At 41.1% G+C, this 576,716-nt stretch overlaps 1 protein-coding gene across 1 annotated transcript; it reads left to right on the forward strand.

The window, feature by feature from the left end:
- Positions 1-551: 551 nt before the first annotated feature.
- Positions 552-366,337, forward strand: LOC124551228 (microtubule-associated protein futsch-like). Its single transcript, XM_047126221.1, has 43 exons — positions 552-677; positions 18,218-18,329; positions 22,527-23,316; positions 51,965-52,138; positions 55,720-55,896; positions 57,891-58,064; positions 62,894-63,070; positions 68,244-68,423; positions 68,906-69,010; positions 76,634-76,834; positions 87,380-87,565; positions 94,375-94,563; positions 94,668-94,853; positions 108,212-108,385; positions 108,703-108,876; positions 120,662-120,835; positions 142,579-142,752; positions 143,184-143,357; positions 143,883-144,041; positions 154,667-154,840; positions 163,486-163,659; positions 173,049-173,213; positions 174,838-175,011; positions 190,803-190,976; positions 210,461-210,634; positions 216,970-217,152; positions 226,881-227,096; positions 244,380-244,556; positions 248,442-248,639; positions 259,071-259,916; positions 279,297-279,389; positions 282,075-282,311; positions 289,437-289,619; positions 289,700-289,867; positions 315,140-315,322; positions 315,403-315,567; positions 315,658-315,750; positions 319,852-319,923; positions 329,817-329,936; positions 330,196-330,333; positions 349,608-349,745; positions 356,818-356,904; positions 365,700-366,337. The coding sequence occupies exons 3-43, from the start codon at positions 22,576-22,578 to the stop codon at positions 365,862-365,864; spliced, it is 8,016 nt and encodes a 2,671-aa protein (XP_046982177.1). The 5' UTR covers positions 552-677; positions 18,218-18,329; positions 22,527-22,575; the 3' UTR covers positions 365,865-366,337.
- Positions 366,338-576,716: the final 210,379 nt, after the last annotated feature.

Consider the following 576,716-nt stretch of genomic DNA (forward strand, 5'->3'; position numbering starts at 1 on the left):
TCTTCTCTAAATATAATGATCCTTACGATGTGCAGCAACGAGTTCATTATTCGAACAGCCAGTTGTACATATACGGATAGGGAATGAAAGGAAATAAAAAGTAGCCACCATAAGTAACAGTTTTCATTAATGAGCCGTGGAAAAAAATCTTCCATGTCTGTTAACGAAGACAAAAAAATGTTTGTTAAATATATATCTTATTTGTCTAAGAAAACTCGCAAAAAAACTCGAAAAAAAAACTAAATGAATCCGTCTCACCTAATTTGGTATCATATGTGTTCTAACAGAAGACAGAAATGATGGTTTAAAAGTTATCTATTGTGCACCAAATTTTCTCTGTATTGCCAGAAATCTTTATTGTTTCATCATATTTGAGCATGAAGCGACGAAAAGTCTCGGAAATTCTGCTGTGGAAGAAAAAGACCTCCATAAGGATGGGTAAGTATTACGTGTTTAGGACTATAACCTTATTTATTTCAATTTCATGAAAGCTGTCATTCCGGTATGTTCGGAGAAAGCAATCATAGTAGATGTAAACAAAACAAATATGGCGCAGGTAGCGCGCGTCTGTGCACTGTAGTTGCATAGATACTGTACCTTTTTTGTACTTCTGCAAATTGGTTTTTTAAGTGTGAATAATTGTAGAGGTAGCAGAAAAGGAAGCGAAAAGAACACAGGTTTGCGTGGATAATATTAATTATTGAAGTTCATTGAAACATTTTCCCTTTAAATTATAATTGTTATTGATAACTGTCTTCCGCTATACAAAGAATTATTTTCGGAATATCTGCGTCAAAGCATGCAACCTGTTGTATGTAAGATTTAGAACTTGATCACAGAAATACAGTCACCAAGTACATAGGGTTTTTATGGAAATTCTACTTTACTGACAAGTCTTATCGTGATAACCTGCCAAGTTAGCGAAAGCTGAGTACTCCCGGCACATCCCTGAAATTGTATAGTTATCTATCACCTACAGTGTCGTTACTTTTTACTTTACAGAGAGATTGTTTTGGAATAGGAAGCCGACCACTTAATTCTTAGCTGATCTTAGAATTTGGAAACTGACAAAAGACACGATAAGCAGAAGTAGTTGTGGAGGAAATTGTATTGTTTGGTATCAGTCTCCGTGCAATTCACATGTTTCATTGTTTGTATGACTACACTAGTAATATTAGCCAAATTGGGAGATATTTCTGTTAAAAACGTGATAGTAGTTACGCTTAATACAGTAGCATGGTGTGACTGGTAGTGGACACTCGCTGGCGAAGCGTTTTGCACATAATGTAATGCAACCTCTCTCTCATAACACTCCGTCGTATCCAACCTCCCACCTCTCTCAGATTTGATTGACTTGTGGAAAAAATATGTAGTAAGAATGCTGATAGAAGAAAGTATGTGTACTTTCACTTAAACATAAAATTAAATATGGTTGATGATGGATAATAAATGGAGTACAGTAATAGAATTCAAATATTCTAATTTAGTTACTTTCGAATCTATTAAGCTATCATTGTCATGCAACTTTATTTGTGATAGTATTCCTTATGCTACTGAACTCTTAATTTGGTTTTTACCATTATCTGTAAAATGAGCAGAGGGTCAGTTGATTGCATTGCAGTATGAACAACATTTGTGTACTCTGGGAAATAGAGACTGGTAGCAGAAAACATTGTGATTTCTGATTTCAACTAAAATCTCTAGTTTTATCCATAACTTTTGGTTGGAACGAGGTGTTTTGAGTTTTTCAGTGTCACTTGTTTGGGATTTACATGCTCTTGTGCAGTCTTGTGGCACGCCATTATTTGATTGTGGCACTGTCATTTTGGGGAATAGCTTATATGAAAAAGTGAAGTATTGTAAATCTGGTCCTGTTTACCATCTCATTTTCTTAAATAATCTGTTAGGCCTACATATATATCTGTTTGCAGTGCTTCCTTAAAACAATGGTTTTCTTTTAATAGTAGCCATACTAATGTAAATATTAATTCATGCTACTGTGGCTGGTTGAAACATGTCAGTCAGTGAATGCTGAGCATTTCATTGGAGAAATGAAGCAAACTCATTTGAGGCTGAAATGAAAGATATTTATTGACAGCAAATGTGTACTGGTGGTGGGGCAGAGAAATCTAAGAATTAAGTCCCTTCAGTACATAGTTAATCTTGAACACAGTCCAATACACACAGTGATTTATGTATCAGTGACGAACATGCGGTCACATGATATACCAATGAGAGATAAAAAATAAAATAAATTTTATAATAGGTGCCAATGTACACTGAAAAACCCTGCTGATTAAGTCAGCAAACACACTAAAGGAAATTAAATTCAAGGGCTTGTAAGGATTGCAGTGATTTTGAACACAAGCACAATATTCATGGGAAAGTGGTTTAGATGCACTTTCTACAGTTTCAAACAGTTCTATGAATCATCTCTTACTATGAAATTGCATATACTGCTTGAAATCCTGTGTGTAAAATTCCTTGGAGTTACAAGGTAAAATTTAGTTTGTGATTAGGTAAACTAATTGAGCAGCTCTGTCATGTCTAGCATTTAGAAGTATGCCTCATTGTGTTGCACTGATAACAGGGATTTTAGCTTATTTGTATACTATCCTTGACTTATTGTAGAATTATTTTTTGTCATACTCAATTTTTAAAATGATTGCCTCTTCATCTCCGAATAACTAACTGCTTACTTTATTCATCTCTTGCTCTCCCTCTACAATTTTACCCCCCCCCCCCTCCCCTCTTCCACACCACACGCGTGCCTCTCTCTCTCTCTCTCTCTCTCTCTCTCTCTCTCTCTCTCTCTCTCTCTCTCTCTCTCTCTCTCTCTCTCTCTGTCTTTTTCGCTCCACCACACGGTGGTGATCCTTTGATGTCTCAGAATGTGTCCTGTCAGCTGCTCCCTTCTTGTGGTCAAGTTGTGCCACAAATTTTTTTTGTCTGTCCAGGTCTATTCAGTGTCTCCTCGTTAGTTACATGATCCAGTCATCTGATCCTCGGTATTCTTCTGTAGCGCCACATTTTGAAAGCTGCTTCTCTTTTTGTCTAAGCTGTTTATTGTCCATGTTTCACTTCCATAAATGCTATGCTCCAGACAGATACTTTCAGAAAAGACTCCATAACACTTAAGTCTATATTCGGCGTTAACAAATAGCATTCTTCAGAAGTCCTGTTCTTGCCATTACCAGTCTACATTTTATATCCTTTCTAGTTTGGCCATCACCAGTTCTTTTGCTGCCCAAATAGCAAAACTCATTTCCTAATCTGCTTCCCTTAGCATAACTTGATCTAATTCGACTACATTCCATTATCCTTGTTTTGCTTTTGTTGATGTTCATCTCATATCTTCCTTTCAAGACACTATCCGTTCCCTTCATCTGCTCTTCCATGTCCTTTGCTGTCTCTGACAGAATTACTATGTCAGCAGCAAACCTCAGGTTTCCATTTCTTCTCCCTGAACTTTAGTTCGTACTCCAGATTATTCTCTGGTTTCCTTTACTGCTTGTTCAGTGTACATATTGTATAATATTGAGGATAGCCTTTTGGTCCGTGTATCTTACCACTGGTACCTTCAGAATTTCAAAGTGAGTATTCCAGTCAACATTGTCAAAAGCTTCCTCTAAGTCAACAAACGCTATAAACATTGGTTTACCTATCCTTAACCTATATTCCATGAGAACTTGCAGGGTCAGTATTGCCTTGCATGTTCCAAACTGATCTTCCCCAAGGTTGGCTGCTACCAGTTTTTCTGTTCATTTGTAAAGAATTCATGTTAGTATTGTGCCTCCATGACTTATTAAAAAACTGATAGTTCGGTAATTTTCACACCTGTCAGCATCTGCTTCCATTGTAATTGGAATTATGGTATTCTTCTTGAAGTCTCTTACATCTTGGGCACTCCGGATGGAAGAGTTTTGTCATGGCTTGCTCTCCCAAGGCTATCAGTAGTTTTGACGTAATATCGTCTCCTCCCAGGGACGTGTTTCAACTTAGATCTTTCAGGGCTCTATCAAATTATTCTCTCAGTATCATATCCCATCTCGTATTCAGCTTTGTTCACTTCTCTTTACTGACTGAAGTGGCTCAAGTGATTAACACCCTGGATTCACATTCAGAACAACGACAGGCCATCGCGCTTCAGGTTTTGTGTGATTTCCCTAAATCGCTTCAGGCAAATGCCTGGTTGGTCGCTTTAAAAGGGCACGGCTGACTTCCTTCACCCCCTTCCCTAATACGATAGGACCGTTGACCTCACTGTTTGGTCCCCTCCCCTAAATCAACCTATCAACCAGCCACTTCCCTTTCCATAATATTGCCTGCAGGTTTCCTTCTCTTGTATAGACCCTCCATATACTCCTTTCAACTTTCCCTTTTTTGCCTAGGACTAGTTTTCCATTTGGGCTCTTGATATTCATACACCGGCTTCTCTTTTCTCTGAAGGCCTCTTTAATTTTCTTGTAAGTGGCGTCTATGTTTCCTCTAGTGAAATATGTTTCTATATCCTTAACATTTGTCCTGCTTGGCAATTTTGCACTTACTGTCTATGTGTTTTTTTAAATGTTTTTATTTAGTACAAAGTGCAATTAATATATTGTATACAGTACATCACAGCATACCTTATTGTTGTTGTGGCCATCAGTCCAGAGACTGGTTTGATGCAGCTCTCCATGCTACTCTATCCTCTGCAAGCTTCTTCATCTCCCAGTACCTACTGCAACCTACATCCTTCTGAATCTGTTTAGAATATTCATCTCTTTGTCTCCCTCTATGATTTTTACCCTTTACGCTGCTCTCCAATACTAAAAAGGTGATCCCTTGATGCCTGAGAACATGTCCTACCAACTGATCCCATCGTCTAGTCAAGTTATGCCACAAATTTCTCTTCTCCCCAGTTCTATTCAATACCTCCTCATTAGTTACGTGATCTACCCAACTAATCTTCAGTATTCTTCTGTAACACCACATTTTGAAAGCTTCTATTCTCTTCTTGTCTAAACTATTTATCATCATGTTTCACTTCCATACATGGCTACACTCCATACAAATACTTTCAGAAACGACTTCCTGACACATCTATACTCGTTGTTAACAAGTTTCTCTTCTTCAGTAACACTTTCCTTGCCATTGCTAATCTACATTTTCTATCTTCTCTACTTCGACCATCATCAGTTATTTTGCTCCCCAAATAGCAAAAATCATTTACTACTTTAAGTGTGTTATTTCCTAATCTAATTCCCTCAGCATCACCTGACTTAATTCGACTACATTCCATTATCCTCGTTTTGCTTTTGTTGATGTTCATCTTATATCCTCCTTTCAAGACACTGTCCATACCGTTCAACTGCTCTTCCAGGTCCCTTGTTGTATCTGACAGAATTACAATGTCATCGGCGAAACTCAAAGTATTTATTTCTCCTCCATGGGTTTTAATACCTACTCCGAATTTTTCTTTTGTTTCTTTTACTGCTTGCTCAATAAACAGATCGAATAACGTCGGGGATAGGCTACAAACCTGTCACACTCCCTTTCCCACCACTGCTTCCCTTTCATGCCCCTTGACTCTTATAACTGCCATCTGGTTTCTGTACAAATTGTAAATAGCCTTTCGCTTCCTGTATTTTACCCTTGCCACCTTTAGAATTTGAAAGAGAGTATTCCAGTCAACATTGTCAAAAGCCTTCTCTAAGTCTACAAATGCCAGAAACATAGGTTTGCCTTTCCTTAATCGATCTTCTAAGATAAGTCGTAGGGTCAGTATTGCCTCACGTGTTCCAACATTTCTACGGAATCCGAACTGATCCTCCCCGAGGTCGGCTTCTACCAGTTTTTCTATTCGTCTGTAAATAATTCGCATTAGTATTTTGCAGCTGTGACTTATTAAACTGATAGTTTGGTAATTTTCACATCTGTCAACACCTGCTTTCTTTGGTATTGGAATTATTATTTTCTTCTTGAAATCTGAGGGTATTTCACCTGTCTCGTACATCTTGCTCACCAGATGGTAGAGTTTTGTCAGGACTGGCTCTCCCAAGGCTGTCAGTAGTTCTAATGGAATGTTGTCTACTCCCGGAGCCTTGTTTCGACTTAGGTCTTTCAGTGCTCTGTCAAACTCTTCACGCGGTATCATATCTCCCAGTGCTCTGTCAAACTCTTCACGCAGTATCATATCTCCCATTTAATCTTCATCTACATCCTCTTCCATTTCCATAATATTGTTCTCAAGTACATCACCCTTGTATCGACCCTCTATATACTCCTTCCACCGTTCTGCTTTCCCTTCTTTTCGTAGAACTGGGTTTCAATCTGAGCTCTTGATTTCATACAAGTGTTTCTCTTTTCTCCAAAGGTCTCTTTAATTTTCCTGTAGGCAGTATCTATCTTACCCCTAGTGAGATAGGCCTCTACATCCTTACATTTGTCCTCTAGCCATCCCTGCTTAGCGATTTTGCACTTCCTGTCAATCTCATTTTTGAGACCTTTGTATTCCTTTTTGCCTGCTTCATTTACTGTATTTTTATATTGTCTCCTTTCATCAATTAAATTCAGTATTTCTTCTGTTACCCAAGGATTTCTGCTAGCTGGTCGGCCGCTGTGGCCGGGCAGTTCTAGGCGCTTCAGTCTGGAACTGTGCTGCTGCTATGGTTGCAGGTTCCTAGGCTCTTCAGTCTGGAACTGTGCTGCTGCTATGGTTGCAGGTTCGAATCCTGCCTCGAACACGGATGTGTGTGGGACGTCCTTAGGTTAGTTAGGTTTAAGTAGTTCTAAGTTCTAGGGGGTCTGATGACCTCAGATGTTAAGTCCCATAGTGCTTAGAGCCATTTGAACCATTTCTACTAGCCCTCGTCTTTTTACCTGCTTGATCCTCTGCAGCCTTCACTATTTCATCCCTCAAAGTTACCCATTCTTCTTCTACTGTATTTCTTTCCCCCATTCCTGTCAATCGTTCCCTTATGCTCTCCCTGAAACTCTAAACAACTTCTGTTTTTTCAGTTTATCCAGGTCCCGTCTCCTTAAATTTCCACCTTAAAGAGACATTTTCAAGTGTTTTGGGAATTAATGCAGTCAGTCTCAAGTACATTTACTTGTTAATAGTAAAATAAACTGAAGTGACTTATCCAGATAGTTATTGGTGTCCTGACGTTTAACATGGACACCACACAGTAATGGGCTCATCATTTTTCATGTTAAGTCCTTTCCAGAGTTTAAAGAAGTAATTAATACCAAGAGGAAAAAAAGCAAGGACTTAATGAAGATTAAACCCTAGAACTGTGTGTGACACTGATTTCACAAAAATAAATAAATAAATCTTTAACTAGTGACCTGCAGACATAAAACAAGAAATTGGGCATTCTGTAATAAGGTTAAATGGCAAACTATGAAATATGTTACTTGCCACTATCCACAAATTATTGAAATTCCGTTACTCTTGTTGCATGAACTATCAATATTTGTTCGAATTACACATCTATTCTCAGTTGAAGGAAATAGTAGTTACTGTTTGGTAAGTGGTGTTGTGATCATTTAAATGCTAAGCAAACTAACAGAGAATTGTCAGGTACTTGGTGTAGTTGAGGAAGCTGAAACTCTTTTTCACCAAAACAGCAGTTTTCTTGCAAATTTTATTGTGTTCGCTTATAGCATGTGTGAACCAAAAATGATATACTATTACTGAAAGACATTCTCTTAACTTGCAAATTTAAAAAAATAAAATATGAATTTATTGATAGCTACTTCCATCTGTTGATGTATACCTTCATTCATACCACACCCTTGAAGATTCCCCTTTCATAGTGGGAGCCATGGGACATGAATAGTGGTGAGTGGATCAGTGAAGCTTTTGCTTACTGTTAAATAAGTCTATGAAATGGATCAGCATATAACTACATCCATTGTCTTTACCTGACAGGACAAAGATTCGTTAAGATTTATCCTTAGTGGGGGAGGGAGGGTATAAGAATGGAGCAACGGGAGATAGAACCAAAACTGACATCTGCTTGATGGAATAAAGGCCAGGATCTTCCTAACTACCCCTTTATCAATTGTAATCTCCCTCGAGGTTGTTCCAAAATTTATGTTATAGAATACAGAGTGAGCTGAAAATGCAAAACAAAATGAGAATAAAGTATAACAAATTGGTCAACTTATGAAAGATGATCACTTTCAAGAAAGCCATGGTAATGACCATTGTGAAAATAATGTACTGGGGCCAAAATGATTCCTTCCTTTCGGATATTTACTGTTCTTTAAAAACAGGCTGTGTGAAAAATTGTGTGTACAGAATCCTGTAACAGTGCAACGGCTATCAACCCTAGCAATGCCAAGAGGGGGCAGGGGTTGTGTATGCCCACCTTCTGTAAATATTGGAATCTAGTCATGTGTTTTATATTTTAGGAATTTAAGAAATTATTTGTTGTTTTGAGTTAATGCTTCTACTAGACTCTGTAATTGTTTTCATTAAACCTAATTGAAATATGAGTTGATGTGTAGAAGTAGACGTGACTTCTCATAACGAAAGTCATATTAAATATTTTCAAGTTCTTGATCCTACTTAAACATCTATATCTCTCCAAAAATTATGTTCTTAATAAAAGTCAACAACAATTAATAAAATCTGCATTTTTATTATTTTTTAGTGGTTATTATAAAGTACCTCCTCCTCCTTTGGTAGCATATGTTACTGAAAATGTTGCCAAGGGAGTACTAAAAGATATTTTCAGACCCTGAATACTACTTACACGTTAATAAGTCTTTATTAATAAAAATGAAACAGCAAACTGTGCATTTTTGTTCTCTTTTCTTTTCTTTTAATTTTTGTGGTGGTCATAAAGTCAGCCCCTTCCCGCCATGCCCTACTGTCAGTAGTATACATCATGGAAAAGGCAGTGTTTGGTATCGCTAGTGTTAAGCAGTAAGTGTAGTTGTGATCTTTGGGGGGGGGGGGGGAGGATTTCATTAGTTGCTTGGTTAGGAAGCTAGGTAATTATTTGCATCTTAAGTAGCTTAGACAATTTGTTTCTGTTTGAAATTAGTTGTGAAATTCTTTACATCACTGTGTAGGTGCTCAAAAGATTATTATAGCTGAAGAGCTCAGTCTTCTATGTTCACAGTAAGGCTAAGTGGTGGATGGGATAAATAATTTGCCTTTCTAGTATTTAATCTATGAATGTTACAGTTATTTTCAAACTGAGATAAATTTTTGACAACAAACTCAAAAGATACTCTATGTACTGAAAGGCACATTCAGCTGTTTAAAGAGCTCATACATTATGCTGAAATAGTTTGTGTGTGAAATATTTTGGGTTGAATTATTCTGGCAGAAGTTGAAGAATCACAGCACACGCTATCTTTATCACACACACTTATGTGCAATAAACAAACATTTCTTTCATCAGTGACAATTTACCCCAAAACATGATGCTGTCAGACATTAGTGAATGAAAATAGGAAAAGACAAAATTATCAAATTCAAGATCTGATACCCAGTTAATTTTTTTTTCTTCATACAAACCCAAACATGTGTCAGCACACTTTGGTTTGTATGAAAAAACAGTTCTTGGATGACAGGCAGACCCAGGCCCAGTAATTTTTATGTGCAAACATGGCTATTACAAGAGCATCGAAACCAAACAATGAATGATATTACCCATATTGCAAAACTTTCAGAGCTTAGATGTGTGTGTGTGTGTGTGTGTGTGTGTGTGTGGGGGGGGGGGGGGGGTCGTGAGGTGAAGCCAGGCCCAGTCACGTCAGATCATTAAGACAAAAAGGGAAAAGGTACATCCCAGAACAGAGTGGTGAGCCAAACGGCTCAGTTAACTTGCATTTGTGGGGAGCAGAGTACAAATCGCCATTCCACCATTCAGACTTAGCCACACTGTGGTTTCCTCTAACCAATTAAGGCAAATGCTGGGATAATTGGTTTGAAAAGGATGCATCAATATTCTTCCTATTTGTTGCTCAGAAGGAGTGTACTCTCCATCTGTAATGAAAAGGCATTGATTGGACGTTAAACCACAATTTCTTTATTTTTATTAAGAAGAAGAATACTTTGACATCACGTGTAAATTTAGATGTTTAAGAAGTCAATAGACATTAGGTTGAGGAAGTTATTTCTGGAATTATTTTTTTGTAGTGAGCCTTACATAGTTGTATTTAGTGTTAAGACAGGTTTGATGCATCTCTCAATACTAGAATTTCTATATATAATTACTGCAAACTGAATCTGATTGCTGTAGTCAAGCTTTGGTGCCCTTCTACAACTTCTCCCGCCCCCTTACCTTCCATCCTTCCCTAGATTACAAAATTGGTGATTCTATGATGTCCCAGTGGCGTCCTGTCAACTAATCTCTTCTCTCAATTAAATTGTGACATACATTTCTTTTCAATCCAGTATCATCTAATTAGTTACCTGATTTAACCTCCTAATCTTCAGCATTCTTCTGTAACACAATACTTCAAGAGCTTCTGTTCTCTTCCCATCTGTACTGCTTATCATGTGTCATCTGTACATCGTCTGTTGTCAGTAATTTTTCTCCCTAAATAGTAAAATTCTGGTACTATCATATTGCATCATTTCATGATGTAAACCTGTCAGCATATTCTGAATTAATTGGGCTACACTCTTCCCTTTTCCCCTATTTTCTGAGTACATCATTAGCCCTCTTGTCCCAGTACATCATCGCCCCTCTCTTCCATGCCTGCCCAACCCATTTCTCCCAAAACAACCCACAAACCAGTTAGCAGTGATAAATTATAGAATTGTGCCTCCTGATAGCAACTGGTGGCCATCAATTCTGCTCTTTATTACTTCAGCTGCTCTAGGTCACCCACACCAGGGTTATTGAGTATTGTGTGTGAATTTACAGTTGTGGATTGCTACATAGTTTAGACAGTTGGTTAATTCAGGAAGAACTGAAATCTATGACTGAGGGGGAGGGTTGGAGAGGGTAGATAAAGAGAGTAGATAAACATCTTGTTTCATTTCAAAATAATGAATGTCACTTCTTATTGTAGAGCACATTAGCAACAAAAAACTATCATAGAATAACTGATAACTCGAGAAAAATGTAATTTTATGTATTTTTATGTATTATTCTTCAAGTCACCGTACTGCACAGCCCAGAGGGTATGGAGCAGGGCAATATAATTTTACCTTCTCTGTATTTCACTTGCAGATCATGTACAGGAAGAATGACAGTCAGCACACCTCCATTATGAAACCTTGCATTTCTGTAGTTTTTGTTGTGCTTATTACTCAGATGTATGTGGAAAGAATATTACTCATTGTGGAATATGCACTCCTCGAATTTTGTGATCAAACCTTTACTTGACAAACAGATGTCTATCCTGTAGTCGCTCACATGTGAGATTGCCGAGCATTTAAGTGCTGCTCTTACACAAACTAAAGAAACTCATGACAAATTGAGGAGTTCCTCTTTGAATGTTGTTTCTTTCTACTGTTAATCAAATTTGGTAAGAAATCAACATGACTTCACTATTGTTATCCTCAAACCACTGTAGCACGGTTCTGGCCTTGTGATGTGGGTTGTTATTCTTTTCGAAGATTTCACTGTTTTTGGAAAAGACATCGAGTGTGAGATGATACAAATGATTTGCAATGATGTTCATGTAGTCTACATTGTCGTGGTGCCTTCTGTTACTGCCACAGGTACTATGGAAGCCCAGGTGAATGTGTCTCACAGCATAATACTGTCCCTAGAGGCCCGCATCTGAAGCACAGCTGTTTGCTCAGAAACCATTGACTTGTTATGAGAAACCTGATTCACTTGACCAGGTGACTCTTTCCCATTGATCCACTGTTTATTCATGATGATATCATGCCCACTGCCCTAGTAATTGATGATGTTAGTGAGTAAGTGATGATGTCAGTGAGTGAACGTGAGAACACTCCAGCCTCCACGCACTGTGGTGAGATATGTACATCAGATACCTTGTTGCCTACTCGTACTTTCACCATCCTTCAACCTCTGTCCACAGAAGATCACAACAGTAGCATACGAGCAGCTGACCAGCTTTGCTGTGTCTGAGGTGCTCTTTCTCAGGTGCCGAGCTGTAACAATCTACCCTTTGGCAAAGTTGCTTATATCAATCGATTTCCCCATTTTTGACATGTAGAGCCATTAGAATTATTGCCTGTTCATCTTTGCTCTGCTTACATACTTTTCTTTCCACACTAGGTACCTGCGACATTGCAGGCAGTGGTCATAATATAGTAACTCACCAATGTATAAGGTTCTTTTGAATTTTTAAAATTTTACTACCATTACTTACATTTTGTGTGGCTTGTGTGGCTCAGTGATATAGTGCCAGACTACAAATCCAAATGTCTTGGGTTCAATCCCCTGTCAATACTACGATTTTTTTTCTGTGATTTATGACTTCTTTCATCTCTCATTATGTTTGTTGAGGTGAATGTACGAAGTGCACCATGGTTCAGAATGCTTATTAAACTGTAGGTCTCACTATAACTGGCTGCTAAGTCAGTTTAAAGGTCGGGGGAAGGCAACTATGCACAACTTCCAGCAGAACTGTGCTTGGTAAAGCACTGTGGTGTTCAAACCAGTCTTTCCTATTTTAGTGCTATTTCCTCAAAATCTTATTAGAGTTAGTTTTGTTTTGTCATTGTTGGTAAGATGTAAAATTTGGTTATTATCCTGTATGGTAACTTCTTTGGCGTCGTCATATAGTCATTCTAACATTAGTGTTTGTTGTAGTAGTTGTTGTTCTTGTGGTCTTCAGTTCAAAAGCTGATTTGATGCAGCTTTCCATGCAACTTTATCCTGTGGGAGTTTCTTCATCTGTGAATGAAAACTGCATCCTATGTCCTTCTGAATCTGCTTACTGTATTCAGATCTTGGTCTCCTTTTACGATTTTTCCTATCCACACTTCCCTTTGATGCTAAGCTGGTGATCCCTTGATGTCTCAGAATGTGTCTTATCAATTGATTACCTCTTTTAGTCAAGCTATGCCACAAATTTCTTTTCTCCCCATTTCTGTTCAGTACTTCTTCATTAGCTATGTAATCTACCCATCCAATCTGCAGCATTTTTCTGTAGCATCATATTTCAAAAGCTTTTATTCTATTCTTGTCTAAACTTTTTATTGTCCATGTTTCACTTCCAAACATTGCTACACTTCTTCAAATATCTTCAGAAAAGACTTCTCAACACTTAAATCAATATTCAATGTTAACAAATTTCTCTTCTTCAGAAATGGTTTTCCTGCCATCGGCAGTCTACATTTCTTATCCTCTTCATACCGACCATCATCCATTATTTTGCTGCCCAAATAGCAAAACCGATCTATTACTTTAAGTAGCTTATTTTCTAATTTAATTCCCTTAGCATCACCTGATTTGATTGTATTACTTTCCGTTTTCCATGTCTTGCCCTTGTTGATATTCATTCTATATTCTCCTTTCAAGACAGTGTCCATTCAATTCAATAGCTCTTCCAGGTCTTGGCTGTCTCTGACAGAATAATAATGTCATTGGCAAACCTCAAAATTTTTATTTCTTGTCTCTGAACTTTAAATTCTACTCCAAATTTTGCTCAGTGCACAGATTCAATAACATTGGCAATAGGCTAAAACCCTATCTCACTCCTTTCTCAACACTACTTCACTTTCATGCCCCTCGACTAATATAACTGTTGCCTGGTTTCTGTAAAAGTTGTAAGTAGCCTTTCTCTCCATGTATTTTACCCCTGCTACCTTCAGAATGGGAGATAAGATACTGCGTGAAGAGTTTGACAGAGCAATGAAAGACCTGAGTCGAAACAAGGCCCCAGGAGTAGACAACATTCCATTAGAACTACTGATGGCCTTGGGAGAGCCAGTCATGACAAAACTCTACCATCTGGTGAGCAAGATGTATGAGACAGGCGAAATACCCACAGACTTCAAGAAGAATATAATAATTCCAATCCCAAAGAAAGCAGGTGTTGACAGATGTGAAAATTACCAAACTGTCAGTTTAATAAGTCACAGCTGCAAAATACTAACGCAAATTCTTTACAGACGAATGGAAAAACTGGTAGAAGCGGACCTCGGGGAAGATCAGTTTGGATTCCGTAGAAATGTTGGAACACGTGAGGCAATACTAACCTTACGACTTATCTTAGAAGAAAGATTAAGAAAAGACAAACCTACGTTTCTAGCATTTGTAGACTTGGAGAAAGCTTTTGACAACGTTAACTGGAATACTCTCTTTCAAATTCTGAAGGTGGCAGAGGTAAAATACAGGGAGCGAAAGGCTATTTACAATTTGTACAGAAACCAGATGGCAGTTATAAGAGTTGAGGGACATGAAAGGGAAGCAGTGGTTGGGAAAGGAGTGAGACGGGGTTGTAGCCTCTCCCCGATGTTATTCAATCTGTATATTGAGCAAGCAGTAAAGGAAACAAAAGAAAAATTCGGAGTAGGTATTAAAATCCATGGAGAAGAAATAAAAACTTTGAGGTTCGCCGATGACATTGTAATTCTGTCAGAGACAGCAAAGGACTTGGAAGAGCAGTTGAACGGAATGGACCGTGTCTTGAAAGGAGGATATAAGATGAACATCAACAAAAGCAAAACGAGGATAATGGAATGTAGTCGAATTAAATCGGGTGATGCTGAGGGGATTAGATTAGGAAATGAGACACTTAAAGTAGTAAAGGAGTTTTGCTATTTAGGGATTAAAATAACTGATGATGGTCGAAGTAGAGAGGATATAAAATGCAGACTGGCAATGGCAAGGAAATCGTTTCTGAAGAAGAGAAATTTGTTAACATCGAGTATAGATTTAAGTGTCAGGAAGTCGTTTCTGAAAGTATTTGTATGGAGTGTAGCCATGTATGGAAGTGAAACATGGATGATAACCAGTTTGGACAAGAAGAGAATAGAAGCTTTCGAAATGTGGTGCTACAGAAGAATGCTGAAGATAACGTGGGTAGATCACATAACTAATGAGGAGGTATTGAATAGAATTGGGGAGAAGAGAAGTTTGTGGCACAACTTGACTAGAAGAAGGGATCTGTTGGTAGGACATGTTTTGAGGCATCAAGGTATCACAAATTTAGCATTAGAGGGCAGCGTGGAGGGTAAAAATCGTAGAGGGAGACCAAGAGATGAATACACTAAGCAGATTCAGAAGGATGTAGGTTGCAGTAGGTACTGGGAGATGAAGAAGCTTGCACAGGATAGAGTAGCATGGAGAGCTGCATCAAACCAGTCTCAGGACTGAAGACCACAACAACAACAACCACCTTCAGAATTCCAAAGGGAGTATTCCAGTCAACATTGTCAAAAGCTTTCTCTAAGTCTACATATGCAATAAACATAGATTTGCCTTTCCTTAACCTATCTTCTATGAGAAGTTGTGGGATCAGTATTGCCTCGCGTGTTCCTACCTTTCTCCAGAATCCAATGTGATCTTCCCCAAGGTCAGCGTTTACCAGTTTTCCATTCTTCTGTAGAGAATTTGTATTAGTATTTTGCAACCATGTTTCATTAAACTGATAGTTTGATACTGTTCTCACCTTTCAGCACTTGCTTCTTTGGAATTGCTATTATTGACATTATTCTTGATCCCTGAGGCTATTTTGCCTGTCTCATACATCTCGCACAGCAGGTGGAAGAGATTTGTCGTTGCTGGCTCTCCCTGAGCTATGAGTAGTTCTAACGGATTATTTTCTACTCTAAGGACCTTGTTTCAACTTAATTCTTTCAGTGCTCTGTCAAATTCTTCAGGCAGGATCATATCTCCCATCTCATCTCCATCTATATCCTCTTTCATTTCCATACATCTACCTTGTATAGACCCTCTATAACATATAACATCTCTTTTGTGTAGATCCTCTATACGCCTTCCACCCTTCAGCTGTCTGTTTTTTGTTTAGTACTGGTTCTCCATCTGAGCTTTTGATATTCCTGTAGGCAGTGTCTGTCCTTCCCCTAAAGACATATGCTTCCAAATCCATACATTTGTCATCTAGGCATTCGTGCTTAGCCATTTTGCACTTCCTGTCAATCTCATTTTATAGACATTAATATTCCCTTTCATGGACTTAATTTGCTCCATTTTTATATTTTATCCTTTCATAAATTAAATTCAATATGTCCTTCTATATCTAAGGATTCTACTAGGCCTTGTCTTTTTACTATTCGATCCCTAGCCACTTTCACTGTTTCGTCTCTTAAAGCTACCTATTCATTTACTACCACATTCCTTTTCCCTGTTCTAGTCAACTGTTGCCTAATGCTCCCTCTGAAACTCTCAGCAACTTCTGGTTCTTTCAACTTATCCAGGTCTCATCTCCTTAATTTCCTACCTTTCTCCAGTTTATTCAATTTTAATCTACAGTTCATAACCAATAAATTATGATCAGAGTCCACATCTGCCCCTGGAAATGTTTTACAATTTAAAACCTGGTTCCTAAATCTCTGCTTTACCATTGTACGAGGGATGCCCAGAAAGTAATGCACTATATTTTTTGTTTCTTCAACAATTCTCTATTGAACATAATGAGAATTTCACACACAAAAAAAAGGCATGTATGCCCTGTACGGACCAAACCTTGTCCTGGTGGCAGAGCCAGTGCTTCACTGTGTGAATCACCACCTCATTGTCCTCAAAATGTCTTCCATGAATGGCATCCTTTAATGGCCCAAACAAGTGGAAGTCCGAGGAGGCTAGGTCAGGTGTGAGAGCCATGGATGGTCTCCCCAACACCTGCAAATCGTGGAGCTCCACCGAATCGCCTTCTGATGACCTCACCCTCCATGTCCAGCGCCTAACTCTACTTCTGTTGACAGCAGATGCTCCATAGACTTTGCACAAGTGTTTGTGAATATTCCCCACAGTTTCTTTCTCTGCAATGAGACATTCAATGACGGCACATTGTTTGTAATATGCATTACTACAGACGCCAATTGAAACTGTCCGGCAGCTACACTATCTGTCAGAAGTGACAGAAACTTGTCGTGCTCACTCAGGAGATTTCATATAATACGTAAGTAATGTTTCACATTTGACATTTGTAGCAGTGTTTTCAACTGAAGGGGGGGGGGGGGGGGAGGAGGAATGCGCCCTCATACAATCAATATGAAACCTTATGGTGTCTCCAGGTCTCTTCCACATATACAGCCTTCTTTCATAGTACCTAAACCAAGGGTGTGTGATGATTATGCTCTGTACAAAATTGCACCACATGGCTTCCTCTTTCATTCCTTCCGCCCCCTTCCATATTCACTTACTATTTTTCCTCCTCTTTCTTTTTATACTCTCAAATTCTGGTTGCCCATCACAACTAAATTTTCATCTCCCTTAACTATCTGAATAAATTCTTTTATCTCTTCAACTTCTTCATCTTTGGAGCTAGTTTTCGTATAAACTTGTACTACTGTGGTGGGTGTGGGTTTTGTGTCTATCTTGGCTGCAATGATGGTGTTCAGTGTGCTGCTCATAGCAGCTTATCCACATTCCTATTTTCTTAATTCATTATTAAACCCACTCCTGCATTACCTCTATGTTATTTTGTATTTACAGTTCTGTATTCATGTGACCAGAAATCATGTTCTTCCTGCCACCTAACTTCACTAATCCCCACTGTATCTAACTTCAACCTGTCCACTTCCTTTTTTAAATTTTCTAATCTACCTACCCAATTAAGGATATCTAACATTCCACACTCCAACGTGTAGAATGCCAGATCTATTTCTCCTGATGACTACATCCTCCTGAGTAGTCCTTGCCCGGAGAACCAAATGGGGAGCCATTCTACCTCCAGTATATTTTACCCAAGGGGATGTCACCATCATTTAACCGTACAGTAGAGCTGCATGCCCTCAGGAAAAATTATGTCTGTAGTTTCCCCTTGCTTTCAGCTGTTCGCAGTATCAGCACAGCAAGCCCATTTTGTTGACGTTACAAGGCCAGATCAGTCCAATCATCCGGACTGTTGCGCCTACTGCTACTGAAATGCCTGCTGCCCCTGTTCAGGAACCACACATTTGTCTGGTCTATCAAAAGATACCCCTCCAATGTTGTGGCACCTGTCATGGTTCACTTCGAGAGTAGTAATGAGTCTTGCATGTAGAATAGCTATTAGGAGAGTTAGTAGTTGGTTTAGTTGTTCTCAGTGTGCATGGATGGTAACTGTTTCTTTGTCAAAATTGATGTTAATAATGCAAAATTTGTGTTTTTAGCAGGGACATGAATCTGGCTGTGGCATTCTTGGAATGGTCACTTCACACTAAGGACTTTGGAGATGAACTGCTGTTCCTGCTGAGACCATTATATGATTAATGGAACTAGCATGTAAGCAAAATTATATTTACTATTATTGATTGTGTTTGAGACTTAGTGATATTGTATTTTAAATTACAGTATTTTGAAAAGGATAGATTGCTACTCATTGTGTAGTGGAGATGTTGAGTTGCAGACAGACACAACAAAAAGACTGCTAAACGAAAACCGTTTGTACAAATTAAATTAAGTATTTTTTGCCATCTTGGGCATAGAAAGTTTTTTACCAACTAAAACAGATCACTCCTTTCATTACCATCAAAGTGCTTTATTTATTACTCTTCAAAATGTGAGGCTGGCATCAGTTTCAGCATGCTTTCTGAATGGTAGCCGCTTTTGGATATGTTTTCTGCAGCAGTTGTGTTGTTATTGAGTGTTCTCCAGTCACAGCTGCATGGAAATCTCAGATAACCAATCTTACTCTAATTTGTTGGGATTAATTTTACATCTGTAAATATATGAAATAATTTCCTGTATGTAGTAAGCATGGGTTGAAATTAATCTTCAACTACACCAAGGTGGGAAAAAAGTGTGCTTACTGGATTTGAGGCTGAAAACAGATTGGGGGGGAAATAACCATTGCAAATTCTTGGTTCTAGGGTATATGTTGTTTGCAGATATTTGATTTATTGAAATAAATGCTGTTTTGATCATGTAATAATTATTAGCTGATATGCTATTTTTATTTTGTTTCAGAATTTATTTGCACAATAATATAATTTTTCAATGAATCATCCATTTTTTGAGGCATATCAAACCACTGTAAACAACAAAAAATGTTGATAACTGAGAAACTTTAACATTCTTTTGTTTAAAGCTTTGGTGACATAGTAAACATTTTTGATGCCTCAGAAATGATACAGGATTACGAGAACATCCTAGTCCATCCCTATGCCACTCCCAATCCCAATCCCGTGCCACAAAAATCATATCCGTATGGAAGACCCAGATGCAAGACCTGCCCAATCCCCCCACCCTGCACTTCCCATACCAGTCCCATCAGAGGTTTATCCTATCACATCAGAGGCTGGGCCACCTGTGAAATTAGCCATGTCATATACCAGCTCAGCTGCAATCATTGCACAGCTTTTTATATTGGTATGAGTACCAACTAGCTATCCACGAAAATGAATGGCCACTGCCAGACTGTGGCCAAGAGCATGGTAAACCATCTTGTGGCACAACATGGAACTGTACATAACATGCATAACACCCTTGAATTCTATGACTGCTTCACAACATGGGCCATCTGGATTCTTCCCTTTGCCACCAGCTTTTCGTAACTGCGCTGATGGAAGTTATCCTTCCAACAAACTCTCTGCTCCCCAACACATCCCAGCCTCAACCTAACACCACCTCCCTGTTCACGTCCCCTCACCCTCATTGTGTGCCGTCCTCTGCCAACACACCCACCTGCCTTTCTCCTTCCCTGCTTCTCTCCCTTTCTCTTTTCAGCCCCCCCCCCTCCCTCTTCCCCTCCCCATCACAAACTCCCTGCTTCACAGCCTCCCGAAACAGTGCCTGACAGTCTTGTCATGACTGTATCTGGTACCTTCATGCTTCGGTAGACAGCACTCTTCTCTGCCCCCAACCATCCCTTGCCCTTCCCCTCCCCACTCCATATTGCTGCTTTTGTCCAACAAGCCACTTGCATTCTGGTCCTAGCTGCCAGAGGCAGTGGTCATGTGCGCTTGAGGTATGCATGCTTGCATGAATGTGTGTGTTTTCTTTTCTGAAGAAGGCTGTGACTGAAAGGTAACTGCATAACAGTCTTCTTTGTGCCTGTCTGCAACTCAGTGTGCCCTCTTTACTGTTAGATGATGAATATCAGAGCAATCTGTCCTTTCCCTGATTTTGTTGATATTCCAACCTGGAATTTCCAGTGTTTGATTGCTCCTAAGTTACTTAAGTACTACTAGGACTTTTTATCCCTCTCTCTCTCTCTCTCCCCCCCTCTCTCTCCCCCCCCCTCTCTCTCTCTCTCTCTCTCTCTCCCCCTCCCTCTTGTTGCTAGATACTATTTGCAAAATGGTGAGTCACGAATGCTAAGCTGGTACTTCAACCGTGGTGTCTTGGTATGCATCAGTAACAGTGTGTGACAAACACTGGTAGTGGGAAGTATGCAAGTTAAAACTTCTCAGATTATTGTTCAGAAAAATCTTGAGTACTCTTATTCCCCAGTCTTGCTCCAAAGTTTACATGTCCACAATGGCAGCCACTGTCTTACAGGGAGAGGTGTTTATTATTGGCTGTGTACTGAAATGCTGAAAACACACTTTGCTAGTTATAGTGTGGTGTGTGCTGTAAGGTCCGGGTGTGGAAAATGTGCATTTTTTTAAGGGTGTGTGATATAGTGACAGTCAGCAAAGTTTTGCAGAATATATTTATACCACAAGTGGATCTGTAGTGTAGTGCAAATGTATGCATTCAAAAGACAGCATATTTAATCTTATCATTATTCAGGAGAAAAATGAAATTGAAATTGATTGATCTGAAGATATAATGCAGACACTTCAATGTATCAGTTCTAACACTTCAGACGACGAGAAGCGATGTGGAGCTGCTTTGTAAACTTCCCACCTCTCTCCCATAGGTTGACTTATTTGGTATGCTCAGCCAATCTTCTTCTCTGGATAGCTGGCCATGTCGATCTCCAAAAACTCCTTCTCCGAAGAATGATGCTGGTTAAGGGAATTTATCAGACTCTCTGCTCTTGAAATAATTTGGTACTCGAAGAATACCTTTAGTTCAGTCATGGTACATTTCAACTTCCACAAAAATCCAATTCACCACCTCTCATATAAATATTCGAACTCGTGCAAGTCAACCAAGTCGTCAAACATTAGACTCTTATTAGGATACATTTACAACAGGGTTGGTTTAATAACCACCAGAAAATATGAACATGTCTTTCTTCTAGCAAGTCCAACACATGAATTACTTAAAAGTCTAATCTAATTTCTTCATTTGTTTTTAACAATCATCACAGTTACTAAACCAGCAAAGAATAACATAGGCTCTTCTCTGCACATACACTGAAACTGTGGATCGTACAGCAGGTACTTGTTGGCCGCCATTCGGCTGCCACATCCACATTTTGCTCGTGACTATTTTTAGACCTGCACGCAAAAACATGCAATGCACAGTAGGTCTGATTCATCTCTCTCACACTTCTATTTAAAATATTGTGGGTTCGAGATGGAGGAAGGCCAAGTGGTTCTAGAATTTACACGGAAATTCTCGAAGCACTAAACAGTGTTACGTGGGGGAGATTTTGCATTATAGTTGTCAAGATACTAGAATTATTGTGTTTATGAGACCGCCACTGTCGGCCAAAACAGTGCGCTGTAGCATTTATTAAAAGCCTTTTGTACTCACCTTTGCTTTATTGTGTGTGGGGAGGGGGGGGGGGGCTTCGGTTTTTTTAATGTGACTGAAGAGAGTAATCGTGATCCTCGATAGGGTTAGAGTGTGACACTCGCAACACGAGAAGGGATCAGTGAGCTGTATGATCATTTTGTCAATTCTGCTTTCTCAGGATCACAGAAGACAGCAGTAGGCTGCCAGCGCTGTGAGAGAGGGGCTAGATTTGTTGCCCCGTTCTGCTCCTCTCCTCTTGGGAAGACTTAAGTTTTCATTTGTTTATGCCTGAGGTCAACTGCCATTTTATAGTGTCTGAAAAGATGAACCACTGTCAACTCTCTCTCTCTCTCTCTCTCTCTCTCTCTCTCTCTCTCTCTCTCTCTCTCTCTGTGTGTGTGTGTGTGTGTGTGTGTGTGTGTGTGTGTGTGTGTGTGTATCAGGTATTAATAACTGGAGAAGTCCACTTGATTGAATCTGTTCCGTTTGAGATCCATTCCTACTTCCCTGAACCATTTGTTGAAAACTTTAAGTCTGCTGTCAGGTATGTTAAAAATCTATTTTATCAGCCTCTTCTCATCCATCCTAAACATGTGTCCATAAAATTAACAAAATTTTAATCTTTGTTTTGTAATTGACTCAATCAGCATTCCAGTTTCCCTGTACAGTTCTTCTCTTTCTCATAATCTGTACTTGCTGTTCACGACCACTTATGTTACAGAGGATCCTCCTCTTGGATTTCTGTTAGTCCTAAATTCCTGTCATTCTAGGAAGTGATTTATAATGTGAGTATTTAATGTAGTAATATTCAAGTATTATGATTCATTTGATTTTTTCCTTCTATTTCAGATGAAAGAGCAACTCCCCGCATTTCTCCTACGCCTGGGATGATATCGGCATGTCAAATTTCAGTGCAAATGGACTGAATGCTTGGAGGTTGACAAGGCGCGAGTCTCGTCTGTTTCCTCCAGATTCACTGAAATTTCATTCGTTTGTTGTGGAAACTGGCTCGAAGCTGCGATGTGGGAGGAAGGATAGTCCACAGGCGAGGAAGGGTAGGCGGTCTGCTGGCGAAGAGTTGGCTGCCAGGCAGCTGACTTATTGCTGCTGCCACGTCGAGAACAGTGACATCACCTCTGCGGTGAAGTTCCGCTCGGGCAGCCCCACCTGTGTCCCGGACTGTGGCTGCTGCTTGGAAGAGACTTGTGACGAAACCGTAGGCTTGGCAGCTTTCGTGCCCGAAAAAGACCATCAGGTGCGTCAGATCCGTTGTGCCATGAAAAGACGGGCTAGTAGTGATCCGCGCCCTAGGAAGGTTGCGAAGGTGTCCGTTCGGCAATTGGCTGTTACCAACAAACGGAATTCTGTAAATACAAAAGGAATAACACAATTACAGCCATCAGTTATTAAAGACAGTGATGTGGCAATTTCCAGTAACTCTCTTTCTTCGCAACCTCGTAACCAGAAGACAGGAAAGGGAAAACTTTCTGCTGAACGGTTGCCTCTGTTCTGGAAGCCTTCTGTGCAACTCCAGCGACTTCCTGCCGAAATTGTCAAGTGCTACTTGTCCAGACCGACTGTCGTGTTGTCGAGGTTACCCGATAGCCTATTTCAGTGCCAAGCGGTTTCTTCTAAAGAGGTAATTTAATTTTTTGTTTTTCTTTATTTAGGTCTTTTTTTTGTACATTCCTCAGGTTATGTTCATGACTTTTCACCATAGTGTGGAATATACAAAAGGTCCACAAATAAGATACATTTTCTCTGTGGAAAAGAGCTACATGTTGGCCATATAGAAAAGGCCCTTTAAGTAGTCAAACCTGTTTGTCAAAATTGCTGTTGCCTAACCCAGAGTTTGTCAAACATAAGTGCTGATGAACCAACGAAGTTTGTCAAATTTAACCTGAGTTTTGAAGCAGTTGTCAGACTGCACACGTTGTGTTACAAAGTATTGTGACACTAGTGAAAATGGCTTCCAATGCAGACAAAGAATTTCTTCCATTTGACTTAAGCATTTGTATAAAGAAGGAAAAGAAAGCAAAATGTTGGTCCAGGGAATGGCTGTAACTGAGAGATAAATATACCACGAAATTCTACTGAAGGAAATCGTACATTTAAAACCTGACGATACAATTACATCAACTTTCTCCCAGTAAGCAGTCAAACTTTAGTAATTGGTGACAGTTACTGCGCACTCACATTGAAAAAGCAAGACACAGTTATGTAAAAATTTATCTTCTTCTGTTTGGTCCTCTAATTAAAGTTAATTAATGTTCCGCTATGTGGGAACACATACATTGTCCATAGAAGAACCAGAAAGCTTCAATATTTTTTGTTTTATTTTACTCCCACTTCTTAGTTGTGTGTAAAATATTAATTCTCTTTAGTCTTCCTGCATCATACATGCCTGGGAAAGACGCAGCATGTCTACCATTTTGGTAACTGCCAGTGTTCTTTTATTTTTATCCGCGTATGGTGAGATAAATTGAAATAAAAACTGTTTCTCACAAAAATTGCACTGCGAAACATCGACGCAACCAATGTCCAGTGTCTCACCAAATCGACCACTGGTCAAAATTTCTCTCGAGCACCACAAATTCAGTTTATGTTTGACAAACATGTCAAACAATACGACACACTGCTAAATAATTAGACAAACAAGTGATATTTTACAAATTGATTGACACTTCACAGGGATCTTAACTGGATATTTTGTTTTAATCTTAATCTGCAATAAAATTTGATAAAAATAACCCAACCATCTACATACTTTCATCATTTTTGTTTTCGAGGTATAAAGCCATGTCTGAGGCATATTTAAGTGCCTTACATTTCAGCCCCTAGTTGGAGATGTCGTCTGTGGCTATAAGAGCAGTTTCAAATTTAAACAACTCAGTGAGCTAAACTGTTTATACGTGTCCACAATGGTATAAACATTTCAGCTTGCTGAGCTTGTTCGAGTTCAAAACTGCTATCTGAGTTGTAGCTTCTGATGATGTCTCCAGCATTAGGAGTTGTAATGTAAGGTACTTAAATATGCCTCAGACCATGGTCTTCTGCCCATGAAACAAATATCATTGAGGGCACAAATACAGAATGTGAATGTCTGTATGATATACATAATGCATGCTCAGAAATTCATGTATAAAGGAGAAAGAGTTGCAAAGTCTATAAAACTTTCATTATCTGCCAGCACATTTAATTCACATAGGAGGTGCTCAAATGTTTCTATGGCTGCATACTTTACCCCATTCTGTGCAAGAGTAAGGGTAAGTTGCAGTTAATGGAGACTATTTCTTTTTTTTTTTTTTTGTATGATATTGATTTTGTGTCATCACCATGATTTAGGTAAATTGCTAATTTTACTGGTCTGACAAGTCATTCTGTAGTAAATTGTACTCAGGACTTTGCTTTTTGAGTTTCATTAGCTCTTTTCATTTCCTTACAAAAACATATGTATTTTTTTTCTCCTATTAAGAGACTACTCTTGACATGTAGATGTCTTATTTTTTTATTTGGAAAAAAAAGGTCACTAAAAAGAAGGTGAAACTTTAGCCATTCATGCTCTAAGCTTGTAGTGTGTGTTGGTAATGTCTGTCGCAAGCATTTGTGGGAAGTTATGGTGGGGGAACAGGTGATTGTGTAGCCAGTGCTGTAACAATATTTTTATTTTGACCGAGGGAGAGATATTAGGTATTTAATTTAATGGAAACCTTAATGTACTATGTGCTAGAGGGCGATAAAACTGAATTTTTATTTGCAGAGGCAGATACACTCTTAACACCTAATCAATATTTTATCCCATATCTCATTCTCTGGTTTTGCCACTTCAGGAGTTTCTGTTGCTGAAACATAGACTTCCAGCTAGCGTTACTACAGATCAGTCTGCTCCACTAAGTCACAAATAAAATGTTATCTTCCATCCTAACGTAGACATCGGGCTGTGCTACAGATCAATCTGTCACTACATGATAGATTCCACATATACAATGAAATCATTACGACAATATAGATATTTGCAGTGCTTTTGTAATATCATCAAAAGAAACCACTGTAAATGGCAAAGCAGAAAACGGTCATTTTGGAAGATGCGATTGCCATCGAGCTTGAAGCGATGAAGGTGTTCTGCAATAATGTTCACATAGTCAGCAGCTATTGTGGTGCCTTAGATTCCTACCAGAGGTCGTCCAGAAGCCCAGGTGAATGCCCCCGATAGCACAGTACTGTCACAGTCTAATAAATGCAGTCACGATGTACTCGAAGTACTCTGGTGAAAAAGTTGTTTCCATTTGACAGCTGGAGTGACACTGGCTCTTCAAGCGGTAAGGAAACAGTCAGTCAGATGCATTGTACAGGTAATGTTTGTTTTTAATTATTTTTACTTAATTAACAAAATAATTGTTATATTCTTATCTTCCATGTATTAGTAAATTCCCAAGAGATGTGAATTCTCTTGAAATAAATCTAAGAACTGCCAGATCACACTCATGCAATGCTACATGCTACAGCTTACTCATGAGGAAATACTTTGAATACCTGTATATTTGCAGCTGACTCCACTGAAACCAAGACAATTCACACACAAATTTCTTGGATGAGAAGCAGCAGACAATATTTTTGTTGTTGCCTGTTGTTGTTATGATAGGCACTGGTACATTAAATAATAAAGGCATTACATTGCATATAGGTTTCCTACCTCCCACATTCACTGATTTGGCTGAAAGTGTAGCGAACAAATTTCTCAATTGTTGGGTATATATGCAGTGTCTTTCTGCAAAAGATCAGGTCTTTGTAGTTTACTAGCAATTTTTTGTTATTAAAGGAAAATGACATTATTGAATAAATATCTGTACATTGCAAGGGAATTGTAAATAAACTGTCCTTTAATGTTCCATTTCATACCTCCCAGGATCTCTAGAAACTAAAAAAATAACAAACGTGGTGTTCTTTTTTGGTTAGTGTTGACCCTTAATGCTGTACATATGCTCTTTATTGTAAAAACTAAGTTACAAACTAAAATAAACATTAGCATTCACACTCATCCGATATCATACTCAGGAGTGTTACTTCCTGGCCACTTGGGGTGCTGCTATCACTGTGGTATAACAAGAAGTACTAATCATTTGACCCCGTGACATGATTCCATTAATCTGGGATCTGATCTTGGTGCCCACTGCAGTCGTAATTGACACTATTGTAGGGTCAGTGTGGGAACACACAGGGTTCGTCTGCTGCAGAGCTCTATGTTCAACACTGTGTGCTAGACAGTATACTTTGTACCAGCATTGTACTGTGTCATCAGATTTGTTACAGATCTCTGCCTATCCTGTTTTACAGAGTGAGCAAGCCTCTGACCGCCAAGTTCTGTGATGGAATATGGATGTCCGTCACCTTGTCACCTACTGGTGGTTTACCATCATTCGACCACTTTTCATAGACGCTCTTGACTGTAGATCGCAAGCAGCTGACTGGCCTTGCCGTTTCTGAGATGCTCACCCACAGGCAGTTGTACCCTTTGTCGAGGCGACTTACATCAGTGGATTTTCCCATTTGCAGCTCGTATCATCACCCATTCACCTTTGCTCCATCTATATAGTTTCCTTACTCTGACAAATTGAGATAAACTGAAGTATTACCTGTTTTATGCCTCAGCTGAATTGTAGTTAGATTAAGTGTGTGAGGGGAAAGGGTACAGGAACCATGATACAATCACCTGAGATCCCATTTTGCTTCTGTACCATACTTGTTCGTGCCGTTAACTTCGTCTCAGTTGACTGAAATCTTGAGGCTGAGGACCTAGGTCCAGACTGTCTCTCTAATTCAAAAAATATGAGATATAACTTCTTCATGAAACAGTATACACTGAAGAGCCAAAAAAACTGGTACACCTTCCTGATATCATTTATAGTTCCCGCGAGCACGCAGCAGAGCCACAATACGATGTGGCATGGAGTCGACTAATGTCTGAAGTTGTGCTGGAGGGAACTGACACCATGGATTGTGCAGTGCTGTCCATAAATCTCTGAGAGTATGAGGGTGTGGAGACCTCTTCTGAACAGCACGTTGCAAGGCATCCCAGATACGCTCAGTAATGTTCATGTCTGGAGAGTTTTGTGGCCAGCGGAAGTGTTTAAACTCAGAAGAGTGTTCCTGGAGCCACTCTGCAGCAATTCTGGATGTGTGGGGTGTTGCAGTGTCCTGCTGGAATTTCCCAAGTCCTTCGGAATGCAGAATGGACATAAATGGATTCAGGTGATCAGACAGAATGCTTACGTACATGTCACCTATCGGAGTCGTATCTAGACGTATTAGAAGTCCCAAATTGCTCCAACTATACACGCCACACACCATTAAAGAGCCTCCACCAGCTTGAACAGTCCCCTGCTCGCACGCAGGGTCCATGGATTCATGGGGTTGTCTCCATACCTGTACACGTCCATCTGCTTGATACAATTTGAAATGAGACTCATCTGACCAGGCAACATGTTTCCAGTCATCAACAGTTGAATGTCGGTGTTAACGGGCCGAGGCGAGGCATAAAGCTGTGTGTCATGCAGTCATCAAGGGTACACGAGTGGGCCTTTGACTCTTAAAGCCCATATCAATGATGTTTCATTGAATGGTTCGCACGCTGACACTTGTTGGTGGCCCAGCATTGAAATCTGCTGTAATTTGCAGAAGGGTTGCACTTCTGTCATGTTGGAACGATTCTCTTCAGTCGTCATCGGCCCTGTTCTTGCAGGATCTTTTTCCAGACACAGTGATATCAGAGATTTGATGTTCTGCCAGATTCCTGATATTCACAGTATACTCGCGAAATGGTCTTATGGGAAAATCCCCATTTCATCACTACTACAGATGCTGCATCCTATCATTCGTGTGCCGACTATAAAACCATGTTCATACTCACTTAAATCTTGATAACCTGCCATTGTAGCAGCAGTAATTGATCTAAGAACTGCACCAGACACTTGTTGTCTTATATAGGTGTTGCCAACCCTAGCGCCATATTCTGCCTGTTTATAAATCTCTGTATTTGACTATGCTTGCCTGTACCAGTTTATTTGGCACTTCAGTGTATATTAATGAATATTAAGCAGGCAACACTTCCTTTAATTCTTTTCTGTTGTTAAATATTTATGTTCAATACATTTATTGACCACTCTTTCCACATTGGAGGTAGAGACAGTATGAATGTTCTGCTGTCCTCATGACGTCATCCTTTAATTTTTGCAAGCTTCTGCATTCTGTGGAACACTCTGTGTGTCTCTCTCTGAGAAGGGGGCACAGTTCCATGGAGCAATCACTGATCCAGAAGGTGTCATATGGCATGCTGTCAGCATTGCTCCATCTTGTAGAAACGTGGAGTCTAGCCTCCCAATTTCATGCACATATAAACAAATTCTCGCACAGTAGGTGTATTTGCATTAGATACCAGCAGTAACTTATCACTTTTATGAAGTGATATGTTACACTTCATATTCCCGCCTTAGACCATCTTACAAGAGGAACAGTTCTAACTAAACAACATTCATAATAATGGCCTCTTTCACCATCTCTCTTTTTTTTTAACCTCAACTCACTCTAATACATTTTCCTTTCTTCAAACTCCAAAGGTGAAATGGAAGCCACCAAAGCATGGCATATTTTATTTGATGTGAAGTTACATAAAATTTCAGTCTTCTGGTTGAATACAACAGTTATTACTGGTAATATCTCAACAGTCTGCCCAAAACTTATTTCTGGATCTTATTTTGACTAATTTTATCTACTTTTATATTTCACTGAATTCGTGTTTCATCATTTTTTGATATAGAACTATTCTTAAAACTACACAATCTGTCAATTTTTGAATGATGCTGCTGCCATTTGGCTGTAATAATTTTTATTTTATTGCTGAACGATCCAGACTTCAACCTTAGGCCATTTTTAAGCGCAAAAACTTATTTATAGGTCAAAAGACATATACACACAAATAAGTTTTTGTTCTTGAAAATGGCCTGTGGCCAAAATATAGATCATAAAACAATAAAGTAAAAGTTATTACAGTCAGGTGGCGGCAAAATTGTTCAAAAAATTTGCCATGATTGTGGTTGCAGCCAAAATAAAAATTATCAGGGCTATCAGTTGATTCATGTTGTCAGTTTTATATTTTTTTTTTCTCCATCGGGCTTTAATGAAGGTTTACTATTCATTTTCTTTGCTCGAGCAAGGGGCTAGGTGTATGTCTGATTCTCTTTCCATCACATTATAAATTATAGATGAACCAGCCATAGTGTTTAATCAGTCATAACTCCAAAGTATAAATATCAATTTATTAAACTTTTCATGTAAAAAAAATAATCCTTTAAGATTACGGTGGTACTCTTATCATCATCTTCTCTGTGGAGACCTTCATGTGGACAAGACGGCACCTTCTATTTTGCCAATCTGGCTCTTTGCCTTACTGCTATTAACTTAAAAAGTTACTAATCAATTACAGCCAGCAACCTTGTGTTAATTCTTGTACTATATTTGTTGCTTGTGCTGTTACGGTCAGTAATAGTTCACGAAGCTCAGACCACTGCGTCCTTGTTTTTCATTTAAGCCTTTGACTGTTGGAGGCACACGATCTGCTTGGCACGCTGAGGCGCTGCGGCTTGCACTGTCATTCGTATACCTGCGCTAATGTGCCTGACCCTCGAACTGCCGCCTGGGGCGGAGTGCCCCTCGCTGCCCCACCCGCCCTATGCTGAATATTTCTGCAGTGACTGCGACTCCACGCGATATATTGTGTCCTCTCACGGCTGATACAGAATACTCGTAAATGCTCTCACTACGTAGTTCTCCTGCAGGTGAATTACTACAGAATCAAACTGTCTGGTGAAACTATTTTCCGCCACCAAGAATGATATCTTGCTTGTAGTTTTCTTGCACTATTTTTGTAGATTATGCCGAAAGCGACATGATTCGTTAGCTTTACATCAATAGTTTATTGTTCTTTCTTGGATACCCGTTTATAATGTCTGCATTTATCTATGCGTTCCTCACCGTACTAACTCAAGAACGAATAAAATAAGCCATAGATTATAGATTACTGTACATTATTTTTGTTGTTCAGAACATCGTATTACGTTGTTTATAGGAGAAAGTGACATACAGATCATCTTTCATATCGCATTACAACATCTGAATTTACTGTGAGCAACGGTAAGAACAATTTTACTTCACGTCGTTAAATTCGTATTCTGGTGTGATAAGAAATTTCACATGGCCTACTGTTTGTATCGCTGAATTGCCCAAATATTTGTTGCGCTTTGTAACTATCCAATTATGCGTAATTTTGTTTCTTTGACGAAATTTGTACAATACTTGTGATTGTTACACATAAGTATTCAACAGATTTTCCAACATTTGAAAGCTGTGAAATCTCTGTCTTTTTGTTAGCACATTAAATTCAAAGTCATGAACTGTAAATTTAGGCGTTACTTTTACACTTTGTGAATGTTTCCCATCCTTCTTTTTGATCCGGGCTTTGGACCGGCACTGGCAAAGTTAAAAACATTTTTATTTTGTTTTTCCCTTTTTGATAATTCTTTTTTTTTTTCATTTTTGAAGTTTTTTCTAATACCATTATTGTATTCATTGTATGCTGCAATTAGTAATTCTGTTTTGTGTGGTATTTTTCAAAACAGGGGTACGACACACAATGGTACCTTGCAAGTTTTACATTTATACCTGCTTTCCCGGTGCACTTTTTGTTTCCAGCAAACAATGCATCTACACGTTAGCGCACTTTAATGTCTGGAAAATGCCTTCCCACAAATCTTCGAGGATTATCATCAGAACATCTTCCTCTGCCAGCTTTTCTGTGCTCTAACACATACGTTTCTGTAAGTTCCCTTACCAGTGACAGATGAAACTCTGCTATCGTCATTTTACGACCTGTTAGTGATCTGTGTAGGACATGAGCATTTAAAACACACAGATCTGGAACGTGAAAAAAGAACTTTTTATACCACTTCATTGTTTTCTGTATACATCCGACAGAGCTAAGCAGCATATCAGAACGGTCAACTGCTCCCCTATTCAAGTTATAATCTACAATGCTTTGTGGTTTCTTAATTTTTTCTCCAGTATTCCTGTCAATCTTTCCTGTGTCAACCATTTCTGTGGTGTTACATGTGGTAAACATCCACACTTCCCTTTTGTCACACCACTTTATAGGAAGCATTGTATCAGTACACATAAATTGAATATTTCCACGTTCCAGTTTCTTCAGAAGTTTCAGCATGTTGCGTCTGTTCTTATGGATAGTACCACATGCGTTCGTCCCATGACTGTGAAGCCAGGCAAACAAGTCTGGGCTTGAGTACCAGTTATCGACGTAGAGGGTATGTCCACGTTCTAAATAGGGCTTCATCAGTGTAGCCACTATGTCACCACTTTTCCCCATATTGTGGAACTCAGTTTCTGTTGATGCCCCTGTATAAACAATGAAGTCCAAGACATGGCCAGTCTTACAATCACGTAACACAAATGTTTTTATACCAAATCTACTCCGTTTCGATGGAATGAATTGTCTGAAAGATAAGCGTTCTTTGAATAATAACCAACTTTCATCAATGCAGAGTTTCTGATGTGGCTTAAATGCACAACGGAAAGCTGTACGAACTTTATTGACAATGTTCCTAATTTTGAATAATCTGTCTCGTCTAGTATTAGCAGAGTTGTCACTGAAATGTAACATTCTCATAAGTAACAAAAAGCGGTCTCTTGACATGAGTTCACTAAAAATTGGCGTATTTAGAACAACATCTCTGGTCCAGTATTCGCTAATTTTCAGTTTTTTCACGCGAGGCATCAGAAGACAAACAGCTATAAGACAATACATTTCTTCATATCCAGTATCTGTCCACTTTGAGATTAGAGAATGCACTGATTCGGGAGTATTCTCCTTGGTGAATAAATAAAACCAATTCATTTCATCAGCTATATATTTCATCAGTTCTTGTTTAAAGAATAACATGAAAACTGACAGAATACTTAACTCATTCCCTATTTGACACACATGTCCCGGCAGCATATCATCAAATGCATGATTAACTGGCTGAAAGTCATTTTCTTTCCAGCCAAATATATCACTAAGACGTGCTTTCTTCGTAGGGGTTTCACTATCACTTTCTGATTCTTCAGATTCAGAACAACTGACATCTCTTGTTGAAAAATGAGACTGCTTTGAAACCCCTGCTGACATGGACGGTTTATGAATAGAGCTTTCGGACTCTGTGGAAGAGCTATCACTTTCGTCAAAATCAAGTAGTTCACCCTCACTGTTGCTCCTTGTAAGAATCTCCACGATTTCTTCCTCAGTGCAACCACGACGTCTCGCCATTTTCCTTGTAAAATACAGGACGCGAAGAACACTGATGTAAATTCCGATGAACAGTGAACTGTAGTGCGAAGCCTAGGCTCACAACAGACAAGCTAGCAGCCAGAACTGCAAAAGGCTAATGAAACATGGGATGGGAAGTCCGCTGTCCGAGTTATCTTGTCATCAGCACTCGGGTAGCGGCGCATCTATACTCGTCACCAGCGCTCAGGGGCTGCAAGCGGGTGCCACTTAACTCGTCAACAGTGCTCAGGGGAAAACCGGCGGCTGCGACTATACTCGTCATTAGCACCCAGGGAGCAGCACGCAGCATGACGAGTAAACTCGTCAACAACAGTCAAAGGGTTAATACACACTTACAACTGAACCACAATAGCCAGGTGTATCCATTTACCTGCCAACTTTGGAACAAGTCTCAACAGACCACAGTGGTATGCTAACTGAGTAAATACCATCCTGTACACCAGTTTCTATCGAGGGCTATCTCTTAGACAAATATAAAGAAATTGTTTATAGTGATTGTGTCCCGGTATATACTTCTCTCCATTTCTCCTTTGGTGATGGTTACCTTCTCAATAGTACTATCTCCTTAATAGTCACACATATAAACATACATTCCAGATACAGTATCTGACACTACATCATGTCTCTACTATATCCTTACTTTTTCCAGCTGACTAGCTCCAAATAGCTCTAGAATTCACTTGAGCACTGAACTTAAAAAACCTTGTTCCTTCCCTTAAACTTCATGCTCTGGTTGTTAACATGCTAGTGCTTTCTGTCCCTGTAAGGTATCTCCCTCCCTCCCTCCTCTCCGTCACCTGGCATTGCCGATAGCCATCAAGAACTTGCACAATAAATATTTCATTTGTTATTTTTATTTTTATTTATTTGTTGTTATTTTAGCTAGACTTTTGAACTAATTGTTTTACTCTAACAGCAGTACCCATTTCTGCGTGTGTTATTCTGGAGCTCTGCTTGCGATTGTCTTTGTGATTATATAGTACAGTTACACAATCCAGCTGATTCATTTTAACTACTCACTAACATAAAGATTATCTATTTGCATGTCATAGTATAGTATCTAGTGCACAGTGTAATTTCTCATTTACAATCTAGCAACCATTTATGATGGTCTCTAAGTACATTGTATATGGTCTCTAAGTACATTGTATTTTTTTTTTTTAATAAGAGTTCTTAGTTTGTTCTGTCACTTTTCTTTGTGAGGAACATTGCATCTGCAGTGATTCTATGTGCCCTAATTATGATAGTATCTACTGCCTGGGTTTGGGTGATTGATGCACCTTAAGAAATAATTTGGGGTGGACATCCCATTCTGGTTTATGCTTTGGAAAATGTTTAGATAAATTAATACTATTTCTGAAATTCAAGTCTGCAATAAGTTGCACTGAAACGCCATTACTTTCACAGAATTTCCTCTTGGCTAGTTCATCCTTGTTTTCGCTAGCTCATCCCACAGTTTTGGAATTCCTCTTCGATCTTTTCTAAACCTTTTGTGTAATGAAATGTACTGACAGATAAATAGAGTGGCTTCTCAACCTTCCAATCACTAAGTCATTCATCCAAAGTTGCCCAATTCAGTTCTGTACAGTCAATTTCCTCTGTTTCTTTGACAGTCACTAAAATATTTGATTGAAAGCTCTCATAATTAGAGACTGGAGGGAATGATCTATATTTACTTTGACAAAACTTTTAATACCCAAGATAGCATTCAATACTATTTATTCCTGGTGGCCATTTTCAACAGTTAAAATCGTTATCTTCTGATCTTTCAAAAAATAAGATGTATAACAAAAAGTTTTTTGTAGATTAGATGATGATGTTCTTAACTGTTGTAAGCTGGTCATCAGAAATAAGTAATATTGAATACTATCTTGGCTATTAAAAGTTTCACCTAAAATATTTACCCTGGATTGTGTATCTGAGACTTGTTTGTGTGCTTCGCTAAATCCCTTTTTAACAAAATTCTTTATTTGTTTTACTTCATTATATACTTCTTGGACCTGCTGCTTAACTTCATTCTGAACCAGATCACACTGCTGTATGTAAGTCCTCAGTTAAGGTGGCTGTCATGTTTTACAGCACTGAAATTTCATTCTTTATCTCACCTTGAGCTTGATGGCTAGAAGGTAGTTCTGCTCTTAGACTAGCATAGGAACTGTTTATCTTAATGTTGAATTCAGTTCTTAATTCAGCAGAAGCCTCCAACACTTCCTCCAGTGTACATGTCAAAATTGGCCTGCAATGTTAACAAGAATAATTTGTATTGAATTTTTAGTCAGTTGTGGTCACTACATAACTTACAGTGTGTTATGAAATTAACAAAAGTAACTCCGATCAATCAAATCCCCTTCAGTCCCTCTGCAAGACCTAACACTACCAACACTGTGAATAAAGCAAACAGTGTGTTCCAAAGACAGCTATCTTCACTGTGAGTTGTCAGTGAGAAGCTGTTTCAGTGGATGAAGGTAACTGCAATACTGTAGATACGTGGTCTACTGGCTGTGCTCAATGCTGAAATTATGAAATTAGAAGTGCAACTGTAGCCAACCTCCGCTGCTTGATGCATTGCCAGTGAGATGACAACAGTGTACTGATGCCACTTTTGTTGATCTTCCAACTCATGGATTTATTTCTCCTATAATATATTCTTCTTTCCTCCAGAGCGAGAGAGAGAGAGAGAGAGAGAGAGAGAGAGAGAGAGAGAGAGAGTGGGGGGGGGCAGGGGGGGGGGGGGGGAGACAGTGCACTTAGTTAGTGTGCGTGCTGCATCTCATTATAAGTTGTTGATCTTGTTGTCAAGAACAACCAGTTTGTTTATTGTCATTTATTCTGATGAAAATACTTAATTTCTTCCCAGTTGTCACTTTTTTCCTTCTTTAAACATTACCAAGTCTCTGGCACGAAATTTTATAGTGTTTTGCACTTAATTGCCACAGTGAGAGTGACTTCGGGGCTTACAACGGTTTCAGTTTTCTCATACTGCAACATAATTATGATTTTCTGCACTCTTATTCTCTTTCTTCTTATCTTTATGAAGTGATATGTTACACTTCAAAATCTACATGTACATTCATACTCTGCAAGCCAGTGTATGGTGCGTGGTGGGAGATACCATGAGTCATTTCCTTTCCTGTTCCACTTCCACATGGAATGAGGGAAAGGTGACTGTCTACATGTGTTTGGATTAGCTCTAATTTCTCTTACGTGAGATGTCTGTTGGTACCAGTAAAACCATTCTGCAGTCAGCTGCAAGCACCGTTTCTCTAAGTTTTCTCAGCAGTGGTTCATGAAAAGAACTTCGTCTTTCCTCTGGGGATTCCTATTTGAGTTTGCGAAGTATCTCTGTAACATTCATGTGTTGATTAAACCTACCGGTAATAAATCTAGCCGTATGCTTATGAATCACTTCACTGTCTTCCTTCAATCAAAAATGGTGGCGAACCCAAAAATTAGAGCGGTATTCAACAGTTAGTTACATTAGTTTTACAAATGGTCATGAGCCGCACTTTCCTAAAATTCTGCCAATAAGCTGATGTTGACCATTCTCCTTCCCTACTACCATCCTTACATGCTCATCCCATTTCATACCACTTTGCTGTGTTACACCTAGATATTTAATCAACTTGACTTTGTCAAGCAGCACGCTGCCATACAGTATTCGAACATTATGGGGTTGTTTTTCCTAGAGAACTGAAGTGATTGTATTGCACTTCTCTGTGCCATTCATGATGATATGCTTGTCTCTGGTGAACACTCGCTGTCCACGACTTAGTAATGGGTTCTTTTGCTTTAAAAATCTTACAGCTGCTCACATTTTGGGGAACCTATTCTGTATGTTCAGACCTTTGTTAACAGCCTCTGGGGGGGGACACTTTCCGGGAATGTAGGAATGTGGGATCTGTCCGTTGTCTTTCATCCACGGTTCAAAGGTTATCTTGTGAGAAAAAGCCAAACTGAGTTTTTCACGAGCGGCACTTTCTAAATCCGTGCTGATATGTGGACAGAAGCATTTCTGTTCCAAGGAAATTTATTATATTCAGACTTACAATGTGTTCAAGAATTCAGTATCAAAGCAAAGTTATGATACTGGTTGATGCCTGTATTTTTTTCCATTCGTTTTGGACTATGCACTGGGCAAGAGATTCACAATAAATGCAAGCTAAGTAAGGGTCCAAGGCTGAAGAATATTCTCTATAAAATTGAATTGGGATTCCAGCTGGACCTGGAGACTTACTTTCAACGCTTTCAGTTGCTTTTCAGTGTCGTGGATGCCTTTTTCTATGTCCTCCATACAGGAGTCTGTGCGCCACTCAAACAGTGGTATGTGTGTACAATCCTTCAGTGTGAATGATTTTTTAAACAAGGAATATAAAACTTCTACTTTCTTTTTGTTGTTTTCTTTTGCCACACCAGACTGTTTGACAAAAGCCAGGATAGAAACCTTCAACTTGCTTACTAGTATATTAGTGGCATAAAGATACAAATTGTTAACAGCCGTCCATTGGCTACCACATACCACCCTCTCTTTGGCTGTCTCCAATAAGACCAACATTGGCTTTATAATGCAAACAAGCTCAGCATGTGGACGGCTCTTTGTAATGTTTAGGCAGCTACTGATAAATTGAATGGTTAGATTTTTAAAAAGTGTGTGTAAAGACAAACACAGATATTGGCATATTTTGAGCAGTGTGAGATATTATGAAGAATTCCAAGAGAGTTGAAGGCAGTCTTGGGTGTTCACATCTTCAGTAAATGTTGCCCAAAGCTCTTAAAGACTACAAAAGAGCAGAACTGGTTGGTGCATGTGATAAATTGTGTGTGAAGATGATTATGATAAAATTGAGGAATATTACAGAATGTGTAACTTTGGAAGAGCAGAGCAGATACGGTAGGGGACAATCTCATATGGACAAAGTTCTGATTCCAGGGTGACCCAGAGATAACACACACACACACACACACACACACACACACACACACAATCCTAACGCAATGTTGTCTACTCTTGGGGCTTTTTTTCGACTTAGGTCTTTCAGTGGTCTGTCAAATTCTACATGTAGTATCATATCTCCCATCGTGTCTTCATCTGTGTCCTCTTCCATTTTCATAATGTTGCCCTCATATAAATCCCCCTTGTATAGACAAAAATCAATGTGGTTTTATTTTCAGTATATTCATTGTGGATGACTAACTGCGACTGTAATGTAACTGGCGTTTATCTGGTAAAAAGTATGCAACAAGTCGCTTTAAAAAACAACTGGTTGCGTATTTATTACCAGATAAACGCCATTGTGGTTTTAGTTGCCTGAGACTGCAGTCTTCCTTCCACCTGTCTTCTTTCCCTTCTTTGCTTAGGACTGGATTTCCATCTGAGCTCTTGATGTCCATGCAGCTGGTTCTCTTTTCTCGAAAGGTATCTTTAATTTTCCTGTAGGTAGCAGCTAAGTCCTTACTTTGTCCTCTAGCCATTCCTGCTTAGCTGTTTCGCACTTCCTGTCAATCTCATTTTTAAGATGTTTGTGTCCATTTACTGCATTTTGTATTTTCTCCTTTCATCAATTAAATTCAATATCTCTTGTGTTACCTGAAAATTTCTACCATGCCTCATCTTTTTACCTACTTGATCCTCTGCTGCCTTCTCTATTTCATCTCTCAAAGCTACCCATTCTTCTTCTACAGTATTCCTTTCTGCTGATGTTAATCATTCCCGAATGCTCTCCCTGAAGCTGTCTACAACCTCTGGATCTTTCAGCTTATTCAGGTCCCATCTCCTTAAATTCCTACCTTTTTGCAATTTCTCTAGTTTTAATCTACGGTTCATAACCAATAAATTGTGGTCAGAGTCCACATCTGCCCCTGAAAATGTTTTACAATTTGAAATCTGGTTGTGAATTGTAAAATCAATCTGAAACCTTCCTTTGTCTCTTCCATGTATACAGTCTTCTTTATTGATTCTTAAACCAAGTTTTAGCTGTGATTAAATTATGCTCAGTGCAAAATTCTACCAGGTGGCTTCCTTTTTCATTCCTTCCCCCAAGTCCATATTCACCCACTAGTTTTCCTTCCCTCCCCTTTCCTGCTATTGAATTCCAGTCCCCCATGACGATTAAATTTTCGTCTTACTTAACTATCTGAATAATTTCTTTTATCTCATCATCAGTTTCTTCAATCTCTTCTTCATTTGCAGAGCTAGTTGGCAAGCGAACTTGTACTACTGTGGTGGGTGTTCCCTCCCAATCAATGGCAAGGTCTATGGGGGGAGGGGGGGAGGGGGAATGAGACAATGTACACACTTTAGAAATAGTTTTTTAAGCCCCTTCTCCTACAGTAGATGTTAGGATAGAGTTCTGCTTACAAGAATTGTAGCCAGCCATGTATTTTATATTGTGTAAAGTAGGGCTGAGAAAAGTAACTTATTACCTTAGTAGGTACCAGATTGCTTACTTTGTTGTTGATTATTTTTTCTGGGTAGATTCATAACTCAGTCTCTTGCTGAAAACTGATTGGGCTTTTAACACAGTTGAACAATAACAGACACAGCACCATCATTTAAGATCCACTTGTTGTCATATTTATTTCAATTAAATCACACCTGATGGATGACCAATCTTTTCTACAGTCCCTTGTTTGATTAGCAGTTTGTTGTTTATTCTTTAATTAGTCATTCTTGCATGATGTAATAAGTCTATTTTCCTTCAAAATGATGTTGCAATTCAGCCGAGTTAGAGTTCCTATAAATCATAGCCACTGGTATAATAATCCAGTGGTAGCTTTTGAACAAGTTCATTGCTTATGTCTCTTTTCATATCTCTTTCACACATAACACCACTTGTTTGTCCGTTCTGTCTGTACACAACAGTGTTTGTACAAATATTCACCCATTGAAGTCAGGAGCTAATGACTAAAGGCACAGTTGTTTTCCCAAACAGAAGCTCAAACAGTGGTCTGATTGTCCACAACAGTGATTGAAATGTTACTCAAAATAAATCTGTGCATGGATTTCAAGATATGGTTTTCAAGTGGTTGGTAGTCTGTTTCAGTGCTGACTCTTCATGTGTAAGTGTAGACACTGACAGATAGATGGTAACTAGCTAAAAATTAGGCGCACTGCCAACCTGTTGTCTGGTGGGCGTATATAAAATACAAGAAAACTTTGACAAATCAGTAATTACATTTCACTTTATAATTCTGTAAGGATCATATTTAGGTGTGATGTCAACCTATTGACTCCAAAAATAATTTTGTTTTACTTTTTAATAGATAAACAAGTACTGAAATTCAAGATACTATTTGGTTGGTACATTGTACACCTGTGTGGTGGATTACCTATTTTCATGTAAGATTTCCAGGTTCATAATTTCTCTAATTTAGTCATATTCTTAATTAGTTGCTTATTTGGAGAAACAAATGCATTAACTGACTCTGGGAAATTAGGGTATCAAAAGTGTAGCATCAGATGTGGGAAATGCATGAACTTTTTAGATTTGATTAAATACAGCAAGTAAATTTTTCAAACGTCTGCCATTTAATGCACATGCGCAGACCCAGTACAACTCATCGGCAGTACCTATACGCTAACAATATCACAAATCATATGTAGACACAAGTAGTAAGTTAATCTCTCGAAACTTGTGCTACAAAAAACTTTGACGTAGTAACAAATCTGTATGTGACTGGCTTAGCTCCCAATGCTTTGCTTGCATGGACTGTATGGGCTGTACAGTTTTATGTTTCTCTTAATTGAAGTTTTTTGTTGTTATGCCCATTGCCCATTAGTAAACTGACACGCTGTGCAAACAGTATAAAACCAAATACTAATTTTCGCAGTTCTGCCTTCAAAATTGACTCAATAGCAACATATTTTAAGAAAACCTTGTGTCCCCTGTTGCAAAAAATACCTTCTTAAACGGTGCCTGCGGTATACACAGTATAAGATTAACATCCTCTCCAAATTTTCAAGTTTCTGTCTTTAGCAGTTTGAACTGGGCAGCAATGAGTCAAGTCAGTTAGGACATTTCCTTTTATATATAGATATTATTATGTGCAAAAGCAAAATACGTATTACAGGCCACTGAAGGTGCTTCACGAATAAAAAGAAGCAAAACGTGTTTGGCACAATACAAACTACCTTTCATTTAGTTGCATTAGACGAACTACATCTCCAAGAATATGAAAAATAGATATATTGTTCTGTTCAAATAAGCTATATTTGTGTCAATAACTTGTCGTTTCGATATTTCAATCCGTTCACAAAATAGAAGTGTGTTATGTCTTACATGACTTGTCCTGTACTGGGAGTGTTGTTTCCGTACACCTGATCTGTCACCGCTCCTGTTGAAAGACATTGTAGCCTCAGTGTCCGCTGAAAGATACTTTACACCATGCTGTGCACAGGCAGTGTTCTATTATGAGAGGTTCCTTTCATGGATATTTGATAGGTGATAAAGGGTTCTCACATTTACCAAATGAAAATGTTCTCTGTAGTTATTTCCTAAGCTAAACGGGGACTATCAGCTGAGAGAACAGACCTTAATTGATCTGCAGTGCAGATGTGGCAGTTCTGTTTCTCGTAAAATTAAAATGATGCTTCATGTGTTGCTTTGTGATGTAAACTAGGATTCATTTATGTAGAGACCATTCCTCTATTTATATGCTGTCCATTATATGTGGCTCACCCACAGGGAATGGTTTCTCTTGCAGCAAATAATGTCTGACACACATAGTTGGTCATCTCACGTAAATACTATGTCCCTGAAACCTCGGATACCACTGATGGACACTGGACTCGCATTCGGGAGGATGACTGTTCAGTCCCGCGTCCGGCCATCCTGATTTAGGTTTTCCGTGATTTCCCTAAATCGCTCCAGGCAAATGCCGGGATGGTTCCTCTGAAAGGGCACGGCCGACTTCCTTCCCTAATCCGATGAGACTGATGACCTCGCTGTTTGGTCTCTTTCCCCAAAACCAACCAACCAACCACTGATGGACAGAGGGGGGAAGGGGGGGGGGGCGAGGTGTGGACTGACAGTGAGGGGGAAGGAGCAGATGGACAGAGGGGGAAGGAGCAGATGGACAGAGGGGGGGGGGGAGGAGAAGATAGGCAAGGGGGGAGGAGCAGATGGACAGAGAAAGAGAAGGGGAGTAGTAGATGGACTGAGGGAGGGGCAGCAGGAGATGGACTAATAGAGTTGGAATAAGTACATACCATGACAGCAGCACTGTGTACTCAGCTGGTTGGATCATATATACAACAAGAGTACACAGAAGTGCCTAACAAATTGTAGTGGCAGATGCGACGAGAGTGATGTTTTGAAATTCTCAGTAAAATAGATATTAGCTTTAGGAAAAGATTAGTAATTCCTCAAAAACAAAGAGGTAACAGTGAGAACAGTAGACTGAAAACAAAATACTTGGGTTAAAAGTTGTAAGACAGGGATGCAGTTTCTCACCTCGGGACTGAGTTGCAGTTTAAGTGTGATTTGGGATCTAGCTTTTTAGCCTATTAATATTCTGCATGGTACTATATTCCTCAGAAGCAGAGAAGAAACAGACACCAAAAAGCTTAGCAGGTATTGTTAGTCGAACTAGGCTGTGAAGAGGGTGCATCACTGACTGCACGCTGACTGCTGAAGCTGCAGTGAGCACGCGTAACAACACTGCTGGGAGACCAATAGCTCAGCTGTCGTAACACTGTGTGTCAAACAGAGTATTTCTGTCAGTGGTCTGCTATCATGTACATAATTATGCTATTTATATAATAGAGGGAAACATTCCACGTGGGAAAAATATATCTAAAAACAAAGATGATGTGACTTACCGAACGAAAGCGCTGGCAGGTCGATAGACACACACACACACACACACACACACACACACACACACAGAATTCAAGCTTTCGAAACAAACTGTTGCCTCATCAGGAAAGAGGGAAGGAGAGGGAAAGACGAAAGGATGTGGGTTTTAAGGGAGAGGGTAACGAGTCATTCCAATCCCGGGAGCGGAAAGACTTACCTTAGGGGGAAAAATGGACAGGTATACACTCGTACTCACGCACATATCCATCCACACATATACAGACACAAGCAGACATATTTAAAGACAAAGAGTTTGGGCAGAGATGTCAGTCAAGGCGGAAGTGAAGAGGCAAAGATGATGTTGAATGACAGGTGAGGTATGAGTGGCGGCAACTTGAAATTAGCGGAGATTGAGGCCTCGTGGGTAACGGGAAGAGAGGATATATTGAAGAGCAAGTTCCCATCTCCGGAGTTCGGATAGGTTGGTGTTGGTGGGAAGTATCCAGATAACCCGGACGGTGTAACACTGTGCCAAGATGTGCTGGCCGTGCACCAAGGCATGTTTAGCCACAGGGTGATCCTCATTACCAACAAACACTGTCTGCCTGTGTCCATTCATGCGAATGGAAAGTTTGTTGCTGGTCATTCCCACATAGAATGCATCACAGTGTAGGCAGGTCAGTTGGTAAATCACGTGGGTGCTTTCACATGTGGCTCTGCCTTTGATCGTGTACACCTTCCGGGTTACAGGACTGGAGTAGGTGGTGGTGGGAGGGTGCATGGGACAGGTTTTACACCCCACTTGTGACAGGATACTTTCCGGGACTGGACCAGACTCTGAATGTGGCGTTCCAGCAGGGATACGACTTCCTCAAATCCTGCCCTGAAATGAGATCCATCCTTCATGCAATCCTCCCCACTCCACCAAGAGTGTCTTTCCGCCGTCCACCTAACCTTCGTAACCTGTTAGTTCATCCCTATAAAATCCCCAAACCACCTTCCCTACCCTCTGGCTCCTATCCTTGTAACCGCCCCCGGTGTAAAACCTGTCCCATGCACCCTCCCACCACCACCTACTCCAGTCCTGTAACCTGGAAGGTGTACACGATCAAAGGCAGAGCCACATGTGAAAGCACCCACGTGATTTACCATCTGACCTGCCTACACTGTGATGCATTCTATGTGGGAATGACCAGCAACAAACTGTCCATTCGCAAGAATGGACACAGGCAGACAGTGTTTGTTGGTAATGAGGATCACCCTGTGGCCAAACATGCCTTGGTGCACAGCCAGCACATCTTGGCACAGTGTTACACCGTCCGGGTTATCTGGATACTTCCCACCAACACCAACCTATCCGAACTCCGGAGATGGGAACTTGCCCTTCAGTATATCCTCTCTTCTCGTCATCCGCCAGGCCTCAATCTCCGCTAATTTCAAGTTGCCGCCACTCATACCTCACCTGTCTTTCAACAATTTCTTTGCCTCTACACTTCTGCCTCGACTGACATCTCTGCCCAAACTCTTTGTCTTTAAATATGTCTGCTTGTGTCTGTATGTGTGGATGGATATGTGCGTGTGTGCGAGTGTATACCTGTCCTTTTTTCCCCCTAAGGTAAGTCTTTCCGCTCCCGGGATTGGAATGACTCGTTACCCTCTCCCTTAAAACCCGCATCCTTTCGTCTTTTCCTCTCCTTACCTCTTTCCTGATGAGGCAACAGTTTGTTGTGAAAGCTTGAATTTTGTGTGTGTGTTTGTTTGTGTGTCTATCGACCTGCCAGCGCTTTCGTTCGGTAAGTCACATCATCTTTGTTTTTAGATATAATTATGCTATTTGATGTACTGGTATAGTAAGCAACTTAAGCCACATAATAAAGAAACGTCTTCTGGCTGTATTTTATGCCAATACCAGTTACATTCATTTCAGAGTATGCTGATGAAGTAGCTCCATTTTTAGCATTTGTATATAACTGCTCACTCATTGAAAGATCTGTGCCTGAAGACTGCCAAGTTTCACTGGCCTCACTAATACACAAGAAAGGAAAAAGCTGTAATTCTATCTGCTGAATTGCAGATCCCTATCAAAGATATTGGTTTGCAATGTGATTTTGGAATATTTACTGTCTTCAGACATTATAAAATACCTCAGAGAAAACAGTCTCTTCATGCATAACCAGCACTGATTCAGCAAATATTGTTCTTCTGAAACACAGCTGGCTCTTCATTCACTCAAAGTAATGAGAGGTATTGACAGGGAAAGTTGAGTGGGTTTGACTTTTCCAGAGTGCTAGAAGTTTTCTGACGCAGTTCCTCACAAGTGGCTTCCAGTCAGATCATGTGCATATGGAGTATTGTCTCAGCTGTACGACTGTCAGAAAGATCGCAGTTCTTACGAGGGAACCTCTCCATTGCACCCCCCTCAGATTTAGTTATAAGTTGGCACAGTGGATAGGCCTTGAAAAATGGAACACAGATCAATCGAGAAAACAGGAAGAAGTTGTGTGGAACTGTGAAAAAAATAAGCAAAAATACGAACTGAGTAGTCCACGCGCAAGATAGGCAACATCAAGGATAGTATGAGCACAGGAGTGCCGTGGTCTCGTGGTTAGCGTGAGCTGCTGCGGGACGAGAGGTCCTGGGTTCAAGTCCTCCTTCGAGTGAAAAGTTTAATTTTTTATTTTCAGACAATTATTATCAGTCCGTCCGTTATGTTTTCATCACTTTTTTGGGAGTGATTATCACATCCACAAGAAAACCTAAATTGGGCAATGTAGAAGAATCTTTTTACCCATTCGCCAAGTGTACAAGTTAGGTGGGTCGACAACATATTCCTGTCATGTGATGCACATGCCGTCACCAATGTCGTATAGAATATATCAGACGTGTTTTCCTGTGGAGGAATCGGTTGACCTATGACCTTGCGATCAAATGTTTTTGGTTCCCATTGTAGAGGCACGTCCTTTGTCTACTAATCGCACGGTTTTGCGGTGCGGTCGCAAAACACAGACACTAAACTTATTACAGTGAACAGAGACGTCAATGAGCGAACGGACAGATCATAACTTTGCAAAAATAAAAATAAAGTGAACTTTTCACTCAAGGGAAGACTTGAACCAAGGACCTCTCGTTCCGCAGCTGCTCACACTAACCACGGGACCACGGCGCCCCTTAGCGCATACTACCTTGATGTTGCCTACCTTGCTCATGGACTACTCGGTTTGTATTTTTGCTTTTTTTTATCATAGTTCCACACAATTTCTTCCTGTTTTCTCGATTGATCTGTGTTCCGTTTTTCAAGGCCTGTCCGCTGTGCCAATTTGTAACTAAATCTGAGGGGGGTGCGATGGGGAGGTTCCCTTGTTAGTAACTGACAGTTACTAGTTCTAGTGAAACTAAATTCTCAAAGGAATGTATGTCTAGTTCTCAAAGTAATACGCCTTCTGCCGTTATTAATTTATATAGACCACTTACTGTCTAGTAAAGTCATCAGACAACCAAAATAAATTACAATATGATTTAGGCAAGATATCTGCATGATGCAGAAAGTGGCAATTGCCCCTGAACAACAAACTGTGAGATTTGATTCCATAAGGAAACATTTAAGCCAAGCGACTGTCTTCATTTCAACTAGTAGAGAGTTCACCAATCAGAAGCAAGGACGTTTATCGCATATCTAGATTTTGGTCACTGTGTGGCCATCTTCAGTGCTAAAAAACATGTAAAGTACCAATCGGAATAGGTAGCATGCATGTCTAAGTTTACAGTTAGGAATAGGTGAATACAAGTGTTTTTAATGTTTTAACTTACATTTACTGTTATGTATTTTATTGTTGATGTACAGCATTTGTAGACTTAGAGAAAGCTTTTGACAATGTTGACAGGAATACTCTCTTTCAAATTCTGAAGGTGGCAGGGGTAAAATATATGGAGCGAAAGGCTATTTACAGTTTGTGCAGAAACCAGATGGCAGTTAGAAGAGTCAAGGGGCATGAAAGGGAAGCAGCGGTTGGGAAGGGAGTGAGACAGGGTTGTTGCCTGTCCCCGATGCTATTCAATCTGTATATTGAGCAAGCAGTAAAGGAAACAAAAGAAAAATTCGGAGTAGGAATTAAAATACATGGAGAAGAAATAAAAACTTCGAGGTTTACCAATGACATTGTAATTCTATCTGAGACCGCAAAGGACCTGGAAGAGCAATTGAACCTAATGGACAGTGTCTTGAAAGGAGCGTATAAGATGAACACCAACAAAATCAAAACAAGGATAATGGAATGTAGTCAAATTAAATCAGGTGATGCTGAGGGAATTAGATTAGGAAATGAGACACTTAAAGTAGTAAATGAGTTTTGTTATTTGGCGAGCAAAATAACAAATGATGGTTGAATTAGAGAGGGTATAAAATGTAGACTGGCAATGGAAAGGAAAGTGTATCTGAAGAAGAGAAATTTGTTAACATCGAGTATAGATTCAAGTGTCAGGAAGTCGTTTCTGAAAGTATTTGTATGGAGTGTAACCATGTATGGAAGTGAAACATGGACAATAAATAGTTTGGACAGGAAGAGAATAGAAGCTTTCGAAATGTGGTGCTACAGAAGAATGCTGAAGATTAGATGGATAGATCACATAACTAATGAGGAGGTATTGGATAGAATTGGGGAGAAGAGAAATTTGTGGCACAACTTGACTAGAAGAAGGGATCAGTTGGTAGGACATGTTCTGAGGCATAGTAATGGAGGACAGTGTGGTAAAAATGGTAGAGGGAGACCGAGAGATGAATACACTAAGGAGATTCAGAATGATGTAGGTTGGTGGTGACACTGGGAGATGAAGCAGCTTGCACAGGATAGAGTAGCATGGAGAGCTGCATCAAACCAGTCTCTGGACTGAAGACCACAACAACATCAACATCAACATTTAAATCTTGTGCAACTGTGGATTGAAAAAGGTATACAAGTTACATTACTGTAACTATTTCTTTACATGTTCTTTAGCGCTGAAGATGATCACACGGGGATTGAAATCTAGATATGCAGTAAACATCATTGTGACAAATTGCTGTACCCTCTACTACTTGAAATGAAGTGCGAGGAGCTCTTCGACATGAATACTAAAAAAGATCCTTCACATTTTGGTTATTTGATAAATCACAAGTTGAAGGATGTCGATTCAGTTAAATGCCTAGAGATTACAGTTATGTACCACTTAAGTTGGAACCATCTCATAAAAAAATGTTGTTGGAAGGCAAACCGAAGACTGCAATTTATTTGCACAACATTTATAAAGTGCAACAGTTTTACTAAAAAGATTATTATGCTGCAAACACGTGCACAGCTTTTTGTGTAGGTACGATAGCCAGCCAGTCTGCCCACCATTATGAATGGCCACCACCAAACTGTTGTCGAGAAAAAAGTTGACTGCCTTGTGGCATAACATGCAGCTGATCATAATATGCTCAATTTCTGTGGCTGCTTCGCAACCCGGGACATCTGGATCCTTCCCTTCCCCACCAGCTTCTATGAACATCAGAGTTACCCTTGCAACACATCCTTCACTCCTGTACTTGGCCAGTTTCCGGTAACCTGTTGTTTCCACACTGTCCAGCCAACAGCTCCCCACCGGCTCTGACAATTGTGCATCATGTGGCCTTGCCCGCACACCAGCCACCCCTCTGTCCCACGTTCCTAACTGGCAAAATGGCTGCCTCCCTCTGAGCCACTAGCCACTCAACCCCAACCCCAATCCCCACCCCCTCTCTGCCTCTTACCTTCCTCTCCCTCTTCATGTACAAACCCCATCTGACACAACTTGCACCCTAATGTAGTCTACCTGACAAAATGCCGCACTGGCATTGTCTCTCCGACCAGTGCCATGTAGGAGCAGGCCTAGGGGTGTGTGTGTGTGTGTGTGTGTGTGTGTGTGTGTGTGTGTGTGTGTGTTTACTTGTACTCTAGCTGAAAAGAGGATTACTTTGAAAGCTAGCAAGTTTCCATTTTCGTGTGTCTGTCTATGACTTAATGCTTCTGCTTTTCGGTGGGTGGTCCCCTCTATTCCTAAAAGTTTTTATGCCTGTCCATTTTTTTGGAGTATTGTTGTGCACTGTACGCTCCGTACCAGATAGGATTAACAGAAGGCATTGACAAAATTGCGAGAAGGGGGGAAAATGTTATAGACGTGATGCATTTTTCGTTGTGATGAGATCGACAACTTTCTCCTTTGAATGCAATAATAGTTTCTTGACTCCCACCTAATAGGGAGCAGTGACCATTGTGATAAAATAAGGGAATAAGAGCTGACACAGAAAGATTTAAGTGTTCTTTATTGCCTCATGCTGTTTATGAGTGGAAGAGTGTGAATTACAGAGCAGTCATGCAAATGCAGGTGTAATAATGGGAAGTCCTTGGATGTAAATATAGTTATATAGTTCAGATATTGTGAGGCCCATAATTGAATCTGTTGAGCTGCATTGCCTGTATGGTGTAGCAGTGCAGGTGAATGTTTGTGTGCATATGTTCCATTTTCTCTGAAGAAGGGCTCATCCGAAAGCTTAGTAAACTTGACAGTCTCGGCTTTGTTTCTGAAGACCGCACGACACCTTCACTAGGTGGTGAGTTATTGGCTTGCTCCTTCCATTATTTATAAAATGTACTGAATCAATTTCAGGAAGCTGTGTCCCCCAGCTGTGTTCTTTCAGTCTCAAAGTGCCAATTGCTGCCCTACTCTGAGACATTGTGGAGTTTTGTGCTCTTTAGTGATCGTGCAAGATAATTGACACGCAGTTAATTTGCATGTAGTAGGTTTGTGCAGCATGATTGTGTTAACAATGCACATGCTCTTAATTCATATACTTTATGTTTTATGATTGCAATTTTTTCCACTTTTTTATTAATCGGAACCAAAATGGTTATTTTGATATCGTGGAGTGTTTTTACTATCTGGAAACAGATTTTTAGATGATGCCAAAGGATGTGTCCTATTCCATCTTTCTGTCTAGTTGTGCCATGAACTTTATTTCTCCCCTATTTAAGTACCTCTTAATTAGTTACCCAATGCGCTCATCTAACTTGAGCATTCTCCTGTAGCAGCGTATTCTAAAATATTCTATTTTTCTCTCGTCTCAGTTATTTATTGCAGACATTTAACTTCTGTACAATTTTCCACTCTAGGCAAATACTTGAAGAAAATACTCTTATCAAATTAACCTTTTATTAGATGTTAAAATATTCCTCATTTTTAGAAACATTTTTCTTGTCATTTCCAGTCCACATTCTATACCTTCTTCACTTCTCCTAGCATCAGTTGTTATGCTGCACAAGCTGCAAAATTTGTTCATTACTCTTAGTGTCGCATTTTCAAATCTGATTCTAATTTACTTGCACTTCATTGCCCTTTTACTTTTGTTATTTTTGGTCTCATAACCTGTATTCAAGTCATTTTACATTCAATTAAACTGATCTTCCAAACTTTTACTGTGTATGACATAATTACAATGTCATATTTCTTGTTTGTGAACATTAATTTATTTTCTGATTTTCTGCTTAGTTTCCTTTTCTGCTGGTACAGTATACTGATGGGGAATAGTATTGTATACTTATACGGATATGGTGTCTGTTCTTTCGGACGTGTCCGAAAGATACCATTGATGACCTGCAGCCGTCTAGAACAAAATTAGAATTATGTATTAATACCTTCAGCTGCTGACAGGCGTTGATATATATCAACGGGGACAGGTGAAAATGTGTGGCCTGACTGGGACTCGAACCCGGGATCTCCTGCTTACATGACAGACGCTGTATCCATCTGGGGCACAGAGGATAGTGTGACTGCAGGATCTATCTCGAGCACGCCTCCTGCGAGACCCACATTCTCACCTTATATGTCCACACACTACGTTCGTTGTGTCCCTACCCAACACACTCATTACTCATGGAAGACATTCTTATCAAGTTCGGGTAATATGTGTGCATATAGTTCTGGCAATACCAGCCATGACCTCCTCCTTCTGTGCGGATGCACACATATTACCCAAACTCTTACAGGACTTGGTAAGAATGTCTTCCATGAGTAATGAGTGTGTTGGGTAGGGACACTACGAATGTAGTGTGTGGACATACAAGGTGAGAATGTGGGTCTCGTGGGAGGTGTTCGCTAGATAGTCCTTGAAGTCGCACTATCCTCTGTGCCCTCGGTGGCTCAGAGGGATAGAGCGTCTGCCATGTAAGCAGGAGATCCTGGGTTCGAGTCCCAATCAGGCCACACATTTTCACCTGTCCCTGTTGATATATAATCAATACCCGTCAGCAGCTGAAGGTATTAATAATTCTAATTTCGAATAGCATTGTGGTTAGGCTGCAATCCTGACTCAGTTTCTTCAACTTCCACCTCCCTCTCGTGTCCTTTGACTTTCAGAACAGGTCTGGTTTCTATACAAGGAAGGGTGGATAACCTTTCACCGTGTGTTCATTACTACTGATAGCTTCAGGATTTGAAAGAGTATATTCTAGTCAACATTGTTTTAAGCTTTTTGTAAATCTGCAAGTGCTATAAATGTAGATTTGTTTCTTGTCTATCTATCATGAATAAGTCAAAGGGTCCTTACTTGTTCATATATTTCTACATTTCCCCAGAACCCAAATTAATCTTATGACAGTTCTTCCAGTCTTCTATAGATAATTTGTTTCATAAATTTTCAATCCTGACTAGTTAAAGTAATGCATAAGTAATACTTTTGCCTTTCAGCATATGCCTTCTTGCATATTAACATTAAAACTGCTATGGCTTTGGTAGTTTCACAGTGGAGTCTGTGTACAAAATTTTTTCAATGTTCAAGTCATGTAGTGTTTATTTAAAATTAGACCTGTATTAACTGTGTACCGTCTTTATTGTCAGGGACCGTCCGACTGCCAGGAGCTGTGATTTGCATGTCAGTCTGTTCCCATTGAAAGTGATGGTGAATATCTTTGAGAGCTCGAGTGTGTAATCAAACATGGTGTAGCTCAAAAGTGAGAAAATTTTATACAGTAAAACTGCTGTGTTTGAGACAAAGGGTATGCAGAGGAACTGATGTATGATTTGGTTTATGACTCATGATTCTTGTGTTGCAGAAGGTTCCTATCACTGCAGCAAGTGCACCTGAAAAACGTTTGAACGCTGACTCAAAACTAAAAGACCAGAAAAGAAAGAAGCTGAAGAGGAATGACCTTAGCATCCTGGACCGAGTGAAGACTCGTAACACGGAAGCAGTTAATGCCGACGGCAATACAAAGTCTGCAAAGGAGGTATGCATATAAAACTGCACAGTTTCCATTACCTTTGTAATATCAAATTCTTAGATCTGTCAGGGGGAAAGGCGTTCACTTATTATAGTAACCCCCCCCCCCCCCCCCCACACACACACACACACACACACACACAAGTGGTAAAGTGGTATCAGAGTTGCCACAAATTCAGGGAAATTTGAAAAAAAGAAAATCTTGTTGTGCACCCCTCCCTACTGTGTCCTTCCCACCACTTCTCCCCTCTCCACCGTTCCCCTAAGCTTCCTGTCAGCTGCCTATGAGAGAGGCAGGGAACCGTGAGTAGTAGTTTGTTTAGATCTCAAGAGTATTCGCACTAGTGTTTGTTGCACAGATTGATCACTGTGGGTGCAGTTCTCACATGGTGTCGTGACAAGTGACTGTGGGCGTGAATAGCTGGCCACACGTGCATGAGCCAGAACTGTGGACCAGTTCTGCGTGTATCTCTTGAGAAATCAGGATCACCTATCTAAGGCCTGTCGCTTCCCACTGAAGTGCAGGTCAACCTGTTGGATGTGGTCTCTGATCTGCCTGCAGGCCAGGTCTGCTTGTGTGTGGCATAAATCGGCAGCTTTTCTTGACTTATCCACAGACTCGGGACTGCAGTGCATGTTCGACAGGCGAGAGACTTCGGGCAGTCTATTTCAGGAGTTGAGATGTGTCTCAATGCATGTATGCTGTACAGTGTGATGTTTTGCAGGTATTTAACTTATTGTAGTACTTATCAAAAGAGTGATTCAGGAGTGTTGCAGCTCTAGAGATCGGTATAGTGAGGTTTTAAAGCAGAAGCAATGTGAAGAATATGAAGAAGCCAAGAGAGTTAGACAGAGGTAGTTAATTATCCAGCAAGTTAATGAACTGGGCAAGGGGACCACTGAACTAAATGGAACTGATGGAGAGATCAGGCCTCTCATGAAGGACTTTGGAGTGGTTGTCATTGATAGATTTTAATTGACTTTTTATTGTTTGACAAAACACTGAGTATTATTTGGCAGGGAAAATGTCACTATACGTACCCAGTTATGTCATTCTTATTTTCAAAACTTTAATATTACGTTATACAACATCTTCCTTTCACATTTCTTATCTGATGCATTATCTCACCTGGAATATTGATAAATCCTGTGTGGGAGAAACAGGTGTTAATTCAAAGTTTGGGTTACCTCGTTAATTAACACAGAAATCATTTATTGAAAAATGACATTTATTTACACAGCTTACCTGTTTACATACATTTTGGATCAAAAATCCTGTAAAGAAGACAATAACTCCCTGTCAAGACCTTCCAGCATACTGGAATAATCTTCTGCAGTTATCTGTATGTGCTGTAACTGTTCATTTGCACTTCATAATATGTATATATTTTTGACAAAGTTCTTGTATTTTTGGAAGTATTATTTTACTAAATGATTTGAAAGTGGGTCCTGGCCCAAAACTAGTCATCAAGTGAATAAAAAGTGAAATTTGCAACTAGTCATCAAGTGAATAAAAAGTGAAATTTGCAACTTATGCTGGTTTGCTGTTGTACGAGGGTCACTCCAAAAGAAATGCACATTATTTTTTAAAAAAAAATCCATCTTTTATTCTACATGTTTGAAAGTTTTACAGTGTGTAGATCCATCCTTTAGGAGCAATATTTTCATTTCTCCATATAATTTCCATCCCTCTCAACTGCCTTAAGCCATCTTGGAACCAGTGCCTGTATACCCGCACAGTAAAACTCTGGACCAACCTGTTGGAGTCACTGTCTGGCAGCGTGCACTAGGGAGTCATCATCTTCAAATCTTGTTACACGAAGAGAGTCTTTCAGTTTCCCAAAGAGATGATAGTCACACGGAGCCAGGTCAGCACTGTAAGGCGGATGTTTCAGTTTTGTCCATCCGAGTTTTGTGATCGCTTCCATGATTTTTTGACTGACATGTGGCTGTGCATTTCGTGCAATAGCAAAACATCCTGCTTTTGCCGATGTGGTCGAACACGACTCATTCGAGCTTGAAGTTTTTTCAGTGTCGTCACATATGCATAAGAATTTATGGTGGTTCCACTTGGCTTGATGTCTACAAGCAAGAGTCCTTCGGAATCGAAAAACACCATAACCATAACGTTTCCAGCAGAAGGTGAGGTTTTGAATTTTTTTCTCTTGTGTGAATTTGCATGACGCCACTCCATTGATTGCCTCTTCGTCTCTGGTGAAAAATGATGGAGCCATGTTTCATCACCTGTCACAATTTTTCCTCTCCACCATTCTCATACTGTTCCAAAAGTTCGCTGCATACCGTTTTTCTTGTTTCTTTGTGAGCCACTGTCAACATCCTGGGAACCCACCTGGCACAAACCTTTTTTAAACACCAACACTTTCAGTATTCTTCAAACATTTCCTTCCCCTATCCCAACGTAGCATGACAATTTGTTCACTGTGATGCGTCTGCCAGCAATCACCAATTCGTTAACTCTCTGCAGATTGTCTGGGGTGTGTGCAGTACGAGGCCTGCCGCTGCAAGGACAGTCCTCAATATTGCCGTGCCCGCTTTCATCACGTAACCTGCTTGCCCACTGACTAACTGTACTGCGAGCTACAGCAGCATCTCCATACACCTTTTTCAACCTCTTGTGGATGTTTCCCACTGTCTCATTTTCACAGCACAGGAATTCTATGACAGCACGTTGCTTCTGACAAACGTCAAGTGTAGCAGCCATCTTGAAGACATGCTGTGACGGTGCCACTCACGGGAACAGGTTGAACTAAGTTTGAAAACAAGTGGGAAGGATGTATCTACACGTTGTAAAACTTTCACACATGCAGAATTGAAACTGTATTTTTACAAAAATAGTGTTAATTTCTTTTGGAATGACCCTTGTACTAACTTGCTACTCATTCAAAGTTTGATTTAAAATACATTCAGAAATACAAGTCCTTACATTTTTTGTTAATTTAATCTGTTTACTTACCCTTCAGATCTGAAAATTTATCAGGGTAAATTCCAAAAATGAGTCTGGAAAACAGGAAATTTCACATCGGGAAACTTGTGGCAACCCTGAGTGTGTTAAAGGAATAAGTTCCAGAATTGAGGTTTCTGAATCAGGTTCAGCAGTGTGATATAAAAGCATCATTTCTGGAATGGAACAGTATAATGAAAAGGATAGTTGCTAGTACCATATAACAGAGATGCAGAAAGATACAACAAAAAGACTGTCGGAAAGTTAGCGTTCAGCCAATAAGGCCTTTTTCAAAATAGATAAACACAAATGCAACTCACACACACATGACCACAGTCTCTGGCAGCTGGAGCCATTTCTGTAACTTACTTATTTTTCTAGATTATGTGTAGTACAATGACTTACATTGTGTTGTCTCTTGGACTATAAGACCTGTTTATGTGTTCCTTGCTACCAGTACGTCTGTGATGATGTAACATTATTTGTTGGCTGTATGTTAAAGGGGAATGTAAAGAATCCTCTGTGTCTTGGGCAGCTGCAGAAACAAAAAGCACACACAGAATACAAACTCTTCCAGGCAGGCTGAGGTATGCATTGATTTGTGACATCACATTCTCACTTTGCAGGAGACTCCTGTGATTTCAGCAAATAAATCTAGACTGTGTTCCAAGTCTGAAACAAAACCAGAAGAATTGGAGAAGCAGAAAAAGAGTAATAGTAGTAACCTGAGGACAACGGACAATGACAAAGACTCTAGCACGAAGTCGGTCAGTGCTGGCGATGATACGAACTCACCTCAGAAGGTACACAAATACAGCTAGAAATTTTGGGTTTTGACAGCAGAAGTTGTTCATTGTCTTTCATCCAACAGATTATTCCAGTAATTACTTATTACATAGATGTTAAGGCAGGGAATCCACTTTTTGAGTAGTTGTACGTTCTGATTTGTATTGCATTCGTGATCAAACAGCATTTTGTAAGAACTGTTTATGCACTTAAACTTGTAGTGGTAGGAGAGACTTGGAGAATGATCAGTAAATTCTAATATTCCTTTTTGTGGACATTGAGGTATATGAGGCTAAATTACTAAGTGTCTGTGATTACATTCGAGTTGTCATTCGGTTTCCAGGATGAATTGAACCCATGAGCTCATAGGCTGCATTATTCTTGTCTTTAGTGGCATGTTTCATTGTTGTCATATCAGTTCACTTTGCACTTTTGTGAAGCAAATGTGGCTTTGTTACCCTGTATTTGTAGTAATGAAGAACAGCAGCCTGTGACCAATGTTTTGTGGTCAGAAGATGCATTTATTTATTTATTTACACATCAAGTTCCATAGGACCAAATTGAGGAGCAAATCTCCAAGGTCATGGAACATGTCAGTACATGAACTTATAACATAAAAGTAATAACAGATAAAAATAAATGTTCATGAACCTGAAAAAAATTCAGTCCATAAGTTTAAGTAACCTCTACTCCATAGAAGACTTTCAGCACGATATGGAGGCAATATTTTACCATGGCAAATGTTTACCATTGGATTAAACAGTTAAATATGGTCGAACAAATGGGAAGGACGAATAAAGAGCAAGGTGTCCAGATGCAACCAATGCTGACCAAGGTCGTGACCTAATTTTGAATAAACTGAATAAACGAAAATTGTATCTGATGAAGTGGCAAGCCTTGTATGTTATCCATGATTCTGTATATTTCACTCTTAGCAGTCTAAACTTTCTTAACGTTTCTGAGAGATGGGTTCCAAAATAACACAATGAACAGCACAAAAGGAATAATGTGAGAATCCATCAGCAGCTGCAGGGCTGCCATGCTAATGAAGGTGAAATGTTTTTAAAATGACTCATCACTATAGATGGAAACATGAGTTCTTTACCTTGATGCAGAGAACAAAAGTCAGAGCATGAGCAAACACCAAAGTGTAGACCGGAAACATCCTGGGTCTCCAGTGAAAAAGAAATCTGAGTGTCAATCCTCGGCAGGAGAAATGATGCTATCAGTTTTCTCGGGGCACACACAGGCCATTTCTGGAAAATTACCCTGAAAAGAGGCAACAGTAAAAAGTGAACATTACAGAAATGTTACTAGCAGTGAACTAAGCCTGCAGCTTGAAACAAACACAGTGGTATACTGTCGAACAGTATTCTATTTTTGCATGGCAGTGTGCATCCACATATCACCACCCACGCTATTCAGACTCTTGAGAATATGCATTTAGAAGTGTTGGAGCACTATGCATTCAGTCCTTACCTTACACTGTCAGATTTACATTTATTTGGTCTGCTTAAATATAATTTAATTGGCCATCAATTCACTTCTAATGAAGATATGAAGGAAGTGGTACATACGTGTGTCACTGTTAAATCAAAAAAACTTTTTTCCTGAGGGCATTGAAAAGCTTGTTCAGTGATAGAACAAGGATGCTGAAAAGCAGATGACAGTGTCATAAATTTTGTGTTGTTGTATTTAAGAGAAAAAGTTGCGCAGATACATTTTGACCATTATATAAAAGTATCCTTTCTGGAGCATGTTTTCTGGCTTATCTGTAGTATCCAACTTAAAGCATGGTTTTATCTTCTAATATAACATCTCTGCATGTGTCATTTTTTACCATACATCTGTAATTATGTAACTCTATTTGGTGAAAGAGCAGTAAGGGAAATTGTAAACACTCCTCTATTTCTAAAGGAACTACAGTAGCAGAGAGCATACACAGTATACCAACTCGTGCCGACAGGCTGATGTGTGAACTAATCAGTGACATCACATTCTCTCTGTGCAGGGGGCTCTTGTGATTTCAGGAAGTGAATCTCGAACACGATCTAAGTCTGAACCAAGACCAGAAGACTTGGAAAAGCAAAAAAAGAGCAGCAGTGGCCTGAGGACAGTGGACAAGGTCAAGAGTTCTAGTACAAACACGATCCACGCTGATGTTAATACGAAATCGGCACGAAAGGTATACAAATGAGAGCTAAAATTATTTGGTTCAGACATTAAAAATTGTTCACTATCTTTCAAACAACAGGATTTTGCAGTCATTATTCAGTATCAGGAAATTAAAAAATACTTTAAGAAAGTTAGGGGGCAGGTTCCTTTTACCAAAACAAGGAGATAGTTCATATAAACATATGTTCAACCGAGCGAGGTGGCGCAGTGGTTAGACACTGGACTCACATTCAGGAGGACGACGCTTCAATCCCGCGTCCGGCCATCCTGATTTAGGTTTTCCGTGATTTCTCTAAATCGCTCCAGGCAAATGCCGGGATGGTTCCTTTCAAAGGGCACGGCTGACTTCCTTCCCCGTCCTTCCCTAATCCAATGAGACCGATGACCTCGCTGTCTGGTCTCCTTCCCCAAACCAACCAACGAACCATATGTTCAAAATGCTTTCATTTTTGAGTTAGTAATGAAAGTTGACGTTCACTGCCTCTCTACATGCCACCTAACAACTTTTCTTATCTATACTCGCATTTGACTCATTGTATCCTAGATGGTGTTGTTACATCTATTCATCATTCATCTTTTTTCAAAATGTCCATAGCATACAATTACAACAAGAAGTGAGTTCACTGAAAATGCCTCATTCATAAATGGCAGGATATTCATTCTGTGAGCAGTCAGACGTGATTTTTATGTGTAGTCACACAGATAGTAGGCAGGATATTCATTCTGTGAGCAGTCAGACGTGATTTTTATGTGTAGTCACGCAGATAGTAATGGACATGTGACTGCACAGCTATATCAGATGGCATTTCCAGACTGAAGACACCTGAGTCATTGTATATTATCATGTTGCTGATACAGGATATGTAGCACCACAGACTATTAACCGACGAAGACCACATGTTGCTCATATGCCTGACCAAGAAGAGCACGTTGTTGAGTCTTGTCAAAGAGGAGTCAGGTGTCAGTGTAATGTAAGTGGCCCTGACAAGTGGTACATTGCCAAGATTTGCGTAGAGGATACTTTAAGAGCAACTCGTGTATGTGTATAATTTTCAGGATGTGCAGGACCTTACTCCTTCCGATTACCCACTAAAGGAGATCTTTTGCCTGTGATTTGCTGCACAAACTGCCATCTGTTCTTTCCGTCTTCAGTTTTGTTTACAAATGGGTCAGTCATGCTGCACCACAAACCAGATGTCAGCATCAGTTTAAGCATAATGTGTGAGCTGGAATTGTAGGTGACTGACTGGTAGGACCATATGTTTTCCCAAAACATTTTACAGGTACTTCCTAGAGAGACTGTATTTACATTGTCGAAGACCTACTGGAAAATTTGCCCATGCAAAAAAGGAGAATCATGTGGTTCATGCATGATGCAGCTCCATCACATTTCAGTCTCACTGTCAGAGATGGATTGGTTGTTATCTGCCATGACAAATGAATAGTTAGAAGACGATAATTTCCATGGCCAGCATTTTTCCCAACCTCAGTCATTGGGTTATTACTTCTGGGGACAATTTGAACAGTTAGTCAGTGCAGCAGACCACCAGGTTGCAGAAACACCTCCTTCGTGTGTCATGGAAGCCAGCGAAACCACTCAAAACCAACGGGCAGTATTTGAAATGGTTTGACAATCTGTGATTGGATAAGTGCATGCGCATTTAGAAACCAGAGGAGAACATTTTGAGCATTCGTTTTTGAGTTTGTGTTGATGAGCTCGAATCATCTAGATTGTCAGCATTCGTTAATGACTTGAAAATGAGATTTTTGGACGGATGTTTATATCAATTTTTTCTTGTTTTGCTGTAAGGAACTTGGCCCCAAAGTTTGTACAAGTATTTGTGAAACACCCTGTTCGAATGGTAACCCTTTCGCTGCTTCAGGCGTGCTCCCTGCACTTTGTGCTGAGGCGGCGTTCTTTACGGTGCCTGCCAAATGCTGATGGCTGTGCTGAGAGATAGCATTATGGCTGATATGTAACACTTTATCTTCTGATCAAGAAATGTTAGGTGAAAAAACTTGAATTTTGCACATTGTACAGTCTTATATCTTCCCTCTATAACGACCTGAATTTCTTTTCGTTTATGCCACAGTTACTGTGCTGCACAAAATTAAGTAAAACATTGCGTAAAATTGTAAAGATTTTGCAGAGATAAAAATGCATTGCATAAACTTTGCATATGGTTGATTTCAGTCCATATGTTGCAGTGAACGAAATGTAGATGAAATATCAAAATTTTATTTAAAATTGAGAGCAGAAGGCTATCTCCCCCCCCCCTTCCCCCCACCACTCCACCCTCGCCCTCGCCCTTGCTAATGAGAGCACATAATGAGAAACATATTTTATCATATTTTATATGATAAATATTTGAAACATTTTTATTCACTAAGAGGTGAAAGTGAGAGGTCAGTAGCTCAGGGTGTATTCAGATGTCCACAACACCTGAGGAATGGTGTAACAGGACCTGTACACTCCCACAGCAGCGAAAGCATTAAGGCAGGGAATCCACTTAGGAGTAGATGTATGTCCTGATTTGTACTGCATTCATAATCTTAAAAAAAGTTTATTGTAATAACTGTTTGTACAATAGTTTATTGTAATAACTGTTTGTACACTTATGCCTGTAGAGGTGAGAGCACACATTTCCTTCTTCTTCTTTCTTTCTTTCTTTTTTTTAGTGGCTCAGCAAAGTTACTAGAATTATGCTCAATTGCTATATTTATTTTTTAACAATTTTTGTTGTGATTTAGAACCAAAAATTTGGTAGTCTGAATATCTCCCATAGTCACTCTGTGAGCTGTTTTTGTAGTGGTAAGTGTATTTCCCACTGTAAAAATGTAGCAAGTTTTCAAACTTCAGAAGTGACAACAGTAACCATATCACGACAAACAGAAACTGATTGTTGTAGCAGTTTTTACACTCTTAGTGCAGCATACTCCCACAGGATGTCAGGCACATCCAGAAGTGGTAAGATACATTCCCAAAATCTTTGTAAAACCGCTAAGTTGGTTGTAAGTATTCTGCCCAAGGTCCACAAAACACACACTTCCCAAGCCTCTTTGAGAAACTTCTTTGGTGGCAAGCATACTTCCAAAGAACCTTTAAAACAGTGTTGTTTGGGAGGATGTATACTTTTCTTAGCCCTAAGAGCTATATTTCGCAACAAACGGAAACAACAGCTGGTGTGGCAGACTAACACTAGCCCCAGGAGGGTTTTGAAGTGGTATGATGCTTTCCTATAAACACAGTAAAGGAATACAGTCACGGAAGGACTGCAAAAGCATTAATACCGATCAGTTGTCAATTTGAGAATGGCCAATGAACCATAATATTTCATTTCTTAATGGATAGTTTGATACACGAGGATAAGTCTGTTAGAGTCTGCACTTCTGTTGTAGTTGTCCATAGATTGCCACTAAGACTTCCTGTGCTCACCAGCTTTAGTTGGCAGTGTTTCTTCGCTTGTGGTAGGTTTCAGTGTTATCATGTAAGTTTGCTTTGGGCTCTTGTAAAGTGCCGCTTTCCATTCACAAAAATGAAGAACAGCATTCTGTGATCTGTTTCTTGTAGTCTGAAGATCCATCATAAGCAGAATCCCATATAAGACTTTCAGAACACTATAAGGGCAATGTGTTACCATGGAAAAGTGCTTACATGCAGATTGAACAGTTCAGAATTGGCCAAACAAAGGAAGACCGAGGAAAGAGTAGGATGTTGACTCACATACATTATTGAGCAAGTCCATGACCAGATCTCGGATAACTGACAACTGTCTCTAGTGAAGTGGTAAACAGTGTACATTATCCATGGTTCCTGCATATGATATCTCCCATAACAGTCTAAACTTTCATAAAGTGCACGAGCATGGCATGGGAATGCCCTGAATCTCCAGCAAAAAATGAATTTGAGAGTCAGTCTTCTGCAGGAAAACTGATGCTTTCAGGTTTTTTGGGATACGCAAGGACCAGTTGTGGAACTTTATCTTGTTATCTTGAAAAGGTGTCTATAGTGAACATTACAGTGATATTAGTGATATGCTTGGCAATGAACTGAAGCCTTTAATTTGAAACAAACACTAAGAACTTTTGTCAAATAGCATTATTTTTTTGACGCAACATGCTACTCACACTCTTCGAACTCCTCAGAACATGCATTTAGAAGTGTTTTGAGCACCCTGCTTAAAGTACTGATCTGATCCATTCCTGTCAGATTTCCATTTGTGTGGTTCACTTAAGGGTGATTTAAAAACCTGTCAGATAACCGTAGATGAAGATGTTGTGAAGGAAGCAATGTATACATGGTTCGATGTTCAATTTATAAACTTTTTTTCCCTGAGGGTATTGGAAAGCTTGTGCAGAGGGAGATCGAGTACATTGAAAAGCAGTGTGACAGTGTTGTAAATTTTGTGCTGTTGTTGTTTTAAATAGAAAAATGCTGTGCAGATATTTTTTGATGTGCTTCTTACAGAAAAGTCATTTTGGGTCTTGTTGTTTATATTGGATTATAATACATCTTTGTTACCATACATCTGTGAGTATGTAACTTATACATAGGGACAGAATAAAGAACCTACTGTGTCTAGAAGAACTACTGTAGCAAAGAACACACACAGTATTGGCATTTACCTGGTAATAAATATGCATCCAGTCGCAGTGACTGGTTGCATATTAATTAGCAGATAAACGCCAATTTAAATCAAAGTCACAGTTCGTCATATACAATGGATATACTGGGGGAGGGGGGGCAGGGGGGGGGGGGAGGAAACATCACAGTATGTTGAAACTTGGAGACTGACTGATACAAGAATTGATTTGTGACATCATATTTTCACTGTGCAGGTGGAGGTTCCTGCGATTTCAGGACGTGAATCTCGAACACGTTCCAAGTCTGATCTGAGACCAGATGAGTTGGAAAAAAGAAAAAGGAGCAGCAGTGGCCTGAGGACAGAGGACAAAGTCAGGAGCCGTAGTGCAAACTCTGTCCATGCTGATGTTAATATGAATTCAGTGCAGAAGGTATACAGATACTTAACAAATTTTTGTTTAGACAATAAAAGATTTTTATTATCTTTCATGTAGCATATAATTCCTTTCATTATTCACTACACTGGTGTTAACAGAGGGAATCCACTTATTAAGGAAATAAATTTTCTGATTTGTAGGACATACATACTGTTAAAAAAAATACCACAATATTGTAATAACCATTTGTGCACTAACACGCATGGAGGTGAGAGCACACATGTCCCGCTTACTGATACCAATACAGTTGATGAATTAGAGTGTGGGCAACAAACTTCAATATTTCATCATTTTGTTGGCTATTAAATATAGGCATGCAGAGACTGCTGTGTAATATTGATTATTGTTTCCATTTTGAGGACATGTCGCTCTTCATGAATCACTATGATACATTAACCATTTCATTGAAGTCTCCTTTCTGACATTCTTCAGTTTCCACTCCAGTTTGGCATTTATTCAGTATGTCCATATGTTTCAAAAAGATGTGTCTCTACTTTAATCCACTCGTGGCCCATCATCTTCTCCTCAACTGGGTTGACATTCTGCTAAATAATATTGGGAAAGTGTTTGTTAATTATTTCATCCATATATTTTGCTTGATTAATATGTCATTCCTTTCCACAGAACTTTGAATTTGATGGTTTGAGAATACATTATTTACTGTACTCCTGATGACTACTTGTCCATAAATAATTTTCCATAAGCTTCCCACTTTCTTGTAGTAAACCTTCCCGTCTCTAAGTTACTTGCAGAGAGGGGACCAATGGAGATACCTCATGCAACCGTTTTAAGGCGTGGGAGGATTTTGATAATATTTTTTGTCGGTACATGGGATGTCTTTTATGCACGGTTATCATCTGTTTTGTTTTTTACCAATAAATATATTATCTTCAGTATCAAAAGAAGGTAATATTTCATTGAATTCACTAAGTATCTCTGCAGTTATCTTCTTTCTTGAGCACATCTAAAAGATTCCACTCTAATTCCTCCTTCATCAAATATTTTTGGACCTAAAATTACAAACATGATCTGTTCTAAGTAACTAATGAAGTATAATGGTAGACATTCTAAAATATACTGCTCTTCTAGCTCATTGCTTCGTTTATATGTACAAACAGATAACACTGACAATTCGAAATAGTACTTACGTGATCAGGCGTATGGTGTGCGCAGTACACTGCTGCTGCAGTGCCAGGAATAATTACTTTCACACTTGACCTGTTGATGCTCCGGTTGCTCTAACAACTAAACGTATGCTAAACAATGACTAGAAAGGTATCAACATTCAGATGGCTATAATGCTTGGCATTTTTCAGGTAGAGGGCAAAAGGTGATTGGTTTATAAAACCACCAGGGTTAAGAGATCTGTTTGGACATTGGCATTCTGTAACTTGTATCTGCTTGTCTGTCACACATCTACTCTAAAAACCACTGTGAAGTGCATGGCAGAGGGTACATGCCATTGTACCAGTTATTAGTGTTTCTTCTTGTTCTAATCACGTATGGAGCACAGGAAGAATAATTGTTTGAATGCTTTTGTGTATGCTATAATTATTCCAATCTTACCCTAATGATCCCTGTGTGAGTGATATGTAGGGGTGGTAGTATATTTCCAGAATCATCATTAAAGCCAATTCTTGAAACTTCATTAGTGGACTTTCTCGGGATAGTTTATGTCTATCTTCAGTTCAATTCCTTTGGTATCTACGTGACACTCTCCCATGGAGCAAATAAACCAGTAACCATTTGTGCTGCCCTTCTCTGTGTACTTTCAATATCCGCCCTGAGTCCTATTCAGTACGGGTTCCACACACTTGAGCAATATTCTAGAATTGGTCACATGAGTGATTTGTAAGCTATCTCCTTTGTAGACTGAGTGCACTTTCCCAGCTTTACTCACGATTCGCTGTACATGATCGTTCCATTTCATATCCCTACTAAGTGTTACGCCTGGGTATTTGTAGGAGATGGTCCATTCCAGCTGTGACTCTTTGATATTATTGTCATAGGACACTATGTCTCTTCATTTTGTGAAGTACACAATTTTACATTTCTAAACATTTAAAACAAGTTGCCAGTCTTTGCACCACTTTGAAATCTTGTCAAGATCTGACTGAATAGTTACGCAGCTTCTTTCAGACAGTATTTAATTACAGATAACTGCATCGTCTGCAAAAAGTCTGAGGCTGCTATTAATATTGTCCGGAAGGTCATTGATATACATCATGAACAGCATGGGTCCCAACACACTTCCCTGGGACACACCTGAAGTTACTTCTACATCTGACGATGACACTCTATCCAACATAACATGCTGTGTCCTCCCTACCAAAAAGTCCTCAATGGACTTGGCAGCGTGAAGTCTTTGAACAAGATCCCATACGTGAGTTTTCCATGACACTTTGTCTATCAGAACTCTGAAATTTGAACTGTTCAGTCTCACTAATCGTAATCCTATTCTGTGTTACTAGAGAGTCAGGTTTTGTTGAAATGTGTGTTATAAACTGTGAAATTGAGTCTTGCTTTATTTCTACAAGCCATTAACTTAAGTCTTGAACTGTCATATTTGAAACAGTGGCAACGTTGCACACACCTTCTTTCACTACCCAGCTAGTGTCATTAGTAAACAGGAATATTTTAGTATCACCTATAATACTAAGAGGTATATCAAAAAACAAAGATGATGTGACTTACCAAATGAAAGTGCTGGCAGGTCGACAGACACACAAACGAACACAAACATACACACAAAATTCAAGCTTTCGCAACAAGCTGTTGCCTCATCAGGAAAGAGGGAAGGAGGGGAAAGACGAAAGGATGTGGCTTTTAAGGGAGAGGGTAAGGAGTCATTCCAATCCCGGGAGCGGAAAGACTTACCTTAGGGGGAAAAAAGGACGGGTATACACTCGCGCACACACACACACATCCATCCACACATATACAGACACAAGCAGACATATTTAAAGACCAGGTATATCATTTATATAAATAAGGAACAGGAGTGGCCCCAGCACTGATCCCTGGGGCACCCTCCGCCCCTGCCCCACCAGCCCCTTTAACTGTGCTCCACTCAGACCCCAAATGATAGCCATACTCAGTACATTGGAGAATGACCTTTTGCTGTCTGTTCTTAGAGTAAGTGGTGAAACAATTGTGAGCTACTCCCCATATTCTATAATGGTCCAACTATTGGTGCAGTATTTTGTGATCTATCAATGAAACACCTCATTTAAATCAAAAAAGATGCCTAGCATTCGAAACCCTTTGTTTAATCCACCCAGTACCTCACTGAAAAAAGAGAATATAGCATTTTCAGTTGTTAAATCACTTCTAAATCCAAAACTGTTTATTTGACAGCAGATTGTGTGAAAAGAAATGATCAATTATTCTTACATACACACCCTTTTTAATAAATTTAGCAAACGCTGCTGGCATAGAAATAGATCTAAGATTGTCTACATTATCCCTTTCTTCCTTTTTATAAAGCGGGTTTACTACTGAGTACTTTAATCGTAAAGGGAACTGACCATTCCCAAAGAAAAATTACAAGTATGCGTAATTAATCAATAAATATTAATATAGAGCAATATCAACAGTGAAACAAAGTGGTATTACAGGAGTCAAATTTGTTAGAAATTGGGAGGTAGATCAGAGAGTCAGTTGCTTTGCACAATTCAGTGATAGGTTTATTCTCATTAGCTTTGACAGCAAACTGACGCCAACAATAAATCAGGAATACGTTTAGACATCACAAGCAGGAGAAGAAGAAGAGATAAGGAGAGAATATGAGGTACAGTAGCTGACAGACTGATTCATTGGCATAATACTTGGGAAATACAAACATTCTGCTAAGGAGACATCATCTTAGAATATTCCTCATTTTACTGAATCGTGATTGTGATCTCTTATTTATGTATTAGTTGCTATTGTTACATATGATGTGCACCATTGAAGATATTGCAGCTGTGTTTTACAGATGCTCAGGCACAACGTTACAGAAGGATTGGAGGGGGAACAGTGATACCAGCTCGGCTGAGAACTAGGACGAGTGCGGGGAGGGGAGTAGTGAGCGTGCAGCAAATTATATTTTGCTGCCAACCATGGGAATCTATACAGTGTGTTTTGGCTCTCGTATGAACATCTACCACATTTAAATTGCAGTTTGCATGATTGTATTTGAATTGACTTCAAATTAGACAGATGCATGACAATGTTACACATTTCTGCAGGAGACAAGAGGTCAGTCATGTCCTTAACATGTTTCCTGTGATAATGTTGTCGACACTCACCATGATGTATGAAAGGAAGGATAGGGGGAGTATCCGCTGCTGATTCTCCGCAGTCAATGAGAGAGCAATGGGCAGACGATACATTTGGAAGCAAGAAACATTGTAGAAGTGAAATCCGATATGTGTTCAGCAATAAAACTGCTGTATTCTCAGATTCCACCTTAACCATAATCTCAGATATTGCGACAAATTCAGAAGAAACAGCATTAATTTGTGACAATGAAGATAACAAATTTCACATCTGTCATATAATGGTGATGAGGATTAAAAACAGTGATACCACAATCGATAGGCTTATTAAGCAAAAAAGGGTAGTGAAGGTAAAAATCAAACTATTTCTTTTTGTTTATTTTTCTTGTAGAATTAGAATGTAAACAATTACTAAATATTCTAATTTTAAAATAGGAATAATGCTAATGTTTTGGGCAGATACTTAGTCATTAAAACAGTTTGTAATTTTTTGTAATTTTGATTAGTCAGAATGTGTTAAAAATAAATTTTTCTCAGGGAGGTACTTTTCCTTTTTTTTAAAAAAAAGGGAGTCGTGTTATATTCAGGATCGTCTTATAGTCGGATAAATACGGTATTTTTCAACATCCTGGGATTGTGAAGACAAGATTGCACCAATTACAGCATACACATAGACATTTAAGTAGTGATTCTTTTCGCACTCTGACCACAATTGTAACATGTAGAACCTTAATGTGTGGGGCTGTGCTAACTACTCTCTGCCTGCCACATCACTGTTTTGCAGGGTATGTGTGTAGATGCTAATGCAGGTATCTTAACTCATTCTTTGCCCTAGAAAGTTTTCGTGCAAGATGGGATACGGAACATGGCGAATAAATGAGTTAAAGAGCATTTTTATGTTTGTGCAGGTAACTCGTCAGGCTGTAGCCAGTCAGAATGCTCTGTCACCAGTAAGGAACCTGCGTTCCAATTCTCCTAAAAAACCTGAAAGGAAAATGTATAGAAATGCAGGAGAAGTAGTTATTGCAGAGGTAAAAGATGTCCACTCTAAATCTACCAGTGCTGGCACCCACAAAGCAGAGGATCAGGTATGTGTGTAAGGAACTGTATTACTCTGAGTATGCCTCAGTATTGGAAATTATGTGAGAATGTAGTAAAATCGTAGAGAAACATATATTCTGCGAATTTTGTAATATAAACTTCGTTATGTTGAGCAGAGATGCTGAGTAGTAGATGGGCGGAACAAAAAAGACTGTCACAAAACAAGCTTTCAGCCAACAAGGCCTTTGTCTAAAACACACACACACACACACACACACACACGCACACACACGCACGCGCGCGCGGATGATCACTGTGTGTGTGTGTGTGTGTGTGTGTGTGTGTGTGTGTGTGTGTGTGTGGTTTTTTTTTTTTTTTTGTTGACAAAGGCCTTGTTGGCTGAAAGCTTATTTTGTGACAGTCTTTTTGGTGTGCCTATCTGTGACTCAGTATCTCCGCTATATCGTTTTCATAATACTGTGACAGTTGATCCTGGATTTTCCATTGTTTAAACTTCGTTATGTTTTAGACTAAATGGAGAAGGAGTAAAAGTGCAGAAGCGATATTTAATGGAGCACAAAATGAAGTTAAATCAGATTTGGCCAGTGTTGCTGCCGATAAGTTGGAGGAACAGGTATGCATAGATGATACTACATCGTTCTTCTGATGTGCCTGGATTATTTTAATAAAGCTCAGCTTTGATAATTTACCCACTTTGCTTACTCTTTTTTTTTCATTTCTTTTCTGAATTAAAAAAAGTGCTATTAATTTGTGTAGCATCTAACTTATTCAAAGTAAATTCTTACGATCTATATTTCGTGTTCTACCGTTGAGTGCAAAGATAATTTCGGAGGTGTCCAACACAAAAACACACTACATTTAGCTGTGCACTTAAGAAATGTGATTTTTTAAAATTCACTCTGCAGCATTGGAACATTTGTCCTGTTACTGTATTGATAATCATATTATTTGTTAATCTTGCTGAAAATTGGGGCCTTTTAGTGCTCGTGGTACGTTAGGAGAAACCAGTCCCCGCCCCCGCCCCCCTCCCCCTACTGGCATTTTTTTAAGAATTGAACTCCCATGTATATCTGATTACTTCAAAAATGAGTTAATGTTGTTGCAAGACTAGTTGATACTTGTCCGGACCAAATATTATAAACATTCGTAAGTTCAGCTAGCCACAGACACGAAATATCGCAGTGTATTACAATCAGAACATTTGTTTAGAACAAACTACAGAAGAGCATACACAGACTCACTAAATAGTCGTGTTGAGCTGTAATCTGAATGTGAATTGAAGACTTATGCAACAGGGTCCATGGGTAAATATATAAATCAGATCCTAACCTGTGGAAAGTTCCGTCCTGTCATCTGATCCGTTATGAGATAGTGACTGGTGATCAGGTGTGCCTTTGTCTGATTGTTGCTGCCATTTGGGAAAGCGTATAGCATAGTGCATTTTTGTGCACCTGATCTCCGAATTTTTGATGATGCCAACAAATGTCAGAAAGTGGCAGTGCTGTGCCATTTGCTGCTGAGGAGTTTGTGGAGGAACTACTTCTTGTTTTTTTACGAAAGAGTCCTCTAATGTTCCAGCAAGAGAGTAGCTAAGTGATTCGTTTGCTGAGGGTGTCAACCACGTTTGCGTGGCAGTCTTAACCTGCATGTGTCACTGTAACTATTGACTTACTGTTGCACGCTGCCATTGTTGTACTGCATAGGGATGGCACTTTTGTGTCCTGTGTCCTATCTGCCAGGTCTGCTACAGCATCTGGTGGCTTCTTTCTCTGAGATACTACAGTGTCCTTTATTTGAGCTGACGGTTGGTTGCTCCACAGTGAGTGCAGCAGTGTCCAGTACTGTGCCTGCATTGATCTTGCTGTGCAGATGCTGGAGGTACTGAGACGACTTTACGTCTGTGAAGCCTCCTTGATTAAATACTTTCATATGCTCTTCCTTTGAGGTGGACACTCTACGCATTATCTTTGCCGTGAGTTTCTCCTATCACTCAGCAGCAGGAGGTTTGGTTACAATGTCTTGGACTTCTGTGGCGTAACATTGGTCTAGTTGGCTAACCACTAGAGAGAATATTTTCAAAGTGTGGTTACTCCAGTGCCAAGAGAACTTGTTTCTACTTGAGCAAACCATAGTGCGGGATTGTGCGACAGTAATGTGGGGTACTTGGACTGTGAGACTTGATGTGGTGGGTATGTCTACCATCTCAAAAATTTGCAACTATTAAAAAGTAGGTTGTTATTTCTCTGGTACTGCAAGTTTATTCACACTGCATGGATAATGTCGAGGTCACCACTGTTGCGAGACTAATGGATAGTCTTCTGAATCAAGTATCAGAAGCATTCATAAAGTCACCCAGGCACAGATACAAAGTACCAATTTGATCAGTTATTTAGAACAACCACAGAAAAATTATACAGACATTCTAAGTAGTGGTGTCGAGCTGTAATCTGAACGTGAATTGAATTCAGGGCAGATACATTTGCTACAGAAGTAAAGTAGATCGTCCAGGCTCGAACGGTAATTCACTGTAGTTCTATATTGGGAACCAGAGGGAGAATAATCACAGTGCTCCTGGCGTCTAGCATGTAAACTCATTTGACAGCTATGACAAACAAATAAGCTGATGGCTTTTTGACAATGTATGCTGCTACAGTGTGCTAAATATTTGGCATTTAGCATGTAAAACTTGTTTTAAAAAAGTTTGTTTTTCACTTATCTCAGTGTTTATGACATCATATCACCTGAACTGTGTGTCCGACAGTAACATAATTTTTTGAGTAAATTCAGCGTTATACACAGTGTTTGCATAGAGCATGCAAAAATGTAAAGAGACGTAGAGAATGCTCCACTGAACAATTTGAGGTAGGGAACCGGGATTGGAGAAGCCAGCTTAAGGAGATATGGAAATAAACTTTTCTACCACTTTGACTAGCATTACTGTTTCTCAGCTTATTTACAACCAACATGTGTGCAAGTTTACATGGTTGTCCATAAGGTGGCTCTGTTGTATTGTATTTACATTGCCCCATAACAGACATGCTATGAATTGACAACAGACCCATTAATTACCCAGTGCTACTCAGAGGTGCAAGTTACAATACAGTATAATCAGACCAATGGTACAGTTTTGCAGAACTCTTTGACATGCACCTTTTGTATGGGGAAATACTCTGAAGCGCCAAAGAAACTAGCATAGGCATGCATATTCAAATACAGAGATATGTAAAGAGGCAGAATATGGTGCTGAGGTCGGCAATGCCTTTATAAAGTAACAAGTGTATGGCGCAGTTGTTAGATCGGTTACTGCTGCTACAATGGCAGGTTATCAAGATTTGAGTGAGTTTGAATGTGGTGTTATTGTCCGTGCGTGAGTGATGGGACACAGATCTCAGAGGTAGCGATGAAATCGGGATTTTCCCATATGACCATTTCATGAGTGTACCATGAACATCTGGAATCTGGTAAAACATCGAATCTCCGACATCGATGTGCCCGGAAAAAGATCCTGCAAGAATGGGACCAATGACAACTAAATACAGTCGTTTAATGTGACAGATGTGCAACCCGTCCTCAGATTGCTGCAGATTTCAATGCTGGGCCATCAAGAAGTGTCAGCATGCACACCGTTCAACTAAACATCATCAATATGGTCTTTCGGAGTTAGAAGGCCCACTTGTGTACCCTTGATGACCACACGGCACAAAGCTTTACACCTTGCCGGGGCCTGTCAACACCACCATTGGACTGTTGATGGCTGGAAACATGTTGCCTGATCGGACAAGTCTCATTTCAGAGTGGATCGACGTGTGCAGGTATGGAGACCTCCTCATGAAACCACGGATCCTGCATGTCAGCAGGGGACTGTTCAAGCTGGTGGTGGCTCTGTGATGGTGTTGGGCATGTGCAGTTGGGCTGATGTGGGACCCCTGATGTGTCTAGATACGACTCTGACAGGTGACTCGAATGTAAGCATCCTGTTTGATCACCTACATCCATTCATGTCCATTGTGCATTCCGGCGGACTTGGGGAATTCCAGCAGGGCATTGCGACATCCACGTATCCTGAATTGTTACAGAGTGGCTCCAGGAACACTCTCGTGAGTTTGAACACTTCTGCTAGCCACCAAACTCCCAAGACATGAACGTAATTGAGCATATCTGGGATGCCTTGCAACGTGCTGTTCAGAAGAGATCTCCACCTCCTCGTAGTCTTATGGATTTGTGGACAGCCCTGCAGGATTCATGGTGTCAGGTCCCTCTAGCACTTCTTCAGACATTAGTTGAGTCCATGCCACGTTGTGTTGCGGCACTTATGCGTGCCCGTGGGGTCCCTACATGATATTAGGCTGACGTACCAGTTTCTTTGGCTTTTCAGTGTATGTTGCAATGCTCTCCCTGCTGAAAGGCTGTACAGGGGACGATTTTCTAACAGGCATCATCCGTCACAATGAGTGTTTATTTCTCTTAATCGACGAACACAGGACACTGGTTCCTTAGAAAGAAGAAACGAGGGACCTGACAACGTGAAGACCACTCCCACACCTGATTTTGAAGATAAGGTGCTGGAACGAGTTGCAGCGGACCTCAGTGCTAGTACTCGTCGTATTGAACATGAAATGGGCATTGTGCATACTACTTTGTGGCGTGTACTCCATGAACAACAGTTACCCGCATATCACCCATGAGTCCATGCAATGTTTGTGACTGACTTTGCACCAAGGGTTGAATTGCGTCAGTAGTTGCTCCAGCAATGGACTGATCAACCAGATTTACTCCAAATCGTGCTGTTTACTAATGAGCCCTCATTTGAGCATGATGATATTTCTAACAGCAGGAATAGCCGTGTGTGGGACGAGGAAAATCCTCATGCTGCAACAGAGTCACACAATCAAATAAGTTTTGCTGTGAATATGTGGGCCGGCATTCAGGCTCCAATTTCATTTAGCCATTTCTTCAGTTTGGCCATCTGAATGACCACCTGTACTTCAGGGTTGTGCAAGGAGTTCTACCTGAGATGTTGGAGGAAGTACCCATAGGTGTTCGTGAGAGGATGTGGGTACAGTGCACTGTCTCACTTCAGTTTGGACGTCTGCAGCCATCTCAGTGCTGTATCTCCTGGTCACTGGATTGGAAGGGGAGGTCCTATTCCATGGCCTGCAATGTCACCTGACCTAAACCCCCATGATTATTTCTTATGGGGTTATCTAAAGTCACTTACATATGAAACCCCAGTGGATATGAAGATGGAATTAGTTGCCAGAATAGTAGCTGCCTGTGACGTGATTCAAAACACGCCAGGGATATTTGTTAGGGTGCGTCAGAATCTTGTTCACTGGTGTCAGACTTGCATTGAGGTTGATGGCTGTCAGTTTCAGCATGTTTTGTAAGATACAGTACAAATGGTACATTCATTGTGTCAGTGATGGTACCTGCAGTTAACTGCAACTAAAGTAAATAAAAAAAAGTACACAGTAATGGGATGTTATGTGCATTATCTCTTTAAGCTGGCTTCTCTGACCCCAGGTTGTTCCGTGGAGCATCCTCTAGGTTCTGTTAAATTTTTTCATGCTCTTTTGGAAATACCCTGTATGTGAATAGTGTCTGAAAAATGTATTGCGAAATGAGTTAGTAGTAGCGGATTAATGAATTAAAATGTCTGGTCTGATAACTGAAATTTTACTGCACTAATAGCAAAATGTAGTAAGTGATAAACATTTTTCCTTTCATTACTTTGTTATTGAGCATCAGTTAAATATAGTTTTAAAAAGATATGGAATTATGTGTGAAGCTTGCGAAAGTAGCTCTCATTCTCAAATACTGGATGAATATAGTCTGGGTAATTTGCACACCATGATTTACGCTGGCTCGAGACATAAAGACAATTTCTAAGTTTAATACTTGAACCTTAGTGTGTTAATTATGCCTCTTAATGGATAGATTATGACATTTTAATTTTTGAATTTCAGTCAATAATTAAACAAAATTTTTGTTGCACCTGGAAGCTGTTAGGCTGGCAAACTGCTCCCGTTGTAGCTGTTCAGTGGTATGGATGAGTGGCATTTGTGGTACGAATACTGACGTGTCTTCTTTTCTGTCTAATATTTTCCAATTCTACGATGTTGTTTGGAAGAATTTTTGCAAGAGTATACTGGTAACATTTAGAAAATTTTAAAATTACATTGTTAGTTTTACACTTCTGTCTGTGTTCATCATTGTACTTATGGTATCATATTCTGTGTTCACTGATTTGTGTGATGGGCTACACTGTTTTTTGACATTAAAATTTCTCTCACTTACAACTTCTTTTTTGTTCACATAGTTCCTCTCTTTAAGTGGTAGACTTTTTTTTGACGAGCTATTCCTCTGTGTTAGCTACATTGCACAACCCGTCAGTACGATTATGCTGAAGTGCGAATTAGTGCAATATGTGCTGTTTCGAAATAGACCTTGGAGATTTGCTCCTTGGTTTGGTCCTACGGAACTAGATGTGTAAAATGAAAATAATAATAATAAAAAAATTCTAATTCATTTGTTAACATTCGAGAATATTCATAAAAGCTCAAGAACACAGAACAACAGTCATAAATGTTTTCCCTCGAAAAATACATTTATGGGAACAAGAGAAAATATTTTCTGGCAATCACGATGATGTGACAGTGACTATTTCAAGTATTAAATCTCCACAGCCACAATAGCTACCACTGCACAACCACTGTAGCACACTACAAGGAAACGAAAGATAGCACTGGACATGAGAACCAGCAAATCCAGTTACTGCTTTGAGAGGTGTCATTGAGTTCACTCAGAAACTCTTCTAATTTTTATGGGTATGTATAGACTGGATAAATCCCACAATGCAAAGTCCAAGCTGGAATAACAACAATGGTATGAAAAGGCTAGATTCTAATTAACATATAGAGCTGGTGTTGAGTCGTAGAGGGCACAGTGAAGGGCTGCTACACATTTAAGCTTTCGGCCCAAAGACCTTCTTCTTCTGAAGAAAACACACATGCACAATCACACACGCACAGCTCACATGAAAATGCCCACTGTCTTTCTACTGTAGCTGGACTGCAGACTGCAACTGTGTGTGATGGGAGCAGCAGTCTGGAATGAATGGTGGGGATGAGGAGGCATGGGTGGGGAGGAGGTGTAGTGAGGGGGAGGGGGGTGTGCAGGGTGTGTGGTGGTGGGACACCCATTAGTCATTAGTCCTTTTCCCCTTCGCTACTTCTGTCCTCCTCCATCCCCCCCCCCCCCCCCCCCCCCCCCACCCCACAGACATTCTGACTGCACCTAGCAACCTACCGTTTCTCACCACGTCTTTATACGCACCCAGAAGCACCACTAAACTTTCTCCCATTCCACTCTGCTATTCTCCCCCCCCCCCCCCCCCCCCCCCTCCTCCTCAAACTCCGTGTCGCCCCCTTACCACCACCACTGGATTGCATTCACGACCCAGTCTGGCCACAGTGGCTAGAGCCACTGATAATGTGTTTTGAGTTCAGCTTGTGTATGTTTTCTATTTCAGAAAAAGGCCTGTTGGCCAAAACCTTGAATGGTTAGCAGTCTTTCCATTGTGCTGCTCCGTGACTCAATGTTTTCTTGAAAATGTTGATTGTATAAGTCGTGTGTTATATTAACAAACTGGGAAGTTTCTAGCTTTAACACTTTATATGCCACACTTTCAATTTAATGTGAGACTTGATTCCTTTGGGCACGCTGTTAATTAAGTGTCTGTATTTGCAGATTTTCTTGAGATTCTCTATAGAATCAGTACCTGTGCTTTTTCTCTCCATGAAATTTGAATCCCCCCTTTACCTTATGGTTCAGAACACAATTGTAGGTGAAAATGAATTAATTTGTTCCACCCACTGCTTTTTTTGTAGTACAATCTTGCTTTTGAACACTTTTGTGCCAAGTCAATCTTTAAGGCTACACATACACTAACCACAAACCTGTACAAGTAAAATGTTGCACAATATAGTACGACTAGAGTTGCCACACTTGGATTTGCATATTTGGCATATGATGTAATAGAAATGTACTGATATTGCAGTTCTCTTTTGCAGTAGCAATAGCTCAGGGCAAAAAAGGAAGAAGGTATGAGAGAATATGTTGTATACAAATAGGGGAGAACTACTTGATGTATTGCGCCATATGTGGGATAATATAAAAAATGATTGTAATAGGTTCTACAGTTACTGTAGAATAACAACATAAACATTTTTCACAGGTATCGTGTCATCCAGTAACACGACACAGCACATCTTCAGCCTCAGCACTATCAAACAGTTTGCAGCCGAAATTTCCCTCAAAGAGTGGTGGTCTGTCGGTAGAAGAAAGAAATTATTTTCCACAATTGAAAGTTACTAGACTATTAGAACTCACTAACAACAATAGGTCTGCAGCCACTATTGATGAGTTGGTGCAAGAGGTACGTATGTTGTGTTTCAGTATGGGCTGCAATTTAATGTTTTTATAGTACCGACTCGTGTGTTCAAATAATTTCCCCATTCTTGGATAAATTGTTACCCACAAAAAATAAGAAAACCAAAGAACTATACTTCGATTAAAGTAACTTTGTGATTGACAGATTGCAGTAGGAGGGGGGACAGTGTTGTGGTTGTGCAGCCAACCGCCCTATCATAGGTTGCTGCATAGAACCTACAAAACAGGCAACACAGCTAGTACGTGGCGCTTGAGAAGGAACTACAGTTGGATGTCAGCTGGTGACTCTGTGAAACGTCAATCACAAACTAATTTTAATCAGAATATGGTGACAGAATACTTATTTTGCATGTAGATATAGAGAGGTAGTTGATGATGGTGTCAGTGCTCAGATGATATACACTCCTGGAAATTGAAATAAGAACACCGTGATTTCATTGTCCCAGGAAGGGGAAACTTTATTGACACATTCCTGGGGTCAGATACATCACATGATCACACTGACAGAACCACAGGCACATAGACACAGGCAACAGAGCATGCACAATGTCGGCACTAGTACAGTGTATATCCACCTTTTGCAGCAATGCAGGCTGCTATTCTCCCATGGAGACGAACGTAGAGATGCTGGATGTAGTCCTGTGGAACGGCTTGCCATGCCATTTCCACCTGGCGCCTCAGTTGGACCAGCGTTCGTGCTGGACGTGCAGACCGCGTGAGACGACGCTTCATCCAGTCCCAAACATGCTCAATGGGGGACAGATCCGGAGATCTTGCTGGCCAGGGTAGTTGACTTACACCTTCTAGAGCACGTTGGGTGGCACGGGATACATGCGGACGTGCATTGTCCTGTTGGAACAGCAAGTTCCCTTGCCGGTCTAGGAATGGTAGAACAATGGGTTCGATGACAGTTTGGATGTACCGTGCACTATTCAGTGTCCCCTCGACGGTCACCAGTGGTGTACGGCCAGTGTAGGAGATCGCTCCCCACACCATGATGTCGGGTGTTGGCCCTGTGTGCCTCGGTCGTATGCAGTCCTGATTTTGGCGCTCACCTGCACGGCGCCAAACACGCATACGACCATCATTGGCACCAAGGCAGAAGCGACTCTCATCGCTGAAGACGACACGTCTCCATTCGTCCCTCCATTCACGCCTGTCGCGACACCACTGGAGGCGGGCTGCACGATGTTGGGGCATGAGCGGAAGACGGCCTAACGGTGTGCGGGACCGTAGCCCAGCTTCATGGAGACGGTTGCGAATGGTCCTCGTCGATACCCCAGGAGCAGCAGTGTCCCTAATTTGCTGGGAAGTGGCGGTGCGGTCCCCTACGGCACTGCGTAGGATCCTACGGTCTTGGCGTGCATCCGTGCGTCGCTGCGGTCCGGTCCCAGGTCGACGGGCACATGCACCTTCCGCCGACCACTGGCGACAACATCGATGTACTGTGGAGACCTCACGCCCCACGTGTTGAGCAATTTGGCGGTACGTCCACCCGGCCTCCCGCATGCCCACTATACGCCCTCGCTCAAAGTCCGTCAACTGCACATACGGTTCACGTCCACGCTGTCGCGGCATGCTACCAGTGTTAAAGACTGCGATGGAGCTCCGTATGCCACGGCAAACTGGCTGACACTGACGGCGGCGGTGCACAAATGCTGCGCAGCTAGCGCCATTCGACTGCCAACACCGCGGTTCCTGGTGTGTCCGCTGTGCCATGCGTGTGATCATTGCTTGTACAGCCCTCTCGCAGTGTCCGGAGCAAGTATGATGGGTCTGACACACAGGTGTCAATGTGTTCTTTTTTCCATTTCCAGGAGTGTATTTACATTATGGAATTTTGTGAAGGAACAAGCAGCAAAGGGCATAGTTTGTTCCTCTACATTTATTGAGACGAAAAGGTGATAACTCGGGAATGAGGGAAATTTTGCAAAGTCCATTACAACAGGTTCAGTGTTGTTGCAATTGTGTGGTGAACTTTTCATTGAGAGTAAGGAACTGCACCTCCTATAGCACTAGGGGTGTACAGATCTCACACTGCAGTATTAGCCTCAGAGGTCCCCTGATCTTGTGGTACCCAATTTTAGAGGTTTGTGAAAAGTCTATGTGCCTTCACATTCAAAACAACTTTGGGTGAATTGTGATGCTGCGCAGCAAATGCAATAACTACTGACAAAGTATGTGACATGAGTGACTATTACCTGGAAGTTTGTTGAGCATCTGGTGGTAGGCAGATTAAGCATTTGTGAAAAGTAAATGGAAACTTTGATCCTAAATGTGATTGTAAAATACGCATAAGTTTGTAATTGCAAGCATGGGAAAGATGTGCCCGTGTAATATCGGATGATTCTTTACAGGCTGATACATAAATGAAAATTTAACCCCAAGTTTCTATATTCAGCCACGTGGAAGATGTTTTCTTAGCAGTTAGATCAGTGTTTTTGAAATACTCTGAAAGAGGAGGAGTGATAGTTGGGTAATGCTCAGAGACATGGGAAGATACCAGCTCGATTACATTACAGTGTGCTGAAAATTGTGAACAGTTATTGGATTGAAAGGGGTAATTAGGTGTCACAGAACAGGCGGAATACTGCAACGCAGAGGAATTTTGGGGCACTGCGATCCACTTATTGTCCCCGTGGCATGCAGCTGACAACACAGCCAACCTGCAAACAGCCCTACACATTACATCAATGTGGAGCGAGACTCTGGTAACGACACACTGATGCATCATCACGTCGACCTGCCGCACGTGTCAGTGCCGCTAAACGACAAAACGACTGAGCCCAAGGATGCTGCCGATAGGTGGGCCCGACAGCATAATGGCAGGAAAGGTGTCAGTGACAGAGAGCAGTGGACATGTGTGCTGGACCAGCTGGCCGCCTCCAGCCAACCACCAGCTGTGCTCCTCAAGGTCCAAAGTCTGACTCGATTGGGCTGTCCGCAAAACTGTGCAAGTCGGTGCCAAAGTAACTGCAGTCGCTCCAGCTCAGCACAGTGTCAGCGTGTTGCCTCCAAGCAGTGTGCAAGTCCTTTGGGCACCACTGTCACTATTACACCAGCAGGAAGGTGCTGTGAAGTGCATCAAGTTGAATAAACAGATACTTTGGTCGTCGATAATATATTCTCCTTCACTGTCTACAACAGTCTCCTAAGCTGGGCTAACTTTTCGATTCTGCAACTATTGAAATTGTGGGGTTTTGAGGTGAAGGATTTGTCGAGCCATGTTCAGAGTGCATTTTCATTTAGAAAGGATGTCCCTTGAGGGTTGTACGATAGAGTGCGAAAAGGGTGAAAAATGTGACAATGCAATATCAGGTGAATAAGGTGGGTGTGGAATGACTCCCAAACCAGACTACTGTATAGTGTTTTTTGTCAGTCTAGCAGAGTGTGGGTGGGCATTATCGTGGAGTAACATCACTTCACACAGCATTGTCAAAAGCTTTCTCTACGTCTACAAATGCTAGAAACATAGGTTTGCCTTTCCTTAATCTAAGATACGTCATAGGGCCAGTATTGCCTTGCGTGTTCCAACATTTCTACAGAATCCTAAGTGATCTTTCCCAAGCTCGGCTTCTTTGGTTTTCCATTCCCCTGTAAAGAATTTGTGTTAGTGTACAGCTGTGACATTAAACTGATAGTTCGGTAATTTTCACACCTATTAATGCCTGCTTTCTTTGGGATTGGAATTATTACATTCTTGTTGATGTCTGTGGGTATTTCGCCTGCCTCATACATCTTGCTCACCAGATGGAAGAGTTTTGTCATGGCTGGCTCTCCCAAGGCTATCAGTAGTTATAATGAAATGTTGTTACTTCTGCGGCCTTGTTTCAACTTAGGTCTTTCAGTGCTATAACAAATTCTTCACGCAGTATCATATCTCCTATTTCATCTTCATCTATGTCAAATTCCGTATTATTGCAGTCAGGTACATCGCCCTTGTATAGACCGTCTATGTACTCCTTCCACCTTTCTGCTTTCCCTTCTTTTCTTAGAATTGTTTTTCCATCTGAGCTCTTGGTATTCATATAGGTGGTTCTCTTGTCTCCAAAGGTCTCTTTAATTTTCCTGTAGGCAGTATGTCGTACCCCTAGTGATATATGCCTCTACATTCTTACATTTGCCCTCTAGCCATCCCTGCTTGGCCATTTTGTACTTCCAGTCGATCTCATTTTATTGATGTTTGCATTCCGTTTTGCCTGCTTCATTTACTGTATTTTTATATTTTCTTCCTTCATCTATTAAATTCAGTATCTCTTCTGTTACCCAATGATTTCAAATAGCCCTAGTCTTTTTACCAACTTGATGCTCTGCTGCGTTCACTATTTCATCTCTCAAAGCTACCCATTCTTCTTCTATTGCAATTCTTTTCCCCATTCTTGTCAATCATTCCCTAATTCTCTCTCTGAAACTCTCTACAGCCTCTGGTTATTTCAGTTTATCCACGTCCCATCTCCTTAAATTCCCACCTTTTTGCGGTTTCTTCAGTTTTAACCTACAGTTCATAACCAATAAATTGTGGTCAGAGTCCACATCTGCCCCTGGAAATGTCTTACAATTTAAGACCTGGTTCCTAAATCTCTTGTCTTGCCATAATATAATCTATTTGAAACCTTCCTGTGTCTCTAGGTCTCTTCCATGAATACGACGTTCTTTCATGAGTCTTAAACCAAGCGTTGGCTGTGACTAAATAATGCTCTGTGCAAGATTCTACCAGGCAGCTTCCTCTTTCATTCCTTACCCCCATTCCATATTCTCCTACTACTTTTCCTTCTCTTCCATTTCGTAATATTGAATTCCAGTTCCCCATAACTATTAAATTTTTGTCTCCCTTCACTATCTGAATAATTTCTTTTATCGCATCATACATTTCTTCATCATCTGTGGAGGTAGTTGGCATATAAACTTGTACTACTGTAGTAGGCGTGGTCTTCGTGTCTATCTTGACTACAATAATGTGATCACCATGCTGTTTGTGGTAGTTTACCTGTGCTCCTTTCTTTTTATTCATTATTAAACCTATTCCTGCATTACCCTTATTTGATTTTGTATTTATAACCCTGTATTCACCTGACCAAAAGTTTTGTTCCTCCTGCCACTGATCTTCACTAATTCCCACTATATCTAGCTTTAACATATCCATTTCCCTTTTTAAATTTTCTAACCTACCTGCCCAATTAAGGGATCTGACATTCCACACTCCGATCCATAGAACGCCAGTTTTGTTTCTCCTGATAATGATGTCCTCCTGAGAAGTCTCTGACTGGAGACCCAATTGGGTGAGTATTTTACCTCCGGAATATTTTACCCAAGAGGACGCAGTCATCATTTAACCATAGAGTAAAGCTGCATGCCATCGGGAAAAATTACGGCTCTAGTTTCCCGTTGCTTTCAGCAGTACCAGCACAACAAGGCCATTTTGGTTAACATTACAAGGCCAGATCAGTCAATTAATCCAGACTGTTGCCCCTGCAATTACTGAAAAAGGCTACTGCTCCTCTTCAGGAACCACATGTTTGTCTGGCCTCACAACAGATACCCCTCTGTTATGGTTGCACCTACGGTGTGGCTATCTGTATCGCTGAGGCACACAAGCCTCCACACCAACAGCAAGGTTCATGGTTCATGGGGGGTTTTCTGCCACATGTATATAATGAAGTCACCAAGTGAAGTCCTCTGCCGTATGTATATAATTATTGTCAAGTATGTCTGCTGTATTTTTACCGCGTGTCACCATTGTGTTCTCTGCTTTCATTGACCTGATCTCTGTTTCTTTGTGTGATACATCACATAGCCGCCATCTTGTTTTTTATTTCATTATGGTAGTATTAATTGCTCATACCTTTATCCCCTCATTAATTCTTGTATTTATTTTGTAATTATTTATAATTTTTGTCTTCGACCATTTTGTCTTGGTTCCAGAAACTTCCCACATTGTTGTTATATTTTACCAGTAATCCACTATGTTTGATCTTGCAGCTTTTTTTGTCTCTTTAGTTTGAGGAATGCTATATTTACTTCTGAATATATTTCTTGACTTCTTTGGTTGTTTTGATCCTTACGGTATGTCATTTCTTCTGAAAAAGTGGACTAATTATCCATGATGATCAGGTATTTCTGTTTACACTACATGTGACTTGTAGTCCCATCTAATGAATGTTTGACTCTGAGAAATCAGGTGTGACCTGAACTTCTTTTCAATGATTAGGTATCACAAATTTGGTATTGCAAGAAATTTTGAGTGAAATCCGATACTTGCTAATTGGAAACATGCCACCTTTTCTGTGTGCTTTAAACAATAATCTTCCTTGCTTTCATTTGTTTTAAATGTGTTTTCTATACCCAGGATTTATCTGTGCCATGCATTCATCCATGTGGCATCTGATGCTGCTTTTCCATACACAATAAAACTTTCTGTTGACTGTATCAATGGACATACCAAAGAACCACTGATACTTGCTCATGGATGGAGGCTATGCTAGTATCTTATACATCCTTACCTACCCAGTCTGTCAAGCCTGGAACAAATGAAATAGCCACTGAACTTCAGCAGTTTTTAATAGAGGATGGGGCCCCTCCACGCCCACACCAACGTGGTGACCAAACCAATAGTTCTACTGTCACCTCCGTATACATGTTAATTTTGAATCAGGCGTCACAGGATGCGGGCTGTGATGTTATCCATGCGTCTGGGTAAGACTACTCATTAACATGGTTCATCAGGAGATAGAAATGGTCGAAAACGATCGAAGGGTAGCGGTTGTAAGAGCAGAGGGAAAAAAGTGCCAAGGCCAGCGCCAAGGGAAAAAAACCTCTGCGACAGTAGGACGGGTAGTAAGGGCAGTAGCGGCTTGCTAGCTGCGACAGAGCATGCAAGGTGAGGAGGGTTAGCGTGAGGTATCGTGCAACGTTACCTATGTACTGCGTGTTCGTTAGCTGGGTCAGTCCGGTGCTGCGGCTGGGCTGGCTTGTAGTCTCCTGGGCCGGCCGCAGTGGCTTACTCCCTGTAACATAAAAGTTCGGCGCGGCAGCGCGGCGACGCTTGTGCGATCAAGACTGCCCTATTGGCTTCTAGATCCCTTGCGGGGCCCAGTCCCGCAGCAGTCGGCGTTGCCATCGGTTCCGCTGGGGCGGCGGTTTTCTTCTTTGCACCTTTCACCTGCGGTGCTGCTGGGGCAACCGCTGGGATAGGCGCGCGAACGTCCTTCTGCGAGGTCGCAGGAGTGTTCGCAGGTATGACTGCGCTGAGGCCTTGGGCGAAGACTGCACGCAGTTGGCGCAAGGCCTCTTCCTTCTCTGCAGCCACGGCGGCTGCGAAGGCAGCCCTCTCCGCCGCCATGACGGCTTTGAGGGCTGCTGTGGCCTCCTTCACGGCGGTGCCGAGTTCGAGGTCACATCTCTTCACGGGAGAGCGAGCTGCGTCCTGGCCGACCGTTTCCGAGCGGCCGGCCCTGCCCCAGGCAGGTGGATCTGCTGCTGCGCCGCCCCTCAGCTGTGCCGGGCTGTTCTGCGCCCTACGCCGTTTCCGACGTTGTCTTCTCTTCTGCTGCTGCGTCGGTGCGGCCGCGGCCGCTGCCGCTTCGCCGCCCCCGGCACGGCTGCGGCTTGAGAAAGCCGCACAACCGCGCCAACTGGCATCGTGCGGGCCGCCACACCGGACACAAGTCGGCAAAGCGTTGCTGCCGCGGTCGCAGGCGCGGCTGTCGTGCTCACCTGAGCACTTGGCGCACCGCGCCGCGTTGCGGCAATACTTCGCAACATGGCCCTCGTCCTGGCACCTGAAGCACTGGGGCTGAGGGTCCATGGCGGTCGGGAGAGCCTCCGTCGTAACCGGGAAGCCCAGCAACTTCCGCAAGTCGAAGATGTCGCTCCCGCCGTCGACCGTTTGCACGGTCACGGCATAGAGCGGCGCCCTCTTCCTGTTGGTCCGGTTGTGCAACCTTGCGGCTGCATTACCGAACCCGGCTCGCAGCAGCCCTTCCCGGACCGCTGCCTCATCACAGCACCAAGGTAACCCCCTGAGGAGTGCCTTAGTCGTCTTCATCCTTCCTACGGAAGGTGCCTTCTCTCGCGCCGGCGGCGCGTCGATGATGTGGTCGGCCACTGCGACCTTGATCTCCCTGTGGTCGGCCACGTTTGCGGCTCGAACGCAGATCAGCGAGTCTGTATCGACAGACTCGTAGACCACCTCGTTCCGAGCGCAGTTCGTCATGATGTCGAACAGCGCTGCCCACCCGCCTTTGCACTTGAGGTACAAAGGGGAAATAGGCCGCGACTCGTCTTCTCGGGAGTTCCTTGCACGGTCGGCAGACTCGGTGAGTTGCACAACCGAAGGACCCCTCGTAGTGGCAGGTTTCCTCTGCGCACCCTTCTTTCCCATGATGCGAGGCGCGGAACACGACAATTTGCACGCGCTGTCAAAACAACGCACGACAATTTGCTCTCCGCGGCGCCCACAGCACAGAAAACCTCTTCACGAGCTCTCAACGGCCGAGTAAGCGAAGCGCGCAACGGCAGCGATGCGCTCGCCTCCACATGAGTAGTGGGCACATATCTGTATTAATTTGGAGTCCAGCAAGCATTCTGTTATATACTTTAAAGTTGAGATTTTTGTATATGCTATAACTTGGAAATTCATGACTCTTCCCAAACCCTGGCCCTAAACCTCTCATCTTTCATGCAGTTAATGGGTCCCACACACAAATTTTTTGTGTACCACATATGATTTAAAACTTTATGCACAGACACCACTATGTAAGGAAGTAAAATGTATAGTACATTTAAAAGTTTCAGGATTCTGAAGAAGATATTACCATTTCGTGGAGAAGTGTCATCATTTTATAGAGTAATTCGTCTATAAAAGTTTCATAAGTTGGATAGGATCATTGTATTTTTAATTGTAGAGTGTGTAAACAAAAAATATATTGCATTAGCTGTATAGCAACAAAGCCTGTATAATGTTATGAATTTTTTAGAAGACAATAAAGCTTCGCAGTGGGTAAACCTTATGGGGTGTAAGGTCACAGTCCACGAAACTCTTCCGTTCAAAACGTTTTGTTCAAAACTGCGCTGGACGTCTTTAGAGGTGTTGCTCCTCCATTGAGGCTTGCTGACTGATGCGTCAGATGTCTCAGAGCAACATATATACTGTAGTAAATGGGTTGTGACCAGAGTGACACATGATAAGCAGATCTAGTTTGCGATGGAAATGGAAAATGACAGCAAAATACCTTTCTAGGATGTTTTAGTTATGAGACAGACTGATAGAAGTTTGGAACATGAGGTTTTCCAAAAGTAAAGCACACGGGCAGATATTTACATAACAAATCCAATCACCATCCACAACAAAAGAGATGTGTCATTAAAAGTCTTGTTGATAGAGCCGAAAGAATTTGCACGCCAGAATACCTTAATGTTAGTTTAAAACTTCTGAATCAGGCTTTCAAGAAAAATGGCTACTTGGGGAAAGAAGTAAGCAGAATTCTACAACCAAATAACAGAAGGCTGAAGGACCAACATGAAAAAAACTATTGAGGTATACAGTTTTTCTCTCTTTTATTAAAATAGTAACTGGTCAAATCAGAAAGATTTTACAGAAAGATGACACTAGGCCAGTTTTTAGGCCAACAAAGAAAATAGATCAATCACTTCAGTCTGTAAAGGATAATCGCCTTCCTCTGTCAGCATGCGGTGTTTATAAAATTCCGTGTGTGTGTGAAAAAGTTTATATGGGAGAAACCGAGAGAAGCATGAATATACTGCTAAAGGAACACAAAAGTCTTTACTGACTAGGGAAAATAGACAAATTGACTGTAGCAGAGCATGCTCTTCAGTCAGGAAGTCACAAAGTGAAGTTTTCTGAAACAAAAATTGTATCTTCAGCAGTGAACTATTGTCCGTGTCTCTGTAGAGAAGCCATTGAAATATACTGACATAGGGATAATTTTAATAGGAAAGAAGAGACTATGAAACTGATCAACATATGGACTGTAGCTCTGCAGAATCGCTAAACAGTTTCTTATCTTTGACAGCCTGATCATTGATAATTAAGTTTTATCTTTGTCAATGACCATCTCTGCTTATCACTTGGAACTCGCCGCTCTCAGATGTTTGACACGTGAGTTGGCAAGATTCAGTGGTGGAGCAATGCCTCTGAAGACATCCAGTGCAACTCTAGGTGAAATGTTGGGAACAGAAGCATCCATGGACCACAACCTTATAACCTAGGAGGTTTACTAGCAGCAATGTCATCTGGTCATGAAAGCCTTCTTTCTGCAATGAAGCTTTCTTATAAAATTTGATTTTTTTCCACTTTACACTGAGCATACGGCTTTGAAAATTTTGTGAAATGTTCCTGATATGATATGTTATGTATTCAAGTACATAATAATCAGCTTTTTTTGTGACAAAAGTAAAGAGGAGTTAACTGGTGGGATCAGTCCACTTGTTACCCCTACTCAGCTGTTTGTTACAAAAATTTACAAATGGTACCAAGTGTTCTAACACTTCCAGATCACGTTATATTTTGCAGATGTGTTCTCCAACTTCAGCAAACGTGCCCCCAAAAAATTCAGAGATTACACCAGAAGAGAAACCTTTGAAAAGAAATGTTAGAAGGCCAAGACGTGATGAAACTGGCAGTGGACTTCCAGTGGAGAGTCCTGAGGACTGTAAAGAAAATGGTGTTACTAGTGGAGATAAAAATCCTGCCTTGGAGGTATGTACACAGTCTCATTGGTATTTTCGCAGTACAAGTGAAACACCTGCAGCTGTCCTTTTGATGCTATTTATTATATAGCAATCAGTTTTAGTGACCCAATACATCATCTTCGGGCCTGCATGCATAAACAGTAATAACGGCATCAACAACTTGCCAACTATGCAAGTACAAAGACAGATTGAAAACAGAATAAGAATCGAAGACAATACTATACAAGTAAATTTACAGTAATCATTTGATAAAACCAGCAGATGCATCAATAGTCACATACCTCAAATAGAATTTTGTATAGTATACTATAACAAATTTCCATTCTGTACATTGTACAAATGTTCTATACATTAATAAAATCATTAATTAAATATTGCATGATTCAAACTACTAATCTATAGAACTTAACTGTAGATAATGGTGGATTTATGAGAGAAACTACATCAGAAACAGTGAAACCAAAGAAATACACATTGATGTGCAAGTAGTCCTTGCACAAGGACAGCATCAAAAATATGTTAGTGACAATATAGACTGATGAGCCAGAATATTACAACCACCACCATAGCTGGCACGTCCACCTTTGGCACGGATAACAACAATGACTCATTGTGGCAAGGAAGCAGTGAAGTCTTGAAAGCTGCTGGAGGGAGTTAGCACTGCATCTGAACACATAAGTCACCCAATTCCTGTAAATTCCAGGGAGGGGGGTGATGAGCTCTGATGCCACACTCAATCACATCCTAGTTATGTTAGATTGGGCTCAAATCTGGTGAGTTGAGGACCAGCACATCAACTGGAACTCGCCACTGTGTTCCCTGAACAACTCCATCACAGTCCTGACCTTGTGACAAGGCGCGTTGTCTTGTTGAAAAAACCCACTGCATTGGGAAAGATGATTGTCATGAAGGGGTGTAAGTGGTCTGCAACAACATGTTTCTGGCACGCAGTACAGGTGTCAAGGAGCCGGTCCTCTGGAAGACGGCGCATTTACGCCCTCCCATCGGAACGGTGAAGAAGGTATTGGGATTCATCAGACCATGCAATGTTCTGCCACTGCACCAACATTCAGCACCAGTGGTCACGTGCCCATTTCAGTCATAGATGCCGATGTCGTGGTATTAACATTGGCACATACATGGGTTGTCGGCTGCAGAGGCTCATCCTTAGGAGTGTTTGGTGCATTGTGTGTTGAGACACAGTTGTACTCAGTCCAGCTCTAAAAGTTTGATATTAGTTACACCACAGTTCACTGCCTGTCATGTTTTACCTGTCTGCCCAGCCTGTGATGTCAGACATCTGTAATGAGGGGTGGCTGTGCAACCCCACGATGTCTGAATGTGGTATCACTTTGGTTACGCCACGTGTTGAAGACACTTGCCACAGCACTCCTCAAACACCCAACAAGTTGTGCAGTTTCTGAAAATCTTGTGCCAATCCTCCAGGCAATCACAATCTGTCCTCCTTGAAACTCAGATAGATCACACAGCTTCCCCATTCTACACACAGACAGCACACTTACTGAATCTACATACACCGTGCATGTGTCTGACTTGCAGTCATTTCCTCGTTAGGTGATGCTGCTATTGCCTGTCAGGTTTATATCGATAGTAGGTCGGTAGTCATAATGTTCTGGCTGATGAGTGTAACTATAATTATCAAAATGACTATAAATATATCTGTGTCACATCACCCTTATAAAATGCTAAGCTGAAAGCCAAATAGAGGCATATTTATATCATATGCATAAAATGAATGTCCAGGAATGTATCAGAAGACCAAATGTAGAAAACCACTATACACAGAATATACAGACACAAAATAATGTTCAGGGTGCACAACATATATGCATCTTTGTGCAAGTAGCCCTTGCAGGAGGACAGCCTCAAAAAATCTGAGAGTCAGTATAGGTAAAGCTGTCAAAATGAATATAAATACATCTCTGTCACATCAAAGCTATAAAATGCTGAGGCGCAAATTGGAGAGGGGCATACTTGTGTCATATGCATAAAATGAGTGTCCAAACCGCATCAAAATACCATATAGAAAACCACATTTGTCATAACACATACAAAATATATGAAAAACCCCAACAAGATACAATTCAGGGTGAACAACATCTTTGTGTGAATCCATCCAAATATCACGCACTACGATAAAACAAATATCAAACAAGAACTACTATCTAACTTGTGTAAATGTCAGAAACTAATAATATACATTCACATAACATATAGTATCTGTAGATCACATGATACATTATCAGGAAAATCAAAGATGAAAAAAACTTCATATATACCCATTGTTGTACCAGAGGTTCAGGTACTTACGAAAAACCATAATTATCGCCAATAACGTGTGTGTAATCTATTCTTATCTGGACAAAGCAGTCAACAGAGACAAAATGCAAAATCACAAAAAATGTGTATGCTGTATCCTACTTTTTTCCCTTAAAACTAGAACTTTCTTTGATAAAGACAGAAAAAAGAAATTTTCCTTTCTCGATTTCGCAAATTCCCTTCTCTATCTCTCAATTCCATTTCGTGTATCAGTATTGTATTTGCATCAGATGTTCTCAGTGCACTTGTCACGTTAATTCTCTAGCAGAATTTGAGTTTTGACAGTATAAGGAGAGCAACTGACTATTGAAGAAGTAATGAAATCAGACAGGTGGTGTAGTAGTTTGCACTTTGATCAGAAATTAGATTAGCACCATTAGTGAAATATCCACAGCATCCTCATTTTCATCACAATGTGTAATGTGGCACATATTCCTATGGTCCCTCGGTTTCAAATGTACACTTCCATGCACTGTCAAGTGCATGGTCTAATCTTTGTTAAAGTTGTTGACACACATTCCGATTTCCACAATCTCTGATGAACGAGTGTGAGCAGTTTGAAGTGGGGGTTGACTCTGTACCTATTCAAACAGGATCTTCTGCTTATTCGGTTTGTACAGACAAAAGACTATTCCTTGCCCGAAATGAAGTAGTTAACTGAATAAGTCTCCACTGTAGAAACAGGTACCACGGCTGGTGATAGGCTAGCCAGTCGTGCTGCAGATCAGCATTGCGAGAGTGAGGACGCAGCCTTCTCGTCGGTGATAGGTTCCCACAACTGTCAGGAAGACGCCACATCATGAGAGGGCAGTGATATACTGTCGAGGTGGTGGTATCAGCCAGATGGACACCGGGTGGCTAATTCTGTCCACCAGTTCAGGAAATGGTAATGGAGGCTACAGCAGGGTACTACTGAGGAGCTAATCAGTACATTGTGCTGCATTTGTCTTAAGTGCATCCTGGCACGCTGCTGCTGGGGCACGTGGGTAACGCAGATTGGAGCAACTCAGTTGAGCGCTGCCTCCCTATTGCTGACGGCATCGGTGGCAGCAAATGGCATGTCCTGGATGGCAGAGCAGGCAATAGGAAACTTTCTTTGTCCTCCCATATGTCATACCTGGCTACACACTTTACATGGTGCCTCAATGTCCTATGTGTCCTAAACAGTACTTTCTGGGGAGTGGGTCAGATCACCCTCCTCTGTTTGTACCGATCCCTTGTTTAAACCTAGACTATTGGTACTTTGTTTATACGTCTGCACATTCATCTTATAGTGTCTTAACACAATGCACCATTGTGGAATATGTTTAGGCACTGGTGGCTTTTATACTAGCCCAATTAAGAGTCTCTATGCAGAAGCTGGTGAGCTCCCCTGTCAGATGGGCGTGATGTCCTCCTCAGCAAGTATCCATGCCAGTCATCCTATGCCCCCTTTTTCGATGACTCCCTTGACAGCCAGTGCGGGGTGTGCCTTTCTTTTCTGTTTACTCCTGGAGTTTGCTTTTCGCTATTGCTCCAGCAACTTAACTTCCCGCTACCTGCTGTATTCCTGATGGGTGTGAACCCTTCACTGCCTTGGCCTCATGCAGTGGCCTGTGTTCATCTTTGACTTCATTCACTTCCAAAGGAAACTACTCTGGATTTGATCTATCTCTGTAAGTTTCTCAATCTTCACATGCAGATTAGCGATAGCACCTTCGTGTACACTGATGGCTCTAATCCCGACTGTGATGTCGGCCCTATCTTCGTCATTGGCACCAACCATTTCCAATATTGGTTTCCAGAACACTGCTCAATATTTATGGCAGAATTCTTCACCCTTTAGCAGGCCACCCAGTACATCCAGAGACACGAGCTTTCCAATTGTGTCATAAGTTTCAATTCTCTCGGTGCCCTTCAGAGCCTCTATGTGCTATTCACATTCCATTACTTAGTGCAATGGGTCCAAGAAAGCCTCCACTTGCTCGTTAAGGGAGCCACAGTCATGTTTGTGTGGGTTCCTGGTTACATTGATCTGATGGGAAATGAGGCTGCTGATGCTTCTGCCGAAGCTACAGTCTTCCTACCTCAGCATGCCAGCTTTTTCATTCCTTCGGATTATCTCCGTGTTGCCTTCTGTTGTAGGACGGTGTCACTTTGGCATTACCACCGATCTTCTCTTCACGGAAACAAACCCCAGGGAATTAAACCTCGCCCAATGGCTTGGCTGACCTCTCGGCCTTCTCACTCTTCTTGTCATGAGGCAATCATTATAGCTAAATTGCGTATTAGGCACTGTCTTTTTAGCCGTAGCCATTTCTCAGGTGGCGATCCCCCACTACTTTGTGTTCATTGTCATCAGCCTTTGATGGTTCACCATTTCCCGAGCCAGTGCTCTTTTTTAATCGCTTATGTTCCAGTGTGTGCTTGTCATTTGAATTTTAGCGGACGATGCATTGGCTGTCAATCACATTTCATTTCTTACCCATCATAGCAATATGGTGAAGGACATTTAATCTTTGGTTAGGGAACTCCGCTGTGTCTACAGGATATTTTGTGGACCTCTCTCCGAGGGAAAGTCCTTGGTTTGCTCTCTGCCCTTCTATCAGCAGGCTTAGTGTGTAGTAGTTTTTAACTCCTTTTGCTTATTGGTTTTCTAAGGTTATGGCTTAAGCACTAAAGACTTCAGTTGTTTTTGTGCCTTAAAAGGAAGGACATGTCAACATCAGCCGCTGGGCTGGGTGACTGTGGTTGGAGCAAAGGCTGTGGTCTGGCATGCAGCTCCTGTGAAGAAGATGAAGCAAATTGTGGTGGATGGGAAGCCAGATGATGTTGATGCCCCTCCATGCAAGAGGGATAACAGAGAGAAATTGGGTAACCTGGCTCTTCATACTCTTATGCTGACCCTCAGTACACTCGAGTGTGCAGTCAGGGAAGTACTCAGCCAACTCTGGTTGACAAAGCAGATACCGTCAACAGTTAGTTCTGCTTCATGATGTACCAGGTGGAGAACTTCCTCACTGGACAAACTATCTTTTGCACAGTTCCTTGTCTATGTCTGTGACTCTGGCATGGGCTTGGGCATGGCCAGATCTCGGTGGTGAGTGAATGTACCAACTGCTACGAACAGTGCGATTCACAGAACACATATTTCGCATTGAATGGGCGTTGATGAAAGAAATAGGGCATCTGGAGAATTGATAGCATCAGACTTCTGCGATGCATGTACTTATTGGATTCCGTTTGTTCTACAACATTTCATGTTTGAACTCCATGCTTTTCCCATTAACCTGTCTTTGTCACAGTGTTCTGAGAGCTCTTTGAAACCCAATCTTGGGTAACAGTCTTATTCATCTTGGTGGACATCTACAGTTTGCAAAGTTACCCAGAGATTGGTAAAACCAATTGTTCTTGATGGAAAGCATCTTTTCACCTGCTTACTGGTCTGGAAGCCTCACATTCTCCTCAACCACCTTGGAGTAAGTAGAGTGTTACGTGAACCGAGAACAGAAATCTGGATTCTTAGGAGCTCAACAGGCATTTAAATGTGTGCTACACCACTGTCTGTCTTGTGATATTGCAGATGTTCACTTCATGTAGGAACAGGTGCTCCATTGTGTGGTAAACGAGTCTCACCATTGAAACAATTTCATATATTAGGCATCAACTTTCCTTGCCTGTTGTACATTAGACAAGGACAGATTATGAAGAAGTTACGTGTAACAAAACAATACATGCTCTGTGCCTATGCCCAGATATTTTAACTCACAGATTTGGGAGACTAGCGCCCAGCACAATTTATGGTGACAGCGTCATGCCTTCCATGTCAGGCACATACAGCTGATGGAGGTCTGACGGGATCTCACGGCAATTGAGGTGCACCAGTGCCTCATCCAGCATGCTATCAAATGGAAATTCATCATCCCACGTGTGCCTCAGTGCAGAGAATGGCAGGAATAGATGGTTGTTGCCTGAGGACAGTTTTTGAATGATCGCAGGTGGACCGGAGGAGGGCTCGGCACAATGTCAGGGAGCATAGAAGCTGCACTAAATTCGAGACCAGTTACATGAGGGAAAGAAGAACCTGAATCTCCTAATACAAAATTGACAAAAATTGCTTGGTGTTGCAAACGCATTTGGACCTGGTGAGATACCTGTAAGATTCTTCACAGGTGATGAAAGAACTTTTGAGCAGTAGTTTATTGTAGGTTGCTGGAGGAACATGGTGTACCCACCAATCGGAAAAAGTCTCATGTCACTCCACTTTCAAGATTGGTCTTCATACACAGATGCACATTAATTATTATTATTATTATTATTATCATTATTATTATCATCATTATCATTATCATCATCATCATCATCATCATCATCATCGAGGTAAAGGTAACTGGTGGAATCAATCTGCGTTTTACCTCTACATAGCTGTTTGTCACAAAAATTAACAAATTGTACCAAACGCTGTGATACTTATAGATTTTGTGCCGTGTTTTACAGATACATTCTCCAGCTTCAGCAGGCACACCTCAAAAAGATTCAGAGACTACACTAGAAGAGAAATCTTTGAAAAGGAAAAGAGGAAGGCAAAGACAAGATGAAACTGGCAGTGGACCTTCAGTGGAAAAGTCTGAAGACCATAGACATGATGAAGTTACTAGTAGAGATAAAAATGATGCTGCCCTTGAGGTATGTACTCAGCTCATTGGTATTTCGTTCCTTAAAGCTACAACTTTCTGTAATAAATACACAAAATGTCTTCCATGTGACAGCTTGTGCGCCATGTTTTACAGATACATTCTCCAGCTTTAGTAGACACACCTCACAAAGATTCAGAGACTACACTAGAAGAGAAATCTTTGAAAAGGAGAAGAGGAAGGCCAAGACGAGATGAAACTGGCAGTGGACCTTCAGTGGAAAAGTCTGAGGACCATAAACACGATGGAGTTACTAGTGGAGATAAAAATGCTGCCCTTGAAGTATGTACTCATCTCATTGGTATTTTGTTCCATAAAATTACAACTTTCTCTAATAAATACACAAAAAGTCTTCCTGCCATGTGGCAGTGGAACAGGGAGAAACTGACTGGTTGGAGAAATTGGCCTTTCTCCATTTTCCAAATTCCTATCTGCATCAGTCAATTTCATTTTGTGTGTCAGTATTTTGTGTGAATTAAATGTTCTTGGTGCACTTCTCATATTAATTCTCTGTCAGAATCCTCTATCGGAATTAATTCTCTATCATAATTCTGGCAATATCTGCCATGATATGTATATGCAGAGTGAAGTGACAAATGAAAATTTATACCAAGGCCGGAGTTCGAACAAGGGTCTCCTGCTCACTAGGCAGATACTCTGGCCACTTTGTGAAGTTGAAAATGTCTCTGGAATCTTATAGGGTTTCACTTGATTGCAGCATGTATGCCTTTGTTTCAGGCAGGCTGCCCCATTTTGTTCGATGCTGAAATGCTGTTCCATTGCAGTTGGAGAGCCTCTGCAATGCTGTTCAAGTTTAGGGGGAATACCAAGAGGGCTGAGGCATGAAAGGGAATTTGGATTGAGGAGGGAGCGCTTGTTAGGGTAAACCATGCAGTTGAGCAAAGCTAACGTGCCTGGATGGCGTAATGGTTAGTGCATCTGCCTAATGAGCAATAGATCCAATACAGATTCTCGTATTTTGCTTCAGTCTGCATGTATATATCATAGATATTTGAGACTTGAAATGGTCTCTGGAACTATAGAGTTTCATCTGCATATCTACCGTTGTCTTCATCATGAAAGCAACTGATTGTTGGAGAAGGAACTTACTCACACAGATAGTGTTTTGTCCACCACAACAAGAAACAAGAGTGGTCTCCGTGATGAAACATCATCTACACTGACTTTGTTTCTATATTTTTGTGCAGCATCTTGACATCAAGTACCCTCTTCCAATTGACTTCATAGCCTGTATCTGTATTAGACTTGTTGACCTAGATTCTAAGTGCCACAGCAACTGTGATGATTGACTCCAAATAGTTTGAAGCTTGGGCTAGAATCTGTGCCAGTTCAAACAAAATCTTGCCAGTTCAAACAAAAAAGGGAGTGAGATATGGATTTATAATGTGCAAATCATGAGGATTGCTTGGCAAATGGTGGAGAGATGTAGGATGGGAATTACTGGGGAAGACAGGAAAAGAAACAAATCTACATCTACATTTCCATATATATATATATGCTGCAAACCACTTTGAAATGCATGACAGAGACTACTTTCCACTGTACCAGTTACTAGGACATTTACGATTCCATTCACATACAGAGCATGGGAGGAATTCTTACTGAAACGCCTTTGTGAGTGCTGCAACTAGTCCAATCTTGTCTTCATCCATATGGGAGCGACGTGTAGGTGATTGTAGTATGTTTGTAGATACAGCACATAAAAGCTGTTTCTGTAAGCTTCGTAAGTAGACGTTTGTGGGATATTTCGTGTCAATCTTCAAGTGCCTGTCAGTTTAGATTTTGCAGCATCTCCATGATGCTCTCCCGTGGGTCAAACAAGCTGTGACAGTTCGAGCTGCTGTTTTTGTAAATATTCAATACTCATTATTAATCCTGTTTGGTACAGGTTCCACACACTCAAGCAATACTCTAGGAAATGATCTGGATTGCATTTTAATGGGCCGTGTTGTCTACAAAATCATCTTATGCTTAAGATATTGGACAATTTGGCTTTTATGTATGCAAGTTTAGTTTTTATATATACAGGGGAAAGTTAAAGAAATCATGGAGCACACAAACAGCAAAAACAACGAGTCAACAACAGTAAGATAATACGCAATGACAAAAGCATAGATAAAATGACGTCAATGAAACTAGTGTGAAATCTGTGTGGAAGCAATAAAATAAGGTTGGCACAGGATTGATTTTTTTAAAGCACTCAAACGTCACAATAGGTCTTACAAAAAATATTTTTGTAATAAACTGAAAGAAAAAAATAGTGACAAAAAATTTATGTAGAGTAATGAAATTTTGGGAATACATTTGTATAGGTAACATATTTAAATGATTAAATAGGTTAATGTAAGCCCAAGATAAGCCATTGCAAATGTGAAATGAATTAATGACTGGTGTAACTGCCAGAATGGTGAATGCAAGCATACTAATGTGCAGTCACTGTTGTACAGGTGCTAGATGTCAGTTTGTGGGATGGAGTTCCGTGCCTGTTGCACTTGTGCAATCAATATAGGGACAGTTAATGCTGTTTGAGGATGATGTTGAAGTTTTCATCTGATGCTGTCCCATATGTGCTCGATTGGAGACAGATCTGGTGATCAAGCAGGACAAGGCAACATGTCGACACTCTGTAGAGCATGATGGGTTACAGTAGCGGTTTGTGAGTGAGTGTTATCTTGTTGGGAAGCATCCCCTCGAATGCTGTTCACAAATGGCAGCATAACAGAGTGAATCACCAGATTGATGTACAATTTCGCAGTCGGGGTTTATGGGATAACCGTGAGAGTGCTCCTGCTGTCATACGAAACCGAACCCCAGACCTTAACTCCAATTGTAGGTCCAGCGGTTCTAGCACACAGGCAGGTTAGGTGCATGCTCTTATCTGGCTTCCTCCTAACCAACTCACAGCCGTCACTGGCACTGAGGCAGAACAATCTTTCATTAGAAAACACAGCAGACCTCTGTCCCGCCCTCCAGTGAGCTCTGACTCGACACCACTGAAGTCGCAAATGGTGGCGGTTTGGGGCCAATGGAATATGTGTTACAGGGTGTCTAGCTCTGAGCTGTTCTTGAAGTAACTGATTTGTAACAGTTGGTTGTTTCACTGTGGTACCAACTGCTGCTCAAATTGCTGCTGCAGATGCAGTACAATGCACCAGAGCCATGTGTCAAACACGGTGGTCTTCGGTCGTGGTAGTGTCACATGTCTGTCTGGAGCCCAGTCTTGTTGCAACTGTACATTCTTGTGACCATTGCTGCCTGCAGTTATATACAGTGGTTACATTCCTGCCAAGTCTTTCTTCAGTATTGCAGAAGGAAGGAAGAGCTTCTTGTACCCCTATTACACAACCTCATTCACACTCAGTGAGCTTTTGACAAATGTACCTTTGTTGCCTTAGATAATGGCATCTTTGTCGCCTCAAAGGTGTTTTTGACTAACATCAACTCACCACATCCAGTCTCAAAGGTTAGTAACACTCACGACCAATACAGTGCATATTTAAAACAAATCTGATTTGCATCCTCTTATCCTCTTATGTGACTGTTGTGAAATTTGAATAGACATCATCTTTCAGATGTAGAAATGCACCTACCAACTTTTTTTTTGTCACACATATAGTCCTTGTTGTTGTGTTTCTTTTTTTTTCTGACATTGTATGTGGAAAGAATTGTAATCCCATGTTTATACTTTTTGATCTTATGACAGATCCGATTATAGCAGTTAGCCGAAACGCGTTATCACATTAGAAATAATAAAATGTGGCAAAGACTGAAAAAACTTTGTGTGGTTGTGGATGATTATGGCCTCTGACTTTTATAAAGACTTCCTGTCTGCAGTGTTGACCACCTAGTGTCCAACAACCTTTTCACAATCAGAATTTTTGAACTAATTTCTTTCATTGATTTCATAAGAAGAAACCCCATCAACAGGTATAAGTGGAGAAAATGTATAGAAGTTTTCAATGAAATTGAAGATAAAGGATCTTTCTATGCTGTATTCTGCAGCACATTTGATAACCAGATTTAATGAATGTGAAAAGCAGGGAACATAGTCTGTGCATTCATCTTCTTATTTCATGCTTCTAAGCTGCTGTACTTCCCACTCGTGTTACTGGCATTGTCATAGCTTTACCCACAACAGTCTTTAATATCAGTGTCATTGTCGTTTAAAAAATCTAGTAAGCTGTGGTTGAGTTGCTCAGCAGTATGGTCTTCCTTGTCCAAGAACGTTATCTTTCCATTGGTCCAGATGAGTGGACATTACACACTATCAGAGTCTGTCAGCGTACGAGCAATATATTTGGAGTGGAATATAGTGAAACAGAATAATATCTGCATCTCTTAATTTTGCAAATAAAAGGATTCCGTATGTTTGGTGCAAGTTCTTTTTGATAAATGTACAAACATGACAGATGTCCCTTTCCTTTATTTTCATGAATATGTATATGTTGGCCAAGAAAAATGTCAAATTCACTTGTTAATTCTAATAAACCTAAATAATTTCTGTCGTGAACTGATCCAACAATTTCATCGCTACCCCGAAACGCAAGACCTTGTTCTGCTAAAAAAAGTTATTACTACAGTAATTCGATATAAGAGTGTCCGACAATACTGTTGTTCGGTCTCAGTTTGGCTCACAAATTGACAGTTGATATGCACATCCTCGTTGCGAACGAACAACAAAGTTATTGCTTACCTCTATGAAGTGCTTTCTTTGTGTTTTTTCGACAGAATATTCGTGTTCTTCCAGTCATTTCTAGAAACGAGCTAAAATTTTTACTACTTGTGGATTTGGACAACATCTTTCCATCAGACAGTAAGTAGAATACCACACATATCTAACTGGAAAGATTTTTTTAATATCCATGCACATAGCATTTGCTAACTTGTGCTGTGTGACCAACCTTGCAGTGGTAAAGATGTTGTGATATGCTCAGTGCGCAATACTGCCGTCCTCCCTTGTGACGGTCAGGTGTGATCTATTAGAACCTTGACAACAGTATTATGCCTGCCCTAACTTTCCCATGCAATCCAGTAGAAGGCTACTGCCACATCTGAATGCCCTGTAAACCTAGATATTACACAATTTGACCACCTGTCCAAATGGAGACCCACTGTGACAGGTGCTGATAATGCTGTCACACATGAGCAGGTGACACCTCCATGTTCGTCATAGTGATCACTCAGCATCTGACACTGGTCACACTCCTTGTGTACTCTGTCAGGCCTGGTGAAAGCAATAATAATCCTGCATGCAGGTGTCACAGAGAGTTGCCACCTAATATTTTACATTCCGACCATGTCTTTTGGGTGCTTCACTTTCTTTGTTAGATAGTGTATTTTTTGATTTTGCAACTTCCCAATATCATACAGTATCATTTGTGAACAGCAGCTACGTACACTTTGGCGTCTGTGTCTGTACAATATAAGCCACTAAACAATATATGACAGCTGGTATCTTGTGTACCACTGTTATTTCACCCGTTTATTGTTCATTCTCAGATAGTGCATAGGATTAACAATTTTTGCTGTATGAGCTTCAATTTATCTGAGAAGCCTGGCATTGCCCGACTATTTATTTATGGCTGTGCCCAAAACATCATACACATGGAATTTAGTTTTAACTTATAAAGCTTCTTTATATACGTTTGAAGTAATATGATTGGGGAAATGAACTTCAGTCAGCCCGCATGCTATTCGTTAGTTTCTTTTGTCAGTCGACCGAGTTATCGAGTAGTTGTACATTCCTATGTAGCACGAATGTCCGCTTTATCATATATGGCAATGTAATTAGCCAATTTGCCAGGAAGAATAGGTGCATAGAATTAATCATTTAAGGAAGAGAACCACAATTGCAACTATTTTATATCATAAGATGGTATTGTCTTGTGTAGATGTATCATCAGTTTAAATAAAACGTTCTTAAACTTTACATGTGACTTGATTATTTTTTATTACCGTAAAAGTATAGATAGCTCAAGATACCTTTAGTGCCTCCTCCTCGAGGTTTCTTCTGTATCTTCCACTACATAACACTATGTCAAACAGAGTACTGGATTGGGTTTTAACCATCAAGTAACTGCCCACATCTAAGTTTGAAATGTCCCTAATCTGCCAGTGATCTGCTACCATGTACATTCACTATTTGATGTACTGATATAGTAAGCAGCTCAAGTCACTTAAAAAAGGAAAGGCTTATGGTCAGATTATGTACCTGTTAGGTTCTATTTCAGATTATGCTGATGAAATAACTCCATTTTTAGCAGTTGTAGTCAACAACTTGCACAATGAAAGATCTGTACATAGAGACTGCAAAGTTTCACTGGTCTCACTAATACACAAGAAAGGAAAAAGAAGTAATTTGACTTGCTGAATTATATACCCTTGTTGTAGGATTTTGGCATATATACTGTCTTCTAACTGTATGAAATATCTTGAAGAAAATTATCTATTCACACACAGCCAGCACAGACTCAGCAAAAGCCATTCTTGTGAAACACGACTGGCTCTTTATTCACACAAATTAATGAGTGACAACAATAAGGAACCTTAAGTTGATTCCATGTTTCTTGTTTTCAGAAGGCTTCTGGTGCAGTGCATCACAAGGGGCCTCTAATCAGATTGTGTGCCTGTGGCCTTTTGTCTCAGTTGTGTAATTTGATTCGTGATTTACTTGAGAAATTGACGGGAAGTCGTGTAATGAAACCGAAATTATATCTAGGTTTTCCAAAGGAAATGTTGTAAGCCCTCTTCTGTTCTTAACCTATGCAAACCATTTACCTTCTAGTAAAGTAATCAGAATACCAATACAAATTAAAATATGATTTAGACAAGATATCTGCATGATATGAAAAGTTACAATCAACTGAGAACAATAAAAAGGGTGAGGTTGTCAGATGAGTGTAAAAAAAAAACCTATTAAATATTGGTTACTTTATAAATCACACAAATATAAAGATTGTCGATTCAACTAAACAGCTAGAGATTACTGTTATAAACATCTCAAATCAGAACTGTCATGTGGAAAATGTTGTCGCAAAGGCAAACCGAAGATTGTTTTATTGGTAGAACATTTAGAAGCTACACAATCTAGTAATGAGATATCCTTCGCTACACTTGTTGTCTGGCCCCTTCTAGAGAATCATTGCGTGTTGTGGTATCCTTACCAGCAGATTGACCAGTTTGTTCTGTGAATTGGGCACTCATCACTGGTGTTGACTGGTCCTACATTATGGCTGCAAGTTTGTTCACTACTTTGTATTGGGTGCACAACACACATTGTTATTTAATCCCTAAATATACTGATTTTCTTACAAGTTGTGTTCCAAAAAATAATATTTTTTTTATTAATGAAAAATGTCCTTTAATGACTGGCATTACATATAGGTGTATAAATACAGTTTTTAAAGCTCGAAATAATGAGTTGAATTTTTTTAAAGACCACCAATAATAAAATCCTAAGTATGCTTGTCCTTTCAGTCATTTCCTGTGAATGGAAATCTTGGAGGAGGCGGCTGGAGCACAGTAGACATATTTCTCATAAGACGGAAGAGCACTTGTCAATCACCTGATAAACTGTTGTTACAATTAGTCTCCAATGACATAACATCACTTTTTTTTTTCACTTTCTGAGCCGCTAAATTAGGTGTAAAATTGGGACCACTACAGCAATCCATTTTCCGAAGCACTGCGTAAACAACAATAAAGAACAGAAGCTGAAAGTGTGCCTTTTGTTGTAGAGTATCCAAAGTTATGTGCAGTAAAGGCAATATGTAGTAACAACCATCTCTTTTGTGGACTGGGGACATCTACTTAAATCAAAATCTCACTGCTGCTGAAAAAAGATCCTGGTAAGATGGATGTGTGTGTTCTAGGACATCCCATACACAATGAAACTAACACAGAATAGTATTTAGTGAAATATACAGGCTGTATCAAAAAGAATCATCCGATCTGGCATGTGTGTGTTTCTGAAACTAATAAACATATACAGTGAATTTTGTGTTTTGATGAACGTGAAACTAAAAAGTTCTATTTTTTTTATTTTTATTTTTTTCCCCCTTCTTCTTCTTCTTCTTCTTCTTCGTATCTTTCTGTAGCTATTCAATATGACCCCCTTGAGACGCACAGTACATTTCAGTGCAGTATTCAAATTGTTCCCACATAGCAGCAAGCATGCCTTGAGTTACAGCTTCCACTGCTGCTGTTATGCGATTGTCTCGGAGAGTCTTTTATAAACCCCTACAAGAAATAATCACATACAGTCAGTTTCGGTGGTGGTGGATACTAATGTAAAGCTGGATCATTTGGGCCAGTGCGACTGATCTGCCATTCAGTAATCTTTTGATTTAAAAATTCCAACACTTCCAGATGGCAGTGCGGTGGTGCCCCCATCCTGTTAGTAAATGAAGTCTTTCGAATCAGTCTCCAACTGTGGGAAAAGAAAGTTCTCAACCATATCGAGATATGTGCTTCCTGTAACAGTTTTTGCGGAAAAGAAAAATGGACCATACATCTTGTCCCGTGAAACTGCACAAAACAAATTAAATTTTGGAGAGTCCCTCTGATGTTTTACAACTTCATGTAGTTGTTCCATACCCCATGTTCTCACATTATGACGGTTTGCCCTTCCATTTAAATGGAATGCTGCTTCGTCACTAAACATTAAGTGTGAAAGAAAACTGTCCTCCTCCATCTTGCCAAGAACGAAATTACAGAGCTCCACATGTTGTTGTTTGCGCTTCCACAAAGACCTTGCAGTAGCTGAATTTTGTATGGTTTCATGTGTAAACATTGATGCGATACATGCCAGAGCGACATTGGGCCGTGTTGAGCTGCACGGTGAACAGACTTATACGGACTTCCTGTGAAACTAAGATGGATACATTCGACATCTGTGTCAGATGCTCAGGGATGGCCCTATGATTTGCCTTTATTCAAACAACCTGTTTCTCGGAATTGTTCATGCCATCGTCTAATGCTCTGTTCTGTAGGAGGATACACACCGTACCTAGCACAAAAGTCACGCTGAACAGTCATTACTGATCCGCACTGTGCAAAACAGAACACAAAATGCTTTCTGTTGTTCTGACACCATTTTTACTAGAAATGAAGTGGGCGCACACACACTGGTGCATACGTAGTGAGAACCATGTAAAACTCGAGAGTTTGCTCTTTCCAACAGTACATTGTTCATGCACGTATTTCAAATAACATAATAGTTATGATTTTTTTAAAAATCGAATGAGTCTTTTTGATACACCCTGTATTACTCAATGTTGGTAACACAGGTTACAGCAGTTGTAGAATGCATGTTTAGCCTAACTGCCCTGCATGGACTACAGTTCCATGATCACAAACTAAACAATGTTCTCTGAACTAAAGTCGGATGAAAACTGATCTTCTGTCTTGACGTACTATTCAAAGAACAGTTTTAAACCAACAGCATTCAGTTTAAATCTCTAGGCAGCTGGGGTCTGTCCATACTTGATAATTGTATTGGTCTGAAGATGGCTGATTGCTCAGCAGAAACTAGTATTCTGTGATTCTTAAAACATTGCAATCTGGACTGTTAAGGGATTTCGTATAAAAAATCTTTAGCATTCGTGTTATGAAAAGCGTAGAGGCGAGGTTGAGTTGCAGATAAGCACAACGAAAAGACTGTTATGTATTTAAGCTTTTGACGAATAGGCCTTCTTCTACAGCAGGAAGGACGGAACCCCCCCCCCCCCCCCCCCCCCCCCCCCCCCCCCCCACACACACACACAACCATTGTGTCTGGCTGCTGTGGCTGGACTGATTCGTAACGGTGCCTGATGGGAGCAGTGATCTGGTGTGGGTGGTGAGGATGAGGAGGTGGGATGGGGTTGGGAGGAGAGGATGCCCAGGTGGGCTGATGGGAGGTGTAGTGCTGCTTGTGGGAGTGTGCACGGCAGTGGTAGGGACAAGGGAAGGGCTGCTAAGTGCAGTTGGGGGAAAGGGAGGGGGGGGGGGCAGTAAAGGAGCGAAGTAGAAAACGGAGGAGGACTAGTGGGTGCATTGCCAGAATGGAAGAATGTGTTGTGTTGAAGTGGAGGCAGGGAAAGGGATAGGTAAATGCAGGACAACGGCTAGTAAGGGTGGAGCTGAGAGGGTTAAGGGAATGTAGGATACATTGCAGTTTGAGTGCCCACCTGCACAGTTCAGAAAAGCTAGTGTTCCTGGGAAGAATCAAGATGACTGTGTGAAGCAGTGATTGAAGTGAAGTTCATTGTGTTGGGCAGCATATTCAGCAACTGGGTGGTCCAGCTGTCTCTTGACCAGAGTTTGTCAGTGGCCATTCGTGTGGACAGACAACTTGTTTGTCGTTGTGCATGTATAGAAAGTAGTTCAGTGGTAGCAGCTTAGTTTGTAAGTCACACGACTACTGTCAAAGGTAGCTTTACCTTTGCTGGGATAGGTGATGGTTGTAACAAGACTGTAGTAGGTGTTGGTGGGAGGATTTATGGGACACATCTTGCATCTAGGTCTGTTAAGGGGGTATCAGCGACGAGGCAAAGGGTTGGGAGCAGGGGTGGTGTAGGGCCGGACAAGGATATCCTGTAGGTTTGGTGGGCAGAGGAATACCCGTGTGGGAAAGGTGGCTAGTGGAGTATATGTATATAGACAGTAGGATATTTCTCATTTCAGGGTTTGGCTATCACGTACTCCAGTCTGGTTACAGGCATGTCACATTCCATCAAAGGTAGAGCTACATGTGAAAGCAGTCATGTGATCAAACTAAGCTGCAAATCACTGTGCTGCATCCTATGTGGGCACGATGGCTAATGAGTTGTGTGTCCGCACGAATGGCCGCCGACAAACTGTGTGACCGAGAGACTGCTGGAACATTCACTTGCTGAATACACTGCCCAACACAATGTTCAGCCGCCGATTCACGACCTGTGCAATCTGCAGCCTCTCTGCTGATACCAGATTTCCTGAATTGCTCGGGTGTCAACTCACCCTGCGTTATATCCTACAATCCTGTAACCTCCCTGGCCTCAGCCTTTACTGGTCCCTGTCATCCACCTACCTACCCCTCCCCTACTCCCACTCCAGCACAACTCATCCTTCTACTAGGCCAAGGCCCCACTGGTCTACACCCTTTCTCCCCTCTACTACTCCCCCTCACACCCACCCCTGCCCTCCCAAACTTCCCAACTGCACCTAGCAGCCCTACCCTGTCACTACCAAATCCCTGCAGGCAGCACTATACCTTCAGCCACCCCACCCCATTCCTCCTATTTACCCCCACCACCCTGACCAGATTGCTGCTCCCATCAGGTGCAGTTTCAGTCTGGTCACAGGCTCCAGAGACAGTGATCTCGTGTGTGTGTGTGTGTGTGTGTGTGTGTGTGTGTGTGTGTCCTTCCTTCCACAGAAGAAGGCCTATTGGCCAAAAGCTGAAATATACAGCAGTCTCTGCATTGTGCCTGCCTATGATTCAGTGTCTCCTTTATGTGGTAAGTAGTGATCTACCCTTTTCATAATCTTGTTATTATTCCAGCCTGGGTTTTCCATTGTTTAAACCTTTAATGTTTGTTGTTTTTCATCTAATGTCCTGTTTTCAAGACATTCACCAGTCTGTTCAACTGATCATCCAAGCATTTACTGTGTCTGACAAAATTACAATGTAATACACAAATCTTGAAGTTTATATTTCGTGTCTCTGACCAGTGTTTATTTTCTGAATTTCTCCTTGGTTTCCTTTACTGCTGGTACAGTATTTAGACTGAATAGTGTTATGATTAGGCCACACAATGTCCTTCATATCTTAGAACTGCAGTCTGGTTTCTATACAGTGGTGGATAACCTTTCATCCCCTGTTCATCACTGATAGCTTCAGAATTTCAGTGTGTGTTCCATTTGACATTGTCAGAAGCTTTTTCTAAAACTGCAAATGCTATAAATGTAGATTTCTCTCTCTTCTAAGAACGACTTATAGGATCAGTACTGCCTCATATATTCCTACATTCCCCCAGAACCCAAATTAATTGTATACCAGTGCTTCCAGGCATCTGTAAGATAATTTGTGTTAGTATTTCGCATTTCTGAGTTACAAAACTGATTCATCAGAAAGACTTGTCTTTCAGTATGCACCTTGTTAGACATTAATATTAAAACAGCATCGCCTTCAGTGGTTTCCACAATGGGATCCATGTACAGTATTTTTTTCTGTTCAAGTCTCAGGCTTTTAGTTGAAACTATACCTTTCTCAACTACACTGAAGAGCCAAAAAAAAAAAAAAACAGCTACACCTGCCTAATATTGTGTAGGGCCACTGCAAGCACACAGAAGTGCCACAACACGATGTTGCATGGACACATCTAATGTCTGAAGTAGTGCTGGAGGGAAGGGAACTGACACCATGAATCTTGCAGGGCTGCCCATAAATCCGGTAGAGTACAAGGGGGAGGAAATCTCTTCTGAACAGCACGTTGCAAGGCATTCCAGATATGCTCAATAATGTTCATGTCTGGGGAGTGTGGTGGCCAGCGAAGGTGTTTAAACTCAGAAAAGTATTCCTGGAGCCACTCTGTAGCAATTCTGGATGTGTGGGATGTCACATTGTCCTGCTGGAATTTCCGTAGTCTGTCGGAATACACAATGGACATGAAAGGATGCAGGTGATCAGACAGGATGCTTATGTATGTGTCACCTGTCAGAGTCGTATCTAAACATACCAGGGGTCCCATATCACTCCAACTTCACACATCCCACACCATGACCGTGTCTCCACCAGCCTGAACAGTCCCCTGCTGACATGTCGATCTGCTTGATACAATTTGAAACGAGGAAACATGTTTCCAGTCATCAACAGTGCAATGTCGGTGTTAAGGGCACAGGTGAGACGTAAAGCTTTTTGTCGTGCAGTCATCAAGGGCACAGAAGTGGGCCTTTGGGTCTGAAAGCCCATATTGATGATGTTTCGTTGAATTATTCACATGCTGACACTTGTCGATGGCCCAGCATCGATATCTGAAGCAATCCGCAGAATGATTGCATTTCTGTCACATCGAACGATTCTCTTCAGTCATCCTTCGATATTCATGCAGGATATTTTTCCAGCTGCAGTGATGTCAGAGTTTTGATGTTTTACTGGATTCCTGATATTCACGATACACTTGTGAAATGGTGTTGTGGGAAATTCCCCACTTCATCGCTACCTCAAAGATGCTGTGTCCCATTGCTCGTGCACCTACTATAACACCACATTCAGAGTTACTTAAATATTGATACCCTGCCATTGTAGCAGCAGTAACCAATCTAACAACTGGGCCATACACTTGTTGTCTTATATAGGCATTGCTGACTGCAGTGCCATCTTACGCATGTTTACATATCTCTGTATTTGAATATGCATGCGTATACCAGTTTATACACCATCTTTACTGCCAGGAGGTGCCAGACTGCCACGACCTTTGATGTGAATGTCAGTTGGTTCCCATCCAAGCTCAAGTGTCTAATCAAACATTGTGTTGCTGAAAAGTGAGGAAATTTTATACATTAAAAGTGCTATGTTTGACGCAGTGGAGTTCACATGCATATGCAGAGGCACTGATGTATGATTTGGCTTATGACTCCTGATTCTCATGTTGCAGCAGGCTCCTGTCACTGCAATAAATGTACCTGAAAAACGTTGCAAGACTCACTCAAAACCAGAAGATCTGGAAAGAAAGAAGAAGACAAGGAATGACCTGAGCACCATGGACCGAGTCAAGCTTTGTAACATGGAAGCAGTTAATGCTGACAACAGTAATAAGTCATCAGAGGAGGTATGCATACAAAGCTGCAAGTCGTTTTTACCTTTGTGACACCAAATCAATAGATCTTTTCATTCACATTTTTGTAAAATGTGAGCTATTTGTAATACCCTGACTTGTGGTTTGATTGCCTCTTGGGCTATATCATCAGTGCTACCAATACATCTGTGATGATGTAACATTGTCGGGTGGAAGTATGCTAATGGAAGGGTAAAGAATCCGCTGTCTCTGGGGCTACTACAAAAACAAGAAGCACATATAAAACACCCAAATCTTCCAGACAGCCTGATGTATGAGTTGATTTTTGACACCACATTCTCACTGTGCAGGAACCTACTACAACTTTAGCACGTGAATCTGGACGACGTTCGAAGTCTGAATCCAGACCAGAAGAATTGGAAAACCAAAAAAAGAGTAGTAGTGGCTTTCGGACAGTGGAAAAAATCAAGAGTACTAGTACAGACTCAGTCAATGCTCATGTCAGTAGGAAGTCAGCACAAAAGGTACAATATTCAGATAAAAGTTTTCAGTTTAGATAATAGATATTGTTCATTATAGTTCATACAGCAGATTATTCCAGTCATTACTTAGTGTATAGATGTTAATGTTGTGAATCTACTTTCTGAGCAGGTATATATTCCAATTTGTATTCCATTCATAGTGTTAAAAAATAGCAGTATTTTATATTAGGTCTACAACTTTGCTTCCACCGTTTTGCAGTAGACGGCATTAGTGGAAATTATTGGTGCAAGTCGTAGGTCGTAAGTGTCATACAGTAAGTTTAGGCATTTTAGAACATAATGCCGTCAAAATATTAGTCGATTTTTGATTGCACCTTAAAGTTATTTTTGGCTGAATGTGTCAACTTATGAGCCCAGTTCTCGTCATCTGCGGGAGGTTTTAATTTTCTGCTTTGATATGAAGAAATCTGTGGCTGAGGCTCATAAAAAGCTGGGTAAGACCTATGATGAGACACTTGTCAGTGACAGAACTTTGCAGAAAATGGTTTCCATGCTTCAAGAACGGTGATTTTGATGTTGAAGACCAGCGTGGTTGTGAAACAGGGAAAGCTTTCGATGCTACTGCATCTGATGGAAACAATTACAGGATATCATTATCGAAAGCAATTTATGTGTTTGAGCTGATCAGTGGTAGACAAACGGCCACAATACAGCGATAGACGTGAAAAGATGATTTTGCAGCAAGACAGTGCACGACCCCAAGTTGAAAACCAGTCAAACCATACTTGGAAATGTTGAAATGGGAAGTTCTGCCCCACCTGCTGTATTTTCCAGATATTCCTCCCTCTGACTGTACTTTTCTTGATCTAAGGCACACAACCTAGCTGACTAGCATGTGCGGTCATTTGAACAAGTGCAAAATTGGATCGATTCATGGCTCCTCTCAAAAGATGCCCTGTTTATACACTGCAGGATTTGTATGCTGCCCTAAAGCTAGGGGAAAGGAGTGGTGAGTGGTGGCCAATACTTTGAATCGTAAATTTTTTGTAAGTTTTTCACAATGAAGTCTCGAACTTTGAGAAAAAACGGCGGAAGCAAAGTTGTAGACCTAGTAATATTGTCATAAGGTACCCATGCAGAGGTGAGAGGAATGTTTTCTTCTTAATAACACCAGTCAATTATTGACTTACAATAAGACCAGCAAACCACAGTATTCCATTTCCTTATGGACAGTTAGAGATACTAGGGTAAGTAAGTTAGCATCTGCATTTTAGTTGTCTTGAGCTGTTCTCTTCACTTGTCATAGGTTTCAGTGTTGTAGTATTAATGTGCTTTGTGATCTTGTGAAGTGCCACTCTCTGTTTGCAGAAGTGAAGAACAGTATCCTGTGATGTATTTCTTGTGGTCTGACGAAGGTGCATTGGGAGCTGAATTTCTTAGAAGACTTTCAGCACAATAAGGGGGCAATATCTTACGATACCAAAGTTCTTTTCGCAATGGTTTGAACAGTTCAAAATCGGCTGAACAGACAGGACGAACGGTAAAAGAGGAGGACTTTGATTTCCATCCTGTACTGGCCAAGACCTTGACCTGATTTTGAATAACTGACAACTTCTTCTGGCGAAATGGCAAGCCAGGTGTACATTATCCACACTTTTGCATATGATATTACCCATAACAAACTAAACTTTTGTAAAGTGTGTCTGAGGTGGGTCCCAAAATAACACAATGAAGAGAACAAGCACAATCGTGTGAGAATCTGCCAGCATAAATTGGACTGCCATGCTAACAGTGCTGAAATGTTTGTAAAACAACTCACCACTAGAAATGAAATCACTTTAGACCAGAGAGCAAATGCCAAAGCCAAAAATAAACTCCAAGGTCATCCTCTGCAGGAGAAATAATGCTCTCATTTTTATGGTACACTCGTGGGCCAGTTCTGGAACATTACCTTGAAAAACAGATCAACTGTAAACTGTGAACACACTGTGGTATGCTTAGCAAAGAACTGAGCCCGGCAATTTGAACCAAAACTCTGTGATCTATTGTAAAATAGCTTTTTATTTTTTGTATGGCTATGCACATCTGCATCTTGTCAGCCAAGCTATTCAAACTCATTGGAATATGCTTTTTGTAGTTTTTGAGCAACTAGCGTACATTGCTGATCTCATGCTGTTGCATATTTGTTTGTTTAGATGGTTTAAGATGCCAACAATTCACCTCTGGTGAAGATGTGAAGGAATTGTTGTGTACATGTCTTGCTGTTCAACTAAAAAACATTTTTTCCAATGGAACTGGAAAGCTTGTGGTGTGAGAGATGAAATGCATTGAAAACCAGGTTGAGTGTGTTATAAATTTTGTGCTGTTTGTGGGGAGGCCGGTTAATAATAATAGATTAAATAGCAGATTTCTGGCTAAAGAAGTTCACCTCAACACATTCACATCTAACTAAATTATTTAACATATCTAAAAACAAAGATGATGAGACTTACCAAACAAAAGCGCTGGCAGGTCGATAGACACACAAACAAACACAAACATACACACAAAATTCAAGCTTTCGCAACAAATGGTTGCTTCGCCAGGAAAGAGGGAAGGAGAGGGAAAGATGAAAGGATGTGGGTTTTAAGGGAGAGGGTAAGGAGTCATTTCAATCCCGGGAGCGGAAAGACTACCTTAGGGGGAAAAAAGGACAGGTATTCACTCGCGCACACACACACATATCCATCCGCACATACACAGACACAAGCAGACATTTGTAAAGGCAAAGAGTTTGGGCAGAGATGTCAGTCGAGGCGGAAGTACAGAGGCAAAGATGTTGTTGAAAGACAGGTGAGGTATGAGCGGCGGCAAATTGAAATTAGAAATTAGCGGAGATCGAGGCCTGACGGATAGCGGGAAGAGAGGATATGCTGAAGGACAAGTTCCCATCTCCGGAGTTCTGACAGGTTGGTGTTAGTGGGAAGTATCCAGATAACCCGGACGGTGTAACACTGTGCCAAGATGTGCTGGCCGTGCACCAAGGCATGTTTAGCCACAGGGTGATCCTCATTACCAACAAACACTGTCTGCCTGTGTCCATTCATGCGAATGGACAGTTTGTTGCTGGTCATTCCCACATAGAAGCCTTCACAGTGTAGGCAGGTCAGTTGGTAAATCACGTGGGTGCTTTCACACGTGGCTCTGCCTTTGATCGTGTACGCCTTCCTGGTTACAGCACTGGAGTAGGTGGTGGTGGGAGGGTGCATGGGACAGGTATTACACCGGGGGCGGTTACAAGGGTAGGAGCCAGAGGGTAGGGAAGGTGGTTTGGGGATTTCATAGGGATGAACTAAGAGGTTACGAAGGTTAGGTGAACGGCGGAAAGACACTCTTGGTGGAGTGGGGAGGATTTCATGAAGGATGGATCTCATTTCAGGGCAGGATTTGAGGAAGTCGTATCCCTGCTGGAGAGCCGCATTCAGAGTCTGATCCAGTCCCGGAAAGTATCCTGTCACAAGTGGGGCACTTTTGGGGTTCTTCTGTGGGAGGTTCCGGGTTTGAGGAGATGAGGAAGTAGCTCTGGTTATTTGCTTCTGTACCAGGTTGGGAGGGTAGTTGCGGGATGCGAAAGCTGTTTTCAGGTTGTTGGTGTAATGGTTCATGGATTCCGGACTGGAACAGATTCGTTTGCCACGAAGACCTAGGCTGTAGGGAAGGGACCGTTTGATGTGGAATGGGTGGCAGCTGTCATAATGGAGGTACTGTTGCTTGTTGGTGGGTTTGATGTGGATGGACGTGTGAAGCTGGCCATTGGACAGGTGGAGGTCAACGTCGAGAAAAGTGGCGTGGGATTTAGAGTAGGACCAGGTGAATCTGATGGAACCAAAGGAGTTGAGGTTGGAGAGGAAATTCTGAAGTTCTTCTTCACTGTGAGTCCAGATAATGAAAATGTCATCAATAAATCTGTACCAAACTATTTAACAGTTATATTGCAGACCCATACACAGTCCCTGATACACTTACACAAGGAATAACTTATCTGAAACCTAAAGATCAAGCAGACACGGCAAACCCAGCAAAATATCGCCCCATAACATGCCTACCAACAATATACAAAATATTAACTTCAGTCATTACTCAGAAATTAATGACACATACAACACAGAACAAAATTATAAATGAAGAACAAAAAGGCTGCTGCAAAGGAGCACGAGGATGTAAAGAGCAACTGATAATAGATGCAGAGGTGACATATCAAACTAAAACTAAACAAAGGTCGCTACACTATGCATACATTGATTACCAAAAAGCTTTTGATAGTGTACCCCACTCATGGTTACTACAAATATTGGAAATATATATACAGTTCCTAAACATAGTAATGAAAAATTGGAAAACCACACTTAATATCCAAACAAATGCAAATAATATCACATCACAGCCAATACAGCTTAAGCGTGGAATATACCAGGGAGACTCATTAAGCCCTTTCTGGTTCTACCTTGATCTGAACCCACAATCCAACATGCTACATAATACAAATTATGGATATAATATTACTGGAACATACCAACACAAACTCACACATTTGCTATACATGGATGATCTAAAACTACTGGCAGCAACAAATCAACAACTCAACCAATTACTAAAGATAACAGAAGTATTCAGCAATGATATAAATATGGCTTTTGGAAAAGACAAACGTAAGAAAAATAGCATAGTCAAGGGAAAACACACTAAACAAGATTATTACATATTGGATAACCACAGCGACTACATAGAAGCGATGGAAAAAACAGATGCCTATAAATATCTAGGATACAGACAAAAAATAGGAATAGATAATACAAATATTAAAGAAGAACTAAAAGAAAAATATAGACAAAGACTAACAAAAATACTGAAAACAGAATTGACAGCAAGAAACAAGACAAAAGCTATAAATACTTATGCTATACCAATATTGATCTATTCATTTGGAGTAGTGAAATGGAGTAACACAGACCTAGAAGCACTCAATACACTTACACGATCACAATGCCACAAATATAGAATACATCACATACATTCAGCAGCAGAAAGATTCACATTAAGCAGAAAGGAAGGAGGAAGGGGATTTATCGACATAAAAAACCTACATTATGGACAGGCAGACAATTTAAGAAAATTCTTTCTAGAACAATCAGAAAGTAGCAAAATACACAAAGCAATCACTCATATAAATACATCGGCTACAGCACTGCAATTTCATTACCACTTCTACAACCCTCTAGATCACATAACATCAACAGATACAAAGAAAGTAAATTGGAAAAAGAAAACACTATATGGCAAGCACCCGTATCATCTAACACAGCCACACATCGATCAAGACCCATCCAACACGTGGCTAAGAAAAGGCAATATATACAGTGAGATGGAAGGATTCATGATTGCAGTACAGGATCAAACAATAAACACCAGATATTACAGCAAGCATATTATTAAAGATCCCAGTACCAGAACAGATAAATGCAGACTTTGCAAACAACAAATAGAAACAGTAGATCACATCACAAGCAGATATACAATACTAGCAAATACAGAATACACCAGAAGACATGACAATGTGGCAAAAATAATACACCAGCAACTTGCCATACAACGTACACTAATAAAACAACGCATTCCCACATGCAAGTATGCACCACAAAAGGTTCTGGAGAATGATGAATACAAATGATACTGGAACAGAATCATTATAACAGATAAAACACCACCACATAACAAACCTGACATCAAACTCACCAATAAAAAGAAGAAATTAACACAACTAATCGAAATATCCATACCCAATACAACAAATATACAGAAGAAAACAGGAGAAAAAATTGAAAAATACATCCAACTGGCCAAGGAAGTCAAGGACATGTGGCATCAGGAGAAAGTTGACATTATACCAAATATACTATCAACTACAGGAGTCATACCACACAATATCCACCAGTACATCAATGCAATATAGCTACATCCAAACGTATATGTACAACTACAGAAATCTGTAATTATTGATACATGTTCAATTACCCAGAAGTTCCTAAATGCAATGTAACTTATACCGTACAGTTAAAAGTAAGTCACGGTTGATCAAGGTCCGTGTCACTTCCCATTTTTAACCAGACATAACTTCTGAGAAAGGAAAGAAATAATAATAATGAAACATAAGTAATAGGAGGAAATACTAGAATGTTTGAAATATTGTTCGCCATCTTTTGCGAGAGCCTGGAAACTATTTCTGTGGTCGGCCAGAAAGCGATGGAGAACATACCGGCCACAGTTTCCAGTCTGCAAGTCCACATTCTTGTCCAGCCCCTCAAAGAAATGTTTCTATTCTTTATTTGCTCAGTGGGATCACGACTATGATTATAAATGATTTTGAGTTCTTATTGCCAGATATATTTCATAATGCTTCACATGCACAACAATGTAACATTCATCATGTTAATACTATTAATAAATCTCCCTATCCTAAACAGCACTATGACCAGTTCGGAGGTGACCTCTGTGGTAAGTTCCTATTAAATTGCCTATTAAATTGCCCTGTCTTCTAATAATCAAAATAATTGCTCACCACGAAAGTGGAAAATAATAGTCACCACTTGCCATGCGGATTTGCTAACCTAATGGGCTGCACACTAACAGTTACTTCTTCAAATTCTAAGTGATCCATGACGGTGCACAGTGCTCACAATTTCACTTCTGATTGTACCGAAAATATGAGTTGCAGTCTGGCTGTGACATCATCAGAGGCATCGCGTACTGCGGCGTTTGACTGATGTGGATCGTACAGTGGCTGGGTGCAAAGTGGAGACTAGTCTTGCGTAACAGGCTGTATTTCTATACTGGTGCAGGGGCCGGCTGAGGAACACATGCTACCATCCACTCTATGCCCACAGTAGCAGCCTCTAAAACGGCCCCTTCCTCAGAAACACAATATTTTATAGCTATGTCATGAATCAATTTAGAATCTTTTTTCTATGAATGTAGTTAACAGAAAAAAGTTTTACCCCACCTACAAATAAATTTGGCCGTCTAGAATTTTTAGAACGAAACTGACAGTAGAACATGACCTCTGAACTACAACTTACACCCAGGCCTTGAAACTTGTTATAGCTCTATTATTTAATAGGTTTCATCACTTGCTGTAATCAAAACTTTCTAGCATTAATATAACAAATACTTAATCTACTATGAATAAGGACATTTTTGTTCCAAATTTAGTTTTAAGTAAATTCCTTGAAAACAATTAGAGGTAGCTCAATGGGGTTACATAATGTTTTTGTACTAAATTGAAGCCTCGTACAAATTTTCATATTTCTAAGTTCAGTATTTAACACCTTCAATTTTTCTTAGAAACATGGATTCTAACCAAAATATTGCTTTAATCATGTTGAGGCTTGTACCAGTTAATGCTGACATACATCTGCGCATTATGACCAATTTTTGGGTTCCTAGCTGTTTATTTAGCGCCACTTATTTTTTCCTTAAAACAATGTATTCATCTGATCAATCTTGACTTTGACAGTTTATACATTAATATACTAAAGCACATGCTGACAAAGTTTGGAAAAGGAACTTTAACTTTTAATCCATTCTGAAATTATGGTGCAATACTCAAGTGCTACGCACAGATGCGCAGATGCGTTGTGGTGATGTGGCGCTAGTAGCAGTGAACTGGGGTAAGTCCTGGCACACTCACTCGCCTCTGTATCTCACACATGATACAGTGCTTGTTTCACCACATGTTGTGATAAATAGAAAAATGCTGTGCAGCTACTTTTATGACTTGGCTCAAATAAAAGCATCATTTTTGGAGCTTGTTTTCTGGCTTATCTGTAACACCCAGACTTTTATCTTGGTTTCCTCGTGAGCTATAATATATCTTTGATACCACACATATTTTAGTATGTAACATTATTTGGTTAAAATATCAGGAGCAATGAAAAAATTTCTGTTTGAGGGCATTGCTGCAGTACAGTTGCAACGTAACATGACTCCAACACACCCGGATATGTAAAGCACCGACGTGAACGCAAGGGGTTAGTGTGTCATTCACCTCTTTCTGGCATGAGTGCAGTAAATGTGTAAATGTGAACTGTGGTGAAATTATTACCAAATGTGTCATAACGGGACCAGTGTACTGATATTCTTTTCTTGGCTGTTGAAGGGCAAACACCAATAGACATGCATCAGAGAAAGACTAATGTGTGTGAGGTAGCATGTCTGTTGATAACCACTGTTTTGAAATGGTTTGCCAAATTACGAACTGGTCACAATTTGGCACGAGACACTGGTTGATCTTGGAGGCCAGCCTCTTCCATTTTAGAGGTGCTCAAGCAGCTGCTCTACAGTTCTGATCTCTTCCCGTTTGATTACTGCACCTTTGGTCCCTCAAAAAAGACCTCAGAGAGTTGACGATTCCTGTCGGGCGAAGATGTGCAGCAGACAGTTATGGACTTCTTGAAGCAGAGGGACATAATCTCAAAAAATTGTAGCATATAATCATAACCATTTGTGCACTTACACATGTGAAGGTGAGAGCACTTGTCCTTCTTGTTAATACCAATCAGTTGTTGACTTAAGAGTATGGTCAAGAAAACCACAGTATTTCATTTCCTTGTGGACAGATAGATACATGAGGTTAAGTGATAAAGTATCTGTCCTTTTGCTCTATTTATCATTAGGTTGTCTGTATGCCTTGCTTTACTAGCTAGGAGCTAGTAAACACAGAAAGGCACAGTTTTTTCACTTGTGCCAGATTTCAGTGTTGTCGAATCAGTTCGCTTTGCACTCCTGTTAGTAGCTCCTAGACTGCCGTTCTAAAGGAGGTCAAATTGCTACTCAACATATAACGGAGATGCTGAGTCGTGATAGGCACAATAAAAGGATTCACACAATCATAGCTTTTGGCCTTTAAGGCCCTCTGACAAAGGCCTTAATGGCTGAAAGCTATGATTGTGTGAATCTTATTGTGCCTATCACGACTCAGCATCTCCGCTATATGGTGAGTAGCAACTTTCCTTCTCTCGTTTTGTTACGTTCCATCCTGGATTTTACATTGTTTGATAAAGATGGTCAAATGTTTATAAAACAACTCTTATCTGGAGATGAAACCCCACCCGGCTGTCCGCATGGTCTAACGTGCTGCTTCCCGAGCGGGAAGGCGTTCCGGTCCCCGGCACGAATCTGCCCGGTGAATTAGTGTCGAGGTCTGGTGTGCCGGCCAGCCTATAAATGGTTTTCGATTCTCGGCCAGGTTGGGGATTTTCTCTGCTCGAGGACTCGGTATTTGTGCTGTCCTCATCATTCCATCGTCATCATCATTTGTGAGAGTGACTAGATTGCATTGTGAAAAGAAATTGGACTGTGTAAAAATTGGGACTTTGTACAGGCACTGACGGTGCGCAGTTTAGCACACCACAAACCAATCACCACCACCACCACCACCACCACCACCACCACTTGAGATGAAACAAAGGCTCATCGCATTGGACCAGAGAGCAAATGCCAGAGCATGAGGAATCATCAGAGTGCGGAATGAAAACACTCTGGATCTCCAGCCAAAAGGAAATTCAAATGCCAATCCTTTTCAGAAATAATGATGCTCTCAGTTGTTTGGAATACACAGAAGCTAAGCCAGAAACATTACCTTGAAAATGGTTCAAAATGGTTCAGGAGTAAACAGTTAATATTACAATGATATGCTTAGCAACAACTTGAAGGAAGTGTGGAATAAGGTCAATCAGCATTTTTTCCTTGCATGACAATGCACATCTATGTATGGCCACTCATGCTGGTCAGACTCTTCAGAATACGCATTCTGAAGCATTGGATCACCCTTCATGTAGTCCTGATGACACTGTCAGATTTCTGTTTACCGAATTTACTCGAATCTAAGCCGCACCTGAAAAATGAGACTGGAAATCAAGGAAAAAAAATTTCCCGAACTAAGCTGCACCTGAGATCTGAGACTCGAAATTCAAGGGGAGAGAAAAGTTTTAGGCTGCACCGCCAAATCGAAACAAAGTTGGTCCATTGTAATATGAGTCACAATTTAGGTCGAATTAATGACAATACAGCTACAGTAGTTCGGTTCGAGTCGTAAGCTTAGCAGTTAAGCTTTACCAGGTAGCCATTGCTATGCGTCAGGCGCTCCGTCTGTATTTACACGGGTACCCTTCCTTTTTCAAGTGCTGCTTCTGGTTTGAATTGATTGCTTATTTTTCTTTGATCTGATAAGTGCCATTCTCTTTGTTATAGGTGTTTACATCACTCTAAGCTGAAAATGCATTATTGTACTGTGTCACGCATTGTTTGTCGCATTCTGACAATGAGTGTTTACGACCTGTCGCCACTCGCGGCAAGGCTTGCTTTTGTGTGCACTACTACCGCTTACAATAAAAAAAGAGAGAGGAATTGTCTCATAAGTGAAACAATGGCAAGAGACTGCTATTTGTTGTTACTTACACTGCTGCCTTCTTTGGTAATGATCAACAAGAACCAAATAATAGACTGCGTATGATAGAAGATGCTCTGAACGAGAGTTTAGCAAAAATTTTTCTCCGTTTGAAAATCTTTGCAGACGCCTCTTTAGTACATTACATTCTGCACAGAAATTACAGTCATCTTAGATTTAAAAATCTAGTCAATTGCCATGCTTCATTTCTGACACTATCACAATTAGGCATAAGAATAATATGAATATAAACATGACATGATAGGTATATTCTTCCGCTTTTGCTGTAGTCTCACTCTAGTTTCATAGTTTATTAGGCAGACAGGATTTAAATGAGATAGCAGCAAACACGAAAGAATACATGGCAAAATGTTTATATTCGTATTATTCTTATGGTGAAGAGAATACTACATGTGTTCACAATTCACAAAAGTTCTTATTAGCAACCATCTCTTCTCACAGGTAGGAAAAAATTCAGAACGTAGAGTTGGCCATATTGACAAACATCCCAAACAGTCTTGCCAGTTGGATTTTCGTAGTACATTGAAATGCTGCTATACGGAATTTGTATTTACTTCGTTGGGTAATGTATGAAAATGCAGTGGTCGAAACTCGGGGCAGAGAAAAAAAAGCTCATCGTCCACCTTTTTTTAAATTTATTTACTGATGCAGAGGTTTTGGCGCCAGTATTTATCTTCGTGCCTGCAAAGGATGCCTGTGTAGAGCTACATATATTCGACGGCAGAAGTTAGTTGTGGCGGCACCTATTAAAAATTTTTCGGAACTTCCGCTTACTTTGCACTCGATTCTAAGCCACGGGTGTTTTTTTGGATTACAAAAACCGGAAGAAAAGTGTGGCTTAGATTCGAGTAAATATGGTATTTGGTTCACTCAAAGGTGGTTTAAGAGGCCGTCAATTCACCCCCGATGAAGATGTGAAGGAAGTGGTACATATGTGGCTTGCTGTTCAGCTAAAGAACTTCTTTTCTGTGGGTATTGGAAAGCTTATGCAAAAATAGATCAGATGCATTGAAAAGTATGGTAACTGTATTGTAAATTTTTTACTAACACTAAATAGAAAAATGTTACGCAGATTCTTTTTGACATGCCTCATATAGCAATATCATTTTTTTATGTTTTTTTTCCTTGCTATTTGGTAGGTCTACAAGTGTTCTTTTCTACTCTACATCTGTGATTATGTAACTTCATTTGGTGAAAGTACATTAAATGTAAGCAACCGTCTGTATCTGGAAGAACTACTGTAGCAAGCAGCACACACAGTATACCAACTATAGCAGACAGGCTGATACACAAATTGATTTGTGATGTAACATTCTTGCTGTGCAGGAAGCTCCTATGACTTCAGCAAGGGAATCTAGAAGACGTTCCAAGTCTGGATTGAGACCAGATGACCTAGAAAGGAGAAAAAGGAGCAGCAGCGACCTGGGGACAGAGGACCATGTCAAAAGTCCCATTACAAATTTGGTCCATGCTGATGGTGATAGGACCTCAGCACAGAAGGTACAAATTGAGTTAACATATTGTGATTGAGGAAGTAGAAATTTGGCCATTATCTCCCATGTAGCAGATTATTCTATTCATTGTACAGCAGACAGATGTTAAGGCAGGGAATCCATTTTTTGAAGCATAAAATTTTCTGATTTGTGACTAACAGCACAGATTTCTCCTCCTCTCTTGTGGAAAGTAAAAATTTCAGGGAGTCAAATCAGCTCATAATTTTTGAATTCTGCTGTTTACTTCCTTCAGATTTTGCTTCAGTTTTGTCTCATCACATGTGCTTTCCCTTCAGCAATTAATTCAGCACTCAGTTGGTCACTACTAGACTCAATCTTCCTTTGGAACTTTTTGATTTTATCTGGCAACCCATGAAAATTTCTCTCTCTACACATATCATATTTCTTCTTTGATGTCTCCCTTACGTGTACATTCAACTTGTGCACAATTTATAAGATCCATCTGCATTTTTGTAACCTGTATCTGCTCCTCCACTGCATTAATGTAGTTTAACAGTGCTTTAGACATATCTTTAAATTCAACTTCCATTGTGAACCACTATTCATTGAAACATTACTTTCAGGCGACAAACTAAAGATAAATTCAGGTTTATCCAACCGACCTTTACTGTGTGGAGTATAACTAATTTAAGAAGTATAAGTGATAACATGTTGAATAGTTGAGGTCCTGAGACATTAACAAGCACTTAAACAAATCTGAGACTGTGCAAAATTTTAAACTTTACCGGCACATAAATTGTTCCAAGAAATATCTGGCGAACTGCCGATGTCAGTTACTTGCTGTTGTGGTATTTCGGCATGGGTACTCCGGGCCACCTTCAGGTGTATACTGGTGAAAGCACAGTAAGCTCCCATATTTCATCAAATGACAGGTAGAAATAAAGTGTTTACCACAAGATGGATTTGATGGCTTGGAGGAGGCAAATATGCTACTGGTGTTACATGATGCACTCAAGAAGGATGCATGTTGTTTGCCCTGTATATGATTTGCCACATTCGCATGGAATCTTATAAACATGTGCCTCGTGCAGCTCTGAGTCATCATTGACCAATCCCAAAGCACCGAGATTTATGTTGCAGGATGCGAAAGGTTACTTTAAGCTAATGTCTCCTTAGTACTTTGCCTTGAAACTCTGTTGTCAGTGAGTCAGTGGAACTATGACTGTTTGAAGCCCTTATAAGTCAAAACAGCTATTTCCAGGTAGATACTAAATGGAACCCTGTTGTAGAATAACTGTGTATTGTGCACAGCTGGTGTCATTGTGTAATTTTTATCATGTTAAAATGACCGATCTGACATTAACAAGTTGAGATTCTGCCACAAAGGGTGCTTCCAGCAGTGCACAGACGTGCAACAGAAGCACATGTGCTGGAGTGACACCATGCAACGAAATTTGGGTACACAACACAAGGTGGTCAGAAGACTGTGCTGAATATTGTGGCAACAAGCTGTTGACATCTGGCACTTTGCATGAAATGTTATTGAAGAACTGAGACCATTGTGTGTGTATATATAATCTATAACTATGAAGAAGGAATTGTCAGAAAGCTAACGGTGTTCTCAGTCTCGTTACGTGCCTAGTGATGACTCAGTACTTCAACTGTTATGTAAGTTTAATTACTTGTTAATGTAGGTAATATAAGTACTGACAGAAAATGATATAAAGGGGAGTAGGATTTGTTACAAATAGGAAAGTAGCACTGAGTGAGCTACTTTGAACAATTCAGTGATCCAATTATTCTCATCAGAATTGACATCAAACCAATGCCAACAACAATATTTCAAGTATACGTTTCGAAGTAACTAACAGGAGTGAAAGCATAGAGTGAGCACATGAGTACATTGAGCAGGTAGCTCTTCATTTAAAGGTAGGTGATAACCTAATAATAATAATAATAATAATAATAATGGGAGATTTGAATGCTGTGGCATGGAAAGGAATTGAACACAGTGTTAGAAAGAAAATAGTCTTGGTAGCAGGATTGAGAGAGTGGAAAAACTAATAAGAGCTACGCAGTAAACTTCAGCTTCTCAAAAATCACAAGAGGAGGTGGTATACTTGGGAAATGTCTTGAGAAGGTGGAAAATACCAGGTAGATTACATTGTGGTCAGACAGAGATTCCAAAATCAGATATTGGATTGTAAGGCACACCGAGAAGCAGATATAGATGTGGACCACAATTTAATAATGACAAATAGTAGGCTGAAGTTTACGAGAATTGACAGGAAGAATTAACATGGAAAAAAATAGAATACTGAGGAATAATAATGTACATTTGAAGTTCCCTGAGGCTGTTACAATGAATACCACAGTAGGCAGTTCAGTTAGAATGGAAAGGACATCTCTAAAAATAGCTGTCACTAAAGCTGGATAAACATAGGCATAAGCCTTTGTTAGCAGAAGATGTACCTCAACTGATCGACAAAAGAAGGAAATATAAAAACATTCAGAAAAGAAAGGAGTTCTGCAAATAAGTCACTCAGGAGTGAAATAAATAGAAAATGCAAGGAAGCTAAAGTGAAATGGTTGCAGGAGGAATATGAACAAATTAGGAAAGAAATGGTCATTGCAAGGATTGATTCAGCATTTAGGAATGTCATAACAACCTTCAGTGAAGTTGAAAGCAAAACCGTCAACATTAAGATTGTAAGAGGAATTCCGTTGTTTGAAACACAGAGGAGAGAGTGGGTAAGTGAAAAGATTACATTGTAGGCCTCTACAAGGGGAGGAACTGTCTGCTGGTGTGATGGAAGAAAATCTAAGTCGATTTGGAAGATATAGGGGATGCAGCATTACAGTCAACATTTGACGGAGATTCGGACAACTTGCAATGAAATAAGGCAGAAGGCATAGAAAAAATTTTCTTCAGAATTTCTAAACTCAGGTGCACTTTGGCAAACAGGTAACTATTCAACTTGGTGCGTAGAATCTATGTGACAGGATACATACCACAAGACTTTCGGAAAAATACCACCCACAATTCCAAATATAGTGTAGGCAAATAAGCGCCAGAATTATTGTGCCATCAGCCCAGCAGCTCAAGCATCCAACTTACTGACAAGAATAATGTACAGATGAATGGATAAGAAAAGTGAGGAGATCTTGGGTGACAGTCAGTTTGATTGTAGGAAAAGTAAAGGAATGACAGAGGCATTTCTCAAGCATCTGTTGTGACAAAAATCAGCACACATTTGTTGACCTAGAAAAGGGTTTGATATGTAGAATTGTGCAAAATGCTCAACATTGTATGAGTGTGAGCTGTAGGGAAATACCGTAATATACTATAAGAAGTGAGAATGGAGAAGACCAAGAATAGTGTGTGTCAAAGAAGCAGTGACAGAAATAAAGGAAAGGTTCAGGACAGGGACTAAAATTCAGGGTGAAAGAATATCAGTGACAAGATTTGTTGATGACACTGCTATCCTCAGTGAAAGTGAAAGGAAGAATAACAGGACATGATGACTGAAATAAAGTGTCTGTTGAACACAATGTGGTAAGCGAATAGACTGAAGAAAGGTGAAAGTAACAAGAATTAGTGGAGAGATTAGTGAGGAACTTAACACAAATATTGAAGATCACAAAGTAGACAAAGTGCAGGAATTCTTGTACCATGGAAGCAACATAGGATATGACGTGAAAAGGACATAAAAGGCAGACTAATGCAGGCAAAGAGTGCATCCGTGCAAAAGAAGTCTACTAGTATCAAACAGCAACCTCAGTTTGTGGAAGAAATTTCTGACAATGTATGTCCAGAGTACAGCATTGTTTGGAAGTGAGGCAATGACTAAGGGGGCACCAGAAATAAATTGAATAGAAGAGAGTTATATGTAGTGCTATATAATGATACTGTAAATTAGGTGAAGTGATAAGATAAGAAATGAATAAGTTCTCCACAGAATCGAAGAGGAAAGAAACACGTAGAAAGCACTAACAAGAAGAAAGGATGGAATAATGGGTGTTGAGAGGGAACTGTGGAGGACAAAACTCTAGGGGAGGATGGAGATTGGAATACATCCTAGAACTAAATGAGGATGTTGGTTTTAACTGCTATTCTGAGATGTATTTATATTGGCACTATTACCATACACACTATAAATGTAATTCGACATTAGTGATTTTAAACCAGTTAGTAATTTTCTACCCAGTTTCATAGCTTGTCGTGCCTCAAGTTGAGACAGATTTGTTTGGGAAAAATAGGATTTAAATCACTATCCAAACATCTTGAGTTAGGTTTTCCATGGTTTCCTTAAATCACTGCAGCCAAATGGCTTCTTTCAATAGTGAATGTGCAGTTCCTTCTCATTCATGCTTATGCTCCACCTTTAATGATTATGACACAAATGGTACATTGTATTCTGATCTTCCTTCCTCCCTCCCTCTCCCTTCCACTGTCCACCTCTCTCTGGGAGTGTGTACAAAATTACTTGGCCCATGGCAGTGTAGATCGCACTGTAGTGGAAGAGATCATTATGGTGGTGTGCATTGTGTTGCGGATGGACACAGCATGTTCAGGGAGGTGTAGGCAGCTGAAGCCTTCACACAAATGCGTATGTTGCTGCCAGTAATTTGACAAATGCAGAAGTTTGAAATTAATCATATCTGATCAAAGCACTAATATATATATAAGAGGAGGTGACTTACCGAACGAAAGCGCTGGCAAGTCGATAGACACACAAACAAACACAAACATACACACAAAATTCAAGCTTTCGCAACAAACTGTTGCCTCATCAGGAAAGAGGGAAGGAGAGGGAAAGACGAAAGGATGTGGGTTTTAAGGGAGAGGGTAAGGAGTCATTCCAATCCCGGGAGCGGAAAGACTTACCTTAGGGGGAAAAAAGGACAGGTATACACTCGAACACACACACACACACACACACACACACACACACACACACACACACACACACACATCCATCCACACATACAGACACAAGCAGACATATTTTTTATGTCTTTATATATATATATATATATATATATATATATATATATATATATATAAAAAAAAAACAAAGATGAGGTGACTTACCGAACAAAAGCGCTGGCAGGTCGATAGACACACAAACAAACACAAACATACACCTTCCCTACCCTCTGGCTCCTATCCTTGTAACCGCCCCCGATGCAAAACCTGTCCCATGCACCCTCCCACCACCACCTACTCCAGTCCTGTAACCCGGAAGGTGTACACGATCAGAGGCAGAGCCACGTGTGAAAGCACCCACGTGATTTACCAACTGACCTGCCTACACTGTGATGCATTCTATGTGGGAATGACCAGCAACAAACTGTCCATTCGCATGAATGGACACAGGCAGACAGTGTTTGTTGGTAATGAGGATCACCCTGTGGCTAAACATGCCTTGGTGCACAGCCAGCACATCTTGGCACAGTGTTACACCGTCCGGGTTATCTGGATACTTCCCACCAACACCAACCTATCCGAACTCCGGAGATGGGAACTTGCCCTTCAGTATATCCTCTCTTCTCGTCATCCGCCAGGCCTCAATCTCCGCTAATTTCAAGTTGCCGCCACTCATACCTCACCTGTCTTTCAACAACTTCTTTGCCTCTACACTTCTGCCCCGACTGACATCTCTGCCCAAACTCTTTGTCTTTAAATATGTCTGCTTGTGTCTGTATGTGTGGATGGATATGTGCGTGTGTGCGAGTGTATACCTGTCCTTTTTTACCCCTAAGGTAAGTCTTTCCGCTCCCGGGATTGGAATGACTCCTTACCCTCTCCCTTAAAACCCACTTCCTTTCGTCTTCCACTCTCCTTCCCTCTTTCCTGATGAGGCAACAGTTTGTTGCGAAAGCCTGAATTTTGTGTGTATGTTTGTGTTTGTTTGTGTGTCTATCGACCTGCCAGCGCTTTTGTTCGGTAAGTCACCTCATCTTTGTTTTTATATATAATTTTTCCCACGTGGAATGTTTCCTTCCATTATATATATATATATATATATATATATATATATATATATATAGAGAGAGAGAGAGAGAGAGAGAGAGAGAGAGAGAGAGAGGTGTTTGATAGTGTTGCATAAGTGATACGGCAATGTAAAATAAAGAACATGTAGAGTCTTCATTACTAACCATCTGTTAATCGCTTTCATCAAAATGTAAGGGTCGAAATCTGTTGTCAGTGTCGGAATTGCTAGAGTGAAGATAGTAGTGTGCTCCGAAACAGTTATACTGCACAGGCATTGAACCTGATTGTCAGATCTGTGATAGATCTGTGGCACCTACCCTGTTCTACAGAGCAGGCAAGCTGACAACCTGCATGTGGTGGGATGTGGACGTCTAACACATTTTCACCAGCTCAAGGTTTCACCATCCTCTGATCACTTTCCACAAAAGTAGCGTGTGAACAGTGACCATCTTTGTCATTTCGAGAACCTCATTCCCAGGTGCTGGGCCATAACAATCTGCCCTTTGTCAAAGTCATTTACGTCAGTGGATTTCACCATTTGCAGCCCATATTGTTGCTAGAATGATTCCCCTTTTATCTCTGCTCCACTTGTATACTTCCCTTAATGTAAGCAGAAGATAGATTGCTACTTATCATAAAGATGATACATTAAGTTGCAGACAGGCACAATTAAAAGACAATTAATCATTAGCTTTCTCCCACAGCCTTGATCTGAAAAAGAAAGAGAAACATGCACATGTTCACTCACTCAAGTAAGACACCTGCCAGAATGCCATTGGCATTCTGGTCTCAACAGCCAGAAAATGCAGTAATGTGTGTGTGAGGTGTGCTTGCTTGCTTGCTTGTGTGTGTGTGTGTGTGTGTGTGTGTGTGTGTGTGTGTGTGGGTGGGCGCGCGCGCGCGCGCGCTTTTCTGATGAAGGCTGTGGCTGGAAGATGGTGTACAAGTGTCGTTTGATTGTACTTGTTGGCAACTTAATGTGTCATCTGTACAGTAGGTGGCAATCTATCTTTTCCTTACATTGTTGATATTCCAATATGGAGTTTCCACTGTTCGTACACTTTCCTAACTGCATCACATTCCTGGTACACCACTCAGTGTCATGGTCGGTAGTGGTCAAAATGTTTTGGCTCATCAGTGTATGTAGCTGTGTATGTCTGCATCAATAATTTTCATTACAGTTTGTATTCCAGTTTCGTCCCATTCCTTTCATGTATGGAGCATGGGAAGAATAATGGCTTGCACTACCCTGTTAGTCGTCGTTATTCTTTTGAGCAGTGAGCGTGTCAGTAGGAAATTTAGGCAGTAAGGAAGTCACAGCCTCCACTTTTCCTATGATGTTTTCCCTGTGCTCTGCTCTTAATTCAGCAGAAATAAGAAGGTTTTAGGCAAATAGTGTATTTGCTTCATCATCTGTCTGCCAACCCTTACAATTCAATAAAACTGTAACCAGATAAGTCGCTGTGCGTGATGTGAACATTAGGGGAAAGAATCCCGTGTCCAGTGGAGGTACCCGTATTTATATTATTGTCATTAAAATCCTTCTAAGTGTATTCACTCTTGATCTTAGAAAATAATTAAAATGCTGAAGTATCAAGGTTTTGGTCACCTTACAGTAACATTCCTCAGGGCACAGTTAATAATATAGGGAGTGGGTGCTTCAGTGTATCTCACCTCCGAAGGCATCAAAAGATCATGTTCGTAACATTTCTCAAAATTTTATTGGCTCTAAAATATGACAGTACAATGATAAGAACAACCATTCTGTCTAGTGTTTTGTTTTCTGACAGTGTTAGTTGTGTGGTAACAGTGATACACTGCAGTACTACGGGTAGTCTTCACTGAATGCAATGGAAGAGCGAGTGCCAAGTTGCTGCCACGCCGATGGCAGCCATATCGGAATACTTCTGCATCTGAGAGTTTTTGTGTTACTCTGTGCTTTATGTTGTACATTTTGGTGATTGCATATGACAACATTCCCCACTGCTGTGAAGGTGCTTTCACAGAAACAAAGATAATTGAAGTAACAACCTGAATAAATCAAAATTACATAATTACCCTACGACAAGCTGCAGAAGACTGCGGGTACCTAATACACTCCACAAGCCATTTTGTGGTGTTGATGGAAGGGTCCTTTATGTAGCACTTTTACTTCTCCCTTTCCTGTTCCATTCGCAAATAGTACGTGAGAAGGAGAATTGCCTGTAAGGCTCTGTGTGGTCTTGCATGTCTCTTATTTTAGCTTTATGGTCTTCTGCTAGACATGCGTAGGAAGAAGTATTTGTTGACTCTTTTTGGAACTTTACCAATAAACCACACTGTGATGCAGAACGTCTGTCTTGCAGTGTCTGCCTCTGGAGATGGTTGATCATCTCTCTGATGCTTTCGTGCTTACTAAATGAACCTGTAAAGAAATGCACTACTCTTCTTTGCATCTTCTGTATTTCCTCTGTCACTCCTATCTGATACATATCTCGTACTGATAAGCAGTATTAAAGTAATAATTGAACAAGTGTTTTGTAAGCTGTTTCCTTCATTAATGGACTACATTTCCTAAGGATTCTTGCAATGAATCTCAGTCTGGCATATGGCTTACTCGTGATTAATTTTATGTGGTTTTTCCATTTCATATTGCTCCTAATGCATACTCTTAGATATTTTATGAAAGTAACTGCGACCAGTAATTGTTCTGCACTTGTGTAATCATACAGCGAAGGCTCTTTCTGTCTGTATTCGCATTGTGTTCATTTCTTTCATTATGTTGAAGATCAATTGCCACTTCCTGCACTGAGCGTCTCTCCTCTGCAAGTCTGTCTGCATTTCACTATAATTTTCGAGAGTCGTGACTTCTCTGTATACAACAGTGTCAGCTGCAAAAAGCCTCGTGGAACTTCCAACATTATCTACTAGGTCATTTATATATATTATGAAAATTAGTTGTCCTATAACACTCCCATGGGGTATACATGAAGTCACTTGTGGTCTGAAGACTTATCTCCGTTCAGGATGTCATACTGTGTTCTGTTCATGAGTAACTCTTCAATTCAATCACACATTTAGTGTGATATTCTGTTGCTCAAATTTTGTTCATTAGGCTGCAGTTTGGAACTGTATCAAATGATATATGGAAGTCGAGGAACGTGGAATCTACCTGAGCGACTGTATATACTGTGTCTTGTGGATGAATAGAACAATTTCGGTTTCAAACTATCATTGTTTTCGAAACACATCTTGGTTCTTACAGAAGTGTCATGATGTGCAAGCATAAAATATATTCCAGAATTCTACAGCTGAACAATGTAAGAGATATAGGCTTATATAGCGAGGTTGTTCAACGGCCATTCTTGAAAATTGGGATGACCAGTGCTTTTTTCCGGTAATCGGGAACACTTCACTCCTCCAAAGATTAAAGTACACTGCTGCTAGAGAGGGGCAAGTTCTTTCAAATATTCTGTGTAGAAGAGGACCAGTATCAGTTCTGTAAATGATGCTGCAAAACGATAGCCCTGCTTGCACCCCACGGGGTCTTCCCCAAATCAGCCAGCTGCATACAGGAACTGAGGATGGCCTCTGAACCCAGATGACAAGTGTTGTTCGTGCTTATGTGAGCCACTATTTGCAGCCGGATGCATCTATTGCGCTCAGTTAGTGCTGGCAGAGCATCTCCCGCGTCTCATACGAGATAACCCGACAAGCAAACAGAGTGGACACTGAACTCCTTTCCTGACCTGCCCCCTGTTTTTCTGACAGGTTCCGTCAACTGGCTGTCGTTGGAGATCCCATTGACAAGCAGTCCCACACTCTGCACTTCTTCGGACCTTCCGGGAAGGTCGGCCACAGTTTCAACGGATTAGGTATCTCGTGCTGGCTGAGATGTGCTTTCAGCAGTAGGCAATGCCTCAAACCTTGTTTAAGGGGACACCCGCACAGCCAGTACCCACATTAGCCTTCTGACCAGAGTTTCTTGACCCCACAAATGTTCGCCGATCGCCGCCAGGTAAGTATCAACCGACTGGGATGTGCTAATCAGAAGATGCAGCAACATCGGGGAGCCCACATGATGCTATGGTTTCTAGAAATTCCAAAGCATTTGTCTCGGACACACCAACCCCACTGCTGTCCAGAGCAGCAGCCTGTTGCCTGTCAACCATGACTGGACACAGCTTCCATCTGTTTACAGACAGTGGTCAATTCCTCAAGTGTCCTTACACAACAGGTGCAGTCCCTATCCACCTTTAATCAATTATTGTCTGAACCACAGGTAATGTAACCCCAACTCTGGAAACAGAACTTATCCAACACAAACAGTCAAAAACAATGAAAACGTTTAGAGCAAAAATAAATAACACCACTAGAAACAGCTAAATAAACAGCTACTCAGAAGAGTGTGAGAATGCCACTAAACTAAAAAATGTATACAATCTGTATAGAAACAATAAGCTGCAGCTGCTGTGAACTCCTCTCTGCTAGGAGGCCGGAGCTCTCCCCATTGTGTATCCCTGAACAACTTCTGAAGGTTTGTTGGTACTGCCCTGGCTCACTCTCCATTTTTGTATTATCATTCATTGTTGCAAGCAAAGGCCTCCCCAAAATTTTGAGCCTTGCAATAATTTTTTTCTTTTTTTGGGCTCTAATGTCTGATAGTGCCACATTACCCAAATGTCGTACACACAACATGTAGGCCTATGTGTCTTATTAAAATTAAAATTTGCATAACTCTGCCTGATGATGAGGTTTAAAGCCCAGAAATGAGTAGTGTGAATAAAAGTAAATTTCGACTGTTCACAATAAATTAGTAGTTTCTATTTACATTAACATCAGTCATGGTGAAGCTTAACTTCAAAGACCACGTTTAAAGCACATCTCCACTTTTGAACATGAAGTTGCCATGTTTGTGTGGGAACCGTTGCTTCTTTACAACATCTGTTTTATGGCAGCTGCAGTTGGAATGCCAGTGGCACAACTACGTCCTTTACCATCACTGACAGAGGAATGGCTTCTTGTTGGCAGAAGATGAGAACACGGGGCTAGGGAGGACTGGTGGTTCCCTCCTGGCTGCTGTGTCACTTCATCCACAGTGTAATTTAATGTATCTCTGCAGACTTTATGCAAGCAGTATGCCTGGAGCTTAAGAATTCTGTCTTGATTAACCATTCTTGTGATCCATGTTTTCAGAATATACTGCAGGTCTCTCTTCAAGTATCTGCCAGTTCACAGTTTTCAGTATTTCTGTTAAGGAGCCATCTTCTCTGTCCTCATCTGTAAATGCTTCCCTGTTGCTCTCATCTGTATTTCCTACTTGTCTCAATGAAAGTGCTGCAGTCAAATGTCAGAGCGAAAACAATATTGTTTTGCTTTTGTTCAAAAGTTTGTGTGTACACATATTGCCACGTGTGCTGTAGTGGTTTCTTGTCATAAGTCTGTCATGTTCAGAAATGAAGTGGACAAATGAGAGAACAATTAATTTTATAAATCCGTTTCTTCTACAATCGGCAGTTCTGGGATGTCAAAATTATTGTATAAACACAATGTTCAAATCTGTGCCAAATGCGAGGCAAAGAAATTACATAGAAAGAGCGGAAGTGCAGGTTGGTCCTCATCTGTATTGTTTGCCTTTGATGTTTTCAGTGTCATACTGTCTAAAGATGTAACTAAAGAAAGAATTGGTAGTGCAAACAGTGGTGTATGCCAGTGACCAAAAATAAAATGAAAATAAAAATCTTTCAGCAGTGTGTACTTCTGGTGCCATGAGGCTTATTGATGAATAGTGAACTTAAAAGAGGTATATTAAACCTATCTGTGAATCACCAGCAGTTAATAATTGAAAAGTGATCACCAATCGGGTTGTAACTGGTATGCAGTGTCTCATAATAGTGTCAGTTTTATCATTTGTCAGACAAATTGTGTGTACTAGATATTTGAAAGTGTGTCTTCATGTTGTGGTAAATTTCTGGACTAGGTATGTTTCTAACATCAGTCCACTAGTTAAATTTTCTTAAGTATTCCTCTTACTTGAAAAAGAAAGCATCCACAAAGCCTGATTTATCGTGTCATTTCTTATTTCAATCCTTGTTTAATGTAAAAGCAGTAGAGCAGCACTCACTCCCGTTAGCACACATTAGTTCATTTATGGCAGTAGCGTGGCCTCTCGTAAAAACTTACAGCCTGCAAGAGCATTGAAACAAGCGTTGCTGGGCAACAGTGGCCAGTAATGTTGTAGTACATATGGCTGCAATTTGTGTGGCCACAGTGTTGCCAGACAACATCGTCAGGATGTGCTGTTGGCAATATGCTATTTTTATGATCTGTGTAAACATACCTTGTGTTCTCCTGCAACACCAGTCCGTGACCACTCATCTGGCCCTTCCTTGCATATGCTGAATGATCATGGCTGCCTCAGACTGTTACGAATCCCCTACTCTTGAGCAGTCATGTATGTTTGTATGTGTGTTGTTGCTGTTGTGGTCTTCAGTCCAAAGACTGCTTTTTTGCAGCTGTCGACACTCCTTTGTCCTGTGCAAGCCTCTTCGTGTTTGCATAACTACTGCAAACTACATCCATTTGAACCTGTTTATTATGTTCAAGCTTTGGTCCCCCTCTACAGTTTTTAGCTGTCACACTTCCCTCCAATACCATATTGACTATTCATTGATGCCTCAGGATATGTGCCTTCATCTGATTCCTTTTTTAGTCAAGTTGCACCATAACTTTCTTTTTTCACCCCTTCGATTTAATACCACCTCATCAGTTATTCATTCTATCTGTGTAATCGTCAGTATTTTTCTGTAGTCTCACCACATTTGAAAAGCTTCTCTGTACTTGTCTTCTTAATTGCTTATCATCCGTGTCTCACTTCCACACAAGCCTACACTCCAAACAAATACCATCAGAAGAGGCTGCCTTACACTTAAATTTGTTTCATGCTAACAAATTTCTCTCTCTCAGAAATACTTTACTTACTGTTACCAGTTGGCATTTTATATCCTCTCTACTTTTGTGATCATCAGTTATTTTTCTGCCCAAATAGCAAAATTCATGTACTACTTTTAGTGTCTCCTAGTCTAATGCAATTCTCTCGTCATTGCCTGATTACCAATTTCCATTACCATTGTTTTACTTTTGTTGATGTTCATCTTATAACCTCTTTTCAAGGCAGTATCCATTTCGTTCAGTGTCTCTTCCAAATCCTTTTCCATCTCTGACGGAATTGCAGTGTCATCAGCAGACCTACACAAGTCCTTGTGTGGGCTGTACAAATATTTTATAAGCTATCTCTTCTGTAGGTCAACTACTATCTCCAGTGCAACAATAAATAAAAGCCTGCCTGTTGCCTTATCTACAAAATAGCCACTTTATATCCTCACTAACTGTTGTTACCAGTTATTTTCATAAATTGAATGACTCTGTGACTGCCAAGTGAGATTTTGCACAATATCCCAACAGGATGTTTGCCAGTCCGGTTCCTACGATTTAAGCTCGTGTCTGTCTCTAATGACCTTGTCATCAGTGGACCTGTAAAACTTTAATCTTTCATTTTTTCCACTTGTGACTTTTTAACCACAGGTTCAGAATAAAATTCCAAACATGACAGCAAAATATGTCACTGATCAAAAGTCTCTTTCTTTTTCCCTCTCTTACGGCTGATTTGACCTTTGTCATTTATCTTTTACATTGGTCAGGTACCTCAAACTCTTATTTAAATAGGTGCAGCTCCAAGCTTCATCTCAAGAGCATCCAAAGTCTGAGTCATTAATGAAAACTCTGGAAAGGAGAAGAGAGAAAATAAGGTACAGGAAGATGCAGGCCTATTGTGCAACATGTAAAATGGAACATAACAACAAAGATGCAGTCACTGGCGGTGACAAGAAATCGTCACGTGCGGTATGCAAACAATTAGAAATATTTCTGTATGCTCTGGTGCATGCAGAGTAGCGTAGCGGTTAGTGTTGCCAGTAAAAATATTGCTGCAGGCTGTGGTGCATGCAGTGTGGCGTAGTGGCAGCATCGCCGGCTTGCATGCTGTTGATCACCAGTTCAAGTCTGACCACCAGCAGTTATTTGTTGTTTACTGTTTATCATATTTAGAGGGTTTGTATTGTCTGGAGTATTTTATGTTTGTTTAAATAGCAGCATTTTGGGGTATTTGATGTTTGTTGTTTGTATAAATAGATGCACTCTCCTAACAGGAGTTCAGTTCTATTATGGCTGTGGATTGTTGTTCGTTGTAAATGTGGTTTCAATGCTAAGTGTTATATTACACTGTCGATCCTGCTATTGGATTTGGATTTCATTCTGATTACAATGTAACAGTATTAATGTACCCAAGTCAAAAAAGTCCAGGACAAGTACTTTAAAAAAAATAACAGTAAAATTTATAAAAAAAACGAAGTTTTAATGAGGATGGCAAAAGTGTACTATAATTTCTGTTGTATCACATACAAGTATTAAATTCCTCTTTGTAGACATATAGTAACAAAATAAATTTTAAATAACATAACAGAAAGAATCATATACACTGGTTTTCACCAGTGCTCAATAATTCAATTAAAGAAGAAGGTTAAGTCTACTTAAGCATGAGGTTTGTTGAATAACCAGTAAATGATTCATTCCATTTTGTTGTAATATACAATGCAAATAACTTGTGCAACATGTAATAAAACTTCTTTGTTGGCCAGTAATTATTTATTATTTTAGACATTCTATTTTTCTTCACTCTTGTGATGTTATCTCTCCGCTTATTTCTATACTCCTTGATCTGTTTGTGTTTGTAAGTCATAGTTCTTGCCTGATTGTTGTACTTTTTGTCGTGTCAGATAGTCTGTATCCAGCTGTTGTTCTTAAAAACCTAATTTCTGCAGCTTACAGTCCTCTTAGATTGTGTGCATCAAAATTGCAGCCGCCAAACTCATGTTTTAGTGTATGGATTGCATAACATTATGATTTTGTCTCGCGTGAAGAGTATTGTGGATTGTGATTCCCAGATTGTGACCAATGCCCCTTCATATTCCTCCATTCCCGTTCCCTCCCCAAAATCTCTCGCACCAATGGGAACAAGGAATGGGGGCAGGTGGTTTGCATCCACATCAGATCACTGATTTTGGCTCTGTAAGTTTGAATCATATAAAATTTCGTTCAAAGTTAGCAGCTGTTAATTAATTATGGTTTTGTAATAACCATTGAGAAGTTGAAAGTAGATAGGATTCATTTTTCAAATCACATGCAAAATATATAACAAATCAAGTGTTGTGTGTGTGTGTTAATTTTGCTTTTTTGTTCGTAAACTGGTGACATGGCATATTGTCATCCATAAAAATTCCATCATTGTTTGGGAATATGAAGTCTGTCAGTGGCTGTAAGTGGTCTGCAAGTAGCTAAATGTGACCATATTTAGTCAACAATCGGTTAAGTTGGACTGGAAGACCCAGTCCATTCCATGCAAACACAGTCCGTACCATTATGGAGCCATCACCAGCTTGTGCAGTGCCTTGTCAACAACTTGCAACAGCATCTTAACACCAAATTTTGCTGCAGTGGCCTAACAGATACATTCATCTCACATCCTACATTGATTTCTGCGGTTATTTCATGCAATGCTGTTTCTCTGTTAACACTGACAATTCTAAGCAAATGCATTTGCTCTCGGTCATTAAACAAAGGCTATTGGCCACTGTGTTGTCCGTGATGGGAGGTAATGCCTAAAGTTTGGTATTCTCACCACCCTTGACACTGTGGATCTCAGAATATTGAATTTTCTAACGATTTCCGAAATGGAATGTCCCATGCTTCTTGCTCCAACTAGCAGAATTGAAGCTCTGAGGATGAGTTGTGAGTCGTACTTGGGTAGCTCTGATGGTAGAGCACCTGCCTGCGAAAGGCCAAGGTCCCCGAGTTCGAGTCTCAGTTCGGCACACAGTTTTAATCTGCCAGGAAGTTTCAGCCATATTATTGTTTTTAGTTGTTACTCTTATCACAATATTCTGGGGGAGGGGGGGGGGACAAAAACAGTAGTCCTTATTCATTCCTAAAAATTATTTGTTTGGTGCACAATTTGTGGAATAATCAACATTTTATTGATACAAACTGTTGCCCATTTTTGTTGCATTACAATACACCGCGTTGTCTCCTTATTTGTCAAATTATTGCAGTATCACAGTTCTGCGTGGGTGACTTAGTTGTGAATTGTTACCATATTAGTTAGGCATACTTGAAACCTTCATTTGCCCCGACACCCTCACAGCCCTGTGTTTTGTAGACTGACTATGTGAACGAACATATATACTGAAATCTCACCACGCTGCAATGCGCGCTCTACAACAGGCCCATTTAGGAGGCTATTAGACTGTTGCTGGGAAGAGAGCACTTGTTGGTAAAACAGAGCAGTTGGACGTAGTTATGTACTGCAGGGGAAGTGCAAACTGTTCACTCTTATCCAAGGAATAATGACATCTTAATGTTCGCTATAGCCTTAGACGTGAGCATATGCTCATATAGTTCTGGCACGGTGCCCAAAATAGAAAGTAACTCATTTGAAATCGGTGAAAAGCAGTATGGTGTCTGGGTTAGGAACATCAAAGTGAAGTTTAAACATATTGACGCGTCAGTGCTGAACGCCTAGCTACAGTTACAACTTGCAGTGCTACAGTGTTACAAATATGTATTTATCTACATCCAGGGTATTTGTGTTTAGCATGTGAATAAAACAGTCACGAAATAAAAGTTGTCAATTTTGGTTTCATCCAAAAATGACATTCGTCATAAGGCTGCACTGGTCACAAGAAATATTGTGTTTCATACTTACGAGTCCTGTATTCTTCTCTTCATCGATTAAAAAAATTTAAGTTTCATTTAATTGCTACCTGGTAAAGCTTAACTGCTAAGCTTATGACTCGAACCAAACTACTGTAGCTGTACCGTCATTCATTCGAACTAAATTGTGTCTCATATTACAATGGACCAACTTTGTTTCAATTTGGAGATGCGGCCTAAAACTCTTCTCTCCCCTTGAATTTCGAGTCTCAAATTTCAGGTGCGACTTAGATTCGGGAAAATTTTTTTTCCTTTACTTAGAGTGTCATTTTTCAGGTGCGGCTTAGATTCGAGTAAATACGGTAAGCAACAAATAACTGAAGATGTTGGATGTAAGAGCCTTTCTGAGTTGAAAATGTTGACACTGGAGCAGTAGTCCTGGGATGCTACATCAAACCAATCAAAAGACTGATGTCTAAATGACATGCTTTACTAACAGTGTTTCTTCCAGTACACCATTAACGAATGGAACACGAAAGTGGAGGAGTGGTTACGCTACACTCCAGCATGCACTGCAAGCCAGCTTGTAGAGTGTAAATGTGAATGGTTAATTATTATTAGCATGTGAATGGAGATATAGATATATCCAATGGTATGACTCTCCTAGTTACGAACAGGACAGGCCATACGTGGCATGTGGTTGTGAAGCTGTTCGTTCAAAGGCATAACATCAAATATTGATGCTTTTTTCTTTGCACCAGCACGGGACGTAGCCCTCGGACATGTGTGGTTGACCCTTTCTGAAACTACTGTGATTGTCAATGAGCAACAGAACAACAAACATGGAATCACCTATGATTTCTGAGGTCTTCTTGATGTGATTCATTGTTGGTATGTTTTTGGGCTCTAGCCAGGCATATGATTTCCTTTATTTGCACACAGTTTTGGCAGCTGACCTTACCATTTTCTTCAGGAAGTGTGAACAGTTTTGAACATATGCTCAATGCATGGACCCCATCCAGACTGTGAAGTATTAGTGGGAAATCTGTAGTTTTTATGGATCAGTGGCAGCAAAGAGTCAATACGCAAACCTCAGTTTTTCTTCTTGTTTCTTTGCCTTCCTTTGGTCTGTGACAGATGCTCAGGATTTTTTATCTGAGTACACATTCTTTTGCAACACTATTTATAGCGTATGTCCAAAATTAACACAGCTGTGGAAGAGATCGAGACCAAAATGGTAAATATAAGTTTTTTTAATTTTTTTTATTTATTTATTTTTTATTTATATGCACTTCGCACACCGAATCCATTTAAATCTCATCAACAGAAGTGAAAGATTTGCCTTGTAATGTTAAAGACTGTGAGAGCCTCTGTGGGAAGACTGAATCCAGTGCCCACGTGACATGTCGTATGTGTATCAGCACGTCAAAGCAGTTGAGGAGAGGTGATAGGATGTTCAGGGAAAGAGCCCACTGAGACAGGTGAGCATATCAGCCTGGAATATAAGCAGGAAATGCAGTACAACAAAACCAGCATTATGATGCGGACTCAGTGTGTCTGCAGTTTCAGCAAGATTTGAGATCTAGCGCTCACTTTATTAATATTCCACCTGATAGTAAATTCATCAGAGCTGGAAAAGAAATGTTTAAAGGTTAACTGTTACTACAAGTCAAACAGAGCATGACTGCACGTCAAATCCTGAAACTGAAGTGAGCGTACAGAAAAAGAATGCAGTGAGCTCCTGAAGGAGAGCACTAGCTCAGCTGTAATAACTGTGTGTGTCAAACAGAGTACTGGACTGGGTTTATCCACCAAGTAACCACCTACATTTAAGTTGGAACTCTCCCTAATCTGCCAATGGTCTGCTATCATGAATATATACTATTTGATGTGCTGATGTAGTAAGCAGCTTAAGTCACTTAAAAGAAATTCTTCAGGTCAGATTGGATGTGTGTTAGGTTCCTTTCAGCGTATGCTGATGAAATAGCGCCATTTTTAACAGGCATACACAACCACACATTGACAAAGATCATTACCTGAAGGCTATCAAGTTTTGCCGATCACAGTGATACACAAGAAAGGATGAAGAAGTAATCTGATGAAACAGATTTGATGCAGTTCTCCACACGAGTATATCGTCTGAAGTCCTTTTATCTCAGTGTAACTACTACAATCTATATCAATTCGAACCTGCGTGCTTTATTGCTGTGGTGTCCCCTACGGTTCCCCCTCCCTTTCCACTTCTCCTCATTACAAAATAGTTTTATTATTGATGCCAAGGGATGTGTCCTATCAGCCTGTCTTCTTTTTGTCTAGTTGGGCCATAATTTTTTTATCGTCTCCTTTTGTTTAAGCACCCCTTTATTGTATTTTCTTCTTGTCTGAATTACGAGGGCCGTTCAGAAAGTAACCTCCGGTTGATTTAAAAAAATACACCAAGTTAAATAAAAATATTTTAATATATACATCTTACAACTACATCTTTGCACTATTTTTCTACATAGTCTCCATAGCGATTGAGGCACTTATCGTATCTCTTCACAAGCTTTGAAATTCCTTCTGCATAAAAATCACCTGCTTGTGCCTGGAGCCAGCCTGTGACCGCATCTTTGAGCTCTTCGTCGTCATCAAACCGCTGTGACCCGAGCCATTTCTTCAAATGCATGAAGAGGTGATAATCACTTGGCGCCAGGTCTGGGCTGTAAGGTGGATGGTTGATAACGTCCCACTTGAAGGACTCAAGAAGGGCCGTTGTTCTGCGAGCAGAGTGAGGACGGGCGTTATCGTGCAAAAAAACGATACCGGAAGTCAGCATACCACGGCGTTTGTTCTGTATAGCCCGTCGTAACTTTTTTATTGTTTCACAGTACACGTCTTGATTAATGGTCGTACCACGTTCCATGAATTCAACCAACAACACCCCTTTGGCATCCCAAAACACCGTTGCCATCAGTTTTCTGGCAGAAAAATCTTGCGAGGCTTTTCTTGGTTTGGTAGGCGAATTTGAATGTGCCCACATCTTTGATTGTTCTTTTGTCTCAGGGTTCACGTACTTAATCCAGGTTTCGTCACTGGTCACGATTCTGTTTAACAATGGTTCTCCTTCGTCCTCATAACGTGACAGAAAGTCTAATGCAGAGGCCATTCTTTGAGTTTTGTGGTGGTCGGTAAGAATTTTGGGCACCCATCGTGCACAGAACTTACGGTAACCCAATCTTGCTGTCACTATCTCGTACAAGAGAGTCTTAGAAATCTGTGGAAAACCAGTAGACAACTCCGACATTGAGAAACGTCGATTTTCACGAACTTTTGCATCAACTGTCTGAACGAGTTCGTCAGTCACCAATGATGGTCTACCACTCCTCTCTTCCTCATGAACGTTTTCTCGTCCACTTTTAAATAAACGTACCCATTCACGGACAACTCCTTCACTCATAACTCTTGGTCCGTACACGGCACAAAGCTCATGATGAATAGCTGCTGCAGAATATCCTTTGGCTGTAAAAAACCTTATGACAGCACGCACTTCACATTTGGCGGGGTTTTCTATTGCAGCAGACATTTCAAACTGCCACAAAAAGTAAACTAGCGCAGGTACGATGTTCACTCGACCACGGCTTGATGCCAACTGACCTGTTGAGTGCGTGAATGCACAGATGACGTCGCTACTCCCCGCACAACCCGCACTGTGACCAATCGGAGGTTACTTTCTGAACTGCCCTCGTATTTACTTCAATACAAGTTTACACTCAAAGCTTGTATTCTCATCTTGTCTGAATTATTTACTTCCATAAAAGTTTATGCTCCAGACAAATACTTTATGAAAATAGTCCTTGATGCTTTTTATTAGGTGTAAAAATATCTCTCTCATTTAGAAAAATTCTTCTTGCTGTTATTAATCTGCATTCTGAGCCCTCTTTACTTCACTCGCCATCAGTTCTTTTCGGCCCAAGCTGCAAAACTTGTTTATTACTCCTTAGATTTTCCAATCTAATTTGCTCTTTACACTCCCCTGCCCTTGTTTTTCTTCTTATGCTTATCTTACAACCTCTTTTCAAGAGACTCACCTTTCCATTTGATGGATCTTATAATCTATCACTGACTCTATGACAAAATTACAATGTCATATGCAAACCTTACAGTTTTTTTCTCTTGTCCCTGAATGCTAATGTTTTTTTTCTGATTTTCTCCTTTATTTCCTTTAGTGCTAGTATAATGTACAGATGTGTATCATTGTAGTTAGGCTACAATCCTGTCTCAGTCTCTTCTCAACGTTACACTCTCTCTGATGTCCTTCGACTGCAATCTGATTTCTATACAAGGCTAAATAACATTTTGACTGTTGTTCTTTATCCCTGATAACTTCAGAGTGTCAAAGATTGTATTCTATTGATCATTGTCAAAAATTTTTTGTAAATTTACAAATGCAATAAATTTTGATTTGTCCTTTACTTATGGTCTAAGAATAAGTTGTAGGGTCAGTACTCTGTCATATGTTGCTACATTTCCCCAGAAGACAAACTAATCTTCTGCCAGTTATTGCAGTTTTCTATAGATAATTAGTGTAGTATTTTGCACCCGTGACTTATTAAATTGATGCCTCAGTAATACTTGCGCCTTTCAGCAAAGATGCCTCAGTAGTGCTTGTGTCTTTCAGCATGCACTTAGATGTTAACATTGATACTTCTACAGTTTCAATGTTTCCTGTGGCGGAAAGCATGTACAAAATGTTTAACCTCTATTATATTTGATATAAAACTAGATCTTCCGAAATTATTCACATTTTTATTGTCATAAATTGCCTGACTATCAGGACCAGTGTATGTTTAAGGTACACATGACTGGCCTGGGTGTCGGTTTGTTCCTGATGAAGACAATGGTGAGTATTTGAGAAAGCTCAAGTATTGAATGAAACACTGTGAGGTTCAAAGACCGAGAAAATATTGCGCGTTAAAACTGCCATGTTTGAGGTAATGAGGCTCACATGCATACACAGAAGCACTGACATACGATGTGGTGTATGACTCCCGATTCTCATGTTGCAGCGGGCTCCTACCACTTCGGTAAGCATACAAGGAAAGCGTTTCAAGGCTGACCAAGTACCAGAAGACCTGGAAAGAAAGAAAAAGAGGAGGAACAACCAGAGCACCATGGACCAAGCCAAGAGTCATGATACAGAAGAAGTTAATGCTGACAGCAGTAAAAAGTCTACACAGGAGGTATGCATATAAAGCTAAAAGTTTTTCAGTATCATTGTGATAACAAATGCATAGATCTGTAAGACGGGGAAGAGGAGTCCATTTAATGATCCCCCCCTCTCTCTCTCTCTCTCTCTCTCTCTCTCTCTCTGTTTCAGGCTGGGCAGCCTGACATAAAAGCATCACTTTTGAAGTCCATTTTTTTAAACTTATGTGTAGTACACTGATTTACATTCTGATTGCCTTTTGGACTACAACACTTCTGCATTTATTCTGTGCTGCCAGTACATATGTGATGATATAACATTATTTGTTGGTTGTATGTTAAATGAGAGTGTAAAGGATCCTCTGTGTCCTGCACTACTACAGAAATGAAAAGCACACACAGAATACAAACTCTTCCCGGCAGGCTAATGTACGCATTGATTTGTGATGTCACATTCTCTCTACAGGAGGCTCTTGTGACTGCAGCAAATAAATCTAGACATCGTTCCAAGTCTGAAACGAGGCCAGAAGAACTGGAAAAGAGAACAAGGAGCAGCAGTGGCCTAAAGACAGTGGACAAGAACAAGAGTTCTCCTGCAGAGTCTGTCAAAGCTGATGATAATAGAAACTCAGCACATAAGGTATAGAATTAGAGTTAACAATTTTTGGATTAGACAATACAGTTTGTTCACTATTCCAGTCATTATTTAGCATGTACATGTTAAGAAAGGAAATCCACTTTTTTGAATATGCTCTGATTTCACACACACACACACACACACACACACACACACACACACACAAAGTGGTGTGTTAAAGAAGTGCTGTAAAATAAGTTCCATTAGAAGTGCAGTTTCCGTTTCAGGCTGAGCAACATGATATAAAAACATCATTTTTGGAGTTTATTTTTTTAACTTACGTGTTGTACACTGACTTTACGGCTGCCTTTTGGACTACAGCACCTCTGCATTTATTCTTTGCTGCCAGTACATTTGTGATGTTATAACATTATCAAATCAAATATTTGTTGTCTGTACATTAAAGGAGAGTGTAAAGGATCCTCTGTGTCCTGCACTACTACAGAAATGAAAAGCACACACGGAATACAAACTCTTGCAGGCAGTCTAATGTGCAAATTGATTTGTGACGTCACATTCTCACTATAGGAGGCTCCTGTGACTGCAGCAAATAAATCTAGACATCGTTCAAAGTCTGAAACAAGACCAGAAGAACTGGAAAAGAGAACAAGGAGCAGCAGTGGCCTAAAGACAATGGACAAGGAAAAGAGTTCTCCTGCAGTTGATAATAGAAACTCAGCACATAAGGTATAGAAATAGAGCTAACAATTTTTGGTTTAGACGATGTAGTTTGTTCATTAATCTAGTCATTATTCAGTATGTAGATTTTAAGGAAGGAATTCACTTTTTTAGTATGTTCTGATTTGTATGACGTTCATGTCTTAAAAAATTGCACTGCATTGTATTCACTGTTGGCACACTTATATATATCTGTAGAGGTGAGCACACACATTTTTTTCCTCTTGTTAATACCAATCAGTTATTGATTTAGAAGATGCCAATGAACCATCATATTTCATTTATTTGGAGACAGTAGATACACGAGCAAAAGAAAGTAAATATATTCACTTTAGTTCTAATCGTCATTAGGTTCCCAGTATAACGTACTGCACTCACCAGCTCCTAGGTGGCACTGTTCTCTTTGCTTTTGGTAAGTTTCAATGTTATCATGTAAATTCACTTTGCACTCTTGCGAAGTGCCACTCTCAATTTGCAAAATTGGAGAATAACATTCTGTGATCTATTTCTTGTGCTCTGAAGGTGCATCAGGAGCTGGATTCCACAGAAAACTTTTAAAACTGTGTGGGGCCAATGTGTTACCATGGAAAAGTTTTTACCAGTGGACTGCACGGTTCAAAATTGCCCAAACATAAAAAGGACGAGAAAGAACACAACGTTGACTCACATATGTTACTGGGAAAGACTTTTGCCTTATTTAGAATAACTGACATTTGCGTCCGATGAAATGGCAAACCGAGTGTACATTACCTATGATTCTGCATATGACGTCATCCATAACGGTCTAAACTTTGGTGAAGTAATACAATGAAGCAAACAAGTGCAGTCGTATGAGAATTTCTCAATAGCTATTGGACTGTTAATGAAGGTGAAATTTTTTGTAACTATCCATCACTGGAGATTAAACGTGGGTTCATTGCTGTGAACCAGAGAGCAAATGCTAGAGCCTGACCAAACACAAGAGTGTGGCATGGAAACAACTCAGATTTCCAGCCTAAAATGAATTCGAGAGTCATTCCATTACAGGAAAAATTATGTTCTTGATATTTTGGGACACACACACGCCATTTCTGGAACATTACTTTCAAAGGGGATCAACAGAAGTCAACATTTCAGTGATATGCTTAGCAACGAGTTGAAGCCTGCAATTTGGAACTAAAAAGCCTGCAATTTGGAACTAACATGGAGATGAATTGTCAAACAGTGTTTTGTTTTTGCGTGTCAATGTGCATTCATATATTGCCACCCACAGTGTTCATACTCTGCAGGATACGCATTTAGAAGTGTTGGAACAACTTGCATAGAGTCCTTATCTTGCCCTGTCAGATTTCCATTTGTTTAGTACACTTAAAGAGGCCACCAATTCAGCTCTTATGGAGTTGTGAAAGAAGTGGGTGTGCATAGCTTGATATTCATCTAAAAACTTTTTTTCCGAGGTTATTGGAAAACTTTTAAACTTGGGCAATAATAGATCAAATGCACTGAAAATCAGGGTAACTTGTATTGTAAATTTTGTGCTGTTGTGGTGTTGTATTAAATAGGAAAAAGTTGTGCAAGTACTTTTTGAACATCATTTTTTGGAACTTATTTTCTAGGTTATGGGATGTATGCTAACTTGTTCCTTGGTTTTTCTCATTCTTTCTTTCTTTCTTTCTTTTTCTTTTTTTCTCCTACCATACCTCTGTGATTATGCAGCTTTATTTGGTGAAAGGACATTACGGGGAAGTGTAAGGAACTTTCTGGTTATGGAAGGGCTAAAGTAGCAAAGAGCACACACAGTATACCAACTCCTTTGACAGGCCAGTATATGAATTGATTTGTGACTTCACATTATCACAATGCAGGAAGCTTCTGTGACTTCAGCAAATGGATATCGAAGATGTTCCAAGTCTGAACCAAGACTGGATCGCTCGGAAAAGAGAAAATGTAGCAGCAGTGAGCTGAGGACAGTTGACGAAGTCAAGAGTCTTAATAGAAACTCGGTCACCTCAGTCACTTCTAATGATAGAAATTCAGCACAAAAGGTATACAGATAAAGGAAAAAATCTCACTAGAGAAATCATTCAGTTTCTTTATGATACCACATAACTGTGTTTCATTTTGTAGTGCATAGATATTAAAGCAGTTTTTTTTACCAGCTATTTTAAGTAAATACCTTTCTTATTTGTGTAGCATTCATGATTTTAAGAAAATAGCAATATATCATAACTACTTGTATACTTATGTATTTAGGAGGTGGGAGTGCAAATTTTCTTCTTATTGATATCAATACAGTTGTTGAATTAAAGGATGCTCATCAAACCACAATATTTCATCTCCTTGTTGACTGTTAGATAAAGGCATCTCTAGGTTGTTCCACAATACTGATGATTGTTTCTATTCTTAGAACACATCTCTCGTCATTAATCCAATGACACATGAACATTTTATTCAAATCATCCTTTCGGCATTCTTTAGTTTCCTCTCCAGTTTGGCGGGTATTCAGTATGTTCATATCCTTCAAAAATGTCTGATGCTGTTTTCACTTTAGTCCACTTAAGGCCTATCACCTTCTCCGGAACACGGGTTGGCGTTCTGCTAATTACTTTGAGAAGGTCTTTGTTAATTGTTCATACAGGCATTTTATTTAATTCATATGCTATTCAAAATAGGTCTTGTAATCTCCTTGTTCCTTTTCACAGAAATTTGAATTTGATTTTTCAAGGATAACTTTTTTCTGTACACTTTTTGACTGGTACTTCTCATCAAATAATGTTTGAAAAACTTCCTACATTTTTATAACAGTCTTTACTGTTCAGCATCAGCCTCTGAGTGACTGGATGGCACAACTAATTCTTTTGTTGTATTCTCATGTATAATGTAAATATTTTTGAAAGCCTGATCAGCCCATAATATTTTAATTTTGCTGTCCACTTCCTTCGACATTTCGCTTACATTTTCTATTGTAATGCATACTTCCCCAGTGAGAAGTTTGGTTCTCAGCTGGTCACTATAAGACTCAAAAATTCCTGAAGTTCTGCAGGAATTTGATTAGAACTCACTTGTGAGGGATAGTGTCAAACATCATAGGGAAATATGAAACAACTTGATATCATTTGCTGACAGCACTTATTACTTCGTGTTAATAAAGAATTCTTAATAAAGAATTAGATTAGGAAATGAGACACTTAAAAGTAGTAAAGGAGTTTTGCTATTTAGGGAGTAAAATAACTGATGATGGCCGAAGTAGAGAGGATATAAAATGTAGACTGGCAATGGCAAGGAAATCGTTTCTGAAGAAGAGAAATTTGTTAACATCGAGTATAGATTTAAGTGTCAGGAAATCGTTTCTGAAAGTATTTGTATGGAGTGTAGCCATGTATGGAAGTGAAACATGGACGATAACCAGTTTGGACAAGAAGAGAATAGAAGTTTTCGAAATGTGGTGCTACAGAAGAATGCTGAAGATAAGGTGGGTAGATCACGTAACTAATGAGGAGGTATTGAATAGGATTGGGGAGAAGAGAAGTTTGTGGCACAACTTGACTAGAAGAAGGGATCGGTTGGTAGGACATGTTTTGAGGCATCAAGGGATCACAAATTTAGCATTGGAGGGCAGCGTGGAGGGTAAAAATCGTAGAGGGAGACCAAGAGATCAATACACTAAGCAGATTCAGAAGGATGTAGGTTGCAGTAGGTACTGGGAGATGAAGAAGCTTGCACAGGATAGAGTAGCATGGAGAGCTGCATCAAACCAGTCTCAGGACTGAAGACCACAACAACAACAACAACAACAATAAAGAACCAGTTGTGTTGCACAAGATGGTGCCCATACGAACGGTTAGTGTTCCGCTCTTATCAGAAATGGAAAAATTGAACAGTTCATTATGTAAAGAATGTAAAAAGATGTAAAAAGAAGGTGATAAAAGGAATCCTGTATGTTAAGTGTGACTAGTGGTTGCATGAACAGCAAACCAAAATAAACTTGAAATACGTCAGTGATAATTTTTTATGGACGTGTCTCGGCTGTTTACATTTCGAAACATCCCATCAAAATACTTTGAAATGATTTTAAGGTGCTGAAAAGTGAAATCTCAATTTTAAAACAAGAAAATGATAATTATTATGAGAAAAAGAGTTCGATGTGTTAGAAACCTGTGGAACAAAAGCAGAATAACATTGCTTTAATCCGTGTGCACACATCAGCGGTTAGCCAATAAACATCAACACAGTGACTCCAGGTAAAGAAAATAATAGATTAGGATCAGAGAAACAGTCCATTGTGTGTGAAAGCCGAAAAATGGAAACAAAACAATACCATGAAAACTCGCGCTCATGAATAAGCAGTATTAATGATCAAAACTTTAGGTCTAATATATCAGATGTGCCAAGTGAATTATCATAAATTAGAATACAACAACTAAACAACCATCTAAAAAATATGGAAAACTCAAAACAACACACTGCAGAAAATGAACCTGAGCGTAACTGTAGTGGTGTGCTAGTACACATTGGAAAGAATTCGATAAAAATTAGCAATGAAGAAGAAATCACCAATGACCAAGGAGCTTGATTCATTTAGCTAGAAGTGTCTATCCAGGTTCCCAGCTCACAATCAGTGCAGTAATAAAAAGGTGATCTGTAAGTGATAAATATGTCTACATAATAAATTGTGCCATAAAAGCACAGTGTGATAGACTTGGAGTAGTGTTCATAGATCCAAATAAATTCCTAAAAGTAAACTGCCAAGGAAAGCATGGACTGCACGTAAATAGACTGGGGTCTCTATCATTAAGCAGAATGTTTACAGATGTTTGCAAAATAATAAAAAACAAGGGAAACTAAAATGGCTTGATGGGGGTGAAAATGTGGATAAACCAGAAGGAATAATAATAATAATAACTAACTAACTAACTAACTAACTAATGTCTGTGTTTGTGTCTTTGTATTCTATAGCTAACATATATAGAATACAAAGACACAAATACAGACATTAGACCATTCTTGCATAGACCACCAAATAACCCACAAGTCGAAACAACAATAAAAACTATCAACACAATCATACACAACAAAATAAATGAAAACACAACTATGGAAGAGTTACAACTACTGGTTTATATAGGAGCACTCACTACACTAAATATACACACTAGGCAGAGATCAGAACCAACCAACACACAGAAGAAACCCACAAAACCAGCATGGCAACACAGGCTACAGATCAAAATAGAAAAACTGAGTAAAGACATCGGACAGCTAACACAATTTATAAGAAATGAAATCTCAGAAAAAAAACGAAAAAGGTTAGGTAAAATCTCACAACAAGAAGCGACAGAGCAATTAGACGAAAAGAAGCAGAAATTACAAGTATTAGCCAAACGACTCAGAAGATACAAAAAAAGTGAAAATAGAAGGAAACAAAACCAAACATTCAAAACAAACCAAAAGAAATTTTACCAGACGATAGATAACACACACATTAAAATAAACAATCCACCAAACATAACAGACACGGAACACTTCTGGAGCAACATATGGTCAAACCCGGTACAACATAACAGGCATGCACGGTGGATACAAGCAGAAACAGACACATACAAGATGATACCACAAATACCTGAAGTGATAATTTTGCAACATGAAGTCACCCAAGCAATTAATTCTACTCACAATTGGAAAGCCCCTGGAAATGATAAAATAGCAAATTTCTGGTTATAGAAGTTCACCTCAACACATTCACATCTAACTAAATTATTTAACAGTTACATTGCAGACCCATACACATTCCCTGATACACTTACACACGGAATAACATATCTGAAACCTAAAGATCAAGCAGACGCAGCGAACCCAGCTAAATATCGCCCCATAACATGCCTACCAACAATATACAAAATATTAACTTCAGTCATTACTCAGAAATTAATGACACATACAACACAGAACAAAATTATAAATGAAGAACAAAAAGGCTGTTGCAAAGGAACACGAGGATGTAAAGAGCAACTGATAATAGATGCAGAGGTGACATATCAAGCTAAAACTAAATAAAGGTCGCTACACTACGCATACATTGATTACCAAAAAGCTTTTGATAGTGTACCCCACTCATGGTTACTACAAATATTGGAAATATACAAAGTAGATCCTAAATTGATACAGGTCCTAAACATAGTAATGAAAAATTGGAAAACCACACTTAATATCCAAACAAATTCAAATAATATCACATCACAGCCAATACAGATTAAGCGTGGAATATACCAAGGAGACTCATTAAGTCCTTTCTGGTTCTGCCTTGCTCTGAACCCACTATCCAACATGCTAAATAATACAAATTATGGGTACAATATTACTGGAACATACCCACACAAAATCACACATTTGCTATACATGGATGATCTAAAACTACTGGCAGCAACAAATCAACAACTCAACCAATTACTAAAGATAACAGAAGGATTCAGCAATGATGTAAGTATGGCTTTTGGAACAGACAAATGTAAGAAAAATAGCATAGTCAAGGGAAAACACACTAAACAAGAAGATTACATATTGGACAACCACAGCGACTGCATAGAAGCGATGGAAAAAACGGATGCCTATAAATATCTAGGATACAGACAAAAAATAGGAATAGATAATACAAATATTAAAGAAGAACTAAAAGAAAAATATAGACAAAGACTAACAAAAATACTGAAAACAGAATTGACAGCAAGAAACAAGACAAAAGCTATAAATACTTATGCCATACCAATATTGACCTACTCATTTGGAGTAGTGAAATGGAGTAACACAGACCTAGAAGCACTCAATACACTTACACGATCACAATGCTACAAATATAGAATACATCACATACATTCAGCAACAGAAAGATTCACATTAAGCAGAAAGGAAGGAGGAAGGGGATTTATTGACATAAAAAACCTACATTATGGACAGGTAGACAATTTAAGAAAGTTCTTTCTAGAACGAGCAGAAACTAGCAAAATACACAAGGCAATCACTCATATAAATACATCGGCTACACCACTGCAATTTCATAACCACTTCTACAACCCTTTAGATCACATAACATCAACAGATACGAAGAAAGTAAATTGGAAAAAGAAAACACTTCATGGCAAGCACCCGTATCATCTAACACAGCCACACATCGATCAAGACGCATCCAACACATGGCTAAGAAAAGGCAATATATACAGTGAGACAGAAGGATTCATGATTGCAATACAGGATCAAACAATAAACACCAGGTATTACAGCAAGCATATTATTAAAGATCCCAATACCACAATGGATAAATGCAGACTTTGTAAACAACAAATAGAAACAGTAGATCACATCACAAGCGGATGTACAATACTAGCAAATACAGAATACCCCAGAAGACATGACAATGTCGCAAAAATAATACATCAACAGCTTGCCTTACAACATAAACTTTTAAAACAACACGTTCCTACATACAAGTATACACCACAAAATGTACTGGAGAATGATGAATACAAGTTATACTGGAACAGAACCATTATAACAGATAAAACAACGCCACATAACAAACCTGACATCATACTCACCAATAAAAAGAAGAAATTAACACAACTAATCGAAATATCCATACCCAATACAACAAATATACAAAAGAAAACAGGAGAAAAAATTGAAAAATACATCCAACTGGCTGAGGAAGTCAAAGACATGTGGCATCAGGATAAAGTTGACATCATACCAATTATACTATCAACTACAGGAGTCATACCACACAATATCCACCATTACATCAATGCAATACAGCTACATCCAAACATATATATACAACTACAGAAATCCGTAATTATTGATACATGTTCAATTACCCGAAAGTTCCTAAATGCAATGTAACACATACCGTACAGTTAAAAGGAAGTGACGCTTGATCAAGGTCCGCGTCACTCCATTTTTAACCGGACTTAACGTCTGAGAAAGTGAAGGAAATAATAATAATAATAAGTATAATCTAAAAACGTAGGGAGAGCAGAATATAAACCTGAAAATTGGTTTTTTAAATATCCAAGGTATTGAATGACTTCTCATCAGAGAATAAATTTGACTTATTGTGCTTAGGTGAACATTGGGTCACTGAAGATGAAATTCCAGTTTATAAGTTCGAAAATTATAGTTTATCAAACAGTTACTGCAGAAGAGTTCACAAGAGGGGTGGTGTAGCAATTTATGCTGGCAGATCATTTGGTTGCACCATTGGTAACTTAGATCTAAATTATTTATGCGAAGAACTGAATTTTGAAGCCACTGGTAGTCATAAGTAGTAAGAGGCTAATAGTAGTATCATTATACAGGTCTCCCAATGGTATTAACAGTGTGTTCTTAGAAAAATTGAACATCCTTTTATGTGCACTCACTGAGAAAAGATTTACCAACTAGGACGATTATAATAGCTGTTGATCTTAATTCTGATTTTGACATGTCAACTGACAAGCACAGTGTTAATGATTTGAAAAACCTACAACCACAGTTCAATCTACAGTGTGTTGACTATAAACTTACTAGGGAACAAGTGTGCTTAGATAATATATTTGTTAATTTTAAATGTACCAAAGCCCAGTGTGATGTAAAAATGTTTATCTTTTCTGATCACAAGCAGTCCACAGCTCGTGGTCTAGTGGTTAGCGTTGCTGCCTCTGAATCAACATCCATATTGAACTTGCAATAAGTGAGTCGCCAGATGGCAGGATCTGCCGAGTGGAATGCTGTCTTGATTTCGTTTGATTGTGGGCCATGTCTGGGTGAGGATTTACAGCCGTCAGGTCGTTGTGCAGTGTGTTGGCCCATTGCCGTCTTGGTCGTCCATTGGATCTTTTTTTCCATGACTGCCTTTGCTTGATGCATTGCACAGCAAGCGTCCAAACCATCGCAGATGGCTTTTTTGCATTTTCTACTGAATTGGTGTGACCTCAAAATGTTTCCTGATAGAATCATTCAAAACACGATCCAGTTGAGTGATACCACCTGTCTATCTAAGCATCTTCATCTCCATGGCCCCCATTTGCTGTTCTGCCTTTTCCATTGCTGACAAACATTCAGTGCTGTAGAGAATGATGGGGTGGATGACAATCTGGTAGATCTCTGACTTCAGACAATCCTTCATCTGATGATTGAATATGACTCCTGCTGTCATTCGGCACCTCATCCAGGCTGCCTGTGTCCTTGCGTCAATCCCATCTGTAAATTGACCATCTCTAAAGATTGTAAAACAGAGATACTTAAATTTTGTTCTCGTGTAACATCAAAATCAGAGGGAATAAAATAAAAGAAAATAAAACTGTACACATACCTGGGAAGTAAGAGAACTGAAGAGAGAAGAAACGAAGATGATACAAATCAAAGAATTAGAGAAGCAAAAGTAATATTCTTAAATAAGAGAAAAATGTTTTGTTCATACAGTGTAAATACTGAAGCAAGAAAAATAGTGCTTTGCAGCTGCATTTGGAGTGTAGCACTGTATGGCTGTGAAATGTGGACATAAGACAAAAATTAAAGTAATTGTCTTTAAACATTTGAAGTGCGGTTGCTGAAGACACCTGTTGAAGATAAAGTGAACAGATGACACCACAAACGAGTAAGTCCTGCAAAGAATTGGGATAGAAAGATCATTTAGGGAACAATAGAATGAAGACGACACTAGTGGAGTGGTCACATAACATGACATAGTCAGTTCCTTGCCAGTTTGAAACAGGTTTCCAAGGAGAGATGGGTTGAGGAAGACCACAATTGGCATTTTTAAAACAAGATATACTTGATGTAGGCATTTCTAATTATACAGAAATGAGCTTCTGATAGAACCAGGTGGAGAACTGCCAACCAGTCAAAAGATTGGTGGTGGTGGTGGTGGTAGTGGTGATGATGGTAAAGAAGGATAATCCCTTTGTGAACTTGGAGTAGTTAATTTGTGAAAAATCTTAAAATGTCATCGTGAAAACTGTTCTGGGATTGTGTGTATTGTCTTCCTGGTGGCCAAAAGTGGCTCCACACCCTATTTGATGGATGGTGCATCAAGGTATTGTCAATTACGTAATGGAAGTAAGTTTGTGAGGGTAGAAATTGTAGAGATAGATGAAGGCTTGAGTATAATAAGCAGGTTTGAATGGATGTAGGTTTCAGTAGTTATGCTGGTAAAGAGGCTTGCACAGGATAGACCAGCATGGAGAGCTGCATCAAACCAATCTTTGGACTGGAGACCACAACCACATTATTGTTTTGTCTAAGCCCTGTACAAATTGAGAGTTACATATTGTTCCAAATCTTGAGAAAGGGTAAGTGTATGTATTAACATTTGCATTGCACATATACAAGTCAACATGAACACTAGTGTTTTAATACCACAGCATTGTTTACTTATTAGATAACAGCTAGCAAATGAATGCTATTTTGTAGCAGTTAATTGTGAAATGACAAATGCTGCTGCAGAGTAGAGTCAAATGCCAAGCTGGAGCTGGTAAGACTTTTTTTAGTATAAGTTAGGGAAAATATAGTTAAGCCTGTTTGTTTGCAAAAACTACAGTAGTAAATAGCACACACAATGTAATAGCACATACAGACAGGCTAGTATAACACTTGATTTTTGAGATAACATTTTCACTGCACAGGAACCTCCTGTGACTTCGCCAAGGGAATCTCGAAGACGTTCCATGTCTGTACCGAGACCGGAAGGCCTGGGGAAGCGAAAGAGGAGCAGCAGTCGCCTTAGGACGGAGGGCAAAGTTAAGAGCCCTAGTACAAAATCAGTCATTGCTGATGATAGTAGGAAGTCAGCACAGAAGGTACACAAATAGAGCTAAAAACATTCCCTTATCTTACATACTGTGCGTAATACCATTCCTTATGCAGGACATAGATTAAGGCAGGAAAGTCAGTATATGTTGTGATTCGTATTGCAGTCACATACACAGTGCATTCCATAAGTAATACGACCAAATTCATACAAAATCATTTATTGATATATTCATTATTCATACAAATGTCGGAGGAAGGCAATGGCAAACCACCTCCACTAGGACCTTGCCTAGTACGGCGGTGCGGATCTCCCGTATCGTTCCCCTACGCTCTGTCCAGGAATATGGGACATCATCATCATCATCATCATTCATACAAATAATCAAAAATTTTCAAAATAGCATCCTCTTGTGTCGATACACTTTTGGAGGTGGTGTTTCCATGCCTGGAAGGCATCCTGGAATGCCTCTTCCGGATTGTCCTGTAGAGCTGATGTAACATGCGCCTGGATGCTTTCAATCGTGTCCCAATGTTTTCCTTTCATGACTCCTTTTAACCAAGGAAACAAAAAAAAGTCAGCGCGAGCCAGGTCAGGACTGTAGGGAGGCTGGGGAACCAATGGGGTCTTGGTCCTGGCTAGGTAGTCGTTGACGGTGAAGGCGCTGTGACTCAGCGCGTTGTCGTGATGAACTTTCCACATGTCCTTGATGTCATTTCGGCAGTACGAGACCCTCCTTTTCAGTCTTTTGAGCACTTCCAAGTAGAAAGCTGATTTCACTGTAGTCCCAGTAGGTACAATTTCGTGGTGGACAATGCCTGTGACGTCAAAGAAGACAATGAGCATGGTTTTGATCCTGGAATTGCTCATGCGTGCCTTCTTGGGACAGGGTGACGATGGGGTGTGCCACTCTGAACTCTGCCTTTTTGTCTCAGGGTCGTACTCAAAAATCCACGACTCATCACCAGTGTTAACTGAGTTTAAGAAATGAGGATCATTTTCACACATGTCCAACATTTCTCAGCACCAAAGCACTTGCATGTGCTCGTGTTCGTCGATCAACACTTTTGGGATGAGTTTGGCACACACCTTTCTCATGTTTGGTCACATTGCGGAAAATGGTTGTTTTTGACATGTTTGGAGTTTGTGCTGTCAATTGAAGGCTCAGCCGTCTGTCAGAGTTCAAACAATCGCACACACGCTTCGTATTTTCGTTGACTCGTGGGGTTGATGGCTGTCCACTGCGAGGTTCGGCGGTGATCTCCTCTCGGCCCTCCATGAACAACTTGGGCCATTGGAAAACTTGTGATTTGGACAAGCAATCAGTCCCAAAGTCATGCTGAAGTAATGGAAATGTTTCGGTGGCGGACTTCCCAAGTTTAATGCAAAATTTGATAGCGTACCATTGCTCTACAGAATGATCCATTGTGCCGTGTTACATAAACTCAAAACGAGGTTGACGGAAACGCACATCCTGACTCTCCGGCAGCTCGCAGCAGAATGAGACAAAGAGCATTCTGAAGCTAACACCCCCCTCCACTTAGCCCAGCCAGTTACAACACGCTGTGGTGTTCTGTTGCATCAGAAAAAAATTGGTCGTTTTACTTATGGAATGCACTCTGTAAAAAAAAAAAAAAAAAAAAAAAAAAGAAAGATGCATGTTATAATAACCACTTTTGGACATGTACATTTAGAGGTGAGAGCACATGTTTTCTCTTTATTAACATCATCATTGTTTTTTACTTTATTTGAAAAGGGTCAACAAAAGAATTATTTCCTTTTTTGTGGGTACCTAGAGGTAGACACCAAGAGCGAGCTAAGTAATATGTAATGTTACTCCCATTTTGAGAACACGCCATTTGTCATGAAACAGGAAGTAGCATTTATATGTAGTTAACTTTTATCGTCCCACACCCACTTACATACCACAAGTCTCTGGCACATTTTGTCTGATGTTTTCCACCCATGCCTTTAATGTGGCTTAATACTGATTTATGAAAACCTCTAAATTTAGCTTCCATTGTGAGCCACTATTTACTGAAATATTTCTTTTAAATTGCAAACTAAAGGTAAAGTCAACTTTAATGACCTACCCTTACCGCACAGCACAATATCATGCAGTAAAATAGTACACTACAGGCCGTTAAAATTGCTAGACCAAGAAGAAATGCAGATGATAAACAGGTATTCATTGGACAAATATATTATACTAGAACTGACATGTGATTACATTTTCGCGCAGTTTGGGTCCATAGATCCTGAGAAATCAGTATCTAGAAGAACGACCTGTGGCCGTAATAACGGCCTTGATATGCCTGGGCATTGAGTCAAACAGAGCTTGGATGGCGTGTACAGGTACAGCTGCCCATGCAGCTTCAACACGATACCACAGTTCATCAAGAGTAGTGACTGGCGTAGTGTGACGAGCCAGTTGCTCGGCCACCATTGACCAGACGTTTTCAATTGGTAAGAGATCTGGAGAATGTGCTGGCCAGGGCAGCAGTCGAACATTTTCTGTATCCATAAAGGCCCGTACAGGACCTGCAACATGGGGTCGTGCATTATCCTGCTGAAATGTAGGGTTTGGCAGGGATCGAATGAAGGGTAGAGCCACGGGTCGTAATACATCTGAAATGTAACATCCACTGTTCAAAGTGCCGTCAATGCGAACAAGAGGTGACCGAGACGTGTAACCAATGGCACCCCATACCATCACGCTGGGTGATAACACCAGTATGGCGATGACAAATACATGCTTCCAATGTGCGTTCGTCACAATGTTGCCAAACACGGATGCGACCATCATGATGCTGTAAACAGAACATGGATTCATCTGAAAAAATGATGTTATGCCATTCGTGCACCCAGGTTCGTTGTTGAGTACACCATCGCAGGCGCTCCTGTCTGTGATGCAGCATCAAGGGTAACCGCAGCCATGGTCTCCGAGCTGATAGTCCATGCTGCTTCAAATGTTGTCGAACTGTTTGCGCAGATGGTTGTTGTCTTGCAAACGTCCCCATCTGTTGACTCAGTGATCGAGATGTGGCTGCACGATCCGTTACAGCCATGTGGATAAGATGCCTGTCATCTCGACTGCTAGTGATATGAGGCCGTTGGGATCCAGCACGGCATTCCGTATTACGCTCCTGAACCCACCAATTCCATATTCTGCTAACTGTCATTGTTGGATCTAGACGAACGCGAGCAGCAATGTCGCGATATGATAAACCACAATTACGATAGGCTTCAATCCGACCTTTACGAAAGTCAGAAATGTGATGGTATGCATTTCTCCTCCTTACACGAGGCATCACAACAACGTTTCACCAGGCAACGCCAGGTCAACTGCTGTTTCTGTATGAGAAATCAGTTGGAAACTTTCCTCATGTCAGCACATTGTAGGTGTCGCCACCAACACCAACCTTGTGTGAATGCTCTGAAAAGCTAATCATTTGCATATCACAGCATCTATTTCCTGTCGACAAAATTTCGCGTCTGTAGCATGCCATCTTCGTGGTGTAGCAATTTTAATGGCCAGTAGTGTATATTAATTATTGATTTTAAACACAACTAGTTACCACACAAGTAAACTCCAGGATCTTTGAAGACTGAAACTCCTTCTGAGCATAAAACAGATTACTTTGCACATGAGTTAATGTGTTAAGTATTTAACGTTACAGATGTAAGCAAGGAGAAGTTTAGAAAAGGTTTGAAATTATGCTGAAAGTTTGTTAGAAATCACTTTTGTTAGAAATCACTAAGTGCTCTCATTGTGAAATACTGGGCGAATATAGTGTGGGTAATTTGCGTTTCAGTTTAAGCAGAAACAAGTTTCCTACACATCACAATGTTTATGATGTCATATCTCCTGAACTGTCTCTCGTGCAGTGATATAACTTTGCAGGTACATTCAGTGGTGTATGTTGATAATGTCCGTAAACTGTGTTGCAAATAGTGTTGTTAGTAAAGAAGTAATAAATTAAAACATCATGTACGATGCTGAAGTTTTGCTGCACGATCTGTAAAAATTTATTAAGTGTTAAAATTTTTTTTCCTTTCACCATTTTGTTGGGGTTCTCAGCGAGAAAAAGTTTTGTGAAGGTGTGAAATTATGTGTAAAGTTTGCCGGAAGTCAGTAAGTGCTCTCGTATTCAAATACTAGAAGAATGAAGTCCCACGTGTTTGAGTGCCATGTGATACACTGTCTCATGATGCAAGCCCGCGCGCGCACTCGCGCTCTCTCACACACACACACACACACACACACACACACACAGTCTGTAATGGTGATACTTGTCTTATTGCGTTAAACTTTTAATGTATGATTATACCTTTTAATGAGTAGATTTTGACAGCATTTCATTTTTAAATTCAGTCAATAATTACATTAAATATTGAAAATCAAATTTTTGCTTCCCCCGGAAGCTGCCAGCTGGGTGCTCGGCAATTGGTACTGGGTTCCAGGAAAGTCACATGTATGTATGTATGTTGGGATGACTCATTTCAAAAGGGCACAACCAAGTTCCTATTCTTTTGTTACCCAGTGATGGTCTGTGCTCCGTAATGGCAGTGATAGCAAGGGTTTAATCTGCCTACCTCAATCCTAGTTCCCCCCCACCCCCCATCCCCCACCCCTCTCTTCCTCTCATTGGTGGGTGGAACCTGTTGACAGCATACTTTGGGTTTGTCTCATTGGAGTAATAATGTTGTGATGTGTTCCGTACTGTGTGCCCAAAGTGAGGTAGAACAGAAAATATTTATTGCACTTCTGTTGTGCAATCAAAAAGCCATGCATGTGAAAATAAATGTGTCTCTAAATAGGATTTTTATTGCAATGATTTGCTTACCCATTGCAAGATAGCACAAGAAGTATTAGAAGATACCATTGCAGCACATGGATTTGCACAGTTAATTGCTTGGTAAACATGCTGTTTTTTCCAAAAGTGATGAAATTTTGTGAAGGAACAGTATTTTGTCACGGGAAATATCCAGATACTGCAATGCTGCAAAATTTGAGAGTAATGAAATTAATCACCCGTTTTCTACTGGGAGACTGACCATTTTGGCTGACACTACATTGGCTGTGGCAAGGGGTGTGATGCTGCATTCACCTTCTTAGTGTACTGTACGTGGTTTTGGTCCTTTGTCGACATCCTTGGAATTACAGAACTGGACCGGGTTTCTTCACTGAGGAGATATGGTTTCACCTTAGTACATATGAGAATAGCCAGGACACAAGTATTTGACAAACTCAACATGCCTTTCACGGTAAAATGCTGCACTGTCAGAAAATTGGAGTGTGGTGTGCCATATTGTGTCATCAATTACTGGTGCCGTATTTTCTCTACGAAGGCAGTAAACTGTGTTGTAGACCGAGATGACATTACACAGTTGATATTCCTTCTTGAGACAGATGTACATTGTGAGTTGCAGGGTGGTGCTAATCATCACACATATAATGAAACATTTCATCTCTGAAGCAAATATTTTGGCAATCAAACTAAGTATGGTGATCACGTTCTCACAATTTAACATCTGTAGACTTCTTCCTGTGTGGCTGCTTTATAGGATTTTTTTTTACTTTGACTTATCTGTGGCCTGGGTCTTAGTGACCATATGCCTGCTCCACACTCCTCCTCCATTGTTTCCAGTTGCGAGCCTCCTGCGACCACTTGTCCACCCCTAGTCCCATGTCCTCAGTATCCTTGTCAATATCGTCCTTCCATCTTGTCCACAGTCGTCCCCGGTACCTCCTTCCAGCTACAGCTCCCAGAAACACATCATGGGGTATCCTCCCTTCGTTCATCCTTGCTACATTTCCAGCCCAGGTCAACCTTCTTCTTCTTATTCTTTTTATAATGTCAGGCTGTGCTTTTTGCTTGGTTTTTCAAGTTCCCCATTCCCGTTTGTGAATCTGTCACAGGACCATATATTTTTCGGAGGAATGGTCTGTAAAAACATACAGCACACACTGGTGGAACTAAAGAATTAACAAACAGTGGAGATTAACAGCATTAGTGTCAACATATTCTGCAAACTGGCATTAAACATGATAAAATAAATTTGTGTATACATTACTGAACTTTATGAAATAATATGTATGTACATTGGTGTGCAAAACTTAAGGACCAAAGTAACTTGACCATGATGTGTCACTGCCAAATAACATAGCTCAATGACACTTGTACCTTAGATAGATAGAACTGCTTCAATATAGTACTGAAGGTAATTAAAAAAATACGTAGTGAGACAAACAGAAATGTCATTTTAATTCCAAATCAATAATTACACTAAAGTCACCAAGATTTGTGACGGTCCGCCGGACATTCCTTGGTGGACTGTGTGTTCCCACTTCTCGCCGTACGAGATTACATCGAGCATTGTCAAACGTGATTGTTTTCGTGGTACAGGTGTAATTGTATGGGGAGGAATAATCTTGCATTGGTGTACTGATCTCCAAATGTTTGAATGTGGTACATTCACTGGTCAGAATTATTGTGAAACTGTACCAGTTCCTCACATGTGTCTTTTTAGGGGTGAATTCAGCCTTGACTTTACTTTTACGGATGACAGTGCACAGACGCATCGAACAGTGGAGGTGGAGAAGCTCTCGGAACAGGAATAAATTTTACGAATGGGCTGGGTTGTTTATTCCCCCTAATTAAATCCCTTCAAGCACGTGTAGGCTTTGTTGGGGAGATGTATTGCAAGACATCCACGGGGCCGTGATCATCGAACTGCCTATCGCTGGAATGGAATGCCCTACCGCAGGAACTCCTTACCATCCTTGTTGCCAGCATGGAAGCATTTTGTACAGCATGCATTGCCATCCAAGGTGATCACACACTTAATTAAGAACCGCGTCCTGCCATTTTTAATGTCCATTGGACCATCATGAATCACGGTGACTTAAGTGCAGTTGGATCGTGTATTTTTAAAAGCGGCATCACTCTATAATTTCATGATTTTGAGTTTGCCGTTGCTTCAGAGACTTCATTTGTAACTGCACAAACTGACTAATAAGGGGTTATCAGGCTGTCAGTTTGTGTTCAGTCACCAACTCGTGCTATTTCAGAATTAAAGAGAGGCATCTGTTGTGGCTCATGCCCCTGTGAAAAAAAAATTGATGTAGCAGCACTGTGAATGTGAAAACAATATACTACAATTTTTTAAACTGTTGTACATTGTTGTCTTTGTTATCCGTGCAGTTAAAAGTGCATTTCGTTATAGGTTGGTGGAAGTGGTAGGTTATATACATTGAGTGCTTTCGTGAGTATGTAGTTTGATCTGTTGCACAGCGTGAGGTACAGGTTAGTTGAAAGATGACTGATTGTTTGCTTTGTGAGTTGGGAAATCCAGTGTATGTGAATACAAAATCTAACAAAGGGATTTCGCTGACTATCACTCTTCTACTTTTTTCACACTTAAAGCATTTGAAGCTAGTTTCCAGACATCAGTTTCCTATAGCAATGTGAAAGACTTCTCAAAACACTTGAAGAAATTGACAATGAAGATTCTGAGGGTTGTCAAGCAGTGTGTTTAAGTATGAAACATTTAAAGCATTTTAACAGTTCTGGCTGTATCTTAGAACATAGTGTTCTAGTCTTGTAACCGCTAAGTCACCTGTCCTATTGTTGCTAGTAGCAACTTCTTTTTGTAATATTGTTATTTGAATTCTACATTTATTATTAAATATAATTTTAGTAAACAAAATATTGAATTGTGGAGTTGTAATCTGCTCTGTTAACTGGTAGAAATGTTTTATACTTACCAGCATACAGAAATCTTCAGTCAGTTTGTTCAAATGTTTTTGAGAAGTGTATCATATGCCAGTAATTGATGGCTCATTACTGAATTTCAAATCCTGGAAGCGTGAAAAAAAATTGGAGAGGACCAGAATGTAGAGCCCCATGTTAATTGTGGTGACATACTCCTCACTAACACTGTGAGAGGTATAGGACGACAAACATTACATTATAAACCCCTTAATGTAACTCCCCCTCCCCACCTCCCTAAGTTGTTCTTTTATTAATGAAACACATCCTATAATGAAAGACACTACATATAGACAAATAATGACAATTTTTAAACCTCAAAATAATGCCTTACAAAATTTTGAAGTAATAAATTCCCAAGGATCCTGAAATTGAAGTTATTTTTTAGTTTCTGTGTAGCTATGAAGTGTGATCATGAGTTTCACAGCGGAAGAGTTCGGAAGAGCTGGCTGAAGCACAATGGGTGTATTTACCTACTACTGCTAGTGAGCTACCCCTTTTTTTTTTTTTAAAGCATTACCCAAATAACAAGCTGGACACAGTTCAGAAGATATCTAGTGGCAACCATCTCAACCAAATTACGATAGTCAGGCTACTAGTGTAGTACCAGATGCTTACTAGTGACTGAACACTTAACTATCAGTGATAAAACGTGTGTAGGTGAGGTTTTGGTTTTTCAGAGGTCTGTTCTTAAGTTGTCCAAGCATACTTGGAATTTTAAGTTTCTTTCAAAATAAGAAAAACGAGGTATCTTGGGGTTTTATGTTAAGGGGTATGGTGTAACATTATTTGATGAAAGTATATTAAGGGAAACCATATGTGTCTGGAAGAACTACTGAAGCAAAGAACAAACACGGTATACCAATTCTTGCAGGCTGATAGGCAAAGTGATTTGTAACATCATTTTCTCATTGTGCAGGAGACTCCTGTGACTTCAGTGAGGGAATCTCGAAGACGTTCCAAGTCTGAACCGAGAGCAAAAGTCGTGGAAAAGAGAAAAAGGAGCAGCAGTGGCCTAAGGACAGAGGGCAAAACCAGTAGTGCTAGTGGAAACTCGTTTAATGCCAATGTTAATAGGACGCCAACACAGAAGGTATGCAAATAAAGTAAAAGTCTCAAGAGAAATCATCCAGTATCTTTATGATAGCATGTAATAGCATTTACGCTGTTGTAATACATAGGTGTTAAAGCAGAGAATGTATTTTTATTACTTTTTGTTTATTATTTATTAATTTGTTCGTTTGTAATGCTGTATCACTATAACCACCTGTGCACTTAATACATTTACAAATGAGATCAATTTTCTTCTTATTGACCACTGCTGAAACATTTAAGCTATGATACTTTTGCCATGGAAATGATTTCAAACTTTAGGTACATAGAAGTTAGTAAGTTAGCGTATTTTTCACATTTTCATTGCTGACATCCTAAGAGATAATTTTGTGGGGTAACTTTAAACAAAAAAGATTCATTGCTCAAAAGAAAGTAATTACATATAAAATCTGGGATGGAATAACAATAATATAAAGTAGGATACTCACCTCATAGAGAAGGCTTTAAGAGGCAGACAGGCACATTTGAAACCTCAGGGTGCTGAGGCCTGACTGTGATAGCACTCTCTAATGGGGCAGTAAAAGAGGTGTGAGGAGAGTAGGGAGATGAATAGCAGATATGGGTGGGAAAAGGTGCTGTAATGCAGCATATGGGAGTGTGCAGGGGTGTGTCGTGGACAGGATAGGGCCTGTTAGATGCAGCATTGGGAGGGTGTGCTGGCACACACGTAGGAGGGAGCGTGTGTGTGTGGGAGCGAGGGGTAAGACGAGAAGCTCAGAAGGACAAAGAACAGTGCAGCACAGGTGTGCTGGTGGACGGAAGTCATGTGTGAAGTTGGAGTGGTAGCAGGTATGGGAACAGAGGCAGGTGGGGGATACAGACTAGTGAAGGTTGAGGCCTGAAGGGTTACGGGAAGGAAGGGTATGTTATAGGGAGAATTCCCACCTGTACAATTCAGAAATCTGGTGTCAATGGGAAGCATCCAGACGGCACAGAACCTAAAGCAGTCGTCGAAGCCGAGTGCATCGTGTCGGGCTGCACACTCAGGAACTGTTGGCTGTCACCCTCTCGGTCACAGTTTTGTGGTGGCCGTTCATGCTGTTACCTCTTGTTACTGATTGTGCCAGCGTAGAATGGGACACAGTGACTGCAGCAAAGTTGGGAGGCTGCAAGGCTGCTTTGAAAGGGGGCACTGCCTTTGATGGGGCGGGAGATGCCTGGAACAGGACTGGTGTAGGTGGTGTTGACAGGATGTGTGGAACAAGTCTTGCATGTAGGTCCATTACAAGGATATGAGCTATGAGCCGAGGGGTTGGGAGCAGTTGTGGAATAGTGAAGGATAAGAGTACAGCACAGTGGATGGCAGAGTGACTCTGTGGGAGAGACATGGAAGATAGTGTGCTATTTCCCATTTAGAGAAACAATGACAGGTAGTCGAAACCCTGGTGGAGAATGTGATTCAGTTGCTGCTTTCCTGGGTGGTACCATGTGACAGACGGCAGTCCTTTGTAGTTGAACAGAGGTGTATCTTAGCAGCAACACACTTCCACATACCCACTGACCGGCTACAAAGGAATGCCCTCTCATGACTCAGTACTTCTTGGGGCTGGAGCAGTTAACTCATGTTCTCTTTCAGGCTTTTAACTGCATGTAGTTGCACCTATTATTCGCTTGCAAAAAATTGGTACTCAAGTCAACTGATTGAGTGGGTGTCTTTTTCAAAATGAGCAATGTCTAAGGAGGAGAAGCAACCACGAATTGCTACCTGTGTTGTGTTGGCCCAGTCTCAAGATATAGGAAGCCTCCAACCTGAAAAATGGCATCCAGCCAAAAGCATACCATTAATTCACGTATGTGCGTGCTTGGTATGTGGTTATAGTTTTTCTTGGTGTCTATGGAACAGTTGCAAATGTTTAATATTATTCCAACTCCTTACAATAGAGCATTATTATGACAGAAATGATTTCAATAGTTGATATTTGATGTCTGAAACTACATTTCTGGTCTTTGTGTATAAATTCAACTGTTTTTCATATTCTTTTCCTGTAGGATGGACTTGGAGATTTTTAGCCTATGTGATTATAAAATTGCACTTTTGTAGGTGGTGCATTTCTTCTTGTCACCCTTTTTAAATACTGGGATTATAACACCTTGCTTCTATTCGTTACGGATTGTATTTTCTTTCGTAATTATGTTTAGTATTCTGTACAGTCTTTCAAAGTCCATTTCTACACTGAATTCATCTTATTCGGCAGAACCATTGTATTTTCACTTCCACGTCTTCCAACTATATCAAGCTATCTATCTATACTCGACCAGAAACATGCAATGTCATCATCAAGAGTGTTATTCCATTACAGTTCTATAAAGTATCAAAAACTGTTGGAATTGCTGTAACGTTTAGGGATTGTCACCTTTCACCACTGGAAAGTTCTACCAATTGGATAGATTCATCTGCCATTCTTTTGTTCTTCATGATGCCACAACATATTCTCATTCCCATTTAGTTATTCTGTTAACCAGGTATTCTTTACTTTCTGCTTCTCAGCTCAGCTACAACCAACTGTTTGACTTGTGATATTTTTGGCCTATAAACTGACAGTTTCTCTCTAGTTCACTTGGATGCTCTGATATTCTTGCTGGAGACAAGTCTTGTCTTGCACATTTCTTATCACTGAGAGCATTATTAATATCCGTATCCTGCCATGCTCATTATCAGGAGATTATAAATTGTTAAGTTTTACTAAACTCATGGTTAGCTCTCATAAATTCTCAACCCTCTTCCCCTACTTTCATGAAATTTTGAAGATATACATACGTAAATAAATATAAAATTTGTTTGTTTCTTATATTTGTTTACTTAAACTTTTTGGAAAAATATTCAGTTATGAAGTGCACTTTGGAAAGCTGGTCAGCATTATCCAGTTTATTGGTGTTGTCGGAAAAATGTAAAAATGATGATATTTGTCTGAATCGGCTGTGGGACATCGTTTTGCGAAATATCGGTGAGTCTATCAATGGATTCAATGACCAATAATCATCAATCCTTTTTTTTTTGCAGTGCCATAAGGATAGCAAGCCCAAGCCATTTTCTAAGTTTGGGTCCCATAACGTCGACAAATTTGGCATTTTTTTTAAAATCCTGTTTCCTTCTATTGCAATTTTGACTGTAGTACTTGTTGGTTTCGTTGCTAATATATTCAAATAGATTATTCCCAATATATAGTTCTACGATATCCTCGACGCTCTGTGTATCTTTGGGAAATATGTTTGGACCTGGAGATCCTTCAAATTTATTATTGGTCCTTGGTAAATCAAAGCCTGACCACTGTTCACTGTCTTCCTTGTCTGATTCATCTGAATCAGTTGGGAACTGTAACGTTTGCCGAATTCTTCTTGGATGTATTTCACTATCTTCCGATGATTCTGCTTCACTTCCATTTTTTTGATGTCTAATGTCTTCTTCCCAATCGGCCAAGTCGTCTGGAACGTCAGACAAGACGCCTGTGCATTCGTCATAAATAATCGTATCGTCTCTTTTGTCTCCCATGATGAAAGGGCACAAGTATTTATAAAAACAAAAAACTTGTTGACATGTGTAACCTATTGTTACCTAAACAAAACACCAACAGAATGGAAAAGATACTGAAGTGCTGTCACCGGCCAATGCGTGATACTGTGCTCACGACACCACTGTGGTGTCGCCGGCTGCTGAACGATACTATGCACATGACATCGCTGTGGTGTTGCCAGCTGGTGACCACTATTTCGCACACGACACCACTCTGGTGTCTCTGGATGGCAGAGTGTTAAGAATGTTAAACTGTTCTTATACTAATTGTAGTTATTATCTAGGCAACCTATTCTGCGTACCTTCCCTCAATTCTTCTTTTATGCCCAGTTCTTAGATCTGGAATTGTTCCACCACAGTTGTAGTTGTACTTTCCCCTTCAATCCCGGTGTGGCCCATCATAATCTTAAGAAAATGGATTGGTATTCTGCTAATTAATATTGAGATGACAGTAATTAATTTTTACACCTAGTAACTTACTTGATTGATTTACCATTCAGAATACTTTTTGGGATCTCCCTATTCCTTTCCTTAAAACTTTGGACTTTGCAGTTCCTAGATGAGTCTTTTCAACAATCGTTCCAACCAATGCTAGTCCTTCATTTACTCCTTATTTGAGTCCTCTGCAGTCGCCTTTGCTATACCCGGGCCAGTGAAACATGTCACTTGACAGCTTGCATGTAGTTGGCTATATTGCAGTTGTGACGTTGCAATGGCTGCCACCAAACACGCCCACAACTCCGAAGTGCATTTTGTAAATGTAAGCTGCAATCAACATTTTACGTAAGTGCAGCAAAGTACATTTTTTCTACCAATGGAGAGAATGACAACGGAGAGTAAGCATTTGATAGTATATGAAATGGGGAAATAAAAACACCTGAAGTTAATAACAGTATCTATGAAAAATCGTACCAAGTTGTTACCATAATAGCTGCATGCAAAATGTCGTATAATAATGTAAACCTAAGCATACCAAAGAACATACTATTCTCACTCATAGAAAGAAATAAAGCAAAACATGCATAGCCTACCCAATTGCAGAGAGAGAGAATTAATTCTGTATACATTTACGTTCATCAATTTATGATGTCAGTGGCGCAATTCCATCCAATTCTCCTTCATTATCATTGGAATCAGTGCCAAAACCATTGTCTTCGTTGTCACCACCACCACTACCATCAACAGAAATCATTAATTATTCATTTTCATGTATAATGTCATCTATAGTCTGTGCTGCTCTTATGAGGTCAACAACATGGTCTACTTTCTTCTCCAGGAGGTAGCATCTACAGAAGCAAGACCTTCATGTCGCAGTCTTTCCACTTCTGTTACTGTAAAAGTGCTGTTGTTACTTCTAATGTACGCCTTGACTTCACTCCAAACCAATTCAATTGGATTGAAATGACAGTGATAAGGCAGTAGCCTAATTACCAAGTCACCATGTTTGCTTGCAATTTCATCTACACTGTATTTAGGCATCACAGGCTTATTTTGTTTTACAAGTGAGTGTAACAGCAGCTTTGTCATGCTCATGTCTGCAGCAGTGTCTCTCGCCTGCAACCATTGCAGCATAGTTTTTTTACGGACGGTCATTGGTGGTGGGAGTTTTATCATTTTCCATCACAAACTCTGTCAGAATATTAAACTGGAGCAACAAATTTTTAAACCACTGTAGAAACTGTGGGTGGTCCATATCCTCATGATAGTCACTGATTTTTCTCGATCGAAAAACTAAAAGTCCTTCAGGCACAAAGCTGTTTGAAGACCCTGCATGGGCCACAATTAATTGGGATCTTCTTCCTGTTGGCTGATGACTGCTGCTATTTGGAGTACCATCTGTCCAGCATTTCTCAACTGATTCTCAAGTGTTGACCCAGGTTTCATCTAAATGTATGACTGAGTGAATCTCCTTTCCTACAATTTTGTCTAAGAAAATGATATGAGCTGCAGCGACGTGAGCTTCTTTAAGTAACAGTTTTCGTCCATCTAACTTTTTAAAATGGAAGCCCATACTTTTTAATACCATCTTAAGTGATGTTTTCTCCCCTGAGAAAAGTTCACTTTCTTTCCTTCTATAGTGTTCGTATATATGCCGACAAAATGCATCAGATTGGAAAGAATCAGTATCTGTAACAGGACAAGGGTGCTTTTTCTTTCTTTCCCGGAGTACTTAAAAACGCACTGTTCCTCCCACGGGCTTTCTTCCACACAATTTACTTGAGTGTCTTGTAAGTCTTGGAAGTAGCACCCCTTTCCTTATAACTGTTCTTTGACTGAGTCCTAGAGTTTTTGAGGCACCCTCTAAAACTTTATCGGCAGGAATCGATGCGTCCCATGAACAGCTCCAAAAGCCTGACTATTTAATGGCACTCCACAGCACAACAGAATGCCACTTGTTGAACATCATCATTTTGGTGACATTGTTTAATAAACAGAAACTGTAGTTGAGGTTGTAACGCAACACAACACAACACAAAAGCAGGCGTTCACGCACTAACATACAATGTTTACACGGAAGCTGGCAATGTGGTAGTGTCGATGCCAGAACCAGTCCAGAAGGTGCAGCGCCTCACGCTGCTCTCTTTTCTGTCAGTTATACTGTCAACTTTACGGAGCTTGGGGAGTGACCTTGAAGTGAGGTGTTTCAGCGGCCCGGGTATAAGTTTGTTCTCAACTGGTCACCATCAAACTTGAACAGCGATTGGAACTCCTTTTATGATGTTATTCAGCAATCTTTTTAAGTTTTATACATACATGCATATAGTTCACTCCTTTTTTTTGCAAATCCAATTTTTGCACCAGTTTTGATAGTTGTATTTTCATGACTTTAGTCTACTTCTTACCACTTCAGTGTGGCTTAACACCACTTCAGACCCATATGATTTCATTTATCTTTGGCCCTCATATTGGTATGTTCATGTGTTTGGTAGGCTTTGTGTCCAGATTAATGTCCAGCTATCTTAATTGTGTTTTCCATTATTCTCGTAAATCAATGCAAGTAAATGCTCACGTATCTAATTTCAAAGGGGAACAATCAACTCCCTTGGTCGATTAGTAACTATCTGATGTGGTATTTGAGGGCTGTTTGAAAAATTCTCGTCCTTGCTCAGGGATCTTTACACTACTCTCTTGACTTTCCCCACTTTTGTTGATAGATGTTAGTAGATGCTACATAAAATTCCAAGTCATTCCAGTCAGCGGTTGACTATGGACAGTTGTGTGAAGGAGTTGTGGTGTGTATGCTGTTGAAAATGGAGAAAAATAGAGTATTGTACAAGGATTAAATTCCTCATAACAGAAGATTTAACACTGACCTAAATTCATTTACGGCCTGTAAATGTAATGGTGGCTCTTTACCTGTAGCTTCCACAGGAAAGAAATGGGCAGCCAAGTTTAAATATAGCTGTGAAAGTGTCCCACATGATACAACTTTGGAAGATCAGCATATGAAGGTGTGTGGAATCGCTAATGCTCTATGGATATCAAGGGAACGTGCTGCTCACATCTTGCGTGAGGAATTGAAGATGAGAAAGCCTTGTGCAAGATGGGTAACACGTGTGTTCACTGCGGATCACAAATGCATTTGAACGACTGTTTCTGAAAAGTTCTCAATACACATGGAAGTGACTTTTCGCATCAATACATGACAGTGGATGAAAAGTGCATTCACTACTACACACTCAAATGCAGGCAGCAGTATATGCAGCGGATAGAAGCCAGGTCTTCAACTCTGAAGGAGGCAGCAATGGTGTCATTGGTGGAAAAGATCATGGCATTGGTGTTTTAGGATGAAAAAGGAATTTTGGTGATTGACTGTCTTGAAAAAGGCAAAACCATGATTTGGAGAATACTAATTTCAACTTGTAACAAAACTGGATGCAAACATTTGTGATAAAAAGACCCCTGCTTCAAGAAGAAAAAAATCATCTTTCATCACGACAGTGCTCCTGGTGAGAGGATGTAATGGCATTGGAACACCTGCAGATGAAATTTATCGTTTTTAAAGTAGATTATGTTGAAAAATAAAACTTCTTTGAAAGCATAAATTGTCATTTTCGCCACCAGGTCGAGTACTTTTCAGATCACCCTTTTACTATGTGCACATACTGAGATAGAACAGAAGACTGTCACTAGTTACTTTTTCTACAGTGCGATTGAAAATTCTCGTACTAGTAAATAAACATGCCTGTCAATAAGCAGTTATAATGCAATTTTTGCTTAGTCACAGCAAGGTAGCACCACAAATTTTTACACAAACGAAGATGTAACACGTGATGTCCGTTGAATTGCACAGTTCATTGCTTGGGGAATGTGTTGTATTCCAAAGAGTGATGAGATTTCATTATTAAACAGTATTTTGACAGCTGTTCATATCCTCATGTTGTAGACACATTTCATGGGAAATATCCAGTTGCTGCAGTGCCAAACAAATTACAATAATGAGATGAATTGTCCATTTCTCGGAAATTGGACCGGTCTCGGAAAGAAAACAGGAAGAGCAACATTTTGATGGATGATAAATTGGCTGCGGTGAGGGACATAGTGCTGCATTTACCTTAAAGTTTGAGATGACAAACTGTCTAATCACAGATTTTATATGGTAGTGTCCAGGTGGTGACGAAGCCCAAGTTAAATTTCATGTGTTGTGCAGGAATTGTAGGCAGTGGGTAAAGACAAGTCTCTAGCAATACGCAGGTGGTTTTGATCATCACAGGATTGGACTGTGATTTCTTCACTGATGTTGTGTGGGTTCACTTTAGTGTGTATGTGAATAGTCAAAATGCAAGTACATGATCAACACAAAATCCATGTCTTTCACAGAAACACCTTTCATTGTCAGAAAATGGGAGTGTAGTGTACCATATTAAATTATCAAATAGTGGGGCTTTAAATTTATTCATTTATTAAAAAAATGCTGTGCTGTGTGTTTCAAGACAAGATTACTGTGTTAATTTCCTTCTTGAGGCATATGTATGTTATTAGTTGCAGAATAGTGTTAATGAAAAAATTCATTTTTAACTGAATTTTTTGGGATTGAAGCATCTTTAAAACATTACAGCACTCATGTTCATGCAGTGTATTGTCTCCAGACTTCTTCCTGTGGGGCTACCTTACAGGTAGGGGATATAAAAACAGTTGGCACACACAGATGGAACTCAAGATTAACACAACAGAGGTTAACATCATCAGTTTCAATGACAGCAAATGTGGTAAAATTAGTTCTAGTGTACATCACTGAATGGTGTAACCATTTTGAGTGTATATTATAAACAGTGTAAGTGAAGTGAAAATCATCAACACACCGTAATACCATTCTAACCCCGTAACCACAAAGGCACCTGTTCCATTTCCGCTTGTAGCAACTTCCTTTTTTAAAATTAGAATTCTCCCTTTTTTATCGTATTGAAATGGTAGTTAACCAATATTGAATAGTGGTGTTACAGCCATCTCTGTAACTTGAAAGGAATGTTTTGTACTTTTAATACTTAACAGCATCAAGAAATCTTCAGGGTCAATTTTTTTCAAACATTTTTGAGAAATGTGTCATACCACTTCAGAAATTAATGGCTGGTTACTGAACTTCAACTCCTGTAAGCAAGAAGAAAATCAAAGAGGGCCATAGTGTATAGTTTCAGTGTTAGATGTGTTGACATAATCATCATTAACACTGTCAGAGGTCAAGGCTGAGAAATGTTATTAATCGTGTAACATTATGTGGTGAAAGTGTGTTAAGGGAAAATGTAAGGAACCTACATGTCTGAAAGAACTACAGCAACAAAGAGTGCACATATTATATCAGTTCTTGCAGACAGATAGATACACAAACTAATTTGTGACATAACTTTCTCACTGTGTAGGAGACTCCTGTGGCTTCAGCGAGTGAACCTCGAAGGCGTTCCAAGTCTGAACCACGTCTGGAGAATAGAAAAGGGTGCAGCAATGACCAGATGACAGAGGAAAAAGTCAGGAGCCCTAGTAGAAACTCAGTTAATGCTGATATTAATAGAAAATCAGCACAGAAGGTATGCAAATGAAGAAAAAAATTATCAAGAGAAATCATCCAGTTCCTTTATTACAGTAAATAATTGCTGTATTTATTTAGTTGTACATAGAAGTTAAAGCAGGGAATATACTTTTTGAATAAATACTGTATATGTTGTGATTTGTGTTCCAATATAAAAAAAAGGCCTCATACTGTATCAGCCATTTGTGCACTTAACTTGTGTGGAATTGAGAGCATTTTTGTCTTATTGATACCTGTTGAAATGTTTAGGTTTAGCTCCTTTGTCAAGTGAATAGTAGTGAACTTTGGGAACACACAAATCAGGAAGTTGAGATCTGATGTCCCATGGTGATGATAATGTTGGCGGGCAAGGGGGGGTTAGTGCCTCACTTACACGGAGAGGATTCATTGCACAAAAGAAAGTAATTAGAATTATATGTAGAGTTCACAGTGCACATTTTGCAGGCATCTGTTTAAACTGTTAGGAATACAGGGTGGAGCAGAGGAAAATAGTTTTTTAAACCACTATTACTTGGTGATTCGGGATGTATTGACCTTGAGTGACTGTCGGCAGACAGTTTGTCCAATGCAGTTTCAGTCACTATGGAGTGTGGAGTGCAGTGCGTCGTATGTTTGCAGTCAAACAGTGGTTCAACATCTTTTCTGCTGAAAGTTTAATGTCAGACATCAAAACGCAATCTGCAAGGGTTCAGTTAGTTTTTAAATTACCTAGTCACTGGTCTTCAGCTCCAAACCTTCTGTGAATCCTCAACTCCTTGATAAACTCTTCTTGTGTCTGTCGTGGAATTCTATTTGTATCCAAAGCCATAACTCATCAACTCTGATTTGTATGAAGGCTTTTATTATGCCTTTTTTTTACAGGCATGATCTGAACTTAATCAATCAATTAAGTACATCTCCTTTAAACCGGCTCCAAACTTCCAAAGCCGAAATCAAGAGCACTTACATCAGCATTTAAATCATTAATCTTCTGGTCATTGGTATTCCATGACATCATGTTTCATGCTCAAGATTCTTAGCCACCACTGATGACTCCTCACATCGTGACACTACGTACTGCAATTAATGCTTTAACTTTCCTGGGTTGGCACAAAGCTCATGTGGAAAATAACAAAACACACAAATCAAGACCCGCACCTTACCAAATCTTCCCACAAAATAATTAAACTTTTACCTCTGTTAAATTTTTCTAGATGAACAAATGAACAGATTTTCTTCTAATAATGCTTTTTCAATTTATATTCGGAATTGTCATGAGATTTTCCCCTCAGTAAACGAATTTATATATTTTCAAAATATTTGGCCACAAAAAAAGGTGTGGGAAATCTTGACCCTCACAAGTCCCAGATGGGAAAACTATATTCCAAAGGGTTCAGCATTTAGAAGTACTGGATCAGTAATTAAAAAGAAACCACCTGCTCTCCTTGTCCATGTAAACAGAGTGAGAACGGCAGTTCTTGCTAGTCCGAAACAACCTGGTTCACTGTGTGTGTTAGGGGATACCACAATGAATCCTCTATGTCTGGGAGAATTACAAAAACAATGATCGCATACAGAATGTGGACACAAGCTGGCAGACTGTTGTGAGGATTGTATTGTGATGTCACATTCTCACTGTGCAGGAAACTTCTGTGACTTCCGGAAGTAAATCTAGACGACGTTCCAAGTCTGAATCGAGACCAGAAACTTTGGAAGGGAGAAATAGACAGAGCAGTGTCTTGATGACACTGCAAAAAGCCAAGAGCCCTAGTAGAGATGTGGTCAATGGTGATGTCGTGAGGAAGTCTCCGCAGAAGGTACACAGCTAAAATTAACCACTCACTCATTGATACATGGGGCTCAGTCATAAAATAATAATAATAATAATAATAATAACAACAATATTCTCACTTGCTTTATGCATTAGGTCTTTTTCCAGTAATAGTACACACATTAAGAAAAGAGCTAGTTCTTGAAAGCTATTGCGAAAGTCGTTCTCTGTTTGTGTGTTAATGTGCTTCAAGCATTGATCCGCTATAGGTGACTGGTTGCCTTTCCCTTATTTTACATATTGCTCCATCCAGGAATTTCCATTATTTTTATACAACTAAAGTTATAATTTTTAGCTGCATGTCATAGTACCGTGTTTAGAGATAGCACATATCATAAGTGACCTTCCAGTTACAGCATGGCATTTTATCCTATATAACAATCCCCAACTTGTTTGTCTTGGTTGACCTAGAGGTGATCTATGAATCCTGAAAGCTAGGAAGTGGACCACTTTTACTTTTATATGAACTGCCACACAAAAAACTGAAGCACTCAGAAGACACGATCAGATGTCAGTGCGGATTCGTACATAAGCATCGTTTACAGCTATGGAAATGGTCAGAGGTGCAATTCTCTGCGGCAGGTAGATCGGCCACCTGAACACTTGGGTGGTGTTAGTGCATAGTGGCATCGTTACCAGTCCAGTTCAGTTTCAGTGGAAAGATGCTCTTGTTAGAGCACGAAAAAGGCTAATATGTTCCCCTTTAAAGACTCTGACAGAAAAATGGGAATCAGCTGCCTCAATCCACATTCTACTTTCCTCACCAAAAATTTTGGAATGTGTATATATTCACAGTCTTTTATCACAGAACATTGTTAATGCTTTTACCCAGTCTCTGTTTTTAGGCAAGTCATACTCCACTAGACTGGGAAACCATAACATGTGGATTTCGGGAATGGGGGCAATTGACAAATTTTTTTACTCGTGAGTATAGGGTGATGAGGAAAAATTGACAAAAGTCAGCCCCCTCCTCCCAAACCGGTGACTGGCGGATACGAAAGCTCCTTTCTTTCGCTGCCACTGTTCACACTTGATTTTCTGACTGACATTGATAGTGTCTCCTTTTTCACTTACATTGGCTCCTCCCACCTTTCTTTACCACTGTCGCTGTCTTCTATCTCTAATTTGCACTATCTCCTGCATTTGCAGTATTTCCCACTGCTACTGTCTCCTCTCTTACTTACGCTGTCTCCTTTTGTCTTTCCCTCCCACTGCCACAATGGCATCTCAGAAATTCTGGAGGCTCCAACTTATTTTTTCTCATGTACCCACATGTTTAAAATTTTGGTCTAAAGTGCGCCATCCCCTACACCTGTGTGTTAGAGTTCACTGGTTTAGGAGGGTGTAGACCCCCCTAAGTGTATATATGATCTCCATTCATCTCTGTTTATCTTATTTCCACTGTCTCCTGTCTCTTTTGCTCTACTGCTATCGTTTCCATCCGTCTCTCTTTCACTTCCACTGCCACTCTCTCTCTCTCTCTCTCTCTCTCTCTCTCTCTCTCTCTGGCAATAACTATCTACTTTGACTTTCACTCCCCCTCCATCTCTCTTTGTCTTCCACTGCCACTTTTCTCCTCACTCTCACTCTCTCTCTCTCCCACCTCCCTCACACTCTCACTCCTCTTCCCCTCTCCTTCCCCTCCCCCTCCCCTCTCTCCATGTCCCTCCTCCATGTCTCCTCACCTTCTCCCTCTTTACCCCTCCCTCTCTCCTCCCTTCTCACACTCTCCCCCTCCCACTCTCCCTGTCCCTCTCTCCCTCCCTCACCACTCCTTTCCCCCTGTCACCTCTCTTCCCTTCCTCTCCCTCTCCCTTTTCCCCTCTCCTCTTCCTCCTCTTCCCTTCCCCTACCCTTCTCTCTCCCTTCCCTCCCATTCCCCTCCTCCTTCCTTCCCCCACCTCCCTCCCTCCCCTCCTCCCTCCCTCTCCCTCCCTCTCCCTCCCTCTCCCTCCCTCTCCCTCCCTCTCCCTCCCTCTCCCTCCCTCTCCCTCCCTCTCCCTCCCTCTCCCTCCCTCTCCCTCCCTCTCCCTCCCTCTCCCTCCCTCTCCCTCCCTCTCCCTCCCTCTCCCTCCCTCTCCCTCCCTCTCCCTCCCTCTCCCTCCCTCTCCCTCCCTCTCCCTCCCTCCCCCTCTTCCCTCCCTCTCCCTCCTCCCTCTCCTCCCTCCTTGCCTCTTCTCCAACCCATCCACCCAACCCCCTCCCAATGGCACTCTCCCCCCCTCTTCCACAGTCACGGTCTCTTTGCTGGTCTCTTTCTGTGCAGAAAAGTGCAGATATGTCTGCATGTGGCAGCTGGTTCCTCACTTTTCTGTCATTCTTTTAAAGAGGAACATATTCACATTTTTTTGTGCTCTGACAGGAGCTTTTTCCACTGGTTCCCTTCTTTTCCATGCTATGGCGAAATATGCTGCTTGTATAAAAGAAATTCTATAGGTCAGTAAAATAGTTTATTTAAATACTTTGACACATAAACAACAGTATAAGTGTGTGTAATATAAAGTTAACACAAAAAGTCTGCTTTACATTTTTTCTGGGTACTTTGCTTATCAATCATAATTCATCAAAAATGCCCGGCTTACGATTTGTATCTTAAAAGAGTAAAAATATTACTAGAAATACTTTACTGAATTTGCAGTGTTTCCTGTTTTACGTAATTTTTCACAACTTAAAAATGCACAAAATTTTTAGGCTAAACTTACAGCATATCAAAAAATGCAGTGTTTGATTTGCAAGCACAAAGAATTTGCTATGGAAAAAAAATATATATATATTAAGTTTTTACACTGCCAGGTGGCACAATTGAATAATTTCCAGGTATGAAGTGCCCATTATACAGAGACAGAGTGTCGTAAAGTTCTATTGGTGAAAAAAAGCTGACTAAAGACAAAGTTTGGAGACCTCAGAACCCTTGGAATGACCACAGAACCCTTACCCTGTGACACTGCATAATTTGAAACTACACGTACACCGCATACCAGATGTTGTTGTTGTTGTTGTTGTTGTTGTTGTTGTTGTTGTCGTCGTCTTTAGTCCAGAGACTGGTTTTACGCAGCTGTCCGTGCTACTCTATCCTGTGCAAGGTTCTTCATCTCCCAGTACCTATTGCAACCTAAATCCTTCTGAATCTGTTTAGTGTATTCATCTCTTGGTCTCCCTCTACGATTTTTACCCTCCACGCTGCCCTCCAATACTAAATTTGTGATCCCTTGGTGCCTCAGAATAAGCCCTACCAACCGATCCCTTCTTCTAGTCAAGTTGTGCCACAAATTTCTCTTCTCTCCTATTCTATTCAATACCTCCTCATTAGTTATGTGATCTACCCATCTAATCTTTAACATTCTTCTGTAGCACCACATTTCGAAAGCTTCTATTCTCTTCTTGTCTAAACTATTTATCGTCCACACTTCACTTCCATACATGGCTACACTCCATACAAATACTTTCAGAAACGACTTCCTGACATTTAAATCTATACTCAATGTTAACAAATTTCTCTTCTTCAGAAATGCTTTCCTTGCCATTGCCAGTCTACATTTTATATCCTCTCTACTTCGACCATCATCAGATATTTTGCTCCCCAAATAGCAAAACCCATTTACTACTTTAATCGTCTCATTCCCTAATGTAATTCCTGCAGCATCACCCAATTTAATTCGTCTACATTCCATTATCCTCATTTTGCTTTTATTGATATTCATCTTATATCCTCCTTTGAAGACTCTGTCCATTCTGTTCAGCTGCTCTTCCAGGTCCTTTACTATCTCTGACAGAATTATAATGTCATCGGCGAACCTCAGAATTTTTACTTCTTCTCCATGAATTTTAATACCTACTCTGAATTTTTCTTTTGTTTCCTTTACTGCTTGCTCAATGTACAGATTGAATAACAAGGGGGATAGGCTACAACCCTGTGTCACTCCCTTCCCAACCACTGCTTCCCTTTCATGCCCCTCGACTCATATAACTGCCATCTGGCTTCTGTACAAATTTTACCCCTGAACCTTCAGAATTTGAAAGAGAGTATTCCAGTCAACATTCTCAAAAGCTTTCCCTAAGTCTACAAATGCTAGAAACGTAGGTTTGCCTTTCCTTAATCTATTTTCTAAGACAAGTCATTGGGTCAGTATTGCCTCACGTGTTCCAACATTTCTATGGAATCCAAACTGATCTTCCCTGAGGTCGGCTTGTACCAGTTTTTCCATTCGCCTGTAAAGAATTCGTGTTAGTATTTTGCAGCCGTGGCTTATTAAACCTGCTAGGATGGAAATTTTCACATCTGTCAACACCTGCTTTCTTTGGTATTGGAATTACTATATTGTTCTTGAAGTATTTTGTCTGTCTCATACATCTTACTCACCAGATGGTAGAGTTTTGTTAGGCCTGGCTCTCCCAAGGATGTCACTAGTTCTAATCGAATGTTGTCTACTCCTGGGGCTTTGTTTCGACTTAGGTCTTTCAGTGCTCTGTCAAACTCTTCACCCAGTATCATATCTCCTATTGCATCTTCATCTACATTCTCTTCCATTTCTATAATATTGTCCTCAGGAACATTGCCCTTGTGTAGACCCTCTATATACTCCTTCCAACTTTCGGCTTTCCCTTCTTTGCTTAGAACTGGATTTCCATCTGAGCTCTTGATATTCATGCAATCGGTTCTCTTTTCTGCAAAGGTCTCTTTAATTTTCCTGTAGGCAGTATCTATCTTACCGCTAGTGAGATAAGCCTCTACATCCTTACATTTGTCCTCTAGCCATCCCTGCTTAGCCATTTTTCACTTCCTGTCAGTCTCATTTTTGAGATGTTTGTATTTCTTTTTGCCTGCTTCATTTACTGCATTTTTATATTTTCTCCTTTCATCAATTAAATTCAATATTTCTTCTGTTACCCAAGGATTTCTATTAGCCCTCATCTTTTTACCTACTTGATCCTCTGCTGCCTTCACTATTTCATCTCTCTAAACTACCCATTCTTCTTCTACTGTACTTCAATTCAAAACCTGGTCCCTGAATCTCTGTCTTACCATTATATAGTCTATCTGAGACCTTTCAGTATCTCCAGGCTTCTTCAGCGTATACGACCTTCTTTTATGATTCTTGAACCAAGTGTTAGCTGTGATTAAGTTATGCTCTGTGCAGAATTCTACCAGGAGGTAGAATTTCATTCCTTCCCCCCATTCCATATTCACCTACTACGTTTCCTTCTCTTCCTTTTCCTACTATCGAGTTCCAGTCACCCATGACTATTAAATTTTCGTCTCCCTTCATTACCTGAATAATTTCTTTTATCTCATCACACATTTCATCAATCTCTTTGTCATCTGTGGAGCTTGTTGGCATATAAACTTGTACTACTGTGGTGGGCGTGGGCTTCGTATCTGTCTTGGCCACAATAAAGCGTTCACTATGCTGTTTGTAGTAGCGTACCTGCATTCCTATTTTCCTATTCATTATTAAACCTACTCCTACATTACCCGTATTTGATTTTGTATTTATAACCCTGTATTCACCTGACCAGAAGTCTTGTTTCTCGAACCACAGAACATCACTAATTCGCACTATATCTAACTTTAGCCTATCCATTTCCCTTTCTAAATTTTCTAATCTACCTGCGCGATTAAGGGATCTGACAATCCATGCTCCGATCCGAGGAACGCCAGTTTTATTTCTCCTGATAACAACGTCCTCCTGAGTAGGCTCCGTCTGGATATCCAACTGGGGGACTATTTTATCTCTGGATTATTTTACCCAAGAGGACGATATTATCATTTAACCATACAGTAAAGCTGCATGCCCTCGGGAAAAATTACGGCTTTAGTTTCCCATTGCTTTCAGCTGTTTTCAGTACGAGCACAGCAAGGCCGTTTTGTTTAATATTACAAGGCCTGATCAGTCAATCATCCAGACTGTTTCACCATCAACTACTGAAAAGGCTGCTGCCCCCTTTCAGGAACCACACGTTTGTTTGACGTCTCAACAGATACCTCTCCATTGTGGTTCACCTACAGTACGGCTATCTGTATCGCTGAGGCACGCAAACCTTCTCACCAACGGCAAGGTCCATGGTTCCCCTTTGTATGTAGGTGTTTTTTGAAGTTCTTGTGGCCTGTCGATAGTCCAAGCAAGAGTTTCATTTCTCTCCTGTTCAAGCCCAGGATTGAGAGACTTTTCTTAGAGAATGGCTTCGGCATCAATACCTTGCTGTGTTTTTGCTATTCGACCCTAGCCCAATATTCTACATGCTGTCTCCTTGTCCAGTCTCATAGTTTTATGATCGCCTCTGTGATTGTCGGGACAGGTTCTGGTCCTATAAATAGCATCATTGCCCCTATCCTGGCTGACCTATCAGCTTGCTCATTACCACTAATCCCTGAGTGACTGGTGACTCACAATAGGTTTGCCTTATTGCTTTCCCCTAGCTCCACAAGGACTTTGTGGCATTCTGCCACAATCTTTGATCTTATTGCATAGGCTGCGAGTATTTTCAGGGCTGCTTGGCTGTGTGAATAAATGAAAATGCTACGACCTCTGTAGCACCTCCACAAATTCTCCTTCACACACACCCTGATGGCAGATATTTCTGCTTGAAAAACAGTGGCCATCTGCCCTAGAGAGATTGCAGTCTCCAGCCTCGACTGCACTCAGTATACCTCGACTCCAACACTGTGGTCTGCTTTTGAACCACCAGCAAACCAGACTATGTCACAAGTACGGTGTTGAAATTTGTTCTCCCAGAGCCCTCTACTTCCAATTACTACTTTGAAAGGCTTGTCGAAGCAGCTGGAAGGTATTATATAGTTGGCTGGCATTTCCCCAGCCGTACCTATGTCTACTTCACTCAGTATTTTACAATACCAGAGAAGGAAAGTTGCTACTCACCATATAGCGGAGATACTGAGTCGCGGTAGGCACAATAAAAAGATTCACACACTCATTGCTTTTGGCCATTAAGTCCTTTGTCAGCAGTGGACTCACATACACACATGCACGCACACACACTCAAGCAAACGCAACTTGCACACACGTCTGCAGTCTCAGAGAGCTGAAACTACGCTGTGAGCAACAGCACCAGTGCATGATGGGAGTGGCGACTGGGTGGGGGTAAGGAGGAGGCTGGAGCGAGGAGGGGGAGGGATAGTATTGTGGGAGTGGCAAACAGTGACGTGTTGCAGTTTAGACGGAGGGCAGGAGAGAAGGTGCGGAGGGAGGAGGGGGTAAGTAGCGGAAAGGAGAGAAGTGAAAATAAAAACAAATTAAAAGACTGGGTATGGCGGTGAAATGACAGCTGTGTAGTGCTGGAATGGGAACAGGGAGGGGGCTGGATTGGTAAGGACAGTGACTAATGAAGGTTGAGGCCAGGAGGGTTACAAGAACACAGGATGTATTGCAGGGAAAGTTCCAACCTGCGCAGTTCAGAAAAGCTGGTGTTGGTGGGAAGGATCCATATGGCACAGGCTGTGAAGCAGTCATTGAGATGAGGGGTATCATGTTTAGCAGCATGTTCAGCAGCAGGGTGGTCCGCTTGTTTTTTGACACACAGTTTGTCGGTGGCCGTTCATGCCGACAGACGGCTTGTTGGTCGTCATGCCTACATAGAGTGCAGCACAGTGGTTGCAGCTTAGCTTGTAAATCACATGACTGGTTTCACAGGTAGCCCTGCCTTTGATGGGATAGGTGATGTTAGTGAGCAGATTGGGAGCAGGGGATGTGTAAGGTTGGTCGAGTATATTGTGTAGGTTCGTTGGATGGAGGAATACCACGGTAGGAGGGGTGGGAAGGATACTGGGTATGACATTTCTCATTTCAGGGCACGGCGAGAGGTAATGGAAACCCTGGCGGAGAATGTAATTCAGTTGCTCCAGTCCCGGATGGTACTGAGTTACGAGGGGAATGCTCCTCTGTGGCCGGACTGTGGGACTTTGGTAGGAGACTGGAAAGATAAGGCACGGGAGATTTGTTTTTGTACAAGAATGGAAGGATAATTACAGTCAGTTCAGGCTTCAGTGAGACCCTCGGCATATTTAGAGAAGGACTGCTCATCACTGCAGATTCGACAACCACGTATGGCTAGGCTGTACGGAAGGAACTTCTTGGTATGGAATGGGTGGCAGCTGTCGAAGTGGAGGTATTGCTGGTGGTTAGTAGGTTTGATATGGATGGAGGTACTAATGTAGCCATCTCTGAGGTGGAGGTCAACATCTAGGAAGGTGGCTTATTGGGTTCAGGGTGTATACGACCCGGGACATCCGCGAGATCTGGATAAACCCGGGAATTTTTTGGAATTCTGGGAACTTTTCCTTGTTTTAGTTACCAGTTACATTTTTGTTATTTTAACTGGTAAGAACCAATACTCCAACAAAGGATATTACTGTATCCCATGTCTGCAGGATAATATTGCAGCAACAAAACATTAACAAGAGGAAGAAAAACGAAAATAAAACTTAAGCGGCAAAGGAATTGCGCCATATACAACAAAACACAGTGCTCATCCAAGCGTCTGCCAACCAAAGTGTGTCAAAGGCCTTAGGAAGAATATGCAGTGCTTCCTAACAACAAATTGCCTCCGATGAGTGTGGGATGACAGCTGTTTACATTTGATTCATTTGAGCAGTTGCAGGCGGGCTCTTGCGCATGCGCAGTTGAGTCGCCTATGGGTAGTACCTTCTCCCGCTTCTGGCTACAGATGTGTGGCTGAGCGCCACTATCTAAATTGCTCCGGTTCGGAAATATGGTAGATCCAGGGCTGATGCACAGAGCAGTCTGAGTTGTAGTGGGGAGGTGGGTAGTCTCCACGTGACCTGTGTTTACGTTTAGTGATTTTGCTGTTTCCTCTTCATTTATTGCTCTCACATTAAATGAAAACAAAACGGATTTCTGTGGCCGGGAGCTACCACATTAATTAAAATATGTTCGCATAATTACGGAAGGCTGAAATATGTTGTTCGTTCCAGGTTTTATTTCCACCTTTCTGACAATCAAACATTAATCACCTTGCAGAACAATGAAGTTATTTTTGTCAGTTTGCTAAAGAGATTGGGCTTTTATTAATATTTTGCGCTCAGGAAGTCAGTTTATTTTAAACGAAGTGTTTAATCTCACACTGTTGGCTAGTTTCAACTACTCATCTTCTAGCTCGTATGACATTATGCCATAATAAAGAACCAAACATGAAATAATACAGTACTAGTACTCTAGAAAATTTACTTCCGAATCTGGACATACGATTGTGCACTTTAAGCCAAATTACGCATTTTAATATGGTTCACGAAATTACGATGCTCCTGAAGTATCCTTTGATGTCTTGTTTCTTTTATGACATAATGCAAGATCGCACGTCATCGTAGCTGCGCTGGCGCAGTGACGCCTGTTATCTGGCGCTCTCTGGCAACTGCTGAAACGAACCAGTTTCTAACAGGTCACTGGAAAATATTGCGAATGATGGTTTGAAAAGTGTTACTTTCAAAGTAAATTTCCTTTTACGCAAGATGAACTATGTGCGAGAATGTACGATGAATTTCTTAAACCACAGAGCGTTTGACTCTCATGTAAAAATCAACTCCTTGAAGACGACCATCTAGAATAATTTAGAGCCCAGAAGATAAGACATTTACGTCGTTATTAAAAATTTTACTGGCACATTTGTGTCATATATCTTAAAGTGTAACATGTGCAAAATGATCAGCTTTATATGTGGAAGCTTAGCTTCTCTTGCAGCTTATTAATCTTAGAGACCAATATTATTTGTGAAAGCTTTGTTTTTCTTCTATCAAAACTGTGTACTAATTTAAACCATTAACTTTTCTTTTTGTGTGTTCGCGCTACTTAAGTGATCTTGCTACTGGTTGACTACACTACGTGTCTTGTACTGTCATCAGCTGTCGAGATCGCGTGACATGAGCTACGACTGGCTTACAAAAGCGCGTCGCAATCTCGAGTTCGTTGCTTCGGAAAGTAACATGCAGTGTTTGGTGGAATTCGAATTTATACCTCCGTAAAACGAAGAAATGCAGCGTACATGTTGCTACACATCAAAGATCTTTCCAAAATGTGTTTTTTTTCCCCTGGGTTTTGTTTTCTAAAGTGCCGGTAAATTCTAAGTCTGTTTAGAAAACCATAAACATTCTAAGGATTGATAAGTTTTACAGTGCCGAGGAAAAGTATACTGTCATTTAACACGGAAAAAGTGTACTTTCATCCGGGAGAAAGTGTATTTTCAACTGGGAAATCCGGGAAAAATCCTGGAATTTTTTTTCCTTGTCCACGTATACACCCTGTGGGTTGAGTAGGACCAGGTGAAGCAAATGGGGGAGAAGTTGTTGAGGTTCTGGAGGAATGTGAATAAGGTGTCCTCACCTTCAATCCAGATAGCAAAGATGTCATCAGTGAATCTGAACCAGGTGAGGGGTTTAGGATTCTGGGTTTTTAGGAAGGGTTCCTCTAGATGCCCCATGAATAGGTTAGCATAGGATGGTGCCATGCGGGTGCCCATAGCCGTACTGCGGATTTGTTTGTAGGTAATACTTTCAAAGGAGAAGTAATTGTGGGTGAGGATATAGTTGGTCATTGAGACTAGGAAGGAGGTTCTTGGTTTGGAATCCATAGGGCGTCTGGAAAGGTAGTGTTTGATAGCAGTAAGACCATGGGTATTAGGAATGTTCATGTACAGGGAGGTGGCATCAATAGTGTCAAGCAGGGCACCGTGTGGTAAAGGGAGAGGAACTGTGGAAAGTCGGTTGAGGAAATGGTTGGTATCTTTTATATAGGAGGATAGGTTCTGGGTAATAGGTTGAAGGTGTTGGTCTACAAGAATAGAGATTCTCTCAGTGGGGCAACAGTAACTGGCCACAATGGGGCATCCTGGGTGGTTGGGTTTATGGACTTTAGGAAGCATGTAGAAGGTGGGAGTGCGGGGAGTGGTAGGGGTAAGTAGAGAGATGGACTCTGGGGGAGGTTTTGGGATGGGCCTAAGGATTTGAGTATTGACTGGAGATTCTGCTGGATTGCTGGAATGGGATCACTGTCTCATGGTTTGTAGGTGGAAGTATCTGACAGCTGACGGAGTCCTTCTGCCACGTAATCCTTGCGGTTCAAAACAACGGTGGTGGAGCCTTTGTCTGCAGGTAGGATTATAAGATCGGGATCAGTTTTTAGATGATGCTCTGTGGTTCTTTCTGTGGATGTAAGATTAGTATGCATGTTGAGGGATTTTGGGAATGATGGTGAGGCAAGGTTCGAGGATAAGAAATTCGGAAAGTTAACAAGGGGTGGTTTGGAGGCAGTGGGGATGGATCACAGTTGGATGGAGGAGTGAACTGAGTTAGGCAAGGTGGTGGGAGGGAGTTTTGGAGGGTGGGGTAAGTGCAGTAGGTCTGTGAGACAGGGCTTGTCAGCTAAGAAGGGGGCGTGGGGGAGGTTTGGAGGTTGTTGTAGGAGTGGTGGACAATGGTACTCCAAGGCGGTAGTAGGAAGTGAGTAGGATGGAGAGCTTTTTTGTCCATGTTGCTCAAGTTCCTGCAGGGCATGAGTTTCAGTGTGTGTAGGCATGACAACCAACAAGCTGTCTGTCCACATGAACGGCCACCGACAAACTGTGGCCAAAAAACAAGTTGACCACTGTGTTGCGGAACACGCTGCCAAACATGATACCCCTCGTTTCAATGACTGCTTCACAGCCTGTGCCATATGGATCCTTCCCACCAACACCAGCTTTCCTGAATTGCGCAGGTGGGAACTTTCTCTGCAATATCATCCTACATTCCCGTAACCCTCCTGGCCTCAACTTCGTTAGTCACTGTCCTCATCAATCCAACCCCCTCCCTGTTCTCATTCCAGCACTACACATCCGTCATTTCACTGCCACACCCAGTCTTTTAATTTGTTTTTATTCTTACTTCTCTCCTTTCCGCTACTTACCCCCTCTGCACCTTCTCTCCTGCCCTCCGTCTAAACCGCAACACTTCACTTTCCGCCACTCCCACCTTACTCTCTCTCCCCTTCCCTGCCCCAGCCTCCTCCTTACCCCCACCCAGTTGCCATTCTGAGACTGCACATGTGTGTGCAAGTTGGGTTTGCTTGAGTGCGTGTGTGTGTGTGTGTGTGTGTGTGTGTGTGTGTGTGTGTGTGTGTGTGTACTGCTGACAAAGTCCTTATTGGCCGAAAGCTATGTGTGTGTGTGAATTTTTTTATTGTGCCTATCGCGGCTCGGCATCTCCGCTATATGATGAGTGGTAACTTTCCTTCTCTGGTATTGTTACATTCCATCTTGGATTTTCCATTGTTTGATTCACTCAGTATTTTAGTGAGAGATCCTGGATACCACAGTGAGTTCCAGTTCTTGCCAGTCTGTAACCTGTGTGCTCCAGCTGCTGCCTCCATCTTTACCCACGTGTGTAATGGGGGCATGTCCAGCATGGTTTCCATCCCATCAGTGGGAGTGCTGCTAATTCTGCCTGTAATCACTAAGCAGACCCACTTCAGTGTTCCTGCTGGTTCCAAGATGTGGAGAACCGTCAGCGTGACTTCAGGTCACATCGGGTAGTGATTGAGGGAACTCTGGTGGCACAGCGGTATATTGCGGACATCGTGCATCCTCACGTGTTACCTCTGATTTGACAGTATCGTGATGCTATTTTTCAACGGGAGAGTGCTCATCTACATGTTACATGTCTATATGAACTGTTTGCTTGATGTGGAGGCCAGTGAGATGTCTTCCTGCCAGCATCTAAGATATCAAGGACAAGTTAAATCTATTGTGAAACAGTATGTCTCAGGAGAGTATACAGTGACTTTGACACCCTCCCCGAATGGGTCAGTGCATGTATCCAGGGCGGGAGAGAGGGTTCGACAACATACTGTATAAGTTGGCTCATACTGCAAAGTTCTGTGTAATTTTGACTTGATTTAATAATTATCAGAATATGTTACATACACTCTAAACCAGTGGAGTTACACTTTTTTCTGTTCTCCCCATCTGGGTGCTTCACTTTTTGTCAGGCAGTGTATGTTTATCAGCAGTACTACGTATCTTGTCCACTTGAGGTAGGCACTGGCCAGCAATAGTCCCTTGTAATTTACACAATATATTCTCTGTGTCTGGTTGGCCACACAGCACGTGGAATCAGGTTCTGATCATTAATTGCAAATTACAGTGAGTCCATGACAAACTGGTACTTGATAATCTGGCAGACCTGATAGTCTGGCAAGCATCAGAAATTCACTTATTGCGTGTGATAGTACTGTCAGACGCCTTCAAGAAACATCGCAACCATCCAATGCGGCACCTCATCTGTAACAATTTTCTGCGTCACTGAGTGATTAAATTCTCTTCAAGATAAACCAGTTTCATTGTTACGCCAGCAGATAACTATGACATAACTGCTCGAAGAAGACGAGATGGAAGTGATATACGAGGGTGGTTTGAAAAGTTCTTGGAATCACCGTGAGAGCTCAGTGTCGGAATCACCATGAGAGCTCAGCGTCACCCCTAGCGCAACAAGTTGTTCATGTGATATTTATTGGACTGTTGCCTGTAAACACATGCCACGTCAGTGCTCTTGGGTGAGAGCTGTGGCAGTGACGTGAGTCTGTTGTTCCTGCGTAGTGATTTGGGCAGATGGAAAAAAAATCAAGATTTGGGCAGTGGTTAAGTACTTTGTAAAGAAAGGTATGAAAGCAAAGGACATTCATTCTGATTACCAGAATGCACCGGGGGACTCTGCTCCTTCATATTCAACTTTTGCCAAGTGGACAAATGAATTTAAATTTGGTTGGGAGAGCTTAGATGATGATCCACACAGTGGTCGGCCAAGATGTGTCACTACTGCAGAAGTCATTGCAAAAGTGCACAAAATGGTCATGGAGGATTGCTGATTGAAACTGCGTGAAATTGCTCATGGTTTCCAGATGTCATCTGAAAGCTCATATCACATTTTAACAGAAGAATTAGAAATGAAAAAATTATGTGCAAGATGGGTGCTGCGAATCTTGACACTGGATCAAAAACGCACGAGAATGGATATATTGGAACAACATTTGGCCTATTTTAGGAGAAACAAACAAGATTTTTTGCGCCGGTTTGTGACTGCAAATAAAACTTGGATGCACTACTATACCCCAGAGACAAAACAAGTCAAAGCAGTGGAAGCATGCTGATTCTCCACCACCAAAGAAAGCAAAGACAATTCCTTCAGCAGGAAAGGTCATGACATCAGTGTTCTTGGATGCGAAGGGGATTCTGTTTGTAAATTATCTCCCCTCTGGGAAAACAATTATTGGAGAATACTATGCTAAGCTCCTGGGCAAATTGCAATAAAAGATACACGAAAAAAGGCCACGTTTAGCAAGGAGGAAAGTCATCTTCCATCAAGACAATGCGCGCTTGCACACGTGCCGTCGCCATGGCAAAATTACACGAACTAAGGTATGAATGGTTGCCACACCCGCCTTATTCACCTAATACGGCTCCGTCAGACTTCCATCTCCTCCCAAAACTGAAATATTTTTTTTGTGGGCAAAAATTCACTCCAAACGAAGAATTAATAGCTGGAGTTGACAGTTATTTTGCAGGCCTGGAAAAAAGTTATTTTCAGGATGGGATCAAAGCACTGGAACATCGCTAGACCAAGTGCATTAATCTACAATGAGACAACATTGAAAAATAAAAAAGTTTCAGAGATTTATGTACTTTTTTCTAGTCTGCTCCGAAAACTTTTCAAACCACTCTCCTATATGATGGGTTGACAACTGATCACTCTGAAACTGTGCAAATGCTAAATTTTGCATCACTAATTATTGCATTTTCAATAGGTGAAGTTGACAAAAGATCAAAATTCAAAGACATTTAGCTATCGAAGAGGAACTACTGACCATATGATATTACCAAGTGTTTTGAACCCACAGGACGCACCAGAAACTGAGTGACAAAGAAGAGATGCTACAACTAACATCTCTTGAGCTGAAGCTTCAGAAACCTTGTACATTTTTGTGAAATTCGCTGAGAATATCCAATGATACAGTGGTTTTTTACTTACGAATCTGAATATCGCAAAAAATATTTTTTGTCATAAAAGAACTCAATCCAAGAAAGACGTTTGCATTTCTGCAATGTTTCAGAGGGCTCAGAAAAAAATCTCACTAACCCGTCAGTGGCGGATACGTCAAATGTATTTCACATCCTCGACATCATTGGATATTTGTGCTGTTCCTAAAGGCGGTGATTTCAACTATTCTGCACCAGATTCTTGGTAATAGTTTTTATTAATTGGCTTCTTCTTGAGACTTTCAGATCAGTGGTGCTTATTTTTTGGTAATTTTTTTTCATAATTGGATTACAAAAGTTATTCGTGGATATTGAACTACTCTGAATCTTTGAGGCTTGAACTGATTTAATTGAGCATTGCAATATTTGACTTTTAGTTTAGTTTTGCTTTTACAGAAAAGTAATACATATTTTTAATTTTTTATTTTGTAATTTCTAATCTCCCATGTTGATGTGTTTGATAAATAACTGCCAGTTGGCCATGTACATGAAAAGTACAGGTTTTAGTTATATCCTCTATTTCTAAACTAGGGTGTTGTTAACAGCCTTGATAAACTGGCATTCCAGATCCCAGAATGTGCCGGATTATCAAGGTTCTATTGTGTATGGCAACAGTTTCACAGGGAAAGGTGAAATGTATCTCCTGTGTATGAGAGAATTGCCGAAGCAAGGAACACATACAGAATATGAGCACAAACTGATGTATGAATTCCTTTGTGATGTCATATTCCCACTTTGCAGGAGACCTCTGCAACTTCAGGAAGTGAATCTAGACCACATTCCAAGTCTGAAGTGATATCAGAAGCTTTGGAAAGGAGAAATACACAAATCAGTGACTTGGCGACACCAGACAAAGTCAACAGCACTAGCAGAGACTTGGTCAATGGCGACATCAATTGGAAGTCAGTGCAGAAGGTACACAACTAAAGTTAAAAAATTTTAGTAACAATGTGTAAAGGTCAGAGCATGTGTTATAAGTGGCCTCCAACAATAGTGTGTTATTTTGCCCTCTCTCTTTTCCCCCGAGAGAGGAACAGTTAGTTTGAAAGCTAGGAAGATACCACTTTTACTTTTGCATGTGTCAGTACTACAGATTTCATCTCATTAAGATAAGCAGTGGCCAGCAATTCTCTCCTGTAATTTCCATGATTTATTCTCTATGTCTGGTTATCCACCCGCCACTTAGAATTACATTGTGGTGTCTAATTTGAATTTTCATTCTGCAGCAGAGTGTGCACTGATTCGAAACTTCCTGGCAGAGTAAAACTGTATGCCAGATTGGAACTGTGACCTTGAACCTCTGGCAGGAAATTTAAAATCAGCACACACACACTGCTGCAGAGTGAAAATTAATTCTGGAAACAATCCACTAGGCTTCAGCTGTACCTTGTCTTCACGGTGTCCTGTCTTCCAGGACTGCAATTTCCGAAAGGTTTGACGAGAGCATCTTTGTAGTTCAGAAGGTGGGAGATGAGGTACTGGGGATGTACAGCTGTGTGGGTAGGTCGTGAGTTGTGCCTGGCTAGCTCATTTGTAGAGCACTGGCCCATGAGAAGCAGAGGTCTGAGGCTTGAGTCCCAGTCCGGCACACAGTTTTAATCTACCAGGAAGTCATATTGTGGCCTACAGGACATGGTTTGTAGTAATGTCATCTTAATGATGTGATTTCCTGTGCCTCTAATTTCCTCTACAACCTCAAAGAAGTAAAATTATTTGAATTGGTAGACAATCAGATCAAACCCATCAGCTAACAAGCTTAGCTTGTTCTCTTTTAGTGAGCCTCATTTCATACAATCCACTAATTCAAACAGCTATGTCTAACCAAAGCTGTTTGAATTAGTGGATTGTATGAAATGTCTAACCACCTCCCATGAACCATGGACCTTGCTGTTGGTGGGGAGGCTTGCATGCTTCAACAACACATAGTGCCGTACTGTAGGTACAATCACAACGGAGGGGTATCTGTTGGGAGGCCAGACAAATGTGTGGTTCCTGAAGATGGGCAACAGCCTTTTCAGTAGTTGCAGGGGCAACAGTCTGAATGATTGACTGATCTGGCTCTGTGCACTAACCAAAACGGTCTTGCTGTTGTGGTACAGCGAACGGCTGAAAGCAAGGGGAAACTACAGCCGTAATTTTTCCCGAGGGCATGCAGCTTTACTGTATGATTGAATGATGATGGCGTCCTCTTGGGTTAAATATTCCAGAGGTCAAATAGTCCCCCATTTGGATCTCCGGGTGGGGACTACTCAGGAGGACATCGTTATCAGGAGAAAGAAAACTGGCGTTCTACGGATCGTAGCGTGGAATGTCAGATCCCTTAATCAGGCAGGTAGGTTAGAAAATTAGAAAGGGAAATGGATAGGTTAAAGTTAGATATAGTAGGAATTAGTGAAGTTTGGTGGCAGGAGGAACAAGACTTTTGGTCAGGTGAGTACGGGGTTATAAATACAAAATCAAATAGGGGTAATGCAGGGGTAGGTTTAATAATGAATAAAAAAAAGAGGAGTGCGGGTTAGCTACTACAAATAGCATAGTGAATGAGTTATTGTGGCCAAGATAGACACGAAGCCCATGCCTACTACAGTACTACAGTACTAAATTGGTGATCCCTTGATGCATCAGAACATGTCCTACCAGCCGATCCCTTCTTCTGGTCAAGTTGTGCCACAAACTTCTCTTCTCCCCAATCCTATTCAATACTTCCTCATTAGTTATGTGATCTACCCATCGAATCTTCAGCATTCTTATGTAGCACCACATTTCGAAAGCTGCTATTCTCTTCTTGTCCAAACTATTTACCGTCCATGTTTCACTTCCATACATGGCTACACTCCATACAAATACTTTCAGAAATGACTTCCTGACACTTAAATCTATACTCCATGTTAACAAATTTCTCTTCTTCAGAAATGCTTTCCTTGCCATTGCCAGTCTACATTTTATATCATCTCTACTTCCACCATCATCAGTTATTTTGCTCCCCAAATAGCAAATCTCCTTTACTACTTTAAGTGTCACATTTCCTAATCTAATTCCCTCAGCATCACCTGACTTAATTCGACTACATTCCATTATCCTTGTTTTGCTTTTGTTGATGTTCATCTTATATCCTCCTTCCAAGACACTGTCCATTCCATTCAATTGTTCTTCCAAGTCCTTTGCTGTCTCTGACAGAATTACAATGTCATTGGCGAACCTGAAAGTTTTTATTTCTTCTCCATGGATTTTAATACCTACTCCGAATTTTTCTTTTGTTTCCTTTACTGCTTGCTCAATATACAGATTGAATAACATCGGGAAGAGGCTACAACCCCGTCTTACTCCCTTCCCAACCACTGCTTCCCTTTCATGTCCCTCGGCTCTTATAACTGCCATCTGGTTTCTGTACAAATTGTAAATAGCCTTTTGCTCCCTGTATTTTACCCCTGCTACCTTCAGAATTTGAAAGAGAGTATTCCAGTCAACATTGTCAAAAGCTTTCTCTAAGTCTACAAATGCTAGAAACATAGGTTTGCCTTTCCTTAATCTTTCTTCTAAGATAAGTCGTAAGGTCAGTATTGCCTCACGTGTTCCAGTGTTTCTACGGAATCCAAACTGATCTTCCCCGAGGTTGGCTTCTACTAGTTTTTCCATTCGTCTGTAAAGAATTCGTGTTAGTATTTTGCAGCTGTGACTTATTAAGCTGATAGTTCGGTAATTTTCACCTCTGTCAACACCTGCTTTCTTTGGGATTGGAATTATTATATTATATTCTTCTTGAAGTCTGAGGGTATTTCGCCTGTTTCATACATCTTGCTCACCAGATGGTAGAGTTTTGTCAGGACTGGCTTTCCCAAGGCTGACAGTAGTTCCAATGGAATGTTGTCTACTCCCGGGGCCTTGTTTCGACTCAAGTCTTTCAGTGCTCTGTCAAACTCTTCACGCAGTATCATATCTCCCATTTCATCTTCATCTACATCCTCTTCCATTTCCATAATATTGTCCTCAAGCACATCGCCCTTGTATAGACCCTCTATATACTCCTTCCACCTTTCTGCTTTCCCTTCTTTGCTTAGAACTGGGTTTCCATCTGAGCTCTTGATATTCATACAAGTCGTTCTCTTATCTCCAAAGGTCTCTTTAATTTTCCTGTAGGCAGTATCTATCTTACCCCTAGTGAGATAAGCCTCTACAGCCTTACATTTGTCCTCTAGCCATCCCTGCTTAGCCATTTTGCACTTCCTGTCGATCTCATTTTTGAGACGTTTGTATTCCTTTTTGCCTGCTTCATTTACTGCATTTTTATATTTTCTCCTTTCATTAATTAAATTCAATATTTCTTCTGTTACCCAAGAATTTCTACTAGCCCTCGTCTTTTTACCTACTTGGTCCTCTGCTGCCTTTACTACTTCATCCCTCAAAGCTACCCATTCTTCTTCTACTGTGTTTCTTTCCCTCATTCCTGTCAATTGTTCCCTTATGCTCTCTCTGAAACTCTGTTCAACGTCTGGTTCTTTCAGTTTATCCAGGTCCCATCTCCTTAAATTCCCACCTGTTTGCAGTTTCTTCAGTTTTAATCTACAGGTCATAACCAATAGATTGTGGTCAGAGTCCACATCTGCCCCTGGAAATGTCTTACAATTTAGAACCTGGTTCCTAAATCTCTGTCTTACCATTATATAATCTATCTGATACCTTTTAGTATCTCCAGGGTTCTTCCATATATACAACCTTCTATCATGATTCTTAAACCAAGTGTTAGCTATGATTAAGTTGTGCTCTGCGCAAAATTCTACCAGGCGGCTTCCTCTTTCATTTCTTAGCCCCAGTCCATATTCACCTACTATGTTTCCTTCTCTCCCTTTTCCTACACTCGAATTCCAGTCACCCATGACTATTAAATTTTCGTCTCCCTTCACTATGTGAATAATTTCTTTTATTTCATCGTGAAAGGGAGATGAAAATTTAATAGTCATGGGTGACTGGAATTCGACAGAGTACCAAGAGATGGGTACATTAAACAGATTCAGAAGGATGTAGGCTGCAGTAGGTACTGGGAGATGAAGAAACTTGCACAGGATAGAGTAGCATGGAGAGCTGCATCAAACCAGTCTCAGAACTGAAGGCCACAACAACTACAACATGTCTAACCAAAATCTGGCATAGTGCGTTGCTCGTGTTGTGTGATTTTTGTTTTCTTTTGTATTTCTTCTGGCTAACATATGCTTGTAAGTTTTTACTTTTGTTCGTAATTTCAGTAGTGTTTTAGATGACACTTGATTGTATTAAGGACAGTTCAGAACAATCAGTAGCCACCCATAGTGAAAGTAAAGAAATCTGGAAAAAAGAGAAGCTGCTGTATGAATATCAACAGCTCGGATGGCAAATGTAATCTAAGCGAAGAAGGGAAAGCAGAAATGTGGAAGGAATATATAGAGCGAGTGTGCTAGGCAAATAATCGTGAAGACAATATTGTAGAAAGGGAACTGGAAGCAGATGAAGACAATATGGGAGATATGATAGAATGATTTGACAGTGCATTTAAAAGATTTAAGTTGAAACAATGCACCTGTAGTAGACATCATTCACTAACAGTCAGTCAGATCCTTAGGGGGATATGCTATGAAAATAACGTTATGCCTGCTGTGCAAGATATACAAGACTGGTAAAATACTTTCAGACTTTCAGAAGAATGTAATAACTCTTACCGTATTTACTCCAATCTAAGCCGCACTTTTTTTCCGGTTTTTGTAATCCAAAAAACCGCCTGCGGCTTAGAATCGAGTGCAAAGCAAGCGGAAGTTCTGAAAAATGTTGATGGGTGCCACCACAACTAACATCTGCCGTCGAATATATGTAGCGCTACACAGGCATGCTTTGTAGGCACAAAGATAAATACTGGTGCCAAAACCCCTGCGTCAGTAAATAAATTTAAAAAAAAAGGTAAAAGACGAGCTTTTTCTCCACGTCGAGTTTTGACCACTGTATTTTCATACATCATCCAACGAAGTAAATACAAATTCCGTATTGTTCATCTTCGAATGTAGGAGCATTTCAATGTACTACGAAAATCTGACTGGCAAGACTGTTTGCTGTTTGGGATGTTTGTCAATATTGCCAACTCTACATTCTGAATTTTTTCCTACCTGTGAGAAGAGATGGTTGCTAATAGGAACTTTTATGAATTGTGAATCACATGCAGTATTCTCTTCACCATAAGAATAATACAAATATAAACATTTTGCCACGTATTGTTTCGTGTTTGCAGCTATCTCATTTAAATCCTGTCTGCCTAATAAACTACGAAATTAGAGTGAGACAACAGCAAACGCGGAAGAATATACATATCATGTCATGTTTATATTCGTATTATTCTTATGCCTAACAGTAATACAGCTAAAAATGAAGCTCGGCAATTGACTAGATTTTAAATCCAAGATGACTGTAATTTCTGTGCAGAATGTAATGTACTAAATCGTCTGCAAAGATTTTCAAACAGAGAAAAATTTTCGCGAAACTCTCGTTCAGAACGTCTTCTATCATTCGCAGTCTATTATTTGGTTCTTGTTGATCACTATCAAAGAAAGCAGCAGTTTAAGTAAGAACAAATAGCAGTCTCTTGCCATTGTTTCGTTAATGAGACGATTCCTGTCTTCTTCTTTTTTTTTTTTTAATTAGCGGCGGTAGCGCGCACAAAAGCAAGCCATGCCGCGAGCGGCGACAGGCCGTAAACGCACACTATCAGATTGGGACAAACAATGCATGACACAGTACAGTAATGAATTTTCAGCTTAGAGTGACGTAAACACCTATAACAAAGAAAATGGCACTTATCAGATCAAAGAGAAATAAGCAGTCAATTCAAACCAGACTAAGCACGTGAAAAAGGAAGGGTACCCGTATAAATACGGAAGTAGCGCCTGGCGCATAGCAATGGCTACCTGGTAAAGCTCGACTGCTAAGCTTACGACTCGAACCAAACTACTCTACCTGTATCGTCATTCATTCATTCAACCTAAATTGTGTCTCATATTAAAATGGACCAACTTTGTTTCGATTTGGCGGCCTAAAACTTTTCTCTCCCCTTGAATTTCGAGTCTCAAATTTCAAGTGCGGCTTAGATTCGGGAAAATTTTTTTTCCTTCATTTCGAGTCTCATTTTTCAGGTGCGGCTTAGATTTGAGTGCGGCTTAGATTCGAGTAAGTACGGTAAGTCCAAAGAATACTGGAGGTTACAGGTGTTGCTATTACTGAACTGTCAGTAAAAAAAGTAATGGTTGCAAAATACTGTCAATAGCTGTTTTCAGAAGAATGGAGAGATTGTTGGGATCTGCCTATGAGGAAATCAGTTTGGATTGTGGAGAAAAGTTGGAACATACAAGGAAATACTGACCGTACAACTTCCACTATGTGATAAAAAGTATCCAGACACCCCCAAAAACATATATTTTTCATATAGGTGCATTGTGCTGCCATCTACTGCTAGGGACTCCATATCACCGACCTCAGTAGTCATTAGACATAGTGAGAGAACAGATTGTTCTCCATGAAACTCACGGACTTCGAATGTGGTCAAGTGATTGGGTGTCACTTGTGTCATACGTCTGTACATGAGATTTCCATACTACTAAACATCCCTAGGTCCACTGTTTCTGATGTGATAGTGAAGTGGAAACGTGAAGGGACACGTGCAGCACAAAAGCGCACAGGCCGACCTCGTCTATTGACTGACAGAGACCACCGACAGTTGAAGAGGGTCATAATGTATAATAGGCAGACATCTATACAGACAACCACATAGAAATTCCAAACTGCATCAGGATCCACTGCAAATACTATGACGGTTAAGCGGGAGGTGACAAAACCTGTATTTCATAGTCGAGCAGCTGCTCATATGAAACACGTCACATCGGTAAATTCCAAACAACGCCTCTCTTGGTGTAAGGAGCGTAAACATTGGACGATTGGACAGTGGAAAAACATTGTGTGGAGTGACGAATGGTTGTACACAATGTGGCAATCAGATGGCAGGGTGTGGGTATGGTGAATGCCCAGTGAATGTCATCTGCCAGCGTGTGTAGTGCCAACAGTAAAATTTGGAGGCTGTGGTGTTATGGTCTGATCGTGTTTTTTGTGGAAGGGGCTTGCACTCGATGTTGTTTTGCTTGGCACTATCACAGCACAGGGCTACATCATTGTTTTAAGCACCTTCTTGCTTCCCACTGGTGAAGAGCAATTCGGAGATGACGGTTGCATCTTTCAGCATGATCAAGCACCTGTTCATAAAGCACGGCCTGTGGCAGACTGGTTACACGACGATAACATCCCTATAATGGACTGGCCTGCACAGAGTCCTGACCTGAATCCTACAGAACACCTTTGGCAACTTTGGGATGTTTTGGAACGCCGACATCGTGCCAGGCATGATATCGATACCTCTGCTCAGTGCAGCACTTCATGAAGAATGGGCTGCCATTCCCCAAGAAACCTTCCAGCACATGACTGAACGTTGTGGAAGTTGTCATCAAGACTAAGGGTGGGCCAATAGCATATTGAATTCCAGCATTACCAATGGACGGCGCCAAGAACTTGTAAGTCATTTTCAGCCAGGTGTACGGATACTTTTGATCACATAGTGTATCTTAGAAGATAGGGTAAAGAAATGTAACTACACATTTATAGGATTTGTATATTTAGAGAAAGCTTTTGGTTATGTTGACTGGAGCATTGTTGTTGTTGTGGTCTTCAGTCCTGAGACTGGTTTGATGCAGCTCTCCATGCTACTCTATCCTGTGCAAGCTTCTTCATCTCCCAGTACCTACTGAAATCTACATCCTTCTGAATCTGCTTAGTGTATTCATTTCTTGGTCTCCCTCTACGATTTTTACCCTCCACGCTGCCCTCCAATACTAAATTGGTGATCCCTTGATGCCTCAGAACATGTCCTACCAACCGATCCCGTCTTCTGGTCAAGTTGTGCCACAAACTTCTTTTCTCCCCAATCCTATTCAATACTTTCTCATTAGTTATGTGATCTACCCATCTAATCTTCAGCATTCTTCTGTAGCACCGCATTTCGAATGCTTCTATTCTCTTCGTGTCCAAACTATTTATCGTCCATGTTTCACTTCCATACATGGCTACACTCCATACAAATACTTTCAGAAATGACTTCCTGACACTTAAATCTATACTCCATGTTAACAAATTTCTCTTCTTCAGAAACGCTTTCCTTGCCATTGCCAGTCTATATTTCATATCCTCTCTACTTCGACCATCATAAGTTATTTTGATCCCCAAATAGCAAAATTCCTTTACTACTTTAAGTGTCACATTTCCTAATCTAATTCCCTCAGCATCACCCGACTTAATTTGACTACATTCCATTATCCTTGTTTTGCTTTTGTTGATGTTCATCTTATATCCTCCTTTCAAGACGCTGTCCATTCCATTCAACTGCTCTTCCAAGTCCTTTGCTGTTTCTGACAGAATTACAATGTCATCGGCGAACCTCAAAGTTTTTATTTCTTCTCCATGGATTTTAATACCTACTCCGAAATTCTCTTTTGTTTCCTTTACTGCTTGCTCAATATACAGATTGAAGAACATCGGGGAGAGGCTACAACACTGTCTCACTCCTTTCCCAACCACTGCTTCCCTTTCATGCCCCTCGACTCTTATAACTGCCATCTGGTTTCTGTACAAATTGTAAATAGCCTTTCGCTCCCTGTATGTTACCCCTGCCACCTTTAGAATTTGAAAGAGAGTATTCCAGTCAACATTGTCAAAAGCTTCCTCTAAGTCTACAAATGCTAGAAACGTAGGTTCGCCTTTCCTTAATCTTTCTTCTAGGATAAGTCGTAAGGTCAGTATTGCCTCACGTGTTCCAGTATTTCTACGGAATCCAAACTGATCTTCCCCGAGGTTGGCTTCTACTAGTTTTTCCATTCGTCTGTAAAGAATTTGTGTTAGTATTTTGCAACTGTGGCTTATTAAACTGATAGTTCGGTAATTTTCACATCTGTCAACACCTGCTTTCTTTGGGATTGGAATTATTATATTATATTCTTCTTGAAGTCTGAGGGTATTTCGCCTGTTTCATCCATCTTGCTCACCAGATGGTAGAGTTTTGTCAGGACTGGCTCTCCCAAGGCTGTCTGTAGTTCCAATGGAATGTTGTCTACTCCCGGGGCCTTGTTTCGACTCAGGTCTTTCAGTGCTCTGTGAAACTCTTCACGCAGTATCGTATCTCCCATTTCATCTTCATCTACATCCTCTTCCATTTCCATAATATTGTCCTCAAGCACATCTACAACTTGTACAGAAACCAGATGCGAGTTATAAGAGTCGAGAGGCATGAAAGGGAAGCAGTGGCTGAAAATGGAGTGAGACAGGGTTGTAACCTGTCCCTGTTGTTATTTAGTCTGTACATTGAGCAACCTGTGAAGGAAGCCAAGAGAGTTATAGAGTTGAGGGAGAAGAATAAATTTTTTGAGGTCTGCTTCTGTCAGAGAGAGGAGATGATGATCAGTTGGCTGGAATAGATAATGTCTTGAAAAGAAGTCGATGAAAGTAAAACAAAGACAGTAGAATGTAGTTGAATCAATGGGAGGGTGTGCTCACAGTATTACCATTAGGAAACGTAACATTAAAAGTAGTAAACATGTTTTGCTATTTGGGTAGCAAAGTAACTAAGGATATAGAATGGAGATTGTCAGTAATGAGGAAAGCATTTGTGAAAGAGAGAAATTTATCATCAAATATAAATGTTAGTGTTAGGAAGCACCTCCTGATGTATTTGTCTGGAATGTTGCTTTATACAGAAGTGAAAGATGGATGATAAACAGATTAGAGACGAAGAGCATAGAATCTTTTGATGTGATGATAGAGGAGGATGGCCCTCCTGAAATCTGACTTCACATGTGGTACAAAATTCATGTGCATTTCTAGCAGTAATTTGCTGTGATTAACTAAATTGCAGATTTAGCGTCTTGAGCAGTATAGGGAATGCTGTGGGTTTTTTGAAATTTATTTCTGTTTGGCTTGTTTTTATTGGTTGTTTAGGTCGCAATTCAGTTTGATTTTTCTCGGTCGTTCTAAATTTTTCTGTTTCAAAGTTTTTATTTTCAGTGAAAACCTAACATTATCTACTTATGGAGATAAAACATTTCATACAAAAATCTAGTTGAATATCCTAAAAATAATGATAATGAAGATGTATTTCAGAATATTGACTCAAAATTGCATCATTCACATTCGTATTAACACTACAAAAATGTACTAAACATTCGGTGTCATAGTATTCTACTTATGAACTTTGAGTACATTCGTAGCAGTTGCTTTAGGTAAAATTGGTTCCATGCAGTTGCTGTCAAATTCTAGTCTTTTTGGAGCACTCTGTTGCCTGTGCTACTCTGGCAGATAATTGGTAGGTAGTAGTGAATTAGCAGGGGTAGTGTTTTCCTGCAGCAAGACATTGACATTGCGAGGCAGTTCTGTGGTGGCTGCTCATCTATAGCATTTGACCCAGGTACGTCGAGCTGCCAGCTGGTGAACAGACATGATCTGCTAGACTGGGATCACTGGCAGCTAGGCTGTCAGTAACTTGTAGCCATCCTCCCTGTTAATACTTTTAATTATTTCAGTAGTCTGTCTTATTTTTTGCTGCTACTTCCGAGGCTGCTGAGCGAGCACGTGAGGTACTTCAAAATTAATAGATCAACTAGATTCCAGGTGGTGGTCAGCTGCAGCTGATTTGTCGCATTGCTTCAGTCTTGCGTAGCATTTACACTGGGACATGTGAGCACTAGTTGATCTACCGGTTTAATCGACGTACGTTTCAGCACTTTCACGTTGAAGTTTGTAGAAGCCTGTAGTGGGGAGAGAACCTGTGAAATCTTTTGTGGGTTTCAAAATATCTCAGTCATTGCAGTTACTGTGGAATACGGGTTTTAATTCCTGTGCAACTTGGCACCTCGCCCGGGTTTGACGGTATAAGTGAGTGGCACAAGAGAACTGTCCTGTAGCATTGACAACTCGCTGCAGGAAAAACTACCCCTGCTAATTTGCTGTTGCCTAAGGATCACCTACCTGAGCAGCACAGGCAATAGTCAACTGCATAGCCATCCACAGCAATCTTTACTTTGATTTACCAGTGGCATTCTAGAGTGTCACATTAGTAGCCACCTGACAATGAAATAAGACAGTATATGGGGAAAACCATCATGAGAGAGAACAACAGCAAATTGCTATTGTAATTGCATGTTAGGGTTTTATAATGATACAACGTAATACCTAAGTTGATTGTATTCAAATTGGCACCAGTTCATTGCAAGGCTAATAATGAGAAGGATGTTTTTCATTTCAGGGCATGACAAGAGGTAGTCAAAACCCTGGTTGAATACCTGATTGACGTGTTCCAGCCCTGGGCGATACTAACGAGTCACAATAGGGGCAGTTCTTTGTGACTGATCAGTGTTTATGTTAGCAGAAACAGATTCCCAGATACCCAGTCACATGAGCAGACAAAAAGGAACACACCCCTCCCTCAGGACTGGACCAAATCACATCCTCCATCAGGGTTTTGACTACCTGTCGTGGTGCCTTGAAATGTGATATATCCCCTCCCTCCTCCAATCTGCCTTGCAAAGAATTGGTACACATATTGACAAATTGAGCGGATGTTGCACACACAACCAGCAACATGTGAGGAAGAGGTTGATACTGGTAAATTAAAACAAAAGCCATTAATCATTCTTCTTTGTTACACTGGCTCCATCTCTGGAAAGATCTGTAGGCTCGTACACCTTTAATTCCTATACATGCCTGCATGCTGTCTAGTTATTTTCTTGATATTTAGGAAACAGTTATAAATATTTGACATTTCTCCCACTTCTCCTCATAGACCAGGGATTGTCGACCTTTTTTACATACCACCCACTTTTGTATATCTGTTAGTAGCGACTCTTTTAACCACCTACTTGTTTCACAGTGATGGTAATTTATAAACTAGGAATAAACTTTACTTTTTAAAATGTATAAAGCAGAATTACAGTGAGTGAAAGTGTATAGTAATAATTACTTACCATATACTTTGTCAAAAATTTATGAAAACCGAATAAAAATGTTTTTAAAATCCCTACCACCTACCACCCACTGTGAACGCTGGTGTGCCCACTGGAGGGCAGGAGCGACTATATTGACTACCACTGTCATAGAGCATTCTTGCGTGTGAATGGTGTCGGTAGTTGATCTCCATGTTCCACTTCAAGTGTAGATTCAGCTGTTTTTGTTGTTTTTTTCACTGGACAGTGGACTAAGAGATTTGTAGTCTATGTGATAACAGAATTCACTTTCTTACTTGGTGCATTTATAACCGTAACCCTTTTAAAACGGTAGAAACAAAACTCCTTGCTTCCTGTTATTAGGTATTGCATTTTGTTTCCAAACTATGCTTACGATTCAGTACAGGCAGTAGCATCCAATCTCTTCACATGCATTTCCACTCTGAATTCATCTTATCCATCAGAAGTGTTGTACTTAATTTTAAATTCCACTTTCACTTCTTCCAAACAGTACAAGCTATCTGCATTTACACAGCCACAATAGCATAACTAATCAGCCACAGATGTGTTATCTCCATTAGAATTAAGTAAAGTATCAGAATACTGCTGGAATTGCTGTAATATTTAGTGATTGTCACCTATCGTTACTGAGAACTTCTGCCAATTGGATAGATTCAGCCTCTTTTCTTTTGCTCTTTGTGATGCTGTAAAACATATTCTCATTTCCATCTTGTGTTATTCTGTTAGCCAGATCTTTGTTACTTTCTGTTTCTGAGCTGCAACCAACTGTTTAACTTGTACATTTTCAGCCTATAAACTGACAGTTTCTCTCTAGTCCACGCGGATACATTGTTTTTGCATGGTGCATGTTGTGTCTTGCAAATTTGTTATCATTGAGAGCCTTGCTAGTATCGTCATCCCATCAAGCTCTTTATTCATGTTTCTGTATCTGACAGTGTTCTGCAAATACATTATCTGCTATACCTAACACATTACTCTTCAGAAGGTTCAGTTCTTTTTCTACTGACTGTAGTTTGTTCCAAGGCAACTTACTGTGTGCAACTTCCCTCAATTTATATTTCATCACTGATTCAAAAATCACTAAATTATTGCTCTTGGGATTCTTGCATTCTGGAATCGTAATCACTGATCCCGACACTGACCATCCATAAACGCACAATCCCGCCCCCCCCTCCAAAAGTTAACGAATGACGTCACGTTATCTATGTTGTTGTTGTTGTTGTTGTTGTTGTGGTCTTCAGTCCTGAGTCTGGTTTGATGCAGCTCTCCATGGTACTCTATCCTGTGCAAGCTTCATCATCTCCCAGTACCTACTGCAGCCTACATCCTTCTGAATCTGCTTAATGTACCCATCTCTTGGTCTCCCTCTACGATTTTTACCCTCCATGCTGCCCTCCAGCACTAAATTGGTGATCCCTTGATGCCTCCATGTCCTACCAACCGATCCCTTCTTCTAGTGAAGTTGTGCCACAAACTCCTCTTCTCCCCAATCCTATTCAATACTTCCTCATTAGTCATGTGATCTACCCATCTAATCTTCAGCATTCTTCTGTGGCACCACATTTCGAAAGCTTCTATTCTCTTCTTGTCTAAACTATTTATCATCCACATTTCACTTCCATACATGGTTACACTCCATACAAATACTTTCAGAAACGACTTCCTAACACTTAAATCAATACTTGATGTTAACAAATTTCTCTTCTTCAGAAACGCTTTCCTTGCCATTGCCAGTCTACATTTTATATCCTCTCTACTTCGACCATCATCAGTTATTTTGCTCCCCAAATAGCAAAACTCCTTTACTACTCATTTCCTAATCTAATTTCCTCAGCATCACCTGAATTAATTCGACTACATTCCATTATCCTTGTTTTGCTTTTGTTGATGTTCATCTTATACCCTCTTTTCAAGACACTGTCCATTCCATTCAACTGCTCTTCCTAGTCCTTTGCCGTTTCTGACAGAGTTACAATGTCATCGGCGAACCTCAAAGTTTTTATTTCTTCTCCACGGATTTTAATACCTACTCCGAACTTTTCTTTTGTTTCCTTTACTGCTTGCTCAATATACAGATTGAATAGCATCGGGGAGAGGGTACAACCCTGTCTCACTCCCTTCCCAACCACTGCTTCCCTTTCATGTCCCTCGACTCTTATAACTGCCACCTGCTTTCTGTACAAATTGTAAATAGCCTTTCGCTCCCTGTATTTTACCGCTGCCACCTTCAGAATTTGAAAGAGAGTATTCCATTCAACAGTGTCAAAAGCTTTCTCTAAGTCTAAAAATGTTAGAAACGTAGGTTTGCCTTTCCTTAATCTTTCTTCTAAGATAAGTCGTAGGGTCAGTATTACCTCACGTGTTCCAACATTTCTATGGAATCCAAACTGATCTTCCCTGAGACCGGCTTCTACCAGTTTTTCCTTTCGTCTGTATAGAATTCGTGTTAGTATTTTGCAACTGTGGCTTATTAAACTGATAGTTCGGTAATTTTCACATCTGTCAACACCTGCTTTCTTTGGGATTGGAAATATTATATTCTTCTTGAAGGCTGAGGGTATTTCGCCTGTTTCATACATCTTGCTCACCAGATGGTAGAGTTTTGTCAGGACTGGCTCTCCCAAGGCTGTCAGTAGTTCTAATGGAATGTTGTCTACTCCTGGGGCCTTGTATCGACTCAGGTCTTTCAGTGCTCTGTCAAACTCTTCACCCAGTATCATATCTCCCATTTCATCTTCATCTACATCCTCTTCCATTTACATGATATTGTCCTTGAGAACATCGCCCCTGATAGACCCTCTATATACCCCTACCACCTTTCTGCTTTCCCTTCTTTGCTTAGAACTGGGTTTCCATCTGAGCTCTTTATATTCAAGCAAGTGGTTCTCTTTTCTCCAAAGGTCTCTTTAATTTTCCTGTGTGCAGTATCTATCTTACCCCTCCTGAGATAAGCCTCTACATCCTTGCATTTGTCCTCTAGCCATCCCTGCTTCGCCATTTTGCACTTCCTGTCGATCTCCTTTTTGAGACGTTTGTATTCCTTTTTGCCTGCTTCACTTACTGCATTTTTGTATTTTCTCTTTTCATCAATTAAATTCAGTATCTCTTCTGTTACCCAAGGATATCTACTAGCCCTCGTCTTTTTCCCTACTTGGTACTCTGCTGCCTTCACTATTTCATTCCTCAAAGCTACCCATTCTTCTTCTACTGTATTTCTTTCCCCCATTCCTGTCAATTGTTCCCTTATGCTCTCCCTGAAACTCTGTAAAACCTCTGGTTTAGTCAGTTTATCCAGGTCCCATCCTCTTAAATTCCCACCTTTTTGCAGTTTCTTCAGTTTGAATCTACAGTTCATAACCAATAGGTTGTGGTCAGAGTCCACATCTGCCCCTGGAAATATCTTACAATTTAAAACCTGATTCCTAAATCTCTGTCTTACCATTATATAATCTATCTGAAACCTGTTAGTATCTCCAGGGTTCTTCCATGTATACAACCTTCTTTCATGATTCTTGAACCAAGTGGTAGCTGTGATTAGGTTATGCTCTGTGCAAAATTCTACGAGGCAGCTTCCTCTTTCATTTCTTCCCCCCAATCCATATTCACCTACTACGTTTCCTTCTCTTCCTTTTTCTACTGTTGAATTCCAGTCACCCATGACTATTAAATTTTCGTCTCTATATAGTTATTAAAATATTATTCCAAATAATCTCAAACATATATCATCACTATATTTTAACGGTAATCAGAAAAAAATATGATTTATTATCGGAAAGTAACACATAACAGATCACAAATCGCACGTAACTAAATGACAGCTTTGCATAGCGTAGGGACTTAATCACACAAAATTATATAAAGAAATCCCCCAAATCTCAATTTCTCCATACCAACTGGCAGATACAAATAAGATATTAAAGACCTCATAGATCAATCCTGACCTGTAATGTTATACAGCTCTGTAATGATATAGTGTGTCTTTCATGTGGTCCTTATTTTGGTCTGTGGCAGCCACTTCCACTACTTTGGTTCTCAAATGGCCATTATCAGACTCAAGCTCACAGTGGAATGCTTTTTTGACGTTACTTGGCACCTTTTTAAGTTTTATATCTACATGCATATGTTTTTTCTTTTCCCATCACTCCTTTATATTCTCATCCAAATTACACACCAGTTTGAATAATTGCAGTTTAGTGACTTCAGTGTGCTCTCTCTACCTGTTCAGTGTGGTTTCCACTGCTTCATGAATATCCTATTTCATAGATCTTCGGCCCAGAGGTTGAGGTTGGGATGTATTTGTGTCTGGGAGGACTGGGGTTCAGGTTAATATTTAGATACCATAACTGCATTTTCCATTATTTCCTTAAATCAATGCAAGCAAGTTGTGAGATGGCCCCGTCCAAAAGGAAACAACCAGTTTCCTTCTTCTTGGTTGCCCAGCATCAGACTGTGCTTCATCTCTAATATGAATCATGAAGGTGAAATAAAAGGTTCTCTATCCCCCCCACCTCCATTGCCCCCTTTGCAATATTCAGATTTGAATACTATTAAGCATTGTGGCCTACGTTAGAGAAACAATTAAAGCACCGTTAATCTACCCTATCTTAGTCTTGAAATAATACTTTGAGATGAACATATAAAGCCCTGTAAAGATCATTCGAGAATTAAATGGATTTATCCTGTTGTGGCCAAAGTGTAACATACCTTTTATTTGATTGATGTTCACATATTTTGTCCAACCACTGTACACATAGTATACTGCATGGGATTCTAAATCCAAAGAAGGGGGAGCTCTCCATCATAATGGAAATCAAACAATATTATGAGAAGGAAAGTTTGCTTCTCACCATATAGCGGAGATGCTGAGTCGCAGACAGGCACAACAAAAAGACTCTCACAATTAAAGCTTTCGGCAAATCGGCCATTGGCCTTCGTCAACAATACACACACACACACACACACACACACACACACACACACACACACACACACGACTGCAGTCTCAGGCAACTGAAACAACACTGCGAACAGCAGCATCAGTGCGTGATCATGCACTCGTGCTGCTGCTCGCAGTGTGGTTTCATTTGTCTGAGATTGCAGTCGTGTGTGTGTGTGTGTGTGTGTGGGGGGGGGGGGGGGGGGTTGACGAAGGCTTTAATTGTGAGAGTCTTTTATGTTGTGCCTATATGCGACTCAGCATCTTCGCTATATGGTGAGTAGCAACTTTCCTTCTCATAATATCGATACATTCCATCCTGGATTTTCCATGGAAATGAAAGATCGAATATTGAATATGTGGAAAGGATAGATTGCTACTCACCACTTAGAGGTGGTGAGAGTCCCACTCGGGCACAATTAAAAAATGCTAGAAATATAAGGGACACTCAAAAGGTTTTTGTTTGAGGACATTCCTGTAACATATTTGTGATGTAGCATGACTCTGATGTGGGTGTAAGCACTGGCATGTAGGCAAAGGATTAGTGTGGCATTTGTGTCTTTTAGATGTGTGTGATAAGTTTTGGAAATGTGAACTATGGCAACATTATTACTAAATGTGTCCAACATGCTGTTGTTCTTCTCTTGGCAGCCGAAGAACAAACACCAGTAGACGTCCATTGGAGAGTGGAGATTTGTATGAGGCAGCATCTCTGTCAAAAATCTTCATTAAGAAACGGTTCCAAGGGGTGCTGTAGCTTCATGATAACACACATCCCCATATCACAGGTGCCGTAACGCAGAATTTACGTCAATTATAGTAGGAGACTCTCGAGCACTTGCCGTGTAGTCCTGATCTCTCCCCATGCGGTTATCACACTTTGGACCCTTAAAAAGGGCCTCAATGGGCCGAATCGACGATTTCTGTTGGACGGGGATGTGCAGCAGGCAGTTACAGTCTTCTTCACGCAGCGGGATACAGTGTTTTACCAAACAACTATCTTCAACCTGGTGTGTCAGTGGGATGATAGCCTCAACGGTCTTGACAATTTTGCCTGATTGGCAAACACATTTTTGACTGTACAGACGTTGTGGCCATCCCTCATATTTCAATTTTTTGGACAAAGTCCTTTTTCAGCAGTAGAAGACTCACAATGACCTCTGTCTCTTCAAATTGTGCTGTCAATAGCTGTCACCAACAAAGTCCAGCAAAATGAGGCCCAAACCTCCTTGCACTACTGGCTCCACATCCATAAGTCTCCTGCTCTTCAGTCCTAAATTCCTGCATCCCATGTTCCAGATTGAAACCCTTTCCCTACAGGAAGTAGAGCAGCATGCACAACTGCACCTCAAAAAAACTGTCCAGTCTGTTCACTTCATAGTTCTGCCTTGTACTACCACTATCCACCCCCGTTAAAGGAAACTCCACCAAACCTCCTCCACACCCCTTATAGCCAACAAACCCTGCCTCTCAGACCCACGATGTTTACGACACCATCAGAAACTCTCCCCTGTCACCCTACAAAACCCAGAACCTAAACAGACCCCAACACAGTCATGAATCTGTCCTCCAAAAGCCTCAGTCCCACAGAAGTATCACTCCTTTCCAAGGACATTCTATTTGCCCCACACCAAAATTCATTCATGCTGTGCTTAAACACCATCTCTTCTTTTCTTATTACTTGCAGTTGAGACACTTTTTGCCACTAACCCTATCAATCTGACTCATTCCAACACCAATATCAAACACTACCTGACTCTGTGTACTCCTGTACCCAACCGCATTCCACCCCCACGCCCGCAAGTCACCCCGTGTCCACTTTCCAGAATATCCTAACATCTAACCATGCCCTACCATCATTACCCACATTCTTCAACATGAAAAAGGACAGACAGGCGTTAACACCTGGAGGCAGTGAACATCTGTGTATGATTTGTTGTGTGAATGACCTTCAGTTTTCTGAAGAATGACATTGTTTGAAAGCTGAAATATGTCTAGCATTCTTTTTCATTTTACCTGTCTGCAATTCAGTGTCTCCTCTATGTGGTGAGTAGCAATATAGCCTTTCTGTATCATTGTCAAGATGAGAATACATATTTGCTTCTTGCTTGTGGTAACAGTTTTTTTCACTTATTCTGTAAAAACCAGTAAATGTGTGAAATTTGATACAACCATTAAATTAAAATCACAAAGATACAGCATAGTCAAATTAACTGCATAACGAAGCCTGGACGTTGTATTAATAGCATTATGTGGCAACAGTATTGTAGGGGAAGGTGAACTGAATCTTCTGTGTATGGGAGGACAGCGGAACCAAAGAAAACATAGAGAATATGACCACAAGCAGACTGACTGTTTTATGAATTGCTTTGTGATATGATCTTTCCACTTTGCAGGAGACCTCTGCAACTTCAGGACATGACTCTAAACAATATTCAAATTCTGAAATGAGACCAGAAGCTTTGGAAAGGAGAAGTACATACATCAGTGACCTGGCGATACCATACAAAGTCAAGAGCACTAGCAGAGACATGGTCAATGGTGACATCAATAGGAAGTCAGTGCAGAAGGTACACAACTAAAATTTAAAAAAATTAACTTCACTCCATAGTAACGATGTTTAGGGGTCAGAGTACATTTCATATGTGACCTTCCAACCATAGTGTGGTATTTTATCCTATCTCTCTTATCTGAGAGAGGAACTGTTAGTTTGAAAGCTAGGAAGCTACTGCTTTTGTGTCCGTTCGTCATCTTACCAACCTACCCTGTGGAATCATTGTGGTCTCTAGAATGAATTTTTGCTCTGCATTGGAGTGTGTACAGATTTGATACTTCCAGGCAGACCAAAACTGTATGCTGTACCAAAATTGTAACCTTGAACCTCTGGCAGGAAGTTCAAAATCAGCACACACACTGCTGCAGAGTGAAAATTCATTCTGGAAACAATCCACTGGGCTGTTGCTGTACCTTATCTCCACAGTATCCTTTCTTCTAGGAGTGCTAGTTCCAAGAGGTTTTTAGAACTTCTTTGTTGTTTGCAAGGTGGGAGATGGGGTAATGGCAGAAGTACAGCTTTGGGACAGGTTGTGAGTCGTGCCTGGGTAGCTCAGTCGGTAGAGCACTTACCCATGAATGGCAAAGCTGCCAGACTTGAGTCTCGGTCTGGCCCACAGTTTTTAATCTGCCAAGAAGTCTTATTTTGGTCTCCTAACATTGTTTGCAATAATGTAGTTGGTTGCACAAGGAAAACGAACTTGAAGACAGTATTGTAGAAAGGAAGCTGGAAGTAGAGGATGACAAGATAGGAGATACGATAGAAGAATTTGACAAAACTCGTAAATACCTAAGTTGAAAAAGTGAAAAGGTGGCCTTCCCTAACAGTCAATTAGATCCTTAGGCAAACATACTATGAAAAACTTTTCCACCTGGTGTGCATGATATAAGACAGTCAAAATATGAGCAGACTTCAAGAAGACTGTAATAATACTAAATCCAAAGATGACCGGTGAAGATGAGTATTATTATTACTGAACTGTCATGTAATAAGTAGCAGATTTTAAGAAATTGTCAATAGTTATTTATATTAAAATGGAGGGACTGGTAGGATCCACCTTCAGGGGAATCTGTTGGATTCTGGAGAAAAGTTGGAACATATGAGGAAATACTGACCATATGACCTATCTTAGGAGATAGGTTAAAGAAAGCTTACTACGCATATAAAGCAGTTTTAGATGTAGAGAAAGCTTTTGACAATATTAACTGGAACATTCTCTTTGAAATTGTGAAGGTAGCAGATATAAAAATGCATTGAGGAAAAGTTTCTCTACAAGTTGTTTAGAAAGCAGGTTGGAGTCAAAGAGCATGAACAGGATATAGTAGCTGAGAAGGGAGTGATACAGGGCTGTAGCCTCTCACCAATCTTGTTCTATCTCTGCATTCAGCAAGTTGTGCAGGAAATCAAGGAAACACTTGGAATGGAAAATAAAAGTTTGTGGAGAAAAACAAATTTTTTTTGAGGTTTGCCACGACATTTTAATAATGTGAAATACAGTGAAAGAATTCAGTTGAATGGAGTGGGTAATGTTTTGAAAAGAAGTTGTAAGATGAATATCAACAAAACTGAGGTAGAGAGTTGGATCAGGGTGACTGTATTTCACATCATCATTTCATTATCAAATCTTCTACTAAGTACAGTTTTTCTCTAGACAACATGCAGTCTGCACTTTTCGTCAATTTTTCTTGAATGAGTGGTCCAAAAAGTTACCAAAATTTCTTAATTTGGAATTCTTTCATTACAGACACAGGAAAATATTTTAAGTACAGTATTTACTAAATAAAATAAGGAAAAAGAAAAAAGAAAGTGATATTCTTTCCATTTGATCTTGTCGTGGCGTATCATCGTCCACTGAATTTGGGTTGCCATCCTGCTATTCAATATTGATGGGAGGATGACTGATTTTTTTCACCCCAAAGCTTGGATAATTGATATACTGTTCAAAATACTCTTTAAACTTCCCTATCCCTTTCCTCAAAACCATGGACATTGCAGTATGTGCATGAGTCTTTTCTACACCTGTTCTGACCAATACTTGTCGTTCATTTGGTCCATATTTGGGTCTGTTGCAGTCATCTCTACAAATTTGATTCTCAGCTGGTTGCTGCCGTACTTGAGTTCCCAGTGGATCTACTTTCTAATGTTTTTTAGCAGCCTTTTTAAGTTTTATAATATCTTCTTGTATACAGTTTCTCCTTTCCATCACCTTTTGTGTACTCATTCGGATTACGTTCCAGTTCGTATAATTTATTTTTTGTGAATGTACTCTGCTACTCTACCTCCTCAGTGCAGTTTAATACTGTTTCAGACACACCCGATTTCATATGCATACTGCTGCCTGGTACCAGCGTACTTGTGTTTTGCAGGAATGGGGCTCTCATTAATGTCCAGTCATCTTAATTGCATTTTCCATTATTCCCTTAAATCACTGTAAGCAAACAGGACACAACCAGTGTCCTTCCCCTTGCTTGCCCAGTGTCAATTGTGTTTCGTCTTTAATGGTACCGTTGCCAGTGTGATGATGTCTAAAACCAACTGTTCTCACACCCCAATTCTGCCCCTCTTGTGTCCCACACACACCTGTATTTGTGGGAAGGGATTTGATGGCGGACAGTTCCATTGCGCTATTCATTGTAGCCTGTGGTCACACTGAAAGGAAAGCTGATACATAAGGCTTATGAAATTCTATTAGGTGACCAAGTCTACTGAGCAGCACAGAAGCGTTGCGAGCAAATAATTGATTTTTCTGAGGTAATAGTATCCCATCGATAGTCAGTCATATTATTTTGTCCAGCCACCTTATGTATTGTTTGTTCCCTAGGATTCTAAATCCTAAGGTACAGATGCTATGCATCACAATGTTTATTTTTGCTGTATGTATACATTGAGGTGGAAACGCACATTTCATTTTTGTTTATGACAAAATATTGGCTCATTTAGCAGATAACAGCCAATGATTGTGTGGGATTTCACAGAAGCATGCTATTACAATTGCAAGAGAGTAACATAGTAACCCCCACTCCCCAACTCTGTCTTGAGGAAGGAGCTATTAGTCCGGAAAGCTAAGAAGTTTACCACTTTTATTACTTTTGTATGTGTCAGTAATGAGTACTAGACATTTCATCCCCTCAAGATAAGTACTGGTAGGGAATTCTATCTCGTAAATCATGAACCTTCTGCATACTAATCTAAAAAAGTATCACAGTATACCAAGGAGGGTACCACAAAGCAAAATGTGTTGTTGGACACAGTACACATACAGAAACAAAAGTTATCACATACAAAAACGTAGTAATGGAAAAAGAATAATTGTTTACAGAACAATGTAATGAAAGAAACTCTTCCTTCAAGTGTGTTAGTAACAAATTATGCAACTTACTAAAATATTTTTTTTTCTTTTTCCCCAAATGTAGTGCTTATTTGTAATTATGCTCATTTCAATCCAAATCACTGCAATTTTTCATACTTTTTCCATTTTCTTAACTTCATGATCATTGCACACACACACACACACACACACACACACACACACACACACACACACACACACACAAAAAAAAACCACTTGCCACATTTTGTTTTACGCTCCTTGTCTTTTTTTCTAGGACACAGCTTGAAGTGTCCAACACTGGCAGTCCCTTGCAGTGGTTCCACTGAATTTGATAGCTGTGTCACCAGGGTTAAATCTTCACCAAAAATAGTTCCTTCATTGTCATCCATGTGGGCATTACATTCAGCTTCTGCTTTCTGTACCTCACGTGTGGCTGTGTAAGTTCTTGTTCTGTATCTAACAAAAATTTTCTCCTTCTGTCATGTGCAAAAGCCTTCCAGTCGGGATTTTTCGTCTTCCAAATAATGTACGCGTTCTCGGCTGCTGTATTAGTCATGTTCAAGAATAAATGGCAATCACTTGGTAATCCTGTTGCATGAATACTCATTTATAATTTTTTGCATTGTATCAACAGAATCTTTGGCTTTATTGTAGTGTGGAATAATATCTGGTTTGAACTACTCCATGCCGCAGTTGTTGTCATGATGTTCAGAACACAAAATGATTACTGCCCTGTTATTATTAGGCAAGTATGATACTAAGATTAGATTTACATTGAATGCAAACAAAGATTAAAAGTGTGGTTGAAGTGGCATTGCTTGAAGTTCAGATGGGATTTCAGGCTCTATTTTTTCTGAGCGTACAAATCAGAGTTGTTTGAAGGCTCCTGTGCAACTGGAACACTTGTAGAAAGAAAAGTTGTCCAATTGCAATAGTGTATCTAGTTCCTTGCACCTTGATTCTATTGTGTAGATCCTTCATTCCCTGTGTATATCTGCAAGTTCAAAGAGTGCGAAGATTCAGCTTCTCACGTGGCTGAAGTTTCTATGTAGTGCTAGCTGTTTGGACTTCATGTAAACCCTAAACAGGCATTTCCCATTAAAAGCTACCAGCTCGTACTCTCTCAAATGACTACTTGTATAATACTGTCCCAGCATTCCTGTGCAGAAGTTGTAAATATTTCTCTAGATGCACAAAATTTGTCCATTCCTCTTTTTTCCTCTCTAATGGTCATGTTGTCAAATATGATGAGAAAAAGAAGTGCAGAAAACCTATTTCTTGAACATGAAGTTTGGATTATTTTCCTTTGATTCATGTGGTCCATGGACCATAACATAGAAAGTTAGTCTGTTTTTAGCTTGTAATGCTCCCATAGTTACAAGAAGCCCTATGAAACTTTTGGGATCCACATACATCCTTTAGGTGGATGAGTCGCATTCCATAAATTATAAACTGTCTCTGGGTTGTGGTATGTATATTATACAACTTTTTAGAACGTTGACAACTATTTTAGGTATAATGAACTACTTGAAAGTCCCCATTGTCAAATATACACTTCCAGAAGTCATCGTGAGACCTCTGGAGTTAGACAAAATACCCTCTTTCTGATTCTTTCTTCTTTGTTAGTACATTGATTGCCAGATCATTCCATTTCTGCTGGTATATGTAGGTCTCTTTGATGTTTGAATCTCGTTAATCATTTTTTTGTTGGCCCTTCCTTCAATAACATCTTCAGCTATGTCCATTTCTTCCAGATTGTCTTCTATTTCTGAACACACAGACACCACATCACTCTCTCCTGGTTCTGCTTCTGTTATTCGCATTACTACTTCTAGATCTCATTCATTGTGTAAACCATGTTTTTTCTCTAACTTAGCTTTTTTGACATGTTTGTTTCACAACAAAGTGTTCTGATAATTACACACAATAATTCATTAAAAGTTAAATGTTCATTTCATACTTACACCAACTAACTTTCTACACTGTGCATTTATACATGTGTGTTTTCTAGTCACATGGAATCCCAAGCGGGGTACCAAAGGACCCCAATAAACATTTAATTTATTATTTATTATGTAGATAAATTTATTTTTTAAAATTCAACAGTGGCAGTATTTAGTGGGAACAGTTTAACACTTTGGGGACCAAGCTGGAGCGTACCACAGGCCTTAACCTTGTGTTAAAAAGACCACGTCCGAGTTTAGGTTGGACATTGAAGAGAGGTACAAAAAATGCTAAATGTGTGAGAGAAAGTGGTGGGACAGTATGGATTGAAACTGAATGCAAAGAAGTGTGAAATGATTGTGATAATGAGGAATGAGAGACAAGAAGCGACAGATATAAGGGGCAAGTACGAAAGAAATTGAAAAGTTTCAGGTACCTGGGGACCATAAAAGAAGGGAAAAAAGAAAAGAAAAGAGAAGGGGAAAAAAGTCATCGGAAATATGTAATGCACATCCAAGCTTATCATGTCATCTATTATTTAAAAACAGTATGTGCAGTTGTGAGGTGATAATCTTGGTAACCTCAAACCAATATTATTCAGGGAAAGTCATTTTGATCATTCATATAACATAAGAAATAGAGTTTATTTTATGGTTCCAGCTCATTGGTTAATATTATAGGCTCAGGATCCCAGTATATGGCAGCGAGAACATTCTGAGCATGAAACTTGATCTACTGCAAGAGATACTCTTATATGACACTCTGACACAGAAGTGTCACTATTTAGAAGAAGAGCTCGTGAAGGACACACTATTAATATAAGCAGAATGCCATTAATATTAACTTTATTATGTAGACATAACTGTTTATCTTTCCCAGGACAAAATTATTTACTTTAGAGTACTGCTCCATATGATATATATAATTTTAGATAAGTAAATTATATTACCAAATTTTGACATGTCTCACGATGTTCAAAATTAGTAAACATATGTTGCAAGATCAATAAATCTCTATTCACTATCGATGGAAGCTGCCGGTACAAATATTTCTTGACTGTGCCTCATATTTCACAGCAATCTTCTGGCACTTCGACAAACAGCTCTCAAATACATTCAGAGTTGGTATCGAGAGAGGAAAGACAGAAGAAAAGGGTGGAAAGGAGCAATGAATGTCAGACACAAATCACAATGATGAATGGAGGTGAAGAAAATTTTAGTATTCCAGTTGTTGGTGCCAATGAAAATTCCACACAGAAGGTAGATAACCATTCCTGTAAATTTACTTTGTTATTTGGATAAGTAAATCTTATCTGCCTGTTTATAAAAAAAGACTGTAATTTCATGTCTCTGTAATTACAAGTCTCTGTAATATAAAAGATTGGGCCAGGAAAGGATATGGAGGCAGGATGACATTACGTGTGTTGAAGGAAAGGAAAAATTTCCTAAACATATGTTAGGAAAGAAGTAAAAGTGCAGGTAAAAAATCTGAAATGTATAGTAGTTCTTTCCCTCCAGTAGTCTACAACTTCTTCATTCCAAACTCTCTATTTCACCCTGCATGAAATGTGTTTTCATCATTCATGTACAATTTCCCATTTTTGTCAGGCATTGCTCAGAACGCAATCATCTCCATCTTCTCCAGTCTCTTTGTCGCTTCTCTTATCTAGTCTTCCTTTCTTCCGCTCCTTACAGCAACTTGGTCCCTCTGCCTCTCTCACTTCATCATTGTCTCCTCCATCTTCCTACTGTATTTGAGAATAGGAAGTGCAGTATAATTTTACTTATCTTTCGGAGAATTGTTCAATTGTAGTTATTACATTAGATGCTTTTTGCATACTACAAATGGAACTGGTGGTATTTTTTAAAATTCATTTCAACTTCAATTTTTATTGATTTATTAACTTATTTACAATTTATCGATCTTATTCACATAACATTTGACTCAGTGAAGCTCTGTGGTGGTACAGCAACTTACTGTATTTACCAATTATGAGATAAGGTTTTTTTCCCAAATTCACCATTTGAAAAATGTGGGGTTGTCTTATATTTGTTGATTACGCAATTGCTGCTGAGGTCAACATTTTTACATTGTTTAATAGATTAATACAGTGATCGTCTTACATTTACAGCAGAAGCTTTGGTATTGAAGCATCATATAAATTTATTTTGAACAACTCCAGTAGGCCTTAGCAAACAATACTCACATTCAAATAGTCTGGAGCTTTCCAGATATGCTGAAGCGCTCAATGCAGTATTGACCAATCGCGTGACGTTCAACTTGCTGCACTAGCTGAAGGGATACGCGAGAAACTATGTACTAGCGACTAAAACAGTCTAAAGCTCTGCTTAAAAATTGACTATTCTATGTAAAACTAGAAGAAGTAACATTAAATTCTATCAACTTTCAAACTTTTGTTAATAATAGTTCTCAAACATATGGATACCGTATACATACATTTATACTGTTTTTTAAGTATAGGTAACATTGAAAGGCAAAAATCTTCTTCTTCTAAAACCATCACTTGATGCTCTACCCGTCTCAATATTTTATTTGTTTATAAGAAACTAATGATTTGCTACATGGGTTGCAAATGAGAAATTTGGTCACTGTTCGTGTATTAGAATACTGGAGAAAACATTAGCAGCTTTTAATCAGCTTTGGAACAAGTTGATAAGACGATAAAGAAAATTTATCCCGAATTAAATGTCTACTGACTGTTAAACTGACTGCAATTGTTTCTGCAAAAATAAATAACAGCAGGAAGACTGTTTGTGGAGATAGTACCAACAGATTTAACTACCTCGTAGGTATGATTAAGTTTGAGAATTGGACTGAATGGTGCTTGCTACCATTTATTTAAGTATTAGTTACTGTTGTTATATATGACCTGCGCCCCAGAAGGCATTGCCGTCCACATTTCACTGTTGCTCGAGAACACCACTATGGGATGTTGGATGGAGCACAGTGACACCAGCTTGGCTGTGAACTAGGATGATGGGAGTGGTGAGCAAGCAGAAATTACATCACGTTGCCAGCCATGAGAATGTACACCGTGAACTTTGGCTTTTAATGAACATCTACCACATTTAAACAGCAGTTTGTCTGAATCCATTTGCACTCAGAATTGAATTGATCTTAAAATTGGAAAAATACTCAACAACAGCATGCATTTCTGAAGGAGATGTTTAAAGCCTAGATTGGGGCCTGTGGCATACCCCCGTGTTTCGTGCAGCAGTGTTATCGATGCTCACCCTGAGGTGTGATGGGAACAATTGGGGATGTGTCAGCTGCTGGTTCTACACAGCTAGTGACAGAGCAGCAGGCTGATGATATGCTTGGAAGCAAGAGAGACAGTTACATTCTCACATTAGTACAGAAGTGAAAGTCACTATGTTTTCAGAAAAAAAGCAGCTGTGTTCTCAGGTCCCAGCGGAATCACAATCTCGGAAATCACAAAATATTCTGAAGAAACTGCCAAATATTTGTGACAGTGAAGGTATAAGTTTTAACAGCTGCCCTGTTAGGAGGTTGATGACGATGACAACGATGATGAAAAATATTGATACCAAAGATGACAGTCAAAACAAAAAGGGCAGTGAAGATAGAAATTAATACAAACAATTTCTTTTTGTTTATTGGTTTTCTTCTTGCATTATCAGAATGTTGACAATAAGTGTAAAATAGGTATATGTTATCTATTTAGGCAGGAAAGGTTTGTAATTTTGATTAGTGAGAATATGTTAAATTTTTTTTTCTGCAGGGGCCTCTTAAAAAAGGGGTGGGGGGGGGGGTTGTCTTATGTTCAGTGTCATTGTATAATACGGTAAATACGATACCTTTGCTGTGTCACTGCATCACTTAACACTGCTTGCCACAGTAAAGCTCACACCAAAAACTCTCGCATAATTTAATTCAAAGATATAACTGACATACAAAGACTGTGTAATACGATGATTTATATGATTTGATATAAAAGGTTAATTTTTGGTTTAAAACTTTATTGTACTTGTTGTGATAATTTGAATGTATAAAAATTGTTTTTTGAAATGTTTCAGTTCCTTATTGTGATTATAAAGAAATCAAAAAATATTAATAGTTTGTTGTAGATGAGACAAGATCACATGTGTGATCTTTATTTATACAACCTGCACTTCAAAAGTAAATCTGTGGTGATTTAAAGATTTTCAGAAATAACATCCTTAATGGATAAAAGTTCTATGAGGCTGAATCAAACATAAATTGAATGATTTTTCTATAAGTTTATTTCAGCATCAGAAAAAGCTACACACACAAATTTAATTTTCTGTGTAGTCTTGTGGATGGGAAACACATTTTTGCAATCGAATTGGCAGTTTCTAAATCCTGTTTTCATGGAATGAACTTGGCTGTGACAACAGCTAATTGCAGACGAGCATTTTGTCCGTGATATCATTGTCAAATTTGTGTTCTCCGACTTCTTCCTGTAGAGGTCCAAACTAACAAAAATCACAGGGTGATAAGTCCAGACTGTAGGAAAGATGTTCTAGTGTGGTCGTGATCAATTCTTGAATTTATTGTTGAGTTCATGCAGCTGTGTGGGGTTTAGCATTGCCATGTAGCACGATCACATCCCAGAATGGAAATGCGCGCCTTTTCCGACGATATGCATGTTCTGATTGGTCTAGAAGTTGGCGATAGTATGCAGTATCCAGAGTATGACATTCCTGGAGAAAACCAATGACATGAACTCATTTAAAATAAAAATAAAAAAAAGACTTTTGCAAGAACCTTCCCAGTTTTTGCCGGCATCAGTGAGTGGCATTCTCAACTGTTTCTTATCCTCGTAACAACTGTTTGTACCACATTTACACTTGAGTCTTTCTCAGGGTTTGTTCTCCAACTGTACAGCAAGTCTTTCCAAATTTCAGAAAGTTGTGCCCCCTCTGTTCTGAGAAACTGAATTATTATGTTTTTATATATCCATCCATGTGATTGACGGTCTGCAGGGCTTCAGCCATTCACTTACATAATACAATGGAACACCTGCAGCCATTGTTTTGATGTTATTTTAGTTTAACCAGCTTTGGAGATTAATATACAACCTTCAGGCCTGTATGCATAACAGTAATGATAGCATAAACTTACCAACCATGCAAATACAAGGACAGATTAAAAAAAGAATAAAAATAAAGGACAATACTACATAAGTGAATTTACTGTAATCATTTGATAAAAACAATCAGATACATAATCTAAAATAGAATGACATGTAGGATACTATAGCAAATTTCCACTCTATACATTGTACAAATGTACTGTTTATTAATAAAATCATAAATTAAATATTCCATGATAAAAAATTAATCAGTTAGATGATACACTAAACTGCAAAATCCTGAACTAACCTATCAAACTACAAAAATAACTGTAGAGAATGATAGATGTATCAAAAAAACTACATCAGAAATAAGTAAACCAAAGAAATATGCACCTGTCTGCAAGTAGTCCTTGCAAAACCACAGAGTCAACAAAATCAAAGTGTCAATATAGGTAAAGCTATCAAAATGACAATTTGAGTGTATCTATGTGTCAAATCAAAGTTAAAAAGTTCTGAGGTGCAAACTATAGAGAGGCATACATACGTCTCATGCATAAAATGAGGGTCCAAAGCATGTCAAAAGACGAAATGTAGAAAACTATCTTATGTCAAACGAAAACTAAAATGTAACTCGTGTAAATGTCAAACTAATAATATACAGCCACATAAAAAACAATATCTGCAGATCATATGCTAAGTTATTAGTAATATCAAAGTTGAAAAAACTTCGTATGTACCCATCGTTGTACTGAAGAATTAGGTGCAGATGAAAAATTGTATTATGTCTAATAGGGTGGTGTAATCCAGTAACCGGGCCTGTCCAGACAAAGCGGTTAACAACCACAAAATACAAAAAATATATATATCACCTAACTATATACCCTGCATCGAATATAGTCAAATACGGCCTTTGTCTGGATAGGACCAGTTAGTGAATTACGTATACTTTTTTAGGTTTAATACAATTCTTCATCTGTATGTGATTCTTCAGTACAGCGTTGGATACATTATGGAGTTCTTTTGCCTCTGATATTACTGATAACTTAGCATATGATCTACTGATAATATGTGTTATGTGCATGTATATTACTATTTTCTGACATTTACATGAGTTAGATAGTAGTTCTCGTTTGATATTTGTTTTATGGCAGTAAATTATATATAGATGCGTTCACATATAAATGTTCTTCACCCTGATACATCTTGTGGGTTTCTCATGTATTCTTTATATGTTATAACATAGGCGGTTTTCTACATTTTGTCTTTTGACACATTTTGGACATTCATTTCATCCATATGACATAAGCTTGCCCCTCTACGGTTTGCACAGCAGTTTCTTATAACTTTGATATGATATGTAGATACTGTTGTTGCTGTCCTTTTGAAAGGACCACTTGCACACAAAGCTGTATATGCCGCTCATCCTGAACATTAACTTGGGCTTTCTATATTTTGTGTGTGGCATGACATGGTGCTTTCCTACATTCGGTCTTTTGACACTTTCTTAGAAATTCATTTGATGCATATGACATAAATATGCACATATACAGCTTTGACCTGAGCATTTTATGATTTCAAAGTTACGTGTATATTTATACTGTCATTTTGATAGCTTTACCTATATTTGACACAGGGGTATTTTTGTTACTGTCCTTTTGCAAGACCTACTTGCACATAGATGCATATCCCTTTTGTTTACTTATTTCTGATGTTATTGTTTCTTTCATACATAAGTTATTTTCTACAGCTATTTTTGTAGTTTAGTAGGTTACTTCAGGATTTTGCAGTTTAGTGTATCATCTAACTGACCAATTTTCAATCATGGAATATTTCATTAATGATTTTATTAATAAATAGTACATTTGTGTAACATACAGAGTAGAATTTTTTATGGTACACTATATTTAATTCAAAAAACAAAGATGATGTAACTTACCAAACAAAAGCGTTGGTATGTTGATAGAGACACAAACACACTCACAAAATTCAAGCTTTTGCAACCCACGGTTGCTTCATCAGGAAAGAGGGAAGGAGAGGGAAAGACGAAAGGATGTGGGTTTTAAGGGAGATGGTAAGGAGTCATTCCAATCCAGGGAGTGGAAAGACTTACCTTTGGGGGGGGGGGGGGGGGGGGGGGGGGGCGCGAAGGACAGGTATACGCTCGCTCGCGCGCGCGCCCACACACACACACACACACACACACACACACACACACACACACACCATCCATCCGCACATATACAGACACAAGCAGACATATGTAAAGGCAAAGAGTTATATATAAAATTCTGTTCGCAGCTCGTGGTCTTGCGGTAGTGTTCTCGCTTCCCATGCATGGGCTCCCAAGTTCGATTGCCAGAGGGGCCAGGGATTTTCCCTGCCTCGAGATGACTGGGTGGTGTTTTGTCATCTTCCTCATTAACATTCATCCCCACTACAGTTGGAGGAAGGCAATGGCAAACCACCTCCTGTAGAACCTTGCCTAGTCGGCAGCGCGGGTCTCCTGCATCGTCCCCTATGCTCCTCAGAGTATGGGACATCATAATCATAATCATCATCATCATCATCACCATGTCATCATCATCATCATATATAATTCTGTCTCAGGTGAATGACTGGATGTAACTGTTGTTTTTTATCAAATGATGACTGTAAATTTACTTATATAGTATTGTCCTTGATTTTTAATCTGTCTTTGTATTTGATGATACTATCATTACTGTTATGTATGCAGGCTTCAAGATGGTGTATTAAGTTGCTGAAACTCATTACAATACAGTAAAATAACATAAAAACAATGGCTGCAGATCTTTCATTGTATTACGTTAATTATGACGCTTTGCGCAACAGATGATGGTACCTCATGCTCTGACATTCTGATTCTGACATCACGGCATAACGATGTTCTACCTGTGGAGAACAGTCACTGGAAATGAAAGTAACAATGAGCAGAGATTGCAGTGCTAGGCATTTACAAAAAGGCACGTAAAACAATAATTCCAAGACTACAAGAACTCAGAAAGAGAATTCTCTTAGCCTCTGTCGCCTCAGTTCTCGAACTTCCTACCTACACGTGGTGCCACTGTTAAGCCAGACAGCTCAGAGGAAGGTTAGATAAATACCTCCAACAGGAAACTGAGTCAGTGGACAGACAGGTTTTGGAAGTCAGTGGAAGGCAATGAAATTTTCGCATGAGAAACTCATGACTTTGCTCAGTTCTAAAATTATCTGAATCTTCAAGTCCCCCAGTCGGATCTCAAGAGGATTGGACAGGTGGGGGGGGGGATTGAAAGAAGTCATTAGACAAACACCACAGTGCAAATTACCCCTGCACATTGTAAGAAAGATTGTAACATGGGAGGTGTGTGGGCTACTTCAGATGGGAAAATTTGCTTTAGTGGAAAGAGAAACGAGTGCGAAAGGCCTGGATGTTCTCAGACTTAGTGGGAGTCACTGGAGAGGAAGTGCAGGGAGTAACGACCAAAGCAGAAATGATGTTACAATACTTATTCCTAGAAATCTGAACAACTGTGTTTTCTGTTATGAACCCATTGATGACAGGATCATATCCATCAAATTGAATGCGTCTCTGTGTAAACTCAACAGCATCCATATCTATGCCCCTACTGCTGCAGCATTGGATGAGGAGTTCTGTGAACAACTGGAACAAATCCCTAAGAAAGAATAGGCAGTAATTCAAGGAGACTTCTGTGGTAAAATAGGAGATGCTACCCAAGACACACACTTACAATTTGTGGTTGGACCTTACAGTCTATATGAGAGAAGTGACTGAGGCATGTGCTAACTAGATTTCCATGTAACGACTCGTCTTTCTGTAACATTATGCTCGAGAATCACCCAAGATGGCTGTACACTTTACCAGGTGATAGATTTAGAAACCAGATTGGCTCCATGTTGGTGTGAAGACATTGGAAGGCTTCAGTCTTTGACTGTAAGACCTTTCCTGTGGATGACTATGGAAGTGATCACAGCCTACTGTCCATAAAAATGTGGTTAAGCTGAAATCCACCAAGAAGAGCAGAGTAAGACACCTAAAACTAACACACAAGGAAGCTCCTTGGAAATTTGGTGAGCTTGTTAGTCCAGAACTCCACAATGTCAATCTTGATAAGGATGCACCACCATCACAGACGCGAGACCAAGTGGAGGAGGTTGTTTCCTCATCACTCCCGACATTAAACCGACCATAAAGTGTTGAACAATCTTGGAGATGATCGTCCACACTACAACTAATTGAAGAGACTAGTAGTCTGAAGACAATTGGCATACACAACACCCACAATCAAGACAGGTATAAGAACCCGTGCAGAGTAATACAATAAAATTGTGGAAAGAACGGACTACACTTCATTAACAGATTTTGTGATGCGATAAAACGTCATAATCACAGTCAAATGTGTGATCTCTTCAAGAAACTCAACAGCATTACATGGGTGTAGTCGATGAGAATGGCAACACTATTGGAGACAAGAACCTGCAATATTATGCATCAAAATAGAGAACACAACTTAAGAACTATAAATCTCCTGATCTGGACAGCATATCTAGTGGTATGATTTAAAAAATGGGGAAGAGAAAGCAATCCAACATTTGAAGAACTATAAATACACTGGTCTAGAGAGTATGAGGGTTGTACCAAAAATAAGGTTCCCATATTTGTTGGTTGTTATTAATTTATACATAATTGAAAAACTTAAACTTTTGTCTATTTTTCAACATAGTCTCCATTTTTTTCGGCACACTTTTGAAGATGGTGCTCCAGCAGCGTTTGTATTCTTAAGTTGAAGAAGTCTTCCGCCAAACCGTTGAGGAAGCATGTGACCTTTGCTTGGACTTCATTCTCGCTCTTGAAGCGTTTGCCACCTGAGTGTTCCTTTAGCTTGAGGAAGAGCTGATATTTGGTGGGGGCTAAGTCCGGGCTGTACGGGGGTTGGGGCATAACAGTCACCCCAAATTTCTTCAAAAGCTTCTGTGTTTGACGAGTGATGTGGGGTCGAGCATTGTCATGAAGAAGCACTACTCCCTCCTTCAGTCATTCCCTCGGTGTTTCTGGATTGCTCGCCGAAGTTTGGTCAGTGTCTCACAATATCTGTCTGAGTTTATTGTCATCCCAGGTTGAGGTGCCTTCGCTTGTGGTGTAATGGTGATTCGACAGGTTTTGCTGTCTCTGATAATATATTTATTTTGTGGGTTGCATATCACCCTGATGTCCTACTGTAGACAAACTGAATCATATTGTTTATGATTTCTCCTCACTTCAGTAACAACCTGAGAGCTCAACACTTGCGCAAAATTAATACAGATGAGTACATAAATGTTGACATAATATTCCTTGCTCATTAATATTAATTAGTTGTGTTTCTGTTTGTTAAATTTGTTACATTGTGAATGGAAACATCTTTGTGCAAACTATGTCAGTGTTGTTTCCGTACAATAATTAGGAAGTTTCATTTCAGCGTAGTATCCTTCTGTAGTTAATCTAAATGCTGTGTCTTAGCTGTTCTCTGATATGTTGTTTCTCTCAGAGGTACTAGCCCAATATGGTGTGTGTGTGTGTGTGTGTGTGTGTTGTGGGGAGGGGGAGAGAGAGAGAGAGAGAGAGAGAGAGAGAGAGAGAGAGAGAATTTTTACTTCTGGTGGAGATCATATATGTATGCCACTAATAAGTTAAGGGTGTGGAAGGCTCAGAACTTTACTTGATGACTGTGTGATGGCACAAAATGCTGTTTTGTTTACACTTTTTCACCATAAACATTGTTAACTGATTTGTGGTGGGTAATTTTCTTAGACCTATCCTCTTTAAGATGGACACTTATTATCTTAGAAACTTTGGTGTTTAATATATTAACTGCTCTTTGCTTAATGAAAACTGCTCCCATTTTGTAGATTCTTCCAAAAGCTGCAGCACAAGCTGACATGAGTGTACTCTCTAACAACAAACATCATTATCCAGATCAAGGCTCCAAGTTGCTTAACAAAATTCCGACCAAATTGGAAAGATTAAAGGCAAAAATATGCCAGAATACCAGTGTGAATAAGCTTCAAGATGTTACCTCAAATTTTCTATATGGTGGTGATAGTAATGTGAGGACAAGGCAAAAGGCGAGTGAACTGGGTTAAATTGTGCATGTGCATTGTTTGTTTAAATAGTAATTTTCTTCAGTTACTTATGCGTAACACCTCGAAAAAGAAATTGAAGTAGTACCTATTATACAACTTTCATTCACATGAAATATTAGACACCTGTTCCACTGTAGGAGAGCCGGTCGGAGCGGCCGAGCGGTTCTAGGCGCTTCAGTCTGGAGCCGCACGACCGCTACGGTTGCAGGTTCGAATCCTGCCTCGGGCATGGATGTGTGTGATGTCCTTAGGTTAGTTAGGTTTAAGTTGTTCTAAGTTATAGGGGACTGATGACCTCAGCAGTTAAGTCCCGTAGTGCTCAGAACCATTTGAACCACTATAGGAGAAAGTTATTTATGTACTGTTGTTGTATGATTGGGAAATTGGAAATGTGAAGTTATATTGCGTGTGCATGTGCATGCATTCACACGTGAATGAGTGTTGGGGAGGGGGTATTCATTGTTGAAAGATGCACGTTTGTGTGGTAATGCTTTTGATGTTGTATAGTTACGTTAGTCAGATGGGTACCCTCAATCATTACTATAAAATTTGATACAATAGAACCTGCTCTCTACAATGAGCTGATTTTTAAAAGTACACTAGTCTGTAAAACTTAAGGACAAAAGTAACTGTCATATGACGTATCACTGGCAAGTAAAATAACTCAACAAAACTTGGACAATATACACAGAGAACTGTACAGTGTAGTTAATAAAGTAATTGCAAGAAATGCACAATGAGATGAACAGAAGTGACACTTTTATTCAAAAACAAGAATTACGCTGAAGTCACCACGATTTACATTGGTCGCCTGGAGTTTACAAAGGAGGGACACAGTTTTAATAGGGTGTGTAATCACCACGGACGGCTGTATGTGCTCTGCAATGCGCTCCATGCTGGTAAGGAATTATTGTGGTAGAGCATTCCATTCTTGCACCAGTACGGCTGACAACTGGAGGAAGGACACTGGTGCATATGGACGTGCTGGAAGATGTCTCCTCAACATATCCCACACCCGTTCAATGGGATTTAAGGTAGAGGCAGTCCATTCGACAAATATCCTCTCGTTCCGAGAGTTCCTCCACTTGCGCTGTTCGATGGGGGTCGCCCATTGTCATCCGTAAAAGTGAAGTCGGGGCTGAATCCGTCCCTGAAAAACTGCACGTGGGAATGGAGTACAGTGTCACAGTAATGGTTAAAAGATTTGGAGGTCAGTAAGTCTCCACGCGACGTTGTGACTCCCCACACTGACTGGTCACACAGTGACACTAGGACCACCAAAACGATTACGTTCGACAAGGTTCTGGGCTACAGTACGTGCTCCCAGCTCTTGCTGTGTGAGGATACGACTGGCACTGTCGAACGTGATCGTTTCGGGGGTCCTCGTATACGGTGTGGGGAGGCACAGTGGTGCACGGTCGTTCTGACCTCCAGATCTTTTAATACAGTGCACTCACTGATTAACGTTATTGTGACACTGTGCCCCCTTCTCGTGTGCATATTTACAGGGGGTGCATTCAGCTCTGTCGTCGTTTTTATGGATGACAATGCACAACTGCATCAATATGAACCGGAGAGGATATTTTGTGAATGGACTGGTCTGCCTATTCCCGCAACTTAAATACCACCGAGCTCATACAGGAAGCGTCAGGAAGACATATTGCAGAATATCCACAGGCACCGACAATCCATCCAGCAGTAGTCAGTCTCATTGGTCGAGGAAAGGAACACTGGAACACACTCCCACGGGAACTCCTTACGACGCGTTGTGGAGCGTGCGTGTCTTTTAAAAGTGCCTATCTGCAACATAATGTGTCTTCTTTATGGTAAGTAGCAATCTTACTTTTCCTGCGTTGTTGATGTTCTTACCTGGAGTTTCCATTGTTTTCTATAGCTGTAAGTTATTTAACAGCTACACTTCTTGGTCATATTCGACACTACTGTCATGAGATACAAACGTGGAACTGAAGGCAAGTGTGCCTGTGTTCCACAGAGATGCACATCAATCTAAGCATCATAAAGCTTTCATGCTTGACACACACAACATTTGATGTAGATGTACATATTGCAGGCCACTTACAATGGTTGTATGCCCATATACCAGTTGGCAATTAAATAGTTTTAAAGTGCAGCTCACAGTGTAAAGCAAGACGTCTTTTATCGAATATGTATGGGTTTGGGCAAAAGTCATTACCCATTGTACCTGTTGACAACATTAAGGTAATCTCATTTTTTTGTAATAACACCAGAGTGCACTGCTATTTTTTGTTCGAAAATTATTGATACAAACACCAGAACACACTGCTGTTAAATCGGACATCTCTGACATTGTTTGTTGTTGATTCTGACGTGTTGAGAAGATGTTTTCTGATGAAGAAAAGAGTTTTTGCTTTGGAAACGTAGTACTAAGGTGGTTATAATTTAATAATAAATGAGCGTAATAATAATTTCAACACTGTTTCATCCACACAGAAGGCTGTCTGCAGATTGTGGAAACATTTTGAGAAAAGTGGATCTGCAGTGGGTTGTCACAGATCAGGCACGCCATCAATAAGTGGTGAAACTAAGCTTAAAGTTTTAGAAGCAGTTATACAGAGACCTAAAAAGTCTGCTCAGAAGCTCTGTCTTAAACACAATATTTTTACAACTTTTGTGTGGAGATTTCTACATAAGGCGAAATTCAAACATTACAGACCTCATCTCATAGACGGGCTATTGGAAGACTATCCTGATGGGTAGTGACTTTCGGCCCACCCTGCAAAAGCTGCGTAGCACCCACCTTACAAGATTTTCATATTGCTGTGCAAACTGATGCATGCCTCACATATGATTTTTATTTTATGCAATCATATATAGATGACGCCTATGTATTGAAGTCATTGACTTATCAATTCATAGAAAATTAAGCCAAGCACTAAAACTCCAATCTTCCCTATTCAACGATGAATACAATGGTCCCTTCGCGATGTGCGAGATGCGAGTCCGCTCTTGTCATAGGTTCCAGGCACTGCCCGTGGTGGCAGCCAGGTAAAGTGTGAAACACTGCAGCACCTTATTCATTTGCTTAATACAAAGGCAAAGGAAATCTTCCTCATTTTATTAAAAAACATCTCAGATAGGACCATATCCCAACACTCGCAAGTATAAGGTATTAATTACTTTTATTAATCTAGGTGAGGAGCATACATGCTTGAGTAGCTTTTGTAGCAGAACATCCACTTCAATATGCATAGTGTCCCTCCAAAAGAACATTGCCTTCCCTTCAGGGATTCCCAATTGAGTTCCCAAAACATCTCCATAATACTAGCGTGTTGTTTGAATCTACTGGTAACAAATCTAGCAGCGTGCCTCTGAATTGCATTGATGTCTTCCTTCAGTACGGCCTGGTGTGGATCACAAACACTCCAGCAGTATGCAAGAATAGGTCGCACTAGCATCCTGTATTTCATCTTTACAGATGAACCATGCTTTCCCTATATTCTCCCAATAAACCGAAGTCGACCAGTAGCCTTCCGTACCACAGTCTTCATATGCTTGTTCCATTTCATATTGCTCTGCAACATTGCGCCCAAATATTTAAATGATGTAACTGTATCAAGCAGGGCACTACTAATGTTGTATCCCAACATTGTGGGTTTGTTTTTCCTACTCATCAACATTAACTTGCATTTTTCTGCATTTAGAACCAGCTGCAATTCATCACACTATCTAGAACTTTGTCTAAGTCATCTTGTACACTCCTACAGTCACTCTTCTTTGACACCTTCCTGTGCACCACAGCATTGTCAGCAAACAACTGGAGATTGCCGCCCACGCTATCTGCCAGATTGTATGTATATAGAAAATAATAATGGTCCTATCGCACTTTCTCGGGGCATTCCTGCAGTATGCTTGTCTCTGATGCACACTTGCCATTGAGACCAATGTACTATGTTCTATTACTTAAGAAGTCTTCAAGTTGCTCACATATCCGTGCACGTGTTCCTACGTTAACAGTCTTCAGTGGGCCAATGTGTCAAATGCTTTTCAAAAATCTAAAAATATGGAATCTGCCTGTTGTGTTTATCTAGAGATACCAGTATATCATGTGAGAAAAGGGCAAACTGAGTTTGACATGGGCAGTGCTTCCTAAAATCATGCTGATTTATGGACATAAGCTTTTCGATCTAAAGGAAATTTGTGATACTTGAATTCAGAATATGTAGTGATCTTATTATTAATTGATAACCCACGCAAATTAGTATGTTATGAGCCCACAACAGACAAGATACATTAAGGAGACTATAAGTTGGCCTCTGGACATTAAAAATTGGCACCGTTCGGAACACTTTGTATAGACCATTCCCTGTTTCATATTATTGCCACACTTAGCGATGCCAAACTTGTAACGCTGTAATTGCCTGAAGAAGTATTGTTTTGTTCTCTGTGTGAGTGGATGATTCATTAATAACAGTAATTGTATAATTAAACACATTATACAATTTGAGGCATGATCACAGATGTATACTAAATGTTTATCTTGTACTCATTTTGTTGTATTACAAAAGCCTAAATTTAATTTCACATTCCTTCCTACAAATATGTACCACATTTGAAGACAATTTTCTCTATACTGCACATTCACATATACGTGTTACTTCACTTCTTGTTGTGGCGGTTGTACAGCTGTCAATGCGTGTGGCATCGCAGTCATCAAAACACCTCAATCTCATCATTCTTCCTCATCCTCTTCTATTGCTGTTCTTTATGTCACTTCGTGGATATCCCTTAGCGATCCTTTTTGTTGTCTTTGTCTTCTTCTCTATCCAGGTAGTTGTCATTTGGCTACCTATCTTCTTCCATTCTTTTGACTTGCCCAAACCATCCTAGCTGTCTTCTTTCTATTCTATATTCCACTGAAGAGCCAAAGAAACTGGTGCACCTACCTAATATGGTGTAGGGCCCCCGAGAGCACACAGAAGTGCTGCAACACGATGTGGCATGGACTCACTAATGTCTGAGATAGTGCTGGAGGGTATTGACACTGAATCCTGCAGGGCTGTCCATAAATCTGTAAGAGTATGAGGGGGTGGAGTTTTCTTCTGAACAGCACATTGCAAGGCATCCCAGATATGCTCAATAATGTTCATGTCTGGGTAGTTTGGTAGCTGGCAGAAGTGTTTAAACTCAGAAGAGTATTCCTGGAGACACTCTGTAGCAATTCTGGATGCGTGGGGTGTCACATTGTCCTGCTGGAATTTCCCAAGTCCGTCAGAATGCACAATGGACATGAATGGATGCTGGTGATCAGGCAGGATGCTTAGGTATGTGTCACCTGTCAGAATCATATCTAGATGTATCAGGGGTCCCATATCACTGTAACTGCACATGCCCCATACAATTACAGAGCCTCCACCAACGTGAACAGCCCCTGCTGCCATGCAAGGTGCATGGATTCATGAGGTTGTGTCCGTAGCTGTACACATCCATCTGCTCGATACAATTTGAAGTCAGGCAACATGTTTCCAGTCATCAAGAGTCCGATATTGGTGATGACGGGCCCAGCTGAGATGTAAAGCTTTGTGTCATGCAGTCATTGAGGGTACACAACTGGTCCTTCAGTTCTAAAAGCCCATATCGATGATGTTGCATTGAGTGGTTTGCACACTGACACTTGTTGATGACCCAGCATTGAAATCTGCAGCAATATGCGGAAGAGTTGCACTTCTGTCACATTGAATGATTCTCTTCAGTTGTCATTGGTCCCGTTCTTTTTCCAGCCACAGCGACCTCGGAGATTTGATGTTTTACCGGAGTCCTGATATTCACGGTACACTCATGAAATGGTCGTACGGGAAAATCCCCACTTCGTCACTGCCTCGGAGATGCTGTGTCCAATTGCTCGTGTGCCGACTATAACACCACATTAAAACTCACTTAAATCTTGATAACCTGCCATTGTATCAGCAGTAACTGATCTAACAACTGTGACAGATACTTGTTGTCTTATATAGCTGTATTCTGTATGCTTACATATCTCTGTATTTGAATATGCAAACCTATACCAGTTTCTTTGGCTCTTCAGTGTATAACAAGTCTGTTCTGTGCCCTATCTGTTATTTCCTTATTTCTTTTATGGTCTTCTCAAGTGGTTCATTTCTAAAACTCTGAGCCTCTTTTTACATTTTTTCTGAGAGTTCCCAACATTCACTCCCAAAACTTTTTATTGGTTCTATGATGCATATATATTTAATCACATTTTAACCTTAAATCTTAGTTTTGAGAACCAAAGTGTAGGATTTAATTTTGGGGTAGCTGCTCTTCCCTGCATGATCCATTGTTTGGTATTTAGGCCTCATTTGCCATGATGTGATAGGATACTACTCGGGTACTGAAACTCTTCAGCCATTGCAATTTGATGACCATCAGTGTCCAAGTTACTTCCCTGCTCTCCACAACATGAACATTCCATCTTCTCAGAATTAATTTCCAAACTCTATTTTTTACCTTCTTCCAACCAGCTGCTAAGCAGAAAGATATATCCTCTTCTTCATTTACAGAGAAGTGCATACATACACTGATTTCCTACTTCATTCCCCAGGCCTATGCACTTTCTACACCTGAGATCCATTGCCTTCTGCACATACTTCTTAAGGAGTGTGGGACACAGCATCTTTGTTTCTTTCCTTTAATTATTCTAAAGGTGTCACTAGAAATTTCTGCTCCCACATTAATGAAACGTGCTGCAGACTTGTAGAGGTTTATGATATTTCTTTTGTAAATTTTTGGCAGTTCTCCTGTCCACAACACCACAAATAATATCTGTAATGGCACTGTCATATGCTTTCTCAAGACTGACAAGGACCAAATGACTGTTGAAATTTTTTCCAGTCTCTTCTTGATGACCTACCTCTTTGGAAACCACTTTGTTCTTCCACTTCAGTTCCAATCTTCCCAGTCTAGATGTTAAAATTTTCCCACATATCATGCCAACTGAACTGTCATGACACTCATGGTATTATAGTTCCTAGACACTTCCTTGTTTCCATTTCTATGAACAGGGCTTAGATACCCTATGTTTCACTCTGTCGTAATTTCCTCTCTGTACCACGTACTTAGAATAAATAGCGTGCTCAGACATTAATACAGAATGCTTGTGCCATACCTCGCTAACTCTATTGGTACATTTCCAAGATCTCGTGATTTCCCCATTTGAATTTGGGTAGCTGCCTTCCATAGGTCTTTTGAAGTATTTTCTCTACTTCCTTGTGTCCTGGTTCTCTACATCCTACTTTATTTCCTTGTATTCTGCCCTTCCTTCTGTTAGGAGGCCTTTGAAATGCTTGTCCTACCCTGTCTGACTGGCAGTCTGTTACTTCCCTTTGATATTTATACCATAAAAGCTGATCAGCATGAGACACACACTCCTATGGCTTGTCAGTACTGGGGACAAACAGTAAAACATTCAACATCCACGTCCTCTAAGCCTGCAGTTGCCACATTACTTACCCCTCTGCTCCTGAGGTTGGCGGCCAACTTTATTAAGCTCTGAGCCAAATTAGCAAGTGTCAATTACAATTAAGCTCATTGTAAAATAATACGGACTCTGTATTTGTGTTTGTTCCTAAGCAGGAAGACTACTCTCTTAAGAAGCTCTTAATACTCATTGATGTTTTCCGATTCAGACATTGGTTGCTAGATGCATATTATTATGAAATATGGCTGTATGCAGTCTGTGGGCTGTATGCAGTCTGTAGGCCACAGTTTGATGGCTACTGCTCTAGAGGCTTAAATATAATAGTGTTATGCAGAGTAGTAGTGTAGCATAATGGATATGATTCATTCCTGACATTTAGAAGGTCGTGGGTTCAAATCTGGCCAGCTGCTTCAAAACTTTTTATTTTGATATGTTTATCAAAGCAAATGGTTATTATTGTTTCTCAGTTAACATGTACAATGGTAATATTTGTATTTCTAATCCTTTGTCACATCATTTTCATCGTTGTATTGGCTTTTTTATTTGCTCTTGTTTTGCTTTCTTTAATTCTTTTTTCATTTTGAATCTTTGTCCAAGTGATTTTAAGTGCTTTTATTTATTAATTTTGATGTAATTTTTTTCTGTTTTATCATTCTTTATTTTCATCAGTCTCATTGAATTCATTATTTCTGTGCCTCATTTCTCTTGAATTTTGTTTTATTTACAATCCATTCAGTGGATTAAATTTCCATTCATGCTATTTTGTCCATAATGCAACAAGATTTGTGTTTTAAATGTTTGTATGATGCTAGTCATAAAAAATACAACATGCAATGAAAAAGATCTTTTTGGAACCATTGCACAGCTGATATGAATAGAGTATTATTTTCATCCCCTCCACCCCCTTAAAAAAAAGCCTGATAGATCGGCATTTTAAAATGTTTACACTATTAGTATTTGTTCCATAGATCGTGAATATGTGTTTTTGTAATGACATGGAACATGTTAGTTTAACATATTTTTTTTACTAAAACTACTAACTACTAGAAATGAGGGAAATTGATGATGGCAAAAAAAAGGCGGATTTTGGTGTCTATTAAATTTCCACATTTGTCAAGCCCGAGAATATTAATTTACATATAGTCTTCCATGGCTAAAGTTGTCTAAAAAACTGTTCTTATAAAGTAAAAATAATGCATTGAGAGTTAATTAACCTTCACAGAACATAAAAAGTAAAAACTTCCCTTCAGTATTTCTCAGTTTCAGGAATAATCACAGAAATGCTTTGTTTTGACATGCAAAATAATGTTTTGAAATGCAAAATAAATAGTTCAGGCTGGTATACAAGTTGCTAGTTATTAGCTAACAAAATGTTGTTAACATCATTATTGCTACAGTTTCCCAAGCAGAAAACCTAAAATGTCATTGTTACCTCCTTCCGAAATTTGCAAGCAAATAATTGTTGCCTTTTCATCACAGTAGTCACAGTACCAGCTCCCAAGCAGAGAAGGGGATCCCTAGCAGATATCTTGTATAATGAGGGAACGTGTGGTGCAGCGTTTCCCTTTCTCGTGTGTGTGGTGACGTGACTGTAACACAATGAGCAGGGAACTTCCAATTACACATTTATTTTCCCATACTTTCATTATTATTTCCTTCCTGGGTATTACAACATTATACCAATCTGACGACGAAATTTGGGTTGTAGCATCGTTTGTAAATCTTTCAACTCTGATAACATACATTTTTTTGTTGTTCCTTGCTACACAACCTTTAACCTGAGTCCATATGAGTTCATCGAAACTGAAGTGACAGTGATGTGGGGGTATTCTGAGAACTCTATGGCCATATATTTTTGCCAATCCATCTAAAATGTATAGAGTGGTTTATTCTGAGCCACGACATCCCGTAAGTCAATCTTTCTACAGTGGTCTGGTATGGAAACAGTTTTTTGTTATAGACAGTCCATAGTGTATTATTTTCTGGAAACTACAGTATATACCTTATTGAAGTTATTTGAATGATACAAAGCGTTGTCCAGAACTATTACTGAAGGCATGCTCAAGTTTTCAAATGTGAGTTCTTAAACCATCGCTGAATTGAGTCTCCATTGATTCCTTCATGGTAATTAACAGTTTTTTTTTTTTTCAGTCTAAATAAAATAAGTTTTACATGAACCCTCGAGTGTATTTGCCTGGAGAAGAATTAATTTACTACAAATGGGTTGTGGCATAGTGCCAGTTACTGACACATCTGCCCAGTCTATATTAATTGAATTGCATGCATTTATCCATGCTTTGTTGAGCCAACCAATATCATTAAAGCTTCCTTTTGATATTGCCCTAAAAAATGTACACCGCCATGCTACAATAACACCTCTCTCAATTATGACATTTCTTCTGTTATTTTTTTCCCTCTATTTGAAGCCTAAGCCATTTAGCATCGACAGTTTTCCCTATCTAAAAAGTTCTGATTTTTGTAGGAAAGACTTTGGTTTATCAAGGGTTTGATATTCCTTTCTGAGGTGGTAATTATAAATATGATGATGAAATGCACCTCCCTGAAAGTTGTCAATATGCATCACATGCTTTTTGAATTGTCTCTTTTTTCCTAAAGTTCTTAGATTCGTTGTTACAGCTTCCCTATTTTCATGACAATTGTGAACTTTGATGCACCTGTGGTTCTGTGTTTCACCTTAGTGAGAGGTAGCAACGTCCCACCATTGTCTTTTTCACTGGAAGCATTTCCTAACATTATTGCGGTATTGACAAGCGTGTAGCATGTCCTTTCGGTGCAAAGCACTCACCAAGGAAAGATTTGTCTTGCACTGCAACACAGCTGCAAGAGTTTACCCCCCCCCCCCCCCTTTCTCTATACCCCCCCTGTAAAGGCTATAAAGTAACAGGTATCAGCTCTTGCCTTCTTTGAGGTATCATACCATGCTAGAATATGCCCTCATCCCAGCAGGATCTTACTGTGCAAGCATTTGTGTAACAACAGCCTTATGTCTGTGGCCGTAATAATGTGTGTCCAACTAGCTCTTAAACAAAATACTGTCTCTCTTCCTTTTCCAGAGTTAGTATACAAGATATTTGCTCCAGTGAGAATATTATGAAAAAGATAGATGCTACTCACCATGTAGTGGAGATGCTGATTCGCAGACAGGCATAACAAAAGCTTTCAACCAAAAGGCTTTCTTCTGAATTAGACACATGCTCACTAAAACACAATTTGCATACACATGACCACTGTCTCTGCCTGTTGAGACCAGACTCAGCAGCCTGAGAAGGTGGTCATATCTGTGTGAGTTGTGTTTGTGCAAATGTGTGTGTATGTTGTCTAATCCAGAAGAATGCCTTTTGATGAAAGCTGACTTGTTTAGCAGTCTTTTTTTTGCATCTGTCTGTGACACCTCATCTCCACTATATAGTTAGTAGCAGTCTATCCTTTTAAATGTATTGTCATTATTTCATCCCGTATTTTCCAGTGTATTTGCTTTGAAAGTTTCAACACTCTTATGCAGTTGATTTAATTTAGCAGCAGAAATACATCTTATTAGACTCCTATAAACAATACTTAGCTGTTTCCTGATGATATCGTGCATGGGGAACCCTTCTATGTTGTTATGTTACTCTGAAATTAAATGTGTTTTCCTATGAGCTACAGAACAATTCACAGATTCCAATTCTGTACGCTTATGGACAAGACAAATCTCCATTGCATTTTAGTACATTGATCAACAACTAAAAGCAAGGAATAATGATTTATATAAATTCTCAGGTTTTTATAGTAATGCATGTGGAAATAAAACAGCAAAACACTTCCTTTGTAAAACTGATGAAAGGGTTACTACTAACTAAAATTAAGGCATTCATTTTATGACTGCATTACTACAAGAACAGTTTTCTTAGAGCTAAATAACAATAAGCCTAAAAAATGTTTGGGTGTGTATTTGAACTCGCAATCTTTTCGTTACCAATCCAGTGCTTTACTCTTACACTAATGTATCACACAGACAGTTTTGTTTGATTTAATTTTGCTAGAGCACATCGTATTTGTAATTCTGTAGTTGGTTCTACCCTTGTACAATTGTAGACAGTGTTGCTGTACAGGTGTGTGTTTGTCAGTGCTATTGTCATTTAATGTTGTACCCACATGTGAGAGTGTGTTGTTTGCGCATGCAGCTTTCTTGAAATTTCCAAGCTTTATGTATATGTCATAAATGCCCAGTGCTTATTACATAGCTTTAGATTATTACTCTATGCATTACATACTTATGTAAATTTTATCCTTTAAAATGCTGTGCTCTTTACTTTGTTTTTACATTTTTTAGTTTTACTTTTGCATAGGACAATAAGATTTCACTGCATAAAATACACTGATCTTCTGATGATCCAGCCAGTGGATTATCCTTGCATGGTTTGATGACTATTGAAAAACTAAAATAAAGAAAAGAAACTAAGCTTATTCTGTTACAATTAGAACAAATACTTTCATGCAGAATACAAATTTTTAATTGGGAAGACATAGACAACGAGACAGTTCTCACATTGTTAAATTTCAGTTACTTGATTTTTGGAAAAAAAAAATTTAAAAAAAAGCAAAACCTGACTTATTCTGTTACATTTAGAACAAATATTTCCATTTAGAATACGAATTTTTGGTTGCAAATATAGTTTTTTGACAAAACAGTCTGTGAGCGGTTAAACAGTGGAGCCTACAAACCAGGATTAGAGTAGTTAAGTGATACAGATATAGTGAACAATGTGTGTTCAGTAGAGGAACAGAGCAAAGACAGAGTAGTCAAGGAAATGATTATCATGCACACTGAACCACTGAAATGGATCGATCTGAATTTCGAGTGTATGGGACAAATTTATTTTGACAAAGCTGATGTTTTAACTCTCCAGAAAATTAGAGCTGTCATTGTGAAAGATAGTGAATGAAGAAAAACAAACAAAATGTACATTTAGTTCTCAGAAGTCAACTAGGAGCAAGTGATATAAAATACACACTGTATTTTAAGTGTAATATTGAAAGTAAGTTAGTAAGTTCTGACGAGTAACAGTTCCTGTTGTGTTAATACAGTAAATAACCGATTTCAGTAAAAATGTCTTATCTGTGTCTTTAATATTTTATCCGTGCAGTCTTGAGCACACATTAACATGAATAATTGTGAGCGTGGTGTCCTCTGTTTTCAGGTTGATTACTTACAGACATTTTTGACTGCATGTATATAGCCTAAATCCAGTATTACACCCCACACCTATTATATAAAAGTCTTCACAAGTGTACAGCTGCCAAATTTTTCATTAGCCCTATTACACGATACACATAATGCGTAAGTCTGCACCAGTGCCCCAAGGGTACATATTCGGAACCACCAGCTGGTATGTCCATTACACTGTTGTGTGTGAAAGTTGATATTTTTGTAAAGCTGCTATTCACTCATATTGAAACTTCTGAGAGATCTAGCTTCATATTTTTTAAGCAGTTATTGTTACCTTGTGCAGCTACAATGAAATTATGTTATGATTCTACAGAATTGTGGACTATGTGTTTTTTTATGTAATGCTAGTACAAGGAAATGATTGTCTATTTTAATGTTTAATGGGATTTTACACATGGTGGACATAATTATCTGTGCAGCTTTAGCGATGCCAGTGTCTGCCTCAGTCATTAGGAGAAAGGCGGAATGACAACATAATACCAGGAGTAGGAATTGGGTTTGGCCTTGGCTTGGAAGAAGGGGTGAAGGCAGAGAAATACAACCCTGTTAATGAAGTTGAGGCCTGAATATCCACAGAAATTTAGGAATTTCATCGCAGTGGATGTACTTTGTCATTTGTACATGACAGGATTCACGCAAATTAAGTAATGAGGGTAGCTGTTTCACAATAGTGCGATCACAAAGATGCAAAACACCTTTTTACAGTCTCCACTTGTCCCTGCCGACACAACTGCTCTGACTTATGTGGCTATTATCTCAGCACTGTCCTTCCTGGCATGCTGAAATAGTACAAAAACTGCAATCAAATGAAACACATGTTGTACCATTAATGTGATACATACACATATCAAAAGTATAATTATATGCACATTTATGTAAAACATATCAAGCAAGAATTAAACATTTGTAGACATACTCTATTGTGGTACAGTGCATCTAGAGGATCTGTGTATACTCCCGTGGACAACTGGGAAAAACATGGGAATTTTTTCATCATGGAAAAATCCGGGAATTTTTCATTGTTTTATCAGCTAAATTTTTCGCAATTTTGACTGGTAAGACCTAATACTCTGTCAAAAAATTTTACTTTAGAATAATTCGCAGCATTATATCATACACAAGAGAATAACATCAAAATAAAACTTTAGTTGCAAAGAAAATGTACCATTTACAACAACGAAACGCCATGCACACACCAGCATCTGCCAACAACAAAATGTGTCAAAGGTCGTGAGACGAAGACTGTGCAATGTTTCATAACAACAAAGTGCTTTCGACTAGTGTGATGACACAACTGGTTCATTTCAGCAGTTGCCATTGGGATCACATGCATGCACATAGTCACATATGAACAGTGCCTTCCCCTACTTCTGGCTACTTGAAGTGTCGCTGTTAGCTGTATGAGCAGTAGCAGCAAGCATGCTGATGCTACCTGGAAAAATTGTTGTGGCTTGCCAAAGATGCCAGATTCACGAATGCCCAGAGCTATCTGAGTTATAGTGATGGGGGGAGATTGGTATTCTCCATGTGATCCATGTTTATGTTTTGTGGCTTTGATGTTTTCTCTTCGTTTACAGTTCTCACATCAAATGAAAACAAAATGGATTCTGTGACTGGAGCTATGAAGTGACTTAAAATACATTCACATAATTATGGAAGACTGAAGTATGTTATTGGTTTCAGTTTTATAATTTTATTTTATTTCCACATTATTAGCAATTGAGCATTAAATGTCTTGCAGAACAATCGAGTTATTTTTGTCGGTTTGCTAAAGCAATTTGGTTTTTTGTTAATCTTTTCCACAGAGACAGTCAATTTATTTGAAACGAAATGTTTCATTCTGCACTATTGGCTAATGTCAATTTTATGTTGAATTTTGAGTGCATGTTTACATTGTCTGGCATGTATAATATTATGCCATAGTAAAGAACCAAACATGAGATAATACAGTACTGGTACTTCAAGAAAAATGGCAAACTCTAAAAACACTCTGAGAAGCGTAATACAAGGTAAGGGGTCTACATCAGGGTAAATCTGGACATATGAATGTGCGCTTTAAGCCAAAATATGCATTTCTCTATGGTCCACAAAATTCCGGTGCCCTTTGAGTATTCTCGGATGTCCTGTTTCTTTTATGACATAATACGAGGTCTCTTAATGCTATATACATGCGAACATACGCAAGTGTTCACTTGAAGATGACTAAGCAGGCGAATTTGGTCAGTAGTATTGAATAAAATGTTTTGTTTCAAATATATTGACAGCTTTAGCAGAATTTTACAAATCTCCTTCCCTGAAACACAATGTTTTACAATCACGAGATATGTTTCAGCACTTGTCTGGTAGCACCTCTAGGCTTGATGTTATATCTCAGTCTATATTGTATACATCTTAAATTTATTGAACACCATTTTTCGGTAAATTATAAACCTGCAGCACACTGTGTTTTATCATTGCAACCCCCCACATGGCTTAATTTTATTCCTGGAGTAAAATATAAACTGCCACTTGTCTTTGCTCCACAGATGACCTTTTTAATTTTTTATACAGTTTGAAACAGTCATGAAAAACTTAGTTTAGCTTGTTGCTCTTAGTTCTGGTGTATACAAACAACTGTTCTTCCTTTATAATTTTTGCAAGAAATTTGTGTTCCTTCTTACCAGCTTTTTACAGTGTTGTGTAGATGTAAACCGGATTGGAAATGACACTTAAAAGTATTGCAGAGTAAGAGAGCTTGTGTTAAATTCACTACATAGCAAAATATTAGTGTACTTTCAGTGGTAGAGTATTAGTTCTTATGCCAAGAACGGTTTTCTTATATTTCCTTTTACTAAACATGGATTACACTGATCAGACAGAACATTATGGCCACCGACCTACTACGGATATAAACGTGTCGAAGTGATAGTGGCATCACCTGGCAATGAATGATGACGACTCAGACACACGCTTGGTGCATGGAGTGCCAGTGTGCATGCTGTCTGTGTGTAGAATAGGGAAGGCGTGGGAGTTTGACCGAGGGCTGATTGTGATGGCCCAGAGGTTCGGCACGAGCATTTCGGAAACTGCACAACTTGTCATGTGTTCGAGGAGTGTTGTGGTGAATGTCTTCAACATGTGGTGAAACCACGTCCAGACGTCATGGGGCTGAACAGCCACCACACATTGCAGATGTTGGACAGCAGAGTACAAATGTGCCTGAGCACAGTGCACTGAACACTTCTAACAGTGGGCCTTCGCAGCCAACAACCCACGCGTATATCAATGTTTTCACCACGAAATCGGCAATTGTGACTGAATTGGGCATGTGACATTGACGCAGTGGCAGTGTGCGTCTTGGTCTGATGAGTCCTTATACCCTCTTCAATGTGTCGATGGGAGGGCGCAAATCCGTCATCTTCCAGGGCAACAGCGGCTTGATACCTGTACTGTGGGATGGGGACAAACTGGCAGTGGCTCCAGTATGCTATGAAGAACATTCACAGCGGCATCCATACGTATAGCTGAGCGCACACAAGGCACCCTGATGGCCAAGGAATATTGTATACTGGTTGCAGATCATGTACTCCCCTTCATGATGATCATTTTCTTGGTGGCAGTGCCATTTTCAACAAGGTAATGTACCATGTCACAAGGCCAGGAGTGTGGTGGAGTTGTTCGAGGAACACAGTTGTGAGTTTCAGTCGGTGTGCTGGCCCTCCAACTCACCAGATCTGATTCCAATTGAACACATGTGAGACATGGTTGATTGTGGCATCAGAGCTCATCACCCCCCCTCCCCGCAATTTATGGGAATTAGGTGACTGGGGTGCGCAGATGTGGTGCCTTCTCCCCCCAGCGACGTACTGAGGTCTCATTGCTTCCCTGCCATGCTGTGTCTCTGCTGTAATCTGTGGCAAAGGTGGACATTCTGGCTATTGGGTAGATAGTAGTAATGTTCTGGCTGATCAGTGTATGTTACGTGTGACGAAATTCATAAATCACAGAGAATTAAAAACTTAACACTTCGAGGACCAGCCTCTTGCACAAATCTCAGACCCAGAAGACCAGCCATTTATGTCATTATTTAAAATTTTATGGGCACATTTGCATTTAATATATCTTAAAGGGTTACACATGCTAAAAAACAACCCATATAATAAGTGAAAGCATAGCTTTCTTTGTAGCTATACTGTATGTGTGTTACTCTAAACCATTAACTTGTCCTTTTTGTGTCTTCACACTGCTTAACAGTGATGTTGCCATTGGCTGACTACATCACATGTACTACGCTCTCAACATCTGCTGTCATTGGTTGTTGAGATCAAGTGGCGTGAGCTATGATTGGCTGACAAAAGCGCATTGCGCAGCACGGTCTCGGTTGCATTGCTACAGAAACTGCTGTGCTGTATTTGATAGAATCCGTATTTGTACTTTCATAATACGAAAATATGCAATGTACTTACTCCTTTACACTTCTGTTATTGGTTTATACTTACAAACTTGAACCAGTTGTGTTGGTTGATTATATGCATTTTAATACCATGTCAGTGCTTCTCAAACTAAGCCAGATATGAGAGTGGACATGTTTCTTTTCCAGATGCTGGAATCTTTAGCGCCATCTCCAAGTTGCAGATCAGTGAGGTCCATGTTATCAGAATCTCGTACGTCACTTAATTCCTTGTCATCTGAAGGAACAGAATTTGAGAGCCCCGCTTATGAACCTCTTGGTTCATCACCTATCTTCATGCAGAATTTGAGGGATGAACATGAGGAGGTATTGCGTTTTTCTATCTTGCATATGTGCGTTTTCTTTGTCTTCAGCCGTTATTGTAGTATCATTGATGTCGTGTTTACAATAGAGTGAAAACAGAAAAGTGTACATCAAAGTAGACAAATTCCTTCGTATGATAAACTAGAGGAAAGGCTTGGGAGAAATTTGATTGTGTAGGAATCTCATACTACATTTTTCTTCATTTTTACTGATTGCATGATGCACTGATACTTACATTTTTTTACCCCACTTTGGTTTATGTGAATGTTTTCTGTCCTTTGTAACAGTTTGCCTACCTTTGGATGATTGTGGTTACTATTTGTATATTTGTTTTATGTGTAAATATACATGTTGTGTGTTGTTCAGACTGTGAAGTTTGGGAGGTAGCAGATAGGTACTGTGAGGGCAGGCCGTGAGCTGTGCTCAGATAGCTCGTTCGGTAGAGCCCTTCCCTGCAAAAGGCGAAGGTTGTGGGCTACTGCCCTGGTTCAGTACATGGTTTTAATTTGCCAGGAAGCTTTAGACTTTTCATGTTGATGGATGGCAGTATGACACTAAAAAATAATTTTGTGACTAGTACGCCGGCCGGAGTGGCTGTACGGTTCTAGGTCTTTTGGCATTTAATCTGGTAATAATCAACCATATGGCCCGCATCTCGTGGCCGTGCGGTAGCATTCTCGCTTCCCACGCCCGGTTTCCCGGGTTCAATTCCCGGCGGGGTCAGGGATTTTCTCTGCCTCGTGATGGCTGGGTGTTGTGTGCTGTCCTTAGGTTGGTTAGGTTTAAGTAGTTCTAAGTTCTAGGGGACTGATGACCATAGATGTTAAGTCCCATAGTGCTCAGAGCCAATCAACCATATGTCAATAAAACAGTCGGTTTCAAATGCTGTAGATGTATGAAACACATTCACTTACTGCTTTCTGGGATGGTTTGTGTGTCACATAAGAGGAATGTGCAAGCCAGTGATTGTTATTAATAGTACTTCCATTGCCGAAGATTACAGTGTAATATGAAAATTCACACTAAATGCAAGCATATAGAATACCAGACGAGCTGATTGATTAGCTTGATGAGTTTCTAACAAAGAGAACATAGCATATCATTCTCAACAGAGAGAAATCTTCAGAAGTAAAAGTAATTTTAGTTTTACACGAAGGGAGTGTTTGGTCCTATAACTTTTCACATTACAGTGGAGACTCCATTGTCCAGACTAATTGTTGGCATAAGTAATTCAGAAATAAAAAAATCAAGATAATTGAACATACGAAGAAAAGCGGGTTTTATATTATTAACTCTAGAGATACAACCTATGTCACCTGCGTATGGTTGTCTTTCAGGAATGGTGTCATTCTTCCAAAAGTTCATCCTTCGTCACTTTTTGAGGTTTACTCCCATCCTCACTATCAAGTTTTCAGGCATACTTAAAAATTAAATCCATATCATTGTTAATACTGCTTATCACAAAGGTATCAACACCATACTTATCAGATAACTTAAACCACTTTTTTCAGAATCCATAGTATTTACCACCATACTCTTGTTCATTCATTGATTTGGGGGAGGGGACCAAATAGCGAGGTCATCGGTCCTATCGGTTTAGGAAAGGAAGGTGGCCATGCCCTTTCAAAGCAATCATCCCAGCATTTTCCTGAAGCAATGTAGGGAAATCACAGAAAAACTAAATCAGGATGGCCAGATGCGGGAACAGATCACATCTCTGCTCACAGTCAGTTGTCAGTTTAAGAATATTGGCTGCTTTCATTATGGAAAAAAAAATTATCTTCACCATTCATTACACAGTTTTGGAAAGGTGCAAAAGTCAGTGAAATGTGCAGCTATAAACATCACTGATCGTTTGTCCAGTGGTCTGCAAAGTGTAACAGGTAGTAAAAATAACCTTTAAAAGAAAACTTTATCTACCTGACAGCTCTAACGCTGTATGAGGCCATCTTAACATTTTGTTCACAATTGTATTAAATGGTGGACATTCTGTAACTCCAGTTGTAATCTGCGTTATGCCTTTCAACAAGTTTTGACTGGCTATTAGTCATAATGTTGCGTAAAGCTGTTTTGCATTGCTACGTCTGTAGAATTATTGCACTGTTGGCAAGGATGAATTTACAGCAGGAGCAGCTACAGTTTGATTACTACATAGTATATTAACATATTGTGTTATATAAAAATGTACATGTGCTTTTTTCTGCATATTAAATATAAAACTGAACTATTGGCCATTAAAATTGCTACACCAAGAAGGAATGCAGAACAAGTATTCATTGGACAAATATATTATACTAGAACTGACATGTGATTACATTTTCACACAGTTTGGGTGCATAGATCCTGAGAAATCAGTACCCAGAACAACCGCCTCTGGCCGTAATAACGGCCTTGATACACCTGGGCATTGAGTCAAACAGGAAGCCTGGATGAAGTGCACAGGTACAGCTGCCCATGCAGCTTTAACACGATACCACAGTTCATCAAGAGTAGTGACTGGCGTATTGTGACGAGTCAGTTGCTCAGCCACCATTGACCAGACGTTTTCAGTTGGTGAGAGATATGGAGAATGTGCTGGCCAGGGCAGCAGTCGAACATTTTCTGTATCCATAAAGGCCCGTACAGGACCTTCAACATGTGGTCGTGCATTATCCTGCTGAAATGTAGGGTTTCGCAGGGATCGAATGAAGGGTAGAGCCACATGTCGTAACACATCTGAAATGTAACTTCCACTGTTCAAAGTGCTGTCAATATGAACAAGAGGGTACTGAGACGTGTAACCAATGGCATCCCATACCATCATGCCGGGTGATACGCCAGTATGGCGATGACGAATACACGCTTCCAATGTGCGTTCACCGCGATGTCGCCAAACACTGATGCGACCATCATGATGCTGTAATCAGAACCTGGATTCATCTGAAAAAATGACATTTTGCCATTCGTGCACCCAGGTTCATCATTGAGTACACTATTGCAGGCGCTCCTGTCTGTGATGCAGTGTCAAGGGTAACCGCGGCCATGGTCTCAGAGCTGATAGCCCATGCTGCTACAAACGTCATTGAACTGTTCGTGCAGATGGTTGTTGTCTTGCAAACATTCCCATCTGTTGACTCGGGGATCGAGACGTGGCTGCATGGTCTGTTACAGCAATGTGGATAAGATTCCTGTCGTCTTGACTGCTAGTGATATGAGGCCGTTGGGATCCAGCACGGTGTTCTTTATTACCCTCTTGAACCTACCGATTCCATATTCTGCTAACAGCCTTTGGATCTCGACCAAGGCGAGAAGCAGTGTCACGATACGATAAACCACAACTGCGATAGGCTACAATCCGACCTTTATCAAAGTCGGAAACGTGAGGGTACACATTTCTCGTCCTTACACGAGGCATCACAACAACGTTTCACCAGGCAACGCCAGTCAACTCCTGTTTGTGTATGATAAATCGGTTGCAAACTTTCCTCATGTCAGCACATTGTAGGTGTCGCCACCGGTGCCAACCTTTTGTGGATGCTCTGGAAAGCTAATCGTTTGCATATCACAGCATCTTCTTCCTTTCGGTTAAATTTCGCGTCTGGTTCATGTCGTCTTCGTGGTGTAGCAATTTTGATGCCCAGTAGTGTAAGTTTGTTATCAAATTAATAGGAAAAATTGGCGTCTGGCCAACTATATAATTACTCACAATATAGCCACATGGGAATTTTTGACAACGATATAGTTACTCAACATGTAGCCACATAGGTGCTTAAAAGATGCAGCTGATACTTTGATTTTGAAATAGTTTACGCATTCCACATTACATAAATCAATAGAATGAGGAAAAATTCTGTTAATTTTTTTAAAAAAATATTTCTTTTTCATTTCTTGTGGGACCACAAATCGCAGATTCAGAAAACGAAGGTAATTTCTCCAAGCTGTCGTTCGGACTGCTGCAGTTTAAGACAGCCACAGGAACTGACTTCTCCACCACTGAAGATACAAATGCAGAACAAGACTGCAGTTCGTCGTCTATCAGACGTGTTTGATGCTGTGCCATCCACTTCCAAGGGAGCAGCTGCTCATCGAAAAATGGCAGAAGAGCAGGTAGGGTGGTATCGACATGTTTCTAGCAATAGGAACCTGTAAAGTGTTGATCTAGTTCTCTACTTTTTGAGTTGACCCAGAGTTCCTCAGTCATATGGTTCTTTTTCCCTTAAAAGCTCACATCAAGACTGGTCAGAAAATTGCACCAGCTTTTACACTTACTGAAGACATCAGCGTGGGCAGAGATACGAGCGTCAAAGAAACTAAGCAGAATGGTGCAGCCATTTGCTAATGAGACACACACTTGTAACGGCATGCTACAGTTCTGTGGGATGGGGATGTCAAAGCGTACTGAGACTGCAGAAGTGAACCTGCAAACAAACAAAAAATTAATAATGCAACTTTGTTTTTCTGAGACGACAATTAAAACTGTACGACTGCCGCTCGTACGTTCTCCAATTTATCGAGTAGATATGCCATTCTGTTTTGGCTCCTGTTGCAGTGAGCTGTGGTACTGTGGCAAAGTGAACTGAATACATGGCCAGAGTGGCAGCAGCACTGTTGTGTTTATGTCCAACCCTAAACTGGGACAGGAGGCAGCAACGGTGTTCACTTCAGTGTTGCCACACGCTTCACACCTGTACGTGCTACTGAATGAAGTGCCTATTTAGAATGAGATTGTTAGCAGGTTGCACACTATATCTTACCAGGGCTGTTCACAATACTTCAGTGGCAGTATTTGTAAAATTACTATGCCCGGTTATGTCATTATTTTCCTCAGCTGCGTCTGCAGATTTGTCGTCTTCTGTTTCATTTGCAGACATTGATGGCAACTCATTGTTTCAATCTGTCCCAACTGATTCTGTTAGATTTCCAGTTTCCTTGTCTGTCAGAACATCTTTTCTCCAGTTGTCATCATACATTTTTCGGCACGATAAATTGCCTTTTCAATCTTCTAATGTGACGACAGCAAAAGTGAACCGACGGTGCGATCTTATGGTTGGTGTGTTTGGCTAGTGATGGCGAGGTCCAGAGTTCATTTCCCGGTGACCACCTTCACTTTTTCTGTAGTGAAAAGTGTTGGAAGATGATCCACTCATCCTTGTGAAGCCAAATGAAAAGCTGCTTGAATTAAAAGAAGTGAAATTGATGTTCAAGCTGCCTAAATGGTTATCTGTTTTAAAGCCCTCATACGACTATCTCGTGAATCACTACTGAGAATGTTGTGCACCAGTTATTGAAAGTGCAATATTCTTACCACGACATGTTTTGGGACTGCATTATCCCATTACCAAATGCTTAAAGCTTCTTTACCAGTTGTGCCTTGAGAGTATAACATGCCAACATGACATATTCTAGGAAGAGTTTCATGTTTGATTTTGTGCTTGTGCTGCTGGGTCTTTATTTTTGACAGTGCCTAATGGTGTACCAGCTTTAAGAACTCAATGTTGGGATAACTTAATCCTGAAACATGTTTCGGTAAAGATATTATACACTTCACAACTGGTAAGGCACATTATGTTTATTTATTAGCACCAAAATCTTCAGCCTTTATAATTGACGTACCTTAATTCTTTTTGAGGTTCCAGACCGTTTAGGTCTATATGGTATGATGACAGTAGGAGGGGAACCATTTTCTAACACATTTTTGGCAATGGAATAAAGAAGAGATAGTTGGTGCTGTCTAATGCCAAAAGTTCAGCTTTCCTTGTCTCACCATGTTTTTAATTTTCTTCTGTCTGTTTCTTCACAGTAGTCCAAAGTAATCATGTAATAGTCATAGTGGTGAACACAAAAAAACCTCTATTTTCAAAAATGAAATGCTGCCTAGCACAGTTGTTTGACAGTACTCGTCGGACACTTTAACTTGGCAACATTTATTAATGGTGTACTGTGTATGAATCAACAGTTTGTGTACTTCTTTTGCAAGTACGATCTCAAGTCCACATGTGATGACTCAATTATTTTGGCATGTTTTAAAATCAGTCACATAGGTGGAACATAGTTTTTTCCAGAGTTTCTCTGATAGCCCAAAAGTTCTGTTTTGTTCGACAGAAGGTGTGAGCTCTTTGGAAATATGTTATGTCTATGTCTCGTTCATAATATTGCTGTCTAATAACACATTTATCAATATTGTCAGTGCAGTACTTGTTGTGTGTGTTTTGCTTATTCTGCTTTGTGTCTGTTGCCTGAATCCTGCTGCACTTGGCATCGTGCCCCTCGTACTGTAACTTGCACATCACTGATTTACAGTAGAACATCGATTATCTGACCCTCGATTAATTGACTCCTCGGGTTATCTGACCACGTGTTCAACCGTCCGTCTGCGCTCTGCATCGTACAGCGTCCCAGTTTTAATGCTTGTTTTTACTGCTGTCACAACACGTTTCCACCTGAACCACGTTCCTTGTGCATGCTCAGTTGTCATTAAAAAGTTTGAGGGATTCTGAAAGAGTAAAAATGGCTACAAATCCCAAAGGGAAACTAAATATTCTGCAAAGACTTGACAAAGGTGAGCCTATTATTAAATTAGCTTCTGAAATGGCTTTTGGACTGACAACTATTAAAGACCGGGAAAAGAACCAAAAAGATATGAACCTTTTTTGTTAACAGTATATGGTGAAAATTCTCAAACAATAAGAACAGCATTGAAAAAATTAAAACTTAAGCTCTTGGATGACGCTGTGTGAATTTGAATTTGTTGGGAAAGACTATCGAGCCCTGTTGTAAAACAAAAAAAAACTATTAACGTGCACCAAAAAGTGGGTGGTGAAAAAGATGTATTCCAACAAGTGAAAGGTGGCTATGCTTGATGGAAAAACCATTACGGTGCTAGGCAAGTTGCTATTTCAGGTGAAAATCTTTCTGATGATAATGATGAAAGTGGGAAATGTGCTGAAAATTTTGAAAATATAGTATTAGAAAAAAACTGGTAGCTAATCAGTTATAAAAAATTGACGAGACTGAGCTAAACTATAATATGCTCCCTCAAAAAACACTTGTCTCATAGTACAAAGCAGTCATAGGCACGACACTAGCAAACGAATGGCTGGCCATTGTAACATGCAGCATTGCAAGTGGTAACCATAAATTGCTGTTAATTGTAATTGACAAATCTGAAAATCTAAGAGCTTTTGAAAACAAATACGCCAGCAGTTTCCGTTTAGTACAAAGCTAAAGTGCTTGGATGAATGGTAATTTGTTTAGGGAGTGGTGTTATGTTGCATTTGCTCATACTATTTAAAAATTCTTCAAACGTCATCACTCAAGCTTGGGAAGAACTTAAGACAGCCAGTCTACAAAAATCACAGAATAAAGTTTGTTGTAGCCTAAACCAAGAGCAAGAACTTCCATAATCTAATGAGTCAGACACTGCAGCTTCAGTCACCGATTTGCAAACGCTTCCGAGTGATATCCAGCATACTGATGTAGAGGAATGGGTAGCAGAAGGTGATGGTTCTGCTGTTACCAATGAAGAACTTGGAGGTTATCAGACCAGTGATCTTGCTTTGCAACAGTATAGTGTTGGAAGAGAGGATTCAGATGGTGAAGAAAAGGTGGAAGACAAAAACATCAGCCACTCTGCAGCAATGGATGTGTTTGAGACTGCCCTCAAATATTTGGAACAACAGCACACTGCTGCATGATGACATATTGTGGGCAAAGAAGTGGTGTGAAGCACCTGTAAAAGAAATTGAACAAAAAAAATTTACACTTTTTAAAATAGTTTTTCAAATTATAGAATTTTCTCTTTTTCCTTTCTCTTTATTATGAATGTAACTTTATTTATTTATTACATCATTTTGAGCTCTATAAATGATTTTCTTCATTCTCCTCTGGTTATCCAACCTCTGTAGTGTTCCAGCCATTGCCTGGTCGCAAGAGTGACAGTTAATTGATTTTCTACTGTACTTATCTTTTGCTTGTCGTGTTTGCTCCAACTTTCTGTCTTCTTCTCTGTTGGGACTGTAATACCTTTCCCATTCTCATTGTCAGTAAAACTGATGATGTGTACAGCACGTTGGCCTGGCTGCCAGAGCAGGTATTCTCTGTGATGACTTTATGTTCTCACACTAGGAGATAATGGCGTGCACTACTTCGAATTGGGATGTGACTGCACCTAGTCAGATAATGATATTAGTTCCCACTACGGCCAGGCAACCAGTTTGCCCTGCTGAGTAAGGCCAGGATTGTAGACATGTGTACGAAAACAAAGAAAACATTAAATGCAGTAGTTTACAAGAAAAACACCTTTTCCTTGCAGCACATTAATTTAAAAAAAAGTAATAAATAAATAAATTATGCACCGAAAGCATTTTGCCTTTTCAACAAGGCATTTTCAGTGGGTATCCTGGGATATTGCACAATGTTTTTATTGTCACAGGCTATAGATTTTAAGTAGTTCATGGAAGCTTTTTATATTGAAATACATCTAATTTATTATATGTAAACTGAGCAGCTTTCTTTCATGTGGAAAACCAATAGAAAGCTTCCAATTTTTCGTGTAGTCACAGTGTTTTTGTAGCATAATACTTTAACCGTCATATTCTGTGTGTAGTGTGTCATTTGTTTTTGTGTTACCACCTGCTTTAACTTGTTTTATTGTTTGACTGTATATACAGGGTGTCCCATTTATCTTGACAACCCTAAATTACTATTTGTCCAGATACAAATTACAAAATGTTTCAAGCAAATGTTCTTTAGCCGTCATGGGGATATCAATCAGCATGATTGCCTTAGTTGTAGCTTTGTTTTTTACAGAGCTATGAACAGCGGTATGACTCTTTTAAATGACATCCTGTATTTTTTATATGGTAATTCATTTCCTCTCTTAAAGACCTATTCAAAAATGTATCACAGTGTACCATTCACTGAAACACAACGTTATTAATTACATAACGCAACACTGACTTTGAGCCTGGGATCACAAACTCATCCACTTGCTGCAGTTATCAGAAAACAAATGAAAACCAAGTGGAAACATGACACAAAATTGACTTTGACTCTCCTGTACCATTGCCGAGGAGTAGAACATTCAAAGGTGCTTAAAGTGGTGATCCTGGACACTGATACACTGGTGCACTCATTGAATGAAAGAATTATTTACTGCTTCCAGTGTTGCCTGCTGAAGAGAATTACAAGCAAGCTCAGTACGTTCCTGCATGTCCTCTGGAGTTGTTGGAATATCGCGATAGACAACGTCTTTAATGCATCCCCAAAGAAAACAGAGTCCTGAGGATTTAAATCAGGAGACCTAGCAGGCCAAGTAACTGTTCCTCCTCGACCAATCCGTCTGGCAGGATATCTTCGGTTCAGAACACGATGCAAGACATTATGTGCTGGAAATCCATTGTGTTGATACCACATAAGCATTCTGGTTCTTAAGCCATCAGCACATGGACCGTGCTGTTGAACGTCAACGTTGAGCATGCCAATTTCAACGTGCTGCTGAATGCTCAGGAATGATGTGACCTGTGCATACTGTATGTGGACCCAACGTGTTATAGTGATCGCAACGCACTCCAGTGGCATTTGTGGTATGTTTGTAGTTCGTAAATCACACTGTTTACTAAACGGGTGCGTGTAAAATTACCATGTTAGCTCTATTAAAACGCTCATTTCCTCCATTGTCCATATGTTAGTCACATTGTTCAATATATAATATACGCAAATAAAAACTTGAGTATCCTGGTACATGTTTTAAGACAAAAAGGGAAGCACCATGTCCAATCAATAAGCACATAAGCTTATAAAAGTTCCATTACAAACAGTGCGATACAAATTTGCAATAGTTCTCCATGTAAGATAAACATTATTTCATCATTCCCACATTTCAGTAAAACCCTAAGGTTATTCTTACTTGATCACTGTTCCTACCAAGTAGCAGAATCTTTACAGCATGTAAATTATGAAACTTAAAAGAAAAAGGAGCAAAATATCTTTATACAAGTAGTGCAAGCTTATATTTACATAACGACAAATATTATAGTATATGCTTATATTAAACTAATAATAAAGAATTAGAACCTATTAAAAATGCAAATGTTAGGAAAAAAATTTAGACATGGCGAGATGTGAGCCGCTACTACAGCACACGTCACATTGTGAACCGTTTACGCTACCAACCAAGCTACGCTCAAACATGTACAGCATGCCTAATCCTAACATGTTCCCAATTTCTAAAAGTATTAATTGTGGCTATGTTACTAATTGAAATTTAATTATAACAAATTGTACCAAGACCTGTGTGTTTTTGGTGGATTTCAGTGTGTTGTAGCCTTCAAATGGCATACTCTCATAATACGTAAGTTACAATAATTCTTTTGCCCTGAATATTATGTGTCTCATTATTTCATTGCAACGAATCACACAGTTAAAAATGGGTTTTCGAGTGATTCTCAATTTGCTGGTGCTCAGAAATGGCATATATACGTATAGGTTTGAACCGTATGCCTGTATGGCACTTCACAGCTCTGTGCTGAAGGGAGATGGCATGTATGTGATGTAGGTGACGTTCTGCCATCTTATTGGTTAACGCTCAGACACACGCTCAAAACATTTGACATGCTAGATATCGCTCTGCACGTTCGGAAAGACTTCCGGACGTGCTATTCCATGCTCTGACGTCAGAAACTCGACACACTCAATGTTCAGATGAATGGTCTGTGTGCCGACGGCTTTAGCGGCACTTCATCCAGAGGAGGAGGAAGAATTTGTCTGAGAAATTTGGCATATGCTGTGCTGTTTAGACTCCCATTGAACGGTCCGTGTGCCGACGGCTTTAGCGGCACTTCATCCAGAGGAGGAGGAAGAATTTGTCTGAGAAATTTGGCATATGCTGTGCTGGTTAGACTCCCATTGATGAAATAAGGGCCAATAATTGTAGTACCAAGCATCACACACCAGACGTTAATTGTCCATTGTCGCTGATGTTCCACCTGTCTAAGCCATCGTGGATTGTCGCTGGACCAATAATACATGTTCCTGGTATTTACCTCTCCTTTGTTTGAGAAGTAACATTCATCGGTAAATAGAACATTGGAGAAGTAGTTTGGGTTGGCGAGGATTAGCTGATGTACTCACTGACTTAACCGTACACGATTCTGGAAATCATTCCTGTGCAATTCTTGATGTAGGTGTATGTAGTAACGATGGAACTGGTGACGTGTAGGAATACGATGTACACTGGTTTTAGGAGTGCCAATCTTGTGTCCTAGCTGTCCTGTGCTCACATGTGGCTTCATAGCAACGGAAACGAGAACAGTAACTTCGGCAGCTTCATCTGTGCGCCTACAATTGCGTTGTCGTGGGTTGAAACTTCCCGTTTCCTGGAGTGTCACAACAAGACGAGAAAACATCTGTCAGGAAGGTGTGTTCTTGTCAGGATATTACTCTCTGTACAGTTTCGCTGCCTGCATAGCACTTCGCTTACCTTCAACAACAACAATAATAAAAGAAACGTTATATCGATGCAGTTTGTAGGAAGGACAGCCTTTACTGTACACCTACTCTACACAACAGTATTTAAAAGGACTAAACTACTGTACTAAATGTTACCCGTACATAAGAAAACAGTATTGCAATTACTGTTCTGCTAACTTACGTTCCCCATAGGTGAGTACTATTTCTACCTTCTCTTCATTGGTGTACATTCTACTCGCACAACTCTCCAACTGACGATGGTTGACGGAATGACGGGTGTGCATTCTACTTATGTTTACATTTGTTCTCTGTCAACGTCAGCATGTGGATGAGTTCCATTACCCCGAGTACCTGCACTAAGAGCTGGGAGTGTCAACATCAATGTTGTGTTATGTAATTAATAACATTGTGTTTGAGTTAATGGTACACTGTGATACATTTTTGAATACGTCTTTAGGAGAGGAAATGAATTACTGAATAAAAATACAGGGTGCCAATTAAAAAAGTCATACTGCTGTTCATATCTTTGTAAAAAACAAAGCTACAACGTAGGCAATCACGCTGATTGATGTCCCCCGACAGCTAAAGAACATTTGCTTGAAACATTTTGTAATTTGCATCTGGACAAACAGTTATTTAGGGTGGTCAAGATAAGTGGGACACCCTGTATATTGGTGCAAGTTTGTGTGTGTGTGTGTGTGTGTGTGTGTGTGTGTCTATCTATCTATCTATCTATTTTCCGGTTTTCTGTCCAGTTGTGTACTTAGGATAGGAATGGGATTTGTAGTCATCTGTTGGTATAGTCAGTAAAATTTTTCAGGGTATGCGATTGCATTGTCAGTATGTAAAATTCTCCAACATTTCGATCACTGTTGTAGATGGCCTTCCTCAGGGTGTTGGCCTGATTACAGAATGAGAGAAACTTAACTTGTTATATAGTGGTGGAACAAGCTGTTACCATAACCTGATAGGGTATTGAGGCTAAGGAAGATGGATGTTAGACGGTCTTTATTGATGTTTGTTTTATTTCTTATCATTGGTGGAAATAGGCAAATGAGAAACAGGCCACAGTTGTCAATTAGTGCTGTTTACATGCTACCTGTTGCTCGCTGAGGCATGCCGGTACTCTTGTGTGCTTACAGCTGCTGTGGTCTCTTGCACACCTGTGTGAGTTGCTTTGCAAATGCTATTGTCGTTTAGCACTGTTAATGCTGGCAGCTGACACACTGGAAGTCTGTACCCGCCTTCTCTATTCATGTTGGTACGTTGCTTGGCCATTTGTATTGTCTCTCTAGTCTTCATCCTCAAGCTAAGTGACTGTTTCACCAGTACAAGTGTTTCTCTATTTGTAATCGGCTTGCTGCACTCATCCTGATGTTCCGCCCCCTGCTGACTTGATGTGTTGCCTCAGATGAGTGTATCTTTCATATCAGATATCCATGTGCTAATCAGTTGCCCCATCCCACACACATACACTAATCCGCACTTGCAGCCAATTTTGTAGTCTCCGACAGTATGTAGCTTGTCGACTGCATCTTTTGCTGTGCCAAAGCAAATTTTTATTTTGTTGTTGCTGTGGAAAATTGGCTTGTTATCTGCTCAGCAGAGAATTTTGCCCACAGATTCAGTGACTCCTTGCACATGAGGTAATAGGGGCCTGTTTTGTACTTCTGTCTACTCTTCCCTATTACCTTCATCCTTTGTCACAACAGCGTTTTCGATCATCTTCATCCCATAACCATAGTTCCTTTTTCAAATGTTCTTCATCGCTGATCCTGTGGGTCCCCTTGGTTAAAGTATGCAGGGTGGATTTCTTGTGCATATGGTGACAGTGGGAGGAGTCATGCAGGTTGTTTGTGCTGGTGAATTTTCTATATGCTCTGTGGCTAAGTTTACCATAAGGCTTTCAGTAAACCTTCACATCGAGAAAAGACAATAACCTATTCTTTTCTATCTTCGTAGCAAATTTGATTTTGCAGTGCGCTGTTGATTGAGGTTTTGGTGGAAGTTCTATAGCTCGTCTTCTACTTATGGCCAGATAACAACATACCATCAATATACTGAAGGTTTGTTAGTGGCATTTGTGTATGTGTGTGCGCATGTGCATGCGTGTGAAGGAATCACATGTACAAATGTCCAAAAATGTCCTATTGGTATTTTTTTTCCTGTAATTAGTTGACGTTAAATACTTTAAAATTATGAAACACAATCTGTCTCTAATGTGCATTGTTCAGTGCATCAACCACATCACTTTTCAGAGTCAAAGGATTGTGCCACGCGACTAAATACCACAGATACATTTAATATCTTCTCTAGAATAGCAGAGCAGCTTCAGTCCCTTTTCTTGAAACAACAATCAGTTACTGACAGAATCATCAATTTCTTCAGAATTCAGATGAAGGTGCATGGCAAAATTGGCCAGAGATAGGGATAAAACGTGTGCAATATATTAAATGTGTGTGAAATGTATTAAATTTGTGTGAAATGTATTAAATTTGTGTGAAATATATTAAATGTGTGTGAAATATTGTATGTATGTATGTATGTATGTGAAATATTTGTACACTGGTCAAAACTGCTGGCAGAAAGAAATTGTGTGGATTAAATTGGGAAAATTGATGCATCTCACATGGTCAATCATGAGTTACTTGCTCACAAGGAGGACAGCCTAAAAATGATTTTTATTTTTCCAGAAGATGGAAAGACGAGGAATATTGTTTGCCCTAAAGCACTTGCAAAAAGTTCTTCAACATAATTAATGCACAAACAATAATGGTCTTTCATTTATGTCATACAGGTAAACGTGTCTGTTTTGTATGGCAGTAACCACTTAGAAAGAGAGAGAGAGGCATGACATGTGCTGGGCGCAGCTAGTCTGTAATTAAAATCCTTCTTCTCTTCTTTTCTTTTTTGTTTGTAATTTTTATTTTCAATGTTATTGTGTAAATAAATAAAAAGAATTAATTTCTTGAAAATATTGTATGGTGTGTAAACACGGCATTCATGTTAATTGGATAAGTAACGTATGACAGTGAAGTTTATGTGACACTCTTCTGTATTTTGTTTTAGAGGCTGAAATGTTTGGTTGCAGCAGAGGATGATGGAAATGTGGTTCCGTGCCATGAGGTGGATGCTTCCTTTTATGAAGAGTGGACGAAACGTGTAAGAGAAGCGGACCGGAAGGCAGAGGCTGGTTTTGCACCTAAATATTCCAAGAAATACAAAGGCCGCAAAGAAACATTTGATGAGATGCCAACTCCCAGTGACGATGGGAAAGAATTAATTTTGTCACAGAAGCTCAGTTCTACTTCTCCCATGAATTGCAAACAGCAAAATGTTGTACCGAACAAACTAGCTCTGTTAGGTTGGAAAGATTTGCACTCTCCATCAAATTGTGTCCCCAGCAACAAGTCCCCAGCAACAAGACCTCTCAACACAAGTGATGGTGGAACCAATGATTCTGAGGAGGACTGCATAATTACTGATGTTCGGCTTTGTAGTAGTCCTTCTAGTGTTCTCCACAAAACCCCACCATTGGGTATAAGGAAGAACTCCAGTACTAGTACAACAGTAACAGGACAAAGAAATCTGGGTAAATCGCTTACAGATATAAGACCAGAGCAGCAAATAGGCGAATCTAATGAGTTAACAGTAGTTGGAGTCAACCGTACCTCAAGTGCGAGGAAATGGCAGCACTGTAATAAGTCACAATTTCAGAGCAGTGCCTTTAGTGCATGCCATTGTCGTTCCAAGCGCGTCCAACGAAGATGTCGTTCCGCTAGCCCAAGGCTGTGCAGTGTCAATGATTATTACAGAACTGAGGATGACGATGATGAAGACGATGATGACTTCGACGACGACAAGTATGATTTTGATCCCGTCACACGTCTACAGCAGATAAACAAGCAGATAGAGGTGAGTAAAACTATCCATAAAATTCCTCAGTGCTGTAGGAACTAAGATGCCCCCTATTGGTTGATATACGGATGTGAAAGCACTGTAAATTGGTGTTGGTTGATTAATTTATTGGCACTGGTACTTGGGAACTTGATGAAACACCGCATGTGTGGAACTATCTGAAATGAAATTTATACTCTTTCCCCCCTCCCGTGTAAAACTGTTAGCTCTCTTATTGTTTTGAGGTACTTTAATCATTTTTGGGAAGTGGCTATCAATAGCCATCAAGTAATGTATAAAATGCAAGTTTGAGAATCATCTGCTTTTATTTTAAACCCAAATATCAACCAGTTTCAGTGGACCATCTCCACAGATAAGGTTAAAATGGTGTAAGCCACAACATTACATTTGTAATTACTTAAATAACGTGTGAAGCATGTCACGAACATCAATATATGGCAAAGGACTTTTAGAAGCAAGCACATTAATACCAAGTGTACACAGAGTAGTATTGAAGAAAAGATCAGGAGTACTATATTGTAATTATGCAATTTTGGCTGACTTATCTGACTTGAAAACTGAACACTGTTTCTAGGCTAATTGTTTTTGCTTGTATAAAAAAATTCATAATTATTGGAGTGAGAGATGATTATGGTTGAATTGAGGATATACACTGAGGTGAAATAATAGAAGTTGTAGGATAGTGATGTACACATATACAGATGGCTGTAGTATCACGTACACAAGGTATAAAAGGGCAATGCACTGGTGGAGGTGTCACAGTCCTGATCTTTTCTTCAGTACTGCTCTGTGTACACTTTGTATGTGTGTGTATTAATATGCTTGATGGCCCATGACTGAAACCAGTTAATATTTGGCTTTAAAATTAAAGCAGCTGATAGTGAAACATGTATTTTATACAATGAAGTACTCTTCCTTGTAAATATGCAATTTTGGCTGACAAATGTTAACTTGAGAACTGAACACTGTTTCTAGGTTGAATGTTTTCACTTTTATAAAAAAGCTTTGTAATTACTTGAGTCAGAGATGATTATTGTTGAGTGATGATATACACTGAGATGTGCAGTGCATTGGCAGAGATTTCATTTGTTGTCAAGTGACTGAAGAGGAAAGATGTCCGATGTGATTGGGTATGAAGAGACTTCGAACGTGGACTGGTAGTTGGAGTTACATGCAGTGAACACTCCATTTTGGAAATCAGTAGGGTATTCAATATTCTGAGATGCCCAGTGTGCAGAGAATACCATATTTCAGGCATTACCTCTCACCACAGACAACACAGTATTCGATGGCCTTCACTTGATCCCTCTAGTGGGCTCACAACTCTTTTGTGAGTACATGCTTGGCTACCACGGGCCCCCAGCCTTTGCAGCATTACTTCCTTTCCATGCTGCAAGCTTGTACTTCCACTTCCCCCCTCTTGTCTCTTCGTTGGATGGTTTTCTCGGTGCAGACCCTGCTTGGACTTGGTTTATGATTTGGGACTCAAGTTTCCACTTTAGGTATTTTCTACAACTTTTCGTAACACATGTTCCAATTGTTGGATTTGACCTGCCACCAATTTTCAGAATTCTCCAGAAGTGCAGATTGTGCAGGGCTCTCCAAGCAATGGATTTCTGGTAAGATAGCCATTTGTGAGTGCGTGTGGTGCCCCGATCGGTGGCACCGTGTTGGATGAGCCGCAAATGAAGCGGATGAAGTTATCTCCCATTGGTGGCAATAAGGCCCCGGCAGTCTCTCTCTCGAATTTTATGGCCTTCGTGGAACCACTGTAGCCAACTTTGTACAAAGAATTTTCCAGTTTTCTGTCAGCTCAGTACTTCATTCTCTCGGATCTTACCCTTCTTTCTCCATCAGAAATCACCCTTCCTATTGTCTGTTTGTTGATTCTCATTTGCAGTCTGGTTTGTTTGTCTGTGAGTTTCCTGGTCTTGTCAGTTTTGTTTCTTAGGTCTTCCAGTGTAATCTGTAGCTGAGTGGTGGGTCAGTTAACATGATGACTGTTTTTTCAAAGGGCATTCCAAGACCAATTTTCTGTGCTATTTCCTACAGTGAGATAACTTGTTCTTTGGTTTTCTGAATACTGTTGGACAAGAGAGCTAGGTCATCAGCAAATCCTAGGCAATTTAAACTTATTTTGTCTTTGGGTCTTCCAATTTGGATGTTCTTTGGGTTAATCTTGTACCATTCCCTCATTATATATTCTAAAGCGCAGTTGAACGGCAGGGGTGCCAAGTAATCTCCTTGTCTTAAACTTGTTTTTATGATGAATGGCTCAGAGAGTTCTCCCCTGAACTTGACTTTTGGTTAAGGTGAGTTCTATCAATTTGATTAATTTTGTATGGAGCCCGAAATTTCTTAAGATTTTTAACATTGAAGGTCTATGGCTACAGTCATATGCTTTTTTAAAGTTCTTGAAGATTATTACAAGAGGTTTATTTCGTTTCTTGTAATATGCTATGGCTAATTTTAAAGTGATGATCTGTTCTGCACAGCTTCTCCAAGGTCTGAAGCCTCCTTGCTATTCACCTAATTCTTCCTCTAGTTGCTCTTTGATCCTCTTGTATAGGATTGTGGAGAAAATCTTGTATGTACAGTCTAAGAGAGAGATGCCTCTTTAATTATCTGGGTTGCTTCTATCTCCTTTTTTGTGGAGTGGGTGGGTTATGGCTGTGGTCCAATGTTTGGGAAACTTCTCTGTTATCCAGATTTTTTTTAGGGCTATGTGTAAGGATGTTCGAACTATATCACTGGTATATTTCCACATTTCTGCAAAAACTTGGTCTTCTCCTCATGCCTTATAATTTTGCATCTCTCTGAGTGCCGTTTCCACCTCTTGGATTGTTGGAGGATTTATGAGATCAGGTAGAGTCTTGATGGGTGTTGCTAAAAGTTCCTGGGCTTCTTCACAATTCAAAAGTTTACTGGATGCTTTTGCCATGATTTCGGCATTTTCTTTGTCATTATTTGCCATTTTCCCGTCTTACCTTTTCAGCATTAATGTGGGAGGGGCAAATTTTTGTAATTGTCTTCCAAACATTTTGAGAAGTCTGTCGAATTGGTTTTATGGTAATTTTCTTCTATTGAGTCGATTAGATCTTTCTGTGATTGTCTCTTGGTTTGCCTGATAACTTGTGTGAACTTTTTCCTGATATTTTTGAGGTTGGTAGCATTTTCTTCTGTTTTGTGTGTTTGAAATTTTAACCATGAATTTTGTCACATTCTGAGTTCCACCAGACATGTCTTTTATGTGGGTTCAATGGGGCTACATTTTCAGCTTATTGCCTGAGAATTTAAACCAGTTCTTCTATGTCTCTATGGAATGAAAGTCCTCTTTTACTATAGACAGATATAACCCTACAATGCTCTCTTCCCTTTCTATGCCATGAGAAAAACCTTGGGCTAGACAGATATAACCCTACAATGCTCTCTTCCCTTTCTATGCCATGAGAAAAACCTTGGGCTAAGTAGCAAGCAGAGCAATTCTCCCTGCAATACTTAGTTTGCAGGACTGATGGGGATTCCTTCTCGCCACAAAGCCTTTATTCTTTGTGAAGAAATTAGAAGACAAGATTGGGGAAGTGGCAGCCATCTCTAAAATGAAAAGTAGATCAATTTTGATCAAAACTGTATTTCTTACCTCCAAAGGCACTATCTGACCAAATTCTGGCTTTCTAGCTTTATTATTTAGCGTTACTTATTTTTTTCTTAAAACTGCATTTTTATGGAAACTATTAGTTTAATTACATTAACACTTAATATTTAAAATGTTATTACAATAAGATATACGTTGACAAGGTGTAAACACAAAGTTTGACTTTTAATTTTATATTTAATTGTGGTGCAATACTTGTGTGCTACACGTGGGTGCCTTAAGGTGACGTGGCGCTACTAGCAGTGAACTGGGGCAAGTCCCAGCACACTTGCTCGCCTCTGTGTCTCACACAATACAGCGCTTGTTTCATTTCAAGGGCTGCTCGACCAAACATGCCCCCTCATGGTTAAGGGCTCTCCTCATTCTGCTTTCCTTTCATCTACTATGGGATTGTTGGCTTCTCACCCACTGGTGCATTGGTCCCCATTTTGCACCCAGAGATAAATCACCTTCCTCTGATTTATCTCGGCAGGTAGGGGTCTCTTGGGACACTTCCATCTGAGGCTTCTACCAGTCTACAACTGCCATATCTTCTAAGGAGAGGAAAGGTAAGAACAAGTCCTCCAAGAAGGAGATTCCAGTGGTGCCCAAACCACCAGATTCCGACTGTTCCACTTGTGGCTGAGGCAGAGGTACCAGCGACCCCTGAGACCCTGGATTGCACCACACAACGGAACCCGAAACCTGTGTGTGATGATGCCTTAACACCTCAGCCAGTGACAGCAGGTGACATAAACCATCTGCTTGGCCCCTTCACGACCTCACAGTACATACTTCCGGTGCCTTCGGCATTGCCCTTCAGGAATTGGTTTCCAGCAATGCAGAAACCAGCCTTACATGGATATTGGGGGGATATTATAAGAATCATGCTACCTATGACAGGGTGTTGGGCAGTATTTTGCACATAGGTTCTGGATACTCTTATTTAATGAACTTGGGTCTCTTAATACCCCTTTGGAGGCTGTGGCTGTGTTCAGGTAAGAGCATTTCATGATACTACCATCTGCAGCAGTCACCCCGCCCCCCCCTCCCCAATGGTGAAGAGTCTCAGAATGTATTGTTTGTGTTGGTTTCTCAGCTTTCCTACCTTTCCTAATCTTGGGTGATTTCATTGCCCATAACCATTTGGGGGATGGAATCGCTATCACTGGGTGCGGTCAAGACTTTGAAAACTTACTGGCACAACTTGACCATTGCCTCATGAATACTGATGCCCCCCACACACTTCATTGTGTTCACAGTACTTTCTTGGCCATTGATCTTCCCATCTGCAGCCCTTGTCTTCTCCCATCCATCCACTGAAGAATCCATATGACCTGTGTGATAGTGACCACTTCTTGATCTTCCTGTCCCTCTCTCTGTGTCACTCCATTGGACTCCTGCCTTGATCTCCTGTTCCTCACACCTGCTCTGATGGAAGACAATACCTTAGTGGTCATCAGAAATCATTGAGACCATTAGAGACTGTAGGTGGGCTGTATATCAGCAAGAACATCACTGTCGCTTTGTGAATCTCTCCTGCTTTCACTAAAACACTCTGTACCACTAATATTTTCCAATAACTCATGAAATTCGTCGTCATTAAGTCCGCTACTTATGCTAGGTGTTGGACTCAATTTTTAACACAAAAGTGCATGAAATAAACAAACTCCAAACACTAACTTAAAGAAAAAATAGCTGAGAAACAATATTAAATAAGAATGCTGCCCAAAAACAACAATGTAGGATGAAATAACAGAATGTAAACAAATATTATGAAGCACGATCTCAACAAACAAACAATACAAATCAGAATTATCACTCAGTGATAATTCACTGTAACAACACTCAAGTCAATAATTATCACTGTACACTTAAATCGACAAATGAGAGGACAAGTGTAAGGATGTAGAGGCTTACCTCACTAGGGGTAAGATAGATACTGCCTACAGGAAAATTAGAGAGACCTTTGGAGAGAAGAGAACCACTTGTATGAATATCAAGGGCTCAGATGGAAACCCAGTTCTAACCAAAGAAGGGAAAGCAGGAAGGTGGAAGGAGTATATAGAGGGACTATACAGGGGCGATGTTCTTGAGGACAGTATTATGGAAATGGAAGAGGATGTAGATGAAGATGAAATGGGAGATATGATACTGCGTGAAGAATTTGATAGAACACTCAAAGACCTAATTCGAAACAAGGCCCCGGGAGTAGACAACATTCCATTAGAACTACTGACAGCCTTGAGAGAGCCAGTCCTGACAAAACTCTACCATCTGGTGAACAAAGTGTATGAGACAGGCGAAATACCCTCAGACCTCAAGAAGCATACAGTAATTCCAATCCCAAAGAAAGCAGGCGTTGACAGATGTGAAAATTACCGAACTATCAGATTAACAAGTCACGGCTGCAAAATACTAACGCGAATTCTGTACAGAGGAATGGAAAAACTGGTAGAAGTCGACCTCGGGGAAGATCAGTTTGGATTCCATAGAAATATGGGAACACGTGAGGCAATACTGACCCTACCACTTATCTTAGAATCTAGATTAAGAAAAGGCAAACCTACGTTTCTAGCATTTGTAGACTTGGAGAAAGCTTTTGACAATGTTGGCTGGAATACTCTCTTTCAAATTCTGAGGGTGGCAGGGGTAAAATACGGGGAACGAAAGGCTATTTACAATTTGTGCAGAAACCAGATGGCAGTTATAAGAGTCGAGGGACATGAAAGGGAAGTAGTGGTTGGGAAGGGAGTGAGACAGGGTTGTAGCCTCTCCCCAATGTTATTCAATCTGCATATTGAGCAAGCAGTAAAGGAAACAAAAGAAAAAATCGAAGTAGGTATTAAAATCCATGGAGAAGAAATAAAAACTTTGAGGTTCGCCGATGACATTGTAATTCTGTCAGAGACAGCAAAGGACTTGGAAGAGCAGTTGAACGGAATGGACAGTGTCTTGAAAGGAGGATATAAGATGAACATCAACAAAAGCAAAACGAGGATAATGGAATGTAGTAGAATTAAGTCGAGCGATGCTGAGGGAATTAGATTAGGAAATGAGACACTTAAAGTAGTAAAGGAGTTTTGCTATTTGGGGAGCAAAATATCTGATGATGGTCGAAGTAGAGAGGATATAAAATGTAGACTGGCAATAGCAAGGAAAGCGTTTCTGAAGAAGAGAAATTTGTTAACATCGAGTATTGATTTAAATGTCAGGAAGTCGTTTCTGAAAGTATTTGTATGGAGTGTAGCCATATATGGAAGTGAAACATGGACGATAAATAGTTTGGACAAGAAGAGAATAGAAGCCTTTGAAATGTGGTGCTACAGAAGAGTGCTGAAGATTAGATGGGTAGATCACGTAACTAATGAGGAGGTATTGAATAGGATTGAGGAGAAGAGAAGTTTGTGGCACAACTTGACAAGAAGAAGGGATTGGTTGGTAGGACACGTTCTGAGGCACCAAGGGATCACCAATTTAGTATTGGAGGGCAGCGTGGAGGGTAAAAATCGTAGAGGGAGACCAAGAAATGAATACACTAAACAGATTCAGAAGGATGTAGGCTGCAGTATGTATTGGGAGATGAAGAAGCTTGCACAGGATAGAGTAGCATGGAGAGCTGCATCAGACCAGTCTCAGGACTGAAGACCACAACAACAACAACAACAACAACAACTTAAACCGAAATGTCAATACTGAACATACTAGCACCATCTAGCAGTTAATTTCGTAAGTTGAGTTAAACTGAACAGGGTACTGACAAATCACCATTCTCACGGTACTTTCATTGTTAGGGGGTGAGAGTAGATTGTTACCTTGATATTCTGTGATTTAAGGTACCTATCCAGTAACTCATGTAGAAGATCTTTGATGATTTTTTTAAAATTTTGAGTTAGAACAGACACACACAAATTATAGTTCTGAATTGGCTCCTGAGTTACGCCTGGATTCTAGGTTGTAAGATTTTAGCTGCGGTCGGGTCAAATTTTGTGCACAGTTCTATTTTACCTGTTGTGGCATGCCATATCACAGTACACACCGATGTAGATTCAAGATGCATTGTGGGTATCGACATGAGCATGGCCACACACACACACACACACACACACACACACACACACACACACACACACACAAACGTCACAGGTTGAGGGGGTTGTGTGATATTATTTGAGTGATTACCTTATCAAGTAAAATTTTCAAAGAACATGGCTGTATGAGCACCCTCATACTTTCACCCCCTGTGGCTTGGATGCATGCACTGATTAAATTGGGAAGAGTGTCCTCAAGCCATAATATCCTCTCCCAAAGCCAACTGACTGACAGCTGTTGTAATTGGTCCTTGATATCCTGGTTACTGGCTCTGGAATGTATTTGATGTCAATGCTGATCCCATACGTTCTATTGGGACAGATCTGAGTTTCCATGAAAGTACTTAAACGTCATGCGGACAGATCAGAGAGATACGTACCACGGTTGGACAACTGTTGTACTGTTGAAAAATGACACCACGAAACTGTCACGTGAGACATACCATACGAGAATGCAGGGTCTCAGTGACGTACTGTTGTGCCATCGGAGTTAACTCTGGCACTACCAGCTGCGATCTGAAATCGCACCCGATGGTTCCCCACACTGTGACGCCAAGATTAAGAACACTGTGCCTCTCCAAAACTTTGGAAGAATGGGACCTCTACCCAGGTCACCGTCATGATTGCCAATGGTGGTCGTCTGGGGTAGTGCTGGACTGCGGTTCGTCACTCAGTACAGTGTGACGCCATTTGTCAGCAGTCCGTGCTTTCCAGTGGCAGTGCCACTCCAGATGCAGCCGTTTGTGTTGTGATGTTATTGCAGCCTATACATAGGGCGGTAATTCTCTAGTCCGGCTGCTGCTAGTCTCCTACCAATCGTGTGGGATGACAGAGAATGTTTCAGAGGGTCCATTACGTGGTCTGAGACGGCAGGCACAGATTTGAGGGGGTTACGATGTGCTCACTGCCGTCTTATTCCCATGCGGTTGACATCTGGCCGCTGTCGTACTGGATGCCCCACATCTCACACGAGTATGCAGCATGTCCGTGTTCTTCCCATTGCTCACTCAGCGTCAATACACCGTTAACACGTTATTTACACCCCACCTGGCCTGGTGACAACACTACATATGAGCAATACTATTGCACTCTGGTGGCTGTTGCTACATATCACAGAGAATTACAACTCCGATCATTTACACACCCACTGATGGTATGAGTATTTGCACAAAGTTGCATTGACATCCGGCTATGTATTATGGGTGCTTCTTTTTGTACATATGTGTGTGTACATATGGGCTTCTGCATAAATTTTACTTGAGAAGGGGGGGGGGAGGGTGTAATACTAAAATTTCCTGTTTTGATACACTTGAAATGTGTTATATTTAATGGGTGATGTCCATTTAGTATTTTTGAGAAAAATTACTTTTATGCCCCAGCAATCACCATACTTCATCTGTGTATACAAAGTAATGTCTTTTCGTGTTAATATGAATATGGATATCAGCCATATCAGGTGAATAAGGCTGGTGTGGCAATAATTCATACCTTAGTTAGCATAATTTTGTCATGGCTACGGCACACGCGTGCGGGTGCACGTCGTCTTGGTGGAAGATGAGTTTGAGTTTCTACCTTGCTAAACCTGCCTTTTTTTTGCGTATCTTTTGTTGCAATTTGTCCAGGAGGTTAGCATAGTATTCTCCAGTAATTGTTTGTCCAGTGGGGAGATAATCTACAAACAGAATCCCCTTCACATCCCAGAACACTGATGCCGTGACCTTTTCCACCGAAGGAATTGTCTTTACTTTCTTTGATGGCGGAGAATCAGCATGTGTCCACTGCTTTGGCTGTTGTTTTGTCTCTGGGGTATAGTAGTGCACCCAAGTTTCATCTGTTGTCCAAGCCGGCATAAAAAATTTTGTTTGTTTCTCCTAAAACGCGTCAAACATTGTTCTGATATGTCCATTCCCATATGTTTTTGATCCAGCATCAAGAATCGCGGCACCCATCTTGCAGATAATTTTTAATTTCTAATTATTCAGTTAAAATGTGATATATCCTTTCAGGTGACATCTGGCAAGCATGAGCAATTTCACGCACTTTCAATCAGAGATTTCCCATAACTATTTTTTGCACTTTTGCAATGATTTCTGCAGTAGTGACACATCTTGGCCGATCACTGCACAGATCATCATCTAAGTGCTCCCGAACAAATTTAAGTTCACTTGTCCACTTGGCAACAGTTGAATATGAAGGAGCAGAGTCCTCCAGTGTATTGTGGAAATTGGCATGGACGTCCTTTGCTTTCATATGTTTCTTTACGAAGTACTTAATCACTGTTCAAATCTCGATTCCCCCCCCCCCCCCTGCCCTCCTCCCCCCCCCCCCCCTCCCATCTTTGCAAATCATTATGTGGGAACGACAACAGAACCATGTCACCACCTCAACTCCCTTCCAAGAGCACTGATGTGGCACGTGTTTATTGGCAACAGTCCAGTGAATATCATGTGAGCAACTCATAGCACTAGTGCTGACCTCTTGTGGTGATTCTGAGAACTTTCCAAACCACCCTTGTAGGTTCTAGGTGAGCGATGACTGTGTGCATACATGTTTTGAATTGTATGTTACATGTTGATTTGATTCGATTTGTGCAGCGAGACAAAAGCAACAGTGGTCTTAGTCCACTACTGCCTGCACTGAAACTGAGTATGTTGTAACGGTTTGCTCCCTGTGAATCTAATAAAGTGAACCACTATCCTTAAAGAGTAGTAGGAAACTCTTTACTAGTTCCTTATTAGACACGATTTCTTCGGGACTGAGTGACCCACATATTCTTTTGACCTCCATTGCTTTGTATTGGAATTTTTGGATCATAGTCCAATACTATATGTGCTGCCTCCTGATCCAACTACGTAGTTTTGATTTTACCATCGCCTTGGTGACTGTTAGGACAGGTTGCAGTCCAATAAATGGAGTCATTGCACGTGTCCTGGCCAACCTACCAGCATGCTCATTACCACTGATTCCTGAGTGACTGGGGATCCGCAGTAGATTTATCCTGTTGCTTTCCACTAGTCTCATAAGGCTATCATGGCATTCTGCTGCGATCTTTGATCTCGTTTCTGGGGTTGATAGCAATTTCAGAGCACTTGGCTGTCAGAATAAGATGCTGCGATCCTTGTAGAACACAGGCAAATACTCCTTTGTGCACATTCCGATGGTGGATATTTACCCCTGGAATACTCTGGCCAGTTTCCCTAGAGGTATTTCTCTCTCTAGTCCAGGCTGTACACGGTATACCCCAACCCCAGCACCTTCATATGTTTTTGACGCACCAGTAAACCAGACTCGCCTCCTGAATGATGATGTCATTCATTCCTCCACTGTTCGTTTCTTCAAACTAATAGATGGAAAGGATTATTGAAGCAGCTGAAAGTTATTGTATGGTCAGATGGTATTTCTCTGACCATTCCTACATTTACCATACTCAGCATATTGGTGAGAGCTTCTAGATATCCTAAATGTCTCCAGTTATTTCCAGATTTTAATCCATTTGCCCCCTGCTGCCTCCATTATAACCCAAGATGTAATGGGGGATGTGCAGCATGGTCTCCATCCCAACAGTGGGTGTACTGCTAATTCTGCCTATCAAGGCTAAGCAGGCCAAGCTCTTAAGCAGCCACCTCCTGTTGTACTTTATTCTACCTAACTGTAGCTTCGCAAATTATTGTAGGTCATATTACAGTGGTTTATATCCAACTTGTACTCCAGGGGTTTAGACCTCAGTTTTTACCACACACCTTTCTTGTGCTCGCAAGAGTAACTCTTGCCTTGGAACGTGTGAGGGTCCATTGGTAGTTTCACATTCACTTCACTACCTCCTCCACTGGCAGAGTTCTGCCAAGAAGCTTGAGATTCCAGTACATTTTCTGGATGCTTCCTCATAAATGGTACTGTGTATCATTGGCAAAAGTAGCCTCTAGTATATATCTCTTCAATGAGAATTTCTTACCAAAGTTCTGGCTTCAGGTAAGTTTAAAGTTTTGGTCTTTCCTATAGAACTCCTAGTCTGTTTTCCTAGGATTCAAGTTGGCTGTTTTCTATGTAACACCCATTTCAGCCTCAAATTTGATATACATTTGATCAAATAAAAATGCCTTCAATGCCACATGCCATTGTTTGACATACCGACCCATTAGAATTATGTCAACCACTTCTTCCCTTCTTCTGTTCCTGAAGGTAGGTTCCCTACCCCTGTTCAAGATTTCCAAGTTTCTCTTGAGTAGATATTGGAGTAGCTACTCAAATCTGCTGTCATTGTTGCTGCTTGCACACGTCAGGTTGTGGGCATTGGCACCACAACTGGCCAACAGTTATTCATTCTGCTGTGGGCAGCTGTCTACCATTCTTCTCATTTCCTGGGAAGGAGAGTACTGTCCTCGTAATAAAAGTCTCCTTTTGTGCTTCCTTCCTCACACTCTTTCATTCTGATGGTAGCCGAGTCCCTGGGGCAAAAATCCACCATCAGCATGAATGAAATTCCATTTTTGACTTAAATGCACGTTCTGGAGTTTTTCAGAATTCTAGCATATATCGACTTACCTTCATTTTCTCCAACTGCCCCTTCAGATAAATAGTGTTCATGAATCAGGGCCACATGGTAAACATCTGCTATTTGTGCCGCTTTCTTCCAGTTGCATTAAAGTATGTGCAATTTAAGGCCCTCATTTTTGCAGTTTGAGGAAAAATAAATGAAACGAACTGAAGGAAACAAAACAAAGACCAGAGTATAATTGACATTTTGGACTGTAACAGATGACAATTGGAATGTCTGAGCCAACATATATGACAGTGGCATCCCTTTTGTTTGAACACACCTCTGAAATAAAATAGCCATGTCTATAGCAATGATCTATATTACTAAATAATCATCTTGAGGTTGAAGTTCTTCTGTGCATTTTTGCTTAAAAATAGATTTGTTTTTGGAGGGGGTCCAACTTTGAGCAAAACACATTTTTGCATCTTTTTGCTATTTCCCAGACATGTTTTGCTGAATTTTCAGTGTCATCAGTGAACTCATTTTTTTTCTATTAAACAGGAAGAAATGCTGTATACTACTTGTACACACATAAATTTGAGTTTTTAAGACTATGTACAAATTTGAAAAATAGGCTAAGTTTTGTATGTATACCTTTTTACCACATGCTGTGGTTTTCTTGGGTTTTTATTTTTTTATTGCACTTGTTTTCTTTCACAGTTTGTCATTTACTACCATGTAGAACTTAACGTAGAAAAATTATTTACATTGACATTTACAACAGGGAATGCTATGGCTTGTTAATATTTGGCTTAACTGTAACATTTTGAGTTGTAAAATTTTGATGCAAGTAACTTTTCTATATTTACTTCTATATGGTTGCAGATGACAAACTGTGAAAGAAAACAAGTGCAATAAAAAAAACCAAGAAAACCACAACATGTGGTAACAAGGAATATATACAAGACTTAGTCTGTTTTTCAAATTTGTAAATATTGTCTTAAAAACTAAAATTTATGTGTACAAGTACTAAAGAGCACGTTTTCTGTTTAATCACTTTTCAACTTGCAACAAACTTTACACATAATTTCAAAACCTTTATGAAGCTTTTTCTCACCAACACCCACCACAAAATGATGAAATAAAAAAAGGTTTGTCACTTACTACATTTTCACTGTTTGCGCAGTCAAACTTAAGCATTACTAACACTATTCACAACACAGTGTGAAGCCAGTATCTGCATATACCACTGTATGTACCGCAAAATTATGTAACTGTGTGATACAAAAGTGGAGCTTTTAAAAAAAATGTAATGAAAATTACCCAGACTATATTCATCTAGTGTTTCATAATCTACACCTACAGCCACATCTGTACTCTGGAAACCTCTGTCAGATGTGTCATTGTACCAGCTATTGAGGTTTCTTGCTATTCTATTCTCGTATGGAGCATGGGAAGAATCATTGTTTGAATGCCGCTGTGCATGCAGTAATTATTCTAACCTTATCCTCATGATCCCTACATGAGTGATATGTAGGGGTCTGTAGTATATTTTTTGAATCACCATTTCAAGCTGGTTCTTGAAACTTTGCTAATAGTCTTCCTCAAGATTGTTTACGTCTGTCTTCAAGAGTCTTCCGGTCTGTCTTCAAGAGTCTGCCAAGGATCAAACAAACCTGTGAACGTTCGTCCTGCCCTTGTCTGCACATGTTCAGTATCCTCTGTTAACCGTACTTGTTACAGGTGCCACACAGTTATGTAACATTCTAGAACTTGTCACACGAGTGATTTGTAAGCAATCTCCTTTGCAGACTGATTGCACTTCCCCAGTATTCTATCAATAAAGTGAAGTCTACCACCTGCTTTACCCACAACTGAGCCTATGTGATCAGTTCATTTTATATACCTACAGTGTGTTACGCCCAGGTATTCGTACGAGTCGGCCAATTCCAACAGTGACTCATTGATATTATAGTCATAGGATACAACGTTTTTGTTTTGTTTTGTTAACTGCACAATTTTACATTTCTGAACATTTCAAGCAGGTTGCAAATTTTTGCACCACATTGTAGCTTCTTTCAAACAGTACTTCATCGTAGATAACTGCAGCAGCAATAAAATGTCTGAGGTTACTGTTACAGCGAGGGGCAACCAGGGGCAATTCTAGAAGTCGGTCAAGGAGGGGCTAATGGGAAAGGGGGGGGGGGGGAGGGGGTTGGGGAATGGAATATCTCTCAACAAAGGAGAGTTGGGGTCCTCGACTGACAAATCTGTAAAATTTGGTTTTTCTTAAAGTAGATTGTGGTAACTGTTACGGAGTTCCGGGTAAAAAATGTGTGTTAATAGATAATAAGGTGGCCGTTTTAAGTTAAATGATATTTATTGGTTTGGATAGTAAGGTATTTGACCCTCTTATTCTTCTGTTAAAATGTATTTGAAATACATTGCAACCATTATTGCTACATAATTATATTTAAAAAAATTATTGAATCTGTTGGAGTAATATATTCACTGATTTATGAAGTCATTTTGTCCAGTGTAATATGATACTTCCCTTGCCACGGCCCCTGGTCCCAACACACTTTCCTGGGGCACACCCGAAGTTACTTCTACATCTGACGATTACTCTCTATCCAAGATAATATGCTGTGTCCTCCCTACCAAAAATTCCTCAATCTAGTCTCAAATTTTACTTGATACCCCATATGATTGTACTTTTGACAATAAGCAAGCTATCAGTATGCCATGTGAGAAATTTACAAGTTGTGTTTCACATGATTGATTATTTTGGAATTCTCACTGGTGGCATTGAGGAGGACATTCTGTTTGAGATACCTGATTATGTTTGAGCTCAGAATATGTTCTAAGATTTGACAACAAATCGGTGTCAGATATATTTTTTGTAGATCACTTGTGCTACCCTTCTTTTGGAACAGTGTGATCTGTGCTTTTTTCCAAGAAGAGGGTGCAGTTTTTCGTTCGAGGGATCTACTATTTTCAAACCTTTCCTTAAACTTTTTCTCACTTGCATGCATAAAGGCAAATAAATGCATAAACTGATTTGTAATCACTCGTTTCAATGGAAGTTTGGTTCTTTAAATAATTGAAGGGGTTAGTGGTAAGTAATGATTAGTATATTATCTTAATGGATTTTATGACCTTTTTTAAATGTCTGCATGAATATAGATAATTGTACACTGAAGAGAGGTTGTTGATAAAGTATTACATAAAAAAAAAAAAAATCAAGCTGTGATTGTGAAATTTGTTGGTGATGTAAGCCCAGCTCTACATATTCATCCTTCATGTTTTTCCATATAATAGGACATCTACCAGCGATCTGAACAGTATTTTGGTTGTTCATGATACAAACCAACTCAAAAATCATCATTCTAGGAATGCCTGACATCCGATACTTCATCAAGTTGAGGAAAGAGAAAGCAGGCACTGGATGGCCGTTAGGGGAATACAGGGAGCGAGGTAATGTTTGATAACCCAAAAAAGTGAGACGTGTGACTGTCCTGTACAGAATGAGCCACCTCGGACAGCTTCCCGTGACACTCTTGTCTCCTTGGTCCTCCCATAACCTCGAGTAGTATGTTGCTGTAACACTTTGCCCCTTACGATCGTAATCTCTTAAAGCCACACCTTGGCAGTCCTGAAAGACATTCACTGTCATATTACCCAGAAAAGTCAGGTCTTCACTTTTTTTAGTGGTGGTGGAACCATGTGTGCATTGCTTCTTTCCTCCACTGTTGTTGGGTCACAGCGATACACTCGGCACTCATTCTCTGTGATTAGGCAGCTGAAGAAGTCCTGGATTGGCGTGGCATGGCTGCAACATTTCCACTGCTTCTGCAGTTTGGTGGGCTTTGTGAATGGTTGTGAACAATCACAGAACCCACCGAACTGCGACCTATGTCACATTCAGAACATCGTGCGAGTTATTGGAAGCTCGTCCACAACTGATTTTTACTTTTTCTGCTATTGTTGTACGTCAGTCAACGATCAGCGGGGCCTCTGCTTCTCTTACAATTCCTGTTTCTCCGCAGAGAAGGGGTCTGCAGCTTGGTTGTTCATTTGTTTGGCCACACTCGAAGCATATGCACCAATTAACATGTGATGGGGCACTGATACCAAACACTTCCACCACGTTGTCATAGATTGTTGCAGTATGGTACCCCATCAAATGCAGAAAACTAAATATCACATGATACAACATTTTTAGACTTGCGTAACACTTTTGACATTGTTGATTAGTATACTGTCTTTGAAATTCTGAAGATAACAGGAGTAAAATACAAGGAGTGAAAGGCTATTTACAATTTGTACTGAAACCAGACGGCAGTTATAAAGAGTCGAAGGGCTTGAAAGGGAAGCAGAGGTTGAGAAGGGAGTGAGCCAAGCTTGTAGCCTCTTAATGGTGTTATTCATTCTGTACATTGAGTAGACAGAGAAGGAAACCAAAGAAAATTTTGTAGAAGAATCACAGATCAGGGAGCAGAAATGAAAACTTTGAGGTTTGCTGATGATGATATAATTCTGTCAGAGAAAGCAAAAGACCTGGAAGAGCAGTTGAGCGGAATGAACATTGTCTTGAAAGCAGGATATAAGATGAACATAATCAAAAGCAAAACAAGGATACTGAAAACTAGTTGAACAAAGTCAGATGATGCTGAGGGAATTTAAGGAAATGAGAAACTTTAAGCAGTAGATGAGTTTTGCTATTTGGACAGTAAAATAACTGATGATGCAAGAAGTAGAGAGGGTATAAAATGTAGACTGGCAATGGCAAGAAAAGTGTTTCTGAAGGAGAGAAATTTGTTAACATAAAATATGGATTTAAGTGTTAGGAAGTCTTCTCTGAAGATATTTGTCTGGATTGTGGCCTTGTGTGGAAGTGAATCATGGATGATAAACTGTTTGGTCAATAAGAGAATAGATGATTTTGAAATGTGGTGCTGCAAGAGAATGCTGAAGATTAGATAGTGATCACATAACTAATGAGGAGGTACTGAACAGAATTTGGGAGAAAAGAAATTTGTAGCGCAACTTGATTAAAAGAAGGGATAGATTGAGAGGACACATTTTGAGACATCAAGGAATCACAAATTTATTACTGGAGGGGAGTGTGTGTGTGTGTGTGTGTGTGGGGGGGGGGGGGGGATTTTAGTGTGTACCATTACTGCAGACTTATACCTGCAAACATACAAAAAATAAATTATGTAAGCTTATTTTTTCTAGGTGACAATGTTACTGATATTGTACAGCTACTATATCAGGTGTCCTTCCTAAGGATTGGCAGGCGTATTTTCTCTGGAGTTTAGGCAGATGTGTGTGTGTCCTTTTTTTTAAAAAGGCTGTAGTCGGCCAAAGAAATACTGCTCGTCATCTTTCATGCAATCCCAGTGCTGATGGAAAGCCTTGATTTGTTTCCCAAACAAAATGATTTTAAAATAGAATTTTATGTGCCCATTCAATGGAGCAGTCCCAAGTTAACATAGTGTGACATTCAGTATAGCATTATGTGTTAACAGTAAAACACAAAGGATAACAAGTACTTCATCAGCAACTGAGCAGTGCTGCTGCATGATGATAGCAGTCATCATGGGCCAGGCAGTGTAGTCATTTCTGGAGTACTGGTTATTCTTCATTCTTTTCTGCCCTTGTTACAACATATCACTAAACCGAATATCACGCTACACTAACTTGGGATTGTTCCGTCAAATGGACACACAAAATTGTGTTTTAAAAATCATTGTGTTTGTAATGGGCAACAAACCAACACTGAGTGCTGGATGAAAGAAGTGATGAGCAGTGTTTATTTGGGATGACTCCAGCTACATATTGCAAAAATGAAATTGCAAATACCTGCCGAAACACCAGAGACAACATCCATGATGTCTCTTAGGACGAACTCTCTGCACTGTGTGTTGCTATGGTTCGGTAAGCCGTGGTCCTTCATCAGATCCATTCTTCATTGGCAATGTTCCTTCATTCCCCATGGGAAAACCTCTGGTTGTATTGCTATTAAGTAATCAGAGCAGAGGCAGCTTGAGGTTTTCAACACAAAGTGGAGTTGTGAGTCTGTTGCCAGTGTGGTCATGGTCTTGAATGTCTGAGAGTCCTGTTGATTCTTTCCTCTCTTCAGCTGATGCAAAAGGCATGTTTTGGGGAGTTGTATGAATCACACTTGTCATGAAAACTGTCACAATGCACATTGAGGAAACTTGCAGATAACATGCCATTAGCAAGCAAGGGACTTGTTAACAGCTGAAAGCAGTGACACATATTTCGCTCCCTCATTACAGCTATTCATTCGCAGAGTTCTCATTAGGTTGTGACACTTACTTTACCGTATTGTAATGCACTCTACTGAGACATTTGTAAACTTAGATGGCCTTTATTACAGTAGGTAAAATTGCAAATTCCAGAAATTAAAGAAGTGTCTTTAACTCTATCAAAAGATAAATATTAAATGTGAATTGAGACTCAACAAATCGCAATAGTTAATGCAATGACAGGGATTTGAAAGTGAAAGTCTGGCAGCTATGTCAATTTCCCTTCGCTGTAAGCAGTGCAACATGTAAATTGTGTAAAGGTTGGTTCATTTCCATTATGCTCAGCTGTTTGGGCCTTCTGATAGTCAATAACATACTGCCATGCCTTGAAAACCCTGCTGTATGGAGCTCACTGGCATGTTAAGGTACAGCCTAAAGTCTACCAACGGTTTGTGAAACATCACTTGATATCTACAGTTCTAAAAATGCCCATCTGTCATTATTTAAATATTAATATTTTAAATGCATCTTTATAATTGAAATTCTGTAATACATTATTGAGGAACATATTTCAATTTGTCTTTCGGGGTGACTTCATGTCAGAGCTTTTAACGGAGTGCCATGCCCGAGTCATTGAATTTTAACTCAGTTCTGGACGATACTCGAATAGTCTGGTGATGGATAAAGTGACTGCTCTCAATAAGCAGGAGGTGTGTGTTTGGATTGCGGTGTTCCACAGCTCCATTTCTCATTATGTATTAGATTTGATTTGTGCTTGAATAATAACTAAAATGGACTGAAACTGCATTTGCAATATTTATGTGTACTATATATTGATTACATGTAACATTTCAGCATAAATATATATTTATGTCGATCTCTTAATCTTCATTGTAGCTTTTGGAGAACAGCACACCACAAGTGAATCCGTTATGGAGGCGTAAAACAAGGAATCGTGCATCACTTTTAGAAGGAAATGGTGTGAATAAGGTTGGTAGAAAGTTTCAGGTGGTATGTAAATTATTTTTTGAGACATTTATGTCATTAGAATGAAACAAATGGTCATTATCAATTATCACTTCTTGTATATCTGCATTCGCAATTTCGACATCTGATTTCTAAATACGCTTTAAAATGTAGATGGATAAAATGGTGTGTGTGTGTGTGTGTGTGTGTGTGTGTGTGTGTGTGTGTGTGTGTGTGTGTGTGTGTGTATTGGCAGTTGAGGTGGTCTTTAAATACAATCAGACATCCAAAGTAACACAATAAGTTTATTTACAATAGTTACACTTAATAATTAACTGTGAATGCTGTAGGCTCTTCAGTGGTGTATATACAGTCAGAGTAATGTTCTGGATAGAAAAAATAGTCTTAAAAACTGAGGAGGAATAGCCCCTGCACGCTCTGCCAAATGGCGCACTTTTCTCCCCCACCCGTACCCTGTTATCCCTCCCCTGTCTCTGCCCCACTGTAGATGCCACTGAACTCCAACCAATATGGTCACGGGCCCAGGAGAGGCACTGCAGGTGACTTCATGCTCTTAGCTAAGCCACTTCCATCATTCGTCTGCTGCCATTGCCCATTAATACCAAATTTTGTTACACCGTCCTAACAGATACATTAGTTGTACATCTCATACTGAATTCTGCTGTTGTTTTGCACAGTGTTGCATGTCTGTGAGCACTGATAACTCCACGCAAGAGCTACTGCTTTCGGTCGTTAAGTGAAGGCCATCGACTACTGTGTTGTCTGTGGTAAGAGGTACTTCTACGTCTGTATAGATACTCCACAAGCCACCATACAGTGCGTGGTGGAGGGTACCCTGTACTGCTACTTGTCATTTTCCCTCCTGTTCCACTTGCAAATAGAGGGAGGAAAAATCGACTCTGTGTATTCCTTGTTATGAGCCCTAATTTCGTGTATCTTATCTTCGTGGTCCTTATGCGTGATATATATTGGCAGCAGTAGGATCATTTAGCAGTCAACTTCAAGTGCCGGCTCTCAATATTTTTTCAATACTGTTTCTCGAAAAGAACATCGCCTTCCCTCCACAGATTCCCATTTGAGTTCCTGAAGCATCTCTGTAACACTGACGTGTTGTTCGAACCTACTGGTAATAAATGTTGATCTCAGAATATTGAATTCCATAATGATTTCCAAAACGAAGTGTCCCATGCGTCTAGTTTCACCTACCAGTCCGTTTTCAAAATCTGTTAATTCACATCACGAATCTATCCACATGCATCACCCGAGTACAAATGACAGTTCTGCCAATGCAATACCCTTTTACACATGGTGTACACCAGGGCTTCCCAACCTTTTCAGCTGGCGGATCCCTTCTTCAGTCGAAAATCCATGGCGGACCCCTAATCAGTCAAGAGCACAGTAACTTTAACTTTCAGAGCGAAACCCATGGGAACTGAAAGCTTGTTAATGCAAGTGCCATGTTCCAAATGACCCCCCCACCCCCCCTCCCCAAAGTATGAATAGTCTTTGGTTTAGAGATGAATGAAAACGACTTGAAATTAACGATCCAATTTGAATTCCCACTGTATCCAGACACTTGCTACTGGATTTACTCCCTTTTTTCAACACACTATAGCCTGATTAAAATTACTTTTTAATTGACATTTCACACATTGGAGCTGCCTTCCTCTAAGAGCAATCACCGTCACGTCCAAACTGTTCGCTGATTGGTCGACAAACTCGCTCCGCGCACGCGTAAAAGGTTTCAGTGCATCTAGTGCCGTGACCCGGCGCACAAACCACCCCCGTATTGCAGCGAAACACTCGATCAGAGAAGCCGCATTCTCCGGGACTAAACTGTGTATGCGTTCTCGCGTAAGAACCGCAAAGGCTGCTTGGGAATACGACCTGAAGTGAAAGTAAACGCGTTTTCACACGAAAAAAGAAAATAGTGATGAATTTGATTTTCACATCTTTATTCAATAATTTTACTCATTATTTTACACGATTTGGTGAAAGGTGGCCACAGACCCCCTAGAAAGAGCCGTCAGACCCCCAAGGGGTCCGCGGACCACACGTTGGGAAGCCCTGGTGTACACAATACTGTTGCCATATGTATATGTGCATATCGGTGTCCCATTATTTTTTTCATCTCGGTGTATAGATTCCATTCAACTGTTTTCCAAGAAACCTACATAAACAAAATTGAAAATATGTTCCAAACAATGACGGAGAAGGCATCTGATGACTTTTAGGAGAGACGTATGGCGCTATAGTTTCCTGCATATCTGTGATTGTGTACTCCATACCATACTGCATGTCTGCACACACTTGTCAATCTCAGTGTAGCAAATATATCTAAAAACAAAGATGATGTGACTTACCAAATGAAAGTGCTGGCAGGTCGACAGACACACAAACAAACACAAACATACACACAAAATTCAAGCTTTCGCAACAAACTGTTGCCTCATCAGGAAAGAGGGAAGGAGAGGGAAAGACAGAAGGATGTGGGTTTTAAGGGGGAGGGTAAGGAGTCATTCCAGTCCCGGGAGCGGAAAGACTTACCTTAGGGGGGAAAAAAGGACGGGTATACACTCGCGCACACACACACATATCCATCCACACATATACAGACACAAGATTTCAAGTGGTGCAAGCATTGTCAACTTGTTTTGAGAACTAACTACTTTCTACGTTTCCTTTTAGATAAAGTCAGATGGCTACCAAGAGGACAGTGAGGATGACGACAAATCGGTCATCATTCTAGACGAGCGAAATCCGTGCTTCAGTCCGAGGTCTCCGAGCTATACACCCCCGGATCTCAGAGCTAAGAGATCGAGTCCTGAACAGTGTGGGTCTTTGACAGTTGAGAATGTTGCTAAGCATAACAATTTCTTGAAGAATAGTATTTCTGGCCCATCCTCATCATCGTCTTTGTCATTGGTAAGCATTTGACTGTGGATCTTAATATATAGTGAGAAGCTTATTTCCTCTCTGTTTTAATTACATTCTTGATGTGTTTAATGTATGACTGTATGTTTATGGCTGCAAATGATACTGGCACTGTTTTACTGCAGTAGTTGTAAAAAAGCATCTCACTTTAAGGACACTGGACTCGCATTCGGGAGGACGACTGTTCAATCCCGTCTCCGGCCATCCTGATTTAGGTTTTCCGTGATTTCCCTAAATCGTTTCAGGCAAATGCTGGGATGGTTCCTTTGAAAGGGCACGGCCGATTTCCTTCCCAATCCTTCCCTAACCCGAGCTTGCGCTCCGTCTCTACTGACCTCGTTGTCGACGGGACGTTAAACACTAACCACCACCACCACTTTAAGGTTAAGACACTGTTTATGCCTTTTGGTGCCATGCATCTCTGTAGGTGGTAACTGACAAACTATTTTAAGTCATATTGTAGAATTGTAACCGCAAATTCTTTCACAGTGGATTTGCTGCTTAAATGATTCTAGTCGCCTTTCTGGAATTATTTCATTACAAATGTCTGTCAGCTCTCTCTCCCTTGAAGATGTAAATCAGAGTCCAGCTGGATGACACGACATCTTTGGCACGGATCCAGAATTGGGTGAATCTTAAGTGAACATGGGATTAGAACTGTCTTTTGGGCACCAAAGAAAATCAGATGGATAACTGTGAGATGACCAGCATACAGCTTTGTCTCGGATGTTGTCGGTGCCTCTTCACAGCTCACCTACCACTCCAACTGCCTTTTATTGCAAGAACCGTGTGAAAAATTACATTTCGCACAGATTTCAGCTACTTCTGAACTTGATGGGCTGATACTTTCTGGAGATGTAACTCATTTTACATCTACATATACACACATACTCCACAAGCCACCATACAGTGTGTGGTAGAGCGTATGTTGTATCACTGCTTGTCTTTGCCTTTCCTTTTCCACTCGCAAGTGGAATAAGGGAAGAACGACTGTCTATATGCATTTGTACATGCCCCAGTTTCACGGTCCTTATGCTCAGTGTATGTTGGTGGCAATAGCATTATTCTGGAGTCAGCCGCAAATGCCAGTTCTCTAAATTTTCTCAGTAGTGTTTCACTAGAAGAATATCATCTTCCCACTAGGGATTTCCATTTGAGTTCACAATGCATTTCCATAATACCTGCTTGTCTATTGAACCTACCGGTAATAAATCTAAGCCGGCCGGAGTGGCCGAGCAGTTCTAGGTGCTACAGACTGGAACTGTGCGACTGCTACAGTTGCAGGTTCGAATCCTGCCTCGGGCATGGATGTGTCTGACTTCCTTAGGTTAGTTAGGTTTAAGTAGTTCTAAGTTCTAGGGGACTGATGACCTCAGAAGTTATGTCCCATTGTGCTCAGAGCCATTTGAACCATTTTTAATAAATCTAACGGCTAGTCTCTGAATTGTTTCAATGTCTTCCTTTAATATGACCAGGTGGGGCTTCCAGATACTCAAGCAGTACTCGAAAATGGGTCACACAAGTGTCATATATGCCTCTGTAGACAAACTACACATTCCTAGAATTCTATCAGTAAACTGTAGTTGATTGCCTTCTCTACAACTGACCTGATTGGTTCGTTCCATTTCATATTGTTTTACTACATTACACCTAGATATTGAAATGACATGACTGTGTTGCGCAGGACATCTCTGATAGTTTATTCGAACACAACAGGACTGTTTTTACTTCTCATCTGCATTAACTTACATTTTCCTACATGTAGAGCAAGGTGCCATTACTACACCAAATAGAAATTTTGTCTATGTTGTCTTGTACCCTCCTACAGCCATTCGACAATGGCAATTTCCCATACACTACACTGTCGCCACTAAAAAAGACTTTGAGCCATTCACGTAGTTGAGGATGCATTCCATATGCTTGGACCTTTGTTAGTGGAGCACTGTGTGTGTGTGTGTGTGTGTGTGTGTGTGTGTGTGTGCTGTGTGATTGACTGATCACTCCCATAACAGTTGAGTGCCGAAAATCTTTTTACAAGATCTCACATAGTCTTCAGAAAAAGCCAGGGATCGAGGTGGAAGCAGTATTTCTTGTCCTCTGAAAAACTTTTGATCTCTATCTCAGCTACAATTACTGACAGAAGTATGGTCATATGAAGTATGAAGCAAAATTTGCGACTGGGTTGAGAATTTCTTGGTAGGGAGGACTCAAGAAGTTGGATTGGATGAAGAGTCATGGACAGATATGTGAGTAACTTCAGGTATACTCCAGGGAAGCAAGTTGTGAATCCTGATGTTCGTGTCATATATAAATGACCTTACAGACAACATTGCTTATAATCTCGGACATCTTACAAATGATGTGTCAGTTATCTATAATGAAGGAGTGTCTGAAATGAAGCTCCACAAATATTCAGTCAGATCTGGAAAAGATTTCAAGTGGTGCAAGCATTGTCAACTTGCTTTAAATTTTCAGAAATATGACATTGTATACTTAAAAGAAAAAGAAAAAAAAGAAAGAAAGAAACACAGTACACTAAGACAACAATATCAGTGAATCACAGTTGAAATCGGTTAACCCTCACAAAAACTGGGATGTAACAACCATTTGTAGGGATACAAAATTGAATGGTCACATAGACTCAGTTGTCGGTAATACAAGTGGCAGACTTTGGCCCACTGGTACGACAGGAAAATGCAGTCAGTCTACAAAAGAGGTTACTTACGAAATGCCCTAGTGATGCATCCTAGAACATTTAGGACCCATACTAGATACGACTAATGAGGGATATTGATGAAACTAATCAATTTTTCAATGTATAACATAAGTGGACAGATAAAAAAATCTACCCACCAAGTGGCGGCAGGAAGACACACGTATAAAAGATATTGAAGTTTGCAAGTTATCGGAGCCTGTGGCTCCTCCGTCCAGCAGGGTTGAAGGTTAAGGAAGAGGCATGAAGGAAAGGGACTAGAGAGGCTTAGGAAAAGGGGAAGAATTTGTAACAGCCACCCAGAACCGTGGACTACGAGAGACTTACCAGACAGGATGAGAAGGAAAGATTGATTGTTAGGGACTGCACTAGACGAAATTTGAAAACCTGAGAGCTTAAAAGTGGAATACGGGATAATACACAAGAAAGAGTTACTGTCAATACATTGCGCACAGTGCATTGTTTGGCTCCTCCGTCCAGCAGGGTTGAAGGTGGAGGAAGAGGCATGAAGGAAAGGGACTAGAGAGGCTTAGGAAAAGGGGAAGAATTTGTAACAGCCACCCAGAACCGTGGACTATGAGAGACTTACCAGACAGGATGAGAAGGAAAGATTGATTGCTAGGGACTGCACTAGACGAAATTTGAAAACCTGAGAGCTTAAAAGTGGAATACGGGATAATACACAAGAAAGAGTTACTGCCAATACATTGCGCACAGTGCATTGTTTGCAATGGAGGTGGGTGAGGGGCAACAAAAAATAGACAGGTCAGAAAATGGAAGATAAAACAGAATGAAGAAATGCTGAGACTGAAGAAATTAACATAGATCATGGTCAGGTGGGTAGTGAGAACCATGGACATGTTTTAGCTCCAGTTCCCACCTGCGGAGTTCTGAGAAACTGGTGCCTGGGGGAATAATCCAAATGGCAGGTGTAGAGGAACAGGCACTGAGGTCATGACTGTCATGTTGCAGAGCTTGCACTGAAACAGGGCATTGTGTGTTAGTCGTATACACCCTCTGCCTATGGCCGTTCATCCTAGCTGTCATGCCATTTATATGACATGTTGTTTTGATAGTACGTGTTTTGCCAGTTTCAGGGCTGGTGCAGGTAGTAGAAGGGTGCATTGGGCAAGTCTTATAATGGGAATGGTCACTGGGGTAGAAACCATAGGGTAGGGAGATGGGTGCAGAAGGATGCATAGGGTTTGACAAGGATGTTGCGGAAATTGGGAAGGTGATGAAAAGCTATTCTAGTTGTGGTGGGAAAAATGTTGGTCAGAATGGACCTCATTTCAGAGCACAATTTCAGGGAGTTGTAGCCTTAACGAAGTAGCTGGATTAATACATTCGAGGCTAGGATAATACTGAGTGAAAAGTGGTGTCCTCAGCTGTTTTTTCAAGGGGTCAGCAGTACCAAGATTTGATGTGATGGCCTGTGAAAAGTGCTTCTGAACTGGGCTGGTGGGGTAATTACGTCCAGTGAAGGTGGAGATGAGAGTGGTTGTGTATTGCTGTAAAGAGTCTGCATCGGAGCAAATACATTTGGCCCAGAAGCCGAGGCTGTATGGGAGGGAGAACTTGACATGGAAACTATGGCAGCTGTCATATTGAATAATGTTGTTTGTCAGTATGTTTAATCTGAACTGAACTCTGTAGCTGACCTTTGGTGAGGATGAGATCAACGTCAAGGGAAGTGATCTCGTCGTCACCGAAGGACATTATGAATCACAGCAAAGAAAATAAAAATTTCTCTCTTGTGAAACAGAACTAGCTCTGTATTCCAGCAAAGTAATGGTACTACTGACATGGATCTCAAATTGATCCATGTTCCTAATGTTCAAGAGGCTTTCAACACCATTCATCACCAGCATCTACTGAAGAAATTGCATCCTTATGAAGTCTCATCTCAGTTGTGCTATTGGATCCATGATTTCCTGTCAGCTACACCTAATCTACATTGGTATTATACAGTCCACCATAGGCTGTATGGTGGAGTACCACTACTAGTCATGTTCTTTTCTGTTCCACTTGCAAATAGAGCAAGAGAAAAACAACTGTCTGTGTGTCTCCATATGAGCCCTAATTTCTCGTATCTTATCTTATCTTCGTAGTCCATAATGTGCAATGTATGTTGAAGGCAGTAGAACCATTCTGCCATCAGCTCTAAATTTTTTGAATAATGTTCCTCGAAAAGATTGTCGTCTACCTTCCAGGGATTATCATTTGAGTCCCTGAAGTATGCCCATAATACTTGTGTGTTGTTCGAACCTACCAGTAACAAATCTAGCAGCCCGCCTGTGAATTGTTTTGATGTCTTCCTTTAATCTGACCTAGTATGGATCCCAACACATGAGCAGTACTCAAGAATAGGTCACACCAGTGTCCTATGTGTGGTGTCCTTTACAAATGAACCACATTTTCCCAGAATTCTCCCAATAAACCAAAGCCAATCATTCGCCTTTCCTACCACAATCCTCACATGCTTGTTCCATTTCATATCACATTGCAACTTTACACCCAGATATTCAAACGACTTGACTCTGTCAAGCAGGATACTATTAATGCTGTATCCAAACATTACAGGTTTGTTTTTTCTACTGATCTGCATTAACATACATTTTTCCACATTTAGAGCTAGGTACCATTCATCACACCAGTTAGAAATTTTCACCAAGTCATCTTGTATCCTCCTACATTCACTGAACTTCGACACCTTCAACTGCAAATTGCTGCCCATCTGGTCCACCAAATCATATGTGTATATAGAGAATAATAGTGGTCATTCCCTGGGGCACTCCTGATGATAACCTTGTCTCTGATGAACACTCATTGTTGAGGATGTCATACAAGCAGTTACAACTTAAGAAATTTTCCAGCAACTCACGTACATGTGAGCCTATTCCATACACTCGGACCTTCTTTAACGGCTTGCAGTGGGGCACAATGTCAAATGCTTTCCAGAAATATAGAAAAATGGAATCTGCCTGTTGCCCTTCATCCATAGTTCACAGTATAAATGTGAGAAAAGGGCAAGCTAAGTTTTCCGTGGGTGGTGCTTTCTAAAACCCTGCTCATTCATGGACATAAGATTCTCTGTCTCAAGAAAATATATTTTAACTGAAAATGTGTTCAGGGATTCTGCAGCAAACCGATGTTAGGGATAATGGTCTGTAATTTTGCGAGTCCTTTCTTTTGCCCTTCTAATATACAGGACACTTGTTCTTTTTCCCAGGCACTTGGGACTTTGTGCTGGGCAAGAGATTTGCAATAAATGCTAACTAGGTAAGGGTCCATTGCTGTAGAGTACAAAGATCATGAGAAGATCAAAACCAATTGCAAGATTAATCACACAAGACATCTGTATGGTCCAAAAAATGTCAATTGACTCTAAATAATGGAAAGTGTGAATTCAATGAAATAATGAAAAATGTGAAGTCATTCACATAAGTAGTGACAGGAATCTTTTAAATTTTGGTTACATGTTAAGTTGCATAAATCTAAAGGCTATCAGTTCAACTAAATACCTAGGGATTACAATTATCAACAAGTTAAATTGGAATGATCACATAGAAAATATTGTGGGGGAGTCGAACCAAAGACTGTGTTTTATTGGCAGAACACTTAGAAGATGTCAGCAGAGCTACTAAAGACGCACTCTACACTGCTCTTGTCTGTCCTCTTTTTGAGTACTGCTGCACACTACAGGATCGTTACCAGATAGAATTGAGGAGCACATTGAAAAAATTCAAAGAACTGCAGCTCATTTTGTATTATTGCAAAATAGGGGAGCAAGTGTCACAGATATAATACAGAAGATGGGTTGGCAAGTATTAAAATGAAGTAGTAGAAGAGATTTGTCTCTCAGTATTGTACATGTATAAGTGCTCATAGCTAGCTCTTGAGGTATGCATTTTACAGCCCAGGTATACGAGAGTTTTTTGCTTCATATGTTCGTTGTTGTCGTATCCATAAATATTGACCATTCCTCCTGCGATGCCCTGTGTGGGGAGAAATGGTCATTAAAATAGAGAACTCATATCTAGCACAGAAACATTTAAGTGTTCGTGTTTCTTGCACACTGTTAGAGAGCGGAACAGTATAGAAATAGCCCGAAGATGGTTCAGTAAACCTTCTGCCTGCTACTTAAGTGTGATTTGTGAAATAGTCTTGTAGTTGTAGATATAGCGATGTATTACCATTGGTTGGTGATCTGAGTTCATTGTTTGGCAGAACAGGAGGCTTTCTCTGATCCTGAGAGATGTGTGACCTGCCCTTCACATCCAGCATTCCCCTATCTGTCACTCTTTCCTTCTTTAGGGAGAAACTGGCAGTTTCAAAAGGTAGCTTTCATATTTTTTTCTATTTTTAAGTTAGTAAGGAGTTGTTGTTGTTGTTGTTCACAGTGTGGCTTGAGTGATTCAGACGACGGTGCGTCAGTCTGTTGCGTCTCGAGGGGTATGGTGACGCCAAGGAAAGGACTGGACCGGGAGCCTTCCTTTACGGAGGCTTCTACACCCAGGACAAATGGTGTTTCACCATGCCTCTCTCCTACAACAAAGAGCAGATCGAGGTGTTCGTCGCGGAATGTGAGTGACAGATTCTGGTACTTGCAGTCTTGTGTTGCATAATTTAATTTAAATTCACTAACTTGTCATATGCTTTGTAGGAGGATAATAGCAGGACAGATTTGCCAACGTGCTCAGCTACAAAAACCCACACTGTCATTGGACAGAGGAACGGTGCAGAAATGATACATCTGTTTGCTTCCCCGGCGAGTTGTGTTACAGATGAAGTTTCACCTGTTTTGAACAAGAGGAGGAATCCACCATTTAAAGTAAGTAAAGGCCCGAGATAGTGATGTATGACCTGATATTACATTGCCGGGAGTATTCATAAAATTTTAATTCCACCTCAGTAGAAAAAAAAAGAATTCTTCCTCTGAGTATTGTATGCAATCCCAGTACGCAATGAAAACTCCACACCGCAGTACCACGGCACGCTGCTAGAGGAGATGAGCCAATATGGCACATCACATTGACAAAGTGGAGTATCGTACCACGATTTGGGAGCACACCTTTAACTGTCTGGATTGGCCTGATACAGCTTAGACATTTCCACAGAAACCAAAAATACAGTGCTATACAATGGTGTACTTTTATTGACAGGCTTGTGCCTCTTTGATTCTGTTCATGGTGTGATACAGTACTGTGGTCCAGAGGTTTCATTGTTCACAATGAAACCTCTTCCAAACAAATAAAAGATTAATTATGTAACTTCACATTTTCCAAGTGACAGTTAGAAGTTAGATTACCTCTTGTACGTAATCTAGAGAATCCAACTGAGGGGTCTGTTGGACGTGGAAGGAAATCAGAAGTGAACTCTTGTTTCAGATAAAATACCCCAGAATAAATTAGTATTATAAAATATTATAGAAGAGAGGTAATATTAATTATAACAAAAAAAATGTTGGAACAGTAGGGCACAAATACTTTTAAACTGTCCATAGTGTTCATCTCAGATATTTCGTGAGCTGTTTAAAATATTATAATTTGGTTTTCACCAAAATAAGTTGTGAAGAATATATATTATGAAGACACTATCCTGGAAAGCAGCACTAGCTGCAAGTTGCGAATCCAATGACTTCCAGGAGCAACAAAAATATGATTTTCAATATTTGCTGTCATTATTGATTAAATTTAAAATGCTGTCGTAATTTACTCATTTTGAGGTATAATCTTACGTTAAAAGTTTAGCACAATGAAACATGTGTCACAGCTAGAAACTGTATTTATCTTAAGGCCGCATAACTGATGGTGCACAAATACCCGGACTTTATTCCTCTAGTACTTGAGAATGGGAGCACTTAGCTACTTCCAACAAACTTTAAGCATAATTTAAAGCCTTTTCGAAACTTTTTCTCACTTACTTGCTTAAAGGCAAATATTTAACATTTTAACGCATTTGTAAAGTAGACAGACATTTGAGGCTGTTTTACACAATGCTATTTGATTCTGAGAGATCCATGGTTTACTGGCTTCTCAGTAAATGACATATTTCTCTTTTTGTTAGTAAATTAATTACAGAAACATTGGTATCAACTTTGTTTTTTACAATGGAACTATTGTAATTTATGCAGATACAATCTCAGTTCTAAAAGAGATGAATTGGATAGTATTTCATACTTGAAAATTTGATTAGTAGTTGCGAAGAAATTACAATCTTCAGAACAGCAGATGATGCAATATGGAGCTGCTGTGTCAGGCTGATGGGATGCTACAGTGTGTCACAGGTAACAGTGTCTACTTACAAAAGTGCAATAGTGGAGGAAAGTTTAATTTAAAACTGATACTAATCACACTTGCCTACATGTGGTTGGAGTGACACACTAGTTAACTGTGGTAACAATTTTTATCTCATTCCTTCCATAGACTTGAAAGATAGGTGCACATAAAAATTTGAATGGATCTGTAAAACAGCATTCAAAATCCGAGCAATGCTGTACTGACTTCCAGAGGCATGCTCAGTTTCTCTGCAGCTGACATGTGGATTATAAACAATAGCCCGCAAGTTAAATTTCATTCACTCCGCTAATTGCAGGTGCATTCTTTACCCTCTGTCTACTATTCCGATGCCTTTTCAATAACAATTTTTTCAAATTCGCTAACTCATAATTCTTGTCGGACCATGTCTGTCGTATATTTTTCTGCATACAACTCAGCTGTCGTCTTCGCGTTCCTTCTGAATACTGTGTGAAGGAGTAGTGTATCTGGTTTCTCTCATCCTGTGAAAGAAATTTATTTTTGAATCTAAACAACATTCACTACATGTGAATGACACAGAAAGAATGGAAGCCACATTCTCTCTGTGTCCCTTTTCTTTCAGATTCACCAATGTGCTACTCTCCATTTCCTCCTCATCCTGCGTGCTGTATCTCCTTATTTGGGTACAAAATCGAGAACTTCTGCATAAGACAGCAGCCAGTTTCATGCCCAAAACAGATAAGTCTTTATTTTAAGTTGCTGGAAGAACATGACAAGTTATAGTTTCTAAAGAATGGCCAAAAACATTGTATCACAGCTTACAAGAATGTGATGGAAGAGACATGCTTATCAAGTGTACCTCTAAAAATTCTTACATTTTTAAACCTTAAAGAAAGAATAAAAGACCAGAAACTTCAGTGCCGTGTTAAGGTTTCCAAAAATGATGCCCCCCCTCCCCTTCCCCCCATGGAGCTCAGGGCTCTTTCACGAGTTCGTGTGTGACGCACCTGGGGCCCCGAGCTATTGCAGCCAACTCTCCCTTCCCTGGCTGCATTTCCTTTACCCTGCCCTCCCTTCCTATCCTCGCTCCTTCCCTGTGGCCCCCTCCTTCTCCTCTCTTGGTGTTCTGATTTATATCAACCTGGCTATCACCTGCTTCCCTGTATTGCTTGCAATTCTGTTCCTTCTGCCTTTTCTTTCATCCTTTTTGACATTTAGGTCCCCGCTTGAGGTTTTGGCCTCCACTTCTAAATTTTCTATTTTTAGTGTGAGCTATTTGGGGAAGAACTCCCTTCCTAGCATCATCTATGGTGTGGATTCCTCTCCCCCCTTCCTTCCCTGCTGTAGTCCCCCTTCCACCCTGCTAGGTCACCAGCATGCTATAGCCAGTCTCTGTGGTGGGGCTGCCGGCTGGAGTGGCCGAGCGGTTCTAGGCGCTACAGTCTGGAACCACGCGACCACTACGGTCGCAGGTTCGAATTCTGCCTCGGGCATGGATGTGTGTGTGATGTCCTTAGGTTAGTTAGGTTTAAGTAGTTCTAAGTTCTAGGGGACTGATGACCTTGACCTTAGAAGTTAAGTCCCATAGTGCTCAGAGCCATTTGAACCATTTTTTTGTGGTGGGGCTTTTGTGTACCTGTCTGGCTGAGCCCCTGACCACACGGGCATTGCGCTACTGATACCTGATCTGTTACCTCCCCATGTATGCCAAGGAGTGGTTGCTTGTCTTCTTAGAACACTGGAACTCGCAGCAATGGGCACAATGCCATGCGGCCCTTGCTGTGGGTGGAGGACACCCATGGGGAGAGCTCCTGATTGGAGTGGGTGGTATGACCTCGCAGTCTTCCCCTCTGCTGCCCCGTCTTTACTAGACAAAGCCTTTGTTTTTTGTGGAGAATATCGAGGACAAGTTTGGTGAAGTGGAGTCTATTAGTAGGATGCTGTCAGGCTCCCTGTTGACCACAGCCACTTCTGCCACCCAATCTGCAGCTGTTAGTGCTTGTGATCGTCTTGGCAATGTCCCAGTGTCTATACTCTCCACCAATCCGTGAATATGGTCTAGGGAGTGATTTTCCATAGGGACCTCATCCTGCAAACTGATGAAGAACTCTGGGCTAATCTGAAGTGAAGCAACATTCTTTTTGTTCAACATGTGCAGAAGGGTCACCAAGACAACCGCACCGATACTGGTGCTCTCATTCTGGCTTTCAAGAGGGATACCCTCCCAGAGAATGTCAAAGTTATGTGCTACAGCTGTGATGTAAAGGCATACGTCCCACCACCCTTGAGGTGCTTTTGCTGCTTGCGTTTTGGGCGTATTTCTTCCCACTGTACGCCAGACCCCTCTGTGTGGTGACTGTGGACACCCACTCCATGAGGGAAACCCATCCAGTGTCACTTTCTTCCACTTCTGCCTCTGTTACACCCTTTCCCCCCTCCTATCTTTTCCTTACACCAGCCCTATGCCCCCCCCCCCCTTCCCCCTCCCTTCCGCTGCAGTTCCCACATCTGGGAGCCGCTCCCTCTCCCTGCCTGAAGAAGTGCCCCTCTGCTTCGGCACCTGCTGGTGATCGGGCTCCCTCCTGAGACCCCTCTCCCCGTCTTCTCTCAGGCCAGAAGAGACCTACCACCATTCAGCCACAAGAGGCACCATCTGTGTACTCCAAAGGTCACCAACTCTCTTTCGGTTCCCGACTGTGCAGTCACCCTCCTCCAAATCTGAAAGAGGGGAAGAAGAAGAAGAAGAAGAAGAAGAAGAAGAAGAAACAACAGTCCCAAGACAAGGCACCCCACACCTCCTCTCCCCTCCCCCCAGCCTGGTGCCCCCGGAGGTGCCACCTCACCCCTCGCAAGCAGAGTCTGACATCTTATTTATGGATGTCATGTCATCCTTGTTGGTGACAACCACTGACTGAGTGACATGACCTCCTCTGGCTTCTTCATGTCTAAGCTGGACTCTTGCCACATGATCATCCAGTGGAATTGCAGTGGATACTATCATCACCTATCAGAAACCGGAAATACAACGTCTTGTCTCCTCCTATTCTGCACTCTGTCTTGTTCTTCAAGAAATACATTTCCATACTGACCACTCTCCAATATTTTGTGCTTATTGGGCATTCTGTCAGAACCGTGCAGGCCCCAGGGTAGCATGTGGCGGGGTCTGCAGTTTGGTTCGCTCCAGTTTCATTAGTGACTGGATCCCCCTACGTAACAACTTGGAAGCAATAGCAGTTAGGGGCTAGGGGTGGCAATCACCATTTGCAATGTCTACCTCTCTCCAAATATGCCACTTCTTTATGTTGAACTGTCTACCTTAATCCAGCAACATCCCTCCCCCATCTCTCTTCCTTGGGGACTTCAATGCCCACCACCCACTGTGGGTAGGGGTCTCCTAATTGACCAACTTATCACGGACCTTGATTTGTCTCCCCTAAATGATGGTTCCCCTACCCACTTCAACGCCGCTCGTGGCACATTTACTGCTGTTGATCTCACGATCTCCCCTGCTTACGTGGCTTCCCTACATTGATCACACCATGATGATGATTGTGACAGTGACCACTTTCCGGTGACTCTATTGTTCCCCTGGTGCTGCCAGGCAGACAGGCCCCCATGTTGGGCATTCTGCAGGGCCAATTGGCTTTTATATATGTCTGCTGTGCACTTTGAGACCTCCCTCTCAAATCCCATTGATGCAGTTGTGCATGGTGTCTCGGCCACTATTCTTCATGCTTTCATGCTGCTGGCACAGCTGTCCCCTATCCACAGGTCCCCCTCGTCGCCGACTGGTACCGTGGAGGACCAAGAATGTCGCAGTCGCTGCTCGGGACCACCGACGGGTGCTGCAGTGATTTAAACGACACCCTTCACTGACTAACCTCCTCTTTTAAGTGTCTCCATGCTAAGGCTTGTCGCCTTATTAAGCAGCATAAAATGGAGTGCTGGGAGCACGATGTTTCCTTCTGGGGATGTATGCCTCTTCATCGCAGGTTTGGTCAAAGCTCCGTAGTTATCTGGGCCGCCAGCGACAGCCAACTGGTCCAGGGTCTTAACCTCAAAGGTGCTCTGTGCACTGATCCATTGGTCCTTGCAGAACACCTCAGGACACACTTCGCGACAGCATCGGCGTCCTCTTCCTATCCTGCTACCTTTCTCTGGCAGAAACGCAGACCCCCCTCTGTTTCATCCCACACCACACTGAGCCCCATAATGAACCCTTCACTGAATGGGAATTCTTGCAGGCTCTTACCTCTTCATGAGACATGGCCCAAGGCACAGATTCCATCTGCAACCGGATGATCCAACACTTGGGCGTTCCACAGAGGCAACATCTCCTCATGGTCTTCAACCACATTTGGCTCACGGGTGTTTTTCTGTCACAATGGGAAACCTGTATAGTTATCCCGTCCTTAAGCCCGGGAAGAACCCAACGTCTCTCAACAACTACCGTCCAGTTAGCCTGACGAACATACTTTGTAAACCACTCGAGAGATTGGTTAGCTTCAGACTTCAGATTGTTTTGAGTACTCAAATCTCAGGGCTTTTGTCCCTGTGTCAGTGTGGCTTCTAGGCAGCACGATCTCCCACTGACCATATACTCAGACTGGAAACAGGCTTTTACTAACTGCCGGCACCTTGTTGTGGTCTTCTTTGACCTAAGTAAGGCGTACGACATGGCTTGGCGCCATCACATTTTAGTTACCCTCCATGACTGCAGCTTGCATGGACCCCTTCTGATTTATATCTGCTAGTTTTTACCTCACCGGCTCTCCCGGGTTCGAGTTGGCGCTTCACTCAACGCCCCTCGGATTCATGAGAATGGTATCCCACAGGGTTCAGTGCTAATTGTCACACTTTTCCTCATAGCCATCAATGGACATATAACATCTGTCGGGCCTCTGGTTACGCCAGCGTTGTCCATTGATGATTTTTGCACCTGATGCAGCTTCCACTGAGTAGTATCTGCTCAGTGCTGGCTCCAAGGTGCAATCTGACTGGCCTCTGCATGGGCCACCTCTCATGACCTCCAGTTTTCTCCCTCCAAAATGTGGGTTATGCGTTTTTGTCATCGACCCACAGTACGCTCCAATCTTGAACTTTATTTAGGCAACTAGATACTCGATGTTGTAGCACAGTCCCATCTCTTGAGCCTTGTTTTTGATAAGAAGCTGACTTCGCTGCCCCATATTTGCCACCTAAGGACTACATGCATGAGGAAGCTTACTGCTCTGATCTCCTGGCCAACACCTCTTGGGATGCAGACCGTACCACTCTTCTCCATCTTTACTGTGCTCTGGTCTTATCCAGAAAAGATTATGGTAACCAGTTTTAATGCCCAGCCGCTCCTTCCACTTTGCACCTGCTTGACTCCTTTCACCATTCTAATGTGCATCTGGCAATTGGTGCCTTTCACACTAGTCCCGTTGACAGTCTCCTCACACAAGTGGGGATTCCCCCCCCCCCCACCCTCTACAAATACGATGGAGCCAACTCCTGGTTTCTTACGCAGTCACTATTCTCCAATTTCCTGACCATACCGTGTACCCTGTTGTCTTTGCCAACGAGGGGTGTCTCCCTCCAGACACCCGCCCATGGATGGGATTGCTAGTTGGCGTGTGTCTCACTTCACTCTGTCGGGACCTCCATCTCCACTGAAATGCACCCTGTGTTTTTCCTCCTGGATGGTGCCTATACCACAGATTGGGACCGATCTACTCTTGGGTACTAAGATCTCTGTTGCCCCTATGTTTTTCAGGCATTTTGTACGTGCCATCCTTGTAGAGTTCCAGGGCGTCACCATCTTCTACACTAAGACAATCGATAAGGTGATATGCTTTCAATTCTCCTACTGGCTTAGAACACCACTTATTGCCGGGACCATGTAGAATGTTGACAGCAAAGCTTCTAGCCATTCACGGAGCCCTACATTTTGTTCCTCAGGCCTCCCTCCACTGTGTTTTAATTTGCTCAGAATCAATGAGCAGCCTGCAGGCTATCGACCGATGCTATTATCGTCACCCTTTGGTTTCTGCTACCCATGACCTTCTCTCTGCACTTGGCCATGCCGCCTGCTCAGTTGTCTTTCTGTGGGTCCCAAGTAATGTGAGAATCCCAGGTGATGAACTGGCTGACCGTTTGGCTAGAGAAGCAGATACTTACGCCCCATTTCCTTTCATGATTCCATCTGTGGATGTATGGATCTACGTCAAATCTCTCTTTGTCCAAAAATGGAATGACTTCTGGTCCACAACTGCTCATAGTAATAAACTCTGCACTATCAAGGAGTCTACTGCAGTTTGGTGCTCTTCCTTCGACTCCTCTCAGGAGTCCACTGTTCTATGCTGTCTACGTTTTGGTCATACCAGGCTCACCCACTGTTTCCTCCTACAGAACGAACCACCCCGACAATGTGGTTGTCGAGCCAGACAGATGATATCCCACATATTGGTGGAATGTCCCCTTCTTTTGGCCCTTCATGCTAAATATAGTCTTCCTGATTCCTCAGATTTAATATTAGCAGATGATTCACAGATGGTTGAACTGGTTGTCAGTTTACTCCGTGAAAGTGGTTTTTATTTCGAGATATAAGTTTTTACTTTACTTTTGGAGAAGGGGCAGGGTGTTTGTGGTTAGGACCTCTCTTCATGTCTTCTCGGTCTGGGACCCCATGACCACTTCCCCATGGAAAGACCACCCCCCTTTTTTCCAATTTTTAGATTTAGTCTCACCTTTTATGCCTTTCACTGTGTGTATGTGTTTTCAACTTCATTTATTTTGTATAATTTGGTTCCCCTGCCTGGATCCATCCACTTTTAATGGACCCTCATTCTCCACTGACTACCTTCAGAATCACAGGACTGATGGCCTCGCCATTTGGTCCCTTTAGTCCCATAAACCCTCTCAATTAATTAATCAGTCAATCAAAAATAATCCTATTCAATCTTCGGCAAGATTACTTACTAGATGAGTGGAAGGTTCAGCAGTTTGAAATGGGTGACACAGTTTTAGGTAACAAGCAATTACTGGCAACAGAACTCAAAAAGAGACATCATCCACAGTGGTAAAGTTTCCAAATGTTTCAAAACTTAAAGACATGTCTTAAATTGTCCCACAGAAATGCTGACAGAGATAGCAATGGCCAAAATATTTTTAAATGGTGTTTTGACTGTGAGGGAGGCTTTGGGACAATAACTACATTTTCTTTCTGTGTCCATTGACTCACAGTTCATTAGTTATGGACAGCAAGCGCATCAAAATTGCTTTTCTTATAAGTAAGAATGTGAAAGGAAAGGGGAATACGAAGAAAAGCAAAAAGAGGAAGAGAATAAAAATTATCTTGAAGAGCAGATTAAAAACATGAATAACACGAAAAAATCATCTGACTGTGAGACAACTGCTCTGAAAGAAAAGAAAAAAAAGTGCACTGACTATTAATGACCCACAAGGTGATCTTCTGTCTCAAACTTCAGCTAAACTGAAGAAAGCACTCGGGGAGGGGGTGAGGGTGTTAACAGCATCAAAATCGGCCCAGTATATGCTTGAGGGTCCACAAATGAAAGTAGAAGAATGTGTGAAAGGAAGGGAGGTGGAAACCATTCAGGAAAACTTGAGAAGAAAATCTAGTATGATTATTTTTTTCCCAAGATTCCTTAGAAATAGAAATCCAGTACTGAAGTGTAGAATGTCATTAGTTGGAAAAGTGTGATGTATATTTTGTGTGTGAATTACGGATATGAATATCGAATTACCAATGTCAAATTACCAGTGTACTTGCATATATCAATAAATTTGTATGAAGGATAAATTGGCCGTACCTCATCCAGGATCATAAAAGAGAAATTTATTATGGTCTCAACCAGTAATTTTGGTAGGGGATTATCAAAAATGAAAACAATTCATTTGTGGCATATCTGTTTATTGAAACAGTTTGTTACCTTTCAAAAATATTTTATCATCTTTTAATCACATTTAAAAAAATATTTTGTCACTTTTCTCACCTTTTCCAAGTGCCAGCATGCCTCATCACCCTGTAAATACTGTAATTACTCTGATACTAGTGATAGAATTTTGAAGAATGGAATAGTATTGATTCAGTCTTTTTTAGAACTATGATACTAGCATCAGAAATTACTGTAGTACACAAAAAAAAAAAAGTTGATGCCAATATCTCTGTAATTAACATAGGTATGAAAAGAGACTATATGTTATTTTGTGAACTGTTTCACAATTCATCTGGATGGAAACAGAATAACAATATCTTAAACAGTTTCAGAAATATTTCAGTCAAACCATTTAGCTGAATCACCCCATATAATGCATGCACACTTCAATTTGCATAACCGCATATGGAGCAGAGCTTGCAACTAGTGTCATCATATCTTCTGCTAGGCACGGACTGGTGTTCTTTCTGCAGGTTGTGCCCTGTAGTACCACATAAATCCGTGCCCTGATGTTGCTGGTTCTCCAGCACATACGTGAGGGATGCCAAGACCGCAACATCTCTCCCTCCACAGCAACAAACACTGATAACCATTAGTTAATCACCTGAGGGTCCACACTCGTCATTGCAAATGTATCTCTGTTTTACTTATTTATTTGTCTGGGTATTGCAATAGGATTTGTCATCATAATACAGTGAAAATCAATCACTCAAATATATATAGAAATGCAGAATGTACATTGAAGTGCCAAAGAAACTGGTGTAGATATGCATATTCAAATACAGAGATATGTAAACAGGCAGAATACGGCGCTGCAGTCGGCAACACCTATATAAGACCACAAGTGGCTGGTGCAGTTGTTACATCAGTTACTGATGCAATTGCAGATTATTGAGATTTAAGTGAGATTAAATGTGGTGTTATAATCAGCACACAAGCGATGGGACACAGCATCTCCGAGGTAGCAATGAAGTGGGGATTTTCCCATATGACCATTTTACAAGTGTTCCATGAATATCAGGAATCCGGTAAAATATCAAATCTCTGACATTGCAGCAGCCAGAAAAAGGTCCTGCAAGAACGAGACCAATGACAACTGAAGAGAATCGTTCAACATGACAGAAGTGCAACCCTTCTGCAAATTTCTGCAGATTTAAGTGCTGGGCTGGGTTCGATTCCTGGTGGGGTCAGGAATTTTAACCTGCCTTGAGATGACAGGGTGTTGGTGTTGTTCTCATCATTTCATCATCATTCATGAAACTGCCAAGATTGGACTGAGCAAAGGTTGGGAATTTGTATGGGCGCTGATAACCGCGAAGTTGAGTGCCCCACAAACCACACATCATAATCATCAGTGCTGGACCGTCAACAAGTGTCAACATGTGGACCATTCAACAAAACATCGTCGATATGGGCTTTTGGAGCCGAAGGCCCACTCCTGTACCTCTGAAGACTGCATGACACAAAGCTTTATCTCTCGCCTGGGCCCATCAACACCGACATTAGACTGTTGATGATTGGAAACTTGTTGCCTGGTCAGACGAGTGTTGTTTCAAATTGTATAGAGCGGATGGACACATACGGGTATGGAGACAACCTCATCAACCCATGGACCCTACAGGTCAGCAGGGGACTCTTCAAGCTGGTGGAGGCTCTGTAATGGTGTGGGGTGTGTGTAGTTGGAGTGATATGGGACCTCTGATACGTTTAGACACAACTCTGGCAGATGACATGTACGCAAGCATTCTGTCTGTTCACCTGCATCCATTCATGTCCATTGTGCATTCCGCTGGACCTGGGGAATTCCAGCAGGACAATGTGACACCCCATATGTCCGTAATTGCTACAGAGTGGCTCCAGGAACACTCTTCCTAGTTTAAACACTTCCACTGGCCACCAAACTCCCCAGACATGAGCATTATTGAGCATATCTGGGATGCCTTGCAATGTGCTATTCAGAAGAGATCTCCACCCCCTCATACTCTTATGGGTTTATGGACAGCCCTGCAGGATTTATGGTGTCAATTCCCTCCATCACTACTTCAGACATTAGTTGAGTCCATGCCATGCCGCGTTACACCACTTCTGCATGCTTGTGGGGGCTCTACACGATATTAGGCAGGTGTACCAGTTTCTTTGGCCCTTTAGTGTATGAGGATAGGAAAAGTGGTCGGCCATGACCTTGCTTGAAGGAACTGTCCAGTTATTTGCCTGAAATGATTTAGGAAAACTATTAAAAATATGAAGAAGAATGGCCAGACAGAGCAAACTCCATCCACCCAAATATGAGGGCAATGTCATAACAACTGTACTGCCTCATTCGATTGGTCCCTATTTCACAGTGTTCTTTTGATCATACAAAGTTTCCATCAGATAACTTATAATACGAGGGTAAGTCAGTTATTATCCCCAAAGTAGTTATAAAATTTTATTGTAATCAAATAGGAAACTTACAAGAACATCATTTTTCAACATAGTCTCCTTGCCTTTCGACGCACTTGGTCCATTGTTGTACAAGCTTCCTGATGCCCTCATAAAAGAAGGTTCTCAGTTGAGTTGGCGAGACAGGAATGCACCGCTTCTTTCACTGCTTCGTCTGAGGCAAATTGATGGCCCCTTAATGCCTGTTTGAGTGGACCAAACAAGTGATAGTAAGGAGACAAGATCAGAACTATAAGGAGGATGATCCAGTACTTCAAATTTGAGTTTCTGGAGCGTTTCAGCAGTGTGGGCAGCAGTATGTGGATGGGCACTGTCATGCAACAGCACAACACCTTTTGACAGCAATCCTTGGCGTTTGCTTTAAATTGCAGGCTTTAGCCTGGCAGTAAGCATCTCACTGTAACATACACTATTTATTGCTGTGCACCTTTCCCCATAATGTTCCAGTATGGACCTTGTGAGTCCCAGAAAACTATAAGCATCAGTTTTCCTGCAGATGGTTGGGTCTTGAACTTTTTCTTGCGTGGGGAATATGGATATTTCCATCCCATACTCTTCCGTTTACTCTCCAGCTTTTAATGATGGATCAATGTTTTGTCACCAGTAATAATCCTGGCTACGAAGTTGTCCCCTTCGTTACCATAGCGATCCACATGTTTTTTTGCAGATGTCCAAGCGTGTTTGTTAATGCAACTGTGAGAGGTGTTTTTGGACCCATCTTGCTCAAACTTTATGAAACCCAAGTCTGTTTTGGATGATATGTAGGCAGAACTGTGACTAATTTGCAGATGATGTGCCACTTCATCAATAGTTAATTGTCTCTCTAAGAGAATCATTTCATGTGAATGCTCAGTGGTTTCTTCATTTGTAGTGGTAAATAGTCATCCAGCTCCTTCATTGTGCATAACACTGGTGCAACTATTTCAGAATTTTTCAGTCCATTAGTAGACACTCCGTTGTGGCAAAACAGTGCTCCCATACTGCATTGAAAGTCTTCGATGAATTTTGGCCCCTGATACGTCTTCCGGCCACTAAACACGGATCACTGAATGTTGCTCTTTTTTGGTGCAAATAGATAGTGGACCAGCCATGATTAACAGCATGGCAGCGATAACGAAACTAACCTAGCAGCTTGAAAATTGCGAAGATATAACAACAGATAAACAAAGCGTGGGTCATCGACTGAAAATGACAAATAAACAAAAATATAACTAAACTGCTCATAATAATTGACTTATCCTTGTACAAAACATAACTTATCACTGTGCACACTGGTGACGCCTGGACCACAAATGTGCTGTTATGCTTCTTGCACTCCAGTCTGTCCAGAAAATTGACTCCAGGCCTTAAATGTCCAACTTTGCCACATGCATGTCTTTGTGTCCTCCCTTCATTCCTCCTGAAAAATTGAGTCAGCATCCCCCCCATAGCGCATGAGATCGGAAAATCACAAGGCATTACTATTGGGTCATTCCATGTCAGTTCAACCAGGGGCTCCAGCTCATAGTCTCAGATTTTACTGAAATTCAGTACACTAATTCTACCATGTGTGGAACACTCGTGTACAAAGTATTAGTTTCCCCAGCCAATTAGTTCCAGAATTATGGCTTGTGAAAGAAGGTGGCGTGACTGGGAAATTGCAACCCACTTCTGGTAATCTATCTTCAGACCCAACTTCAGGTCTTAATAACTTTAGAGCTATTCCACACAGTCCAGTGAAATTTTTACAACCCAGTAACATACATTTAGAGAACACACTCCATGAATTAAAACACCAACAACATATCTCTGAGGGAAAATAAAAAATTCCAAAATGGGATTTAAAAAATGTAATACGTTAAAAGGTACATATTGTAGGTGCCCTCTATGCCAAATATAATTCACTCAAAAAGGGTATAAATTTTTTTGTTGTAAGCTTAATGTGGCCTAAACACACACAGAACTCATCATGCCCATATCAGTCACAAAAACTGAGTTACATGCACACAGAAATACAAAAATTTGAAAAATTACCTGGAAAACATGGATTTCCGATGTGTGGTAGCTCAAAAGGGACAAGTGGTATCCAAGGCAAATTTCACACACTGCATAAGTAGACCATAATGATATATATCTCAAAATTTCAGCCTGTTATTGCAAGACATTTGTGTACAATGGAAGTTGACAGATGTATTTGGTGATGTGGCCATTGTTCCACAACACAGTTTTGTAAAACATATCGTAAACTGTTCTGCCTCTTCTTATCCTCTCCCACAACTGTTTAATCACTAAGCAACAACGATAGACAGATTAACACAACCTATCATTAATGTTTACTGCACTTTAACTGCTAAAAACCAGTCGATTGTGCTTCGAACAGAAGTTCTCCCACACTTTAGCTACTGTACTCTGTACATTGAGTGGCAAATTGTACTGTCTTCCTGACACTGTGGTAGGAACTGGAACTGTCATAAGAATATGTTCAAAAGGAATCCAACATCTGTCTGCCAAATGTGGCCAATGAAATGATCTTGCTGGGCCTGCTGGTGCCAGGAAGTTCACAAATACATCACCTTCTGCTTCACAGCACTCTGCAACACATCCTAAGTACCATTTGTCATTATAAAGAGCAATAACATAGCAACGTGGTTGTATGTTGCTGCTTTTGCTTCTGAATCCTGAGTCAGACACACTGTTGTGCATGAACCTATAGTTATAACCGGTCAGTCTGCTCATCTGCATATTGTCAGAGTCCACTGGAGAGAAGTGATGATGGCTCCTTGTGCCTGCAACAGTTTTAACGTGATCTAGTCTGCTTTTTAGCAACTCTTTGACTGATTTCACCTCATCTTTCGAAACAGAGAATGATTGTATGCCAGAGATATTTTTCTGTACCCAGGCAAATAATTGAAGAGGTGTTAGAATGTGACCTCCTGTAGGGTGCTGCAGACTAGCTCGTGATACCATGCACTTAATGGTAGCACCAATACCATCACATACATTTTTACCATGAATTGTCGTGAAAAAATTCCATTCTGCGTGAATCTGAAAATCATGGTAATGCATGCATAAATTTTTGATATTTTTACAGTTTTTGTACTGACTAGCTGCCCCATCACTAAAGTATTTTGCAAAATGTATGTGCGGCAGCTTGTTTGTCACATATGCCATGACAGTGCGAATGTGGGCATGAACTGCAGTGGCATCATGAATTAAACAGTCACTAAAAACACACAGGCTCATGACACACACATCACCTCATTCACCTCTATTGTAAATCGCAAATGGCTGGAGAGTTGCTTGACTGTTGTCCCAATGATATCCTTGGATGGCATCTTGAACTATAAATGCATAATTTTCAGAAAAGTCTAGTATTACTATAATTTCGTCTTGTTTCAAATTATCCTTACAAAACTGGAGATAAGCCGCTTGTGCTGTTGCTGTGAAGCTGTGTGTGGTCAATTTGTCTGTTTTTTGACAACACATCTCAACAAAATCTTCACTGTACTTTGCTTTGTTTCAAGACTTGTGCGATCCATGTGTGTCCATTGTTTATAAGAAACAAGTTCATCATCATCCATAAGAAGTTCACCATACAGTTTGTTATTCATGTGTTTGGCAAGATTTGCCTTACCAGGACACTTTTCACACCTGTGTATCATGCACTGGTAGGAACTGATGTCACACACAAACAGCTTCATTACACCTTTGTAATCCAGACCAGAATCATTTATAGCAGCAAACATCAGCTTAGCATTTTGATGGGTCTCACATACACAAACATTGTGTGTGCCCCTTGCACTTACAGGCACAACCCATTTTGGCCGAAGATTGAAAAAAGATGATAAACCTACTTTGGTACTGGGATACCTTTCCTTGAATTCTACATATAGTTCTGATATGTTGCATAGCAACAGTCTTTTTTTGCATCTGTACATGTACATTTCCCATTTTCACCTTTACATAGTCTTTTTTTCCAGGCATTATTCGGCTGTAGTCATTATTTTCATAAAACTCCGACACTAGCACCTTTATTTCTGGACTCAATTGCTTACCCTGGGCCTGCTGAAGTTGTGGAAGCACTTCTTGGGTTGCTTTTATTTTCCTAGCTTGCTTTACCATATATGTAGAAACATTGAATTCCTTTGCAGTGTAGTCAATAGACCAGCTGGAAGGTGCAAGAGTAAGAATAGCTACTTTTTTCTGGTGTGTGGCTATGGCACATTTTTCTTTCAAATCATGCACAATTTTGTCCAAATCAGAGCATGTCTGGCATGATTTATGTTCCTTTGGAGCAGATAGTTCTTCCTCTTCCACCATTAGTGTGTCAGCTATTTTGTGTTTTAATTCCATTTGAGCTTCTTTTAGTTTTCTTCTACCATAACTGGGCCTGTCTCTTTTCTCAACTTTGTGTGTCTTCATGGGAGACAAACCATGAGCAGTCACTGAAGTATTTAATTGCTGATCCGCTGTGGTTGTAGGTGGCTGATACTCTTCGTCACTGTCATGTAAATTATCAGAATATTCTTCATTTTTTAGCAGTGTAGCACACCTCGAACGTAACTTTTGGCCTGGTTACATGTTAAGTCCCATGCACTGATTCACTTTCAATACTGATTTTATAACAATTTCTCTGAGGCTACACTTCACTGTCTTGTTATGAATCCGAAATGGATCAAAACAACTTCATTGTAGGAAAGAATACTTATCCAGAAACACTTTCATATGATGATAACAAACACTAAAGTTTCCTGGAACTGTACTTCTTGTGCCCACAGGGTGTATCCCAGATCTCCATAGCAACAAATCTTCGTCCGATTCATCCAGATCATACAGTACAAAGTGAATGCCACATTTTGTTCCATATGTTGTTTTATGACATTCAGATGCTTGTGCTCTACCAATACTGCAACTTGTTTGAACAAAAGCACTACTAGTACACTCTTCTGCCTCCATACTTAATTTCCACAACAGTACTGACCAGTCTGAACTAGAATCTTAAAACCATGAGTAACCTGTAATTGTTGCTTCTTTCCTTTGTTGTTCCTGCCTAACAATGACTCATTCTGTCCCTAAAAACTACGATTGTTTAACTTTCTGTTGCCTAATGGTTCCCAACAATTGCTGCAATTTTATATGAAAAAAACTGTCTGCACCATCACTGTTACTTGCTAAATCGTGTTAAAAGAAACGTAACCAAATACATCTGTGTCAACTTTTATTGTACTCAAATGCCTTGCAATAACAAGTTGAAATTTTGCCACATATTATATTGTGGTCTACTTATGCAGTGTTTGAAATTTGGCTTGGATATCACTTGTCCCTTTTGTGCTACCACACTTAGAAAATCCATGGTTTTCAGGTAATTTTTCAAATTTTTGTATTTCCATGTGCATGTAACTCAGTTTTTGTGACTGATATGGGCATGATGAGTTCTGTGTGTGTTTAGGCCACATTAAGCTTACCACAAAAAATTATACCCTTTTTGAGTGAATTATATTTGGAATAGGGGGCGCCTACAATATGTACCTTTTAACGAATTACATTTTTTTAATCACATTTTGGAATTTTTTATTTTCCCTTAGAAATATGTTGTTGGTGTTCTCTAAGTGGATGTTATGGGGTTGTAAAAATTTCACTGGACGGTGCGGAATAGTTCCAAAGTTATTAAGACCTGAAGTTGGGTCTGAAGATAGATTGCCAGATGCGGGTTGCAATTTCCGGGTCACACCACCGTCTTTCACAAGTCATAATTCAGTAACTAATTGGCAGGGGAACTTAAAATTTTGTACATGAGTGTTCCACACTTGGTAGCATTGGTGAGCTAACTTTCAGCCAAATCTGAGACTATCAGCCGGAACATTTTCTCAAATTGGTTGAATTGTAATGGAATGGCCCTTTTATGCTCTATACATCAGATGAATGATTTTGTTGTAAAAAGATTTCTTTGTTATCATGTGTTATATTTGGAGACACGAATGCTGGCAGTTGAGTTTGGGCTTGTTCAGCACACCTATATCGCGAATTCTCTGCTAGCCGATGAGTGAGCATTCAGTAGTGTACTGAGCCTTCTGCCCTGAATGCCGTAGTTAATGTGTGCATTAAACATGATCGTAGCAAATTGTTTAGTGAATTTTTATTCCATTTTTTAAGAGTTGTCATTGCTGATGGTGGTGCTGAGTGATGAGCATGATGAGCAAGGGAGAGACTTAATTTGCAGTGTATATGGTTTCTTCAAGCAGAAAGCATGCGCATGTGTGTACCGCATCTGTCACTGGGAGTCATCAACAGTGCAATCCTCATCCATGCCTCGACGTGCGCAAACTGCCATCATTAGCAGATGACAGGGTGTTGCAGCAGTCCCATTTTGTTTTTAATTCCTACTCTGTGGTCCCTAAATAATCTTTAATTGTGTAGTATGCATTATGATTTAACTGCTTTTTCAAATAGATATATGTCAGCAGTCTCTGGTAATTTACTATACAGTTTTATTGACTGATAGAAAATACTGTTTTGAGTTTTTTGTTTGTTTCCTTTGGTAAATGTAAGTCCAGAGTGGCTCTTGAACCATTATTATGTATAGAACTGCTAATGATCATCATCATTGTCTTGGCCCTTCGTCCCTCTTCAACGGGGGTCAGCCCTGTTGCCCTTTCGGTCATCACCCCCCCCCCCCCCCCCCCCCCCGCCGTACCCCCCAGGAAGGAATTAGTGTATCCCAGCTGTCTGTGTCTAGTGTAAGTCATGAAATAGTGCAAACATTTTCAAGTGTCTGCGAGTCATGTAACTGAGGCAGGACAAGGGTAACAGCCCGGTATTCACCTAGGGATGTGGAAAACTGCCTAAAAACCACATCTGGGCTGGCCAGCACACTGGCCCTCATTGTTAATCCGACGGGCGTATTTGATCTGGGGCTGGCGCGCCTGCCCAAGTCCAGGAAGCAGTGCATTAGAGCTCTCGGCTAACCAGGTGGATATAGAACTGTTAACGATATGCGCAACATATTGGTAGATCACATGTACTCATTCAGTGCCCGGTATTTACCTAGGGATGTGGAAAACTGTCTAAAAACCACATCTGGGCTGGCCAGCACACTGGCCCTCATTGTTTATCCGACGGGCGGATTCGATCTGGGGCTGGCGCGCCTGCCCAAGTCCAGCAAGCAGTGCATTAGAACTCTCGGCTAACCAGGTGGATATAGAACTGTTAATGATATGCGCAACATATTGGTAGATCACATGTACTCATTCAGTGCCTGGTATTCACCTAGAGATGTGGAAAACTGCCTAAAAACCACATCTGGGCTGACCAGCACACTGGCCCTCATTGTTAATCTGACGGGCGGATTCGATCTGGGGCTGGCGCGCCTGCCCAAGTCCAGGAAGCAGTGCGTTAGAGCTCTCTGCTAACCAGGTGGATATAGAACTGTTAACGATATGCGCAACATATTGGTAGATCACATGTACTCATTCAGTGCAGTAAGGACACACTGTTTTCTAATGTTCTTTTTAGTGTGTCTTATTTCTCTATTTTTCTGTCTCAGCTGCACTGGCAATTTGGGTTAACAATAACTAGCTTGGATTATGTGTGTTCATTGCTGGACCATTATCTGAGTGATTCTGAATGATTAATGAAATAATGTTTGTACATTTTGATCTGTTCCAGTTTCGAACATTCTATGTCCTCAATGTAAGTGCCTACTACTGTACAGCGAGTAATCTGTTTAGTGGACACTCATCTTTGATGCAGTTCAGTTGGCCAAGTTGCTCACCATAAGTGGAATATATTGATTGACAATAATAATAAAAATCACTCAGTCGTGTGCAAAACACTTAACTCACCATGTGTATTTAATGTGGATGGGGTTATGAAAGACAACCGTTAAGTCGCTCACATTGAGTCACTCAATTGTTACAACATAGTTCCGAGACTGTCTCATACAGTCCACAGTGGAAATATACCAGAGTTGCATTACATGAGAGGCAGAGTATGGAATGACGTGTAGGCTGTGGTGACTCTCCTCAGCTGTCCATGGGGCAATTTTCATTCACAGGTGCGGGATTCGTTATGAATAGGAAGGTAGGGCAGAGGGTGTGTTACTGTGAACAGTTCAGTGACCGGGTTGTTCTAATCAGAATCTACAGCAACCCAACACCGACAACGATAGTTCAGGTATACATGCCGACGTCGCAAGCTGAAGATGAACAAATAGAGAAAGTGTATGAGGATATTGAAAGGGTAATGCAGTATGTAAAGGGGGACGAAAATCTAATAGTCATGGGCGACTGGAATGCAGTTGTAGGGGAAGGAGTAGAAGAAAAGGTTACAGGAGAATATGGGCTTGGGACAAGGAATGAAAGAGAGAAAGACTAATTGAGTTCTGTAACAAGTTTCAGCTAGTAATAGCGAATACCCTGTTCAAGAATCACAAGAGGAGGAGGTATACTTGGAAAAGGCCGGGAGATACGGGAAGATTTCAATTAGATTACATCATGGTCAGACAGAGATTCCGAAATCAGATACTGGATTGTAAGGCGTACCCAGGAGCAGATTTAGACTCAGATCACAATATAGTAGTGATGAAGAGTAGGCTGAAGTTCAAGACATTAGTCAGTAAGAATCAATACGCAAAGAAGTGGGATACGGAAGTACTAAGGAATGACGAGATACGTTTGAAGTTCTCTAACGCTACAGATACAGCAGTAAGGAATAGCGCAGTAGGCAGTACAGTTGAAGAAGAATGGACATCTCTAAAAAGGGCCATCACAGAAGTTGGGAAGGAAAACATAGGTACAAAGAAGGTAGCTGCGAAGAAACCATGGGTAACAGAAGAAATACTTCAGTTGATTGATGAATGGAGGAAGTACAAACATGTTCCGGGAAAATCAGGAATACAGAAATACAAGTCGCTGAGGAATGAAATAAATAGGAAGTGCAGGGAAGCTAAGACGAAATGGCTGCAGGAAAAATGTGAAGACATCGAAAAAAATATGATTGTCGGAAGGACAGACTCAGCATACAGGAAAGTCAAAACAACCTTTGGTGACATTAAAAGCAACAGTGGTAACATTAAGAGTGCAACGGGAATTCCACTGTTAAATGCAGAGGAGAGAGCAGATAGGTGGAAAGAATACATCGAAAGCCTCTATGAGGGTGAAGATTTGTCTGATGTGATAGAAGAAGAAACAGGAGTCGATTTAGAAGAGATAGGGGATCCAGTATTAGAATCGGAATTTAAAAGAGCTTTGGAGGACTAGCCAAATAAGGCAGAAGGGATAGATAACGTTCCATCAGAATTTCTGAAATCATTGGGGGAAGTGGCAACAAAACGACTATTCACGTTGGTGTGTAGAATATATGAGTCTGGTGATATACCATCTGACTTTCGGAAAAGCATCATCCACACAATTCCGAAGACGGCAAGAGCTGACAAGTGCGAGAATTATCGCACAATCAGCTTAACAGCTCATGCATTGAAGTTGCTTACAAGAATAATATACAGAAGAATGGAAAAGAAAATTGAGAATGCGCTAGGTGACAATCAGTTTGGCTTTAGGAAAAGTAAAGGGATGAGAGAGGCAATTCTGACGTTACGGCTAATAATGGAAGCAAGGCTAAAGAAAAATCAAGACACTTTCATAGGATTTGTCGACCTGGAAAAAGCGTTCGACAAGATAAAATGGTGCAAGCTGTTGGAGATTCTGAAAAAAGTAGGGGTAAGCTATAGGGAGAGACGGGTCATATACAATATGTACAACAACCAAGAGGGAGTAATAAGAGTGGACGATCAAGAACGAAGTGCTCGTATTAAGAAGGGCGTAAGACAAGGCTGTAGCCTTTCGCCCCTACTCTTCAATCTGTACATCGAGGAAGCAATGATGGAAATAAAAGAAAGGTTCAGGAGTGGAATTAAAATACAAGGTGAAAGGATATCAGTGATACGATTCGCTGATGACAATGCTATCCTGAGTGAAAGTGAAGAAGAATTAAATGATCTGCTGAACGGAATGAACAGTCTAATGAGTACACAGTATGGTTTGAGAGTAAATCGGAGAAAGACGAAGGTAATGAGAAGTAGTAGAAATGAGAACAGTGAGAAACTTAACATCAGGATTGATGGTCACAAAGTCAATGAAGTAAAGGAATTCTGCTACCTAGGCAGTAAAATAACCAATGACGGACGGAGCAAAGAGGACATCAAAAGCAGACTCGCTATGGCAAAAAAGGCATTTCTGGCCAAGAAAAGTCTACTAATATGAAATACTGGCCTTAATTTGAGGAAGAAATTTCTGAGGATGTACGTCTGGAGTACAGCATTGTATGGTAGTGAAACATGGACTGTGGGAAAACCAGAACAGAAGAGAATCGAAGCATTTGAGATGTGGTGCTATAGACGAATGTTGAAAATTGGGTGGACTGATAAGGTGAGGAATGAGGAGGTTCTACGCAGAATCGGAGAGGAAAGGAATATGTGGAAAACACTGATAAGGAGAAGGGACAGGATGATAGGACATCTGCTAAGACATGAGGGAATGACTTCCATGGTACTAGAGGGAGCTGTAGAGGGCAAAAACTGTAGAGGAAGACAGAGATTGGAACACATCAAGCAAATAATTGAGGACGTAGGTTGCAAGTGCTACTCTGAGATGAAGAGGTTAGCACAGGAAAGGAATTCGTGGCGGGCCGCATCAAACCAGTCAGTAGACTGATGACCAAAAAAAAAAGGTGCGGACAGTAAGGGAATGACCTACTGTCGACAGCCAGTACTCACAGCTTCCTTCAGTGACTGACTACATTTTCTGCTAATTGAAAATGATCATTTTGTGCTTTGCAGTGATCAAATAATTTTCTACTGAGTTGTGCCAGCAAAAAAGCTATCACCCTATCTTGCAAGATAAACCTGAAAGTGTTTTTTAAAGACACAATATCAATGCGTGTATGGCATGGGAGACTCCTTCCTGTGTAGATTGTGGCTGAAATATTTAAGTTCCAATAATTAACAGCCACATCATATTGTTAATTTCTTTACTTAAAAAATATTAAAATCTCAAAATCGTTGAGTCCAAAAAAAGGTAGTTAATCTATATGGATCTTATTAAATTTTCATATCATTAGTATTTTTACTGGTGTTACTCATTCCAAATTGTAAAAAGAAAGAATAAACTAAATGAAAGTGTTTTGTATGTCAGATCATATGTTTTGTCTTTCAGATTACATGCTTTGTCTTATTTGAACACAGTTATCTTAATTCCCTGCTGGTCATTAATCCTGGTAATACCAACGTGGGTGGTTATAATTAAAGTGCAGTTACTCACAGAGGTCCAGTATGGGCTGTATTTATCATATGGCAGTGCAGATTGGTAGATATTCTAATGTGTTAATGTGGAACCAATTTATGCTGGAAAAACGTTAGTTACTGTTTTAGCAGTCAGATGCAAAACTGGCACTGTGAATGCAAGATAGACATATAGAAATTTTTCCACGTGTAATCTATTAGGAATGGTATGTTGGAAGAGGAGGTCAAGCAAGTGAGAAAGGCGTAATGTAGATTTCATTATTAACTGTCTGAGATGTCAAGGAAATACTGTACAGTACTGGATGCATTAACACGTTAGTGTATCTACCAAGTCTTGCTGCATACGATATTTATGGGCTACACTGGACCTCCATGAGTAGCTGCACTTTAGTTATAACACAGTACTACCACAGGGGGTTTGGGGGGGGGGGTACTTTATGACCACCAAAAAAAAGTTAAATACAAATGTTGTTGATTGTTTCTCACTTTTATAATGACAAACTTTTTAAAGATATGCTGATGTTTGAGTAGGGTCCAGAATTGAAAATAGGCCTAATGAATATTACACTTGTTGTGAAAAGCTGCATCTACTACTACTGCTGCTGAATTTTTTAAAATTTGTATGATAAAATTTAAAACAATTATTGAATCTAGTAGCAGAATTATAAACAATAAATATTTTTTACAAAATTTTAAAATGAATGACGTTAATCTTGTTGTTGTTGTTGTTGTTGTTGTTGTTGTTGCGGTCTTCAGTCCAGACACTGGTTTGATGCAGCTCTCCATGCTACTCTATCCTGTGCAAGCTTCTTCACCTCCCAGTACTTACTGCAACCTACATCCTTCTGAATCTGCTTAGTGTATTCATCTCTTGGTCTCCCTCTACAATTTTTCCCTGCATGCTTCCCTCCAGTACAGAATTTGTGGTCCCTTGATGCCTCAGAATGTGTCCTACCGACTGATCCTTTCTTCTAGTCAAGTTGTGCCACAAATTCCTCTTCTCCCCAATTCTGTTCAGTACCTCCTCATTAGTTATGTGATCTACCCATCTAATCTTCAGCATTCTTCCGTGGCACCTCATTTCGAAAGCTTCTATCCTCTGCTTGTTTAAACTATTTATGGTCCATGTTTCACTTCTATACATGGCCACACTCCAGACAAATACTTCCAGAAAAGACTTCCTAACATACAAATCCATACTCGATGTAAACAAATTTCTCGTCTTCAAAAACACTTTTTTTTTGCCATTGACAGCCTACATTTTACATCCTCTCTACTTCAACCATCATCAGTTATTTTGCTTCCCAAATAGCAAAACTCATCTCCTGCTTTAAGTGTCTCATTTCCTAATATAATTCCCTCAGCATCACCTGATTTAATTCAACTACATTCCTTTATCCACATTTTGTTTTTGTTGATTTTCATCTTATATCCTCCTTCAAGACACTGTCTATTCTGTTCTAATGCTCTTCCAGGACCTTTGCTGTCTCTGACAGAATTACAATGCCGTCGGCAAACCTCAAAGTTTTTATTCCTTCTCCATAGCTTTTAATTCCTGCTCCAAATTGTTCTTTAAAGCAAACAAGGCTATAACCCTGTCACACTCCTTTCTCAACCACAGCTTCCCTTTCATGCCCCTCGACTCTTATAACTGCCATCTGATTTCTGTACAAATTGTAAATAGCCTTTCACTCCCTGTATTTGTCCCCTGCCACCTGACATTACTAGATTATAATATTTACAAATGGTGGGCACAGCGTTGACACACACGCGCGCACACACACACACACTCTCTTCACCTTTTGAAAGTTTGATGCGTATTATTTCTTACCATTTGCCATAGTTTAATGAGAGATAAGCTATAATAAAAAAGAAATACTTATTACTGGTAAGTGATTGCTTAATACAACTGCAGTGGGTGTGGATGGCTCAAGGGTTTGCTTGCTTTCATAATCAAACCATTTCAAGGTGTGGACGAATACAAAGCACATTGTAAATATAAATAGTAAGTACAGAAAGCCATACTTGCTTTTCCACGGTATGTTTGATGGACAGCTTGTATTGTTAGGCAGATGGCTTCTTACTGTGTATGTTCTTGCTTTGCTATAAGGTTTTATAAATTATTTTGTATATAATGTTCTAAAAAGGTTCATGTGTTGAATTTTATTACATTTTGTGTTTTGTAGGGTAGTGTAAACAGTGCAAAACACAACGGACTGCTAGATTCAGTCAGTAAAGACCCAGAAGTACCATTGCGAGGACACAGTTCTCAGCTAGTCACTCCATCTCTATCAGCTGCTAGAATGGCTACTGTTTTCTGTCACCGTACAGATGGTGTGCAGGAAATAGAAGACTGTTTGTCTCAAGAGGTAAGGGGCTCTCTAAGATTGAGATTTCTGTGTCTTTCCTGGTTCACCAATCAACTGTACATAAATGTTTCACTTTGCAGAATGACATAAATAGTATGAATGAAAAAGAGTCAGTCAGGAGAAATCTGAAGACGCCAACAGAATTGCATGTTAGGAGGCTGTCGTCACTGTCTCCTATGGAGACCTGCTACGGCCCTCCTTCTTCACCGGGCGAGCAGAGCAGTGAATGTTCTATGGAGAGGCGGGTAAGTAGCACCCCTCCCCCACAGTACCTGCTTAATTTGTTGCCGGTGTATCTTGTGTAATTATCTACAAATTAGATGTCTCTTTCTCAGCATTCTGTAAGCAGTATGGAGAAGTCCATGTTATTACATTTATTCGACGAAATACGGACAATGCCACAATTGGAGAAGGGTATCGAGAGAGATGTAAGTACTTTTTAAAGTATATAATGTGGCAAGTGGAACACATTTCATCTCACAATTATATAAAATGAGATTTAAAGGTTTCTTAACATAAATTGGTATTAGTAAGTAAGTCGTGGTTGGAATACAAGCAGTGGTTGGAGAAAAATTGGTATTAGTAAGAAAATCGTGGTTGGAATATGAGCAGTGGGTGGAGAAAACAATAGTTACTTTCCGTATACAAGGTTTGCCTGGAAAGTAATGTGACTAAATGTACAAAAACTAGTTTATTGATCTGAATGGTACAGTGCATAAAAGTTCTTCAAAATAGGTCCCCTGTGCCTCAGTATATTTTTGCCAATGATATTTCTGAGCATCATAGTAGGTGTTCCAGAAGGCCCGGGTTGAAATATATTTAAGGGCACATGTAACATTATCTCAAAACTACGTCTCTTCGTCTAGCTGAAGGCAGGGTGGAGGGAGGGGGGGAGGATGACTGCCGGTACAATTCGGGACTATTGGAGGCAGAGAGGGCAACTTTACAACATTACCGTGTGGTTTTTTGATAGGACAATCCCTCAACTAAAGGCAGTGTGGCTGATCATTGTCTCACTGGTACTTCCGGGAACAAGCAATATGTGGTCTGATGTCCCACCTTCCCTCCCCCCAGCCCTCACACCCCTCCTTTCCACCAGCCTTTGACTTTTGTACATAAAAGGCAGCATTGGTGGTCTGTCTGGCAAGTACAAACTCATGGTGTACAGTACCACTATCATCAGAAAAGACAGTCAGCACTGCCTTCACTTTGGATGCGCCCATGTGTGCCTTCTTAGGGTGTAGTGACTGTGAGGTGTGCCACACAGAGTTCTCTCTCTCTCTCTCTCTCTCTCTCTCTCTCTCTCTCTCTCTTTACCTCAGGGTAATAATTGAAAATCCACAACTCTTCCCCTGTTATAACATTGTTGAAAATAGTAGCATCATTTCTATACAATTCCAGAAGTTCTCAAATAAGCACTCAGTTAGATGTAAGGTTGTCATTCAAAACTTTTGGGGTCAGTTTTGCACATACTTCAATTATAATCTCAAGGACCATAGTTTTGGGTGTATCCCAAGTCTGAATTTAGAAGCATTGTGCACACGCGCGCGCGCTTGTGTGTGTGTGTGTGTGTGTGTGTGTGTGTGTGTGTGTGTGTGTGTGTGTGTCTTTTTCCCCCATAGTGTTCAATAGCTCCAAATGCATTGATTTGTCTTTACTCCTTATTAGTGTGGTCATGATGGTAGTTTCCAGTTCAAAAATTACTTTGATGAACTCTCCATGCTACTCCATCCTGTGCAGGCATCATCACCTCTGCATAAGTACTTACATTCCCAGGAACTTCTGTACTTTAATTAACCTTTGATGATTTCTGAGTCTTCTGACTGGTTTGATGCAACCCGCCACGAATTTCTCTCCTGTGCCGACCTCTCCATCCCAGAGTAGCAGTTGCAACCTACGTCCTCAGTTACTTGCTGGAGACGTGTTCCAATCTCTGTCTTCCTCTACAGTATTACCCTCTATTACCATGGAAGTAATTCCCTGCTGTATTAACAGATGTCCTATCAACCTCTCTCTTCTCCTTGTCTGTTTTCTTTTGATGTCCTCTTTGCTCCATCCATCACTGGTTATTTTGCTGCCTAGGTAAGTATATTTCCTTAACTTCATCTACTTCGTGACCGTCAATCCTGATGTTAAGTTTCCCAATATTCTCATTTCTGCTGCTTCTCATTACTTAAGTCTTTTTTCGATTTACTCTCAATCCATATCCTGTTTTCATTAGACTGTTCAATCCATCCATCAGATCATGTAATACTTCTCTAGTTTCATTCAGGATAGCAATGTCATCAGCAAATCATTGTTATGTCCATTATAATTATGTGGGCTGTTATGCCGTGGTCGGTTGGTGAATTTTGTCTCAATTCCCAACGTTTCGTCTCCGACTGCGGGAGACATCTTCAAGGGGGTCCGTAGGTCGATGGAAGGTCCAACACACCCACTGGCTCACTACTGTAGCGTACACTCCCACAGACTGCACTACAGCACCTTTCCCTGCTCCTATCCAGCTATGTGTGTCTCTCCTCTCCTCACACGTTCTGTATCCCCACTACCCACCACAGCTGAGATTGGTACTCATCTGAGCTAGCCTCAGGGCCCAGAAGTGTGTGTGGTTTGTGCACGTACAGGTGTGTATGAGTGTGTGCTTTTTAACATGCAATGGACAACTCTGTCTGTTAGCTTATCCAATAGTTTACTTTTAAATCTACCTGTCTGCTTCTAAACATTTCTTCTACGTGGTGACTGGCAATCAGTCCCCATTCGTATTGTTATACCATATCAGGCGCGGTGTGTTGATTCTGCACTGGGGACGGCTGCAACATTTATCAATCAGAGGTGTGGTGCTGTGGCTCTCAAAAACGTTTACAGGCTATATCTGCTTTCTCTTTCATAATATACTACTAAACAGCACTAAAAGTCCAAGATAAGATCTATAGATAGCATGTTTACCCACCAAGGACACATTTTGTGGCACTTGCACTCCAAATTGTAATAAAATGACATGTTTTTGATAGGTCTTTAATTTGGCACATTACTTAAACTGCTTATTTTTGCAATACATGAGTTTAAATGTGGAAACAGCCAAAAGTGGTGTGTTAACTACACTTCGTGCTTAATGTTTTTCATTTTTTTCAGTTCTCAAATTCTGACACACAAACTTTTTCACCTATGTTCAGCCTGTGGCGTTTAAGAGTTCTTTCAACAAACCGGCAATGTTTGTGTGACGTCACGAGTCCTGTGCGTGATTGGCTGTCAGGAGCAAACTGAGCAGTGGCCTTGTCGACTTAAGTGTTCGAGACAGTAACTTGCCGTATTTGATGATTTTGAAATTAATGCTTACGTATTACGAAGATATGCAGTTTAAGTGATAGACCACATTAAAGATCTCAGGTGGTGGGTGCCACTCTCATGGCACCCTTTCTGTTTCCAGCATCAAAGTGATACACACAGGTTTTGTCACCTGTAACGATCTGTGACAGCAAGGTCTCCCCAGACGTAGTAAGGTGGTGCAGAGGTTAGCACACTGGACTCTTCTTTCGGGAGGACAACGATTCAAACCCGTGTTTGGCCATCCTGATTTAGGTTTTCCTTGATTTCCCTAGATTGCTTCAGACAAATGCCAGGATGGTTCCTTTAAAAGGGCGCAGCCATTTCCTTCCCCATTCTTCCCTAATCGTAATCCATCTCTCATCACCTTATTGTCATTGGGACGTTAAACGCTAATCTCCTCCACCTCCTCCGAGATCTCTCCGGTGGCCTCGAACTGCTTCAGAATATTAGATGAAATGGCGTTTCTTTGAACATTATGGTCTGTTCTGTGCATCTGTGAAGCCCACCTGTAACACACTTTTGAATATCCGAGTCACTGCATGTGCACTCCCAATGCTCAACAGTGCCTGTAGCATCAATTGTCAAATTTTGATGCACCATCAAGAATAAAGCCTTCTTAGTGTTTTGATGTGTCTGTGATGTGACATCCAGAATGATTGCAGAACTCTGTTTTTTTTCCAGATGTTTTAACTGTCTTTACCTATTGCCCAGCTGTGCTCCTAGTAACTGCATAGGTATGAAACACTGGATGTTCACCACAGTATATTTTTCTGCAACCGTTGCTTGTGTTTTCAGTGTAATGCATAGAGCCATTTTGATGGTTCACTATGGTTGCAGCTTGTGTCAGAATTATTTGCAACTTCGCATGTGTCCAGAAGAAACTTCAAACACCTAAAAGATTTTTTCATATCTATTAATTGCATTAAAAATATAAAAAAAAAACAACAAATTTAAAAAATAGGGCATTATTTATTGAATGACCTTCGTATATTGTGAAGCAGATCCACCTCGGAGCTGTGCCCTTTTGTGGTATTATTCTTCACCTCTGATTGCTCTGAAGATAAGAGATTAGGTCTGTAGTGGCCTGCCTGTGGTATTACATTTGTTAGGCTGATCTCTTGACCACCATTGTACAGTGAACTGTGTTTTGAATAACGTTTAAGCATTTAATTGGAATCTTATTGTAAAAATTTCTGTCATAGGAGGAAGAAGATTCGGTGTCTGCTGGAAACGTCTCAATCTGCGTCGATGGCTCTCAGTCATCTGGCGAGTCGGTAAGTTAACTCAGTTTACGTAATGCCTGCGGGGAGCAATGGATTTCTCTATCGAGAACGCCTGCTGTTGTGTGGTATGTTAAACTAGTGAAACACGGAAATGACATCTGTGGCTAAAACTAGACCTTAGAAAAACTAAACCTTAGTTGTAATTAGTGTACAGGGACTTGGTAAAAGGATGAACTACTTGTATTTTGAGAGATAAGGCTTAAGTATATTTCTGAAAGTGGGATATGTCATATATGGCAGCTGGTTCATATGAAAGGAATGTCAAGAAAGTGTTAAAATTACATGGAGCTAGAATGGCTGGTCAATACTTCACCTTCACAATATGAAATTCCTAGTGCTGTCAGTTGAAACACAAAATGGCCTCCCCAGTTTTGCTTTCCTTTGCTGTGTAATCCTGGTTGTTTACTAATGTGAAATGTGGCTTCACAGTTTTTAAATGACCACAAACTTCAGTTTCAGTTCCTGCAGTTCTCAGTTACAGTAGACATGTAGTTTTTGTATTCCTCATTCACTCAAAATAAAGTACTTTTGACTCAGTTAACCATTCAAAATACATTTCTCATTATTGTTCATTACATATGATTATCACCAAGCAACAACTCCCTGTTCTTCAGATACAAACTTGAACTGTTTCCATTCCCCCCCCCCCCCCCCTCCCCAACACAACCCCAGTTTTCTGGAATGCTGTAGTCCTGGGAAGTTTGATACCCACTCCACGACACGCCCTCCCGATATACATGACAAGTGTGGAAGTCATGCATCATCCTTAGGTGCCCCCAGAACATGCACTAAAAATGAGAAAATAAATGCTTGACAAAATTAATCTGATAATTTATTTCCTTCAATAATTTTGAGTTGGCTTTACTATTTATGTGTCAGGTCCTCATTCACTATCATTAGGTATCAAGGAGTCGTAAGAGATGTGCAGCATCAACATTGAGGGTGGAATGGATCACTACGACATTCGTAGTCTCAATAGGTGGGTGTCCTTCATCGTGTGGTCTGAGCCCAGTCCCTCATGCCTTTCATACAGATCCCTCTTCCCTATCAGGAGAATGAACATAAGTGTGTTCCAAATGCAAGGAGCAGTATTTTCTACCATAAGTGTCCCTATTCGCAGTAATGCAATGGAGATGGGTACTTGCTTTAACTCTTAGCAATACAAACACGTTTTCAGTAAGATTGAAAGATAATTGTCGAGGTGGTTGAGATCTATTGGGATACCTTGCCGCATACGTGGTACAAGAACCAACTGCATTCTTCCTACACTCTCCATAAACCACTCGGATATTGGCTATTTCTGCATTGGTAAATTCCTCTTCCTGACGACCTGCTGCGTGGACTGTTATACACTGACTGACGATCAGGTTGCAGTGCACTCGAGGAACACACAAGCACACTATAAGCAAGCAGAACAACATAGTAGCTAGCAACTACGCAGGTTGAACAGTGCAAATAAGTATCGCTATGGAAACTTTTCAAAATACAGTATCTCATAAACGACTTGCACTAGAATCCTGCAACAAACAATATTGACATTGTAATTTACCATACTTTTAATCTGTTAATGTCAATAGATATTGTTCCATTTAAAAAAGTGTATCTTTGTGGAAAAAAATACATTTTACTTATTAAAATCTATTGACTGGCTAACAATAAGAGCCCCTGACTACTAATCCACTCTGTGAAAATCAACGCATCAATAGCACTTTCCATTTCTGCAATATTTGTGGTGCAAGTTTTAGATGCTTGACCTTGTATACAGTAGAGAGAGAGAATCGATTTTCACAACTTTTTTAAGAATAGTGTAAGCATTAAATTGAGCAATGTCTTTATTTTCATTACAGGTTACAATTTTTAAAAAAAAATTGAAACTTGGAATTATGGAACAGATAATCAGGAAAATGATTGATTGATACCCAAAAGTTTTTAAAGTAAATTCTTCTGGCCATCACTATCATGACACGTTGCGTTGCTTAGATATGATTTCCTCGGACAGCTTTCTATTATCATAAGTTTTGAAGCTTTATTGTCACAAAGTAAAGTCTTTGATTTATGCACTACTTCCATCTGTGTTGTCATATATTTATAGCAACAAATAGTTAACACTCTATTCACACTCTGATTAAGTAAATAATTTTACCTTGATGTACTTGTGAGGCATTACCTTAAACCCATATTCGTGCATGTAGTATTCCTGAAGACTTCAAATTTTGAAACACATTTTGCACCTCACTCCATTATTGTCCAGTTTATCAAAATACTGCCGAGTTTCACTTTTGGTAGGTACCATTCTGTCTGCTGATTCGTAATCCTTGCACTTGAACTGGTTTAAGCACAATACATAATCAGCACTTATTCAGTTGTCGGCCTGTAGTGCTGGCGTGTTCAGTTGAGGAAAATGTAACTGACCCGTACTTCCAAAATTTTGGGTAAATAATAGCACTTTGATAAATCGTTACTAGAATAATTTGATAAGATACACTATGTGATCAAAAGTATCCAGACACCCCCAAACACATACGTTCTTCATATTAGGTGCACTGTGCTGCCACCTACTGACAGGTACTCCATATCAGCGACCTCAGTAATCGTTAGACATAGTGAGACAGCAGAGTGGGGTGCTCCGCAGAACTCGCGGACTTCGAATGTGGTCAGATAATTGAGTGTCACTTGTGTCGTACATCTGCATACATGATTTCCACACTCCTAAACATCTGTAGGTCCACTGTTTCCGATGTGATAATGAAGTGGAAACATGAAGCGAAACGTACAGCACAAAAGCATACAGGCCGACCTAGTGTGTTGACTGACGAAGACCGCCGACAGTTGAAGAGGGTCGTAATGTGTAACAGGCAGACATCTATCCAGACCATCACACAGGAATTCTAAACTGTATCAGGATCCACTGCAAGTACTATGACAGTTAGGCGGGATGTGACAAAATTTGGATTTCTTGGTCAACCTGCTGCTCATAAGCCACACATCACGGCAGTAAATACCAAACAATGCCTCACTTGGTGTAAGGAGCATAAACATTGGACGACTGAAAAGTTGAAAAATATTGTGTGGAGACAGGATCACCGTATACAATGTGACGATCCAATGGCAGGGTGTGGGTATGGCGAATGCCCAGTGAACGTCATCTGCCAGTGTGCCAGCAGTAAAATTCGGAGCCGGTGGTGTTATGGTGTGGTTGTGTTTTTCATAGAGGGGGCTTGCACCCCTTGTTGTTTTGTGTGGCACTATCACAGCACAGGCCTACATTGATGTTTTAAGCACCTTCTTGCTTCCCACTGTTGAGGAACAATTCGGGGATGGCGATTGCATCTTTCAACACGATCGAGCACCTGTTCATAATGCACGGCCTGTGGAGGACTGGTTACATGACAATAACATCCCTGTAATGGACTGGCCTGCACAGCTTCCTGACCTGACTCCTATAGAACACCTTTGGAATGTTTTGGAATGGCGACTTTGTGCTAGGCCTCACTGACCGACATCGATACTTCTCCTCAGTGCAGCTCTTTGTGAAGAATCTGACGATTCATCCTTGTGCTCACAAAATTAGTCCTGGATGATGCAAACTGTGTGAACTTTGCCCCTATCATCTGGGAATACAGTGTCACCATTGGGGAACAAGCTTTATACTGTGAGGCATTTTAGTGTGGACATTTGCGTTGCTGGCAAGTGGTTTTGGAATTCCAACTCGGCCTGTGATTCCCTGCTTCTGGAGCTCCCTTTGTGTCGTTTTGTTGCTGATAGTGTGTGCAGTGCAACATTCATTTCTGCAGTAACTTTTGTAGCTGCCACCCTCTTACTTTTCGTCACAATCCTCTTCTGTGACCGTGACCGACACACGCTTCTGTCCTTGTAGTGGCTTAGCAGATGATGTTTTTCCACTTTTCCTGTATGCGATATAAATCTTCGATACCGTACCTCTCAAAACACCAAACAGCTTGGTTACCTCAGTTAAGGCTGGGTAGATACGCCATGGGACAACTGGAAAATCTGGAAAAAACCTTGGAATTTTTTAAAATTCCAAGAATTTTTCATTATTTTAGTTTTCATTTTCGTAATTTTGACTGGTAAGAACTGATACACTAACAGAGATATTACTTTAGCCCTCTACTGCAGAATAATATTGCAGCAATAAAACATATATGAGAGAATAACTCCGAAGTAAAACTTCAGTGGCAAAGAAAATGTACCATTTACAACAACAAAAGACAATATACACAAAAGCTTCTGCCAACAACAAAATGTGTCAAAGGCATTAGGACAAAAACTATGCGATATTTTGTAACAACAGACTGTTTTTGATGAGCATGGTGTCACAACTGTTTAGATTTTTAACAGGTTGTGGGAAAATATTGCAAATTGTGGTTTGAGAACTGCTAATTTTAGAATAAATTTCGTTTTATGCAAGACTAGTTATGTTACGCGTGAGAATGTCCAGTGGATTTCTTAAATTGAGGAGCATTTGAGTTTCATGCAAAACTAAACACTTCGGAGGACCAGCAACTTGGAAAAATTTCAGGATCAGAAAACCAGCTATTTATGACAGTATTTTAAATTGTACTGACACATCTGTAGAGCGCAGGAAAAGATCATGCTGCGTCCACAGTTCTGAATTGTTTAGGAGAGTAATTTTAAAGTTTGAAACTGAATTTCAAGTGCACTAACGGATAAAATTAAAGAAGTCCTAAGTCATTTGGGAGCACTTTTTATATACATTAAATTTAATATAAATAGGTACCTTATGTATTTAAATTGTAGTTTTATTGGCATAACGTTTAAAGTCATGCCATTTGTTACAAGGAAAAAGTGATACTTGTATATAATGCAGTAGAACATAGCAAGTAAAATTGTATTTTTTGCTAAACATTATGAGTCAGTATATATTTTAATGAAAATCAATGTTTGAAACAAGAAAGCTTCTTCTTATTAAACAATTAGTGTTTTCTGTTTGAACTTTAGGTGATAAAGTGGTAATAAGAAAAAATATAATATCACTTTGCCGCAAAGTGCATTTCACAGCCTACTGTAAAAGGCTTGTGTAAGTCACTCTAACTTGTTGTTGGAGCATTCCTTCAAAATGTGGAGGTCCTGATAGTTTTTTTGTATTGCCAGAGGACCTGTAAAGACAAGTTATTATTATTATAATAATAATTATTATTATTATTAGCATTATATGAAATTATTCTAAAATAATAATTTATTAGGTTTTTATATTTTACCATCTGTAAGCAGGAGATTGGTATTTTCCAGACCGCTGCTCTTTACATTATTATGAATCTGTTGAATGATGTGGCGATTCCCCCCCCCCCCCCCCCTATTGCTTTCGTATAGTTTATAAATTGAGTGCAAAGTTGATGATTTTTCTTTTATTTTTTAAACAAAAGCTATTTTTGACCCACTTTTACAAAAAAGTGTCTTCTACAAACTCTATTAAAGAGTTTTCATAAAAAAGGCCATGTTCTGAACTACCTAAAAACTGTATTTGCGTTTGAAATGTGAGCATATAAGACCCTAAAAAGCATCAACAAGTTGCAGGTGCATTGAAAATGTCCCAATTTGGCTGGTACTCAAATTAAATCTGAAATCTGTTATTATGTTCTACAATTGTTTGGTACTGTCTGGGGAAGAGTATATCAAAAGTCTCGATGACTAGGAAGTGAAGTAAATACCGAATAACTCTAAAAACTCCAAGAAAGGGGTGTTATTGTCACAATTCATTGTGACATATTTCATCTGGTTTTTCTGCTGTAGCTATCCACAATTTAACTGTGCATTACCAAAGTAGTGGAGATTGTTGTAATAAAATTGTTGCGTAACATCTGCAGCATACATTGTGGAAAATTTTGGTCAAGTTCACAGCAGTCTTCTTGACGTGTTTTTGAATTGATCCATGTTTTAGAGAATTATTGAGTTTTTTTGTTGTGTAATGCTAGTGATGTGCTACTTTAATTCTGGTTTATGGTACAGCGTACTTCGTGTTAGCTTAGTTTACTGTTGATATGGGACATCAGTGTACACATGAAAAACCATATGGTCCGTGGTGGCTTAACCATTGCTGGTTCCTTTTAAAGTTAGAAAACGAACATCTCCATCACCATAGGTGCCACATCCAGTAGCTGTGCAACAGCAGCCTAAAGTGAGTTTCTTCACCATAGGTTCCCAACCCTGATAAGGGCTTCTTTACACAGGATCTCAAACCGATCATACATTTCTATAAGTGCCAGAGGCCAAAGCTAGGAGAGGTTTATTTTAGGATCCTAAACTTACGTTTGCTTCAAGCTACTTGCATTTTTTACAAGTTTCATTAATTTGCTGTAGAATGTCACAAAGAAAACTATACTGTTGGCCAGATGTCACTGATGCGATTGTTTCGGAATTAATTTTGATAAGGTAGAACCCAAAAAATTGCACTTTTCAAATGTGATTACCTCAGATTATTAGAGCCACAAAAAAGATAAAACTTTTCTTTTTATTGGATTCCGTATTTCATTACATTTTTTGTAGAAAGAGTTTTTTGTAGAGCTGAATGTTGTAGACAACTTCAAAAACAACAAGTAAGTCTACTTACTTGTATTTTTTCTGACTTAAGCTCATTTCCTAGTTGTCAGGACTTTTGATATTATTTCCACAGAGTGTGATAAACAAATGTAGAACATAGTAAAAATGCCAGATTTGAGTACCATTGGAATATGGACCCTTTCTCGTTCTTTTTTTAGGGTCTTATATGTTTGCATTGCAAAACCAAATAGAGTTTTTTTAGGACTTTTGGAACATGGCCTTTCTAATGAAAATGGTTTAAAAGAATTTGCAGAACACACTTTTTTGTAAGAGTATACCAAAAATAGACATTTTTGGCATATTTAGAAAAATCCTGAACTTTGCCTCCAGTTTGTAAACTATAGGAAAGTAGTAAGAGAATGAAATTTTATATTTGAAGACCTTGTGTTGATACATTATTACGTTTATAACTTACAGTTTTATAAAAAAAGAAAATATTTCCAGAGATATTATGTCTCAAAGTTGATGGAAAACTCATGGCTGCACTGTTGATGGCTGCACTATGGGGTCAAACAAATGACTATATCTGAGCAAGTACATTTGGAACATGTGCAAAACTTCACACAAAATTTCAGCAAAATCCTTGATGACCATACGGGAACTTTTTCCAAAAATAGACCACTTGGCATGGAATAGCCCCTGGGAAAAAGTTTATTTTCACCTGGTAAAAAGTGTAGTTTCAACGGTGAAATTCAAGTAAAATCCGGGAATTTTTTAAATTCTTGTCTGCATATACATGCTGGGATGGGTTCACCCACATTCAAATTCACTTAGCTCTGACATAATGCACTCTGCAACTACACATAACACTGTTCTGACTAAGACTGACACTCAGACAGGTGCCATTGTGGTCAAATAGAACAGATAAACGTGTAGGCTTGGCTACAATCTGCATTTGTGTTCAAGCATGAATTTCTTGCAGTGTTTCCACATTTGTGTCCAACTCCTATAGGAGTAAATGCATCAGTTGAAAAGTATCAAGGAAAAAGGTATTGGAATTGAGATGGAAAGTATGTAAATTCTCTGTTTGTACATCCGAGAGACCACTTCTGGTGTGTTCACTTCATGAATCCCCTGTTCTGCCACATCAGCAGCAGTGCAAAGCCCTGCGGACAGAGTGACCCCAGATACTCCTGGAGGCTTGTAAAACACTCGAGTGACTCAATTCCAGCTTGTGAGGCTCCTGCGTGTTCTGCAAATTGCAGAAGATTCTGAGAAGAGAATAGTCTGTGTGTAGTCTGTGAACCACAGATGAACGGCAACAGGCAGAGTCCATATTCGTAGATTTCTGGAAAATGTTTACAGTGCCAATGTTAAAGAAGGTCTAAGCATCTGGATAAATAAGTGGCTTGACAACTTTTTAAGTAATTGAATCCAGTATGATGTCCCTGACAGTGATTGTTTGACGGAGACAAAGATACCATTAAGAGCGCGCCAGGAAAGTGTCTTGGGACTGCTCTTGTTCTCTGGTTACATAAACAATCTGACGGATAGGATACATAAAAGTCATCATTAAGGTCTATAGGAGGATGGAGGATGACATTTACAGAACTTCAGCTCGGTGTGATGAATGGAAGCTTTCTCTAAATGCAGAAAATGTAAATTAATGAAGAAGAGTAGGAAAACCAGTCATATTCAAAAACAGTGGTATGTTTCCAGAATGAGATTTTCACTCTGTAGCAGAGTGTGCACTGATATGAAACTTCCTGGCAGATTAAAACTGTGCGCCAGACCGAGACTCGAACTCGGAACCTTTGCCTTTCACGGGCAAGTGCTCTACCGTGTGAACTATCCAAGCACGACTCATGACCCGTCCTCACAGCTTCAATTATGCCAGTACCTCATCTCCTAACTTCCAAACTTCACAGAAGCTCTTCTGCGAAGGTTCACAGGCAAAGGTCCCAAGTTCAAGTCTCGGTCCGGCACACAGTTTTAATCTGCCTGGAAGTTTCACAGTGGTATGTTGGTTGACACAGTCACGTAGATTAATTATCTAGGCATAATATGGCAAAGCAACATGAAGCAGAGTGAGCACATTGGGTCGGTTGTTGGGAAGGTGAATGATGTACTTCAATTTATTGTGAGAATTCTAGGGAAGTGTAACTGATCTGTAAAGAGGACTACATTCAGAATGTGACACATTCTTGAATACTGCTCCAAAGTGTTTGAGATTCCCACTAGATGAGATTAAAGGAAGACATTGAAGTGATTCAGAGGTGCTCCTAGATTTGTTACCAGTAGGTTCGATCAGTGTGAGAGTGCAATGGAAATGCCTCTTGAACTTGACTGGGAATCCCTGGACGGAAGATAATATTCTTTTTGTGTAATACTATTGGAAGAATTTAGAGAACTGGCTTTGGCAACAGACCTATTGCCATCAATGTACACCTCATGTAAGGACTATGTAAATGAGAAATCAGAGCCTGTACAGAGGCATGTAGATAGTAAGTAATGCTAGAGCCAAATAACACTGTGTGTGTATTTTGGGGAAGGGGTTTCGTGGTATGTTCATGCTGGAAAACAAATGTGCATCAAAGTAAGTCAAACCGAATATAAGTAGCAATATGACACTATCAATATTTCACAGGGTGCTTGGGTTTCAGACATAAAGTACACCATCAGCCCAAAGTGTTTTAGATTGGATTAATAAAAGTAGAGAAACATTATGATGGTTTTAATGCTTCAGATATTCTGCGTAGTCTCTGCCACTCGAGTATGATGCACGGAATGTTCGTGCAACCCTGTAAAACTGTCAGAAAAGTCTTCCTTTGGGATGTTGTGTGATTGCTTCATGTTGATAACACTATATCTTGTTATTCATGGTCTCTCAATCCACCCTCCCTCTCCAGAAAAGAACTGTTGGCATTTTATATTTCAGTCAAGTCAACAGCAGGTGTCCGCACATTGTTGTTTATGTTCACGAGTCAAAGTATGTGGGAAAAACCTCGCACACTCATTTTCGTACATCCATTGTTTACAGTTAGTAGTTGAAGCTGCCACTGTAGTTACTGCGCTAATGTCCCTTACATGACAGGAATAAAGTCACACGCAGAAGTTCTTGGACAGACAGTTTATATATAAAAGCACTGCTTATGGCTGGGTCAGCTGTCCAAAATATGAAATGAAAACTGTACTGGACATCTGAAAACATATCAGCAATTATTATTTTCCCACTTTATCATCTTTGGTGTTATTTTAACTTCTGCGTGTCAAAAGAATTGCTAAGATGTAAATTTTCTGCAGCTACTAAAGTGGGCTATGTTGAACAAGGAATTGTGATAAGTAATGCAATTTTAACTTTGCAGGATGATTTGGATGCCGAATGCAGGGACACTGATGCAGAGGTGGTGGCTGAAGGATTTGGCTTGCAGATAACTCGTGGTGATTTAGCTACTTTATCTGGGACGAACTGGCTGAATGATAAAGTAATGTTCTTTAATTAAATTTGTATATATGTTCATCACAATGTTTGTATTATTTTTAATCACATTTGTCATTTAATATTTGTGCCATTTTCATAATTTAAAAACTTGTTAGTGCCCATTGGTTTTTTTGGTTCGTCCAATGCCATTAAGAGTTGCTATTGTATGTATTTACAATTCTAATTACCACTTACATAGATAGATATGTTGTTGTTTGATCAGTATGTTAACTGGCTTGTTACAACTATTCCCTCTCTTTCAGATTGTGAATTTCTACTTGAAACTTTTAACAGAAAGAGGGAGACAGAATAGGGAACCAGAAGTGTATGCATATGACACATTTTTCTTCCCAAAACTGATTAAATGTGGCTATGAAAGTGTCAAGAAATGGACTAGAGTGGTAAGATTTTGTTTGAACATTTATTATGCTTTTGAAATGTTGGGCTTTATAAAATTCTCAGTTGATCTATGAGGAATGAACATGAGCACTGTATGTATAATTTCATTGGTCCTTCTAATATACTGCAATAATAGTCCCTTTTCAGTCAACATGCAGATGCATGTGCTTCACTTTCATTGAGAATCATAAACTTTATTAATTAAATGTTCAGTATTGATTGTGTAGACCAGGGCTTCCCAACCTTTTCAGCTGGCGGACCCCTTCTTCAGTCGAAAAGCCATGGCGGACCCCTAGTCAGTCAAGAGCACAGTAACTTCAAATTTCAGAGCGAAACCCATGGTAACTGAGAGCTTCTTAATGCAAGTGCCATGTTCCCAATGACCCCCCCCCCCCCCAACCCCCAACCCCTCCTGAAGTATCAATAGTCTTTGGTTTGGAGATGAATCAAAACAACTTGAAATTAACTATCCAATTTGAATTCCCACTCGATCCAGACACTTACTAGTGGATTTACTCCCTTTGTTCAACACACTATAGCCTGATTAAAATTACTTGCTAACTGACATCTCACACGTTGGAGCTGCCTTCCTCCAAGGGCAATCAACGTCACGTCCAAACTGTTCGCTGTTGACAAGCTGTCACTTGTAGTCTGTTCACTTCCACTGTTTGGCTACTGTTGTGTAAGGAGCATGCATATTTCGTAACGTGTGAGTGTGTGTGGTTTATCGTGAAATCCGAAGAAAAATGTTCAAATGTATGTCTATGGCACTTAACTACAGAGGCCATCAGTCCGTAGCCTTACACACTATTAACCTAAGTTTAACTTCCGCTAAGGACAAAACACACAGACACACAGACACACACACACACACACACACACACACACACACACACACACACACCCGAGGGAGGACTCGAACCTCCGGCAGGAGTGGCCGCGCAATCCACGCCGACATGGCGCCTAAGACTCTGCGGCCATTCTGCACGGCTGTGAAGAAAAGAAGCAGACCCATGATTCGGGATACGAACACATCACGAACGAAAAGAGTCCAATGAATTGCCTTTAAAGGACTATTATGACATCTGTTGTGCAATGTGTGGGAATACAGTCACCCAGTTTACATGCGTTTCCAAAACCGGATTTCATAAGCCGATGTCCCAGTTCCACTTTTGGTTGGTCAGATAAACACTTCAAAATCGATTCTGGAAATCTGCTTTTATAAAGCCGTTTTCCAGTTCCACAATCGATTTTCACTCGTGTAAACAGCTCGAAAAGTCTAGTTATTTTTACGTCTTTGCGTATCTACTGAATGGCAGCTGTCAGTCCATAGCCGGCAGCTAGCAGGCGGCGTTGCAACAGTGTACTGTCAGTTGGTAGCTGGCAACTGGCAGGCGGAGTGGCAACAGTTTAGCCACAGCTGACAACTTCAACTACTACTTGGACACTATATCGTGGCAGTCAGTCTCGACTGTAAACAAATTAGGAAAACAAACAAACAGACTCTCTTATTTTTATATAAGAAGACAAAGCATTTCACAGAACATAAGACTTTTTTTCTCAAAGGAAACAATTCTGGCAGAGGAGGTTTACCTTTTACAAGGTAGCACGTGAAAAGTCCTCATTTGTTTACGCTCGCAGCCAGTTGGCACAGTATAGTGTCAGAATAATAGCAAGTAATTGTAACTGACGTATAGGCAGGCCATATTTGTAACTGAGAGGATGGAATATATTGTAAAGAAAAGAAATTAGCTTTAGAGATCATTTTAATTTTCGTAACAAAAATATCAATACCAACAGAATTCAATTAATAATTATTTTGTAAATGATAGAAGACAGAAACAAAGTTCCTACAGAGTCATAGTTCAGGTACATTCACTGAGCATCTACAAAGAAAAATGCTTTCTTCTTTACTATAGATGACTCTGTAGGAATAATAATGGAATCCTAATGTGATGGTTGAGGTTGCTTCTGCTGACACAATTTTGAAAAGTTGGGTTCAATTCTTGACAAATGGAGACGGATGTCTGGTCCCGCATCTAGACAGCTTCGGTACTTACTTTTGTGGGCAGCACAGATCGAGAATCCAGATTCACACATGTACGTTGTGGCAAACGGAAGAAGTACACGTTTCACCTCTTCAACAAGGGGGTAGTATTTCTTGTTATCCAAACAGATCCAAAAGTGTGAGTAACCGTCAATGTCAAAACTTGATTTCAAGGTAGGGTCTGTGGCAATTTCTATCAACAACTCATATTCATTTGATGATAGAATGTTCAGCTTTTGGATACAGTGAATGGGTTGACCACCCATTCATATTTCTGCATCTTCTCATCTTCAGCTGCTGGGAAATAATGCTCCAACAATGACATCAAGCTTCGGAGATATTCCAAGATTTGATGAAACAAATTCTTTCCAAGCGTCAATGTGTTGTTTTTCAAAAACTCCTTGAGAAGAGGAAAACGCTTGACATCCCCTTCCTCGACACTCTCTGCCCAAAAAATGATTTTCCTCTTGAATGCTCGAACTTTGTCGATAGCAGTGACCTGTGTTTCACTTTTCCCTTGGAGTGAAATATTCATTTAGTTCATTTTGGAGAAAATATCTGACAAATAGGCAGGTATACACTGCCAGTTTTCGTCATTAATAAGGTCTGCTAATTTGGTGTTATGCTCCAAAAGGAAAGCTAAGACTTACAATCTTAATTTGTACAACCGAGAGAGTGGATTCCCACGTGAGAACCACCTCACTTCTGTGTGGAGAAGTAGGGAACGATGAAGGCTTCCCATATCTTCGCACAGTAATGTGAAAAGTGTTGACTTCAACAGCCTTGATTTTATGTAGTTAATGATTTGAATAGATTCGTCTAAACCTTTCTTGAACGAAACAGGCATTCGTTTCTTAGCTAAAGCATATCTGTGGAGAGCACAATGACTGTTGTTGCAACTCTTGGCGTTTCTTTTATTTTCGTTATTCCTCTGACCGTAGGACCCGTCATAGCTTTTGCACCATCTGTGCACACATCTATGAAATCAGACCATGAAACTTTGTTAGTCCTTAAAAAATCATCCAGTAGACGGAATATTTCAGCACCTGTTGCGTTGGCCAGGCCAGTAGTGATCTGCACAATAAGAGGTCCTCCTCAAAACATCCAGAATATTCATAATGGACAGAAGCCAATAAAATCACTAATCCTGCAACATCAGTGGATTCATCTATCTGCAGAGAAAATGAATTGTGTTGTATGCAAGAAACAAGAGTGTCTTTCACATCATTTGACATGTCAACAATACGTCTCTTGACAGTATTGTTTGATAATGGCACCGAAGATACAAGCTTTACTGCCTTTTCATCTAGCATGCAAGAAACAATATCATTAACACACGGCTTTATTAGATTTTCTGCAATGGTATGAGCTTTGCCTGTTTTTGCCACTCGATAACTAACCAAGAAAGAAGCTTTTAATGAATTTTCATTAATTGTTTTTGCATGAGTTTTCATGCAATGCTGAGAAACATCTAGTTCAGGACTCTTCTTTTTGAAAAAAAAATCGATGTCTTTAGCCTGGAAATCCGGGTGAGTATCTTCAAAATGACGGCGCAATTTAACTTGAACCATTGAACCATTGAACTGTTCGGAAGGACTCGCGCACAAATTACACCCTGAGCTTTACCCTCCTTTGTCTCCATAAAGCCCATTTCTAAATAGCTTTCGTTGTATTTACGCTTCTTGGTTATTCCACTTCCACAGGATATTGCAACCAATGGAGTATTTGCAGCGTTTTCACGTAATAAATCTGGCTGTGGAGCTTCTTGTGATTGTTCTTCCTTTGGTTGTCCTCCCTCCTCCTTCATTTCAACTGGAAACTTCCCTTGTTGTAAATGCGATGGAGAAACTGCACCCTTCTTCAATGATCCTGACTTCAGCCACCGATCCATGTTAGAAGTAATAAAATGGTAAAAAATCGACTTATGAAATAGGTAGTGCACTGACAAAGCAATTTTAACGTTTAATGATGCCGCATACGTGCCAGCGAGCGCTGTGATTGGTCGACAAAGCTCGCTCCGCGCATGCGTAAAAGGTTTCAGCACATCTATCGCCGTGAGCTGGCGCACAAACGACCCCCGAATTGTTGCGAAACAGTCGATCAGAGAAGCCGCATTCTCCGGCACTAGACGAGTAAGCGTTCTCACTTAGGAACCGTGAAGGCTGCTTGGGAATACGACCTGAAGTAAAAGTACACATGTTTATCACACGAAAAAAAATAGTGACAGATTTGATTTTCACATTTTTATTCAATAATTTTACTCATTATTTTACACGATTTGGTGAAAGGGGGCCGCGGACCCCCTAGAAAGAGCCGGCGGACCCCTAAGGGGTCTGCGGACCACACGTTTGGAAGCCCTGGTGTAGACAATGATTACAACAGCATTTTGCAATTGTGAGAGGTTTTATTAGTTACTACTTTCTTCCTTTTTCATTTCACCTGACTTTGGAGTACATTAGATCAACCACTTTGTAAGTTTTTAATATTTATTGCTTTTCTTTTAGCCAAGGGGAGGGGCAGGGGTTGGTCTTTGGGATTCATTCATAGGACATGTCCATGATATCCATCTTCTTTTTCTTTTCGTCATTGTGTTTGAGGGATTTTGGGTTATTTGGTAAAAGGCTTCATTTTGAATGTGGATTAGGTTGTTGTTATGGTGCTTGAGGGGCTAGGATTTTTCTTACTATTTTCCTTTCTTTGATCTCCAGCCTTTTGGCCACAATTGGTATGGACAATGTTTTGACTCTCTGTAAGGCATTCCACTTTGATTACCGTTATATAACGCCTTATTGTTGCATTCCGTAAGAGAATGTGTTTCTGGTGAGGTGGAAGGCCAGTTAAGCTTTATTTCTTGTAGATTCCATTGTGATCAGTTCTCCTAGAAATTTGTTGGTCTCTCACCTTAAAATGTTTTGATTTTTTCAGTTATTTTGGTCTTTTTGAACAAGCTATTGAGATCTATTCTTTGTGCCCATTTTTGTAGTTTGAAGGTGTCGGTTTTTTGACATCTTTCGAGGTCTCGGGCAGTAAGCCCACATCATCTGAAAAAACTATGCAGTTGACTTTGATGCTTTTGTGTTTTGTTCCTAGAAGGATTCAACTACAGGACTTTGTGTTCCACTGTCACTTTTTCTGGGATGTAGTTAAATAGCAGTGGGGAGAGTCTGTGTCCTTGCTGTACACCAGTTTTTTTATCTCAAAAGAGCCAAAGATAGCTCTCGAGTATACGTTGCTAAGGGTTTCTCTGGCTGGGGGTGTGGTTATATTGTCTACATTTAGTTCTTTTAGTACAGGAATGAGGGATTTCTTGTCTCTGGTCTATCAAGTCCACGAAAATGGATACTTATTGTCTTCCACTTGATTTTTGGCGGGCCATTATGTTTTTTAGGTTTAGTTTTTTTTCTGGGCTGGATATTCCTTTCCTTAAACTTGCTGGTAATCTCCAAGTTGATAGTATAGTTGGGTTCTGCTGTGTTTAGTAGGATTTTAGAGATTATCTTGTTCATATTTTACTAAGTGATTGAGATCTCTCTGTAGCTGTTGTCTGTTTTGGACCCTTTCTTGTGGAGAGGGTGGTTGATGGCCCTCTTCCATTAGTGTGAGATTCTTTCATTTCTCCATATGTCTTCAGGAATGTTTTGTAGAGACATTCTGATATTTTTGTTGACATTTTTCCAACGTTTTTTTGTGACGTGGTTTTCTCCTAGCTCATTCTGCCCAAAACACAGCCACTTGTGCTGCTTCTTTGGGCTATCAAATGTGGACTTCCCCTCCCCATATTTTCCTGACGCAGCACCCAGTACCTAGTGACTTCTTCATTTTTTCCTCATTATCAGTCTGGAATGACTGCCACCACATAATGATTTCTTTATCCTAGAGGACGAAGTCACTAGTTTATGGGTGCCATGTCAGGAGAATAGGTGGAGGGGGAGTTCACATTTGACAGCCAAACGAAGCAGCATAGGGGGCTGTGTTTTGTGCAGAATGAGCTTGGGCATTGTGATGCAGCAAAACCACTCCTTCGGACAGCTTTAGTTGCCTTTGTCTTAACAGGCTCCTGTAAATGCATTAGGAGATTTCTGTAGTGTGCTCCCATGACAGTTTGCCCATTATGGGCATAATCTGTTAGCACCACACTGTGATAGTATCACAAATTGTTGTATCTCACCAACGTCCTGCTGGCTCGTTAATTAACTCCAATGGCAGCCATAGATTCTGTGTAGAGGAGAGATTTAATGTAGCTTGTTAGTCCTGAGATCTTAATAAGAAAAGTGAGTGCATACAATAGTATATTTTTTGTATTATGATTTTTGTCAGACTTGCATATGCTATTGACCATACCCCACCTATAGAAGTACCAGATCTGCTGTTTGAGTCTTTCCTAACGTACTGCTTAAATGATTCTTGAACGTAGTGTTGGATATTTTTGTAGTCATTTTAATCATCAGTTTTCTGCTTTGTCACAGGAACTTTGCATCTCCTTCTGGTATGAATTTTTTTTAGTAATTTAATTGAAAGCTTTGTTGCTTTGGTAAAAATAAAATTGGTTCTTTTTGTCGTGACAGAATAAATTACTATTAATCACACCAGATTTGTCGGAGAACAGCAGCAACATGTGTAATTGACCCAGCTTTAAGAAATTCTATTACCTTTTAGCGGAAAATTCGTGCGGTACTCTCCGACGTTAGAAAAGTCGTGGTGTTCCGTTCGGAGCAGGAGGCGGCTGTCTTTTCTCATTCGCGATATCGAAAATTACTAAAAAATGAACAGAAATTTTTTTTTCGGAGGAAGATCGCGCGGAGAAAACAGACGGAAGTTACATGAAAGAAACCTAAGGGACCAACTAATTGGATTTGTACGAACATATAAACGGAACTGAAAGAACTTGGAATAAATACTATAACGATGTCGTCACGACAGCCTCCTGTTCCGACAGAACACACGCTGGATCATAAGCTGCATAAATCTTTTAAACAGGAAAGATTATCACAAGTATAATTAATGAAAATAAGGTTGAGAGATTTTCTTTGAAATTAAATAAACTTCAAGGCTTCAAGTATTATATTATGAAACGGAAACTTACATTAACATGGCCACCCAATGTGGCGGTGGAGCGAATTTTCATGATACACATTCTCGCTTGTTTGTGGCTACATATATTTTTCAATCACTTAAACTCTTAAATTTACAATAAAATGATTATATCAGTATGGAGCACAATACTTTTGCATCCGACTCGCAACACATTCACAGAAGAGCTAGACAGCGGCGCGGCTCCCTGAAGAAGTAAAAACTGGCAATTGTTATTTTGAAACATAGGTGCATCGGTTTTTTTTTTTTTTACTGATCGATAGCAGCGTATAACAGTTTATAGCTATCGTGATATTCTGCGCTTTTCAGGAGCGCGGCAAAGATATCTGGTTACAACATTCATTGGTATATGTTAGAAGTTCGCACATACTGGCGCAAATCCAGAAAAAAAAAACTTTTACATATTAAAAATCGCAGTGATAAAGGCTGTAATGTCACAATGCCTCCCATGTGAGGCATGATGATTCCGGAAGGATCATCAGGACTCACATGTAGTTTCAAGACGTTACTGGGTTTTATCATCTGTTTACTTTAGTTCTAACATAAAATTGGAATGAGTTTGTCATCTAGTTATTTTATGCTTCCAGTACAGTTATGAAAACAAATGTCTTTCAGTGTCTTTTGTGCACTTTGGCACTTCTCTCAGTTCATTGTAAGGTGTCCTTGCACTGTCATCTTAATTGCTGTTACGGTGAAACAAAATATGAAAAAAAAAACAATCTTAAGTCTAACACACACAAAGATAAATGAATAATACTCTATATAGAAAACAAATTCATGTCAGTAGACAAACATACACAGATACATTGAAATAATTACTTAAACAGTCCTCTAAAATTGTCTGTGACCTGTTTGGTCTCGTAATGTTTTTTTTATCCGTTTCATTAGATTCTTTTAGAATGTCGTTGTTAATCAGGACGTTTCACTTGACACTACACTGTACACTTTTATTTGTCACGCGCTCACTTAACCGGAGTCTGCAACGTCTATTCTCGTTCGGTGAGCGGCGTCGTCCGAGAGGTCACGACCCTGGGTAGCGTCCTTTTTTTTTGTGTTCGCTCGTGTTGCCTCTCTAGTGTCTCGCATCAAGCGTCATGTCGTTTACATGCAAATAAACAGAAAGAAACCTGTGTTAGGTTCGTGCTATAATGTAGACTTACAGGTAAAGGTTTTATAGGATTCTGGACAGGATTGATAACCTTCCCCTCCAGTTAACGTTTCAGTGCTCAGTAATGCCTTGTCTTTATTTAACTATCTATCGCAAAATATCCGACGTGACTGATTAAATGGAAATTAATTTGAAGCTAAGACTTCTCGTTTTACAGAATAAATAAAGTTCATAATTAAGTTTCACTGTGATAGCTTTAGCAATGTCTCTTGCGTAGTTGTGAGACGGAAAACATTCTAAGGTCAATGACACGCCTCCACAGCGCGCGCGTCGGTTGTGTTTCAAATGTTAATTGTTGAGTCCAATTGCAAGCAGCTCCGCGCTGTTGCCGGTTACTAGTCCAGTGCAACACGCGCTCGTGTATGCTCGTATGAAGTTTAACGTGTGTCACTCGCGCTCTGCTAAAATGAGAACACGCGGAAACACACGTCTAGTGTCCTTTCTCCATCGTCGATCGGCGTATCGAAAACTTGGGTAGAAAATACCACCGTCTGTTTCGAGGATTTCACACGACAGTCCCTGCGACCCGCCATGCTGCTTACACACAGGTAAGTGAAGTCAACGTTTTACATATAGTTTGCAAAATGCTTTGCTGTGATCGCTGTCACTACCTGCACTTGCGTGTACACATGTCACTGCACACGTATTTTGTACACTTTATCACTCGCATTTTGTTTAGAACGTCTTAGAGTGTCTACAAATTCACATCTCCCATCTCACATTGCGATTTCAAAGTTCACAGTTCAAGTTACTCACAGGTAAATACATTACAAGATTAAACAATGTCCATAAATTACATACATAGATACATACATTTCTTAAGTTTGCTTACAGTCACAAATTCTGTTAACCTTTTCAGTCACGCCATGCCGGATTAGCGTATTGAATACCACTACTTGTGCATCAAGGCACGATTATTTCGGTTATTCTCTCTCCCTTTTACAAAGGTAAAATTGTTCTTAAAACAAATCTTCTAAGCAGCTTGTTATTTCGTTTCTCTTCAAAATTTAGTGTCACTGTTTATGTAGAGCACAGATTGAACAAATTCTATCTCTACTGGTCGAGCATACTCATGCATTTCTCTCCGGAAGATTCATGCTTCATAAAGTTACTGGCTGCAAGTGCTACTCGCGGGATGTATTATAATCTCTCAACATTGCTACTCGCGATACGCGATTAGAACAAAATTTTCGCTAACGGATCTCTCCCACAAATTTCGTTTCCACTTCAACCGTCTAAAGAGCACTCAGATGAGCCTGTCAAATTCTAATCCTCAATTTTTTTTTAATGGGATAGGATGGGGAAGTGGAAGAGGAGAGGATCAAATATGAACATAAATATACTATATACATATACAAATTCTAGCACAACTACACTAGGATATTTTTTTTTTTACCTTAGATGCATGACATGCGTCACGTGTGCCTTCAAGTGGCTATTCTTTAATCTAATATCAGATCTTAGTTTTATTATTATAATGTGAGTCATATCTGGTGACAGCTTTCTAGTTTATCACGCTTCCTTCTGGGCGATTGTCGGGCTTGGCTGTGAAATAGCTAATTACTTTAGTGCATCTTACATGTTTAAAGAAGAAACATTTACCATCAGGAATACTCCAGGCTTGTCAGTACGACGTATATGTTTCGATGTAGTGGCACTCTCGACTACATGACCTAACAGCTGTTGTAAAACACAATAAAGGAAATGCTTTGTTGCTTAGCTATTAAATCTTTATGAGGCTTACTGTTCGTAGATGATATTTTGAATCTGAGATTGAATCTCCTGAAAACTATCAAATACTACGTGATACTCTATCTGTTATTTACTGCTTTTGACAGTTCAAACACTTGGCTACACAAATCTGTTTAATTCTAAAGATCGCGCTAACAAAAGGTATAGTTCATGGCGGTGTTACAATAACGCACAGTTTACACGCAATAGGCTGTACTCTGTACACTTAAAGACTAACATTCCATCTTGAGGGCTGAAAAAGAAATTGCTTAACCTAATATTTCATATATATATATATATATATATATATATTCATTGGAGTTGGAAGGTGGCAATCTGCTACTTCCTTCCGTATCTCCTTTCACCAATAACGGCATTCCTCAATGCCAACAGCCAACTTGGACTGCTTACACCTATGACTAACTTAAAACTAACTGAGAATCTATCCTCTCAAATGGAATGTGCTTTCTTTTTCGTACGCCATAATAAATCAAATCTTCAATTACCTCCATAGTTTTTCGCCAAAGTGTGAGTACTCGTATTGGTGTGTTTGAATACCGAAGTGTTTCGCAGGTTAAACCTTAGGCTAATGTTCCTTTGCTCGTTACTTTGCCTCGTTATACTTCTTGAGATCCTGGTGGTGATACAATCCTTTAATTCTGCCAGATGCTGGATCCGCCATTAGATAACATCCTGTATGTGGTTTTCTAATTACTACAAATGGTCCGTCGTACAATAGCCTCCATTTCCGATTTCTTTTCAACAACTTCGATGGCTTAAAATGTGTCCGTAAAAGCACCTTTTAATTAATATCATATGTAAGAGCCTTAGATACTTTCTTGTCATAAGACTTCTTGCGTAGATTCGCCTGTACAGCTAAGGATACCAATGCTTGCCTAAGTTTTGCATCTAAATCTAATTCTGGTTCTACAATTTTAGGTATGGGATCTAACCATTCATTTCTTTCCCGATGACTCGTCATTAATCCGCAGCATCCCCACGGAGGCGAAAAGGTGCTGCCTTTAGTTTTCCGCTTTCTTGTGATGCGACTGATTTGATTCTTCTGTCACATCACTTGACCATTCTCGCTGGTTTTTTACCCATTGTGTTTGTTGATTTGTATCAAACCCTTGTTGGTAATGCACTTGATTACCAGGCTGAAAAATCGGTACATTACTTGCCTGCGTAAAATATACCGGTGGATTGTATTGTTTTCTTGGTTTATTGTTATTGTATCTAAAGTCCTGTTGTGGTGCCGTGTACTGTTGTTGTCGCATGACTGGTTGTTGCTGAGGCGTGTATTGCTGTTGTTGCTGGTGTTGTGGCTGCCCATAGGGTTGTGGTGGAGGTAGCTGACCTCCGCAATTTTGATTGTTGCAACGTTTACCCTTGTATTTGTTCCCATTCTCGTAGAAGTTACTACCGTTATTGTTTGATTGGTATGGGGCATTCCCGTAATACTGTTGTTGCGTGTTGCATATTGGATTGTACCGTTGGTTGCCGTAATGCTTGTTTTTGTGTTTACCATTACGGTAACCATTGTTTCGGCCTCTATTGCGGTTTTGTACTGTTTGTTTCCGTATTGTGTTTCGTGTGAACCATTTCCATTACTACCGTTTCCATTCGAATACGTGCCTGCGTTGTTGTTCTTACGGTTAGCATTCGCACGCGCGTCTTCGTGTATAAGATCGAGCGAATCAAGGACGGATAAAAATGCGTCCTGATCTTCCTCTGACACGTTCACTAATTTCTCGCGTATGGAAATGGGTAGTTTTGACTTAAGGATCATACTAACATCTTTTGTTGTTATGGGAGTGTCCCAATATTGTATCTTTCTCAAGTACTTCTCAAAGTACCGGCGAAGTCCGCCACTGTTCGAATGGAAAGGTTCGGCGTTATAGACCTCTTTGCGTAGGCGTTGCTGAACACCTGCGCTCCAAAATTTGCTTAAAAAGTTTTTCTCAAACTCGCTAAATGTTTTGCACTTATCAACCATCTCGGTTCCCCATATAGCACTTTCTCCTTGTATGTATCCGGTAATGAATTGTATTCTCTGTTTGTCATTCCAGGCAGCTGGAAAGACTCCTGAAAAGTTCTTTAGGAAAACGACTGGATGAATATTTCGCTTTTCCGGTTGGAATGGTTGAAAAACTCTGTGTTTCAATACACTCTCCTCTTTCATGAGGGTTGTGAGTGTCAATTGTTCAGTGTTGTTGTTGTGTGAATCGTTAAATTCATTTTTCAGTCGCGGAATGTACTGTGGTGTGTTGTGTTGTTGTGTTGTCTGGTATTGATGTTCATCTGGCTCAGAAGGTAGTGAGTGTTTCCCGTCACTCTGGTTATCATACTGTAGTGTTTGAATTTGCTGTTTCAGGTCGGATATCTCATCTGTTACTTGCTTCCGCCATTCCGGCAAATCCCGGGTAAACACTCGTCTAATTTGGCCTAGTTCAGTACAAACAGTGTCTCCTGAACTGCCGGGTGCAGATAATATGTCTAAGGTTGCGGATTTAACAACATCTTTCAAGTCACGTGTAACCTTCTCCTCAACTAGCTTCTCTTGTACATCAATCCATTCTTTGTAATGTTCGGTAAGTGCTTTAGTGTGCGAAGCAACACTACTGTTAACTCTTTCGTCAATAGTTCGGTCCGAAATGTCATTCGCCATTGCACTTACTTTTGATTCTACAGTGGCTACCGCTGTCGCTAACTCGTCTACCTGTCGTGCAACTGTTTTATACGCAAGTTTTACCGAATCGGTTTCTTTGCGACACGCTTCGATTTGAGTTGTGAGATTCTGACCGATGTTCTCAATTTTGTTATTCAGAGTGTTTATCTGGGTTGTCAAAGTGGTTACTTGCTCGGTGACGTCACCCTTAACCGAATCTATCTGTGCCGTGACGTCACCCTTAACCGACTCTATCTGTGCCGTGACGTCACCCTTAACCGACTCTATCTGTGCCGCGACGTCACCCTTAACCGACTCTATCTGTGCCCTGACGTCACCCTTAACCGAATCTATCTGTGCCGTGACGTCACCCTTAACCGACTCTATCTGTGTTGTCATATCCGTTTTCAGCTCTGATAAAAACTTGTCTCTGTCTTTCTCACGTTGTTCGCGATCACGTTCGCGCTGTTCCCTCTCCTGTCTGTCTAATATCAATTCCTGTAACATTTTGACAATGTCAACTGATACCGTTATCGGGGAGGTGGGTGTTTCCTGCTGAGTGTCGTCCACGTTAGCTACCTCTTGTCTGTCGTCTGTCCTGGCCGTCGTTCCGCGTGAGCGGAGTCGGTAATGTTTGTTAACAGTGCCGTCGCTTTCGTCTGCAGAGTTCGCGCTCGATTGTCCGTCCGCCATAATGAAATTCAACTATTGCCAACTTAAAATGGGTACTGCCAACTGAAATTCTGATTGTCAATTATTCTTGCCGCGCAAGTTAAAGTCGCGGCGCGTTCGTCAAATGTCTAATGTTACGTGGGTAATAACTGACACACGTCTGTAGCAAAAAGACAAGATGGAGTCAACGCCGTTGAAACAATTGATTGCCAACGCTGTTACACAGAAAAGACTGAAATGGCATCCATCTTGAACTTACACGAGAATACTAACTACAGTATAAAACAAATAGGCCAAGCAAAAGGTTACAGAAAATGTTCAAATATTTACGTAGAAAAAAAATGGTTTTTTACGTTAAGCTACAGAAAGGATAGAGTGAGGTCGAATTTGAAGGTCAATGAGCTACTCTTTAGACAGAACTATGGCAAACGAAAATTTGGTACTCACTCGGCGTTGTCTTCAAAACTGCAAATCTGCGTCTTATTAAATCCCAAGATATTTGTGTAAATACCGCGTCCTTCAAGATTGCGTATATTTATTGCTCATCGGTAATTTTATGCAGCAGTGGGTTCCAAAGAGCGATACATGAAATAAGACAATCATATATTAGTACCGTGACACATTCAATATTTTAGTCAAGTCCCTGTTCGGGCGCCAGATCTGGTATGAATTTTTTTTAGTAATTTAATTGAAAGCTTTGTTGCTTTGGTAAAAATAAAATTGGTTCTTTTTGTCGTGACAGAATAAATTACTATTAATCACACCAGATTTGTCGGAGAACAGCAGCAACATGTGTAATTGACCCAGCTTTAAGAAATTCTATTACCTTTTAGCGGAAAATTCGTGCGGTACTCTCCGACGTTAGAAAAGTCGTGGTGTTCCGTTCGGAGCAGGAGGCGGCTGTCTTTTCTCATTCGCGATATCGAAAATTACTAAAAAATGAACAGAAATTTTTTTTTCGGAGGAAGATCGCGCGGAAAAAACAGACGGAAGTTACATGAAAGAAACCTAAGGGACCAACTAATTGGATTTGTACGAACATATAAACGGAACTGAAAGAACTTGGAATAAATACTATAACGATGTCGTCACGACAGCCTCCTGTTCCGACAGAACACACGCTGGATCATAAGCTGCATAAATCTTTTAAACAGGAAAGATTATCACAAGTATAATTAATGAAAATAAGGTTGAGAGATTTTCTTTGAAATTAAATAAACTTCAAGGCTTCAAGTATTATATTATGAAACGGAAACTTACATTAACATGGCCACCCAATGTGGCGGTGGAGCGAATTTTCATGATACACATTCTCGCTTGTTTGTGGCTACATATATTTTTCAATCACTTAAACTCTTAAATTTACAATAAAATGATTATATCAGTATGGAGCACAATACTTTTGCATCCGACTCGCAACACATTCACAGAAGAGCTAGACAGCGGCGCGGCTCCCTGAAGAAGTAAAAACTGGCAATTGTTATTTTGAAACATAGGTGCATCGGTTTTTTTTTTTTTACTGATCGATAGCAGCGTATAACAGTTTATAGCTATCGTGATATTCTGCGCTTTTCAGGAGCGCGGCAAAGATATCTGGTTACAACATTCATTGGTATATGTTAGAAGTTCGCACATACTGGCGCAAATCCAGAAAAAAAAAACTTTTACATATTAAAAATCGCAGTGATAAAGGCTGTAATGTCACATCCTTGTGGGCACTGTCCTGTGTTTTATTATTACTTCTTCTTTTAATGGAAGTGTCCACAACTTTTGTTGTTGTTCTTACCTCCAAATTGCTTGATAATGCCCAGTGGGACAAAAATAGCTTACCAAAAGTGACCTGAAATAGTGTTTATTGCAAGTGAGTCACAGTTGGAATCAGCCAACTCAAAAAAATGGATGAGTGTAAAAATTTATGGGGATGTGAAATGGAACAACCATATAGGCTCAGTTACACATAAATTAGGTGTCAGACAGTGATTCACAGGCAGAATAGTAAGGAAGTGCAATCAGTCTACAAAGGAGACTGCATTCAAAACATTCGTGCAACCCATCTTAGAATGTTGCTCAGGGGTGTGGGATCTGTATCAAATAGGATTGACTTGGATATTTGATGGTTATGAAGAAGGGCGGTACAAATGGCCACTAGACATAAACTGTCTCCCAAAAACATACTTAGAAAGTGTCTTGAAACATCTTTACATGATGGATCCAGTAATATATTACAACCCCATCTGTATCACTCCCATGGAGATCACAGAGGCAAAGACTAATTACAGCATGTAAAGAAGTATTTAAGCAGTCATTCTTCCCTTGTACCATATGTTAATGGAATGCTAAAAAGTCCTAACAACTGTTAAATTGGGACATACCCTCTACCATGCACTTCATAGTGTTTTGCAGAGTATGGTTGTAGATGTAGATCTAAATAAATTGTATAGAAAACTCACCTTTCTCAAGCCATTTGACTTTGGTTCTGTTTCCATTTTGCCCGTAATGACTTCTTCCTCAAGGGGATATTTAACTCTAAATCTTCCTTCCTTTTCTTCTTTTTTTTGCCATTCAACTTTCACATTTAAATGTAAAAGTTCCATCTTCAGCACTCTACATTAAGGGTATACGGAACGCCCTATGCTTACAATGTTAAATTGAGCTAAAAGTTAGGAACATTTTCTCGTTTGTTATTTGGACGATACTCTTGATTTTTTCACAGAACGCAGATATATGTTCTGCTTTTATGCTGAATTATTAGTTTTGAAAAAATAATGTATAGTTTTTCAGATATTTTATTTTTTGTAAATGTTAAAAAAAGTTATATCTAAAAAGAAAGATGATGAAACTTACCAAACAAAAGCGCTGGCAGGTCGATAGACACACAAACAAACACAAACATACACACAAAATTCTAGCTTTCGCAACCAATGGTTGCCTCGTCAGGAAAGAGGGAAGGAGAAGGAAAGACAAAAGGATATGGGTTTTAAGGGAGAGGGTAAGGAGTCATTCCAATCCCGGGAGCGGAAAGACTTACCTTAGGGGGAAAAAAGGACAGGTATACACTCGCACACACACACATATCCATCCACACATACACAGACACAAGCAGACATTTTAACAAGTATTTTAAAATTTACATCCATTAATACAAAATAATTCCACATATCTTTTAATTCAGATATATTAGAAGGTCTTAAGGAACAACTACAGAAAATTTCATCTTTCTACTATAAATAGGCCCTGAGAAAATGTACGTTATACACAAAAAAACTAAAGTTACGGGAAATTAGCTTCAAAGTTTTTACTTCAGTACAAGCCTGCTCCATAGCTTGTATCATCAGTATCGTCCAACAGCTTCCTCTTGATGGCTCTGCTATGCTGTCTAGCCATCTTTGAATATACTTTTATGGCATTATCTGAAGACCTGAGCCGTTCCTTGTCCAAACAAAGCATAGCTGCGGCAGTTCGTAGTCCTACACAGAGCCCCAACTTCTGCAGAACTTTGCACTTTGTTATATTGCCCTGATTGAATGATGAAACAGCATCATAAAAGCCAAAGTGAAGTGTGTTTATACCCACAAACACAGTTTTAGGTAGTCTATTCCATATCACATGGTTCACACACTCATTTGGATTTTGAGTCCGGCCATGAATACATTTCTTTAGTAGACTAATATCTGCGAGGTCTCGAAATATTGGTTTTATTTCATGCATTATGGCAGGTGGCAGGTGATGAGGGTGATTGTATTGTTTCTTAGTTACCATGCCTCTGTTGTACTTGCACCAACTATCGTCTCCTTTTGGACATAGTCCATGTTGGGGATTCTCATTGTTTGAAGCTGTATGAAAAACAGAGCCCAGACTGCTCTTCTCATTAATTCTGCATCTGCTGTATTCTGTCTTATTGCTAGACCATAGCACTTCTGAATATGATCTATTGTAGCATCTGTCAGTCTATTTTTCTCATCTAAAGTTTTTCCATCGCTCAATTTCTTGCCTTTCATGCTAGCCTTGAGCCGTCGGAAGTCTTGATCCCATCCTTTTCTGAACATGGCCAACACACTCCAGTTTGGAAATTTTCACATCGTTACCATAGGGTCTCAGTTCCTCAATTTCTTTGAAAGCCTTTGAGTCACCATCTCCAAGATAATTTATGTATCTAACGTTGTACCATTTTACTGGGCGTTGATAAATTCTTCTTACACCAGCAACTTCCATACCACCACTTGACCCATAGTAATTTGCCATGCACTCCTCTTCATGTTTATTTTTCATTTTCTCCTTGCATCTGCAATGCTTGGAAAGTATTGCCACATCAACAACCTTACCAGTGTCCACACTTGTAGCTGTTACGACACCATTCAGAGATATGTGGCCTCTCTTCTGCCAGCTTCCATCAAAAGCTATGGACAAGTCTCTGCTATTATTATTTTCAACAACTGCTTCCTCAACAGCATCTTTCATGTTTTCCTGTGCCACATCTTCTACAACAGAGCCTATTGCAATTATGTGTTTGTTAAATTTTGAAGATGGAGGAAGGAGGTTCATCACACCACACAACATGGCACCTGCAGCCCTGCCCTTTCCTATACACCGTAATCCATAAACCAGTCTAATGTTTATATTGTATAGTTTACCTGTATCTGCAGTAACATGTGAGGAATTGAAGAAAGTAATACTGTGTTTGCAATAACTGCACATCAACTCTAATTCACAAGCAAGTCCTACATGTAAGTTTGTTTTCAATGAAACACCACATTTTCCACATTGTTTGCAGCACACATTGTTCTCCAAAACGTCTGATAATAAAGAGACGTTAATTACCTCATATTTTGTAGTCCCAGCATTTATTTTCTTGTATTCTTCTTCAATTCCAGCTAGTTTTCTTCTTGAAGCACTTTCCGGTGTAGTGGGAGCAGCATCACTCAATGTATCACTACCAGTGTTGAGGTTAGCCGCTACTGGGACATCAGATACTGATGAAGATGAATCAGACGAATTTTTAGTACACTTTACTTTCTTGCGCCAATGTACACGCTTTCTAAATACCTTCAGACTAGGTCTTGGCATGTTGAAGGAAAGAAAACTCAATGACTTCTCCGCATACGACTTTCACAAAAATGACATGGATGTGCTCATAAAGGAAACAATACAAATGGTGCAGAATCTATTGTCAACTGTCTAGCAGTGTAGCCAACAGAAAAGCTAACTCTCTTCTGCTCAATTATATCTCTGGCAAGGCTGTCTATATCAGGTATATTTCGCATCTCATATACAAGGTGCGGATCACAGTGTGTCGAAATTATTTTAAAAAATTATTTAAAATAGTTCTATTCACGTCGTCCAAATATTTTATACATGCTATTAAACGGGAGAGTCTAAATTTTTGGAAAATGCATTTACCCAAAAATCGATTTTTTCATCGAAAAACTCATTCCGTATACCCTTAACAGCTGAAAATGGAAGAGGATGGGGGTTAGGAAAGAGACTAGAAAATTACACTTGAATGTGTGTTTATTCTGGTCTTAATCCTTTCTTTTACATTTGATTGGTCCACAAATATGAAACCCTTGATAAAAATCCTTGTTTTGGTGAGATTCCATGATTCTCACTGCAGTTGTGTGTAGCTTTTACAACTGTTTGAATTTAACATGCAAAATAACCAGTGGGAAATGCTTGACCAGTCTTGGGCAGATGTATTGTCTGAGTAATAGCATTCTTATTACAGGTTTATTTTCATCATGGAGGGGTGCTTGTGTGTGTGTGTGTGTGTGTGTGTGTGTGTGTGTGTGTGTTTTTGTAGTTTAAATCTGTTTCACAACATAATGCCATCATTTGGTAATGGGATTTAATTCCTCTGTTGTGTGATCTGAAATGCTAAGTTTTGTTATTTTGCCACTTACAGGTAGATGTATTCAAACATGACATTTTGATAATTCCGGTTCACCTGGGAACGCACTGGTGTATGGCAGCTGTGGATTTCCGAAAGCAGACACTTGTGTATTACGACAGTATGGGAGGAGAGAATGAGTCATGTCTGAAGGTAAGAGAAAACATTTTTGTGTTGTAACCACTCTCTAAGTCCAAATCCGAAAGCAGGGTCATCAGTGAAGAACAGCGCTTGGCACTTTTATTGTGAACTCTTCTATTGGGAGTGCTACTATTTATTTATATGTTGAATATTCAAGAATATAGAAATATTACAAACATATCAACTTTTGAGTACCTTCCGAAAGACGCAGATCAGCCGAAAAACTACCGCCTAATAGCACTCCTGTGCCATCCGTACAAACTGTACGAACGAATAATCCTAAACCGCATAGCAAATATCACAGACCGAAAGCTCATTCCCCAACAGGCTGGATTCAGACCCGGGAAATCATGCACCAGTCAAATCCTAGCACTCACAGAACACATAGAGGAAGGGTTTGAAAACAAACAAATAACAGGTGTAGCATTGGTGGACTTAAGTTCTGCATACGGCACCATCAACCACAGAAAGCTCATGGGAAAACTGTACTGCACATTTAAGGGTCATCAGTTCACAAAAATCATTGAATCTCTGCTGCAAAACAGACTTCTATGTAATGCTGGACGGAAAAAAAGCCGATGGCGTCGACAAAAGAACGGTCTCGCCCAGGGCAGTGTGCTGGCTCCCCTACTATTTAACCTATACACCAATGATCAACCAACACCGGAACGTACGTAATGTCTGAATACTATAAAGAGAACTCCCTCAAACCAAATCCATCTAAGACACAGGTTAGCGCTTTCCACCTCCACACAAAACAGGCAAACAGGAAGCTGAATGTCACCTGGAATGGCAACAAACTTGACCATATGGACAAACCAACATACCTTGGTGTCGTGCTGGATAGATCACTGACGTACAGATATCACTGTGAAAAAACCTGCCAAAAAGTTGCTGCCAGGAACAATATTCTAAGAAAACTGACGAATAGTAATTGGGGAGCTAGTCCGACTGTATTACGAACAACTGCTTAAGGACTTCGCTTCTCCACGGCAGAATATGCATGCCCTGTATGGTCCCGATCCACACATGCCAAAAAAGTCACTACAGTCCTTAATGAAACATGCAGGCTAACAACAGGCTGCATGAAACCCACTCCACTTGGGAAAATATACAGAGCAGCTGGATTCTCATCCCCTGAATCCCGAAGATTTGCGCACGAACATACAGAAAAATTTAAACAGATTTTAGACGAGCGTCACCCGCTGCATGGTTCTTCATGTGGACGTAGCAGACTTAAATCCCGCAAGAGATTCCTCACTAGTGAATTGAGCGAGCCTCCGAAGGACTACCCTGCCTCACGAGAAATACCCAGTGGCAGTACATCAAGCTGGAAGATTTGGAGAGCACTGAACCGCATCAGAACAGGTGTAGCACCAGTTAAAGCAAACCTAGTCAAATGGGGCTTCAAGGATGAAGGAGACAACAAATGCGACTGTGGTGAAGTTCAGGATATGGAACACCTTCTGCAGTGTTGCATCTGCCCCACAAGGTGTACCCTTGACGAACTATGGCTTGAGAAGAGAGAAACATTGGACTTGGCCCGACATTGGGCTGAAAGGCTTTGAAACAAATCTCCGGACACGAAAAAGTAAAGTAAGTGAGTACCTTCCAGAAACAGTACATACTAAATAACAAATAATTGTCAGCGATCAGATTTGCACTGGTGACCTGCAGAACACCAACCAACAGTGCTAACAGTTACTGCAAAAGCTGCACAGCGCAGCTTGCAGCATTGCTTCCTCTCCTACTGTCCTGGAAAAACAGTGACTCTTTGTTCCAGAATTTCTCATTGGAGCCACAGCACCATGGATCGAGATCTTGTCAGTGGTCCTTGCTATGGCAGCGCTGGCAGTTCCTCACATTCTGGTCATGTTGTCACATCCTTTTCAGTACGGTGAGCATTGGAGGCAGGCCATCCTGTCAAAATTTCACAGTTGTCAAGTATGCGTGTGGTCTTCAAGAACAAGAAGCCCCTGTCAGCGCCTCAGGACTGTAGTGGGGCTTCGTACGGAGGACATGGATGATATCTCTGTGTTTGTCTTCTTTATGAAGGCTCATAATCCTCTACTTCATATGTGACATCTGCCAGGCAACAAAACAATATGGCCCGAAATAGCTTTTCTGATAGTCCAACTTTACACACAGATAAAAAAATACATAACGGATCTCCCAAACTTTATCTTAGTATTATAACACACTCAGTTCTTTATATGAGTGTCCAGGGTCCATACACAAGCTAATTTCCTTGTGTTACAGTCTTGGTGTTGAGATTTTTCACATAGTCACCCTGAGTATTGTCCAATTCAAATAGTGTATGCATTATTGTTTTCGCCTTGTGACTGTGAAACAGAAATGAACCATGTGAAGCCTGTAATGTCTTGCTTTGCTTTGTTTTCTGCAAATGTCATGGCGGCCAGTGTTGTATCCCTCCTAAACATGTAGGTGAAAAATATACAAAAAAATGCCTAGGATTGCAAAAGACAAAAATAAAAATCATCAAGACAATCTTGCCTACAAAAGTGTTTTCATGTTGGAAGAAATGAAGAGTCTTGAGTATGTATTGTTGTAAAATTCAATATACTCATCAGATTTGGCACCCTTTATGCGTGGAAAACATTTTGAGTCGATTGAGGAGATTATGGAACACTTAGATGGATATTTTGCTGCTCTTCCAGAACTGTGCAGAAGGTTATTTCTACTGTATTGGACAGTGAACAATTGTCATGTCATGGACGTCAGTCTTGGTTCCATAACAATTGGTCACTCAGTGGAGTCATTTTTGTTACATACATGAACCATGGACCTTGCCATTAGTGGGAAGGCTTGCGTGCCTCAACGACACAGATGGCCGTACCGTAGGTGCAACCACAACGGAGGGGTATCTGTTAAGAGGCCAGACAAACGTGTGGTTCCTGAAGAGGAGCAGCAGCCTTTTCAGTAGTTGCAGGATCAACAGTCTGGATGATTGACTCATCTGGCCTTGTAACACTAACCAAAACGGCCTTGCTGTGCTGGTACTGCGAACGGCTGAAAGCAAGGGGAAACTACAGCCGTAATTTTTCCCAAGGACATGCAGCTTTACTGTATGATTAAATGATGATGGCGTCCTCTTGGGTAAAATATTCCAGAGGTAAAATAGTCCCCCATTTGGATGTCCGGGCGGGGACTACTCAGCAGGACGTCGTTATCAGGAGAAAGAAATTTGGCGTTCTACGGATCGGAGCGTGGAATGTCAGATCCCTTAATCGGGCAGGTAGGTTAGAAAATTTAAAAAGGGAAATGGATAGGTTAAATTTAGATATAGCGGGAATTACTGAAGTTCAGTGGCAGGAGGAACAAGACTTTTGGTCAGGTGAATACAGGGTTATAAATACAAAATCAAATAGGGGTAATGCAGGAGTAGGTTTAATAATGAATAAAAAAATAGGAGTGTGGGTAAGCTACTACAAACAGCATAGTGAATGCATTATTGTGGCCAAAATAGACACGAAGCCCACACCTACTACAGTAGTACAAGTTTATATGCCAACTAGCTCTGCAGATGATGAAGAAATTGATGAAATGTATGATGAGATAAAAGAAATTATTCAAGTAGTGAAGGGAGACGAAAATTTAATAGTCATGGGTGACTGGAATTCGAATGTAGGAAAAGGGAGAGAAGGAAACATAGTAGGTGAATATGGATTGGAGTTAGGAACTGAAAGAATTTTGCACAAAGCATAACTTAATCATAGCTAACACTTGGTTCAAGAATCGTGAAAGAAGGTTGTATACATGGAAGAACCTTGGAGATACTAAAAGTTTTCAGATAGATTATATAATGGTAAGACAGATATTTAGGAACCAGGTTTTAAATTGTATGACATTTCCAGGGGCAGATGTGGATTCTGACCATAATCTATTGGTTATGAACTGCAGATTGAAACTGAAGAAACTGCAAAAAGGCGGGAATTTAAGGAGATGGGACCTGGATAAACTGAAAGAACCAGAGGTTGTACAGAGTTTAAGGGAGAGCATAAGGGAACAATTGACAGGAGGGAAAGAAATACAGTAGAAGAAGAATGGGTAGCTTTGAGGAATGAAATAGTGAAGGCAGCAGAGGATCAAGTAGGTAAGAAGACGAGGGCTAGTAGAAATCCTTGGGTAACAGAAGAGATACTGAATTTAATTGATGAAAGGAGAAAATACAAAAATGCAGTAAGTGAAGCAGGCAAAAAGGAATACAAACTTCTCAAAAATGAGATCGACAGGAAGTGCAAAATGACTAAGCAGGGATGGCTACAGTACAAATGTAAGGATGTAGAGGCTTATCTCACCAGGGATAAGATAGATAGTCCCTACAGGAAAATTAAAGAGACCTTTGGAGAAAAGAGAACCACTTGCATGAATATCAAGAGCTCAGATGGAAACCCAGTCCTAAGCAAAGAAGGGAAAGCAGAAAGATGGAAGGCGTATACAGGGGCTCTATACAGGGACGATGTTCTTGAGGACAATATTATGGAAATGGAAGAGGATGTAGATGAAGATGAAATGGGAGATATGATACTGGGTGAAGAGTTTGACAGAGCACTGAAAGACCTAAGTCGAAACGAGGCCCCGGGAGTAGACAACATTCCATTAGAACTACTGACAGCCTTGGGAGAGCCAGTCCTGACAAAACTCTACCATCTGGTGAGCAAGATGTATGAGACAGGCGTAATTCCCTCAGACTTCAAGAAGAATATAATAATTCCATTCCCAAAGAAAGCAGGTGTTGACAGATGTGAAAATTACCGAACTATGAGTTTAATAAGTCACAGCTGCAAAATATTAATGCAAATCCTTTACAGACGAATGGAAAAACTGGTAGAAGCTGACCTCAGGGAAGATCAGTTTGGATTCCGTAGAAATGTTGGAACCCGTGGGGCAATACTGACCCTACGACTTATCTTAGAAGAAAGATTAAGGAAAGGCAAACCTACGTTTCTAGCATTTGTAGACTTAGAGAAAGCATTTGACAATGTTGACTGGAAGACTCTCTTTCAAATTCTGAAGGTGGCAGGGGTAAAATACAGGGAGCGAAAGGCTATTTACAATTTGTACAGAAATCAGATGACAGTTATAAGAGTCGTGGGGCATGAAAAGGAAGCAGCGGTTGGGAAGGGAGTGAAACAGAGCTGTAGCCTGTCACCGATGCTATTCAATCTGTATATTGAGCAAGCAGTAAAGGAAACAAATGAAAAGTTCGGAGTAGGTGTTAAAATCCATGGAGAAGTAATAAAAACTTTGAGGTTTGCCGATGGGATTGTAATTCTGCCAGAAACAGCAAAGGACTTGGAAGAACAGTTGAATGGAATGGACAGTGTCTTGAAAGGAGGGTATAAGATGAACATCAACAAAAGCAAAACAAGGATAATGGAATGTAGTCGAATGAAGTCGGGTGATGCTGAGGAAATTAGATTAGGCAATGAGACACTTAAAGTAGTAAAGGAGTTTTGCTATTTGGAGAGCAAAATAACTGATGATGGTCGAAGTAGAGAGGATATAAAATGTAGACTGGCAATGACAAGGAAAGCGTTTCTGAAGAAGAGAAATTTGTTAACATCAAGTATTGATTTAAGTGTTAGGAAGTTGTTTCTGAAAGTATTTGTATGGAGTGTAACCATGTATGGAAGTGAAATGTGGATGATAAATAGTTTAGACAAGAAGAGAATAGAAGCTTTCAAAATGTGGTGCTACAGAAGAATGCTGAAGATTAGATGGGTAGATCACATAACTAATGAGAAAGTATCGAATAGAATTGGGGAGAAGAGGAGTTTGTGGCACAACTTGACTAGAAGAAGGGATTGGTTGGTAGGACATGTTCCGAGGCATCGAGGGATCACCAATTTAGTATTGGAGGGCAGTGTGGAGGGTAAAAATCGTAGAGGGAGACCAAGAGATGAATACACTAAGCAGATTCAGAAGGATGTAGGCTGCAGTAGGTACTGGGAGATGAAGAAGCTTGCACAAGATAGAGTAGCATGGAGAGCTGTATAAAACCCGTCTCAGGACTGAAGACCACAACAACAACAACAACAACACATCAGCATAAAGGTGAAGGCATTGGATGGACACTTCTGACATTGCACTCAATAGTGGATGTGAGACTCAGTCTGACTATACTTTCTTCACTTTGTTGTATACTGATAATTTTGTTGGCTTCCATAATGAATCTCAGCAGATGTGAACCAAACTCCCGCGTGTTTATTGCTTTTGGTTGTATTTTCATAGGATTTAGAAAAATCAAGACAGCTTCATAGGATCGGTTGACCTAGTAGTATTGCTGGGCAATGTGAAATGATGCAAGATGTTTGATATCCTCAGAAAAATAGGTATACACTATGGAGAAAGACAGATATTATACCATATGTACCAGGGCTGAGAAGGGACAACAAGAATGAGAGACTAAGAGAAGTTTTAGACATAAGGGAGGGATGTACTCCTTATCCTGTACTATTCAAGGCAAAGGTCCCGAGTTCGAGTTTCGGTCGGGCACACAGTTTTAATCTGCCAGGAAGTTTCATATCAGCACACACTCCGCTGCAGAGTGAATATCTCATTCTGGAAACGTGCCCCAGGCTGTGGCTAAGACATGTCTCCGCAGTATCCTTTCTTTCAGGAGTGCTAGTTGCATTTGCGGTGCATTTGACCTGCGCAGACATGGCTTAGCCTGCAGGAGAGCTTCTGTAAAGTTTGGAAGGTAGGAGACGAGATACTCGCAGAAGTGAAGCTGTGAGACTGGGCGTGAGTCATGCTTCAGTAGCTCAGATGGTAGAGCACGTGCCCGCGAAAGGCAAAGGTCCCGAGTTCGAGTCTCGGTCGGGCACACAGTTTTAATCTGCCAGGAAGTTTCATGTTTTACCAACTTACAATTTTCCTTTACAGCTTTACTATATGTTCAAAATTTGCCATTCATAGTAGTTGTATTTCGTGTGGTGTTTGGCTGAGGCTTGCACGGCCTTACGCTTATGCAGAAAATGAATAGATAAAATTTCAGGAATGCCAGGAAAATAATTCTAAATAAGTACATTCATGTAGTAATTTTTAAATTTTGTTGCAGACCATATGGAGTTACTTGAATGAAGAATGTGCGCAGAGATCAGTTGAGCCACTAAGTGAAGAAATATGGCAAATCCGGTGTGCGAAGGTATGTTTACGTTGAGAGTTCTCATGTTGTATTTGTGTTTGTTTTTAGCTTTTGTTATTTTGCAGCCTTTCTGGCTACAATTAAGTCTCATTCCAAATTGAATCTGTTTCTACATCTGTACTGTGCCAGTGCATATTTGCTGCACACACAACGCCCTCATACAGTATGAATTTCAACCCTGACACACACACACACACACACACACACACACACACACACAGTGTCTGCCTGCTGAGGCCATTGACAACCAGAGTCAGTGGTCTCGTGTGTGTGCGCGTGTGTGTGTGCGCGCGCGTGTGTGTGTGTGTGTGTGTGTGTGTGAAAGCTAACTTGTTTGACAGTCCTTTTGTTTTGCCTATATGCTACTCAACACCACTGTATGGTGAGTAGCAATCTATCATTCATTATGAAAATGACAACAAAGGAGGTGCATTTGAAATGTCCGTTCAAAAATAAAAACTACTTACATGTTTGGGGTAAACCTTTTTTATTTTTCGACATAGTCTCCTTTTAGACATAAATACTTCATCCAACACTGTTCTAATTTCTTTCTCCCTTCCGAATAATTGGAATTGTCCAAGTCTGCAATCAGCACCTCGTTTGAATAAAATCTTTGTCCCACCAGTCATTTCTTCAAATTGGGGAACAAATAGTAGACCGAGGGAGCCAAGTCTCGAGAATAGGGGGAATGTGAAAGAAGTTGGAATTCTATTTCCATTAATTTATTGACCACAGCTGCTAAGACGTGTGCTGGTGAATTGCCGTGATGGACAAGGACTTTTTTGCGGTCCAATCGCCGGCGTTTTTCTTGCAGCTCAGTTTTCAAATGGTCCAGTAATTATGAATAATATGCACCTGTAATAGTTTTACCCTTTTCCAGATAGTCAGTGAGGATTATCCCTTGTTGTTGTTGTTGTGGTCTTCAGTCCTGAGACTGGTTTGATGCAGCTCTCCATGCTACTCTATCCTGTGCAAGCTTCTTCATCTCCCAGTACCTACTGCAACCTACATCCTTCTGAATCTGCTTAGTGTATTCATCTCTTAGTCTCCCTCTACGATTTTTACCCTCCACGCTCCCCTCCAATGCTAAATTTGTGATCCCTTGATGCCTCAAAACATGTCCTACCAACCGATCCCTTCTTCTAGTCAACTTGTGCCACAAACTTCTCTTCTCCCCAATCCTATTCAATACCTCATCATTAGTTACGTGATCTACCCGCCTTATCTTCAGCATTCTTCTGTAGCACCACATTTCGAAAGCTTCTATTCTCTTCTTGTCCAAACTGGTTATCGTCCATGTTTCACTTCCACACATGGCTACACTCCATACAAATACTTTGAGAAACGACTTCCTGACACTTAAATCTATACTCGATGTTAACAAATTTCTCTTCTTCAGAAACGATTTCCTTGCCATTGCCAGTCTACATTTTATATCCTCTCTACTTCGACCATCATCAGTTATTTCACTCCCTAAATAGCAAAACTCCTTTACTACTTTAAGTGTCTCATTTCCTAATCGAATCCCCTCAGCATCACCCGGTTTAATTTGACTACATTCCATTATCCTCGTTTTGCTTTTGTTGATGTTCATCTTATATCCTCCTTTCAAGACACTGTCCATTCCGTTCAACTGCTCTTCCAAGTCCTTTGCTGTCTCTGACAGAATTACAATGTCATCGGCGAACCTCAAAGTTTTTATTTCTTCTCCATGGATTTTAATACCTGCTCCGAATTTTTCTTTTGTTTTCTTTACTGCTTGCTCAATATACAGATTGAATAACATCGGGGAGAGGCTACAACCCTGTCTCACTCCTTTCCCAACCACTGCTTCCCTTTCATGCCCCTCGACTCTTATAACTACCATCTGGTTTCTGTACAAATTGTAAATAGCCTTTCGCTCCCTGTATTTTACACCTGCCACCTTCAGAATTTGAAAGAGAGTATTCCAGTTAACGTTGTCAAAAGCTTTCTCTAAGTCTACAAATGCTAGAAACGTAGGTTTGCCTTTCCTTAATCTTTCTTCCAGGAAAAGTCGTAAGGTTGGTATTGCCTCACGTGTTCCAACATTTCTACGGAATCCAAACTGATCTTCCCCGAGGTCCGCTTCTACCAGTTTTTCCATTCGTCTGTAAAGAATTCGCATTAGTATTTTGCAGCTGTGACTTATTAAACTTATAGTTCGTTAATTTTCACATCTGTCAACACCTGCTTTCTTTGGGATTGGAATTATTATATTCTTCTTGAAGTCTGTGGGTATTTCGGCTGTCTCATACATCTTGCTCACCAGATGGTAGAGTTTTGTCATGACTGGCTCTCCAAAGGCCATCAGTAGTTCTAATGGAACGTTGTCTACTCCCGGGGCCTTGTTTCGACTTAGGTCTTTCAGTGCTCTGTCAAACTCTTCACGCAGTATCTTATCTCCCATTTCATCTTCATCTACATCCATTTCCATAGTATTTCCCTCAAGTACATCGCTCTTGTATAAACCCTCTATATACTCCTTCCACCTTTCTGCCTTCCCTTCTTTGCTTAGAACTGGGTTGCCATCTAAGCTCTTGATATTCATACATGTGGTTCTCTTATCTCCAAAGGTCTCTTTAATTTTCCTGTAGGCAGTATCTATCTTACCCCTAGTGAGACAAGCCTCTACATCCTTACATTTGTCCTCTAGCCATCCCTGCTTAGCCATTTTGCACTTCCTGTCGATATCATTTTTGAGACGTTTGTATTCCTTTTTGCCTGCTTCATTTACTGCATTTTTATATTTTCTCCTTTCATCAATTAAATATTTCTTCTGTTACCCAAGTATTTCTATTAGCCCTCGTCTTTTTACCTAACTGATCCTCTGCTGCCTTCACTATTTCATTCCTCAAAGCTACCCATTCTTCTTCTACTGTATTTCTTTCCCTCCTGTCAATTGTTCCCTTATGCTCTCCCTTAAACTCTGTACAACCTCTGGTTCTTTCAGTTTATCCAGGTCCCATCTCCTTAAATTCCCGCCTTTTTGCAGTTTCTTCAGTTTCAATCTGCAGTTCATAACCAATAGATTATGGTCAGAATCCACATCTGCCCCTGGAAATGTCATACAATTTAAAACCTGGTTCCTAAATATCTGTCTTACCATTATATAATCTATCTGAAAACTTTTAGTATCTCCAAGGTTCTTCCATGTATACAACCTTCTTTCACGATTCTTGAACCAAGTGTTAGCTATGATTAAGTTATGCTTTGTGCAAAATTCTTTCAGTTCCTAACTCCAATCCATATTCACCTACTATGTTTCCTTCTCTCCCTTTTCCTACATTCGAATTCCAGTCACCCATGACTATTAAATTTTCGTCTCCCTTCACTACTTGAATAATTTCTTTTATCTCATCATACATTTCATCAATTTCTTCATCATCTGCAGAGCTAGTTGGCATATAAACTTGTACTACTGTAGTAGGTGTGGGCTTCGTGTCTATTTTGGCCACAATAATGCATTCACTATGCTGTTTGTAGTAGCTTACCCACACTCCTATTTTTTTATTCGTTATTAAACCTACTCCTGCATTACCCCTATTTGATTTTGTATTTATAACCCTGTATTCACCTGACCAAAAGTCTTGTTCCTCCTGCCACTGAACTTCAGTAATTCCCGCTATATCTAAATTTAACCTATCCATTTCCCTTTTTAAATTTTCTAACCTACCTGCCCGATTAAGGGATCTGACATTCCACGCTCCGATCCGTAGAACGCCAAATTTCTTTCTCCTGATAACGACGTCCTGCTGAGTAGTCCCCGCCCGGACATCCAAATGGGGGACTATTTTACCTCTGGAATATTTTACCCAAGAGGACGCCATCATCATTTAATCATACAGTAAAGCTGCATGTCCTTGGGAAAAATTACGGCTGTAGTTTCCCCTTGCTTTCAGCCGTTCGCAGTACCAGCACAGCAAGGCCGTTTTGGTTAATGTTACAAGGCCAGATCAGTCAATCATCCAGACTGTTGCCCCTGCAACCACTGAAAAGACTGCTGCCCCTCTTCAGGAACCACATGTTTGTCTGGCCTCTCAACAGTTACCCCTCCGTTGTGGTTGCACCTACGGTATGGCCATCTGTATTGCTGAGGCACGCAAGCCTCCCCACCAACGGCAAGGTCCATGGTTCATGGGGGGGATTATCCCTTGCGAATCCCAAAAGACAGTCACCATAACCTTTCCGGCTGAAGGAATGTACTTCGCCTTTTTTGGTGCAGATTCTCCCTTGGTAACCCATTTTTTAAGTTGTTCTTTGGTCTCAGGAGTATAGTAATGTATCCATGTTTCATCCACAGTGACAAAACGACACTTAAAGTCCTGTGGATTCTTCCTGAACAGCTGCAACCCATCCTTGAAACACTTCCATTTTTGGTCAAGCATGAGCCATCGTGGAACCCATCTTGCAGATAGCTATCTCATGTCCAAATGTGTACGCAAAATATTATGTACCCATTCATTCGAGATGCCCACAGCAATAGCAATCTCATGCACCCTAACTCTTCTGTCATCCATCACCATGTCATGGATTCTTTCAATGAATTCTGGAGTCGTAACCTCAGCATCACTTTTGCCCATATGGCCACTCTGAAAATTTTGAAACCATGTATAAACTGTATTAATCGAAGGTGCAGAGTCACTGTAATGTTTATCAAGCTTCTCTTTAGTCTCCTGAGGCATTTTGCCTTTCATAAAGTAATGTTTAATCACCACACGAAATTCTTTTTCGTCCATTTTTTGACAATCACTTGACTTCCTTGATTCACACAAATGCCAAACACAAAGAAATAGACCAATATGGCTGAAACTTGGTGTACATTCTTTCCAAAGATCCTACTAACTAAACATGACCTCGATATGTGCCAGTGATGCCATCTCCCTTTGCACAGACTTTTCAAACACCCCTTGTAATTAAATTTACATGCACAAAGATTTCAGGTAGCAAAACAGTGAAAGGAAGAAGAAGTGAGAATAACTGAAACAGTTAATATGCTGTTTAGTATGATGTGACAAAGTAACAAAAATTAAAAAAAATTACATTTATACCAGTTAATTAGATAAAAATAACAATCAAAGTAATTTTGATAAAGATTTAAAAATAAAGAAACTTCAAAGCACCTGACAAGATTCATTTCACAGTCTTTTGCCTGTGAGTATTGCACAGTAATTGTTATGCTATGGTAACAGTACAGTTGCTATTTTTAAAACTGTAGAGCATCTTGCGAAATTCCGGACCTTTTTTCGATTCATTACTTGCAAACAAGAGCCCACTAGGGTGAATGAATGCCCCTGCAGTATGCAATACCTTGACCTTAATCTTCATCATCGTATAAATGGTTTCAAAAATCCCGCCACTGGGAACCTTGTCGGTTCTACCAGTGCAGCCCACACTTTTCAATGCTACAACTGCAAATGTGCATGAAAGGTCAAAATTAACATTCTGCATATTTTCTCATATTGAAGTGGATGGGACCTTAAATCAGAAACTGTGAAAATGGTGCTGCTTTTCAATACAGAAGCAGTCATTCATTGAAAGCTAAAATAGAACCCAAAGAACAAAACAAGCATAGGCCACTTCAGAATAACTCTGTTGAAGTTTTTGTAAAAGCAAACCAACTTTTAAATTTGTCTAATCATTAAAAAAAAATAAAAAAAAAATAAAAATGCAAGTTTTCCAAACAATTCATGTTACATTTTCGGGTCTGTACTTATAAGGTTTGATTTAATTTATTTTCATATGCTTTTTTATTAATAAATATGATAACGCATTTTTTAATTAACATTTTCATCTGTTAATAAATATAAAATACAAAGTAAGGTAATGTTATTGTCAAAACACATTACATGCTGAGCTATTGACCACTTCATTAATGAATTACCTTTAACATTCTGTTGACTTATAAAAGTGTCAGTGTGGGTCTGGGTTATACTGATTTATTTCCCCAAACCCCATCCCACTTCTTTACGAGGTGACTTACTTGGAATTTTGCAGCCCCTTTTCTTTACGGGAAAGTCAGCTGCTGGAAAATCTCGTGACTTCTCCGCCAAATAGCGCTAGGTACAGGAGCTTTTAAGCATCTTTCTACTTATAAAATTAGTAGACATACAACCTTTCCTTTTTGTCAGTTAACAATGTATTTGACTTTCATCCACAATATAATTCACACTTTCAACATACATATGTAACTTTCTGTAAGTACCTTGTACTGTCGAACATTAGAAACAAAATGAGTTACAGTTAAAAGAAAGTTGGCTTGACTACCATGACTTTCTTAAAATGATCGGAAAATACGTCTTGCCTCTACCAAGGCTGAGTCAAGAGTCCACAATAATACTTTTCCAACTGTTCTTGTATCACATAACAATAATCAGTAACACAATAAGCACAAAGCTGCATATAGGTTCCATGTTTCTTCCATATACACTCACTAACACATCTATGGATTGCCCGACAGGTACTTGTCAGTGCCGTTCAACCGCCGCGTCTACCTCCTTCCTGCAACTGATTTTAAACTTGCACACACAAACGTGACGTGCAGTAGGTATGATTTTACCATCCCACACTTGTATTTAGAATATCATGTGTTTGAGACAGTAGAAGGCTAAATGGCTCTGGAATTTACACAGAAATTCTCGAATCACTACACTACTAATGTTTCATATGTAACAGTGCTTGGAAATCTTTTAATCTTCAGAGGTAACTTTAGCAACTTGTTTTAAGAATTGCATTGTACTGGTTTAAACCACCAATTCTGCTTGATGAATGTTAAATGGAAGGCAAGGAATGCTGTGCTATCACATATGTAAGAATGGCAGGTCTGTTTGACAAACTGTCTAAGGCAGTTGTCGAACGGAGACCCGCAGGCTGCATGCAGTCCAAACTAAGTATCCCTGTGGCCTGTGGTTCTCACCAACAATAATATGCACATCTAGAAACTAACAGCCAAATCCAAAACAAGAAAATGAAACACCCTGTATCACTAATGTCCTTGATTGTCAGAGATTAGTCCTCAAACCTTTTTTTAATAGTTGTCTTTGGTTGTAATACTGGCTGCTGTTGTAGTTTTTGCTTAAGACAGTTGCTTCAGTGCAAAACAAAGTGAGAATCCAACTTGGATTTATTAAAGGCTACCGTCTTCAGACACTTGAGGCAGCTCTCCTCACTTCTGAAAATTGGTTGGCAGGATCTCCAGCCTTTATATCCACTTGCCTCCATTTCTTTGCAGGACTTAAAGTTGATGTATTTTATAATTTGATCTATAGGCTTCACTTGTGTTCGTCTAGTTCTTCTTCCACTGACATAACCCTCTGTTATTGTTTTTAGCAGCCCCCTCGTGCGTCAACAGTACACGGAATTTTCTGAACTCGCCCTCATTTGTGAACTTCTCTGTTATAATGCTCACTTAGAGCCAGCAATGTTTATTGAACATAATTAATATGTTTATTGAACATAATTAATGTGTGTAACACCAAACTGAAATTGTCTTTTAATTCACAAACCAAACAGTAATGGTTCTTGATTGACAATCCTTCATGCTAACCATTCACCTACCAGGGACGGACAATCCAAACACTAATTAGGCAATAAGCTCACATTTAGTAATTGAAGTCCCATTAAGCTTAACAGAAGATGAAAACACACATCTGTAATTTGTAGCTCTGTACACAGAGTTAACAGTACAGCTGTCAGAGTTCGCAGGTAGAGGTGGGCCAGATCGTGACAGTTTAGAAAGAAAACTGCTATCGGGCAGTGTATTTGCCCAATACAGAGCTTCACGTGAGTATCTGGCAATATTGGTACTGTTCTCACCACAACTGCCCTCGCCAGATGTAGGTTGCGTTATGCGTATTGATATGTCCATATCTTCCAGTTGCATATCCAGCAGTGTTACTAAATTATCAGTTTGTTTGATATTCAGGATGCACCTGGAACATTACATGTCAAAAGAATTTATTGTTTTTCCTTTCCTCAGTCCCAGGAGTCAAAGTCTCACAGCTGTACACTGCTTCATTCCAAATATATGCTTTCAGTACCTTTTTCTGATTCATGCAAGATTACTTTTTAAGATATCTCCTTCTTTTTATCAAAGGCACTTTTTGCTTGAACAATTCTGCTTCTTATTACTACTTTCTGTCTCCTATCTTTAGTGATCTAGCTTGCTAAATAAGTAAATGAGTCAACTAGTTACAGTGGCTTGTCACATTCATGTATTCAGATTTTGGCCTGCCCTCCTGTATCATAAACTGTCATCTTTGTTATAGACTCTCTAATTTGCATATTAGATTTTCCCATAACTTTGTCTGTATCATGTGACACAGATTGCTCTAGAAACTTGTATTTCTCATACTGAGCATGTTTTGGACCATAGTCCATTTTCATTTTCAATACTTGTCCTATTGAGGAGAAACGAAATCACAATATTGAAATAAATACAATAAAAGTATTTGGATATAGTGCAAATATTTGTACCTACATAAATGCTTTTATTATGTTTATTGTGATATTGTGTTTTCATTTCTCTTTGAGAGAACACCTGTTGAAAATAGACTTTTGTCTGAAACATGTCCAGCATGAGAAATAAGTGTTTACAGAGAAGCCATAAGTATCTGAAGATAGTGTTATTTAAACAGTTTCTGTTGGCTGCACAATTTTTGATCTTTTTGTGGTTTCTGAAATTCAGTGCTGTACAGAGTGTGATCTAAAATTGTGGTTCATGCTTGGATTGCACATATATTAGAAACTTCGTAACATTTTTTTCCCTTTATGTTTAGGATATCCCGAAACAAAGCAACAACAGTGACTGTGGTGTCTTCATGTGCAAGTATGCAGAATGCATTACACGTGATGCTAAGTTGGAGTTCTCCCAGAACGACATGCCAGAGATACGAATGGAAATGATGGAAGAAATCCAAACAATGACCCTGCTTCACCCCTGAATGTGTAATTGCTGACAGCTTTTGCACACAGAAATCGAGGAAAATTTACCATTTGAGGCATCATTGTCTCACACACTTCAGTTAACATGGAAGAACTATAAAAAAGTGCATGCTTAGAAATAAGATAATGATCTTTTTATTGGTATTTTCTTTCTTTCTTATTAAAAATTTACTTGTGTTTTATGTCAGTGCGAGGAAAGACATTTTTTAGTCCTGTAGAGGAATACCATTGCGTTAAATGCTAGCAGCTTTTTTAAAGATTGCACTGAAAGTTCCGATGTAAATGAAGAAAAATGGAACTGCAAAAACTGATGTATCTATATGTACATAAGCATGGAATTTATTTTCATATGTTCCTATAGGTCTACAACTTTGTAAATTCAATCAGAGGAGTAAGATATCAGTGTCATTATTGTTAATGTTATTAGTATATGTGTACAAGACTGTGATGTAATAAATTATATACTATATTACTTTGCATCTATATTGATTTTCCTCCTTATGAGTCTGATATTTGAGTAAGTTAGTAAATATATCTGGTTTATATAGTTCACATTTTCACACAGTCGCACACACAAGTTTTTCGTAGGCTTTTGTCTCATGCAATACTTTGTTCCGTTACATTGTTCTCCTTAATACATTTGCAAAATATTATTATTATTATTATTATTATTGTTATTACACTCAGTAAAGGTAAATTCTTCTGGAAAACTTGGAATTCTCAGGGAATCTTGGTACAACTCCGTTACTTGGCAGCATTTCAACCAAACATCAAAGGGCATTGTGGCCAGTATGGATACGGTGATCACACATTGTCTCCAATGCTATTTTGGTTCTTGTTTCAAAACCTAAGATCGGCTGCATGTCATTTGTATTTCCAAGGTGGATTCTTCGAATCACATTGTCTTCGGAACAGTGGAGTGACATGAAAGTTTTCCAGTTTTTTTGGAACTTTACCAGGAAGAAATGCATTTATGGATATATTTGCCTAAGCTTTCATACTGTACTTAAAAACTAATTTCGAAGTACCTGGAGTGCTATACTCCACCAACTTCTTCCACAAATGCACTGACTGCGATCCATGATCATACATGCTTACTTCATCTCTCTATGAATTCAACTGAAAATTGGCTCAAATGTGTAGGTGTATACCATAAATATTGACCAATGTTGACATCAATATGTGGATGAAGGGTAATGGAGACTTCAATTGCAACACGGTTTGTAGTTGTTACAAGTGTAGTGTTAAATAATGATTTTATTAAGGTTAATATGTGCCAGTGATTAAATTTTATTTTCACATTTGTATTGGTTAAATAATGGTTTTCTTCAGATTGATATGTGCCAGTGACTAAATTTTATTTTCACAATTAGAATTTTACAAGAAAAGTAAGGTAAAAATATCATTTTGAGTATACCATTACTATATGTTTACAAGGTGTTTTCACAGCCAACTTTAGCAAATATGTGTTTTCAACATCAGACCTGAAGCCAACATAAAAATGCATTACGCATCTCAAAATTGATGAACCATGGTATTGTATAATCTCATTCAATCTGATCATATTTATTTTACATACTTTTTTTATTTATTTTACATACTTTTTTCCCAACCTTCAGTTCATTATCCACTAGTGTATTCTCCGCTTGTAATTAAAAATTTATGTTTTTGAGAAACTTTGTTTAAATTTGTTTAAATCATTTGTATTAAAAGATCATTATTGTTCTGCCTTAATGAAAGGGTGGTAGATAGGGTTCAAGGTCATGAGGAGTTGTGAAGCCATGTACACACTGAGATTAAAACATGTTTTCAAAATACACTCCTGGAAAATGAAATAAGAACACCGTGAATCCATTGTCCCAGGAAGGGGAAACTTTATTGACACATTCCTGGGGTCAGATACATCACATGATCACACTGACAGAACTACAGGCACATAGACACAGGCAACAGAGCATGCACAATGTCGGCACTAGTATAGTGTATATCCACCTTTCGCAGCAATGCAGGCTGCTATTCTCCCATGGAGACGATCGTAGAGATGCTGGATGCAGGCCTGTGGAACGGCTTGCCATGCCATTTCCACCTGGCGCCTCAGTTGGACCAGCGTTCGTGCTGGACGTGCAGACCGGGTGAGACGACGCTTCATCCAGCCCAAAACATGCTCAATGGGGGACAGATCCGGAGATCTTGCTGGCCAGGGTAGTTGACTTACACCTTCTAGAACACGTTGGGTGGCACGGGAGACATGCGGACGTGCATTGTCCTGTTGGAACAGCAAGTTCCCTTGCCGGTCTAGGAATGGTAGAACGATGGGTTCGATGACGGTTTGGATGTACCGTGCACTATTCAGTGTCCCCTCGACGATCACCAGTGGTGTACGGCCAGTGTAGGAGATCGCTCCCCACACCATGATGCCGGGTGTTGGCCCTGTGTGCCTCGGTCGTATGCAGTCCTGATTGTGGCGCTCACCTGCACGGCGCCAAACACGCATACGACCATCATTGGCACCAAGGCAGAAGCGACTCTCATCGCTGAAGACGACATGTCTCCATTCGTCCCTCCATTCACGCCTGTCGCGACACCACTGGAGGCGGGCTGCACGATGTTGGGGCGTGAGCGGAAGACGGCCTAACGGTGTGCGGGACCGTAGCCCAGCTTCATGGAGACGGTTGCGAATGGTCCTCGCCGATACCCCAGGAGCAACAGTGTCCCTAATTTGCTGGGAAGTGGCGGTGCGGTCCCCTACGGCACTGCGTAGGGTCCTACGGTCTTGACGTGCATCCGTGCGTCGCTGCGGTCCGGTCCCAGGTCGACGGGCACGTGCACCTTCCGCCGACCACTGGCGACATCATCGATGTACTGTGGAGACCTCACGCCCCACGTGTTGAGCAATTCGGCGGTACGTCCACCCGGCCTCCCGCATGCCCACTATACGCCCTCGCTCAAAGTCCGTCAACTGCACATACGGTTCACGTCCACGCTGTCGCGGCATGCTACCAGTGTTAAAGACTGCGATGGAGCTCCGTATGCCACGGCAAACTGGCTGCCACTGACGGCGGCGGTGCACAAATGCTGCGCAGCTAGCGCCATTCGACGGCCACACCGCGGTTCCTGGTGTGTCCGCTATGCCGTGCGTGTGATCATTGCTTGTACAGCCCTCTCGCAGTGTCCGGAGCAAGTATGGTGGGTCTGACACACCGGTGTCAATGTGTTCTGTTTTCCATTTCCAGGAGTGTATATTTCCAGTTGCTACTTGTGGACACCATTTCGAAACATGTTTTGAATTACAGAACCAAGTATCTAGCAGTGTCTGTACAGATTGTTTCATACTTTCTTTCCATTTGTAGTATTGAGTGGAGCAGACAATGCAGCAGGCTGTCGAGTTGTTATGACTGCATCAGGTTGAAGTTCCGTATGGATCAAGCAGCACAAGAACAGCACAAAGAAAAGATGCTCTGCAGAGAATTGCTGCTATGTTTGGTACTAGTAGCAACTGCATTGAAAATAAATAAATATAGTTGCATGTCGTCCAGTATCGATGGGAAAAGAGGAAGGTGATGAACAGTGGTGCAGACTGTTGGACAACATAGTATGGTACAGCTATGCATTCACGCAGTTTCGTGATGATATTCATGAACCAAAGAAAACTAAATGCTGTGGCTAAACAGGTGTTCATTCCCCGTCACATTCATAAGCAACTCAGACACTAACAACATTGTTGAAACGATAATTTTTGATGATTTGTGCGGAATCATACCAACTGAATAAAAATTTGGTAATATGTGTATCTAATGACGTTTTTGATTAATTACACAAGCCTTCAGGACTTCCACCAGTGCTCCACAAACTTCAGGTACAACTTGAGATTTGCTTTGAAATGTGAAAATAGTGTGGTATGCAAGGCTCTGAATTAGCAAAAAATAATGCTACCACATTTCCAGGTATTCAAAATTGGTGGATGACATCCAAGTAAAATTATGAAAACCAGAGCTATATTTAGCTGCTGTACCAAGTTATTACTGCCATTTCTTCTCTACTATGTTTTCATTCACCAGTCATGGCAAGGCCTTTCACTTTGATTGCAGGAACCTGCTTTGAGTACTAATAGTGCAGTATCACGTGTCATTACTGTTCCCTCATCACTGGAGGTAACATAGCGGATGATACAGAAACTAAATGACAAACAGCCTTACAGATGATGTGAATACACTACGAGAAATGTTTGCCACCAGTGTGGACAGAACAATAATAATTGGGGGGGGGGGGGGGGGGGGGTGGTGGTGTTTAAAGTGGTGTAAGTATTTTGTTCTTCTTTTAAAGATCAGTAGTGCTATGATGTCTAATTTAAAGAAATTTTATTAAGATATTCTGAAGAGTCACCCAAATTTAAAGGATTGGCTTGAACCTGTGCCTGGTGAACCTTCTGTAGCCTTTTCCAGTTACTTCTGTAGCCAAGTATCTTTAAGTAGTATGAGATGTCCGGTGCTTTTTAGCCACATGAAGGGGAAAAAGCATTCTCAACACATTAAGTAAGAGCACGTAATTTCAACTCGAAGTGTTTTTTCAGCCAGAGAGGTCAACTGCTACCGTGTCATCTACTACTTCTGAGCCACTTACTTCTTTGTATCATCATCTTCAGAATCTAAAGTATCTGCATTACCTTCAACAACAAATTGTCCACATGGAGTTGAAGAATTTATGTTAAAAGAGGCTGTAACAATAGCAGAAATTCTCTGGTGTGTTAAAACAATTATGACACACAAGCTATTTCAGGTAGCAAAAATGATGTTGCTGTAATCTTGAGAATGTGTAACAATAGTTTTGTAGCTAACAAGATGCAACTTGAGATAGATAAGGTAGGATATGTTCTTATGTTTGATATAGCACCTAACTTTAATCAACTGTTATGTGGGTTGCTGATGAAAGCCAGTTATATTGTTTTCAGTTTTCATGTATCACTGAATAAAGCTGTGTGGGGCACCCAAATAGATGTAAATACCAGATTTTCGGGTGAAGATGAAAAAAGAGATAACAACAAGATACATTACTTCCTCTTTTCTTGGTTGCTCCAGAGTTTCTGACCTTGTATCTTCTTTCACTTACGTGACAAAAGAGACACCAAAGGGAAAGATTCTCCAGATTTTGATGGACAGGCCAAATGTGAATTAGCCATTTCTGAAAAAAATATAAAACACGTTTAGCAAGAGTCGAAACTGCTTGATATTGGTAGCTGTGGGCTTCATTACATGCATAATACCTTCATAGAGGCAATCAATGCAACACATTGGGGCATTCATTACTGTTGAGAACCTTGCATAATTTGTTCACAAATGTCCCTGCCAGGAAAGCATTATATATTCAGTGTTCAGGCTCCACCATTTCCAAGAAAAATTTGTTGTGTCAGATGGTTAGAGAATTCCTCAGTTGCTCAAAGAGCAAGTAATATAACGCCAAACATGAAGAAATTTCTCTAGCCTATGAAGAAAGATAAGAATGAAAGTTGGTAAGTAAGTTTATTAATGATCCATTGCTGTGTCCCAAACATGCTTTTTTTCAAGTTGATAACCTGAAATATTGAACTTTTCCGAACACAGTTCAGGATAGACATTCCGTTAACTCCATGTCTCCACACAGCTTTGGTATCTATAGTACAGACAGCATTAAAACATTTTATGAAGCCAGAGATGTTAGAGAAAAGCATGTCAATCAAGTTAGACCGAGCAGGGCAGTGCATTGGTTTAGCACACTGGACTCTCCATTTTGGAGGACTACTGTTCAAATCTGCATCCAATCAGCTTGATTTAGGTTTTCCGTGATTTCCCTAAATCACTTAAGACAAAGGCTAGGATGGTTCCTTTGAAAAAGCACGGCCGCTATTCTTCTCCATCCTTCCCTAATCTGAGCTAGTGATCAGTCTCTAATGATCTCGTTGTTGACAGGACGTTAAGCACTAATCTCTCCCTCTCTCCTCAATCAAGTTAGCTGATGTCATGGAAGAAAAGACCTGTTACCTCCAAAAAAATGTAGTTGTAGGTTTTGATACCCGCAAAGAATTAAAGAATACCAATTCGGACGCAAGAACAGTCAATATGTTCATTCAAGTTTCGACAAGAATGTAGGGCAAGTCCTCATACATATGTCGTCAAACTTAATAACAGGTCACCCTCAAACTACCCACTGACAATCATCATAGCGTTTCTTGATCTAGGGTTGATTGTGTCGAACATCAGTTTGGTGAAATCACACCTCAATAAGCTGCTTTATATTTTCCCAGAAAGTAATAATGTAAGTTGAACTGCAGCAGATAATGTAATATTTGAATTGAAGGACCTGACTTTCTACCACATGTTATTAATTCTTTTAAAGAATACAGTCATTCTGAAAAAAAGAGTTGATGATTTCTGGTGGGATATCCTTAGTGATAAAATACCAAGATTTGATGGTTTTCATGAAATTAATTAGCAGTCTTTCCCATGGATATGCTAACATTGAAAGGGACATTTCTGTTAAAGGTGAACGCCTCTCTGAAAATATGAGGGAGTAATCAGTTGTTACACACAGGCAAATATATGATCCTGTCTGTGATATAAGAGACACTGACAACTTTGGATATTCCAAAATCCATTATTCACAGTACAAGGAATGCACACTCACATTACGCAGAGTATCATAATCAATTCAGAGAACAATAACATACAGAAGAACAGAGCATTTTAGAAAAATGGTAAAAATACATGGAAGTGAAAGAGTTGGAAACAAATTGTTTGAAAATTTTAGAAAGTGCTAAAAAAGAAGCATTGGCAATTGAAGAACACATAAAGGCTTTAAAAAATTAGATAACAGCATGGTGACAGTGCATTTCTTTCATAAATAGTGAAATTATCTCAAAAATTCAAAATTTCACTCCTCTACCAAATTTCTAAATAGCAATATAACAGAGATCCATACTGGATTTTCCATTGTTTGAAATTTCTAAATAGACATTTTGTGTGTTTAGAGTTGGTTCTTGAATGTTTAAAGAAATTGTTGTAGTATTTTTCGGAAGAAAACTGTGTTATCTTGTCTAAGCCTGCTTAATTTTAAACAGATTTCTATCAATTTAATAATTTTGTTTTTGATCGAGTGGCCTTTTATCAGCTATTTTTACAGCTTTGTTATAAACGTCCTATAATAGTAGGCCTACCGTTTTTCCCTAAGCTGTAGGTAAAACTATAGACATATGTAATACTTTAAACTTTTTTTTATGCACTAAAGCTCCATTCTCTTGTAGGCAAGGACCATTATTTATTAATGAATACAGTCACCTGGAGATTTGTAATACTTACCTGGAATTCTCAGACAAAATATATTTTCTCTCTCTCCCAAGTTTGAGTATCCACCTTGATTTATCGCTTTGGATGTCTGATGAAGTTCATCAGCAGTGGAGCTAAACAACACATTGTCCTCAATTACAAGAATATTTCCTAAGTTACTTGGAAGCCATCATGTTTATACTGGACATTAATACAGTCAGTGTCCTGCACCACAGCAGACTCTTCACAGAATTTCTTAAGTCTGCAATCAGTAAGTGACTAGAATAGTATTACTTCCTTCCTCATGGAGGGGAAAGGGATACATCAGGGAAGGTTAAAAAGAAAGGGCAGATATCTCCATACCCAGGATTAAAGGGTCCCACACATTATTGACTCATTTTCCTCCTAATTCATAATTGCACTATTCATTTCATTTCTCCTTCTTTTAATCCATTGTTACTTTTCACCCTGTTCTGATCATCTGAATTTAGACCTCCTCCATCTTTCTATCCCCAAGTCCTCACAGTAGGTGGGTAAATTGTGTGCTTTAGGCCGGAGTGACCTGCCCTTCATTTTTATCCTTGCCTAAATGACTCAATCTTCTCTTCTCTCTCTCTCTCTCTCTCTCTCTCTCTCTCTCTCTCTCTCTCCCCCCCTCTCTCCACTCTCCCCTCTCCACCCTTTCCTCTTTCCTCCAGGAAGGAACTATTAGTACTCTCTTATGTGCGTATCAGCAGTGCAAAACCTTTCACCTCCTGAACATAAGTCCTGTCTCATAATTTAATAAAACATAAAATAAATGTGTGGTAAGTATAAAATAAGTATAAAATAACAACTTTTGAATAGTGTGCTATGTGAGAAATTCTTGTGGAAAAATAAACAAAAATAAAAAATTCATGAATAAGAAACACACTGTGCAGCAACTTATGCCCGTGAAGTCATCTCGGCAGTAATTTACATGTATAAAAGTTTTTTTTCAAACAGTGGTTAATGTCCAGAATGAATCTCGGGTATGTTTACCCCATTACCACAACCCTGCTTGCGGGGATCATTTACCCTGCACCAGTACACATTGCTAGTTGTGCAAAAACATTGCACTCAAATGTAATGAAAGTGATATTTTCTAAATTGTCTGACAATAATAACAATGGTTTGTTGGTGCAAAAGGAAGTTACTGGGAAGCAGAAAGGAGGTATGTGGATTACACCCTTTGAATGCAGGAAATCCACATTGTAGACAGACACTTTCACCTGTCCTAACAAAAGCTCAGAAATTATCCAGAGCACTTTTTGAGACAGATACAAATGTTTTAACAAATTTTCTAGTTGATTTTAAAAGAAGTAGGTAAACACATTAAGCTTCTCCTAACACACTTTCAGTTTTTATGGAAGAGCAGTTCTTAGGCCTACTAATTACGTGGTAGTATTTAGTCAGTTGGGGTGCTCCCAGCTGTATTTGACAGATGCTCAGAGGGGGATTTTGTGTAGTAATTCTAATGTCAATGTGTTCTGATCTGAAATTATGGACTTGTTTATCTGAAGTATATCTCCCCTCTCAATATATTCTTTCTTCCTTTTGTGGACTTCGTCTCCTGTGCAGTTTGGCGGTGCTGGAAATGAAATTGTGCTTATCTATTTCAAATAAGCTGCTGAATAACTGAAGTTGCTCTTTGAAGACTTACATATATTCTTCCATCTTGTACAATTTCAGAACCTTTTGTACAGTAACTGTCTGCCATTTTGATATGATAATCATACCAAGTAATATAAACTGATACACCATTCAGAGCCAACACACTATCAGACTTCAGACCAGACTGATCCTCTTCTCCTCCTTTCATTACATTGTGCATTCTCATGGTCTGCACTATTTCATGGACGCAAAGTGTTTCTGAGGCAGGGGCACAATTGCATGGAGTAATTGCCAAAATGGCATGTGTTACAAAGTGTGACTGAACTGCAAGCAGAAAGTGCTGCTTCCATCCACACTTGGTTACTTTCACAGATAATGCAAAATTTCCACCTAACATGTGTGTCCAGACTAACTAAATCAATTAATAAAAATTAATTGCACTTTTGGAGATCATTATTTGTCGGTACTCTAAACACAGTGCAACATATCACTTTGTTGAAATGGTATGTTGCACCTCATAGTTTTAATCCTTATCTGTCACATGTATGAGGGTGGTTTGAAACATTCTCAGAACGGAATAGAACAAAAGTACTTACATCACTGAAACTGTTTTTATTTTTCAATGTAGTCACCTTGTAGATTAATGAACTTGGTCCAACGATGTTCAAGTGCCTTGATCCCATCTTGAAAATGAGTTTTTCCAGGTCAGCAAAATAGTTGTCAACCCCGACTATCAATTCTTTATCTGAAGTGAATCTTCGTCCACCAAGAAAAATTTTCAGTTTTGTGAAGAGATGGAAGTCTGACAGAGCCATATCAGGTGAATAAGGTGGGTGTAGGAACAATTCACACCTTAGTTCGTGTAATTTTGCCATGGCGACAGCACATGTGCGCGGGTGCACGTCAAGAGTCGCGGCTCACATCTTGCAGATAATTTTTTCATTTCTAATTCTTGAGTTAAAATGTGATATACCCTTTCAGATGACATCTGGCAAGCGTGAGCAATTTCACGCACTTTTAATCTGCGATCCACCATGACCGTTTTGTGCACTTTTGCAATGATTTCTGGAGTAGTGATACATCCTGGCCGACCACTGCGCGGATCATCATCTAAGCTCTCCCAACCAAATTTAAATTCATTTGTCCACTTGGCAACAGTTGAATATGAAGGAGCAGAGTCCCCCAGTGTATTCTGGAACTCTACTTTCTCCATCTTCGGAAATCACTATGTGGGAACAACGGCAGAGTCACGTCACCGCCACAGCTCTATTCCAATAGCAGTGACGTGGCACATGTTTACAGGTAACAGTCCAATGAATATCACATGAACAACTTGAGGTGATTCCGAGAACTCTTCAAAGCACCCTCGGCCAGCCGAAGTGGCCGTGCGGTTAAAGGCGCTGCAGTCTGGAACCGCAAGACCGCCACGGTCGCAGGTTCGAATCCTGCCTCGGGCATGGATGTTTGTGATGTCCTTAGGTTGGTTAGGTTTAACTAGTTCTAAGTTCTAGTTGACTAATGACCTCAGCAGTTGAGTCCCATAGTGCTCAGAGCCATTTTTGAAAGCACCCTAATATATCGCTCGTACATGTCAATAGGAATACATCTTCTGTGCATATGTGGCACAAAAATAATATACCATTGTACATGGTTACATCTGTTCAGTTGCCATAACCATGTACAATAGTACAATATATTGTTTTTGTGCCACATATGCACAGAAGTAAGACGTATTTCTGTCGACTTGTACTAGTGATATATTATAATGTAAAATTGTCAATACTGTGTGTTTTCTATGTCATTTTGCAAAGTTTGTTCTTTTCTGTGCCAAAAGGAATACTGGCATATAAATATTGACACAGATCATCATCCTAAATTTCAAGAAATCAGGACTGCAGCAATAAGAACTTAAACATAATTCCCAGAGTAAATTTTCATTTTCCTGTCAGATGAAAACTGTCTGCCAGACTGGGACTCAGTCCCTGAGCTTTTGCCTTTTGTGGCCGTGTGCTCTACCGACTGAGTTACTCGGGCCTAAATTGTGACCCGGAAGGCATACAGAAGAACATGTGCAAAGTTTGGAAGGTAAGAAAGAGACACTGGCACAAGTAAAACTGTGAAGATATGCATGAATAGCTCAGTCAGTGTAGCAGTTGACTATGAAAGGCAAATGTTCTGGTTTTGAATCCTTGTATGGCACACAGTTTTAATCTGCCAAGAGGTTTCAAATCTGCATATATCCCACTACAGAGTGAAAATTCATTCCAGGAGCAATCACCTAAGTCGTAGCTAAGCCATTTTTCTGTAATATTCTGTCAGCCATGAGTACTAGTCCTGCAAGGTATGCAGGAGAACTTCGGTGAGGTTTGGAAGGTAGGAGATGAGATACTAGTGGAAATGAAGCTGTGAGGATGGGTCACGAGTCATGTTCAGATAGCAATCAGTACAGCATTTACACATAAAAGGGCATTTACCAGGGAGTTTTTTTTTTTAAAAAATCAGAACACTTGTGAGGAGGTATGTAAAAAGTAATACATACTTCATCAAAAGATGACATTGCATTCAAAATTAGGTAAAAAGTCAAATACTTTTTTGACACCATTGGTGTCTGCATATTTTTTACAGTACCATAGCAAAAAGCAGTAAGTCCTCTGCAGAATTTATTTCAAAACTGTCTCGAGCAAATACAGCTCTTGCCTCAGCAGTTCAGTCACATGATTGGTGGCTTAACTGCACTGTAGCCATTCATTTCAGATGGGCAGCAAACCTGCATCTTTCCTCTCTGCAGTGAAGAGTATAACAATATGGAACTCCCTGGCTGGTCAGAAATGCGTACCACATTGTGGAGTTTGAAACATAGGAGAGGTGCAATTGAGCCTGGTGCAATTGAGCCTGGTGCAATTGAGCCTGCAGGACAAGTCACAATTGAGCCTGCAGGACAAGTCATGCTTGTGCCCGGATAGTGCAGTCAGTAAAGACTGTTGCCTGAGAATGGTGAAGATTGGCATTGGAGTCCCAGATCGACACACAGTCCTCACCTACATAGAAGTTTAAGTTATAATATGAGATAATTATCTTGCTGTAGTTGGCACCTCCTATTGCCACTCTTTCTTTCTCTCCCTGTTTACAAATTAAATTACAAACACATCAAGTAAGTTTTCCCCAGCAGATGCGCCAGAAAACCCCACATCAAATTATCAGAATTAGTGCCACACTGAACAAAATCGAAGTGGTGAACAAGTCAGTGGCAACAGTAACACCACAACTCTCAATGAGTACAAGTTAAGTTTCTCCCCGGTCCCATTTTTGTGAGTGATACTTGTTGAGAGTTAAGTCTGAAAGCTATGAAAAGAATTGAATGTAATTATAACCAACAAAGATGTGCAATATGACAGATAATGTCTAAATAAAGGTACAGACCATATAACACCATTTGAGCATGGATCTGGGGCACAATTATTTCTCCTTCCAATATTTTGGCTGATAACAATAAAAGCACCTTTAATCTACGTAGGTGACTGAATTAAAACCCACTCGACACAAATGTAATGCAAAGTAAATGCACCAGTGTTTATGAATAAAGTGGTTCATTATTAAAATGGAGGGTGTTTGTGTTGGGACCACAGACAGTGAAGACTCAGAACGTTAATTCCGCTGAGAGCACAGACATGAAATGAGTGGTTGCCAGTTTAGTAATTAATCACACTTATTTATAAGCACAATGGGTTAGCTGACTCAGCCCATGTAATGTTTTATTTTTAGAGATAGGCATAAAGTGTTTTCTACGAGTGAAGCTCATGTGCCAACTGTCTTATGTCAGGCAAATGCGCATTTACTCCACAGTATATTTGCATCAAGAGACAACACACACCATGAATGTAAATATTTTGGAGAAGTTCAAAGTCAGGACTGGAGTGCAGCAGGGAGACTGCCTCTCCCACTTCTGTTAACCTGGCACTATAATGAGCATTGAGGGAAGTAACAAGCCCGGAGACAGCAGCTCAGATGGGTAGAATATCGGTACCCTACCCTATACCCTTTAACACAGAATGGGCAAGATCTGGCTCAGACGGTAAGTGTTTTAATGGAAGAGTCAATGAGAGTAGGTCTTAAGATGACTATGGGTAAGACCAAATACCTCATACTGAGCAGGCAGAACGATGACAGGCCTTTAGATGTGGATGCTGAAATCTTTGAAAGGATAAAAAGAGTTCAGATATCTAGAAGCAGTACTCAGTGAAAGGAGATAGACCAGAAAGTAATGGCAAGGAGTCAAGAAGGGAACATGTCAAGATTTGCACTTGGAAAGCTGCTTGAGTCCCAGCTACTACTGAGATTCGTGAGTATCTACGGAACTGTAATATGACCCGTGATCCTGTACAGAGCTAGTTTAATCCCTTTAAACTTGTTATCATCGTAAACCAATAAGGAGCAGAAACCTACACTCTGTGCAAAAAGAAACAAGGAAAAGTATTGACATTAAAAATGCTGTTTCAATACAGATTTTTGTACCAATGAAGGGTAAGGGCAACTGGAGAAATAGGAAAAACTTCCAACTACTGGAATTGTACAAATCACCAGACATTGTAGCAGTGATTAAAGAGAGTAGACTGAAGTTGTACAGACATGTGACATGTCAAGAAGGCCAGATCATTAGGCGGGTGTTGGAAGATGGTGATAGAGGTAACACATTGATGGGAAGAATATGGCTGTGATGGAATGAAGGGATCAGAGAGAATACGAGTGTAATGGGACTAGTGGAGAAGGATACACAGATTGAAGAACACTGAGGAAACTGAATATTTTGTGTGGACAACCTAGCAAGAAAGTGAGCATATTTCTGTTGAGTGATTAACTGAGTCATTAACTCCATTGAAGAACACTGAGGAAACTGACTAGTTTGTATGGGCAGCCTAGTAAGCAAGCGAGCACATTTGTGTTGAAGGATTAATTCAGTCACCAACTCATCCTGAAGATATCTGTACAGTTATAATCTGAAATATAGGAAAAAGAAATAATTTTGTCCCAAATGCATACCAGAAAGTTGGAATATTGTATCTGCTGGAAAGACTTCAAGAAACACATACATCACTACTACTCTCAGAAAAAGTTTAAAAAAATACGAACACTTTAAACAAATACTTCCAACTAAATTGCAAATGATGTGCTGTCAAGCCTTAAGAAGGTATGAAAAAAAAACTAACCTGTACAAATTAACTTTCACAATTAATCTAGTTTCAGGTGATCTACCAAAACAAAATACAAAATTCACATATTTTATTTATTAGCCTTGAAGTTGAGAAACAACTATAAACTTCATAAAATATTTTTACAAAAATATATTGAGACCCAGAGACAATGACACATAGGTGCTGAAACATGGAAAAAAGAAATATATTGTGGTTTGCAGAAGGCAGGATTTAAAAAACCCTAATTTATTAGAATGAGGGTTGTCTAAGGAATACATCTCTAAAATGAAACTATTGGTTGTCTCGTTATATTTATTGGGATAGATATAGTACTTGTTGAGCTACTGTTCACCAGAAGGGAGACATAAGTTATTCCTATGTCATAAAAGTCTGCTTCTCTGTGACTGAAACCACTTTCACAGTGGTCTCCATCTCTACAACACTATCAAAGTGACAACCATACAGAATTTCTTAGGTGTGTAAGAAAATGATAAGACTGTCCAATAGATCTTTTTTTTTTCAGAAAGTTTCAACAGTTTTAGGGTAATTTGTGGTTGCTAGTGTCGAACAGATCATCCATTTTGTCAGACTGGCTGTAGATTTTGAGCTATAGTAGGGTCTCTATAATCCAAAAATGCATGGTCTAATCCAGCAGCAGTGCATTTTTTTCCAAACTAGGAACAATTTCTGGGTGCAAGAATGTTAAGCATTGTAACAACTGCTGCATGGTAGAGCTTCATGTGTAAAATTTTCTTTTATGTGGCTCATCACGTTGTAGGCAATTACTGCAGTCTGCCATACGTCTGTCCTGCTTACCTTGGTACCTTTCCTCCATAGATTTACACCCTGGTGAGACCTCTCATGCTCAAAATAGTACTTTAATGCTCACATTATAACCCAAATTTTTAAAATGTAGTAACATGTTTTGGACCAATTTGCATAACTGCTTCTTTAATCAATTACCCAAGAAGTTTCTAACAACTGCAACTAAAGCACACCAGGCAGAAACTTCGACATCTGTCATAGATTGTGTGAAATTTGAATTATTGATGAGTTTCTGAATTCTAGGACCATCACAGATACTAGTCTTTAGTTTTGCTTAGACCAGGGAATGATTAACAAATGTATCTGTAGCAACTGCCATCTTTAGTCCAAGGTTTAACAAATCACTTCGTCAGTCCTAGCTTGACATATATCTTCTGTCAACCAATGGCTCATTGATTATATTCCCTGCACTCACTGTTATGTTTTCCTTTGGGAACCATGTCACCTTTTCCTAGTAATCTCAACTCACCTTGGTATCACACATGCAGATGAAACAAAGCTATCTTCTGAGTCCACCTTACGGGCCAAGCAAGAGGTGAGATCAACGCACACAAACGGCTGGTACTCTTGATAACAGAGCTTTTCGAACACCTGTTTGATGTTCTCACATTTTCTGTTAATTTGCAATGAGTGTGCATTTGGCATGGGTGCGTAATGGCTACCGTTGTTCAGTAAAATGAATTTTAAGTTTTTGGTGGATCCATATGTGAAAAGATGCCTCTGTTATGGTTGATATTCCTCTAATACCGATTCGTGGACAAGTCCCAAAATGTTATTGCAGTATCAATTTCATCTTGGTTGAAGTGTTGCAGAAGTTGCTCTTCTCTTGTTCGATAAGCTGTTCTTTTAACATTTGGTCTTAGATGGTTCTTCTCTTTTCGTCTCAAAGCTAGAACTTTGGTAGCTTGGTTTGACAGACTGAGGTCTCGCACCAGACTGTTCAGTTCCTGCTGGCAGAACTTCTGAAGTGCATTTGTGATATTCACTTGCACTGCCCCCCACTTGTATATTACATTTTGTCACTGTCTGATGAGGGTTCATCAGGCAGTGCAGTTAACTTCAGTGTCAGGACATGTTCACTGTGTGGCACAGGTAGTGCTGTTTGTGGGTTCTCTCCATACCGTAGGCATAGTAAAATGTAAACTTACTTTTGCTTCATATTTCAAGTGTTTCAAAGACTCCACATACATTTTGCATACCTTATGGAGAGCCCACAGGTTAACTCGGTCTCTGAGCTGTACAACAAGCATGCATGGTTGTAAGTGATCTTACTGCATTCCATTCGTTTTCCAGCAAATCATCAATACGAACTGTATTGCAAATTAAGAAAGGATTTAAACTGTTATATGCAAGAAATACTCGCTGGAACTTTCGTTCCAGGTTAGTTTGAACAATATCTAGTCATTTCTCAGAGCTGTATAGTGTTTTTAATTATATAATTGATGATACAAACTCTCAGAGGGACCCAGAATCTTTGAGCTGTGCTGTGGGAATGAAACGACGGATGATCCTACGATTGTCTACTTGCTTCGCTTCTACCGAGCGTGCTTTGTTTATGTTGATCATCTCTTTAATGTTCTTCAGTCAAAAGCTGTCCATATAACTGCTTGCCATTACGAAATAAGAACTGTTTGGAGAAATATACGACAATCAAGAAGGGAAACATTTGTTGACGAATGCATTAAATGCAGATTGTGTCTGAATGGGAACTTATCGTTCTGTGACAGTCAAAAGACATCTCTGAGGGCACTAAGTTACAAGATACTGTATTTGCAAATTGTTCAGATGGAAAGAAGATTTCAAGACTTTCCCCAATTTCAGTTTGCTGAACTTTTGAACGAATAGTGTTTTTCCGAATTATCAAAAAGAATTCCCAAAGTTGAAACTGCTTCAGTTATTAGAACAGTATCCTTTTTTCAAACAAGAACAACTTGAAAAGAACGCTGATGAGAAAAAACACAAATCTCCAAGGATCCTCATTGTCAACAATGATTTAGACACTGTTTATGAAGAAACAACGAAGTTCCTGCATTTTGGTTTTGACCCTCCTAGCAACTACAGCAAGCATTGAACGAAGCAAAAGTACTCTTAAACGAGTGAAGAAATATTTAAAGAATTCAATGTCCATCACCCGACTGTCGTGTTTGAGCATGTTAACAATAGAAAAGACACTACTTGGAGAGCTATCCAGTGATCAGATCTTTGTAGACCGAGTTATAAACTTATTTCGTGGAAAGAAAAGACAGGCGCATTGCACTTGTGTACAAGAAAATATAAGGGCTTCTTCTCTCGCTGCTGGAGTTCTCCAAATTGGTCATCATTTCTTGAGCAAGTTAGTTAGTTAGTTAGTTATTATTATTATTATTATTATTATTATTATTATTAGTGGTGGTGGTTTTGGTAATGGTAGTAGCAGTAGTAGTAGTTGTTGTTGTTGTTTTGTTTGATGCACTTCGTTTCGTTTGTTTAAATTATTGCTTATTGTATTTTTTTATCTCCCTATAAAACTGTGGAGTCTCCCCAACCTTTACAACCATGCTCTGCCACTGTTCCAAGACATTTCCAGTGTTTCCACAGTTCCCCACAGTCATTTAACGAACAAAGTAAGAGCATATGGACTATCAGACCAATTGTGTGATTGGATTGAAGATTTCCTAGATAACAGAACGCAGCATGTCATTCTCAATGGAGAGAAGTCTGCCGAAGTAAGAGTGATTTCAGGTGTGCCGCAGGGGAGTGTTGTAGGACCATTGCTATTCACAATATACACAAATGACCTTCTGGATAACATCGGAAGTTCACTGAGGCTTTTTGCGGATGATGCTGTAGTATATCGAGAGGTTGTAACAGTGGAAAATTGTACTGAAATGCAGGAGGATCTGTAACGAATTGACGCATGGTGCACGGAATGGCAATTGAATCTGAATGTAGACAAGTGTAATGTGCTGTGAATACATAGAAAGAAAGATCCTTTATCATTTAGCTACAATATAGCAGGTCAGCAACTGGAAGCAGTTAATTCCATAAATTATCTGGGAGTATGCATTAGGAGAGATTTAAAATGAAATGACCATATAAAATCAATGGTCGGTAAAGCAGATGCCAGACTGAGATTTATTGGAAGAATCCAAAGGAAATGCAGTCCGAAAACAAAGGAAGTAGGTTACAGTACACTTGTTCACCCACTGCTTGAATAGTGCTCACCGGTGTGGGATCCATACCAGATGGAGTTGATAGAAGATATAGAGAAGATCCAGCAGAGAGCAGCACGCATTGTTACAGGATCATTTAGTAATTGTGAAAACATTATGGAGATGATAGATAAACTCCAGTGGAAGACTCTGCAAGAGAGATGCTCACTAGCTCAGTACGGGCTTTTGTTGAAGTTTCGAGAACATACCTTCACCGAGGAGTCAAGCAGTATATTGCTCCCTCCTATGTATATCTCACAAAGAGACCATGAGGATAAAATCAGAGAGATTCGAGCCCACACAGTGGCATGCCGACAATCTTTCTTTCCACGAACAATACGAGACTGGAACAGAAGGGAGAACCGATAGAGGTACTCAAAATACCCTCCGCCACACATCGTCAAGTGGCTTGCGGAGTATGGATGTGGATGTAGATGTAGATTTCAGACCAATATTCAGCTATTCAGTAGCTACATTTTTTATCACAGTTTTTGTAGAAAATCTTTGACGCTTCCTTCACCTTCTGTTGTTTGTAGAAGCATCTGAACCAAACAATTACAATAGCTTTTTTTTTTTTTAAGTATTGTAAAACACATTGTTCCATAGGCTGTATTAAACTTGTCACGTCATGGGGTAAGAACAATGTGCGAATACCACCACACTGTAATTCTTCCTCATCTGTGTGTAAACCAGCATTGTCAAGTGTTAAGACTGCTTTGGAAAGTAAGGAATTTTCCTTTAGGTACAAAATCTTCGAAAAACCACTTCTTAAAAATATTTTTGTCCACCCAAGCGATTTTTGGTGAAAAACAAGTAACAGGCAGTGCAGAAGCAGTGATTTTTTTTTTAAGCTCTAGGCTTTGCAGACTTCTCTATTACCAACAGCTTCACTTTATGGTCTCCATTTGCATTCGATGCAGCAAGAACTGTTAACTTCCCTTTATGTTTTTGTAGCCCAGGGCAGCCTTTTCTTCTTTTAAGGCTAGAGTTTTAGATGGAAGCATTTTATAATTTAGACTTGTTTCATCACAGTTATACAGTTCATCAGGAGTAAGATTTTCTCCTTGTATAATTTTTCTTAATTTCTCAAGAATCAGCAGAAAGTTTTTCACCACACATTTCAAGCCAGCTTATGCCATATCATTCCTTTCACCTATTCAACCAGGGCCAAATCTAGGAGTTTTATGAAGGAGGGCAAGCTTAAATACGCCGCCCCTTCTTTCACCCCTCCCCCCTCATAAAAATCAAAAATTTTTGAGAGTAATTTGGGTAATATATTTTGAAATAAATGTCAGTATTAGATAACATTAACTTATTTTATTAAATTAATTAAGGTCAAAGAAAATAGTTTTCAAAAAACCTTTCATCCCCTACTTCACCCTCTTGTTGTTGTGGTCTTCAGTTCAGAGACTGGTTTGATGAAGCTCTCCATGCTACTCTATCCTGTGCAAGCTTCTTCATCTCTGAGTAACTACTGCAATCTACATCCTTCTGAATCTGTTTAGTGTATTCATGCCTTGGTCTTCCTCTACAATTTTTACCCTCAGTGGTTCCCTCCAATACTAAATTGATGATCCCTTGATGCCTCAGAATATATCCTACCAAGCGATCCCTTCTTCTGGTCAAGTTGTGCCACAAATTCCTCTTCTCCTCAATTAAGTACCTCCTCATTAGTTACATGATCTACCCATCTCATCTTCAGCATTCTCCTGTAGCACCACATTTAGAAAGCTTCTATTCTCTTCTTGTGTAAACTGTTTATCATCCGTGTTTCACTTCCATACACGGCTGTACTCCATACAAATACTTTCAGAAAAGACTTCCTGACACTTAAACCCATAATCAATCTTAACTAATTTCTCTTCTTCAGAAATTCTTTTCTTGCCATTGCCAGTCTACATTTTATATCCTCTCTACTTTGACCATCATCAGTTATTTTGTTCCCCAAATAGCAAAACTCATCTACTACCTTTGAGTGTCTCATTTCCTAGTTCTCACAGCATCACCAGATTTAATTCGACTACATTCTATTATCCTAGTTTTACTTTTGTTGATGTTCATCTTATATCCTCCTTTCAAGACACTGTCCAAGTGCTCTTCCAGGTCCTTTTGCTGTCTATGATAGAATTACAACGTCATTGGCAAACCTCGAGGTTTTCATTTCTTCTCCATGGATTTGAATTCCTACTCCAATTTTTTCTTTTGTTTCCTTTACTGCTTGCTCAATATACAGATTGAATAACATCGGGGATAGGCTATAACCCTGTCGCACTCACTTCACAACCACTGCTTCCCTTTCATGCCCCTCGACTCTTATTACAGCCATCTGGGTTCTATACAAATTGTAAATAGGCTTTCGCTCCCTATGCTGGGACCCCTGCCTCCTTCAGAATTTGAAAGAGAGTATTCCAGTCAATGCTGTCAAAAGCCTTCTCGAAGTCTACAAATGCTACAAACGTAAGTTTACCTTTCCTTAATCTATTTTCTAAGATAAGTCATAGGGTAATTATTGCCTCACATGTTCCTGCATTTCTACGGAATCCAAACTGATCTTCCCCGAGGTCAGCTTCTACCAGTTTTTCCATTCATCTGTAAACAATTCGTGTCAGTTTTTTGCAGCAGTGACTTATTAAACCCCTAGGATGGAAATACTAACAGTCCCTTTCTAAATGATGCATATACAGGGTGTTACAAAAAGGTACGGCCAAACTTTCAGGAAACATTCCTCACACACAAATAAAGAAAAGATGTTATGTGGACATGTGTCCGGAAACACTTAATTTCCATGTTAGAGCACATTTTAGTTTCGTCAGTATGTACTGTACTTCCTCGATTCACCACCAGTTGGCCCAATTGAAGGAAGGTATGTTGACTTCGGTGCTTGTGTTGACATGCGACTCATTGCTCTACAGTACTAGCATCAAGCACATCAGTATGTAGCATCAACAGGTTGGTGTTCATCACGAACGTGGTTTTGCAGTCAGTGCAATGTTTACAAATGCAGAGTTGGCGGATGCCCAGTTGATGTTCGGAATAGCACGGGGCAATAGCCGTAGTGTGGTACGTTTGTATTGAGACAGATTTCCAGAACGAAGGTGTCCTGACAGGAAGACGTTTAAAGCAATTGATCGGCGTCTTAGGGAGCACAGAACATTCCAGCCTATGACTCGCGACTGGGGAAGACCTAGAACGATGAGGACACCTGCAATGGACGAGGCAATTCTTCGTGCAGTTGACAATAACCCTAATGTCAGCGTCAGAGAAGTTGCTGCTATACAAGGTAACGTTGACCATGTCACTGTATGGAGAGTGCTATGGGAAAACCAGTTGTTTCCGTACCATGTACAGCGTGTGCAGGCACTATCAGCAGCTGATTGGCCTCCACGGGTACACTTCTGTGAATGGTTCATCCAACAATGTGTCAATCCTCATTTCAGTGCAAATGTTCTCTTTACGGATGAGGCTTCATTCCAACGTGATCAAATTGTAAATTTTCACAATCAACATGTGTGGGCTGACGAGAATCCACACACAATTGTGCAATCACATCATCGACACAGATTTTCTGTGAACATTTGGGCAGGCATTGTTGGTGATGTCTTGATTGGGCCCCATGTTCTTCCACCTACGCTCCCTGTTGACTTTCATTTATGGGGGCATTTGAAAGCTCTTGTCTACGCAACCCCGGTACCAAATGTAGAGACTCTTTGTGCTCGTATACAATACGCCATTCTCCAGGGCTGCATCAGCGCATCAGGGATTCCATGCGACGGAGGGTGGATGCATGTATCCTCGCTAACGGAGGACATTTGGAACATTTCCTGTAACAAAGTGTTTGAAGTCACGCTGGTACGTTCTGTTGCCGTGTGTTTCCATTCCATGATTAATGTGATTTGAAGAGAAGTAATAAAATGAGCTCTAACATGGAAAGTAAGTGTTTCCGAACACATGTCCACATAACATATTTTTTTCTTTGTGTGTGAGGAATGTTTCCTGAAAGTTTGGCTGTACCTTTTTGTAACACCCTGTAGTATAAGTTCAACATTCTCTCAAAATTACAAATCTTTTCAGAATGAGATTTTCACTCTGCAGCGGAGTGTGCGCTGATATGAAACTTCCTGGCAGATTGAAACTGTGTGCCCGACCGAGACTCGAACTCGGGACCTTTGCCTTTCGCGGGCAAGTGCTCTACCAACTGAGCTACTGAAGCACGACTCACGCCCGGTACTCACAGTTTTACTTCTGCCAGTACCTCGTCTCCTACCTTTGGAAGGTAGGAGACGAGGTACTGGCAGAAGTAAAACTGTGAGTACCGGGCGTGAGTCGTGCTTCAGTAGCTCAGTTGGTAGAGCACTTGCCCGCGAAAGGCAAAGGTCCCGAGTTCGAGTCTCGGTCGGGCACACAGTTTTAATCTGCCAGGAAGTTACAAATCTTTTATTTATATATATTTTTTATTTAATTTATTATCCATTTTTAGGCATTAAAAATGCAATTGATGTCGTCATTTGTGTACATATACAGTTTTCATAACTAACAGAAATGGTGTAATATATTGTAGATCATTATTGTCTAATAAGATACAAAAATTTGTCCTTGATGCTGCACAAGGTATTTGCATTATATTTACATGTATAAGTTTAATCTTATTGAAACTATATTAGTACCGGTACTTAAGATTATCTTTAGTGCACATTATAAACTCTTCTATTGTATAAGAAGCTTTTTCTCTAAGCCATTTCTTTGTGACACTTTTAAACTCATTCAGTGACACATCATGTGCCTCTATTGGCAACATGTTAAATAGTTTTACTCCCATTTACCTGTAACTATCTTGAGTTTTCTTTAGTCTAGCAACTGGGATGTCAATTTGCTTTTTTATACGGGTGTCATGGCGATGGATAGATTGTCATAGTTTATGACTGTGTTGGTTTTCTTTTGTGTGTATCAGACAACTTAGTATAAAGAGGGCTGCAACTGTTAGTATTTTTAGATGTTTGAAATATGGTCTACAAGACTCGTTATTTCTGACTCCATGGATGCATCTGACTGCCTTCTTTTGCCAAATGAAAACTTGTTTTGCTCCAGGTGAGTTTCCCCACAACAAAGTGGCATATGTTAAATGGGTGTGGAAAAAGGCATAGTATGCATTGAGTAATAACTTACCATTAACACATGACCTTAGTTTACCTTACATATATGTCACACATGCTAACTTAGTACAAATATAATTGGTATGACTCTTCCATGTTAATTATGAGTCAAGATGGATCCCAAGTAGTTTAGCTGAGACACAATCAATCTTATCAATCTTAACACACAAGCTAAAGAGAATATTTACAGTTTTATCATGATTTCTATGCAAGTCATTGAGTTGGAACCACTTGATGGCTGCTCTGAGATGAGCCTCACTTTCCTCGTTTAATTTTCCTAAATCTTTCCCTGCTGTAACAAAAGTTGTATAATCTGCATAGAGTGTGGATTTATGTAACATGGTGCTGGGCAAGTCATTTACATATATTATAAAAAGTAAAGGTCCAAACACAGAGCCTTGTGGTACACCCTGCATGATAGCCAAGACATTTGACCTCATATTGTTAAAATGCACAATTTATTTTGTGTCACTCAGATAGGATCTGATCAGAGATAGTTCTGAGCCTCTAATACCATAGCAGTACAGTTTTTCTAGTAGTATCCTGTGACTGACAGAGTCAAATGCCTTGCTGAGGTCCACAAGAGTGGCATTAACTGATAATCCTGATTCGAATGATGACAATATATATGAAACAACATCTTCAACTGCTTTTGCCGTTGACAGGCTGGACCTGAAGCCATACTGAGAGTCACTAAGAATATTATTCACAGACAGATGTTGACTGATTTGGAGCTGTATGCAATATTCCACTACTTTTGAAATGATGAGTACAAGGGAGATTGGACGGTAATTATTAGGACAAGACTTGTCACCTTTCTTGTGCAGTGGAGTAATGACTGCCATTTTTAAGGATGAAGGGAAACAGGCACTGACAAACATCTGGTTCATAAGAGAACAGAGTGGACGTGCTATTTCATCTGCTATTTTTTTATTACAAAATTGGAGAGACCATATACGTCCTCTGATTTTGAGTAACTTCATTTTGCTATTGCAGTTTTAATATCTGTTACTTTTACTTCTTTCCATTTAAACACAGGAACCATATCCACAAAATTTTGTAGAAATGAATTTCTATTATTTGAGATATGGTTGTTGTCACATTTATGGATATGTTCATTTGCAGCACTGTTATTCATACTGGCAGCATTAATGAAGAAGGTGTTGAAATCATCTGGTGCGATACAAGCATCACATGAATTATTTTTGTTAACATCTTTATTTCTACCCAGATGAGTCTTGATAACAGTCCAGGCTGCTTTGCATTTATTTTGGGACTTATTAATATATTCATCATTTGCCTTGCACTTGCTTAACCTAATTGCTGCCTTGTATTTGTTCCTCAAACTTATGTAGTTTGCTTTTTCGGCTTCACTATTTTTTTATTTGTCATAGGAAATCATTAGCAGAGTTCTGAGCCTTTGTAGGTCAGGTGTGAACCAGTTATGCACTGATGTGAGAGCATGTTTCCTCATAGTTCCCTTATTTTTTCTCATTACTTTAGGGCAGCAAGTTTTAAATGTATCTGACAATGCACTAATGAATAATGTAAACGCTTTTTCAATATGATTACTTTCCAGCAGAATGTAATTCCAGTTTGTCATCTTTATTTGTGTTCTGTAGTTATCAATGTTCTCTTCATTCAAAAGCCTAATGTACTAAATTTTATTGGAGACAGATGCTGGCTCTTTTGTTATCAATTTTAACCAAATACTTTTATGGTCTGATAAAAAATGAGTATTGAATAGCCCTAGTTCATACCGATTTGTCTCAGCATTTGTGATTACATTATCAAGGCAGGCAGACTGTCTTGTTGGGTTTTCATTAATGCAGTGCAGGTCATGTGATCTTAGCATATTCAGAAGATTAAGTTGTTTAGGTGTGTTCTGCCTTATATCAATATTTATGTCACCAAAAATTAAAATCCTATATTTAGGCCATTTATCGAGGTGTAGTATCAGTTTCTGTAAGGCCTGTGGAAATACTTCAACATCATTATCAGATGTGCGGTATTCGTCAGCCGTTTGGGCTGGGCGATGATGAATTAGTCAGTTAGTCATGGCATTTCGTTTTATATGTACAAATTAGATAATACATATAACAGAGAGAAAGGAGCCTACACCATCTGATTACAAGACGAGTGGTGAACAACTTGAGCACATCAGTGTTTAGGGGCAATACTAAGAAGCGATAACGTACACTAATGGCCATTAAAATTGCTACACCAAGAAGAAATGCAGATGATAAACGGGTATTCATTGGACAATATTTTATACTAGAACTAACATGTGATTACATTTTCACGCAATTTGGGTGCATAGATCGTGAGAAATTAGTACCCAGAACAACCACCTCTGGCCATAATAACAGCCTCGATACGCCTGGGCATTGAGTCAAACAGAGCTTTGATGGCGTGTACAGGTACAGCTGCCCATGCCGCTTCAACACGATACCATAGTTCATCAAGAGTAGTAACTGGCGTATTGTGACGAGCCAGTTGCTCGGTCACCATTGACCAGACGTTTTCAATTGGAGAGAGATCTGGAGAATGTACTGGCCAGGGCAGCAGTCGAACATTTTCTGTATCCAGAAAGACCCGTACAGGACCTGCAACATGCGGTCGTGCATTATCCTGCTGAAATGTAGGGTTTCGCAGGGATCGAATCAAGGGTAGAGCCACGGGTCGTAACATATCTGAAATGTAACGTCCACTGTTCAAAGTGCCGTCAATGCAAACAAGAGGTGACCGAGATATGTAACCAATGGCACCCCATACCAACACGCCGGGTGATATGGCAGTATGGCGATGAGGAATACACTCTTCCAATGTGCGTTCACTGCGATGTCGCCAAACACGGATGCGACCATCATGATGCTGTAAACAGAACCTGGATTCATCCTAAAAAATGACGTTCGTGCACCCAGGTTCGTCGTTGAGTACACCAACGCAGGCGCTCCTGTCCTGTGATGCAGCGTCAAGGGTAACTGCAGCCATGGTCTCCAAGCTGCTGCGGCCGGTCGTGGTGGCCGAGCGGCTGTAGGCGCTTCAGTCCGGAACCGCGCGACTTCTACTGTCGCAGGTTCGAATCCTGCCTCGGGCTAGGGGACTGATGACCTCACATGTTAAGTCCCATAGTGCTCAGAGCCATGCTGCTGCAAACGTCGTCGAACTGTTCGTGCAGATGGTTGTTGTCTTGCAAACATCCCCATCTGTTGACTCAGGGATCGAGACGTGGCTGCACGATCCATTACAGACATGCGGATAAGATGCCTGTCATCTCGACTGCTAGTAATATGAAGCCGTTGGTATCCAGCACGGCGTTCCGTATTATCCTCCTGAATCCACCGATTCCATATTCCGCTAACAGTCATTGGATCTTGACCAACGCGAGGAGCAATGTAGCAATACGATAAACCGCAATCGCGATAGGCTACAATCCGACCTTTATCAAAGTCGGAAACGTGGTGGTACGCATTTCTCCTCCTTACACGAGGCATCACAACAACGTTTCACCAGGCAACGCTGGTCAACTGCTGTTGTGTTTGAGAAATCAGTTGGAAACTTTTCTCATGCTAGCACGCTGCGGGTGTCCCCACCGGCGCCAGCCTTGTGTGAGTGCTCTGAAAAGCTAATCATTTGCATATCACAGCATCTTCTTCCTGTCGGGTAAACTTCGCGTCTGTTGCACGTCATCTTGGTGGTGTAGCAATTTTAATGGCCAGTTGTGTATTGGCGACTATATAAATTCAGTATTACGGGAGGCGAATGCATGTCTTAGATTTGTTGGAAGGGTGTTGGGAAAGTGAGGTGGAACTGTAAAGGAAATCGCGTACACTACCGTGTGACCATAGTGCGACCGTAGTGCGACCATTTCTCGAGTAGTATTCCAATTGAAAGGGGGCTGTCCCATTTGCCATGACGTCTTTCTGGAAGTTTTGGCCATAAATGAGAACGAAGTTACGAATTTGATAAATGTACTCAACCTCGTAATATCGATATAATCATATTCTTTGTAAGACTGTATTTGAGACCTGAGATGTTGGTCAGAGAGGTGAACTTTGACTGAGTAAGTCAGAGAGTAGCAGTATCAGAGTGTTGGACAGTCTGGCAATGTACTTGAATGGAAAAGGTTGGAAGCTGGCCTGCTGTGGAGTGGAAGCAGCATTATTTAAGGATTTTCTTTTTTTTGTAATAATATACTTTGATGATAGATATTGAGCGAATGATATACATTAATGGAAGAAAGGCAAAAGCCAACTTTTAAGGGAATTCAGTTTTTTATATTTGTAACCTTGTAGCTTCCCATTGTGAGAACATTGCATATGGTTGACGTTTGCTGTAGAAACTCTGTAATGAAGCATATGGTCAGTAGAAGGGCCAGGCCGTTTGTAGCACAGTTTATTAGTGCGGGTGGCCCACATGAGGGGCGGGTCTGCACTCAGGGGCAAACCTAGTATTCTCCTTTGATTGACAGGTACTTAACTGTAAATGTCGGCTTCCGTGGCCATTGTCACAGTCAGTATAATTCTTCCGGGTTTGAGGCCGCATTGTCACCTGTAAAACTCCATCATTTCAGCGACTGTTGCGAGGCGCCTTCCTCAGGGTGTATTGCTGACTGACAATACACCCTGAGGAAGGCGGTTTGCAACAGTCGGCGAAATGTCGGAATTTTACAGATAACAATGTGGTCTCAAACCCAGAAGAATTTTATTGACCAAGTGCTTAATCTATTGTTCTGCTCGCCCCCTCCCCCCACCCCCGACTTCCCCCTTGCTGCTATAGGTACACTTTCAGGTCTGAGTTATTGGAATAGCTCCTCTCACTCTTATCAATTTGTTGTATCTTTCCCAGAACCGATCGCGGTCCTCTGGTTTGGAACTGAGTGGAAGGCTTAAACCAGAGGCTCAGACGGTTCTGCGGAGATCTGGGGTGCAAATTTCTCGACCTCCGCTATCGGGTGGAGAAATGTAGGGTCCCCCTGAATAGGTCAGGCGTGCATTACACACAGGAAGCGGCTACAAGAGTAGCGGAGTACGTGTAGAGTGCACATGTGGGTTTTTTAGGTTGGAGAATTCCCTCCCTAGGCCTGACAAGACGCCAGCTGAGACGCGACAAGGTAGCAGTGGGCAAAACACAACAGGGAAGCCGGCCGGAGTGGCCGAGCGGTTCTAGGCGCTACAGTCTGGAACCACTCGACCGCTACGGTCGCAGGTTCGAATCCTGCCTCGGGCATGGATGTGTGTGATATCCTTAGGTTAGTTAGGTTTAAGTAGTTCTAAGTTCTAGGGGACTGATGACCTCAGAAGTTATGTCCCATAGTGCTCAGAGCCATTTGAACAACAGGCAATAACAATATTAATGTGCTAATAGTAAACTGCAGGAGTGTCTATAGAAAGGTCCCAGAACTACTCTCATTAATAAACGGTCACAATACCCACATAGCACTAGGAATGGAAAGTTGGCTGAAACCAGACGTAAACAGTAATGAAATTCTAAACTCAGATTGGAATGTATACCGCAGAGACAGGCTGGACAGTGAAGGGGGAGGCGTATTTATAGCGATAAAAAGTGCAATAGTATCGAAGGAAATTGACAGAGATCCGAAATGTGAAATAATTTGGGTGAAGGTCACGGTTAAAGCAGGCTCAAACATGGTAATTGGATGTCTTTCTAGGACCCCTGGCTCAGCAGCTGTTGTGGCAGAGCACCTGAAGGAAAATTTGGAAAATATTTCGAGTAGATTTCCCGACCATGTTATAGTTCTGGGTGGAGATTTTAATTTATCAGATATAGACTGGTAGACTCAAACGTTTATAACGGGTGGCAGGGACAAAAAATCCAGTGAAATTTTTTTCAAGTACATTACCAGAAAACTACCTTGACCAGTTAAACAGAGAACCGACTCGGGGCGATAACATAGTAGACCTTCTGGTGACTAACAGACCCGAACTATTTGAAACAGTTAATGCAGAACAGGGAATCAGCGATCACAAAGCGGTTACTGCATCGATGATTTCAGCTGTAAATAGAAATATTAAAAAAGGTAGGAAGATTTTTCTGTTTAGCAAAAGTGACAAAAAGCAGATTTCAGAGTACTTGATGGCTCAACACAAAAGTTTTATCTGAAGTATAGTTTGTGTTGAAAATCGGTGGACAAAGTTCAAAACCATCGTACAATATGCATTAGATGAGTATGTGCCAAGCAAGATCATAAGAGATGGAAAAGAGCCACCATGGTACAACAACCGAGTTAGAAAAGTGCTACAGAGGCAAAGGGAAGTTCACAACAAACACAAACATAGCCAAAGCCTTGCAGACAAACAAAAATTATACGAAGCGAAATGTAGTGTGAGGAGGACTATGCGAGAGGCGTTCAATGAATTCGAAAATAAAGTTCAGTGTACTGACTTGGCAGAAAATCATAAGAAATTTTGGTCTCATGCCAAAGCAGTAGGTGGATCAAAACAAAATGCCCAGACACTCTGTGACCAAAATGGCACTGAAACAAAGGATGACAGACTAAAGGCCGAGATACTAAATGTCTTTTTCCAAAGCTGTTTCACAGAGGAAGTCTGCACTGTAGTTCCTTCTCTAGATTGTCGCACAGATGACAAAATGATAGATATCGAAATAGATGACAGAGGGATAGAGAAACAATTAAAATCGCTCAAAAGAGGAAAGGCCGCTGGACCTGATGGGATACCAGTTCGATTTTACACAGAGTTCTTGAAGGAACTTGCCCTCTTCTTGCAGCAGTTTATCATAGGTCTCTAGAAGAGCGTAGCGTTCCAAAGGATTGGAAAAGGGCACAGGTCATCCCCGTTTTCAAGAAGGGACATCTAATAGATGTGCAGAACCTATATCTCTAATGTCGATCAGTTGTAGAATTTTGGAACACGTGTTATGTTCGAGCATAATGACTTTTCTGGAGACTAGAAATCTAGTCTGTAGGAATCAGCATGGGTTTCGAAAAAGACGATCGTGTGAAACCTAGCTCGCGCTATTCGTCCACGAGAGTCAGAGGGCCATAGACACGGGTTCCCAGGTAGAGGCCGAGTTTCTTGACTTCCGCAAGGCGTTCGATACAGTTCCCCACAGTGGTTTAATGAACAAAGTAAGAGCATATGGACTATCAGACCAATTGTGTGATTGGATTGAAGATTTCCTAGATAACAGAACGCAGCACGTCATTCTCAATGGAGAGAAGTCTTCCGAAGTAAGAGTGATTTCAGGTGTGCCGCAGGGAAGTGTCGTAGGACCCTTGCTATTCACAATATACACAAATAACCTTCTGGTTAACATCGGAAGTTCACTGAGGCTTTTTGCGGATGATGCTGTAGTATATCGAGAGGCTGTAACAATGGAAAATTGTACTGAAATGCAGGAGGATCTGCAGCGAATTGACGCATGGTGCAGGCAATGGCAATTGAATCTCAATGTAGACAAGTGTAATGTGCTGCGAATACACAGAAAGATAGATCCTTTATCATTTAGCTACAAAATAGCAGGTCAGCAACTGGAAGCAGTTAATTCCATAAATTGTCTGGGAGTAGGCATTAGGAGTGATTTAAAATGGAATGACCATATAAAATCAATGGTCGGTAAAGCAGATGCCAGACTGAGATTCATTGGAAGAATCCAAAGGAAATGCAGTCCGGAAACAAAGGAAGTAGGTTACAGTACACTTGTTCGCCCACTGCTTGAATAGTGCTCACCGGTGTGGGATCCATACCAGATGGAGTTGATAGAAGATATAGAGAAGATCCAGCAGAGAGCAGCATGCATCGGTACAGGATCATTTAGTAATTGTGAAAACATTATGGAGATGATAGATAAACTCCAGTGGAAGACTCTGCAAGAGAGATGCTCACTAGCTCAGTACGGGCTTTTGTTGAAGTTTCGAGAACATACCTTCACCGAGGAGTCAAGCAGTATATTGCTCCCTCCTATGTATATCTCGCGAAGAGACCATGAGGATAAGATCAGAGAGATTAGAGCCCACACAGAGGCATACAGACAATCTTTATTTTCACAAACAATACGAGACTGGAATAGAAGGGAGAACCAATAGAGGTACTCAAGGTGCCCTCCACCACACACCGTCAGGTGGCCTGCGGAGTATGGATTTAAATGTAGATGTAGACTACTTAATTAAATTGATCAATCAATAAACCTCTCACCCACTGGTAAATCCCCTCCCCTCCCCCTACCCCAGAAAATGGTGGGAAGTTCAGGTACCAGCAGGACAATGCAACATACCATGGCTACCTCCACTACCTTAAGTCATCTGACCACCACCCATTCCTAGGAATTGGCTGGAAAAGGACTCATTGTGTGCTGGATAGGATGGACATAAGCCTTTATTTTCAGTCTTTATTTAAACAATTGGAGGCAGTACAGCCATCAAGCATTCACCCCGAGGTTCAGAGCCCAACTGACCTAGTACACAGTATAGTCGCCAAAGGGCGCTGTCGTACCTTCTATGACGTAATCCAAAATGGCGGTCTGGTGGTGGAGAGGAAGGATCTCATAACAGGAAATTCAAGGGTATATTGTTTATTTATAAAAAATTCAATTTGTGGGGGTTGGATTTCTCTTGCTCATCATCCTCTGCTGTTTGGAAACGTGTGGGTCTTGTAAAAGTAATTACATGGGGCAAACACGTTGCATCACCTAATGTTCGGCACTGTACTCTGGGTGTCTTAACCTAATGTTCGGCCCTTTGTCGGCACTTAACCTATAGTTCTATTAAGTGATTTTCCATGTCACCCCCATTTCCTTAAACTATCGTATCGCCTTTGATACCAATTAGTTATGTCCTCCCATCATTTTCTGGTACATTTTTCGAATTTCACATGCTTTTTTTTGAACGCCATTTCCTCCGCATTCGTCTTTTTCACCCACCCCCTTAAACTGTTGTCGACGGAAACGAAGCATGCTCCTGCAACATGAGGTAGTACAAAAGACAGTACGGGAACTGGGGGAGGACATGGATTTTGCTACTGCATTGTGGTGCTTCTCCAAACTACAAGCAGATACTATAGATCCAAATCCCTGTGGGCCCATTCATGTCTATCATCCCAATATTTTATCATTGTTATTCCGTTCCATCCACCATAGAAAAATTACGAACTATAAAAGTTCCACTAAGTTCATCCGATAGAGAACTTGATAAGATTTCTTCCACATCTCTCTCCCCGCATATACCGAAAACATATACCGCATGTGTGCCGGCATTGAGCACATGTGATGATACTATTAAATATATAGGTATTGATCGACTGCACAGAACAGTTTAATGTTTCATCACCTGTACTGTAGGAGGATGATCGTATCCTGCGAACTATACTGTTATAAGTCGCAAGAGACGCTCCCTGTGATCCTGTACCGTTGTTTGAAACATAGTTTTTTTTTCTGCTGTAACACACTTTGTACACTGCCAAACATTTTGTTTTTCCGCCACGACTTCGAGGTCTGTGTCAGGTTATAAACTGACATTTACTGACTGATCCACGGCCTCTCGCAGAAAACTAGACGTCGCACGGTGTAAATCATGTTGCTACTGCTGCTATCATAACACACCACACACAATGGATGCTTTTAAATAAAAGTCAGTTACAACATAAGGAAATTGGAAGAGTTTTGCAGCGTCGTGGGGAGTTCACAAACCATAGTACCAAGGTGATTCACGAGCTCTACATTTAAACTCACTTGTCACAGTGACAGAATAGCTGATGGCTCTGCATTCTGTTTCGACTTTTCCTCCATATTGCAGTCATGAGTGATCGCTGTTTCGGTTCTAGCCTTCCCTAGAAGGTGTCGCCCCTCCACAAAACTCTTTCTTCAACTCAAACAAACGCTGTCAGTCAATCATTATGTGGTAAGCAACAGTGTGCCAGTGGATGGATGGGATAGAAAAGACATGGCCGATGTACTGAAATAATAAGCATCACAGTTTGTAGTGTAAACAATTTTAGCAGTTTCACAGTAATTTCAACGTCGACCAATGATGTAACAGCATGTTTCCGAATTTCAGTATCATACCTAAACCATCCCTTCTCTACTTTGCGAGTATCATTGCGAATGTGGATAGATGACTGTGCAGTATGTCCCTTCATTGTTTATACTCGGACACATACATCATCAAAGTATATCAGTGCTCTACATATTTCTAACACCTCGAGCATAGTGCTTAATTTACGATCTCTCTCAATGCTGATAGGAGTCTCAGAGCATTCTCGCAGTCTTGGGGTAAAATTGGAGACTAAAAGACCCCCCCCCCCCTCACACAGTCATTGACCAACCCACCCTGCAGCACCGGTACCGATTCAATCTGCAGCCGACCAGAAGTAGACCGCTACATTCCACGTCTCGTGAATGAATGGAGCTTGCCGAGTCCTTGCCCATCCAACTGCACAAGATTTCTTCAGATGTGTTCATGTCAAGGAGGTTAGCACTCCTTATCGATGTATAGTAACATATTTGAAAGTGTTGTGATGTAATAGGAGATGGTTAAGAAGAACAAGAAACGGGTGATTTTTATGCGCGATGGAGCTCCAGATGGATTGAGTTCGAAGCATTTTTACGTAATTCAACCAAGCTATCAATTTCAAAGTATTATTCTAGAGTCTAGGATCAGTACCTGGAAGGTACAAAAACACACGCACTCCTAAGGCTACAACGTTCCGCACTTAAAACGGGCTATAATGTTAGATAGCTTGAGTTTCAGACCTACCAGTCGTATGTAATGTTTGTTGTTCTTGTGGTCTTCAGTCCTGAGACTGGTTTGATGCAGCTCTCCATGCTACTCTATCCTGTGCAAGCTTCTTCATCTCCCAGTACTTACTGCAACCTACATCCTTCTGAATCTGCTTAGTGTAATCACCTCTTGGTCTCCCTCTACGATTTTTACTCTCCACGCTGCCCTCCAGCGCTAAATTTGTGATCTGCTGATGCCTCAGAACATGTCCTACCAACCGGTCCCTTCTTCTAGTCAAGTTGTGCTACAAACTCCTCTTCTCTCCAATTCTATTCAATACCTCCTCATCAGTTATGTGATCTACCCATATAATCTTCAGCATTCTTTAGTAGCACCACATTTCGAAAGCTTCTATTCTCTTCTTGTCTAAACTATGTATCGTCCATGTTTCACTTCCATACATGGCTACACTTCATACAAATACTTTCAGAAACGACTTCCTGACACTTAAATCTATACTCGATGTTAAAAAATTCCTCTTCTTCAGAAACGCTTTCCTTGCCATTGCCAGTCTACATTTTATATCCTCTCTACTTCGACATCATCAGTTATTTTGCTCCCCAAATAGCAAAACTTCTTTACTACTTTAAATGTCTCATTTCCTAATCTAATTCCCTCAGCATCACCTGACTTAATTCGACTACATACCATTATCCTCCCCCCATGAACCATGGACCTTGCCATTGGTGAGGAGGCATGCGTGCCTCAGCGATATAGATGGCTGTAACGTAGGTGCAACCACAACGGAGGGCTATCTGTTGACAGGCCAGACAAACGTGTGGTTCCTGAAGAGGGGCAGCAGCCTTTTCAGTAGTTGCAAGGGCAACAGTCTGGATGATTGACTGCTCAGGCCTTGTAACAATAACCAAAACGGCCTTGCTGTGCTGGTACTGCGAACGGCTGAAAGCAAGGGGAAACTACGGCCGTAAATTTCCCGAGGGCATGCAGCTTTACTGTATGATTAAATGATGATGGCGTCCTCTTGGGTAAAATATTCCGGAGGTAAAACAGTCCCCCATTTGGACCTCCAGGCGGGGACTACTCAAGAGGATGTCGTTATCAGGAGAAAGAAAACTGGCGTTCTACGGATCGGAGCGTGGAATGTCAGATCACTTAATCGGGCAGGTAGGTTAGAAAATTTAAAAAGGGAAATGGATAGGTTAAAGTTAGATATAGTGGGAATTAGTGAAGTTCGGTGGCAGGAGGAACAAGACTTCTGGTCAGGTGCCTACAGGGTTATAAACACAAAATCAAATAGGGGTAATGCAGGAGTAGGTTTAATAATGAATAGGAAAATAGGAACGCGGTTAAGCTACCACAAACAGCATAGTGAACGCATTATTGTGGCCAAGATAGATACGAAGCCCACACCTACTACAATAGTACAAGTTTATATGCCAACTAGCTCTGCAGATGACGAAGAAATTGAAGAAATGTATGATGAAATAAAAGAAATTATTCAGATAGTGAAGGGTAACGAAAATTTAATAGTCATGGGTGACTGGAATTCGGTAGTAGGAAAAGGGAGAGAAGGAAACGTAGTAGCTGAATATGGATTGGGGCTATGAAATGAAAGAGGAAGCCGCCTGGTAGAATTTTGCACAGAGCACAACTTAATCATAGCTAACACTTGGTTTAAGAATCATGAAAGAAGGTTGTATACATGGAAGAACCCTGAAGATACTAAAAGGTATCAGATACATTATGTAATGGTAAGACAGAGATTTAGGAACCAGGTTTTAAATTGTAAGACGTTTCCAGGGGCAGATGTGGATTTTGACCACAATCTATTGGTTATGACCTGTAGTTTAAAACTAAAGAAACTGCAAAAAGGTGGGAATTTAAGGAGATGGGATCTGGATGAACTGAAAGAACCAGAGGTTGTACAGAGTTTCAGGGAGAGCATAAGGGAACACTTAACAGGAATGGGGGAAAGAAATACAGTAGAAAAAGAATGGGTAGCTTTGAGGGATGAAGTAGTGAAGGCAGCAGAGGACCAAGTAGGTAAAAAGATGAGGGCTAGTAGAAATCCTTGGGTAACAGAAGAAATATTGAATTTAGTTGATGAAAGGAGAAAATATAAAAATGCAGTAAATGAAGCAGGCAAAAAGGAATACAAACGTCTCAAAAATGAGATCGACAGGAAGTGCAAAATGGCTAAGCAGGGATGGCTAGAGAACAAATGTCAGGATGTAGAGGCTTATCTCACTAGGGGTAAGACAGATACTGCCTACAGGAAAATTAAAGAGACCTTTGGAGAAAAGAGAACCACTTGTGTGAACATCAAGAGCTGAGATGGAAACCCAGTTCTAAGCAAAGAAGGGAAAGCAGAAAGGTGGAAGGAGTGTATAGAGTGTCTATACAAGGGCGATGTACTTGAGGACAATATTATGGTAATGAAAGAGGATGTAGATGAAGATGAAATGGGAGATACGATACTGCGCTAAGAGTTTGACAGAGCACTGAAAGATCTGAGTCGGAACAAGGCCCCCGGAGTAAACAACATTCCATTGGAACTACTGACAGCCTTGGGAGAGCCAGTCCTGACAAAACTCTACCATCTGGTGAGCAAGATGTATGAAACAGGCGAAATACCCTCAGACTTCAAGAAGAATATAATAATTCCAATCCCAAAGAAAGCAGGTGTTGACAGATGCGAAAATTACCGAACAATCAGTTTAATAAGACACAGCTGCAAAATACTAACACGAATTCTTTACAGGCGAATGGAAAAACTAGTAGAAGCCGACCTCAGGGAAGATCAGTTTGGATTCCGTAGAAATACTGGAACACGTGAGGCAATACTGACCTTACCACTTAGCTTAGAAGAAAGATTAAGGAAAGGCAAACCTACGTTTCTAGCATTTGTAGACTTAGAGAAAGCTTTTGACAATGTTGACTGGAATACTCTCTTTCAAATTCTAAAGGTGGCAGGGGTAAAAAACAGGGAGCGAAAGGCTATTTATAATTTGTACAGAAACCAGATGGCAGCTATAAGAGTCGAGGGACATGAAAGGGAAGCAGTTGTTGGGAAGGGAGTAAGACAGGGTTGTTGCCTTTCCCCGAAGTTATTCGATCTGTATATTGAGCAAGCAGTAAAGGAAACAAAAGAAAAGTTCGGAGTAGGTATTAAAATCCATGGAGAAGAAATAAAAACTTTGAGTTTAGCCGATGACATTGTAATTCTGTCAGAGACTGCAAAGGACTTGGAAGAGCAGTTGAATGGAATGGATAGCGTCTTGAAAGGAGGATATAAGATGAACATCAAGAAAAGCAAAACAAGGATAATGCAATGTAGTCGAATTAAGTCCGGTGACGCTGAGGGAATTAGATTAGGCAATGAGACACTTAAAGTAGTAAAGGAGTTTTGCTATTTGGGGAGCAAAATAACTGATGATGGCGAAGTAGAGAGGATATAAAATATAGGCTTGCAATGTACTGTAGCCATCCCTGCTTAGTCATTTTGCACTTCCTATCGATCTCATTTTTGAGAAGTTTGTATTCCTGTTTGCCTGCTTCACTTACTGCATTTTTGTATTTTCTCCTTTCATCAATTAAATTCAGTATCTCTTCTGCTACCCAAGGATTTCTACTAGCCCTCGTCTTCTTACCTACTTGATCCTCTGCTGCCTTCACTATTTCATTCCTCAACGCTACCCATTCTTCTTCTACTGTATTTCTTTCCCCCATTCCTGTCAAATGTTCCCTTATGCTCTCCCTGAAACTCTGTACAACCTCTAGTTCTTTCGGTTTATCCAGGTCCCATCTCCTTAAATTCTCACCTTTTTGCAGTTTCTTCAGTTTTAATCTACAGTTCATAACCAATAGATTGTGGTCAGAGTCTACATCTGACCCTGGAAATGTCTTACAATTTAAAACCTGGTTCCTAAATCTCTGTCTTACCATTATATAATCTATCTGAAAACTTTTAGTATCTCCAAGGTTCTTCCATGTATACAAACTTCTTTCATGATTCTTGAACCAAGTGTTAGCTATGATTAAGTTATGCTTTGTGCAAAATTCTACCAGACGCTTTCTCTTTCAGTTCCTAACTCCAATCCATATTCACCTACTATGTTTCCTTCTCTCCCTTTTCCTACTCTCGAATTCCAGTCACCCATGACTATTAAATTTTCGTCTCCCTTCACTACCTGAGTAATTTCTTTTATCTTATCATACATTTCATCAATTTCTTCATCCTCTGCAGAGCTAGTTGGCATATAAACTTGTACTGCTGTAGTAGGCATGGGCTTCGTGTCTATCTTGGCCACAATAATGCGTTCACTATGCTGTTTATAGTAGCTTACCCGCACTCCTATTTTTTTTATTCATTATTAAACCTACTCCTGCATTACCTCTATTTGATTTTGTAACCCTGTATTCACCTGACCTAAAGTGTTGTTCCTCCTACCACCGAAATTCACTAATTTCCACTATATCTAACTTTAACCAATCCATTTCCCTTTTTAAATTTTTTAACCTACCTGCCCGATTAAGTGATCTTACATTCCACGCTCCGATCCGTAGAACGCCAGTTTTCTTTCTCCTCATAACGACGTCCTCTTGAGTAGTCCCCGCCCGGAGATCCAAATGGGGGACTATTTTACCCCCGGAATATTTTACCCAAGAGGACGCCATCATCATTTAACCATACAATAAAGCTGCATGCCTTCAGGAAAATTTAGGGCTGTAGTTCCCCCTCGCTTTCAGCCTTTCGCAGTACCAGCACAGCAAGGCCATTTTGGTTAGTGATACAGGGCCAGATCAGTCGATCATCCAGACTGTTGCCCCTGAAACTACTGAAAAGGCTGCTGCCCTTCTTCAGGAACCACACGTTTGTCTTGCCTCTCAACAGATAGCCCTCTGTTGTGGTTGCACCTACGGTACAGCCATCTGTATCGCTGAGGCACGCATGCCTCATCACCAACGGCAAGGTACATGGTTCATGGGGGTGCTATGTAATTTAGCGCTGCTAATATTCTAATGTAACAGTGCATGACATACATCCTTATTCCCGGTTTCTCTACGATAAACTACACTACCGGCTATTAAAATTGCTGCACCAAGAAGTAATGCAGATGATAAACGGGTATTCATTGGACAAATATATTATACTAGAACTGACATGTGATTACATTTTCACGCAATTTGGTGCATAGATCCTGAGAAATCAGTGCCCAGAACAACCACCCTTGGCCGTAATAACGGCTCTGATACGCCTGGGCATTTAGTCAAAGAGAGCATGGATGGCGTGTACAGGTACAGCTGCGCATGCAGCTTCAACACGATACCACAGTTCATCAAGAGTAGTGACTGGCGTATTGTGCCGAGCCAGTTGCTCTGCCACCATTGACCAGACGTTTTCAATTGGTGAGAGATCTGGAGAATGTGTTGGACAGGGCAGTAGTCGAACATTTTCTGTATCCATAATGGCCCGTACAGGATCTGCAACATGCGGTCGTGCATTATCCTGCTGAAATTTAGTGTTTTGCAGGGGTCGAGTGAAGGGTAGAGCCACGGGTCGTAACACATGTGAAATGTAACGTCCACTGTTCAAAGTGCCGTCAATACGAACATGAGATGACCGAGACGTATAACCAATGGCACCCCATACCATCACGCCGGGTGATACGCCAGTATGGCGACGACGAATACACGCTTCCAATGTGCGTTCACCGCGATGTCGTCAAACACGGACGTGACCATCATAATGCTGTAAACAGAACCTGGAACCATCTGAAATAATGACGTTTTGCCATACGTGCACCTAGGTTCGTCGTTTAGTACACCGTCGCAGGCGATCCTGTCTGTGATGCAGTGTCAAGGGTAACCTCAGCCATTGTCTCCGAGCTGATAGTCCATGCTGCTGCAAACGTTGTCGAACTGTTCGTGCAGATAGTTGTTGTCTTGCAAACGTCCCCATCTGTTGACTCAGGGATCGAGACGTGGCTGCACGATCCGTTACAGCCATGCGAATAAGATGCCTGTCATCTCGACTGCTATTGATACGAGGCCATTGGGATCCAGCACAGCGTTCCGTATTACCCTCCTGAATCCACCGATTCCATATTCTTCTAACAGTCATTGGATCTCGACCAACGCGAGCAGCAATGTCGTGATACGATAAACCGCAATCGCGATAGGCTACAATCCGACCTTTATCAAAGTCGGGAACGTGATGATACGCATTTCTCCTCCTTACACTAGGCATCACAACTACGTTTCACCAGGCAACGCCGGTAAACTGCTGTTTGTGTATGAGAAATCGGTTGGAAACTTTCAGCACCTTGTAGGTGTCGCCACCGGCGCCAACCTTGTGTGAATGCTCTGAAAAGCTAATCATTTGCATATCACAGCATCTTCACATCTTCTTCCCGTCGGTTCAATTTCGCGTCTGTAGCACGTCATCTTCGTGGTGTAGAAATTTTAAAGGCCAGTAGTGTATGTTATCTACCCGTAAAACGAAAACCCTACTTCCTTAAACAGTCTCTCTCTGTGATATGAGCACAATGTAGCTTTCCAGAGATGTTATCATCCACTGTTCACATCCGATCACGGTTCAGAAATTATACTGCACTCAAATCAGCCCTATATATAATGATCGTTAGTCAGCATATCTGTCAGGTAAATGTATAGATGGGAATTGCAGAGCTTCACAAGCACCTATCGCGAACTTAGTTATGAAGTCTCGATTTTACACCCAAGATGCCATAGGGGGATAGAGTACATTGCATAAATCATAGTTCGTTTAGAGGAAAGTGTCACATTTCATCACACATGAGATGATGCACAGGTTTAACGTCAACGATCGCTAGTAGATAGTGCTTTAAATCACGGATATAATAACTGCACTTGTTGTGTAAAATGCATATATATATTGCAGTGTAACGTTGCTGTAGCTTATGTTGTGGCATGACCAGTGAAAATGAGTGTGTGTCCTATCGTGAGGGATGTGTAGATTCAGTGCATTGATAACCGTGAGGGTATGAGAGAGTCGTTTACGTGGCAAATTATGTGCACCATAGATGCAGAACCACGGACATCAAGAGGAGACATTACCTGTACATCGCTCGGTGTCAGACTGCAGCAGCAATCGTAATATTTAATTGTAGTTACACAGGTAAATGGTAAATATGTTCCTGGTTCCCAATATTCTTGTTGAGTCTTGTATGTATTTGATGATCTGTAGACAACTTTTCTGGGGTTTAACAGCAAGTTCAATATGGCGATGTGTACAAAATAGTTTTTGCGGCTGAAAGTGTCGTCTGCAGAAAACAATGGCTGACGGTGTTCCCACATCGGCAGCAGCAGCAGTTTGACATGTAAATTCAGTGACGGACAGGCTGTCCCATTAGAATTGCTAGGAAGAATGCACCCTGTGCTATTCTGGGAAGCATTGGAACTTCTCTCTCGGTGCTAGACCCACATCGCAGCTATGTGTCATTGCACCAGCAATGGTGCCTAGGTGAATAGGTATTTCGACAGGAATTTCTTGTGTGTCATGTACGAAAGAGATGCCACCGCCTCGTGCTTGTGGGACCTGAACGGACACCTGTGCGGAGTCGGTGGAATTGGTGTTGGCCATCGAGTGGTGGGACGTCTTTTTTGTTAGCTATCTTTTGTTTAAACTATATTCCATCAATTTCACTGACCAATAGGATTCTGTGAATTAAAAAAAAACTACCCCATATTATCGAAGAATATCGAATTAATTAATTTGCATAATTTTTTATATCAACATGGTGTTAGTGGGATAATAGTTAAGGGGAGGGTGTGTTTAAGTGGGTGATATGGAGCAGAACAGCATGTGAAGCGCAGAACACTAGGTTCATTTGCATAATTTTAATGTAAAACACAGTACAATAGTTTAAGGGGGTGGATGACAAAGAAGAATGCGCCAGAAATGGCGTCCAAAAGCATGTGAAAATCGAAAAGTGTACCAGAAAATGGCGGGAAGACGTAACTAATTACTTAATTTGCTATAAAAGGCGATACAATAGTTTAAGGGCATGGGGGTGGCATGGAAGATCATTTAATAGAACTATAGGTTAAGTGCCGACAAAGGGCCGAACATTAGGTTAAGACACCCAGAGTACAGTGCCGAACATTAGGTTATGCAACATGTTTGCCCCATGTAATTACTTCTTACAAGACCGACATGTTTCCAAACAGCAGAGAATGATGAGTAAGACAAATCCAACCCTCACAAACTGATTTGTTTTTTTATAAATAAACAATATACCCTTGAATTTCCTGTTATGAGATACATCCTCTCCACCACCAAACCACCATTTTGGATTATGTCACGGAAGGGATGACAGTGCCCGCTGGTGGCAGTACTGTGTACTAGGTCAGCTGGAATCTGGATCTTGGGGTGAACACACTTGATGGCGGTACTGCATCTAATTGTTTAAATAAAGACTGAAAGTAAAGACTATCCAGCACACAGTGAGTCCTTTTCCAGCCAATTCCTAGGAAGAGGTGGCGATCAGATGACTTAGGTTAGTGGTTGTGGTCCAAGTGCCCCTTTTTCCCGCCATTTTCTTAGGTTAGTGGAGACAGTCATGATATGTTGCACAGTTTTTACGAACTTCCCACCATTTTCTGGGGGAAGTGAGGGGATTTACCAGTTCAAATGGTTCAAATGGCTCTGAGCACTATGGGACTTAACAGCTGTGGTCATCAGTCCCCTAGAACTTAGAACTACTTAAACCTAACTAACCTAAAGACATCACACACATCCATGCCCGAGGCAGGATTCGAACCTGCGACCATAGCAGTCGCGCGGTTCCGGACTGCGCGCCTAGAACCGCGAGACCACCGCGGCCGGCGATTTACCAGTAAGTGAGAGGTTAATTAGGATAATTAACTGATCAATTAAGTAGTCAATCAAACTGATAAGAGTGAGAGGAGAGAGTCCATTAACTCAGACCTAAAAGTGTACCTGTAGCAGCAAGGGGGTTGGGGGGGGGGGGGGGGGGAGGAGGTTGGGGAACAATAGGTTAAGCGCCTGTCAATCAAAAGGAAGGTTCCTTTTAGCAGAACAATAGGTTAAGTACCTGCCAATCAAAGGAGAACAATAGGTTTGCCCCTTAGTACATACTAACCCCTGATGTAGCCAACCCGCACTAACAAACTGCGCTACATATGGCCTGGCCCTCCTGCTACGGTCTTGTCTTATAGTTAAAACAAGTGTTAAAGGGAGGCAGTTGTACATAGGAGAGCTATTAAGAAATATGTTGGTAAATTGTCTAGTTGTGAGAACTCATGAAAAGGTGTATTGTTGTTATGGTTTAATGAAGCACAGTTAAACTTGACGCCTTTTTTCTCATTAAGCAGTCGTTAAGATTAGTTTCCCATTTTCATTTACTTTGCTGAGTCTGCACACTCGCACTGCACATCACAAGTCTTGTACTGAGAAGCATTTTATGAAAATTGGTAAGATACTGCAAGTACCGCAAGTGCGGAAATGAAATTCCATTTCTAACAGTCAAATCATTATTCCTAATAGTGACAAGCTGCAGAGCAGGCAAGTGTTCCGTGCGCACAGGTAGGACAACAAATTTAATTACTGTCAAAGTCCATGTCCACTGTGTAACGCACTTTTGCAGTGATTGTCAGAGCGTATTTGTGAAAATAATATCATATCAGTTCAGAGGCTTCATACCAGTGGAAGATTTCAGTAAAATGCTATCTTGTGAATTTTCAAGCAGTTTTATCAGAAAGTCAGATGCTTCAATTTTTATGTTCATTTGCTGTGTAATTACAGTAGCAGTTCTGGTATAGTAATTGTTTGCACGATTGAAGATAAACAAAAATGTTCAAATGTGTGTGAAATATTATTAATCTAGTATTTGATCACGTTAGGACATGGTGTAGAACAGATCTGAAGATGGTCGTCAAAGTAATTGATATTGTGATCAAAGACTGGAATAAAAAACACTTGACAGTATTGGATCACTGCTCATATTCGCGACTATGGCGCAGCTGGTGAATATCATATCAGTTCAGAGGCTTCATACAAGTGGAAGATTTCAGTGAAATGCAATCTTGTGAATTTTCAAGCAGTTTTATCAGAAAGTGAGATGCTTCAATTTTTATGTTCATTTGCTGTGTAATTACAGTAGCAGTTCTGGTACAGTAATTGTTTGCACGATTGAAGATAAACAAAAATGTTCAAATGTGTGTGAAATATTATGGGACTTAACTGCTAAGGTCATCAGTCCCTAAGCTTACACATTACTTGACCTAAATTATCCTAAGGACGAACACACACATCCATGGCCAAGGGAGGATTCGAACCTCCGCCGGGACCAGCCGCACAGTCCATGACTGCAGCGCCTTGGGATTAAAGATAAAGTTGAGCAATATTCAGGTTCAACATTTTAAACTGAGTCATTTTGTTTTGTAGTCAGATAAATTTCATCGAAAACTGATTGTTTTCTCGCAGATTAATTGTTTGATGTATCGGCTAGGCTGGATTTCACACCGTGTAGCTTGAGCTCCACGTATTTCCGTTCAAAAATAATTTTTCGCATAGTTCTGTTGCCCAGTACTCAGATTTACATAGTTCGACATCAAACATAAGTTTTACACATTTCTCAGATACTAACTTGGCACTTACGAACCCTAGATAAAATATATTAGAAACTTTCACAGTGTCTGGAGTCTTTATCAAGTAGGCGGGACAGCAGATAGGACAAATTCAGAGGCGCGCTGCCGGGTCGGATCGTAACAAGTCGGCTTAGCCCATGTTGTTGTTGTTGTTGTTGTTGTTGTTGTTGTCTTCAGTCCTGAGACTGGTTTGATGCAGCTCTCCATGCTACTCTATCCTCTGCAAGCTTCTTCATCTCCCAGTACTTACTGCAACCTACATCCTTCTGAATCTGCTTAGTGTATTCATCTCTTGGTCTCCCTCTACGATTTTTACCCTCCACGCTGCCCTCCAATACTAAATTAGTGATCCCTCGATGTCTCATAACATGTACTACCAACCGATCCCTTCTTCTAGTCAAGTTGTGCCATAAACTCCTCTTCTCCCCAATCCTATTCAATACCTCCTCATTAGTTATGTGATCTACCCACCTTATCTTCAGCATTCTTCTGTAGCACCACATTTCGAAAGCTTCTATTCTCTTCTTGTCCAAACTAGTTATCGTCCATGTTTCACTTCCGTACATGCTACACCCCATACAAATACTTTCAGAAATGACTTCCTGACATTTAAATCTATACTCGATGGTACAAATTTTTCTTCTTCAGAAACGCTTTCCTTGCCATTGCCAGTCTACATTTTATATCCTCTCTACTTCGACCTCATCAGTTATTTTGCTCCCCAAATAGCAAAACTCCTTTACTACTCATTTCCTAATCTAATTTCCTCAGCATCACCCGACTTCATTCGACCACATTCCATTATCCTTGTTTTGCTTTTGTTGATGTTCATCTTATACCCTCCTTTCAAGACACTGTCCATTCCGTTCAACTGCTCTTCCAAGTCCTTTGCCCTCTCTGACAGAATTACAGTGTCATCGGCGAACCTCAAAGTTTTTATTTCTTCTCCATGGATTTTAATACCTACTCCGAACTTTTGTTTTGTTTTCTTTATTGCTTGCTCAATACACAGATTGAATAACATAGGGTATAGGCTACAACCCTGTTTCACTCCCTTCCCAACCACTGCTTCCTTTCCATACCCCTCTTAGCGCATACCAAATAATAACAAAAGTGCTCGGGCAGCTTAAATGACAGTGTCTAGAAGAAAGAGGGTGCAGTTCTCGGGAAACCGTGCTGGGTAAATTTAGAGAAACTGTCTTGAAAGAAGACTGTGCTACCGTTACACGGCCATCGTCGTATATCTAAGCTAGGAATTATGAGAAAAAGATCAGAGAGATAAGGATGCATACAAAGGAATATAGATACATATTCCACCGCTCAGAACGCAAATGAAATAGCAAAGAAAATCGACTAATTGTTGTGAAGTACTTACGTCTGGGGAGTAGATCTCTAGATGAAGTAATGTCCTAAACAACTTCCCGTGACAGAGTCTAGCAGGGTGACAAATTTTTAAGAAGGCTGCACTTACACATTTGCTGGTTAATATTTCTTATTATTTTCTTCAGACACCTTCTGACTTGGCCTCAAGAAGTTCACCGTTTCTTGGTTAAGCAGTAGTGACTTGAAATCGAACTCAGGAGCGGGAACATTTAGACATCGGAGACAATGTAGTTGTAGATGACTCGGAAGTTTCCTTCGCCTTCTCTCGTTAGCGAGTCAACCGACAACGGGGAGAAATTGTGGGAGAAGTGTTCCGTAAATTATGAACCACTATTCGCGAGCGCTTCGTGGGAGCTTCAGAACGCATTTCCTTCGACACAATGAAAGCATCTGAGGCTGTAAAACTGAAAGTCGCGCAGTTGGCTGCGTTGTCGGCTGTACGCAGACGCTGCGTCTTCTGCAAGTTCTGTCCGCTTGCGCGGAGCTATAGAACTGATATCGAGGTCATGAGCGGTGTGTGCCCCCTGTGGCTCTGAATCTGTGCTTCTGAAGTAATGGTTCAGCAGAGAAGAAAGGAAGATTCCAGATGGAATAAAAAGGCCGGATAGAATGAAGAGGTGGCTACTCGTCGAAACATCGGACGGTTCTACCTATCCACACGCTCTACTGCCGATGCTCGGTCTATCTAGGCATGACTAACGACTTGCCCTCATGACGTCACTTCTGCCGTGTCGTGTATCTGAGCTTGGGGATTGGGGGGGGGGGGGGGGGAGGAAGAGCGGGAAGCGGAGGTAGGTGAGCCAATCAACCTCGTTTCGCTTCGGTAACGTCTCTGCAATTTTCTGCTGTTTCGATCGATTAAGCAGCTCTGTGGTTGTCTGCAGAAACTTAGCCAAAACCGGGCAAGATTCTAGAGTTAACGTCTTTTGTTAAAATGTCTGAGTGCAGCGAAAACAATACTGCCTAGAAATTGCACAATGGGTTTTTGTCCGAATTTTCACACCCAAACGGAGAGTTGGAAATGGTCAGATGGCGTGTCAAATTGGCAGCGTGAGGTTCAATTTTGCAAAGGGAGATTAACTTGAAAGTAATCAGCATAATTAGTAATTTTAGGGAAAATTTTCATCCGAATTTTCATAGCCAAATGATGAGTGGAAATTGGAGAAATCGGGTGTCAAATTAACCAATACGGAGTCTAGTTTTGCAAGAAAAGACTTAATTGCTTCAAAATAATCAGAATAGTTAAGAAAAACTTGTTTAGTGATATGAGCAAAAATTTTTGTACAAATTTTAGTCAAACGAAGAGTAGGAAATGGATAAATGACGTATAAAATTGACCAGCTTAGGGTCAATTTTTGAAAAAAAAAAAAAAAAAAGATTTAAATGCTACAATGTAACCAGGTAATTAAAAAAAACACGATCAGTGATTTTAGTTCGAGTTCTCATAGTTAAATGAATATTGAAAAATGAGCAAATGGATTAAACCGACTAGCGTGAGGCCTAGTTCTGCAAAAAAGGAGGTAACTGCTTGAAAGTGATCAGGGTAATTGAAATACTTATTTAGTAATTTCAGGGAAAATTATAAAATGAATACGTGTTCGAATTTTCTTATCCATATGAGGACTGGAAAATTGACAAATGGGGTATCAAATTAACCAGCATGAGGTCTAGTTCTGAAAAATTTGATTGTTTCAAAGTAATCACAGTGATTAAAAAACTTAATTAGTGATATGAGAGAAAGTGAAAATCCAATACATGATCAGAAGTATCCGGACACCTGTCTGAAAATGACTTACAAGTTCGTGGCGCCCTCCGTCGGTAATGCTGGAAACCAATATGGTGCTGGCTCACCTTTAGCCTTGATGACAGCTTCCATTCTGGCAGCTATACGTTCAATCAGGTGCTAGAAGGTTTCTTGGGCAATGGCAGCCCAGTTTTCACGGAGTGCTGCACTGAGGAGAGATGTAGATGTCGTTCGGTGAGGCCTGGCTACGAGGTCGGCGTTCCAAGACATCCCAGAGGATTCAGGTCAGGAGTCTGTGCAGGCCAGTCGATTACAGGGATGTTATTATCGTGTAATCACTCCGCCACAGTGCGTGCATTATGAATAAGTGCTCCATCGTGTTGAAAGAAGCAATCGCCATCCCCGAATTGCTCTTCAACAGTGGGAAGCAACAAGGTGCTTAAAACATCATTGTAGACCTGTGCTGTGATAGTGCCACGCAAAACAACAAGGGTTGCAAGATCCCTCCATGAAAAACACGACCACATCATGAAATAAAACAACCCTTTTATTTTATATTCCTGTTTTGAAAGTTCTGTAATTCCAATGGTATCTAATAAGTGATTTCGGTAATACTTTAAATCTCATAAAATTTATTACTCCATTTGGCTACTAGTAGGTCATGCTTGTCCAATATATATTTGCAATATTTTGCATTTACAAATGAAACCATAATTAAGAAAATTTATGTTAGCAGTATTTTATATAATATATCCTATGTAAAAGTTTTTTCTATTGTATTCGCCAGTTTCAGCATAAAATAAGCAAGGTTTTGTGGATAGTTACTCATAAAAATGTTAAACTTTTAATTGTTAATTTAATAAATTTACACCGTAGTTTTGTTGACTTGATTGTTAACAAACGTATAAATAGGAGGAGCAGAAGACTCGAGAATGGATAGTTGGAGATAGTTTTGAGACGCAACCACTGTGTCACACATCTGTGCAATAATTTAATTGTTGTAATACAGTATTATGACTATGTAGCCTGTTCTGTGGAGTGGGCTCCCACTAAGAAGAAATGATGCGGCTTGTCATAAAAACGACTTGGTACCCGGATTATTTAATGGAATTCACGTAACTTGATCCAGTTAGCAGATGAAATGGACCGAGGCAACGACTACTTCAGCCGCAGCAGCAGGAAGCAGATCACTCCGAGTTACACCGAACTAAGATACGTATAAGAAATCAACTGAACTATGTCACTGCAGAACTAATTACTAAAGTGTAATATTTTGGAAACTGTTCTAGCAGTAAACATTTGCATTTATCTCAAAGAAATTCTTTGAGTGGTGGAGGCCAATGTGATCAGTAAGAAACACCCCCATGATCACACGTTTTTTGATGTCTATGGAACACAAGAATAGCAACAAATTTTTGAGGTTTTTTTGTTTAAATCCAATAATCTCTTTTCGATGTTGAAAATTTTCGCCCCAGCAAAATTTCACTGTCTTCCCCACGTAACGTAACAATAGTTGTTTCGTGACAACCATAACACCACCGCCTCCGAATCTTACTGTTGGCAATACACACATTTGCACATGGCGTTCACCGGGCATTCGCCATACCCATACCATGTCATGGGATCGCCACATTTTGTACCGTGATTCGTCACTCCACGCGACGTTTTTCCACTCTTCAGCCATCCAATGTTTATGCTCCTTACACCAAGCGAGGCGTCGTTTGGCCTTTACCGGCGTGATGTGTGGCTTATGAGCAGCCTCTCGACCATGAAATCCAAGTTTTCTCACATCCCGCCTAACTGTCATAGTACTTGCAGTGGATCCTGATGCAGTTTGGAATTCCTGTGTGATGGTCTGGATAGATGTCTGCCTATTACACATTTGACCCTCTTCAACTATCGGCGGTATCTGTCAGTCAACAGATGAGGTCGGCCTGTACGCTTTTGTGCTGTACGTGTCCCTTCACGTTTCAACTTCATTATCACGTCGGAAGCAGTGGACCTAGGGATGTTTAGGAGTGTGGAAATCTCGTGTACAGATGTATGACACAAGTGACACCCAATCACCTGACCTCGTTCGAAGTCCGTGTGTTTCGCGGAGCGCCCAATTCTGCTGTCTCACGATATCTAATGACTTCTGAGGTCGCTGATATGGGGGACTTGGCAGTAGGTGGCAGCACAATGCACTTAATATGAAAAACGTATGTTTTTGGGGGTGTCCGGATACTTTTGATCACATAGTGTATCTCTGGAACAGCTATGTAAATAAAGTGTCAAAAAGTCCTAGCCACATTGCACATAAAAAGTAACATTGGGGCATACATTATGAAATTCTTTATTTCATGATGAAAAAATAAAATAAATGTGAAGTTATAGCTGAAATTGAAAGTTCTCTGCTTTCCCGTGATCTATAAACGCTTAACAATAATGGAATATCGATCAACATTTAAATATATACTATTTCATGCTTTCTGAAAAACTATAAAAAATTGAAAAAATAACGCTGAATTCTTTTGTGAAATGATATGTCTAAAAGAAAAAAAACCAGATTAGACAAACATTTGTTGTAGCTCATTTGCTGTACATGATTTCAAGCATCATTCAAATACGCTTCAATGATTATCTAATCCATATCATTTCTTACTTTTAGACAAATAATGTCACAAAACATTTGACCATTCTTGTTTTTCAGATTTTTTTGTATATGCTGTGAGCTTGAGAAGGTATCGTACCCAGAACTAAATTTGGGACAAAGAGCACAAAACGTGTTGAATGTCAAACGATTGATTAATACTTTCATCTAATTGTTTTCGAAGGAAGATTATTTTGATATCTAACATGTATCGCATACTTTGGCAAGCAAAGTGTATTTTTTTATGTTGTCGATATGAACACGAATGTCACCTCTTCAGTTCAACGATTAAGTACAGCGTATTCACTGAATAGGAATTAGGAAATGATAGTGGAAAAAGGTATGCAAAAGATATTTTTATTCATATACCGATAGTATATCCTCAAAATTAACGATCTGAAATAGAAAAAAAGGCAGAACGATTTAGAAAATTATGTTCATTATTATCAAAACTAAGCAGCAAAAATACTACTGGTTAATACAGGGTTATTACAAATGATTGAAGCGATTTCACAGCTCTACAATAACTTTATTATTTGAGATATTTTCACAATGCTTTACACACAAATGCAAAAACTCAAAAAGTTTTTTTAGGCATTCACAAATGTTCGATATGTGCCCCTTTAGTGATTCGGCAGACATCAAGCCGATAATCAAGTTCCTCCCACACTCGGCGCAGCATGTCCCCATCAATGAGTTCGAAAGCATTGTTGATGCGAGCTCGCAGTTCTGGCACGTTTCTTGGTAGAGGAGGTTTAAACACTGAATCTTTCACATAACCCCACAGAAAGAAATCGCATGGGGTTAAGTCGGGAGAGTGTGGAGGCCATGACATGAATTGCTAATCATGATCACCACCACGACCGATCCATCGATTTTCCAATCTCCTGTTTAAGAAATGCTGAACGTCATGATGGAAGTGCGGTGGAGCGCCATCCTGTTGAAAGACAAAGTCGGCGCTGTCGGTCTCCAGTTGTGGCATGAACCAATTTTCCAGCATGTCCAGATACACGTGTCCTGTAACGTTTTTTTCGCAGAAGATAAAGGGGCCGTAAACTTTAAACCGTGAGATTGCACAAAACACATTAACTTTTGGTGAATTGCGAATTTGCTGCATGAATGCGTGAGGATTCTCTACTGCCCAGATACGCACATTGTGTCTGTTCACTTCACCATTAAGAAAAAATGTTGCTTCATCACTGAAAACAAGTTTCGCACTGAACGCATCCTCTTCCATGAGCTGTTGCAACCGCGCCGAAAATTCAGAGCGTTTGACTTTGTCATCGGGTGTCAGGGCTTGTAGCAATTGTAAACGGTAAGGCTTCTGCTTTAGCCTTTTCCGTAAGATTTTCCAAACCGTCGGCTGTGGTACGTTTAGCTCCCTGCTTGCTTTATTCGTCGACTTCCGCGGACTGCGCGTGAAACTTGCCCGCACGCGTTCAACCGTTTCTTCGCTCACTGCAGGCCGACCCGTTGATTTCCCCTTACAGAGTCATCCAGAAGCTTTAAACTGCGCATACCATCGCCGAATGGAGTTAGCAGTTGGCGGATCTTTGTTGAACTTCGTCCTGAAGTGTCGTTGCACTGTTATGACTGACTGATGTGAGTGCATTTCAAGCACGACATACGCTTTCTCGGCTCCTGTCGCCATTTTGTCTCACTGCGCTCTCGAGCGCTCTGGCGGCAGAAACCTGAAGTGCGGCTTCAGCCGAACAAAACTTTATGAGTTTTTCTACGTATTTGTAGTGTGTCGTGACCATATCTCAATGAATGGAGCTACAGCGAATTTATGAAATCGCTTCAATCATTTGTAATAGCCCTGTACTTCTCGAAGTGAAGAAACAGGAAATGAAGTTTAAAAGGGCGTAGTGAACTGTGGTGCCACCTACAACACGTTGTCTATGTACAGAACTTTGCCTTTGATCATGTTAATGGATTCGTTACGTTTCTCCGTGCCATCTGTGTTTCTAAAATTTAACTGGAATAATTAAAGTTTAATTTAAACATGTTTGGAAAGCAATTTTCTTGTTGGTTTTTCGGTAAAGGGCAGCCAGGGCCAGCACCGGACGAGGCGAATGCAGGACGCCTCCCAAAACGACCGCTGACTGTCAGGGAGAGGCAGCTGTCAGCAGCCTAGGACTGATGCGAGGCAGTCCTTATATCCCCGGTTTGGTGCATTCTTGTGCAGCCACGCCGACTGCACTGCTCAATGCGTAATCCAATGACTGCATCACGGAGATTGAGAAGTCGCAGTTCGTGGAGAGTACACCTTCTCGACTTTGATATTTCGCATATTTTTTTCCGTTCTATCACATACAATAGTTTTTTCTCCTTTTAGGAACATTTGCATCAATACTCTTAAATCACCTGACTGTGTGTGACGGAGATTACTTCTGACACCACTAACAGACCCCCGCCCCCTTCTCTGCTCAATTCGCGAATGGCGCGCGGGAAGAAAAACTGTCGGCAAGCCTATATATCAGCTCTAATTTCTCGAATTTTTCTCGTTGTGGTCATTTCGCGAAGCGTGTATGGGGGGAAGTACTGCGTTGCCTGAAAACCTCTGTGATGCACAACACCTCTCTTGTAGCGCCTGCCAATGGAGTTTGTTGAGCACCCCCGTAACGCCCTCATGTCTGCTAGATAATCTCGTCGTGAAATGCAACTCTCCCAGTTGGATCTTCTCTATCTTTTGTGTCAGTTCTACCTGGTAACTATCACGTATTGATGAACGATACGCAAGGATCGGTCGAACAAGTATATGTTAAGCTACTTCTGCAGTGGATGAATTACTTTTCCTTAAATTCTTCCTATGAATCTCAGTCTCGAATTTACTTTTCTTACTACTTGTTTTATGTGGTCATTACAATTAAGACCGCTCCGTGTACACACTTCTAGATGTTTTACGGTGGTCGCTTTTTTCTAACAATTTGCCATCAATAGTGTAGTGGTACAGAAGTGGATTTCTTTTAGCATATATGCGCACATGCGCACTATAGTACGTTTATCTACGTTCTGACAATAACTGCGACATTCAACAATCCTCCGTAGGTCCATCTGCAAATCGTTATTGTCTTGTGGCATTGCTACCTTCTTACAAACATTTTTACATATTTCTTTATTTTTCACAATTACAGCATATTGTCAAAAAAACTAAAATAGGTAATACAAATTATATATATATATATATATATATATATATATGTATATATATATATATACAGGGTGAGTCACCTAACATTACCGCTGGATATATTTCGTAAACCACATCAAATACTGACGAATCAATTCCACAGACCGAACGTGAGGAGAGGGGATAGTGTAAATGGTTAATACAAACCATACAAAAATGCACGGAAGTATGTTTTTTAACACAAACCTACGTGTTTTAAATGGAACCACGTTAGTTTTGTTAGCACATCTGAACATGTAAACAAACACGTAATCAGTGCCGTTTGTTGCATTGTAAAATGTTAATTACATCCGGAGATATTGTAACCTAAAGTTGACGCTTGAATACCACTCCTCCGCTGTTCGATCGTGTGTATCGGAGAGCACCGAATTACGTAGGGATCCAAAGGGAACGGTGATGGACATTAGGTACAGAAGAGACTGGAACAGCACATTACGTCCACATGCTAACACCGTTTTATTGGTCTTTTTCACTGATCACATGTACATTGCCATGAGGGGTGAGGTACACGTACACACGTGGTTTCCGGTTTCAATTACGGAGTGGAACAGAGTGTGTCCCGACATGTCAGGCCAATAGATGTTCAATGCGGTGGCCATCATTTGCTGCACACAATTGCAATCTCTGGCGTAATGAATGTCGTACATGCCGCAGTACATCTGGTGTAATGTCGCCGCAGGCTGCCACAATACGTTGTTTCATATCCTCTGGGGTTGTAGGCACATCACGGTACACATTCTCCTTTAACGTACCCCACAGAAAGAAGTCCAGAGGTGTAAGATCAGGAGAACGGGCTGGCCAATTTATGCGTCCTCCACGTCATGGTAATGTACATGTGCGTCAGTGAAAAAAACCAATAAAAAGGTGTTAGCATGTGGACGTAATGTGCTCTTCCAGTCTCTTCTGTACCTAAGGTCCATCACCGTTCCCTTTGGATCCCTACGTAATCCGGTTCTCTCCGATACACACGATCGAACAGCGGAGGAGTGGTGCTCAAGCGTCAACTTTAGGTTACAATATCTCCGGATGTAATTAACATTTTACAATGCAACAAACGGCACTTATTACGTATTTGTTTATATGTTCAGATGTGCTAACAAAACTAACGTGGTTCCATTTAAAAAAACCTAGGTTTGTGTTAAAAAACATACTTCCGTGCATTTTTGTATGGTTTGCATTAAACAATTACACTAGCCCCTCTCCTCACGTTCGGTCTGTGGAATCGGTTCGTCAGTATTTGATGTGGTTTACGAAATATATCCAGCGGTAACGTTAGGTGACTCACCCTGTATATACACTCCTGGAAATGGACAAAAGAACACACTGACACCGGTGTGTCAGACCCACCATACTTGCTCCGGACACTGCGAGAGGGCTGTACAAGCAATGATCACACGCACGGCACAGCGGACACACCAGGAACCGCGGTGTTGGCCGTCGAATGGCGCTAGCTGCGCAGCATTTGTGCACCGCCGCCGTCAGTGTCAGCCAGTTTGCCGTGGCATACGGAGCTCCATCGCAGTCTTTAACACTGGTAGCATGCCGCGACAGCGTGGACGTGAACCGTATGTGCAGTTGACGGACTTTGAGCGAGGGCGTATAGTGGGCATGCGGGAGGCCGGGTGGACGTACCGCCGAATTACTCAACACGTGGGGCGTGAGGTCTCCACAGTACATCGATGTTGTCGCCAGTGGTCGGCGGAAGGTGCACGTGCCCGTCGACCTGGGACCGGACCGCAGCGACGCACGGATGCACGCCAAGACCGTAGGATCCTACGCAGTGCCGTAGGGGACCGCACCGCAAATTAGGGACACTGTTGCTCCTGGGGTATCGGCGAGGACCATTCGCAACCGTCTCCATGAAGCTGGGATACGGTCCCGCACACCGTTAGGCCGTCTTCCGCTCACGCCCCAACATCGTGCAGCCCGCCTCCAGTGGTGTCGCGACAGGCGTGAATGGAGGGACGAATGGAGACGTGTCGTCTTCAGCGATGAGAGTCGCTTCTGCCTTGGTGCCAATGATGGTCGTATGCGTGTTTGGCGCCGTGCAGGTGAGCGCCACAATCAGGACTGCATACGACCGAGGCACACAGGGCCAACACCCGGCATCATGGTGTGGGGAGCGATCTCCTTCACTGGCCGTACACCACTGGTGATCGTCGAGGGGACACTGAATAGTGCACGGTACATCCAAACCGTCATCGAACCCATCGCTCTACCATTCCTAGACCGGCAAGGGAACTTGCTGTTCCAACAGGACAATGCACGTCCGCATGTATCCCGTGCCACCCAACGTGCTCTAGAAGGTGTAAGTCAACTACCCTGGCCAGCAAGATCTCCGGATCTGTCCCCCATTGAGCATGTTTGGGACTGGATGAAGCGTCGTCTCACGCGGTCTGCACGTCCAGCACGAACGCTGGTCCAACTGAGGCGCCAGGTGGAAATGGCATGGCAAGCCGTTCCACAGGACTACATCCAGCATCTCTACGATCGTCTCCATGGGAGAATAGCAGCCTGCATTGCTGCGAAAGGTGGATATACACTGTACTAGTGCCGACATTGTGCATGCTCTGTTGCCTGTGTCTATGTGCGTGTGGTTCTGTCAGTGTGATCATGTGATGTATCTGACCCCAGGAATGTGTCAATAAAGTTTCCCCTTCCTGGGACAATGAATTCACGGTGTTCTTATTTCAATTTCCAGGAGTGTATAGGGTGGGGCCGGCCGCGGTGGTCTAGCGGTTCTAGGCACTCAGTCCGGAACCGCGCGACTGCTACGGTCGCAGGTTCGAATCCTGCCTCGGGCATGGATGTGTGTGATGTCCTTAGGTTAGTTAGGTTTAAGTAGTTCTAAGTTCTAGGGGACTGATGACCTCAGATGTTAAGTCCCATAGTGCTCAGAGCCATTTGAACCGGACGGGAATCGAATCGGGGCCCAGTGCGTTGGAGGGAAGCACGTTGCCACCCAACTAAGCAAGCGGACAGGAAACCCCTGATACGTCTAGATATGACCCTGACAGGTGTCGCGTACGTAAGCACCCAGTCTTCATCCATTCGTGTCCATTGTGCATTCCGATGAACTTGGGCAATTCCAGCAGGGCAATGCGGCACGCCACAAGTCCAGAATTGCTATAGAGTGGCTCCAGGAGCAGAGTTTCCGCTGGCCACCAGATTCCTCAGACATTATTGAGCATATCTGGGATGCCTTGCAACGTGCTGTTCATAAGAAATCTTAACCCCCTCGTACTGTTACGGATTTATAGATAGCCCGGCAGGAGTCATGGTGTCAATTCCCCCCCCCCCTCAGCACTGCTTCAGATATTAGTCGAGTCCGTGTCACGTCGTGTTGCAGCACTTCTGCGTGTTCGGGGGGGGGGGGGGGGCTACATGATATTAGGCAGGTGAACTAGTTTCGTTGGTTCTTCAGTGCACTTTTTCTGCTTGCTTCCTGTATATGATGTTCAAAGTTTCGTTCGTTCGGAAATATTGCTAGATATCTCGTTACTGCGGGTTTTCTAAACGTATCTTTATTTAATTTTATTTTGGGGTTTCTTGCTACGTTCCCTTCCAACACGAGGTTCGTTCATTTGTGAGGTGCTAGTGACAATTTAACACTTCTACAACAGCGCTCAAGTTCGTGGAGCTACTGGACCGCTTACGTTGCCGCTGTCCTGTAACTTCTGTAGTATGGGCTTCAGTGTTACATCCAAAAACTCTGGACAACACACGGATCGTTGCGGACATCCTTTTATTGTTTCGTTATTTTATTTCCTGGGCATAGTAAAGAAACATGTTTCTCGTGGCAATAACCTCTCAGTGAGTTGTACAGCCGTTCTGGACCTTCCAACTCTCTTAGGCGATCAAAGAAAGACGGCCACCATAGATTATCGAAAGCGCCAGCAATACAGATCATCATCGCTAGAGTGGACGTAGAATATCTGTAGCTAGCGAGATGGCCCTATTAACTGCGACTTCGGTTTAGTTGCCTCTTCTAAACCCTTACTGCTGAAGGCTTATCCCTAGCATCAGTCTATGATCTTGTAATCTCGTGCATAATACGTTTCCAGATACCTTGCCGAGAACATTCGAAAGACAAACTGATCTTAGGAGCTGGGTATCATCGGAGTGTTCAGAATGAGATTTTCACTCTGCAGCGGAGTGTGCGATGATATGAAACTTCCTGGCAGATTAAAACTGTGTGCCCGACCGAGACTCGAACTCGGGACATTTGCCTTTCGCGGGCAAGTGCTCTACCATCTGAGCTACCGAAGCACGACTCACGCCCAGTACTCACAGCTTCGCAGGAGAGCTTCTGTAAAGTTTGGAAGGTAGGAGACGAGATACTGGCATAAGTAAAGCTGTGAGTACCGGGCGTGAGTCGTGCTTCGGTAGCTCAGATGGTAGAGCACTTGCCCGCGAAAGGTAAAGGTCCCGAGTTCGAGTCTCGGTCGGGCACACAGTTTTAATCTGTCAGGAAGTTTCATCGGAGTGTTGTCTTGCCCTTTACTAATTATCACCACTTTAGCATTCAACCGACGCTGATCTTCTGTCTTGTCTTCTTCTCCGTCGTCAGGAAGCAGTGTTTCCATTAAAAGGGCAGCTGGCTGTTCCCAGCTTTCTGTTGCTGTCCCATCATTCCTTCCGAGCGTTGCTGATCGTATTTTCTCGCAGACTATTTCGTATGGTGTACCCCGGAAACCGGTTTCTAAGTTAGCCTCCACAAATTACTTCCATCGTTCCATTTTTGCTTTCCATAAGTTTTCCTTAAACGTTGTTTAACGCATTTGTATCTATGCAATGTTCGGACTCTTTCTTCTTGGGTCGTGCTGCTCTGGTATAGTTTAATGGCTCTTCTTGTTTCGCATCTTAATTTCTGCAGCGCCTCGATCCAGAAGCAAGGTACACCTCTAGAATGACCTATGTTGACAGATATCGATGCCTCCATTGCTTTATGTATAGCCACTGTTAGTTCTTGCGTTTTAGCATCTACATTATTGCGCAGCGATTGACTTCTCAGACACTGAAGCAAGCTTCTTAGTTCTTCCCAGTCACCCTCCTTGACGTACTTGGAACTTATGCGCACATACGTCTTCCAATTCTATTTCAAGTTACGCAACCGTCCACTGCTTTCCTTGAAATCACAGTAATCTATGTCGCGCGCAGTTTGATGTGTAATAGTGTAACCTCCCCACAAAATAATTAAAAAGGAATGTAAAATGACAATACTTAATACAAATGGGAGCCGAGTGTAACCTCCCCACAAAAATTTGAAAGAAAGAAACACGACAATATTTAATTATGAATGCTAATGGACATTGCGCTAATTGTAACCTCGCCCACAATGAGAGGTATTGAAAATGGCAACAAAAATGTGAAATTCGCAATCTGACTCAAATATAAATTCTTCACTAAATTTAAAGTCCGTTCAGTGACAAGAAAATACAATTAAACCGAAATATCGGTCTTTGGCCCTGTGTAAAACAATCAGAGTTAAAGTCTTACCTCAGAATAAATGGATGTCACATTTCTGCTCTTGTTGTTGCGCACCGCTTGGAGGAACTGCATTGCAAATAATAATATTCTCTTTTTTTTGTGATTTTAGTGCAATTTTTCTTCAAAAGAAGTGGAATGAAATGGGAAGTGCAACGAAATCTTTAGTTCAATAAAATTAAATTTTTGAGAAAATGCTTTTGAAATAAAAATTATTATTGGCGGACTTGTTGGAGAATAATTACAATAAATAAATTTTTACATTATCTAATGATTATATTAATTAATAGTATACCTTATTCACCATCTTGACCAGTGTTGCCGACCGCCTACATCACACAACCGCACTGGGCTGCTACTACTGACCGACCGCTCTGCATGACGACTATTAGCGTACAGCACGCCACTGAACAGAGCTACTGCTCTCAACTAGACAGAGCTACAGACTCGCAACGACTGACTCACAGACTGAGAACCGCTCGCAACACTCGCGCGGTCAAGCGCAAACTCTCTGGTCACAGATGCTACAATGCCTCGCCATCGCTGCTATGTTACATACGTGTTTCATAACCCTCCACTGGGGGGGCAAAAATTTGGCAGCGATGGTGAGTCATTTGGACTTGCCAAGCGCGGCAAAATTTTTCTTTAATTAACAAAATTCTACAACTTACAGAATATTTAAATGTTGTGCACACGCACTAAGTACAAAATATATCAGACAAAGACAAAATGTGAGTACAAAACATAGTAGCAAATCAGAAAAATGTATATACAAATTATTTGACAGATAACAAAGTGCACAGGCACTGAAAAAAAATTCTTTAGCATATTCAGAACAAATAAACAGACTGGCAAAAAATATTATATTGACAAGTGACATGAGTGCACATGCACTGCAGTTGAGAACATATCAGTAAATGATGAAATGTATATACAATGAGTAACAAATGATATAAGTGCATACGCATTGAAGTATTGAATATACAGAATGAGTACAATCATATTGAAAAATGAGAAAAATGCACAGGCACTAAAGTTCAGTAGAAAACATATTAACACCTAACATAAGTGCACATGCACTGTAGTTCAGAACATATCATTAAAAATAAAAAATGTATACACAGTATAAAAGACAAGAGTGCACATACTGTACTTGAGAACAAATCGAAAAAATAAATGTCTTTAGCATTTTCGCAATAAATAAACATAATGGCAAAAAATCATGTCCAAAGTGCACAGGCACTGAAAAAATGTCTTTAGCATTTTCACAACAAATAAACATAATGACAAAACATCATGTCGACCAGTGACATAAGTGTACTCACACTGGAGTTCAGTGAATCGAGAAAAAAAAAATGTATAACCTACGAACATAAATGCAGTTAACCAAAAAAAATTATTTTCCTTATGTGACAAGAATTAGGATAGGAAAGGGAAGGATTGCATCATGGTTGTAGCACTTTAGATTGCACACAGCTGTTCTGAAAGTCCATATCTTTCCACAGAAGTACAACACCAAGTGACACAACTTAAAGTTCTTTTCCCATCAGAATTTATCAGTGTAGCCAAGACACTGAACTGTCGTAGTAATGTTCCATGTTTTCATTTTGGCAGTACATTAGGTACACCAAACAGTGGGACCATAATAATGTCTTCATCGCTCATGGTGGTGGACAGCATGTCGTGTCAACACCACACTCTTACAAGGCACACCAACGTAGAATTAGTGCAAAACCAAATATAGTGCTCCATGATCAGTGGGATAAACAGGACAAATGGACATTGCAGTAATTCAGGGTAGTTAACTCATGAGGTGAAGGACATTATGTCACATAATATTGACAATTACAGTCTTCATTGATAGTTTGTGGCATTCATAGCCCAGTTATTGAACATTTCTGTACCAAGTATGTAGTATTACAGAAAAATGTTCATTAATTGTTGTACATAGAATCAGTAGCCTTCTTTTCCTAGTTACAAAACATTATTAAATAATCGCATTCTTTTCAGTTACAGAGTATAATTAAGAATCATTAACCTTCTCCTAATTACAGTTAATTAATCATTTGTCATTCCAATAATAATCATTAGCCTTTTCCTAATTACAGTTAATTAATCATTTGTCGTTAATTAATCATTTGTCTAATTACAGTTAATTAATCATTTGTCGTTAATTAATCATTTGTCATTCTAATATAGTAAGAATCATTAGTCTTCTCCTAATTACAAAGCATTATTAAACAGTACCATAGTTAATTAATTATGTGTCATTCCAATCTATTAAGAATCACTAGCTGGCATCATGGGTAATCGTATTACAATAAACAGTGGCGGTCCTTGGCCAGTTACAAAGTATATTTAGTATGACAGAATAATGTTCATCAGAAGTCTTAGTTGAAAAGGAGAGTCAATTATTGGCCTAGCATTAACATAATACATTGAGTGATACAAATTATTGGCACTCATTGGCCATTAACCATAAGATGAAAACTCAACATGGGAAAAAAAGGGCTAATTAATGGCATAATTAATAACAATTCTTCAAGTGACATTAATTATTGGCACTCAGTGGCCAGCAAGTATTGAATAGAATCATCATTCAGTATTATTCAGATTATTACGAAGTCATTATTAAAAATCAGTTAATTACAGTCAAATCATTAATAATCACAGGCATTATAAGTAGTATCATTACAATAAACAGTGGCAGTTATTAGCTAGTGACAAAGCATTATTTTGAATATAGTCTCATTAAGAGGTCATTACTCAAGTGACATACTATTCAGAGCTAATCAGTATTATTCAGAACTTCCTCAAACTGGTATCACTATTTGGGACTGTTAATACATTTTTTTTTTTAGCAATGCATTGCGTTGGGATCGATAATTAATTGCTGAAACATAACACTATTTGCTTTTGACCTATTGCAGCAAATGAGGATAGGTAACGTCATTCGTCATGAGTCAGCTGTAGCAAGATTATGTAACAAGGCAGTACATGTGATCACATTTATAAATGATAGACACAAATGGGTAAAAAATATAAAAATGCAAGTACTAGAACAGGTATAATAAGTAACAGGTTTAGTAAGTATCATGAAAAACTTCTCCTGGAAAAATTACAAAATGGATTATTGACCTGAAAGAAGAAACGCACACTATGCTGAAAAGTAGTGAACTTCGAATTAACAGGTAGTGAAATGTGTATAAAATGTGTTCCATAGCTGTCTTTTCCAAAACTTTCCGTCATCCTACTATGCAATATAACACCTGCTGTCAAAGCAAACTGCAACAAATACTTAAATAACTACATAGCATAAATACATAACTTCAACATTATCCTCATCTATAAAGAAAACTTCATTATACATCTCATCATAACACCATTATCATCATCACCTGTAAAGAAAAACTTCATTATTCATAATACCATATCCTTCATCATTATTCATCAGTATTCATTATCATCTGCAAAAAATCACTTCATTACTCATTATACAACTATTCCTTATCTCTAGCATATTTCATCACTAAAACTAAGATGTGTAGTTCAGTCTGACAGCCTGCATCAATCACCTTGTATTCTGAAAGAAAAAATTAGTTAAGACTGCTATTCTATGATGAGTATAGTATAGTCTTGTTAATGTTAGTTAATCCTGATCCATTTACTCTTCCTCATAAAGTTATCGCATCTCCTTTCGTTTATTCCGTAGGTGAAATTCCCATTTCTGTTGAATTTATTTCTTACATACATCATTTCTTTCTGAAATTGATGAACAGAGATTAATGTCTTGCATTCAAATCATATACCCACTAAATAAGGACTGGTTTATGGTAACATACTTAAGCATACAGCATAACATGACAGAAAACGTAATATGTCAAAGACAATGACAGACAGAATATCACAATGCAGCAGCAAAAGGAAAAATGTAAAACAGTCACGATGTTGAGATATCATAGGGCAAAAAAAATGTCAAAGTCGACTGGTGTGTGTTATATCTTAACTATTTCACAATACATACAAACAAAACTGGAGTACAATCATTTACACAAAAAAGTGGAAAATGTGCACGGTCTGATGTGTAACGACAAGAAAAGCGACCTGCTAACCTTACCTTGCCGGGCAATTGCCAAGAAAAAATACGATAATCATCAGTAATTAGTCACGTGAAATAATTGCATTAGTAAATGGCATCATAGTGTGTTGAATCATACAGTGGTTTCACTCAATAAACGGTTTAATGTTTGAGATATGGTGATTGCCTTTCGATTTTCTAGTTCTCAAAGTTTCGACGTGTACAACATTGGGGTGAGGGATGCTGCGAATCCGATATGGACCTGCGTATAGAAGTTCAAATTTACTGCACTTACCTTTTAATTTGCTGGATAAATAGTGTGTACGTACTAGTATCTTCTGTCCAATGTGAAAGTCACAGCGTCTACAAACCTGTTTTTGCTGTCTTCTCCGGCGCTCTGCGGCACGTTTGATGTTCTTCAGCGCAATGTCAATTATTTCGTGGTGTCGTAATCGACGAGATGTAGGAAATGTTATTAATTCTTTAATTTTGTTGGGTGGTTCAGCATTTTTCAGTATAACAGACGGAGATAGCATAGTGGATTCATTTGGAATGGAATTAATTACATCTTGGAATGAGAGTATGTGTGTATCCCAATCAATATGTCTTTTGTGGCAGTATATTCTACACAGTTTACCAATTTCCTTCATTAATCTTTCACAGGGGTTCGAAGAAGCGTGGTACTTGGATATATAGATCGGAGAAATGTTTCTAGCTCGTAACATGCGTGTCCATACGCTACTACGAAATTGTGATCCATTATCAGAAATTACTTTCATTACATGCCCTACATGAGATAGAAAATGTTTTACAAATGCTTTCGAAACAGTTTTAGCAGTAGCTTTGCGTAACGGAGTGAAAGTGACAAATTTTGAAGTGAGCTCAACAGCGACAAAAATGTAGCAAAAACCTCTGTTAGTTCTCGGAATCGGACCAAAAATATCTACTGCGGCCATATGTCTTAATTTAACAGGTATAATGGGATATAAAGGAGGAATATGTGAAGTGGTGTCTGATTTAGCTTTCTGGCAAATTTTACAAGAAGCTAAAACTCGTCGTATACGTTTTTCCATGTTGGTAAAATAACAGTTCTGTCTCAGTATAAGAAAACATTTTCGTGCTCCGTAATGTGCGTAACTTAAATGAGTGTACCAAATTAATTTGTTAACCAGTTCGTCAGGAATGCATAATAACCAATTGTTGCTGTCAGGATGAGAGCGGCGAAACAGAATGTCATTGCGTACAGTGTAATGGTTCCTAATCGTAACATTTTTTTCTATCTTGCCAAAGGTGTTTAATTTCTTTCCACACATTGTCTTTATTTTGCTCCTTTGCTATGTCCTGTAATGACGATGAAATAAAGTTTTCAAATGCAACTTGCTGAATGTACATGACACTGAAATTTGTTTTGCAGAAGTTGGTTGCTACGTCTTGCTGATTGTTGCCGAGAGAACGGGATAGTGCGTCTGCTATAACATTTTGTGTGCCGGGAATGTGAACTATTGTAAAATTAAATTCCTGTAAATAAAGTTTCCATCTACTTAACCTGTCGTGAGTAAATTTAGCTGAAAGCAAAAATTGTATAGCTCTATGGTCTGTGTAAACGGTGGTATGTCTGCCATAAAGAAAGTGCCGAAATCTCGTAAAAGCCCATACAACACATAATGTTTCCAGTTCTGTAACGGAATAAATTCGCTCAGCAGGTGACAAAATGCGGCTTGCAAATGCGATGTTTTTAATTACTGTGGAACCATCTTCTTCTATTTCCTGGAAAATGTGTACGCCTAAAGCGGTGTTGGAACTGTCGGTAGCAATGGAAAAATTTCTGGTAAGATCTGGGTGCGATAAAAGTGGAGCATTCAACAAAGCATGTTTCAGGTTCACAAATTCAGAATGTGCTTGCTTATCCCAAGACCAAATAGTGTTTTTACCTGTTAATTGGCACAATCTGGGTGTGTCTAAAGCAGAGTGATGAATAAATTTGCGAAAAAAGTTAATTAAGCCCAAAAAACTGCGTAATTGCTTCTTCGTCGTAGGAACAGTAATGTCACGTAGAGCCTGAAGTTTTTCCGGATCAGGTGCAATGCCTTCTGCTGAAATTACGTGTCCAAGAAATTTTATAGAAGTTTTACCAAAGTGCGATTTACTGAGGTTAACTGTAAGTCCTTGTGCATGGAAAGTTTGTAACAGTTGTTCAAGAATCAGATTGTGTTCAGACCAGTTAGCTTCTGCGATAAGAATATCGTCTACGTACGTCGTAATTCTGTCTTTAAGTTCTGTCGGAACTATAGTGTTCAAACCGCGAATAAAAGCTGCAGAAGAAATAGTTAAGCCGAACGGTAATTTGCAAAATTGATAACAGTCGCCGAAACAGAGAAAAGCTGTGTATTTTCTGCAGTTCGGATGAAGTTGAATTTGCCAAAATCCCGATTTCAAATCTAATGTAGAATAAATAGCTGTACCATGAAATTTCTGTAAAAGTTCCTCTAGTGTCTGTGGTCGATCTGTTTCATTAATAATAATGTCATTAATGTGACGTGAATCAAGTACAAGGCGAAGTGAGCCATCTTTTTTCTTAACAATATGTAGCGGGTTTATGTACGGACTAACTGCTGGTTCTATAATTCCTTGGTCGAGCATATCCTGCAATTCTTTTTTAACCTGTTCTCTGTGAATATATGGAATGGGATAATGCTTTGCTTTAAATGTGTCGTGCTGTTTGACTTGAAATTCATACATAAATCCGGACATAGTACCAGGAACATTGTCAACAACTGGAGCTTGCTGTAAAAGAATTTTGTGTAACTGCGTTCGTTCGTCGTCTGTAGTTGCACTGCTCTCTTTAACTTTATCGGAAATCATTTGTATTACGTCGTAGTCCATTTCGTCTGGAGTATTATAGTTGTGTACGTACGTATCCGTTAATAATGTGGGATTACAGTCTATGTCACGTGTTGCGGAAATGATCTCTGTGCGGTTGATTGTTTGTTCTTCCGCAGATAATGAGTGCTGAAATTCTAAAGCAAGTTGTACATTTTCATCCTTTAACATTAAATAAGAATTCTGAAAATCTATAACTGCGTCGTGTTGTACCAGAAAATTCGTGCCTAAAATAATGTCTGTTGTCAATAAAGGAACAATCCAAAAATTAGAGTGGAAAGTATGACCTCCAATACAAAATGATAAATGCGTCTGTAATTTAACGTCTACTCCTTTACTCGATACTGCTCCCTTCACTTTTGTTTTGCCTAAAGGTAATGTCGGATAGGTATTCTCTTTGTTGCACTCATTAAAAGTCTCCTCATTTATTACTGATATAGGTGATCCGGAATCAATTACTGCTGAGAATTTCGATGAACCAATTTTTATTTCGATAACAGGATGTGAAATGGTTTTCTGAATAACTGGTCTTTCCTGTAAAAGAGTGTCTCTGATGTCGTCAAAAGTAATTACATTTTCGTGAACAACATTTTGCGTGTCTAAAGTAGTGCTTGTATTATTGGAAGATGCGTCCTGTACATTATCTAGTCAGATTCTATCTGACGTGTTATTATTATTAGGCGGATTCTGTGGCATTTCGACTATTTGAACTGTCCTATTACTTCTTCCAGACGTGTTACGCTCTGGATGGTACCTACTGTCGGGTTCATTCATAAGAATATGTTCTTGCGTATGATTTTGCTGTTGGTGAGACCGACTGTTATTATATGTACGCTGGTAATTGTGCTCATCGTTTTTACGTCTGTCGTAATAGTCATTCCTATACGGTGTATTGCGATAGGAGTTGAAATACTGTCTTCTCTGTACATAGTTGTTTCTCTGCTCCCGTGCGTTACTATTTGTTGGACCAGGGGCTATACGTCCACGCGGCGAAACATTAAAGCCTGGTTGACCTTGTGTATTCCATTGTTGGTTAGGTATGTTAACCGGCTGGTTTTGATGTTGTTGTTGTGAAATACCTCTATTGTTACTAAAGTGTGGTTCCTGTTGCTGAAAATTTTGACGATATTGATAATTAAAATTTTGGCTGTTATTAGAATTTTGGTAGTTGTCGTTCCTAAAGCGTCTGTTATCTTTCCTATTGAAATTACGTGTCTGATCATAATTGCTGTACTTTTGTTGACCTTGGTTATTGTAAGAAAAGTTTTTGTTTACAAAAGAATAATCAGATTGCTGTACTTCCAAGAGCTGTAAAAGATCTCTGAACGCTGAAATATTTTCTTTTTGCTGACCTGTTAGAAGTGACACTCGTAATGACCGTGGTAATTTGGAAATGCATAATTGTATCAGTGCGGATTCACTGTACGGTTCACTTAGGTACTGGTTTTGTTGGACCATATGCTCAAAAAATTGCGTAACACTGGGAAAATTTGTGTTCTCATAATTTGGTAAGCTAATTAATTGATCTTTAATTCCGCGCTGTGTCGTCTTCGACCAGTACGCTGACAGGAAAGCATTCTGAAATTCCTCTACTGAATAGCATTGCCTCGCGATCGGTCTCATACGAGTTGCCGGTTCGCCTTCCAAAAAACTGCAAATAAATTCAAGTTTATGTGTTACAGGCCAAGTCGGTGGAAGAGCAAAGCTAAATTGTTGAATCCAATCCAGTGGGTGAATCTGCGTTCTATCGTTTTTAAAAACTTTAAACTTTCTCACTGACAGAAAATGTTTGTAGTCGAAACTATCATCTCTGTGTGATGGAACATGTTCAGGATCGTAAGAGAATCTATTGAACTGTGGTTGATCGCAATCTAAGTCCCGTACTCTCTGTAGATTACCCAAATTATACGCGCTGCGTGTATCTGACGAATGTTCATAAAGTGGTGTCTGTTGTATGTTATTAACTGAAGTGTTTTTCATTTCTGTTACTTCTTGTTGTAAACTTGACAACTTCCTACGTAACGTGTTGTTAGATGAATCGATCTCATTAATTGTCTGTTGTAAATTTTGAAATTCAGGTGTTTGGATAAATGAAACCGGTGCAGTATCGTCTGATTTATTGTCATTAGCATTTTCGATAACATCAATACGACTGGCCAATTCATCACATTTTTCAGTCAGTATTTTAACCTGATTATCGGTTTTAGAATCAGACGCATTAATCTGTTTTTGCAACTTGCGCGTAGTTTCGCTCAGTTTTTTAACATCAGCTTTGATAACATCACAATCCTGTGTTAGATCTAATTGTTCGAATCTGTCTGTCGCTGTTTGAATATCTACTGTGTGTGTATCTGTTTTTGATTTAAGGTCAGAAATTTCATCCCGTAATTCCGCGTTCAATTGTTCTATGGTATTAATTTTGTCGGACACTGTAGTAATATTATTGTCTACATACGTCTTCGCTTTCGCGAATATTTTACGTTTGTCCTCTTGTCTTTGTGCAGTGATTGTTCCCATAACCTGACGTTTGACTTTATTTTGATCCTGAATAAATTTGCGGAAACGCGTATCACTGTTTTGTATGTGAAGATTAAAGCGTTCGTCAATCTGAGTGTTCTGCTGTTCGAATTTCGCGTCTATCTTTGCGTCCACTGAGCGCGAAAGTTCTACCGTCATTGCTTTAAACTCGTCCCGTAATTGTGTAGCTTTTTCAGAGCACTGTTTGGCGACTCCGCTAATTTCGTCTCTGAGTGTTTCTGTTGCGGCTGTTTGCATTTCCCTTAATTCTTGCGCAACAGATTTAATTTCTTCGCTATTTTTTCGTGAACAAGCCTCAATTTCCACTCGCAACTGTTCCTTAGTGTCATGACACTGCGCGGCAACGGCTCTTATTTGTTCACTAAGCTGTCTGGAATTGTCGTCTAATTTTTCATTTAACTGTTGATTGAGTTTTTCATTATCTTGTTTGACCTGTTCACTAAGTTGTTGTTTGAGATTTTCGTTATCTTGTTTGCTATCCACACTCTGTTTTTTGACCTGTTCGCTAAGTTGTTTGAAATCTTCACTCTGTTGTTTACTCATTTGTCGCAACAAAGCCATAATTGGATTCGACTCAAGGTCAGCATTTCTATTCTCTGTGCTGTTCAACAGTGGATCTGGAATTGTTTCACTTTCTGTAACCAATTGGTCATTTTGAGATTTACAAAAAGGTTTGTCAGTCAAATGTATACTATCAGTCATTGTTTCGGAATTAAATAAATCTGTCCTACTTTGTGTGATCTGTTCATTTTCATTAGACAAATTTGTCTGTTTGTTACTTGAGTTTTCCAAATCGGGTGTGTTAAGCTGGGCAGCGCTCATTACAATAGAGCGTTCTGCGTCATCAATTGTCGTCAAATTAACAGACGACATAACCGAGTTCGTTTGTTCGCCATTAAGACAAAAATCATCATTAGTGGTTGGAACGCATTGATTGTTAGTGAACGCAGGCTTGTCATCATTACACTGCGTGTCATATGTCCTATCGGTAAAGTCGTTTGACCCGGTAATTTCATTCATAATACCTCGCGATACACTATTCACAGTCTTTCGCGGCATTTTTACAATAGTCAAAATTTTTCACAAAATAAATAAGCACAATGCAAAAATAACACACAAATACAACAGAGCAAAGAATTGCCGTTGACCTGTAGAAAGAAAGTCACAAGTTAATAAAAGCGTTGCGCCAAATCCTAATTATATCTAAGCAAATAAGAGCAGATATCTGACTGTTGTTCAAAAGACTCTCAACGAGATACGATCCTGGACTGGGTGTCGCCAAGTGTAACCTCCCCACAAAATAATTAAAAAGGAATGTAAAATGACAATACTTAATACAAATGGGAGCCGAGTGTAACCTCCCCACAAAAATTTGAAAGAAAGAAACACGACAATATTTAATTATGAATGCTAATGGACATTGCGCTAATTGTAACCTCGCCCACAATGAGAGGTATTGAAAATGGCAACAAAAATGTGAAATTCGCAATCTGACTCAAATATAAATTCTTCACTAAATTTAAAGTCCGTTCAGTGACAAGAAAATACAATTAAACCGAAATATCGGTCTTTGGCCCTGTGTAAAACAATCAGAGTTAAAGTCTTACCTCAGAATAAATGGATGTCACATTTCTGCTCTTGTTGTTGCGCACCGCTTGGAGGAACTGCATTGCAAATAATAATATTCTCTTTTTTTTGTGATTTTAGTGCAATTTTTCTTCAAAAGAAGTGGAATGAAATGGGAAGTGCAACGAAATCTTTAGTTCAATAAAATTAAATTTTTGAGAAAATGCTTTTGAAATAAAAATTATTATTGGCGGACTTGTTGGAGAATAATTACAATAAATAAATTTTTACATTATCTAATGATTATATTAATTAATAGTATACCTTATTCACCATCTTGACCAGTGTTGCCGACCGCCTACATCACACAACCGCACTGGGCTGCTACTACTGACCGACCGCTCTGCATGACGACTATTAGCGTACAGCACGCCACTGAACAGAGCTACTGCTCTCAACTAGACAGAGCTACAGACTCGCAACGACTGACTCACAGACTGAGAACCGCTCGCAACACTCGCGCGGTCAAGCGCAAACTCTCTGGTCACAGATGCTACAATGCCTCGCCATCGCTGCTATGTTACATACGTGTTTCAATAGGTCACTATCATGCATATCCTGTAATTGTATCGAGCATCCTTGAAACGCGCAAACATCAGTTTTTGTGACAAGTGCGCCTCGTCCTCCTTTGAATATCTGTAGTTTTTCTAATGCACTACACGGTCATATTGCTGCGGACTTACTCCAAATCTGATCATAATCGTTTTCTTCATTATGCTGCACGTGGTCTTCCATGTACGTAATTATGTTTACTACTCGCTCCTTGGACAACAATTGTTCTTTACTACGTTTCAGTGGAGCCGGGATTTGTGGCTCGCTGTCGGACAAGACTGATGAACTAAATGGCTCGACACCTACTTCAATATCACATTCACTCGTTAAGCACGTATCGGCGTCTCTGTACTCTTCATTTACGTTGTCCGCGCAGTCGACCGTATACACACGTTCCAATGCCCATCTTGTAGAAATAATGAAACGTGATATTTCATCTGCCACTCCTCTCTCACTCTGCGAAATTCCTCGGTTTTTTTTCTTTGCTTTGTTACCGTTTCCATTGCTCTGCTTTGTATCAGCAGCACAGGCATTATAGCACATCTCTACTCGTCAACTAAGCAGTTCAACTACGCTCCGAAGCCCCATGCTGTGGTCACCGTTGGATACCTCCAGTTCCACTACCTGTTGTCATTTTCAGCCAATATTGTGGTTGCATGGCAGACAATATTTGGAGCGTCAAATCCCGTAAACAACATTGATCCTTTGGGACCTCGCACGCAAGGGTTTCCTTGTCAGATAACCTGCAGTTTGTATCCTGACACTCTTGCTAAGCAAAAATTTTTCTTCTTTTCTCGACATTCCTTACAATACCCATAATCATAGATGCTATCACAGCCTTATGACCACTAACTGGTTCTCTTACTATCTGCTCGAAGTAATTTTCTGACAAGAGATTCACAATAATGTCTCTGGCACCAGTTTTGATAGCATGTCTCTCTCAATCGTTATCTGGAAAGCAGAAGTTACTCGTATAACAGCATAATCACAAAACTAATTCATTCTGCAAGTCGTGTGTGAAGCGTTCTACTACTACAGCAGGTGTTCTATAAAAGCATCTGCTTACTATTTTTTACCCACTTTTGATGCTTACGTCCGTCCAGATTAATTGGCATTACGAGGCTGTGATAACCTCTCCAGTAGCGTAGCACTGAGGGTTCAAAGATTGATAACCACCTTATAACATCCAGTGTCATGTTACACACCCCCAGTCTCTCTCTCCCAGGAAACCACCAGGAAATGATCAAGGTCAACCAAGGAAATCACCTGGCCAATTCTGCTAGTTATGTCCCAGGTCATGACGTGACTGTACAGCCACCACGTGACATAAAATTGGTGGGAACCCCCTCCCAGCCAGTAGGATTAAGCACCCCCTCCTCATCCCATTCCTCCCAAGCCCCACATACCCACCCCCTCCTCGTGTACCTACCTCTTTCCCATCCCATATTCATCATAACTGGGACACTTGAGTTGGAGGGGTTATTATGGAGCTGAGTGGAGTAGGGAGTGGCTTAAGATGTGTCTATATGTCTACAACAAATTACATTAAGTCACATCGCTTGGGGTCATTTGTTAAAAACAATATTACGCCATTAGCGAGACTAGCAGACACCACACCCTGTGCAAATACGTAACTAATTTTTGCGTATTATACTATATTTTTCGTAGTCTCCAAAATTTTACATATTTTTGCACATTTTCTTATTTTTTCTATTTTATAACAGGAGGCACTCTGGAGAGCAGGGAGAGGTTGCAGGCTGCGTCTGTGCATTTATAACAAATTAAATCACTGCTGTTCTGTTTGTGAAAAACATTTTAGTGTTACGTGGCACCAGCAGGGGCCACACTGAGGCAGATATGTAAGGACTCTCATTTTCCATATTTTATGTCCTTTTCGCCAGTTTCGTATTTTCCACAGTTTTACGTATTTGTCCAGTAATGTGAAATCCACCCCACTGTTACCGACGTCTTGTCTACGTCATGATGCTCTCACGGGGTCACAGTGCAGTATGTGGCTGAATTATATGTAACATCCCTAAGACCGTCTTTTGTAATTGGGACACCTGAGTCGGCACAATAGGGATAGGCTGTTGGCTGTGTCTATCTATTTGTTAATAACGGATTACTATTTCGTGACACCAGTAGACGCCATACCCAGATGTGTAATTACTCTCACTTTTCCACAATTTGATGCTTTTCTCGCTATTGCACGAGTTCTCGTGGATATCGCTGTCACGTTTTGGCGCGTGACGACGTGTTATCGCATCGCGTCTTGTCACGTAGCATCACGACTTCGCGTCACGACGTTCCATCGCGTCGAGTTGACGTCACGATGCTCTAAGATATTACCCCGGTTTTGTATCATTGCTAATCCACCACTCCATTACTAGTGTGTGTACGAGGTGTGACAATAAAGTAATGAGACTGATGTGAAAAAAATGTTGCTTACCGTTTTAGCCAAGTTTAGTGTTGTCTCCTTCAAAGTAGCTCCCTTCTGATTGCACACACTTCTTCCAGCGCTTCTGCCATTGACGGTAACATTTCTGGAACTCATCTTCTGTAATATCCTCCAAGACCCACGTCACAGCTTTTAGGACATCTTGTGTTGTTTGAAAATTGTGTCCCTTGACCGCCGTTTTGACTCTTGGAAATAGAAAAAAGTCGTACGGAGCGATATCTGGCGAATAAGGTGGCTGTGGTTTGCTCTAACAGACGGTTGCCACATTTTTACGTGTTTCTCGCTGTTGCGGTGTGAGATTTTTGTGGATCATTTTTGCACAAATCTTTCTCATACCAAGATCTTCAGTTATTATTAGACGAACCGTTCTTGATTGATGTTCAGTTCTTCTGCAATCATTTTCACAGATAATCTTCGATGCCAAGTTGGCATCCGTCCGTGAGGTTGATGGTCGTCCTCTGCGGTCTTCAACATTCGTTCTGCCTTCACTAAACATTCTATGCCAACGAAAAACTTGAGCTCTTGACATAACCTCCTCTCCAAAAGCCTTCTGAAGCTTACCGTAAGTTGTCGTCGCCTTTTCACCCAATTTAATGCAAAAAAGGAATGGCATACCATTGCGCAATATTATGCGGTTCCATTTCCGTGACGAGAGACACAACGCACGACTGAGCAGTTGCATCGATGTGCCGCTTGGACTAGAAGCAGCTTATAGACCAAGGTCAAAGGTATTGTGCATACGCAAGCCTGCAGGGTTGCCACATCTTGCAAAGAAAATCAGTCTCATTACTTTATTGTCGCACATCGTATGTGTGCGTACATGCATGCTCGTGTGTGTGTGTGTGTGTGTGTGTGTGTGTGTGTGTGTTCGTGTGTCGTCATAGTTATGTTTTACAAACGAACACATTGGTAGGAATAGAGACGTCATGTTGATAGTGTCATAGAGAATTCTGTAAGCATTACCGTGTCATTGTATATAGCAGTTGTTCTATTTCATGGCGCTTGTCTAATTTTTAAACTCATTTATCTCACATTTAACCTTATTTGTTGATTGTTCTCCGGTGGTCTCATTTGTGGGAAATTCATTGCTTTCCATGCATATATAATAGAGCGTTTTGGAGGAGAATTAACGCTCGCTGGTTGGAAAGAGAGATGGCGACTCCTGACATGTTGCCAGTCCAGATCGCGTGCCTACTCCTCGCTAAGACGTGAGGTAGGTCATTACAGTCACGCAGCTGAATCGTCAGGGTCAAGTACAGGGTTATTACAAATGATTGAAGCGATTTCACAGCTCTACAATAACTTTATTATTTGAGATATTTTCACAATGCTTTGCACACACATACAAAAACTCAAAAAGTTTTTTTAGGCATTCACAAATGTTCGATATGTGCCCCTTTAGTGATTCGGCAGACATCAAGCCGATAATCAAGTTCCTCCCACACTCGGCGCAGCATGTCCCCATCAACGAGTTCGAAAGCATCGTTGATGCGAGCTCGCAGTTCTGGCACGTTTCTTGGTAGAGGAGGTTTAAACACTGAATCTTTCACATAACCCCACAGAAAGAAATCGCATGGGGTTAAGTCGGGAGAGCGTGAAGGCCATGACATGAATTGCTGATCATGATCTCCACCACGACCGATCCATCGGTTTTCCAATCTCCTGTTTAAGAAATGCCGAACATCATGATGGAAGTGCGGTGGAGCACCATCCTGTTGAAAGATGAAGTCGGCGCTGTCGGTCTCCAGTTCTGCCACGAGCCAATTTTCCGCGGGCTACGCGTGAAACTTGCCCGCACGCGTTCAACCGTTTCTTCGCTCACTGCAGGCCGACCCGTTGATTTCCCCTTACAGAGGCATCCAGAAGCTTTAAACTGCGCATACCATCGCCGAATGGAGTTAGCAGTTGGTGGATCTTTGTTGAACTTCGTCCTGAAGTGTCGTTGCACTGTTATGACTGACTGATGTGAGTGCATTTCAAGCACGACATACGCTTTCTCGACTCCTGTCGCCATTTTGTCTCACCGCGCTCTCGAGCGCTCTGACGGCAGAAACCTGAAGTGCGGCTTCAGCCGAACCAAACTTTATGAGTTTTTCTACGTATCTGTAGTGTGTCGTGACCATATGTCAATGAATGGAGCTACAGTGAATTTATGAAATCGCTTCAATCATTTGTAATAGCCCTGTACATAGCTGTATCTGCCTGCCTGCCTGCGCGTTTCTGCAGCCATCCGATGTAATGCTTTTTACCATCATATGGTATTATGACTGAAAAATACACAGAAACGTGGAAGAAACTGGTACAGGCATGCGTGTTCAAATACATATGTGAACAGGTAGTATACGGCGTTGCGAACGGCAACGCCTGTATAACACAAGTGTTTGGCGCAGTTGTTAGATCGGTTACTGCTGCTACAATCACAGGTTATCTAAATTTAAGTGAGTTTGAACGTGGTGTTATAGTCAGCGCACGAGCGATGGGACACAGCCTCTCCGAGGTAGCGATGAAGTGGGGATTTTCCCTTACGACCATTTCATTACTGTACCGTGAATATCAGGTATCCGGTAAAAGATCAATTCTCCGACATCGCTGCGGCCGGAAGAAGATCCTGCAAGAGCGGGACCAACGACGACTGAAGAGAATTGCTCAGCGTGACTGAAGTGCAACCGTTCCGCAAATTGCTGCAGATTTCAGTATTGAGCCATCAACAAGTGTCATCGGGCGAACCGTTCAACGAAACATCATCGCTATGGGCTTTCGTAGCCGAAGGGCCGCTCGTGTACCCTTGATGACTGCACGACACAAAGCTTTACGACGCTTGGGTCTGTCAACCCCGACATTAGACTGTTGATGATTGGAAATATGTTGCCTGGTTGGAGAGTCTCGTTTCAGTTTGTATCGAGCGGATGGACGTGTAATTGTATGGAGACAACCTCATGAATCCATGCGACTTGCATGTCACCAGGGAACTGTTCAAGCTGATGGAGGCTCTGTAACGGTGTGGGACGTGTGCAGTTGGAGTGATACGAGACCCCTGATACGTCTAGATACGACTCTGACAGGTGACACGTACGGAAGCATCCTGTTGTGATCACGTGCATCCATTCATGTCCATTCTGCATTGCGACGGACTTGGGCAATTTCAGCAGGACAATGTGACACCTCACACGACCAGAATTGCTGCAGAGTGGCTCCAGGAACGTTCTTCTGAGTTTAAGCATTCCGCTGGCCACCAAACTCTTCAGACATGAACTCTATTGAACTTATGTGGGATGTCTTGCAACGTCCTGTTCATAAGATGTGTCCACCCCCTCGTACTCTTACGGATTTACGGACAGCCCTGCAGGATTAATGGTGTCAGTTCCCTCCAGCATTACTTCAGACTTAAGTCCAGTCCATGCCACGTCGTGTTGCGGCACTTCTACACGTTCGCGGGGGCCCTACACGATATTAGGCAGGTGTTCCAGTTCCTTTGGCTCTCCTCTTCCCTCTGTGCCTAGGTAGCATTATCACCTTCTTTCATATGGTTGTATCTCATCTTTTTATAAATACAGCAGGGCTAATACCTTATTACATACATACCGCTAAGTACGCGTTTTCTGTGTACTGAGTAGCGCTATGTACAGGGCTATTACAAATGATTGAAGCGATTTCATAAATTCACTGTAGCTCCATTCATTGACATATGGTCACGACACACTACAGATACGTAGAAAAACTCATAAAGTTTTGTTCGGCTGAAGCCGCACTTCAGGTTTCTGCCGCCAGAGCGCTCGGGAGCGCAGTGAGACAAAATGGCGACAGGAGCCGAGAAAGCGTATGTCGTGCTTGAAATGCACTCACATCAGTCAGTCATAACAGTGCAACGACACTTCAGGACGAAGTTCAACAAAGATCCACCAACTGCTAACTCCATTCGGCGATGGTATGCGCAGTTTAAAGCTTATGGATCCCTCTGTAAGGGGAAATCAACGGGTCGGCCTGCAGTGAGCGAAGAAACGGTTGAACGCGTGCGGGCAAGTTTCACGCGTAGCCCGCGGAAGTCGACGAATAAAGCAAGCAGGGAGCTAAACGTACCACAGCCGACAGTTTGAAAAATCTTACGGAAAAGGCTAAAGCAGAAGCCTCACCGTTTACAATTGCTACAAGCCCTGACACCCGATGACAAAGTCAAACGCTCTGAATTTTCGGCGCGGTTGCAACAGCTCATGGAAGAGGATGCGTTCAGTGCGAAACTTGTTTTCAGTGATGAAGCAACATTTTTTCTTAATGGTGAAGTGAACAGACACAATGTGCGAGTCTGGGCGGTAGAGAATCCTCACGCATTCGTGCAGCAAATTCGCAATTCACCAAAAGTTAATGTGTTTTGTGCAATCTCACGGTTTAAAGTTTACGGCCCCTTTTTCTTCTGCGAAAAAAACGTTACAGGACACGTGTATCTGGACATGCTGGAAAATTGGTTCATGCCACAACTGGAGACCGACAGCGCCGACTTTGTCTTTCAACAGGATGGTGCTCCACCGCACTTCCATCATGACGTTCGGCATTTCTTAAACAGGAGATTGGAAAATCGATGGATCGGTCGTGGTGGAGATCATGATCAGCAATTCATGTCATGGCCTCCATGCTCTCCCGACTTAACCCCATGCGATTTCTTTCTGTGGGGTTATGTGAAAGATTCAGTGTTTAAACCTCCTCTACCAAGAAACGTGCCAGAACTGCGAGCTCGCATCAACGATGCTTTCGAACTCATTGATGGGGACATGCTGCGCCGAGTGTGGGAGGAACTTGATTATCGGCTTGATGTCTGCTGAATCACTAAAGGGGCACATATCGAACATTTGTGAATGCCTAAAAAAACTTTTTGAGTTTTTGTATGTGTGTGCAAAGAATTGTGAAAATATCTCAAATAATAAAGTTATTGTAGAGCTGTGAAATCGCTTCAATCATTTGTAATAACCCTGTATGTTCCTCACTGTCGCTCGACCGCACGCCCTCATCTCACGACTCTGGGGTATCCAAGTCATGGTGCACACAATATGGAGCGAGTTCAGTCACATTTAGAATATCATGTGACTTGGAGTGCAACCATCATCCAATACCAGATGGGTTTTTGCTACTAGAGTGAATAATCACTGTTAGAAAAATAAATTGCTGTTAGTGCTCATTTTGCCTTGGTAGGTCGCATTCCAGTGTTTGTTTTACACTGTTTTACGATTGCTAATGCAGATAGACGTGAGGTATAAGTCGACGTCTTCCGGAGAATTAAATACAGTTGACTTGTCTGGCTGTGAGTATATTCCATATAATCAGGGTCGATAACTGTCATAATGTTACGCTCTGTTTATCTATAGTTCCAATTATTTGACCTGGAAATCGATTACACGAGACACCAACCAGCGATCCTGACAGTGCTTCCGTGAACTATATGTGTATCGGATTTGTCGTAAGCAAACCAATACGGGCTACATTACCTTCTCAGTGTCCAGAACATGCAGGACACTGGTGACCTCAGATATGAGAGTGCTCTGAACAACTGTATATCTCTAGACGGTAAGACCGTCTTCCTGACAGAAATATAGAACAAATTATACCGTTCTGATACGCAAATAAGGCAGTGTACGTTGAGCAGACTTGTTGCAATTCTCACATATTTGTAACTCTAAGGTCGTTCTGCAATTTGTCTACCGGGGGGAAGTAATACAAGTGAGATGGCGTTGTTCATGACGCCTCTTCTGATTATGGATCTTAAAATTCGAATACATAAGTGTTAGACTATTTTAGCTTGGTGTGTTTATGCTTTGGAAGACTGTAGTTTCAATGAACAATTCGGTAATGGTAGGATGCGCTACATTGAAATGCTACTTAAAAGAAGAAAAAAAAAAGACATGTTGTTATATGCGGATACTATGGCTACCAAACGCACACCCCTCCCAACAGGCTTTCGTTAGTGTGTTAAGAATATGGATAAAAATATTGTGACAATATTTCTGATAATACCAAGGTGAATCCTGGGTATGTTGCTGGTAACGATACATAGAACAAGTTATGCCTCCCTGCCTTCCTGATACGAAAGGGAGGAACGGTTTGCCATGAAGACCTAGACCATTACCACTACTTACAGCTTACGTGTATGTATCCCTAAGAACGTTCTGCAAATATTATACTGGGGAAGTAATACCAGATTAGATGGTCGTGATCATGGCGCCTTTTTACTGTTATGACAGTCAGGACATAAAATGGTTTATAAAACAAAGTGCTGTATGCCTGTAGTTTTAACATCTAAATCGATTACAGAAAACAACTATACTGGAAATCGAACTAATGGTGGAATTCGAAGTTACTCTGCGAGCTGACTGAAAATGATTTAGTCTGCTCCGCTACTTCCTGTAGACTGAAGAATGAGAAGCATGTTTCATTATGCCGTCGCAGCTGAGGATGGTACAACGAAGATTTCTCCAGATACGTTGGAACCGTGGTTTTTTAGTGGTCCTCAGAACTCTAGGACACTTATAAGAGCATCAAGCGATCATAACGTATTCTTCCAATTTGTTGTTATAACACACACACACACGCACACATACACTGAAGAGCCAAAAAAAAAAAAAAAAAGAAAGGTACAGTTGCCTAATATCGTGTGAGGCCCCCGCGAGCACGCGTAAGTGCCGCAACACGACGCAGCATGGACTCGACTAACGTCTGGAGCAGCACTGGATGCAACTGATACCACGAACCCTGCAGGGCTGTCCATCAATCCGTACCAGTACGAGGGGGTCACCGCGTTGCAAGGCATCCCAGATATGCTCAATAATGTTCATGTCTGGGGAGTCTGGTGCCCAGCGGCAGTGTTTAAACTCAGAAGTGTGTTCTTGAAGCCACTCTGTAGCAATTCTGGACGTACGGGGTGTCGCATTGTCCTGCTGGGATTGCCCAAGTCCGTCGGAGTGTACAATAGGCATGAATGGGTGCATGTGATCAGATAGGATGCTTACGTACGAGATACCTGTCAGAGTCGTATCTAGACGTATCAGGGGGTCCCATATCACTCCAACAACATATTCCCCACACCATTACAGAGCCTCCACCAGCTTGAACAGTCCCCTGCTGACATGCAGGGTCCGTGGACTCGTGAAGTTCTCTACATACCCGCACACTTCCATCCGCTCGATACAAGTTGAAGCGTGACTCGTCCGTCCAGGCAGCATGTTTCCAGTAATCAACAGTCCAATGCCAGTGTTGACGGGCCCAGGTAGGCGTAAAGCTTTGCGTCGTGCAGTCATCAACGATACACGAGTGGGCCTTCGGCTTCGAAAGTCAAAGTCCGTATCGATGATGTTCCGTTGAATGGTCCGAACGCTGACACTTGTTGATGGCCCAACACTGAAATCTGCAGAAATATGCGGAAGGGTTGCACTTCTGTCACGTTGAACGATTCTCTTCCGTCCTCGTTGATCCAGTTCCTGCAGGATCTTTTTCCGAGCGCAGCGATGTCGGAGATTTGATGTTTTACCGGATTCCTGATATTCACGGTACACTTGTGTAATTGTTGTACGGGGAAATCCCCATTTCATCGCTGCTTGTAGATGCTGTGTTCCATCGCTCGTGCGCCTGTCTATAACACCACGATCAAACTGACTTAAATCTTCGTAACTGTCATTGTAGCAGCAGTAACTGATCTAACAACTGCGCCAGACGCTTGTTGTCTTATAAAGGCGCTGCCTTCCGCAGCGCCGTTTTCTGCCTGTTTACATATCTCTGTATTCGAATCCGCGTGCCTATACCAGGTTCTTTGGCGCTTCAGTGTTCCTTATGGTACCATTTGCCACTCACAAAACTGGCGCAAGAGAGATGAAAGCGTCTATCTGCACAAATTCTAATTTCTCTTATCTTACGTCCGCATCTCGTGGTCGTGCGGTAGCGTTCTCGCTTCCCACGCCCGGGTTCACGGGTTCGATTTCCGGCGGGGTCAGGGATTTTCTCTGCCTCGTGATGACTGGGTGTTGTGTGCTGTCCTTAGGTTAGTTAGGTTTAAGTAGTTCTAAGTTCTAGGGGACTGATGACCATAGATGTTAAGTCCCATAGTGCTCAGAGCCATTTGAACCATCTTATCTTACGCCAAATGTACGCTGGCTACAAATGTCACACCTCAACAGCGTTATCGTGAAAGGATCGTAGTCCGATTTGAGTTAACAGAATGCTAGCCTGTTGTTTGAAGCTTCTGTCGACAAGTGGAGCATTACGTCACTGGTTTTTTGGGGAAAAAGGTGTTCTATTACACTACTGGTAATTAAAATTGATACACCAAGAAGAAATGCAGATGATAAACGGGTATTCATTCGACAAATATTTTATACTAGAACTGACATGTGATTACATTTTCACGCAATTTGGGTGCATAGATCCTGAGAAATCAGTACCCAGAACAACCACCTCTGGCCGTAATAACGGCCTTCATACGCCTGGGCATTGAGTCAAACAGAGCTTGGATGGCGTGTACACGTACAGCTGCCCATGCAGCTTCGATACCACAGTTCATCAAGAGTAGTGACTGGCGTATTGTGACGAGCCAGTTGCTCGGCCACCATTGACCAGACGTTTTCAATTTGTGAGAGATCTGGAGAAGTGCTGGCCAGGGCAGCAGTCGAATATTTTCTGTATCCAGAAAGGCCCGTACAGGACCGGCAACATGCGGTCGTGCATTATCCTGCTGAAATGTAGGGTTTCGCAGGGATCGAATCAAGGGTAGAGCTACGTGAAGTAACAGATCTGAAATGTAACGTCCATTGTTCAAAGTGCCGTCAATGCGAACAAGAGGTGACCGACACGTGTAACCAATGGCACCCCATACTATCACGCCGGGTGATACGCCAGTATGGCGATGAGGAATACACGCTTCCAATGTGCGTTCACCGCGATGTCGCCAAACACGGCTGCGACCATCATGATGCTGTAAACAGAACCTGGATTCATCCGAAAAAATGACGTTTTGCCATTCGTGCACCCAGGTTCGTCGTTGAGTACACCGTCGCAGGCGCTCCTGTCTGTGAGGCAGCGTCAAGGGTAACCGCAGCCATGGTCTCCGAGCTGATAGTCCATGCTGCTGCAAACGTAGTCGAACTGTTCGTGCAGATGGTTGTTGTCTTGCAACCGCCCCCATCAGTTGACTCAGGGATCGAGACGTTACAGCCATGCGGAGAAGATGCCTGTCATCTAGACTGCTAGTGATTCGAGGCCGTTGGGATCCAGCACGGCGTTCCGTATTACCCTCCTGAAACCACCGATTCCATATTCTACTAACAGCCAATGGGTCTCGACCAACGCGAGCAGCAATGTCGCGATACGACAAACCGCAATCGCGATAGGCTACAATCCGACCTTTATCAAAGTCGGAAACGTGATTGTACGCATTTCTCCTCCTTACACGAGGCATCACAACAACGTTTCACCAGTCAACGCCGGTTAACTGCTGTTTGTGTATGAGAAATCGGTTGGAAACTTTCCTCATGTCAGCACGTTGTAGGTGTCGCCACCGGCGCCGACCTTGTGTGAATGCTCTGAAAAGCTAATCATTGGCATATCACAGCATCTTCTTCCTGTCGATTAAATTCTGCGTCTGTAGCACGTCATCTTCGTGGTGTAGCAATTTTAATGGCCAGTAGTGTATATTGTGTGTTACAGCGACATAAGATACTTTGTTACTAAGTGTGGACACCAACCCCTATAAAGCAAGTGGATCGATTATAGCTCGTTTTTACTTCTTCATATCTCAAATGTGTGAATGTGTCTTGTGGCAGATCGATAGTAATTTAGCACCACATACGTAGTCACAGTACATTTTGTAATGAGGCCCATCACGGCGACAAACATGACACAGGTTACTGTATTTTTGTCTAAGAACATTTTTCCCCTAGTACAGTCGACTCTGCTGCCTTTCCTCCCAGAAGCATTAGTTTCCGATGTTACCTGATTTATGCTTAACCATCGAAGTCGTCTGAGCTCTGTCAATATACGAGATGTGGATTCGTGGTAGAATATCAACGCCAACGCCTGAAAATATTATTGTATCGAGTACAAGAAGCGCGTATTTTTTGCTACTAAGTGAAGTATTTTTGTTAATAATAAGACAGTACGGGTAAATACCGCAGCTCACAAACGTGTAATAAAAATAACTTCACGGCGTTTAGTTCATTCGTACGATTTCCGCCAGGTGACACTACATTGTAAACGTTATCAATCGCCGGTTTCCTCTGATATCGGCAGCGTATGGAAGATGTGGATCGTGACTTCTGTGAGTCTGATTTTGTATGTAGGAATATTATTGCTCACAAGGGAACCTCCCCATCGCACCCACCTCAGATGTAGTTATAAGTTGGCACAGTGGATAGGCCTTGAAAAACTGAACACAGATCAATCGAGAAAACAGGAAGAAGTTGTGTGGAAGTATGAAAAAAATAAGCAAAATACACAAACTTAGTGGTCTATGCATATGATATGCAACATCTTGGAGAATATAAGCTCATGAGCGCCGTGGTCCAGTGGTTAGCGTGAGCAACTGCAGTACAAGAGGTCCTTGGATCAAGTCTTCCCTCGAGTGAAAATTTTAATTTTTTATTTTCACACAATTATTATCTGTCCGTTCGTTCATTGACGTCTCTGTCCACTGTAATAAGTTTAGTGCCTGTGTTTTGCGACCGCACCGCTAAACCGTGCGATTAGTAGATGAAAGGAATTGCCTATCCACTGGGAACCGAAAAAGTTTGATCGAAAGGTCATATGTCAACCGATTCCTCCACAGGAAACACGTCTGATATATTCTATACGACACTGGTGACGGCATATGTTGTCGACCCGCCTAGCTTGTACACTTGGCGAATGGGTAAAAAGATTCTTCTACCTTGCACGATTTAGGTTTTCTTGTGGATGTGATAATCACTCCCAAAAAAGTGGTCGCATCGGACGTACGGACGGACAGATAATAATTGTCTGAAAATAAAAAATTAAAATTTTCAGTCGAGGTAAGACTTGAACCAAGGACCTCTTTTTTTTTTTTTTTTTTTTTTAATCTCATGTTTTTTTCGCTTTTGTTCGTTGTATCTGCTCTGGGCGGACGTCGAAAGACACCCATTTCAGTTCGTTGTTGATCCATTAACTCAGTTTTTTTTATTACAGAGGGTACCTAGCCCTCTGACCGAACACGCTGAGCTACCGTGCCGGCTGTTAGACTACTCAGTTTGTATATTTTGCTTATTTTTTCATACTTCCACACAACTTCTTCCTGTTTTCTCGATTGATCTGTGTTCAGTTTTTTAAGGCCTATCCACTGTGCCAACTTAAAACTAAATACTGAGGGAGGTGCGATGGGGAGGTTCCCTTGTCAGTTTCGTTTGTGTGTGTCGAGGTCGTATGTACTTTGGATAATTTCCTCATCTATTTACGTGTCTTATATTGGTCCCATATACTAAAATTACGACAGCTACACGTCTGAAAACAACTGGCAGATGTATTCCAACGACGATATGATTATCGGATTGTATTTTGTCGCTAAATTTTTTCCGACATACCTGGTACGGTTCACTTGTAATTTGTTGTACCAGTTCTGCTCACGTCTGAAGGATACTCATTGTTAGTGCACAGATCGGCTTTCGCAGCAAACACGGCTGCGCTTGGTTCTGACATTGTATTACGTTTCCAGTGATGACCATATATGGATTTTCGCATGGTTAATACACGAAACTTATATAAATGTCGCTTATACGAGGGTAAGTCAATTATTATCCGCAATTTAGTTATATTTTTGTTTACTTTGGTAGTACTGTCGTTTTACGCTGATGACGCATGCTTTGTTTATTTGTTGTTATATCTTTGCAATTTTTAAGCTGCTAGGTTAGTTTCATTATCGCTTCCGTCTATTTGCACCAAAGAAGAGCGACGTTCAGTGATCCGTTTTTTGTGGTCGGATTGCGTATCAGGGGCCGAAATTCATCGAAGACTTTCGGTACAGTACGGGAACAGTGTTTCGCCACAACGAAGTGTCTACGAATGGACTGCAAAATTCCGAAATGGTCGCAGAAGTGTTACGCACGATGGTGGAGCCGGACGACCGTTAATCGCCACAAATGAAGAAACCATTGAGCGTTCACGTGAAATGATTATCTTAGACAGACGATTAACTATTGGCGAAGTGGCACATCGTCTGCAAATTAGTCACGGTTCTGCCTACGACATCATCCACAACAGACTTGGGTTTCATTAGGTTTGTGCAAGGTGGGTCCCAAAACAACTCACAGTTGTATAAACAAACGCTCTTGGACAGCTGCTAAAAAAAACATTTGGATCGCTATGTTGACGAAGGGGACAACTTCTTAGACATGATCATTACTCGTGACGAAACGTGGATCCATCATTACGAGTCGAAGAGTAAATGGCAGAGTATGGAATGGAAACATCGAAATTTGCCGTGCAAGAAAAAGTTCAAGACCCAACCGTCCGCAGGAAAACTGATGCTCACGGTTTTTTGGGACGCACAACGTCCAGTGCTGTAACATAATGGGGGAAGGGGCACAACAGTAAACAGCGTAGTTTACGGTGAGATGCTTACTGCCAGGCTAAAGCCTGCAATTTGAAACAAATGCCGAGGATTGCTGTCAAAAGTTGTTGTGTTGTTGCACGACAATGCCCGTCCGCATACTGCTGCCCACACTGCAAAACGCTGCAAAAACTCAAATTTGAAGTATTGGATCATCCTCCATATAGTCCCGATCTTGCCACTTCTATCACTTGTTTGATCCTCTCAAACAGGCATTAAGGGGCCGTCGATTTGCCTCGGACGAAGCAGTGAAAGAAGCGGTGCATTCCTGACTCGCAGCTCAACCGAGAACCTTCTTTTATGAGGGCATCAGGAAGCTTGTACAACAATAGACCAAGTGCGTTGAAGCACGAGACTATGTCGAAAAATGATGTTCTTGTAAGTCACAACAATAAACGGTGTACGTTACAGTGAGATGCTCACTGCCAGGCTAAAGCCTGCAATTTGAAACAAATGCCGAGGATTGCTGTCAAAAGTTGTTGTGTTGTTGCACGACAATGCCCGTCCGTATACTGCTGCCCACACTGCAAAACCCTGCAAAAACTCAAATTTGAAGTATTGGATCATCCTCCATATAGTCCCGATCTTGCCACTTCTATCACTTGTTTGATCCTCTCAAACAGGCATTAAGGGGCCGTCGATTTGCCTCGGACGAAGCAGTGAAAGAAGCGGTGCATTCCTGACTCGCAGCTCAACCGAGAACCTTCTTTTATGAGGGCATCAGGGAGCTTGTACAACAATAGAAGCACGAGACTATGTCGAAAAATGATATTCTTGTAACTCTCCTATTGATCACAATAAAATTTTATAACTACTTTGCGGATAATAATTGACTTACCCTCGCACTTGCTGGGTTTATTTCGTTACCTTTTATTCCACCTGAGTGTGCCTCCAGGGTTAGGAAAGGATCACCGAAGCTAGTTCGAAAAGCATATTTGTTACTGGGAGGAGGGGAGAATGTTTCTGGTGGGTCCAGAATGAAAGGGTGGTGTGGACGGATGTGCTTGGCGCTTACACTGGCAGCAATGGTTGTCTGCAAAGGCGTCTGCAGAGTTCCTCTGATGAGCGTGTAGGTGACGACTGGTTTACCTAGATGGTCCAGAAAGGAAGGAAGGATGAGCGGGGAGGGGGAGTGGGGAGTGGTTGGTGCTTAAACTGTTTGCAACGTTTATTTGCAAAGGCGTCAGACAGCTACGACAGGTTTTGCTGTGGCGGGACGCCTTCTCCCTGAATGATTGAGCGCCTTTTGCGGCGGGTGCTAGGTCGGAGGTGATTACAGATACATATTGTTTAAATTTCTCTACTTCCTCGCGAGTAGTGTTAGGCAGACGTGTGGATCTCTGCCGTTCGCGACCTGGTGGCTGCGTTCTCACCAATCGTTCCACGCTGCACCGCACAGGAGGGAGAGCGGTGTACATTTGCACCAGCCTTTGACATTTCCACCAATGTGTTGGGGTCTGTTTCCCTCAGCCAGAGCTGATACAGCAGCAGTGACTCACCCTGCAGGCCAAAGAGCAGGGTATTCGAAATTTATCGACCATTTATGGGTAGGGGGTCCACTGGAATCCTCCAAGCATTGGCATTCTCGGCTACCCTCATTCACGTCACAGTATGACCGGAGGGCTATCCTGCAGGCGACATGATTTACACTGGAGTTACTGCAGATACTGGAAGACTGTACAAGCGTATTTCGTAGCGCTGTGCTACAAATACAGTACTTTTGGTTGGAGGCACCAGAATTTTATTACGACATCATACAATGTAATAATGTAGTGTAATATATCTCATACAATATCTTTAGATACAAACCACTAGTGGTTACAGAAGACTCTACGACGTCATCACCATGATGTCTCTATTTGTACCAAAGTGTTCGCTTCTAATACAAACTACGACGTCTCACACACACACACACACACACACACACACACACACACACACACACACAAATGTGCAGGAAACATGTTTTTCTCATTACGTTTGAAATATTTTATATATTTTGGTTTATTTCAGCAACACTTCGTAATTTTCAAGCTTCTGCTGTGTTTTGTGGTCCTAATATTTTCCTTATAATTCGCCTTTCTAGTATTTATAATTCATCTAAATTATAGTTTAATGCCAGACATTCTCTCGCAAATAGGCAGTCTGGTTTCACTACTGTGTTGTACTGCTTTATTTTTGCATTTTTGGATAGGCACTTTTTATTGTAGGGGTCTTTGGTGACAAAATACGTTCTTTCCATTTTATGCAACCTTTCCTCTATTGCAGACTTTTCCAAAGTATTTTCTTGGATTATCTTCCCTAGTTTTTCTTGGATTATTTTCCCTAGCTTCTTTTACCCTTTCTATTTAGCCAGTGTCAATTTTCAAGAATTTTGGGAAGTCCTTAAGGTTTCCTAAAAACTTTGTCTTTCTGCAGAAATTCTTAAGCCAGTTGTGCTGGAGATTTATTTGTGTTATTGCAAATGCCACATTTTCGGAAAGTATAGCAAAATCATTTGCAAATGCAAGACAGTTGATTTCGATCTTTTTGCTTCCTCTTCGTAACGTTATCGGCGAAATGTTGAGTTCAATAAGTTTTTCGTTCCAAATTCTCACTTTTTTCTCTAACACACTACTACAAAGAATTGGGGATAGGCTGTCACCTTGTCGTACACCTGTATTTATTTTGAAAGTTTGTGGAATTTCTCTCATAAATTTTACTTTACAGCCTGTATCTGTAGGTGTTTCACGGATTAGGATTGCCAGTTTAGACTTTACGCCACATTCTCGAATTATTTTGTGCACTGTTTCTGTGTCAACAAAATCAAGAGCCTTTCTGAAATCCACACACATAACTACAATGTCCTTTGAATTAGGTAATCTGCTGCGAATTAGTGACTTGGGATTAAATATTTGTTCTGAGCATGACCTTCACTTCCTAAAACCTACCTGATATTCACCTAAATGTCTAGTGTTGTTCCTATTCTGATTAATAAAATCTGGGAAAATACTTTATACGCACAAAAGAAATTCCTCCCTGGTTGTTTACATCCTGTTTATCACCTTTTTTGTGGAGTGGATGAAGCAAAACAACTTTGGATGAATCAAGACAACTTTCCATTCCTCTGGGATTTTTTCTGTTTTCCAAATTTCTTCAACGAGAATATTTACACTACTGGCCATTAAAATTGCTGCACTACGAAGATGACGTGCTACAGGCGCGAAATTTAACCGACAGGAAGAAGATGTTGTGATATGCAAATGATTAGCTTTTCAGAGCATTCACACAAGGCTGGCACCGGTGGCGACACCTACAACGTGCTGACATGAGGAAAGATTCCAACTGATTTCTCATACACAAACAGCAGTTGACCGGCGTTGCCTGGTGAAACGTTGTTGTGATGCCTCGTGTAAGGAGGAGAAATGCGTACCATCACGTTTCCGACTTTGATAAAGGTCGGATTGTAGCCTATCGCGATTGCGGTTTATCGTACCGCGACATTGCTGCTCGCGTTGGTCGAGATCCAATGACTGTTAGCAGAATATAGAATTGGTGGGTTCAGGAGGGTAATACGGAACGCCGTGCTGGATCCCAAAGGGCTTGTATCACTATCAGTTGAGATGTCAGGCATCTTATCGGCATGGCTGTAACGGATCGTACAGCCACGTCTCGATCCCTGAGTCAACACATGGGGACGTTTGCAAGACAACAACCATCTGCACGAACAGTTCGACGACGTTTGCAGCAGCATGGACTATCAGCACGGAGACCACGGCTGCGGTTATCCTCGACGCTGCATCACAGACAGGAGCGCCTGCGATGGTGTACTCAACGACGAACCTGGGTGCACAAATGGCAAAACGTCATTTCTTCGGATGAATCCAGGTTCTGCTTACAGCATCATGATGGTCGCATCCGTGTTTGGCGACCTCGCGGTGAACGCACATTGGAAGCGTGTATTCCTCATCGCCATACTGGCATGATGGATGTCATTAGTTACACGTCTCGGTCACCTCTTGTTCGCATTGATGGCACTTTGAACAGTGGACGTTACATTTCAGATGTGTTACTACATGTAGCTCTACCCTTCATTCGATCCCTGCGAAACCCTACATTTCAGCAGGATAATGCACGACCACATGTTGCAGGTCCTGTACGGGCCTTTCTGGATACAGAAAATGTTCGACTGCTGCCCTGCCCAGCACATTCTCCAGATCTTTCACAAATTGAAAACGTCTGGTCAATGGTGGCCGAGCAACTGGCTCGTCACAATACGCCAGTCACTACTCTTGATGAACTGTGGTATCGTGATGAAGTTGCATGGGCAGCTGTACCTGTACACGCCATCCAAGCTCTGAATCAATGCCCTGGCGTATCAAGGCCGTTCTATATTCTGCTAACACTCATTGGATCTCGACCAACGCGAGCAGCAATGTCGCGGTACGATAAAGCGCAATCGCGATAGGCTACAATCCGACCTTTATCAAAGTCGGAAACGTGATGGTACGCATTCCTAATCCTTACACGAGGCATCACAACAACGTTTCACCAGGCAACGCCGGTCAACTGCTGTTTGTGTATGAGAAATCAGTTGGAATCTTCCCTCATGTCAGCACGTTGTAGGTGTCGCCACCGGCGCCAGCCTTGTGTGAATGCTCTGAAAAGCTAATCATTTGCGTATCACAGCATCTTCTTCCTGTCCGTTAAATTTCGCGTCTGCAGCACGTCATCTTCGTGGTGTAGCAATTTTAATGGCCAGTAGTGTACCTGTAAGTGGGCCCTTGTGTACAAAGGGCGTTCAACCGCAACGGTCGGTGATGGAGTTCCTCTTCAAGACCGGCGATGACTCTGCCACATCGATTCACAGGAAGTTGCTCCCTGTTGATGGGGAGAACACAGTGGATCGCAGTAGTATCCAGTGGTGGTTGCAGAGGTTTAAAGAAGGTGACTTTCACGAACAGCAGGCCGAAAGGTGATGGCCTCCTTCTTCTGGGATCAGTGTGGTGTCATTTTCATTGACTTTTTGAAGCTGGCTGCACAGTTAACCAGGACCATTACTGTCTGTCATTGGACAAGCTGCTACGTGCCATGAAGACCCACAGACCATAGCTTCAGAGTCATCTCATCAGACTACATGATGACAATGTTAAACCCCATACAGCCCTTATGACTCAGGAGAAAATCAGGAAAATGGGTTGGAAAATTAAATTGTTCCTCATCCTCCCTACAGTCCGGACTTGGCTCCGTCTTATTTTTACCTCTTTGGTCGTCTGAAGGCCCACCTGCGCGGTAAAACATTTGATAGTGAGAAATACCTTATTTCCTGTGTCAAGCGATGGTGTAAAAGTCGGAATTTTACCAAAGTGCATTTATATAATGGAAAGAACGTTGGGCCAGATGCGTCACAGCTGAAGGAGACTACACTGAGTAGGCTCAATGTATAGCTAAAGGTTCCAAGTTGTTGTTTGTTGTTGTTGTCTTCAGTCCTGAGACTGGTTTGATGCAGCTCTCCATGCTACTCTATCCTGTGCAATCTTCTTCATCTCCCAGTACCTATTGCAACCTACATCCTTCTGAATCTGCTTAGTGTATTCATCTCTTGGTCTCCCTCTACGATTTTTACCCTCCATGCTGCCCTCCAATGCTAAATTTGTGAACCATTGATGCCTCAAAACACGTCCTACCAACCGATCCCTTCTTCTAGTCAAGTTGTGCCACAAACTTCTCTTCTCCCCAATCCTATTCAATACCTTCTCATTAGTTACGTGATCTACCCACCTTATCTTCAGCATTCTTCTGTAGCACCACATTTCGAAAGCTTCTATTATTTTCTTGTCCAAACTAGTTATCGTCTATGTTTCACTTCCATACATGGCTACACTCCATACAAATACTTTCAGAAACGACTTCCTGACACTTAAATCTATACTCGATGTTAACAAATTTCTCTTCTTCAGAAACGTTTTCCTTGCCATTGCCAGTCTACATTTTATATCCTCTCTACTTCGACCATCATCAGCTTTTTACTCCCTAAATAGCAAAACTCCTTTGCTACTTTAAGTGTCTCATTTCCTAATCTAATTCCCTCAGCATCACCCGATTTAATTTGACTACATTCCATTATCCTCGTTTTGCTTTTGTTGATGTTCATCTTATATCCTGCTTTCAAGACACTGTCCATTCCGTTCAACTGCTCTTCCAAGTCCTTTGCTGTCTCTGACAGAATTACAATGTCATCGGCGAACCTCAAAGTTTTTACTTCTTCTCCATGAATTTTAATACCTACTCCGAATTTTTCTTTTGTTTCCTTTACTGCTTGCTCAATATACAGATTGAATAACATCGGGGAGAGGCTACAACCCTGTCTCACTCCTTTCCCAACCACTGCTTCCCTTTCATGCCCCTCGACTCTTATAACTGCCATCTGATTTCTGTACAAATTGTAAAGAGCCTTTCGCTCCCTGTATTTTATACCTGCCACCTTCAGAATTTGAAAGAGAGTATTCCAGTTAACATTGTCAAAAGCTTTCTCTAAGTCTACAAATGCTAGAAACGTAGGTTTGCCTTTTCTTAACCTTTCTTCTAAGATAAGTCGTAAGGTTAGTATTGCCTCACGTGTTCCAACATTTCTACGGAATCCAAACTGATCTTCTCCGAGGTCCGCTTCTACCAGTTTTTCCATTCGTCTGTAAAGAATTCGCGTTAGTATTTTGCAGCTGTACCGTAGGTGCAACTACATCTGTTGAGAGGCCAGTCAAACGTGTGGTTCCTGAAGAGGGGCAGCAGCCTTTTCAGTAGTTGTAGGGGCAACAGTTTGGATGATTGACTGATCCGGCCTTGTAACACTAACCAAAACGGCCTTGCTGTGCTGGTACTGCGAATGGCTGAAAGCAAGGGGAAACTACAACCGTAATTTTTCCCGAGGGCATGCAGCTTTACTGTATGGTTAAATGATGATGGCGTCCTCTTGGGTAAAATATTCCGGAGGTAAAACTCCTCCATTCGGATCTCCAGGCGGGGTTTACTCAGGAGGACGTTGTTATCAGAAGAAAGAAAACTGGCGTTCTACGGGTCGGAGCGTGGAATGTCAGATCCCTTAATCGGGCAGGTAGGTTAGAAAATTTAAAAAGGGAAAAGTTAGATACAGTGGGAATTCTGAAGTTCAGTAGCAGGAGGAACAAGACTTCTGGTCAGGTGATTACAGGATTATAAATACAAAATCAAATAGGGGTAATGCAGGAGTAGGTTTAATAACAAATAAAAAAATAGGAATGCGGGTAAGCTACTACAAACAGCATAGTGAACACATTATTGTGACCAAGATAGATACGAAACCCACGCCTACCACAGTAGTACAAGTTTATATGCCGACTAGCTCCGCAGATGACGAAGAGATTGATGAAAGGTATGATGAGATAAAAGAAATTATTTAGATAGTCATGGGTGACTGGAATTCGAGAGTAGGAAAAGGGAGAGAAGGAAACATAGTAGGAGAATATGGATTAGGGCTAAGAAATGAAGCCGTCTGGTAGAATTTTGTGCATAATCATAGCTAACACTTGGTTCAAGAATCATAAAAGAAGGTTGTATACACGTAAGAAGCCTGGAGATACTGACAGGTTTCAGATAGATTAAATAATGGTCAGACAGAGATTTAGGAACCAGATTTTAAATGGTAAGAAATTTTCAGGGGCAGGCGTGGGCTCCAACCACAATGTATTGGTTATGAACTGTAGATTAAAACTAAAGAAACCGCAAAAAGGTAAGAATTTAAAGAGATGGGACCTGGATAAACTGACGGAACCAGAGGTTGTACAGAGTTTGAGGAAGAGCATTAGGGAACGATTCACAAGAATGGGGGAAAGAAATAGAGTAGAAGAAGATGGGTAACTTCGAGAGATGAAATAGTGAAGGCAGCAGAGGATCAAGTAGGTAAAAAGGCGAGGGTAATAGAAATCCTTGGGTAACAGAAGAGATACTGAATTTAATTGATGAGAGGAGAAAATACAAAAATGCAGTAAATGAAGCAGCCAAAAAGGAATCCAAACGTCTCAAAAATGAGATCGACAGGAAGTGCAAAATGGCTAAGCAGAGATGGCTAGAGGACAAATGTAAGGATGTAGAGGCTTATCTCACGAGGGGTAAGATGGATACTGCCTACAGGAAAATTAAAGAGACCTTTGCAGAAAAGAGAACCACTTGCATGAATATCAAAAGCTGAGATGGAAACCCAGTTCTAAGCAAAGAAGGGAAAGCAGAAAGGTGGAAGGAGCATATAGAGGGTCTATTCAAGGGCGATGTTTTTGAGGACAATATTATGGAAATGGAAGAGGAAGTAGATGAAGATGAAATGGGAGATATGATACTGCGTGAAGAGTTTGACAGAGCACTGAAAAACCTGAGTCGAAACAAGGCCCCGGGAGTAGACAGCATTCCATTAGAACTTACTGACGGCCTTGGGAGAGCCAGTCCTGACAAAACTCTACCATCTGGTGAGCAATGCCCTCACACTTCAAAAAGATTATAATAATTCCAATCCCAAAGAAAGCAGGGGTTGACAAATGTAAAAATTACCGAACTATCAGTTTAATAAGCCACGGCTGTAAAATAGTAACACGAATTCTTTATAGACGAATGGAAAAACTGGTAGAAGCCGACCTCGGGGAAGATCCGTTTGGATTCCGTAGAGATGTTGGAACACGTGAGGCAATACTGACCCTACGACTTATCTTAGAAAATAGATTAAGGAAAGGCAGATCTACGTTTCTAGCATTAGTAGACTCAGAGAAAACTTTTGGCAATGTTGACTGGAATACTCTGTTTCAAATTCTGAAGCTGGCAGGGGTAAAATACAGGGAGCGAAAGGCTATTTACAATTTGTACAGAAACCAGATGGCAGTTATAAGAGTCGAGGGGCATGAAAGGGAAGCAGTGGTTGGGAAGGGAGTGAGACAGGGTTGCAGCCTATCCCCGATGTTGTTCAATCAGTATATTGAGCAAGCAGTAAAGGAACAAAAGAAAATATCAGAGTAGTAATTAAAATCCATGGAAAAGAAATAAAAACTTTTAGGTTCGCCGATGGCATTGTAATTGTGTCAGAGACAGTAAAGGACCTGGAAGATCAGCTGAACGGAATAGTCAGTGTCTTGAAAGGAGGATATAAGATGAACATCAACAAAAGCAAAACGAGGATAATGGAATGTAGTCGAATTAAGTCGGTTGATGCTGAGGGAATTAAATTAGGAAATGAGACACTTAGAGTAGTAAATGTGTTTTGCTATTTGAGGAGCAAAATAACTGATGATGGTCGAAATAGAGAGGATATAAAATGTAGACTGGCAATGACAAAGAATGCGTTTCTGAAGAAGAGAAATTTGTTAACATCGAGTATAGATTTAAGTGTCAGGAAGTCGTTTCTGAAAGCATTTGTATGGAGTGTAGCCATGTATGGAAGTGAAACATGGACGATAACTAGTATGGACAAGAAGAGAATAGAAGCTTTCGAAATGTGGTGCTACAGAAGAATGCTGTAGATAAGGTGGGTAGATCACATAACTGATGAGGAGGTATTGAATAGAATTAGAGAGAAGAGAAATTTGTTGCACAAATTGACTAGAAGAAGGGATCGGTTGGTAGTACATATTCTGAGACATCAAGGGATCACCAATTTAGTACTGGAGGGCAGCGTGTAGGGTAAAAATCGTAGAGGGAGACCAAAAGATGGATACGCTAAACAGATTCAGAAGGATGTAGGTTTCAGTATGTACTGGGAGATGAAGAAGCTTGCACAGAATAGAGTAGCATGTAGAGCTGCACCAAACTAGTCTCTGGACTGAAGACCACAACAACAACAATAACAACAACTGCTTCGACCATCATCAGTTATTTTTCTCCCCAAAAAGCAAAACTCATCTACTACTTTAAGTGTCTCATTTCCTAATCTAATTCCCTCAGCATTAAGCGACTTAATTCAACTACATTCCATTATCCTCGTTTTGCTTTTGTTTATGTTCATCTTATATTCTCCTTTCAAGACATTATCCATTCCGTTCAACTGCTCTTCTAGGTCCTTTGCTATCTCTGACACAATTACAATGTCATCGGTGAACTTCAAAGTTTTTATTTCTTCTCCATGGATTTGAATACCTACTCCGATTTTCTTTTTTGTTTCCTTTACTGCTTGCTCAAATTACAGATTGAATAACATTGGAGATAGCCTACAACCCTCTCTCACTCCCTTCCCAACCACCGCTTCCCTTTCATGTCCCTCGAGTCTTATAACTGCCATTCGGTTTCAGTACAAATTGTAAATAGCCTTTCGCTCCCCATATTCGACCGCTGCCACCTTCAGAACTTGAAAGAGAGTAGTCCAGTCAATATTGTCAAAAACTTTCTTTAACTCTATAAATGCCAAAAACATAGGTTTGCCTTTCCTTGATCTATCTTGTAAGATAAGTCGTAGGGTCAGCATTGTCTAGCGTGTTCCAACATTTCTACGGAATCCAAACTGATCTTGCCCGAGGTCGGCTTCTACCAGTTTTTCCATTCGTCTGTAAAGAATTCGTGTTAGTATTTTGCAGCCATGACTTATTAAACTGATGGTTCGGTAATTTTCACACCTGTCAACACCTTCTTTCTTTGGGATTGGAATTATTATATTCTTCTTGAAGTCTGCGGGTATTTCATCTGTCTCGTACATCTTGATCACCAGGTGGTAGAATTTTGTTAGGACTGGCTCTCCCAGGGCTATCGGTAGTTCTGATGAAATGTTATCTACTCCCGCGGCCTTGTTTTTACTTTGGTCTTTGAGTGCTGTTTAATTCTTCACGCAGTATCATATCTCCCATCTCATCTTCATCTACATCCTCTTCTAGCTGTGAACATTCCCCCATTCCCAACTAAAGGGGAAACACAGATGGCGCTATGATAGCTATGCCACTACACTATCTGTTGGCGGACGATGTTGAAAGCATTATCTGTACATCTATTACCTCCCAGATGGCACAAGTTTTCACCGGATCAAAATCGACATCTTTCCATGTGTTATAGTTCTTTTTGCAGCCGAATATAATCTTGAGAAGGACTCAGCTGCGCCATCAGAGGACCATGCTATGCCGACGGGCCGCCGGGTCGTCCTCTGCCGTAATTATAGCGTCATTAGGAAGTGATGTGGATGGGGTTGGTGTCAGCACGCCGCTCTCCCGACCGTTGTGGATTTTCCAGATCTTGGAGCCGTTACTTCTCATCCAAGAGGCTTCTCATTTAGCATCACGAGGCGGAATGCACCCTGTTCCAGTCCTCCTACCACGGAGAAACCCCTGGTAGTAAAAGAAACTGAAGCTGCGTCGACCGCATGGCAGTCAGATGCGGGGACGCCTCAACAACGGAGGCGGACATACACTGAAGCGCCAAAGAAACTGGTATAGGCATTCCTGTTCAAATACAGAGATATGTAAACAGACAGAATACGACGCTGCCGTCGGGAACGCCTATATAAGACGACAAGCGTCTGGCGCAATTGTTTGATCTGTTACTGCTGCTAGAATGGCAGGTTATCGAGATTTAAGGGAGTTTGAACGTGGTATTATACTCGGCGCACAAGCGATGGCACACACCATCTCCGAGGTAGCGATGAAGTGGGGATTTTCCCGCACGACCATTCCACGAGCACACCGTGAATATTAGGAATTCCGTAAAACATCAAATCTCCGACATCGCTGCGGCCGGACAAAGATCTTGCAAGAACGGGACCAACGACGACTGACGACAATAGTTCAACGTGACAAAAGCGCAACCCTTCATCAAACTGCTGCAGATTTCAATACTGGGCCATCAACAAGTGTCAGCGTGCGAACCATTCAACGAAACATAAACGATACAGGCTTTGATGACTGCACGACACAAAGCTTTACGCCTCGCCTGGTCCCGTCTACACCGACATTGGACTGTTGATGACTGGAAACATATCTCGTTTCGAATTCTATCGAGCGGATGGACGTGTATGGGTATGGAGAGACCTTAATGAACCCATGGACCCTGCATGTCAGCAGGGGACTGTTCAAGCTGGTGGAGGCTGTAGTGATGTCGGGCATGTGCAGCTGGAGTGATATGAAACCCCTGATACGTCTAGATACGACTGTGACAAATGACACGTACGTAGGCATCCTGTCTGATCACTTGCATCCATTTATGTCCACTGTACATTCCGAAAGACTTGGGCAATCCCAGCAGGACAATACGGATCACCACACGTCCAGAATTGCTACCGAGTGGCTCCAGGAACACTCTTCTGAGTTTAAACACTTCCGCTGGCCACCAAACCCTCCAGACATTACCATTATTGAGAGTATCTGGGATGCCCTGTAACGTGCTGTTCAGAAGAGATCTCCACCTCCTCGTTCTCTTATAGATTTATGGATAAACCTTGCAGGATTCATGGTGTCATTTGCCTCCAACACTACTTCAGACGTTAGTTGATTCCATATTACGTCGTGTTGCGGCACTCCTGCGTGCTCGCGGGGGCCCTACACGAAATTAGGCAGGTGTCCCAGTTTCTTTGGCTCTTCAATGTGAATATAGTGCTGTTTACTAAAACTGTAACACCACGAAGAAGGCGTGCAATCAGCGTCAGACTGGCATGAAGTCCAGTACACACTTGGATGTGCAAGTGATTATTATTTTCCGCATGACCTTACACAGCAGGTGCGAATGACGATATCTGTACATAAGAATGGAGGGTTTCTCACTGAAATCGCATTTGAATGTTGTTTGTTTGTGAGAATGTCCTCTACGCGTTTTGTAAGAAAGTGAAACATCTAGCAGCCGTGTCGGAATACAGCAGCGGCAGGATTGTGGCCTATCGAGACTCCTGTTTATCACTCTGTGATTCTGCTGCTCGCATCCCGCGACTGTCACGAGAATACAAGTCAGGTGGACCCTGCTCAGCGCTATGCAGTGTCTCAGCGATCCTGCACAACTAGTGCCTGTCTGTAGCACCAGAAACTGTCAGGGCGGCCACTGTCGAAGTGTCACTCGACGCAGCAGCAGAGGGAGCTGCACAGACAGTCGTCCGCCCAACGACAACGCGTGAATTTGTCTACACGTTCTGGCCACGTACCCTGGTCTGGGCCATGGTATAATCTTTCAACAAGATAACACAATGTCGCAAGTTAACCTCCATGTCCTAGCTTACCTCGACACGAAGAGTGTGAAGCAGCATGAAATTATATACCCATATCTTTTATCTGAGCTCAGTTGGATTCGATATCCAGCAAAGTTAGATCCGTTGTTTCTGGGTGTGTAATTTAGACTTTTTTCCCCACAAGAATTGTACAGTATGGCGTAATTCAACTTCGCGAGTACGTTACCAGTTGCCGCGCCATTTCACACGCACAGCGTGACGCACCTGTTATCCGTACTACATCAGAACTGTGTCAGCAGAAAACCTGGAACATGTTCTCCCTTCTGACAATGCGCCACTCTTGTTGAACAATGGTCTTAATGTAGGACGACATGTGTAACTCACTTTCTCAAACCTCATGTAATTTCGATCCTAACAATAACTACTCCTTACTTGTAGTAGCAAGAAAAAATACAGGAGTAACAGCAAGCATCTGATCGTTATGCCACTGGGCACTGTTGCAATGGCTAGCCAGAACAGACTCAGCATACAGGAAAGTCAAAACAACCTTTGGTGACATTAAAAGCAACGGTGGTAACATTAAGAATGCAACGGGAATTCCATTGTTAAATGCAGAGGAGAGAGCAGATAGGTGGAAAGAATACATTGAAAGCCTCTATGAGGGTGAAGATTTGTCTGATGTGATAGAAGAAGAAACAGGAGTCGATTTAGAAGAGATAGGGGATCCAGTATTAGAATCGGAATTTAAAACAGCTTTGGAGGACTTACGGTCAAATAAGGCAGAAGGGATGGATAACATTCAATCAGAGTTTCTAAAATCATTGGGGGAAGTGGCAACAAAACGACTATTCACGTTGGTGTGTAGAATATATGAGTCAAGCGACATACCATCTGACTTTCGGAAAAGCATCATCCACACAATTCCGAAGACGGCAAGAGCTGACAAGTGCGAGAATTATCGCACAATCAGCTTAACAGCTCATGCATCGAAGCTGCTTACAAGAATAATATACAGAAGAATGGAAAAGAAAATTGAGAATGCGCTAGGTGACGATCAGTTTGGCTTTAGGAAAAGTAAAGGGACAAGAGAGGCAATTCTGACGTTACGGCTAATAATGGAAGCAAGGCTAAAGAAAAATCAAGACACTTTCATAGGATTTGTCGACCTGGAAAAAGCGTTCGACAATATAAAATGGTGCAAGCTGTTCGAGATTCTGAAAAAAGTAGGGGTAAGCTATAGGGAGAGAGGGGTCATATACAATATGTACAACAACCAAGAGGGAATAATAAGAGTGGACGATCAAGAACGAAGTGCTCGTATTAAGAAGGGTATAAGACAAGGCTGTAGCTTTTCGCCCCTACTCTTCAATCTGTACATCGAGGAAGCAATGATGGAAATAAAAGAAAGGTTCAGGAGTGGAATTAAAATACAAGGTGAAGGGATATCAATGATACGATTCGCTGATGACATTGCTATCCTGAGTGAAAGTGAAGAAGAATTAAATGATCTGCTGAACGGAATGAACAGTCTAATGAGTACACAGTATGGTTTGAGAGTAAATCGGAGAAAGACGAAGGTAATGAGAAGTAGTAGAAATGAGAACAGCGAGGAACTTAACATCAGGATTGATGGTCACGAAGTCAATGAAGTTAAGGAATTCTGCTACCAAGGCAGTAAAATAACCAATGACGGACGGAGCAAGGAGGACATAAAAAAACAGACTCGCTATGGCAAAAAAGGCATTTCTGGCCAAGAGAAGTCTACTAATATCAAATACCGGCCTTAATTTGAGGAAGAAATTTCTGAGGATGTACGTCTGGAGTACAGCATTGTATGGTAGTGAAACATGGACTGTGGGAAAACCGGAACAGAAGAGAATCGAAGCATTTGAGATGTGGTGCTATAGACGAATGTTGAAAATTAGGTGGACTGATAAGGTAAGAAATGAGGAGGTTCTACGCAGAATCGGAGAGGAAAGGAATATGTGGAAAACACTGATAAGGAGAAGGGACAGGATGATAGGACATCTGCTAAGGCATGAGGGAATGACTTCCATGGTACCAGAGGGAGCTGTAGAGGGCAAAAACTGTAGAGGAAGACAGAGATTGGAATACGTCAAGCAAATAATTGAGGACGTAGGTTGCAAGTGCTACTCTGAGATGTAGAGGTTAGTACAGGAAAGGAATTCGTGGCGGGCCGCATCAAACCAGTCAGTAGACTGATGACCAAAAAAAAAAAAAAGCCAGTGCCTGTTTCCTAGCAAGGGCAGAAAAACTTGAAAAGCTTGAAGCGTGTACTCTTAGCTCATGTGAATCCTTGGCTGAACTTCCCTTAATGTACGTTTACAAGGGTTGCAAAGATTGCATACATTCTGTTATATATACATAAAGCAGAGTGTATGTGTATGCATATGTCCAGGACCTCTTCCCAAACCCTCCTGAACGATTTCAGCAAATTTGGCACAGAAACAGCATGCTTCAAAGTATTAACACTGTGGGGTTTTAACCTCCTAGTTTCAATAGGACTTGAGACAGGGCAAAAATATTTCTAACCTCTGGCATATATGCTGTCCTGCATGAAAGGTGTAGGAAGACTATTGACTACCTGACTGACCTGCTTTGCAGGGCAGCCTACATGCTGGAGGTAAGAAATGGTTTTCCAGAACCCAACATGTAGGCTGCCTTGATGGCAGGCATACTGTGTTGGAGCAGTATCTGTCTGCCTTATCGACCTGCTTTGAATGGCAGTCTATACACCAGGGGCAAGAAATGGCTTTCCACCACCTGACATATTGGCTGCTCTGCATGACAGCTTTGTTGTGTTGGAGTAGTATCAGTGTGGATGGTGGAACAGATAGCGAGAAAGGGAGACAGGAGGGGAAGGTGGACACCACAGAGAAGGGACAGAGGAGATGGCCAGAGAAAGGGGAGAGGGGGGAGGAGGAGATGTACAGAGAGGGGGGAGGGTGAGGAGGATATGGAGAGAGGGGTGAGGAGGGGATGACTAGAAGGACAGGAGGTAGGGATGGTCAGATAGGGGGAGGAGGAGATAGACAGGGCGCAAGGAGGCGAAGAGAGAAGAAGAGGTGAAGGGTGGATGGAGTGACAGAGGAAGAGGTGGAGACAGAGGGGGCTTGTGGAATACTGCATTGAACACATATGTGGGCAAAGCCACAGAGAAAAGCCTAGTTGCCGACAATACATCCTGACAACTTTGTGCCCACACAATTGCAGGCATATGTATGGCAACATTGGCAGCAGTTGTTGCCCAGAATTGTTTGCACCAGTACATTTCCAAAACAGAACCACGCAAGCGGCATGGGCGCGAAACGGACGAAAGAGACCTAATGAAAGTGAGCACAGCTGTCTTGCCCTTGCACTGCACAAGTAAACAAGTTAGTGAGAAAAGAAAAGTCAGGTTTCATGGAATCTTCAACTTGCTTCTGAATCTTTGTGATGTGATATTGGGTGCTGTACGCACACAACTTTTTCTAGAACCCTCAAACCGGCTTTTGAATTTGTCGTTTAAAAGCAATTTGTCGGACAAACGATACTAGTCCCAAATAAAAATATGTATGGCTGTATGCTAGCTACAAACAGATTGGCGATCAACCTTCAGATTTTGGCTAGTGGCGATGTATACTGAATACTGTCTTCCACGTCGAGTTGTCACAGACATACCTCTTGGTACGAGACGTTTGCAACACTTTGGTGGGAGGACTGAAGGACTTTATAAAAGCATCTAGAAATAACTTTTTTTTTTGAGGTTCACCAGTACAGTGAGAGAGTTATTAGTTTCATAAATGTGATACATCTGTGATAAAACTTCTGGGACGTGAGTACAAAGACCCTGAAAATGCTCCTGTTGGCAGATTGCTACTCATGTAACACGTGAGGAAGCTTTGGAAAGCTTAAAGATTTGAAGATGATTTGAAGATAAAATTATTCTTCGGTACTGCAGGTCTTTTACTAAGACTTTAGCAGCAAGAATGTCCTTTTTCAGGTTTAGGGCTTCATACATAGCCTGGTGTGCAAAACGGAAGGACGAAAGTAACTTTCGCATGATATTCGGCGCCAAGTAACATAGCTCGATGAAACTTGGAACATACATGACAAGCACTGCTACACTGCACTGTGGAAGGTAACTGAAAGAGATACAAAATGAGATGAACAGAACTGACAATTTCATTCAAGGACAATAGTTACACTGAAGTCGCCGCGATTCCTGATGGTGCCTTGGACAATAAAAAGGTGGGACACTCATTCTTAATGGCTGGTACCATTGTAGAATTTGAAAAAAAAGTTTTTAATTGGCTTGAAAGATGCTTTAAGTCTTCTAATATATAAGGCAAAAAGTCTAGTACCTGAAAAAAAGTTGTTCTTTGGAATACCGAGCTCTTCCTCTAGTGTCTCGGATGAACCGAAACGACCTACCGGCGCCAACTCAATAACTCCTGTAGTGTCTGAGTATACCTGGAAGCATTTCAAAACAATAATACGTTAGCTTGGCGTCAGCAAGCGTCAGTACATATACGAAAAAGACGATGCTTTCGCTCCGAATATTGATTTTTGTGTGCAGTATTCCATTTTGATAGTTTGTTTGTGATCTTATGGTACGGAGTTTTGTCTTTCAAGTGAGAGTGAATGATAACAAAGTATACCCCTGCAGATAAGGTACAAGAACATCACATCGAACGCGGCGTCGACGTAGTATGTCACAAAAGCGTCCAAAGAATAGATATAAGACAGAGAGCAGTTCCGAAAAAGTTAGTGTCTCTGCTAAGAAAATGAATGACAGTGACCAGGATTTCGATGTGAATTACGGATTGAGCTCCAGGATTTTCTCTTTTAAAACGTGAACTGTAAAATGTGCAATGCAGACATTACGTTGCAAGAACAGACTCCTCGAGCTTAGGCTTCACAATAATTATTGCTATATGAAGATTGTATCTGTTATATCGGACATATCCGAAAGAACAGATACTATCTTCATAAAGATAAGGCTAACCGGCCAGTGATCTTGATGATCTTCTTCAGTGCGGATGGACTCACATTTCCCGAACTCTTACGGGTATCGGTAGATTGACTGCCGCGAGTAATGAGTGTGGTGGGCAGGGGCACTACAAATGTAGTGTGTGGACAGTAAGTTGGGAATGTGGGTCTCACGGGAGGCGTGACAGAGGTTAAGTCCCTGCAGTCGCCGAATCCTCTGTGACCTCGGTGGCTCAGACGGTTTGTTCGGTCAGAGGGCTGCGTGCTCCCTGCAATAAAAAATAAACTGAGTCAAGGAATCAACGATCAGCTTGGACGGATGTCTTGTGATGTACGCCCAGACCAAAGGCAACGAAGTATATCGAAGAAAAAAAAAAGCAGATAGAGCGACTGCCATGTAAGCAGGAGATCGTGGGTTCGAGTCCCGGTCGGGGCACACATTTTCAACTGTCCCCGCTGATATTTATCGACGCCTGTAAGCAGCTAGAGTTCTGGATCCATTGTAATTTCATAATTATTGCTTGTCCAAACTGCCCAGAAGTTGTTATATCAAGACGGAACACATACGAAATCAACCGTCGAATCGTCCTAGCGGTGCGCCTGCTCGGAGTAGGGCTAACCGGAATTGTAAAGTTTTGTTCGTCGTTGGAATTGCCACGACCCATTTTGACTGCAACAGCTGCAGCACGAAGGCCAGTCCTGAAATACAAGATTAATGGTAAGAATTTTTTAAAAGTATAATTTCTCCATTTGTTCATGTCTATAACACATTTGAAAACTTCTAACGCGTTTTTCCCGGAATATGATTTTTCAAAACGGCTGTCAGAATAACTTCAATAGTTTTGAATCTCTTTATTTGAAAATTTAACTACAGCTTTGAAATAACATTTCAAACTGAACCACATAGGGAACTTTTCGATTTGTTAATATAAACAATATTTATTAACAAATGACTGTCCTTTTTTGTGAAAACTGAACGCCTTTATTGAAATACTCGTCAGTTACACAAAAATCATAGATTCTTTTTATTTTTTCCAGATGAAAATTTGCACCAGTTATAGTGCGTGCCGCAGATCGCCTCAAATTCAACATGCTTCAGGAAAACTGCTGCAGTGCCGCCATTTTGTAATATTTCCCGACAAATATCTTTGTGGTATACTTAAATATACGTCAATAACTACCCGACTCTATCACCTTTCGTGCGTAGCTCGTGGTCTCGCGGTCGCGTTCTCGCTTTTCGAGCACGGGGTCGCGGGCTCTATTCCCATCGGGATCAGGGATTTTTCACCTGCCTCCAGATGACTGGGTGTTTGTGTTGTCATTATCATTCATGAAAGTAGCGAGATTGGGCTGAGCGAAGGTTGGGAATTTGTACGGACGCTGATAACCGCGCAGTTGAGCGCCCCACGAACCAAACATCATCATCATCATCTATCACCTTTCCTTCCACAAAAAATAAGGAAACACTTTTTTGACACTTTTTTTTAGGTCGTTACAGTGGTGCTACCCCTTAATGGATGTCTGGTCACCATGTTGCATGAGGGTACTGATGTCCAAGTCTTTGTACGCGGCACGCTCACCGGTCAGCTTAACTTTTACACTCAACTCCTTCCCGATGTGCGTCTTTTCAGCGGTGCTTTCGGCCCTGACAAGACGCGACCGCATCGAACAACGAAGGTAGAGCAGATATTCGGTGAATGGACTGGCCTGGCCGATTCCCCGAGTTCAATCCCACCGAGCATGCATGAGCACTTCCACATTCAGTAAAGACGATCGAGCAGATGTCAAACAGGAACGACGCACCACGAGAACTTCTCACCAACGTTGCAGAGCGTGCTTTGCCGTCCGCAGTGATCGCACACCCTGTTACAAACCGCGTCTCGCCTTTTGTAATGTCCAGGGGACTATCATGAATCGCGGTGAATTCAGCGAATTACTGTCTTTGAATAAACGTGTAATTTCTATTCGTCTCATTGCGCATTTCTTTCAGTTACCGTCTTCACTATACTGCAGCAGTTGTCTGTATCTACGGTCCAAGTCTCATCGAACTTGTTACTGACAAACATGCGAATGTTTCTTTCGCCCTTACGTTTTAGACCCCCTGGTCGTTGCCACTTTACCGAAAGCGCAGCCAACACAGCAGCTTTTAGCCGAAGCATACCCTCCCTTGAGCGCGCCTCCCTTCTAACCGGGCATCGCCCCGCAGTCGGCCAGTGGTCGACTACGAATTGAAGCGGAGGCGGCTGCGGGCGTGAACGTGAACTTGAACTTTCTCCGGCTGGGAGCGGTGCGGCGCGGCGGCCGGTTCACTTTCGTTTCGTTTCGGCCGGTCTGCGTCCGCCGTCCTCGGGAGCGGCCAGCTTCCGCGAGTTGCCGACTGGGGGCGCCGGCACTGCCTTTCACGCCTTTCTCCGCCGCTTTTAGAGCAACTGGACCGTGGGCCGCCGGCCGCTCGAGGTCGCCGAACTCAAGGCCAAGGGCTGCCGGCGCTGGAACGGCACCAATAGGATCCAGTATACTTTCTTATTTACATTAGTTAACTGCAGATACCATCATTGACATAATGAATGTACCATTTCAAATGCTACTGTGCTGGAACTGATGGCCGTCAACCTCAATGCAAGCATGATGTGGACGGACAAGATTCTGACGCACCCTGACGAATATCCACAGTGTATTTCGAATCATATAACAGGCAGCTACAATTCTTGCAGCAAAGTCCATGTTTCACTTCCATACAACGCTGTGCTTCAGATGAGCATTCTCAGAAATTTCTTGTTGTCAAGCCTTATGCTTACCCACCCTGATTGCCGCTTCCAGGACGGGGTGGTACGCCACCCCTTATTGAATGCGTCAGAGGGATTCGCGCCGAGTGTCGGCGTGCTAGCCAGCCTAGATGTGGGGTTTCGGCGGTTTTCCACATCCCCCTAGGAGAATACCGGGCTCGCGCCCAATTCCCGCCCCAATTACACGACTCACAAACATTCCACACTCCACTCAAGCAGTTGGGGCACACATATTCCGTCCTGGGGAGTAAGGCTGCAGTCACAGTGACCCCGATATCTGTGGATCCCATCGACGACCGACGTCGGCAGAAGACGGACGATCTTTTCAAATCACTGCACCACCACGTACTCTCACTGTAGCCCATATCGTCACCCGAACCTACACACTATGGACGACAATTGGTGAAATTCAGATTAGTTTGTTTCCTTCAGCCGAATCGACCAAGGTTCTCTGACATAAGCTATGGACCGTGAGAAAATGATAGGTTTGTGTCCAAGAAAGAGTGAGTTTGTGGCATCCTGAGGATGAAAACTATCACAACTGCGGTATTGTTCGGAATCTGTAGGCTGAAATCGCAGATTTAATGGAAACAATAAGTAGGTAAAATTTTTATCGGGAATTTTAGGCGTATATAATCACCTCAAAAACAATTTGTTCCAGTGACGAGGGTGACGTATCTTACGTTCATAGTTGTTGTGGTGGGAACTTTTTGGTTGTGGTGGGTGTGTATTAGCAGTCTACAGATTATTACAGAGTGAGTCAAAAAGGACTTTGAAATGACATAAAAATCTATTGAGGTAATTTACATAATGGGTAGAGGTGTCATATTGTAGTCAACAGCCTCAAGTTTGATTCAGTTAGCACATCGGTACACCGTTCCGCTACCAGGGGCAGCATCTTGGTGCACAATTAAAATAGCTGCTTTCACTGGAGCGGAGGGTGCTCGCTGTATTTTTTGATTTCATGAAACGAACTCTGCAACAACTGTTCGCTGTAAATTTCGCATTGGCAGCGGAAACCCACATGCAACCCTAGAACACATTCGTGACGGCCCAAAAGTTAATGCGTTTGACCCTTAGTAAATTGAAAGTTTAGGGCCCTTTCTTCTTTATGGAGCAGGCTTTCACTGGTATTGTGCATCTGGATATGCTTGAGAACTTTTTAATTCCGCAGATAGATGAAGATGACCGAGATGGGATGGTTTACTACCAGCAAGACGGTGCACCAAGTTCGGGGTTACCTCGACAGTCGCTTCCCAGGTTGGTGAATTGCCATAAGGGTCAATCGCATGGCCATCTCGTTACACACACTTGACCCACTGGATTTCTTTCTCTGGGGTTTCATTAAAGACCGTATATATGTTCTTCCCCCACCAAACAATTTAGCCGACCTGAAAAACTGAGTCTACACTGCCGTTGTACAAGTTACGTCCGATTTGCTGCAACGAAAATGGCTCAAATGGCTCTGAGCACTATGGGACTCAACTTCTGAGGTCATCAGTCCCCTAGAACTTAGAACTACTTAAACCTAACTAACCTAAGGACATCACAAACATCCATGCCCGAGGCAGGATTCGAAACTGCGACCGTAGCGGTCGCGCGGTTCCAGACTGTAGCGCCTAGAACCGCTCGGCCACTCCGGCCGGCTGCTGCAACGAGTATGGGAAGAAATTGAGTACCAATGAAATGTTTGGCACATCACAAATGATAGTCACATCGAACCAAAATGCAGTCATGTCAAACCTGAGGTTTTTTGGTACAAAATGACACATCTACCGATTGTGTAAGTTATCTCAATAAATTTCTACATTATTCCAAATTTGTAAAGTCCCTGTATTACTGCTTACTGGTGTTTTTATGCTAGTAGGGCGGTGATTCTGTTACGTGAAGCGGTTTCCAAATATGATGTGTATGTTTCTAATTTGTAGTGCTTAGGTGTTCAGAATATCTTACTCTAAATATAAACGTCGTTTATCTTTCATGCGTCTTTCGAACGTATACCGAATGTCAACCGTTGAAGGTTAATTGACGTATGTCTGCACAACTTTAAATAAACACAGCAAAGCAGAGTGTTTATAATTTTTTTTTTCAAGGTCACCTCGAATCATTCCGAGTATTCAATAGAACATATCTCCCTTCATCTCACATGCTGGTAAAACTCGTCTGGTTATTCCGATAACTGAGTGTACAGTACTCGTCACCTTGTTTTCGATGATGATGATGATGATGATGATGTTTGGTTTGTGGGGCGCTCAACTGCGCGGTTATCAGCGCCAGTACAAAGTCCCAACCTTTGCTCAGCCCAATCTCGCCACTTTCATGAATGATGAAATGATGAGGACAGCACAAGCACAGCCGGGGTGGCCGAGCGGTTCTACTCGCTTCAGTCTGGTAACGACGCGACCGCTACGGTCGCAGGTTCGAATCCTGCCTCGGGCATGGATGTGTGTGATGTCCTTAGGTTAGTTAAGTTTAAGTAGTTCTAAGTTCTAGGGGACTGATGACCCCAGATGTTAAGTCCCATAGTGCTCAGAGCCAACACAAACACACAGTCATCTCGAGGCAGGTGAAAATCCCTGACCCCGCCGGGAATCGAACCCGAGACCTCGTGCTCGGGAACCAAGAACGCGACCGCGAGACCACAAGCTGCGGACCCTTCTTCTTGAGACAGATATAGCGCATTTACATGGCGTGTAGCGTTTTCTTAATAGCAAAATCCGCGATGCAGCAGCTAAACGCAGACGCGTCGTGGTATTCATCCCACTCTAAGCTAATATGACTTGACCTAACCTAACACATCCTCTTCAACGCGCAAAAAACTGGTGACAGGGATCGGACGCACAGTGACCAAGCTGTCGGCTAATGTTATCGAGCGACTTATGGCGACGAAACCTGCTATGGGACTTAACATCTGAGGTCGTCAGTCCCCTATACTTAGAACTACTTAAACCTAACTAACCTAAGGACATCACACACATTCATGCCCGAGGCAGGATTCGAACCTGCGGCCGTAGCGGTCGTGTCGTTCCAGGCTGAAGCGGCTAGGACCGCTCGGCCACTGCGGCCGGCAGAGTGTTGTTGCTGGCACAGTGAGCGCAGCCTGACGGCGTGGCGAAAAGAGGGCCATCCAACCACTCCTTAAGCTAACCACAACAAATCCCTCAAAAGCCGCGCCGTGCGTGGGCCGAAATTTCAGTCACCAACTTTCTCTTCCGAATGCGAAAATATTTTATTGAGCCCAACCTACATAGGTAGGAATGATCATCAAAATAAAATAAGGGAAATCAGAGCTCGAACAGAAAGGTTTAGGTGTTCATTTTTCCCGCGCGCTGTTCGGGACTGGAATGGTAGAGAGATAGTATGATTGTGGTTCGATGAACCCTCTGCCAAGCACTTAAATGTGAATTGCGGAGTAATCATGTAGATGTAGATGAAGTGGGAAAGAGACACAGGAAAAAGAAGAAGAATAAAGTCCTATGTTTGATGCTTGTGTGCCGTATGGCACTTGCCACGAGCGCATCTCTCGCCTTTCGGCTCGGGTCGGCTAGAGTTTAGTTTGGAAGACTCTCTGTTTGGATGCGTCGCGCGCAGAGTAAACAGGCAGCGCCCTCTGGTGAAGAGCAGGACGCGTACGGAGCTCCGGCGGCGGCACGGAGGCGGAAGACTTTTGACGAGAGTGCTTCGGTGGATTCTGCTGTGGACCACGTCGAGGTGGTTGTTCCGGCTGTTTTGTTCCTTGAAGGGCACTCTTTGACGGATGTCTTGAGAGGCTTTGGACTTATGTTCAAATGTTAATGCGGTTTTAAGTATTGCAAGCAACAGCTGGGCAGTTACTGAATTCGTTTGGGTTTGTTGTAGTTGCGATTAATCTTTCACGCGGTTCTGAGTGCCGCATAGATCAGCTGGGCAGCCATTGTGTTCGTTAGCCTTGTAGCAGTTTCTTGTTTAAATATACCGGTGGTTTCAGGTGCCGCTGGGATGAGCTGAGCAGCTGTTGAATTCCTTTGAGTTGCTGCAGTTATTGGTTGAATTTTCGTAGGTTTTAAGTGCTGCACAGATTATCAAGCAGCTGTTGGCATGGTTGATCTTGCTGTAGATTTCACTCGTTATATATGAATGTGTATTTAATTGTTGCGCAGCTCAGGGTCGCAGCTTTTGCGTTGATTAGTGAGGCTGGTTCTCAAGAGTTTTGATCTCAAGGGAGCTATTGCCGATATTTACCATTTCTGCTAAGACCACTCTACGGAGATTATACTTCAACGCTTACGAAATTGTCCGTTATTAGCGGATTCCAATCCGATAGTGTCCGTAGGCGTAGATGATAACAGTTTTACAAATCTGTGAGACAAGTATATGCTTCAGCCTTGCATTTCTACAGTTAGTGTGTACCTAGTGGTGCAAGTAGGTTGTCGGTTCTGCCCGTTTGTTTGGTTGTTGATATCCTACCGTATTGTAGTGAAGTACGTTGGACGTTCAACAAGTAAAGCAACACCTTTTTTATCGGCCAGTTTCGGCTGATAAGAGAAACAGAATTTGCTGTGAGACATCGTGGAATATTCCCGCTTCAGGCCCTATAGTTTCATGAAGTGCCAATATGTAAACTCTAAATGGTGTCTGTAACGGCGATGCGTTCCAAGCGCAGGGTTCTCGTTGAGTTTATTTCGGCGAAAAACCAGAGCATTTTCCACAGAGTGTCTGCTGAGACATGACAGTGAACAAAAGCACCACGCGTCCTTGGGCGAGAAGTTTGTCATCATTGCAACAAGGTCGCGCAAACGCTCTCGATCTTCCACGTGCCAGTCGGCCGCACTCAACTGTCACTCCTGCAATTTTGGAACGTGCGGACAGTCTTATTTGACGTGATCGTCGAATCACAATCGTACACCTCGCTGCACAACTGGGCGTCTCTGTTGGTAGTGCTAACACAGGCTGTTAAGTTACTGCAAGTGGGATAATTCCCCAGCCCTTTACTCAATAATTGCTCTTGAGATCGAGCTCGGGTTACATGTGGTACGCCACAAAGCATGTTTACTGTGTTACAGTGTTATGCCACTTTGCTACAGCCAAAGTCTGTAGGGTTATTGGTGTAACCGATATGATTGCGTCTTTTTGAAGCTACACTCCTGGAAATTGAAATAAGAACACCGTGAATTCATTGTCCCAGGAAGGGGAAACTTTATTGACACATTCCTGGGGTCAGATACATCACATGATCACACTGAAAGAACCACAGGCACATAGATACAGGCAACAGAGCATGCACAATGTTGGCACTAGTACAGTGTATATCCACCTTTCGCAGCAATGCAGGCTGCTATTCTCCCATGGAGACGATCGTAGAGATGCTGGATGTAGTCCTGTGGGACGGCTTGCCATGCCATTTCCACCTGGCGCCTCAGTTGGACCAGCGTTCGTGCTGGACGTGCAGACCGCGTGAGACGACGCTTCATCCAGTCCCAAACATGCTCAATGGGGGACAGATCCGGAGATCTTGCTGGCCAGGGTAGTTGACTTACACCTTCTAGAGCACGTTGGGTGGCACGGGATACATGCGGACGTGCATTGTCCTGTTGGAACAGCAAGTTCCCTTGCCGGTCTAGGAATGGTAGAACGATGGGTTCAATGACGGTTTGGATGTACCGTGCACTATTCAGTGTCCCCTCGACGATCACCAGTGGTGTACGGCCAGTGTAGGAGATCGCTCCCCACACCATGATGCCGGGTGTTGGCCCTGTGTGCCTCGGTCGTATGCAGTCCTGATTGTGGCGCTCACCTGCACGGCGCCAAACACGCATACGACCATCATTGGCACCAAGGCAGAAGCGACTCTCATCGCTGAAGACGACACGTCTCCATTCGTCCCTCCATTCACGCCTGTCGCGACACCACTGGAGGCGGGCTGCACGATGTTGGGGCGTGAGCAGAAGACGGCCTAACGGTGTGCGGGACCGTAGCCCAGCTTCATGGAGACGGTTGCGAATGGTCCTCGCCGATACCCCAGGAGCAACAGTGTCCCTAATTTGCTGGGAAGTGGCGGTGCGGTCCCCTACGGCACTGCGTAGGATCCTACGGTCTTGGCGTGCATCCGTGAGTCGCTGCGGTCCGGTCCCAGGTCGACGGGCACGTGCACCTTCCGCCGACCACTGGCGACAACATCGATGTACTGTGGAGACCTCACGCCCCACGTGTTGAGCAATTCGGCGGTACGTCCACCCGGCCTCCCACATGCCCACTATACGCCCTCGCTCAAAGTCCGTCAACTGCACATCCGGTTCACGTCCACGCTGTCGCGGCATGCTACCAGTGTTAAAGACTGCGATGGAGCTCCGTATGCCACGGCAAACTGGCTGACACTGACGGCGGCGGTGCACAAATGCTGCGCAGCTAGCGCCATTCGACGGCCAACACCGCGGTTCCTGGTGTGTCCGCTGTCCCTTGCGTGTGATCATTGCTTGTACAGCCCTCTCGCAGTGTCCGGAGCAAGTATGGTGGGTGTGACACACCGGTGTCAATGTGTTCTTTTTTCCATTTCCAGGAGTGTATTTAAAACCCACAAGTTGGCTGATGCGAGACCCTGGTTACCTCCGTAAGGAGCAACTGATGTACTGCATTACAATTAGAGGGCTAGCCACTAGGGTACTGTCTTGGAGATGTTGGAGCAGGTGAAGGAGGTCGGGTCGAAACCTCTGACAGCGCTGCCAGCGGAGGATCAAGAGATCGAATCCGCACTTCCGGTCATCTAGATGGCGTTGGAAGAGCTTGTTATTTGTCTTTTTCTGTTCGTTAATAGTGTTCCATGCGCAGGTCAAGTTCGGAAGCTGGGTGCGAAGCTTGAACATTATAGGAACAGAAGAATTAAGGACAATCACTTGTAATAGGCCACGGTCAGTGGAGCTGCAAGAAAACTGTTTCACATCGTATCTGTGATGGACTAGTTTTAGATCACGGCCGAGAGAAGAGGAGGGTTCGGTAGACAAAACAGTAGGGAATACTGGGTTTAATAACTTTCGTAAGCGGTTGAATCCACTTCAAGGCTTTTTTTAAGAGGTGGGTGAATTTTCAGTGAGTTCCGTTCCACAGGCAGTTTTTATATATTTTTTATATAAACTGGAAGAGAAGGGTGAAGGCTTAGATAGGAGGAACTGTTACGAATAGTAGCCACGAGGGTTGATGGGGATTTGTTGGAAAAGGTGCAAAATGCCATTATCCAGGGTGAAACCTTGCACGAATTTCGTGAGAGGTTATGTAGGAGATCCATACCGCCTAGGGCGGATGCAGGAGGCCATCATTTCCATTACGGATACGAGCAAGGTCTTCAGGAGCAGTTCACCTACAATGTAGATAGAGTTAACTGGAGTGCTAGAGTTTTGTGCTAGGATTTATTCTGCCGGAAGCTGTACGATATATTCTTGAGATTATGCGGGCGGAGTAACGACAAATGGGTTGTTTTGTGAAAAGTCCTACAATTATACTACCTTGAGTGATATGGTTGCCAAGTGCAAGGGGTTTGCTTATGTCGATGAGCGAAGGAAAGAGAAAGTAACTGCAGAAGCCAATCCACCTGACAACACCACGTCTGTAAGCCAAGGCAACTGAAGTTGTTTTGCTTGTGGCGGTCTCGACCACCTAGCCCGTCACTGTCTCGTAGGCCGAGGCAGGGGAATGGAACAAGGAAAACTGGACCACTCGTCCTCCTCGGCGACTATGGCAGAAGCGCAGGTTGGGGTAGTTACAACCATGAAGTCTAGACAATCCAAACAGCTGCCGTACGTATGTTGTTATCTGATTTGATCCATTATAAATGGTTCTGAAAACCTGTGACAGTGAAAACAATGGGTTTGTTTATAAAAAAATTCTTCTGCTACTACTCACTATTTTCTTTATTTTACTTTTCACACGTCGTTTCGGGAAATGATTCCTATTTTCAAGTGCGTTTTTTTGTGTTTGTTATGTTATTTTTATTTGATGTTGTCGATGTGTGAGGGTCTGCTACATTTCGTTGACTTTACTGAAGTATAGAAGAAACACGCGATTTTTAGTTGGATGTCGATTTTTGTATGAAGTTAGTGGCGAAATTTAGAAGAATTTGTACTACAGTTTCCTTATGGTTCATTTGTGCAGAGTCTGCTACATTTCGTTGACTTTATTGCAGTATAGAAGAAACACGCGATTTTTAGTTGGATGTCGATTTTTTTATGAAGTTAGTGGCGAAATTTAGAAGAATTTGTACTACAGTTTCCTTATGGTCCATTTGTGCAGAGTCTCACACACACTAACCATCACACGCAACTTGCTGTAGACTTTAAACATCGATAATATCTTACAGAAACAAAACAGTACAAAGATGTTCCTACAAGTAGTCAACAGAGATAACATTATATGTCGTCCACAGAGTATGATATGCTTTTGTACAGTGGTTATTTATCTTAACAATTTGGATCACAGTTTACTTATATCGATTTTACAATTATACTCATTTCTATGTGTTATTCACTGATTCACTTTCAAGTTTTTCGTTTCACATTTTCTGTAATGAGAATATATCTCCAGTTCTTCTAGCAAACCCATTTTTTGCCCTTTATTTAGTCGATGAAATACTTTGACATTTTGTTCTACTTTTTCGATTTGGTGTCCTGTATTATGTAGGCGTGTTGCCATGGCTGATTTAGTGTATCTGTTGGTTGTGTAGGCTTTAATGTGCTCTGTGTACCTGGTGTTGAATTTTCGGCCTATTTGTCCTAAGTAGAACATGGAACATTCCTGGCATGTTACCTTGTATATTCCAAGAGTCTGAATATGGATCATGATTATACTTTATATTATGTATTAGTTCTTGTTGTAGTTTGTTAGATGTAGAAAACCCAATTTTTCTTTGTGCTTTTTGAAAATATTTGCAATCTTCTGTGATACATTGCCAATGTATGGGATACTAAGTATACATTTGTTTTTCTCTTTTTCTTCTGTGTACAGTTTGCACCTGGGTTTTTCTTCACTTTGTCTAGGATTATGTCAACAATGGATGCATTGTAATCATTGGCAACTGCCATGTTTTGCATGTTTTCTTGGTTCAATGGTATTTTAGTTGCCTTATGTAGCACTCACCTGTACAATGGCTGTTTATGGATATTTGGGTGGCATGAGGTTGCAGGGATTGTGGTGTTGGTCATTGTGTTTTTCCTATGAATTTTGAATGTGCGTGTGTTGTTATGTCATGTAATATTTATGTCCAGAAAGTTGAAGCTTTTATTTTGCTCATGTTCTACTGTAAATTAGATTTTCTCATGCAGATTATTGAAGTAATTTAGAATGTCTGTGATATGTTTGGTATCCCCTTTCATTAACATGAATGTATCATCTACACATCTCCTATAAAATTCAGATTTCTTCAGGCAAGGTTCTTGGCTGTTAAATAATTTTAATTGCCTTATGTAGCACTGACCTGTATGCAACCTGTTTATGGATATTTGGGTGACAAGGCGTTGCAGGGATTGTGGTGGCGGTCATTGCGTATTTCCTATGAATTTTGAATGTGCATGTGTTGTTGTGTCTTGTAATATTTAGGTCCAGAAAGCTGAAGCTTGCCTTAATCATTCATTTATGTGTAGGTTGTAATTTATATGTTAAAGTCCACGAAGAGATCCTAAGATCTGCTTCAGGGGATGGTCAGACTGGGCCAAATCTTAATTTTAGCGTTTATTATTTTCCGTTGCGCACATTCATTTTACACCCGCCTGGAGCAGCATCTTGGACTGTAACAGAGGTGCGTTCAAGCAGTGACTGAGTTTCGTTTGGCGGAAAATCAGGTCACGCAGATATTCATATGCACTCCTTGAATGTCTACAGTGACCTGGCAGTGAACAACAGCGCGGAGGTAGCTGGGCGAGGCACCTGCCAACACTGCAACAAGGTCGCGCAAACCTGTCCAATCTCCTGCGTGCCAGCTGGCCGCGCTCAGCTGTGACTCCTGGAATTTTGGAACGTGCGGACAGTGTCGTTCGAGGTGATCGACGAATCACAATCAAACATCTGCTCAACCGGACGTCTCTGTTGGTGGTGCTGGCACACTCGTTCACCCGTTGGGGTACTCAAACTGTATACCCGGTGGGTTCCTCACCGCCAGACACCACACTTGCTAGGTGGTAGCCTTTAAATCGGCCGCGGTCCGTTAGTATGCGTTGGATCCGCGTGTCTCCACCATCAGTGATTGCAGACCGAGCGCCGCCACACGGCAGGTCTAGTCTAGAGAGACTCCCTAGCACTCGCCCCAGTTGTACAGCCGACTTTGCTAGCGATGGTTCACTGACTACATACGCTCTCATTTGCAGAGACGACAGTTTAGCATAGCCTTCAGCTACGTCATTTGCTACGACCTAGCAAGGCGCCATATTCAGTTACTATATGTCTTCTGACCAGATAATATTGTGAATCATGTTCCGTCAAGAGAGACGTCCATCATTAATGGATTAAAGTTAAGTGTGAAACTGATTACGTCCGCTTTCTGAATTCTAATTCCTTCTCATGTTCCAGACCTCACGTCAGTATAGTCCTTCCCTCCTCACGCCAGCCTGCGTGAGCTAAACGCGTGCATTTCGGCCTCCTCTAGTAACACGGTGTTGGCTCTTCTGCCAACACAACACTCACCCCCTAACAGAAGGCCATAAAGAGCAACGGAGGACCATGTGTGCGGAATTGCTTTCCAGCATTGGTAGCATTATGAGGCTAGTTGTGACAATTTTTTGTCCGACATCGTTACAGGCGAGGGAATAAGGGGTTCATCACTTCGAACCGGAAACAAATGGCAATCCATGGAGTTGTGCCACATCACTTCTCCTCCGAAGAGGAAGTTGAAAGCCGCGCCCTCAGCCAGTAAAAAATGGTTCAAATGGCTCTAAGCACTATGGGACTTAACATCTGAGGTCATCAGTCCCCTAGACTTAGAACTTCATAAACCTAGCTAACCTAAGGACATCACACACATCCATGCCCGAGGCAGGATTCGAACCTGCGCGATTCCGGACTCACGCGCCTAGAACCGACGGCCACAGCGACTGGCAGCCGGTAAAGTCATGGCGATTGTCTTCTGGGACTCTGACGTGTTTGTCCTGTTTGATGTCCTCCCTGACGGTGCAACGATCTACTCATAAGATGTAACCTTCAGGAAATTAAACAAACAAATTCAGCGTGTTCGTCGCCATAAAAAAGCAAACGAATTTCTCTTTCCCCGTGACAACGCAGGGCCTCAAACAATTCTACGCACCCGAGAGGAGCTCACAAAACTTCACTGGACTTTTCTGCCTTATCCACCCTAGAGCCCGGACCTCGCAGCTTTCTACTTCCTTCTGTCTGGTCCAATTAAGGATGCTCTACTTGGAAAGCAGTACGTGGATGATGTGGAATTGATGCAGCGAGACATTGACACCGACGTCTATCAATAGTATGGAACCATGCAGACTTACAGGCCCTCTCAGTAAGGTGGTGTATGGCCGTCGCATTGAACCAGGGTTATGCTGGAAAGAAGGGGTTTCTTCTGCTGAGAATTTTTCCGGGTTGTATGGCCGTGCTCCTGGTTGTGCTGAGTCTGGCCGACATTCAGCACAACCAGGAGCACCTCCAAAGATGTCCAACGTAGCCTTGGACGAAACGTCAGGGATTGAAGATGTTGTGTACAACAGCGCAGGCGCAGCGCTCGTCCGTCTCCGCACTACGAGATGGCGCTGCCTTAGAGACGGACCAAATTCTGCTTCCGCCGATCCGCGTATTAATATGTAACGTAGCCAAAGAGATTGCTGCTAACGTAGAACCTTTTCTCCTCGCGGATCACACTCGCACAGTGATACCTGAACGCGCGAGGTATTACAACGAGTGTACAGACCTCCGATTAACCAGTCTGCATTAGTCTGCACCAGTCTGCGCCAGTCTGCATTAGTCTGCATTTGTCTGCACCACTCTGTACCAGTCTACATTAGTTTGTACCTGTCTATAGTCAAGTTTCAGTCTGCGCCTAATAAGATTGTCATATTCCTGTACATAGCCATGAAGATAAATGAATAGACACTTTGTCAAGTATCAGAGATATGTGAGAATAAGATTAACGTACCAAGACCAAAGGAACTTCAGATTGTCAATTGTAAATAGCATCCAGAACCAAGTTAAGTTATTTTTATGCTTGTTATTATTTTAATAAATGTGTGTGAAAATTAATCAAGTTCTGTTTAAAGTTGGTCACCGTCAATCTGCTACTCTAAGCGTGCAAATGGCATTTCTATCGTCTGAACCGGCCGAAGTGGCCGTGCGGTTAAAGGCGCTGCAGTCTGGAACCGCAAGACCGCTACGGTCGCAGGTTCGAATCCTGCCTCGGGCATGGATGTTTGTGATGTCCTTAGGTTAGTTAGGTTTAACTAGTTCTAAGTTCTAGGGGACTAATGACCTCAGCAGTTGAGTCCCATAGTGCTCAGAGCCATTTGAACCATTTTTCTATCGTCTGACCTAACGGCAGAAGATAAGCACGCCACGATAAGACCACGAGACATATTGCTGACACTCGCCTATTCCTTAGAGCGACAAGTCAAATAATCTGATGGTGTGTGTACTGAAGGTCTTACAGTACGCACACCGCAGAAGACTTTCATGGACCACGGCCATACAATCCGGAAAAATTCTCAGCAGCTGAAACATCCGGTCGTGAAAGCTTGCATTGTCTGAAGGGGTTCAAATGGTTCAAATGGCTCTGAGCACTATAGGACTTAACTTCTCAGGTCATCAGTCTCCTAGAACTTAGAACTACTTAAATCTAACTAACCTATGGACAAGACACAAATCCATGCCCTAGGCAGGATTCGAACCTGCGGCCATAGCGGTCGCGCGATTCCAGACTGAAGGAGTTCACGACAAGTGCCTCGCAGTTTTGGAGATTGTTGGTCCAAACGCAGCGGCATAACGATCAGCCCTTTGTTAGAGACGCTAATGTCAGAGTATTTTCACATTTTCGTCCCGTACTTTCATGGCCCACGGCCACACAATCCGGAAAAATTCTCAGCAGCTGAAACATCTGGTCGTGAAAGCCTTCATTGTATGAAAGGGTTCACACACATGCTCTAGGAAGGATTCGAACCTGCGACCGTGGCGGTCTCGCGGTTACAGACTGAAGCACCTAGAACCGCTCGACCACACCGGCCGGCGTATGAAGGGATTTCTTGCCAAAAGAATGGGGAATAATAGCGTGTATTGGAAGCTTGAGTAAACCCATCCTGATGTCAGAAAGGGAATGTGTTTTTTATCGAAAGTGCATCGTAGTTGCTCACGACAGTAGCGTAGCAGTTTTCAAGATGGCTGCTCCAAACACAGCTGCATATGGATCAGCCATTTGTCAGAGCCGCTAACGTCAGAGTATTTCTACATTTTCGTCCGGTACTTTTATGGGCACGACCATACAATCTGGAAAAATTCTCAGCAGCTGTAACATCCGGTCGTGAAAGCCTTCATTGTATGAAGGGGTTCACACACATCCATGCTCTAGGCAGGATTCGAACCTGTGACCGTAGCGGTCGCGCGGGTTCAAACTGAAGGAGTTCACGACAAGCGCCTCGCAGTTTTGGAGATTGTTGTTCCAAACGCAGCGGCATAGCGATCAACCCTTTGTCAGAGACGCTAATGTCAGAGTATTTCCACATTTTCGTCTCGTACTTTCATGGCCCACGGCCATACAATCCGGAAAAATTCTCAGCAGCTGAAACATCCGGTCGTGAAAGCCTTCATTGTATGAAGGGGTTCACACACATCCATGCTCTAGGCAGGATTCGAACCTGTGACCGTAGCGGTCGCGCGGTACCAGACTGAAGGAGTTCACAACAGTAGCCTCGCAGTTTTGGAGATTGTTGCTGCAAACACAGCGGCATAACGATCAGCCATTTGTCAGAGACGCTAATGTCAGAGTATTTCCACATTTTCTTCCCGTACTTTCATGGCCCACGGCCATACAATCCGGAAAAATTCTCAGCAGCTGAAACATCCGGTCATGAAAGCCTTCATTGTATGAAGGGGTTTCCATACATCCATGCTCTAGGCAGGATTCGAACCTGCGACCGTAGCGGCCGCGCGCTTCCAGACTGATGGAGTTCACGACAAGCGCCTCGCAGTTTTGGAGTTTGTTGCTCCAAACGCAGCACCATAACGATCAGCCCTTTGTCAGAGACACTAATGTCAGAGTATTTCCACATTTTCGTCCCGTATCGTCGCTCGAACCAGTCCCCAGCTATCACTGCTGCGCTTATTACCTTCTTTACTGCGTCACGTACCTCGCCGACGCCAACAGGCAGGACCGAGTCTTGAGGTGGGCAGTCGCCGTACATAATGTTTCGGCTTGACAGTGTATTACGAGCAGCCTCGGCCCCTGTGCCGTACTAAGTAACCAACAATTCTGCGACCCGAGCCACTTTCTCGTTAGCTGGGCGTAAGTAATGGCGCCCGGCGTTCGCTGCTGAACCGGAAGACGGCGTCGAGCGCTTTCACGGGCCGCCATACGTGGGCCAGGCGGGCGCCGCTGTCTCCGGCAGATGTCGGCCTGCGGGTTGCGAGCAGAATCTCGTCAGCTGGAATTCCAGACTGGTGGGCTGGCTGGCTGGGTGCGGGCCTGTGGCCCCCCAGCTCTCGCGGCCTTGGAAAATCACTGAGCTGAGGAAGGGGGGCTGGCCAACACCGACTCAGAGGAAGGCCTCGGCGCTTGTTGGTGACGTCACGTCAGCTAGGCACGGCGAACGCCAGGTCCGTTGCAGGCAGAAACGCCTGGGCGTGCTTATCACTATAAATCTCTTATTTTTGGACAAAATGTTTGGTATTGTTTTGGATTCTGCAGTTTTATTTAGATGAAAAGCTACAAATGAAGATCATAGTTCTGTATTACTGAATCCTGTCGAAACAAACGTAGATCGATATGAGAAGATACTTTGCCCCATTGCAAGCTTCGGAAATTTTACATTCGAGTAACTATATTTACTTGATCCATTTTGCTATCGAAACTTACCCCAATCCCCTTACAATGAACTCGTTTCTTTTATTTATTTATTTTCGTTTGACATCGTCACTGGAAATGTGAACTAACTTACATGTGTAAATGTCCAACTGTTGCCAGTCATTAGATTACAGTCGTTTTCAACGAAAGGAATTCTATACAGGAAACAAAATAGCTTCATACATCGAAAATACTGCTGAGCTTAAACTTTTTTAAACATGCACATTAGAAAAGATACATATTTCCCTCTTGCAACTGAAAGGAGAAAGTTTATAAGATAAAAAAATTTTATTTGATAAAACAAGTATCTCTCTTTTGCCCCTTCTTCTGTCCCCCACCCTGTCCCCAAACGTGTACAATCGCAAGACATTTCATTAACATTCAGTGCTCCTCACCCCATAGTCAACCAAGATACCTAAGGAAGAGCACCAATATGTTCAAAGTTTCTTGTAAACGCAACCCAGTACAAACGTAACTTCCTCAGATTTACAAATAAGGTAAAGCAGCACGAATTCTGTTGCTGCTGGACCATGAAGTTGTTTTTGTGTGTCAATCCTTAAAACAGGTGGTAATTTAAGTTCACGAGTACACTATTTGTTAAGAAGTGTAATGAATTGCACAATTAATTGATTGCAGAAATCTATCAGAACAATGTGTGTTGGTCAACAACCGCCAATAGTTTCGCACTTTCCTGTGTCAGAGAGGGAGACGCCACCATTATGAGTATGCCTGCAACAGACCTGGCGTTCGCCGTGCCTAGCTGACGTGACGTCACGAACAAGCGCCGAGGCCTTCCTTTGAGTCTGTTTTGGGCTGGCGCGGCTCAGAGCAGGCACGGGAAAAACCGACCGGTTACAGCTGACACCGTTATTTTAGTTCTCAGTAACCGTTATTTTTCGGTACGTTTGGTCTCGATTAGTATTTGTCTTTTTTTTCTTTTTTACCGATAACCTGATAAAAGAACCGAAATATAGGCCATATAGTCTGTCGGTAAACTGAAGAGCGAGCGAGCGAGTCCCCACTCTGCCAACCCAGCAAGTCACAGGGCGCTTCTACAGGCTGTTTCACAACGTAGTACCAGCCCTGCCGTGACGCGCTGTTTAAATCTGTGGTGACGCCGTGTATAGATACGTCTCCGCTGCGTTCATTTGTAGACAAATGCGTTAATACCGCAAGGAATACAAAAAACGATAGCGTTTTCCGAATACATAGAAAGAAGGATCCTTTATTGTATGATTATATGATAGCGGAACAAACACTGGTAGCAGTTACTTCTGTAAAATATCTGGGAGTATGCGTGCGGAACGATTTGAAGTGGAATGATCATATAAAATTAATTGTTGTTAAGGCGGGTACCAAGATGAGATTCATTGGGAGAGTCCTTAGAAAATGTAGTCCATCAACAAAGGAGGTCGCTTACAAAACACTCGTTCGACCTATACTTGAGTATTGCTGATCAGTGTGGGATCTGTACCAGATCGGGTTGTCGGAGGAGATAGAGAAGATCCAAAGAAGAGCGGCGCGTTTCGTCGCAGGGTTATTTGGTAAGCGTGACAGCGTTACGGAGATGTTTAGCAGACTCAAGTGGCAGACTCTGCAAGAGAGGCGCTCTGCATCGCGGTGTAGCTTGCTGGCCAGGTTTCGAGAGGGTGCGTTTCTGGATGAGGTATCGAATATATTGCTTCCCCCTACTTATACCTCCCGAGGAGATCACGAATTTAAAATCAGAGAGATTCGAGCGCGCACGGAGGCTTTCAGACAGTCGTTCTTCCCGCGAACCATACGCGACTGGAACAGGAAAGGGACGTAATGACAGTGGCACGTAAAGTGCCCTCCGCCACACACCGTTGGGTGGCTTGCGGAGTGTAAATGTAAATTTAAATGTAAACCGAACATTATAGAGTAAATATTATCAACATTAGAACGGAAGTCAGAATTCTACTGGAAACATAGAACCGAATGCCTGTTCATGTGAATGTATGTTCCTCTATTACTATTCGTAAAACGAACCCCACATAATGCAATCAGTCTGTAGAATTTAAGGCGTGTTCGTATTTTGTGTTTCTCCTAATAGGTAGAAGTTTTCTTTGAAGGACTGCATTGAAACTTAACAATTCTTGCAACACGAAGAGTGTTTAAAAAGTAAGCATAAATTTATAATTTTGTGTGTCGTATTAGTCCAATTTGCACTACTTTTTTGTCACTGTCTTTGTAAACAGGCCTCAAAAGTATGTGTACAATGTTATGCATTTTGGGTATTTACTATGTTGTCAGCTGCCATGTGTTTTGGTAGCATCAACAATTATTTGTTTTGTATTAAAATAAATTAGAAGATCTGCATTATATTTTGTGATAAGAATGGAATAAAGTGTATGAAATTTTTAGAAATGGTAAATATTGCCTGTTATGAGTAAACCAAGGGCAGGCAAGTGGTATAAACATTTCAAAGCATGCCTTAAAGAACAGCGGTTTTACAAGCATGGATGAGATTAAAAATCCTTAGTTAAGAGACGTATAAACTGTCCCGATGAAACAGCTACTAAAGTGTTTCGGGGATTGGAAAAAACACTGGCATAAGTGTATAGTATGTATTGGGGAATATTTTGAAGAGGATAACATTGCTGTAGATTAACAAATAAAGTTCTTACCAAAAAATAACAGTAAGTATGTGAACGCACCTTGAATGTCAATGTTTTTGCTCAGAAGTCCAGAATCGCTGTACATGTTTCGAACGAACTTTCAGCAGTGTTTAGAATAACTATTGCGGACATGTTTTAAATGCCTCTGACCACTATGGGACTTAACATCTGGGGTCATCAGTCGGACAAGTTTTAAGCAATATGTCTTAGGTGAATAGTGACCGAGATACAAATTTAGTGTTCCTTAAGCATCAAAGGTTTTATGTGATTTTGAAACTGTCCATAACGATGGGTTTCCTCCCAAAATTATTAGTTTCCCTTCGTGGCGATTCCAGCAACCATGCGGCTTATTTTTCCGTTCCCTACTTATGTGTCCTATTTGGTGTGGCTGACGTTTGCATAGATTGCAGCCCTTTAATTGGGACTGGTAATATTAGCCAACAATTATTTTTGGGTTGCCTCTTTAATACACGCTGTAATAATATTAGAGACGATCGAACGCTCGTTACTCCCCAAATATCTCCACTTCTTCGTATCCTGCATATTTTCTTGCAATGCTAGACGATTATCCATCACTTCCGAAGTACATCAATAAGTATACAGTTAACTCACTGACACTGGAAACTAAGATCCCACGCACAGAAGCGACGTATATCACTGCACGCCGATCTACACCGCTAGACCGATAACGGGCAACAGATTTTGGGTGCCCCTGTAGGCCGGAGGCTGCGTTCTTCCGGGAAACGCCACTTCCCCCACCAAAAGCGCTGCTCGCTCTTGAGTTTACAGACATTATATAGCAGCACTGTTAAAATTTGTCGTTTTTGATAAACTTTCTTTTAAGGAACGAGTAGGTTTTACTCGCAAAATTTTCATTGGCATAAAAAATTGTCATACAATGAAGGATTTCACGACCGGATGTTTCAGCTGCTGAGAATCCTTCCAGGTTGTATGGCCGTGGTCCATGGAACTCTTCTATCCCTAACGTTTCGTCCAAGGCTACGTTGGACATCTTCGGAGGTGTTCCTCGTTGTGCTGAGTCTTGCCGACTGACGAGTTGGATGTTGGTTGGTTGGTTTGGGGAAGGAGACCAGACAGCGTGGTCATCGGTCTCATCAGATTAGGGAAGGATGGGGAAGGAAGTCGGCCGTGCCCTTTCAGAGGAACCATCCCGGCATTTGCCTGGAGTGATTTAGGGAAATCACGGAAAACCTAAATCAGGATGGCCGGACGCGGGATTGAACCGTCGTCCTTCCGAATGCGAGTCCAGTGTGTAACCACTGCGCCACCTCGCTCGGTAGTTGGATGTTGAAGAGCGGCCTGAATACCGTGGAAAGTGGGCGTGTCAAAGATAAAATGTAACTATCGATCATAGTAGGTCAAAGATTAAAAACTTCTCATCGATTCTAGAGCACCACTGTCCATATATCGCTGAGTTTCATGGTTTCTTCTTTTCTGTTAAAATTATCCCCATGTTTATATATTTCGGTGGCTTCTCTATATAGCCGTGGATAATAGCTCGTCATAGTACATAAAACTTCAGTTTCCGAACATTTTACTACGTGATCACCTGACTGAAGAGCATGTTCCGCCATGGCTGGCTTGTCCGTTTTCCCTAGTTGGTAAAGACATTTATGTTCCTTCAACCGTGTATACACACTTCTCCTTGTAGTTCCAATGTAGACCTTACCACACGTACACAGAATCTTGTATACGCCACTTGCAGGCAGAGGGGAACGTTTTTCCTTAACAGAACGAAGTGCTTGGCCTATTTTCTTAGTTGGTCTGAAAAGCGGTCGAACGTTATGTGTCCTTAAAATCTTGCCGATTTGATCCGTTACTTTTTTGATGAAAGGTAGAGAAACCGTGTTCTTCCATCACTGTGTCCTATCTTCGTCCTTAGGCCTCCTGCTTTCGGTCGCAAAACTATTTATATTCTTACTGGAGTACACATTCTTCTCAAAAGCTTGCCTTACGTGTTTCAACTCGGCGTCCAGGTATTCCGGCGTACAAATCTTTTTAGCCCTGTCCACTAGACTTTTAATTACACCTCTTTTATGTTGTGGATGATGATTGGCAAGGGCCCAGGATCTGAACTAAAGTGGGGGGGGGGGGGGGGGCAGGTCATACTAGTCTCAGGAAGCAAGGACTCGAGACAACGTACAACACTTCTTATTAAATAAACCAGTGAACCAGTGAAAAACTGCTTTTAATAAACATTTTAAATACAAGAATACATTTGTACAATCCGCGAAAACATGCACCATTTCTTATTAAATAAAACAGTAAACTAGTGAAAAACTGCGAATATCTTCTTGGCGGGGGGGGGGGGGGGGGGGCCGTTCCCCCCCCCCCCCCCCCCCCCTGCCCCTCGCTGAGTACGCCCATGATGATTAGAATCCTTATGCAAGTATCTGTCGCTATGTGTAACCTTCCGAAAGACTTTACGTTTCAAGCTGCCATCAGTCTGTCTCATAAGGAAGACATCCAAGAAGGATATTGCATTCTCTTACGCCATTTCCATGGTAAACTGGATTTTAGGATTTATACTATTTTAACAACAAAATATTTCCTCTAAAACTTTTTTTGCCATGTGACGAAACCACAAGTGTATCATCCACGTATCGATACAGAACAGAGATGCCCATTTTGTAACTATGCCTATCAGTAGTTACTGCCTTCAGTAGTTAAAATCTTATTTAGTTGGCACTACTGACGCTCGTTGTATTGGAGTGGTTCGAGTAACGAAGATTTTTCTGAGGTAAGTGATTCATGAAAGGTATAGGTTATTGTTAGTCAGGGCCATTCTTTTGTAGGGATTATTGAAAGTCAGATTGTGTTGCGCTAAAAATAATGTGTATTACACTACTGGCCATTAAAATTCCTGCACCACGAAGGTGACATGCTACAGACGCGAAACTTAACCGACAGGAAGAAGATGCTGTGACATGCTAATGATTAGCTATTCAGAGCATTCACACAAGGTTTGCACCGCTGGCGACACCTACAGCGTGCTGACATGAGGAAAGTTTCCAACCGATTTCTCATACACAAACAGCAGTTGACCGGCGTTGCCTGGTGAAACGTTGTTGTGATGCTTCGTGTAAGGAGGAGCAAAGTGTACCATCACGTTTCGGATTGTAGCTATCGCGATTGCGGTTTATCGTATCGCGACAATGCGCTCGCATTGGTCGAGATCCTGTGACTGTTAGCAGAATATGGAATCGGTGGGTTCAGGAGGGTAATACGGAATGCCGTGCTGGATCCCAACGGCCTCGTATTACTAGCAGTAGAGATGACAGGCATCTTATCCGAATGGCTGTAACGGATCGTGGAGCTACGTCTCGATCCCTTACTCAACAGATGGGGATGTTTGATAGAACAACAACCATCTGCACGAACAGTTCGATGACGTTTGCAGCAGCACGGACTATCAGCTCGGAGACCATGGCTGCGGTTACCCTGGACGCTGCATCACAGACAGGAGCGTCTGCGATGGAGTACTCAACGACGAACCTGGCTGCACGAATGGCAAAACGTCATTCTTTTCGGATGAATCCAGGTTCTGTCTACAGCATCATGATGGCCGCATCCGTGTTTGGCGACATCGCGGTGAACGCACATTGGAAGGGTGTATTCGTCATCGCCATACTGGCGTGTCACCCAGCATGATGGTATGGGGTGCCATTGGTTACACGTCTCAGTCACCTCTTGTTCGCATTGACGGCACTTTGAACAGTGGACGTTACATTTCAGATGTGTTACGACCCGTGGCTTTACCCTTCATTCGATCCCTGCGAAACCCTACATTTCAGCAGGATAATGCACGATGGCATGTTGCAGGTCCTGTACTGGCCTTTCTTGATACAAAAAATGTTCGACTGCTGCCCTGGCCGGCACATTCTCCATCTCACACCAATTGAAAACGTCTGGTCAATGGTGTCCGAGCAACCGGCTCGTCACAATACGCCAGTCACTACTCTTGATGATCTGTGGTATCGTGTTGAAGCAGCATGGGCAGCTGTACCTGTACACGCCATCCAAGCTCTGTTTGAGTCAATGCCCAGGCATGTCAAGGCCGTTATTACGGCCAGAGGTGGTTGTTCTGGGTACTGATTTCTCAGGATCTATGCACCCAAATTGGGTGAAAATGTAATCGCATGTCAGTTCTAGTATAATATATTTGTCTAATGAATACCCGTTTATCATCTGCATTTCTTCTTGGTGTAGCAATTTTAATGACAAGTAGTGTAGTTTAGTGATGATCAGAATAAGTAAAGAGCAAACTGTTTGAGTACGTTGAGTTTTGCTCAACTGTTTGAAAATGAAATAACATAGAAGTTTACCAGCACAGTCATGCTTAGTTTTTCTAAGGGGACGGTTCTATAACAAATGGGAAAAGCTAGCAGTGTTGTCGTGTTGTACTAATTGTATAAGAATTGGTACAGAATTTTTGATACAATAAAGTACCTGTTACCACGCATTGTACATGCAGTGTGCAAGGCTTGCCTCACCTGGTCTATGCGGTAGTTTCCCAGTGTCGTCGCCGGACATCTATTGTGTTACAGAGCAGACCATCCCTAGTCTGTAAGTATTTTACGAAGTGCAGTATCAGTGAAGTACAGTGCCAAAATTGTAGGAGCCATAACAAACGTACGACAGAATATGAGGAGAATACTAGATGGACAATTTCTACTGACGGTAGATTACACAAAAAGGTGGACGTTATTTATGATTACTTATGCTCCGCCGTGCATGCTGAACCAAAAGAGTTTTATTACAATTTAACTCACAGCATTCTCAGTTTCGACAAGTATTGAAACTACGAACAAGAATAAAAAGAGAAGAGCGTGTGGGCCATTAGATGAACGGTCAGCATGTCTGACTGCCATGCAGTGCGCCCAAGTTCGATTCCCAACCTGGTCGGTGATTTTCTCCGCTGGGACTGGGTGTCGTGTTGTGCTAATCATTCTTTCATCATCATCGACACCTCAGCAGCTGAACTTCGCCAGGCGCAGTCTCCCTGCCATCAGGGTCAGACGACCATTCCATTTCACCATAAGGTTCGGTTGTTTCAGGGAGGAGACCAAACAGCGTGGTCATCGGTCTCATCGGATTAGCGAAGGAAGTCGGCCGTGCCCTTTCAAAGGAACCATCCTGGCATTTGCCTGGAACGATTTAGGGAAATCACGGAAAATCTAAATCAGGATGGCGGGACGCGGGATTGAACCGTCGTCCTCCCGAATGCGAGTCCAGTGTGCTGGCCACTACGCCACCTCGCTCGGTTCACAATAAGAGCATTGCCGATTACCAAAGTACAGGGTGATTATAATTAAACTTTGTAAACTCTATAGAAATAACACCACTGGTCAGAATGTCAAATTGCAAAGGAATATTACCGGAGAAGGGGAAAAACGTATGGCAAAAGAAAAAAAATGGTGTGGAAATTGATCAATAGATGGCGCTGTATGTGTCAGAGTACGTCAATGAAAACACCTGTCACGCGCACGACCCACTGAATTTGGTATAAACACGTCGGCTACACGGCTTTTCCTCCTTTCGCGTCTGCGACGTTCGCCATGACTGTCTCAATGCAGCATCGCGCTCTGCTTGTAAAGCTGTATTACAAGAATGATGACGGTGCTCACGTCGCTCTGCAGGCGTTCCGGACACTGAAAGTTTGAAAAAAGGCGTTAGTCCGCTGACGGACAGGGGCCTGGAGAAAACGATTCGGAAATTCGAAGAGACGGGTTCTTTTGGTCTCCAAACTGGTAGAGGGAGGAAACGAATTGATTCGACGCTATTGGAAGCAATGGCCACAGCAATGCAGGAGGAGACGAGTGGTGGTGTGCAAACGTGTAGTGCACGGACAACTGCCCGAACATTGGGCATACCCGTGAGCACGGTGCCTAAAATCCTACGAAACATCCTTATTTGCTATCCATTCAAAATCACCCATGTGCACGAGTTGCTTCCCGTTGACCTGCCAGCATGAAAGAACTTTAATTAGGAATTTCTTGCTCTCATGGAAGTGGACAATGATTGGGGGTGGAACATACTATGGACAGACGAAGCCCACTTCTATCTGACAGGATATGTCAATACACAGAATTGTGGAATATGGGCAGCCAACCAGTATCACTTCATACTGAAAAGATCACTGTGTGGTGCGGGTCTACGGTAACATTTATTATACGGCCATATTCTTCGAAGAGACAGGTGCTTCCGGTTATTTTACCTGTACCGTCACTGGTAAGCGCTATGAGTGTTTTTTGCACAACCACGTCATTCCAGCGTGGATGTGTGGATGGGATCATTTTTATGCAAGATGGCGCACCTCCGCACATTGCAAATCCAGTTAAGCACCTGCTGAAGCGCCATTTCGGAAATGCTAGAATTATTAGCCGCCATTTCCCTACAGCCTGGCCGTCCCGATCATCTGATCCGAGTGACTTCTGGCTGTGGGGCTATCTGATAGATGTTGTCTTCAGTGTTCCGATTGCAAACTTAGCTGCATTGAAGGCGTGCATTGCGCATCACATTCTGAACCTGACCCCGGAAACACTTCGATCAGTTGTGGAACATGCTGTTTCACTAGTTCAACTTGTTGCAGAAAACGGTGGACAGCATATTGAACATGTTTTCCGCCGGTCACACGGAAATTAATAATCCGATTTAATTTTTATTGTTGCTTTAATGTTGTTTTTGGCTTCAGGGCAATTAAAAACCGATGTGATTGATGCATTTCATGCAGTTTTTGGTCTCAGGACAATTAAAAACCGATGTGATAAATGCTTTTTATGAGGTTTTTTCGCCTCAGGACAATTAAAATTCGATGTGAGCGATGCTTTTTAAGCGATTTTTGTCCTCAGGACAATTAAAAACCGATGTGATTAATGCTTTTTATGAGGTCTTTGGCGTCAGGACAGTTAAAAACCGATGTGAGTGAAGATTTTTATGCGATTTTTGGCCTCAGGACAATTAAAAACCGATTTTTCCCATTGCATGTGTTATGATCTAACCATGGTGGTTGGGCTTACGTACCTAACAGTATCACACCTGTACACCCATGCACACTAAGTAACAAAGTTTGTTTAACGTCAGACGTACACCTTAGACATTGTTGTATGATTCATTTGTCATTTGTAGTCGACCACAATTAAACTGTGATGCTTACAGCGCCATCTATATCTACATTTTGTAACTATTTATTTTTCTTCTCCCATACGTTTTCCCCCTTCTCCGATAATATTCCGTTGCAATTTGACGTCATTCTGACCAGTGGTGTTATTTCTACAGCGGTTTGAAAGTTTAAAGTGTTTGATCACACAGTTTAGGTAGAAGATGTTTACACACACAGGAAAACGTTTTCTTTTGTCCTTTTCAGTAAACTTTTGTTTTACCGTTTCTTTTCGCATTCCAGTATTCCAGTTCATTAAATCTATTGACGCAGTCTGTTTTATCACGTATCTGTGATCATATGCCCAAGGAAAACAACTGGCAGGAGATGACAGAGAGTAACGGACAATTCTACTTAGGAGGATGGATGTCACGATTCAACCGTGATGCCATTCACGTAGCTGTCTAATCTTTCACAAAGGGAGGGATCACGAAACAATTATACGACAGAATCAGTTACCCTTTTGTCCAATTCAGGACGGTTGTGCCGAAATAAAAGTTTTGAAATACAAACGATACGAGACTTCCACTTTTTTAAAACAATATGAAAATAAATACGTACACATATTAATATACATTTTAATAAATCCTAAGTAAGAAGTTCTATGAGATTCTAATAGATCCGTTCGATTTCATTCAGGGACGTAAGTTTCTTATAATTTCGCAGCACAACAATGCCTGGGTGATGTAACATGTCACGACGATTTACATGAGCCACAGTACTTGCTGCATTGAGTTCATATTTTAAGTTCCTTTTATTTACAACATTTGAATTTTCACAACGACGCGATGTAGGCAAGTGTGTCTTGACTATCAAGTCTGTATTGCATAACTGGGATCGTTGTGAAATCCGCACCGCGTGGGTGCGACAAAAAGTGCACCGGTGCTGGTAAAAAGTGAATAACGAGTTAGCGTGACTGAGCTCAGAGAGAATGTCTTTCACGATCTTCCTAGGACATCCCTCCTCCACACATTAAACCACAGCCAGCCAGATAATCGCAGAATCAAGTCCAGACAAGGAAAGTGTACATTTGACAAGGAAAGTGTACATTTCCTTTTTGTGCATCCGTGAATGCGAAATAATAACGCTTGTGAAACACAGGATTTCAGTCACACAATGTCTTTCTTAGATTTCCCATCTCAGTCACATACACTTAATGGTGTTTAAATAGATTAAAACTTCACTGTAACTTAATCCGAGAACTTCAGGTCAGAGTTTTATCATTTGCATTACACCATTCAACCTGTCTCTGCAGATCTTGTTATTAGTCAATAAATCAAATTATGTTTAGGTAAAGGAAGTGGTACATCATATTGATTCTTATACTATTTTCTTGTCCTCCACATGAACATTAGCATTGGACTTTGAAATTAATGAGAAAATGTTCAGGTCATGTTAAGCCGATTTTGCTTCAACATTTCTCGACATTGCTAGCTCAACACTATCTAAAGTTTGGGCAACTGCAGAACAAACACACGTCTACGTGTGAAAATATGTGTACAGCAAACCGAAACTAAAGAATATCTCAAACTAAGGAGCGCTGTATCTTAGAATACAAACAATTCCTCATCGAAATATTCGTCCATCACTCATTATTTACGAATACTTACACAGGGCGGTTCACAAAGATATGAAAATATTTTAATATGTTATTCTAAAAATAAAACTAAAGAAAAAAGTTCATATAAACACAGGTCTGCAAATGTTTAGTTACGGAGTTATGGCTAATAAAAGATTTTGCCTGAAATTTAGCAACTTCGCTATTATATAGCCATCGCAAAACTGTACGAGATTAAAGTAAAGCAATATTTCCATTTATTTCGTTATTATTGATCTGGTGAATTTAATAAAGCATGCCCCAGACGTGTATCTGCAGTAGTTTTCCAGAACATCAAGAGAAGCAAACGAAATTAAGAACAACCCTGTGAACTGAAACGAGCAACAAAATCTGTTCACAGACGTGCAGCTAAATGCGCTGAACTCGGTGGAGACATTTTTGAACATTTATTGTCAATGTATTGTGAAACTGCATGTACACTGTACAACTTCCTTAACACTGAGCTTTGATTTTTTCCGGTTTAACATGAATTCACGTCTCCTATGGTATTAATGAAAGCGGATTATCTGACACGTTCATACAGTTCCAGTTAACGTTATTACCATCATTTTTCCAAAATTAAATTCTCTACAACTTCTGTTCAAAACTTCGTGCAATTGTCTGGAATTTAAAAAACAAATTGGGCCAAGTAGTTAATAAATCAAAAATTTTACGAAGTTACTTCTTTGCTTCTCTTGGATGTTCGGGAACACTACTGCAGATACACGTCTGGGACATGTTTAATTCACCAGATCAATAACAAAATAAACGGAAATCGTGCTTTACTTTAATCTCGTACTGTTTTGCGATGGCTTCATATTAGCGAAGTTGCTAAATTTTAGGGAAAATATTTTATCAGCAGTAACTCCGCAAGCAGCATTTGCAGGCCTATGTTTGTATGAACTTTTTCTTTAGTTTTACTTGTAGAATAACATATTGAAATATTTGCATATCTTTGTGAATCACCCTGTATATTTAAAGCTGATGATTCAGCACCTCAAATAGGCTCAAGAATTTCACCTTATAAATTAGTAAAAGGCAGCACCTTAAGATACTGATTCCTATAAAAATATTTACATTTCGCTCTTATTATTCTTCTTGAGGTTATATTGACTTCAGTCAGTTCAGGGTCATGATTAAGTGAGCATTTCTTAGCATAATAAAACTTAAAGACTAATATATACACATACTCATAACAAATGTCAACAAATCAATAGGTAGCAATTAAATCAGAGTCAGGATTTCTTATTACACTTTTTTAAAGAAATCGTGAGTCTCTTCATAGATACATTTTCTAGTTTTAAATTCAATGCTTCTAATCTCATATTTCTGTTCGTGCCATATTTAACTATACTGTACCTACAGGAATACGAATTGTAAAGTAATTTCTTCATAGATGTGGTGTGTTATGTAATAATTCACAGAACCTCTGGCCCCATAGTAATTTGTTCAGTAAACAAAACGGTATTCGCTACAGTAAAAAATATCCATACATATAAAAGAAAGATTATCTTAAAGAGCGAACTGTTCCTTTGTACTTCTCTTACATATGTTTGACTAATAAAGAGCTCATAGTATAGAAATGTAGGATCCATTGTTTGTTTACCTCAGTTTTCATATGCATGTCATTAGTAAAAAAAGTTAGTACATCTAATCCCTCCTCAGATCAGAGAACAAAGTCATTACTATTACACCTGCAGATACCTTTCCAGCTCCTGGTGACCACACAGTCCTTCAGTTCTGTCAGATTTAAGAAAGACCAAAATATAACTACCTGGGTATAGTATGTTGACTATTTGTACGATTCTGTCTAGAGTATTTGTCATTTGCTATTTATTTTATATAAATCAGATGATTTCGGATGAGATTTGAGTAGTACTGTTTTTCTAACTAAATGTATTTGTATACAACCTAGCTTGGCTTCACATCCCTGTCGGTACGTTCCAGTGCGTCGTTGACTGTCTTCCTGTACGTCATGTGCTAAAAAGGTGGTTATTCAGTCTTCTGATAGGTAGTCACATTAATGTGACTGGACGTTTAAAAAAATATATACATATTAACTAAAGCCGGGCCCAATTAAAAACAAATATGACATGGTTAATTACGCTATAGAGATCTATGGTATACAGGGTGTCCCGTATTTATACCGGCCGATATCTCTAAAGGGCACAATTCTGCAAATAAATTCTCTAGTAAAAGTTGTAAGGTTTGAAGGTGATCATGGAATGGTTACCCCGAAATGGCCTTGACCCCTGTTTCCAAGGTCAAACCAAGTTCAGTTCATTTTTGCAAATGGTAACACGTATTTTCCATTTCATATTCGTATTCTGCATGAAAATAACGCACACTAGAGGGCAGAAGTAAATCCTCTCTGGTAACGAGATCACCGAACACAGAGATGGTGGTCAATCAATGTCTGGGTGGGCCTAGTTGATTACGTGATAGGTCCCGGTTTTTTTTATGGCGAAACGTTGAACGGTTTGCGCTATCTTCATATTCTCCAGAATCTGGTGCTACCTTTACTAGAAAATATCCTCCTAGACATACGAGAACGTATGTGGTTTCAACATGACGGCCTTACCTGTCAGAAGTGTTGTGGGTTGGCAGGAGAGCCAACACCGTATTATTAGAGGAAGCCGAAAGGCACGCGTTTTAGCTCACGCAGGCTGGCGTGAGGTCTGGAACAGGACAAGGAAATTAGAATTTAGAAAAACGGACGTAGCTCGTGGAATACTTAACTTTAATCCATTAATGGTGAACGTCGCTCTTGACGGTACATTATTCATAATATCAATAGTAACTGGTAATGGCGCCTTGCTAGGTCGTAGCAAATGACGTAGCTGAAGGCAATGCTAACTATCGTCTCGGCAAATGAGAACGTACTTTGTCAGTGAACCATCACTAGCAAAGTCGGCTGTAAAACTGGGGCGAGTGCTAGGAAGTCTCTCTAGACCTGCCGTGTGGCGGCGCTCGGTCTGCAATCACTGATAGTGGCGACACGCGGGTCCGACGTATACTAACGGACCGCGGCCGATTTAAAGGCTACCACCTAGCAAGTGTGGTGTCTGGCGGTGACACCACAAGAAGTACAATGCAACTTTTCCGAATCGATGGATTGGCATCGGTAGTACAATTCGTGAAGTCCCGGCAAGATCGGCAGACTTAACACCTTTTATCAAGCAGAGCTGTGAAGCAGAAGGTGTACTCCACTCCACCGACGATACCAGAAGATATGAGAGAAAGGATTGTGGCGGCTTTTCAGGCAATCATCCATCAGACATTGAATGATGTCGAGACCAGTTTCCGACAGAGAGTGTATATGTGCATTAGACAAAATGAGCAATTGATCGAGCATCTGAGATCCTAAATTTCCCGCGAGAACCACGTTAATCAGGCCTTTTCAGGGCTAACGATGTGCGAAGTCCTCTGGGCTGCCTACATGTGGTGCACATTGGTTCCGCTAATGCCCACGGTATTTGCTTTCAAGTTAATCCCTACTGAAGAATTTCAAGGCCGTTTCGAGTTCACGAAAATTTCATCAGCGGACAGAGTTCAGATACCATACAAGATTTTCATTGAAAGTTTTTCCTCTTCTCGTTGGTAACCTGGGAAAGTTACAATGAAGTGCCCCCTGGCGACAGAGCATTGGTTTTCGAAAAAAATGTTCCATACAAACAATGTGGTTTTTTTCGCGTACAATACGAATATGGAATTAAAAAAAGAGGTTATCATGTGTAGTAGAACTGGGCAGCTGCTCTGTTCGTTTCGCGCACTTAGGCAGCAACAGAATTTTTAACAGAGTTGTTATAGAAACAATCACCAGAAATGTCGGCTGACCGCTTATCTACCTCAGAGGACGAGCAACTTATCGAACAGATTTCCGAAAAGCAAATTTTGTGAAATATGGCCGACGCCGAGTGGAAAAATCAAATAAAAAAGGTTTTAATTTTTGGCCGAAATCGGGAGAAAAATGAATAAAACAAGTAAGTAGGAATTTCATCTATTATGTCCAATGCAATACATTTATAAATATATTTGAACTCATTTCTTAACCACAGTTATTATGAGTTGGATGTTGTTATTGTGATCAGTACTGTGAACGTCGATTAAAATTCGGTCCATTGAAGGAATCAGCGAATCCGCTTCTCACAGTGAATCCTTCAGCTGTGGCATAACCGCCAACTCCTGCCAAGGGTAACATGTTGTCCTTGGGCAGTTCATTAATTTCCGATAGATCTGCGTTATAAGGCCGTTGGGACTGGAATTCCTCTCTAAGACAGTTGTGCAAGCAGCTGCAAACTGAAACGACTTTGTCTACAGATTCAACTTTAATATTTATAGGCGTAAAGAAAACTCTGAATATGGAACACATGACACCAAAAGCGCTCTCAGAAACTCTTCGTGCTTTGCTTAACTGGTAACTGAAGTTTCTTTCACGTGCATCTTCTAGCGTTCGTTGTTTTCAGTAAGTTTTCATCATACGTTCGTCTAATCTGAAAACCTCATTGCAAAGTATGACATGAGACAACAGCAAGTTTGATTGTAGCAATGGTCGTGGCGTCGGGAAAGTTGATTCATTCTTCGCTAGTCTCCCGATTTGCGATTTATTGAAAATCCCGGCGTCTCCCTCTTTTGTCGTAAGAGCCTATGCCAACAACAAGAAACACAGTTCGCATCCACGATGGCATGGAGAACTACTGAAAAGTAACCTTTATAGTTGTGATGTATAGACTACCCGTTTTGTTAGGTGCTACAATCCTAACGTGTTTACCATTAAGTACAGCAACAGCATTAAGACAATTCCAACAAGTTCAGAATTCTTCTGCCTTCGTCCTCCGGTCGATCTCGTGAGGAGGAGGTAAAAATTTAGGTAACAGTGCTTGTTTAAGTGCCTCGAGAACATGGGGCACAAATGTACAGGGTTATTACAAATGATTGAAGCGATTTCACAGCTCTACAATAACTTTATTACTTGAGATATTTTCACAAATCTTTGCACACACATACAAAAACTCAAAAAGTTTTTTAGGCATTCACAAATGTTCGATATGTGCCCCTTTAGTGATTCGGCAGACATCAAGCCGATAATCAAGTTCCTCCCACACTCGGCGCAGCATGTCCCCATCAATGAGTTCGAAAGCATCGTTGATGCGAGCTCGCAGCTCTGGCACGTTTCTTGGTAGAGGAGGTTTAAACACTGAATCTTTCACATAACCCCACAGAAAGAAATCGCATGGGGTTAAGTCAGGAGAGCGTGGAGGCCATGACATGAATTGCTGATCATGATCTCCACCACGACCGATCCATCGGTTTTCCAATCTCCTGTTTAAGAAATGCCGAACATCATGATGGAAGTGCGGTGGAGCACACTCCTGTTGAAAGATGAAGTCGGCGCTGTCGGTCTCCAGTTGTGGCATGAGCCAATTTTCCAGCATGTCCAGATACACGTGTCCTGTAACGTTTTTTTGGCAGAAGAAAAAGGGGCCGTAAACTTTAAACCGTGAGACTGCACAAAACACGTTAACTTTTGGTGAATTGCGAATTTGCTGCACGAATGCGTGAGGATTCTCTACCGCCCAGATCCGCACATTGTGTCTGTTCACTTCACCATTAAGAAAAATGTTGCTTCATCACTGAAAACAAGTTTCGCACTCAATGCATCCTCTTCCATGAGCTGTTGCAACCGCGCCGAAAATTCAAAGCGTTTGACTTTGTCATCGGGTGTCAGGGCTTGTAGCAATTGTAAACGTTAAGGCTTCTGCTTTGCCTTTTCCGTAAGATTTTCCAAATCGTCGGCTGTGGTACATTTAGCTCCCTGCTTGCTTTATTCGTCGACTTCCGCGGGCTACACGTGAAACTTGCCCGCACGCGTTCAACCGTTTCTTCGCTCACTGCAGGCCGACCCGTTGATTTCCCCTTACAGAGGCATCCAGAAGCTTTAAACTGCGCGTACCATCGCCGAATGGAGTTAGCAGTTGCTGGATATTTGTTGAACCTCGTCCTGAAGTGTCGTTGCACTGTTATGACTGACTGATGTGAGTGCATTTCAAGCACGACATACGCTTTCTCGGCTCCTGTCGCCATTTTGTCTCACTGCGCTCTCGAGCGCTCTGGCGGCAGAAGCCTGAAGTGCGGCTTCAGCCGAACAAAACTTTATGAGTTTTTCTACGTATCTGTAGTGTGTCGTGACCATATGTCAATGAATGGAGCTACAGTCAATTTATGAAATCGCTTCAATCATTTGTAATAGCCCTGTACTTATAGCAGACATGGAAATGCGATGTGAGAATGGTAGAGAATGGAAAGATGCCCCAGTTGCAAGACACCTGAAAAAATTTGGGATGTAAATTACTTTGCACGAAAGGTAAGCACTTGAGTTTGAAACTGACACATAATTCAATACATAATATTTCTGAAATTGAATAACAATGCTAACGTTATAAATAGAACGTGTTTAGATGTAGTTGAACTGTTCGCTCTCTTCAAGATTTATTACGCTTGTGATTTCAGGTGCGCAGTGCAAAGGGCGATGGAGAAACATCCGACATCATTTTAGGAGATACAGGAAACTAAAAATGTCTGCGGTAACTGGATCAGCAGCCACGAAGCAAAGAGCCGTGTGTACGGGGACAGAAGTCGATTCCTTAATAGCGTGGAGGATGAATCTAAAACGTTGTCCGAAGTCAACACGGAATATATGGAGTCTAATGAAGAGAGACAGGCAACAGTCGATGATCACAGCCACCAGCCAAACGATGATTCCACAGCTCAAATGGTTCAAATGGCTCCAATCGCTATGGGACTTACCATCTGAGGTCATCAGTCCCCTAGACTTAGAACTACGTAAACCTAACTAACCTAAGGACATCACACACATCCATGCCCAAGGCAGGATTCGAACCTGCGGCCGTAGCAGCAGCGCGGTTCCAGACTGAAGCGCCTAGAACCGCTCGGTCACAGCGGCCGGCGATTACACAGCCTCAGTTGGTAATGCTGAAAGAACCATTCAAGAACCTAACAGTTCTCCTCCACTTGTTCATAGACGCAGAGCAAAGAAAACAAAACTCATGACTAACAGGAACTCGTTAAAGAAACACATGAAGATCGACAGACGTTTTCTAAATTTTTCGACAAGCTAATGGAGCCTGAAACTGAGGACGAAACTGATTTGTTTTTCAAATCCAAGGCAGCAGTGAAAAAAATTTAGACCCGACCTTATATGAGAAACCAAAAAATATAGGCCGGCCGGTGTGACCGAAAGTTCTAGGCGCTACAGTCTGGAACTGTGCGACCGCTACGGCCGCAGGTTCGAATCGTGCCTCGGGCATGGATGTGTGTGCTGTCCTTAGGTTAATTAGGTTTAAGTAGTTCTGAGTTCTAGGGGACTGATGACCTTAGATGTCCCATAGTACTCAGAGCCATTTGAGCCAAAAAACCTATGTGCAGTACTGTGATGGACATAGAAACCATAAACCAGAGATATCAAGAATATGGCAACAACTCCAGGTTTCGGTACGCAAACAGCAGCCCTCCTGCTTGCATCCCAAGTGTTGACAGAGAGCAAGGCCCGACAAACTACGACAATAACGCCACTGCTGCACACATTTGTGCCTATAATAAGTATCATACAATGTAGTATTATTTTCTTTCTTTCTGCTGCAATAAATTTTCTTCTAGCTACAGAGTCAGTATTTTTGTCCCATTCTCAGTCACATTTGCTGCCGTCGGAAACAGTATAAACCACACATATATGAGGGTAAGTCAATTATAATCCGCAAAGTAGTTATAAAGTTTTATTGTAATCAAATAGGAAACATACAAAAACATCATTTTCCGACATACTTTTCTTGTGTTTCAACGCACTTGGTCCATCGTTGTACTAGCTTCCTGATGCCCTCATAAGAGAAGGTTCTCGGTTGAGCTGAGAGGCAGTAATGCACTTCTTCTTTCACTGCTCGTCCGAGGCAAATCGACGGCCCCTTAATGCCTGTTTGAGTGGACCAAACAAGTTGTAGTCAGAAGGGGCAAGATCGGGACTATATGGAGGATGATCCAGTACTACAAATTTGAGTTTCTGGAGCGTTTCAGCAGTGTGGGCAGCAGTATGCGGACGGGCATTGTCGTGCAACAGCTTTTGACAGCAATCCTCGCCGTTTGCTTCGAAGTGCTTGCTTTAGCGTGGCAGTAAGCATCTCACTGTAACGTACACTGTTTATTGTTGTGTTGCTTTCCCCATCTTGTTACAAAACTGGACCCTGTGCGTCCCAAACAACCGTAAGTACCAGTTTTCCAGCGGACTGTTGAGTCTTGAACTTTTTCTTGCACGGCGAATTTGGATGTTGCCATTCCATACTCAGTTGTTTACTCTCCGGCTCGTAATGATGGATCCATGTTTCGTTACCAGTAATGAACCTGTCTTAGAAGTTGTTTCTTTCGTTACCATAGCGATCCAAATGTTTTTTTGCAGATGTCCAAGTGCGTTTGTTTATTCAATTGTGTGAGTTGTTTTGGGACCCATCTTGCACGAAATTTATGAAACCCTAGTCTGTTGTGGATGATTTTGCAGGCAGCTCCGTGACTAATTTGCAGACGATGCGCCACTTCGTCAATAGTTAATCTACGTCTAAGAGAATCATTTCACGTGAACGCTCAATGGTTTCTTCATTTGTAGCGGTAAACGCTCGTCCGGCTCCTTCATCGTGCGTAACACTTGTGCGACCATTTCCGATTTTTTGTATGCATTCGTAGACTCTCCGTTGTGGCAAAACACTGTTCCCGTACTGTACCGAAAGTCTTTGATGGATTTCGGCCCGTGATACGCAATCCGACCACAAAAAACTGATCACTGAACGTTGTTCTTCTTAGGTGCAAATAGCGGAGCAGCCATGATTAACAGCACGGCAGCGATAACGAAACTAAGATTGAAAATTGCAAACATATAACGACAAGTAAACAAATCATACGTCATCAACGTGAAACGACAGTACTACCAAAATAAACACTAATATAAGTAAGTTGCGGATAATAATTGACTTACCCACGTGTAAGTAACAGAAGTTTGGCAAGTTAGCAATTATTCTTGTGGAACAATGGCAAAGCGGTGTAAATTGTATCATAACAATCAATATTACACAAATAATGGCACAGTTGTATACACAAAACAATCATCACTACATTCCGCAGTCTAACAACGTACGTTAACGTTACTTATTATTGAGAAACTTACCTTAATGTAACTGCGAGTTTTCCTGCTGGTGTAATCAGTTTTGCCACTCTGTTACAGGAATTACTTCTCAGTTTGTCTTCAATTAACAAAAGAAGGTTATGAAACTGGTTGGGTGTGAATCTGAAAAATACCTTAAACTTCTCCGCCTTGTCGCGCAAATGCTTTGTAACTAAGATTGTATATGCTCCTTCTTCTTCACGATGCAAGAACATTTGCCTCACTGCTTTGCGCTTCCTGAGTACTCTTTCCAATAACATACAGTCCTCTCCCTCTTCCCTAACTTCCACGTACTTTCGAAGTGCCAAATCAACAGTTTTTTAGCTAGAGCACTGCGCTGCATATTTGGCCTCCGCTGCTACTGTCGCGATGCACTGCGCCGGGCCTAGCAGGAATCTCCTCGCAGTTCGCAGGAAATAACGTCGCACCAATCAACCGCACGAAACTTCTCTCGTCTAGGAGAAACTATAGCACCCACCGACTTCCAACAAGCTGTAAAAGTTATTTCAAGCCTTTCCGAAATTTTTTCTCGCTTTCACCCCGCCGCCCCCCCCCTCCCCCCCATAAAAAATGTAACGGGAAAAAGTTTACCGCTTACTACATTTTGGACCTTGGTTTGGTGAAAATTCCGCGTCAGACGTTACATTTTAATTTATTACTTCACTACTGCTGACTGCCGCCCCGATAGTTGAGTGGTCAGCGCGGCGGGCGGTCACGCCAAGGGGCCCGGGTTCGATTCCCGTCTGGGTCGGGGATTTTCTCCGCTCAGGGACCGGGTGTTATCACTTCATCATCATCAGTGGAAGGCAACGGGAAACCACCACTGGAATCACCTCCCTAAACGCTCATGCTGTGGACCTCGCTGACGAGGCTTCCCCCATGACAAGACCTGCCATAAGGCACAAAAAATAAATAAATAAATAAATAAATAAAAAATAATAAAAAAAAATAATAATAATAAAAACTGTCGACGCTGTTGGCCATAACATTTACCGACGTTATCGACGTACACTACTGAACGCAACTATAAAGTTACGTTGTTGTACGACTCTTAGTTTAGGAAACAAGGCGTGATAAATATCGAATACCAGGAAAAATCAACTTTTCTAAGATATTAAATATTTATCTATTTCAATAGCACAAAATTTTGATTGAGTTAAAGAAAAGTATCAGGAGGTAGTTCTGGTATCACTCCATCAGGCCCAGTTGCCAAATTCCATAAAAAAATTCATTATTTAGGTTCTGAGGCGGACCGCTCTGCGCGTTGGAAAACGTTTCACGCAGCGCCCCGAGACCCGCATCGCACAGCGGAAGACGAAAGCGTATTCCGCAGCACACTGCGACAAATTCCCGCCGCTCGGATAACGTAGCCGTACTTTCTGACGGACCCCCGTAGTGGTCGCCACGACGATAGGAGACAATTGAAATTAGACCAGCGCTGTGTGTGACTGCTAGTCAGCAGACTGTCCGTCTTTGTCCGGCAGAGATCGCCAGGCACTACTGTCTACAGGAGAGCTGAGAGCAGAGCCAGCCGGTGGCAGCAACTTTATAGAACAGCACCGCGCTTTCGCCGTGTTCTGCACTTCACGACGGCGTGAGCCAGAAGTTGCTCCGCTACTCCTGTAGCAGCAGCAGCGCAACTACTCTCTAGTTTCGCTCCGCTGAAGCACGAGGCTTAACTAAACACTCATGCGCCGGGGGTCACTAGAAATGAACAAGTGACTAGAGATGAGTTGTTCGCGAACTAACGGGTCCAAAGGAACGGCTCACCAAGATGAACGGAAAGAACGAGGAACGAATTCCAAGGAACGGTCTTTCACAGTTAACTTCGGTCGCGGCTTTCTACTTATAGTTCCCGGGAATGGGAAACGGTTGTTCTCGTTCCAGCAACGGCACGTCGGCCGGTCTCGTTCCAGCCTCGGTCCCGTTCCCGCCTCTCTCGGTCTCGGTGTCCGCAGCTCGTGGTCTTGCGGTAGCGTTCTCGCTTCCCGCGCACGGTGTCCCGGGTTCGATTCCCGGCGGGGTCAGGGATTTTCTCTACCTCCAGATGACTGGGTGTTGTGTATCTTTCATCATCATTCACTCGCAAGTCGCCCAAGTGGCCGAACACCCCGCATGGGGTCTCCCGGCCAACAATGCCGTACGATCATTTCATTTGGTCTCCGTCTCGTCCTTCGCGTGGCCATTCGTCGTAGTTCCACTGCCGACTGCTCCTAGTTAGTTCACTGTCCAGTACGTGTGCGTTTCGTTCGCTGCGCACGCCCATTCTAGATCTGTTACAAACCTTTTTTGTACTCTGGACTTCTGGTTCTCTTCGTATTCTATTCATCGTCCACGACCAGTAATGAAAATGTATTTTATAGTTACGCAAATTACATGAAAATTACGTGGTATGTAATACACACATCTTTTCAGGTAACGAAAGGGCATATCAGCTTACTTCACTATTTCGATAAACAGCAGACGACATGCTTATAAAAAGGCAAGTTTTTTGTTATTACACATGCAAAAGAAGTCGGCATTGCACACACGAGTGACCATTTTCCGTCTTTTTTTGATCCAAGGTAAAACAGCATGTTCATTGTTACGGAAGGCAGGCTGACACAACCGAATGAAGCCCGCGCTCCATAATAAAGTGTCTGGTGTCACATTTTGTAAAGAGAATATGATAACTTCTCCAATATTAATTCAGTGGTACAGGGCGGCGCACGAAAAATCGACCCCGAGTAGTAGACTGCTCATTATCGCTCACCAATCGTCATCTATTGTTTCGAAGTTGTTGTTTGCATTAGCTTGTTATTTCTTCACTGCCTAATTATTACATGTTTATGTGTTCTGCTCGTAGCGGTCAACAAGCCGTGCGTAATTGGCGAGCAGTCTGTACACTGGGCCGGTTTTTCGTGCGCCACCTTATATTTTTTCACAGCGATCAGCCACATAACGCTACAGTTGGCTAAACGAGATGTTTTGCAGAATCACGAAAATTACAAGTGTGTGAGAATTCTGTTATGAATAAAAACTCTGTACTCCAGGGAGGAGGCAAGTGCCCTCTCCTGGCGCCTTCCATCTTCAGTCGTCACCTATGGTACTAATCATCAATTTTTCATGAGAACCATGTACCAACTACAATGAACGGTGAACGAGTAACAATGAACGGTTCCCAAAAAAGAGTGATCACCAGTGAACTAGTTCCCAAAAATGAACGAGTTTGCCCATTTCTACGAGTGACCATTTAAAAGTGGGTGACATTTTTCACTTTTTCTGTAATAATTTTTTTACTTCACTACTTGCTTTCAGCTTTCTAGGCCGTCCTCAAGTGATTTTGTGGTTCTGTACAAATCAGAATATATCATTATATTACCTCCACGAATGGAAATGTGACGACATAAATGTATTATTATTGAAATACATCTACCTCCAATAGAAAAGTACATCTTAAGAGTAGAAATGTTAGCGTCTGGAAATTAGTTTTTTTCTGTTCGTGTTGCTTCATAAATGCTGTCTTGCTGGCTTAACTAATCGACAGATAAAAGGTATTGAATTAATCAAAGAGCAATGCCAAGACGGAATAAACGGAATACTAATTTCAAATACTGTGATTGTATATTTGTGTGTATATTTGAGAAACGTTAAAAAATTGAAATGAAATAGCATGGAAAATAAAATAATAATAATAAATATTAAAATATATGGTGAGATAAGATTAAATTTTAAATTTCATTTTATTGTACAGATGATTTATGGCTGGTCACTAACCGACTGTCACTGAAGTTACCGAGGACTTTTTCGTTCTGAATATCTCTTTGCTCATTACGAAGTGTATCTGGTGGATTTTTTACACGACGGAAAAATTTTGATTTGTTCTAAGACATTCATTTCTCTCTCTTTCTTAGCATAATGCAAAATTTGGAGCTTTGCGTTCATGTTTTTGGATGTAAATTTTTGTTTAGGAGATGTAGCGCGAAGACATCTACACTGTTATCGTCACATTTTATGTGCTCCTTAAAACTTATCCGGAAGTTTTTACCAGTTGCCTGATGTATACCTTGTCACAATCGTCACGTCCAATTTTGTATATCCGCGACTCATTAAATGGGTCTGTTGTACTGGTAATATTGTTTTCAGGACAGAACCCAATATGATATTTGCATTTTTAACAGTCTTGTCTATTTTATTCGAAATGATTCCATAACAGAGCAGAATGTGAATTTCTCTATTTCTAAAGTAATTTCATTTCTGTCTGATTTTTTCTTAACTTTCAGATTCTCTCTGTACATTTCTTTAATTATTTGCGCTCTGAACTTATTTACTTTGCCTAATTTTCTAGTATTGCTAATTCTTTGTTGTTCTCATCGCCATAAAACTGAAGGTTAAGTAATATCAAAAATGCTTTTGATGATATTGTAAAATACAAAATGCAGCGTAAAGATCATGTGGGTGCTGAGTCGAATGATCGTATTTCTACATCAGGTAACTCGATACAAGTTTACATACATAGACTGAATGCCATAAATAAAGAATTTAACACAACTTTTTTTAGTCTGACTGATTTGATGCGGCTCGCCACGAATTTCTCTCCTGTCCCAACATCTTCATCTCAACCTACGTCCTCAATTATCTGCTGGAAGTATTCCAATCTCTGTCTTCCTCTACAGTTTTTGACCTCTACAGGTCCCTCTGGTACCATGGAAGCCAGTCCCTGATGTCTTAACAGATTTTCTATTATCCTGCCCCTTCTCCTTGTCAGTGTTTTCCACAAATTCCTTTGGTTTCTGATTCTGCGCAGAACCTCCTCATTCCTTACCTTATCTGTCCACCTAATTTTCAACATTCGTCCATAGGACCACATCTCAAATGCTTCGATTCTTAGGTTCCGGTTTTCCCACAGTCCTTGTTTCACTACCATACAATGCTGTGCTCCAAACGTATATTCTCAGAAATTTCTTCCTCAGATTAAGGCCTGTGTTTGCTCCGTCCGTCATTGGGGATTCTGGTGCTAGGTTGTAGAATTCCTTAAATTCATGTATTCCGTGGCCATCAAGCCTAGTGTTGAGTTTCTCGCTGTTTTCATTTCTGCTACATCTCAGTACTTCGTCTTTCTTCGATTTGCTCTCAATCCATATTCAGTACTCATTAGATTGTTCATTCCAGTCAGCAGATCATGTAATTCTTCTTCACTTTCACTCAGGATAGCAATATCATCAGCGAATCGTATCATTGGTATCCTTTCACCTTGAATTTCAGTTCCTCTCCATCATTGCTTCTTCGATGTACAGATTGAACAGTAGGGGCGAAAGACTACATCCCTGTCTTACTCCCTTTTTAATCAGCGCATTTCGTCCACTCTTAATTCCATCTTCGTTCCCGCATATATTGTATATTACCCGTCTCTCCCTATAGCTTATACCTATTTTTCTCAGAATTTCGAACGTCTTGCGCTATTTTACAGTGTCGAATGCTTTTCACAGGTCGACAGATCCTATGAACGTGTCTTGGTTTTTCTTTTAGTCTTGCTTCCATTATCAAACGCAACGCCAAAATTGCCTCTCTGGTGCCTCTACCTTTCCTAGAGCCAAACGGATCGAAATCTAACACATCCTCAATTTTCTTTTCCATTCTTCTGTATATTATTCTTGTCAGAAACTTGGATGCATGAGCTATTAAGCAGATTGTGCAGTAATTCTCGCACTTGTCAGCTCTTGCAGTCTTCGGAACTGTGTGGATGATATTTTTCCGAAAGTCAGACGGTATACTGCCAGACTCACACGTTCTACACACCAATGTGAATAGTCGTTTTGTTGCCACTACCCCTAATGATTTTACAATTTCTAATGGAATGTTATCGATCCCTACTCCCTTATTTGATTTTAAGTCCGCCAAAGCTCTCTTAAATTCTGATTCTAATACTGAATCCCTTATCTCTTCTAAATCAACTCCTGTTTCTTCTTCTGTCACGTCAGATAAATCTTCCCCCTTCAGCGTACTCTTTCCGTCTATCAGCTCTCTCCTGCGCATTTAGCAGTGGAAATCCCATTACGCTCTTAATGTTCCCACCCTGTCTTTTGATTACACCGTAGGTTGTTTTGACTTTCCTGTATGCTAAGTCAGTCCTTCCGATAATCATTTCTTTTTCAATTTATTCACATTTTTCATGCAGCCATTTCGTCTTAACTTCCCTACACTTTCTATTTATTTCATTTCTCAGCGACTTGTATTACTGTACCCGAACGTTTTCTTACTTCCTCCTTTCATCGACCAGCTGAAGTATTTCTTCTGTAATCCATGGTTTCTTTGCAGTTACTTTCTTTGTACCTACGTTTTCCTTTCCAGCATAGCAAATAGATTTAATGTTGAGAAAAGAGGACGAATGACGATGTTTTAAAAGTTTCGATATGTAAATGTTACATATGTATATATCAACAGTTGTAATACGTATGCATTTTATGTGTGCTTAATTTCTGTCATGCATATAACTGTATTTCCATGAGAAATAGGTACGATTTAACAGGATTCAGTTGCTAATTTTTACATAAGGGACACACTAGTAGTTCGGATATTTTGAATGTAGTCAAAAATTCAAATGTGTGTGTGTGTGTGTGTGTGTGTGTGTGTGTGTGTGTGTGTGTGTATGTGCGCGTTTGCTCGCTTTCCTGACGTATTTCATTACTTAGTTCTTCCTTTTCTGATAAATATTTTCGAACATGGTACACAAAATTCATGCTCTATAAAGTACTTCTAGATGTGGAAGTACTGCAAGTTACAGCCATTATATAATTTTTCTTCGTGTCTATACTTCTTAACGTGTCACAAAAAACAGATTCACAAATTTAAGATGCTTTTAAGCACAGCCAAGATGGCTAAATATACTGCACTATTATTAACTGTTTCATTTCAATAGACGCTAAACTTCTCACCAGCACCATCTCTGTTTCATTTTAATGTCAAGTAAAAAGATCTGCCCTGTGACTGGCTGTTCCATTTTTGATGCTAAACGAGCAGCCCGGATGACTGGATGATCCGGCCTTGTAATATCAACCAAAACGGCCTTGCTGTGCTGGTACTTGCGAACGGCTGAACTACAGCCGTTATTTTTCCCGAGGTCATGCAGTTCTACTGTATGGTTGAATAACGATGGCATCTTCTTGGGTGAAATATTCCGTAGGTAAAATAGTCCCTCATTCGAATCTCCAGGCAGGGACTGTTCAGGTGGATGTCGTCATCAGGAGAAACAAAGCCGGCGTTCCACGGGTTAAATCCCTTAATCGGGCAGGTAGGTTAGAAAATTTAAAAAGGGCAATGAGTAGGTTGAAGTTAGATATAGTGAGAATTAGTCAAAATCGATGCCAGAAGGAACAGGAATTCTGGTCAGTTGAATACAAGAATCAAATAGGGGTAATGCAGGAGTAGGTTTAATAATAAATAACAAAATAGAAATGTAGGTAAGCTACTATGAACAGCATAATGAACACACTATCGTAGGCAAGACAGACGCTAAGACCACACGCATCACAGCAGTACAGATTTATATGCCAAGTAGCTCCGCAGATAATGGATAGATTGAAGAAATGTATGATGAGACAAAAGAAATTATTCAGTCAGTTAAGCGATATGAAAATTTAATTGTGATGTGGGACTGGAATCCACTAGTAGGTAAAGGAAGAGAAGGAATGAATGTGGACTGGGGGAAAGAATGAAAGAGGAAACCCCTGGTAGAATTTTGTACAGAGCATCGTTGATACTTGGTTTAAGAATCATGAAGGAAGGTTGCATGCTTGGAAGAGACCTGGAGAAACCATGTTAAAGATTGATTATATAATGGAAAGACAGAGATTTCGGAACCAGAATTTGAATCGTAAGACATTTCCAGGGGCAGATGTGGATTCTCACCATAATTTATTGGTTATGAATTGTAGATTAAAACTGAAGGAATTGCAAAAAGCTACGAAATTAGGGAGATGGGATCTGGATAAGCTGAAAGAACGGGGAATTGTTAAGAATTTCAAAGGGAGCATTAGGCAACGTTTCACTAGAACAGACGAAGGGAATAAAGTGAAAGACGAATGGGCAGCTTTGGGAGATGAAATAGTGAAGCCAGCAAAGGACCAAATAGGGAAAAAGACAAGGCCTAGTGGAAATCATTGGCTATTACAGGAAATATTGAATTTGATTGATAAAAGGAGAAAATGTAAAAATGCAGCATATGAAGCACGCGAAACGGCGTACAAACATCTAAAAAAATGAGACTGTCAGTAATGGTTAGAGAACAGATGAAAGGATTTAGAAGCATATTTCATTGGGGACAAGACAGATACCGCCTACAGCAAAATTAAAAGCGCCTTTGGAGAAAAGTGAAGCAGGTGTATGAATATCAAAAGCTGAGAAGGAAAAACTGAAAAGTGGAAGGATACATAGAGGTTCTTTACAGGGAAGGTGAACTTGAACGCAGCATTATAAAAAGGGAACAGGACATAGATGAAGATGAGATGTGACGTACGATATTGCGAGAAGAATTTGTTACAGCATTGAAAGACCTAAGTCGAAATAAGTGCCTTGACTAGGCAACATTTGGCCAGTAATACTGATAGCATTTGGAGATAGAGCCATGACAAGACTATTCCACCTGGTATACAGGATGTATGATACTTGTGAAATACCCTCAGACTTCAAGAAGAATGTAATAGTTCAAATTCCAAAGAAAGAAAATATTGAAATATGTGAATATTACCGAACTATCAGTTTAACAGGTCACGGTAGCAAAATAATTATACGAATTCTCTAGACAAGAACGGAAAAACAGGTAGAAGCCGACCTAAGGGAAGATAAGCTTGGGTTCCGGAGAAATATCGGAACATACGAGGTAGTACTGACCCTACGACTTCCGTTAGAAGACAGGTTTGTAGACTTAGGGAAAGCGTTTGACAATGGTGACTTATTTGTATACTGTGTTTGAAAGTCTGAAGATAGCAGGGAGCGAAATGCCGTTTACAAATTTTACAGAAACCAGAAGGCAGTTATAAGGGTCGAGGCTCATGAAACAAAAAAATGGTTCAAATGGCTCTGAGCACTATGGAGGTCATCAGTCCCCTTAGAACTACTTAAACCTAACTAACCTAAGGACATCACACACATCCATGCCCGAGGCAGGATTCGAACCTGCGACGGCAGCGGTCGAGCAGTTTCAGACTGTAGCGCCTAGAACCGCTCGGCCACTCCTGCCGTCCGCTCATGAAACAGAAGCATTGGTTGCAAAGGGAGAGAGACATGTTTGTAGCCCACCCCGATGTTGTTCAGTGTGTACATTGAGCAAACAGCAAAGTAAACGGAAGGAAAATTTGGAGTAGGAAAAAGTTCAAGGAGAAGAAAGAACTGTGAGGTTTGCCGAGGGTATTGTAATTCTGCCATAGACAGCAAAGGACTTGGAAGAGCAGTTGAATGGAGAGGGTATTGTCTTGAAAGGAGGATGTAAGATGAGAATCGACAAAATGAAAGCAAGAAAAATTGAATGTAGTGAATTAAATGAGGCGAAGGCGCTGGGTTAGCAAACGAGGCAAAATAGCAGATGAGTTTTATTATGTGGGCAGCAAAATAAGTTGTGATGGCCGAAGAAGAGAGGGTATAAATGTAGACTGGCAATGGCAAGAAAAGCATTTCTGAAGAAGAGAAATTTGTTAACATCGAATGTAGATTTAAGTGTCAGGAAGCCTTTTCTGAAAGTATTTTTCTGTCGTGTAGGCATGGAATGAAGTGAAACATGGACGATAAACAGTTTAGACAAGAAGAGGATAGAATGTTTCGAAATGTGGCGCTTCAGAAGAATGCTGATGGTTAGATGGATAGATCACGTAACTGATGAGGATGTACTGAACAGAACTTGGGGGAAAAGAAAATTGTTGCCCGATCTGACTAGAGGGAAGGAGACGTCAAGGGCTCGTCTGCATAGTATTGGAGGGAAGTGTGGGATGGGGGAAGACCAAAAGATGAATGTTGTAAGCAGGTTCAAAAGATGTTGGTTGTTTGGAGATGAAGAGGCCTGTGCAGGATACAGTAGCGTAGAGAGCTGCATCAAACCAGTCTTCAAATTGAAGACCATAACAACAATAGCAACAACATAAAGCCGTAAATATCATTGACAAGGAATTCAGAATTGATGTTTCTCATTCGAAAATGACTTTCGCACTAATGTTCGTCGTCGACAGATAGCTGCGTTATTGGATGCTCCAAACGATTCCTACGAGACATCCATTTCTGTGCCTAACATTTGCGAGTCAGTTTGTTAATCGTCAACATCACCGTATGCTCTTCAGCTAAAAGCTTGGCAACCGTATTAAGTCCCGCCCGTATTTCTGCACTTGTTGCGACCTTGAAAGTTGTGTAAGTAGTGTTTCCATTTTCGGCGTGTGGAAACGCAAACATGTATGTAAGGGTTGTAAGGGGGGGGGGGAAGTAGGGAGGGTGTACGTGTAAGTAAGAGGGCTGGCCGAAAAGTAATGCCTCTGAATTTTTTCTTCTGTTCTCAATATTGGATGGGGTGTTAACATGTCATGCGGATTACTCGGTCGACTTCCCCGCTTCGCTGATTCAGATTGCAACCCCCTGGAGGTACAGAGCTCAGAACGGTAGCGTGTAATTTGGAGGTTTATAGCGTAACTACACCCATGCTCATAAATTAAGGATAATTGTGATACATGGTGAAACAACGCTCTGGTGAGCGGTTTGCGGGTTTAAATCACCTCGGGGTATGACCATGCGGTGCATTTGACGTGCGGTCGTCGCACGGTGGCGGTGGGAGCAGTCCGCATACGCAGAGGTGTGTTGGTGCATGTCAGAGTACGGTGCAGCGAATAAGTGTGCAGACGTTTTCAGACGAGCTAATGGTGACTGTGTGTTGAAAATGGCTCAAAGAACACATATTGATGACGTTATGACGGGTAGAATACTAGGGCGACTGGAGGCTGGTCAAACACAGCAGGTCGTAGCACGGGCCCTCCGTGTGCCACAAAGTGTGATGTCAAGATTATGGCAACGATTCCAGCAGACAGGAAACGTGTCCAGCCGCTACAGTACGGGACGTCCACAGTGTACAATACCACAAGGAGACCGATATCTCACCATCAGTGCCCGCAGACGGCCACGGAGTACTGCAGGTAGCCTTGCGCGGGACCTATCCGCAGCCACTGGAACAGTTGTCTCCAGACACACAGTCTATAGACAACTGAACGGACATGGTTTATTCGCCTGGAGACCTGCAAGGTGCATTCCACTGACCCCTGGTCACAGGAGAGACCGTAAAGCCTGGTGGCAAGAACACAGTACATGGTCAGTGGAACAGTGGTCCCTGGTTATGTTCACGGACGAGTCCAGATATAGTCTGAACAGTGATTCTCGCTGGGTTTTCATCTGGCGTGAACCAGGAACCAGATACCAACCCATTAATGTCCTTGAATGAGAACTGTATGGAGGTCGTGATTTGATGGTGTGGGGTAGGATTATGATTGGTACACGTACACCCCTGCATGTCTTTAACAGAGGAACTGTAACAGGTCAGGTGTATCGGGACGCCATTTTGCACCAGTATGTCCGCCTTTTCAGGGGTGCAGTGGGTCCCACCTTTTTCCTGATGGATGATAACGCACGGCCCCACCGAGCTGCCATAGTGGAGGAGTACCTTGAAACAGAAGATATCAGGCGAACGGAGTGGCCTGCCTGTTCTCCAGGCCTAAACCCCATCGAGCACGTCTGGGATGCTCTCGGTCGAAGTATTGCTGCATGTCTTCAAACACCTACGACACTTAAGAAGCTCCGACACGCACTGGTGCAAGAAATGGAGGCTATACCCCAGCAGCTGCTCGACCACCTGGCACAGAGTATGCCAACCCGTTGTGCGGCCTGTGTACGTGTGCATGGTGAACATATCCCATATTGATGTAGGAGTACAATCGCGGGAAATAGTGGCGTTTTGTAGCACATGTGTTTCGGGACGGTTTTTGTCAACTTATCACCAATACCGTGGACTTACAGATCTGTGCCGTGTGTGTTCCCTATGTGCCTATGCTATTAGGGCCACGTTGTGTGGCACCACATTCTGCAATTATCCTTAATTTATGAGCATGAGTGTATGTCGGTGAGTGAGAAACAGCTTGCTGTAATCGAGTTTCTGGCTGCAGAAGAGTTCTTCCACACATATAGCACCCTCTCCTCCAGCAGGACAATGCCAGAGAACACACGAGCGTAGCGACGTCTTCAACAATGGGGCACCGTGGGTTTACTGTCTTCGATCATACTACATACACACCACACTTGACCACATCGATTTCCATCTGTTTTCGAAACTTAAGAACACCTCAGAGGACTTCACTTTCATAGTGACGGTCTCAACAAACTGGTCTATCGTTGAGAGACAAGTGTTTGTTGCCAGGGCGACTGTGCTGAGAAATAAACATGCTCGCTCGAAATGTTCACTCCAAAATTCAAGCCTATATAATTCAGGCCTATATAATCAATGTCGATATGCAGCAGGGTTTTGAAACATATATTTTATTCCAACATTATGAATTACCTTGAAGAGAACGATCTATTGACACATAGAGAACACGGATTTAGGAAACATCGTTCTTGTGAAACACAATTAATTGTCTACTCACACGAAGGGTTGAGTGCTATCGACAAAAAAATTCAAATCGATTCCATATTTCTGGATTTCCAGAAGGTTTTGACGCTGTACCACACAAACGGCTTGTAATAAGACTTCGTGCTTGTGGAACACCGTCTCAGTTATGCGACTGGATTCGTGATTTCATGTTAGAGAGTTCACAGTTGGTAGTAGCTGACGGAAGGTCATCGAGTAAAACAGAAATGATTTCTGGCGTTCCCCAAGGTAGTGTTTAGACCCTCTGCTGTTCCTTATCTACATGTACGATTTAGGAGACAATCTGAGCAGCCATCTTAGGTTCTTTTTAGATGACGCTGTCGTTTATCGTGAAGAAGATGTGGTCAGCGCGACGGAATGTCATACCTAACGGCCCGGGTTCGATTCCCGTCTGGGTCGGAGATTTTATCCGCTCAGGGACTGGTTGTTGTGTTGTCCTTATCACCATTATTTCACCCACATCGACATGCAAGTCATGAAGTGGCGTCAACTCGAAAGACCTGCACCGGCTAACGGTCTGCCCGACGGGAGGCCCCAGCCACACAGCATTTCCATATCAGAAAATCAAAACCAATTGAGAAGCGAGTTAGACAGGATATCTGTAAGATGCGAAAATTGCCAGTTGACCCAAATAATGAAAAGTGCCGGGTCATCCACATGACTGCTAGGAGAAACCCCTTAAACTTCTCTTACAGCATAAATCAGTCAAATCTTAAGGCCCTGAATTCAGTTATGAACAACTTAAATTGGAAGGAACACATAGAGAATGTCGTGGGGAAGACGAAGCAAAAACTGCGATTTATTGGCAGAAGAGTCAGAAGATGCTACAGATCTACTAAGGAGACTGCCTACACTGCGCTTGTCCGTCCTCTTTTGGTGTACTGCTGCGCGGTGTGGGATCATTACCAGATAGTATTAACGGAGTACGTCGAGAAAGTTCAAAGAAGAGTAGCACGTTTTGTGTTATCGCGATTACGGGAGGGACTGGCACTGACATGTTATAGGATTTTAGGTGGACACCATTAAACAAAGGCTTTTTTTCGTTGCGGTGGAATCTTCTCACCGAATTTCAACCACCAACCTCCGAATGCGAAAATATTTTGTTGACGCCGACCTACAACACTGGGAAAACGATCAGAACAATAACATAAGGGAAATCAAAACTCGCATGGAAAGATATAGGCGTTCGATTTTTACGCACGCTGTTCGAGCGGGGAATGACAGAGAAGTATTGTGAAGGTGGTTCGATGAATCCGGTGTCAAGCACTAAGTGGGATTTCCGTAGTAGCCACGTAGATGTAGATGTAAATATGAAGAATAAGGATGTAGTTGCCATAGGTCAAACGGTAATCAACTGCGTTTTTTAAAAATAGGGACACCCATTTTTTATTACATATTCGTGTAGTACGTAAAGAAATATGAATGTTTTAGTTGGACCACTTTTTTCGCTTTGTGAGAGATGGCGCTGTAATCACAAACGTATAAGTACGTGCTATCACGTAACATTCGGTCAGTGAGGACGCAATTTGCTTCGTGTTACATTACCCCTGTTAAAATGGACCGTTTACCAATTGCGGATAAGGTCGATATCGTATTGATGTCTGGCTATTGTGATCAAAATGCCCAACGGGCGTGTGCTATGTATGCTGCTGGGTATCCTGGACGACATCATACAAGTGTCCGGACCGTTCGCCGGATAGTTACGTTATTTAAGGAAACAGGAAGTGTTCAGCCATATGTGAAACGTCAATTACCACCTGCAACAAATGAGGTTGCCCAAGTAGGTGTTTTAGCTGCTGTCGCGGCTAATCCGCACATCAGTAGCAGACAAATTGCGAGAGAATCGGGAATCTCAAAAACGTCGGTGTTGAGAATGCTACATCAACATCGATTGCACCGGTACCATCAGGAATTGCATGGCGACGACTTTGAACGTCGTGTACAGTTCTGCCACTGGGCACAAGAGAAATTACGGGACAGTGACAGATTTTTTGCACGCGTTCTATTTAGCGACGAAGCGTCATTCATCAAGAGCGGTAACGTAAACCGGCATAATATACACTATTGGGCAACGGAAAATCCACGATGGCTGCGACAAGTGGAACATCAGCGACCTTGGCGCGTTAATGTATGGTGCGGCATGGTGGGAGGAAGGATAATTGGCCATTTTATCGATGGAAATCTAAATGGTGCAATGTATGCTGATTTCCTACCTAATGTTCTACTGATGTTACTACAAGATGTTTCACTGCATGACAGATTACGATGTACTTCCAACATGATGGATGTCCGGCACATAGCTCGCGTGCGGTTGAAGCGGTATTGAATAGCATATTTCATGACAGGTGGATTGGTCGTCGAAGCACCATACCATGGCTCGCACGTTCACCGGATCTGACGTCCCCGGATTTCTTTCTGAGGAAAAGGATATTTGCTATCGTGATCCACCGACAACGCCTGACAACATGCGTCAACGCATCGTCAATGCATGTGCCGACATTACGGAAGGCGAACTGCTCGCTGTTGAGAGGAATGTCGTTACACGTATTGCCAAACGTATTGAGGTTGACGGACATCATTTTGAGCATTTATTGCATTAATGTGGTGTTTACAGGTAATCACACTGTAACAGCATGCGTTCTCAGATATGATAAGTTCACAAAGGCACATTTATCACATTGGAACAAACGAAATAAAATGTTCAAGCTTATCTACTTTCTGTATTTTAATTTAAAAAACCTACCTGCTATCAACTGTTCGTCTAAAATTGTGAGCCATATGTTTGTGACTATTACAGCGCCATCTATCACAAAGCGAAAAAAGTGGTCCAACTAAAACATTCATATTTCTTTACGTACTACACGAATACGTAATAAAAAGTGGGGGTTCCTGTTTTAAAAAAAACGCAGTTGATATCCGTTCGACCTATGGCAGCGCCGTCTAGCGGGTCAACCATAGCTCCATCTGGTTTCCCCCTTACAGCTAGACAAGTTTCGTCTCTTTGTAGTTTTTTCGTTTGACGCTTTTTTCGTGAGATATTTGGCCCTGTCACGATCAATGGACCACCACTATACAGTGCGGGACACTTAAGTTGCGAATGTGGGTCTCACGGGGGGCGTGCCAGAGATAAGTCCCTGCAGGAGCACTATCCTCTGTGTCCTCGGTGGCTCAGATGGATATTCGCTGAAAGGCATGTTTTTTATGTTCGGTCAGGGGGCTGCTTGCAGTCTGTAATAAAAAAAGCTGAGTAAAGGAATCAACAATCACTTTGATTGGATGTCTTGTGACATCCGCCCAGGCCGAACGCAGCGAACTATATCGAACAAAATGAAACAAAAAAAAGGTCGATAGAGTGTTGCCATGTAAGCAGAAGATCACGGGTTCGAGTCCTGGTCGGGGCACACATTTTCAACTGTCCCCGTTGACTTATATTAACGCCTATATTCAGCTAAGGGTATTCATTTCATCGTAATTTAAGGTTTAAGAGTTTTCACATAGAATTCGGAAGCATTACTTTTTAGCACATCCTCGTATTTCATGTCTTTATACTAATGGTCATAAAAATTGCTACACCAAGAAGAAATGCAGATGATAAACGGGTACTCATTGGACAAATATATTATACTAGAACTGACATGTGACTACACTTTCACGCAATTTGGGCTCATAGATCCTGAGAAATCAGTACCCAGAACAACCACCTCTGGCCGTAATAACGGCCTTGATACGCCTGGGCATTGAGTCAAACAGAGCTTGGATGGCGTGTACAGGTACAGCTGCCCATGCAGCTTCAACACGATACCACACTTCATCAAGAGTAGTGACTGGCGTATTGTGACGAGCCAGTTGCTTGGCCACCATTGACCATTTTCAGTTGGTGAGAGATCTGGAGAATGTGCTGGCCAGGGAAGCAGTCGAATATTTTCTGTATCCAGAAAGGCCCGTACACGACCTGCAACACGCGTTTGTGCATTATTGTACCGAAATGTAGCGTTTCGCAGGGATCGAATGAATGGTAGAGCCACGGGTCGTAACACATATGAAATGTAGCGTCCACTGTTCAAAGTGCCGTCAATGCCACAAGAGGTGACCGAGACGTGTAACAAATGGCACTCCATACCATCACGCCGGGTGATACGCCGGTATGGCGATGAAGAATACTCCCTTCCAATGTGCGCTCACCGCGATGTCGCCAAACACGGATGCGACCATCATGATGCTGTAAACAGAACCTGGATTCATATGAAAGAATGACGTTTTGCCACTCGGGCACCCAGGTTCGTCGTTGAGTGCAACATCGCAGGCGCTCCTGTGATGCAGCGTCAAGGGTAACCACAGCCACGGTCTCCGAGCTGATAGTTCAAGCTGCTGCAAACGTCGTCGAACTGTTCGTGCAGATGGTTGTTGTCTTGCAAACGTCCCCATCTGTTGACTCAGGGATCGAGACGTGCACGATCCGTTAGAGCCATGAGGATAAGATGCCTGTCATCTCGACTGCTAATGTTACGAGGCCGTTGGGATCGAGCACGGCGTTCCGTATTACCCTCCTGAACCCATCGATTCCATATTCTGCTAACAGTCATCTGATCTCGACCAACGCGAGCAGCAATGTCGCGATACGATAAACCGCAATTGCGATAGGCTACAATCCGACCTTTATCAAAGTCGGAAACGTGATGGTACGCATTTCTCCTCCTTACACGAGGCATCACAACAACGTTTCATCAGGCAACGCCGGTCAACTGCTGCTTGTGTATGAGTAATCGGTTGGAAACTTTCCTCATGTCAGCACGTTGTAGGTGTCGCCACCGGCGCCAACCTTGTGTGAATGCTCTGAAAAGTTAATCATTTGCCAATCACAACATCTTCTTCCTACCGGTTAAATTTCGCGTCTGTAGCACGTCATCCTCGAGGTATAGCAATGTTAATGACCAGTAGTGTAGTAACGCGGCTTAACACCCGCATTGACATTCCAGTAATTTCTCTGCGAGACCGTCTCGGGCCGACGCCGTGGGTCGACCCAAAAGGGTCACCGGCTGCTACTGTGGGCTGGACCGCAGGGCCCGGCTGCGGCGGCGAGTGGCTGGCGGCTACAGGTTGGCGCCACGTGGGCCGGTGGTTCGACTGCGGTGTGAGCCCGCGACCTCTCGGGAGGCCGCTATTTGGAGGCGTCTGCGGGCGCGGCGCGCGGTAAACAGCGGTGCGAGAGAAAGCGAGCCACGCCCCCGCTCAGTCTCTCGCCGTGATTCACGGTTACGCCCACTCTGAGGCTACACCTACACTGGATCCGTATTACTTCCTGTGCGATGTGGAGCGATGACGTCACCCTATGTCACCCGAGGTCGTCCATGGTGAATGTATGCACTTGCGTCTCTTAGCACCAGATCGGGAGTCAGATACAGTTCTATTGTGGGGTACCACCAGTGATCGTCGGTGACTTGTACTGGAAAAAAACGTTCTCCTTAATAAGAGACTATTAAAAATATTTTGAGAGGTGGCATGGCTTTACGATACACATGGTGACTTGCCCCCTCTCATATTTATATCTTACTCTGAGTAATTCGATTTGGGGAAGTATAACCGAGTATGGTCATTACAAGGCTAGTACTGAGAACTCAGAAGATATGAATATTTTCCTCTCTAATTGCATGCGGTGAAATGTTGCTATTATTTCATACGCAGACTTCCCACACAGCATCTCTCGTCACCCGGGTGGTCCGGTGACAGGCGGCTTCTGCTGATCTTGAAAGTGTTATGCCGACAGGTGTGAGGGAACCGAGTGGATGCTGTCAAAAATGGTTCAAATGGCTCTGAGCACTATGGGACTTCACTTCTAAGGTCATCAATCCCCTAGAACTTAGAACTATTTAAACCTAACTAACCTAAGGACATCACACACATCCATGCCCGAGGCAGGATTCGAACCTGCGACCGTAGCAGTCGCGCGGTTCCAGACTGTAGCGCCTAGAACTGCTAGGCCACCCTGGCCGGCCGGTGCTGTCCAGATGCCGACATTGTCATAAGAGCGGAAGCGACACACCCACACGGGTCTGAAGGAGCGGCTGTGGTTAGAGATTCTGTTACTTTGCAGAAACTTAGTGAAAACACTTTCTGATGGGCTTACAGCGAGACGTGGGAATGACTTGTGTTCCCAGGCAGTCTTGGTGGGCAAATTCCCGCGTTTTCTGCAAAATCATAACTGTGATTGGCTTGCCCAGGGGATAGCTCCGTGACGTAGCAAAATCGGTGCAGGAATTGGCGCCAAGTATCTCCATTGGTGGAATAGTAGTGCTTCGGCAATAGAGTGAAATTTTCCACCGGTTTCTGAGTTGATGATTGGCACGTTTAACCACGACCACTGTGGTGGGGGCGGTAATGTTCTGTATTCGGCTTGTACGGATGCTTTTGGTAGAGTCGGCTCTCGCCTTTTAGTCGGAGTAGGTTACAAGACTGAGCTCTCGCTGCTCTGGACAGCTGCCTTCCGTTGGCTGTCTAATATAATTTCATTAATTTGTAACTGACGAAGTTGGTGAAGTTTCGACTTCAACGTAACTTTCCGAGTACAGTTGGCAATTGAGCGTTCTGCGTACAAGCAGCTTATGTTGTCCGTCTTGAGCAGTTTTGGCTAAAGTTGACTGTATCGGAGTTACTGTGTGACTTCGCTTGTTAAAATCACTCACTGTACCGTCAGTGATTGTGTGGCCAGCCTTCTACGTCTCCCTCAGAGGCGCATTTGTATTACTAGGAAGTCTTTAGTCTGGAACAACCAGACCAGGATAATTTGTTTTGGGCTATACCCGCGACGTTATCATCACCATGATGGGACATCGAAGCAACCAGCCGTAGCCTCCAGTACGACGGATCGTGTCCTTGCAGTTAAGAAGACAGCTTGGTAATGTATGTCCCCAGCACCGGCAGATTCTACATCTACATCTACATCTATACTCCGCGAGCCACCTTACGGTGTGTGGCGGAGGGTACTTATTGTACCACTATCTGATCCCCCCTTCCCTGTTCCATTCACGAATTGTGCGTGGGAAGAACGACTGCTTGTAAGTCTCCGTATTTGCTCTAATTTCTCGGATCTTTTCGTTGTGATCATTACGCGAGATATATGTGGGCGGTAGTAATATGTTGCCCATCTCTTCCCGGAATGTGCTCTCTCGTAATTTCGATAATAAACCTCTCCGTATTGCGTAACGCCTTTCTTGAAGTGTCCGCCACTGGAGCTTGTTCAGCATCTCCGTAACGCTCTCGCGCTGACTAAATGTCCCCATGACGAATCGCGCTGCTTTTCGCTGGATCATGTCTATCTCTTCTATTAATCCAACCTGGTAAGGGTCCCATACTGATGAGCAATACTCAAGAATCGGACGAACAAGCGTTTTGTAAGCTACTTCTTTCGTCGATGAGTCACATTTTCTTAGAATTCTTCCTATGAATCTCAACCTGGCGCCTGCTTTTCCCACTATTTGTTTTATGTGATCATTCCACTTCAGATCGCTCCGGATAGTAACTCCTAAGTATTTTACGGTCGTTACCGCTTCCAATGATTTACCACCTATGGCATAATCGTACTGGAATGGATTTCTGCCCCTATGTATGCGCATTATATTACATTTATCTACGTTTAGGGAAAGCTGCCAGCTGTCGCACCATGCATTAATCCTCTGCAGGTCCTCCTGGAGTACGTACGAGTCTTCTGATGTTGCTACTTTCTTGTAGACAACCGTGTCATCTGCAAATAGCCTCACGGAGCTACCGATGTTGTCAACTAAGTCATTTATGTATATTGTAAACAATAAAGGTCCTATCACGCTTCCCTGCGGTACTCCCGAAATTACCTCTACATCTGCAGATTTTGAACCGTTAAGAATGACATGTTGTGTTCTTTCTTCTAGGAAATCCTGAATCCAATCACAAACCTGGTCCGATATTCCGTAAGCTCGTATTTTTTTCACTAAACGTAAGTGCGGAACCGTATCAAATGCCTTTCTGAAGTCCAGGAATACGGCATCAATCTGCTCGCCAGTGTCTACGGCACTGTGAATTTCTTGGGCAAATAGGGCGAGCTGAGTTTCACATGATCTCTGTTTGCGGAATCCATGTTGGTTATGATGAAGGAGATTTGTATTATCTAAGAACGTCATAATACGAGAACACAAAACATGTTCCATTATTCTACAACAGATTGACGTAAGCGAAATAGGCCTATAATTATTCGCATCTGATTTATGACCCTTCTTGAAAATGGGAACGACCTGCGCTTTCTTCCAGTCGCTAGGTACTTTACGTTCTTCCAGCGATCTACGATAAATTGCTGATAGAAAGGGGGCAAGTTCTTTAGCATAATCACTGTAGAATCTTAAGGGTATCTCGTCTGGTCCGGATGCTTTTCCGCTACTAAGTGATAGCAGTTGTTTTTCAATTCCGATATCGTTTATTTCAATATTTTCCATTTTGGCGTCCGTGCGACGGCTGAAGTCAGGGACCGTGTTACGATTTTCCGCAGTGAAACAGTTTCGGAACACTGAATTCAGCATTTCTGCCTTTCTTCGGTCGTCCTCTGTTTCGGTGCCATCGTGGTCAACGAGTGACTGAATAGGGGATTTAGATCCGCTTACCGATTTTACATATGACCAAAACTTTTTAGGGTTCTTGTTTAGATTGTTTGCCAATGTTTTATGTTCGAATTCGCTGAATGCTTCTCTCATTGCTCTCTTTACGCTCTTTTTCGCTTCGTTCAGCTTTTCCTTATCAGCTATGATTCGACTACTCTTAAACCTATGATGAAGCTTTCTTTGTTTCCGTAGTACCTTTCGTACATGATTGTTATACCACGGTGGATCTTTCCCCTCGCTTTGGACCAGATTAGGGAATTTTGCTATGTGACAGCTCAGCAGAGCGCGCCTGTCCCCGTCTTTTCTAATGTGGTTCTGTCTTGGGTGTTCATTGTCTGATTTCTCACTACTGTAGCAGCAATTAATGTTGGGTTGGCTGGGTGTTTCTCTTAAGATTTGAGTTGCAAGGAATTGGCTCCACATACCACTTGGACATAAATGTCACAAGCTAGTTTATGGACAACTTCACCTTCACAGAATTTATTTGAGTATCCAATTTGAAGTATTGTAAATGTTTCATGTGTTTTGTTTATTATTTTGAGTTTACTCATAATAAATCAAATTGTTATGTTGGACAGAACTTTCACTCCATAGATCAGTAGAGCAACCCTTTCATTTCTCACCACGTTAATGAAACTTTTTTTTATCAAATTAATTTCTATCTAATTAAATTATTGCATTTGCCAAACTCTTTCCGACTCCACTTGCAGGGTTGATTACAGTCAGTTCACGTTTCTTCTCAATCCATGTGCAACAGCAAAAGTCGGAGTTAGAAAAGGGGGGGAGGGGCTAGACCATCATTTCCATATGAAGATTCTAGATGAATTTAGTGTTAAATACACTGCTAGCCCCGGCACATCGCAATATGGGTGCACCACTTGAACGAAGATGGATTTGCTGGGCAATTTTTTGAAAGCTTCCAACGTTTACAAAATTGATGAAATTCTCTCGAGCTTCCAGCCGCGTCAAGTGTTTTAAAATCCAATAGTTTTTGGCCGAGCACTCTTCAGACATTTTCAGGTGGTGACTGTCGTTCGGTTACTGCTGCTGTCCTTCTACAGGGTGAATCGCATAAAACTTGCACCGCAAATATTCCGGAAATGGAAAGTGCTGTTGATGTGTGGTTTTCACGGAGTGGTTTGGTAGTAGGGGCTCGTATTGTTAGCCAGCCAACAGATTGTAATAATGTAAGTCTGCACGCTTTCGTAGCCGTTGTCACTGTAGATAAAATCTACTGGGTTATTAGGTCACGTAATATTTCTTCTAAAATGATCAACGTTTCGACCCATCTGCTGGGATCTTCTTCAGGATCTTCTGGTGTCCATACTGTTCTAGCGGTAGTGGACACTAGAAGATCCTGAGGAAGATCCCAGCAGAGGGGTCGAAACGTCGATCATTTTAGAAGAAATATGACGCAGAAGATTTTAACTTCAGATTGTAATAATGCTTAGAAAGTGCACTTTTTGGCAAGCATATACTTTTTTTAAATGGAATAATGCCTTTTCACATCAAAAAACTAAAAGTAGAGTAAATTAGAAAGTCAGTGGTGTTTGTTGCAGGATTCTACTGCAAGTCGTTTACGAGGTATCTTATTTTTAAAGTTTCCACATCGACACTTGTGCAATATCTGTGGCACACACCGAATACCAACACAAGTGCATACAATAGTTATGTGGATTCCGACCAGTAACGAGACAATTGACCGTCACAGGTTGTGTTCAAAATGACCCCAGCAGCGGCAATAAACGCTTCCAGTCTGGCATGGAACGAGTGCTGCCAACATGTTAGCATTTGATCGGAGATGTCAGAGCAGGCTGCAGTAAAATGTCCTTGCATCATCGGGTGTAGTTGGTATGTCGTTGCAGACAGAGTCTTTTAGCATTCCCCACAGAAAAAAGTCTATAGGCGACAAATCTGGGGAACGTGCCGGCCAAGACGCACGTCCTCTGCATCCAATCCAACGATTTGGAAATAATTCGTGAAGACAAGCTGTGGTACTTTGAACTGGCGTGACAGTATCATCTGCTCACAGATGCATCTCACTAAATGATCGTGACACTAACCTCAAAAAATGGTTCAAATGGCTCTGAGCGCTATGGGACTCAACTGCTGAGGTCATTAGTCCCCTAGAACTTAGAACTACTTAAACCTAACTAACCTAAGGACATCACACACATCCATGCCCGAGGCAGGATTCGAACCTGCGACCGTAGCGGTCTTGCGGTTCCAAACTGCAGCGCCTATAACCGCACGGCCACCTCGGCCGGCTACACTAACCTCACAAAAAATGGAAGATTACATATACACTCTAAGACGAAACAACGACGCACTCACGAAGGAAATATCCGAATGAGACGAGAATAGATAGATGTGATTTACATGTACAGACAAACAAATCGTGGCAATTTCAGAAAAACTGGATGATTTATTCAAGACAACGACCTTCACAAATTGAGAAACTCAGTAACGCGTTGGCCCACCTCTGGCCCTTATGGAAGCAGTTAGACGATTTGTCATTGATAAAGATGTTGGATGTCCTCCTAAAGGATATCCTACCAATTTCTGTTCAAATGGTACGTTAGATATTCGAAATCCCGAGCAGGTTGGAGGGGCATTAACCAAAATTCGCCAAATGTTCTCAGTTGGGGAGAGAACCGGCGATCTTGCTGGCCAAGATACGGTTTGGCAAGCACTAAAGCCAGCAGAGTGCGGGCGGACACTTTTTTTTTTAGTTATCAGCCTTCTTACTTGTTTGGTGCGGCCCGCCACAGATTCCTCTCCTGGGTCAACCTTTTTATCTCAGAGTAGCGTTTGCAACCTACGTCCTCAATTATCTGCTGGATGTATTCCAACCTCTGTCTTCCTCTACAGTTTTTGCATTCTACACCTCCCTCCAGTACCATGGAAATCATTCCCTGATATCTTAACAGATATCCTATCATCCTGTCGCTTCTCCTTGTCAGTGTTTTCCACATATTCCTTTCCGATTCTGCGTAGAACCTCCTCATTCCTTACCTTATCAGTCCACCTAATTTTCAGTATTCGTCTGAGGAACCAAATTTCAAATGCTTCGATTCTCTTCTGTTCCGGTTATCCCACAGTCCACGTTTCACTACCATACAATGCTGTGCTCCAAACGTACGTTCTCATAACTTTCTTCCTAAAATTGAAGCCCATGTTTGACACTAGTAGACTTCTCTTGGACAGGAATACTCTTTGAGCCAGTGACAGTTTGCTTTTGATGTCCTCCTTGATCCAATCGTCATTTTGCTGCCTAGGTAGTAGAATTCCTTAACTTCATCTACTTCATGGCCATCAATCCCGATTTTAAATTTCTCCTATTCATTACTTTCATCTTTTAATCTCGGTCCATATACGGTACTCAATAGATTGTTCATTTCATTCAGCAGATGATTTAATTGTTTTTCACTTTGAGTCAGCATAGCAATGTCGTCAGGGAGTCGTATCATTGATACCCTTTCACTTTGAATTTTAATTCCACTCCTGAACCTTTCTTTTATTTCCATCATTGCTTCTTCGACGTACAGACTGAACAGTAGGGGAGAAAGACTACATCCCTGTCTTAAAACTTTTTAATCCAAGCACTTCGTTCTTGGTCGTCCACTCTTATTATTCCTTCTTGGCTCTTATGCTTATTGTATATGACTCGTCTCTCTCTATAGCTTACCCTTATTTTTCTCAGAATTTCGAACATTTTACAGCATTTTACATTGTCCAACGTCTTTTTGAGGTTTGACAAATCGTATGAACGTGCCTTGATTATTCTTTCGTCTTGCTTCCACTATTAACGGCAACGTTAGAATTGCCTCTCTGGTGCATTTACCCTTCCTAAAGCCAATCTGATCGTCGTCTAACACATCCTCAATCTTCTGTGTATTATTCTTGTCAGAAACTTAGGTATATAAGCTGTTAAGCTGACTGTGTGATAATTCTCGCACTTGTCAGCTCTTGCAGTCTTCGGAGTTCTGCGGATCATATTTTTCCGAAAGTGAGCTGGTATGTCGCCAGACTCACTCATACATTCTACACACCAACGTGCATATTCGTTTTTTTGTCACTTACCTCAATGATTTTAGAAATTCTGATGGAATTTTATCTATCACTTCTGCCTTATTTGATCTTAAGTTCTCCAAAGCTCTCTTAAATACTGATTCTAATTACTGAATCCCCTATCTCTTGTAAATCGTCTCCTGTTTCTCCTTCTATCACATCAGACAAATCTTCCAGCTGATACAAACCAATGTACTCTTTCCACCTGCTTGATCTCTCCTCCGCATTTAGCAGTGGAAATCCCATTACGCTCTTAATCGCCGACAGAAAATCCTAGGAAGTTCTGGTCTTACGTTAAATCAGTAAGTGGCTCGAAACAGCATATCCAGACACTCCGGGATGATAATGGCATTGAAACAGAGGATGACACGCATAAAGCTGAAATATTAAACACCTTTTTCCAAAGCTGTTTCACAGAGGAAGACCGCACTGCAGTTCCTTCTCTAAATCCTCGCACAAACGAAAAAATGGCTGACATCGAAAAAAGTGTCCAAGGAATAGAAAAGCAACTGAAATCACTCAACAAAGGAAAGTCGACCTGACGGGATACCAATTCGATTCTACACAGAGTACGCGAAAGAACTTGCCCCCCTTCTAACAGCCGTGTACCGCAAGTCTCTAGAGGAACGGGTTCCAAATGATTGGAAAAGAGCACAGGTAGTCCCAATCTTCAAGACGGGTCGTCGAGCAAATGCGCAAAACTGTAGTATACAGAGATGTTGCAGCATTAGAAAATTGTAGCGAAATGCAGAAAGATCTTCAGCGGATAGGCACTTGGTGCAGGGAGTGGCAACAGACCCTTAACATAGACAAATGTATTGCGAATACATAGAAAGAAGGATCCTTTGTTGTATGATTATATGATACCGGAACAAACGCTGGTAGCAGTTACTTCTGTAAAATATCTGAGAGTATGCGTGCGGAACGATTTGAAGTGGAATGATCATATAAAATTAATTGTTGGTAAGGCGGGTACCAGGTTGAGATTAATTGGGAGAGTCCTTAGAAAATGTAGTCCATCAACAAAGGAGGTGGCTTACAAAACACTCGTTCGACCTATACTTGAGTATTGCTCATCAGTGTGGGATCCGTACCAGACCGGGTGGACGGAGGAGATAGAGAAGATCCAAAGAAGAGCGGCGCGTTTCGTCACAGGGTTATTTGGTAACCGTGATAGCGTTACGGAGATGTTTAGCAAACTCAAGTGGCAGACTCTGCAAGAGAGGCGCTCTGCATCGCGGTGTAGCTTGCTGTCCAGGTTTCGAGAGGGTGCGTTTCTGGATGAGGTATCGAATATATTGCTTCCCCCTACTTTACCTCCAGAGGAGATTACGAATGTAAAATTAGAGAGTCTTTCCGGCAGTCGTTTTTCCTGCGAACCATACGCGACTGGAACAGGAAAGGGAGGTAATGACAGTGGCACCCACACACCGTTGGGTGGCTTGTGGAGTATAAATGTAGATGTAGATGTAGAATGTTACCACCCTTGCTTTTAATTTCTACAAAGCTTGTTTTGACTTTCCTATACGCTTAGTCTGTCCTTTCGATTTCGATTTCTTCACATTTTCCATGTAGCCATTTCGTGTTGACTACTATGCACTTCCTATTATTTCATTCCTCAGCGACTTTTATTTCTGTATTGCTGAATTTCCCTGAACATTATCTCGCTGAATTTTATGCCCCGAATGGTTTGCCATGAAGAGGAACAAACCAGGTCTAAGTGACCAAAGAAGTGGTCATATTTATTTATTTATTTAGCGTATGGCTCGTAACATCACAGTAAAAATTACAGAAACAACACGATTAAAAAAAAATGACATATGTATAAACAGAGCAATAAATAACGGTTTGTATATAAGGACACCATCAATTGTAAATTTACTCTCACAGAAGAGCAATCACAAACAAACGTCCAGCTTAGATAATATATAGTCGATTGCCTCTTGGGTCGCCATTAGGAAATCCTGTGGGTCATCCTCATATGCCCTTAGTGGACATTGTTGCACGATGTGTTTGACCGTCTGTCTCTCAGCGCCACAGTCGCAAGCGGCCGAAGGAAGTTTACCCCATCTGTGTAAGGAGTGGGCGCATCTCCCACAGTTGGTTCTGATGCGATTAACAGTTGACCATACTTTGCGAGGGCAATCAAATCCTTTTGGTTTACTAAAGATGCATGGCATACTGTGGCAGTTTACTGCTGTTCTGCTCTCCCATTCCTCTTTCCATCGGTCATTTATTTTAAAGTTGGTTTGGTGCAGCGCCTGTGCGGTCTTTAGTGGAGGATGCCTAGACCGGAGTCGGTTTCCTTGGATGTCGTGAGTATCTTCATGGATTTGTAATTGAGGGTCGGTCATGATTTTTTTGAAATTCTCTAACCAGAGCGTGTTGTTGGCGCAGGTTAGGAGGGGCTATGCTACTGAGAACGGGCAGCCGCACTGTAGGAGTTGGCCTGATTGTGCCTGATATAATACGCATTGTTGCCTTAAGTTGGCTATCTACCACGTGTGTTTGTTTGCTGTTGAGCCACACTGGGGCACAGTATTCTGCCACTGGATACACCAAGCCAAGTGCGGATGTTCTTAAGGTAGATGCTGTGGAGCGCCAAGTGGTGCCACAGAGCTTCTGCGATATGGTGTTGCGTGTTTTAAGTTTCGCTGCAGTTTTCGTCAGGTGTTCTTTGAATGTCAGTGTCCTATCCAGGGTAACCCCAAGGTACTTTGGATGTTTGTTGTGATATAGTATTTTCCCGTCTAGATATACATGTAGTTCTCTGTTGGCCATTTTGTTGTTCAAATGGAAGGCAGATACTTCCGTCTTTGTAGCACTCGGTTGTAGCCTCCATTTTCTAAAGTACTCGCTGAGAATCCCTGGGTCCTTCGTAAGGATATCTTCGGCAGTCATAGATCCACTGTCATGGACCAGTATGAATTCAGAGTGCTTCAACAAGTAACGAGAGCAATGTCACAACGGGAAATTTTAAGATATCGACCACCGTTTGCGACCACATGTGTCCTATATCGAAGGGTACAGGGTGATTCCATGATGATGTTACAAACTATCAGGGATAATGGAGAAGGGTAAATGCCTCAATTCGAGGTAAGGGTTCCTACACCGGAAACGACCGAGTCGAAATGTAAGAAGGAGAAAATCTACTCGATTTCCGCCTTAGCGTCGCGCAGCGCTCAGGTTAAGGCCCACAATTTCTGAACCCTGATCATCACATACTGAATTCCTGCTGCATGCTGTCCAGTACCCTCAGATAATTTCTCCTGTTGATGAACTACTAACGGCACACGTAATTAAATGTCCGGGAGACCGCAAATCCTACCTCTACGGTACAGTAATGACGGAATTCGTTTACGCGCATTAGTTTCAAAAAGTGCTACTTTTACAACAATTTTCAAATTGGCGTCCCCAGGTTCAACGCATGCTTTGCATCGTCTCGACAACTTCTTTTGTTCCCGTTATAATATCAACCCGGGGCAAGTAAGGCTAGCAACCTGCTTCCCTGGTACCTTAAATATGATGCTGACAACAATCAGAGCAAAATGACTCGGACCTTTGGTGGTGACGGAGTCCCACCTCTAATTGAAAAACCAGGGACTCCTAAGACACGACTCGGCAAAGGAATGGTAACGAGATGGGGAGCTATTAATATCAGTGGGGGCTACTCTGGGAAGAAGGTAGAGCTGGCAGAGGCTGCAAGTAAGATGGGGTTGGACGTTTTAGCTGTTAGTGACATTCAGGTAAGGGGTGAGAAAGAAAAGGAAGTGGGAGAATACAAGGTCTACCTGTCTGGAGTCAAAGCAGGAATAGCACAGTGGAACCCAGCGTAGTTACAATAAGGTATGTAAACGAACGACTCATGTGGATAGATTTGACAGTGTCTAGCAAAAAAATTGGGACTGCGTCAGCATATTCGCATTGTGCAGATCAAGATAAGATGGATAGTTTTTACGACGCACTCAGTGATGTAGTTGTTAGAGTAAAGGACAAGGACAGTGTTCTGCTCATGGGTGATTTTAACGCCAGGATTGGAAATCGAACAGAAGGGTATGAAAAGGTTATGGGTAAATTTGGAGAGGATATGGAGGCCAACAGGAACGGGCAGCAACTCTTGGATTTCTGTGCCAGTATGGGCTTAGTAATCACAAACTCCTTTTTTAAACATAAGAACATTCACCGGTATACTTGGGAAAGCAGGGGAACCAGATCTGTCATTGACTATATAATAACAGATCAAGAATTCGGAAAGGCTGTGAGGGACACACGTGTATTCAGGGGATTCTTTGATGACACTGATCACTATTTAATCTGCAGTGAAATTGGTATTGTGAGGCCGAAAATGCAGGAGGTCAGGTCCATATGAAGGAGGATAAGAGTGGAGAAACTTCAGGATAAGGAAATCAGGCACAAGTACATAACAGCGATCTTAGAAAGGTACCAGTTAGTTGAATGTAGTTAATTACAGTCATCGGAAAAGGAATGGACAAGGTACAGGGACACAGTACTAGAAGTGGCTAGAGAATGTCTTGGAACAGTAGTGTGTAAAGGTAGGATGAAGTAAACAGCTTGGTGGAATGATACAGTCAAGGCAGCCTGTAAAAGGAAAAAGAAGGCGTATAAAAAATGGCTACACACTAGAACTGAGGTAGACAGAGAAAGTTATGTTGAAGAAAGAAACAAAGCCAAACAGATAATTGCAGCATACAAGAAGAAATCTTGGGAAGACTTTCGAAACAGGTTGCAGGCTTTGGGTCAAGCTGCTGGAAAACCATTCTGGAGTGTAATTAGCAGTCTTCGAAAGGGAGGTAAGAAGAAAATGACAAGGGAAACTGCTGGTGAATCTTGTTGATGGCTTGGGCAGATGGAGGGAATGTTTTGAAGAGTTGCTCAATGTAGGTGAAAATACAATCAGTAATATTTCAGATTTCGAGGTAGAATGGGATAGGAATGATGATGGAAATAGGATCACGTTTGAGGAAGTGGAGAATATGGTCAATAGATTGCAGTGCAATAAAGCAGCTGGGGTGGATGAAATTAAGTCGGAACTCATCAAATACAGTGGAATGTCAGGTCTTAAATGGCTACACAGGATAATTGAAATGGCATGGGAGTCGGGGCAGGTTCCATCAGACTGGACGAAAGCAGTAATCACACCAATCTTTAAACATGGAAACAGAAAAGATTGTAACAACTACAGAGGTATCTCTTTAATCAGCGTTGTGGGTAAAATCTTCTCAGGTATTGTTGAAAGGAAAGTGCGAGTGTTAGTTAAGGACAAATTGGATGAAAATCAGTGTGGGTTTAGACCTCTTAGAGGATGTCAGGACCAGATCTTTAGCTTACGGCAAATAATGGAGAAGTGTTACGAGTGGAACAGGGAACTGTATCTATGCTTTATAGATCTAGAAACCGGGTTCCTAGGAGGAAATTATGGAATAGGAGGCAAACGTTTGCAAACAATTAAAGGTCTTTACATAGATAGTCAGGCAGCAGTTAGAGCTGACGGTAAATTTTCATGGTTCAGAGTAGTTTCAGCGGTAAGACAAGGCTGCAACCTGTCTCCACCGTTGTTCATATTATTTATGGATCATATGTGAAAGCAATAGACTGGCTGGGTGAGATTAAGATATGTGAACACAAAATAAGCAGTCTCGCATATGCGGATGACTTAGTTGTGATGGCAGATTCGATTGAAAGTTTGCAAAGTAATATTTCAGAGGTAGATCAGAAATGTAAGGACTATGGTAAAAAGATTAGCATCTCCAAAACGAAAGTAATGTCAGTGGGAAAGAGACATAAACGGACTGAGGGCCAAATAGGAGGAACAAAGTTAGAACAGGTGGACGGTTTCAAGTACTTATGATGCATATTCTCACAGGATGGCAACATAGTGAAAAAACTGGAAGCGAGGTGTAGCAAACCTAATGCAGTGAGTGCTCAGCTACGATCTACTCTCTTCTGCAAGAAGGAAGTCAGTACCAAGACTAAGTTATCTGTGCACCGTTCAATCTTTCGACCAACTTTGTTGTATGGGAGCGAAAGCTGGGTGGATTCAGGTTACCTTATCAACAAGGTTGAGGTTACGGATATGAAAGTAGCTAGGATGATTGCAGGTACTAGTAGATGGGAACAATGGCAGGAGGATGTCCACAATGAGGAAATCAAAGAAAAATGAACTCTACAGATGTAGCAGTCAGGGCGAATAGGCTTAGATGGTGGGGTCATGTTACACGCATGGGAGAAGCTAGGTTACCCAAGAGACTCATGGGTTCAGCAGTAGAGAGTAGGAGGAGTCGGGGTAGGTACCTGGATTCGGTTAAGAATGATTTTGAAGTAATAGGCTTAACATCAGAAGAGGCACCAATGTTAGCACTGAATACGGGATCATGGAGGAATTTTATAAGGGGGACTATGCTCCAGACTGAACGCTGAAAGGCATAATCAGTCTTAAATGATGATGATGATATAATGTCATCGCTGTCGTCTGAACAGTGTCGCAGGCAGCTACAATTCTTGCCAGGAGTTCCTCTTCACTCTGGACAGACGTCTCGTACACAAGACTTTGCTCTTGGCCCCACAAGAAGAAATCAAGTGGGGTGAGATCAGGTGAACGTACTGGCCACGACGCAGGACGTATTCCGCCTATCCGTCTTTCAGGGAATGTCTGATCCAGGTGTTCACAGTCCTAAGCGCAGAGTGGAGCGGGAATCGATAATGTTGAAGCCACACCACTTAACGAGTATGCGGGTATGTCTCAGGGAACTGGGTAATAAATCTCGGATAAACTTCGTGTACACTGGCGCATTTGGCACATTTAAGCGCCCAGGGAGAAGAAACGGGCCTAGTACGTAATCACTGACTATGGCTGATAATAATCTGTGTTGATGGCTCTTCACAACTGTAGCGTGTGGACAATCATCGGATCAAACGTAACTATTGGGACAATTTAGCATCTCGTCTCTGGTGAAAGAGTTTTCGTCCGTGAAAAGTATATATGCAGGAAAGCGAGGATTGACTGTAAGACGCTGAGAGGTTCATTGGCTGAACACGACACGAGGTCCGAAGTCGGCAGTAGTCAGGGCTTGCATTTTCTGTGAATGGTACGGCTATAGCTGCATTTCCTTTAATACTCGCCACACAGTACGCTACAAATGGTTCAAATGGCTCTAAGCACTATGGGACTTAACATCTGAGATCGTCCCCTAGACTTACAAGGGAACCTCCCCATCGCACCCACCTCAGATTTAGTTATAAGTTGGCACAGTGGATAGGCCTTGAAAAACTGAACACAGATCAATCGAGAAAACAGGAAGAAGTTGTGTGGAACTATGAAAAAAATAAGCAAAATATACAAACTGAGTAGTCTATGTGCAATATATACAACATCAAGGACAGTTTGAGATCAGGAGCGCCGTTGTCCCGTGGTTAGCGTGAGCAGCAGTGGAACGAGAGATCCTTGGTTCAAGTCCTCCCTCGAGTGAAAAAATTAATTTCTTTATTTTCGCAGTTATGATCTGTCCGTTCGTTCATTGACGTCTTTGTTCACTGTAATAAGTTTAGTGGCTGTGTTTTGCGACCGCACCGCAAAACCGTGCGATTAGTAGACGAAAGGGGAACCGAAAATATTTGATCGCAAGGTCGTAAGTCAACCGATTCCTCCACAGGAAAACACGTCTGATATATTCTATACGACACTGGTGACGGCATGTGCGTCAGATGACAGGAATATGTTGTCGTCCCACCTAACTTGTACACTTGGCGAATAGGTAAAAAGATTCTTCTACCTTGCCCGATTTAGGTTTTCTTGTGGATGTGATAATCACTCCCAAAAAAGTGATGAAAACATAAGAGTTTGTCACATAAACTGCAACAAATGACTGCAACAGTCGCACAGTTTTCCCTGTGCTCTGTCAAAACATATGTTTTTAACGTTTTCAAAATTTTCCGTGTGTAGACCGTCAAATCCTGCATATGTCCAAGCAAATCTGAACATGTCCTGGAATTTTGGAGAACGACGTTGATTGTGTGTGTGTGTGTGTGTGTGTGTGTGCCTGAACTTTGATAATTGTCTGAAAATAAAAAATTAAAATTTTCACTCGGGGGAAGATCTGAACCAAGGATCTCGGGTTCCACAGCTGTTCACGCTAACCACAGGACCACGGCGCTACTGAGGTTGTAATGTACTTAATGTTACATATCCTGAGCATGGACTACTCAATTTGTATATTTTGCTTATTTTTTTCATAGTTCCACACAACTTCTTCCTGTTTTCTCGATTGATCTGTGTTCAGTTTTTCAAGGCCTATCCACTGTGCCAACTTATAACTAAATCTGAGAGGGGTGCGATGGGGAGGTTCCCTTGTTAGAACTACTTAAACCTAACTAACCTAAGGACATCACACACATCCATGCCCGGGGCAGGATTCGAACCTGCGACCGTAGCAGCTGCGTGGTTCCGGACCGAAGCGCCTAGAACCGCTCGGCCGGCCAGCACGCTACCAAACATTCATTTCACGTGCAACTGATATAGTGCGGGATGCAGGTGGTTCATCCACTTTAGCAAACTTTGTTGTCCCGTAGTCTGTGAATGAGGCAGGACCCGCCGTACCGGCTATAGATAAGACGGGTAGACTGACCTCGATTTATGTTTACGAACTAAAGACAGAAGCGAATTACACTGACGTTACAAAAGTCATGGGATATACAGATGGCGGTATTATTGCGTACGCATCGTAAAAGGGAAGAGCATTAGCGGAGCTAAACTATGTGATCCAAAATATCCGGACACCTGGCTAAAAATGACTTACAAGTTCGTGGCGCCCTCCATCTGTAATGCTGGAATTCGATATGGTGTTGGTCCACGCTTAGCCTTGATGACAGCTTCCACTCTCGCAGGCATACGTTCAATCAGGTGCTGGAAGATTTTTTCGGGAATGGCAGCCCATTCTTCACGGAGTGCTGCACTGAGAAGGGTATCGACGTCGGTCGGTGAGACCTGGCACGAAGTCAGCGTTCGAAAACATCCCAAAGGTGTTCTATGGACTTCAGGAAGTAGGCATAATACGCTTAATTACAAACCCATATCGCTAACGCCGATTTGCAGTAGGATTTTGGAACATATACTGTGTTCGAACATTATATATTCTCTCGCTGAAAACGATTTATTGACAATCAGCCGACATAGATGAAACACGACTAGCTCTTTATTCTCACGAAGTAATGAGTGCTTTTGACGGGAATGTCAAGTTGATTCCATTTTTTTAAATTTCCAGAACGCTTTTGACACCTCTCCCCACAAGTGATTTCTAATCAGACTGCGTGGTTGTGGTGTATCTCCTCAATCGTGCAACTTGATTCGTGATTTTCTGTGAGAAAGGTCACAGTTCGTAGTAATTGACGGAAAGTCATTGAGTTGGCGTTCCCCAAGGAAGTACTATAGGCGCCCTTCTTTCACTGATCTGCATAAACGATTTAGGAGACAATTTAAGTAGCCCTCTTAGACTGTTTGTAGATGATGCTGTCATTTACCGTCTTATAAAGGTCATCAGATGATCCAAACAAATGGCAGAAAATTTAGAGGAGATATCTGTATGGTGCGAAAAGTGGCAATTGACTCTACACAATGAAAAGTACGAAGTCATCCACATGATTACTAAAAAGAATCCCCGAAATTTCTGTTACACGATAAATCACAAAATCTAAAGGCTGTAAATTGAACTAAATACTTAGGGATGATAATTACGAATAACTTCAGTTGGCACGCTCACGCAGATAATGCTGTGGGTAAAGCAAACCAAAGACTGCAATTTATTGGCAGAACACTGAAAAAAGCCTAACAGGTCTACTAAAGAGACTGCTCGTAATCCGCTTGTCCGCCCTCATCTGGAGTACAGCAGATAGGATCGACGGAAGACGTCGAAAAAGTTAAAAGAAGGGCAGCTTGTTTTGTATTATCGCGAAATAGGGGAGAGGGTGTCACGGATATGATACACAGATTGGATTGGCAATAATTAAAACAAAGGCGTTTTTCGTTGCTGCAAGATCTCCCAAGTATCAGTTTCCAACTTTCTCCTCAGAGTATGAAAATAATCTGTTGGCGCAGACCTAGCATAGGGAGAAATGAATGTCATCATAAAATAAAAGAAATCAGAACTCGCACGAAGAGATTTAAAAGTTCGCTTTTCCCGCGCGCTGTTCTCGAGCGGAACGGTAGAGAAACAGCCGAAGGTGGTTCGATGAACCCTCTGCCAGGCACTTACTTGTGAACTGCAGGGTAAAAATACAAGCACAGCATCTTCTGAGGCGGCAGTCAATGTAATTCATCGTCCTCCACGATTGTTCAAATGTGGTAGCAGTTGCTCTGCTTCACTGAGTCGTTGGAACATCCTTGGAAATTGTGAGCCAGATGTCTTCTACCCGAATTTCTGGTCCTTTCCGCGTCTCTGCCGCTGTTTTCAGTTTGCCCACACACGAAGATCATGTCTGCAAGTTCCGTCAACGGGTACAGACAGCTCCATTTGGTTAGGGTTGATCGACATTAGTACTTCAACTTTCAAACCCAGACTGCAGTGTACCCCAGTACAGACACGGTACACCAGGATTTCTCATGTCAGTATTTAACTTCGCTCCCCATTAAACTGAAGCCAGATTATTATGGCTGAATAATATCTGGATATTTGAATGGAAACCTTTGCGCGAGAGAAGTTGCTTCTCCAATATTTTTAACACAAATATCTTCCACACTCCCAGGTATTAATTTAATTCGTGTTTGAATTCTCAAGTCTATAAAGCAAAATGATTAATGGTATGCAAACAGTAGTTAGAGTTCGTAATCATACTCTGTCTGCTTCTCGATGTCGAAGTCAGCACTTGTAATAAAATTTCTGTGTCTCTGCACAATTTCGGCGATCGTCGCCTCTGCAAATTTTTAAAATGGTCGGTGGCGCAATCGTACGCCGTGAGGGAGCCATCTTGGGTGCTACGACGTGCTCACTCTGCAGCATGGGAATGAATGTCCAAGTTATGTATTAATTTCGATAAAAGTCCAGAAATTGATCTCTCAAAATAGAGCATAAGTGACAGTGATACCGGCTTTACTGATTTCCCAGGAGAGAAAGTTCCCCTCTACGAGTTACGACACACAAAATAATGTTCCGAGCCACAGACAAGGGAGAAGTTAAAATAACCAAAGAATTAAACATACCTTTTCCATTCGTGAAACTATATTTTTTCCATAAATGAGATTCATAGCTACATATCAGGGTACATCGTCGTCTTGTATGAGATGAAATGTTATCATAATTAATCAAATTACATTCCGTATTCAGCACGGCTTCATTCAACAATGCCACTAATTACAGTTCAGTTGCGATAATACCATCATATTCCTCTCCGCCTAAACCAGAAATAAGTAAGTTCATAGTAGACATGTTCCACATCATACTCACAGTTTTTATATCACTAGTCAGATATCATCTCTCTTTCTTTTTCTCGCAGTCTTAATGAGTCTTGGTCGCTCGCGCAATTACGGATAAACGTTTGCTCTAAAGGAGAAAAAGTGACAGGAAACGGGTGATTCTTCACGTACATTGTACACCAGCTGCATTGCATTACTTATTACCCTGATCTCTAAACCTAAGTGATTCTCGGGATTGCCTGCACTACAGTAGGGATGGCGGTTATTACGGAAACAACCGGCTTTCCGTTACACCGTTTCTTTTCGTCTCCAGCTTAACCTGACTGTTACAATCTCGCAAATTGACCGGTTTGTTAAATAACCGATTTTCTGTTTTTGTTGTTTTCAGTTCGAGTAATAAACACAGATTTCGAACAAAGATTGAAAACTTCTAACGAAGGTGACGAAATAGGAAATCGCGTACGGTTGAGGGCACTGCAGAAATCGGCCTCATTGTCTCAAGCAAAAGTGGTGAAGGTAGAGGAAACTGGCGGAGAGAAAGCGAGAGCAAAATTTCACAGGTTTGTGACTTTACTGCACCTTACTTTCGGATAGTATCAATTTTTCACCATGAAGCGACCACAAAATTAACGGTCCAGTTATTAACACGAGTTTGTAGCACGTCAGTACAGGTATAAGTAGGCCCGTTAAATTTACTTTCTCTTCCAAGGAACAGTGTGGATGTTTTCTGCTTGTATGACGTAAGTTTGTTGCGCCTCCTCCCGTTTTTAATCTTTCAAAGCAAATGGAGCATTGCACTTCATTGCTACCGCACTTCGTGGAATACTTCCAAACTGAGGACGGTACCATTCTGCAGTACGACTGAGGACAGCTAGAAGCTGTCCAACAGATCAGGTGCGGATAAGTCTTGTACACTGCACTTACACGCGTAGCGTTAAGTCGGCCACGCCACACGACAAAGGGTGCATTATAGTCTCTGCAGTGCTGTACCAATTCTTATGTCATGTGCTTGTTGCTATAATCCGTTCATCAGAAGAATAAACCTGATGTAAATACTCACAAACGAGATGATTGGTCAGAAGCCGTAGCACACGTACACTGGTGTTGTTACGCTCTTGGAAGTAGGTCCCATTTATATAAGAGGTATCTCATAACTAAGTTACGTTAAATGAAACTTCAAGATATTCAAATGTATTAACAGCCATGAACGTTTTTCTTAATCACGCTTAAGTTACGTAGTTTCTATTTCAAAAATCGTGTACCGTCACAGCCTCTGCATGGCTGTGTTGTGATTGTCGCGCTGTTACGACGCAGTATGAAAATGGCTGATGCTGCGTTCTGTTCCGTAGTGAGACACGCGCGTGGATCACGGTTAAAAACTGCCGAGAAATAGGCTGTTCTTAATGTTTTTCATAAATTTACGGAGATATTCTGCTTTGAAGTTTTCTAAGCCTTGTATAAAATGCAGTTGACCAATAATTACACAGTGAACGTGTAGCGTAATCGGTAGGGTAATGGAATGGAAACCAAATGTGGTAATTCGTGCGTTGGTTCAAAACTTGCCGGCACGGTAGCTCAACGTGTTCGGTCAGAGGGTTAGCAGCCCTCTGTAATAAAAAAAACTTAGTTAACTGATCAAAGACGAACTAAAACGGATGTCTTACGACGTCTACCCCGAGCACATACAACGAACGAAAACGAACAAAATGAGAATTAAAAAAAAAGAAAAAAAAGCGTGTTCGGTCAGAGGGTTAGCTCCCTCTGTAATAAAAAAATTGAGTTAATCGATCAACAACGGATGTCTTACGTCTTACGACGTCCGCCCCGACCAGGTGCAACGAACAAAATAAAAAAAAAAAAGAGATTAAAAAAATCTCCACGTTGTCATTTTTTTATTTCTCGTTCAATTTGAAATACCTACATCGTGTAATTTTAAAACACATAATTTTTTCTGAATAATGCACGTCTTCTTGCTTTTAATTACATATTGGACGCGAAATTCCTGTTTTCATTTCAAATGCAAATTCTTAATTATCGATGTTTTATGAAAGACTGTTCATAAAAATTGTTTAAATTAAGAAAACATTACAATTTAACTCTGTAAGGCAAAAATGATAAACCAAATCATCTTTATTTGGACTATGTCCACAGTTTGATACCATAGAGATAGATAAGTGTCGTAGCAACACGAAAAACATTTTCACAGCATCGAGCACGTCATACAAATACTGCATTTTTACATTTCCTACTGTACCATTACAATATGAACCCCGAACTGATCTGGAGCCAAGCTGTGAGGGATTTGGCCCGAGAAATAACAAGACGTTCTGCAACTAACGCACGCAGTTTTTCCACACGTCACTGCAAAGCGCTGGAGGGATATAGAACGGCTCGTCATAAAAGAAATATAGAAAATGCTGCGCCTGGTTGGCTTCGTGGATTCTGTTGTTGACAGGCTCATTATCAACGAGGTAGGTACCACTTCCAGAATTGAAACGTATTTCCCGGATTCGGATAAGGAAACAGCTAAGAGATTACCAGACGACTGACTGTAAGTAATACCTTCAGTGGCTTCAATATGTAACTATACGGTGAAATCCTTCAATACTCTCTTACGTTAGACACAGCTTATGCAGAAAAGTTACCCTGTGGTTAAGTCAGGAATTTTCATCATTTTTGTTTTTAATTACAATAGTGCGTTAGATAAAAACGATAACGCGTTGCGGTTTTCGTCTAAGGTGCGTATTGTGGGAGATTTAAAGTGTGTAATTTCATTCTGCTTAAAAATTAAATGACATTCGAAGCTGTATTGCTCCTCTGCTTGTCTCTTTTTACGTGTGAACTGCAGCTGGCCACGTCACTGCAGGCTAGCTGTACCAGCTGACCGGCCAGTGTTGCCCAAGTTGAATGTGCCGGCAAAGCTGCTGTCCCGTATTATCGCTAAGTCGATGTGCGCGTAACGCACAGCACAAACGTGCCTTTATTATCGTACTTGACAGTACTCGAGACAGTTCGGCTGCAGTCCCACGTGAAACGGAAATCCAATGAGGTTCAAGCAAACACGGAAGAATACATAGTGCAATGTTTACATCAGGTTTATTATTATAATGAACGGATTATAGTTTCTAACCGTGCCCATTGTTATGAAAACAGTGGTGATCGCTCTTCCTTGTTTCTATAACAATCAAATATTTCAAAGCAATGGGTATTTTATGAATGAATACAAGTCGCTTTTAAAAAATGGTTTTATTAAAAACCAAAAATTTTAGGACTGCTGCTAATGCGAATTTTCACCCAGTTACTAGTAAAAAATGAAAAACAACCTGTTATAAGCGAGACCAAACATATAATGAAACACAGCAGTTATTGAGAACTAAAGTTGCGGTATCGGTTACAACCGGTAGGTTTTTCCTATCCATACCCTACAATCTTAGCAACAATGCTACCTGTACATTTATCCCACTGTTAGATGATCAGAACGATTTTCGGCTTTAACTTCCAACTCTTATCGTTTCCAGACCAAGGTCTCTTACCTTAAATTGATACATCTACTCTTCTCCATCCATGAAAGTTTGTAACGTGATCACGGTGTCACCCTCCATATTCATGTCGCAACAAAACGGGTGGATGCATTACGAATGTTATGCGAACCTGGAGAGAAATTCATACGGGCTGTGGCAACGTCCGCTGGAGAGTTCTAGGAACGGCTGTTACTCGTTTTAGAGCAGTGGAGAAACCAGGGAATCCAGCAGGGCTTCCGGTATGCACCAGGCGGCGCTATGCACCGGGAAACACGCCGAGAGCTTCAGGCGTCACAACACGCAGGTACGGAGCTGCAGGGCAGAAACTCTGAGCGGACTGCACGTGGGGACACGTCCCTGCTGTGAGCGCGTAGTCAACAACACGACGTCTGGGCCTGGACCACTTGGAAGACTTTCCTTATTATTGTTATTATTATTATTATTGACAATGATACAGATATCTACTTATTATAACTTGTACATAATGTATCATAACTGAATCGTATCTACGAGGGCAGTTCAATAAGTAATGCAACACATTTTTTTTCTGAAACAGGGGTTGTTTTCCAGCATTGAAATACACCAGGTTATTCCCCAATCTTTTAGCTACACAACACTATTTTTCAACGTAATCTCCATTCAATGCTACGGCCTTACGCCACCTTGAAATGAGGGCCTGTATGCCTGCACGATACCATTCCACTGGTCGATGTCGGAGCCAACGTCGTACTGCATCAATAACTTCTTCATCATCCGCGTAGTGCCTCCCACGGATTGCGTCCTTCATTGGGCCAAACATATGGAAATCCGACGGTGCGAGATCGGGGCTGTAGGGTGCATGAGGAAGAACAGTCCACTGAAGTTTTGTGAGCTCCTCTCGGGTGCGAAGACTTGTGTGAGGTCTTGCGTTGTCATGAAGAAGGAGAAGTTCGTTCAGATTTTTGTGCCTACGAACACGCTGAAGTCGTTTCTTCAATGTCTGAAGAGTAGCACAATACACTTCAGAGTTGATCGTTTGACCATGGGGAAGGACATCGAACAGAATAACCCCTTCAGCGTCCCAGAAGACTGTAACCATGACTTTACCGGCTGAGGGTATGGCTTTAAACCTTTTCTTGGTAGGGGAGTGGGTGTGGCGCCACTCCATTGATTGCCGTTTTGTTTCAGGTTCGAAGTGATGAACCCATGTTTCATCGTCTGTAACAATCTTTGACAAGAAATTGTCACCCTCAGCCACATGACGTGCAACCAATTCCGCACAGATGGTTCTCCTTTGCTCTTTACGGTGTTCGGTTAGACAACGAGGGACCCAGCGGGAACAAACCTTTGAATATCCCAACTGGTGAACAATTGTGACAGCACTACCAACAGAGATGTCAAGTTGAGCACTGAGTTGTTTGATGGTGATCCGTCGATCATCTCGAACGAGTGCGTTCGCACGCTCCGCCATTGCAGGAGTCACAGCTGTGCACGGCCGGCCCGCACGCGGGAGATCAGACAGTCTTGCTTGACCTTGCGGCGATGATGACACACGCTTTTCCCAACGACTCACCGTGCTTTTGTCCACTGCCAGATCACCGTAGACATTCTGCAAGCGCCTATGAATATCTGAGATGCTCTGGTTTTCCGCCAAAAGAAACTCGATCACTGCCCGTTGTTTGCAACGCACATCCGTTACAGACGCCATTTTAACAGCTCCGTACAGCGCTGCCACCTGTCGGAAGTCAATGAAACTATACGAGACGAAGCGGGAATGTTTGAAAATATTCCACAAGAAATTTCCGGTTTTTTCAACCAAAATTGGCCGAGAAAAAAAAAAGTGTTGCATTACTTATTGAACTACCCTCGTACATCTACATGGATTCTCTGCAAATCACACGTAAGTGCCTGGCAGATGGTTCATCGAACCACGTTCGTTATAATACTATATTATTCCCCCCTTGAACTTCCGAGCGAGCTCTGATCTCTCTTGTTTAATTATGATAATCGTTTCTCCCTATGTAGGTCGGCGTTAACAACATATTTTCGCATTCGGAGGAGAAAGTTGGCGATAGAAATTTCGTGAGAAGATTCCACCACAAGGAGAAACGCCTCTGTAATAATGGCGGCCATTCAAAATCCTGTATCATGTCCGTGACACTCCCCTACTTCGCGATAATACAAAACGAGCTGTTCTTCGTTAAAGTTTCTCGGTGTACTCTGTTGCTTATGTCTAGTAAGGATCCAACACAGTGCAGCAGAACTCGGAAAGAGCACGCACAAGGGTAGTGTAGGCAGTGTCGTTGGTAGATCTGTTACATTTTCTAAGTGCTCTGCCAATAAAACCCAATCTTCGGTTTGCCTTCCCCACAACCATTTCAACGTGGTCATTCCGATTTAAATTATTCGTAATTGTCATTCCTACGTATTTAGTTGAATTTACGGCATTTAGATGAGAGTGATTTATTGTGTAGCCGTAATTTAAGGATTCGTTTTGGCACTTACCTGTATGATTTCACACTTTTCGTTATTTAGGGTCAACTGCCAACTTCCGCACCATTCAGATAACTTTTCTAAATTGTTTTCCAATTTGTTTTGATCTTCTGACGAGTTTACTAGACGAGAAACAACAGCATCATCTGCAAACAACCTAAGACGGCTGCTCAGATTCTCTCCTAAATCGGTTATATAGATAAGGAACTGCCTTGGGGAACGGCATAAATCACTTCCGTTTTACTCGATGACTTTCCGTCAATTAATGCGTCCTGTGACCTCTCTGACAGGAAATCACGAATACAGTCACTTAACTGAGACAGTATTCCATACGCACACAATTTCACTACGACCCGCTTGTGTGGTACAGTGTCAAAACCCTTCCGGGAATCCAGAAATACGGAATCAATTTGAAATCCCATGTGAATAACACTCAATACTTCGTGTGTGTAAAGAGCTCCTTTTGTTTCACAAGAACTATGTTTTCTAAATCCGTGTCGACTGTGTGTTTATAGATCGTTCTTTGCGAGGTCATTCATAATGTTAAAGACAATATATGTTCCAAAATCCTGCTGCATATCGACATTAATGATATGGGCCTGTAATTTAGTGGGTTACTCCTACTACCTTTTCTCAATATTGATGTGACCTGTGCAACTTTCCAGTCTTTTGGTACGGATATTTCGTCGAGCGAGCGGTTGTATATGATTGTTCACTATGGAGCTATTGCATCAGCATATATTTTTAAAAGGGCTGAAGTCAACCAACACACGTATGTGGGAAATTGCGAAAGCTGTTTAAATTGTGTTGTAACTTTATAGGGACATCTTTATTGGCATTGTATGAGGCAATTGTGGTTGTGAGACAAGAGCTTGAAAGTCTAATGTTAAAATCTGGCACTGTAGTTAATCATTAACAGCTGGAAACTGATGATATGAAAAAATTACACGTGAAAGATGCTGAAGTCGCACACTTCTTGTTACTGACATTTAAATTATCTTGATTGCGTACAATATAAGACGTACAGTTCTATAATTCACAATACTCATGCATGATTGTATAACAATAATCAGCGTTTGAAAGTCCATTCTCTCGTCGTCTTGGCTGTCTGCAAGTCACACCAAAATTTCGCCTATTGAAGGTGGTTGTACATCAGGCAAAGTCAGAGTTCTCCAAGTCCTTGACTGTACCAGACTTGATTGGAAGACTGGAAGGTTACACAGCTCACACCAATATTCAAGAAAGATCGTAGGAGTAATCCACTACATTAGAGACCCATATCATTAACGTCGATATGCAGCAGGATTGTGGAACATATACTGTGTTCGAATATTATGAATTACCTCGAACAAAACGGTCTATTGACACATAGTCAACATGGATTTAGAAAACATCGTTCTTGTGAAACACAACTAGCTCTTTATTTGCGTGAAGTGTTGAGTGCTATTGACAAGGGATTACAGATTGCTTCCGTATTTATGGATTTCCGGAAGGCTTTTCACACTGTACCACACAAGCGGTTTGTAGTGAAATTGCATGGTTATGGAATATCGTCTCGGTTATGTGACTGGATTTGTGATTTCCTGTCAGAGAGGTCACAGTTCGTAGTAACTGACGTAGCGTCATCAAGCAAAACAGAAGTGATTCCCCAAAGTAGTGTTATAGGCCCTTTGCTGTTACTTATCTATATAAACGATTTGGGAGACAATCTGAGCAGCCGTCTTAGGTTGTTTCCACATAATTCTGTCGTTTATCGACTGATGAAGTCACCAGAAGATCAAAACAAATTGCAAAACGATTTAGAAAAGGTATCTGAAAGGTGCGAAAATTGGCAATTGACCCTAAGTAACGGAAGTGTGAGGTCACCCACAAGAGTGCTAAAAGGAATTCATTAAACTTCAGTTATACGATAAATCAGTCACATCTAAAGGCCGTAAATTCAACTAAGTACCTAGGAATTACAATTAAGAACAACTTAAATTGAAAAGAACACGCAGAAAATGTTGTGCGGAAAGCTAACCATAGACTGCGTTTTATCGTCAGGACGCTCGGGAAATGTAACAGATCTATTAAGCAGACTGCCTACACTACGCTTGTCTGTCCTCTTTTAGAATACTGCTGCGCGTTGTGGGATACTTACCAGATAGCATTAGCGGAGTACATTGAAAAAGTTTAAAGAACAGAAGCACGTTTCGTATTATTGCGAAATATGGGAAAGAGTGTCACTGAAAAGATACAAGATTTGGGCTGGACATCATTAAAACCGAGGCGTTTTTCGTTGCTATGGAATCTTCTCACGAAATTCCTATCACCAGCTTTCTCCTTTTGTTGACACCGACCCATATATGGAGAAACGATCACCACGATAAAATAAGGGAAATCAGAGCTCGTACGGTAAGATATACGTATTCGTTCTTTCCGCGAGACACTTAAATGTGATTTGCAGAGTGTTCATGTAGATGTAGATGTAGATTCCTGATAGATAATCCAGTTGTTCTCCTGCAGTCAGTGGGCCATAGTGAAGGCCCAGAAAAAGTGACTAATCATTCCATTGATCCTTGTAGAAGCTTTAATTTAAACCTTTATTGTATCATCAAATACAAAATTTGCAGAAATGCTGACAGAAAATGTGACCTTCCCGTGTCTTCCAGTACCTTGAGTTTATTAGAAAATTCTGGTCTCTCTGTAGTACGACAGTGGACAATTTTAGGCAATAATTGATTGTTAGCATTCTTCTCTCAGTATTTCAGTTTATTTCATCAGTGAACATACACGTTTCTCTTTGTGGTTTGCAAAATGAATTTCTCGATACAAGAAAGAATTGAAATTGTGGATGCATATGTGAAAACAGATTCGATTAATGAAACTCGTGAAATTTTTGGCGTCAAGTATGACAGCGGACTACAAGCAAAGAGAGCATCACAGAGTCTGGATCTGTGCAAAATGAAGAACGAGAAAGAATTCCTTCAGTTGGCACTCCACAAGTTATTGCAGGCATTCGCCGAAGAATTATTCAGAGACCAAAGAATTCTATACATAGATTGGCAGAACATGTGCATGCAAGTTGGAGGAATTCCCAGCGGATTTTGAGATATCTTAAGATGAAGCCATATCGTGTGACGCTTGTTCAGAAATTACGGAGATTGACAGTCAGAAACGTGTAGATTACTGCACGTAGATTTTGGCTAACATCACCGATGCTTTGTTAGAACCTTTCATTACATATATGAGTGATGAAGCACGGTTTTATCTTTCTGGACATGTGAATTCACAGAACACGAGGTAGTGGGCAACGGAGAGCCCTAACATTTTGTAAGCAGCCACTCCATGATGAAAAAGTCGGCGTTTGGTGCAGTGTAACAGGAATGCGCATCATTGGACTGATATTTTCTGACACTAATCTCAACACAAATGCATATATGGAAATTTTTTACACATTTTGTGCTCAACTCACTGCAGCAAACATTTATGGTGACCACGTTCGCCGGAACTAACAACATGTGTTTTTTTCCTGTGGGGGCACTTGAAGAGCAAGGTCTACGAAACAAATCCACACACAATACAGGAACTGGAAGATAACAATAACCGTGAAGTTGCCGCCATCGATATTCAAACTTTACTCCTGGTGTATCTGAATATGCCTGAAGGGGCACAACTGTATACTGATGCTGCAGGGGGTAACTTTCAACATCTTCTACAAATTTATTATTCACTAAAGCCAGAACATCTAATAGCCGGTATGTCAACCTTTGGCAATGATAACAGTGGCGACGCGTCGTGGCATGGAAGCAATGGGGCCTTGGTAAGTCACTGGAGGGAGTTGGCACCACATCTGCCTACACAAGTCATCTAATTCCTGTAAATTCCTGGGAGGGGGGGCGATGAACTCTGACGCCACTTCAATCACATCGCAGCCGGTGCGGCCGAGCGGTTCTAGGCGCTTCAGTCTGGAACCGCTCGGCCGCGACGGTCGCAGGTTGGAATCGTGCCTCGGGCATGGACGTGTGTGATGTCCTTAGGTTAGTTAGGTTGAAGTAGTTCTGTGGGATTGATGACCAAAGATGTTAAGTCCCATAGCGGTCAGAGCCATTTGAACCATCTGAATCACATCCCAGATGTGTTCGATCAGGTTCAGATCTGGCGAGCTGGGAGCAAGCACATCAATTGGAACTCGCCACAATGTTCCTCGAACCACTACATCACATTCCTGGCCTTCTGACATGGCGCATTGTCTTGTTGAAAAATGCCACTGCAGTCGGGAAGCGATGATCATCATGAAGGGGTGTAAGTGACCTGCAACCAGTGTACGATGCTTCTTGGCCTTTATGGTACCTTGCACGAGCTCCACTGGACCCATGGATACTCACGTGAATGCTCCCCAGAGCAGAATGGAACCGTCGCCAGCATGTCTTCGTCCCTCAGTACTGGTATCAAGCAGTTGTTGCCCTGAAAGACGACGGACTCGCGTCCTCCCATCGGCCATCAGCATGATGAAGAAGATATCAGAATTTTCAGACCATACTGCGCCGACGTCCAGTGGTGATGGTCACGTGCCCATTTCAATCATAGCTGTCGATGTCGTGGTGTTTCCATTGGCGCATGCATGGATCGTCGGCTGCGGTGGCCCGTCGTTACGAATGTTCGGTGCACTGTGTGTTCCCACACACTTGTACTCTGCCCGGCATTAAAGCCTGATGTTAGTTCCGCCACAGTTCATCGCCTGTCCTATTGTACCAGTCTGCCCAGCCTACGACGTCCGACATCTATAGTGAGGGGTAGGCGCCAACCCCACGACGTCTGGACGTCGTTTCACCTTGAAGACATTCACTACAGCACTCCTGTAATACCCGACAAGTCGTGCAGTTTCCGAAATGCTCGTCCCGAGCCTCCGTAGCATCACAATTTCCCCTCGGTCAAAGGCAGACAGATCGTGCACCTTCCCGATTCTACACAGGGACAGCACGCTCACTGATCCTACATGCACCGTGCGTGTGTCTGGCTAGCAGTCATTCCTCGCCAGGTGACAGTTCCCTGGACATGTTTGTATCAATAGTAGCTCGGCGTTCGTAATGTTCTGACTGATCAGTGTAAATGGTAAGTCTATTTCAGCTCTTCGTTTCTGTAATTTCACTGCATTTCTTTTATACTTGCAGGACGTACTTTTATCTGCGCCATCCTGCACTAGCTACAATGGAAACTTTCTAATAGCAAAACGCTTTTTTAATACAGGGTGATTCAAAAAGAATACCACAACTTTAAAAATGTATATTTAATGAAAGAAACATAATACACTCCTGGAAATGGAAAAAAGAACACATTGACACCGGTGTGTCAGACCCACCATACTTGCTCCGGACACTGCGAGAGGGCTGTACAAGCAATGATCACACGCACGGCACAGCGGACACACCAGGAACCGCGGTGTTGGCCGTCGAATGGCGCTAGCTGCGCAGCATTTGTGCACCGTCGCCGTCAGTGTCAGCCAGTTTGCCGTGGCATACGGAGCAACATCGCAGTCTTTAACACTGGTAGCATGCCGCGACAGCGTGGACGTGAACCGTATGTGCAGTTGACGGACTTTGAGCGAGGGCGTATAGTGGGCATGCGGGAGGCCGGGTGGACGTACCGCCGAATTGCTCAACACGTGGGGCGTGAGGTCTCCACAGTACATCGATGTTGTCGCCAGTGGTCGGCGGAAGGTGCACGTGCCCGTCGACCTGGGACCGGACCGCAGCGACGCACGGATGCACGCCAAGACCGTAGGATCCTACGCAGTGCCGTAGGGGACCGCACCGCCATTTCCCAGCAAATTAGGGACACTGTTGCTCCTGGGGTATCGGCGAGGACCATTCGCAACCGTCTCCATGAAGCTGGGCTGCGGTCCCGCACACCGTTAGGCCGTCTTCCGCTCACGCCCCAACATCGTGCAGCCCGCCTCCAGTGGTGTCGCGACAGGCGTGAATGGAGGGACGAATGGAGACGTGTCGTCTTCAGCGATGAGAGTCGCTTCTGCCTTGGTGCCAATGATGGTCGTATGCGTGTTTGGCGCCGTGCAGGTGAGCACCACAATCAGGACTGCATACGACCGAGGCACACAGGGCCAACACCCGGCATCATGGTGTGGGGAGCGATCTCCTACACTGGCCGTACACCACTGGTGATCGTCGAGGTGACACTGAATAGTGCACGGTACATCCAAACCGTCATCGAACCCATCGTTCTACCATTCCTAGACCGGCAAGGGAACTTGCTGTTCCAACAGGACAATGCACGTCCGCATGTATCCCGTGCCACCCAACGTGCTCTAGAAGGTGTAAGTCAACTACCCTGGCCAGCAAGATCTCCGGATCTGTCCCCCATTGAGCATGTTTGGGACTGGATGAATCGTCGTCTCACGCGGTCTGCACGTCCAGCACGAACGCTGGTCCAACTGAGGCGCCAGGTGGAAATGGCATGGCAAGCCGTTCCACAGGACTACATCCAGCATCTCTACGAGCGTCTCCATGGGAGAATAGCAGCCTGCATTGCTGCGAAAGGTGGATATACACTGTACTAGTGCCGACATTGTGCATGCTCTGTTGCCTGTGTCTATGTGACTGTGGTTCTGTTAGTGTGATCATGTGATGTATCTGACCCCAGGAATGTGTCAATAAAGTTTCCCCTTCCTGGGACAATGAATTCACGGTGTTCTTATTTCAATTTCCAGGAGTGTATAACCTTCTGTTATACATCATTACAAAGAGTATTTAAAAAGGTTTTTTTTTCACTCAAAAACAAGTTCAGAGATGTTCAATATGGCCCCCTCCAGACACTCGAGCAATATCAACCCGATACTCCAACTCGTTCCACACTCTCTGTAGCATATCAGGCGTAACAGTTTGGATAGCTGCTGTTATTTCTCGTTTCAAATCATCAATGGTGGCTGGGAGAGGAAAAAATCGCAGGCGGTAAGATCTTCTTGGAGGCCAGTGATGAAGTGCTCTGTCACGGGCTGCCTGGCGGCCGATCCATCGCCTCGGGTAGTTGACGTTCAGGTAGTTACGGACAGATAAGTGCCAATGTGGTGGCGCTCCATCCTGCTGAAATATGAATTGTTGTGCTTCATGTTCGAGCTGAGGGAACAGCCAATTCTCTAACATCTCCAGATACTGTAGTCCAGTTACAGTAGCACCTTCGAAGAAAAAGGGACCAAAAACTTTATTGTCTGAAATGGCACAGAAAACGTTCACCTTAGGCGAGTCACGTTCATACTGAGTTGTTTCCCGCGGATTCTCAGTGCCCCATATACAGACATTGTGACGGTTGACTTTCCCAGCAAGGATAAAATCACAGAAATCGATTCTTTTAATCTTATCAGCTGCAGACAGTGCTTGAACCAATTTCAGACGATAAGGTTTCATAACTAACCTTTTTCGTAGGACTCTCCATACAGTTGATTGTGGAATTTGCAGCTCTCTGCTAGCTCTGCGAGTCGATTTTCCTGGGCTGCGAACAAATGCTTGCTGGATGCGTGCTACATTTTCATCACTCGTTCTCGGTCGTCCAGAACTTTTCCCTTTGCACAAACACCCATTCTCTGTAAACTGTTTATACCAACGTTTAATACACCACCTATCAGGAGGTTTAACACCATACTTCATTCGAAATGCACGCTGAACAACTGTCGTCGATTCACTTCTGCCGTACTCAATAACACAAAAAGCTTTCTGTTGAGCGGTCGCCATCTTAGCATCAACTGACGCTGACGCCTAGTCAACAGCGCCTCAAGCGAACAAACGTACAACTAAATGAAACTTTATAGCTCCCTTAATTCGCCGACAGATAGTGTTTAGCTCTGCCTTTTGTCGTTGCAGAGTTTTAAATTCCTAAAGTTGTGGTATTCTTTTTGAATCACCCTGTATTATTCATTCTTGATTGTGACTAAAAGTCAAGTTGTAACCTTTTATTAGCTTCTTCGAACTTGTCGGGGTACTTGCTTTTCTACTAGGTACTATGTGGGACAGGTACTTCAGTAACACCGCTATAAATTAAATAAATATCTAGTAGTTTTGCGGATATCGGAGCTATGAACACGTCTATGTATCATTTAAGGCGAATGAAAACAGCAAATCAATTCTTGTCCGCCTGTCTGAGCTAATAAAACGTTTAATCGAATCTATATTCACATTATAAAATAAACAGCCACACTAGGTAAAATTAGCTTTCCGATTTGGCCCACATTCTCCCGGTATCAACCGGCCGCCGTGTCATCCTCAACCGACAGGCGTCACTGGATGCGGATATGGAGGAGCATGTTGTCAGCACACCGCTCTCCAGGCCGTACGTCAGTTTACGAGACCGGAAACGCTACTTCTCAATCAAGTAGCTCCTCAGTTTGCCTCACAAGGGCTGAGTGCACCCCTCTTGCCGACAGCGCTCGGTAGACCGGATGGTCACCCATCCAAGTGCTAACCCAGCCCGACAGCGCTTAACTTCGGTGATCTGACGGGAACTGGTGTTATCACTGCGACAACGCCACTGACGATTTTTCTCTCTAATTTTGTGAAAAACTTTGAGAACAATTTGTTTCTTCCTGTTAACGGTGTTCCGCCCACGTGTTTTGCTACGAAGCAGGGAGTAATGTCATCCAATTTCGCAGTACGTATCGACAGCGAGACAATCAGAGCACAAGTAGCGGTCACAGAGACTGGGACTGTACACAATTTTTGAAATAAAAATTATGTAGCTAAAGTATGATTAAGAAAAACGTTGACAACCGTTAATACATTAAAATGTTTTAAAGTTTCATTTATTTAATTTTATTTGTCGTGTCAAAAGTATGGTCTATTGATAGTGACCAGGCCAAATATCTCACGAAATAAGCATCAAACGAAAAAACTACAAAGAACGAAACTTCTCTAGCTTGAAGAGGGGAAACCAGATGGCGCTATGGTTGGCCCGCTAGATGGCGCTGCCATAGGTCAAACGGATATCAACTGCGTTTTTTTTAAATAGGAACCACCATTTTTATACCATATTCGTGTAGTACGTAAAGAAATTTGAATGTTTTAGTTGGACCACTTTTTTCGCTTTGCGATGGATGGCGCTGTAATAGTCACAAGCGTGTAAGTACGTGCTAACATTCCGCCAGTGCGGACGGTATTTGCTTCGTGATACATTACCCGTGTTAAAATCGACCGTTAACCAATTGCGGAAAAGGTCGATATCGTGTTGATGTATGGCTATTGTGATCAAAATGCCCAACTGGCGTGTGCTATGTATGCTGCTCGGTATCCTGGACGACATCATCCAAGTGTCCGGACCGTTCGCCAGATAGTTACGTTATTTAAGGGGCTCCGGAACGCCCTATACTTGCAATGTTAAAATAACGCTTATAAATTACATCTTTCCTCACAAAGTATTTGAGGTAGGAAGTTGAACTTTTTACAGATTATTTATTGGAATATGGGCTACAACTTAACACAGGGATTTTACAAAATTTTAGTTCAGTTATTAAAGATGATTTTTTTTCAATTGTAATGAAAATTCACAACTTTTTTGCAATTTTTTATTTATATATTCAAAAATATACAGTTTTTTGGAAAAAGGCTGTGTTAAATTATGCAGAAGGTACTGTGTAACATTTACTGAAAGTTTGAAACAAATATGTTTGAAAGATCCTTAGAAGACATGTAATTAGCATGAGAAAATAAAAGTTTTGGGAATCGAGCGACAAAGATTGGATTAACTTTTTAGTGCATTCCAGGTCCATAGGATGGATTATCTTCATCCTCTGCAAACTCCTCCTCCAGCTTCCTCTTGTTCCTCCTCCTGTTTACTCTTGCTTGTATTTCTAGACTCTTTACAGCGCTGTCTGCAGCCCGAAGGCGTTCCTTGTCTAAAGCAAGCATCGCTCGTTGTTGTGTTCGTAGATTTTGCTACCATTTTCTTCAGTTGCAGTTACTGAAACACTGTTCCAAAAGGGGTCATGTATGAACACTTATCACATTTCAGTTGTATTTCACTAGCAAGTCCTACGTGCTTTATTATGGAGAGTTCCAGACCAACTTCACTACAATGAATACATCTTACACAGTTTGAAAAAATTCCTTTGAGAACCGACATATCAAATATTTCATTCACATCCGATTCGCCCATAAAACATTCATAGTTTTCACTCATTGAACCAAGCTCCTTCTGTGAAGTATTTTCTTTCCCACTTTGACTGCTATGGGCAGGTGTACTTGAGAGGTTAGGTTCACTCACTTGGTTATCGTCTTTATTGTTTATAGTAATAACACATACCTTTGGCTTTCCAACATTTCTCCTTTTCTTAAAAGCCTTCAGAGGATTTCTAATAACTTTACTTTTACTCATTATTATACTTCAACAAAACAGAGACTCAAGAAACAGAATTAATTACGAATATTTTCGAGATAACGACAGAGTAAATAAACATGAAACAATCGACAATCACACCAGCGATATATATTGAACCAACACAGGTTAGCCACAACACATACTTTATCTCACATTACTAAAATGTACCTGATGAACACGGACGTTAATAATAACACCATTTGGCAGCAATTTAACAGCGCCACAGTGGGTCACGCCCATGTAGAACACATTTCAAAAAAAATTTAAAAATAGTTGTAGTCTTCGGAATTGAATAAATTACATATCTATTAAAAGGTAATAGTCTGCAGATTCAGAAAACACAAAAAAGTAAAAATTGAACTTTTCATGATTTTGAGCCTTTCTGGAGCCCCTTAAGGAAACAGGAAGTGTTCCGCCACATGTGAAACGTCAACCATGACCTGCAACAAATGATGATGCTCAAGTAGGTGTTTTAGCTGCCGTCGCGGCTAATCCGCACATCGGTAGCAGACAAATTGCGCGAGAATCGGGAATTTCAAAAACGTCGGTGTTGAGAATGCTACATCAACATCGATTGCACCCGTACCGTATTTCTATGCACCAGGAATTGCATGGCGACGACTTTGAACGTCGTGTAGAGTTCTGCCACTGGGCACAAGAGAAATTACGGGACGATGACAGATTTTTCGCAAGCGTTCTATTTAGCGACGAAGCGTCATTCACCAACATCGGCAATCTAAATGGTGCAATGTATGCTGATTTCCTACGTAATGTTCTACCGATGTTAATACAAGATGATTCACTGCATGACAAAATGGCGATGTACTTCCAACATGATGGATGTCCGGCACATACCTCGCGTGCGGTTGAAGCGGTATCGAGTAGCATATTTCATGACAGATGGATTGGTCGTCGAAGCACCACACCATGGCCCGCACGTTCACCGGATCTGACGTCCCCGGGTTTATTTCTGTGCGGTAAGTTGAAGGATATTTGCTATCGTGATCCACCGACAACGCCTGACAACATGCGTCAGCGCATTGTGTGGAAAGTTACACGTATTGCCAAATGCATTGAGGTTGACGGACATCATTTTGAGTATTTATTGCTTTAATGTGGTATTTGCAGGTAATCACGCTGTAACAGCATGCGATCTCAGAAATGATAAGTTCACAAAGAAACATGTATCACATTGGAACAACCGAAATAAAAAGTTCAAACGTACCTACGTTCTGTATTTTAATTTAAAATCCTACCTGTTAGCAACTGTTTGTGTAAAATTGTGAGCCATATGTTTGTGACTACTACAGCGCCATCTATCACAAAGCGAAAAAAGTGGTCCAACTAAAACATTCATATTTCTTTACGTACTACACGAATATGTAATAAAAATGGGGGTTCCTATTTAAAAAAAAAAACGCAGTTGATATCCGTTTGACCTATGGGAGCGCCATCTAGCGGGCCAACCATAGCGCCATCTGGTTTCTCCCTTCAAGCTAGACGAGTATCGTTCTTTGTAGTTTTATCGTTTGACGCTTATTTCGTGAGATATTTGGCCCGCTCACGATCGATGGACCACCCTGTATAAGTGTTGACATAAGTTTAATTTAAAGTGAGATAGTAATGAGATATCTAGTATATAAGTCTGGCCTACATCAAAGAGCATAACAACACCAGTGTACGAGAGCTACAGCTCCTGACCAATCATAGCGTTTGTGTTTGTTTACCTCAGGTAATTCTTATGATGAATGAAGTGTAGCAGCTGGTGCAGTGGCTACAGGGAGCGTCCGATATGGACCCAAAAATGATTTGTTCAAGACAAAAATGTGCGGAATAAAGCAATATATATTATCAGGTCTAGGATTAAGAAGAGGGCTACCTTCATAAAGAAGTTTGACGGTAGTTTGATGGACCTGATGTCGGCGACTGACAGAAGCCTTCCCCACTAACAACATTTATTTATTTTTTTTTTTCTTTTACAATCGTATTGACCAACTGGGATCATGTTAACAACTTCAGTTCCTCTTCTTCCTTTGTTGTTTCCTATTTTTCCAGTATTCCCTCATTTTCTCCCCATGAAGTCTCTTCCTTTCTTCTGTCCATGTTGTTCCCGATTTTTTATTTCTTCTGCTTTGAAAGCCTTCAAAATTTAGTATTTTGTTTTTAAAACGGTTTCTTTCTGCTATTTTTGATTCTTTGATGTTGTTTCTTTCAAGATCTTTTCCAGAAATATAGGAGTATTTGTTTTGTTAGTCTAAAAATGGTTCAAATGGCTCTGAGCACTATGGGACTCAACATCTGATGTCATCAGTCCCCTAGAACTTAGAACTACTTAAACCTAACTAACCTGAGGACATCACACACACCCATGCCCGAGGCAGGATTCGAACCTGCGACCGTAGCGGTCGCACGGTTCCAGACTGAAGCGCCTAGAACCGCTCGGCTACCCAGGCCGGCTGTTAGTCTATTTCCATTCATTTGGTAGAGATGTCCAAAAAAGGTTAATCTTCGTTTGGCCATTACTACAGATATTTTCTCTACATTTTTGTAGATCTCCTCATTACTTGTTATTTTCCAACCATCTGCAGTTTTTATTGCACCCATTATTTTTCTAATAATCCTTCTTTCCAGTAGCTCTAGTTTGTCCATCTTATAGTTCATCGTTAGGCATTAAGAACCATATAAACATTCTGGTCGTACCACTGTGGTGTAGTGTTTTAGTTTTGTTTTTCTAGATATACATTTCTTGTTGTAAATATTTTTGGTCAAACCATATGCTCTTTCCATTTTGTTAATTCTTAAATCTGTTGCACAGTTTTCTAGTACATTCTGTTGTATAGTTTCTCTAAGATATTTAAATTAATTTACTCGCTCTATTTTACCAACTTGTTTTTCTATGAATTTTGGTGTATTTTTTATATTTGTTAGAATTTTGTGTTTTCAGCTGAAATTTTGAGCCCAGTTCTGTTTGCTAATTTTTCCAGAATGTTTATTTGAGTAACTGCTTCTGTCAGGTTTTCTGAAAGTATTGTGAAATCATTCGCAAAAGCCAAGCAGTTTGCGTTAATTCCATTTGTTTTCCTTCCCAGAGTTATTGGTTCAATTTTGTGATTTTTTAGCTCCGAATTCCAGATCCTTACAATTTTTTCTAGAACACTGTTAAACAGTAAAGGTGATAAACCATCACCAGTTTTTAATTCAAAAGGCTGAGATGCTTCTCCCATAAATTTGACTTTAGATACTGTACCTGTTAGTGTTTCACGAATTATGTTTGCTAGTTTTGATTTAACACCAAATTCTCTAATGACCCTATCTATCGTTTCTCTGTCTATACAATCAAATACTTTCTTGAAATCTATAAATGGCACTAGTATTGGTTTGCTGGTTAACATTCCATGGCGAGTTATTGACTTCAAGTTAAACATTTGTTCTGCACAGGATCTTTCCTGTCGAAAACCACCCTGATATTCTCCTAGTTGTTTGTCTAAAGTATCTACCACTCTGTTGAGGAGAATTTTTGATAATATTTTGTATGCCATTGGCAGAAGTGGCACTCCTCTGTAATTACTGACATTTTGTTTGTCTCCCTTTTTATATAGCGGGTGGATTAATGCTGTTTTCCGTTCAACTGGAATCTTTTCAGTTTTCCAAATGTTCTCAAAAAGCAGCTGTAGATCCTTTACGATTTCTGGTACTGACCACTTCAATAATTCTGCTGTAATGGAGTCTTCACCACTTGCTTTATTGTTTTTGAGTGTTTTGATGGCTTCATGAATGTTGGCGGAAAATCTTCCTCTAGATTTTCAGGTGTCACTGGAAATTCTAATTTATCTGTCGGAACTGGGCAATTTAACAACTTTTCAAAAAAAAAAAATTGCTAAAATTTCACATTTATTATTTAATCCTATTTTGCCATTTTCATCTTTGAAGCAAATACTTGGTGCCTGATATCCTTTAAGTATGTGTTTAAAGGTTTGGTAAAAATTTCTAGAATTATTTTTGGTGAAGTTTTCTTCTATTTCAATAAGCTGATAATTTTCAAAGTTCCTTTTGATTTTGCGGATTATTTTTGATGTTTCTTTTCTTTGTTGTCTGAATTGTTCAAGGTCTTCCTCTTTTTTCGAACATCTCCATTTTCTCCATTTTTGAGCTCTTTGTATTAGTGATTCTTCACACTCATCATTCCACCATGTCTTCTTTTTTTCTTGGCTAATCCTAAAGTTTTCTCTGCTGCTTGGGTTATTTCCATCTGGAGTTCACGCCAATCACCTTCTTTACTTGTCTCAATTTCTTCTCTAAATTTTTCTATATTTTCTTTTGTAATATTAGCTGTAGTGGTGTTGTATCTGATCACTTTCTTGGTCACCGTTTTTGGTTTAGATGGGAGACATTTTATTTTAATCGTAGAGACATAATGATCTGAATCGAATTCCCCATTTATGACTATTTTAACTTTCATAATTTCCGTGATGTACCTTTTAGATATGGCTACGTGATCCAGTTAAAATTCGCCTTGGTTTGGATTTGGATGTCTCCAGGTTTTGGCTTTTCTTGGCAGTTTGTGGAAATGTATGGACATGAGTTTTAACTGGACCATTTTACACATGTTGATCAGTCTTTCACCATTTCCGTTTGTTGTTGAGTGTGCTGGATATTCACTACAATAGTTCTAAATTTTTTCCCTCCCAACTTGCGCATTGAAGTCACCAAGAAGTATTTTAACGTTCTTTTTAGATATGATAGAAATTTCAGATTCTAAAAGATCCCAGAATTTACTTACTTTCTACAGATTTCTTCTGTTGTCAACATTTATAGGTGCATGAAGTTTATGAGGGTGTAACTTCTATTCTTGCACTTCATTGTTAACATGGATATCCTTTCTGAATTCATCTAAATTCTGTTACACTATCTACGTTTTTTTTGTTTACATAAAATGCTGTTCTAAACATCAGCATGTTTTCCGTGTTTCTCACTGCTGGTTTCCCTTTATAAATTCTATAATGTTGTGCATCAGCTATATCTTCACCTAAGAATCGTGTTTCCTGAACTGCTATAATCTGTATATCGTTCTTCTGCAGAAATAGTTCTAATTCCTTTTGTTTCCCAGTTTTCAGAAGAGAATTTACATTTAAGGTTCCAAAGTAGTACTTCTTCTTGAACTGAAACTTGGAAGGCTTTTCTATATATTTCATCTTTTCTTCACCACAAATGTTGGGACTCCCCAGAATCCTAGGTCCCACTGCATTATATGATGCAATGGTGGATTCTTCATCAGAGTTACCACCTGGGGTAGAGCATCCATTGTGAGAACTTTCCATATTCCGACTTTAAGCTGTAAATTGTAAAGAGTAGGGATCCAAGGTCATCCCTGAATTCCCAAAGAAAGACCAGGTTGTTAGCCTGGAATATTATTTATTCTGCCGCCACTAACATGTGGAACAGACGCTGTCGGGGTGCCGCCACTAACATGCGGAACCGTCGTGCCCTCTGTCCATTTTGGCCTTGGACAAGAGGCTGCCTCTTCCCCCAGCTCCCCCGTACCGAAGTCCATCTTCTCTGCCTTCGCTGCCATTGAGGTCTTCACCGTATCCCTGGCAAGGGGCCCTCACAAGGTTCTATCACCCAGGCCAGGTGAACCAAGGATTTTTGACGAGGTGTTACTCCTCCCCCTCCTCCTTTCTCAACCGGGCTTGGGACCGGCTATGGCGGAGTTATTTAGTTATTTATTTATCAGGTTCCTTACGGTCATGCGAGCTGCAGCCACGAGGTCATACAACCAGTCAGTAGGAGAGACCTTCACCTCTAGACACCCCTGTACTGGAAGTTAAATACATCTTCATATTCCATTTTTAAATAGTGGCATTCATATTGTATAAGCTGCAGTGATTTTGCGAGATTACCGAAATTACTCTGGAAAATTAAGCTTTTCCCACCTGTGAAAACATGTTGCAAGGTTAGTTATTCAACAGCAATTTAGAAACGTTACAATCGATAGAATCTTGTCATAGTTGTATTGAATAGACTACCCCTTACGCTATTACTTTGATACAATAATAAGCAGTAAATACTAAACTCCTTCTGAAGATGACTCGGAAGCCCCAACGGAACCGACCGACTGCAGTGTCGTCCTCAGGCGATAGTGTCACTGAATGCGGATATGGTAGGCTATGTGACCAGCACACACCACTCTTCCGGTTGTTATCAGTTTTCGTGACTGTAGCTGCTACTTCGCAATTAAGTAGCTCTTCAATTGGTCTCACAAGTGCTGAGTGCACCCGCTTGCCAAAAGTGTACAGCAGAGTCGTGCAGTCACTCACCCAACTTCTAGCCAAGCCCAACAGTGCTAAAGTTTGGTCATCTGACAGGGACCAGTTTTACCATTGCAGCAAGGCTGTTCACCCGATACTCAGTAAGTCAAATCAAACTAGGCAGAAGGCTCATCAAAAATCAATTACATTTTGAAATAGAAGCTATTGGCACTAACAAAGATGTCCATTTTGAAGACAGCTAAAACTGTAAAGGCATTAAAGAAACTCAGTATATGTGCAAGTAGCACATGTTCTGCAGTGAAACACCTCCCACTGTTTCAAGGCAAGATGATTTAACGCTTAACTGTCCACATATTGTATAAATAGGTCTAATATATATAGCATATATATAGCATGTTACTCCTGTACCTGAAGAATTAATAATATAGGAGGGTTGGCCACAAAGTAAGTTCTGATCAGTCATGAAATGGACACCACAGTGAAACCCCGATGAAGCTTTGCACAGATGTGTTGGATAGTGTCTCTAGTATTACTGTTGATCGCATCAAGACGCTCTTTTTTCAGTTGTGAGCGCACTGTGAGCTAGTAAAGATGCTAGAACAACGATGTCTCCCGCCAAGTAGGAGGGCCCGCTGAGAAGCTTCGCCTTAATGAATGCAGCCCACCTAACACTACTGCCATGCACTTCCTTCTTCATGGTAATTCTCAGCCGCACTCAGCAGCGGCAGTGAAGACGCTCCTGCAGCCTTTTCTATGAGAAGTGTCCAATCACCCACAACACAACCCTAATTGGCTCGTCCTGAGTATCGTCTCTGTTCACATGAAAGGTGGATACGAAGACAACACTTGGGCACAGGCTACCCGCTGTAGACCAGCGTAGAGAACTATCGGAAAGCACAGGCGGCTGCCTTCTATGACGATGGTGTTGGAAATTTAGTATAACACTCCGACAAATGTCTAAGCCGGAGCGGCGACTATGTAGAGAAGTATCTGGAAAGTGTAGCGAACAAAATGTTTCTGATTTTGACTGTGGTTTCCATTTAGCGACCGATCGGAACTTACTTTCTGGACAACCCTTGTATTTCTAATAGTTTCATGTATTATAACGTCCAAAACACAATCTAATGTCTAAAAACAACAAACATTTTTGAACATGGCGAAAACTGCTTATAGCAGTTTCTAGTTCACATTCCTCCATGTGATACTAAAATCAGTCACTAGATCGACTAAGAAACTTTGTGTGTTCCTAGGTACACTATCTCCTATGTACTACACTGCCCGCTATATGGGTTACAGAATACTGATCAGAAACTAAATAAACAAAACCATTAAGGAATAAATAAAGTATGAAAAGAGTGTACAAATGACTAAGACATTAGAGAGAAAAGTTCTCAACTGCTACGAGGAACTTCTACAGTAACAAACCTTGCCTAGAAGGGTATATAGGAAACAATAAATCTCTGGCCTGACCCGAGTTTCCTGATATACTCGGTTACAAGAGTGCTGTTCAAAATGGCGCAAGTGGCTCTGAGCACTATGGGACTTAACATCTGAGGTCATCATTCCCCTAGAACTTAGAACTACTTAAACCTAAATAACCTAAGGACATCACACACATCCATGCACGAGGCAGGATTCGAACCTGCGACCGTAGCGGTCGCGCGATTCCAGACTGAAGCGCCTAGAACAGCTCGGCCACAGCGGCCGGCTTCGGCGTATCGTAATGCTTCTGCAACAGAAGTCTGAGCAACATTTGGCACAACAGTGACATCTTATAAATCACTGCTGGTCTATTTTCTACAAGACAATGAACAGACCCTCAGCTTTCTACGACTAAACGATTCTTCTTCTTTATAATTGCGAGAGTAAGTAAATTATTATCCGCAATTTAGTTAGGATTCGAACCTGCCACCGTAGCGGTCGCGCGATTCCAGACTGAAGCGCCTAGAACAGCTCGGCCACAGCGGCCGGCTTCGGCGTATCGTAATGCTTCTGCAACAGAAGTCTGAGCAACATTTGGCACAACAGTGACAACTTACAAATCACTGCTGGTCTATTTCCTACAAGACAATGAACAGACCCTCAGCTTTCTACGACTAAACGATTCTTCTTCTTTATAACTGCGAGAGTAAGTCAATTATTATCCGCAATTTAGTTATATTTTTGTTTATTTTGGTAGTAGTGTCGTTTTACGTGATGGCGCATGCTTTGTTTATTTGTTGTTATATCTTTGCAATTTTCAAGCTGCTAGGTTAGTTTCGTTATCGCTGCCGTGCTGTTAATCATGGCTGCTCCGCTGTCTATTTGCACCAAAGAAGCAACGTTTACTGATCCGTTTTTTGTGGTCCGAAGGCGTATCAGGGGCCGAAATTCATAGAAGACTTTCGGTACAGTACGGGAACAGTGTTTTGCCACAACGGAGTGTCTACGAATGAATTGAAAAATTCTGAAATGGTCTCACAAGTGTTACCTACGATGAAGGAGCAGGACGACCGACCGTTTACCGCCACAAATGAAGAAACCATTGAGCGTTCGCGTGAAATGATTCTCTTAGACAGACGATTAACTGTTGGCGAAGTGGCACATCGTCTGCTGATTAGTCACGGTTCCGCCTACGACATCATCCACAACAGACTGGAGTTTCATAAAGTTTGTGCAAGATGGGTCGCAAAACAACTCACATACGAGGGCCGTTCAGAAAGCAACCTCTGGTTGATTTAAAAAAATACACCAAGTTAAATAAAAATATTTTAATATATACATCTTACAACTACATCTTTGCACTATTTTTCTACATAGTCTCCATAGCGATTGAGGCACTTGTCGTATCTCTTCACAAGCTTTGAAATTCCTTCTGCATAAAAATCACCCGCTTGTGCCTGGAGCCAGCCTGTGACCGCATCTTTGAGCTCTTCGTCGTCATCAAACCGCTGTGACCCGAGCCATTTCTTCAAATGCATGAAGAGGTGATAATCACTTGGCGCCAGGTCTGGGCTGTAAGGTGGATGGTTGATAACGTCCCACTTGAAGGACTCAAGAAGGGCCGTTGTTCTGCGAGCAGAGTGAGGACGGGCGTTATCGTGCAAAAAAACGATACCGGAAGTCAGCATACCACGGCGTTTGTTCTGTATAGCCCGTCGTAACTTTTTTATTGTTTCACAGTACACGTCTTGATTAATGGTCGTACCACGTTCCATGAATTCAACCAACAACACCCCTTTGGCATCCCAAAACACCGTTGCCATCAGTTTTCTGGCAGAAAAATCTTGCGAGGCTTTTCTTGGTTTGGTAGGCGAATTTGAATGTGCCCACATCTTTGATTGTTCTTTTGTCTCAGGGTTCACGTACTTAATCCAGGTTTCGTCACCGGTCACGATTCTGTTTAACAATGGTTCTCCTTCGTCCTCATAACGTGACAGAAAGTCTAATGCAGTGGCCATTCTTCGAGTTTTGTAGTGGTCGGTAAGAATTTCGGGCACCCATCGTGCACAGAACTTACGGTAACCCAATCTTGCTGTCACTATCTCGTACAAGAGAGTCTTAGAAATCTGTGGAAAACCAGTAGACAACTCCGACATTGAGAAACGTCGATTTTCACGAACTTTTGCATCAACTGTCTGAACGAGTTCGTCAGTCACCAATGATGGTCTACCACTCCTCTCTTCATCATGAACGTTTTCTCGTCCACTTTTAAATAAACGTACCCATTCACGGACAACTCCTTCACTCATAACTCTTGGTCCGTACACGGCGCAAAGCTCACGATGAATAGCTGCTGCAGAATATCCTTTGGCTGTAAAAAACCTTATGACAGCACGCACTTCACATTTGGCGGGGTTTTCTATTGCAGCACACGTTTCAAACTGCCACAAAAACTAAACTAGCGCAGGTACGACGTTCACTCGACCACGGCTTGATGCCGACTGACCTGTTGAGTGCGTGAACGCACAGATGGCGTCGCTACTCCCCCCACAACCCGCACTGTGACCAATCTGAGGTTACTTTCTGAACCGCCCTCGTAGATGCATAAACAAACGCGCTTGGACATCTCGAAAAAACATTTTGATCGCTATGGCAACGAACAGGACAACTTCTTAGACAGGATCATTACTGGTGGCGAAACAAGGATCCATCATTACAAGCCGGAGAATAAACGGCAGAGTATGGAATGGAAACATCCTAATTCGCCGTGCAAGAAAAGGTTCAAGACGCAACCGTCCGCAGAAAAAGTGATGCTTATGGTTTTTTGGGACGCACAAGGTTCAGTACTTGGGGAAAGGGGCACAACAATAAGCAGTGTACGTTACAGTGAGATGGTTATTGTCAAGCTGAAGCCTGCAGTTCGATCCAGACGCCGGGCATTGCTGTCAAAAAAGAGTTGTGTTGTTGCACGACAATCCCCATCTGCATACCGCTGACCACACTGCTGAAACGCTCCAGAAACTCGAATTTGGAGTACTGGATCATCCGCCATTTCGTCCCGATCTTGCCCCTTCTGACTATCGCTTGTCTCCTCCACTCAAACAAGCATTAAGGGGCCGTCGATTTGCCTCGGACGAAGCAGTGAAAGAAGCGGTGCATTCCTGGCTCGCAGCTCAACCGAGAACCTTCTTTTATGAGGTCATCAGTAAGCTTGTACAACGACGGATCAAGTGCGTTGAAACACAAGGAGAGTTTCCTATTCCATTACAATAAAATTTTATAACTACTTTGCGGATAATAATTGATTTACCCTCTTATTTACAGTAGTTTTGCTTCACAATCTAGTGTCTCTGTGTCTGGTTACAATATATCCCGCCTCTTAGCAAGCCCCAGATGGGGGCCGGTACCCGTCCCTAACTACGTGAAAGTAGGCAGGGTTTACCACCTAGCACAAACTACTGCCAACTATATAAAATACTTTTAATACTTATTTTCTAACATTAACAGTTATTTATTTTTCCTGCTGGTGCTTACGTTACCAAACCCACGACAAGAGCACCCCCATGCACTATTTGATTCTGGTTATGTTAAGTTGGAAGGTCAGGAAGAGGCAGACCATAATCTATGTCCATTCCTATATTCACCGTATCCCTAGATTTCGTTAGGTGGAGAAGTCTTCGGTCGTCTTCAACCCTACCCCTATGACCTTCCTAGCCAGTCTAATATTTATATCCGTTCCAAGGAGAGGAGGGCTGGCCAAAGGCCGGCCTGCCCTCGTCGGCGAAAGACACTGATTTACTATAAGTCATGTCTGGTTGCTGCCAATGTGTGCCTCTCAGCACAGACGGCTTTTCTCTCCTATCTTTAACCACGCTACAGCAGTGCTCTTTGATAGATTTGCTGAGCGTGGTCCGAGATGTTTTCGGTCAAATCGCAAAGTATCTTGCATTTCTCTACAACACACAAATCATTCTATGTACCTTTTTTCTCAATGATTTGCCTCTCCCCGTTAGCAACTTGTGCGTTGTTTGGGCACCAGAAGACTATATGTTGTGGGGCGCCAACCTCTGCTCCACAATCACATGCTGGTCCTGTCATTTTGAGTCCCTGACCAGTTAGAAAGTGTACTATGCCTTGTGTAGGCTGGAAATCTTTCATTTTTAATCTTTCTCGAATAGAAGGTAATAAACAATGTACTCGTCTATCCGTCTCTGATGAGTCACACTCCCTTTGCCAGATTTCTTGGACTTGTTTTTTAATATCTCTACTACTCTGACAAGCGCTTCCCATTCGGAGGATGAAGCTGGTGATTGGAATTCCGTCTCAATGACAAACGCCTTTCTTTTAATGATGTCCAGCCCAAATCCTGTACCATATCTGTGGCAGTCTCTCCCATATTTCACGATAATACAAAACGTGCTGCCTTTCTTTGAACTTTTTCGATGTACTCCGTCAGACCTACCTGGTAAGGATCCCACAACGCGCAGTAGTGTTCTAAAAGAAGACGGACAAGCGTAGTGTAGGCAGTCTCCTTAGTAGCCAATAAAATGCAGTCTTTGGTTAGCCTTCCCCACAACATTTTCTATGTGTTCCTTCCAATTTAAGTTGTTCGTAACTGTAATACATAGGTGTTTAGTTGAATTTACGGCTTTTAGATTATACTGATTTATCGTGTAACCGAAGTTTAACGAATTGCTTTTAGCACTCATGTGGATGAACTCACACTTTTCGTTATTTAGGGTCAACTGCCACTTTTCGCACCATTCATGTATCTTTTCTAAATCGTTTGCAGCTTGTTTTGATCTTCTGATGACTTTATTAGTCGATAAACGACAGCGTCATCTGCTAACAAGCGAAGATGGCTGCTCAGATTGTCTCCAAAATTGTTTATATAGATAAAGAACAGCGAAGGGCCTATAACACTACCTTGGGGAACGCCAGAAATCACTTCTGTTGTACTCAATGACTTTCCGTCAATTACTGCGAACTGTGACCTCTCTGAGAGGAAATCTCAAATCCAGTCACATAACTGAGACGATATTCCATAAGCAAGCAATTTCACTACGAGCTGCTTGTGTGGTACAATGTCAAAAGCCTTCCGGAAATCCAGAAATACGAAAACGATCTGAAATCCCTTGTCAACAGCACTCAGCACTTCATGTGAATAAAGAGCTTGTTGTGTTCCACAGGAGCGATGTTTTCTAAACCCATATTAGGTGCAGATTGTAACAAATTAATTACAAAAAATTAAAACTAGAATGCATGAATTAATAATAGCGAAAGTTTGAAATCTGTTCTAGAGAGACAAAACAGCTGTTCCCTTTTTCATTCTACATATAACTTACCAAGTGTGCTTTCAGGGGTCAAGTGATACACAACAATCATGTTCTATTACTTTCAACACTTAATAACAAAATATTTAACTCTTGGACATACTGAATTGGGAAATATTAAATCTTTATCTCTACAAATGAAAATATTATCACAGGCAAGAATGATCAAAAATCTTCATGTATTAAATTTACTTCTCCAATATCGTAGCTGGTGAATGCACTAAGTTGGTGGAGAATGAATTTACCTTTTAAACCAATGAAAAAACTCTCATTTACTCAATGTGAGGGCAGGTTAGTATCCTAGCTTTTGATATTCAATAGTCAATGCGTACACACGTTGGAGTGAGCAAAATCTCGACTCAACATTTACTGTGGCCTAAAGCGCAATGGTCCTTTACCAATCGGGATCTGCAACGGCGTTGTCTCCGTGCTGGATCTGAAACGCTAATTCCCTACTCTGGCCTTGACTGAATTCACTCAGTCTCAACTTTCCTGCATTCTGTAGAAAGTTAATGTTTCCCTAGTCGTTATAATGGCTATTGCACACTTGCTAAGGGTTGGAGCAACACGTACAATTTCATTTCCCACAAAATTCCCACAGGAATAATTAACTACCTCTTTGCTATCTGTCGCCATGATACGTGAAGCATGTCATCCACCCTTCGTAGATGCAAAGCTCTCAGTGCCCTCACAGTGCTCCACACACTTGTGAGATCCGCTACGAGATCAATCTAGAAAATTTTAGGTCTAAAAATGCCCAGTATCGCTTCAGCCAAATGCAGTGTCGTTAGAGGTAAATTTTTATTTTTCTTGCCGGGTCGCCACTAGCCCTGTTAAAGCTTTGCAGCCACTTACCCTCGGTCCCAGCCGTTTTTACATTAAAAGAAATAATGTATTGTTCTGGCCTTACCCCTTTCTGCACTGAAGCTCGGCATTCTCTTGTGAAGTCAGGGTTTTCCAATGACATTAACCTCCTGCTCAGTTAGTCTCAAAAACGCATTTCACTTTAACTTATTTTTGCATGCCCCTGTCCTTATATTCGTAGATATTGTTTTGTTAGTTTTCGGTACATGAGATTACTGCAATTGCTTTTTGTTGATAATAGAGTTTTCTGAGGATCTCATACTGTATCGTACGAGGTGCATTCAAGTTCTAAGGCCTCCGATTTTTTTTCTCTGGACTGGAAAGAGATAGAAACACGCGCATTGTTTTAAAATGAGGCCACGTTCATTGTCAATATGTCCCAGAGATGGCAGCACCGTACGGCAGATGGAATTTTACTGCCAGCGGCGAAAATGAGAACTGTTTTAAATACTTAAAATGGCGACGTTTTCCTTACTTGAACAGCGTGCAATCATTCGTTTTCTGAATTTGCGTGATGTGAAACCAATTGAAATTCATCGACAGTTGAAGGAGACATGTGGTGATGGAGTTATGGATGTGTCGAAAGTGCGTTCGTGGGTGCGTCAGTTTAATGAAAGCAGAACATCGTGTGACAACAAACCGAAACAACCTCAGGCTCACACAAGCCGGTCTGACGACATGATCGAGAAAGTGGAGAGAATTGTTTTGGGGGATCGCCGAATCACTGTTGAACAGATCGCCTCCAGAGTTGGCATTTCTGTGGGTTCTGTGCACACAATCCTGCATGACGACCTGAAAATGCGAAAAGTGTCATCCAGGTGGGTGCCACGAATGCTGACGGACGACCACATGGCTGCCCGTGTGGCATATTGTCAAGCAATGTTGACGCACAACGACAGCATGAATGGGACTTTCTTTTCGTCGGTTGTGACAATGAATGAAACGTGGATGCCATTTTTCAATCCAGAAACAAAGCGCCAGTCAGCTCAATGGAAGCACACAGATTCACCGCCACCAAAAAAATTTCGGGTAACCGCCAGTGCTGAAAAAATGATGGTGTCCATGTCCTGGGACAGCGAGGGTGTAATCCTTACCCATTGCGTTCCAAAGGGCACTACGGTAACAGGTGCATCCTACGAAAATGTTTTGAAGAACAAATTCCTTCCTACACTGCAACAAAAACGTCTGGTAAGGGCTGCGCGTGTGCTGTTTCACCAAGACAATGCACCCGCACATCGAGCTAACGTTACGCAACAGTTTCTTCGTGATAACAACTTTGAAGTGATTCCTCATGCTCCCTACTCACCTGACCTGGCTCCTAGTGACTTTTGGCTTTTTCCAACAATGAAAGACACTCTCCGTGGCCGCACATTCACCAGCCGTGCTGCTATTGCCTCAGCGATTTTCTAGTGGTCAAAACAGACTCCTAAAGAAGCCCTCGCCGCTGCCATGGAATCATGGCGTTAGCATTGTGAAAATGTGTACGAATGCA

The sequence above is a fragment of the Schistocerca americana genome, chromosome 9 (assembly GCF_021461395.2).
Source record: "Schistocerca americana isolate TAMUIC-IGC-003095 chromosome 9, iqSchAmer2.1, whole genome shotgun sequence".
Classification (NCBI taxonomy): domain Eukaryota; kingdom Metazoa; phylum Arthropoda; class Insecta; order Orthoptera; family Acrididae; genus Schistocerca; species Schistocerca americana.

What these genes read in the sequence shown, in the direction of transcription:
- LOC124551228 (XM_047126221.1), top strand. Translation starts at nt 22,576, where the DNA reads ATGTCAAATTTCAGTGCAAATGGACTGAATGCTTGGAGGTTGACAAGG. An exon ending in AAGCGGTTTCTTCTAAAGAG is followed by an intron (nt 23,317 to 51,964) that starts GTAATTTAATTT and finishes CTTGTGTTGCAG; the next exon opens with AAGGTTCCTATCACTGCAGC. An exon ending in GTAGGAAGTCAGCACAGAAG is followed by an intron (nt 154,841 to 163,485) that starts GTACACAAATAG and finishes CTCATTGTGCAG; the next exon opens with GAGACTCCTGTGACTTCAGT.